Source organism: Megascapheus bottae, chromosome 9, assembly GCF_031878675.1.
Source record: "Megascapheus bottae isolate mThoBot1 chromosome 9, mThoBot2.hap1, whole genome shotgun sequence".
Lineage (NCBI taxonomy): Eukaryota > Metazoa > Chordata > Mammalia > Rodentia > Geomyidae > Megascapheus > Megascapheus bottae.
In genome coordinates this window covers 17,539,459-18,096,697 of record NC_143517.1, presented here as the reverse complement: position 1 = coordinate 18,096,697, position 557,239 = coordinate 17,539,459, and the positions used below count along the sequence as shown (strand labels likewise).

The window sequence follows — 557,239 nt, the reverse complement described above, 5'->3', positions numbered from 1 at the left end:
AAGTCTTCATCTTGAAACTCTAAACTCAAGATTGATATAACCAAATTCTTGCAAGGCATTTTACTTGGCTGCACTACAAATGCCCTAGAAGTTTATGTCCCAAGCCAAATCCATCCTTACTGTCACCTCCAAGTGCGTCACCACACATGGCTAATTAATTGTTGTTAATTACTCTTCTTAAAAAGATTCTATGCATCCATCACCTGTTTTTACTATTGTTATGATGTTTGTGCTCATCTGGAGTTGCCTGGATTGCCATATACTTTCCTCATAAATATCTACTGCTGGAGCCAGCCTGCAGCGAATGGGGATTCCTGACTTAGGTGGTAGGAACTTGGAAAAGAAGAAGACAAGAAAAAGATGGGGTCAGGAGGACTACAGCCCAAGTCAGCAGCCCAAGAAGGCCAAGAAGGCTGAGAACTTGAGACTATAGCCCTTTTATTCCAAGTTCCAACCTAAAATAATTTTCTTAAAACCAGGAAACTGCCAGGGGTTACATTCATACAAAACAACAATCAAGTCTCAAACAGGTTAAATGAGAAGCAATTGACACAGCCCAAAGTCATCATGATAACAGCTTACTTCCTTGTGTACTCAATTGTTCAGGTCCAAGGTCACTGACCCCATGCGCTCGGTCCCCACAATCTACAATTAGAATTTCACACAAACAACTCTATTATGCATACATATATGACTCTTATGCCTTAATAGTGTAAGCAGTCTTAACATTAATTTTCTATGTGGGTTCATGAACAGATTTTAGAAGAATCACAATAACTCACAGTGAATAGGATAGTTGGGAGTGTGGATGATCCATCTTAGGGAGAGAGCAAAGAAAAGCATAATTTCAACCAATTTCTCAAAATAATCCTGGCTGAAAAGTGTTTAAGAATACTCATTTTTATTGGCCTTTTCTCCTTTGATGAGTTATTGCTTCCTTAGCAAATTTTTATGGTCCTCTATTGCACAGAAGCTACCTATGTCTGCAAATTTATCTTGTTGCATTTTCTAGCATGATTTTGGTGTACCCTATAAAGCCCAAACTGCTTTCACTTTTGTGAAGATTGTTTTTATAAAACTATCTTATATCCTTATACTGTTATCTCTGATAGCATTTACCCAATCTCTTTTGTACTGTGTGGTTTATTTCTTGATTTTCCTTCTAGATTATCATTCCAGATTTTTTTTTTTGGTAGGGAGAGACTAAACATGCATACAAATCCTTAGACCAGTCTTTATTTTACTGTAGTTTATTTAGATATTTATGTTTATCCACATGCTATGTTTAAAGCAAAGAATTTCATAGAACAGGGAGTTATTGAAAAAGTCCTTAAAGCAATCTGAAAATGTAATAAAGAGGAGAAAAGATAAAATATTCATGGGAAATAGAAATTGGTCTCATGTTGGGATAAGAAACCTACCTGGAGACACAGAGAGGGGAGTGAGAAAAGAGAAACATAGTATACCAGAAATACCTAATAGCATCAATGCAGAAGATATGCAAGAAATGATAAATCTATAATAAACAGATTATCGAGATTCTCATAAATCAAGCCAAGAATTAGATCTAATTTAGGAGAAACACTAAAGGCTTTGGGATAGCTAGATAAATATGTGACATATATGTATATATATATATGTATATGTGTATATATGTATATAGGAGTATGTACACACACACACACACACACACACACACACACACACACACACACATATATATATATATGAAGCTATACCATGATGTTCATCTCTGGCTTGGCAAAGTCTATTAAACCATTTAAGAATTTGTTTTATAATGATCCAGAAATAGAAGAGAAAAAATGAAAAATGAAGACAACTTATTATGAGCTCAAGGCTATCCTAAGGGCCAGAGCAGTAAGCAAAGTTGAATAAATTTTCATTATCAAGGAACATGAAATATTTTAACTGGAGATGATAAGCAAACATGCAAAAGCAAAATATATACATTGATCAGAAATGTCATAAATATTAAAGAATGAAAAGTAAAGCAGGAAAGGAATACAGAGAAGATTTGGAAGAGAAGAGAATGGTACAATTTTATGTGGTATGTACATAGAAGGCATCTCTAGAAGAAAATATTTAAGCCAAATTTGAAGTAACAAAGTGATCCAGACCCTGAAAAATAGTGATATAGCATATAGAAATATCTCAAAACCAATCACTCTAGTGTCATAAACAGGGGATGAATAAGTGGGCATGTTATCAGAGACAGAACCTCATCCAGATACTTGACAATGAACCCTTCACTTAGGGAAGCCATTAGAGAGGTTTGAGACTGAGGAATTGCATGGTCATATGTTTGCTTTATTAAGGATCTTGTGCTCTGTGCCAGGAGCTCATGCCTAAATACTCAGGAAGCTGAGATCTGAGGATCGTGGTTCAAACCTATTCCAGGAAAGAAAGTTCCTGAGACTATTACCACGAATTAAATACCAGAAAATTGGAAGTGGCATTGTGTCTCAAAGTGGTAGAGCACTAGCCTTGAGCTGAAGAGCTCAGGGACAATGCCCAGGTCCAGAATTCAAGTCCCACGACTGACAAAAAAAGAGAAGGATTTTATACCTGTTACACTGAGGATTTACTATGAGGTATAGGCATAAAAGTTGTAAAAGTGGCAAGAAATAGATTGATTTGGGATAAATTCTAGAGTGGTAATAAGATGTTCAATAAATTAGACAAGAGAAAGAAACAAGAAGGAAAGACAGAATGAGAGAATGAGATCGAGACAGAAAAAGAGGAGAAAGAGAGAGAGAGAGAGAGAGAGAGAGAGAGAAAGAAAGAAAGAAAGAAAGAAAGAAAGAAAGAAAGAAAGAAAGAAAGAAAATCATTTTCTTTTAGGCCTGAGCAATTACACTAATCCTATTGCCCTTTGCTGAGATAAACAAAACAGAAATTTGATGGGAAGACTTTTTGGGTACATAGCAAACTTAAAATGTGCTTTTAACATGTAGGTAGAGGTGCAGAAAGATAATTGGAAAGCCATGTGGAGATTCTAAACAGCTGTTTGGAATTGTAGGCCTGAGGTTTGCCCTTTCTGGGTTCCAAAATATTTACAAAGGCCTGCAGAATATGATATAGTACTATTTAATTCGGCTCTTTTCCATATTGGGATTTTCTCTTTCTCTACAAAATTTAATAATAAATCCAATTAAATATTACTGAAATCTGGGGAATAATATTAAATAGTTTGGTTTTAATAAAATGTGAATCATTTTCTTCAGAGGTTTGAGGAATTTATCTTTCCTTTTAAAAGCTACTTTTAAATAAATGAAAAAGCCTCTTCCATGGTAGTTGTCATTGACTTACTTCTCAGTCTCTATCTGAATGCTAAATTTCCATTTAAGATTCCAATATATACTTTTTTCCCCCAATATATACTTTTAAGGTAAATTCTATAAAATTACTGTTATCCTTCAAAAAAAGAAGTTAAAACTATCTTCACCACCAAATATTTAATATGAATCTTCAGGGCCAGGGTGTGGCCTAATGGTAGAGTGCTTGCCTACCATGTACGAAGACCCAGGTTTGATTCCACAGTACCACACACATAGAAAAAAGCCAAAAGTGGTGCTGTGACTTCAGTTGCACAGCACTAGCCTTGAGAAAGCTCAAGCACAGTTTCCAGGCCCTGAGTTCAAGGCCCCAAGACTGGCAAAAAAAAAAGAAAAAGAAAAAAGAGTCTACAAAGGCAAAACTGGGCCTCAAATCTTGAGCCCATATCCTGGCATGGAATCTATGTATAATGGCATAATCTTTCCAGTGACAGAGCAAGTTTCCTGAGGTCAGAGACCAGGTCTGATACTCTCCACTCCATCACAGCCTTTCATACTGACTTTCACTTGTACTTTCCAAAATAACTATCTAATTCAAATAAGAACTTCTTGAATTTACTCATCATTTTAATGGTCCTATACCTACCTGAGAAAAAGACACGAGTACCCTATAAAACCTAACCACTATCTTGCCAAGTCCCACTTCTTCAGTATGTAGGTGCTCCACTCGTTCTCTTTTTTAATCCCATTGCTCCCTCATCAAGCCCTTGAATGAATGGCATCTTACTTTGACCCTGGCCCTTTCATATCATCTTTCACATTCCTTGACTGTAAAGCTTCACCCAAGATACAGCTCTACCATCAGCATATCTTATGCTGAAAGAAAACTCCCATCAGAACCTAGATTCCCTTTCTTGTTTTGACATATGCCTTAGTATATTTGTTTATATATTTTAACTATCTTCAAGTAATTGTACAAAGAGGGTGTTATTTTGTTTTGTTTTGTTTTGTTTTGTTGGTGGTTCATGGGGCTTGATCTCTAGGCCTGGGCCTTGTCCCTGAGCTCTTCAGCTCAAGGCTACTACTCTAGCCCTTGAGCCACAGTCCCACTTCCCATTTTTTAGTGATTAATTGGAGATAAGAGTCTCACAGTCTAGTTCCCTGGCTAGCTTTGAACCATGATCCTCAGATCTCAGCCTCCGGAGTAGGTAGTATTACAGGTATGAGCCACTGCACTTGACTACAAGGAGGTTTTAGAGTGTCAGTTTGTAAGTATAATGTACCTCGATTAATATCATTCCTCTCATCATTCTCCCTCAGTCTTCTAATCCTACCCATCCCCTCAGTTTAGCTAATTCTATAGTTACACACATAAATTGACTATAGTAAATGTCCACCCTTCCTCTCTCCATTCTTCTGCCTCCCTCCCTCCTTCACCAACACGTTTTAGTTTCCTGTTGCTCATTGTGTTAAACTGTTAGTTTTTTTGACAGAGTTACAAAACCGGAATCCGCCCCTTCATCTACCATTCCCTAGCTCACATATTTATGTATAGATCCATAGGATACTGTGTTTTTACAGATGTATTTATAATTTAGATTTAACTTCCATATGTGAAAGAAAGCATGCATTCTTTGTTTCTCTGAGTCTTACTTCTCTTAACATCATTTTTTTCTAGCCAGTGCTAGTACTGTGGAAGACATGTTCCTTTATCCGTGTTCCTTCTAATAATCATCTGTAAGTACTCTTGCTTCTGGCCTATTTTTCTGCCATGTTTCAGGAGGGTAGCAAGGCATCAAGATGACACATCATTTTTCCCCCTAGGAATAGATTGAACAAAGATAGAATAATATCTCCATTTACCCCGTAGCTTTCCTTAAATTCTGCTTACATCTCCCCATTCATTCACAAGAACCTTGGAACACAAACCTCTAACATGTAATGATTAATGGTGACATCAAGTTGGAAAACATACTCTTCCCTGTTAAACTTTCCTTTTAGCTTCCTATCTCTTCAAAGTGAGATATGGTCCCACAAACTATCTATGACTCCCTCATGAAATTTATAGTTCTCTTATACATATGTGATGGCAGGCATGTAGAAGACATTGTCATCTGTTATCGGGCCTGCTAATTACTTTCCTGGCAAAGGTTTACAAATTTAAAAATCAAATCTAAGGAAAATACATGTGGAGGCTAAGTATGTTTTGTTGGTGGTCTCTTCTGTTTTACCTCAAAGCGAATGTAAAAATGTCAATACAAAATAAGGTAGAGAAGATGATACATGGAATGGGGTTGATTCTTTGCGTATCTGGGAAATATTAAACCAGATTTTCCAGACAAATAGACCCAGAATTTGGATCAGGGATGCACAAAACTTGGCTGCAGTGCAAGAAGCAACCATGGGGGCACATGCCAACCTTCCTGAAATCTGATGCAGCCATGAGAAAAGAGAGTGCTCAAATTGAGCTAAGGGAACCTCAAGAGAAAGAAGCCAAACCCAGAATGAGCTAGATAGCCCTTGACATTGGAATCAGCACACATTCTTCAGAAAAATCATTCATGCTCATTTTAATGCAGTTTTAAACAATCATGGGTTTCACATTCATAAAAGGATCTATAAAAGTGTGTGTGTGTGTGTGTGTGTGTGTGTGCGCGCGCGCGTGCTCATACACAGTTAAGGGCTTTATCTGACACCCTGAAACAGGAATTTTCAAATGTTGGTGTGCCACAGAGGGTGACTGAAAATAGAATTTGAATTCAGAACCTGATAATGTGTGTCTGAAAAGTTTCTAGCTAATTCTGGCACTCTGACAAAGGAGTACTCCTTTCAGTGTTTCTGCTTCATGAGATAGAAAACTATAGCTGTCTACCCATCCTCACCACAACAACAGTATTATACCATTTGGAGAATGCCAAAACAGAGAAGACTCTACCAAAGGAAGTTGGTATTTTTTCTTGCCTAATTTGCTGGGTATTCATTGTTAGCTAAACATCAAATCTTCTTTCTGTCTGAGCACTTGAGCCAAGTATATAGAACACTGTACACTTAGGATAACTGAGAAGTGCTTGGTCAGCAGTTATCCAGTCAGCAGCAGCTGTGAGGAATCTTTGTAAAGTGCTGATGTCTAGCGGGTTGAAAAATGGGATTGCGTGTGGAGCCAAAGCACTCCTTTGAAAAATTGCCAGAACTTTCCTACTCCCTTATCCCATTCCTTTCTTTAATCAGAGATCCCTGACTCACAGTGTTGAACCTGAAGGCTGCCTCACATGTGTCCATGATGGAAGACCACCCTTGATTGCATGCCCCCTGAGAGCAGCTGCTTAAATAGCTGATTCTTTACTGTGTTCTGCCTCTCTGACTGTCTCTCTGTCACTCTGTCTCTCTGTCTCTCTGTCTCGGTCTCTGTCTCTCTCTCATTCTATCTCTATTTCTCTTTCTTCCTCTTCCTTTTCCCTCCTTTCCTTTCTTTTCCTCTCTTTCTCAAAACCAAAAGTCACTTTTGGACTTTTCTAAACCAAAGGCCATGGAAATGTCAATATGTTCCTCAAGTATCTTTTATTTATTTATTTTTTCCAATTTTGGGGCTTGAAATCAGGGTCTGGGCACTGTCCTTGAGCTTTCTCCAAGTTAGCACTCTACCACTTGAACACTCTACTACTTGAGAATGGAACCCAGGGCTTTGGGCATGCTTGGGTGATCACTCTACCACTACACCAAGATCCTGGACCTCAAGTTTCTATATTCATCTTTTTCAGTTCATAATATTGAGAACAACTGAAAGCCAATTAGAATGACTACAGTTTTGATACTATAATTGTGGTATTTGTTACAAAATAAGGAATCAGGAGCAGCTTACAGCAATCCTATTTTAGAAAGTTGGGCATAGTTGTAGAAAGCAATGGAGGAATGTTATGCATTAGATGTTACAATATCCTCAAAGGCATAAGTGGCACCAGCCCATGGTGCCATTAATAGAACATTCAGGAGACAGAGCCTAGTGGAAGAAAGTTTAGTCATTAAGTGAATGTCAGAACTCTTGTCCCTTTCTTACTTTCTTTTTAATCCTGGCAACCATAAAATGAGCTATTTTCTGATGTTTCACTGATGTTTCTCTGATTTCTTGATGTTTTACTATCAGGATATGCCAGGCCATCCATGCCTGCCCAAGCAATCAAGTCAAGTGACCACGGATTTTGCTTTGTTTTTGAGCTTCAAGCTCTGCTTTTTCTTCTTTTTACTTACATTAGATTGTGTTCCAGGTTATCAGGAAAAGAAACTTCCCACCTGGTAAAAATCCAGATACTCTTTTATTATGCAGCATGCGTGGTTTGTCAGAGGTTTATAATAGGGCAAAATCTAGATACATAAGACCATATAGGATGAGGCTAAATGAAAGGACCTCCAGGATATGGAAGCAAGAGCCACATAATATGTGATTGTTGTTCGTAATGTACTATGTAATTTTTCATCCCTTTAGTTGTCCCTTGATTAGCTCATATTATTACAGTATCTTAACTTGTTATCTGGTATATTGTATATATGTTGATATGTTTATTTGAAATAGGATAGGGAAGGGGGAAAACAAGATAAAGGAGGGCGGAAGGGGAGGGAAATGGGGACAAAAACAGAAGAAGGGGTATCAATGTTTGTGAAATAATGCACCTTCTATCTGGAGAATATAATGTAAGCCTTCTATTAATTACAATAAAAAGAATATTTAAAAAGAAAACATAGTTTGTGGCTTTTATTTCATTTTTCTTTTTCTGAAAGACTGGAACCCCAATCCCTTATCACTACTAAGTCCATTCTCCCAAGAAATGTCACTATTGCAGGAAGCAACTCAGGTATTCTTGAAATAGAGATAGTCTTTCTTGCTAGTGGGATGTCTTCTAAAATTATGCACTGAAATAAATATACCTTTCGCTTAAATTATTTGGCTTAGGACTTTTGTCACAATAATGGAAAGCTAACACAGAAAGTCCCAAACCTCAGATTAATAAAATTACAGTTGAAAAGGGCACCAATAAAACAGACACAACTGAAATCCAGAAAATGGAGAATGTCTTGAAAAATTATTCTTCAAATCTAGAAGAAATGAGTTTTTACAAGGCTTGAAAAACTAGAAGAAATGACTAAATCTCTAAGACATATAATCTAGCAAAATTGAATAAACGTGCATAGAAATTCAAAACAGAACTATAATTAACAATAAAATCAATACAAAATGGTTGGTAAACAAAACTTCAGACCTACTGAAATCTACCCAACTATAAAGAATAACTAAAACCAGTCCTTTTGAAATTATCCTGTAAACTATGAAAGGAAGAAATACTTCCAAACTCATTCTATGAAGACAATATTTCTCTGATACCAAACCAGATAAGGACACAACAATAACAACAAAGAAAACAATGCAATCTTGACATAGTAAGATCTTGTAAACAAGATTCAATAGTATTTTGAAAGGTCATAAAATATTTCAAAGTTGATTTCATACTAGGAATCTAATTATGGTTCAACGTATACAAAGCAATGTCTAGTAAAACATGTAAATAGAATCAAAGCCAAAAATCTCATGATCATCCTGATACATGCACAAAATGTCTCTGACAAACTTACATATCCCTTTATGACCAAAACTCCAAAGAAAAACAAGATTACAAGGATGATAACAGCATAATAAATGATACATGTTATAAACTGGTAGCCAACATTATATTGATTGGCAAAAAACTGTAAAGTCAAAAATTCTATAAGTAGTCATTTTTCTCCACTTTTACTCAATATAATGCTTGCAATTTTTATTTAATTTATTTTTTTTGCTAGTTGTAGGGCTTGAACTCAGGGCCTAGGCACTGTCCTTGGAATTTTCTCAAGGCTAGAGCTCTACCACTTTAGCCACAGCACCACTTCCAACTTTTTTCTATGTATGTGGTAACAAGGAATTGAACCTAGGCCTTTGTGCATGCTACGCAGGAACTCTACCAATAGCCCCAATGCTTGCAATTTTAGCTAGAACAAAAGTCAAGAGAAGGAAATATAAGTGATATGATAAGATAGAAAGAAGTCAATGTGTATGTAATTTTAAGTAAAAGATACAAAGATAAATATATGATGTATGGATAGATAGCTGATGCATACATACATATATATACACATACATACATACATACATACATACATACATACATGCATACATGCTAGAAACTATAAAAAAACTTACATAGCTTTGAGAGCAAACTATTTCTTCCAGACTCATGAGAACTACAATTCTGAGATCAAAATTCATGTCAGCAATATTGTTAGGAAATCTTTTCCTGTTTCATAAACATGCATTACTATATAGTGTTCTCTATATACTAATGGATCAAAATGTAATGCCAGATATTTAGACATGCAAACATAATTTTGCTTTTTATCAAATCAAGCACTTTTAAGTAGCATTGGGTTACTTAGCTAGTAACAGACATTTGCTACTTGACAAAATCTTACTTTAACACGAGCCTTGAGCTTCATATATTTTCTAGATTTTAAGTTCATTGTAAGGAAGGAATTCTAGTGTGCTTGAATTTGTATTTAACATAAGCCTTGCAGAGTAAATGTAAACTTGGATAACAGTTTTTAATGGCTCAATATTAAATTGCTGTTTATTAGTACTTGGACAGAACACCAAAGGACTGGACAAAATCAGTAAATTGATGATCTGGAAAATGGTTAAGTATATGGAGTCCTTGAGGAGATTATAATGGAAAGATAAAGGCTTTCTTTTATACCAACAATGCTTTTAAGACTCTCATGAAGGACAACATTGAGTAGAAATGTCGGCATAATTGGAAAAGCCAAAGCCAACCAGACATAAAGATATTAGGGTGATTCATCATTTGGCACAGTAGGCTAGAAGAAGGACTACGATAAATACAGTTGTGCTAAATTTTAACTATCTTAGTCTAGACTTCCTTTTTTTTCCTGATGTACACATCAATTGGGCTTTAAATGATCATAAAATTTGTTTATGGTAAGATTTATTTTCCTTTGCCTTCTCCTTCAGGAAACTAAAATTAGTTTGCATTTGTGTCTGGATGTAAGAGTTCCAATGAAGTTTTAAGTATTTTTAAATTTTCTTTATTTCTGTATATGGTTTATATACTATAAAAGTTCAAGTTTTAAGTAAAAGCTAGAAGAGTGTATTTGAAACTCTGAAGATAATTTCTAATAACAAAGACAAGCTCTTGTGATGTTCTCTGAAATACAGACTCATTAAAAGATACTGTATTATTGTTAAGTTATTTATTTTTCATTTGAGTTGTTTATGCATCACCTAACCACTGACTTTTGTGACTGGTAATGCTAATTCTGAGAATTGTGGTTCTTATTCTGCATTTTTCTGAGTAAATCCAAACTTTAATGGCAGTATTATATATTAATAATAACATCTCTGATCTAGTTTGATTCTAAAATATTCCTTATGCTCATGAAGCTAATTAACTGTTCACTGATTGTGGAGATAATTAGAAAAGATATATACAGATAAAATAAATGAAATCTTTTGTTTGATACATCTTATGCAAGTCATTAAGGAGCTGTGATCCAATTACAAGTGTAATTACCATAATAAGTAACTGAAAGTAATCTAAATTTCAATTTCCCTACAGTGTTCCGGGGAGATAAAGAATGTTGAGCAAGTGAATAATAAATAAGAAGTCTCCAGATGTGGGTAAAAAAGTGAAATGCAATTTTTCACTTTTTATTTCTATCTGCCTGTAATATATTCTTTGTAGGATAGGAGGGCAATTATTTAAATCATTCTCCTCATAGTATAACAACAAACTGAAGTCAAATAATGTTATTCCTTTGTTGGATAGAATGTTTAAGGAACAAATTTCTATGATAAATTTATCTATAGAAATATCATAAAAAGCAGAATTTTTCTCTAATGTATTCTCATGAAGATCACTCATATAACATGTTTAATTTTATGTCATCTGACAAATGCCATACTCTATCAAAGGAAAAAGAAATGCCAAATTTATTTAAGGCCTATTATTATTTTCCTAAGAATTTTTAGAATAATCCAATTCACCCAGGTCTTAGAAAATATTGCATAACATTTTTTATTAGTGGTTCTTAGAGAAAATGATAAAAAAAATGGATTTTCAGAGACACCTAAGAAGTGCACAAATAGACGTTAGGTGATAGTGCTATTAACGAGGAAAATGACACCTAGCAATGCTCATTGATGAGAACATTCCTCCACTCTTCGTTGGTACCTCATTCTTGTTTGCAGCTCCTTCTTATTAAAACTGTCAACCACAGAATGTAAATGCAGCACATGTGATGTTGCCTGTGTTCCAGACACTGGGGGAATGAAACAATCTGCTGAAGCATCTCATTTCTGACACTAGGATGTGGCTGTCCTGGGATTCTGGTAGATGTTGAAGCTCAAGATTCAACCCTCATCTTCTACTTGTTCTTATAAGCTCAACTACTAAAGGGAACACATTTTTATTCATCATGGAAATCCATTCTAAACTGAAGCTCATACCTATGTATTTATGCTTAGTTAGCAGCATAACCAAATCTCCTGAGCCAGACACTGTTTGTCCTTTTTTTGTTCCTCGAGTGTCTTGCTTTTCTTCTTCCTGATAGTCTTCTTTCCTGTAGGATGATTGTTCATATCTAATCTGTTTGTCTTAAGCTTCACAAGAACCATTTTAAGACTGGAAAGATGGTACATGCTACTCAGAAGTCTGGAAATAGGAGGATCATGGTCTAAGCCCAATCCTACACAAAATCTCAAGACCCTCTCTGAGTATAAATTGAACAAAAAACTCAAGCTAAAAAAGTTGGATATGTGACACAGTGCTTTCTAGTAAGTCTAACATTTGGGGTTCAACTCCCTGTACAAAAAAAAATATTTTCAGATTTTAAAAGTAGATTAAGAAATATACTCAGGTTGGAAACCCCAAAACCCTGCGAGGACACTTCCCAGTGACCTAACCTCCCACCTGACTCCCCTTCTTAAAGGTCATCACATTGCCTACCATGCTCTGACTGTATACATGGGCCTTTGGGATACACTTACCCAAATCATCGCATCCTCATTCTCATTGTGTCTGCATGAACAATCAGCCTGAACCCATCTCCTATTCTATCACACAAGCTAGTACACATTTCCAGCATATATTTCTCTGATTTCCTCTAGTACCTTCTTTGTTACTCTTTTATAATTGAATATTCCACTCCTTATCTATTTTCCTACCCTCTGATTTAACTTCTATGTGCCTGGATCATCCCTAGTAATTCTATATCCATGACATGGATATTTCTAGCATATTTTTGCTGGCTAACCCTCCCTTGAGAGTTTCAATATGTTGTTACAGCAATTGTTTCTCTGAATCTCTATTTACAGCAAGAGGTCTCCTGTACATTTCATTAGAGTGGTTCATCTTCATTCTGTATAATTCATAACACGAACTCATGACATAAACATTATTCTTGTTGAAACTCAAGTGGGCCCAGAAAAATACATTTATCTGAGATTTGGATTGGTTAAGAAAAGGGATAAGAAAAAGGCATGCATTTTCCCATTAACTAGGAAATAGGGAATGGACTTTATCTTTCTCTTAAATACACTTTGACAAGCTAATGCTTAAGAGAATAAACCTAAATAGAATTTGAACTTTACACAAACCTCCCATAAGAATTAGGCAGAAAGGGTTTATTTTCTTTCCACCTTAAATTAACTACAGAAATAGCTGGAATGCACATTTTTGCAAAAATTCATAATGCTCATGATGGCTCTTTTCCTCTGCAAAAGTACTTTATTTTATATGACACCATAGTTAGAAAAAATATATTTAAATATTTGACTTCTCAGTTTGAGTTTGTTTGTTATGACTACCTGGTGAAAAATGATAGACTCTTACACTCTAAATCACACCGCTTTGGCATCAGGATTATTTTGAGATAAAGGCACTTAAAGAGTACTGTTCAAGAATATACAGTACTTAGAAACTGTTTTTGCTGGAAAGTGGTGACTCCTTTTTAAAGCCTACAAGCGAACTCTTGACCTCATCCCAGTTCTTTGTCTATTTAAAGCTAAAGCTCATGTCAATACTGGGAAGAAGGCTTGAAGTGCTTACTCTCCTTCTTGCAGCTGTGTTAAATTTCCCTTTTCTTTTTTTTACCATCCACCCCTCTTCATCCTTTTAATTGGCACACTGGGGTGAGCAGTCAGCCCTGGCATGGAGGAATCCTCAGTCAGGCCTCTGACTCAGAACTCTAGATACAGAGGAACACTCTGACATTTCACTCTCTTTTTATTTCTGAAAGTAAGAGTTTAAAAATTGCCTGAGTGGAATGTTCATCCTGTATCAAAGGGAAAATAACCTTCTTATTATCAACGGTAGGAATTTAAGAGCAAGAGAATTTTGAACCAACAGCCTTTACGAAAATAATTCTTATCATCTTTTAGCCATTCCACATAGTTTAGTTACTTTCCCCTAATTACACCACTCTGTTGAACTTGATATGAACATTTGGGTTCTGCAATTTCCTTGGGTCTTTCATTTCTTCAGGAATGTTTCTGTGTCAGGAAAAGTTTAAAGTGTCTATGCTTTTTCTTCTCAATTTGTCTATGACAGTTTAATTCCTAGATCCAGCTACATCCCCCAAAAAATCCTAAAAGATTAAAAAAAATCCCTCCTTCACAAATGAATTACAAATTTCTAGTGTATTGTCTACAATACAAAACATACAAAACAAAATAAAAACTATAATAATAGAATAATTGTTTTATCTAGATACTATAAGCAAAACAAATTGTTTTATATAAATTTTATAGCCTGATAAATATGCTTTTAATCTCTTATAAAGAATAGATCTGACTTCATCATTGGGTCCATTATCCCCCAAATAGCTTAGATGCTCCAACAGATTCTTTATAATACATATCAACCTGCAAAATACGATTAATAAATCTACTGCTTTAAACATTGCAAAGTGGGCAATATGTGGCACTCTTGCTCAGCAGCCACATTTATCATTCCAGCCTTTTGCTGTTTAATTGGGGTTTCTGTAAGTAGTCTGCCTTGGTTTGCTCCAGTGTGATCCTCAGATCTCAGCCTTCTGAACAACTCAGTCTTCTGAGTAGCTAGGATTATAAAACTAAGCTATCCACAGATTGCTGTAGATTATTTTTGGCTTCCAGAAATGTGTGCTAGTGTGAAGATTCTAAGCCTCAGATTGAAAAGTTTATATTAAAAAAATGCTGGGATACGTTCATAGAATCCTTTAGGTTTGTAACACAAGATATATGAAATTTAGCATAATTATTCATGGAAATAACATATTCTTATTTTACCTATAGTATATGAACAAAATATATTTAAGAAAAAATAAGTAATGGTTGTTCTAACCACATCTCACTAAATACTAGCCTTGTTTTCCTTTTAGCATATAAAAATCTGTATTTTAATAAAAACAGTCTATCTCTCCTTTTTTGCCAGAAAGCTATGAAATGAGGCAATCATCAAAAAGTAAGAAAATTGATTTACATGTTTATTGGCATAGTTATTAATTATTAGTGAACCTAGAATTCTAAAGCTAAGTATTTAACAGATTTTTACATCATTCACAAAACGCACACTATAATTTAAGTTAGGCAATACATACATCAAAATTAGTGGTATATTTCCAAGCAATTTCTGGAAAAGATGGGAAAGACATGATGTTAGAAAAGAGAGAAAGGCTAGCTGTTTAAGTGATGGCTTGTATTCAGAGCAATATGTTCCCTACAGAATTTATAAATGCTTATAAATGTGAATATTGGTGTCAATTACATTCATTCAAACTGGCTCTCAGATCTGGATCTTTTTATTTCTATTTTTCTTGCTCTGAAATATTTTCTGTTCGTGATGTAGATTCAAGTGGTATAGAAAACATTTAATTTCTCTCCAATTTCTATTGTTTTCTTGAGTAGGAAATCTTACATTTAATTTTACCTGGAACCAAACATTTTCACAGCCAACAGGGGTATTTACGGAAGCCCCCATCACATTCTGTGAATTTTATGAGCTCACTAAACATTTAAAAATAAACAGTGTGCAGCTGGCCATGCCAGGCTTCATTTAGATGGTGAAAGAAAGGGGAAGGAGCACAAATGAAATAAAGGAGAAAGAAAAATAAGCAATCATAATCCCCTTTGGTTGTGATGCCTAATCCTCGCTATTTTTATAAGTTTCTCCATTGAAAGGTTGATTTAAAAACGTTAGCCAGTTTTCAAAACAGTTTCCAGGACAATGGAGCTTCTGTTTGCTATTACCGTCTGGGAGTTACACTTAACACAAGCACAGTGAACTCCATGCTCTCTTACACAAATGGAGTCTTCTAATTAAGATTACTTTTATCATTTGAATATGAAAAGAATTCCTAAAGCCAAGGATTAGTAAATGTAACTTGTTGTTGTCTAGCTAGTATTTTTTGTTTGTTTTTATGCTTTGTGATTGTAAACAAAAAGAATGGATACAAAAAATGTGGTACATATATACAAAGGAATTCTACATAGCCAACAGACAAGATAAAGTAACAGCATTCGCTGGGAAGTGGATGAAGCTAGAGCGAATCATGTTGAGTGAGATAAGTCAAAACCAAAGGAACAAAAGGCACATGGTATCCTTAATATGTGGATATTAGGTCCAAACAGTACAAGAGCAATGACTCAATATTTGGGTACCCAAGGTTATGGACATGATTTTGGAGATATAAACATAACTAAACAGACATAAAAATCTATGATGGGATATATACTCTATAAATATAATGTTATATTATATAGATTGAAATGTATCTATGATATACAAACCCTCAGCTTATGTTCTAAAATCCATTTGCCAGTGCTTGCATATAGAGATTCCCTTCTTGAATAATTGTTTATTAATCATGATATTTGAAATATGATGTAAAAATCAGTGTTAATAAAATCTTTCAAAAAGGTCTGTATTGATTCTCTACAGTAAATATTTAAAATCTGGTGGGATATATGTATATATATATATATGTGGCTTTCTGAAAGTTTTGTTGTATCACAGTACTTTGTCTCTCCCTCTGTTTGAGCTGGAGAAATGGAAAATAAAATAAAGTTGCACTACCCACAATTCCCTTGGCCTCATCTTTCTCCAAGCACTGGAGAAATCAGGCGTTATTAGAGAGACATCAGTCTCCGTCCCTTTCCATAAACTCCCTTTCTTAAACTCCTTCCCAGCTAGTGAAGACTGACTACCTATTCCATTTCTAAAAGTTTTAACAATAAGAAAGAAGGATAATTTTAAGTCTGTTGTCATGTTTTTATCTTATCCTAATAAATGTCCTTTAAACAAAAGCTGAGTTTTTGTAATAAGACTCCAGTGAAATCATTTGAAAATTACTTCATCTGCAGGAGTTCAAAGGTGGAGTGGGGAGAGAACTTTTTCACTATTCTCAAATTAAACTGTAAATCATCATTTCTTTCTATTTACTAAACTAAACTAAAAGCTTATTTGAATCTAAAGTCGCTGTTAATTCTCAACAGCAATGTCTGGCGTTCATTTGTCTCTTTGGCATTTAGCCATTCTGAGTCTATAAAATATGAGATCTCTAGCTATGTCCTTCCAAACAAATTGACATTTTTTTTCCTTCTGCAGAATATTCAATGGAAAAGTAAGGATTTTTGTCCTAATTTAGGAAAATATATTTGAAAATCAGTTTCATGATTCTATTATAAAATTGACTTAGCCAGAAACTACTGTATTTCTATGCCCTAAATAAATTTTTAAATTTCTGAATTACTTCATTTGTGATTTTTTTAAATTTAATCCACTTGCTGCTTCAATTACAGATTGCCACATCCTGAAAACAAACTTACTTCTCACAACTTTGGTGATGGGAAATGCAGTACCTCTACACAAACATCTGGTATGGGACTTTATGGCATATCATAACATGATGAAAAGCTTCACTGGTGAGAAGCAGAGTGTGCAAGCTCCGGTCTCTCTGCCCCTTCTTAGACATCCACTAATTTCCAAGGAAAGCACCAATACCATGTCCTCATCTGACTCTAATTACTTCCTAAAGATCCTACCTCCAAATACCATCAATATATAAATTAGAGCATTCAATTTGAGTATAGCCTACCCCTTGATTACTATTTCTTTTACCTTTCTCTTTTCCTCAGCTCCTATCCAGTGATACTTCTCTAACAGTCCCTCTGACTTTCATGATTTTATTTTCCCCTAGCTTTTACAAATAAAAGCATATGATAGTTGTGTATAGAACTGGTTTATTTCACTGAACATGATAATCTTTAGTTATTGAGAAGATATTGTTAAAATGAATAAAGATTTCTCTTGGTCAGTACTTACTTGAGTATAGACGCCATTGGGAACAATAGATTATTTTCAACACTAAAATACTCCTCTTCCTTTCCAATTCGGGAGTACCAGCCTAATCTCAAATTTCAATGGAACGGAAATCACATGACAATATTCAATGACCAGAAAAATCACCTACATGATGGAGAATATGTTATTTTTAGTTCCTCTGTAAAGTGAAACAGTATAGTTGAGATAGCAAATGGATCTGCAAAATAAAATTTAGTTTGAAATACATTGAAGTGGTCCATAAAATCTCAATGGCTATTCGATTTCCTACCTTAACTCATTATCATTTTTTATTTTGGGGGGTAAACCATCTATGTATGGCCATGGATGCAGTTATTCAGTTTTAAAAACAGTTAGACCAATTGTCTAGTTTGCTAATAAAAATATTATGACCATTTAATATGTGTTATACTTAGTATGGAGAGTACAAAACTTCAGACTGTTTTTACATGGATCTCATCCCCTGCAAAATGAAAGCATAGATAACAAGACAATATAACTCAATTATCATAATATTTATGGTAGTATAAGAAGAAGCTTACTATAATTAACAGAATTTACCTCATCAAGAAATTGTGAGGACAAAGCAGAAAAGAAAGCTACTAACCAGAGGAGACAGAAAAACTGTCCATATAGAAGCTCCATATGCAGAATGGAGGCAAATTAGTGAGGAAGTACTGTTGCTGAGTGAACGGAGGGAGCCTTAACTCTTAGGAAAAGTCAGTGTCTCCATCCTTCTACTGTATCACTTGTCTCTCTGCCCTTCAGTAAAGCCCTTTATTTTACTTTAAGACCATGACTGTTCTTCAGAGAAGAACAAATATGTGTATTTTTTCTTCCGTGGGATTGCCCTTCAAATATGCATAGCCTTATTTATTTTTTTCCAATATAAACTCTAAAAATCCTTCTTTTTTTAAACCACTGAGCTAGGGAAAATTTTATATTCTTCCTGTATTCAAGGTCACAGATTTGCTTTTTAAGGTAGGTTCAACTTTTAAAATATATCTTTAAGGCTAAATGTATGCATACAGTGGATATGGATTCACACTTGCAGAAGAAATGGATTCACCTTTATGGAAATGTATACTTCATGAAAATTTATACTTCTAAGGGTTCCTTGATTATTTCTTATGTGTGTGCATATATATGCACACACATAATTTTCTAGTATTTCTGCGCTCGCAATCATTTATGAATTGCTAGATGTCTGCAACCAAAAAGTCTCTGCTTTGCATAGCTACCATCTTCAGAAGAGCATTTTATTTGCTCCTCTAGGTTTATTTTGCTGAATGAAGCTGTCAGAAAATTATTTCATTCCATGCTTTCATGATGTGTGTGCTGATGCACACATGAAAAGCATATTGGTTAGCTGTGATCAAGAATTCAATTTCCTTCATCCCAAACAGAAACATTTACATTGGACTGTTTTGCTTTTAGTCACCTTATTAACACTGATGGCTTGAAAATTGGCCTAAATATCTATCTACTTCTTAGGGCAATTGAATAATACATTGGAGTAAAACATCGTAATAAGTAAAATAGATCTAATGAAGTTTTAAACAAAAAGTGATTCTTATATTCAAGTATATAATTTGTATTTTCATTTTAAAGTAATATGTTATATCCTAAAAGAGCTATCAGTGTGAGTTGTTTTGGTTCTCTTTTTCATCAATGGAATTATTTTTCTGACATGTAAAAGTAAGCCTTTATGATGAGTGTTGTAGTACACAGCTGAAATTTTTTCACTCAGAAAGCTGAGGCAGAAGAATTGACAGTTCATGTCCAGCTGCTCACTCTGATAATACTAGCTACTCAGGAGGCTGAAATCTGAGGGTGATAGTTCAAAACCAGGCAGGGAACCCAAGAATGTGATACTCTTCTCCAATTAACTACTCAAATAGCCAAAAGTGTAACTGTGGCTTAAGTGGTAAAAAAAAAAAAAGCGCAAGAACAGCAAGCTCTGAGTTCAAGCCACACACACACACACACACACACTGTAACTCTTTAAACACATAAGCACCTAAGCAATAAGATGATGTTACAGTGGCATATAAATTCATCCCAGGAATAACATATGCATTTTGGGGTTTTTTCCTGTTTTTATTAGGTATGGTAGAAATAATAATGAGTGAAAAATGGCATGCTTTTTCGTTCAACTGAAGCTACTTAAAAACTTCAACAGGGCACTCATCCTAAAAAGCCAAACAATTTCACTAATCACTTTTATTTTTCCCTAAATTTATTTCTATTTGTATTTTTCCTAACTGTATTTCTCTTTTGTAGATAGCTTGGGATCTAATTTTAACTATACCTTTTTCAAATAAAACATATAAAGCAAAATTCACCACAAACCTGTATTCGGCTAACCCAGTCCTGCCATGGGATCTGTTATGATTCTATCATCTGATGGACAGCTATTACCACCTCACCAGTTCTTGCTCCTATTTGTAGCAAATCTAAACAAATAAGTTTCTTTTATTTTCCACATATGCCCTTCCACAAAAGCAATCACACTGAAGGAATGACTTGGCTAAAGGAATTTGTGGCTTCTTGATTACTCTGAGAATTCTACATTTCCATCTTAAATAGCAATGACCATCTCTGCTCATCACTAAACAGGATGGGACCAAGAAAAAGGCCAAGTTAGCCAAAGCAACATCTGTTAAGTTATTCTCAATGATTTTCATCACAATGATATTTTTTAAAAGCCACGGGGCACCTAATTATGGAAAATTTGGCTAATTATTCTATAATTGTTACATGTTTAGTTACATGTCTCTTCCTATACCTTTGACATCCCTTCACTACTGTTAGCAACAAGCATAAAAACCACATTCAAGGGCTGGAGTTTGGCCTAGTGGTAGAGTGCATGCCCAACATGCATGAAGACGTAGGTTCAATTTCTCTGTACCACATACATACAAAAAGCTGGAAATGATGCTGTGGCTTCTTGTAGAGTGCTATCCTTGAGAAAGCTCAAGGACAAGCCCTGAGTTTGAGCCCCAGGACTGGCAAGATAGATAGATAGATAGATAGATAGATAGATAGATAGATAGATAGATAAATAGATAGATAGATCGATCGATCAACCACCTTCCATGAAAAAGACTTCCTGATTAAACAAGACTCCCTTCTCTGCTGCTTCTAGACTGTGTGTGACTGGTTGACATGCTGTCCAAATTATTTGAGATAATAGATAGAAACTCAGAATTGGGAAAACTGACCAGGAATATATTTTTTCATATAAAGTAGCCATTATGCTTAATTTTAGTAAGTAATATGACACATGCTCATGCATTAATGTACACAACCATCATTCATTGTATGTAGTCTGGGCACAGTTCTCCAAACTGGGATTATAACAACGAATGAGACAGATGGGTTCCCTGAACTCTTGGAGCTGATAATTTATCAAGGACAGATGTAAGATCTTGCAGCAAAATAAATGATAAGTGAGGATCCTTTGAGGAAAATGATGTGTTGGATTAGAGATCAGGGAAGGCCTGTGTGTTAGGATGACACTCAAAATGAAAGCATGGGTAGTGGAAAAGTCTGAAGGGAACCCACCTCAGTAGGGGACATACCAAGTGATACAGAAAAGTAAAACTGGAATGGACACAGAAAAGCGATCACTGTGATTAGTGGGTGGAACAGTGACCTGGAGAAAAGAAAAAAACACTAGCACCCTAGGCTCAGTGAAGTAGGATTGGGTGCTTCTGACAATGTCTGCAGGAGGCCCTGGCTACAGTGAATCTCCTCACCCATGTCCTGACAACAATAAAAGCATGTCACAGGTGGATACGGCACAGGAAGAGAATACAGTACTCAGGAGGCAGTCTAATTATCTCATGAATTCTATGGAGAAACGTAGGGAAGGTAATCAAATACCGTCGGATCTAAAGGAGAATCATTCCTTAGCTTCGAAATTACTAATACTTGGGTGCACTCATTGCTGCACATTGTCTATATCCACAGTTTAAATGTGCTTTTCCTTATGTTCATGTTGTAAATCAAAATTGATCTACTAAGACATACTATAAATATCTCTATATTAGCTCACTGGAAAGAGTGGACTATTCATTACACAAACATGAATTTTATCTTTGGCAACAATCTTTCTCCCAACCTTTTGACATCATTAAATTGAACCCAGATCTTCTTGGCTGAGTCTATAGCAGTAGAGAATTAACTTTTACAACATAGCCTGTACCTTGGGTCTCACTTATTTGATGATGCTTTTATAAATCTCCCTTAAATTCTAGACATTTTCTCCACTATAAAAACATATGGGAAATTCTAAGATCTATATTAGAAAGTCTTGAATTCTAGCTTACTCTAAGTAATCTAAAATGTGCCTTATATCCCAGCATAGAATTCTTTTATGACAAATAAATATCATGGATCACAGTGGGATATAAATTTTCCAGGGCAGCAGTTAGGCTACACCCAACTCCCCATCGACATCAGAAGACACAGTGGGAATTGCAATTCTGTGGACTTCTTGGTGACTGTAATTTCTCTAGTACAGATCAGGGGAACAAATGTACCCACGTTGCCAAAAGGCATTTGATTAACTTAATAGAGATGAATAGCAGAAAATTTACAATGGTAATGCAATACTTTCATTTCTGTTGGGAAAAAATATCGAAGATCTCTGGGGTACAGATGTAAAACTCCAAGTACCTCTTTTCACAAGAGGAATATAAGGCTCGTGATACCTTAGTACAACCTTCATTATCTTGCGCAGCACAGCAAATGATCCCCTCAATCTAGAAGGGGATTTGATACCTGACTCAAGTTAAATCACTGATATCAAAGTGACAGAAGTTCAGAACCATCCTCCTCATACTTAGATGTGATATCCAATGCCAACTGGTGGGCTTCCGTGGAATGCTGTCTTCTTCATCCCTCACAAACTCTTAGCTTTGGACTTCGTATATCGAAAGTCAGGAGAAGAACAAAGAAAAGTTTAATAACTCCTCTATACCTCCTGTATATGTACCAGCAATAACTCAAAGAAATTAGTAAATCACTAGATCTCAAGGAGCTGTATTATAATTTAGGCTTAAAATACCAGGCATCTCTGGAACAAAGAAGGGAGTCAGGAAAGATCTAGAGGGCTATGAAAAGCAATGCCAGTAAGGGGTGGGGGTTGTTTGTGGATTTTCCTTTATCCTTTTTGTATTAAGAGTGACTAATGATGCAGTCATGCTTTCCTCCCTGAGAAGATGATCACAAGGGTAGATTTTCTTTATAATTGTAAACTTCCCTTATGATGGGTAACTTCTACACTCCTTTAAGAACTCTTCTTTGTCTTTTATTTCTCAACCCAGGTAGCTCAAGATAATCCTCAGTTTCTCAGCATAATCATAAAGGTAGAAATAGACATAAGGAAGAGCCAAAAGTAGATGAAGGCAGTCAATCCAAGACCAACTAGGATAGAAAGAAGTTGAACGTAGGTAGCTATTCAGTGACAGAGGATTTTGAGATAGAAGCATAGTTTTCTGAGCCAGGAGAGGAAAAGAAGAAATGTTTAGGTCCCAGTATTATTGTTGGCCTAATAGGTACTGGCATTTCCCAAAGAGCCACTAGTCACAAAGGAGATCTCAGTGAGATTGCTTGACTCTTTTATTATTTCTTCCCCAACAGACCTACCTTAAATCCTCATTAGCTAAAATAAACTTCATTAATTTTTCTTATTTTTATCAGAAAAGAAGTTTATGGTCTATACCTGACACCACTAACCAATTTTTAATGTAATAACCAACGGTTTATGTAGTCATGTTAAAATGAGTTCTTTTTCAACCGTCTCAAAAAATTCCATCTCAGAAAATTTTAGTCTTCATTCTAGCACAATTATGTGATAACTTCATGTATTTTTGTGCATAAAAGCTCAAGAACAGTGCCCAGTTCCTGAGTGAAAGCTCCAGGACCGTACACAAGTAAATAAATAAATAAATAAATAAATAAATAAATAAATAAGACATAACCATGTGCACATAAGATAAAACACTATTGTGAACTGAATGGAATTAAACTAAAATTGACTGACAAGAGACTGAAATCATAGCAGCCTGTTAGACTCCCAGTATGAAGAGGCAAAAGAAGTTGAAAAGAAGAGTAAAAACTTGGATATCAATGTGTGAGAAGTAATGCACCTTCTATCTGATCAATATAACTGTAACTCCTCTATACATTGAAATAAAAGAAATTATTTAAAAAATCTCTTCCTGAAATCAGGTTCGGTATAAAATTCAGGTTCAGTACGAGATGAAGCCAACTGAGGAATGATCCTCATACATAGGTAAAAGAATAACCATAACAGGTTCCTATAAATCTAGGGACATCTCAAAGATGTACATATAAATACCAACCTAACACCTAACCCACCCATCAGATACCCTAGAGTTCTGACTTTCCAATATGAAGTCTATTTTTTTTTAATGGACATGCCATAGAAAGAGAAGAGAAGAAAACTGAAAGACATCGAAGAGGTAAGGAAAGGAGGGAAGAGGGGAAATGGAGAAAGATGTCCCCCACTCAGATTATTGTAGTCCAGCGGGTTCCCCCAAACCCATCGGGGAAAACAGAGCTGGTGGCAAGCTACAGAACTTAACACAGACCACAGACCCCTCCAACCCCTCCCAAGAAAGATTGGCAAGGGCAGGGGGCAAGGAATTCAGAATCCTGTCCCTTCCCCCAACAGCCTCCTCCCCCAGGACATTGACTGGAGACTGACAGGTAGGCAGGAGCTAAAACCCAACACCCCACCAAAGGGGGCAGAGGTGTCCCTGCTCCCACCTGCCCAACAGCCTCCTCTCCATCCACTGAAACTGGAGACTGTGGGGCGCTGAGACCCTGCCTTCCAACAGTAGGTGGGGGTGTGTGGGAGTCTTAAGCCAGCATCTGACTGACCCAAACTTAAGTGAGGAGCCCGCCTGATGGGAGGCTCCAGTAAGACAGCACCAAGGGGTCCCCATGGAGTCACAGAAAGACTCTCAGCCAAAGCAGCTGAAACACAGCAGGGAACTGAAGGGCTGACCAGCAGGGGCCGAGCTCTCCCTCTGAGAGTAAGAAAGATGCAACTCCGCCCTCAGAGCCCATGTCCACTGCTGGACCCTACCCTTGGGAATAGGGTGGAAACCTGGCTGGTTTAGTTGAGAGCTCCGAGAAACTCCAAACCCCAGGCCCTCTGCTAGGCCCCACCCCTGGGACCTGGGTAGGCAAACTAGCCCATCCACTGGGCTAGCTGAGACCAAAGTGAGCAACTCCATCCCACTGCCCACTGTGGGGCCACTGGTTGGGCTGAGAGCTAGCCGTGCAGTGGCACATAGCCTCTGGGAGCAGGCTGAACACCTGTAAAAGCTCTGACCTAGTAAGTGGCAGAACTAAATTGGCTGAGAACCAAACATATACACAGATTCCCAGAACCACCAGTCCCAAACCAAGTAAAGGCCGCCATGTACCGACCACAGAGCTAACCTACAACAACAGTCTGAGTGCCTCGGAAAGCACAACTACAAATTACAACATATATAAATGATCAAAGTCCCACACAAAGACCAAAAGGAAACGAGTGAAGGGACAAGAGAGATGTCACCATCCCAAGAAATGACACCTGAAGATACATGAAACATGACTCTATTCAAGGATATGATTATGGACATGACTAAAGAGATTAAAGCAAAATTCCAAAAACAATTCCAGGAACATAATCAGGAAATTACCAAGGAGTGACTCGAATTCAAAAGAGGAATGGAAGAAAAGATTAATACCCTCTCAGCAGACATGATCAGCTCAGTGTCTACAATGCAAACAAAAATGGAAACATTAAGTAACAGATTGACTGAGTTGGAGAATACCACATCAGAAACAGAAGATAAAACACAAGAGCTGGAAAAGAGAATAATCAGTCTGGAGAAATCAGTGACAATTCACCAAAGAGAAATCTAGGACCTGCAGTCTTAGCCAAGAAATCTAATTTTCCTGTACAAGGGATCAATAAAGAGATGGAATTTATCAATAAAGGAAGCAACCCTTATTCACCAAAATGATAGCAGAGAGTTTCCCCAATCTCAAAAGGGAAAATATTCACATTATTGAAGGCTTCAGAACTCCAAGAAGGCAAGATCCTAGAAGGAACTCATCTAGACACATCATAGTAAAAACACTAGACCTGAATACTAAGGAGCTGATCTTAAATGCCACAAAACAAAGAAAGAGCTATACTACAATGGGAAAAAATTAGAATAACTGCAGACCTCTTCACACAAACCCTAAATGCAAGAAAATCATGGAAAAATGTCATTCATGCCCTGAAGACAAACACCTGCCAACTCAGACTGATATATCCAGAGAAACTAGCATTTACATTTGAGGGAGAAACAAGAATATTTCATTCCAAAGTGAAGCTATATGAATACATTCACACTAAACCAGCATTACAAAAATATTAAATAATCAAGAACAAATTGCAGAATAGCAAGAACCCCCATCAAGAAGCAATCACCTATAAATCACAAAACACAAAAGGGGAAAAAGAGAGAGAAAGAAACTCAGAAGTAAAAATAAATCATGATATATGACACTGACCACTTCTCCATAATTTCCCTAAATGTGAATGGGCTGAACAATCTAATCAAAAGACACAGAACAGCAGACTGGATTAAGAAACAAGTCCCATTCATATGTTCCCTCCAAGAGACCCACCTCACTGCCAAAGACAGAAATAAATTCCAAGTGAAAGTATGGAAAAGAATTTTCCACTCCAATGCACAGGGCAAAAAAGCAGGAGAAGCAATCTTAATTTCTGACAAAATTAACTTTTCAGTAAAATCAGACATCACAAAGGAACTTATGGAAGGCAGCAAAGACAGTTCTAAGTGGCAAATTTACAGCACTAGGAGCCTTTTTTTAAAAAGACAGAATAAGAGCATGTAAATAACGTAAGAAGAAACTGAAGCATCTAGAGGAGCAAGAAAAAGTTAATTCTAAAACAACTAGAGGACAGAAGTAACAAAAATAAAATCAGAAATATCAGAGATTGAAATAAGATCCACTATACACAAAGTTTATAAATCAAAAAATTGGTTCTTTGAAAGAGTCAACAATATTGACAGACCCCTGGCAAGATTAATTAAAAAAAAAGGAGAGGGGAGACTCAAATAAACAAGATTAGAGACTCCTTGGGAACAACCACGACAGAAATCCAAGAAATTCAGTCCATTATGAATAAGTACTACCAGGACCTATATTCAAAGAAACAAGAACATAGTAGAAATGGATGACTTCCTAAATAAATATAGGCTACAGACATTGAACATTGATGAGGTAAACAAATTGAACAATAAAATTTTGGAAGCCATAAGGGAAATGCCAACCAAAAAGAGCATGGGTCCAGATGGTTTCACTGCGGAATTCTATAAGACATTTAAAGATGAAGTAACACCTATACTCTGGAAACTCTTCTGAGAAATAGAAGCAATGCCAAACTCATTTTATGTAGCTAATATTTCACTCATGCCCAAACCAGGGAAAGACCCAACAAAAAAGAAAACTACAGACCTATCTAATGAACACAGATGGGAAACTCCTCAATAAAATACTAGCCAACAAAATCCAGAAACAAATTAATAAAATTATACACTATAATCAAGTAGGCTTTATCCCACAGATGCAAGGCTGGTTTAACATTCACAAATCAATAGAGCCAAGGATAAGAATCATATAATAATTTCTCTTGGAGCAGAGAAGGCATTTGACAAAAAACAACATCCATTCATGTTGAAAGAACTAGAAAAAATAGGAATAAGAGGTACATTCCTCAAAATAGTTAAAGCCATATATGACAAACCTACAGCCAGTATTACACTAAATGGTGAAAGACTGGAACCATTTACCTGAAAATCAGGAACTAGACAGGGATGCCCACTCTCTCCACTTCTCTTCAATATAGTGCTGGATCCTTTAGCCAGAGCAATAAGGGAAGAGAAGGACATCAAAGGGATCCATGTAAGGAAAGAAGAAATTAAACTATCCCCTATTCGCAGATGACATGATCCTCTACTTGACTGACCCAATAAGCTCCACTCCCAAATTCCTAGAACTAATAAACCACTTTAGCAAAGTGGCAGGATACAAAATTAACCTTCAAAAGTCAGTAGCCTTCTTGTACGTCAACAATATGAAAACAGAAGGCCAAATCAAGAAAATGATCCCATTTGCAATAGCCCCCAAAAGAATAAAATACTTAGGAATTAACTTAATCAAAGATGTAAAGGAATTATTTAATGAAAACTATAAAAGCCTAATGAAAGAAATTAAAGAGGACACTAGGAAATGGAAAGACATCTCATGCTCATGGGTAGGGAGAACCAATATATTGAAAATGGCCATACTGCCAAAAATGATATACAAATTCAATGCAATCCCCATCAAAATAGAAGATACAATCCAAACGTTCATATGGAACAAGAAAAGACCTAAAATAGCCAAAACAATTCTAGGCAAAAAGAGGAACGCATGTGGTCTTACAATACCAGACTTCAAACTCTACTATACAGCCATAATAACAAAAACAGCATGGTATTGACACAAAAATAGACCAGAAGATCAATGGAACAGAATAGAAGATTGAGAAATAGAACCATATACGTATAGTCTACTTGTATTCGACAAAGGAGCCAAAGGTATACGGTGGAACAAACACAGCCTATTCAATTATTGAGAAAGAACCATATACCTATAGTCAACTTGTATTTGACAAAGGAGCCAAAGGTATACAGTGGAACAAACACAGCCTATTCAATTATTGGTGCTGGAAAAAGTAGGCAGCCACATGCAGAAAACTAAAAATTAACCCTAGACTTTTGCCATGCACAAGCATTAACTCAAAATGTATCAAAGACATCCATGTCAGACCAGACCCTTGAAACTGCTACATGATAGAGTAGGAGAAACACTGGAACTCATAGGCACAGGCAAAAGATTCCTGAACAGAATTCCAGGGTCACAACAGATTGAAGAGAGACTTGATAAATGGGACTACCTAAAAATAAAAAGTTTCTGCACAGATAAAAGCATAGGCACTAAAGTTGAGAGACAGCCAACCAACTGGGAAAAGGTATTTACCAATAATATAACAGACAAATGCTTAATATCCAGTATCTACAGAGAACTCAAGAGACTAATCCCCCTCAAACCCAACAAACCAATCACTAAATGTTCAAGGGAACTAAAGAAAGACATCAAAAGCAGAGGTTAAAATGGCAGAAAAGCATATGAAAAAAATGTTCATCAGCTAGGATCATAAAGGAAATTCAAATAAAAACAACCCTAAGATACCACCTTACCCCAATAAGAATGGCCAAGGTTTTGAACTCAGACAATGACAGACGCTGGCAGGGTTCTGGAGAAAAAGGAACCCTACTGCACTGCTGGTTGGATTGTAAGCTAGTTCAGTTACTGTGGAATACAGTGTGGAGGTTTCTTAAAGAACTGAAAATTGACCTTCCCTACGATCCCGCCATACCACTCCTGGGCATATATCCTGAACATAATAATCCAAGATATGATAAGGACACCTGCTCAGCTATGTTCATCTCTGCACTATTCACAAGAGCCAGGTGATGGAAACAATCCAGATGTCCTACTGAAGATAAATGGATACAGAAAATCTGGTCTATATACACAATGGAATTCTACATAGCCAACAGACAAGATAAAATAATGGCATTCACAGAGAAATGGATGAACCTAGAGTGAATGAGACAAGTCAAGACCAAAAGGAACAAAAGGCGCATGGTATCCTTAATATGTAGCTATGAGATCCAAACAGTACAAGAGCAAGAACTCAATATTTGCATACCCAATGCTATGGACATGGCACTGGAAATATAAACACAACTACATAGACATGAAAATTTATGACTGAGGATTCCGCGGAAGATGGCGGTGGTTCAGGGTGAGACATACTGAGCTCCTGCCAAGATTCATGTACTGGCAGTGCAGGAGACAGTCCTCTAATAGAAACTGATCCTAAGTAAGCTTTAGGACCACAGAGAACTCAGGCAGAGAGGAAAAAAAGGAAAAAAGGAAGAATACCAGCACAAAAAGAGAGTGTGGAGCTCCGCCACGGAGCGGCCTGGGAGAAAAAGGCTCTTCTGAATCAGAGTAGAGACAGCGCTCCACAGCAGCGCAGACCAACCGGCTGCAGACAGAGCCACACAGAGCCTGCGAGAGCCCAGGGCCGACACCCGGCTGGCCGTGCATGGAGCTGCCAGCTTCACGGAACCAGAGAATCCAGCAATTTGTGAGTACCTATGAGAAGTTTCCACTTCTGCTCCGGGAACGGCATTGGGAGGGAGCCCCTCCCCCTCCAGCTGAGAGCAGCGCCCTATGGACTTCTGGCAATGACCCAGGCCAAAGCAATTGGAGCCTGAGAGTTGTTGCTGACAGCGCCACCTTTATAACTGGCAAAGGATTTCCCAGAGATCCCTTAGCCAGAAATCCAGTCTCAGTGCTGCTGAAGTCCATCCCCCTGCGCCAGCCACAGACCTGGTAAACAAAGCCGCCTGAGGATCTTTCAGCTTTGTTTTACCAAACAAGCAAATCTCATCCGAAAAACCGCAAAGACAATTCACAAGAGAAAAAGACTTTGTGAAGTGTTTAGATCCTGAATTTAGTGGAGACACAAGTTTCCTAACTTCTCCCCCCACCAAAAAAAAACAAACAAACTGAAGAATACCCTTTTTTTTTATCTTTTTTTTTACCCTATTTCATCTGCATTTTTAAATGTCCTTATTTTTCTCTTTGCCATTTAACCTACACCTTTTTTTCTAATGTTATGATTCATTCCTTTCTTTTTCTTTTTCTTTTTTTCTTTTTTTATCCTCTCTCCCGCAATCCTGCTGTCACTGTGGTTGTTCTGAGAAACACAGTGACAGCTCTGGGTACAGTTGAACAAAAACAATATCCATATTGATACAGTCACCTGCTTTTTAAACTCCGGGTGCTCAACCCTAGTATCTCTTGGGTAAGAACTCAGAACAGTGAGGAATCTCCCTCCACCTTTTTTCTCCTTTTTTTTTGTTTTTGTTTTTGGCTTTTGTTTTTGTTTTTGTTTTCGTTTTAGGTGTGGGTGAGTGTGTCCTGTTTTATTTTGTTGCTGTTTTGTTTCTTTTTTTCTTTTTTTTCTTTTCTTTCTTAAATTGGTATCATTGAAATCTCCTATATCAACCTCTCTCTTTTCTCTATATATTCTTCTTATTACTCTTCTTATTTTGATAAGTTTTATCTAAGTTCATCTAAACTTTCTACACAAATACTCTACCTGTCTATCACTTTAGGTCAGTTATCCTTACACGATACCCTTTCTTCATTACTATAATATTCATACACTCCTGTATTATTCTTTTCCTACCTCCCTTGTCATCTTTCATATTATTTTTCTATCTCTGGTCCTCTGTTCATCCTTCAACTCTTATAATGCATGGATCTACATTTGATGGTTGTTAAGAAATGCTGTCTATCTAGGTGTTCAATTATACTCTAGGTCCAGAGGGACTTAAATACAAGAGAGATTGGATTGAGGGACTTATTGTTTTGGTCATAAATTGGTCATCTGTGATTGTATTAGATTTGTATGTAAGTGTACAAAAAGAAAGACAGAGTGTTATTACCAATTTAAAAGAGCTAATATCTATTGTCAGCCAACTAAAAAGGTCTAAGTTGGTTATATCTGAAAAATTATAATCTTGTTTAGTATTAATCTTGCTCCCATCCTCAAATGGGCAGAACAAGAAACTCAAGAAAAATGTTAAATCAAGGAATAGCATCTCCCACCCAACATAAACAGGCAATGGAGCAGTCAGTGGCAAATCTAGAGGAGAGCCTTCCAAGTGCTATACAAATGCAATTGATAAACATCATTAATGAAAAATGTGAAAACATAAAGAAACAGATAAGGGAGGAAGCCACAGCTAAACAAGAGGAAACCATAAACAAGGTGATAAGTGAAAAAGGGGAAGCCATAAAGGTTGCCATAATAAAGGTTTTTCAAAGAAAAATGGATGAATTCATAGAATCCACAAACAAAAAGGTGACTGAACTCCAACAAATGTCCAAAGAGAATAAAGCTGCTGAGCTAACCACTCAAATGGAAATCAAGGAGCTAAAGAAATCCATACATGATCTAAAAGAAGAGATGGAAGGCATCAAAAATGAGCAATTAGAAGCAAGGGAGATGAAGAATAAAGTAGATAGCTTTGATAGCAGGTTAGACAATGCAGAAGACAGAATTTCCAGGTTGGAAGATAATTCAGTTGTTATACAAAAAGAACAGAAGATGAGTCAATTCAAATCTAGGAAATATGAGAAAACGCTACAGGAGGTCCAAGATAAAATTAGGAAGTCTAATTTAAGGCTAATTGGTGTTGAGGAGGGCCTGGAGAAAGAGGTCAATGGTATTGGAAATATACTTCAGGGAATCATCTCAGAGAATTTCCCAAATATCCAGAAGAGCAGGCCCATCCAGATATAAGAAGATTTTAGAACCCCAAACAGACCTGACCAGAAAAGGAAATTCCACCGCCACATTATAATCCAAACTGGATCAATAGAGGCCAAAGATAGGATTCTAAAAGTAGTCAGGGAGAAGAGAACAATCACCTATAAAGGCAAGCCAATCACAATAACCCCAGATTTCTCAGCAGAGACCATGCAAGCAAGAAGAGATTGGAACGCTGAAGTCAAATAACTACCAACCAAGAATACTGTACCCAGTTAAGCTCTTATTCATAACTGAGGGAACAATAAAAACATTCCATTCCAAGGAAAAGCTTCAACATTATGTAGCAACAAAACCAACACCACAGAAAATTCTCAAAGATGTTCTACACATGGAACACCTGGAACAAGAGCAAGAAACCAACCCTAATCCCACTAGAAGGAAGCAAATTATTAAAAATCAAAGCAGAATTAAATGAATTGGAATCCAAAAAAAAAAAAAACATAGAAAGAATCAACAAAACAAGGAGTTGGTTCTTTGAAAGAATTAACAAAATTGACAAACCCTTAGCAAATCTTACCAAAAAAAGAAGGGAGCCTACCGAAATAAACAAAATCAGAGACGAAAATGGTAATATCACAATAGAAAATACCAAGATCCAGAGTATCATGAGGGAATACTTCTCAAACCTTTATGCCAACAAATTTGAGAATCTAGAAAAAACTGATGAATTCCTAGCCAATATTAACATACCCACACTGAACCAAGAAGAACTAACCCAACCAAACAGGCCTATTTTCAAGCTCTGAAATAAAAATGGCAATAAGAGAACTTCCACCAAAGAAAAGCCCAGGGCCAGATGGATTCACAGCTGAATTCTATATAGTCTTCAAAGCAGAGCTCTCACCAATACTTCTCAAGCTCTTCAACGAAATTAAAAATGAAGGTTCTTTACCAAACTCATTCTGTGAAGCCAGTATAACCCTCATCCCAAAACCAGACAGAGATTCATCAAAGGAAGAGAACTATAGACCTATTTCTTTGATGAACATTGATGCAAAACTTCTCAACAAAGTACTGGCCAACCATCTACAACACCTCATCAAAAAAAATTATACACTACGATCAAACTGGATTCATCACAGGGAGGCAACGCTGGTTCAACATACGCAAATCAATTAATATAATTCAACACATCAACAGGAGCAAGGACAAAAATCACATGATTGTCTCAATAGACGCGGAAAAGGCATTTGACAAGATCCAACACCCCTTTATGTTAAAAACTCTGGAGAAACTAGGAATCCATGGAACATTCCTCAATATAATAAAGGCTGTGTATGACAAACCGAAAGCTAGTATTACACTTAACGGCAAAAAGCTAAAGCCATTCCCTCTAAAATCAGGAACGAGACAAGGATGCCCACTCTCTCGACGCCTCTTTAACATAGTATTAGAATTCCTAGCCAGTGCGATAAGGCAAGAAGCAAGCATAAAGAGGATGCAAATAGGGAAAGAGAAAGTAAAACTGTCCCTCTTTGCAGATGACATGATCCTGTATTTAAAGAATCCTATAGACTCTACACCCAAACTCCTTGAGCTGATTCAAAACTTTGGAAGGATAGCAGGGTATGAAATTAACCCTCAAAAATTAACTGCCTTCCTCTATGCCAACAGTGAGAGGAATGTGGCAACAATCAGGAAAGCAATTCCTTTTGCAATAGCCTCAAAGAAAATAAAGTACCTAGGAATTACCTTAACTAAGAATGTAAAGGACCTTTTTGATGAAAACTTTAAAACCCTGACAAAGGAAATTAAAGCAGAACTGAAGAAATGGGAAAACCTCCCAGGCTCCTGGATTAGAAGAATCAATATCCTGAAAAATGACAATCTTGCCAAGGGCTACATACAAATTCAATGCAATACCCATCAACATCCCAATGTCGTTCTTTAAAGAAATAGAAGAGGCAATCCAAAATTTCATATGGAATAATAAAAGACCCAGTAGAGCAAAAACACTTCTTAACAGAAAGAACAGCCCTGGAGGAATTTCATTATCAAACTTTAGACTCTATTACAGAGCTATAATTATCAAAACAGCTTGGTACTGGCACAAGAACAGATCTGAAGACCAATGGAATAGAACTGAAGACCCAGATATTAAACCACAGACCTATGGCTACCTAATCTTTGACAAGGGAGCCAAAAAAAATAGAATGGAAGAAAGATAGCCTCTTCAACAAGTGGTGCTGGCAGAACTCGTTAAGTACATACAGAAAACTAAAGTTGGATCCCTCTTTGTCACCCTGTACTAGAATTAACTCCAAATGGATCAAAGGCCTGCAGGTAAAAGCCAACACTCTGAAAACTTTACAAGAAGGAATAGGAGATACACTAGGCCTCCTTGGCACAGGTCAAAACTTTCTTAATATGGACCAAGTATCACAACAAATCAGAGAAAGGCTGGATAAGTGGGACTGCATTAAACTGCAGAGCTTTTGTATGAAAAAAATTTAGCTAGTAAACTAATTAGAAAGCCTACAGAGTGGGAGAAGATCTTCATCAACCATACAACAGACAAAGGCCTCATATCTAAAATATATCAACAGCTCAAAAAATTGATTCAATCCAAAACTAATCTCCAAAATAACAACTATCCCATTAAAAGATGGGCCAAAGACTTAAAGAGAGTCTTCTCTGAAGAAGAAACAAAAATGGCCTATAGACACATGAAGAAATGCTCCACATCTCTGGTCATAAAAGAAATGCAAATCAAAACAACTCTAAGATTCCACCTCACTCCAGTTAGAATGGCCAGGATCAAGAAAACTAATAACAACAGATGCTGGAGGGGATGTGGCCAGGAGGGATCACTACTACACTGTTGGTGGGAGTGCAAACTCGTTCAACCACTATGGAAAGCAGTATGGCAGTTCCTCAAGAGACTAAACATAGAGCTCCCCTATGACCCAGCAATTCCACTACTTGGCATTTACTCAATCATCCAGAAACAAAGACATACTAAATCCACTAGCTCAACAATGTTCATTGCAGCACTATTTACCATAGCAAAGATATGGAACCAGCCTAGATGTCCCTCAGTTGATGAGTGGATCAACAAGATGTGGTATTTGTACACCATGGAATTCTGTGCTGCTGTCAGAAAGAATGACATCACCCCATTTGTTAGGAAATGGAAAGACTTAGAAGAAATCCTATTAAGTGAAGTAAGCCAGACTCAAAGGAACTTAGGCTCAATGGTTTTCCTCATTTGTCATAATCAGTAGAAACCTTGGGCTCTCCTAGCAGAGATTTGCAATAGAGCAAAACCTTGATACAAAAGGCCATATTGGAGGACGCTAAATGAAAGGACCTCTAGGATATAGAAACAAAAGTCATATAATGAGTGATTGTTGTCCTTAATGTACTATGTTATCTCTTATCTCTTTTGCTGTCCTTTGGTTATCTCACATTGTTATTGTATCTCACTTTGTTACCTGATATATCAGATATATTTGTATTTGGTTATTTGAAATTGGATAGGGAACGGGGGAAAACAAGATGAGGGGTGCGGGGGAGGGAAATGGGGACCAAGACATGTGAAAGGGTATCAATGTATGGAAATTAATGCACCATCTAGCTGGCAAATATCATGTAACCCTTCTATTAATTACAGTAAAATATATGTATAAAAACTTATGACTCTATAGACATAATGTTTCATTACATAGATTAATATGTATATATGAAATACAAATCCTCAGCCTAAGTTTAATTTGTTCTAAAATCTAAGTGCCAGTGATTGTATATAGAGATTTTATTTTTGAATACCTGTTTGTTAAATATGTCACTTGAAATATGATGTAAAAATCAATCTTAATAAATTCTTTTAAAAAAAACAGATAACCAGCTGTAAATAAAGGTTACATTATACCTCTAAGGAAATTATAATAGGTTGGCCAACTTTAAGAAAAAGACTTTGAAGGGGCTTACTAAGAATTTTTTTTTTCTTTTGCCAGTCCTGGGCTTGAGCTCAGGGTTTGAGCAATGTCCTTGGACTTTCTCAAGTCTAGCACTCTACCACTTGAGCCTCAGCACCACTTCTGGCTTTTTTTGATATGTATGTGGGGTACCGAGGAATCGAACCCGGTTCTTCATGCATGCTAGGCAAGCACTTTACCACTAGGCCAAACTCCCGGCCCCCCTTACTAAGAATTTTAAAGGTAGATCCAGGATTTCCTGGTTCACACCTGTAATTTAGCTACTTAGTAGGCTGAGATATGAGGTTTGTGGTTCAAACTCAGCCCACGTGTAACAATATTTGTGAGACTCTTATCTACAATTAATCAAGAATAAAGCCTAGAAGTAGAACTATGGCTCAAGTGGCAAAGCACTATGATAGAGTACAAAAGCTCAGGGATGGCCTAGTGCTGGTGGCTCACACTTGTAATTATAGCTACTCGGAATGCTGGGATCTGAGGATTATGATTACAAGCAGCCTGAAGAAAGAAACAGAGAGAGAGAGAAAGAGAGAGAGAGAGAGAAAGAGAGAGAGAGAGAGAGAGAGAGAGAGAGAGAGAGAGAGAGAGAGAGAGAGAGAGAGCACACTCAGGCCCTCGAGTTCAAACTAAGATCCAGCAACAAATAAGAAAAAGAATATTCAAAAGAGAGCCACAAGAATTATTTAAACAACAAGAGGTTTAACGAAAAATACAATGGTTTACATGAATTTAGATATACTGATCTTTAGGCAAAATGAGACATAAGAAATCATACTGGTTTTTTGAAGTAACAATTGACAAACTGAAATAAAACCAAGCACTAATATACACCCTAAATATAGGCCTAACATAGGAAAGGGGCAAGTGGTGAATATATTTTCAGAGCAAAAAATGATAATTCTCAGATGGTCCACACACATTTTATAGGTGCTTCCACTAAATGGAAATTCAAGAGCTGAACACCAAGAAGGGAACTTAGGAATTTGCAAAGAGAAAAGAAAGTTGATTTACAAAGAAACAATGACAAAACATTTGGCAAATCCATCAGCAACCATGCTGGTAAAAACCCATGAAACCATAATGATTGGCTAAATCATTGCTCAAGTGAGAGAGAGAATGTATGACTTTTTCAGGCACACAAAACCTAAACATCTACCCATGTAGTCTGAAAAAAGGGCTGAATTGTGTATTCTAGCAAGAACAAAAGCAAACTGTGAGAAAAACATTTTTCAGAAGAGGTTTCTTTTCTTTTTGTTTTCATGATGGCAAAAATCTTAACTCAGTGGGACCCACAAGAAGTGTTTTGCTATTCTTGTTACAGAAACAAGGCAGATGATGATGAAAAGGAAGCTGGAGTGGATAATGGAAAGAAAAAATGTAAAGAAACATGGGGGCGAGGAATTTGGCCTAATGATAGAGTACTTGCCTAGCATGTTTGATTCTTCAGTACCCATGCATAGAAAAAGCCAAAAATGGTTCTGTGGCTCAAATTGTAGAGTTCTATCCTTGAGAAAGCCCAAAGACAGTGGTCAGGCCCTGAATTTAAGCCCCAGGAAAGGCATAAAAGAAAGAGAAAAAAAAGGAAAGCAAAGGAACCATACAAAACAAAGAAAAAACAAAAAAAGAAAACAGCTACATTTTTTCTGAAGAAGAAAACTGTTAAAAAGCAAGTGAAAAAATATAGAAATTAAAATTTTTAAAAATATTTGAAAATCATAATGTAAACAAAATTTCAAGTCATTATTCACTAGGGCTCCCAGCACAGAAGAAGGCTCAACCCTCAGAATTCATCACAATTTTCCAGTAGAAAGTGCTTGGGAAAAATAAAACATTTCGAAAACCTTCTATGGTCAGGCAAGGCAATAATCTCAGTACTCATGAGGCTGAGGAACAACTACATGTTTGCACACACTACAATTCATATTGAAATGCAATTTGTAATGTGAGCATTTGCTGAGGTGGAACCTTTGGGAGGCAATTAAAAGCACAGCCTTCAAGAAAGGGATTAATGCTTGCTGGGCTTTGTATAAGGTCCTGCCCCCTCCCCACCCCCATCTCTTGTTGGAATTGCACTGCCATAGAGATCAGGCCTAAAAGGTCTTATGATGGAACTCCCTCAAGTTAGAATTTCTCTTAAATATATTTGTCAGTCGCAGTCCCAGTTTGTGTCTTTTTTCATATATTTTTTATTGTAATTAATAGAAGGGTTACATTATATTCACCAGATAGAAGGTGCATTAATTCACATACATTGATACCCTTTCTCATGTCTTGGTCCCTATTTCCGGCCCCCCACCCCCACCCCTCATCTTGTTTTCCCCCCTTCCCTATCCAATTTCAAATAACCAAATACAAATATATCCAATATATCAGATAACAAGGTGAGATACTGTAACAATATGAGATAACCAAGGGACAGCAAAAGAGATGAGAGATAACATAGTACATTAAGGACAACAATCACTCATTATATGACTTTTGTTTCTATATCCTAGAGGTCCTTTCATTTAGCGTCCTACTATATGGCAAATCTCTGCTAGGAGAGCCCAAGGTTTCTACTGATTATGACAAATGAGGAAAACCATTGAGCCTAAGTTCCTTTGAGTCTGGCTTACTTCATTTAATAGGATTTTTTCTGTCTTTCCATTTCCTAACAAATGGGGTGATGTCATTCTTTCTGACAGCAGCATAGAATTCCATGGTGTACAAATACCACATCTTGTTGATCCACTCATCAACTGAGGGACATCTAGGTTGGTTCCATATCTTTGCTATGGTAAATAGTGCTGCAATGAACACTGTTGAGCTAGTGGATTTAGTATGTCTTTGTTTCTGGATGATTGGGTAAATGCCAAGTAGTGGGATTGTTGGGTCATAGGGGAGCTCTGTGTTTAGTCTCTTGAGGAACTGCCATACTGCTTTCCATAGTGGTTGAACGAGTTTGCACTCCCACCAACAGTGTAGTAGTGATCCCTCCTGGCCACATCCCCTCCAGCATCTGTTGTTATTAGTTTTCTTGATCCTGGCCATTCTAACTGGAGTGAGGTGGAATCTTAGAGTTGTTTTGATTTGCATTTCTTTTATGACCAGAGATGTAGAACATTTCTTCATGTGTCTATAGGCCATTTTTGTTTCTTCTTCAGAGAAGACTCTCTTTAAGTCTTTGGCCCATTTTTTTTAATGGGATGGTTGTTACTTTGGAGATTAGTTTTGGATTGAATCAATTTTTTGAGTTGTTCATATATTTTAGATATGAGCCCTTGTCTGTTGTATGGTTGGTGAAGATCTTCTCCCACTCTGTCGGCTTTCATGATTGTCTCAATAGATGCAGAAAAGACATTTGACAAGATCCAACACTCCTTTATGTTAAAAGTGCTGGAGAAACCAGTTTATGACTTTTGTGACTCATTTCCTAGCTCAACTTACTGAGATTTAGAGTACGTACACAGACAGGTATGTTTCCAGGCTTTGCTGGATTCCTTTTATAAATTGTAATACTGACATGTGGGAGGAGGGAAGTCAGAAACAGACTATGAGTTCTCTCCATTTGGCCAAAATTATAAATTAAACTGATTTTTAATATAGTTTATTTCATTTTTTTCTCAATGGGCCATGTGTCTGAGCCCAATGCTAGGTCATTATGACTACACTGAGAACTGGAATTGGGTATCTTCATTAGAAAGCCAATAACTGTGAGCAAAAAACTTGCAGCCTCCTGCAGGTAGGAGAGTAAAGAAAGAGCACCAAGACAAACTCAATAAACCTAATCAACTCTAATAGAGGACTAAAGAGGGTCGCACACCATGTTCACCTGAGGAGCATCAGGAAACAGGAGGAAAGGTGATCTAAAATGGCAGCTGAGCTGAACAGGGCCTGAATAAACTCATGGTCAATTGGCAGGGTCATAGGGAGCTGGAGAGTCTTGGGAGTTCCTGATTTCCATCTGGCAGGTCCCTGCTCTTGCCCCAGGAATTCATTCACTTCCATCACTGGGGGGTGGGACTTCACCTTCAACTGCCACAGAGCCAAGACCCAATTCCCTATCATCCATCACGTTGACAAGACGACAGTATCCTTATTTCAATAGTATCATCACTAAAGAAAACCAAAGAGCTAGCTACCTCTCTTTCAGCTAGTGAGGACAAGGTAAGGCAGCAGTCCTCATTGAGGAAGAGGGTCTTCACCACAGCCAGACCATACTCTCTTGTGGGTGGGGTTCAGAAGCAACACTTTCATCCCCTCTCCCTCCTCCAGTGCTCCAGCAGCTGCAGAATTTTTTGCTGTTCAAAACAGGGGGTTTCCTCAGCTTCTAGTTCACCAAGTTCAGTATAAAAAACACTATTTACTGTACGGTTCTCACCAGAGAAAGGGGAAAATGACACACTTCTGGATGGATGGATGGAATGAGATTTTCTGTCCATTGTTTTATTTCCCATAAAAAATACCCTTCACACCCCTGATCTCCACAAAGATGGAGATTTGAGATAGAAAATTTTCTATTTTCCTCAGGGCATGCCTTACATAAATTTATGTCTTTATACTGACATCTAATCTCCTTAATTCGGGGATGCAGAGCTATAAATAATATAGTTATGCCCTAAATTCAAATTTGCAATTTCTGGAAATGTAAGAAATAAATTTCTATGATGAGCTTCCAGTTTGCAATGCTTGTTATAGCAGGTGAAGATTGAGATGTAAGAGCTTTCAGCAATGATCTCAAGTCAAAGATAAACAGAAACAATGAAAGCAATAATTGGAAATTATACCCCATACAGTGTAGAGTATTGCCAGTGATGCTAGAACTTGAAAACAATTAATTTGCTTGTAAGTCTTTAGAATAATTCATGTCACCTAAAAACAAAAGGAACCACGTGACTTTTAAAGATTAATTCAGTAGTATACTTTTGGTATCATTTATGAAATATTCCAAAAGACTTATTCCTATTTTAGAAGGTAAGAATCCTAAATTATACTAAGAATTTGGGAATACCCTAAAATTTATCTGCAGCCTATTTTTCTGTCTTGTCAGTAAGCAAATATATTCCAAACCTGGACAATTGCCAAATTGAGATTTTCCCACTTGTGTCTCTTATTATAGCTTCTGTCATACAACAAAAAAAATTTTTTAGACTGTGTGTATGTAAATAATCACATAATAGTCTTCCATCTATCATGAGCCAAAAACTGTTACTGGAAGATTTTGCACTGACTTATAAATAAAAGGAACCATGAAATTCTTTTAAGAATTAAAGAGGTTCCCAGCTTCTGGCTAGTGTCAGTTGGTCTCATTTCTTCTTTCACGCAGATCTTAAATGCACAGTGAACGTCATATAATAGTATTTCTGAGGGTGTAGACACTTTCCCACAGCAAAATGCTCCATAAAGTTTCAGTCACATTTGGCACAATCTAGCCAAGCCATGTATGGACATTTTCCCCGTCATACTATTATCATTGTCTCCTACAGCTTACATCTTGAATGTCTTTCCCAAAGACCTATCTGTTAAATTATTAGTCCCCAAGATGGAACAACTGGGAGATGGGAAAGATTTTAAGAGGTGAGGCTTAATGGGAGGCTCAAATGTCATTGGAGATGTGCTCTTGAACTTTCTTACCATGAGGAGAGTAGCGTTTCTCCACCCTGTAGATTGGGGAAAGAAACTCCAAACTGTGAGCCCAAACAAACTTATTCTCTTCATTAGCAATTACATACTTAGTTATAGTGATAGAAACTAATATACTAGCTGACATTTCAGTTTGCATGTATTTATTTGGATGTCTGTTAATAGGTAGAAAATAATTTTCTAATGATCAGAGTATTGATCTACTTTTAAAGTTACTGACACAGAGTTTGTGCTAGGTAAATGCGCTTTGATTCAAATTAAATAGGAAAACACTGTGCCTCAGACAGAATCCTTAACCCCATGAGTTTTAGTTGGTCAAGTTTATTAAAATATATTTGAAATTTAAACCAGGAATAGCAATCTCATTTTGTTCTCATTCATTTTCTTTCATGTCTGTTTGCTTCATTTTTTTCTTCCACCTGATCCTTATTGAATTTAAATCTTATGAAATCAGTGGGATGGGATGGGAATGTGGCATAGTGTTAGAGTGCTTGTTTAGCATGCAGGAAGCCCTGGGTTCAATGCATCACTACCACATACACAGATAAAGGTAGAAGTGGTGCTGTGGCTCAGGTGGTAGAGTGCTAGCCTTGAGCAACAGCAGGTCAGGGACAGTGCCCAGGCCCTAAATTCAGGCCTGAGGACTGGCAAAAATAAGTAAATACATAGATGTATGCATACATAGATATATGCAGATATACATACATACATGCAGCTGGGAAGTATGGATATGAAACTGACCTAAATATACTTCACAATAAATATTGTCAATCAATCAATAAACTTACTTCTGGACAGTTTGAAATTTCTTCAGCAAGAACAGATATTCATCTGCTCCTCAGCATATAACATTCTCCATCTTACCAAGTAAACTCAAAAAAAAGTCCAGCTTACCAAGTAAACTCAAAAGCTTAAAGAGAAATGATTTTTTAAAAAAAATTGGAATGACATAGACAAACCAGTTTGAGGGGAAAAAAAACCCAGCATGACATTTGGAAACAAATTCTTGCTCAGCTCCTCATGCTGGAACAAAGTGCTGGTATGTTCTCTATAATCCAATTTATTTTAAAATGGCTTTCAGCTCTTCAGCCCCATTTTTGTGCTTTATTGATGTTAAGTAGGAATCCAAACACTTGCACCATTAAAAGCAAAAAGCATCTCACCACCCGGAATGCCCTGGCATGAGTTCACAGAAACAATACTTAACTCCTAAGAATGGCAGTAGGTAGTCAGAATAAATGAGTGGTCTTTCTAGAGCAAATGCCTCATAAGCTTCACTGAAACTGTAATTTGGTACCTTGGTATCAGCATTTTTTCTGCTAATTATGGCCATCTTAACTATAATATTAAAATGAAAGTTCAAGATAGTTATGGCAAATCTGAAAGAAAGATTCAAACCTTGAAAATCAACGTTTCTTTAACCCAAGCTTTGCTGGTAATTGTTGATAATTGGCATTGTGGGCCTGCCAACACTACTTTGCAATGTTACCTCGTGTAATTCATAGGCAACGAAGGCCCATACTGCTTATGAATCTGTAGCTGTATTGGTACAGCTGTAAGTCAAGCCAAGAAGACACCAATGACTATATTAAAAATCTGCCTTAAGCCAGAGCAAGTGGTTTACACCTATAATCTTACCTACTTATGAGTAACTCATTTGAGGATCACAGTTCAAAGCCAGTCTGGGCAGGAGAGTCCATGTTGGAAGTAGAGCTATTGTTGAAGTGCTAAAGCAATAGCCTTGAATAAAGAAGTTCAGGGACAACACCCAGGCCCTAAGTTAAACCCCTAGGACCAGTACCAAAAATCAGAGAAACAAACTTAAAAAAATGACCTTAAGCCAAATAAGGTCACTGGTTATAAGGACACAACTATAACTTACATGTATAATATTCTAATCACTGAAAGTTGTTTTTAAATGGCTTCTTTCCGTATGATCTACTGGTGGGGAGAGGAATGAGATACTTGGTATTAGAATCTTTATACACTTTGGTGTTCATTTACCTATAGGTAGGTATGCATTCTCTCACTTGCTATCCAATCCTTCCCTTTCCTTAAACCACAGAAATTACAGCAATGATCAAAATAAGAAGAGCCCTGGACAAAAATGTTTTCAACATTCAGAATTTCAGTAACTTTTGTTTGTATGCCCCAAACTAAGATTGCGAGGCCATATGGTGTTTCTAGATGTCATTTTCTGAGGAATTTCCATGGAGTTTTTTTTAATAAATGTTTTGTTGGGTTACATTTTCATCCACAAGGGGACACAGGATTCCTCTTCCTCCATTCTAACACCAGCACTCATTATCTTTTGCCTTCCTAGCAATTCTAACAGGTGTGAAATAATATCTGTGGTTGCATTTCCTTGATGGTTAGTGTGCATGTCTTTTGACAATTTGCATGTCTTCTTTTGAGCAATGCCTGCATAGATTCTTTGCTCATTTTGAAATTATTTTCTTTGTTTTATTGGTATTGAACTGTTTGAGTTTCCTATGGAGTTTGGATATTAGTCCCTTATTAAAACATGGTTTACAAACACTGATTTCCCAGTCATCAGCTATGTCTTTGCTCTAGTGCTTCCTGTGCTATGTAAAAGCTTTAGAATTAAAATTGGACTTCTAAAAATATATCTATACTCATAAGTTACTGTAGTTACTAAGATATGGAAATCACCTGGATATTCAGCATCAGATGAAAGGATAAGAAATATGTAGCAGGTGTGTGTGTGTGTGTGTGTGTGTGTGTGTGTGTGTGTGTAATATATTTTAACCATTTGAAAAGAAGACAATCTTGTCAAAATCCTATCGTTTCCTCAAGGTAGAACTGCAAAAGCCATTGTGCTGAGTACACAAGCCAGGCACAAAGAGACAAATAATACATAATATGACTTGCATATGATTGCTAAACTTGAAACAGGGAGTAGGATGACAGCCCCAAGAAGCCAGTGGGGTTGTTGTGTATATAGAGAAAAGGCAGAAGCTGCAAAATTAGTTTTTCAGAAGGAATATGATTTAGTTTTGGAATATGTTTTGCCCAAAATGTTGACTACAAAAATAATAGCACATAGTATATTTTGGAATGACTAAAAGAATAGGTTTTAGTTTTTTTAAACAGAGAAAAAGAACAGAATAATTAGTAATGGACCTAGTAATTCACATATTTAAATCATTTGACATTTCATAATGTAAATTATTAGTCAAAATATCACAAATATCTGATAGTATGGTATGGTGCTATGAGTTGTGATAGATCACAAATATATAATTAGTATTATTATGGTATTGTAATTATTTACTATTTCTTGAATTTAAAATATTTATCTTAAAACAAAAGAGGTCTATGGCCCTCAGCTGAATGCTTTCATCTTGATAAGTGCAATTGTGTTCTAGACATATCATACACAAACTCAATTCTAGACAATGTGACCTCATTCCAGCAGAAAAGTTGGATACCTTTCCTAATCTCTTATTAGGGTCTCAACAACATTCCTATGATGAGATAAAAGTTAATAAAAATGAGACAACTTTATTTAATCCAAGTTTTAGGTGATATAGAGGGCTTCAGAAATAAAGATTCAAAGACCAGGGGGAAGAATTTTGGTTCTCTGACTTAGTTGAAAGTAAAAAAAAAAAAAGAGTTGGGAAAGATGTAGGAGACAGAAGGACAAAACATCAGAAGTCCTCCTCTCTCCTATAGCTCACAAGGCTCCAACACCCAAATGTTACACTGTTCTCAGGATCTGAGCTGCAACACCACATAAATAGCTCACATGTGTTGACATATTGAAACAAGTTGGGAAAGATGAGAATGTAGAGAGAACTTTGATCACAAATGGCCCTTTAGAGAACATTATCTGACATTATTTTGAGGCTCATTGACTCTCTCAAGGTCTTTGTTAGTATCTTGGCTTCACAGCTGTATTTCAAGATATCCGTCAAGTTGTTTTTATTATATTTCACCTTCTTCATTCAATGAGGAAAGGATTTTTATCACATTAAATCCCAATAAACACTAAATCAATGAATCAAATTTTTGCTATCTTATCATGTCAAAACACAAATTCTGGAAAATGGAGGATTGTTTTCTTTCTTGATGGTTCAGAAGTCTTAGGCATGGCTAGACAGTTTTGAGTATAGAAGTTAGATCTCCTTGGGAATTTTAGAAACCAGGGATGATAAATGTCCTAATGAATGGTCAGTTTGGAAATATGGAATGGTTATTTTGGAAAGTATACACAGACAAAGTTGGAATAAGGGGACTAATTGTAATATTAGGGACTTTGGCAAGCTGGCAGCCCAGACTAAGTAACCATTTGCTTACTTAGCTTCCTATCCATTGTGTGCTTTTCTGCAGAAGTAAATTCTTCCTTGCCAAGTTACCTTGAAGTTGGTGTTCTTGTTCTTGTATGATGCCCCAATATCCCAAGATATTTCCAGTGTATTTATAATCTCACGATCTGTTTGCCTATGTCTATTGTGAAGCATAGGAGATGAGGCGGTGATATAAAGTGTTATTGTAGATTTAAAGATGGAAAACACTGATAATCACATGAATATATTACAAAAGTAATCCATGCTAAATAGTACTGGGAGAAATTCTTCATGAGTTTATGACATTTGGTGTTACTTGTAGCTAATCTGTTCAGGAATGTTGGTTTAATGAAAGAAAAAATAGGAATATAAATATGAAGAGTGGCCCCCATTAGATCAAATAGGCCTGATGCCTATATAAAACATTCAGGTTTTTGAAATCCAAGCCATTTCCCACATAATACAATGTACTGCGTTTGTGACATTGTAAAAACTGTGGTTCAGGAAGTAGTAAAGTTGACAATATTCAGTATTGTTATTTGAATACATAATGAAGTCCATTATTTTGCCAAGAATATGTCTTTTGCAACTATGAATAAAATAGCAACAGACTAAAACAGACTAATATATTAGGTTACAAACAGTTAAAATCTTCATAGTTCTTCATAAACAATACTACAACACAGCCTTAGTGGTTGCTCAAAAATGATCGGAAAGACATTCCATATTTTTTTCCTATATTTCTCCCTATGAGACTAAGGGAATTGAGGGGATGAGTGTGAAGGGAGGGGATAAGGGAAAATGATAACAGAGGTGCTATTGATAAAGATACATGGTACTTATATGCTGATATGTGGAACTGTAATTATATAATTTGATAAAAGAAACAAATAGGATCAAATAAAAATATAATTATCCCCCACAAAAAGTCTTTTTCCTTTAGAAAGTCCATTCCATTTTCTCCAGCAATACAACCAGAACCTGCCTACCATTTCAAACATCGAAACCACTACCTCATTGTTTTAATCAATTTGTAGCCTCTATTTTCACCTTCAGACATTCATGGATGCTTCACAATTTAAAAACAATATGACAGTCTCATACTACACTGCCTATATTTGAAACAGTACGCTGATTGTGTCAGTTTCACAAGTTGAATCACCAGCCTAATTCCCTGATACATAAAAAGGAGGTAATGGTACCATTAACTCCCAAACTGTCTGAGAATTAAATGAGTTTCCTCATATAATATGTTTAGATCACTTTATGATAACCAATAAGAATGCAATAAATGTTACCAGTTGTTACTTGGTTGAAAATTTCTTTAATACATTCAGTTAAAGGTTAATATTCAACACAGGTTGGTTGTGATCTACAATCTAACCCTGTCATTGAGACAGAGAATGATAATTCAAATCCTCAATAGTTCAGATATGACATTATTTTGACAACTTTTTCCTTCTCAGAACAGAGACCTCAGAGCCCACTGTTCTAGAACCAAGTATCAGTTCTTCAACTTTTCTCCTTCAATGTCTCACAAATTGTAAATATGCAAATATACTAGAAAGCCTTAAAAAATGCCAAATAACTCCTTCGTTACTGAGCTAATATCACAAATAATCTCGACTTTTAAAAAAGCCAATTCACTATCACTTGTCTGAGGCCATGTTTCAGTTTTCATCATGCTGTGAAATTTTTCTTAATCATCTCACACAACATCCTTCCTTAAATTTATGTTTTATATTTCTTAAATTGGTGAAAAATAAAAATTCCAGAGGGGTAAAGAAACAGGGGAAAAGCTACCAAAATTTGATTTGATTTTCCTATACTTTCCCCTCTCTCTTTCCAAGCCGTTAATCCCCTCTCCAACAGTACAATAGAACAGCTAGACATAAAGAAAGGCAGATAAAATTGGCTAGCCAGCATATTGTTCTTGCTAATCTGGACCATTTACATAAGGGTTAGAAGGCTAGTTTTATCATTTAAAGGGATTTAAAAGCCTCTTTGCAAATGAGATTTAGTTCTTACAAAAGAATGAATTCTAGCTATTTGGTGAATTTCTGCTGGACTAGCATAGTGAGCTAACTGGCTGTATCCACAAGCTACTCCTTAGGCCATCAACAGAATATGCAAAGATTGTTCCCAGCTGCCCAAACTGAAAAGCATCAAGCTGATTAAATTCTTTCCAGTAGGGTGACCACGATAAGGCACGGGTTAAAGGCCAAGAATACTCCATCTTAACTTGTACCTGTACACTTTTTCTTCTTTTTTTTTTTCTTAAATGCAGGTGCTTTAAAAGTGGCTTTGAATATACAGAGCCCCTGGAATCTTCCTTTGATATGAACAGAAGGGCAGACAGCAAGAGAAATTCAGAGACAGAAAGACCTAAAAGAAGTCTCAAGCTGTGCAGGGACGTCAACTTAAACTCTTTGATTCATTGTTGGTCTGAGGGCATTGGGCACAGGATAGACTGAAAAAGGAACTCTCTTGCCAGTGTTAGTACACAAGATAAATAGAAGGCTAATGTTTCCTTAACACACAGGAGTATACTCTCTGCACACAAGTTTTAGATTTTCCAAATCAAAGTCATGTTTATATGTTCTATAACTATAAATGTTTTACCTGGCACACCTTGAACAGATATTCAGTGTGACCTTGGCCTGAGGCTCAGAAAGTTGAGTAGGACGGTTCTGGTTCAATTTGCTCCCAGAAGGTACCAGGGTTGTCACTCCCTCCATTCTTAAATCATCAAGATCCTCTGCAATAACACAAACAATTACAGAGGAAAAAAAATAGTCTAGTAGAATTTAAGAGAAACTTGACAGCAATGTTTTAGGCAAAACATTATTCTTATATCCCTCTAAAAATATCTAACCACATGTATTAATATATTTTTAGTGTTTCTAGGTATAGTTAGAGACATATTATATGAGATTTATCAACTTCAGAGAAGCTAACCCATTACCTTCCCACAATAATCAACTCAAACATTTAGGATGCCTCAGCAGTTGCCAGCTTCCTTGTTTTTTTGGTTTTGTTTTTTGCCATTTTCTGAAACTCAGAGCCTATCAGAGAAATATGAATATAGACCAAAATTAATTATATGAAGCTTCCATTTCTGGTTATGCAGCTTCCCCATGCAAAATCTTCCAATCAGAAAATAACTGAAACTCAGTTCCTTACTCTCACTTATTTTTCTATAACTAGGAGACACAGTAATATACCTGCATAGTCCCTGGAGAGCCCTTTTACCTTTCCCTGTTCTTCAATCAAGACTCAAAATAATCTAAATTTATCTTATAATTCAGATCATCTAAAATATATACATGTATATATATGCATATATATAATCCACTTTTTTGTTCCAAGAACATAAATGCTTTAAAAAGGATTTCATTTACTTATTTTCAGCCTTTATTTACTTCTTAGCAAAGATGAAAGCCATGAGAAATTATAATTTTGGTGAAATGTAATGATTTTTCAAAACATAATCTATACCAGGAAATAAATCATCCTTTTTTCATAGACTAAAAGCTATATTATATCCTATATCCCTTGAAAAATAATTGAGAAGGATTTCTAGATTTAAATAGATATTTCATCAATGTCAAATTTTCCCAAGAGGGTAATGGCTCTTAGTAACATAAACAGTCTTTCTGGAACCTAAAGTTCTTTCTATGGGCAGCTCCAATAGGATTCCTTTTGTCTCTCTGTGCAAAAGTAATCTAAAACCCTTAGAATTTGAACTCAGGCTCATCTTGTCATCTGGACCTGGTTATAATCACTTACATTTAACAGCATAGCTGCTATATCAAAACTTGGTGCTTCTTTCCCAACTAGTTATCAGTTGCTCTCTATTGCTTCCTAAGAACACACAACACTGTTTATCCATGGGATACCATTAATCATCATGAGAAGAATAATATAGAAGACAAAATGTTCTAGAAGATCATTTTGCTCTTTAAGTAGCCTTCACTAAGGTTGTATGCCTATCTAAACTAATTCAAGGATAGTTTTCTGGAACCGTTTAAAAATATAGCTATAGCTGGGCATCAGTGGCTCATAACTGTTATCCTGGATACTTAGGAAGCTAGACCTGGGGATCAATCACAGTTTCAAGCCAGCCCAGGCATGAAAGTCCTTGAGACTCTTAACTCCAGTTAATCACCAGAAATTAGGAAATGGTGCTGTGGCTGCATGTTAGATAGGTAGCCTTGAGCTGATGATGAGCTCAGGGACAACACCCAGGCCCAGAGTTCAAGCCCTACAGCCAGAGGTGGAGGGGGGCGGGGGAGAACAGCTGTAAAATATCAACTCTGTATTCTGAAAACAATAGTGGTGCTAGGTTCATTTTGACAACTTGTGTTAGTCTGACTAGCAGTAGATGGTTTCAAGCTGATACAAATTACAAACTTTATTAGGTTATTTATCATGATACAAGAAAATGGGTTACTATATTAGCTCAACATGGCTAAGGAAAAAATTTAAAGACAGGTGAGGTCATTTTTGTGTTACCTGTCAATAAGATAATTCTGAGAAATCTATAAAGATGATGATATGTCCAGGAATTAAGTTTCAAGGTTTTTTGAGAAGCTTCCAATGGATTTCATGCTGCTTCCATTCTCCAAGGAATTTGAAGTTGTTTTAGCGGTTATATTTAGTTGTCTATTTTTTATGATGGATTGAAACATCATGCCAAAAAGCTATAAATACAGTCACTAAATATTTACCCAATTCCCTGTGTTTTGAACCTTTGAGTGCAAACTTTATATCAAATATTCAAGGCATATCCTTTACAAGAAATGTAATATAACAGTATATTATGCCACACTCAGCAACCATGATCAACTTTGTTTAATTTATAAATTAGGCATCTTTTTAAAAATTATACTTTATTATCTTTAAGAATTGGACAAACAGATTACAATTGAGCATGCCAGCTTCATTTTTGACTATTAAAATTGTTACATCAGTACATAAATATATTCTAACACCAATCCCAGATTCCTAAATAGTACACATTACTGGCTGTTGGCTATAGCATTCCTCACCAGACTCCCGAATAAGAAACCTTGGGAAAATTTCAGTCTCAGGATATACCAGAGAAATACAACTGAAGGTATTTCCACCTGTGTCTACACAGGCAAATAGCTTCAAACAAATCAACTCATGGGTTAGTGTCTCTAGTTCACAGGAAAATAAAATTATTGTAATCACTGGAATGAAGAAAATTCCAAAGGTATACTCAATAACTTTCGAGGATGATGAACCACCTAGAAGAGGCTAATGAGAAAACCTTGGCTCCAACCTCATTTCTTGAAAAACTTCTTTATTCCTAACTTCCAGTGAGTTCTTAGCAAGTAGTATATTTTTAGCCAATCAGAATGTGTAGTCCTATACTAATTTCTCATATACTTTTAAAATAATATTACAGATCTTATGTATACATAAAGACACTAATTTTGTAGACCATAAAGACAGGTGATTTCTCAGATACAACCTCCAAAACAAAAGTTCCCTTGATTATTAAGACACTTAGGGGACTTACTGATTCATTATTTATGAAACAATTAAAGCTGTTTCTCACATTGAAAATAATATAAATAAAAGATGTAAAATAAGTTATTATGAACTCTGATACTAATTATAAAATGATATCATCTCTACCCTACATGGAAAACACATCTAATTTAACTAGTTGTTACCAAGGGCTAATCACATTGTTTTAGATTTCTTGTGCTCCAGTAACGGTAATACCTATGTCATATTAATGTTTCTTTCTGTACTTATATCAATGAAAAGGGAAAGGAGAAAAAGACCTGTACAGAGTCTTGGAGACTTAAAAAGATACTTGGTTTTCTAAGTTTGGTTCTTAGGACTAGTTGCATTTGTTCTTTTAGTCTGCTTTACACAGTTACAGTTCTTGGTTTTGAAGCCTCCTAACTGTATTTTAAATTGTGTTTGCTTTTCTTGGCATAGTGGTCATGGTGCTGGTCTACGGAAGCCTAACCAGAATTTTAAACACTTCTATGTAGTGAGTCTTTTCTTAGACATTCACAGTGATGATGAAACACCATGACTGGCTAGGTTTTCTAATACAATTGAGTGCAAAGACAAATGAAAAATCATCAAGGAGTAAAGAGCTAGATCTCTAACTTTTAGCCAAACTCTTGCAAGGGAGAGAAAAAATGATCAAATTATAAAAACAAAAGTACAATATACATATGGACCAAGTGGAAACATAAAAACGAGTAGAAATGGAAGACAATGAATAAGAGATAATAAATGAGTACAACTGAGAATGTTCACTTGTCATTTCTTTACCAATATTCTTCAAGGACAGATCCTGAGCTTCTAACTGATTGAGTACTTGCAATGCTCTAAGGATGATGCAAATCCATTTTAATCCTTGGTTGATAGTAATAATCTACTTAGCTCACAAAGAACCACAAGATTAACATATTTCACTAGTTCCATTTCTTTAGCAACTTTATTAAAGGTAACAAATGTCTAGGAATAAATATGCAAGAAAGAGACCAAACATAAACACCTAAACCTAAGACAAACTTGCAAAAAGTAGAGAGGAGAAAAACAAATTGAAAGAATTCAGTAATATTTCATCCAAGGTCTTCTCCATATTGAGTAAGTCAAGGGAGAAAATACTAGAAATACACTTTTAAACATAATTTAAAATGTTTGGACATCAGTGGTAGTGAAAAAGTTAAAAATATGCCATTCTGGCATATTGATTCTTTCAAAGTTAAAAATAGTTGAAAACAGCCAATGTAAGATTACTCAAACCATCCCATTTCTTAAAAGCAAGAGATGAAATACCAATGTAAACCATTCTTCCCCATACTAGGGGAAAAATGGAATGTCATTACTCTAATATCAGGCAGCTGAGACTAAAAACTCCATACAGACTTTGCCACAGTAAGCCTCCCTGTACAATTTTGTTTATTCTTCAGGACAAACCATTCTTAGTTCAATTCTGTATATAAGTGACTTTTTTTGGAGGGGGGGGTTCTTCATTTATTTATGAGGGTTCTTATGTTACTTAAAACATTAAAGAAATATGCATGCTTTTCTCTTCTTAATCTGTATTGTGCCAATTGAACTCCCAGGGCATCATCAATAATAAATAAGTAAAAAATGTAAAAACAAAAAAACACTAAAAGGCTACAGAATGATTTGCATTTCCTATAATATCAGAGCCATTCTTCCTGAATTTTTCTCTTCCTTTTGTCTGTCTTTTTGTTTTTCTACTTTAACTGTTCAGTATCTTCTTTTTTTCCTCTTTTCATTTAGTCATTTATTTATTTAAATGTCCAACCTCCTATTTATTATTGCTGTTACTATTAAATAGTTGTACAAATGGCTACACAATCCAGATTATGAGAATATTCTTTTACCCAAGTAAAGTATTTTGCAAATATATAATGCAGTGCTGTAAATGTAACAGATATACTATCTCTGATCACAGTGGCTACATTTTGACAACTAGATATTTGTTAGAAATAATGAAGACTACTTTTCAACATGGCCTTGTGATTATTTTAAATGCAAGGGCTCAAGCTCTCACTTTTTTCAAAGCTAGTTATTGTTTTCACTTGGCATTTGGCACTATTCTATACTTCTTCACATTATAAAGGCTAAAAGAAGAATTGTATGGCTTATACTCTTATGGTAACTAGGTTTTCCACACAAAGTTTAGGTTTCATCAATTAACTGCCCTGACTGGAAGGTTTGAGGAAAACAGATAAAATTCTTTTTTCTCTGGGGGAGGTTGCATATAATTGAGCTAGATTACATATGAAGATCACCAGTTGACTATGTTTTAAAACTCAAAACTGCTACTCTAGAGGATTTACCATATTTGGAGCAATATTGTACATTTTCCTAAATTCTAAGTTGAAATAGTCAATACACAATTGTGAAAAATAGCTACAATGAGTACCTGGTCCTAGATAGCTTTTGATTTTTAACCCTCCAACTCAAATATTCAGTTCTTAGAATTAATTCTTTTTCTGCTTTACCATTTAAATAAAACCTGACTGACAAATTATCCAGAGTTTAGATGTTAGATAATGGATGAGTAGACACATGCAAGGTACATCAGACAGGAAATATTCAGAAGGCTGGAAGAACACAGAAGCACAGAGGAAGTTTGCAGGACTTTCAGAAACATTACACACTAATAGAATTGTACTCTGAGATATATCATATGGACAGAACGCCTATCAGAAAGAATTTTGCTCAAGTTATAAAATAGGAGAGTGTAATCAGTTTAGTTAAAGAAAGATATCTCTAGTGGCTCATGCCTATAATTCTAGCTACTCAGAAGTCTGAGATCTGAGGATTGTGGTTTGTAAACTAGTCGCCACAGGAAACTCCATGACACTGCTTTTTCCAATTAACCATCCCAAAGTCAGAAATGGAACTGTGACACAAGTGCTCAGGCCCTGAGTTCGAACTAGGACCAGAACAATGAATTGAGAGCGGAAGAGAGCAAAATGGAGAGAGAAAGAAGATAGGAGAGAGAGAAGCAGGAAGGAAGGAAGGAAGGAAGGAAGGAAGGAAGGAAGGAAGGAAGGAAGGAAGGAAGGAAGGAAGGAAGGAAGGACAGAAGGAAGGAAGGAAGGAAAAAAGAAAAAACTCATTAAATAAACCTTTTTTATCAATTCTAAAATTATTTAAGAATACACCTTTTTATTTATTTATGTTTGCCAATCCTGGGGCTTGAACTCAGGGACTGAGCATTGTCCTTGGGCTTTCTCAAAGCTATAACTCTACCACTTGAGCTATATAGCACCACTTCCAGCTTTTTTTTTTTTTTTTTTTTGCCAGTCCTGGGCTTGGGCTCAGGGCCTGAGCACTGTCCTTGGACTTTCTCAAGGCTAGAGCTCTACCACCACTTTCGGCTTTTTTGTATGTATGTGGTACCAAGGAATCGAACCCGGGTCTTCGTGCATGCTAGGCAAGCACTTTAACCACTAAGCCAAACTCCCGGCCCTTTTTTTTTTTTTTTTACTTCCAGCTTTTTCTATGTATGTGGTACTGAGGAATCAAACTCAAGTCTTTGTGCATGGTAGACAAGCACTCTACCACTAGGCCAAAATCCCGATCCCATGGAATATGATTTTTGAACTAGTTACTATTATGAATAATATAGTGTCATAAAATATTCATCATTGAAGTGGATACATTCTGCATGAGTGTGGTGGTTTGCATCACCATCCTGGCTACTAGTTCTTGAGTTCAATGAGAACGAGCAATGAGCAACATGCACAGCCAGACCAACCAAAAACGTTAGTGATACTATCATGTCAACCATAAACTGTGCATGGGGGTGCACAACAGTCAGATGCACAGCTGTTCCAGATGTGTAAGTTGGATAACAGTCTTCAAAGATTCAGAAAAAACAAAAAAGCCTAGGTATGGCTCAATTTGTAGACGCTACCTCACAGATTCAAGGTTCTGAGTTCAAACCCCAGTACTCTCCAGAAAGAGAAACTAATCAATTCAACTCATACATTTAAGAATGAATTTATTTCTAAGCATTTTACTCTTAACTATAAATATATTTCTCAATATAGAACTTAAGAATATACAATCACAAATACAATTGTCCAAATATGACTTCAGAATGTACAATTATACACCCATTTAAGTATAAAGAATATATTTAACATAGTTAACTAATTCAATTATTTTGAAGAACAACACTTTCCAATACCCTAGTTGTTACTCCATATTATTATTAAATACTTGCAACATGACTCATCAAACGGAGATACTTTGAAAAGTAAAATACACATGAGATTTATACAAAGGAAATGGATGTGAAATAGCAAATGAATAAATTTTTATTTTGTCTACATTTATATTGTAAAAAAATAATATTATGAACAAACAATATATATTAAACAACATAAAACTGTTAAATCTCTAGAGTTAGTCAATAATATTCACAATTATGAACAGCATAGGTTGAATAAAATGTTATTAAAGTACATTTTACCTTTTGTATTAATTTTACCTTTTTCAATCTGACTACAGAAGGCAAAATTACTATGACACTGCAGTGTGTGATTCATTATATTTCTATTGACCAGTTCTAGATCATTGACTTCACAAATGTATTCACAGCAATGGTTTTAATTTTAAGTAGATAACCTTTCATTCTACCACTTAAATCAAATATGATTTTTCAGCTGATCCAAAATACACTCCCTGAATATAGTCAAGGTTAATTTTCATAAAGTAAATAGAATCATTTTATTGATTCTATTAAAAAGAATGCTTAGTGAATTTCATGGTCATACTCTATCTAGTTTACCTTTTTTAGGGCTCATCATTAGCTGAATTTATACATATACATGTACATACATATTCATACATTCTTAAACATGCAAACAGATTACATATGCCTATTGTAGATACTTTAAAAATCTATTTTTTTTCTAACAGCAGAGAGGAATTTCACTTTCTCACCCATATTGCTTCTCATTTCTCAGAGAAATGTATGAGAAGTTATGCCTTGCACTGAGCAGTCATTTGTGGACATTTATTAACTAGAAGACTTGATAAAATAGTTGATCGTTTGATACACTGATTATTATAAGGAACTGGCTTTTAGCAAACTAGTTATTTTTGTGTGTGCCAACTCTGGATCTTAAACTCAGGACCTGGAAGCAGTCCCTGAGCTTTTTTGCACAAATGGTAGTGCTCTACCATTTGAGTCACACCTCCACTTCTGGATTTTTGTTGTTTCTGTTGTTCTTGATTGGACATGAGTCTCATGGACTATTCTGCTTAAGTTTGGCTTCAAATTGTGATGCTCAGATATTAGCTTTCTGAGAAGGTAGGCCAAAACTAATTTTTATTGGAATTTTTTTTTGCTTAACTATAGACATTAGAAAGCTAAAAGCACTGGAAACAAGATGTGAGAGTGGGGAAGAGGAGGATATGAAGTCTGAAGTCTGTGTCAATTGTTTATTATAAACTTTGAGTAGTTATTAGAAAGAAGTACACTGGAACTTGATTTTGGAGGAAAGTTTAATAAGATCAGTGAGTAATGAAGTATAAAATCCAAGCAAGTTTTCCACACTGTCATCTTTAAGGAATACAGGGAAGGGTAACAGCTTCCATTTCACAAGTGCCATCATCAAGATACCCATATGGATGTCTAGGAGACAGAGGAAGCAAGGAAACGTGTTTGGGAAAGGAGTGATGGACCATCTGGCTGAAAAAAAAAAGCGGATACAGTTATCATCTTCCCAGCAGTTCACAAGCAATGACTCTGCTCTGGTGTCTAACTTTCACTAGAAGTAGCATGAGTACATTATAAGAATATCATATTTAACACTTTCAAAGACAAAAAATGGCATTTTTTTCTTTTCATACCAGAAAGCCCAAGGCAGTACTTTATAAGGGTTCCTAAAGGGTGAACCAATCAGCAGTGAAACTCACAAGAAAATATGTTGGAAATGAACTTTACAACTTGGAGGGACTTGTGGTGGGGAGGGAAAGTGGGAGAAAAGGGGAAAGGGGCAAATGTTTGTTTGACAAGAAATGTACTCATTTCCTTATGTATGAAACTGTAATGCCTCTGAACATCCTTTTGACAATGAAATTAAATTTAAAAATATGAATAAATAAGATAGAAATAAAAAGGAAAATTCTTAAATACATCTAAGATACAGGAACACGATTGAGAAAAATGAATTAATGCATGACTAAAGATGTGAGTATTTTATCTTTATGCAATGGCAAATAACCAAAAACTAATCAAACAAAGAAGTGTTTTGATTTAAGGAAATAACAGCTGCCTGGATGAAATAATCCCAGGACTTTCATTTCATTCAAGTGTAATCCATGAAATAATTTACAGCTGTTTGAACTACACAATGTGGGAGATGAGTGAATTTTCACATCTGTTTCAAGGGACCATATAACAAAAATTAAAAGCTTACCAAATCTAAATCCCTTTCCAATGATTCAGTAATAGGTTACACTAGCATTATAGGGCAATTTTTCCCTGCATTACAATTGGCTTGTTGATTTTCATTGATAAAGCCATTTTGGTCAAATGTTTTAAGCAAATGATCTATATTATGAGTGAATTCAATTTGCTGGACATTCTGATTGAAAAGAGGAAAGATGCTAAAGCCATGTTTCCAATGTTGCCCTGTTCGTATAATTTTACCTCAAATATGAGTTCATCATTTTTCTCTCCAGCAGAATAGGACAACTTATAGTTCAAAAATAATTTTAAAACACTACATAAATAATAAAAGTGGTAGATTACAGAAATTATGGAATTTAATTTTTTAGATTAGTGTTAGCAATTTTCTTTGGAAAAAAATATTTCTTTGTTGAAGTTTACCATTCTCATAGAGTATGCCACAGAGCATTTAATATTTTTGACCACAGGAGATTAGTAAACAAAGAAAGTGATTCAGTGAGTAATTCCATTGCATACTGGAAAGAGAAAATTTCTGAGATGTTATATAAGTTTTGGGATGTAATCATCTAACTACATGATAACCATTCATTTGTAATGATTTGTAGGCTGGGATTTCTTTGCTTAGAGTACAAATGAATCCCAAGACTTGTACTCCATCATTTTACAAATTGTGAAGGTCCTTCTATAAGTCGGAAAAATGAAGATATCTGAGAAGGGTTTTCATCTTCGAATCTAAATAAGTATACTGTTTATTCTAGAAAATTCTTCTCAAAGCCTGTTTTCAACTACCAGAAATTCAATAAATCATATTCTAAAAGATGAACTTCTATTTCATGAAACTTTTGTTATTCTCTGAAGGTTTCACACCCGAACACTGCAGTGTCCAGGTAGTCATGGAAAAGGCTGGTTAATCTAAAGAAGTCAAACTAATATTTTTTGTAAAGCAATTATTTTTTTAATTAAAGAATTTATTAACATTGATTTTTATATCATATTTCAAATGATAAGTTTAACAAACAAATGTTCAAGAAGGGAATCTCTATAGACAATCATTGGCACTTAGATTTTAGAACATAATCAAAATTAGGCTGAGAGTTTGTATGTCATAGATACATAATAATCTATGTAATAAAACATTATGTCTATACAGCCATAAGTTTTTATGACTATGTAGTTGTGTTTATATTTCCAATACCATAGCATTGGTATACAACTTTTAAGTCCTCACTCTTGTACTGATTGGATCTAATAGCCATATATTAAGGATACCATGCACCTTTTGTTACTTTGGTCTTGACTTGTCTCACTCAACATGATTCACTCTAAGATTCATCCACTTCCCTGTGAATGCCATTATTTTATCTTGTCTGTTGGCTATGTAGAATTTCATTGTATATATATACCACATTTTCTGTATCCATTCATCTGCAGTAGGGCATCTGGATTGTTTCCATTGCCTGGCTATTGTGAATAGTGCAGAGATGAACATAGTTGAACAGGTGTCCTTATCATATCCTGGATTATGAGGTTCAAGATAGATGCCCAGAAGTGGTATGGCGGGATTGTAGGGAAGGTCAATTTTCAGTTCTTTAAGAAACCTCCACACTGCTTTCCAGAGTGGCTGAACTAGTTTACAATCCCACCAGTAAGGCAGTAGGGTTCCTTTTTCTCCACAACCCTGCCAGCATCTGCCATTGTCTGAGTTCAAAATCTTGGCCATTCTTGTTGGGGTAAGGTGGTATCTTAGGGTTGTTTTTATTTGCATTTCCTTTATGACCATGGATGATGAACATTTTTTTCATATGCTTTTATGCCATTTTAATCTCTTCTTTTGATGTCTCTCTTTAGTTCCCTTGCCTATTTAGTAATGGTTTGTTGGGCTTGGTGGGGTAATTAGTCTCTTGAGTTCCCTGTAGATACTGGATATTAAGCATTTGTCAGATGTATTGTTGGTGAATATCTTTTCCCAGTTGGTTGGCTCTCTCTCTACTTTTGTGGCTATGCTTTTATCTGTGCAGACACTTTTTATTTTTAGGTAGTCCCATTAATCAAGTCTCTCTCCAATCTGTTATGAGCAATTAATTTTTAAAATATGGAATAACTATGAAATCTTGCTAAAAGCTCACCATCTGAATTATCCTCTTAAACTATGTTTACTTAGTTTGATTCCCCATGGATGAGCTTCTGGCTAAAGGAGTCATAATAAACTTCTCTAATAGATTACTGCTTCTGAGAAAGTATTTTTAATAGTGTTGTTATATGTTGCTAGCCCTTTTAGAGACTATTAGATTCTAGAAAATATTACTTCAGCCACTACAAGTAATATAATCAAGCTTTATTCTTTGGGTTCATAAAGTAATTTTGAATACTATATGATACCTATTTTTATTAATTTCTACAGCTCCTTGTTAAATGAATAAGGCTATATGTTGAGAAGTTCCTTTATGCATTCCACAACTTTGTTGATGACCTAACTTTCACCATAAACTTAATGATTTCATCTTGTACCATATGTAGTGATATTTTGACCTAGACCAAATGCATCAATTGAGTGTATCTGGTGAGTATTTTGGCTTGGATTATTCTTTTTTAAAATTTTTTTAGCGTAATTAATAGAAGGGTTACATTATATTCACCAGATAGAAGGTGTATTACTTCACAAACATTGATATCCTTTCTCATGACATGGTCCACATTTCCCTTCCCCCCTGCTCTTTTTGATTTCCCCCCTTCCTATCCAATTTCCAATAACCAATTAAGCACATATAAAATATATCAGATAACAATGTGAAATATTGTAAGAATATGATATAACCAAGGGATAGCAAAAGAGATAAGAGATAACATAGTACATTAAGGCCAACAATCACTCATTATATGGTTTTTGTTTTTTTATCCTGGAGGTCCTTACATTTAGTGTCATACTATTTGGCCTTATGTCTCTAGATTTTGTTCTATTGTAAATCTCTGCTAGGAGACCCCAAGGTTTCTACTGAATTTGACAAATGAGGGAGACTCTTGAGCCTATGTTCCTTTGAGTCTGCCTTACTTCACTTAATATGATGTTTTTCTAAGTCTTTCCATTTCCTAACAAATGTGGATCAACAAGATGTGGTATTTGTACACAATGGAATTCTATGCTGCTGTCAGAAAGAATGGCTTGGATTATTCTAATTTAAGGAAGAGTATAACAAGTGTTCTCTACTTATTGCTACAGTCCCAAACTTAACTGTTGAAGTTTTAATACTCTCAAGTGATTTTTAATAAGCTTCTTTCCACCTCAGTTTATGTCATGTACAGGACACAAATATGCAAAACTGAATTGCTCTTAGTGGCTATAAACTCAGGGTTTAGAGTTTTTGTTCTTAGATTTCTAAGTGGATAGTTGACATTTATATATAGCCAATGTCATCTGTTCTTTCTTGTATTCAATCTTTGTATTCACTTGTGTCCTAAACTTTGCTATTACTCTCCCTTCAATAACTTGTAGACTGTAAATTTGCTTCAAAGGTCTTCCATTCCATTTCATTTGAAATTCACTACCCACTCTCTTTCAACTAACTGCATGTGAATTTTAAAATATTGCTCCCTGAGGGAAAAATTAAATTAATATTTGTTAAATATACATCTGAACTTTATGCTATTAAGATTTTCAACCCTTCATGTTATATTGTCATGGAGCAAATTTTAAGCAACTGTACATAAAAAGTGAAAATAAAAGAAAGACAAACTTATCATTATGCAAGTCACATTTATTGGGACTCTAAATTCAATATAGTTAATCAAAAAAATAAAATAGCATTAACTGCTATAGCTATCCTTTTATTTACTTTTTTTTTTCAAATTCCTTTTATTCTGTCTTTTTCTTAGCCCTTTACAGCAAATAACAAACAGCCAAATTGGGAGAAAAATTAGAAAGATCATGGCTTGTCATTTACTAAAATTGCTTTTGATATATTCTAGCCCTGGTTGCCAACTCATCCCCTCCTGTGGTGTGCTATGGGCGAGAAACAGCCACATAACATACCTTTTCCATCACTGTGATGCAAGCCACATTCTGCAGAATGTTGCCACCGTGTCTGACACATTGTAAATCCATTTTACATTCTATGCTGCTTTCTTGGAATCCACACTCTGTTCTCATCCCTTACACTTCAAGCCACACAAACATCACCACCCTAAGTGAAATTTTACAAGACCATTTCCAATTCTGTTCCTTTTCCTTGGCTAGTTGCCTCAAGGGAACAGTTCCTTGATCATGTTACAAGGCATGGTATCCTCAAAGGATATCATCCGTGTACTACCTTACCTACATAGTTTGAGGATCTCAAAAATAGGTCTTGTGAAGTGACAAAGGGTGAACGAATGCATTAGTGGACTCCCTGGACAATATGTTGAGAATGAACTATACAACTTGTTGGTGGGATGGGAGGGAAAAAGTGGGAGAGAATGAGGGTAGGGGTGATTTATCCAAAGGGAGATAAAATCTTTGCCTGACTTATGCAACTCTCACATCTGTGTTTAGCATTTTCAAATAAAATAATAAAAAATTAGTTGGGGATAAGAAAAATATTAAAGAAAATATTTCTTAACTCTAGGATTTATCTTTGTGATTATTGTTCTTAATGTACTATGTGAAGTTATTTATTATCTTTTTTTCTTTATGGTTAATCTCATGTGGTTACTGTATCTGACTTTGTAATATAGTATATTGTATATATGTTTATTTGTTTATCTGATTCAGGAAAGGGAAGGTGATAAACAAGATGATTGGGAGGGGTGGGGGAAGGTAAAGGGGGACAAAAACATGAGAAGGGGTATCAATGTTTGAGAAGTAATGTATCCACTACTTGATGAATGTAATTCATCAATAAAAAGGAAAATAATTCTTAACTACATTATGTATTTATACACTAGTCCTAAACAATTTCTGGGTCAAGCTAGGGATCTTAATGTCCTTAGGTCTCTGTACTAATCTCAACCTGGGAAGTCCTGCTTACATATCCTTCACACGTAGCTCTCTCCTATAACTCAAGCTCTGTTGATCTATCACCATTTAAGAGTGGATATCTCCTGATGGCAGTGGCTCATGCTAGTTGGGATATGAAGCTATGAGATATAAAGGCGACTGTTCAAAGGCAGCCCTTGAAGCTCTTATCTTTAATTAATCAGCAAAAATCTGATGTATGTGTGAAAGGGTATCAATGTATGGGAATTAATGCACCATCTATCTGGCAAATGTCATGTAACCCTTCTATTAATTACAATAAAAATATATGGAAAAAAATCTGATGTATGGCTCAAGTGGTCAAGCTCCAGCTCGGAGGGAAAAAGCTCCTGAGTATACAGAAAGAACATCCTCTATTCTGACTTGTATAATGGAGTTGCCATTTTACCAAAGTAGTTCTTGAATACAATGCATTTTGATCAGAATCACCCTTTTCAACATTCTCACTCACCTTCTTGACCCATTTCTTCTCTTCCTTTGTTTTTGTAAATTCCTGATTGCATTCTCCCTACTTTTCTTCTTCATTCATCTACCTCTCTCCGCTTAGCCCGACACTCCCCTCTTGTAAGTACTGGTTTTCTGGTGTTTTATTATTGTGTGTTGTCTCTGCCATTCTAAGGAATTACACCATCTGAGTTCTCCCTTGAATCTACTATATTTTGCTTAATACCTTTGTGGCCATTTGTGTACTACCCAAGATGCATATATGTATATATATATATATATATGTATATGTTTGTAGGCTAATTCTAGCTACCACATGAGGGAAATGATGTAACATTTGTCTCTCTGGGCTTGATTTACTTTAGTTAATTAATATAATATTTCTCATCTTTCTATTTATTTATAAACATACAATATCATACTTTACAAAGGAGTAAAACCCCATGTGTATATATACCACATTTTCTTGATCCATTTGACTCCTGGGACATCTGGACTGATTCCATATCTTGACAATAGTGAACGGTGCTGCAATGAACACAGTTGTGTTTATGGCTTTACTGTAACGTGTTTTGTGACATCTCGCATAAATATCTAGGAGTAGAATTTTGTCATAGGGTAGTTTCAGATTGCTTTCCAAAGTGGTTGAACAAGCTTACATTCCTAACAATAATGTATTTGTGTTCCTATTTGGCCACATTCTTGCCAGTCTTTAGTTTTTATTTGTTTTCATGATAATGGTCATTTACTCATTACTCTTTTATCCTTCCTTAGTTCTCAAATATTTATTATCTCTTGTAATATATTACATAATTATCATTGTATTCTTCACTAATGAATTATTCACTGATGTATTCCTGTTTATGATAATTGTACTGATATATATATATATGTTCACTAATGAGAAATTAAAGGAAAAAATGAATCATTTTGACACCAGGACAAGTGTGATGTAATTATCTCCTCTTTTTTTGGTCAGTTGTGGAGGTTGAATTCTGGGCCTGGGTACTGTGCCTGGGTATGCACTGTCCCTGAGCTCTTGAACTCAAAGCTAGTACTCTACCACTTTGAGCCACAGTACCACTTCCAGTTCTCTGGTGGATAACTGGAGATACGAGTCTCATGGACTTTCCTGCCTAGGCCACCTTTGAACCATTTTCTCAGATTTCAGCCTCCTGGGTTTCTGTTTTTCTTTTAGATAGCACTTACTACTGTTAAGGTCCTTTAGAGCTTAACTTTCTGTGTTTCTTCAAAACATTAAAATATTAGTTGGAGGAATTGAAGCTTGACTTGCCTGACTTTGGAGCTGAGATACAAGTTTAAGTAGCAACAAAGATTTCTTAAATTGGTAATTATATAAATTACTTACATAATAATTATTTACATAATAATTGCAAAATATTATTTGCCTTTGGTAAACTGATGTTTAATGTGTTAAATTTATGCTTAATTTGTTTTAATAAATTTGTATTTAGTTACCTCCATATGTAATCTCTGTTATCAATTTCTTAGAGGAAAAGTTTTATTTGTTGAATATTTTAATGAAAAACTGAAATAGCCACTTAGAAACTCAGGCCCATATCCAATAATGCTGGTAATGATAGACTAAATTCTTTTTCCTTTTTTTTTTTTTAAATAATGCCAGTACTGTGGCTTGCACTCAAGAGCTCTTGGTCAAATCACAGCTAGTGCTATTTACATTTCCACTTTGGATTTGCTAGTTAATTGGAAATAAGAAACTCTATTTTCCCGGGTTGGCTTTGAACGGAGATCTTAAATTCTCAGTCTCCTGTGTAGTAGGATAACAGGCACTGGTGCGAGGTTGAAGAACTACTCTGTCAACAGATCTATCAGAAGACCAGATAGATCCTTCTCAACTGGAGTTTTAGAAGAGCTATGATCTTTGGTTGACATTTTGACCATAGTCCTGGGAAACAGAGGATGACACTAAGCTGTAATGATTCTTAACCAAAAGAAATGCTGAGGAAGCCAGGCACAGTGGCTCACGCCTGTAATCCTAGCTACTCAGGAGGCTAAGACTTAAGGATTGCAATTCAAAGCCAGCCCTGGCACTACAAACCCATGAGACTCTTATCTCCAATTAATCACTAGAAAATTGGAAGTATGGCTGTGGCTTAAAGGTAGGGTGGTAGCCTTGAGCTCAAAAGCTCAGGAACAGCACCCAGGCCCTGGGGTAAGCTTGAGCTGTCAGGGACAGTACCCAGGCCCAGAGTTCAAGTTCCATGATCCACAAAAAAAAGAAAAGAAAAGAAAAGTAATGATGTAGGCTGATTTAGGCTGCTAAGTACACGGTAATGGCAGACTGTTGTAAATATCAAATGTAACATTCAAACCATTTTTATTTTCTGAAAACTACTCAGGATGTTTCTCTGTGAAATTTTACAGAATTACTTTAGCAAGTAGTTTTATATTGAATAATCTAAATTGAAAAGCAATTAAAAATTTCTTCTTTCTTCCCTTCCTACCTACCTCTCTCTCCTCCTTCCTTCCTTTCCTCCTTCCCTCGATCCTTGTCTCCTTCTCTCCCTTCCACACTCACTCCCTCCTTTCCTTCATTTTTTCCATCCATCCATCCATCCATCCATCCATCCATCCATCCATCCATATTCTGATGCAAACAGTTAAAATTCCAGACTATTTTCTTTTCAGATATTTGGCTTTTAAAATTATTCCTTAAGGGTCAGGAGTTTTTCCTAGTTGTACAAGTGCTTGCCTAGCATGCACAAAGACCCGGGTTCGATTCCGTGGTACCACATACATAGAAAAAGCTGGAAGTGGTGCTGTGATTCAAGTGACAGAGTGCTAGCTTTGAGAAAAGCCCAAGGACAGTGCTCAGGCCCTGAGTTCACGCCCCATGACTAGCAAAAACAAATTATTCCTTCAATTATTTTCCCTGGTTTCAAAATGGCAAACAATATTACAAGTAGAAAATTCACAGGTGCTGTGTAAATTAGCAGGGCTCAGTGGCATAGTCTTTGCCTAATATGTTCGTGACCCAGGGTCTGGTCTCTACCACCACAAAACACAGGAAAACCAGAGTTCAACAGTTGTGAGAATTGAACATTTGGCTAAATTTTTGACATATTTAATTTATCCATAGGGTATTTTACTAAACCTATATAATTTTTCTGTTAAAAATTATTTACAAATGTTTGTGACAGCTGGATTTTTTTCTTTTATGTTATAGTATTGATTGCAGCTATGGTTTATTTGATGCTGTGTCTTAAATTCAAACCACAATTATAACATCATTTGGGTAACAACATCTGATTTACTTTATGAGCTTCAGATTCAATATGTGGTTTTCACAAACTCACATTGTGCTGAAAAGTGAGGTCATCCCGTAACAGCTTCTCAGGAAACACATACACATATGTTCAAACACACACATGGGCATACAAACACAAGCATGCATGCACATGTGCTCAAGTTCTATAATAAATGATTGGGCCTCTAAGAAACTAGGTTTTAGTGATGCCAATTGGGGCCATTTGAAATGTAGAAAATACTTGACTATCTCCATAAACGACTATATCTTTCTGTCCTCAAAGATGTTACCTGTGGAACATAAAGCTTAGCAGCAGTAAACTCTATGTTTGGTATTAGTTCTTTCTACATTGAGAACTTCATTATTGTCAAAAGCAGCAAAGAAATATAACATGATATTAGTAGCTGGTATTCTGAGTAGCTGTAATTCTAGCTACTCAGGAGGTTTAGCTCTAAGGATCATGGTTCAAAGCCAGCACAGGTATGAAAATCTTTGAGACTCTTATCTCTAATTAACCATCAGAAAACCACAAGTGGTGTTGTGGCTTAAGTGGTAGAGTGCTAGCTAGCCTTGAGCTGAAGAGCTCAGGTATGGTGCCCAGGCCAGAGTTCAAGCCCTATGACCAACCCCCCCCCACACACACCCACACACACAAAATTAAGAAATGGGTTTTTTTTATAGAAACACATTGGCTCAACAGCAGATTATTGTCCATACTGTTCTTGATAAATTTGTTACCAATGTTGTTCTTTTTGCCAGAAACTGCATGCCCTGGATAAGATTGTTCTCTCACTTGCAAAAATCTCTCAAGGTCTTTTATTAATAAGAATCCAACCTCTGCATCTAAGATCAATTCAGAAATCATGACATCTGAAGATTTTCCCATCATCCTGGCTCCTAGTATTGAAACATTACCCATGGTGTCAAAAACTTGATATCACATTGCTTTGTAGCCATGTCTGTTCAATTATTATATTGTTTAACTCATATATCCAATATTGAAAGAGGCCACATATGCATAGGCCAACTTTTACCTCTTCACCTCATGTCCTTTAACTCTCATAAGTGTGATATAAAGCTTTCAAACTATAGGATGACAATAGATCTTAATTTTATTCACTCTGTCACAATTAGGATTTGAAATCACATATGAAAGTTCACTCCAAGTGTGTCCATGTTCAGAAGTAGAGCTTTTATGAAGTAATTAGATCATGAGGGCTAGAATGTCATTGATGGAATTCTTGGTTGATGAATTTACGGCTGACCAGACTATTAGAAGGGTGAATTGCATTGAAGGAATGAGGTCACTGGGTACAAGACTTTGAAGGGTGTGTCTTTTCCTCAGCCCCTTCCTGTATCTCTCTTCTTCCATCTGTTTTCAGGCCGCCAAAGGTCAGCAGCGTCCTCAGTCATGATGATTGTGCCTTGATACATGCCTGAAATGCAGCCAGGTAACCTCAAACTAAACCTTCAAAAATCATGAGCCAAAGCAAATCATTCCTCTTTTAAAGTTGTTTTCCTCAAGTATTTATCACAGTGATATAGAAGTTAAGTAACATATTTACTTTGAATTAAGTACTAGAAATTCATCCTTTAGTAAAAGAAAATTATTCTGTTTAGACAAAGAAATAGAAAACAGGAAAAAGGAAGAGGAAGAAAAATATAATGACTAAAAAAATCACATCCTGATAATACTAAAATACTACATCCTGATATGTACTAAAAAATTACATCCTGATAATGGAATTAAGGGACATCAGGTGTCCCTTTATATGAGTGGCCAAATTTTGATTATCACTACTACTATTTTGTAGAGAGGGTGAGGGGAGGAGAGAGAAAGGAGAGTGTATGAGTTAAAATACCTCTAACAATTATTTTAAGAAGCCTGATATTTATTTGGGACATTCAAGATGACAAGACTACAGGAAGCTGGGAAGGGTTGGTTTTCTAAATGTGCTAACAGCATTAAAACCTCGTGAAAACATAAAAAAATCTAGGATGAAGATGAATTTTTATCTTTTTTGGTTAATTCCAATGCTTTATCCTACTCAAGTGAGTAGTGAGTCACTAGAACTGACCAATATCAAAGTCCATTACCCTACCAAGAATCTGAATCCCATTTATAATGGATAGCCTTTGTACCTGCAGGCACCCTTATGAGAAAAATAGCTATACTTCTGTATATAGAAAAACCACCAATATTCAAATGGTTGAAGTATTAAACATTGCTAGAAACTCAGTCAACTGCAGTTGGTTATCAATGTTTACATGATAGCTGGGAATTTAAGTTCTAAATATGAGCATTGTATCATGGGTCTTGATTTATTAGTTGAAATAAGTTTGTAATATTTACAGGAAGAACTTTGACATCAAAAGGTCCATTGACATACAGAGAATGAAATTGGAAGATATAATGAGGTCAGGTGAGGAATAATGTACAAGTATTGGATTATATCTGTGCTATTTCAGAATACTGAAGTGGGGAGGTTTCTGCAGCCAGGCTACTGAGATTTAACAGTTTGATTATACTTTCTACTAGCTGTAAGATTTGGAGCAAATTATTTAAACATTCCAAAGCCTCAGCTTCTTTCAAGTACCTGAGGAAAAGTAGTGATTTTTCAGGATTGATATACTGATTGATCAAGGAGCCAAAGGGCAACAGGGCAAAGTGCTAACAGCACATGTTGTTCATATGGTTACTAGTTTAGGAAGTGATGGAACCAGATTAGAGACAGTAGATAATTCAGCTGATTTCCCTGCTCCTCAAATCTATAAGGAGAAACACTGTATCACTGCTATTCATGCACAACTACTACAACTGTCCAGCATAAGTCATTCCCAAAGTCACACTACACGTTTGATATTGTAAACATTTAGAAAAGGCAACAAACATTCAACTTTACAATTAGATAATCAAAAGCAAAACTCCGCAAATCTAAAGTTAATATGAAAAACAAAATGTTTTTTTTTTATTCACCTATGTAAAATTTTCCTAGTATTTTCATAGTTTGGGAATAGTGCTTACTGCTGGTCATTTCGCAAGTATGTGCATAATTGAAACTGGAGAGTAAACTAGTATGCAATTTCCTCTAATCAAAATTGCTAGCAGGCTCAATTTCATAAACAGTGAGGAAAAAGCAATATACCACAATCTATCTCAGAAGAAAAGGTTTTGATAAATTAGTTGATACTGACTTGAGTTCATGTCACTACAACATGAAATTTTATAGAACTTAAAAAGTAAAAAAGCATTATCTTTCAGTTTAATTTCAAAGATGTTCAGAACCAACCATGTGTAAGTAATATGTTTACTTCTAACCTAACTTAATGCTGTATATTGACATCTACAATATGAAAACTCTAGCTTCAAATTGTAATCAGCTCTAAATGTTTAAGGATATTATCCTTAAGAAATGCATGTGTTTCTTGTGTAGGAATATCTTCTGGGCTCTCTAGGTAGATGTAGACCTTAACCAAGATGTAGAAGTTATTTTTTTTTTTGCCAGTCCTAGAGCTTGAACTCAGGGCCTGGGCACTGTTCTTGAGCTTTCTCAAAGCTAACACTCTACCACTTCTGACTTTTTCCGAGTATGTGGTACCAAGGAATCAAACCCAGGGCTTCATGTATGCTAGGCAAGCTTTATATCACTTGCCACTAGGCCAAACTCCTGGCCCTTATTTCACTTTTATCCAAAGAAATGCAGCAGAACTAAATTGGTAACGGAGAAGAACATAGTTCTTGCTTATTAAATATACCTGACCCCCATTTCATATCTCCATGTTAGCATATTTTATTTGTTTCTATGCCTTGGCTCATGTGATTCCCTTGATCTCTGAATCAGTTAATTCTTCAGAAACCTATCGGTTATTGTTTTACACTGAGATATCCCATGAAGTCTCTGTTTTAAAGGCTCGTTTACTAGCTAATGGAACTTTTAGGAAGTGATTAGGCCATTGTAGCTCTGACTTCTTCAATGAATTAATCAACTGATGAGTTCATAATTTAATGTTATTAATGGAGAGGATGGAAACTAGTCAACAGGAAAGAAGTGGGTTGCTGGTAAAATGTCCGCAAAGGTATACATTATCCTGTCCTCATATCGTTCTGCTTCTACTCTGCCTTCCCTGCCACATACTTCTATTTCCATGATGCCTAGCCTCACCACAGCCGACTCATCATGGACTGACATCTCTGAAATATGGAGCCACAGAAATGTTTCTTTTAAGTTGGTTTTCCCATCTATTTTTTTTTACAGTGGTGAAGTCAGCACACCTCTTAAGAGTTACTATAATGAGAAAACTTTGATTGATCTAAAGGTTTTCTAATTATTCCTTATGTCCTCATCGCTGAAATATTTAGAGTGCATACCATGCTAACATATTATTATTAACTTCATAATTTCTTCATATATTTTCAATATGTTTAACTAAGTTGATAACTTAAAAATTGGAGAAGGGATCTGGGGGCTGGTAGATCACACTTGTAATCCCAGCTTCATAGGAGCCTCAAATCCAGAAGATTTCAGTTCAAAGATAGCCTATGCCAAAAAGTCATGGAGATTCTATCTCCAAAATAACTTGTAAAAAGCTGGGCCATAGGTATGGCTCAACTAGTAGAGTATAAGCCAGGCAAAGTAAGTCAAGCAAGTTCAAACCCCTGAGTTCAAACCCCATTGCCATGGAAAAAATGTAATAATGTCTCCTTCTATAGTTCTAGTATAGTAACTGTCTAATTCCTAAAGCTCATAAGATGTCTTAGACTTTCTAGACATGTTAATGAAGGCAGGTTTGCCTAGTCATTTAAACTTATTATTTCTAATATGGTTACATTAGCTTTTAACATTATACATGCTTCTTAGCTTACTGCATTAACCTGATTTTGATTATCCCTTAGGAATGAATAAGATAACCTTAGGGAGGACCTCATTAAAAAGTATCATTACAGACATATGTAACCATTGGTCATAAGGAAATATCAACAGCAGCTCCTGGTATATAGAATGTCACAAAAAGTACATTCATCAGTGCATTGGCCCTCCCACAATTAGCTTCATGGATACTTTCTTCCTACTCCACGTTTCCAGAATTCCTAAAAGGAACTAAAATACATATGAACAATTTGTGCAAAATGTATCTTAAGAGAATAATCTGTGATAAATAAACCTCATTTATTGCATCAATATCAAATAATAGATAATTCTACTATGTTCCACCATTGTACATCCTTGTGTGACTCTTGTTCTTAGTTCCATAACCACTACTTTTTCTGAGTGGATTGAGAGACCACAGTACACATGATTCATTCCCCACATCTCAGTCCTTATTTATCCTTCACTGCATTTTTAAGGCATCTCTTTCTGCTCTACTATTTTACAGCAACATTCTTCAGTTCCATCTGGCTTCACTTTCCTGGCTTTATTGTGTTTGATCTCATCCCCTCCCTGACCTTCCAGGAAACTAGTGTTTGGAGCAGATCTGGTGCTATCCGGCTTGCTTCTCCCTGGAGGTCCACAGTCATCCACAACTGAGAGAATATTAACAGTGCAAGGGGAACTTAACTCTTTACTCAGGCAGCATGATACAGATTACCCAAAAGGAGTTTTCACTTTTTTCATACCCACCATTAACTTTTCTGATTAGTGCTATCACTATATCACTGTTCTGTAAAGCCAATGAGTTGCTAAGTGTCAAATTCAAAGCCACCACTCAGCCTCCATCATAACTAGATATCCTTCATCTTAAGTTACTTTTCTTAAGACTCTTCGGACCCATTGCTTTGCTGATCAGGTCAATATGTGGCCTTCCTTTTAGGGCTTTCATTTAGAGTGTCCTCCCAGTTGCATGTTTAATGTTCTATTATCTGTTCTCTTATGGAAGATGTCTTCATTCTCAAGGACTACAATTCTTTTGTAACTAACATCTCTTAGGTACAACTTCAGTGAACTTATCTCCCAAGAAATATTGAATATTTCAATTTACAACACAGAAATAAAAAATACATTGACTCCCTTTTGTCTAAGTTAGATTTATGTCTAGAGCATTTTTTTCTATGGATTTTGTTCACTTCATCCTTACTATTGATGTGAACATATTCAATCTTCATCTACAGGCTGACACAAACTTTCTCTTTACTTCTAATCCCATACCCTCAGATCTATCTTTGATACTGCTGCTACAAAAATCTCAAGCAGCTGTGTTCTTATCGTGTCATATATAGACTGTCTTAACCATAGAACACAGCTCAACTTGTTTCAATGTCATAGGAAGCACTACACAACAGAAAGCTTATTTTATTCTCAAATGCTTTACCTTCTTCTATGATCTTGCATTAGTGAACAACTTCCAGTTTCTATTCATACTCTGTGTTTTTTTCTTACCACTGTGCCTTGCTCACATGATCTTGTCCATTTTAGAATCCTGGCTACAGACCTTAATCATTTCTAGCTTCTTCCAAAGAGAAATTCTGCCATCCTACTCTTCACAACTCTGGAATGGTCTGGCTCTAATTCTCTATATGCTTATTATAGACCCCTATTTACCAGATGTTACGGTATTAAAATGTTCACTTTTATCTTTTCCTGTCCCCAATAAGTAGTGCAAATCTTGAAAATGAGTCCATGCTTTTTGGTTCTTTCTGTTCTCTGTGTCTGTTTCTCTTTTCTGCACATATTTCAGACATGTTGAATAAGAGAAAGGACTAAATTAATAATAAGCTACTGGATTATTCTTCACCATCTGTTTATTTTCTTGACCAGAAAGTTTTATTTACTCTTCTTTCAGGAACTTCACTGGACTTCCAAAGTTCTTCTATAATTCAATGTTTTAACTTGTATCTCTGGCAATTACCTTAGACATCACTTTGGCCAACCGTGACATGGCACACATGTTACCTTTTAAAAAGCATTACTTGCTACTTTTTGATGCAAAACTAAGAATAGTGGAACAGAGACTCTTTAAGATTTTGATACTCAACAGCTTTGGAGGTTCATTTATATTGCACCAGGAATGATTCCCAACTTTTCCATAAAATAAAACTGATGTTTCTTTAGGCCTCTCCATGAATGCTAAGGAGACACTAGAGGCTAAATTGTGTCCTCCAAATAGTCCTAATTCCCAATTCTCAAAAACAAAACAATACAAAAACAACAAACAAAAAAAACATGTTTTTTTTTGAGACAGGGTCTCTATAAAGAAGTATTTCAGTTACAGAAGAATTCAGTAGGATGGAATTCCTAACACAATATGACCAGTATCCTTATTATAAGAAGAAATTTGGACATAGACATATTAAGAGGGCATATGAAATGAAGACACAGGGAGAAAACAGCCATTTGTGAGCCAAGGAGAAAGAGCTCAGGAGGAACCAGCCTCGCTTACACCTTGACCTTGGATGTACAGCCTCTAGAACTGTTGTTCAAACCTTTTGATCTATAGTGTTTTGGTACAGCCGTCCAAGTGAACTAATGCAATAAATCATAATGCTGATCTTAATATTTTATGGTAATAACGAATACTCACTGCAGGGAAACATAAATCCTATTGCCAATGAAGCAAAAAAGAAAAAGAAATTAAATCTCCTTTCTTGTTTGCCTCCTTTTTGATGAACAAAGCCTCAGGAATAGCCTGGGGGATACCTTCAGCTGTTGGTGATGGATTCTGACTGAGGGTAGGAAACAGATGGTAGGTTCCATTTTTGAAAACACTCACAAATGGCAAACATCTGGAAATATATAGAGGGTGGGTGATTGTTTCCTGAAAGATGCCACTGTGCAAAACATTATTCCTCTGGCCAAAGTGCTTTGAGAATAGACACACTGAGATCTAAATTAGTTCCACTGGTTTATTTGGATTTTAAAATATCCAAGGAACAAGTAAAATGCAACCAAAGATTTATCTTAATACCAGAAACTAATTAAACACCATAGTACCAGAAAAACTTTCTCCAAATAGAGTTTACGCATGATCCTCAGCTATGCCTCCCTTACCCACTTTGTGCCTCTCCTACCCCCAAAAAATATCATTGACCCTTGCCTTCCCATTGCCACATTACCCCAACAAGTATCAGAGATTAGGGGGATGCAGTTTCTACAGTGATTGACCCAGTCATCACTTATTTGAAAACATGACTCTTTCTAGATAAGACTTAAACTAAATCAGCAAATACAGTGTAGCTTCCTCCAAAATCAAACATGAAATCAAATATGGTGGCTTACATCTGTAATCCTGGCTCCTTGAGAGGCTGAAACTGGGCAGATGCTTCAAGGCCAGCCCAGGAAAATGTGTTTGTGGGACCCATGGCAACCAATAACCACTGGGTTCAGTGGTATGCACTTGTCACTCCAGTCATAAAAGATTGTGGTCCAGGCCAATCAAAATATAAATGTGAGATTCTATTTGAAAGAAAATAAAGGCTGAAAGAGCTGGAGATATGATTTGAGAGTATACCTACCTAGCAAGCATGTGACCTTTCTTTCAAATCTCAACCACAAAACTGGCTTGCAAGTTGCAACTTGAGGTAATGTATGACATCAAAATCCTAGTTGGATTATCAGCAAGCTAAGTTGTACATTGAGAAATCTTTTATTACTTTATACCTCCCTTTAATTTATAGCTCATTTTCTAAATCCATACATATTTTATTTATTTATAATCTCAATAACCAGTCAGGACATACTAGAAAGTAACATCTCCACAAATAAATATTTGTTGGATACATTATTCAAAGTACAGTATCATGAATTAGAGTAAGATGAAATTCCTGTGCTGAATAATATATTTTCCTACTTATTAAAAGCTATAGCACCAAACACTAGTTCTGATAGCTTTTTGCCAATGAAGCAAGAAAGAAAAAATTATTTTATTATTATTTTTCATTTTTAAGAAAAATGAATTTTTCTTACTAGGCAACAGAATTTTGTTTTCTTCATTAATTATATTTACTATTGCATTGGTTAAGGTTTCCAGAATAAATACTTAGGTTGTTTATTAATGTATGAATAATTACACATATTTTTGTAGAAAATTTATTTTTTAGAGTGGTTTCAGATTCATAGTAAAATTGAGCAGGAGGTATGGAAGTTTCTCATGGACACCCATCACCAGCATCATTGCAACAATTAAGGGAGCGACATTGCTATATTATTATCACCCTAAGTCCATAGATGATATTAGCGTCACTCTTAGTATTCCACCCGTGGGTTCTTCCTATATAAAATCAAAGAGAGGGCTGAGAGTTTGGCCTAGTGGTAGAGTGCTTGCCTAGCATGCACGAAGACCCGGGTTCGATTCCTCGGTACCACATGCATAGCAAAAAGCTGGAAGTGGTGCTGAGGCTCAAGTGGTAGAGCTCTAGCCTTGAGAAAGTCCAAGGACAGTGCTCAGGCCCTGAGCCCAAGCCCAGGGCTGGCAAAAAAAAACCTCAAATCAAATCAAATCAAAGAGAACAATTTCACTCTCATAGAAACTTTGCATTCTAGCTTCTCATCCCATCTTTCATCCCACACCAGAAAAACATTGATTTATTCACTGTTTTCTTCATTTTGCCTTTTCCAGAATCTAATAGTCAAGTAATGGATAGCTTTGCCAGATGGAATTGTGTTGACTTAACAATATGAAATAAAGTTTCCTCTATCTTCTCACCATCTGGTGGCTCCTTTCTGTTTTGGGTTGAATAATGTTTCATTGTTTAGATGTTAGACAGTCTGTCTGTCTGTTTACCTCCTGATGGACAACTTGATTGCTTCTAACTTGTAAGCATTGTAAGGAATTAAACTATAGCTGATAAAAACTTTGAGGTGCAGGTTTCTGTGGCCATGCTTTCAGTTCATTTGGGTTAATACCAAGGAGTGAAAGTCCTGAATCATATCATAAGAGTAGCTTTCTCTTTCTCTCCCTCCTTCCCTCCCTCCTTTCCTACCTCCCTCTATCCCTCCTTCCCTGCCTCCCTCCCTGTCTTTCTCCCCTCATGTTGGTGCTGGAGATTGAATTCTCAGGCCTTGTACATGCTAGATCTACTACTTATATAACTACATCCTTAGCCCAAATATGCATTTTTTTAATTTTTTAATTAAGTCTGTACATTGTCTTTTTATTTCTCTGACAGTAAATTTTGCAGAGGAAAAGCTCATTTTAATAAAGCCTAGCTTACTAACGTTTTTCTTTTTAAATTAACCATAGCTTTGGAATTGTATCAGAAATTGTCACCTATTCAAGATCAACTAGATTTTTGTCATATGTCATGTTGTAGGACTTTTATTGTATCTAGTTTGTGTTTGTTTTTGCTAAGGATTATATTTGGATAATGTCTAGTCATTCCCACATCCTTTACTGAAGGGCTATTATCTTTCTGTTGTAATACCTTTGCTATTTTGTTAATAGATCTGTTGATTGTACAGATACATTTGCAATTTTTATTTTATTTTTGCCAGTCCTGGGGCTTGAGCTCAGGGCCTGGGCACTGTCCTTAGACCCTTTTTGCTCAAGGTGGATGCTCTGTAACTTGAGCCACAGCACCTCTTCCAGCTTTTTCTGTTTTTGTGGTACTGAGGAATCAAGCCCAGGGCTTCATGCATGCTAGGCAAGCACTTTACCACTAAGCCACATTCCCAGCCTCTAATTTCTAAATACACGAAGTTTCTTTCATTAAAGGTATATTTATTTTCATAACTGATTTGTCCTTAATCTAGAACTTGTTTTTATTTTTACTTGCATTTTATAACACAGTGGTTTATTTTCTGGATTGCTAGCAAAGTATGTATCTTTTTGGCTATTAAAATACTTTATTTCTGAAGTTAAAAATGTTATTAACTTTTATTCATTTGCTTTTGAAAAATATACAGTACCATGTGTTGTACAGGGAGTCGATCAGGTCTGAAGATTATCTCAGTACTCTGGTAACTGGTTCTGATTTCTCTTGTTATTTATTTCTGGTCTCGTTTTCAGGTTACATATACTTTATCTTTATGTCACAATTTCCTTCATTATGTTCGATTATTTTTTACTTCCTCCACATTTTGTCAAAAGCTTCTAAAAAGTACTCTCTGTAATAATTTGATTTTTCATGATGATTTTGCATTTAGTTCCAAGAAAATTTTACTTTGACGAGTCTATTTTCTAACACTCTTAAATTCTTTCTTTGTCTTATTCCATTTTTCTACCATTTAATTTATTTACTGTTTAAGAAGATAGACCTTGGGGCCGGGAGTTTGGCCTAGTGATAGAGTGTTTGCCTATCATGCACAAAGACCCAGGTTCAATTCCTCGGTACCACATACATAGAAAAAAGCCAGAATTGGTGCTGAGGCTCAAGTGGTAGAGCTCTAGCCTTGAGAAAGTCCAAGGACAGTGCTCAGGCCCTGAGCTCAAGCCTGGGACTGGCAAAAAAAAAAAAAAAAAAAAAAAAAAAGAAGAAGATAGACCTTTTCCCATAACACTTAGAATGTGTGTATTATTGTTTTGTCACCTCTTTGTCAAAATAAAATTTACATGCAGTGAAATGTAAAAGTCTTTAGCATAATTTGAAACATTTGTTTTTTTTATAGAAAACAGTCCAGTTAAAGTACAGAAATTTTCTTTATATTTATTTGGTTTTGGTAGTGGCCCTGGGGCTTGAACTCAGGACTTGGGGGCTGCTACTGTGCTATTGTTCTACCATTTGAGACACAGTTCCAACTCTAGCTTCTAGTGATTAGTTGGAGATAAGATAAAAAGTCTCATGGACTTTCCTGCTGAGGCTAGCTTCAAATCACAATCCTCAGATCTCAGCCTCCTGAGTAGCTAGGAGTAAAGGTGTGAGACACCAGTGCTCATTTTGGAATATTGTTTTTGCCAGTCCTGGGCCTTGAACTCAGAGCCTGAACACTGACCTTGGGCTTTCTCAAGGCTACTGCTCTTCCTTTTGAGCCACAGCACCACTTCTGGTACAAAGGAATAGAATCCAGGTCTTTGTGCATTCTAGGCAAGCACTCTACCACTAGGCCAAACTCCCGGGCTGCTATATTTTTAACTACTCAAAAAAATGTCTAGCCTCACCAGCCAGGGGCTATTTCTCCACTTCAATTCAGGTATTTTCTCCATTAGGTAGTATTGCCTTATCTTGAAATTTATGAAACAGAATTATAAAGTAGCATGGTTTATTTGTAGATAGAATCATAAAGTATAGATTATCTGTTGAGAATAATCTATATTATTATATACACTGGAAACTAGATATTTCAATAAAATTGATCAGTAGAATCTTATTTATGAATATAAAATACATTTTTCACTTTAACTTTTAATGGACATTTGGGTAATTACCGTGTGAAAGTATCATAAACAAAGATATGAATACAATCAGAATTTCTTTCTTTTGCATGTATACCTAGGAGAAAAATTCCCACAATGTGCTCTCAGTTTCTAAAGTGACCGGGTAAGTATGCATTAAGTTCATAAGACACTGTGCCTTTTTCTACCGTGGTTGTAGTAGGCTATATTTTTGGCAATCAGGATGAGATTGGAGTTCCAACAAAGATGGAGCAGTGGCATGCTTCTCAGATCATCTGTCTCACAACCAACCCCCCCCACCACCACCAACAACAATAAACCTCCTGGACTTAACAGTAAGCAAATCTATGAAGCCTTTGAAAGTGGAAAAGAAGAACCTCAGAAACTGAGGAATAACACAGAAATGATTTCACCCCACCACTGGTGTCTGTTGGCATCATCACGAAGCTGACTCTCCATGCATCATCCAGTATCAATAACTAATAATCAGGTGGGAGCTATGTGTGTACATGTGTTCATGTGAGATCATGTGAGCAAGTCTATCTACCTATCTATATCATATATAAATATCACACACACATATATATATATACATATATATACATATTTATTTTTTCCATTTTCTTAAAGGTGAGTTTGGATAAGCCAAGCATTGTAATTTTGATAGTGCTCAATTCTTAATTTTCTGTGACTAGTACACACTATATCTTGTGTTAGAACTTTCTGTCTCCTTCCTCCCTCCCTCCCTCTCCTTCCTTCCTTCCTTCTTTCTTTCCTTCCTTCTTTCTTTCCTTCCTTCCTTCCTTCCTTCCTTCTTTCCTCTCTTTCTCTCTTTCTTTCTTTCTTTCTTTCTTTCTTTCTTTCTTTCTTTCTTTCTTTCTTTCTCTCTTTCTTCTCATCCCTCCTTTACTTCTTTACTTCCCTCCTTCACTCTTTCAAGTGCTCCTCCCCTTTTCTCTTCTTCTCTCCTTTCTTTTTCTCTTTCCTTCCCTTGCCTCCTGCTTTTCTTCTCTCTCGTTCAGATATAGTTGTATTTTCTTATAGTAGTCCAGACTAGCTACTCACAATCCTCTGCCTTAAATTCCCAAGAGCTGGAACTGCAGTTTGTGCTATAGTAATTGCCTGTAAGAATAATCTTTGCTTCCTCAAGGATCTAAACACATTTTCCTATAATTTCATCTAGAAGTTTCCTTGCTGTGGTTTTGATATAAGAATACGGTACATCTTAAATTCATTTTTGTAAATAATGTGAGCAGAATTCTTTTAGATGGTTCTCCTTTCAGATTACATATACAAGTCTATTTCTCAACTTTTGTCATTTTATCTACCTTTGTGCACTTATTCTAAGAAAATTCTGATTTACTGTAGCCTGAAAATGTTTAATTTATATAATAGAAATACTCTACTTACCTCCTCCTCTCTCTTCCTCCTCCTCGTCCTCCTCCTCCTCGTCCTCCTCCTCCTCCTCCTCCTCGTCCTCTTCCTCCTCCACCTCCTCTTCCACCTCCTTCTCCTGTTCCTGCTGCTGTTGTGTCAGTACTGGAGCTTGAACTAAGAATCTCTAGCTCTCACTCAACCTTTTCACACAGTGTTGACACTTTTACCACTTGAGCCATGCCTCTAATTCTAGCTCTCCATGGATAACTGGAAATAAGAACCTCATGTACTCATCAGCCTGAGCTATGTCCAAATTTCATTTCTCAAATCTAAGCCTTCTAAGTAGCTAGTATTATAGACATGCGCCATTGGAACCTGGCAACTTTATTTTTCTTCTACAAGACTATTCTGTAATGTGCAGGGTTTCTATGTTTTTTCCATATCATTTTTAGAAACTGACCATTTCTATAGAAAAGTCTTCAGAGATTTTCATTGTGATTGTGTTATAACTATATTAATATTTTAATAAATTTGACTTATCACTTGAGCTACAATACAACTTGCAGCTTTTAAGTTGTTAATTGGATGTAACAGTCTCACAGAATTTCTGACAAGCTTGGCTTTGAACTACAATCCTCAGTTCTCAGCCTCCTGTGTAGCTAGGATTACAGGCATGAGTTACTGGCACACAGCTTAGCTTTTTAAATTCTCAGGGTGACGTATAGAGGGGCTGCAGTTATATTTGTAAAGTAGTGAGTACATTACTTCTTGAACACTGTTAACCCTTCCCATGTTTTTCTCCAACTTTCCCTCCCTATTTCCTGCCAAGCTGTGAAGTTCATTTCCAACATAACATGTTGTGATACTCACTTTGGTTTATCCATTGTCTTTGGCTCATCATCTTTTTTTTTAATTAATTTATTAGCATCTTAAGCCTTTGAAATGAAACCATTTTTTTTTTGCCAGTCCTGGGCTTGAGCTCAGGGCCTGAGCACTGTCCTTGGACTTTCTCAAGGCTAGAGCTCTACCACTTGAGCCTCAGCACCACTTCTGACTTTTTTCTATGTATGTGATACCAAGGAATCGAACCCGGGTCTTCATGCATGCTAGGCAAGCACTTTAACCACTAGGCCAAACTCCCAGCCCTGGCTCATCATCTTATTTTTCCCCTTCTCTTCCCTAATTCAAATAGGCATCCAGATTTTTAATGTTACTTTAAGTGGTATTTTTAGATTATTTTTACTACTACTATATAAAATAAGATAGATTATTTTATATTGAAATAATCTTATTTAGTTTCCAGTTTAGATTTCATATTTATATGCATTCAGCTCCATTTAAATCACGTCAAGCTGTAGTTTCATATGTTTTCTCTTGTATCATTTTGTGTTTTCTCAATGTAGAGCATGCAAAATAAATATTTGAAATTAGCCTATCTATTACATAGCAAGCCTTGTCATTTTATCAATGAAATATCCTCTTTCTCACCTTCTGTATCTTCTGCCTTCCTCTTCATCGTCCTTCTCTTCTTCCTCTGATTCTTCCTCCTGCTTCTTATCCTGGGATTGAACTCAGGGCCTTGAATTTCTTGAGTCACATTTCCAGTCTCCATATTTCTTTATTTTTCACTTCACTGTTGCTAGAATTATCTTTTCAAATCTACAGAGAATGTTTGCTGCTAATAATTTCTACATCTATTCAATGAGACAACGTACAGTTAGGAAAAAGGCACTATAAATAGTCATAGGAAAAAAATCTCTGCATGTGATTTCTTTTCATTGTTTTTGTTGTTGATGATGCCAGAAAGCAATTTTCTTGATTTCTGGAAGATTAGCTATATATTGATCTCCCTCAGCTATTATGTTTTGCAGGTTGAAGAATCTGGCATAATAGAAACCCTGCATTTTCCCAATACCATTAGTACCCATTGGTTTTGATCTCCAGTAGGAAAAGTAATTCCAAATGTATGTGTGTATATGTACATGTGTATGGATGCATGTGTCACATATTTCACTTTAGTGAGGAAGGGACTTGAACCTGATGTGGAGAATCTTCAAATTGATCTCTGTAGCATCATTTTTTTTTTTTGCCAGTCCTGGGCTTGAGCTCAGGGCCTGAGCCCTGTCCTTGGACTTTCTCAAGGCTAGAGCTCTACCACTTGAGCCTCAGCACCACTTCCAGCTTTTTTTCTATGCATGTAGTACCAAAGAATCGAACCCGGGTCTTTGTGCATGCTAGGGAAGCACTCTACCACTAGGCCCTGTAGCATCATTTTTAAAGGTTTCAAGGATTGTGGAAATTGGTGGCTCTCTTTCTTGGTTGTCAATAGTTTGTTTTGATTGCTATAGATTGGTATAAGGAAATAGGAATAAGGAAGTTATCCAAATACATGCATCTAGTCATCTTGCCTTCATATTATAAAGGCGTATGGTATCCTTAACATGTGGCTATTAGATCCAAACAGTACAAGAGTGATGACTCAATATTTGCATAACCAATGCTATGGACATGGTATTAGAAATATAAATACAACTACATAGACATTAAAATTTATGACTCAATAAACATAATGTTTTATTACATAAATATGTATCTTTGACATACAAAACCCTCAGCCTAAATTTAATTATGTTCTAAAATCTAAGTACCAGTGATTATATATAGAGATTCCCTTCTTGAATACTTATTTGTTAAATATATCACTTAATTATGTTGTAAAAATCAATGTTAATAAATTATTTAATAAAAAAATAATTAACAGAATTTGAATCTGTAAATGATCACAGGCATAGTGAAAGATTACTTCTCTTGATGTAGTAGAGAAAAATAAGTCATAATTCCAAAGTCCTTAAAACCAATTGCTATTTCTTTTTAATTTCTTTTAAAAAATCTTCTGGATTTAAAGTAGTCACAACCTTCATTTTTTTATCAGTCTAAAAGTTAGAAATAAGATATATGTGCTACTGATGGTTAGTTTGTGACAAAAAAAGGAAAAAGTTACTCTTTCCTGGTAGTTCTATTTCTCTAAGGCTTAATATGGTTCTAAAAATATTATTTGAAAAATTAGAAAAACTGATACTGTAATTACTCTTATAGTGTCCATTTTTCTACCAAAGAACGTCTCTTGGGGATTCTTACTTATAAGCCAAAATAAGGAGGAGAAAGAACCATTTAAATTTCCCTCATCTGTGTTTGTACCACACACACACACACACACACACACACACAGATTTGGCATATATTTCATCTGAACTGCAGAATGAATCCATTTAAGATCCTCTAATTTCCTGGGATTTATACTTAGAAAAATAGACAGATGAGTTTTCAATATGAGTTCATGCCCTTGTAATTCATTCGTACTTCCAAAGCACCATGGAGCAAGTCTTTTGTTTAGAGGACAAAGATATTCCCTGTTAAAAATTCATTTAAAATTAAGTCCCCTGTTTCACCCATATGAAAACAGAAAGCTAGACTATAACCGCTTGAGAGGGCACTGATGAGCCAGGCTCACCGGTCAGGCACCAGAGCCCACCACTCCCAAACACAGGGCTTCTTGTGTGCTCCTCTCTCGGGTGCTCTCATCACCTCAGGCATATATGCACAGAAGGAATGTCACTGAAAAACTGTTTGCAGTTATCTTGTAGTATATATTCAATGAGCTTCTATTGAATTTCATTTGAGGGTTTTTTTTTTTGCAGTTCTTGCAAAGAAAATTCTTCTGTGACATGACTGTGATTACAGTTTAGTTATCCTTCGCTCTTTAGTGTATATATATGTATATACACATACATAAATATATATTAAATATGCACAGAACCTTCTCTTTTTACTCATACTCCCTACTCTGTTCCCTCCACAATGTCCCCACTTGGCTGACATTGAGAAATACAGCAAATCAGAACCATAGACAAAAGGGTAAGAACAAAATCCTGTTTCTTCAGAGGAAATGAATGAATTTAGAAGCAGACCAGGGAATCATGTTGAGGTGAGCAGCCAATATATATTGTCCACCTCACAAACACTGCTTTCTTTATCTGTTTAACTTTGTAAGATGCACGGCTTGGATCAAGTTTAAATGGGTCTGTTGCCTCTTTCCCAGTGGTTCTCAGAAGGTGAGAGAACCACTGACTATCAGGGTCCTGCGGCTCTTACTTCTACATAGATGGCAGAGAAGGGAAAGAACTTGTATACATCTGAAAAAGGAGGCTGATCAAGAGGAAGGAGAAAATCCAAGCTGGTCAAAGATATCTTATAGGCTACAAAACTTAGTGTTAATTTTTGGTTCAAATGTTTTAAATTATTGAAATGAAAAAAAATTAAATGTGCAACCAAAGAGTTATAAGGTTGGGGAGAAAGGATACTCAGATTACCAACTTCTCACAAGTATAGGAATGGAAGTGATAGTGTTATAGTAACATTATTTTAATTAGTAATAAAGAAATGAAATATCAACCCTCAGCTAAAAAGCATAAAATAACAAGGGCTTATTTGATTCACTGCAACTACATATACAATAAGAATCCACAACTACGTGTACTTTGGGAAGAATAATTTAAGTTGAAATATTTTCCAATGGAAAAGTCATTTCTACGAAGCTGTATGGACCAAGCTGCCTCCTCAAAAGTCTCACGTGGAAAATTGACCATCTCTAATGTTTAAACACTACATTATAATCTGTATAATACTATGTTTAAAACAATAAAATACTACACAGAAACACACAGGAAGGTAAAACACAGATAAATAAAAACGATGAGCCATGAAGACATTGAACATTAATTCTACATTACGGATTTTAATTTTGAGATAAACAGTAATACAAGAGAACATCATAAGAGGGAAAGGAGGATCATTTGAGTAAAGGGAACACAAGGTCAAGAAGACATAACCATTTTCTCTGTGTGTGAAATGTACTCTAAGGATGAAGAACAATGTCGAAGAGAATTAGAGGAAGAGATAGATCTAGACACCAAACGGTCAAGAGGATGAGAAGTCAAGTGTTTGAAAGCACATTAACCATACCTAGCATTCAGATCTACAAAACTTTATGCTGCTAAGCAGAAAATAGGGGCATTTTAAATATTCTAGGAAATCTTCTAAGCCCACAAGTCATTTAGCAAGTAGCAACGTATAAACCTTATGACCATGTCTTTCCAAATAAGACAATAAAAAGAAAAAAATACATCATAATTAACTAAGAAGAACCAGTATTAAATGACACCTAAATTACAGAACAATTAAACAATACCTAGCGTTAAATTGAAGTAAAGTCATTCTATATCAAAGTTTGTGGGACCTAACCAAATCAGCACTTACAAAACAATAGACTTGATTATGCTTATTAACAATCAAGAAAGAATAGAGACTCACACAACTAGATAATAATGAACCTGAGAATAGTAGAAGTGAAATGATAAAGATCACATCAGAATTCAATGGAATAAAACAAGTAAGCAAGGATAAATAAAACTGAAAGGTATTTTGTTGAAAAAACAGATGATAAATCTTTGACAAGGAGTAAACTGCAAATGAATAATGTACGCATGATATGAATCAGAAAACATGGAAACACCAATTTACCAACAATATACACCACCAATGACAACATTTAAAAAGTAAAGAAAATGAAAGATAAAGAAGAAAAATTTTACTAGAGCGATAAATATTAAAGAAGTAGAAACAACAATAAAGCTTTCTTCAATCTGAGTTAATCATCTCAGGTTGAGGCAGTTTCACTGGTAAGTCTACTCAACTTAATGAACCACTAGTTAGGTTCTGTGAACCCAAACTCACCTCCAATTCTACTTTTGTTTCCCCTTGTTCCTGGAGTTCATGGTCACACGACTATCCTCAGCCATTGTGCTTCCTGGTAGCTGGGAAGCTAATCATCAGCGAGTTAGGGAGATGAGGTCTTATGAACTCTTATGACAGGGTTGGCCTTGAACCCTGTTACTCAGCTAACTGCCTCCCAAATAGATAGGATTACAGTCTTGAGCTACAGGGACCTATCCATGGGGTTTTCTTCTTTTCCTTCATAACTTCTGGACTCTTATATTTCTCACCCACAGCATTTTCATTTATGTTAACAATAAGCAATGTATTTTATGCACAGAAAAGCTCAGTTCATGACAACTTTTGGACTAGCCTTCAAGAACTGACCATAGGTAAGATTCACTTAAATTCTCCAAATCACGTTGTATTCAACTGAGAAATAAAAATAGTTACTATTTACTTGACCACTTTGTGAGAATTACACAAGTACATACATGTAAAATCAGTTCATGTGCCTTATGTCACAGGGGCTAAAAAAAGGCTTTTTGTCATCTCTTATTTCTGTTATGTCTTATCTTCTGTTCTACTGGGTAATGGAAGAACAAAGAAATCCAAATCACATTCTTTTGCCAAATGTCCTGTTGGGATCTTCAGTACAGTGGTTGTTATTTTGGTTTATTTTAGTGTCTTAGACTGTTTCATAACTTATCTCCATTTATCAGGTTCATCTGCTCATGGCTGGTGCTCTACCAGCTGATTCACACTTCCATTCCAAGCGTTTGAGTTTCTCTCATGGTGTAGTTGGTCTGATCTCTGCCATGTGTCCCAGGAATCTCTGGTGCTGGATTGTCTCCTCTGAGTTCGTGGGAATCCCATGCATCATTAATGAGAATTCCCAAGCATGATATCACCATCCCCTAGCTGAGTCCAGCCCTTTGCCTCTGCCTGTCCCACTCTGTCTCTGTCTCTCTTTGTCTCTGCATCTCTGTTTCTGTCCCTCTTTGTCTCTGCATCTCTGTCTCTGTCTTTCACTGTTTCAATTTCTCTGTCTCTATCTTTCTCTGTTCCTCTGTCTCTGTCTCTCTCCCTCCCTCCCTCCTTCCCTTCCTCCCTCTTGTCTCAGTGATCTAAGTCTCATCCATGGGGACAATATCACTAGCAAGGAAAGCCTCAGAACTGACTTGGGCTGAGTGACAGTGCCAAGTGTGTGCCTTATATTCCTACAGTGTGCTCATAAAGCCTCTATCTGTGGAGCAAGATATCCTCTAGAAGCCTGGAGTTTCATACTAATTAGATGTGCTCACACTTGCATCTGTAGTTGCATTTAAACTTGTATATAACTTGCATATGAAGTTGGCTATTTCAATGATTTCAATTCTAATGAGTTAATGATTTCAACCCCTTGAAGTTAACTTCAACAGGGGATAAAAACAAGAACTCTTTCATCTTGCAATCTTCTTCTCTTTTCCATCAAATTCTGCTGCCAAAGATGTTTAGATTTTCCTTCTGTTGCTGTACAACAGGGACATCCATTAATTACTATCTCCAGTCCACTCTAGCTCAACCTTATTTTAAAACTCTATGATCTACTTCAAAGGTCAGACTCCTTGGGTTAATGAAAATGAAAGAATGGGAAGCATTGCTCTGAAAAATTGATTTGGTATTGTAAAAGACTTTCTTCCTTTCCTTCCTCCCACCATTCCTGTGTGCCCTGCCTCTTTCTCTTTCTTCATTTCACTTTTCTCCCCCTCTCTCCTTCCATTTCTTTTCCCTCTTTCCCTCCTTCCTTCTGAACCCTTCATTTTCTTTTTCCCTCCCCCTTTCCCTTCTTCCTTCCCTCCCTTCTTTCCTTCCTTTTCCCCATCTTTTTTCCTGTCATATATTCACCTTACCTCCTTAATATAAACACATATATATGACCAAGTAGAAGTCATACATTTGTGCAAGAGAATACATGGATAAATGTGCAGCATGTAATGAACCATTGTTCCTCATCTTCTATTTTAATGGAACCTAGTTGATCCTCAAAGTCCATGCTTACTGTGACTGAGAGTTTACTTCTGTATGTAGGCCACTAACATGCAGGTCATAGCCTATAAGTCTGTTTCATGGTTCGGTAAACTATGTCCTGCTGGTCAACATTAAGTATTTTTTGAATACATTCACACTTATTCATTTATATATTGCCTACAACTGCTTTGCAAAACAACATGGTTGAGGAGTCAGAAAGAGATACTCATGGCCCACAAAATCTGAACAATCTCCTGACTGTACTGAATCCTGACTTAGTGTTTTATTAGAGAGAAGTATGTCTTAGAAAATCTTGTTAGTGCAGAGATGGAACCAGTCTTTTAACAACTTTGCATTTTTAATCTTAAAAGTATAAATTACTAGCATATATAAAATGAGATAAGGTGGTCTTCCTCCCAGAAGATTTCTATCGCATAGACTGTAGCCATAGCTCATTTGGTCTTTCTCCATTTAACTGTGTTGTAGAATCTTTCAGCATTCTATTACCTTCTCATCAATTTCTAGTAACTTCTCAGGAAAACTTGTTTTCCCAATAATCACAGACCACTTACTTATCAAGGAATTTCCATGACTTTAAGCACTATCTCGTAAAAGTTTAATAAATATCATTGACTAGATGAACGCAAGAAAATTCGAAGGAAAAGGGCCCCTTTAGTTTTTCATCAGATTTCATGTGTGCTTACACTTTTTATCTTCATTTTTTGCAAGATAGTATCATAGGTCTGTGTATCACTATTCTCAATCCACATGAAATATAATCTATCCATGTGTTTAGACATAAAATGGAAATAATAATGTCTCCCTCTCAAACAGATACAAGTTCAAAGCCAGAAGAACTAGATTACCTTGATAATCACCTCCATTTGTCGATGATAGGGTAGATGTTATAGTAAGCATTGTAAAGGCTAAAACACAATTCCTGGCACTTATCCATCTGTAACCATTCCCACAAAAATAGCTTGTGAAAACATCATCTAACTTTCCTATTGTGAATCAAAATCCCTTAAAATATGACATATAGAAATAACTGAAATATGAACCGGCCAGATTTGTATTCATTGATGTATATGCTTTTGAACATGGGATTGCTCTCTCTCTTTCTCTCTCTGTCTCTCTCTTTCTTTCTCTCTCTATCTCCATATATATAGAACATGGGATTAACCTCTCTCTCTCTCTCTCTCTCTCTCTCTCTCTCTCTCTCTCTCTCTCTCTCTCTCTCTGTCTCTCTCTCTCTCTTTCTCTCTCTCTCTCTTTTTCTCTCTGAATATATATATATATGTGTGTATCTGAATATACACATTTCCTAATTCTCACTTTTTGTGTGTATGTTTGCGGTTTGTGATGAGACTCATAAGCTTTCTCACATTCCTTTTTCTCCTTTTTAAACAGCCAGGCTGTATTGATATTTCTTGTTATCCATACAATTTAATTAGTTGTTCTTTGGCATATGGTGTGTTTCTATACTTGTTCTTACATATGGACTAGGCTTTTTACTTATTTTATAAAACTTGGTTTTTCTAATTTATTCTATTAATTCTTTTCAAATCCCTTTTGTATAGTACTTGATGTCACTCTCAAATGTAGCAAGCTTGTCATTAGTCATCATTAAAATTTGTACAAAATGCCTTAAAAGGACCAAACGCAATCTCAGATAAGTCCATTTGAAGTATAGGTTAAAATCAATTAACTACCTGATTCATAATTATTAATAATTTGTTAATAACAAGACACAATGAAAATGCAAGTTAAATGCTTTTGCTCAAAGGTATTTCCATGGATTTCTCCGTTTGTATTCCTTCCCTACTCATTGTTCATAATGTGTTCTAAAATCACCCCTATTCACGACATGCCTTGAATTAGATGCTTTGACAAATCATATGTCCTCCTCAGGGCCTACAAGAGACTACAAAAGTGTGACTCTAAGAAAGTAAGTAATTAGAACCAAATTAGAAGGCCAAAAAAAAAATACTAGTTCATATACAGATGTTATTAACCTATCACTAGGTTACTCAGTTTCCAAATTGACCTGGTCTCAACACTCATTTAAAACACCTAGAACAGGGGCAGGCAAACATCTCTTGTGAAGGATTACATGGAAAATACTTTTAACTTCGTAGTCACAGTGACCTATCACAATGTCACTGTAACAGGAAGTAACCACAGGACATACTCAAATTATTATGTATGGCTGGGATCTAATAAAGCTTTATGTATAAGAGGAGAGCAAGGAATTCCATTTGGTTCTGGGCCATCATTTGCCATAGCCCCTATTATTCCTTTGCTTGCAAAAAATAATTCGAGTTTTGAAAAAAAATTAACCATAAAACAGATTCAAGAAGACACATAGAAAATATTCAGCATGCAAAGATAAAGAAGTCAACCTTCAATTGAGTTACAGATCAACTCTGTTGTGCTTTCAATTTACGGATTCATTTCGGAGAGATTGTGGGGGTACTTCAAGTGTGGAGTATAATTGCCACTGAGCAAAGAGCTCAGGGGAGTCTCTTTGTCCATTTCTTCTCAGTGAGTTGCAAGAAATTATAGTGCATTTGGATTGATTAAGTAGATTAATAGATCACATCATCTCATTTAACTAGTTCTTACACAGCAGAGGAACTGCTGAAAACATTTCTGAATATAACTTCCAGGTTCATGAGACTAATCATTAAAACACAAGCAGACAAGAAAATAGCAGAAGTACCTCTGTGTGAAACCAATCTTTGTCAATGACTTTGAGAGGGAAAGCAGCCCAATCACATCCAACAATGAATGCAGATTTCTTTTTCTGTAGATACATATTTCTCTTGGAAATAGTACAAACAACATGCAATATAATTTGGGACTTACCAAATAAATATGTGTGTATTAATGCTCTCTTTCCTCATGTAATGTAGAGAGGTACATAATCAAAACCAGCCACAGAATGTATTTTCTGTATAAAATCTTTTCTCATGTATGTATTCAATATTTTTCACTACTCATATATATATGCATAGAATAAGAACCCCATCCACCATCATTTCTCAGCATTGCATTTTTTAGTATTTGTAATAGCCAATTTCTGATGGTTCTCGAAGTTTCTACCTCCTGGTAATCCCTCTTCCCATAGTATATCAGTGCTGAAATAAGGAGCAAATAGAACATAGATAAAAAGTAATAGTCTGTTGCTTCTCAGACTAGCTCATAGACATTGCAGTTTCTGAAAGTCTTTCTCTGTCTGCCTTTGTCTATCATTTCTGTCTCTGTCTCTCTCTTATTTCACTCTCTCTGCCATGTCATAAGGAAACTTCAGTAGCTCATGGAAAGACATTAAAGTCTTCTACCAACAGATATGTGAATGGACATCCTTGGAACTAGGTGTTCTGGCTACATTAAGCCTGGCTGCCCACTGAGTGTAGTCATATATGACCTTGAGCCAAAGAGCACAGCTGTAAGAGTCCTGAGTTCCTGACCCACTCCAACTACGAAATAGTAAGCTCTTATTGTTTTAAACCATGGGGTTCAGAATGGTTTGTTACATAAACAGATAATTAACATAATATTCTACCATGGCAAAACAAAATGCACACTACCACAGTTAATACACTGTAGACAAACTGTCTCCTCAGTGTTTTACGTACTATACTTTTGTCCAATGTGAGTATCTTAGTTTTTGTTTATCCCTGTACCAGAAATGTCATTTGCTTCATTCTTCATCAAAGTAAATTTACAAATTATCCCATAAAATTCCTCTGAATTCTTTGAAAGGTTTTTGCATCATTTCCAAGAAGCGACATTATGGTTTTCTTTTCCTCTCTCATCTGAGGATCTACCTACCACACTGCCATGCTTCCTACTTTGCTTAATAAACTGAAATGTAATCCCCCTAAGGGAAATGTGAGTCAGCTTCTCTGACTTCTATGTTTCTGCATACTAGTCAGTGCTGCTGTTGATACCCCAACATGAAGGCCTTGGAGGTAAGGCTTCTCTCTGACCTTCTCCTGTCCTCTTGTTTCTTCCCTCTTGTTCTCCTCCAAGTTAAACCACAGGAAATAGAATTGCTCCCCAGAGCAGGCATTAGAAACCAGAACTCCCTTTCTCCAAAGCCAGCCTTAAAACATACAAATTTCACTCTGTCTTTCCCCACAATTCTTAGTAAAGCTGAACATAAAGAAATTCTCTGGTTTACCTCAGATAGTAAATAATAATAGTCATAATAATGAAAGCAATGAAGAAGAAATCCTACAACTGAGGGGCCAAGCCTGAAGAGAACAAGTTTTCTGGGCTCATCTTCTGACCATTGGATCATAGCAACCACATATCTATTGGCTGATTCTGCTTTATTTAACCTAAGCTTCAATATGCATAGTTGGCATGGGTCTTCAGTTGATCATCTTAAATTTGTCATAGTTCCCCAGTCCTGCCTCCTCACTAACCTCTGTATTATTGGCAGGATTGTTGGCCATCAGGATTGTTGGTCATGAGTTTTAGGAAGGACAAAAAGCAAATGGCCTCTTCTATCCTTAACACTGAGCTTGAAACTCAGTGAGTGCTTTATAACAAAAAAGGCTTAAGTTCAGAAGTCTTAATACTTGAGATCTAGAGAGAGTAAGTAACCACGACCCTCTAACCCTTCCTCTGCCACCACACGAAATCCACATGGTGAGAGGCTTATATTGGATTCCACAAACTCTACTTCACCACCTAGTCCTAGTTACATAGCTTTAACTTTCAAACAAACACAGAAATAAGACATTGTTATGGCAGTTCATCGACTACAGAGCCAAAGGTAAAGAAAGGGTTGTATCAAGTCTATGTTCTTTATGGAATCCTTTACATTCCATCACAACTCAATTCATGTTTATTATTTTTATCATGCCAAATATTCCACTTAAAGCTATCCAAGCTAAATTTTAAAGACACAGAAAGAAAATAACACCAAGACAAGAGGAAGTTGTAGTCATGATTTATTTTAAGAGCCATGTTTTAAACAACGTTTCTCTTTCCAGATTTCTGGACAATCTAGTCAGAGGGAATGGTCCACCTGCTGTTTTTCCTTCCCGCCTTGATCCTGGCTACGATTATGACTAATGGTTTACAGCTGTTCTCCTTTTTTGTACATTTGGTTTTTTTTCCTGTCCATTTGGTGCCTAAGAGATAGGACACTGGAGATACAGAATTGTGTGCATTTATGTATTCCAAATATACATATGCAAATGCATGTTTATGTGAATATAAGTAGGATTTCCAGAGAAAGCTAAGTATCTCAGTTGGTGGGATAACAGTTCATTTACACAGGAGACTGGATACCCATATGGAAAAACTGTCTTTTGCACATCTCCCCTTGTTTGTGTTTATTCTTTGATTGGATTCCAATCAAGATGGAGGGGTTTCAGCAACAATCTCAATTAAGTTTAGAATACACAACAGACAGATCTAGATGAAGCCAACGAACAAAGCGGGGATGTTGGTAATTCTATTTATGCCATACATTAAAAGCAGTAGGCACTTAATAAATATTTGTTGCATAATAAAAGAATGGATGGATCCAATGATGATTTATGAGTCCACAGAGAAAATTTTTCCTTCATATTTTCCACAGTTTTCCTTCAGCAATTTGTGAATACTTTTCATTCATTATATATATATATATATATATATATATGTCACCATTAGGACATAAAAGATATATAGGCATATGCAGAATGTTTTGAAATTTTTTGAGATTAATAGATTTTTAATACTCGCAATAACCAGTAAAATCCTTTGACAGTAGAATGGAATTGATTAAGATGAGGACAGAATGTTAGCCACATATCTTAGATGGACATTTCATCTCTCTCCCTCTCTCTCTCTCTCTCTCTCTCTCTCTCTCTCACACACACACACACACACACACACACACAAATGACATCATTTCTATTCTTTTGTCCTCTAACCATCAGTAGTTATGAGTTGCAAAACCTTTAGTTATTGATGAAATGAACATAGATTTATACCTTTGGTGAGACACATTAACCTACATGACCTATTGGCTCTTAGAGACATTGTGGTAATACATTGAAAAAAATATTGCAGTGGAGACTTGAATGGATTTTTAATCTAACGGTGGCTACTCCTTTATTCTTTTGTGATTTTTCTTTGTAGTTACTCTCTTCTTTCCCTGAGGATTCTAAATTGCAAAGCCTTCTCCAAGTGATTAAGATAGTAACTGCAAATCATTTTCTTTACATTCACAGAACAGGAAACATTTGGGCACTTCTATGTCAGAGGTATCAAATGATGCAGAACTCGCTTGCCTGAAGGGCTCTGAGTGGGAGTCAAGGTTGAATGTGATGTTCCAGCCAAACAACAAAGACACCGTGGAAGGGGAAGACCCAACTCAGTGCATGGTATACTTTCCCCCCGTGCCGCCCTCCTGCCTATCAAAGACATCTTATGCATCTGAGTTGAACTTTTTAAAAATATAACTCTTCACCCCATTTTTTTTTGGTATTTGCACTGAAGAAATCTAATGTCTTCTCTCTACCCCACTATCTTCTCCCAACTATGGGCCTCCAAGCAGACAAACTTTGATCCAGTAACAAAAATTGAAGTAGACCTGAATCATCATTTACTTGAGGCATTAACTGAGTATGGATAGTCTTAGAATAAGAACAACAAATAGATTAAAATATCACATGTTAGGGGCCGAGTAACGCCATGTCTAATAACTTTCTGCTGACGCTTATAGTAGGGATAAAACACGTGGACCTCTTTGTCCTGTCCATCTTGTATACTGATAGGCTCTCTCACCCAATATAAGGAGGAGGGATTTAGGGAATAAAGAAACAGAACTTCCTGCCTTGATGAGGCTGCGTGTCGTCTCTATTCGTGCTCTGGGGTAAGAAGGCTGGGTGCGGGAGGACATTGGGCCCCTTCCTCTCACAGCTTGGCCTGGTCGGGGTGTGTTTTTCCCCATCTCCCTACTAGTAGAGGGGGACCGGGGATGAAGGACCCCGACAATCACAAGTGATGTGAAGTTGGGCAAACTGAATTAAAGCTTCTTTAAGCTTTAGCAAAAAATGGAGACAGTAATTACGTAGTCCTGCATCTAGAGATTCAAACAACTTTTGATTAAAAATAGTCAGGGAAAGCCCATCACTGTGACTCATGCCTGTAATCCTAGCTACTCAAGTGGCTGGGATCTATGGATTGTGGTTTGAAGCCAGGTGGAGCAAGAAAGTCTATGAGACTCTTCTTCTTCTTCTTCTTTTTTTTTTTTAACATGAGTCTCTTGTCTTCAATCAATCTAAAAAACTGAAAGTGGAGCTGTTGCTCAAATGGTAGAGTGCTAACCTTAAGCACAAAAGCTCAGAGACAACAAACAGGCCCAGAGTTCAAGACCTGGAACTGGCATATACAAATCACACACACACACACACACACACACACACACACACACACACACATATCCCTCAGGAAAAAAAATGTGCCTATACCTAACATGCACAGATTTTGTTTCTTTGTCCCCATTCCAAACCAATACCATATAACAATTAATCACATAGCATTCCCATTGCTTCAGGTTTAATACATAATCTGGAAATGATTAAGGTAATCTAGAGATGAGTTAAGAGCTGTATAGGTCATGAGTAAACAATATATCATTTTATATAAGAGTTCCCCAACCTCTGCATTTTGGTGTCCCAGAGATTCCAGAAAACCACCTCCAAAAAAAATTACTAAAGAGACATATTTCTCTTCCCATGTAAAGTCATTTCTTTTTCCCCTTATACTTTGGCTATTGTCTACTTCTGCTATAGGAAGTGATAATATGCTATTCCAAAACATGATAGACTGTAGGAGAGCCTGACCTCACATCCCAAAAATGCTTCTGGATTTCTGCCTACTTTGAGAAACAACAAAAATAGAAAATGCTGTGAAAAAACACTGAGTTACACTTTTGTAAGGGAATGTTTTTTCATTTTCATCTTTTTCCATATATTTTTATTTTAATTAATAGAAGGGTTACATTATATTTACCAGATAGAAGGTGAGTTACGTCACAAAAATTGATATGCTTTCTCATGTCTTGGTCCCCATTTCCCTCCCCCTCTTCCCCACCCTTCACCTTGTTATCCCCCTTCTCTATCCTATTTCAAATAACCAAATAAGCAAGAATGCATATATACAATATATCAGATAACAAGGTAAAGTACTGTAACAATATGAGATAACCAAGCGACAGCAAAAGAGATGAGAAATAACATAGTACATTATGGACAACAATCACTCATTATATGGCTTTTGTTTCTATATCCTGGAGGTCCTTTCATTTAGCATCGTTCTATATGGCCTTATGTATCTAGGTTTTACTCTATTGTAAATCTCTGCTAGGAGAGCCCAAGGTTTCTACTGATTATGACAAAAGAGGGAAACAATTGAGCCTATGTTCCTTTGTGTCTGGCTTACTTCATTTAATATGTTTTTTTCTAAGTCTTTCCATTTCCTTACAAATGGGGGGATGTCGTTCTGACAGCAGCATATAATTCCATTGTATATAAATACCACATCTTATGGATCTACTCATCAACTGAGGGGCATCTGGGTTGGTTCCATATCTTTGCTATGGTAAATAGTGCTGCAATGAACAATGCCAAGTAATGGAATTGCTGGGTAATAGAGCTGGGAGCTGTATGTTTAGTCTTTTGAGGAACCGCCATACTGCTTTCCATAGTGGTTGAACGAGTTTGCACTCCCACCAACAGTGTAGTAGTGATCCCTCCTGGCCACATCTCTGCCAGCATCTGTTGTTATTACATTTCTTGATCATGGCTATTCTAACTGGAGTGAGGTGGAACCTTAGAGTTGTTTTGATTTGCATTTCTTTTTTTATATTTTTACTGTAATTAACAGAAGGGTTACATGATATTTGCCAGATAGAAGGTGCATTAATTCACATACATTGATACCCTTTCACATGTCTTGGTCCCCATTTCTTTTATAGCCAGAGATGTTGAGCATTTCTTCATGAGTCTATAGGCCATTCTTATTTCTTCTTCAGAGAAGAGATAAATTTTGGAGTGATTCTATTATTTTAGCTGTTGATATATTTTAGATATGAGGCCTTTGTCTGTTGTATGGTTAGTAAAGATCTTCCCCCACTCTGTAGGCTTTATAGTTAGTTTGCTAGCTATGTTCTTTGCCATACAGAAGCTCTGCAGTTTAATGCAGTCCCACTTATCCAGAATTTCTCTGAGTTGTTCTATTTCTGGGTTTAAGGGAAATTTTTATCTATAAAAGATCTTTTCATTTGTAAAGTGCTCTTTTTCTCTTTCTCCTCCTCTTTCTTGCTCCCCCTTCCCCCTTCTCCTCCTCCCAGGAAGAGCAGGATTAAGTCACATGAGTTTTATCTGGGAGACATCACTGCCTTAAAACTGTGTCAATCATCTTCCAGCTTTTCCTTAACCTTTCCATGACTCCTCTCATGTGCTTCTTCCACTGATTTAGATGAAGTAGTACAACTAGAAGCTGGAATCTTCCCAGGTCATGCTATATATGTTAATAAACTTCTTGTCATTTTTTATCTCTTTATTTTAATTTTTGCAGGCCTCTCTACACTAGAATGGGTAGAAAAAAGTGATGTTTTTCCCTTCCCTATACTGCTCAGCATCTATTTTTCTTGTGTGTGTTTTTGTTTTTGTCTTTCAAATTTCACAGGATTGGAAAACCTAAGAATTACTTCATTGAGATGCTCTTGCAAATGATATCCTAGATTGAATTTGGTTCTGTCAGTGAGAGGCACTAGGAAGAGACTAGAAGTCTCTTCAGTAGTAAACATAGGCTTCTGAGATCCAAACATTGTCAAATGCCCAACTCCGCTGCTTCACCCCAGTGCCAATTGATGGCCATAGGGACTGCAGGAGTCTCATGACTGGGCAGAGCTTCATGCAGCAACTTGACTGTCACACAGTAGCAGTATCTTCAGGAACTGCATCACATCAGTAGAAGCAAAGCTAGAGACCCAAAGCCCTGACTTGTGATCCCTCCTTCTATCCCAGTGACTTTGCTTTCATCTGTTAGAGATCAGAACACAGTGCTCTACCACACAGCCCCTTGGCACATGAGGGAACAGCAGAAGCAGGAAGATCATTGTCAGACTTTCCCCTCTGGCTTTTCCTCCTTGGATTCATCAGAGCATTAAACTCATCCTTCCTTTCTCCTGATGGAGGTCTTAACACCCTCATTCTAGAGGTTCCTTCCCTTGACTCAGGAGAAAGGACAGATTTATCTTGGAAGACACAGGGATAAAAACAAATCTGAGCATGTGGGCCTGGTGAAGTCAACCTATTGGTTATCATCAAGTCATCCTTTCCTTCCACTCTTCTCCACATCTATCCATGAGTTCATTTAACCCAGCATAAACATATGCAGGTCTTCATTTCCTTCAATGTAAATTTTACTAAGTAAAGCTGCATGCATTTCTCATGTTAATCTGTCTTTGTCAGATTTCCTTTCAGACCCAGCCCATGTTTTTAAGAGGATGGAGCAAAATCTTTTCCCTCCAAACTACTTAATCCTCTGTATTAAATCACTCCACACTTGAAATAGCTAAGGGGTTTTCTGCACTCAACTAAGTAATTCACCATGTTAGGTTCCAAATATGTTCTAGACAGTGAGAATTTAAAGCAGAAGATTTTGATCTCAACAATGTCAAAGCTTAGGGGGTAGGTAATTCTATCCTCAGGAAAAAGTGGTATCTTTTTTTTTATATATATATTTGGAAGAAGAGCCATCTTTGGAGAAATTTCATTTTGGATTAGATTAAAACCTTTAAGTCAAATTGTTCATGTTCTCATTTTTTCCAAAGCAATTAAGACTATTTTCAGAACCCAGTGCTGGGTACTGAATTTTACTGGAAGATTTAAGCTAACAAATAAAATCCTCTACCATCCCATTTTTTGTGACCTCTGTCCTCTGCAATGCAATTAAAGCTAGAACATATTTGGAATATGAACCAACCTGATTATGACTTGAAGTATTATATTAAGATTATATTAGTATATTTACTATGGAATTTCTTAGATTTTTCATTACTTCCAGTTAAATAATTGTAAATAAGAAGTCAAGTTTAAGGATTAGCCTTAATGTAACATTACATAAATGACCAACTTTAATAATTAGAATAAGTATGTCTCTTCTCTTCCTTTCTCCCCACTCTTCCTCCTCCTTTTCTTTCATAATATAAAAAGCAGGGCTCTGGTGAATTCTCATGGCCTTATGTGCTCTGGGTTCTAGCATTCTATTTTATTTATGAAAAAAAAATCCTTTTCTTCAGGGATTTTTGTGCAGAACATTCTTTCAGTACTGGCAATTTATAATCCTCTTGTGCACGTGTGTGTGTGTGTGTGTGTGTGTGTGTGTGTGTGTGTGTGTGTGTGTGTAATCCTTAGATCTAGTTTCCAAATATAATATGAATTTGTGTTTCTGATATGTAGATGGGGTTAGACTTTCTCACCTGTAACATTTGGAGGGCTTTTGGGCCTATGCAACTCAAGGAATGGAATGCAGCTGGTTCAGCACATCCATATAACCTTGAGTCCTGTGCTCATGGGCAACCTTAAGTAACTCACATATACTCTTGGGACTGGGGCACATGCACGGTCTTTTGTGGGCATCCTTGGCCATAAAACAGGCATGGTTACTGGAAAGTGGAGTGGCTGTTGGCATGGTGCCAGGCAGAAGATAAACCTATGAACAGTGTGCTGTTGCCCAAGGTGAGTGAGTAGACAGAGAGCTTGAACTAGAGCACAACCATCCTCCATGGGTATGTCTAGCAGTCCTTCTTTTGGCCAGCCCAGCTCTGAGAACCAGAGAACCAGTGTCCCAGTCGTAATGCCTTCAAAAGCAGTTATTTATGCAATAATTTGTCTTAGATTTCTCTATGGGTGAACAAAACAACTCACCTGAGCCTCTATGTCTAGGAAATGGCGTGATGAATAGGTCTGATCTGAGTCTATGCTTGGGGTTCCCTGGAGGGTTGGATTGGAACTTTGACTTGGGTAGTCCGGACAAAGGGAACTGCCTGGAACCCTTAGAGATGACGGTTGCAAGCTGAGGCTGCAGAGAGGACAGCACACATGTGCTGGGACTTGCCATCCTTGGTGTGAGATTTGGTCTTCTCTGCCAGGCACAACACTCTGATCAGGAATGGTCACAAGATGCAGGTGCGCTCTTGGGCGCAGCAGGCTCCAGGTGGACTGCATTTGTCTACCTGCAGAGCACACTTGAACATCCAGATAGAAGACACTACGTTTAATATTTTTAAATGGCTGAAGAAAAGTTGACTTTGTGGTTTGCCTTTAAAGAGACAAAGGAAGCTCACAGACTCGTGCTTGAAGACAGTGAAGTTCAAAATGCAGGTCAAGGTTTAGTCAGCAGAGCGGCATTGTCGGGGAAGAAATTTAATGAATGCATTTAAATTAAAGCAGTGAATTTAAGGAATACATTTAATGAAGTATCAAGATGTTAGCAATTAATGATCATTATATTAAGATATAAAAATTGTTAGTACTAAGCATCCCTATTCATCATTTCAATTTGCATTCTGTATAGTACACATGCTTCACAAAAGCAAATGCTAAAATCGTGCTTCCATAGAATGATTTTTGCTTCTCTCTGTGTTCCTGTGGAATTTGTTAAGTGATGCCTAGGAATTCCAGCTTCTATTATGACAGGATGAACCAAAGGAAAACAGGTTTCTTTCCCTACCAGCAACAGGTTATGGCCATTAAAAAAAACAATCTCATAATTTTATAGGACAAGAAGCAGGAAAGCAGAGGAACAGCCTCCACTTTCATAGGTTTTTGCCTTTTTAATATTCATATGGACACCAAGAAAAAAATGTTTTCTACACAGTTTCAAATAATTTACACGGACTTGATTTGTATTAATTTTAATTTTGTTTTTCTTTTTAAAATCATTTCTAGGCAAGTGCTCTATCAATCAAACCATTCCTCCTGACCGTCTGCATTGGTTATTTTCAAGGTAGAGCTGTTCTTTATGCCCAGGGTGGGGCCAGCCTGAGCTACTACTGCTCTGCTTCTGCCTGCCCTGAAGCTGGAATGACACATACCTCACCACGCCCAGCCATTGGCTGAGATGAGGTCTCTCAAACTTTGATACCCAGATTGACCTGGTATGATAATCACTAGATCTCCGCCTCCCATGCAGCTAAGCTTGCAGGCTGGACCCATCTTACTTGTTTGAATGAGGTTGGTATGTGCTTTGTGGGCTGAGTTCTCTTATCCCTTAATTAAGAAAGAGTCTGGATTACTGTATGTATTCAGGAAAAGAGGACTATCCTTAGTAGCAAAGACTTTAAATGGGAAAGTAAAAGCAGTTCTTTGGAATTGTGGCTGTTTAACTGTTAATGCACTATCATTTTTTCTCTATGTGAGATCTTAATACCACAATTGGGAGACCTAATGGACAAAATTTATAGTACACACAGGTGGCAGCAATCTCTCCTAATGGCCTCCTATGGACAGGATCACTGGCCACATTGAAGAATATTTTATCTTATGTTTATGTGTCAAATAACTTCTTTAAACTTTATGGAGTTTTCTTTAAGTAGAAATACATAGTAAGGTTTTAAAATGATTCTTTTTATATAAAGCCTACTGTATAATACATTTAATTTATAATTCCTCATTCCATTTAAAAAGTCTATTTTTTTCCTGTGTTGGGTTCACTTCTATGTTACATGTCTTCGCACTTTTCTGTGTTTGAAAAATGATCTCCATTTAATTTCTTGAAACTGCAAATCAAAAGCACGAGCACCCTCTAGTGGTAGGAACAAAGAAATGCAAATTTTAATTTTCATGATTCATCTCCTTTGTAATTAAATACACGTTAGTATCTTTTATGTATAATATAATTTATAAGTATTTGGCCATATATATATATAAAAGCAATTTTAATTGTGTTAAAAGTCAATTTGAACAATCAATTTTGACGTTAGAAGCTTTTATCAGCACCAAATGTCAGAGGCCTCATGTGCTCACACAGTGGTTGACTCCCATAAGCCTTTGTAAATTTTTAACTATAATTGCATCATTTCATCAAATACAATGTTTAAACAAAGCCTCTAATTATTAGATATTTATCAATTAATTGTTAGACATAAAAATTGTTAAAAAATGACATTGATTTAAAGGCAATTTTAAAACTTTGTTACATATTTATATTTAGCATTCTCTATATTTCTCACAATTTATGGCAACAGCATATTTTAAATCGCAGTTATTTTAAACTAGATTAAAATTATTTAAAAAGTTGTATAATATATAACTCTGTCGAAGTTTTATAAAATGTAAATTATGAGTTACCTAAGTTTGGATAGAGTTTGAGATTGATTCGTTTTCCTCCCTCCCTCTGCCCCTTAGTCTCTCTCTTCATCTCATTCTTTTTTTAAAATAAGGTCTCGCTGTGATCTAAGCTAGCCTCAAACTTGAAATCCTCTTTACTCTGTCTCCCGAGTGCTGGGATTACTGACATGGTCCACGACTCCTGGCTCAATTCTGTATTTCAGTAAACTCTTGATAGTTATTGAAATTGTGAATTGAAACTAAACTTTTAAGTAGTTAGCAGTCATGTATTACTCATTGTTTTGTATAAAGCATTTGGCCTGGGGGGGGTGCAATTCTGGGGCTTGAACTCTGGGTTCAGAGCTTTTTAGCTCAATGCGAGTGCTCTACTTCCAGCTTTTTGGTGATAAGTCAGAGATAAGAGTTGCACTGACTGGGCCGGGAGTTTGGCCTAGTGGTTAAAGTGCTTGCCTAGCATGCATGAAGACCCGGGTTCGATTCCTTGGTACCACATACATAGAAAAAAGCTGGAAGTGGCGCTGAGGCTCAAGTGGTAGAGCTCTAGCCTTGAGAAAGTCCAAGGACAGTGCTCAGGCCCTGGGCTCAAGCCCAGGACTGGCAAAAAAAAAAAAAAAAAAAAAAAAAAAAAGAGTTGCACTGACTTTCTTGTCTGGGCTGATTTCAAATCACCATCCTCAGATTTCATCTGCTGAGTAGTTAGGATTACAAGTGTGAGCTACTGGCACCTGGCAATTTTAATATATATATTTTAATGTATTTTATAAATACATTCCATTTGACCAGACCTATAATAAATATAAGCACAAAATCTTGTAAACTAATCACATTTTTCTTGCCTTTTCTTGCCTGTAATCTTCTTGCCTTTGCTAGGGCTATAGCTAAGGGCTGATGCCTGTTCATTTTTTGTGCTAGTTCTAAGTCTTGAACTCAGGGCCTGCACACTGTCATTGGTCTTTCTCAAGCACTCTACCACTTGAGTCACAGTACCACTTGTCGCTTTTTTTCTGTGTGTATGGTACCCAGAAATCAAACCCAGTGCTTTGTACATGCTAACCAAGAACTCTACCACTAGGCCACACTCCTAGCCCATGTCTGTGCATTTTAATGTACTCTTTTATATTACGCGTTGACAGAATTACCAAATTGGATGTGTAGACTTTTTAATGCCTTTTTTTTCTTGCAAATATGACAACAGGAAGCTATTTTGGAAGGAAATTTACTTTTAAATATCTCATTTCTAATAGATTCTCACACAAAAGAAGTTTTACTGGAGTCAATTAGAAGAATGCATCTTGACTATAGGAGCTTTTATCAGCTCCAAATGTCAATGGCACCATTTGCTTACACAGTGGTTGACTCCTATAGGCCTTTGTATGTTTTAACTATTATTGTATCATTCCATCAAATAAAATATTTAAGCAAAGCCTCCAATTATTATAGACTTATTAATTCTTGGATAATTTTATTGAAAACATTATGGCTACTGAGGAGCAGCTAAGGAGCAGAACATCTATTAAGGGGTCTTCTGCCTATAATTATGATATTAAACAATGATTTTAAGAGACTTGGTTTCAATAAATTTCCATTTCTAACTCTAGACTATCATCAGAAGAATACAAAACTACTGGAGTGGCAAATGGATATATTTTAATGCATTCCTTTTATCTTTTATCATTGGATATGCAATGTATTAAATTCTTAAGAATTCCTGCTTTTAAATACATGAATGTAATTATGATCTTATTTTAATAATCACAACTTTTAGACAAGCAACTAGATAACAAATTAACTAAGGTAATACCTGTATTAAGGAAACATCTAATAGATGCTAAATACAAGATTATCAGGATAGAATGAAGACAAGATTACTGTACAGGCCCTTTGAAACTCTGTTAATGATAATCATTGTTTGATGTCCAAATACCCCATTTTATTAAAATAGAAAAAAATTCTTAATAGTATTGTATCTGTCAGTCATCCAAAAAAGGAAGTATGCATTATCAGCTGACTTGTACAAATTAGGAAATCAATGTTTAATAACTTTCACTAAGAGCCACTGATAATGTTTACATCCCAACAAATATGATAGGATCTTTAAAGTCTAGAGACTACAGCCCTTTAAAGCAAGTAGATCCTTTAAAGCAAGAGGCATACGAAAAGTCAACAATTCACTTCTGTTCATACTTATCACAGGACTCCATTATTGGTGGCCCATGTCCCTAACAGGAGTGAGCACTTTTGCCCTGACACAGCCTGAAGATGAATCACCATTGTGTATGAGCTCTAGAAATGACACATCTCTGTTTCAACAAACTATCTGATTTTGCTGCAATTATATCATGAGAAGACAAACAAGCCTCCATCTCTAGTCAATTACAAGATCTAATCCAAGGTGCCATACTGCTGCCTGTCATACATAGCGAATGAAAACACAAAGAGGCAATGATATAACACAAGTACTTGGGGAAGTGACAGTATGAGCCTCTACAAACCTACTCAATTTACACGGACAAAAGTCATCATACAAACTGAGGGGCAGCACCCTGACAGAAAGTGGATGATATGTTAAGGAAATGAATATTTTCTGACTTAATAATATTGAGGTGATATATAATCAGGGGTAGAAAATAAGAAGATTTCTACTTGGTATCCTGAAGCCAGCCAAATATCTCATCTAATTTTATATTTATATATAATATACATATACAATAGATAATATTGTATGAAAATAAAATAAAAACTTAAAACAATCTACTAGAGTCACAAAACAGATGAAGCAAAATACGTTTTAGAGAATATCACTAACATTACTTTATAATAATCCAGAAGTAAAATAAGTCTGGGAAGTAATTCTTAATAGAATTTAACTTATCTGGGTGCTGGTGGCTCATATCTGTAATTTTAACTATTCAGGAGGTTCAGATTTGAAGATCTTGGTTGGAAGCCAGTCCTGTCAGAAAAGTCTGTGAGACTCTTATCTTCAGTTAACCACAGAAAAGCCAGAAGTGGATCTGTGGGTCAAGTAGCAGAGTACTAACCTTGAGCAAAAAAAAAAAAAAAAAAAAAAAAGCTCAGGGGCAGCAGCCAGGCCCTGAATTCAAGCCCCAGAACCAGCACCAATTTATTTTTTTTTAGTTTTATTTAATAATTGTGAAAAATTTCATTTAATGCTCATTGGAAATCTTCAAGAGAAAAACATAGCATAAAGATTTTAAAAACAATTGTTTGAATGTAAATCTATTTCAAGAGATAAGCTTTTAATTGTCTAAGACAAATGGCCTATTGAGTAAACTCCAGTTCAACAGGGATCAGGATAAAATTTCATATTTGGATTATATGCAGAAAAAGAATGACATGGAGCTCTACCACAAAGGATCAAAAAAGCCAAATGCAACAGCATGCAGGATGCATGGCCCCAGGGACTAGCCTTTACATCCTCGAGGCTTTCAGAAACCACAGGACATTGTGCCTCACCAGATCACTTGGGACGACTCTAGACAGGGCCTGGTGCAAGCAGCAGACTGGATCTCAGTTGTCTCCATGTATTTCTTATCTCTCCTTAACTGTGCACATTCTGTATATGGGAATGGCAGAAACACAGGAGGAAACTGGAAACATGGTGACTTGTGGCAATCTAGTGCTGGATCTAGTGAGTCCTCATCTCCACTCACATTTCCTTAACTAAAGCAAGTAACAAGACACAGACTGAATGAAGGTGTTGGAAAAAGCAGTATATTCTGTGCTAAGATGGAAGAAAAAGACATTTCTCCAGTTATGGGAACATAGAGAAAAACAAGAAAAAGACTGAAAATCAATATAATAATACATTGAGCTAGAGTTGATTTTTGAAAAAGAGATGAGGATGAAGTCAGGGCTTTGTGAGACAGTGGCAGAAAAAAAAAAACAGCAAAAAAAAAAAAATCCTGTAGCAGAAAGACGACTTTGAGAACCAACAGTGCTACAGTCAAGTATAAGAAGGAGGGCTGAAAAGAAACCAAGGGTCAAAGAGTGTGGCCTAGTGATAGAGTGCTTGCCTAACATGTACAAAGAGCCAGGGTCGATTCCAGGATACCACATACATAGAGAAATCCGGAAGTGGTGCTGTGGCTCCAGTGATAGAGCTCTAACCTTGAGAAAGCCCAAGGCTGTGAGTTCAAGCTCCAGGACTGGCAAAAAAAAAAAAAAAGACACCCCCTCCCCTCCGCCAAAAAAAAAAAAAAAAGAAAGAAAAGGGAACTCAGAGATACTGAAAGTTGCTTCAGGAGCAACTCCAGCCCTATATAAAAAAGTAGGCCATGCATTATCATTATTCCACATTTTTCTTGAAACACATAAAATCTTCCAGATCCAAAGCAATGATCATCACAATAAAATACCGCTGAGTTTAGCAATTTTAGGAACCACACAGCAGGCATAAAACCAAAGCATATTGTTTATGGCACACTAAAGCATAGTAATCAAATCTGAGCAAATAAGAGTAAAATACTTTTAAGAGTGCCCCATAGTATAACTTCACACCAGGCAATATTTCTCTGAACAGATAAAAAGCAAAGTACCACGTACAGTGATCTAAATAAAGATAAAAAAAAAACATGGAATTTTTTCTGGATCATTAGTGCTAAGATTATGTATTATTTCCCTCAGAATTCATAAATAATTTTAAAAGATGTATTCCTGATATAAATATTACATAGAATATAGATGGCATACCCCTACATATTTCTTTTCTGGAATTAATGATTAAAAAATAATAATATCCCTGTAACACAAATCCAACCATCTTTGTGTTTAAGTGGTGAAAAAGTGAAATGTGCCATGGATGATTTTACTAATTCTTCATAAAACAATGTGACAAATAATCTCATTCAGGAAGATCAATTCATATTGGTAAGTTTTTAATAATTTATTTGAAACAGTATAAGCATTCTAGCTCATTTGACTCCAGGGTTCTATGCGAAATAGTTGCATATATTATCTTATTTACTATTGCCAGTCAATTGTGCATTGTATTGTAATTTCCAGGTGAAATATGACCAGATCCAAGTGATGATGGATCACACCTGTAATCCTGATTACTCAGGAGGCTGAGATTGAGGATCAAGGTCTGATACCAATCCAGGCAGACCAATCTAATCTTATCTCCAATTATCCACCCAAAAGTTCAAAGTGAAGCTGTGGCTCAAGGCTAGAACACCAGTCATGAGCAAAAATAAAGATAAATAAATAAAAATAAAGGCTAAGCAGATTCAAAGGAATTTAGGCTCAGTAGTTTCCCTCATTTGTCATAATCAGTAGAAGCCTTGGGCTCTCCTAGCAGAGATTTGCAATAGAGCAAAACCTTGATACAAAAGGCCATATAGTAGGACGCTAAATGAAAGGATCTCTAAGATATAGAAACATAAGCCATATAATGAATGATTGTTGTTCTTAAGGTACTATGTTATCTCTCATCTCTTTTGCTGTCCCTTGGTTATCTCATATTGTTACAGTATCTCACTTTGTTACCTGATATATCGGATATATTTGTATTTGGTTATTTGAAATTGGATAGGGAAGGGGGGAAAACAAGATGAGAGGTGGGGGGGGAGGGAGAGGGGGACCAAGACAGGTGGAAGGGTATCAATGTATGTGAATTAATGCACCTTCTATCTGACAAATATCATGTAACCCTTCTATTAATTACAATAAAAATGTATGAAAAAAATAAAAAAAAATAAAGGCTAAGTAAAAGTGTGAGGTCCTGAGTTTAAGCTACAGTCCTGGCACAAAAACTAAACAAATAAAATAAAAGAAAGACCACAGATTTAATTGGTACCTCTATACCTTAGTGTACACACCTAGGTTATGACCAACAGCTCTGAAGTTGACACTGAGATCCAGACTGCTCACTAGCTCCCAGCCTGTAATTAAGCTCTGTGGTAAGAAGACCCCTAGTATAGCAAGAGGTTAGTGATTAATGCCAGGATGCTTATAGGTAGGGGAAATTTTGTCCAATGTATCATTAATCCCTTACTAGGTCACTCTAAGTATCTTTATTTCTTAAGAAAAATCTAGGGTTGGGCAGAATGGTTTATACCTGTAATCCCATCTTCTCTGAAGGTGGAAATTAAGAGGATCTTTGGTTTGAGACTAGTAATAGTATGGAGGGGAGGGGGGAGGGGTTGTTAGTAAAATTCAATCTCAATCAGCAGAAACATGTAACAAAGGACTTGTTACCCAAGAGGCCCTGAGTTCAAGCCCAATCAGCACCCAAAACATTCCTAAGTAGTACAGGGTTCTTCTAAATTTTAATTATGACAACTAAGGAAACAAGATTATCTGCCATATGACTAATGTGCCATTTCTCAAGTTCCCAGTACCATCCCTATATGCTTAATTTCACATTGTTCTCTAAGCAGTTATACTATTCAAAAATGAAGTTTCCTCTCCCATTTCCTTTTATCAACCCCATCCTAACTTATAGACTCACCCAGATGTCTTGTGGTTTACAGAAATGATGTTAAATTATCTTCGCGTAAAATGTAACACTTATTATTACAAGATAAAAGGCAGTTTTCCCTGTGTTCTTCTAGGTTGCCGACACCGACATGCAGCAGGAGAATCATTTTAGGGTCTTCATCTCAGTGGTCTTGCTGGTATAATCATCTTCTCTCCAGATTCCACATCTGGACAGGACTTGCTCCTAAGCCCTCTACCACCAGCAGAGTGACCTCAAGACTACACATCTGACCTCACTCTGTGTTTCATTACTGCCCATTCGAGTGGTGGATGCTTCCACCCACAATCTCCACAGAGACAATCCCAATACATCGATCGATCAAGCCCCACCGACCTGTCACAAAGTCTTCCTTCATTTCCACAGAAACAAAGCTCTGGTCGCTGTCCTCTAAGTGTCTTGTCTTATACAGATTTTTGGTACTAGTTATATCATATAAGTTTATATCTTTTTTTTGTTGTTGTTTTGTTTTGTTTTGTTTTTGGCCAGTCCTGGGGACTGAACTCAGGGCCTGATCACTGTCCTTGGGCTTTCTCAAGGATACAGCCACAGCACCACTTCCGGCTTTTTCTTTGTATATGGTACTGAAGAACTGAACACTTGTCTTTGTGCATGCTAGGCAAGCACTCTACCACTAGGCCAAACTCCCGGCCCTCTATTTGTATTTTGACTTGACCTTTATGCTTATATTTTACTAGTACTTCATTTATGTATGATATAAAAACATAAAGAAAATTTTATATATATATATATATATGGTATTATATGGTATCAGTCCTATGGCTTGAACTCATAGTCTGGACATTGTCCCTCAGCTTTTTTGCTCAAGATTAATGTTCTATCAAATGAGCTGTGGCTCAAATGGCTTTCTTTGGTGCTTAAATGGAGATACGAGTTTCACATACTTCCCTGCCTAAGCTGGCTTTGAACCTTGATCCTCAGATCTCAGTCTCCTTAGTAGCTAGTATTACAGGAGTAAGCTACCAGCACCAGGATTTCATTTTTTCATATACTTACTCATGTATACTACATTCTGTAGTATCTCATTTGGTTCTTCAGTACCCAATATAAGGCACATATAATTAATGAATGTAACTAATACTTGGAAATATAATAAACATCCACTGGTACTGTTATGTAATTGAAATCATACAAAAGCAATTAGCCCATTTATGAGTAACTATGACTTTCTTCCAACACTTGTAAGCAGATCTTCGTTCATCTCCTTCCTTTCATCCTGACTTCCATCTCTCTTTTTCATACCCTTATCATCCATCTTCCTAACAATTTAAACATTTCTCAGTTTAATTCTACAAGGATAAAATAGAGGAACTATTTGGTTAGAGATATTACTACTCTGATGGGAACAAGTTATAGCAATTCAGGCACATTTTTATTAGTATTTTTAAAAACATTGCAGCATATATTTTCCCTTCAACTTTTCATTATTTATATTTAAAGCTAGTCATCAATGTTAGATTCTGAGCCCAAAAGCAAGTGAAACATGAGCTCAGTTATCTAAGTCAACTCAAATTGGTGGGTATTATATACTCCGTTCATTGGATGAAGGGTAAGATTATTTTACTCTGTGCTTTTCTCTGAACAAAACTTCTCAGGGCCTATGGTTATATTTTGTTCTACAAAGTTCAGGATTCACACATGAGAAAAAAATAGATGGGAGCAGATTCATAGAGAAGCAACTTCTATGTGCTTTTAGATACTTTTTAGCATCTGTTCAGGGCTCAATAGAAAACTTACATATTTTCTTTTTTTAAGTTCTAAAGGCATTTTATTTAATAGGCAAAAAAGCCAAGTCTGAGAATATTCTAAAATATTTCATTAACAACTCACATCTGCTCTCAGTTCTTAGCCTCTCATTTTCTGACTGCCAAGGGCTGTGTCTATCCATTATTGGGATATTTACGCTGTAGGCACCTGCTGTCCCTGGTCAGACTCCATCATTCCTATCCCTTAACATTAAACAGCACCTAGGGGAGAATATTTAGTATTACAGCTTGACTATTAAATAGAACCAGTAATGAAAGTTACAATAGTTTCAAAGACTCTCCACTCTTCTATGGGATGTTTGTTTCTTTCTTGTTGGTGTAGAATAACTTGATAGAGTCATACTTTGGTCACAAAATTGGTCAACAGCAGGAAAATTTTAGAGGAAATGCTGCATATTCTGAAAATCCATATACAAATTGGGGGGGTGGCTTCTACTCACCTGAAGGTTCTCAGTGGAAATATATCAAATAAGTACCCATATTATTCGGAAAGAGTTTTTCTTGACCATTCACTTATTTCTTGCAATTAAGAGCTTCTTTATTATCTTTAGGAAGCAGTTCTATAAGTAGCTTATTTTTAAAAATAGGAACATTTTGGTTAAGCTTTTGGAAGTCAAGCTCAGAATCATTTTTCCAAAGGATCAGCCAATTAGGCAATTCAATTCAAGAAAATGACTCCCCCACAGAGATGAATGGATTTTCTAGTGTAAAAGCATTTGCCTAGACTTACTAAATACTCAGATGCCAAGGTAACAAGTTAATTACAAAACATAGACGCTAACAATCTTTATTTTAACTTGTAGGAAAATAATGCAATCTGAAGTAACACTTAATTGGAAGGTAATGAGGACAAAATTCTCTTTCACAGATCTGTTAAAATACTCACTTTGTTAACATGAATAACATATTACACGTTGACATTACTTACTGTATTTTTCTTTTCAGTACTAGAGTTTGAAGTCATGACTTCATGCCTGCTCAGATTACTTGCTCAGCTGGTACTCTACTATTTGAACCATGCTTCCAGACTGTGTTTTTTGCTGGTCATTTTAGAGACAGTTTCTTTCTGCGATTGGCTTAAACTGAGGTGTGGACTTTCTTTTATGTACCTGGCTTTGATCATCTAGTCAGAATCTCAGCCTCCTGACTAGCTAGGATGTTTCATTTTACAATGTCTGGTAAGATGCCGAGGTCACAGAAATTCAAGGACTGAATTCACAACTACAGTGAATTATACTTCTTGGATATTTATTCAAACTATTTACAATGACCCTGCATGCTTTTAGTAATATAATTTTAGTTTTAACTTTAATTTAATGTAATTATGAGAAATAGAAAATATAAACCATGAAAACAATTTCTAGTTTTTCTTTTATCATCTCTGAAACATATTTGTTTTTAGATATTTGCCCCAATGCCAAGTCTGAGAAGGTCTAAAACTTTTTTTACAAGTAATACTGCATACTAAAATATGTAATAAAAGTCCTGTAACTCAAATAGTTCTGATTTTTTTAAATGGACATAAATCATGTAGACAATTATTACATATATGGTTGCATTTCTATTACCAACAATAATAATTAGGCAATAAATGAAGACAATAGAACAAATTGAGCAAGCTGAAATAGCTTTAAACTAATGAAATTTCTGTAATTTTCTGTGAGAATAGCAGACTAAAATACATTTTATATATCTGTTCTACCACTGTATGAGTTTTTTTCATTCTGAAATTTTACTAGATTTTAATAATTTGTTAAGACATGTGAAAGTTCTCTGTAAAGATCATTTGTGAAATCTGATTATTTTAGTATATTACTAAAACCTTGAAGATATCTTACATTTATAGATGAGAACTATATAGTACAACAAGACTTACAAGATACTTATTTTAGCATATTCTATAATTACAATTAATTTCAGAGGTGTTTAATTTTTATTGTAATTAATAGAAGGGTTACATTATATTCACCAGATAGAAGATACATTCCTTAAAAATCATTGCTACCCCTTCTCATGTTTTTGTCCCCATTTCCCCCCCCCCGACCCTCTCCCCTCATCTTGTTTTCCCCCCTTCCCTATCGTATTTCAAATAAATGAAAGGACCTCCAAGATGTAGAAACAAGAGAGCCATAAAAGGTATGACTGTTGTTCTTAATGTACTATGTTATTTCTTATGTGTGCCTTTTCTTAGAACACAAGTTGGGTATTTCATCCAGTGATTAATTCCATTCTAAGCTACCTTTGTACTATAAATTAATAGGTAGTATTTCTATGTTATTTCTCATCTCTTTTGATGTCCCTTGGTTATCTCATATTGTTACAGTAGCTTACCTTGTTATCTGATATATTGTATATATGTTTATTTGTTTATTTGAAATAGGATAGGGAAGGGAGGAAACAAGATGGGGGAGTCGGTGGGGGAGGGAAATGGGGACAAAAACATGAGAAGAGGTAGCAATGATTGTTAAGTAATGTACCTTCTATGTGGCAAATATAATGTAACCCTTCTATTAATTACAATAAAAATTAACAGGAAGTATTTAAAACAATGTTACAGAAAATACTTAATCGAGTTAAAAAATGGCTGATTCGGTATTGGAATATTTCCACTATCTAAAACATGTGAGAAAGGAAACCCACAAAATACAATGAAACAATTGAATAATTGACTATTAATCCGTACATATTAACCACAGCAAATATTTTAATAAGCAAAACAAGGACCATTAGTTTCATTTACATGTACTAGTTCAACTAAAAGATTTTTTCCTTTAAATCAAATAATTTTTATTAAAGAATGTCTTATATGGTTAGCTAATAGTTACCTTTTGCTTATTCATCACGTTACAAAGTTTACAGAGTACTTTTCATGCATAAGAAATATTCAGCCAGTTTTTAATCATATATAACAATAAATCAAGCCCTCAAAAACACATGTTATAGCATACTCACTCTACAATACATTATGGGCTTAAAGGGTGTTTTAAATACTGAGCATCTCTATTGCATCTTATAATAATCTCTGCACTTTGATTTCACATAAAATTTCAGCATGTTCTCCACATAGACACAATCATTGTCTCTCTGTAATCAAGATTTTAAAATGAAGAATTTTATATGGCATAATGTTCCAATGTACTTGGAACATTTCACAAAATAGAAACCAACCCCAATTGCTGAGATAACCAAGATGGTGTAAAGTAGAAAGCCTTCACTATTTCCCATTGTTCAACTTGCTCAACACACAGAATAATATGTCTCAAATGGAAAAAATAAATTGAAAAGACCAGTAACTAACTGCTCCTCTTTAGGTAGGTTCCAAAACCTAATCCTGTGGACTCCAGATGGGAAGAGTGGGAGCTTGGGAACAGAGTGGCAGAGATACACTGAGTTCCATGAATGAGGGGACACCTAAGTCTCCTTTTTAAAGAATCCTTTGATGGTCACTGTTACTGACCCAGCAGAGGAATGACCTACAGGCAGTCACCAAACATCTCATACATATATGAGCAAACCTTCACAAGCTCCATCTGATGAACTCATACCTACGCCTGCTTCATAGATTCAGAGGAATCAGGCTAAGAATCCTCTCTCTGATGGATGCATTACCTTTCTCTACAACAGTGACTCAATCCTGTTATTACAGGAAAGACAACCCTGGTTGTGGCATATTTCATTTGTATCTTGAACACTAAAATAAGAAGTTCCTGCAAACAGATACCATTAGCATTTGGTTTTTATAGCCCCAGAACCAAGCCTAGTGCCTAACAACATATAAATGCTCGGCAAATGTTGTTAAGAAATTAGATGAAACTATCATTGCCACATCTGTTACATCTCCAACATTCATGATTTAAAGATAAGATTTAATCACTTAAAACAAGGATCAATAACATGTAGTAAAAAATATCATACCATTGTTAACCAGTAGAATGAATATAGTTATTATGCTACCAGAAAATAAAATCTTCAAGCCTGCTGTCACTGACTAAATGACACCTTTGTATGTCCATAGATGGGGGCATGTGCTGTATTTTAATGAAATGTGCCCCAATTGCACTGTAGATAGCCAGGTAGTAGTATAGTAAGAGTGAACTTCTACTATCAACAATTAACACCAAGAAACCTGAAAGTGGCTGGTTCTCTCCTGACAATCTGGAATTCCACAAGCAAAATCTTATAGATTCTATACGCAAAAACTGTTTCATGGTGATTTAATTAATGTCACATTGTTTTTTACATGTGGCTCACCTGAGGAAATAAGATTTAATTTCCTTCTTTAGAAAATTGATTTTCTAAGGTGAAGTTCAACTTTAAAAAAAGTCATCAAAAGATTTCAATTGGGGCAAAAACTTACATTTGCTTCACTACATATATATTTTCTTTTGCCAGTCCTTGGGCTTGAACTCAGAGCCTGAGCACTATCCTTGGGCTTTCTCAATGCTAGAGCTCTACCACTTTAGCCACAGCACCACTTCTGACCTTTTCTATGTATGTGGAACCAAGGAATCGAACCCAGATCTTCGTGCATGCTAAGCAAGCACTCTACCAGTAGGCTAAACTCCCAGCCCATTAATTTTTTTCTTTTGTGGGTCATGGGGCTTGAACTTGGCCTGGGCACTGTCCCTGAGCTCTTCAGCTCAAGGCTATCGCTCTACCCATTAGCCAAATTCCACTTCCTGTTTTCTAGAGGTTAATTGGAGAGTCCCAGGTCCTTTTGTGCCTGGGCTGTCTTTGAACCTTGATCCTCTGATCTCAGCCTCCTAAGTAGCTAGGATTACAGGCACAAGCCACTGCACCTGGCCTAAATATCTTTTAAAGGTATTTTACACAAGCAATATTATTCTTAAAGGCTTTGAAATCTCTTCAAACTTTCCTGTCATGAATGGAAGACCTAGAACATTAATTTGCTTCCTTCCTCTTGCAACATCTTTCTGTCTTTATAAAGCATCCTTAAAATAACAGAGGAAAATCCTTAGGTGAGGGCCAAAAATCAAATAGGGTGTATTGTATAGACAGCAGATGTGATCAAGGCAGGTATTATAGTCAGAGAATAAAGCACACAGATTTGAATTTTCATCACAGTGGCACACAGAATAAAGCTGGATTAAGCCATCAAAAGAGAAGAGTGCTGTGTACATAGAGCACAGAGTACAGTCTAGTAAAGATTTCACATGCTTGGGTTATTTCAATGTAATTCTTACATGCAACTCCATCGAAGTCTAAAGTAACGAATGTATATGTGAGATGGTTTCTTTCCTCTAAGACAAAACTATGGAAAACTTAAAAAATATCTTAATCATCAGACACTTTTACAATGTCAGAGAAGAAAAATAGAAATGATTAATTTTTAAAATTACCCAGCAACTCCATTGCATCATCCTCGTTATCAATATCTTCTTCTGTGACAGATGGCGTAGGACTGTGTATAGACTCGAAGGAATCCTGAGACAACATTGCGGCCAGCAGTTTCTTATGTTGCTGCTGCTGTTGTTTTAATCCTTTGGTCTTGGGCTCCATCTTTAAGCTGAGGAAATATTTGAACGTTTATCCACTAGAATTAGTAAATTAAATGTATAAGCAATTTTTCATTGCATTATTGTATTTTGTCAGGCAAGTGCATGAACATATTATCTCTAAGTTTTTCCAAAAGAAAATGAAGATAGTCTTTCTTTAGAACTCCTTTGATACTCACTAAAAATTCTGACATCAATGGTGAGGAGACAAAATCTTCTAGCTTCGCTTTAAAAAAAAGAAGTTATATTTTGCTCCTATGATCTTTGATGTGTAAATTAATACGTTGCTAGTAGATTTGCTGATTTTTCCAGAGGAACTAAGAAGTTTAGATTAGTATGTACAAGTTAAATGTATATCATGTGAAACATCTGTATATCAAGTGTTATATTTTATTAAGATAAAAAATAACTTATATATATATATGCCTAATGCCTTTCATTTCGGGGGGGAGGGGATGTGTGTCTAGACTGTGTGTTGAAAGGACTATCCTTTCCCCTATTAAATTATCTCATAATAGTTATCAGTCTTTTGTGTCTCTTTGTATAGTTTTTTTTAATGATTATTCGTACACATGTGTGTTATACCCCAATTAATAGACTGTGTTTGAATGTCAAAATATACCATTTGAACTGAAGGGTGGACACCTTCCAATGTACAGTTGTGTTGTATTAATCTGAACTAATAGTCACACTTTTGCAGTCCTTTGTCTTCTTTACTGTTAAATATTAATGTCTGGAACTCAAGAGGATAATTGTCCATGTACATATTCTTTCTTCTTTCTTCTTGATGTTCCAGGATTTTTCTTTTATGTTATTTACTTTCTGTCTGAAGAATTTACTTCAATCCTTTTGGAAAGGAACATCTGACACATCTGTCCACAAAAGAGTAGACAGATAGTTCAATGGCTCTGAGTTCAAGTTCTAGTACTAGCATATATGCTGGGAGGTAAGTAAATAGATAGATAGATAGACAGACAGACAGACAGACAGACAGATAGATAGATGGATTTGACCAGTCTGGTACGAAAGATGTGGTATTACACTATTACTTTAATTTGTATTTCATTGTGCAGTAGGAGGTTGAACTTGAACCATGCAGATAAATTTGAATCCACATTCTTCATAAGTAAAATGTCATTGTAGAATATCCTTAAGTTACTTAGACTTTTTTCTGATATACATTCAAAAATTTTCCATTGTATTGACAGTTAGATGCAATTTCATAACATTAGGGTTGTTCCTTCATTCCTGGATTTGAAATATTAAAGAGTCCTCTTATTTTTCCTAGTACTGAAGTTAGAACTCAGGACCTTGCTTTGATCAATTTGCTTACTCAGTGGGAAATCAAATGATTTATCTCATGAACTATTTCCTGAGTGTGCAGAATTCACTTGAGAGCACTGGAGGCAGAATTTATGCTATTTTTTTCTTAAAGCTACCCAAACATTCATGAGTCTCCTTTCCAATAAGGCTACACTTCTAGCTTCTTGCTGGTCATTCTGGAGATAAGAGTTTTATTGACTTCTCTGCTTGGGATGTCTTAAACCATGATCCTCTGGATCTCAACATCCTGAGCAACTAGGATTACAGACATGAGCCAGGCACTGACACACAGCAATATCATATACATTATATATAATTATAATATATTATATATGTGGCACACAATATACATGCATATAGAACATATATGCTCATATATTAATATATTATATATACATACATATATCTTCTATGATCTGTTTCCTTCTTTCTTATTCTGATATAGTTTCCATCATACTACTTATCACTAAGTAAGTTAATGTTTTGTATGTTCTCTTTCCATAGAAGATGAACATTTCCAGATTTATTCAGTGATACATCAGAAACAATTTTTGTGCTTTAATGAAAAGGACAACTTTCGAAGCAAAAGTTAATTTATTTTTATGTTAATAATTAGTATATATTTATAAATTATACAACTTCTATTAATTTATGACCTAGTTACATTATAATAATGCTCAGTTAGCAAAGATCTATAATGTCTGTGGTTACTATTCTTGTGTTAATAAGATGGTTCTGCTTTAAAAAAAAACCATTAATGTTTCAAGTTTGATAAACTTATTTACAAATTCACATTAAGATTTAATGAGTGATTTTAGGAAATGCATTATACAGTTACTAACCACCACAGTTACTAACGCAAACTTTAATTAAGAGGGCTTAAGGTATGACTATATAGGTTTATTAATTTTATTTACATTTATATTATAAATATGTGGTTGTAATAACTTGAAATGTGCAATAAATATGTATGGTTTCTTGCTAACTATATACCTAAGCTATCACAACTAAGGCCAACAGGTGATAAGTGACTGTCATTCTCTCTCACACTCATCTGCCTTCCTTCACTTGCACAGATTCTTTAACTGGTTTTGTAGGCTTTGTTAATTCTGAATGTAAGAATCTTAAGAAATATAGAGAAGAAGATGCCCATTCTCACATCCACACAACATAGTGTTTATTGTTATAAGAAATTCACAGAACTCTTCAAGACCACCAGAGACCATCGAGAATTGCATGCTAGTTTCTCATCTTTCTGTTCATTTCTCCACATTCTCTTGACAACTGCCTCCACTTCCACAAACACTGGGGAATAATAGATGAAGTCTGGCTTTTTGGAAAAAAAAATCAACTTTTAACTGATGCTAATGGCTCACACCTGTAATCCTAGATGCTCAAGTGGCTGAGATCTGAGGATCGTGGTTCAAAGCCAGAGTCTCTTATCTCCAATTAACTATCGGAAGTGACACTATGGCTCAAAGTGGTAGAGCACTAGCCTTGAGCTGAAGAGCTCAGGGACAGTGCCCAGGTCTGAGTTCAAGGCCCACCACTGACTCCCCTTCCTTAGTCCTCTCCCTGCTACCCCCATCAACTTTTCTCTGTGGAGTCTGCATCTGAATGCTTAAGATTGTTAAATTATAATCATGGTCATTACTATTTAATGTCCAAGTTAATAAAATGATTATATGATTATAGACTCATGATTTAAAATGTCTTCCCCAACTTACTCTTATTCACAAATCAAATCTAATGCAATGTGAGCTTTCCATAAAAATTCAAGGATCTAGGCCGGGAGTTTGGCCTAGTGGTGGAGTGCTTGCCTAGCATGCACAAAGACCCGGGTTCGATTCCTTGGTACCACATACATAGAAAAAGTGGTGCTGAAGCTCAAGTGGTAGAGCTCTAGCCTTGAGAAAGCCCAAGGACAGTGCCCAGGCCCTGAGCTCAAGCCCAGGACTGGCAAAAAAAAAAATTCAAGGATCTTGTTTTGTATTAGAAGATAAAGAGAAATGCAGTGTATCACTCATATTTGATCACTATTTCCCACATTTAATTGCGATACATGAGTAGGATTTTGCCATTTTTTTCTATTTAATTGGTGATATCTCAGCTCATAATTTAGAGAAAACTAAAGCTAGATACAAGTTTTCAAGACACATATTTGACAGGGGGGGTCCTTGTAGACAGTAAAGGAGTCAACGAGGACTGGAGAAAGAACTCCCCTTTGCTGAGCATTCCAAAGGGAATTAGAGCTTACTGAGCAAAGAAGGAAGCAGAAGCAGTAATATTTCCAACAAATAGCCCTGACAATTATTAACAGAGAAAAATGAATGTCAAAATTTCTGAATTTCATATTTAAAGGCCTATCTACCAGTGAATAATGATAAAGGTGTATTGAGTTCCATAAATCTGGTATTAAAAATAAAATTACTTCATTGACAGGTAAAATTGAGCTGGCATTTTACAAAAGATGATAAATGGATTTTTAAAATGGTTTTCTTCTCCTCATAGAGGACACTTAAGCTATTTAAATAATTTTTGAAGTTATTTCTCATGGAAACAGAATCATGTTTCGATATGCCTCACACACATTAATGACTAGTATGAGTCTCTTCCCTATCAGTCAAGTAATACATCAAAATAAAGCACCCCGACAGCTATTACATTTTATAAAATACAATTTTCTCCTTGGGAAAAAATTTATTGGCTGCTGTTTAATTTTTCTCTACACAGGAAAAAGTCTTCTATAGTGGCAAACTAATGACACTCAATAAAAGTTCAATTTCCTATTACTTTTTTATTACCTGTCATACTGAACTTTGAACTCAGGACTTTGAACTTGCTAAGCAAGTGCTCGACCACTTGAGCCAAACCACCAGACGTTTTTGTCTTTAAGCTCCTTCTTATGTAGACTGTGATCATCCTACCTACAGCCTCCCATAATCCCACAGTTGGGACCATAAAAATACATCACCAAAATCAGGTTCTTTAAAAAGATAGGAGTCTCTTTATGACTGGGATGGCTTCAAATTGTGACATTCCTGATCTCCTCCTCCAGAGTAGCTCAAATTATTGGCATGAATCTCTAGGCCTGGCTTTCTGTCACATTTTAATATATGAGTACTTAAATGTGTTTTCTCTCTTTTTTTAAGATTTTATTAACATTGATTTACTGAGCGAAGAAGGAGGTGGAAACAGTAGTATTTCCAATAAATAGCCCTGACAGCGATTAACACAGAATTCATATTTAAAGGCCTAATTATCTACCAGTGAATAAAGATAAATATGATTACATCATATTTCAAATGTCATTTTGAGCATCAAGGTTTTGAGTAAAATGAGAGTTAAATGAACTTTCAAGTTCATGTTCATACAGCATAATAATTTGAAAACTAAAGAATGTTAATCATTATATTTAATCATAGTTACCAATTATAAATTCAAATGTTCCAAACTAAGATTTGCCTCTCTTTATGATCTACCTCTTGCAGTCTATTACCCACTCTGAGTTTTCTTCTGTCTCATTACTATAGCTTTCTACTATGTAAGAATTCCCCTTTCTGTAAATCTTAACAGCTTACCACTCACTTATAGTAGATCTTGACTTGCATGCAAATTGTAACTTTGTAATTTTAATCCCTAATCAATTTATTTTGTAGCACAAAATTAGTGATCTCCTAGATATGAAGAAAAAAAAATCAAAACCCCAACCCAACAGTAAGACTATTAACACCCTACTTTAAAACAGAGCAATTGTTTCACTGTCAGATAGAATCTATGTATCTGCTGTGTACAACACCATGTTTTGCTGTATATACATATGATTGAGAATAATAAAGTCTAGCTATCTTTATTATATGAAAAGTCTAGCAATTTTGTTCTATAAAATTGCTACCAAAATCTTCCCTTGGTTTATTTTGCATTTACCTTTCAGTGAAAGTAACAGAGAGTCTTAGAAGACATCTTGCCTCACCTTCCTGCAGGGCTACAGCTGCTCTCTTCGTTTTCCCAGTGGTCATTTTTACTTCTGGGAACAGGAGGCTGCAGCATTTCTGCAGCCAGTGGGTCAGCATCATTGTCTTCTCTACCAATCCATTCTCCAATCACACGGGGCCTCAGCAGAGAAGAATTAAAAGCCACTGCTTCCTGAGAAGAAAAGAATGGGTTGCCTTAGATTGCCTTTTCTTCTTGCTAAGCAAGAGAATCACCTTGCTTAGCGTTTCGACTGTTCACACAAAAAATATTCCTCTTTCTTTCTGAATTGAGTTAAAACATCAGTTCAGTCCATCGACACTCAAGGACCTCTCCTGTAGTATTTGTACTCGCTCTTGGATGTCGCCGTGATAAATGATCTGAGGGTAAATTTTGGATCTGGATCCAGAAGACCTCCTAGGTTCTCAAAAGGAAAGGGTGGACTCACTAATCATGGTAAAGAAAGACAGTGATAACAGACCCATAGAAAGAAAGAGCATGACTTTGCCACTGGGAAGTGTTAACTAATTTCTCTGAAGGAAATTGGAATGACATCGGGAACAAAACAAGAGGTCCAAGGTCCAAAAGAGAGCCTTCTTCAGTATCAAGGAATTCAGACATTCATGGATACAGGAGGGAGGTCTGAAGCAAAGCATTATCGGTAAATGCTGTATCATTAAAAAAAAATCTTCATCATTTTCCATAACTATGAAATAAAGGGGTGTATTTATCCAGTTGGGCCATTGATGCATGTAGGTATGAAATAGTATTGCATGATATTATGTAATACTGAATACGTAATTGCTAAGAATAGCTTAAGTATAAAAAAAAACTACTTGATATGGTAGGCAAAACAATAGTAAGTAAAACCAATTCTGCAGCATTATTTGAGTGGGGACTACATGTGATTACTTTAATTTTTTGAGCTGGTATTCTGTATGTCTTTCAATACTATTGGCTAGCTATTGAAATATATATCTTGATCTGAGGAACATGTGCTTTACTCACATTATCTTACTTGAAAGGTTGTATATTAAGAGAATCTTGTACAATTCCTTTAAATGCAAATTCAACATAAAGTATATTACAAATGCAGTGTTATAAAATATGAATATATAAATGCAATGTTTGGTTAATATATAAGTAGAATATAAAAACATCATATTAAATGTGACTTGGAACATTGCTTCTAGTCACAGACATAGCTATATTGACTAATATTGATTTAACCTTAATGGAAAGGTAACCGATAAATTTTCCTAAGATTGTATAACGTCACTAGTGTGAGCTCTGTATGTATGCATTCTATGTGAGGAAGACCAAGCACTCTCACGGGCTTCAGTTACAAAATAATGTAACTAAGATAATGTTTTGAAGTAGTTGTGAAGACATATTTACCTGAAAAAATTAGTATCATAGCAATAAAATTAGCAATATTGATGAAAGTTAAGCACATATTAACTTTTGAAATCAGGTTAAGGTAAGGCATTATTCAGGATGTTAAAACAAACCCCAAAAGTTAAAAAAAAATGAGCATACTTATCATTTCAGAATTTTGTCCAACTTTAAAACGTAAGTGATAGGAGTTATAAAACCCAATGTACCAGTTGTTTTAGAACCATAAAATTCTGTGCATAGCTCAGGTAAAAATACTTAAGGACATAGACTCCATTAGAATCATGGATTCATCAGTAAATGAAAGCTAAGTGAAACTGCTCATTGGGTAAGAACAGATGTTCAAAATAGAACAGGAAGTGACATGGGTTTTCATCCAGTAGAACTTTAAAAAAATTAAAATGCAGCCATGTTCTAGTGGGTCACATCTGTAATCCTAGTTCCTTAGGATTTGGGTTCAAAGATAACTCAGACAGACATGTCCAAGAGACTTCATCTTCAAATAACTAGCAAGAAAGCTAGACCGAAGTTATGGCTTGAGTGGTAGAGGTCAGCCATGAGTAAACAAGCTGAGCAAGAACAAGAAGCTCTGACATCAAGCCCCAATATAAGCAAACAAAAATAAACAGCAATTGATACATGTATGAAAAACTTTGAAAAATTAATTTAATACTATTAATTTTATTTACAAAATGGGTTAGAATTGAGCTTGGAGATTTCTCCTGGTATAAGAACAACACAAAATTATTCATTCTAAGAAAAGAAAGGTAGGCTAGTCACAATAGGTAAAAAGGAAGGAAAGAAGGAAAGGAGAGAGAAATGAGATGAAGAATGGAGGAGAAAGTGAGGGAGGAGAAACAGAAAAAGCAAAAGAGAAAGAAAAGAAGGGTGGAGAAAAGGAGGGAAGGAAGGAAGGGAGATAGGATATAGAGTTGGGTAAAAAAGTATTTGTTAAAAATGTCATTTGAAATATGATGTAAATATCAATGTTAATAAATTCTTTAATAAAAAATAATAAAAAGATTTTTTTAAAGGTTGAGAACTGTAAAGAATCAAAATAACTCCTCAGTTGCTTATTGGAAAATTAAATAATATGACAGATGCCACTGCTGCTGGAAAATGGGGACAAAAGAGAAGGACAGATTGATACTCAAGATATTTAATTCCAGCTGGCAATAGAAATTTAGAGAGAAATAGCTGACCAGTAAGGCAATAGAATAATTGAAAACAAGATCAGAGAAACTTGGGAGCAAATATTTGCAGGTGAAAAAAATAGAACTCTGGGGGCCCAGTAGTAGAGTACTTGCCTAGGATGCACAAAGACAGGGATTCAATTTCTTGGTACCACATACACAGAAAAAAACCACAAGTGGTGTTGTGGCTCAAGTGGTAGAGCATCAGCCTTAAGGAAAGCCCAGGGACAGTGCTCAGGCCCTGAGTTCAAGCCCCAGGACTGGCAAAAAAAAATAGAAGTCTAACAAGGTAAGCTAGACCCAAAGAAACATAGGTTGCATGGCTTTCCTCATTTGGAAAATTAAAATGTGTCCACAAGTAAACCCAGTGGATAGTAAAAGGCAAGTAATTACACTAGGATATGATTAATTAAATAATTAATTAAAAAGGATTCTAAATATTCACACAATGAGACCAAAGGAGGATAGTCCTATGAGAAGATCATAAAGGCTCAATCATATAAAATGATACTTAATGAAATGAGCTCCAAGAAAAAGAAGAGTTTTTTTTCTGCAGTTTGCAGTTCTTTATTGTCTTTCCTTTTTTCTTTAGTTTATTCTCTTCTGTTACTGATTTGGTATTTCTGTGCCCTTTGTTTTGTATGTAAGTTTATCTGATTTGGGGAGAGGAAGAGGAAGAAAAGAAACAGCAGGACAAAGGAACCAAATCCTCAGTGAAACTCACTGGACACTATGTTGGAAATGAAATTGTATAGATGCTGAAAGGGGAAAACTAGGAGAAAATGAGGGAGGGGTGACATTGTTCAAAAGGAAATATACTCATTACCTCACTTACATAACTGCAGCCTCTCTGTATATCACCTTTACAATACAATTTCAAAAATAAAGAAATAAATATATAATAAAAGATTCTTTTATAAGCGAAAAAAAGAAAAAATAGCATTCTCTTTTATGAATGTAACATAAGTCTTTGTGATAAAACATGACAAATTTTAATTAAAGTCAATGGACTTAATGTTTGTAATGTGACTCTGGATTGAGAAGATGCCAATTTCCCCACAACAATATTAATCACAACAGAAACACAAATACAATGGAATAAACACATGACCCCATGGAACAAGACAGTGGGCTCAGAACCCTTGATGATAGAGACAGCAAGGACACAGAAGAGAAGTAATACATGGAGAGTACATGAGACCCCACTTCTTGCCATACTGAAAAATCATCCTTCTACCAACCTACAATGTCTAGCTCTTTCTGAAGGGTATTTTCACCTTGGTACAAAACTGGAAAGAATAGTGCTACCCATACCCATTTTTGTCTTAAAAAAATACAAAAACATGTATCAACTCATGGATAAACTTATTTTGTCTTTTTCTTCTCTGCATCCCTTTTGTATTCCCTTCCCCATCCTGATTAAGTCAAAGTAAATCTGGGTCAGCACATCATAGTATTTGTAAGTATTCCAGTGTGTATTTCTAAGAAGGCCACAGTGGCTTTTTCATGAAGAAATGCCATACTATTACCTTACCTACTCATAAATTAACTCTATATATGATTATATAGATACATATATTTTGTTGCTCATGGGACTTGAACTCTGGGCCTGGGCTTTGTCCATAAGCTCCTCAGCTACCACCCTACCACCCCTTGAGCCACTTTCAGTTTTCTGGTAGTTAATGACAGACTTTAGCCCATGGATAATAATATTTTTTAATAGCCACAAATATTTAGTTTTCAAATTTTCTGACTATCTTGGAGAAATTATCTATTTGTTGGCTCAAGTTAAGCTTGAGGTAAAACTCCATATTTTGCAACTAACTTTTTCAGTATTTATTTTTTCTACTTTTTTTGTTTTGCTTCATATTTTGAGACAGAATCTCACCATCCAGACAGACCTCAAGTTTATGATCCATCTATTTCCACCTCCCAAGAGCTGAGATTATAATAGTGTGTCACCATGCTGAGTTTTCACATGACTTTTAATTTGTACTAGCTACACTCTTCCTTTGCTTCATTTTTCTCTTGCAATTCTTCATCCTCTTTTAGGCTGTTGTTCAAAACACCTGAATTTAGAAGATTTTGTCCTGAAAGTTATATATAATGGGTACTTCTCCTTTTGCAACCCTGTGATGTGGTTTGGAGCATCCACTGTTCCTTGTAATGTCTGCAAATTACTAGTTAGATCCCAACCGATGTTTACTGCTGTTTCTTTCTTTACCAATGCTGTTCTGAGAGAATGGTTTAGTTTCCTCCGGAGGTACCCAATATTTCTATAACTTTTCATTTAGTCTTAGAAAGTGGTAGTCAGCCAGGAGAGGCATCTAAGACTGTAATTGTCGCCTCTTAGAAAGTGATGCTGGGAGTTTCAACTTCAGCTTTAATAAATAACAACAGCAATAACTAATAAGAGAGCTGACAAACGTGTTTCCTTAAGAGGAAGCCCTATCAGCATGAGCTCAATCCTGTGGAGGAATTGTGACAGAGATCAGCTTGGGGTCTTGAATTTAGACCTTTGCAACTGCCCCTACCACAGATATGGCTGTGGAGAGTTACTGATATTCTGCATCACCATAGGGAAATCTATCTACACCATAGGATTATTGAAGGAATCAATGAGTTGCTACATGTGACATGCTTAGGGCAATGTCTGGCATGTAAACTATGTTCATGAAATATTTCAGGAATGAAATTAGGAAATTAAAGAAAGTAGAATGATTAGTCCATTGTGACTAATATTAGTTAATCACAAATATATTCATTGTAGAAAAAGTAGAAATATGGGAAAAATTACTCAAAATCTTTTTATCTTCCCAAGTACTCTCATGAATATTTACATACATATGAAATTTATTAAACTGACAGTATTTATTCAATAAACTTACATAACCATGTAATGAAATTGCATTGTGCTACTTGAGACACTTTTCTATTCAGTACTATGTTGTAATTGTGCTAACATGTTATCATATAAATGAATATATTTTATAGAACTCAGAAAAAAAGGAAGTGATGTTAGGGGATCATGGCTCAAGGCCATAAAAATTCATGAGCCTCTATCCCAACCAATGCTTGGGGTATAGTAGCATGCAACTATCATCCACGGGGATGGGGAAGCATCCAGGGGAGGTAAATTGAAACCAAGGCATAAAGCAACAACCAGAGTCTCAAGAGGACGGAGACACGGTAGAAGAGGTAGAGAATCTGTTTTGCAACCTCAAGTTCCTAAGTCAAATCTCCCATACCAACAACAATAAATAAACAATAGATATGTAGAGAGATCGACAGGCATCAGCACTTAATTTTTCAGTTAGCAGAGTCTTAGAAATATTTTCCACTGGATTCCAAATGAGGACGTGGCTCATCCTAGGCAGAGTAGAAGCAGAGATGGAGGAAGTGATTTATTAAGAGGTTCTCTCTTGGTGAAGCCTAGACGAGACCTAAGATGGCAGGAGGAGAAACTCAGCAGCAATGTGAGAGGTCCAGCTTAAGATTACACTCAATGGGATTCATATATAGCTCTGGAACATGAATGACATCTCAGAGGCTAATTTCAGCCCATCCTTGGCTGAAGGCCAAATCTGGCATCTTTCATCAGCATGGTTCCCATGGGGTTGGGGCAAACCTCAGAGGGTAAGTTTGTAAGCACCCAACAGGTGAGTAGTTAAGAGACATGTCCTGTCACACTAGTAATAGGAATTATGCAAGTACCCAAAAATGTGCAAAGTACAACATTTCAAAGAGAGCCTGAAGAAGAAATAAAGGAAATGAGGAATGCAAAGTAAGTCTGGGGCATGGGTTGAGGCAAATGGAATGGGAAGAATTATGAAATGGAGACAGAACTCTAGTCAAGAATGACTGGACACCTAAATGGACATGTTACATTGCACCCACTTAGACAAATTATTACAGTCAGAACATAAAAATAAATATGTGAATAAAACTATATACATATATATTTATATTTTATACATATGTATATTTTTCTTTTTTTAACATGTCAAATAGGATTTAATTTTTTTATTGTAATTAGTAAAAGGGTTACAGGATATTTTCCAGATAGAAGGTGCATCAATTCACATACATTGATACCCTTTCACATGTCTTGGTACCCATTTCCCTCCCCCCCACCCCTCCACCCATCTTGTTTTTCCCCCCTTCCCTATCAAATTTCAAATATCCAAATACAAATAAATTCAATATATCAGATAACAAAGTGAGATACTATAACAATATGACATAACCAAGGGACAGCAAAGGAGATGAGAGACAACATAGTACATTAAGGACAACAATCATTCATTATATGGCTTTTGTTTCAATATCCTGGAGGTCCTTTCAATTAGCTTCACATTATATGGCCTTATGTATCAAGATTTTGCTCTATTGCAGATCTCTGCTAGTAGAGCCCAAGGTTTCTACTGATTATGACGAATGAGGGAAACCATTGAGCCTAAGTTCCCTTGAGTCTGGCTTACTTCCTTAATATGATTTTTTCTAAGTCTTTCCATTTCCTAACAAATGGGGCGATGTCATTCTTTCTGACAGCAGCATAGAATTCCATTGTGTACAAATACCACAACTTGTTGATCCACTCATCAACTGAGGGACATCTAGGTTGGTTCCATATCTTTGCTATGGTGAATAGTGCTGCAATGAACATTGTTGTGCTAGTGGATTTAGTATGCCCTTGTTTCTGGATGGTTGGGTAAATGCCAAGTAGTGGAATTGCTGGGTCATAGGGGAGTTCTATGTTTAGCCTTTTGAGGCACTGCCACACTGCTTTCCATAGTGGTTGAATGGGTTTGCACTGCCACCAACAGTGTAGTAGTGATCCCTCCTGGCATCTGTTATTATTCATTTTCCTGATCCTGGCCATTCTAACTGGAGTGAGGTGGAATCTTAGAGTTGCTTTGATTTGCATTTCTTTTATGACCAGAGATGTTGAGCATTTCTTCATGTGTCTATAGGCCATTTTTGTTTCTTCTTCAGAGAAGACTCTCTTTAAGTCTTTGGCCCATTTTTTAATGGGATGGTTGTTACTTTGGAGGTTAGTTTTGGAGTGTCATGTACATTTTTCATATATTCATATACAATCATACATACAGACTACTACAACTTGAACTTGGTTAACAGCTGCATGACTTCTCAGATACGTCCACAACCTAACCTTTAAAATTTGCAAATATGTTACATTGCAGGTACCTGGTGGCTCATGCCTATAATCCTAGCTACTCAGGAGGCTGATATCTGAGGAATGAGGTTCAAAGCCAGCCCGGCATGAAAGTCCATGAGATTCTTATCTCCAATTAACTACCAGAAAACCAAAAGTGGCACTTGGCTCAAGCCTTAAGCTGAGGAACTCAGGAAGAAGGCCCAGGCCCAGAGTTCAAGCCCAATGATAAAAACAAACAAACAAACAAAAAAACCTTCATTGGAAAATGATTTTGAACTATGACTGTGAAACTATATGATATCAACCAATGAATATTTTATAGTAAATCCTTAACATTGTTAAAGGATTCAAAGGAAGATGGTGTGTGAATCTGTATCATTGTATTGAATACAAAGGTGCCAAGTCCAGACAACAAAGATGTGCCTCTCTCCACTCCTCTTTCACATAGTACTGAGATTCCTAGCAAGAGCAATCAGGCAAGAGAAAATATAAAGGAGATCCAAACAGGGAAAAAAGGAAATCTATTCTGATTTGCAGGCAGAATCCTGTATTTGAAGAACCCTACAGATTCCTCATGTAAACTTCTTGAGTTGATTTGAAACTTTGGCTAAGTAGCAGGGCATCAAATTATCCGCCGCCCAAATCAGTAGCTTTTCTGCATACCAACTATGAGAAGAACAAGACTGAAGTCAGGAAAGTGACTTCATGTATAATAGCTCCTCCCAGATTATTTTTAAATACCGAGGAAATAACAACCAAAGAAGGAAAGGATCTCTATTGTGAAAATTTAAAGTATATAAAAAACTGAAGCAGATTTAAGGAAATGGAAAAACCTTCCATACTCCTGGGTGGGAAGAAAGGGCAATACTTTCCAGAGCAATTTATAAATTCAATGCAATACCCATCAAATCCCAGCAACTTTCTTTAAAGAGAGAATGCAATCCTAAAATTCATAGAGAATAATAAAAGACCAAGAATAGAAAAAACTGTTCTTAGCAGGAAGAACAATGCTGGAGGAATATCAATACCAATCTTCATAATCTGTAAATCATTTTTAACCTCTTGGATTTTAAGAGTTGCCTGAATTTCACTTTTGTCAGGAAAACTCAGAATTATGAGCTTTGTGGCCACAAGGGGGCACTATGAGACAGTCACTCTTTCCCTCAGCTAGGGTGTTTCTCTGGGCAGGCAAACAACAGTGACTATCATTCTATCCTGGCTTGAAGTCGGGGGTTCCTTTGTGTTATTCGAAAATTACAAAGGAAACTACTTTCCTGTGTGTTTGTTTGCAGTTTGGGTGTTTTCTTTAATGAAAATGAATGTGCAATAGATTTTAGCAATTTCCATCGATTTTTCCAGAAGCTTTCTGGTATGTGAATGAAGAAGCACTCTTGTGCAATTTTGTTACACAGGTATTCCTTTGAGGGCTGGGGAGAAAGTAGGTATGAGGGGAAGGCTGTGTTCTAAGGAGAAAACCTAGTCAAGTGGCCAGTTGTTCAAACCCATTTCAGTACAAAAATAAAGTTCTTTAGCATACCAGCAACAGTGCACACAACAAGGCCACAATATTAACCAGAGCATAGTAAAAGGGGAAGACCACAAAAGCCAGACACAACCCTAAACTAGATAATTTATAGTCAGGTAGCCAGGATTTTGTGGCATATACTGGGGGGTGGGGGAATGGGAGAGTGGGGAGAAGGAAAGGATCGAGAAATGATCATGGTTGTGTCTTCATATTTATTGTGAGGGCAGACTATAACTGCAAGATAAAGGATTATTAAGATCCTGAAAATTATGAGGAAGGTTGTGGTTTAAGAAGGAGTCTTCATGATTGACATGAAGTGATATGAGCAAAATCCAAAGAAAGCCAAGGAACACATACATACTGATCACACTTTTTACTCATAGACACGATCTAGTGTTGTGGAGTTCTTATAGTGTGAGTATGCGTGCGTGTGTGTGTGGTGTGTATCTGTGTGTCTGTGCCAGTGCTGGGGCTTAAATTCAGGGCCTGAGGGCTGTTCCTAAGCTTTTGTTGTTGTTTCTCAAGGTTACTGAACTACCAGTTGAGCCACAACTATACTTCTGGCTTTTTGGTGACTAACTGGAGATGAGTTTTATGAATTTTCCTGTCCAGGCTGGCTTCAAATTGTGCTCCTCAGTTCTCAGCTTTCTGAATACCTAGGATTACAAGCATGAACCATGGATGGCTGGATAAACTAATTTTAATATTTGTGATTTTAATATTTTAAAATTAGTTTGCCAAAAGAAATTCATATTTTAAAATATATGCATATATATTCAGTGAGTCACAACTGCAGTTGTTTTCCTATTTGGGGTAGAATACTGACTTTATTGTGTTCGGGAAAAATGACACAGTATCATACTGTAATTTGCTACTTTAAAATGCCATGATATGTTTGACCCTAGTTTTCTATCATTTCTATCCTTTTCTTTCTGTTTATTAAACTAGCTACCAAGCCCCATTTCCATATATTTTTTGTAGAGATATTTCTGAACCCACTCAGCATTGACAGTGGCCATTTCTAAGTGCCTTGGCTCTTTCTAGCCCATTTCTGCTGCCAGATTTTTCTATAGCTAGAGAAAAATATTACAACAGATTAAATAAACAGACAGGAAAATTCTGGCAATTTTCAAATGAGTCACAAATAAAAGAGGTTTTCAAAACTGTAACATGATTACTTTCTTAATATTTTGTTTTGGAAAATCAAGTACAGTGTAATCATTTTAGTCACTGTTTTTATGTGTGTCATAACCGTGTATAATTTTATCAGCCTTAACTTCTAACATGACAAATATGGATAGATGTAAATAAACATAACATAAACAAAATATACATAAACAAAAGCTTTGGGGTTCTTTTTAAATATAAATTGTGGGAATTACAAACAGGTTCTGAGACACCTATCCTCAAAAAAAATTCTGTCCTAGTGACTGGTAAATATGCATTTCTTGTGAGTAGTAACTCATATAAACATGTTTAATAGATAATTTAAAATACACAATCCTCCAGTGAACTCTTGATCTGACCTCCAAAATGACATATTGGCTCTTTGTCCAGTTTTTCCAGTGTTAGGAAGTTGTACCGCAGTTTTCTGAGTTCTTCATTTCCCAAAATTGGCAATATTCATTGCCTAACTTCCTCTTCAAGTCCCCACGGCAATTCCAATAGCAGTTCTACTGACAGTACTATTCACATACAATCCTAAGCACACCACTCTCGGCACCCACACATCTACCACCTAGCTCCCAACTACCCTCATATTTTCTTAGAAATCACTCCCAGAAACAAATATATAACATTAGTAAGATTTCTAAGGGTAGTGGTAGGAAATTACATATGCCTTTCCTATGACTACCACCACCACCATCATCATCATTATCAACATCATCATCATCATCATTATCACCATGACCACTACCACCTCCATCCTCATCATCATTGTCATCATCATAACTATTATCATTACTGCCACAAGCATCATCACCATTATCATTATCATCGTCATCATCATCATCATCATCATCATCTAGAAATGACCAATCCAAATAATTTGCAAGATTATTCATGTGAGTAGATATAATCATGTTATCAGCTCTCAATCGTAAAGTAGTTATTTAGTAATTATAGAGATTTTGTGTCCAATAACCAAATTCGAAAGGTCAGTACTCACAGAAGTATATGATGTACATTTACTGAAATAATTTTCATACACTGAAAGTCTTTAAATGTTAGCATTAAACAAATGTAGGAACTTTAACTTATCTAATAGATTAAAACATAAATTCTATATATTCCTTTTGTAGATAAACAGTTCAGCTTACCTTATCGAGTTCATCTGAAATCGCAATACCTGGGATTCAAAAGAGATTCATAAGACACTTTTAGACACAATGTTTAATAACTAATGTTAAAAATCAAAAGGAAAGCTCTATTTGTAAACCTACTGTATGTCCCATTATTTCCTTTCACTAGTTCTACAAAATAATGTGGCATACCCTTTCTACTAATGAAAACAAATTAGGGACCAAGTCAACTCTGACAGACATGAAATGCTGAACAAAGCAAATGGTGCAAGAAAACCAAATAAGGACCATGTTTCTTATAGGTCGTTAGCAACAGAAAGAACTCACAAGGACAACTGTGCAAATGCTGTTATGTTATGATGGTGATTGAGCACAGTTTAGCCTATTACACGTTTGTTCCTTCTCAACAACTGAAGTAGACTCAGAGAATGACTAGATACTAGGGCATATCTGTCTGAAGATCATTTAATTTTCTTATTTAGTTTATGAGGAAACCAACTACAGAATTTAAAGCCCTTAGATTGATGGCTTCTTGAGCCAATGGATGAATTGCTCATTGCAATTTCTTTTATCATCCACACACTATTCATTATAATCTCAACTCGTTAGACTAAAACCAGCTGTTCTCCCTCCCTCCCTCCTTCCCTCCCTCCCTTCTTTCCTTCTTATAAGTGCCATAAACAATTGTGTGCCTAGGACTGAATGCAGGAACTGTGTCTAGATACAGGTGCATATCTATTTCCATGACATTTTTATTTGTCACTAAGTTTCACTTCAGGGGTTGGTAAATGAAGTTTAACAATCGTTCAAGATTGGGTACAGATAGGATATCCCAGAGCCTTATGGTAAACTGCAATCCTAGCAAAAGGCCAAATGTAAGTCATATATTTGTGATTGTTGAAGTTTTAATATTGCCAATGATTACATTAAATAATTCTGATTTTGAAGCAAATGTAGAAATTCTAGCATACCTGTTTACATCACCATATACAGTATTTTAAAAATGCATGATTCTATTTTATGGAAGTCAAGCTCAGCTCTTTTTTTTTCTATTTTTTTATTGTAATTAGTAAAAGGGTGACATGATATTTGCCAGATAGAAGGTGCATTAATTCACATACATTGATACCCTTTCACATGTCTTGGTACCCATTTCCCTCCCCCCCACACCCCCCACCCGTCTTGGTTTTCCCCCCTTCCCTATCAAATTTCAAATATCCAAATACAAATAAATTCAATATATCAGATAACAAAGTGAGATACTATACCAATATGAGATAACCAAGGGACAGCAAAGGAGATGAGAGACAACATAGTACATTAAGGACAACAATCATTCATTATATGGCTTTTGTTTCAATATCCTGGAGGTCCTTTCAATTAAGCTCAGCTCTTTTAAAACTTACTTTTATCTACTTTTACTTGTTTACTTTTATGGTAAAGGTGAAATGTAGAAGGACTACAGTTACATAGGTCAGGTAATGAGAATGCTGCTTTTTGAATACTGTCACTTCTTCCCTCATTTCCTCTCAGTTTTATCCCCTCCTGACTCTTTCATACAAGTTGTATAATTCATTTCCAATATAGTGCCTTGTGAGTGTCACTGATGCATTTATTCATCCGTTGTTCTCCCTTTCCCTTCTCCAAACAAATAAACTAACATACAGGATTAATAGTTCAGAAATTAAAAACTTCAACAAAGGAGGAAAAAAACAAATAGTAAAGTAAGAAATATCCTCATTTCTAGTTTTTGGAGTTAATTTTGATAAGCATTTTATATGATCGTATGTAAAAAGCTATTGAGCTTTAGTGATCCACTGCTGAGAATATTGCCCTTTGGTCTTCTTGTGTGAATATCTAGAGTCCTGTATAATTTATCATGTCTAAGTATAATTTTTTATCTTTTACTGTCCATTGTATTTACTTGGAGGGTTATAGGTACATTCTAATAACTACAAAGATGGAAAACTTACATTTCCTTGGGTCTGTCTTACTTCACCTACTATAATGTTTTCTAAGTCTTTCCAGTTCCTTATAAAGAGGCGATGCTGTTTGGATGAAAGTGTAGAATTTCATTATATATATATATATATATATATATCACATTCTTGATCCATTTGTCCACTGAGGAGCATCTGCATTGATTCCATATCTTGGGTATGGCAAACAATGTTGCAGTGAACATGATTGTACTGATAGCTTTAGTATGGTTTTGTTTGTAGTCCATTGGATAAATGCCCAGGAGTGGGATTGAGTCATTAGGAAGCTTATGTTTTCTTATTGATAAGGTGATGTACAGAGTATTACAGTTACATAAGTTTACTCAGGTAATGAGTACACTTTTTTTGGTTTTTAATGTAGTTTATTTTATTTAACTTTTTATTCATCATTTTTCCCCCTCTCACTCAGCATCTATTACATTTGCTCAACCCAATTATCATTGTGGCTTCACCAATACTCTTAGAGATAAAACCCTATAAATCATTACCTTTATCATTTGCTCTAACCTGCTGTGGTCCTGAATACCAGCTTCATAAGGTTTTTATCTGCTTTGATCTAAGAAGCCAGACCCACTATCAACAATCAAATGCAAACAGTGAAACTAACACAAAGCACCTTTGGAACTGGGAATTTTCTTATTTACTCTGTATCCAGACCACTGGATATGTTAATATGAACCCAATGTACAGTTTTGAACTTATGAGTACACCTTTTTATGAACAGTGTCACGCTTCCTCATTTTCTCCCAGTTTACTCCCTCCCTCTCCTCCAAATTGTATAATTCATTTCAACACAGTGGCTAGAGAGTATTACTGTTGAATTAGTTTACCTTTTGTTCCACCATTTCTTTGCTTCTCCTTCCCTTTCCCAAATCAGATAAACTAGTATATAAGACAAAAGGTACAGAAATCAAAAACAGTGACTAAAGGCGGGGGTGGGGGAACAGAAGAAAAAACCTGCGGATAGTACAATTAAAAAGAAAAACATGTTTCCATTTATTGGAGTTCATTTTGATAAACATCATTTTACATGTTCATAAGCCCTTATGATCCTCTCCTAAAAATATCTTTCTTTGTTCTTATTGTGTGAATGATTACAGTCTTGTTTAATTAATAATTTTCAAGCGTAATTTTTTTCTTTTGCTATTCATTGGGTTTACTTGAAAGGCATGGTTCAATTATTACAAATGAAAGGAACCATGCACCCTAGGCTTCTTTGGGTTTGATTTACTTTGCTTAATATAATTTTCAAAGAATCAAATGGATCAAAGACCTCAACTTCCTAAGAAAAGATCCAGAATCACAATTATCAAAGATTGGATAAATGGAATAGCATCAAACTGAAGAGCTTCTGCATAAAAAAAAATCATAGCAAACAAGATAAATAGCCCACTGTGTGGGAGAAGATCCCTTCTAGCTATGCATCATATCTAAAATATACGTAGAGCTCAAAAAATTAATCTCCCAAAACAAATCCTCAAGGAAACAATCCAATTAATAAATGATCTAAAGACTTAAAAAGGTATTTCCAGAAAAGTAAGTATAACCAATAGACACATGAAGACATGTTCAACATCTTTGGCCGTAAAAATAAACACAAATAACATTGAGATTAGATAGCACCTCATCCTGTCACAATGGCATTTATCAAGAAAACTAACAATAAGAGATACTCAGGGGGATGTGGCCAAAAGAGAATGCTATTACACTGATAGTGGGAATGTGAACTTGTTCAACCACTCTGGCAAGCAATATGTAGGTTCCTCAAAAGCCAAACATAGAGCTTTCCCATGACCTAGTAATCCTACTTCTGGGCATTTATCCAATGGACCACAAACCAGACCACCCTAAAGCCACCATCACAACCATGTTCAATGAAGCACTGTTCACCATACATAGCTAAGATATGGACTTAACCCAGATGCCCCTCAGTGGACAAATGGATCAAGAAAATGAGGTATATTTACAAAATGGAATTTTATGCTTCTGTCAGAAAGAATCACATTGTCTCATTTGTAAGAAAATGAAAAGACTATGTTTAGTCTTTTTAGGAACCCCCATATTGCTTTTCAGAGTAGCTGAACAAGTTACATTCCCACCAACTCTATAGTAGCATTCCATTTTGGCTACAACCCCACCAGCATCAATTATTATTAGGTTCTTTTTTATATAATGGCCATTTTAACAGGGGTGAGGAAGAATCTCAAAGTTGTTTTCATCCGCATTTCTTTTATGGCCAGATGTGCCAAACATGTCTTCATGTGTCTATTGGTCATTTGTACTTCTTCTGAGAAGCCTTTCTTTAAGTCTTTAGCACATTTATTTTTTATTGAGTTGTTGTTTCCTTGAGGATTTGTTTTCTGAGGGTTTAATTATTTTTAGCTCTAAGTATATTTTATCTATGAGGCCCTTGTCAGATGCATAGCTAGTAATGCTCATTCTGTGGGCTTTCTATTTATCTTGCCTCAAACTCTCTTGATTTTGATAAGTTGCTGCTCTAATACCTCTAACTTGGAATGAAAGTTTCCTCATGCAATTTTTAGAAAGCAATGAGTTCATCTTTACAATTTTTACACCTCAGATTTATGAATCCATTATTCATAAGGATAGAAGCAACATATCACTTATCTGAAACATAGCCAAGAACTCAAACATAATCTAAAAGCAATGAAGAAAAAGAATCAGTGAAGAAACATGTGTCTCATAGTACCAGCCTCTCAGTTCTAGCAAGCAACATGGGCTGCTTTTGAGAGATGAAAATCTTCCATAGTGGGAATGGAAAAGCAAAACTCTGTATTTAAAACATAATTCAGCATAAGAAATGGTATGGTATGTCTATGCTAGGATAAAATACAGCTTAACTAGCAAAAAATTGTATTTAGATAAGGAACTATGTCTCTCATGACTTCGTATGTGTTGTCTGATGATACTTTATTAAATGTACATTACCATACTTTCTTCATATTTACATATATTTTATTATATTTAAGTAGTTGTACAAAGGACTTGTACAAAAGCCACTTATGATAAAGTACATCTTCATCAGTCATCCCTTAAAACATTCTCATCCACCTCTCCCCTACCCACTCCTTTTTTTCACTCTTCTTAATTTTGTAGGTCTTTGATAACTTTTCCTGTGAAATATAGAAATAAATCTCCCTTCTACTACATATAATGTTTTCAATTTTCTATTATTATTGTCAAATTGCCTAGAATATCTTTCACCTCTTCATTTTATTTTTAATCAAAGCTTACACTGATTAAAGTAGCTGCAAGAATTCTAATGAAACACTTCATAGAAGCACAGGAAGTTTAAAGTAGGAATCATATAAATTGAGTAGTGGGAACATTCTTTCCAGGGCCTAACAATATCCACCTCAATTCCCTAGGAAATGCTTAGGAGGTTTTAGGCATTTATTAACTCTTAAAAGCCATCACCCTTTATACTGAGGTTTTCTTTATAAATACTAGGGATTTGTATTAGAAAATAGGAACAAGAAAATGTAGGGGGTTACTAGGACATATAAGAAAAGATGGCCCAGTGTCTAAGTATGGGGAAGAAACAAGAATTCTTGCAAAAGTGGAACTGGGAGTTTAAAGAAAATGTCCTGTAGTGCAGACAAAGAAGAGGAGCCAGATATAGTGCTGTTTACTGATCAACTGAAAGAGTTAGTGGGTTGCCTGGAAGAAAGAAGGGAAATGAGTTGTCTTAAAGTCAGCCTTTCAGAGCCACGAGTTTAGCCTAGTGGTAGAGTGCTTGCCTAGAATGCACGAAGATCCAGGTTCTATTCCTTGGCACCACACACATAGATAAAAGCAGGAAGTGGTGCTGTGGCTCAAGAGTAGAGGTCTAGCCTTGAGAAAACTCAGGCCCTGAGTTCAGGCTCCACAACTGGCAAAAAAAAGTTCAGCCTTTCAGATGGGCACTGGTAGCTCCTAATTGTAATTCTAGCTACTTAGGAGGCTGAGATTTGAGGATCAGTTTAAAGACAGCCTGGGCAGGAAAGTCTGTGTGACTCTTATCCCCAATAAATGACCAGAGAAGTCAGAAAGGGAGCTGTAGTTTAACTGGTAGAGTACTAGGCTTGAGTCAGGTTTACAGTCAGGTTTCCATGGCTCACCCTTGTAATCCTAGCTACTCGGGAGGCTGAAAGATGAGAATTTCAGTTCAAAGCCAATCCAGGCTGAAAGTCTGTGTGACTTTTATCTCCATTTAAGCACCACAAAAGCAAGAAATCAAGGTATAGCTCAAATGGTAAAGTGCGAGACTTCAGTGAAAAAGCTCAGGGGAAGAATCTAGGTCCTGAGTCCAAGTCCTAGGACTGATGCAAAAGGAAAACAACATCTTTTAGGTTAAGAAATAATGACTGCCACAGGCATGTTAGAGGTAGTCTTTGTCATGTGACTACAGTACTAACTGATCTATAGGGTTTCCATTTATGTCCTTCAATCTCAGGACATTCTTATTCATTCTAAAGAAGTTGTGGTTCTCAGTTCTCCAGAGTCTGGTTGTACTTTATCAAGGAAACAAGAGCTACAGCTTTCACCAAGACTTCCATCTTCCTAGGCATCAGCTAAAATCAGGCTACAGGGATTTGTCCTAATTCTTGTCGCCTAAATCAGTGTAATTCATTCCACAAAAATAAGTCAGAAAATTCATGTAGCATGTTTTCTACGTCTCTGAAATTGCATTCCTTTCTGGAAAAAAAAAGAAAACTAGTGATATAATAATATATGGCGGGGGGAGGGAAATGGGGACCAAGACATGAGAAAGGGTATCAATGTATGTGAATTAATGCACCTTCTATCTGGCGAATATAATGTAACCCTTCTATTAATTACAATAAAAATATATGAAAATAAAATAAAATTTAAATAATAATAATATATGGACTCCCCCAATTTTTCCTCTTTAAAATTCCTTTTCTCAAGTTCTAAAATAAAATACATGCCCGGAGCAGAGTATCTAACATAGAAATACTTGTTTTGTGTTTGCTATTTTTAGCCATAAAATGTAATGTCTGCCACCCTCTATTTTCCTGCTGCTGGGCACTTTTCCTGGAAAAGCTCTGGCCAGTGATGGTTCAGAAATGGCCGTTGAAAAACCAAAGTCTGTATGGCCTGTAAGTTCTCATTCTCCTATTGCCTTGCTTCAGAAAAAGCTACTAGATACAGAAGAGCATAAACCTCAGAAAACACTGGAAGACTTGTCACTCTGGGAACAGCATCTTGCTAAGCAAAGGGGTTGTTCACCACTTTTACAAAATAGTGAGCTGCTATTCTTTGCTTCTACTTAATTTATTTGTTAACCTATTTAGCTAGTTAACTATTTGTTTTATACATCAGACATTCAATACATAAGTCACAATCAGATTTAAAGATCTAGGCAACAGAAATTAAGCCTATAAGCACCCAAACCCTTATCATTTTTTTTTTGCCAGTCCTGGGCTTGAGCTCAGGGCCTGAGCACTGTCCTTGGACTTTCTCAAGGCTAGAGCTCTACCACTTGAGCCTCAGCACCACTTCCAGCTTTTTTCTATGTATGTGGTACTAAGGAATCGAACCCGGGTCTTCATGCATGCTAGGCAAGCACTTTAACCACTAGGCCAAACTCCCGGCCCCCTTATCATTTTTTAATAAAGCCTCACATTTAAAGAAATAGAAGGCAGATTAGAAATGAAGAAAGAAAGAAGATGGATCAGGAAAAATAAAAATGGAACCAGAGGTAGCACTCATTCAGAAAAACATGGCTGCATTCTGTGCTAGGCACTGTGGCTGGTCTTGTGTGGAGTACACGGGCAAATTAGCCTTGTCCTCAGGAATCTTAAAGTCCAGAGAGGAGATGAGCTACATCAAGCTCTTAAAAAGCCACAGGATACTCATTCCAGACAAGGATAGCAAAAGAGAAGTCAACTGGCAGACAAAATTGATCTGAGGGTATGGAAAAGAGTGCATTCAGCTTCCTGGGTTGGGAAGAGTGGAAGACGTGAAGCAACAACATAAGAAACATCAAGTGAGCACAGTGCATGAAACACCTATGAGGCATGATACCGGATACATGACAAATGGCCAAATCATGAAGCACCTTTCAAAGGTCTTATTTTATCTAGTTATTTATTTGTTTTTGTGCCTATACTGGGGGCTTGAACTCAGGGACTGAGCACTGTCCCTTAGCTTTTTCTGCTAAAAGCAAAATCTATGACTTGAGCCACAAGTCCACTCTGGCTTTTTGGTGGTTTAACTGGAGATCTAAGTTTCACTGACTTTCCTACCTAGGCTGACTTTGAACCTCAGTCATACAATCTCAGCCTCCTGAGTAGTTAGGATTATAATGTCTGCCACAGGCAGCCAGACTCAGAGATTTTAAATGGAACTACTGAATATCTAAAACAAGTATGAGGTTGTCATTTTAGATTCCTACACATGCAAGGAGAGCTGCCTAGAGAAAGAGAAAATGAAAGACAAGTGTGAACAGGACTGGAAGTGGATTCCTTCACCATTTCCACACTGGTCCTCAGGAAACATGCTGAATTACATTGCCCACAATCCCTGGCAGCTGGCTGTGCAATACTGAAGCCATGAAGCACAGCACCAACATGACTGGACATGAGACACCACCCTCCTGGTGCTCCACCAGCTCTGCTTCCACAGTGACCCGAGTGATTCACGAGCAAGATAGCAGAACAACAATATATATATATATATTATATATATATATATGTATGTATGTATGTGTGTGTATACATGGAATTCCATCCCCGGAATTCCACATCAAACCATTTCTTGAGTGAAAAAAATAGTTACAATGCATTAAGCCACAGAGATTTGGGATAAGAGACTCTCCTGACACAAGGTTACAGTGTCATAGGCACCCTCAGTAAGAGTGGAGAGAAGGATGGGGAGGGGAAAGAGGGAGAGATAGATAGCCTATACAGGTTCCATAAATCATGACACCACCGTCACCGAACACAACATATGATGAAGAAAAGTTATCTTGACAATGGAAGTAGATCTGGGTTGTTATATTGACTTAAACATGGCAGTAGGATAAACCAATTAGAGATGTGCTTTAGGCATTTAGTATAAAGCTTAAAGGGTCTGGATGGTAAATAAACACTTTTGAGTTAGTTGTATGGGTGTGATATTTAAAAGATGAGGGTAGATGACTTGGGCTTCAAAAGAATGGAGACAAAAGATGAAGCATAGGAACAGTATTTAAAATAGCAGGAAGAAGAGACACTTCTAAGAAAAACCTGCCAGGAGTAGTGTGAGAGTACCCATAGAGGACCTAGGAACTGTTTTGGCTTCAAGAAAGGGCAAAGTCAGGGAGTCAGAAGACAGAATAATCAGCAGGGTGAGTGTGTGTGAGGAGGATCAGAAAAGTTGAATTCCCTTTAGCAATTTAGGATGCCTTGGTGGCCACAGTGTTAGAAGCATTTTATACAACAATCCTTACTGTACTGTCATTGTTCTGAAGGAGCATAAGCCGCTGGAAAGAGTGAGCACTGACAATTCTTTTGACATTTTGTCTACCAAAGGATGAAAGGAACCTGATAGTGCCTAGAGTACACTCAAGCTCCAGAAAAAACCTTTTGTGCATTTGTTTTGAGCTAGAGCTGTGCTGGCAAAGACAGCCACTCATCATGTAGCTACTGGACATTCTTGAAATGTGACTGACCCAAATTGAGAAGTGCTGTAAATTACAATTCACATAGTAGCCAAAGACAGTATTCACAAATTGCTTTGTTCAACTACAACTTCTTTGTAAAACTATTTAAAAATAATAAAAAGATGCCTCAACGATTATTTTACATAGCATGTAAGTGAAATTGATCAATACATGAAATTGACTATGATACTTCATTTGAATTAATTCCATGCTTCTTTTTGCTTACATATACAAAATCATATTAAATTCCTATTGGGAAGAACTTAGTGGGATCATGTTACAGGCTGATAAATGGGGTAACAGTAATTAATAACAACAGAGGCAGGCAGAAGTGTGTTTACAAGGCCTGCATCTGCAGAATCCTTTCCCTTTGAGGAGGAGGAGTATTTCTGATTGTGAAGGAATATCACTCTACTATTTAGAATATTACCCAGCAGGCTTTGAGAAAAGGACCACAGGGTATTAATCTCTGACTCTGATCAGATCACATGTATCTTTATTATTTTATAATACTTCATTTGTATGGTAGTACTGGGATTTGAACTCAGGGCCTGGGCACTGTCCCTTGGCTCCCTTGGCTTTTTTTTTTCTTAAACCACAGTTTCACTTTTGGCTATTTTTTTTTTCAGGAAAGAATCATATGGACTTTCCTGTTTGTGCTGACTTTGAACCTTGATCCTTAGCTCTCAGCTTGAGTAGCTAGGATTACAGGCATGAGCCACCAGCAATCAGCTAAATCAGAAGTATCTTTACATAAAAGTTAATCTTCAGAGACATGTTCTCTTGTAGCTTGAAAGAGGAAATAGACTACTATTGTGAAAACAGGCAAACACCTCGGTGGCCTCTCACCTCTGCACAGTGCCCACCAACAACCAATGAGAAAACAAAGATCTCACTTCTCCAACAGAAAGGACAGAATTTGGTCAAGGTCATGAAGGAATTCGATGGAAAATGTCACGCCTTACCGTAATTCCCTTCTGCCATACCCATATTCCCAATTGACAGAAACTACTATGGAATAATTTGTGACTTTTTATTATTGTGTTTGTCTGCAATTCTGGGAATGAACCAAGAGCTTCCAGGATGCCAGTCAAGCACTCCACTACTGAGTAACACCCTCATTCTTTGTGTCTCTTAAATGATTAAATTCTTGATCATTTATAAGGCAGCAAGGGTATAAAAAACTACCTAAGATACAATTAGTAATGATTACATGTGAAACACTTAAGTATGTTAAGTATCCTGTCTCTTTTGGAAAACAAAAATCCAAAAACTGTTCTGGGCACTGTTGGCTCACACCTGTAACCCTGTTTAGGAGACTGAGATCTGAAGATCACAGTTTTAAGCTGAGACAAGAAAGTAGTCTCTAAAACTCTTATCTCCAAGTAGCCACTATAAGGCCAGAAATTGAGATATGGCTGAATGGGTTGCAATCTTGAAGAAAAACCTTGAGAAGCAGTGAGCTCAAGCACTGAGTAGTTCAAACCCCTGTACACACACGCACACACACACACACTACATAAATATAACATATATATATATATGAAATAGGTATTATCATTATTGTAATTCTACAGTAACAATACCCATGACAGAGGGTACTCAGGAAATGTTCCCAATGTTACATAATTAATCCTGGTTAGAGATGAAATTTAAAACTCAAAAACAACAAAAGAAATACAAAGTAATTGGTAGAATCAGTAGTTGTCAGAAAATGGGGATCAAGACCAGCTGTGGAGAGGTGGACTTGACACAAATGCCTTTTTTGAAAATGGAGAAAGATGGGTAGAATGGGTGGGCAGGAGAGAAGGTAAAACAAGATCCCATTTGTAATGTAAGCTTTTCTGTGGAATTAGAGGCACACTTTCAGTTTAAACAGAAATGCCATGGTGAAATGGGGGCTGCAAAATAAATAATAGTTACAGAGGAGGAAAGGGACTGACACAGAATGGGTCAGTGTTGAAAACCATGAAGTATCAATACAGTGCTAGGCTTTAGTGCCTCTCATTTTTCCCAGAGGTTTTCAGCTTGGGGAAGAAGAGATGATGACTGCAGTATTTTCTCAAGGAGGAGATGATGAAAGAATAATGGAAATAAGGTTAAATAAGGACGCGGGTAAAAGTGTTCCACAGTTCAGTCTAGGCAGAGGACTGGAAAGCAGAAGCGAGAGATTGCAATGGCTGGAATATGGATTGCTTCTTACAGAACTCAAATGCAGACTGAATATCCAAAAGGAGCTGTGAAAGTCATATAACTTGTGTGAAACCTCAAAGAGGTGATTGGAGCTCTTTCCTCAAAAATAATCTACTTGTATGGTTAATATATGAAGGAGTTTGGTTGGGTTACTCAGATACTTTCTGACTCCTGCAATGTAATGCGTAGCTCTTCCTCAGAATTCTGTCACCAAATATAGCCCCATAACCTGTCAAGACCATGAGAATATTAGGTTATTGATAACATAAGCCAGAGAAAAAAGAGAGAGCAGAAACCATGAGGGAATGAGGGACTAACTGACCTTCAGGAGACAGATGGATGATTTTAACATAAGGAGAAGAAAAAGTCAGAATACAAATATATTCAAACACAATCTCTAACGTTAGAATACTAATTATATAATACTGAAATAAGGGCTCTGGAATAAAAATTATACAACATTAACAAAAGTGCTTGCAAATATTGAAAAGACCTTTCATGTTAATCTAATGTAAATGCTTTCATTTCATAGGACTGGGTAAATGATGAGTAAGTCTAAATACTGTATTCAAAACTGGAAGCCTGAGTATGGCAGAGCAAAGCCCAGGTCATGGCCCCATCCACTGCTGTATCTACCACAGTAGTGATAGCTGTCTTGGGTGATTTAATTCATGGTGTTGGTAAAAGAGATAACAGATAATACACATAATATTCAAAATGAAACACTTTAAAAATGCATACATAGCCAGGCATGATGGTTCACACCTATAATTCTAGCTACTTAGGAGGCTGAGATCTGAGGCTCAAGGTTCAAAGCCAGCCTGGGCACAAAAGGATCTGAGACTCTTATCCCCAATTAACCTCTAGAAAACAGGAGGTGGGGCTTGGCTCAAGGGTAGGGCAGTAGCCTTGAGTGGAAGAGCTCAGGGACAGTGCTCAGGCCGAGTTTAAGCCCCATGACACTACCCTCCCTCCCCTCAGCAAAATGTGTACCTCATGTTAATACAGTTCATTTTGACTACAAGTTCAAATAAGAGTGTGTGTGTGTATGTGTGTGACAGAGACAGACACAGAGACAGAGAGGAGAGTCTAAAGAGAGAAATTATTTAACAAGAAACAATATATAGCCACAAAATAAATGTCTAATAAAAGTGTACCATTTGCTTTTTTTAAAACATTCACCCAAATGTTTATTTAATGTTAAAAGTTAAGTATTATGCATATACATTTTTAATTCTTTGAGATATGACAGCTCATTTTATCTCTAGAATATAAGTCCTTTATTAGATATAGTGCAGTTACGTGGCACATAACAATGGGACATATGCTGAAAAAAAAATGCACTCTTTGGTAATCTAATCCTTGTGAGAACACTATCTAGTGTATTACTCGAAGAGAGTGGCTACAATGTCACTAAGCAATATAATCATATGAGATCACCATATTTATGTAGTGTCTTACTCAGTCATTTCATGAGCTGCAACTTATATACAATCTTCCAGCCAAAGAAATACATAAAAATGTAGGGGCTATTCTTTTTTTTCAGGGTCCATTTGCTTTTTTTCTTGAAGTTTCCTATGATGATTATTTAGTTATTTAAAAAATACATCTGTTTAGTACCAGAGAAGGTTATAGAAAGCAAAAACATTTATTTGGATGGGACCCTTTCAAAGTTATGATGATTAACAATGCTAGCTTAGATTTTTATGGGGATACAAATCTTTGTAGGAACTTTACTCAACTTCAGAATACAGAAAGCAAATGGAATTACTAAAAATGTGAACAAAAAAAGGCAGTATCAGAGTCTCCTAATACATTTGTCGCTTTCAGATACCATTTCTTAATGAAAGTACTGGAAAACTCAACATAGTCGAAGCAAAACAAAATCAGTGGGTATTGACTTTGAGTATATATTTGTCTCCTTGAACAACACCCACTGATAAGTAATATGTAATCATTTCTACAGTGATATTTATTACCCTGTCTACACATATCTGCATCATACCTAAATATTCAACCAGTCACCATGGAAAGGCAAGTAGGCCCTATAATAACAATGATTAAGGGGGTGGGGGGAGGGGAAAATGGAGAACATGAGAAGGGATTTCAATGTGTAAGAAGTAATGTACCTACTATCTGACGAATGTAACTATAACCCCTCTATACATCACAATAAAAAAGAACAGGAAATAGTTACAAAAATAATGCTTAAAATGTTTTATTATCATAATAAAGAACTTCAACACATAAATTCAGAAGGAATTAGAAAAATTAGAACATCATTTATAGGACACTATAGGAAATAACTTCTGCAGGAAAGATGTTAACCTTAATTGGTGAAAGTTTGCAAAGAAAGAAGATGCTGTCATAGTCTTTGAGAATTTATCCCATGACATTTATTATCAGCCAATGGAAGGATATTAACTTTGAAGTGGAGAATCATGACAGACAGCATCTTAACCAACTGATGAAAGGCATCTGATAGGAAGAGGACACCACCCAAGGGCCAGCAGTCACAGCCACTGAAAGACCTACAACTTTGGGTTTTGATCTTCATGACTTCTCTATTCAAGTACTCTTTCTTTTCTAGTTGAAAGTCAGAAAGACAGGTAGCTGAAGGAATGCATGAGTCCCAGGCTCTCAAGAGAAAAGAAACACTATGGGAAGAATGCTTGTAAGTGCTACAAATGGACAAAACCAGACACTAAAAGTCTGCTGTGTGCACCACAGCAGGCTGTGTGGCCTGACGAGGCTCTATTAGTCACTGTAACACATGATCTTCACAAGAGTCAATCATGAATTCTCTGTCACAGTTATGACAGAAAAGAACATTACGTTGAGAAATTTATGAAAAGCCAGGAAAACAGCATGATACAGATATTAAAAACAGAAAACTCACACTTAAAAACTTGAATGAGCACTCTTCCAAGTAACTGTTATTCCCGAGCCCTGTTTTAAATGTGTAAACTGGGCATAATGACACATCCCAGCACTCAGGAGGCTAGAGAGGAAGAATCCTGACTTCCATGCCATTCTAGACTACAGGGTTAGACATTCAAAAAGCAAACAATGTGTGTGTGTGTGTGTGTGTGTGTGTGTGTGTGTGTGTGTGTTCTACATTTAATATTTATTTATAAACAGATGGCTGCCCAGTTTTTCTGTCTTTTCTATTATTTTAAGGACTATAGGTAATTATTTTCTACCAAGTAACTAAAACACTAATTCTACAATACGTGGAATTGTTTAAATAAGGTATTATCAAAATAAAGAAAAGAAAGAATTGTCACTGAAGATACTAAACATAGCAGGTCACAATAAATAGCTTTTCTCATCAATGGCTTTAACATTGGAGAGAAAAGTCTATGGTATCAAGAATTAGGACACTTTCCTTTGATCATATCTGAAAAGAAAATTCCTACTATACATCTTCCTCTTAGCTAAAATAATGAGCAATAAAGTTGCTACTAAATTAGAGAAAAAGCTTATAAACTATTGCAAGAGTCAAATAAGTAGAGATAAGCATGAATTATGTCTACTTCAGGAGGAAGGAAAATGAAATTGGTGATAACATATCTAAATTGTAGGCAACTAAATACCATTGAATAGTAAGGCTTCATGTATATTAATTTACAATGAACACAGTAAGCCTTCTCATAATGTGGTCATAAATGTGTTGTAACTAAAAGTCAAATTCAATGAGAAAACTCAGATATTAAAAATTAATAAGTCTCCCAGTGATTGTAAATAGAAATTCCTTCCTTGAACACTTGTATGTTAAACTTGTCATTTAAAATATGATGTAAAAACCAGCATTAATCAATTCTTTAAAAAAATCAATAAGTCATTCAAAGTAGGACTTTGTTTAGAAAGGTGCTCAAATAAATTAAAGCTTGAATACAGCATATGTGTCTTCTCAATCCCACTTAAACTCCACCAACGAACTCTGCTGATCGCTCCCTTGGACTAAACTGGACTTGGCTTCAAGAGTACTGTCCTGGAGCCGGGAGTTCGGTCTAGTGGTAGAGTGTTTGCCTAGCTTGCACAAAGGCCCGGGTTTGATTCCTCAGTACCACATACATAGAAAAAAGCCGGAGTGGTGCTGACAAGTGGGAGAGCTCTAGCCTTGAGAAAGTCCAAGGACAGTGCTCAGGCTTTGGGCTCAAGCCCAAGAGTGGCAAAAAAAAAAAAAAAAGAAAAGAAAAGAAAAACAGACAAAGGCCTCATATCTAAAATATATCAACAGCTCAAAAAATTGAATCAATCCAAAACTAATCTCCAAAGTCACAACCATCCCATTAAAAGATGGGCCAAAGACTTAAAGTCTTCTCTGAAGAAGAAACAAAAATGGCCTACATGAAGAAATGCTCAACATCTCTGGTCATAAAAGAAATGCAAATCAAAACAACTCTAAGATTCCACCTCACTCCAGTTAGAATGGCCAGGATCAAGAAAACTAATAACAACAGATGCTGGAGGGGATGTGGCCAGGAGGCATCACTACTACACTGTTGGTGGGAGTGCAAACTCGTTCAACCACTATGGAAAGCAGTATGGCAGTGCCTCAAAAGACTAAACATAGAGACCCCTATGACCCAGAAATTCCACTACTTGGCATTTACCCAATCATCCAGAAACAAAGACATACTAAATCCACCAGCACAACAATGTTCACTGCAGCACTATTTACCATAGCAAAGATATGGAACCAACCTAGATGTCCCTCAGTTGATGAGTGGATCAACAAGATGTGGTATTTGCACACAATGGAATTCTATGCTGCTGTCAGAAAGAATGACATTGCCCCATTTGTTAGGAAATGGAAAGACTTAGAAAAAATCATATTAAGTGAAGTAAGCCAGACTCAAAGGAACTTAGGCTCAATGGTTTCCCTCATTTGTCATAATCAGTAGAAACCTTGGGCTCTCCTAGCAGAGATTTGCAATAGAGCAAAACCTTGATACAAAAGGCCATATAGTATGATGCTAAATGAAAGGATCTCTAGGATATAGAAACATAAGCCATATAATGAATGATTGTTGTTCTTAAGGTACTATGTTATTTCTCATCTCTTTTGCTGTCCCTTGGTTATCTCATATTGTTACAGTATCTCACTTTGTTACCTGATATATTGGATATATTGTATTTGGTTATTTGAAATTGGATAGGGAATGGGGAAAAACAAGATAAGGGGAGGGGGTGGGGGGGAGGGAAATGGGTATCAATGTATGGGAATTAACGCACCATCTATCTGGCAAATATCATGTAACCCTTCTATTAATTAGAATAAAAATATATGAAAAAAAAGAGTACTGTCCTCTATCTGCTTCTCCTCTGCCTTGCTGACAAGGTATTTTTACCAGCCTCTACTCTGCAAACTATCATAGGCTTCTGATCACAGGAATTATTTGTGAGACTCCACCTATACCATATTATAAAAAATCTGTAGCTCACAAGAGGTTAAAATGCAATCACCATTGTGGTAGTGTTAAGAGATGTGGCCAGGGAGATAATTGGGAATTGAAGAATTCCTCTCACATGAGCATGATTAGTGCCTCAAAAAGAAAAGCCCCAGAAATTTGATTTGCCCATTCTACTACATGAGAATATAATGCCAAAATAAGGAGAAGTACAGGCCAATTGTGCCAGGGCCTTGATCTTAGAATTCCTAGCATCCAGAAACGTGAGGAATAAATATTTATTGCATACAGGCCACTCATTCTTGGGATTTTGTTATAACAGCCCAGATGGACTAAGAAGAAAACCTCATTATCCATACATAGGTTTTCCATAAATATCTACCTGGATCTCTGACTCCTATTATAGTCTGAGTAAGCACATAAATGAAAGATAATATCCCTTTATAAAAATTTTAGGGACAGACAAGTTGGTATCTTATGAATTAACAAGAGTATCATGCATATTTGCAATTCTACAATTATATTAAAAAGTTGACTCATTAAATAAAGCATTTAAATATTATCTTAAATACAGATCTGTAGAAGGGTCCGGCACATTCTTTAAAAACCCTTCTTCTGGCTCAAGTTCCTGAATGAATTGAGAGGCTTAAAGAGCACCAGGCTGTGAGACAAATGAAAGATTTGCAAATATTACTGTGTATCTTTGGTCATATTAATAGGAACAAGTTTTTTTTGTATTTTGCTTTTTTATTGAAGAATTCATTAACATTGATTTTACATCATATTTCAAATGCCATATTTAACAAACAAGTATTCAAGGGAATCTCTATATACAATCACTGGCACTGGGTCTTTAGAACATAATCAAAATTAGGCTAAGGGTTTATATATCATAGATACATATTAATCTATGTAATAAAACATTATATCTATAGAGTCATAGCATTTTATGCCTACGTAGTTATGTTTATATTTCTTGTACCATGTCCATACGATTGGGTATGCAAATATTGAGTCTTCGCTCTTGTACTGTTTGAATCTAAAAGGAACATATTAAGGATACCATGTGCCTTTTGTTCCTTTGGTCTTGCCTTGTCTTGATTTGCTCTAGATTCATACACTTCCCTGCAAATGCCATTATTTTATCTTGTCTGTTGGCTATGTAGAATTCCATTGTATGTATCACATTTTCTGTATCCATTCATCAGCAGTAGGGCATCTGCATTGTTTCCATCACCGGGTTATTGTGAATAGTGCAGAGATAAACATATCTTGGGTTATGATGTTCAGGGTAGATGCCCAGAAGTGGTATGGCTGGATCATAGGGAAGGTCAATTTTCAGTTCTTAAAGAAACCTCCACACTGCTTTCCAGAGTGGCTGAACTAGTTTACAATCCCACCAGCAGTGCAGTAGGGTTCCTTTTTCTCCACAACGCTGCCAGTATCTGTCATTGTCTGACTTCAAAATCTTGGCCATTCTTGTTGGGTTAAGGTGGTATCTAAAGGTTGTTTTTATTGGCATTTCCTTTATGACCATGGATGATGAACATTTTCTCATATGCTTTTCTGCCATTTTAATCTCTTTTGGTAAGTCTCTCTTTAGTTCCCTTGCCCATTTAGTGAATGATTTGTTGGGTTTGGGAGGGATTACTTTCTTGAGTACCCTGTAGATACTGAATATTAAGCATATGTCAAATGTATTATTGGTAAATATCTTCCCAGTTGGTTGGCTGTCTCTCTACTTTTGTGGCTATGCTTTTATCTGTGCAGAAACTTTTTATTTTTAGGTAGTCCCATTTATCGAGTCTCTCTCCAATCTGTTGTGACCCTGGGATTCTGTTCAGGAATCTTTGTCTGTGCCTATGAATTCCAGTGTCTCTCCTATATTATTACGTAGCAGTTTCAGTTTCTGGTCTGACATTGAGGTCTTTGATCCACTTTGAGTTAATGCTTGTGCATGGCGAAAGGTGAGGGTCAATTTTTAGTTTTCTTCATGTGGCTGCTCAGTTTTCCCATCACCGATTATTGAATAGACTGTATTTGTTCCACTATATCTTTGGCTCCTTTGTCAAATACAAGTTGACTATAGGTATGTGGTTCTATTTCTGGATCTTCTATTCTGTCCCATTGATCTTCTGGTTTGTTTTTGTGCCAATACCATGCTCTTTTTGTTATTATACTCTATAAGTAGAGTTTGAAGTCTGGTATTGTAATACCACCAGCATTGCTCTTTTTGCCTAGAATTTTTTTGGCTATTTTAGGTCTTTTCTTGTTCCATATGAACCTTTGGAGTGTATCTTCTATTTCAGTAAAGAATGTCTTTGGGATTTTGATGGGAATTGCATGGAATTCGTATATCAATTTTGGCAGTATGGCCATTTTCACTATGCTGGTTCTCCCTAGCCATGAGCAATGGGATGTCTTTCCATTTTCTAGTGTCCTCTTTGATTTCGTTCATTAGGCTTTCATAGTTTTCATTAAATAATTCCTTTACATCTTTGCTTAAGTTAATTCCGAAGTATTTTATTCTTTTAGGGGCTATTGCAAATGGGATCATTTTCTTGATTTGGCCTTCTATTTGTGTGTTGTTGGTGTACAAGAAGGCTACTGACTTCTGAAGATTAATTTTGTATCCTGCCATTTTGCTAAAATAGTTTATTAATTCTAGGAGTTTGGGAGTGGAGCTTATTGGGTCACTCAAGTAGAGGATCATGTCATCTGAGAATAGGGGATAGTTTAATTTCTTCTTTCCCTACATGGATCCCTTTGATGTCCTTTTCTTCGCTTAATGCTCTGGCTAAGGGTTTCAGAAGTGGAGAGAGTGGGCATCCCTGCCTAGTTCCTGATTTTCAGGTAAATGGTTCCAGTCTTTCACCATTTAGTATAATACTGGTTGTAGGTTTGTCATATGTGGCTTTAATTATTTTAAGAAATGTACCTCATTCCTATTTTTTCTAGTGCTTTTAACATGAATGGCTGTTGTATTTTGTCAAATGCCTTCTCTGCGTCCAGAGAAACTATTATATGATTCTCTTATCCTTAGCTCTATTGATGTGATGTATTACATTGATTGATTTGCGAATGTTAAACCAGCCTTGCATGTGTGGGATGAAGCCAACTTGGTCGTAGTGTATAATTTTTTAATTTGTTTCTGGATTCTGTTGGCTAGTATTTTATTGAGGAGTTTTGCATCTGTGTTCATTAGAGGGATAGGTTTGTATTTTCTTTTTGTTGGGTCTTTCCCTGGATTGGGGATGAGAATAATATTATCTTCATAAAATGAGTTTGTTATTGCTCCTTCTGCCTATATTTCTTCGAAGATTTTCAAGAGTATAGATGTCGTTTCATCTTTAAACATCTTGTCGAATTCCACAGTGAAACCATCTGGACCTGGGCTCTTTTTGCTTGGCATTTCCCTGATTGCTTCCGTAATTTCATTTTATTGTATGAAATTGGTCTGTTCAATCTGTTTACTTCTTCATTGTTCAATGTGGGTAGCCTATATTTATTTAAGAAAGCATCCATTTCTACTAGATTTTCTTTTTTCTTTGAATATAGGCCCTTCTAGTACTTATTCATCATGGAATGAATTTCTTGGATATCAGTTGTGATTTTTCCCATGGGTTCTCTAATCTTGTTTATTTGAGTCTCCCCTCTCCTTTTTTAGATTAATCTTGCCAGGGGTCTGTCTATTTTGTTGACTCTTTCAAAGAACCAACCTTTTGATTTATTAATTTTGTGTATAGTAGATCTTATTTCAATCTCTGCTATTTCTGATTTCATTTTTGTTATTTCTGTGCTTCTAGTTGTTTTAGAATTAACTTTTTCTTGCTCCTCTAGGTGTTTCAGTTTCTTTTGTAGGTTATTTCCATGCTCCTCTTCTGTCTTTTTAATATGGGCTCCTAGAACTGCCTTAGAACTGTCTTTGCTGTGTCCCATAAGTTCCTTTGTGATGTCTCTCAATGCCATTACATTCAAGAAAGTTTTGAATTTCTTCTTTGATCTGATCTGTAACCCAGGAGTTATTCAGAAGTGTGTTGTTCAGCCCCAAGTGTTTGAATGTTTTTTGACTTTTACTGCATTGTTCAGACCTAGTCTGACTCCACTGTGATTAGATAGAATGAATCAGATTATTTCAGTCCTCTTGTATCTGCTTAAGGTTTCTGTATAAACTATTAGATGATCTATTTTGAAGTATGTTCCATGTGCTGCTGAGAAAAAATGTATTAAGTTTCACCGTTGGATGGAAGAATCTATATATCTGTTAAGCCCATCTGGGCTATGGTGTCGTTTAAGTCGATGGTGTCTTTGCTTAACTTTTGTTCCGTTGACCTGTTATTTGGTGAGAGTGGCGTATTGAAGTCTCCCACTATGATTGTGTTTGTGCCTATCTTGTTCGGTAATTCGAAGAGTTTGCTTGACAAATTTGGGCGCTCCCGTGTTGGGGGAATAAATATTTATAACTGTAATACTGTGGTTATGGATAGTACCCTTACTAATATGTCATTCCCATCTTTACTTAGAAGTTAATTTTGTCAGAGATTAAGAATGCAACACCTGCTTTTTTGCCTGGTGCGTTGCTGTGAAAAATTTTTTCCCATCCTTTCACTAGAAGTTTGTTTTTGTCTTTGGCAGTGAGTTGGGTCTCTTGGAGGCAACATATGGATGGGTCTTGTTTCTTAATCCAGTCTGCTGCTCTGTGTTTTTTGATTGGATTGTTCAGCCTGTTCAGTTAGGGAAATTATGGAAAGGTGGTCTTTGGTATTTGGGTCTAGTGTTTTTACTATGATGTGTCTAGATGAGTTCCTTCTAGGATCTTGCCTGCTTGGAGTTCTGAAACCTTCAACAATGTGAGTATTTTCCCTTTTAAGGTTGGGGAAATTCTCTGCTATGATTTTGGTGAATAAGGGTTGCATTCCTTTGTCAAAAACTCTGCCCGTTCATTGATCCCTACTATACAAAGATTAGATTCCTTGGCTGCATCTGCTTGGTTCTGGAGTTCTCTTTGGTGAATTCTGATTGATTTCTCCAGGCTGAAGATTAGTTCCGCTGTTGACTAGGTCAGAGTTTGCAGTTTTTACTGGTGTTCAGCCCGTTCCTAGAGGATGTGTGCCACTGCACAGCTAGCTCTCAGCCCAACCAGTGGCCCCACAGTGGGCCATAGGATGGAGTTGTGCGCTTTGGTCTCAGCTAGCCCAGTGGATGGCTAGTTTGCCTACCCTGTTCCCAGGGGCAGGGTTTGGGAGTTTCCTGGCCCTCTCAGCTAAACCAGCCTGAATGGACTCCGACCTGTTCCCAGGGGCTGGCCCAGCCCAGGAAGTGGGCTCTGAGGCTGAGCCACACCTTTCTGGCTCTCAGAGGGAGAGCTAGGCCCCTGCTGGTCTGCCCTTCAGTTCCCTGCTGTGTTTCACTTACTTTGGCTGAGAGTCTTTCTGTGACTTAGTGGGGGGCCCCTTGGTGTTGTCTTGTTAGAACCTCCCAGCAGGCAGGCTCCTCACTTAGATTTGGGTTAGTCAGATGCTGGCTTGCAAACTCCCCCACCACTGTTGGAAGGCAGGGTCTCAATGCCCCTCAGTCTCTAGTTTCAGTGGCCTGGGAGAGGAGGCTGTTGGGAAAGTGGGGGCAGGGACACCTGTGCCCCCTTTGTTGGGGTGCTGGGTCTTAGTGCCCACCCTCCTGTCAGTCTCCAGTCAATGGCCTGAGGGAGGGGGCTGTTGGGGGAAGCGACAGGATTTTGAGTTTCTTGCCTCCCTGCACTTGTCAGACTTTCTTGGGTGGGGTGGGAGGGGTCTGGGTTAAGTACTGTAGCCCGCCACCAGCTCTGCTTTCCCGATGAGTTTGGGGAACCCGCTGGACTTCTTACTCCTTGGGGTTTGGCTGTGAGCTGCCTGTGGTGTTAGTGGATTATTCGCTTCCCCTCTTTTCTCCGCCCCTGTCTCTGCTGTCTATACTGGGTCTATGTCTGGATCCTGCTGCTTGCTGGAGTTGCTGGAGGTCAGGGTTTCCGGGCCTGACACCCTCTGATGCAGCTTTCCCAACTTTAGCGGCTTGGAGCTGGCGGTGAGGGTGGGGGAGGGGACCTCGCGTTTAGGATTCTTTGAGAATGTTGGATATAAGCTTTATCTGGATTTCTTTTCGGTTTGTGTACTCCATTGCTTCTTAAATTTGTAGTTGTAGGTTTCTTAAGACAGTTTGCTCGTGGGATTCCCTGATTCTCTATTTTTGTGGGAGAGAGCTAGGCTGGGTCCCTATTGTCTCGGTACCATCTTCTAAAGATCAAGGTTTTAATGAGCACAATATAGGAATAATCTGAAAACTTGCTTACTTTTTTCTCACCACAGTAAACCTAAGCAACAGCATGGCTTTCCTAAATCTGATCCAGAGGGTTTGTACAGATACAAACTTTTAAAATCTGATTACAGGACAGATTAATGTGTGAAAGATTTCATTCCATAAAAATTTAAAAACCAAAAAACTATACTTATGAGTGAAGAGGTTTGAAAAAATAAGTAAAATTATGTAAGAGATGCATATGTACAAAAATATGATGTGTATAATTATAATACATTTATTTATAAAAATTTGTCTCAAATATAACAAAGGACAATGCTCGAATATAATCATGAACTTAGTAAAACTATGCTAGATATCTGTTTCAGAGCCTGTAGTATTCCATGGCACCCAAAGAAAATAAAAATGAGACCATGATATTAATTTTCTTGTAAAAGTGCCTAATTCTTAAATGGGTACATACTTAACAAATCACAGAAAGAGAGAAATGCTTTGAACTCACTACTAAAGTTACAATTGTTGAATGAATGTATACATGTATATACTTGTTTGCTCACCTGCTTTCATGATTAGTGGCGCTTATTTAAAAATTTGCACTTGAGTGCATAAGATTTTATAGTACACACCTAGCTGAATGAAGCACAGTCCTATGCTCCAGCTTTGGAGATGTCTGGTCTAGATACTTTCTTTACAAGTACAGAGACTTTTAAAATTCATAAAGGTAAAAGATCTGTTTTATTAATTAGCAAGTCATAAAAGCAATGCTTTTCAGAAGGGAAGAATAAACAAGAGATCTTCAGGCATGCATTTGATCCAGAAGACAGAAGCTATACGCAGAGCTTAAACAGCTCCAAAGGGTTCTAACAACTCCCTTACATTGTGTAATCAGTCTGCCCACAAAGCTGTGAAATATGTAGGATCAACTTTCATTTCCAGTCTCACACCTTTAGAATTCCTCAGCCTTTCACAGAACTTTAATGAGGATGCTGGAAATGACTCATTTCCAATAGTAATGAATGTTTCTCCTTTAATATTGGTAAAGAATTTCAATTATAATCAGAAAAATGAACTTACTTCGAGAGAGATTCTCAAGGGCTTTCCCCAGCTTCTTGCTCTCTTGAAGGATGTGGTTCAATTCATCAAAATCACAGCTTTCTGGTTTAGTCCGCCAGTTCCACTTAGGATTCTCTACTGACCTTGGCACTATGTTTAAAAAAAATGGTTATTTCAGAAGTATACTACATAATGATATGAACTCACTATTCATCATATGTGAAGATTAATGTGCAAGAATAAAAATGGTTTACTTGAGCAAACAGAACAGAAGCTTTGAAGTAGAGTTGGAAGAGAATGTTTTCAATGAATGAGTCAAAGGAAGTTTGGATATATTTACGGGAAAAAAGAGAAATTCAGGAATTGATTTGGAATGAATCAGTTCTGTGACAGGGTAAAACATGCAGAAAAACATTATTGTGCTATGTTATGAGCTTAAAAATTAATTTCTGACTTTAGAAACATTTAGCCAAACCTGAAAGATATCCATTTTTTCTAAAACAAAAAGAGACTAAATGCATGCATTATCTCTCAGTCCTTCCAAATTCCCCTAAACTTACTTTTTTCCTCTCAAATAGTTGGTTTAACAAAGAGAAAATACATTATAAAGTGAGAGACTTTTTCTGTTGTTATGTGAAGATGGAAAATGATTAATGAGTAAATTTAATATTATAGAAAAAAAATGAAAACTATGTTCCTGAGTCCCAAAAGAAAGAGATGCTAAGGAAGTAAACATTTCACACTATTTGATTAGTAATGCATCAACCCAAGAGAACAATGTTAAAGTAATAAAGACCTAAGGAGCTAAATGTTCCCTTGATTTAGATAGGCTATCTAGTGTTTATCATATTTCAAGGCTTACTATTTTAAGAGTTAAAAGATTATAAAAGCTGTCAGGAGAAAAACCATATCAAATATCAGCAGTATCCTGATAGAAGATATAAGATTACTTACAACTTTACAACAACCAAGGAACCAGTCAACATACTTAGAGATTTTATCTCAGGAGCCCTTTTTTTCTAGAAAAACTTCTAAAGATGGTACGTCAGTAAAATGAGTTAGTTTAACAACAACAAAGAAAAAAAACTTCATGAACTGAATGTCATGAACAGATGATTTTCCAAAAGGAAAAGAAAAAGGGATTTCTCAAAGGATCGTGGAGATTGGTCTCAAGAAACAACCCTGGAATGTCTAGAAGCCAAGTAGTCAAGAGCAAAGTAGGAGGGGTTGAAGGCATAGAGAGAGTTCTATAAGTTGAGAAGGGTTCATTCTTTAGGTAGGATTTGAGGGAAGCAGTAGTGATGGCTGCATAAATGACAGTAAATAGGACCAGGAGTGTGGCCTAGCATGTACAAAGCCTTGAGTTCAATTCCTTAGTACCACATACACAGAAAAAGCTGGAAGTGGTACTGTGGCTCAAGTCATAGAGTGCTAGCCATGAGAAAGCTCAAAGACAGTGCCCAGGCCCTGAGTTCAAGCCCTAGAACTGGCAAATAGATAAATTAATAAATTAATAAGACAGAAAACAATGAAAAGAAGATTGTCAACATTAGAAGAGACAACAGTTGGGCACTGAATGGCTCAATGGATAAGTAATTTAATTATTATAGTCATAATAATATCAAGGTGAAGAATATATTTAATCAACATTTGAAATAACTGCATTAAAGTACTCTCAGGATGTGATAGGCATTAATATACATAAATCAGAAAATATAAATAAAGCTGAAGCCTGATGCCTCAAATTGAAAAGTAAGAGCTGTGTTAGTACTTTGCATGTTCACCTATATAAACTTCTGACCAAAACAAACACCTGGTAGAGTTGAAAATAGCTCCAGGTTTATTACAGAGTTGGAGAGAAAAGAGGAGAGCATTGTGTAATAGAATTACTTTATTTTTAATAAATGAAATGCATTTTGTTTTTGTCAAAAATCAAATAAACTAGAATTTTAAAATGTGTATAAGAAGCTGGGTGACCAGTGGCTCATGCCTGCAATTGTAGCTATTCAGGAAGCTGGAATTGCAGGATTTCAGTTTGAAGCAAGTCTAGGCAAAAAAATTTGCAAAAATCCAAAATAGTTAACCAGTAAATACTGGACTAGAGACATGACTCAAGTGGTGAAATGCCAATAATGAGCAATCGCAAGTCCCTCAGTTCAAGTCACAGAATTGGTGCATGCATATACACACAGGCACATGCACACACACAGGCACGCACGCACACACGCGCACACACACACACACACGCGCACACACACACATATGCACATACCCACACATTTGTATGATAAGATTATAGGAAACAGTTTCAGATGGTTGAGATATATAATTCTGCCACATTCTGATCTAATGTTATATGTTACAAAAAAATGGAAAAACCCAATCAGCCATCAGTCTTCCACATGTAAGTAATAAGTAAAATGAAAATACTTTTCCTCATATAAAATTGTTCATTTTGACACAATGGGCAGGATTTTTACTTATTTATTTTAGTAAATAGTTTGTTGTGGCATAATCCTAGAAATCATCTAAAGAGCCTTCAACTAAGGAATGGTCACTGAATTATAACATCATCACACTAAGCCACAACATGCAACTACTAAAAAAAACTCCAAGTTGAGGCAAAGTTTACTACCATGGACCCCTTTTTATATCCATTTTTAAAATCCACTTGCCTCAGAAAGCTATAGTGTAAACCTATTTTCAAAGGAAATCATTTGCATAGATTATACATGGATAACCAGTCAACATCTCCAAGATAACTACCAGACAATCATTCTGGCCAAACCTGGTTTTTATAGACAAAACCCACAAATTACACCAACAAAAGTCAGACCAGGTGAGACCAGAGGAGGAACTGGCCTGTCATTTGTAAAATGTGGTATTAAGCCATTGCATTTGGGGAAGGTTTTAGGAAACACAATAGAGAACTGATACAATACACAGGAACTTTTCCTTAAAAACATTATTGAGAAACACTAAAGTCAATTTCTCTTTCATAAGATTGTGTGTGGTGGTACACACCCATAATCATAGCTATTTGGAAGGTAAAATAGGAAGATTACAGTTCAAGATCCATCTGGGAAAAAGCGCTGAATGAGATCTGAAAAATGGTCAAAAACAAAAAGTGCTGAGGGTATGGCTAAAGTGGCTGCATTTTATGTAGCAACTAGTACATTCACCAGGACCATCCTGAAAAAAATAATTCATATTACGTTTATATAGGTTGCGATAGTTCAGTACATATGTGATGCAAGACTTGTCACAGGAAGCAAATGAGAACAACCCAGGCTTACAGTGTCACCAACTGTGTGGGGGTGATTTCAAAAGCAGCCTTGAGATGTCATAAAGACTGAGATGAACCATCCAGTACACAATCTTCTGAGCACAAACCATCTCTCTATTCCCTGACAGACACTACATATTCATTTTAAACTCAAGGTTACAATGCAAATACACTTCATAAAGTTAATCTCAGGAGAAATGGAAAAGAATGGAACAGTGTATCAACATAGTACCACCCAAAGCACAGGAGGTAGAGTTTGCGACCACAAAGCCAAATCCTACTCCAGTGCACAAGCCAAGCAGAGGACCATGTGAGATTGCTACATCACATAATAACCTATTGCATATTATACAGAGCTAATTTTTGTACAATTATTTATCATTAGTCAACCACCAACTCATCATACCCTCCAGTGACAGCTCTTTAGTGTTACAGTTTTCTTGAATCAATAACCTTTCATCGTTATGAAATAAAGCACTCATTGTTTGGCAGTGCTTTCACCTTGAATTACACTTGGACTGATAATACTCTAGCCACTGTAAACTTCTTTATACTTAGTTTTCAAATTCTTTTTATCTATATATTTAAAGTGCTTGCATTTATGTTAAATAGATACACTCTTTTTAGCCTACCTGTTATTTGTTTTATAGTTGGGAAATCTGGTTGATTTACATCTTATTTGAGTATCTTACTTCTATTTTTACAGTCTATTCTTTTTATTTTTGCCAGTACTGGGCTTGAGCTCAGGGCCTGAGCACTGTCCTTGGACTTTCTCAAGGCTAGAGCTCTACCATTTGAGCCTCAGCACCACTTCTGGCTTTTTTCTATGTATGTGGTATTGAGGAATTGGACACGGGTTTTCGTGCCTGCTATGCAAGCACTCTACCACTAGGCCTAGTCAATTCTTTTTTTACAACTTGGTACTGCCTTATTTTGTTTTGGTAGAATAAATAATTTCTACTTTACTCTGTCTGTGGTTTAAATGTATTTAAACATTTTGTGCTATATTTCATGACACATTAGAGATTACAATATGTATATTTAGTGTATCAGAGTCTATACTCAATGAAAAAATTCAGTAGTTTTGAAAATGTTTCCAATAGATAAGCCTAAGCCCACTGCATTCTTTTTGTTATCTATTATCTCTACCTATGACACAATGCTATTTTGGGCCTGGGAGCATGGCTCAAGTGCTAGGTAGGCCTAGCAAGCACAAGGCCTTAAGTTTAAACCCTAGAAACAAAAAAAGAAAACTAAGCCTGTATTTTGTTCTTATTCCCATTGAAAGCTTCTTCCTAATATTCTAGTGGAACTATACATTGTGAATGGATTATCTGAACAAAAAAAGGATAAAAATCAGATAAAAAAACTACAGCAATAACCTGAAAGAGAACAGAGTCTGTAGAATGAGTGGGCATAAGTGGTACACAGTGGAACCCATCCCAACTGTATTAATTAAGAATGTCCTGGAGCATGGACGTATCACTGGAAATGAGACAGGTAGACAGAGACAGAGACAAAGAGACAGAGATGGTTGTATCATTGGAAATGAGACAAATAGACAAAGACAGAGACCAAAAGACTGAGATTACTCTGTGAAGGAAAGAGACTGATACTTGATTCATTTCATTGTTAATTTCTCTCTTCATTCATGTTTTCCCCCCACATCCCACTTTAGGGTTGAATCTGCCACTGTGCTGATATTTTTTGTTATCTTGTAAATAGAAATGCAAATGTTAAACTTACATATTTTAAAACGTGCTTGAACTTAATTTTCTATGCTAAACTAGTGAAGCAGGACAATTTAATTGCAGTTATAATCTGCTAAGAACATTTGAAGTTCATAATATTTCATATAATCCTCACAATAACTTGGTGCAGTGGATGCAAAATTTTTGAGAACCATTATGTAAATGAAATGCAGAGTTAATTTCAGTCTCTTTAGATGACCCAAATTCAGATTCCAGTTAGCACACAGGGATTTTTTCAGGCATTTTCAAACAAAAATAAAAACTTTCAATCTATTCCTTTCTCTGTGGAAATTAAAATTAAACATCTTACTGTGTCATGAGTCCAAGGACTTGATGTAGAAGAACCGCTTTTAAATTTTCATGTCTTCCATAAATAATTATTATTAGAGGCACCTGAATTATTTTTACATATTTCCATAAATGTGAAGTTAGGATAGCCCTGGAGAAACCAGATGACTCTACAATGCTGTGGGAAAGGAGTTCCCCCCACCTCCTACTAATAAAAAAGAAACACTTAGGGTGCAGGGAGAGAGAATGAGTATAAGGACTTCAGTTACATACTGAGTAAACCTTCAAACAGATCTGAGATGAAAGATCATTTGTAATGGCTATAAATCTCCTTTCCTTCTATAAAGATTTGATTTGCTTATTTGTGCTTTAGTACATGTACATTTATTTATGCTTTGAATGTACAAGATCAATACTCCATGCACACAGTCAAAAGAATAACTGATATATGTAGAGCTATATACATACACACCACTATAATATACACACATATACATTTAAAGGTCAATGTTAATACTAAAACGAAAGTGGAATTAATTAGCATTAATGGCCAGAAATATCAGATGAAAAGTTTAGCTTCAATTACTACCTTTTCGTTTTCTGACCAGCATGCTTATAAAAACTGAGTAACAATGAGAACAAACTTACATGACTTGGAGTCTGGAGAAGGGGGGTAAATATTGGACACAGCAAGATCGCTTTTTGACTTTTTAGGCTTTTTTGCATTTAACTGCCAAGGTTTATCATAGCTTCTGAAATCTCTTCTTGTTCCTTTAGTTTCTGTTCAAATAAAAGACATATAAAAACCCAGTTGTAAGAATGAGAGAATCCTGGTCACAAAATGCATCATTTCATGATTTAAAATGGGAGCGGGGCAGTGGGGGGGGGCAGGGCAAGTGTCTACTAAAAGAAGCCATAGAGAAATTAGATATTTAGATTAAGAATTTCTATAGTGTTTCCTTCTTGCCCCTTTTGATAAAAAGAAAAAAAATCACCATTAATTAAATAATGTACTAAGGTTATCAGTTCTATTCCATTGGTTAAAAAAAAGTTGTTCATCAGTTTGGCCCTGATCCACAGCATATGACTGAAATTGAATTTTTCAACAGAAATCAGCATTTCCTCTCTAAAACTAATCCAAATAGTTTTAGGCTTATATGGTGAGGGCAAAAATTGACCTCATCTACATTGTCCTAAGACTAGATGAACCAAGTCATATTTAAATGTGAACAAATGGAGAAAGTTACAGTATAAAAAAAACCAAGATAATAGGGCTGGGAGTTTGGCCTAGTGGTAAAGTGCTTGCCTAGCATGCACAAAGACCTGGGTCCGATTCCTTAGCACCACAGACACAGATAAAAGCTAGAAGTGGTGCTGTGGCTCAAGGGTAGAGCTCTAGCCTTGAGAAAAAAGTCTAAGGACAGTGCTCAGGCCCTGAATTCGAGCCCCCAAACTGGCTAATTAATTAATTAATTAATTAAATAACATTGGCTCACACCTGTAATCCTAGCTACTCTGGAGGCTGAGATCTGAGATGGCAACTCAAATCTAGCCCAGGCACGAAAGTCCATGAGACTCATCTCCAATTAACCACCAGAAAACTGTAAGTGGCACTGTGGTTCAAGGGGTAGGGCAGTAGCTTTGAACTGAAGAGCTCAAGAACAACAGCCAGGTCCAGAGTTCAAGTCCCATGACCGACAAAAAAAATTTTTTCAAAGAACAAAAACAAATGCAAAATTATAGTGCAGATACACAGAACTTACACCTTTTAAACCATTAGATACCACAAGACAAATATTTGGTTGCCTCAATAAAAGTAAAAGAAAATGAATTCTAAGAAATAAAAAGAAACTAGAAAGGTGATGCCCTGAGCAGTGTATGATTCAAATGGAACTTCACAAAGAAACGTTAGGTGAGAAAAAGAAGTATTGATAGAAAACTAAATAAAGGTATCACCTTTAAATGCGTATTCAAGGCCAGAAAAGGTAAGTTGATACCATCAAAAATTGAATCAGAAACACTTCACACAGACAGCTGATGAAATAAAGGCAAACCAAGGCCATATAAAAGGAGAAAAATGTGATGAGGGGGGAAATAGATCAGATTTAACTTACATAGAACTGATTATACTGAAAAAAAAAATCAGTGTCAGGCCAAGCACCAGTCCTTCACACTTGTAACCCTAGCTATTCAGGAGGCTGAGATCTGAGGATCAAAGTTCAAAGCCAGCCCAGGCATGACAGTCCATGAGACTCTAATCTCCAAAACACCAGAAAACTGGAAATGGCACTGTGGCAAAATGTGGTAAAGCACTAATCTTGAGCTGAAGAACTCAGAGATAGAGTCCAGGCCCGGAGTTCAAGCTTCATGACCAACCCCCGCCCCCCCCACAAAAAAAATCAATGTCAGTATTTGTTACACCCCATTAAACTTTTGAATATCAATAATAAAGAGGAAAAAACCATAAATATCTCCCCAAATGCCTTTTTTATTTCTAAAAAGGAATAAAACATAAGGCTGCTTTCAGGTTTGTCCTTCACAATATTAAATGACACACTTGTGAGCAAAACACATTGTTTCTGACTTGCTACATATACTTGAAGACAAAAGGACACCTTAGATATTTTCAAAATGTATTAAGCCTTCAGCTAGCCACTGGTGGCTCTTGCCTGTATGGAGAAGAAAGGTTATGAATATGTCATCTTCCTAAAAGCATTTAGGACTCCAGATCGATTGCCAGGGGAATTAGGTAAGTAGCTGAAAAGATAAGAGTTTGTAAATGAACGATGAACACAAGACTTTGTGCACGAAAGCAAAGTCAAGTCTATCCAATTATCTCACTGTTGTGGGGATATGAGGCTTGGAAGGTTTCTTTTCTCCAATGTTCAGAGTTAAGTGGCCCTTGGTGAGTAAGAAAAGTAACTTTATAGGTACCTATACTGATAAGCTGCAAATTTTTAGTTCATATTGCTCATAAAAAGAAAAAGAAGTCCAGTGTATGAATGCATACAATATGAAATATTTATGAAAATATGCATAATTTCTATGAAAATGAAATGCACTGTTTTACATATATTGAGTCATAATACACTATAATATAATTCAAACTCAAGAATCTTCTATGTCATAGTTTAGCAATTGGGTAAAGTCAAAGATGACTACATGAAAATCTTAAGGTTCTTTCCATCTAGATTTATCAAGTAACAAGACATAAAATATTGACCAGATATTGATGGCTCACTCCCATAATTCTAGCCAGTCAGGAGGATAATATCAAGGTTCAAAGCCAGCCCAAGCAAACAGAACTGAGAAACTCCAATTAACCAGCAAGTAGAGATGTGGCTCAATTAGTTAAGTGTCACCCTTGAGAGAAAAGTCCAAGAAAGGAGAATTAGAGACCGTGAGCCAAACAAATTACATTATATGTACGCCCCAAATTAACTGTACCAAATATATTCTTCACCTTTACCTGATGTTTCACTTTCAGCCCAGAGAGCTGCAGATCCAGACAATGTTCTCTGTAGTTGTCCACGGCTTCCTTGTTTAGACTGAAGGTGGTCAATAAGAAATGGGATTGGCTGGTCAGGTGTCTCCGTGATTAACTTTGTCATTAGTTCCTGAGGGCAGAAGAGAGAACACATTTACATCTAATAATGACAATAACTTGCAAACACTAGATTAACATGGACAATTACTGGGTACTGCTCTGTTTATATAAAATAGTTCATTTCAATCTCAAAAGAATCATTCCAGGAAGGCACAAATGAGTTCTTGCTCTAATTTTGTAAAAGCAAACATGCAAACACAATAATTGTCTATTACCTAGATAAAATATGGCAAACCTAAGATACTTTTATTTTTATTCCTTTAATTATTATACATAGCAAAAACTATAGTAGTAATTTTATCTAAATTATTTTTTAAAAATATAGCCTCAGAGTTTAAATTTTAATACTACTATTTTAAGAGGTGATATAACACATAAAAATTAATCAAATATTTTATATATTAATGTCATATTTCCTTCTTAATAGTATATAAACATGCACAAATGAAGAAAACTTTGTTAGGATGAAATAAAATGGGTAATAGGCACCAAATTCACAGAATACAATATCATAAATAGTCTCTAAATAACATGGCATTTTCCTTTTATGAAAAGTTCAATCTGATGACTAAATTCTATATGTCTCTGCTTCTTTTTCTCTGCCTTTCTGTCTTGTCTCTCCCTCGCTCACTCATTCTGATTACTTAAGCAATCGTGAGGTCCTTGCAAAACAGACTATTCCATTTTTCCTCTATTTTTAGACCCTGTAATGATTCCATAAACTGGGCAGAAACCTGCTCAACGGTAATGTCTGTACCTTTTCTTTTTTTTTTCCAGTCAGAAAAGGTGAAGAACAATCTCCAATCTGTGGTCAATTAGAATCCCCAGATTGTTAGGCAATGAACTACTGTCACACCACCACACCATATGTCAGCATTGTGTGCCTTGTACTTGGGTTTGTAAAATCATATCTCATCATGTTGCTTTCAGCCCAGAACCTGAGTGTGTCAACTGCCATTTTATTCACAGCTTCTGTGGGAGACAGTTGTCTGAGTGAGTAAAATGGAAAAAATCAGATATTTGAGGTTATTTTGGAAAGGATACTAGAAATATCCCCCTTTTTATTGTCTTTCTGTTGATAGTGGCCCACTTCTCTTCCTTGAGGGCTCTTCTCTCAGACATTTAGACAACCCCTTGTGAACAGTCAGATTCCATGGGAACATTCTTGGAAAGTCTTGCCTTCAGAAGTCTTAATCATTTTGTAACTGGATTCTTGAGTCAATGGCTCAATTTTGGGGATTCCATTTCAGGTCTGACCATTCACGACAAAGGTGAAAGTAGAGGTGAAAATAGCAAAAATACATTTAATCAAAACTGGAATATAGGAAGAAAGCAATTAAGCACTTAAGTCCATAATACAACATGAGGTACTGACATGAGACTTAGTTTTTTGTTTTTTGTTTTTTGTTTTTGCCAGTCGTGGGCTTGAGCTCAGGGCCTGAGCACTGTCCTTAGATTTTCTCAAGGTTAGAGCTCTACCACTTGGGCCTCAGCACCATTTCTGGCTTTTTTCTATGTATGTGGTACCGAGGAATCAAACCCGGGTCTTCGTGCATGCTAGGCAAGCACTCTACAACTAGGCCAAACTCCCGGCACCGAGACTTAGTTTTAAATACAGAAAGAAATGAGGTAGGCAGCAGAAGTATCCACAAATAGACAGTCATGATTAAACTGCTGGGTCATTATCTCAGTGCTAGCTCTACAATGTAGCTCAGAGAAGGACAAGTCTGTATGACTTAAGGGGGACAATCCATTTCACATAAGGTAACTGAGTGATCTCATCCTGTCCTAAACTACAGGTCTAGGAGTGACTGGAGACTTTCAGATAACCTTTCAGTGTCTGAAGCAGGATGTTGCAAAATCTAACAGCAAAACATCTCAGTTATTCTTTGTGTAGTCAGCCTTAAAAAGTTACTAGATAGAGTATATATTAGGAGCTTTTGACAGACATTTAGGAAATGGTGGATATGCCTACATGAAGAGTTGAGCAGGAATCTGAGACAAAATAAACAAGAAAGCTAGAAAATAAAGTCAGAGCTACTAAGTTTTTATTCTGCCTTGAAGGCTCAAGTGGTTTTGTTGTTTTAAAATGCCCATGTTACAGTTTTATTATTTTACTTTCTTCATACCACTTAGCACTATTCAGAGTTACACTGTAAAATCTTGCTCATCTATTTGTCAGATGCTCTTTGTTCTCTAGTACACTAGAATAAAATGTTTGCCTGATTTGTGCTTTACTTTGTGCCCATGGTATTTGCCTCGCTTAAAGTTGGTGTTATGTAAATAGAAAATAAATCAGTGAATACTTGGTTTATTGACTACAAGTAGTTATTAAATATTGAAGATCTTCATTATTATAGCAATTAAAACTTTCATGTTTTTTGAACCAGGCAAAATACATCTTGTTGATCTCCAAGACAAAAACTATACTGTTATGATTATCAAACAGATATTTATGTACATTGATAAATCTAGGAAAAGGCAGATTTATCTGAGTTGAAGCTAAGTGAGATCTAAAGTTGGTTTTAGGAACAGAAGTAAAATAATTCAGAGCATCTCAAAAAACTGCAGAATAAATACAACTTAGAACTCAAAGCAGAAAAGTACAGGGACTACTTGCCATAAATGAGCTGGAATGTAAAGTGTTTATTAGACAAATATAATGATTTTCGTATTCTGAAAACCAGGTAAGCAAAGAAACAGCTGGCACAGATCTTATATATTTCTTCAAACGAAGAAATCGATTATTACCTACATGCTGATGGTTCATGCCTATAATCCTAGCCATTCAGAAGGCTGAGATCTGAGGACTGGGGTTTGAAGCCAGCCTAGGCAGGGAAGTCCAGAATTCTCTTATCTCCAGTTAATAACCAAAAAATTGGAAGTGGTAGAGAGCTAACCGTAAGGGGAAAAAGTTCAGCAATAGAGCCTGTTGAGTTCAATTTCCTAGACAGAAAGAAAAGGAGAGAGAGAGCGAGAGAGAGCGAGAGAGAGCGAGAGAGCGAGAGAGCGAGAGAGCGAGAGAGCGAGAGAGCGAGAGAGCGAGAGAGCGAGAGAGCGAGAGAGCGAGAGAGCGAGAGAGCGAGAGAGAGAGAGAGAGAAAAGAAGGAAGGAAGGAAGGAAGGAAGGAAGGAAGGAAGGAAGGAAGGAAGGAACTTAATTGTTATCATAACTAAAGAGGTCTTTTGCTACTTCATAAGGGTAATTGTAAATCAATGCAAGGTTTAATTAGATCCTGATTATACAACCATGAAAAGCAATTTAAAACCTTTCAGATTAAATATCTACAGGAAAGAAGTAATATAGTTCCATTTTAGTTCCCTGTAGATTACAAAGATCACTTGAAAATGAAAAGTAAAAAGAGCCAACTAAACTATTCTTATCAAAAAAACTTCTGAGCACTAAGATAAAATAAAATTAGGTCAGATAAAAGGATTCCAGAATCACAGCAATTTTTCTCTAGAGAATCTAGAAGCTTTTTTATGTGCTTTCTAAAAAAATATTATCTTTCAAATTGCATGGACATGAATTTTTTCTTCCTTTTAAATAAGCTGAAATGTCTATATTTTCTGGAAGAATTTTATACTCACAGGAAATCAAGTAATATTTATAATAACTGTCAATAGTGCATCTAGTTTTAGGGTATACTTATATTTCATTAATAAATATATGACATAAATGAAGACACAGGACAAATTCAGCTATAAACCACATGTACACAATCCTGTTGGCAATAGGGTATCTTGGTTGGGGGGGAGTATAGTTTTAATTGTGCTTACAATAGGAATTACCCACCTTCTCACTTAAGCCATGTATCTATTGTTCATTAAGGCTCCATTGAGGACATAAACTTTCAGAAATCTCTTTTTTTTAAGAATGAACATGTAAATCCTTAGATTTCCAACAGTGCTTCTGGAAATGAAAAGATTGATTTCTTTCTCCAGTGGAATGTCCAGACACAAAAATAGAACCGAGGGACAAATAGACTCAAGGAGGTGAGAATAGAGAATACCATGAGAATGATAAGTCAAGACCAGAAATTGACTGCAGAAAATTTTGAGCATAAGGAACAAAGTATCCCGCTGCATTATTCCAGTGTGAGGTACTTAGGCTGAACAACCTTGAACAGTGTGTTCACAGAGGGAGAACTGGCTCACCCCAGATACGTAGGTTAGTGTAAGAGCTATGATAAGGGAACATCTGAAAGATTTTTGGCTATGGATGTAAATGAGCTAACATAACAATGGAAGTGATCATTCTTCTCAGGGTGGGGGATAAAACACTTTTGGACATTTTAGGATAAAGACTTGGAAATTGACAAAAATGCAAGTATTAATTTTAATTAACTAAATTAATTAAGTCAGTCAATTAAATTATCTAATGAGTTAACTATAATTCATAAATTGCTATTATAAAAGTAACAAATTTAGTTACTCTCCTTAGTTTAATTAATTGCTAGAGTAATGTTTGTATTCACAGGCAAACCTGGGGCATTCAAGTTGCAAACAAAATATTCTCATTAATAACATGGCTAATATGAGCAAATACAAGAAATGGGATTGAATAGACACCTAGGCTTTGAAACAAGATGAACATCCTTTTAAATTACTCATCTGTAAATTACTACATAATTAATGCATAATTCCATGCATTTACTGTAAGTAATATTACCACCATGTTTCCTAGAATCTCATTCCTAGGATCTGAATTAGTTCTCCAATGTGTAGAAGGTGAGGAGGTTGTGGAAAGCAGAAAGAAGCAGGAGGAATGACTCTATAGAGTTGATTTCAAGCAGGTCTGAGGGCAGATGAGAGATCTGAGTGGAAGACACTCAACACCAGGTTGGCCCAGCTAGAGAAGCTCTACAAAAGGACCAGAGACCATCTCCCAGCAGCATCTTCCAGGCAAGTACTTGGGAGCCGGCTGTGTCAGTGCTTCCAGCTGAGATCAGCAGAGATGACTTCTCTGCACCTTAGAGACAGGATCCAAGCCAGGACCTTCATCAGTATTGCCTGGCCTCCATATCCAATCCTTTACCTCTCCGTCATGAAAACTTATTTTTACTAAACCAAGTTATAACCCAGGAATATAGAATAGTTCCTATTTTCCTGACTTAACCTCCAATGTTAGCTAATAATATCTTAATGTTTGCTATGACTGTTATAGATTTTATATGTTTATAGACAACATGTTACATGTTTATTACTATTATTACCATTAATAATATGTATATATATTCTTCTGATATATATAATATATATTCTTCTGATTTGTTTAATTCTCAAAACTAAGAAACAAATATTCACTTAATGTACTTTATTATCAATAGAACCTTTATTTTCATGTATTGAAACACTCCCTGAATTACCTGTTTGCTACTTAACTCTAATTTTGTTCATTTGAAGCACACTAATTTTGATCATTTCAATATAACTGCTTTACAAGTATATGGACAGTAGCTGAGCATGGTAGCTCATGCCTGTAATCCTAGCTACTCAGGAGCTCTGAGGTTCAAAGCCAGCCCGAACACTAAAGTCTGTGAGACTCTCATCTCCAATTAATCTAGCCTGAACACTAAAGTGTGTGAGACTCTCATCTCCAATTAACCACTAGAAAACCAGAAGTGATGCTGTGTCTCCAGGAGTAGGGCAGTAGCCTTGAACTGAAGAGCTCAGTGACAGCGCCCAGGACCAGAGTTCAAGCCCCACAACCCACACAAAAAAGTATATGGGCATAGGAATACAAAGTCTTTTCAGATGATCTGGATAATCTGGTGAGCCTAATAGATATTTACATATTTCTATTATTTGATGTGGAAAGTCTACTCAAATTTTGGGGCTCTTATCATCTGTGATAGATTTGTGGGTATATAACATATAGCATATGCAACTTGTACTATATACAAACAGACATGCCAATTTAAAAGTCAATTGTGGGGCTGGGAGTTTGGCCTAGTGGTGGAGTGCTTGCATGAAGACCTGGGTTCGATTCCTCAGTACCACATATATAGAAAAAAAAACAAAACAGAAGTGGTGCTGTGGCTCCAGTGGTAGAGCTCTAGCCTTGAGAAAGCCCAAGGACAATGCTCAGGCCCTGAGCCCAAGCCCAAGACTGGAAGGAAAAAAAAAAAACAGAGAGAAAAAAGGAAGGAAGAGAGGGAAAGAAGACACATTTGGCACCGGGAATTTGGCCTAGTGGTAGAGTGCTTGCCTAGCATGCACGAAGACCCAGGTTCGATTCCTCGGTACCACATACATAGAAAAAAGCTGGAAGTGGTGCTGAAACTCAAGTGGTAGAGCTCTAGCCTTGAGAAAGTCCAAGGACAGTGCTCGAGCCCTGAGCTCAAGCCCAGAACTGGCAAAAAAAAAAAGTCAATTGTGGACACTGAGTACTAACTCAACATAGATTATGTGCACTTGAATTTTTAGTCCCCATATAAAAATTCTTAAGTGAGTTGGTAGAATATCATACACTCATTTATTACTCATTCATTAGAATGTGTAGTTATGAATAGTTAAAATTATTTTAATAAAAGATCCATCTTATTTGATGCAAGTGGTGAAATCCTTTTATTAGAATAGAATAAAAATGCATAGGAACATACAAACATCAAACTGTCATAATACTGTAGTTGTAGGTATCTATTTACACAGGGGAAGAGAATCCTCCGAGGACCCATATTAAGAACCGATCCTTTGGGTATCAGAGTGTATGACACCATGGTACTGTTGAAAAGTATGTGGGTTTGGGGCTATACTATTTTTTTCATTTGCCCGATAGCTGAATATTTTTTTGCTTGTCTAAATTCAGGGCCTCATGCTGGTTAGTGGGCATGAGATCTCTCAGGTTATTTTGTTTTTAAGGATTTACAATGTGCCTTAGGTCATCTTTGCATAAAAGTACAAGTGTTTAATAAAATTTTCTGGCAAACACCGAGGTCCTTACGGCAAAACACGTGGACACTGTTTCAGTTAGAGAATCATAGGTTTAGTGTAGCAGTTTATCAAAGAAACTCACTTCAAGTTAGGTGGGATTTCCTATAGTTTTACTCAAAAATATCTTTCTAGGAATAAAACATGTAAGTGATATTTACTAAAAATAAATAAATTACATAAATTAGATAAATCCAGGATAGAAGTAGCACATATATTCATAAGCTGTCATAAAAAAGAAAGAAATCTCAGTTGAGTAAAAATTACTTTTACTTTTTTTTTGCAGTATTGATCTTTGAACTTAGGACGACCTCATTCCTGCTAGGCAGGTGCTCCACCATTTGAATCAGTTCTCAGCTCTTTTTTGCTCTTTAACTGTTTATCAGATAAGGTCTTTTTGCCCAGTTCAAGCAACCAACCATGATCCTCCTATCTATCTCTTTCACATAGCTGGGATAACAGTTGGGAACCACTGTACCTTCCTTGCTTGTTGAGATCCAGTCTCGCTAAATTTCCCCAAGGCCTACTTTGAACCAGATCCTTCTCATCACTATCTCTCACATAGTATCCATCATGACCCATAAAATCACTTTATTTAGTAAATGTAACTAAAACAGTGTGCTCAAAATAACAGAATAGTAAGAAAATGAATAGTATACACCCAGCACTTCCTTTTAGAACTGCCGTGGAAAGGAAAAAAACTACATGCTGCTCTCTCTATGGAAAGCACCCAAATTGGTGATTCATGAGGTGAATCAGCATAAACTCTAAGAGAGAATTTGGAAAGACATACTTTGTCATGGTTGGTGGACATATCTTTATATGTTGGCCCTATGCCTTCGCTCTATGCCTGCTATATTACTTTCAGGTTCTTCCTTTGTTCACTTCATTCTCCAAACCTTAGTTGTCTCAGCCTTAAAACAGGTAGGCCAATATCAATGTGGCACTTGATGTCATATGTGCCACACGGTCCTACTTTATAGCATAGTGACTTCCTATTACTCTCCTGTAAATAGACAATGTAGTAAGGGGCAAAGAGTTTGCCGATGGCTTGCTCTAGATATTATCTTCCTTAAGGTAAGTAAACAATTTGTCAAGTTGGCTTGTAAATCAATCCTCAAAAGAATTCAGCTACAGGAGATGCAAGAGCAAATTTTAGAGCTGCTAAGCTGGAAATAGCATTCATTCCCTTTCCTGTCCAGCATCTATTTTGGTCTCCTAAAATTAACCACTCCCCAGACTGTTATGACAGTTGCTTTGTCTTTTTCACTATACATCTACTTCCTAACCAAAAAGGCATTGGAGGCATTTTCCAACCCAGCAACCAGATTTCTGATGTTTCAGACACCATCCTGTGTTCAGCATTTCAATTTGACTTGGATACAGTCAACCTAGACTTATCAGATTCTACAATTTAAGGCTCAGACTCATCAGCTTGTGTCCCCACTTAAAATGGCAAAGGCAAATCTCAGGCCACTCATATTTCTAATTGACTATTTATAAATAAAGGGCACATGAGAATGTCTGTAATACTAGAGTGAAAATTAAGTTGTGGTATATTCACACAATGAAAATTAAATGGCAATGAACATGAATAACATCACAGTTAAAGATTTCTTTCATTCTCAGTCATCCATCTGGGACTGCTCTGAGCAGCACAAGGCGCACTGCCTCTGTAAGTGGTAGCAAGTCTCTGTTTCATTTTGCTCAGAGATATCTTTTCTTTTTAAACTTGAAAACTACCTTCTTGGTATCTAATTACACTTTGGGATACCTCCTTTTCTGTTTAGGTTCCCAAGAAAATAAATAAATAAATGGCCTGTTTTGGATATGTTTGTGGATTGTTGGGTTGATTTCTCAGTTCATAACTTACATAGCGATTTCTCTTATTTCATTCCTTCACAATAAATTATGGGGAAAAATTAGTACAAAAACACAGTTTTGTAAAAAGGCCTAGGCACATGCATCAATTTAGGAAAAATTGACATCATTACAATGTTTAGCAAGTCTTCCAATTCCTGAACATTCCTATTTATTTAAATCTTCAATTCCTGTTACCTGTATTTTCTACTTTTTGTTATGCAGATCTGAGATATATTTTAAGTCATGTACTTAAGCACTTCATATTCTAAGTGTTGGCCATAGTTTGTATGTGATCTCTCCAAAACTCAGGCATTGCCAATTGGGTTTTAGGAGGTCATAGACAAATGCTCTTGCCTAAGTTAGAGAGTCTAAGGTCCTTTAGATAAGAGGCTTCATAAACAAAATCTTTATCAAATCCTAAAAACAAGTGAAAATGAAACGTAAAAATAAAAATACTTCCAGACAGTGAAAGTGATTCTAACAGGAAAGTTTATGCTATGTGTTTACTTTAAAAACTTCAAAGAAATCTTGCATCAATAATGTAATGATTCATCTTGCCTTACAAAAGCAAAAACCAATCTCAAAATGAATAGGAAGAAAGAAACAATAAAGATCAGAGCAGAAATTTATCTGATGACTAAAAGTACAGTATAAAGGATTAATGAGAGAATAACAATACAATTCTTTGAAAGAATGCACAGGAGTTACATATCCTTAGCTCAACTAATGAAGAGGAAGAAGAAATTCAAATTAATAAAAATTAGAGCTGAAAAATTACTATCACAATATATATTATTGAAATCCATGTATCATTAGGAAGTTTTAGAATTAGTATTCCAATAATTTTTAAATTTATTTATTTATTAAAGAATTTATTAACATTGATTTTACATCATATTTCAAATGTCATGTTTAACAAACAAGTATTCAAGAAGGGAATCTCTATATGCAATCACTGGCACTTAGGTTTTAGAACATAATTAAAATTAAGCTGAGGGTTTATATGTCATAGGTACATATTAATTTATGTAATAAAACATTATGTCTATAGAGTATATACCCATCATAGGTTTTTATGTCTATGTAGTTAATGTTTGTATCTCCAAGACCTTATCCATAACATTGGGTACCCAAATATTGAATCATCCCTCTTGTACTGTTTGGATCTACTATCCACATATTAAGGATACCTTGCGCCTTTTGTTCCTTTGGTCTTGACTTATCTCACTCAACATGATTCACTCTAGCTTCATTCACTTCCCAGCAAATGCCATTATTTTATCTTGTCTGTTGGCTATGTAAAATTCCATTGTGTGTGTGTGTGTTGTGTGTGTGTGTGTGTGTGTGTATTTGCATTTCCTTTATATTCCAATATTTTTTAAAATCCAAAAGAATGGGGTAAATTTATAGAGATATATGGTCTGTGAAACTGAATCAAGAAAGTATAAATAACCTAAATTGGAAAAGTGGCACTGTGGCTCAAGTGGTAGTGTTAGCTTTTTGCTGTAGAGCTCAGGGACAGAGTCCAGACCCAAAGTTCAAGCCCATGATCAACAAAAGAAAACAATAAAACACCTAAATTGTTTATCAACAGTGAGAAATGACACTCAAGAAGTAATAAAAAAAATCTTCCAATAAAGAAAAGCTCAGGACTAGATGGATTCACAGCTCAATTCTCCCAGAACTAAGGAAAAAATCACTCCAATACTTCTTAACTATTCCTCAATATAGAAAGAGAAGGCATACTTCCAAACTCATTCTATAAAATTAATATTAGCAAAACTGGATAATAGTATAACAAAATAATACAGAACTGTGTAAATAAACTTAAAAATTCTCAACAAATTATTTGCAAACACAAAAACAGTAACACATTGAAAAGATCATAAACTATAATCAAGTTGAGTTCATTCCGGGAAGGTCAGTTCAACATATTCAAATAAATAAATATAATAGGACACATTGCCTCAAGAAAAAAAAAGTAAGTCTCCTAAGCACTCAAAAAATGGAAGAAAAAAGCTTCTGACAAAATTCAGCATCCCTTCATAATGAATGTCTTGAAGAAACTGGCAATAAAATAATAACATAATAAAAGCTATATATGATAAACGGCTAGCAAATATGCCCAAAGCATTTTCTCTAAATTAAAAAATAAGTCAAGGGTTTCCACTATCACCAATCTTAATTGAATATAATGCTTGGAATCTAAAACAGAGCAATAAGCAAGAGAAGGAAATAAAAGGGATACAAATAGGGACAAAAAGTCAAATTATCCCGATTTACAGATGTACAACCTTAAATAAGGCACAAAAATTGGCATGTGGACCAGAGGAATAGAGGAGGAGACCCAAAAATTAAACTGCACAGGTTCAACTATTTGATTTTAAAAATAAGTACTATAAATTTACATTTAAATAAAGTTTCTTTTTAAGAAGTAACACTGGAAAAACTGGATATTCACATGTAGAAGACTCAAATTTGACTCCTACCTTACAGCTTGTATAAAAATTAACTCAAACTGGTTGTTGAAGGTTGAGATTGGGAAGATTGTGATTTCAGGTTACCCAATAGTGTGCTTCCATCATCTCAGCTATAACAAGCAAGCCTAAAATAGTCACAAGGAAGCACATACTGAGCAGCAGCAAGCTCACTGAGCAAGTGGAAGGCCTTGAGTTCAAACCCCAGTACCATCAGAAAAACAAATTAAAAGATTAAAATGAAGAACATAATATAAGACCTGGAGTTTTGAAACTACTAGAGAAACACAAGGAGGAAACACTCCAAGATAGAGACAAAGGTAATGGCTTTCAGAGTAGGACTCTACTCACTCAGAAAATAATAATTGCTGAATAAGACTGCATGAAATGAAAACATTTATGTACAGCCCTGGAAACAATTACCAGAGTGAAGAGACAGTCTACAAAATAGAAGAAAAAAATCTGTGCCAAGTATTAATTCACAAGAATTAATAATCGGAATAAAGAACTGAAAACATTTAAGACCAAAAGAACAAATAATTCAGTGTATAAGGAAATGAAATGAATAAATTCAAATGGTCAGTAAATATGTGGAAATATACTAAAAATACTAAATATACTAAAAACAAAGGTCAACACTTAGCAATCTAATTTGCTCTTTAGTCATCTGCCTTTTAAATATATAGCAGATGTCCTCAGACCTAAGATTTGAACCTTGGTTCTAGACTTTCCACTGTGTCTATAACCATGTATCTAGAACCCTATGTCTATAAGATTCTTCCTTTATAAATTATTCTGTTTCAAGTATTTGCTTATAGAAGCTCGAAAGAGAAAATAGCAGGCGCTTTCTGAATAATCCCTTCTCTGTTGTCTTTATCCAAATCCTCATTTTTGAGTCAGACAGGTTTCCTGCTCTTATAATAATTTTTTTAAATAAGCAGTGCAAGACTGAAATACAGCATGTAGACAGATGTTTCTCTCATTAAGATAAAGACTAGATGTCCAAGAAAGAATTAATGGATGTTCCAGAAATTATGATGGTTACAAGGGGTTATTTAAGGACTGCAATTGGATGCCAGTGAGAGTTAGCTTGAAGCTGTACATAGTTGCACAGTTTTTTTATTTAAGTACATGTTCACTGGGCTAGTTGGAGTAATGACTCAACACACTGTCTAGTCAAACCAGTACACAATGCCACTACCCTCCAAGTTTGATGTGTGGCAGTAAGCCAAACAGGAAAGCTTGCAAAGGATGCTTCCAAACCACTCAGATTCTAGCTAGCACCTGCTCTCCTGTGGGTGGTTCTAGGTCTATGTGAGATACTAGGCTCAGTTCCCTAGGAAATGTGTGAAGACAGAATGTGAGAAATTGGGACACTGTTCAAATCCAGCCTCGAACACTGAACCTGCTGATCTCTGAATTTGTGGTCCCTCCAACTACTGTATCTTAGTAATATCTAACAGTAGATCTTTATTTCCTTTTTGAGATGGACTAACCTGAGTTTCTGCATTTATTGTGTATGAAACCAGGATGAACATAATTTAAGTGCATCCATGATCATATCACCTGGTAATTTTTTAAATGCCCCTACTGTAAGACAATCATGTAAGCTCCTAGCACAAATTGTTATGGTTCTTCTGTCTGTGGCAGAATCTGTGGCCTGTCTTTTCTGTCAGTTTTGTCATTTTTCTTATCCCAAAGTCACTTTTGGCACCCTGATATTCTTAGGCAAGTTGTTTTTGCCATGCCAAGCTTTGTATTCCTAACAGTTTGATAATGTTAATACTTAATGATATGAAATATGATTTGCAAAGGTTTTTGTAAAGATATAATACGGGGTCTCATCACAGAACTTCCTCCAAGGATGACAGTTATTTTATTAGTATTAACATTGTCATTAAACATAGCTGCCTTACCATTTTTGCTTTCCTTTCTTTTGTTTCCTAGGGATGCCATAACAAAGAATCATAAATAGACTAGCAGAAAACATATTTCAGAAGGCAAAAGGTAATGCTGTCCTTTTAGCAGAGAACTTGGAATGTAAAACTACAAATACATTAATAGAAATTACAAATTTAAAATAAAAGTTTGACAGGATGATTAAATATAACTGAAGCTATATTTATATATGCATATATTATACTACTTATATATTATGAATTATATACTGTATGTTATATATATACTATATAGTACATGTATATATTGTATGTAATATATAATTAACATATATAATTATATATATTAAATCACTTTGCTTCTGACTTTCACCATATATTGGGCACATAGTTTTTGGTAGATTGTGAGCCAAGCCATCCTCCAAGACAACAGTATTTCCAAGCTATTAAAGGATGAACTTCTTAGCTCTCATATCTGAGGTCAACAGACAGAAGCAAACTTAGATTCCCAAAGTTTTAACTTCCTAGGGAGGAGACACAATTCACATGTTAATCAGCTTCCCAGAAGGAATCAACTAAAGCTAGAAAATAAAACTCATGAAGCACCTGTAGCTTCTTCAATAGCCATAAGACTATTACAAATGGCAATTTAGTAGAAGAAGGAATAATGCACAATGGATATCACAGTTATAACTATGGTATCTAGCTACCTATAACCCTAAAGAAGTGCCCATGACAACAGTAACTACATGGAATAGAAAGTAGTTCTGATCCATCTGCTTCAAGAAGCTAGTTAGCCACACCAATCATCTAATAACACTGCACACACTGAAATAAACCAAGGCTTTTAGCAGTACACCTCTCTGGAATTTTTGAGGTCATGAACATTCCTTAGATATCTTTGTTTCCGAAGATCAAAAAAGACTTTCTGATATATTTGCTAAAGGAAAGAATGGATCAACGAATAAATTATGTAAGTAGCTTTACTATAATAACTTTTTAATTTTATTTTGGGGATAATGTATAGAGGGGTTATAGTTAACATTTGTCAGGTAGTAGGTGCATTACTTCTCCCACATTGATACCCCTTCTCATGGTTTTATCCCCGTTTCCCTCCCCCCCAATCATCTTGTTCCCTGCCTTTCCTTTCCTATTTCAAATAAACAAATAAATGTATATACAATATGCCAGATACAGTAACAACATGAGATTAACCAGAAGGGCAAAAAGAGTGAAGAGAAATAACATAGTACATTAAGAACAACAATCACAAGATAAATCTCTTGTTTCCATATCCTAGCGTTCATTTAATTTAGTCTCTTCTATATGACATAGGATTTGAGCTATTGTAATCCTCTGCTAGGAGAGTCCTAGATGTGTACTAATTATTACAAATGAGGGAAACCATTGACTATAAGAACTTTTGTAGCTGATGTTGCCGGAAAATAAATGCATTCTTCTGATCATGCCTTTCAAGGCCATCTAAAACCTGTTCTGAACTCCAGTATTATCTCTAATAATAATACTTTTTAGACAAAGCTTTCCTTAATACATCTTTTTTGTTTATTGTGATGTACAGGGGGGTTATAGTTACATAAGTGAGGTATTGAGTACATTTCTCTTTCAATAATGTCACCTTTTCCCTCATTTTCTCCCAATTATTCCCCTCCCAACCTCCAAGCCCCCACATGATGTTCAGTGAATATCACTGTGGATTTAGTCCACCCTTTGTAGTTTCAGTGATCCTTAATACATCTTTCACTTTTTTCTGCATACATTGTGCTGACACTCTACCACTGAGCTACATCATAAACTTTGTTGTTTGTTTTAAATGTGGTCTCATTATATATCCCAATCTGTCTTTGAAGTGGTAATCTTCCTACCTCCACCTCTTGAGTGTTGAAATCAGACATGAGCTACTAAACCTGATATTTTTTTCACTTTCATATCACATATTTAAGCTGGTCTCTCATAATCAAATAAATGAAACTGTCATTGTCTATAGTTTAGGAAACTCATATTCTTGAGGAAAAGGAGGCAGAAAGAAAGACAGAGGTGGGGTAAGAAAGGAAGGAAGGAGAGAGAAAAAGAGAGGACGAGAAAGAAAGAAAGGAAAGAGAAAAGAAGGAAAGAAGGAAGGAAGGAAGAAAGGAAGGAGGGAAGGAAGGGAGGGAGGAAGGAAGAGATGGACATATTTTATGTGAACTCTTTGGGAACAAAAGAAAACCATCACTGTTTTCAGAAACATTGGGATAGGGTGATCAATAACGCTACTTTGAAGAGACAACGTTTAATATGAGACCTGAACATAAAACTGAAAATCAACTATCCAAAAATTAGCATTTCAAGTAGAGAAAATAGTATATGAAAATGCTTCAGGGAGCTAAGAGCTTGGTACATCTTAGAGAGCTACCAAAGTAGCCACAAAGACAGGATATCAGGTGATGTGAAGAGGTCAGAGATGACAGAAGTTTCAGAGCCTCTCAGCTAAAGTACAATCTGATTATCACTATAAATGGAGGACAAAGTCAAGGAATGATGTTAAGGAAGGAAGTGGCATTGATTTCTGCTATTAAAAGATGTGCTCAGAACATTATATAAGGGTCATGGCAAGGAAACAGAGAAAAAAAACAGATCAAAGACTGGTAATAAATAGAGGTGGTCTAAATTTCTGTGCCCTGACTCTACACAAATTTCAGTGGTAAATCTTATCTGAGGAGAGAATAGATACAAGAATGACCCAACTTAAATATTAAGCTTGAACACTGGGCTGCTGTTTGTTCCACACACTGTGGTATAAAACAACGTAGCGAACCTTCTCCTTTCGGCATGATTAAGGGAGTTATGGAGTATCCCGTTGAGGAGATAGATAGTGTGCATTGTAATTTAACCATCTGTATGTTTTAATGTTTGCTTTAGAACACTTTCTAAGGTTGTATGCCTCAGTAACATTTGTATGACAACTTAAATATGCACTGGTTTCTTGTACAATATGGTGGCACAGGCTGGTCTTTCTGTCATGCCCCTAAATCCTATTAAAATAACAAAAAGTTATTATTTAATGAAACTACAATTCATGTATGCAAAGAAAAATAAGGTGTTATCATTGAACTAGAAAATCTGAGACATTTTGGCAGCATGAAAAATAAAGTGGGATAAAGCCCACAAATGTAACAGAGCAGAAGAGATTCTCTAACCTGATACTGCAAAGAAATTCTTTTCTAGAAAGTCATAGAAAGCATGCAACCCAAGGATGAGATATAGAGAGAGAAAAGGACAAGCCAGCAGTGTCATTTTTTATTGTAATGTATAGAGGGGTCACAGTTACATTCACCAGACAGATGGTATAACACTTCTCACACTTTGACATCCCCTCTCATGTTTTTGTCAACATTTTCCTCTCCCGCCCCCTCCCAATCAACTTGCTTTCCCCCTTCTCTTTCCTATTTCAAATAAATAAATAAACATATATATAATATACCAGGTAAAAATTCAGATACAATAACAATATGAAATTAACCGAAGGGCAACAAAAGAGAAGAGAGGTAACATAGTACATTAAGAACAGCAATCATATAATACAATGCTCTTATTTCCACATCCTGAAGATCCTTTCATTTAGCCTCATCCTATATGGCCTTATGTATCTAGGCTTTGAGCTATTGTAATCCTCTGCTAGGAGAGTCTAGGTTTGTACTTACAAATGAGGGAAACCATTGAGCGTCTTAATATGATTTTTTTCTAAGTCTTTCTATTTCCTTACAAATGGGGCCACGTCATTCTTTCTGAAGGTAGCATAGAATTCCATTGTGTATAAATATCACATCTTCTTGATCCAATCATCTATTGAGGGGCATCTGGGTTGGTTCCATATCTTTGCTATGGTAAATAGTGCTGCAATGAACATCGATGTGCTAGTGGCTTTAGTATGTCCTTGTTTCCACAGTGTCATTTTTTAAAGAGCTGCCTTCTAAATAACTGATAGTTGGATCTCTCCTCCCTTTTCTAAGGCTGAGCTGCTGCAGTTGGAGTTTTTAACTGATCTAGTGAGGTGGAAGAGCTCATATGCAAAGAAGCCTGCTTAAGAAAGCCACGTGGAAAGGAACAGTCCACTAGAAGATGAGGCACTGCTGACTGCTTGCTTGCTGGAAGGTAAGGAGATGCCTACATTCTACTTCCAGAGGAAAGGACTCCTGATTTTTGTCACTTGGACTTTTCCTCAATATGCTGTACAAGAAAAATCTGTTGGTGCTTTATCTCACCAAAGCACTTAATATTCCCACTCAAAGAAGAGATTGAATAAGTAAATGGATTTAGGCAGGGAGAAAGACAAGCAGGCAGGCTTGCTATGAACAACTTTATCGTTCACACGCACACACACACATACACATACACACATGAGTGAAAGATAAATATATGTGTGTGAATAAATATATATGATAAATAAATATATGTGGGCATAAATAGAAAATCAGCAACAATAGAAAAAAACAGTGTTTCAACCTGGACCAGGAAGAAATAAACTAATGAATGTCTGCAGTTTAAAATGTAACAGTATATTGATACTCTGGAAAAGAAAAAAGTGAAGGGAATCTGGCTGGTATAAGACTTCTCATCAGTAAAGGTCCCTTTGTGACCCCGTCACTGTGGTAAGTAAAATGACCTCAGAGCTCCAGGAATATAGCCTGCTATAGATAAGCAGTAGATGTACCAGTGGGAAGCAGAATGCTTTCAGACATGAAATTCGGAAAGGATTTCCTTTTCACCCTATTCGCAAAAAGGGTTTTTGAGAATACATACTCTGTGACAACAACAAAGGGTTCTAAGGAAAGGCAGAGTGAGAATATGAAAACCAAAGGCAGTTTAAGAATATAGAAATGTGAAATTCCAATAGATTAGAAAGAAAGCATAATTTAAAAAAACTCCATAGGACTGACCTTTAGTAAGTTCTTCAAGTGATAAGAAGTGAATAAAATGTGATTTATTTTTGATTTCTGTGAGTGCAGAGATCCACCCAGATCTCTATAGATCTATAGGGGTGCCTTCTACATAGTACCCTACTTTAGGGTAGTTTAGGGTAGCTCCTGCCCTCCCACTCCTGCCTGACCTTCCTTCCACCTCCCCTCTCCCCCCATCATGAAGAGGTCTCTGAACATCTTCCTGTACTCCAGGCCTCTCAGAAACTCAGTCCTTTGAGATGAACCACATTGCGTTCAATGTTACTGATGAAGCTTAACGTGAGATAATAACCTCTCTTCAGCCCCAAAAGACACTTGGGAAGAGTCCCCTAATAGCTCCCATCATTCCCCATTCAGTAACTGGCAGATAGAGAAGCTCCCTATTTATCCTATATGGGAACATACTTATACAAGGTTTCCTAGGACCAATGCTTCTTAGTGAGTGTGGGAGGCTCACTCTCACACACCAATACTGAAGAAGGATTCATTTACAATCATCAACCACCGGCTACTGCCTTCAAACAAAATAGACTTTATCCATATCACTTTAATTAGGAAATGTCCACAGTCATTCAGGTTTTATGGTTAGTATTGGGCTTAAGTAAAATTTTGTAAGAAATATAGTTTCATCCTGAAAACTGTACTCGGGGGTAGATCTTACAAGAAAATGCATGACATTCTTATACAAAAATGATCAGGAATTTGAGGATAGCCATATTAGAATCTTACATTAGAGGAAAACTATCTGAGTGTGGGGACATGAGTGAGTGAGGTCTCAGGTCACAGGTGACAGGTCACCCACTCTGAAGCCAGCCCTGAATAACTGCCTAAGTCTCCCACTCCTAAACAAAGCCCTGACTGAAGGAATGCTCAGGGCTGCTGAGTCAGATTCTGCTGTGCGGTAAATTGCTTTTTCAGTAAATTTCCTCTATGTTAAAACTGAATACTTAGCAAAACAATTCAAATACAGCATCACTATCTCAACAGTCCTTGAAATTTTTTCAAGAATAAAATCATTTTGTAGATAGTATTGCTGGGTTATGTAAGTGTGTTCCTATAAGCCAGAATAGTAACTTGATGTCTATTGCATAATTTAGGGTGTACAAGATTGTATTTTGATATAATCATAGAGGGGAAATGATTGTGGTATCCAGGCACACTGATATATTTCATTATTTCAGACACAGTAGTAACCTTTTATGTTCAAACAACTTATGCCACAGAAAACAACATCTAATCTTATGATAACCCTGCAGACTTTTCCAAGCATTACTTCAATTTACAATATTTTATTCCAGGAAACTAATTGCTTCTTTTATCCAGTCCTGGGCTTGAACTCAGGGCCTGGGCACTGTCCTTGGGCTTTCTCAAGGCTAGTAATCTTCCACTTGAATCACAGCACCATTTCCAGCTTTTTCTGTGTATGTAGTACAGAGGAATCGAATCCAGGGCTTCATGCATGCTAGGCAAGCAATCTACAAATAGACCACATTCCTGGCCCCAGATAACTGTTTTATTAAACATTCTATATCATGTTTATTTTAAATCACCTATGAGTATATACTTAATGTAAATGAGAGAGTTCTGATATTAGTCACAGGTTGACCGTGAATAAAATATTAATTAGCTTTATTTAAGTATACCTATTACATTTTTAAATTAGTTTAAAAGCTATAACTTAAAGTCTCAACAGAAAAAATTCATAAGATAGATTTTAATAATATTGTGTTTCTGCAATTGCTTTATTTGTAGTGCACGTATCTTCCTTAAGATATGTCATGAATGAGCTTGGCGAGGTGGCTCACGCCTATAATCCTTGAGACTCAGGAGGCTGAGATCTGAGAATCACAGTTCAAAGCCAGCCCAGGCACTAAAGTCCATACGATTCTTATCTCTAATTAACCAGAAAATTGGAAGTGACACTGTGACTCTAGGGGTAGGGCGGTGGCCTTGAGTTGAAGAGCTCAGGGATAATACTCAGGCCCAAGGGTCAAGTCCCACAACTGACAAAGAAAAAAATGTCATGAAGGCAGGAAACAGTATACGAAAGGAAACCAATAGAAAAGTAAAGAAGGACAAGGTAACATTTTCTTAAAAAATGCAGCACAATTTGGAAATGCATTTCAAACTTAAAATGTGCATTCTGATACTGCAATTCCAAAATGATAAACATAGGAGAAAACATACTGAATAGAATTTATAATGAAGATTGTAAACAATGTTAAGAGTCCATTGATTCAATTTTGGCTAACGAAATCATTGTATCATATACTTTATAATATTTTACAATTATTAAGCTGAATAGGATACTTTATATAAATATTCCAATGTATCTGAGATGTACATTATAAAATAAAATAAAACCCACCGAGTTTATGAATTTTAAGATAATGATCCAATACACTGGAATTTCAGAGTCAGTTTTTGGAAGCATTTATAAAAACGTAAGAATAGAACAAAAATGAAGACATATCTGAAAGGACAAAGAAAAGTAGACTGACTCATGGTAAAAAGCTATCAAAGAATTATAGCAGAGAGGGGCAAGATGGGTAATCTCAGATGCCAGAATTGGAGGAGAGCCTCAAAATGAGCTATGTGAGTTTTCTTGTTTTATAGATGAGAGGACTTGAGTGTACTAATGGAAAAGTGACTTTCCAAGGCTTACAAAACTGTTAAGATTTGTACCACATACAGTTCAAGATAGAATTCTTATTATCATGCCCAATTATTGATAGCTAACTATTTTTTTTTTGCCAGTCTTGGGGTTGGACTCAGGGCCTAAGCACTGCCCCTGGTCTTTTTTTCAAGGTTAGATCTCTACCACTTGAGCCTCAGAACCATTTCTGGCTTTTTTCTATGTATGTGGTACAGAGGAACCAAACCTGGGTCTTTGTGCATGCTGGGCAAGCACTCTATCACTAGGCCAAACTCTCGGCCCCTATTTTTTTTAATTTAAGAAATATAAAAATTAAAACATGCTAGTAAATTCAGTAAATAGGCACTAAGTTTTATATTTAAAAAAAAACATCTGGATATGAATGGTCCATGTTATAATCTTAGCAACTTGGTAGGCAGAGACCTGAAGAACATCTTGGTTTAGAAATCAAACTGAGTAGAGAAGTTGAGATACTCCATTTCCAATTTATAAGCAAAATGTCAGGTTGGAGGTAGCTAAAGTGGTAGACTGCTACTAAGCAAGAGCTTGAGGGCTAAAGTTCAAACTCTGACTGTTGGTACACACATGCATGCATGCATGCATGCATACACACACAGACACATATGCATACCACATATCAAACTTTGTGTGAGGATCTGGAAGTACGAGAGTAAGATGTTTCCTATTGTGAGGCAGGATTTGAGAAAAATACCAAAAAATGCTCAGAAGGGAATGTTTTCTTTAATAGTTTAAAACATTTCAAGATATAGGTAAAATAATTGATGATTAAGTGTAAAAGTTACTAAATTTCCCTAATTATTGTCTCCTTCGGAGTAGATTTCAAGAAATGCATATGATTTTTTTTACATGTAAAATACTATTAAGTGTAACTGACATTTTTTACCCTGCCACCAGGTTATGAGATAGCTTTCCTCATCACCCAATAGTTTGGATAGAAGATAGGTGTCAGTGTCTTTACCATATAGCATCAATCTCTAGCACAGATACTTAGTGGTTTAATCTCAGGTTTGCTCTTCCATCACTCTTGCCTACTATTAGTAGTTATTATAATAACATATAACTCTCAATTTATACTTGCCCACATCTTATTCCCTTACTAAACTGTGTGTGTGTACTCTGTGTTTGTGTGTGTGTGTGTGTGTGTGTGATAGACTCAGATTTGGATGAAAATGAACAGTATATTTTATGGCTTCTAATACAGTAAGTTATATTTCCAGTAAAAAGCTGAAGTTTCATTCTTTGTCTGAATCTCCCAGAATGTGACAATACTAATTCCAGGGTACACAGAAAGTAGTTCACTAAGTATTTACACACTAATAGTAAGAAAAATAATTCCTAGTATTTAACACTATATGATATTTTAACTTTGGTTACTCATCGGTCATATGGATAGATTCAGACTATTGCTGTAGTCATTGTTAAATTCCACCAAATGTATTGAAATAATTTATATCAAATCTGCCTCAAGGAAAGCTGCAGAATTTGAACTACACTTACTCAATAGCATCTTTGTATCTCTAGCATACAACGTATGATTTATTTGGCTACAGGTACTCATCAATTACCTTATTTTCAAGAACACTGATTTTCTAATGGTTTTTATAGATTAGTTTCCCTTTTGGAATGATATGGTTCAAGAGACGTATTTGAGAAAAATAAATGACAGGCACCATAACTACTGGTCACCACAAGATGGCGATAGCAGAAATTTGACTTAGGACTAAACAAAATTGCTTCACTTAAAACGTTTAGATAAAAAAAAAGTTTAGATGATTATTATAAAGCGTGTGAGTTCAAAATAAGATAAGAATCACCACTAATTTGCAAGAATATTATAAAGTTGGGGATAAAATTACCCAATACCCTTAAATATCAGGAAGTAATTGCCCCTCTTGCAAACGGTTTGCCAACACCCTGTGCTAAATGGTATATACATATCACACATTTACAGTGCACACAGCACAATAAATCAGGGCAATGTGCATTTCAATCTCCTCAAGCATTTATCATTTCTATGAGTTTTGAAACTTGGGATACTTTTGCCACTTACTTCAAAATATATAATAACTGTTGTACATTGTAGTTGCCCTGCTGTCTACATAACTCCCAAACTAATTCCTTTTACTGATACTTCATTATCTAACTTGTTTCTAATTCTTCCCTTTGATCTGACAGCATTCTCCTCTGTACACCTAAGAGATTCCCTGTTTTACTTCTCCAAGTGGAAACGTGGGATTTATCTTTCTGTGTCTGGCTTATTTCGCTTAATATGATTACCCCTAGTCCCATCTTTGTTACCACAAATGACAGAATTTCATTTGTTTTCATGGCTAAATTACAGTGAGCATATACCTAGCAGATTTGCTTCATTTTCAATGCAGGTACACTAGGCTGTTTTCATATTTTGGCTATTCTGTGTCTGTAACAAACACGTGAGTCCAGATGTCTCTTTGCTATTATGATTTCATTTTCTTTGGATCTATACCCAGATCATAAATTAGTAGTAGTAGTTTATTTCTGGGTTTTTTGTCTCTTTTTTATTATTTTCTTTAAGTAGTATACAAAAGGGGTTTTGATTCAACTTGATAATTTACAAGTACAATGCATCTTGATCACTGTCTCCCCTTTTATCATTTTCTCCCAATCTCTCCCAACTCCTACCCATTATTCCCTTGTTTCCTAGCTCTATTTTTACATCTGTCTACATCTGTCTGCAGAATGTTATGACTACATTCTCCCACACCTCCTCACTTCATACTTCATATGGTAACTCCCATACTGTTTTCCAGATGACTGCATTAGTTTACCTTCTCACCAACAGCATGTATAGAATTACCTTTTCTCTTCATTCTCATTTCAGCTTATATTTGCCTCTTGGATAACAGCCATAATGATTATAATGCAATAGTGTTTTGTCCTGGTTTGCATTTGTATTTCCCTAAAGATGTGGAACATTTTGTTCATATTCTCGTGACCTGTGGCATTAGTACTGAATTCCCCTCCACTTCAGCCCTCCTAAGTCTAACCGGTGTGGCTCATCACAGTTCAATGTGGAATCTACTCCATTAGCCACACTACCTAAGTGTTCACCAGCCTCACTTCTAGATTTGTGTAATACTCTACTGACCAGTGTCATGACCTTCAACCTTCTTCCCTTTCAACTCAGCTTTCAAGCAGGAAAACTTGAGGCAAATCAGAATGTCAATCTATACGACCCAATTAAGTGTCACAGATTATTCGACTTATCTGTTCAAAGCTTCAGTGGCTTGCTATTACCTTCAAGCCATGTTCCTAAAGGCGATTCTTCCTAAAAATCCCTAATGTCTTCCCTAATGCCACTTCTCTATTCCTGAACTCTACACAGAAATACCTTGTTTGCTTTTATAAATCTTCAAAGGCTTCCTTTTCTCTATCTTTTCTTTGCCATCAGGATCATTTTCTTCCCCCATGTCATCTGTAGGAAGCTAAGTAAATGATGAATTCATAAGCCTGGAATATGGTATAGCCTCCCATTCATTCATTCAGCTCAGTACTTCTGAACAGTAGCAAAGATGGATCATGGCAGGGCGAGGGGAAGGGAGTGTTAGGAGGCGATTGTTCATTTTTCACTGAACCGATCACACACTTATGCTTTATCCCACCAAAAATACGTGAGAGTGGTGTGTTTATTTTGCTTTTTAAAATCCTTCATTCAGCTGCTGTTAACAGTCAACACTTTTGCCATAAATGTGATATTTCTTGTGTTTCTGTTTTTTAGTAAATCATATTTGACAAGCGATATTCCTTATATGGAATTAGTTCATTTCAGACCATCTAGACTTGACCAACCACTTCTAATAACTGAATTCAAAAAATCTTGTTCACAATTTTAGTTGGATAAATTATATTCAATTGTATAAAATCTACGAAGCACAAAGGTATCTGCCCATTTCAGTCTTCAGCATTTCCTTCTTTCATGAGTGAGAACTAAAATACTGTTCTATAAATGCATTAAAAGTTTGGTTAATCAAAGCAACTAAATGGATGTGTTATTCTAAAACCTTCTTTTAGGAAATATAACCATTTGAGGGCTTTTACCAAAACTCAATCTTTGTGACCTGAAGCCAAGAACATGATACTATTGTTTTTCAATATCACAATAACCTATGCAAAGAGAAAACAGGATTGTGATGTCTGCCATAAACATATTCCTAAAACCAAAAGTGGATGGAGAAATAACTGAGGCCAGTTCTCTCCCAAGTAGATTCCTAAAGGCTATTCATTTTTAATATGTTCAATTGGAATAATCTTGTATTAAGAAAAACCTTAGGTGAAGTATAATTTGATATAGATAGGATATGGTGACCAAAATTAGTTTGTAACACAATCTTACCTATAGCATGTAAAAACTAGAGAAAAAAGTGAAAGTCTAAGCAGAATATATACAAAAAATTCAAAGAATGATAAAATAAATATAATATGCACAGCTCAACATTATATAACTCATTTTGTTGCTAGAGGATAGGCATAAAAACAGTAGAAGGTTGCAAAGAAAATAAATGACTTCTATGCTCCAAGAAACCATGAGAACTTGATTTATATTGTATCTCAGTTTATATATCAGAGAAAAAATGGGCTATTTTAAGAATGCAAAGCATATAAAAATCAAAGATCAAAATGGGAGTTCTATGAAAAGCAAATATACATCTTTATGACTTCAGAGAAGGAAAATGTTTTGTATATTAGAAAGCAAAATCATGACAAATATGAGAAAGTCCTAATTTGAAATGAGAATTCATGCTCTCACAAAATCAAATTTACCAACCAAACCATTGAAAATGTTTCACATGATTGACAATTGTATAAATTATGTATCCATCAGTGATGTTTCTCAATATTCTAGGTTTTTCTTTTTGTAAGACTTCCTTGGTTCCTTAAGCATCTTGTGCCCCTGTGGTTTGCTTTGGCAAAGAAAATGATATGGGAAATGATTTATGGCATTTTTTTTACCAGAAGATTTTAAACATACAATCTCCCATGTTCCTTTCTCTGTGCTCTGTGTCCATCTGTGTTTCAGAAAGTAGAAAGTTTTGGGGAAGGATGACCATAACTTATCACCAATTTAGATACACATGGAATGTGAGAAATAAATCTTCTTGATTTTTTTTACTGGCTGACTGTTATCCATCTCTTCAATAGCAATATCTTAACATCAGCCTGAGTGTTAGCAGTAAATGACAGAAATAGTACTCAACATTGCTTAAAAAGGAAGACAAAATATTAGGCTATGTCAATAGTAGAAAGACAAAGACCTATTGAACCATATGTAGCTAACTGTCTTGGACTATTACCATTGCTTCTTTGGGCATGTTGGCATCAGGCTCTTAGGTGAAATAATCAGTATGACAGAACAAGGTCAGGGTTTAAGAGAAAAGAAAGGCATTTCAAGCCAAGTTCCAATGGCTGATGCAGGTAATCTCAGCCACTCAGGATACTAAGATTCAGAGAATCATGGTTTAAGACTATCCCTGTATCTCATCATCTTGCTTTTACCCTTCTCTTCCCTGATTCAAATAAACAAATATATGTATGTACGATACACCAGGTACCAGAGCCAGAGAAAGACAAAGGATAAAGGATGAACCAATGTAGCAGTGATAATCACAAGACAATTATTTTGGAAATGAACTTTACAACTTGAGAGGGAGAGAGGGTAGGGAAAATGGGAGAAAAACATGGAAAGGGGTAACAGTGTTCAAAAAAAAATGTACTCACTACCTTACAAATGTAACTACAATCCCTGTATACAACATCCTGGTAATAAAACTTTTATTTAAAAATACAATAAAAAGACTGAAATAAGAAAAAAGAAAGAAAGGAAGAAAGAAAGAACAAATGAAAGAAAGAAAGAAGCTGTCAAAAAATCTGTGAAACTCCATCTCTAAAATATCCTGTAAAAGCCACACTGGAGGTATGATTAAAGTGGCAAAGTACCAGCCAAAAAGCTGAGCAAGATTATAGGATCTGAGTTCAAACCCTAGTACCATCACCATCAAAAAGGAAAAAAGTCCCTTTTCTAATTTTGAAAACGTTTGTGACAGAATTATTGTTAGCACGGACACTGGCTAGCTCTATGTTAATACAAGCTGCTGTCTTATCTTTCTAAGATTATAACAGTATCCACTTCTGTGCCTCTTAAATGAAATAATGCATGTGAGCACTGACATCATTTAGTCAACAAATATGGGCTATTATTAATTTGATCACTATGTGACAGTTTTACATAATAATTGGTCTATGCCGTAGTACCAAGTAATTCAATCAAACACCAAGTTTAGCTGTAAAAGTATTTTGTATCTGTAGTTAACATCTACAATCAGTTGATTTTAAGTAAACCATAGTATCCTGGATAGAGGCAGGTGTGCCTCCTATAATTAGCCAAATGTTATAGGATTAAAAAATTGTTTTCTGAAAAAAGGTATTTTTTTCAGACTACAACACCAGTGCCTGTCTAAATTTCCAGCCAGCAAGCTTGTTCTGCAGATTTTAAACTTGCCAGAATCTACAATCCTATGAGCCAAGTCCTTAAAATAAATCTCTGTTGATTCTATTTCTCTGGAGAACTCTGATACAAACGGCAACCATCCTCAGAGACAATTTTCACCACCTATTTTATATACATAACATGGAGTTGATAAAGCATGGAGTTTGAATCAAACTCAGATTGCCTTCTTTCCAAACCTATGGCCTAAAAATAATATGCAATCTGCAAACTCAAAACCTGGTAAAATGCTAGCAATGAGCTCTGAAACTGGACTCAATCAGTAGCACCCCTCAAACCCCACAGGGTGGGGACAAAAACTTTACACAAGACCAGTTACAGGTGAATCATATGTGTAATGCTTGCTACTCAAGAGGCTGAGATCTGAACATCATGGGCCTCAACCAGCCTCGATAAGAAAGTCCGTGAGACTCTTACCTAGAATTAGCTGGAAGTGGCTCTGTGTTTCAAGTTCTAAAACAACTCAAAAATATTACCCAGACCCTGAGTTCAATCTCCAGGACAGGCACAAACAAACAAACAAAAGCAACAATAACAAACTTCATAAATTCTCAACCCAGAAAGAAAAAAGAGGAAAGAAATGACAAGGATGGAAAGAGCAAGCCCAGCCTAACTTTACAGAGTTCTGTATGTCACAGCCTCCTCCATTCAATAAAAGCAAGTATCTCCTTCTATTTCAAAGGAAGTCAAAATTTAATTAGAATTAGTAACATCTACCCCTTCTTTTTGAAAGGGAAGAAATTCAGTCCATGGTCTTGAAGGTACTAACATAGTAAGGGCTTGGTTCAGGAACAAATTGCCATCCCAGAAGCAGCAGCTGAGTCACTTACTCTGATCAAGGTCATGCTCATTGCACTCTACCTACTTCTCATTCTTTTTCTGCCAGACAGACAGACAGACAGACAGACAGAGGCAGAGAGAGAGACCCCATTAACAGAAAAAATAGAACAGCAGTAAAGGACAAAAATGCATTCAAGCTTGCCACAGGTTACTTTAATCTGGCATAATGGTGCAATCACTTTTCCATACTAATGGATGGTAATTCTTAGAAGAGTAACCCCAGCTCACCAAAGTGCTCTACTCACATGCCTTGACAGAGAAGCACCCGACAAAATAGAGTAAAAGAAAAGGGGACATCACTGGAATTATGTAAGCATAAAAACCACTTTCTACCTAAATAAATTGCCCTTGAATTCTACTTGTTCCCAGTGTTTAAAAAAATGAATACATTTCTCTCCATATTAATTCACCAAATCCATTGGAAAGCAAATAGAAAATAAATTGCCAAGCCATCAGATAGATAGATAGATAGATAGATAGATAGATAGATAGATAGATAGATAGATAGACAGACAGACAGACAGACAGACAGACAGACAGACAGATAGATAGATAGACAGACAGACAGACAGGCAGACAAATAGTGATAGATCACTATTTCTTATATTCAGGCACATATCCAGAATTCCAATAAATAACCTCATGGATGAATAAGTCTTCAAGTGTCTGATAAACTTTGAATTTCTAAGCAAGAATTTACAAAGACAGTCATCTATACCTTTCACAATGCAATTGTTACAAAACAAATTCATACTTCTTAGCAAGCTTAGGAAGCTTGAGTGCCATGTACAATAATGTGAAAATCCAGTACACTTAGGCATTTGAAGGTGTTTTAAATAAGCCTTTGCAATAATCAATGTCTTGTACAATCCTATTTCATAGTTTCATCACATTCCAGGATCATTTCTACTTTTTGTTCCACTTGTATCTAACATCCCTCTAGTATATGATATTAAATATGGTACTTATGATATATATATACTTATATATAATTTGTGATAAAAGTATTATCATGTGGGAAGTGAGGAACATGTCAGAGATCACAGATCATGGATTCACAACTGAGACACATAAACTGACCTAACTTTCCCCAAGGTATCTGGCAAACAATAAAGCCGTTGTACTGTTAAAGTACTGTGATTATTAATGATCCATCATTATGGAAGCACCCTTTTAATGTTTATCTTTCCTTTCAATAAGCTAAAATGTTTAGAGCTGGAACAATTTGACTCCCTCCAATACAGCTGTTAGACTCTTCCCTGGCGCCCTGGCTGCCTAGCTCTGAGAACTGTTAGCCACACTACAGGGTACACAACCCTCATGACAACTGGACTGCTTTGAGCCCTCTACAAATGTTTTTAAGAACTCGAGGGAAAAATGACAGCAGTGAAGTTCCCTGGACACTGATGAAAGTGGAATGGATGGCAGGGAATAGAAGACCTTGTGCGAAAGGAAATGTACCCATTACCTGACTCATATCATTGTAATCCCTCTCTATATCACTTCTATAATAACGAAAGCAAATTACTTAAACAACAACAACAACAACAAAAAACCACCATGCCAGTTTTAAGACAGGCGCTGGTGGTTCATACCTGTAATTCCTACCTGATCAGGAGACTGAGATCAGAGCATCACAGTTCAAAGCTAGCATGGTGGGGCGGGGGGGGGAGGAGTTACCAGGACTCTTTAAAAATATAGCTGTGTTGAAGACAAAGCAAAACCCTTGTTCAAAAAAGCACTGTACCGGACACTGCAGCTGGCCATCGCAAGCCTTGATGAACTCTAGCAGCCATTTTCACCTAGGCTAGAGAGGGAACATTTGCCCTGGTTCATCCCCTCCCCACCCCTCCACACACACACACACACACACACACACACACACACACACACACACACACACACACACACACGAACTGTGATTGGTGAACAGGACCCTGTAGTTGAATGAAGACCTGCTGTGATTGGTGCAAAACAGACTGAGCTGTTGTGTGAAGAGCAGGAGCAGCAGCAGGAGCAGCTGCTACTATTCTTTGCTGGCCATGGTGGCAGAAGAAGCAGTAGGTGGAACAAGAGGTTTATCTTCATGGTGTTGTTCTTATTGTACTATGTGAAGTTATTTCTTTTCTCTTTTTTTTCCATGTATAGTTAATCTCATGTGGTTACTGTATCTGACTTTGTTACCTGGTATACTGCATATGCACTTACTTGTTTATTTGAAATATGGAAGTGAAGGGGGAAGAAAAACAAGGTGAGTGGGTGGGGAGAGGGAAAGGGGGACCAAACATGAGAAGGGGTATCAAAGTTTGAAAAGTAATGTCGAATGTAACTGTAACCCCTCTATACATTATCCTGACAAGAAAAGAAAAAAAATGATTTCCAAAGAATTTCAGAGAGATGTGGATGGAGTGCAGAAATGGCCGGCAGCACAGGCATCCCAAATGAGGGACAACGTAAGTATAGAGACAGTGAAACAGAATGGAGACCTTCCACTACAGCAAAATCCAAAGCTCACAAGAGTGGAAATGAGACACTTTGGGCCCTAATCACTGGAAGAGTTAATGGGAGTCATATGCCAAGTCATACAGAACAAGTTTTCCAATAATCCCAAGCAAGGCTCAAGAGCTGAGAGTGCCAATGTCTGAGACTTCCCTGGGAGATGCAACCCTGCATAGCTGCTCATGCTTGCTATGCCTAGCTGTGCTTAGAGCTGTGGACTTCACTAACTACTACATGTGGAGCTGCTGGCAACTGGAACCCTAAGCAGATACAGCTATAAATCTCTGGCTTCTAAGGCCTGGAGCCTCGCATAAGTCTCTAGTCCTCAAGGCTTGAAGCTATGAAGCTTCTAGATTTGTCAGCCTTACCCAGGGGCCTTTAATACTCTGGACTATCAATGCTAAATGAGCAATTCTTCACTTACTCATGATTTCTACCCAAGTAGGGGGAAAAAAAGAACCCAAGCCACTGGTAACACAGCTCAGATGGAAACAATGTCTTTGAACTTTAAAATTGCCTATTTACTAATCTTTTTCCTCAATATATTATAGGCCCAATAGGGACCCTATTGTGAATAATATTTCATCTCCATCTTCTACCAAAAATAAGGAATTTAATAAATCTCAGTATAATAAATGCATACAAAAATATAGATGCCAAATCTTATTAGCAATGATAAAGCTTCCATTGCCTGACTACTTGCTGAGCAGCACACCTGGTAACTGGTATTTTTATACACATTCTTTATCAACTGATAATAAGAAAGAGTCATCGTATCATTATTTGGGACAGAAAAGAAGTAATGGGAAACTTACAACACTCATCTAATGCTCGCATTTGGACTGTGGTTCCCCAAATAGCCTGATTGGGAGACAGAGGTGCAAATTCTTGGCTCTCATTTTACATCTGCCAAATGAAGACCTTTGCGAATGAGACATACTGATCTGGGCTCTAAAAAGCTCTCTGGACGATTCTGATACACACTGTAGTTTTAAGACTTACTAGATTGGGGACAAGGGCTCAGAGGAGAGAGTTTGAAGGATATAACATCCTTCCACCCACCCCCCCCTTAATATTCTGAAACACAGCCCTGCTGCTTTACTCTACATAGCATGGCTTTTTATCTGCATTGCTTTGACATTCAGCAACTGACTCATTGCAATGAAGATTTTAATACAAAAAATAACCTATTTATTCATTTTTCAATAGATTCAGTAGCACAACACCTATTAACTTAGCCTGCTAAAATATATTCATAGGGAGCTTAGGTCCTTACTCCCATGGAGCTTAAACTTTAATAATAGAGATAAATTTTTATATCAAAATGCACAGTATAATGCCAAAGGTAGAGAGGTGGTTCCTAGCTAGCTCAGGCAATCAGATGTGACATTTCATCAATTCTAGAAGAGAGGAATGTTAGGTAGACTCCAGTGGGACACTGGATTGAAATATAGAGTGGCAAGCTACCAGTAGATGAAGTTGCTAAAGGCACAATATAAATAATAGTAGTATATTCCTGAATCTTTTATATAGGATTTGTGAAAAAAAATTTCCTTGAGGAATGAGTAAAGAGGGAAGAAAACCATAACTAGGATGTCTAGTTTTTCTTAACAACAACAAAAATTGTTCTAAGGAGCAAACCCCGGAAGTAATCTTCATGGAATCTGTGATTGGGAATATCAGCCCAAAACAACCATCAACAATAGAAGGCAATCAAGTCTCACTGTAATTCATCCACCAGGAAATACACAGGCAGTGCTCATCAACAAGAAGTGCCCTGAACCAGAAAGCAGCCTGGCAGCAGTGGTAGAAGACTAAGACTGTAGGCAACTAAGTGTTCTTAATTAACTCAGGCTCAATAAAGGAACATTGGAGTAGAAGAGATGATCATAATTATATCCAAATAATATATATACATTAAAGCTAAAAAAGGGGAGAGGGGTGAGACCCCTAGGCCATAGATGTAACACTACTACCTCTTTGACAATGGGTGTTTATTTAGACTTCAGGTAAGAATGAGATATAGAGCACAAATAATGAGCCATGTGTATCATTTCTGTTTCTGCACACAGACTGGGTGCTTTTCTTCCTTCTGGCTAAAGTGCTAGAAAGGAAAAACTATTTGTTCATGGCAACTCTCGACCTGTTCTTGTCCTCTCTCCTGAAAACTCAGTGTTGGCTCAGGGCATTCATTATCTTGCTGCTTAAGCCTTGTGTTCTACCACTTGAGCCACACCTCTGTTTCTGTTGTGGTGTTTTTTTTTTTTCTGGTTAACTGCAGACAAAAAAAATCTCTCAGATTTGTCTGTGTAGGCTGGCTTTGAACCATAATCTTCATATCTCAGCCTCTTTAATAGCTAAGATCATAGGCATGAGCCAGAAGCGTCCTCCTTTAACTATACCTATGTTATTCACATTTGAATCTTCAAAATTACCCTTGTCCTATTGAAATAACTGCATACTCAATCAAACCTTTTGCCTCATCATCCCATCTGCTCATCCTTTCTCAATTCCATTCAACCAGCACCCCAGGTTAAGTCACAATGATTTACTCACTAGCAATAAGCATTAACGAGTACCGGTCACACCACAATCACCTCATCCACTGTAACATGCATCTTCCCAAGTAGCAATGTGATGAGCTTTAACTTTCACAAAAACATCACTGTTTTCCATTCCCTTCTGAAATAAGCACCTATGTGCTGTCTGACATTGAAATCATTTCCCATCTAAAGCAAGCACATGCTCCATTATAGTCCTCTTCCCTGTGCATGTGCCTGGAGACAATTGTACCACGTATACCAAGAAAGCATTCCACCTGAGCCTCTCCTGGCCCTCTTCGCATGGCTTTGTTCTTCAGTTTGGAATGCTGCCATCACTCTTCTCCCCAAGTCTCCTACTGTTCTGTCCAGGTTTATATTCAAAGGTAACTTCATTCATTGTTCCTCTTATCTGGTCTTTCAACAGCTACTTTCTGGGACAATGATGTAATTAGGGCTGAGAGAAATTTTGCAAAGAACATATTTCAAAGTCCAGTGAAAATTACCAAGTGGAAGCTTTGTGACTAAAAACAGAGTCCATGCTGTTAAGATCCAAATATAAGAACATATTTTCTTCATTTTATATTATTTACAATAGAGACACATGTCATCTATGCTAAATGGGGAAATGAAGCATCTGTCTTTCAGGACTTAACAGGACTGCCTAATGGAGCTTCTACTTGTAATGTTTCTTAAAGATGCCTCATGTATCTAGAATTTATGAATTAGATGTTTTTATATCCACAAGTTCACACTGATGCACAGCATAACAGGATGTTGATATTGAGAGAAGATTCTTCTACGGGATCACCCTTCTGAACTGCATTAGTACACTTAAAAAAGGAGACCTGGAACTGTCCAGCTCTCCTCACTAAGAAGGTAGACATCTGAGGTATAAAATCCACCGGCATGTAGACCTTCAAGTTTCCAGCCTCCTGAGTCATGAGAAACAAGTGTCTTCTATTTTCTAACTCATCCAGTTTACAGTATTTTTTTGTTATAACATTCAAATGGACTAACACAACTCAGTTTGGGCAATTCTTGTTATTCTTGTTCCTGAGCTTTACCTGTCCTATATTCAATTTCTTCTGACCAGAGCCAATAGTGATAAGGCCAGTCTGACAAATCAGTGACTAATAATAGTTTTATATAATTCCTACTAATATTTGCATTCTAACAATAACTTATTGCCTTTCTCTATGGCACTGGTTATCAATCTGTGTTCTTCTCCCCTAAGGACAGATTTGACAGTATTTGATGATATTTTTGACAGATGACATTGGAAGAGGGCTGCTCCTGGTATCGAGTATTATTTAAAGATAAGCTGTGGATTTTATAGAGTTAACATCACTTGAAACATTTTACAGTTCTTACCTAGTGAGTCTATCCTTAGATACTGAATATATATCCAGAATAAATATATATTCCATACAATTTTTTCACATACTTGAAGACATATGTAATGTTTTCTCTAAGTCTTCCTTCTTTTATTTAATATTGCCAAATATCTCAACCCCTTTTCACTATCCTAGTCATAGCAGTAATAGCAGCTGCTACTGAATTTTAAAAATTAAATACTGAGCATATAGTTTTTGTGTTACAACACTTGCTTAGTATGTGCATAGCCCTGGGTTCTATCTCTAGCACTGCAAAAATAAATATAGTAAATACATTACAAAAACATTGAACTTCACATTGATCCCAATGAAGGTTTAGACTGCTCATTTTAAGTTACAAACTCCTTTTGTTTGTTTTAATATAATGTTAAAAAAGTAAAGCTTACTTTTCATCATGTGTATTCCTGGGAAAATACTGGGCAAGACATTTCTAGTACCAACAAATCACTAGGGACTGTCCTCCAGGCTCTCTCAACCTCCAGTTCTTTCTCAGGAGGAGGCTGATTCAATAAGCTCCATACGACTGCAATATCACATTTGCTCATCTCAACATCTGCCTCATACACATGAAAAGCTTTTGTCTGGAGACAAATCTCCATCCATATTATCTCTGAAGGCTGTTATCCTTCCTGAAAAAAAGATTAAGCCAGTATGGAATGATGTATTTCAATAACCTCATTCCAGCTTCAATTTGTTTTTCAACATTTCATCACAACTCTATAACTTTACTATTATAGATTAATCATGCCCTATATTGATTACTATACCCCAAGTACTTCCTTGAAAATGCTGAATTCTCTCCCTACCTCTTGGGTCCCAGCACTTTTGCATATCAGCTTAGAAGATACAGCGTGACTTATTGAGAGCATGGGCATTGGTATCAAATGTCCTGAGTTTTGAATTCTTGTTGGTTCCTCCATTTGTTTGGTGCTTGACATTACTTAGTGTCTCAATATCCTTATTCCAAAAATTAGACTGACAAAATTACACAAGGTTGTTGAGGAATAAAACACTTTTTTGTTTATTTTGGTTTTTGTCCTAGTGCTTGGAAAGTGATGGGCAACAATAGTGATTAAGTGATGGCTTATAAGGTATACTGTGTTTCTGTGACCTCAGTTCAAGTTGTCTGAATTCACAAGGACATGGTGTTGTAAGCAAAAAGACTTGGATCTCATTAGAAACATACTGCTTCATTTTTCTTCTTTATTAGTTTTCAGCTGCTTCATAGGCAAGAACACCTTCTTTAGTTGTGTTTAAAGAGAATACTCCTTGATAGGAAATTTATCGGTGTAATAAAGGTTGAACTCTTGCAGTTTCTCATCTGTTAAAATCTCACCATCTGCTTCCACTGTGAGCTTTATTCTATCTTGTTATTATTAGATCTTACATTTCCAGTCTTTCAAAATATATGGAGAAACAGAGATAGAGGGAGAGACATGGAAAGGGACAACAGACGCATGGGGAGAGAGACATAGAGAAAGAAATGTGGAGAGAAAAAATAATACCTTTGGCTCAGGAAAAATAATGATCATGTCTGTATTTAAGGATTAAATTGATTTTTTTTCAAAGTTTGTTTTGGGGAAAGTGATGAGAGGTCCTAAAGATTGAACTCAGGGAATGGCAACTGCCCCTGAGCTCTTTTGCTCAAGGCTAGCACTCTACCACTTGTGCCTGAGTGTCACTTCGGTCTTTTCTGAGTAGTTTATTGGAGTTAAGAGTCTTATAGATTTTCCTGCTTGGGCTGGCTTTGAACCACAATCCTCAGATTTTAGTCTCATGAGTAGTTAGGATTATAGGCGTGAGACACCAGCATCTAACTTTTTCAAAGTATTTTTATGTATCTAAGCAGCCAATTTTAGCCTATAAATTTGACACTTATAACAGCAAAGGCAAACTATGTTCTTATGTGGTGAACTCACACCGGCTTCTGTGAGCATCTTTTTTCTTTGTAAACATACAATGTCTGTTGTTCATGTAATATTTGATCATATGATTTACTATCAATCAATCTTGAATTCTTCTATTTGTCAGATAAAACAAGTGATTGGCAACAAAAGCATAAGGCTAGATTCAGGGGCCATCTCCACATATGATCAGAGCCACTCTCTATTATTATGATCATGTTGCTGGGCCAGCCATGCTGTAAAGTGCCTAGAAGTGATACAAACAGGAATCCTAAACACTGTAATCCAAAAGCAGCAAAAGACATTAAATATATTTTTTGTCAGTTTTGAGGCTTGAATTCTGGGCCTGTGCTGCCCCTGAGCTGCTCTACCACTTTGAGCTACAGCGCCACTTCCAGGTTTCTGGTGGTTAATTGGCGATAAGAATTTCAGGACTTTACTGCCCTGGTAGGCTGCAAATGGTGAACAATCCTCAGATCTCAGCCTCCTGCATAGTTAGGATTTCGGGTATGAGCCACCAGCTCCTGGCTTGACTATATTTCTGATTTGTAAATGTCTTTTCCTTCTATAATGAAGGGATTTGATGAAACTTCAAAGGAAAAAGTTGAGAACTCTTAAGTTGTATTGGTTCCAGAAACTAACACAATGTTTAACTAATACTCATTCCCAAATATAGAACTGGGGCAAGTAAAATTTCTATCTCTAAGGCATCTAGTGATGAACTCCTCTTCCTACTACATTTGCTGAGATAGCACAGGGTGGGGCCTGCATAGGCACACCTCCAAATGGCAGACAGCTGGAAATGATTCACTTATATCTAGCCCTAAGTGTCAGATGCACTTTCAGGTACAACAGAAAGACTCCTCCTCTATAGAAACAAGAACCATTTAATGTGTGATTGTTGTTACTAATGTACTGTGTTATTTCTCATCTCTTTTGTTGTCCCTTGGTTATTCTCATCTTGTTACAGTATCTTACATTGTTATCTGGTATATTGTATATATATTTAGTTGTTTACTTGAAATAGGATAGGGAAGGGGAGAAAACAAGATGAGGGAAGGGTGGAGGAGGGAAATGGGGACAAAAACATGACAAGGGGTATCAACATTTGTGAAGTAATGCACCTTCTATTTGGAGAATATAATGTAACCCTTTTACTAATTACAATTTAAAAAAGAAAAAAAAAAGCTCATCCAATAAAAAAAAGACTCCTCCTTCCAAAATGAGCAGGAAGCTCATTTTGACTGCTTACTGACTAATCACTGATTGTTTCATTCAACAACTACTTTTCAGATGCCTAAATTAGTGCCAGAATCTTCTCCCCAAGGATCAGAAATGATAGAGGATGTTTCATAAAAATGGCAAAGACCACAGAAAGAATGATCCATTTTCATGAGATATGTACAGAAATGCCAGAGAATGTTGGAAAAAATATAATCCATTTTTACTAGAAATTACCAAATCAGGATGAACATCAGTGGAAGTGGAGGTTGGAGTAGGGGAATTTTATCGTATATTACTTATCTAGGGGAGTGTACAGTGGCTCACTCACAATTTGAAACAATAATCAGAATGCATTAGCAAGGAAACATGCTCATCATTCTCACATGGAATGTGGAGATGTGTATGAGAAATGTGGAGATGGGTCAGAGAAACGTTACGGATTCAAATATGTCCCTTCCTACCAAGCAACTTAAAAAGTACATGCACTCTAATCATATAAAACCTAGAAGCTTTTTATCATTGAAAGAGATTCCCTAATGAAAAAAGTGTCTGAACTATATAAGCACAACTCTACCATGAGGGTCTGAAGTAGGGTATGAAGGGATCCAAATAGGAAAAAAGGAAATGAAACTTTCCCTCTTTGCAGATGACATGATTCTGTTAAAAAAAAAAAAAAAAAAACCTTTAGACTCCACTCCCAATTTGCTTGTACTGATTCGAAACGTTGGTAAGGTAGCAGGGTATAAAATTAACACTCAAAGACCAACTGCCTTCCTATATGCCAACAAAGAGAGGATCAAGGAAGCGATAGCCTCAAAGAAAAGTACCTAGGAATTAATTTAACTAAGAATGTGAAGGACCTTTTTGATGAAAACTTTAAAACCCTGAAAAAGGAAGTTAATGCAGAACTGAGGAAATGGAAAAACCTCCCATGCTCCTGGATTGGAAGAATTTACATTGTGAAAATGGCAATCTTGCCAAGGGCTATCTACAAATTCAATGCAATACCCATCAGTATCACAATGTCATTTGTTAAAGAAATAGAACAGGCAATCCAAAATTTCATATGGAATAATGAAAGAACACCACAGGAAGAATTTAAATACCAAATTTTAGACTCTGTTACAGAGCTATAGTAACCAAAACAGCTTGGTACTGGTACAAGAACAGGCCTGAGGACCAATGGAATAGAAATCAAGACCCAGATATCATCCCTCAGACCTATAGCCACCCAATCTTTGATTGATAAGGGATCCAACAATAGAATGAAAGTAAGACAGCCTCTTCAACAAGTGGTGCTGGCAGAACTGGTTAAGCTCCTGCAGAAAACTAAAGTTCGGTCCTTCTTTGTCACCCTGCACCAGGATTAACTTCAAATGGATCAAAGATCTTGAGGAAAAGCAGATATACTGAAAATTTTACAAGAAGGAATAGGAGATACACTAGGTCTCCTTGGCACAGGTCCAAATTTTCTTAATAAGGATCCAGAAACACAACAAATCAAAGAAAGTCTTTGTAAGTGGGACTGCCTTAAACTGCAGAGCTTATGTATGGCAATGGTTGAAACTTTCTTAATAAAGACCCAGAAATACAACAAATCAAAGAAAATCTGTGTAAGTGGGACTGCATTAAATTGCAGAGCTTCTGTATGGCAAAGGCCAGAGCTAGCAAATTAAATAGAAAGCCCACAGAGTAGGAGAAGATCTTCACTAACCATATAACAGACAAAGGCCCCATATCTAAAATATATCAACAGCTCAAAAAATTGAATCACTCCAAAACTTATCTCCAAAGAAACAACCATCCCATTAAAAGATGGGCCTAGGCCTTAAAAAGAGTCTTCTCTGAAGAAGAAATAAGAATGGCCTACAGACACATGAAAAAATGCTCAACATCTCTGGCTATAAAAGAAATGCAAATCAAAACAACTCTAAGGTTCCACCTCACTCCAGTTAGAATGGCCAGGATCAAGAAATGTAATAACAACAGATGCTGGCAGGGATGTGGCCAAGAGGGATCACTACTACACTGTTGGTGGGAGTGCAAACTCATTCAACCACTATGGAAGCAGTATGGCAGTTCCTCAAAAGACTCCCCTATGACCCAGCAATTCCATTACTTGGCATTTAACCAATCATCCAGAAACAAGGACATACTAAATTCACTAGCACAACGATGTTCATTTCAGCACTATTTATCATAGCAAAGATATGGAACCAATCCTGATGCCCCTCAGTTGATCAATAAGATGTGGTATTTATACACAATGGAATTCTATCCTGCCATCAGAAAGAACGACATCCCCCATTTGTAAGGAAATAGAAAGATTTAGAAAAAATCATATTAAGTGAAGTAAGCCAGAGTCAAAGGAACATAGGCTCAATGGTTTCTCTCATTTGTCATAATAAGTAGAAACCTTGGGCTCTCCTAACAGAGATTTAAACAAGCTGATCAGAAAGAGGCTAAGGTGCAATGGCAAGATGACATAGAACAGCAGGTTACTATAGAGAATCTCATCAGGTCCTGGGAACATCAACTTCCTAAAAATTTTTTACCTATTATTACCATCTATTTTCCCAAATAGGTCTAGAAAGTAGGCAGTACTAGTCTTATTATATTTCTCTCTTATACTTGAGGAAACAGAGGCAAAAATATGACACAGCAAATATTTAAGTAAATATTTATCCAAGGAAATAATCAGACCTGTAGACCTAGCAATGGTGATAATTTCAAAGACATGGAAATAATAATCAATAAAACAGGAAGTTTTATTTATTCAATGGAAATTGCTATAGGAATTATATTTTTTGTTGAAATGTTCAAATTGCATAACAAATACACATGTATTATAAACCTTAAAACATATATTAAAAGTTATTTCTAGTGAATGACTAATGGGGGAATTTATATTTTTGATTATTTTTACTTAGTTTAGCAACAGCTAAACTATCTTACAAGAAAAATTGAACACGCACATACCATGTTTAACTTCTAAGCCATTTGTCTCCTCCAAGTGTTTCTTTACATAGGATAATTTCCTTCACTAACTTTCATTATTTGCTTATGGTTTATTATCTAATACAGTACTACAGATTATCAATTAGTCTAGTCTATGTAACTTCAGTGCATAAGCCACACAAGCAGGAGTGAATGCATAACCAAAAGAATCCTTAACTACAAATGCAATATGGTATACATTTTTATTGCCACAAATTGAACATAATACGTGAGTGTTTAAGCTTTTCTAAGCATGAGTTTCTCACGAGATAAAATGTTGCTAAACTCATCATTGTCTTATGCAAATCGCTTTAGTTGGTTGAACAACTGGATTCAATTAGTGTGGTATATAGTTGTTTTTTATGTCAATGGAATATTGATGCATCCAATAAACTTCAGCTAGATATAAAGCATTCAGGTCTGCATTCATTCAATCTAAAGAACCCGTCAACAGTTTTATGGGCATTGATAACCAGGGAGCCAAATAATGATTAAAAAAGAAGAAGAAAGAAAAGAAAGAACTATGTCAGAAGCAGGAAATTATCTTAGTCAAAATGTCACTTCTGAAAATATCTTTTTTTAAATGACAATAATGTAAACAGTAATTTCCACAGTGATAATTAAACATAATTAAGTGCTATATTTCTCGTCAAGCTCCTTTCATTCTCTACAACTTATTTTTCAGAGCTGAACTTAATTTCTCTCTCAAGTACATCTTGTTCCTGTCATGGGGAAAAAATAACCTACCATTTAAAAAATTATCAAATGAATTTAAAGGCATACTCTAGCACAGTGTGAATCTTCATGACTTTAATCATCTTTTCTTGTACCACAAGCAGAACCTTGGATTTACATGCAACAGGAAGTGTGTAGTGTTGGGTACACATGTGGCCATAGGCAACAGAAAAGGGTATTGACACATTTGCATCCAAGACAGTGATTTGATCCTGACTTGTTTTTCTTTTTTACACAAAAGTCAACAATGATCGGGTTTGTGATTGTGTGTATACATAGAAATAGCAACCTGTAGAACAGATCGGGTAAGACTGCAAAAAGAAATGAAGGGATGATCAAAGCCATGTAAGCAAGAAAAACAATCAGTTGTGGTTTGAATGTGTTCTCCAAAAATTCATTTCTTGGATAGTTAATCCCCAAGTTCATATATGGGAGACATTTGAAGGTCAAATGTTTGGGAGTGGACCAAAAAAGATTGGGTGAGATCATGAGGGTAAGGCCCTTAAGGATTTAGGAACTGCTGACTTTATATCAGAAGAGGAAGAGAGACCTGACCTAGCATGCACTCTGTTTCATAATGCACTCCTTTTTATTATATATTCATGCAGCAAAATAGCCCTCACCAGATGACCATGACAGACAATTGACCACACCATCTTCCAAAACCATGAGCCAAACAAACCTCTTCTGTTTATCAATTACTCACTCTCAAATATTTTGATATAGCCACAAAAGGAAAAAAAAAGAGAAGATGCAGTTGAAGCAAGAGTGGCACTAAGAACAGAAAGTAGAAAAAGAGAGGTCACAACAGTCAAAATGCCATTCTGATACATTTTATGGGACTCAGTGGTGCTATGGAAGGGGACAAGTAGCAGTAGATCATGCATGACTATGTGGATGTAGGAAAGTGAAAGTTCTATTAGATATTGTTCCTCTTCGGAAAAGGGGACAGAGCCTTCCTGCAATTTTGTTCTGAAAATGATCTGTTCACCTCACCCAATATGCACCCCACCCAAACACACTAGAGAGGCAATGAGCCCGGAAGTATATGCCTATAGCAACTTAGAGAATCTTAGATTAGAATTTTATGAAGATGCCAAGTCTTTTGAATATCTAAAACCAAAGAATTCCATTATTTTTTCCTCTCTCCAAATAATGAAGGCCTAGGCTAGTATGTACAAGCCAGGGCAATATCTGATCATAATTTATTGATGTATCTAAATATCTTTGAAAATCCACAGCAATAATTCACATTAAAAAGTACTTAGTCATGTATAGAAAGTCAGGTAACCCGGGCATGGTGGATCAGAGGATCAAGGTTCAAAGCCAGCCCGGACTCAAAAGGACCAGAGACTCTTATCTTCAATTAACTTCTAGAAAACACGAAGTGGGGCCTGGCGCAAGGGTAGGGCGGTAGCCTTAAGCTGAAGAGCTCAGGGACAATGTCCAGGCCTAGGGGTAGGGCGGTAGACTTGAGCTGAATTGCTCAGGGACAGCACTCAGGCCGAGTTCAAGACCCATGACCCACAAAAAAAAAAAAGAAAGAAAGAAAGAAAAAGAAAAAAGAAAGTCAGGTAAATGATGCATCAGGTAAATGTGTGATGCTTCATTTTTTCTTTTCATAGTAGAGGCAAAACTTTTCTTTGTGAAAGTTATAATGTTTGGTTGCTATTTTTGTCTGGATATTCTTAATATTGTCATACATGTACATACACATACACATACACATATACATATTTAGCCTGAATTGAAACTTTAAAATTGCAAGTTCTTCACAATGCAGGCATCCCAGCCTTTTTTAACTACCTTTCATGGAGGTATTAAGATACTTGGAGTTAGAAAAAAATCAAGAAACAGCACAAGTTCTAAGTAGTTTAAATCATAAAAAGATTGATTAACCAAGATTGACTAACTAGGATGGGCTAAAGACTCAAAGAGAGACTTCTCTGAAGAGGAAATAAGAATACCCTATAGACACATGAAGAAATGCTCTACATCTCTGGCCATAAAAGAAATGAAAATCAAAACAACTTTGAGGTTCCACCTCACTCCAGTTAGAATGGCCATAATCAAGAAATCTAATAACAACAGATGCTGGAGGGGATGTGGCCAGGAGGGATCACTACTACACTGTTGGTGGGAATGTAAACTCACTCAGTCACTATGAAAAGCAGTATGGCAGTTCCTCAAAAGAGCAAACATAGATCTCCCCTATGACCCAGCAATCCCACTTCTTGGCATTTACCCAATTGTCCAGAAACAAGGACATACTAAATCCACTAGCACACTGATGTTCATTGCAGCACTATTTACCATACAAAGATATGGAGCCAACCCAGATTCCCCTCAATAGATGAATGGATCAAGAAGATGTGGTACTTATACACAATGGAATTCTATGCTGCCATCGGAAGGAATGACACTGCCCTATTTGTAAGGAAATGGAAAGACTTGGAAAAAGTCATATTAAGTGATGTAAGCCAGACCCAAAGAAGCATAGGCTCAAAGGTTTCCCCCATGTGTAATAATTAGTACACATCTAGGACTCTCCTAAAGCTGAGGATTACAATAGCTCAAAACCTAGGTACATAATGTCATATAGGATGAGATTAAATGAAAGGATCACTAGGATATGGAAGCAAGAGTTTTATCTTGTGTGATTGTTGTTTTTATGTACTATGTTATTTCTCTTCTCTTTTTTTGGTTACTCTCATGTTGTTACTCTATCTGACTTTGTTACCTGGTATATTGTATACATTTTTATTTGTTTATTTGAAATAGGAAAGGGAAGAGGGGAAAATGAGGTGATTGGGAGAGGGTGGGGAGAGGAAAGTGGGGGCAAAAACATAAGAATGGGTGAAAAGTAATGCATTTCTATACATTACCCTGACAATAAAAAATAAAATAAAATAAAATAACAAATAAATGTAATTTGAAATGAAAAAAGAATAAAAAGACAAACAAAATTGAAATAGGAATATATGACTATACACTACAATATGTATCTATTTATACAGTACTTGCATATGTGCATTTGATGTTTGAGGCCCTGGTTTCCCAATAGACTGCACAGACTGTATGTTAGATAGAATTAAGAACAAAAATAACAGAACCTGTACTTAGATTCATGTTTTATATCATAGTTTGATATTTCTCACTTGGTGTGTGTTTCATTATACATACAGTTTATTAGTACAGTTGTAAATGTATAATTTACAACGTAAATTACGTACATCAATATTTTATAAGTAGGCTTACAGAATGAAAACATTTGGAAACAACCAAGTTACAATATGATTATCAGTAAAGCTATGTCCAAAATACAATTTTCTAGTCATCGTATGGCACATAAATAAAATCTCTATTCAATAATGCATAAAATTGAGGCCAATTAAGAGGATGTGGACCACCTGCCATTGATCTATCTCTGTTAAAGTTTTAGAAAACCTCCACATAATTTTATTGGTGTTTGTTACATTACATCATTCTCTAAACAAAGAAAGAATACTATTTGTTGACATTTTATTTTGGACTAGCTAGGACACACAACATAAATGGTTATTAAGTTCTTCACAGCACCTACACAAGTAAGGGATATTTCCCCTCTTTATGGTTGGGAAAATGGAAATGAGAGAGTTAAATAATCCCCTGGCATTACACTTCCAGTAGAAAAAAGAGAAGAACATTTGACCAGTTTTAAATTGGGAGTCCAAGCTTTCTCACCCTAAGGCAAAAATCATAAATCTTATCACTTGGAAATAATATTCAACGAATGTTGAACTCTAGATCACTTTCTTTTTAAAGAGGAGTGATGCAGGGCACCTGTGACTCATTCCTCTAATACTAGATATTTACAAGTCTCATATCTGAGGATCCCAGTTCAAAGCCAGCCTGGGCAGGAAAGTCCATGAGACTCTTACCTCCAATTAATCACCAAAAATCCAGAAGTAGGGCTGTAGCTCAAATATTAGAGCACCAGTCTTGAGCACAAAAACTCCAGACCAACACCCAGGCCCTGAGTGCAAGTCCCAGAACTGGCACAAAAAAGTAAATAAATGGGAATGATAATAAATCTATTTTTAATTATTAATACATTTTGCTTAATGATGCTTTGTAGTACTGTAAAAATAGCTAATATTTTAGAAGCTAACTATGTTGTTAGGGCCACCTCCTGATCATAAAGCTTGTATTAGATAATTACAGAAAAGTTCAAATATTCTTATTGATGTTTCAAGGACAGCTGAGGCCTGAAACAATAACCATGTCTGGTCCAAGTTACTTCAAAGTCCCTCTAATAGCAAAAGTGATTTTCACTTGCTGTGTCAAAGTTTAAATAGAATTTCAAGTGAAGTAGAATGTCGAAGTCTGAATTTTCATTCTATATTCACTCTTGATTTACCTCAAACTTGGTGAAGTTTCTGAGGCCCTATTAATTAGGCTAATCTGCACAAAATCACAGCACCCACATACCCAATACTATAAAGTGACACTACATCTGGAGATTCTGGGGGCATCATGTGACCTAAGTTACTGAATAAAGCTTTCTGTCCAGTGGAGTTTGGAGCAAGAGAAAACCGGCAATGAATTGTGGTCTAGCACTCTATCGTGTTGGCTCAGGAGTGTCTGTGCTAACTCATGCTAATATTGTACTGGATGCCTGAGAGCACGGGTAGGAGCACACACATGGGTGTGTGCATTGTGTTGTCGGGGGAGGAGGGGAGGTGTTGTAAAGAAAACACTGTCTCCCTGTTCAGATGGCTAGTTTCCCTCTGACATATATTGTGGTTGCTAAATATGTTACTGAGCCATGGTAAGCACACTTAACTATGGGAAATCAATTGCCCTTCATGAACTAGGTATTCTCTGGCTTACCAAACCATAAATCTGGATGTGTAGTATAAATCCAGAATGTACGGTTACAGGTATAAGTATCTCCTTCAACACATGCCTTTGCTATGATGCTTCTTTTCCCTGCATCCATTCCTCTATCCTCGGGAAATTTACAAGACCAGTGAAATAGAGAAGAAACTTTGAGACTAATTTAGAACTACTCTCACATGCTATTCAGAAATAAAATGGAAATGAATTGTTACAGTCTTATAGTTCACTCAGAAGTCTGCTAGAAAAATAGATGGAAAGGTTACCAAGAAGTAAACCTTCGGTTTTCAGTTTGGCTGATCTATTCCCACAAATGCAATCCACTTGTTTGTGCTTAGTGACAAATGAGTGACAAAGGTGGCTAAGTGATGTGGGGGAAAGAAAGAACACAAAAGTGCAAAATAGGTTTCAAGGATGTCTAGGAAGAGCTGCATGGGAGAAACATTTACAAGATAAAGAATGAAAATACTTATTCATTTGTTTTGTGCAGCTGAGCCAAAAAAGGGACAGAATTAAAGAAATAAGTAATAGCATACAAACTAGGAAAAATGGTGGCATAACATCACATTATTCAAGAATGATGAAAATATTGTTCAGCTTTAGATTTTAAGTCCTAAACACATTTTACTCCTGCACTGAAAAAAAACTGAGTTCAGAAATCCCATAAGTACAATGGGAAAATATCTTAAAATAAAATATAACAAATCGAAATCCAACAATGCAAGAAATCCATTCTATATATTGAGCAGAATCCATTTATTACAGAAATGCAAAGTTGGTATAACCTTTTAAAACTTCAATAATAGGGCCGGGAGTTTTGCCTACTGGTAGAGTGCTTGCCTAGCATGCACGAAGACCTGGGTTCGATTCCTCAGTACCACATACATAGAAAAAAGCGGGAAGTGGTATGGAGGCTCAAGTGGTAGAGCTCTAGCCTTGAGAAAGTCCAAGGACAGTGCTCAGGCCCTGAGCTCAAGCCCAGGATTGGCAAAAAAAAAAACAAACTTCAATAATATAATTCTTCAAATGAATAGGATCAAAGAGAAAGAAGAAAGGAGTAAAATAACAATCTCAATGCTGAAAAACACTTAAGTATTACTGGTCTCAACTTTCAATTGAAAATCCTCTATGCAATTTGGAGGAAGAGGAAGGAGGAAAAAATTGGGGGAATGTGAAGAAAAGAATGACAATGTCTAAGAAAGAAATACATACAACACCAGAATTGTGATATGGTAACCCCTGTGTACCATACCTTAATAATAACAATAAAATTCTACTTTTAAAGCAAAAAAAAACTAGAGGGAAAACAAATCGACATTTTTCTTAAAGGTACCTGTTAGAGCTGAGGTGGGATAGTAGTAAAGGGCCTGCGTAATGGGCTTAAGGACTTGAGTTCAAACTCCTGTACTGGCAGAAAAATAAAAATAAAAATAAAGTGCAGTTATCCAAAAAGCTGCTAGCATTGCGAGTGTAGCTTCCTGTTAAAATAAAGGCACACTCATACACACACATACACACACACACACACACACACACACACACACACACACGTTTTCATTACACCTATATTCAACTGCGTATTTACAGTCCTGCCAGTAGAGTCAGACCAGAAAATAAAATAAAATAAAAAAGGTATGAATACTGAAAAGAAGCAAAATCATTGCTTCTCTCTAATCTTGGCCATAATAATGAGACATTTTAAAAATAAGAGCTGTAACAACTGGAAAGGAACAGACCGCACTGATAGTTTCACCAACATTATGAATCTATGCATAAAAAATTCAATGTGAAGAATAAGAAAAATAAAGAGAAGTTTGCATGCTTATAGATGAATATTAAAATCAAAATTTAAAAAAAAACTTCCTCTCATGGTAAATAAACTTACTTTCTCAATCAGTCTCAGATGAGAGAATCTGGTGAAACCTCCTTATAAATTGCTTTCCCAGAGCAAGCTGGCATCTTAGCACTCTAGTGCACAGTCTTGATTTCCTTCAGCCTAGTTCTCCTCCCACATTACAACTTCAGATACATTAATATGCAGAAGAAAGCAGACAAAGTAAGTAGAGATTCTTTGTCACCCTAAATGGTTCAGAACACTATGAAAACAATCAAGTTTATGCATTTGCTTCTCACAGAATAGACTCTGCTTTGTATCAAACAATAATTTATCTGCTTCAATGAAAGATTCAGAATTACTCTGTACAAACTCTATTGTTTCATTAATCTTAATCTTACTTATTTAATATTACCCAAAAGAACTACAATCCCTTCATTTAATCATTTTGAATTTAGAGCCTATGTGTGAAAGAAGACCTCCTCTAGTCCATTTCCTGCAACTACACCTTCTCTCTTTTTTTTTAACAAAGATTGATGGGTTGCACAAATATTTTTTAGTGCAGTTTTGTATTTTGGGATTAATACCAATAGTAGAAAATTCACATTGTTCTGTTTACATACAAAAAGTACATTCCACTGACTCATGTAAGCAACTATAGAAATCATAATTCCTCCTTACTTTTGCACATCATCTTTTTACCTTCTGTGAGGTCTTTCAGTATTTTTTATTTTTGAAGCACAGAAAGAGTGAAAAGTTTTAGCTTGCTGTTCATATAGATTGTTTCATGTTTCCTCACTATGCTGGGTTATATGCAGGTGTTCATTCAACTAGTATTCAATTAAATTCTTACTGTACACATGCTATAAGTTGACTACCTGCCAGGAGATTTAGAAAAAAGGGAAACAATACAGAAAAATACCATATAAAAGACCAAAAAAAGGGCCGGGAGTTTGGCCTAGTGGTTAAAGTGCTTGCCTAGCATGCATGAAGACCCAGGTTCGATTCCTTGGTACCACATACATAGAAAAAAGCCAGAAGTGGTGCTGAGGCTCAAGTGGTAGAGCTCTAGCCTTGAGAAGGTCCAAGGACAGTGCTTAGGCCCTGAGCTCAAGCCCAGGACTGGCAAAAAAAAAAAGACCAAAAAAAAAAGTCTATAAGCCAGAGTAGTGAAGTGGAAATATGGTTAACCACAATAATGTGTGAAATAGCTAATGAGTGCAATAGAAATTCACACAAATGCCCAACTCTCGAAGAAGTTAAAACACACAAAAATTATTTAACTCAGGAGGCAAAATATGAATGAACTTTCCTCTAGTGAGTGGCAAGAGTTGGCTAGTGAAATTTGGAGATTATTGTGAAATGATGCTCCTTCTCTTCCTTCACACAGGTGAACTCATTCTACTAGATGCAGGAGTACTGGCTGGTGAAGGCTCTTAAGGATCCCTCTTCTTTTTTCTTTCCCTTTCCCCTTCCTCACCCTTTCATCTCTCTCTTTGCCTCTCTCTCGCTCTCTCCATTTTCTACTACTTTTCCTCTATTCTACCTCTCTTCACTCTCTCTCTCTTCTTCCTTCCCTCCCTCCTAATCCTCCACCCCGACAAAAGGTCTGCATAGATCACAAAGACTCATCCCCATCACACTTGTACCAGAATGATTCTCAGTGTCCTCTTCTTCTTTGCTCTCCTATGGTAATTCCTGTGTGATGAGGTGCAATCTGTCCTGACAACATTTAAGTTGGGAACAATGCTGCGTGAGCATTCTAGTTTGAAATGCATCCTATTAGAGCCAGCCTGGGAGGCATCCTCAGTGACCCAGAACTGTTGGTTACTCCAGGGAGAGTCAAGAGTAATCAAATAGAAGCCTAAAAATTCCCTAATCTTTTATCTTTGTGTTTAAAAGTCACATCTGTCAACAGTTATTGGCATGTGTTCAGTAACATGTCAGAGCTGGAAGATGCTGTCTGGAAAGCATGGCCACAGGGAGTGGGGAAACAGGGCTCTTTACTTACTGTGTCAGTGTCTGCAATGGTCAATAAACATGTAAATGAACATGTGAGACCATCTGAAAGAGCTGTCTGTGTGCCAGAACTAAACAGACGATGATGAGACACACAAGAGAAGCACACAGGACGCATGTCAAAGGACTAACCGGATGAATTTGGTAGTTTACCAGGAGTTTTGTGGAAGAAGAGAGAAAGAGCACTGGACACTAGGAAGAAACACTAAGCCACTGTTGAAGCAGACAGGTCAGCAACACGGAACATCTTGTTGTGCGCCGAGTACCTTTTGGTCATTTCTGAGTTGAAGTCACATACAAAGATAATCCTTACGGAAATGCCTTCAAACATTATTCTCTCAAAAACATGTACAAGATCAGCAACTTGACCATAGTTATGGACAAGGGGTTACCATAGGAGACTCCAGGTGGGCCTTTGACACCTTCAGATGAAACTCCTAGGAAGGACATATGTTACAAGAAGGCTTCCCATCACATTCCTTAAACTACGCTAGTGTCCATGTCTCTTCATTCCTATGCTCCTTCATTCCTGACTACTGCTACATAGATTGGGGCACAGGATAAAGGAATGCAGAGCTTTATGGAGCCAGGTAGCACAAGGCATCATAATTTTTCAGTGTTTTTCTCAGCTGTTTAGAAAAGGGTTTTAGAAAGAGGTTGGGAGGGATAAGAGACATCAGAACTTTCTGATTTATCCATGCCCCTCACCACCCCATACGAGTTCAACTCACTTGAGGCTCACTGGCTTCCATTCATTTACTCCTGTTCCCTTTCATCACCATGAGTTCTGATTTGGCCAATTCAGAGTGTTCTCCAATAAGATGTTCTGTGCCAAAAAGCCTATTAAGGTATCAACTGACAAAAACTTCAGTATGAATATGCACATACAGTGATGTAATAATTCTAAAAGCAAGAGTGCACTAATATAGAGAGCTTGGAAATTTGCATGAGCTATGTGGGAACAAAGATAACAGCATATCATTTGTTTAAAAATGAAAAAGAACCTACTAACCTAGAACATCACATCGAAACTATAACAGCCATTGTTATTCTTGATTTTGGCATATATCTCACATAGCCACACAATAGTGAAAGGATTGCATATGTAATCTTAAAGTTTATCTGCAACTTTATTTAGACTTATATCTCATCATATTCATTAAGTTTTATAATGTAAGGGGATTAAGCTATATAATTTTTGTCAATTTTTAAGACTAATTCAAATGCCACCCCCAAATGTATAAATAATAGCATAAATTGAGCTAGTATGAATCATGAAGATGTATCAAGGTTAAAAAAATAGGGATTAGCATGGTACATACCTGTAATTTCAACTACTTTAAAATTCAAAGTAGGGGGCCAGAAGTTTGGCCTAGTGGTAGAGTGCTTGCCTAGTATGCACAGGTTCGATTCCTGGATACCACCTACATAGAAAAAGCCGGAAATGGTGTTGTGGTTCAAGTGGTAGAGCTCTAGACTTAAAAAGTCTAAGGAAAACACTCGGGTCCTGAGTTCAAGCCCCAGGACTGGCAAAAACAAAGCTCAAAGTAGGACCAAAATCCACATGGCCCAATTAAAAATGTGAGGCTCTATCTCAAAAATAACTAAAGGAAAAGGACTTCAGGGTTTGGTTCACTTGATTAAGCACTTTCCCAGCAGGTATAACCCTAAGGCCCTGAAGTCAAACCCCAGAACTGCCAGGAAAAATAACGGCAAGGTACACTGGCTCAGATCTATAATCTCAACTACTCTAGAGTCAGAGAGAAGAAGGACAACCTGAGGAGAAATGGTCGCAAGATCAAACTCAATCTATAAACCAGGCATGCTGGTACACATCTGTATTTTCAGCTACACAAAACAAGGGGATTGTGGCTGATCGTTCAAAAGCAAAATCTAAGTAAAAAAGGACTGGGGACACGGCTCAAGGTAGAGCTCTTGCCTAGTAAGCTCAAGGCCCTTAGCTGAAACTGCAATACTAACTGAGTACTAAAAAACAAAGTAGAAAAGAAAGCCCTTGTCCTCAGGGAAATGCTCTAGTCAAGGGAAAGACCCAGTATGGGCAACAGTAGAACCTCTGGGATCAAGTGATCTGAAAGGATATATGTGGTGAGATAACCAAAAATCTGATTAGCACTATCTGGATGGTAAGATGACAGCTTCTGCCAAAAGGAAGATAGAAAACTATCCATTGTAAATTTCTAAACATCTTATAATGATTCAGTCATTATAAAATTAGATAGATGTTGCTGTATAAGATGACAGGCATGTCCCCATAACATTCTTCTGTGAGCAAAACTACGCTGTCATTTGGTCCAGTTCTTACACTGATTCTTAACTGGGGCTCCTTTAATCACCACAGAAGAGCTTAGCTAATGTTATACTTCAGTGAGCTGGCCTCCATAGAATGGGATCCACGTCTCTGGTTTCTGGCCAAGAATGCATCTTTTAGTAACACAGAAGTTAATGTACATGAATCTCATGAATTCTTCTCAGAATCCTCCCTAGAACTCAACCTTTGGGAAATGCAGTGAGGCCAACCTCCATCCATCTGTATGCTTGGAATATATTTCGCAACACACAAGCCTCAGACTCAAGGCTGAATATCATGTGAGAGTTACACGACAGTTAAAGTAGGTCACTGAAAGCTGGAACTCTCTGTGAAACTCTGGAAAGGCTTTGAGCACCATAGCACTGTCTGACAGCAGTGCAAACTTAGTTACATTAGTTATCATATAAATATTGTAATGAGAAAAAGGAGAGAAACTACACAGGTATCTTAATAATTTACCCATATGTGGAAGTTATATCTAAATTATAAATACATATGTATTTATACATATGCATTACACATATTATATAATATGTATTATTACATATTAAATAGAGGTTCATATGCTTATATTCACAAATATATTTACTAAAGTAATAGAATATGTAGGGAGGGATTCCAGTGGTATAAGTCTTTTGAAACAAAGTTTAACAAAATGAACATGAGGAAGCTGGAACATGTGTTGGCAGGGGTTGGGAGAGTGTGTAGAAAGAGGAAGGTTGAGCCAATGCAGTCATAATATCAATGTACAGATGTGTAATGAAGCCAGGTAGCTTGAGGGATAACTTGAGGGAATTTGTAAGGTTGGGAAAAAGGGGGGGGGAAATAATGAAAGGGGTAACACTGATCGAGATACATTGTACTCACCAACTGACATGTTGAACTAAAACCCCTTTGTATACCTACATAATGATGAATGATAATTATTTACAGCCTAACAGTTTGTGCCCAATAAACTTAACTGATTTTACTTACCAATTTATATAATACTATGATGATTACTAATTTTTAATTAAAACAAAACAAGACAGTCAAAATAATACTGAGGTTTCAAGAGAACTCATACAACCTAAAGGGCATTAAAGCAAATGTCTTATACAGGCCAAACAAATTGTGTACAATGATGTGTACTTCTCATGAACAGAGAAGTTATTTCAGATGTATCCTCCCTACTGATGTCACTGAGCATTTAGATCAGACATTCAAAAGGTGAAAGACTAGTATATACTTCAGGCTACACTTCAAAAAGAGACCTCTCCTTTCATGTTCAGTCAATAACTTTCAATAACAAACTATCAATATGCTTCGTGTAGAACATTTCCTATACCCATGAGATCATTTAGATTTTTTTGTAACCTTCTTTTAGATGTTTTATTGTGCTGGGAACTTTCAGGAACCAAGCAACAATAAAAGAAACTGATTCATGTAATAAATCTTTCTTGCCTTGTCTAGTTTTTTTATGCTGATACCATAGCAAATTTCTTAAAAACTAAATGTTGAATCAGTATTTTCAATGAATTTCTTATTTCTATATACTCATAATAATGGACTACACTAAATAATATGATAACTGACTAGATTTACCATCAGAAAACAAGGTAAGCTTTTGGATTTTCTATTATTTAGTTCTTTAGTTCATTTGTTTTGTAGTCCTAAAGTTTGAATTCTAGACTTTCTACTTAGTAGGGAGATACTCTACCTGATTCATGTCTCCAGTCCCAAAATAGGCTTTTGTAGAATTATCCAAACATTAATATTTAAGAGTACCCCAAATATACCAGTGTTCCTACATGTGCATGAATAGTTGAGGGCACATATGCTTTTTATGAGCGTTTGTATTTCTCCATAAGTAAAATTACACCCTATAAATATGTACATGAAATTTAAAATGTCATGCACAAAAATTTTTAATAGTTCTTGAAACAATACCTCTGATGAAATAAAGTTTCAAAAAACTAAAACCTCTCATAAACTGCTAAGACTATTTTCAAATACCTCCTTCTTTCAGAAACAAACTATTTCAGAGTCAATAGATTGTGCCCAAGTTTCTAGCTCATCAGTGTCAACAATGTCATCACCTAGAACATCCACTGTCGTCTAGACATTTCCTTGGCATGAAGTTAGAAGAGTGTAAAGGACTGGCAAAATATCCCCCTTTAAGAAGCTTATATTCTACGGCCAGATAAATAAAATATAAATGGAAATCAAAGGAATAAATCCAATGAAATTTATCAGATGATAAGGGATATGAGGAAAAGCATAGTCATAAGGCCAAGAAGGACAGCACAGTGCTGTGTTCCCTCACAGGAGGGGAATGCAGAACGGGGGAGAAAAGAAGACATATCCTGTACTGTTTCCTTAGTAGAAGGCATATAGTGACAACACTTTGGTGATACAGCACCAGGCAAAGTTTCCCCAGTCCTAACCAATGCACAACTCTCACACCTCCTCTCCCTTTCTCCCTCTCTACTGCCCTCCCACCCCCTCCACCTTACCAAGTGCTACTCTTCTTCACTTAGTTAAGGACTGTCAATATCAAAGACATGACCTACAGGAATAGGTGCACATTCTGTTCTAATCTCAGGTTGTCAGAGAACCAACAATGTACTGATGGTTCAGTAATGGAATTCTCTCAGGAATTTTAAAAAATAATCATTCAATTCATATCTCTGTTTGGCCTGTCATTAGACCAAAATATTACTAGAGAATAGAGTCAGGAGCTTCTAATGTCATACAGATAAAATGTATGCAGTACCTACTGAATGCCAGGAACTGTACTGAGTTCTTTAGACTTTTGTCATTTTCTATGTCCATCTGATATATATATATAAATATATACTTATGTATGAATATATATGTACATGTATGTATAATAAAGCTTCAATATATACTACGTGTTAATGACTATCAGTTTTATATGTATACTTTTTTAAAAAACCAGTCCTGGGCCTTGAACTCAGGGCTTGGGCACTGTCCTTTAGCTCTTGGGCTTTCTCAGGCTAGAGCTCTACCACTTGAGCCACAGCATCATTTCTGGCTTTTTTTTCTTTATTTTTTCTTTTGGCTTGAACTCAGGGCCTGAGCACTGTCCTTGGACTTTCCCAAGGCTAGAGCTCTAGCACTTGAGCCACAGCACCACTTCTGGATTTTTTTCTATATATGTGGTGCTGAGGCATTGAACACAGGTTTTCGTGCATGCTAAGCAAGCGCTCTACCACTAGGCCAAACTCCCGGCCTCTTTTTCTTTCTTTCTTTCTTTCTTTCTTTCTTTCTTTCTTTCTTTCTTTCTTTCTTTCTTTTTTTATTGTAATTAATAGAAGGGTTACATTACAATCACCAAATAGAAGGTGCATTACTTCACAAACATTGATACCCCTACTCATGTTTTAGTCCCCAATTCCTTCCCCTCACCCCACCCCTCATCATGTTTTCCCCCCTTCCCTATCCTATTTCAAATAAACATATATACAATATATCTGATAACAAGGTAAGATACTGTAACAATATGAGATAACCAATGGACAACAAAAGAGATAAGAAATAACAAAAAGCACATTAAGAAGAACAATTACACATTATATGGCTCTTGTTTCCACATCCTGGAGGTCCTTTCATTTACCCTCATCCTATATGGCCTTATGTATCTAGGTTTTGCCTTACTATAAACCTCTGTTAGGAGAGTCCTACCTTTATACTAATTATGACAAATAAGGGAAATCAATAAGCCTATGTTCCTTTGAGTCTGGCTTACTTCACTTAATATGATTTTTTCTAAATCTTTCAATTTCCTTACAAATGGGGGCAACATCATTCTTTCTGATGGCAGCACAGAAATGCATTGTGTATAAGTACCACATCTTCTTGATCCATTCATCTAGTGAGGCATCTGGGTTGGTTCCATATCTTTGCTATGGTAAACAGTGCTGCAATGAACATCGATGTACTAATGGTTTTAGTATGTCATTGTTTTTGGACGATTGGGTAAATGCATTTCTGCCTTTTTTCTATGTATGTGGTACTGAGGAATCAAACCCAGGTCTTCGTGAATGCTAAGCAAACACTCTACCATTAGGCTAAACTCCCAGCCCCATGTATACTTTAATAAGCAATTATTATGATTACTGACTATGAATTCATCATTATAGTTCTAACTTCATATAATTGCTTTATTTAACTTCTACAAAATCAATTATCTTGCCAGGCTAGCTATTATAAAGACTTCCAATAGAAATATTTTAAATCAACCTGCTATGAACAGAATTTCTTTCTTACATTTTTGTAATCTTTATAATTCAAAGTTTTGTAGTATGCACAAAAGTTTATAAACTATATTATCAAGGAATGCAATTTTCTTAAATCTCTATAACCATATAACATATTTCACTTTGAACCTAATATATCAGATACTTGTAATGCAATACTATGTGATTAGTACTGTCTTAATAGTACAATGACTCTATCACCAATTAACCAGCAAAACACCAAATTGGAGACCCTGAGTTCAGTCTAGTGTACAGGCATGCAAACATACACACACACACACACACACATACACACACACATACACACACACACATGTGCAATAACCATAAATGAGTATTTTTTGCCTTAGACCTTCTATAATATGAAAAATTACTCTACAGTCTTATATCCTTTTTGCCCCAAATGGAGGGTTTGAATTCAAAACCTCATGCTTTCTTGGTGATATATTGCTCAGTCATATTTCCAGTTCTGTTTCTCACTGATGATTTTTTAGAATAGGGTCTCTCTTCCTGCTGGAGCTTATACCTGAGCTGAGATCAACAAGCTTTCAGGTTTCCCAAATGTAGATGGGATCACAGTGGCATACTATAACTTCCATATTTCCTTCTATGGAGACAGAGTCTCTTGCACTTCTCCTCCCTGGATTGGTCTCCCAAACCTGTTTCTCCCCAATCTTGGTCTCTCATGTTGCTTGGAATGATAAGTGTGTGACACTATGGCAACTGTGGGTTGAGAAGGTGTCTCAAAACCTTTTCCCCAGGCTGGCCTCAAACCATAATCCTCCCTTTCTCAGCATCCCAAGTAGAATTACTATCATGACTCACCAATATCTGATTAGGTATCTTATAGATCCTTTAATATTTAAATTAATATTAAATATTTAAATTTGCATTAACATCATTCTTTTCTGTTTTAATTTCTACTGCTCTTTCAACATAAATATAGAAGTGAACTTTTTTCATTTTAAACATAAAACCTTTATATAATAAACTCACTTTTTTAGGTAGCTTTTGTTTGAGATCTCTAGGATTCTCTATCTAGGCTCAAAATCAAATCTAACTGCAACTTTAGAATCAATAGGATCTGAATAAAAATCTTAGCAGGTAATTTTGTATGAAAATTGAAAAGGTGGCTCTAAAATATATTTGGATATGCAATACTTCCTGTATCCTATGAACTGAACACATCCTGAGTTCCATTAAATCCCACTGGAAAACTCCTGCTTTATTCAGTAAAATAATCCATTACTATAATTCCTTAGTTTAATTCTCAGGTTGTCTCAGGGTTAGACACCTCTTCAAGTTGCTTCTTGTTCTTTGACACGCTCCCACTGAACGCTTCTCAACTTTTCAACAGAAGATAATCCAGGGTCATCCATCTAGTAGTTTAGAGTCACACACATGGGGTCAATTATTTCTCCCAAGATACCAGATTTTATTCATGGAAAATGATGTTTAAAAACCAAATTCTAGACAACAGATGTGCTCATTTCTACTCAGATGTTGTTATTCCTGGATAGCAAGGAAATAAAGCCTTAAAACCAATCAAAGATTGCTGAACTGTGTCTCTAATCCAGACTGATTTATTCTGATGATACACAGTATTTGAATCTAAGGCCTCAATTACGAGGTGGGCATTCTACCACCTGAACTATATCCCTAGTCCTTTTGCTTTCGTTATTTTTCAGGTACAGTCTCCTGTTTTTATGTAGGGCCAGCGTCAGATGCTGTTTGCCCATACCCCCCCATGTTTCTGAGATGACAGGCTCATGGGACCATATCTGGTCTACTGACTGAGATGGGGATCTCATTAACTTTATTTATTTATTTATTTTGGCAATCCTGGGCCTTGAACTCTAGGCTTGGGCACTGCCCCTTAGCTCTTCAGCTCAAGGCTACCCCTCTACCACCTGAGCCACAGCGCCACTTCTGGTTTTCTGGTGCTGAATTGGAGATAAAAGTCTCCTTTCCGGGGCTGGTTTTGAACTACCAACCTCAGATCTCAGCCGCCTGAGTAGCTAGGATTTACAGGCACGAGCCCCGGGTGCCCAGCTCTCTTATTATCCAGGCTACCTTTGACCACAATTCTTCTGAACTCTGCCTCCTGATTACAGGAATGAGCCACTGTGTTTGGTCTACAAAATTTATTTAAAATAACAGTTTAAAAATAATAAATTGCTCTTCTAAATGCTTCAAGACTGAAACAATAAATACAAACGTATGTATAAGAAAAACCTTCATAACTTCAAGAGCTAAGGAGGAAGTTATAGCAGAAATTACTCTAAAAATATAAAAATTATATTTATAAGTCAGTAAGTTGAACACAGAGTAAGTGCCAAGTTATGCTATTTTCTCATGAAAGCACTTTCAAAATCATTTTAAAAATAAAATTACATTTCTATGTCTTCAAACTTATTTTTTAATGATTCTTTACGGGTAAAATGAGGTAGCATCAACCGCCATCTCCATCCAGAAGGGTTTAACTGGTACCTTTATCCCTATCATTACTGCTGCGCGCAGCCATAAAACTGGCTAAAACCAGTAGGGTATTTTGTTTGCAGGCATTGTGTAACAAGCAACTCAGGACCATCTTCTGAAAGGTGGATATCCCAAAGATAGCTCCATGCACACTACAGCTTTCCAGTGTGGGCAGGGAGCATTTTTCAGACTGTGCTTCAAAGAGGTGAATAAAGATGGAGTGATGGGTGAGGGAAAAGTGAGTTGGAGTTGAATCTGCAGAATATGGTAGATTCCAAAAGAAATTTACTATGCAGCAGACAAGTCTATAAGGATGCAGACACAAGGATATCTGAAAAGTGGGCTCAGTCCATCTCATTCATGTGCATCACATGGTTTGCTTGAATTCAGCCCAAGTACTCTTAAATGAACACAGGGAATGACGAAGCATCTCTGTTCTTGGAGTAGGTCACGAGAGAAAATGGAATGTGTTTGGCCAACTACGTCTCAGTACACAGAAAAAAAATGGTAGAAAATTTATGAGATTCTCAATTACTCTGCTTTGCAATCCTTTAGAATTTCATGCTTTTGAATGTGTGTGACTAGACTTAAAAATATCTGACTGCCCTAGTCACTCTTCCAACCGATAATTTCACATAATTCTTCTGTTGATGCCAATGTGAGAAACTACAAAATGCATGCTGTTTAATGTGGGGCAATAAAGAAGTTGGATGTTCCACATCACATAAGCTCTTATGAACTCAGTTAAATTGCTTACAAGAGAGAGAAAACTGACCACCTTAATTCCCTAAATAGCTCTTTGCCCGATTATTATTCAGAGGCAGAATTTCTCACTGTCAGTTTCTTTGACTATTAATTCATTGGCCTCAGGGTTTGAAACAAGTCCTGGGTTTCAACTCCAGATCCTGCTTGTGTATGCTACAAAAACACTCTCCTTTGGTGGCATATATGATGACAGTTAAGTAAGCAGTTGTGTGTTGAAACTGAAGGATGATAATTCCACTTTATTGATGCAATATGAAATATGCCTTACAGACTCCTCACTGTTCACTGCTTCTTTGCCCTGAATAAGCCAGCATGAGCACTAAAAATTATTACATTTTGCAAAGTTTTCAAAGTATGTGGAATGTAAAACATTTTTAACTTACAACTTCAGATTATTTAATTAAAGCCATCATTGCCTGGGAGTCTAATGCAATAATTTTGAGGCAGAATTTTATAAAGCCTCAAAACATTATTTATCATATTTAAAATTAGCATGAATTTACGCTCCTAAGTCAAAACTAAGGAATGAAATTAATTTCCATTTAAAGTTACTTTGGACCATCATATTGCATGCAACGATTTATCAAATGGTAAAAATAACAGAAATAGGCTAAATAACCAAGAAATAAGCCAGCCACTGGATCATGCCATTAAAGCCAGCGCATGCACACCCTTGAGAATCTTATCTCCAATTAACTACCAAAAAGCTGGAAGTAGAGCTGTGGTTCAAGTGATAGAATGCCAGAACTGAGCAAAAAAAGAGACAAGCCTAAGTTCAAGCCTTAGAGGAAGGAAGGGAGGAAGGGAGGGAGGGAAAGCAAGAGACAGAGAAAGACAGAGAGAGAGAAAGACAGAAAAAGAGAGAGAGAGAAAGAGAAGGTGAGGGGAAGGAAGGAAGGAAGGAAGGAAGGAAGGAAGGAAGGAAGGAAGGAAGGAAGGAAGTAAAGGAGGTAAGAAGGAAAGAAGGGAGAGCAAAAAAAGGAAATATAGAATGAAGAAGGAAAGACAGAAGGAACTAAACAGAAAATTAGCTCACAGATGAAAAAAATCTCAATGTCATTATTTTGAAGACCTCCTCACATTCTCTATAGTATCTCAATGCAGAGTTTTCTGTCTTAGTCACAAAATCTTCAAGGGAGACATACTGTAGGATACTGATAATTTTCCATTGAAAGAAAATCTGTGCCACCATTTCCATAACTCAACACCACAAAACACACATGGTGAAGCTGTGAGTTGTGAGTTTCAGTTTATGACTGATCAAAGGAAATTTTAGCTTATATCACTGTAACTTAAAAGCTGGAGCAGGAAAGGCTGGGAGCATGGCCTAGTGGTAGAGTGCTTGCCTAGCATACAGGAAGCTCTGGGTTGATTTCTCAGTACCACATACACAGAAAGAGCCAGAAATAGTGCTGCAGCTCAAGTGGTGGAGCCCTAGCCTTGAGCTGAAGAGCTCTGGGACAATGCCCAGGATGAGGAGTTCAAATTGTGATGATCCATTGTGGCGCATTTTGAATAAATTCAGATTCCTCCAATAGCCCCTGTTATGTTGATTTGGTTATGAGAACCAGGGAGGCAGATTCTGGAAGTTTAGACAAGAATATTCACTTAATAGCCTGGCCACAGGTGACTCATGCCTGCAACACTAGCTATTCAGGAGGTTGAGATCTGTGGATCACTATTCAAAGATAGCTTTGGTAGAAAAATGCATAAGATTTATCTCCAATTAACCAGCAAAAAGCTGGAAATTGAGCTGTGATCCAAGCCTGTGAAAAAGCTAAGGCAGAGCACACTGAACATGAGTTCAAGAGTCTCTCTCTCTCTCTCTCTCTCTCTCTCTCTCTCTCTCTCTCTCTCTCTCACACACACACACACACACACACACACACACACACACACAGAATATTCACTTTTTGAGTGTTATTTCTTCACTGATTTTCCCGCATGAAATAAAATAGACTATTAATAGGTCTGATTTCCCGGTTTCATGAAGAACAAATAATAATTCTACTTTTCATAATAAGCTGTATCATGATCATAATTATTACCTACAGAATTTGTATCACTTCCTACTGTTAGCAGGAGAGAACTTATTATCTGTTTTCTCCCTTAAATTACATAAAATATACATCCAGGCTTAAAAATTAACCACTCATCACTGCAAGCCAGCTAATGGAGATTATGTAATATGTGTTCAGCAAAATACATACAAAACAATTCTGTTGTGGGTTTTGGTGTGATCTAAAGCATTTATAAAACAAATTTGCCATCACTTAAAATTCTCCCCTGCGGAATGAGGTAGATAGCATCAGAGCAGGGAACACTTAATAAATATGTTTTCTCTTATTGCCTAATAATGTAAAAAGTTTATGTATATTCTGAACTTCCATTATTACCACTTGGAAAGAATCTTGGAAGTCTGTAAATACGTTAAATGAAAACAGTCGCTATTAGAAATAATTCACTTACATTTCCTTGGCTATCTGCCCTCTATTTTCTAAAAAAAAAAAAAAAAAAGCCAACAAATACATCTCTAAATGTATTTATTCTACGAGTCCTTTCTAAGGTATGAATTCACTATTGCGTAAGGCAATGACGTTTCTGCTGTTCTTTCCGGTTCTTGTTAGTTATATGAGGTAATGACAGTCTACATTCATTACACCAAGGGCAACTGCTACCCCTAGTTTCTGTTCCTTTGGCAGAAACAAGACGATTGTAGGACTGACACCCTTGGGGGCGCGTCAGTACAACGTTAAGTTAAAGTTCTGCAGGAAAACTTCACAAATTTTGCAAACCCTTCCCTCTGCCGGCAGAGAGGAAGGCCTCTTTGCCTGGGACCCCTCTTCCTTGCCGTGCAGAAGCATTGGTGCACCTGCTGGCTCTCCCTCCACCCCCTGGAGGGAGGGAGTGGCCCTCAGTCGCGGAGTAGCAAGCCCAGGCCTGCTCCCTTCTCTAAGGTCCTTCAAGCCACTTTCCCCCCACCAAGGTTCCACCTGGCTCAGAAGCCTAGGAATTGCAACTCCTCAGGAACAGCTTCTGATGCTTGCTTGCTTGCTTGCTTGTCTGCTTGCTTCCTTCCTTCCTTTCTTTTTTTTTGGGGGGGGGGGGGCTGAGGAACATCCTTCTCTCCCACTTCATCTCCCCTCCTCCTGCTGGGCTGGACTTTGGCACCAGGAAGGAAAGAAACCCACAGATATCTCTCCCCCCCACACACCACACACTCAGGGCTTGAGCATCTGACTACCTGCCCTGCACGCCCCACCCCTGCCCAGCGCCCTGGCAACGGGCGACGCTTGGCGGGTGCCAGGGCTTTCAGCCTCCTAGGCGCATTCTCTCCAAGGTCCCCGCGCGCGCGCTCTTTTTCCCTTCTGCCGTATTTTGTCGATTATTGGAAGGCGAAAGCGCACAGCTCTGAGCCTTCCCATAGAGCACACGTGAGCTCGTCCAGAACCTTTCTTCTGCGTCCCCGCCCCCCCCCACACAGGTAGGATCTGTCCAGCAAAGGCCTGAGCGCCAGCCAGTGATCCCTCACCGCCCGTCTCCTAGTTGAAGGATCTCCTTCAACATGCTCGCACCCAGGAAAGCCCGTCTAATCACCCCCCCACCTCCCCCCCACCCCCGGCCGCACCTCCCCCGCCTCTCCCGGGTCGCACGGCCGCCCGCCTTCCAAGGAAAAGGAAAGGAAAATTCGAAGAGTGTGGCACCCGCGAGCCAGGTGTGAGTGTGTCAGAGCGACCGTAGGCGTGCCCGTGTGAGCCTGGCCCGTGCGCCCTGAACAGGTGGCCACGAGGGTGCTGGCCAGTCAGAAGTCTCAGAACCGCGCGGGCAGGCGAGGCGGGGTCCGCCGGGCTCACCCGGCGGTGGGCGGGCAGCTGGCGGAGCGCCAGGCTGGCGGCGTTCCAGGACACCTGGCCAGGACGCGGAAAGCGCCGGGGATGTGGGATGGGGGCGCCCCCTTCCCGCCGCGAGTTCGCCCTGTCTTCCCCTCGGGGTGCTCTCGATTCCTCCCTGAACCCCCTTTCCCCTCCAGAGACAGCGGGACCAGCTCCCTTCCAGGCGCCTTACCTCAAACAGGGGACCGATCTTGTTCTTCTCCAGGTAAGCCTGGATCCGGGTTTGCTGCCGAGTCGCCATGGAGAGCCAGAGGGGAGAGCGCAGAACGGACCGCGCGACCGCCCGAGCCCCTCCGCGGCTGCCCGGGTCCCAAGCCCGGGCTTCCCGGCGTGCTCGGTGGTTGGGGCCCCGCGGCGAGCGTGGGCAGCGGGAGAGCCGGCAGCCCCGGCGAGGCGCCTCCAACTCACACAACTCCGGGGCGGGCGAGGGGAACAACTCGTGGGTGGCCGGCTGCCGCTCGCGCCCACCCGCGGGGCTCTCCGCGGCGCCGAGGGGCCCCAGGACCGAGACTGAGCGCGGCCGTCTTCGGGGTGGCCGGCAGCGGCAGCCCGAGCGCCGTGGGCGCGAGCGCGGCCGCCCGGCTGCTCCGCCCGGAGCCTCGCTGGGGGGCGCACGCGGCGGGCAGGGGCGGAGCGCGGATACGAGTCCCGGGGCGCGCCGCCGGCTGGGCTCGGCTTGGCTCCGGGCGGGCTCACCCGACCGCACCACCCAGGGCCGATCTCCCCGCCCGATCGGCCGCTCCCTAGCGACAGCGCCGCTCAAAAAGCCAATGGTGAAGGTGCTTCTTTCAAAGTGCACATAAATCTGGTGCTTGTTGGCTGGTCCTTGGCAGCCGCTGCTGCAGTTTGTGAGGGAGGGTCTGCGCCGCCCCTTCCCAGCCTCAGCTCTGCTCCGGGTGCTGGAAGGGCAGGAGTGACCAGCCGGTCAGAATTGGTGTCCTTTCTTTTCCGGGGTGGCCCGGGGGAAGAGGGGCTGCCATAAGTGGGTATTGGGACCTGGAGCGAAGGGACTGGCGAATGCAAACTGAAAATCAGTTGAAATTTTCCAAAGGTCGAGCACTCAGACTGGAAGCAACCTTTCAGGACCACCAAAAAGAGATCAAAATGAGCCAGCCTCAGATACCAACGTTGCCTTCTTTAACCACGCTTTAAAGTTCATCTACATAAAGGGCGACTCTTTTGTAGACCTATTAAAGATAATCTTTTTAATCCATCTACATATCTCTAGCTACATTCAGATGCTACCTTCTACTTAAGACATCACTTACACCCTTTCTTAAGTCACTTAGGCCCCCAATGATGATTCCTGTGGCTCCTAACCACTATGTGTTGCCAAAATAAAGAAGATTTATACCCAACAAACAAGACAAAAAGAAAAGAAAGAGATTTATAGCAATAAATATAAATGACGAGAAGAATGGGAAGACATTTCCTAAGAGCAGACTGCAATAATAGTGGGTTTTCTTTTTTATTTTTCTTTCTCCATTGGCTTCTGGATTTCTGTGACTCACGATTTATTGTATTTAAGCCTCTTTTTCTGCACTTTAGATGGCAACATAAAATAATTTAAATGAGAATGGAATATGTCAGGAAGTATTGTTAATTGTATTGAATAATTAAGGTAGATGAAACTTGCCAGAAGAACTGGGTTTAATCATCATAGTCCATATGAAGTGAGCTGTGACTTGAAAATGGAAAGGTTGTTACTTTTACAATAGTCACCTGCTTTTCAGTTGTAGTTTAAAGGTATGCTTACTTAAGGTGTGTGTGTGTGTGTGTGTGTGTGTGTGTGTGTGTGTGTGTGTGTGTGTGCCCCTAGGAAAAGTTGAGTAGAAAGTGAATAGCAACACCTCTATTTGTTATATGGTATTTGGCAAAACTATAAGGAAGGTCCCCTATGACTCAAAGACAAGACCAAGTATTTTTGACACCATGTTGCCCTGGAAAGTCAGGATAGCTCCTTTCTGAAACCAAGAATCAACTTGCTTTAGCCAGGAACTGGTGCCTCATACCTGTCATCCTAGCTATTCAGAAGGCTGAGATCTGAGGATCACAGGTGGATACCAAACAAGCTGGAGCAGAGACTTTCAGCTCCAATTAACCACCAAGTGATAGGCCCCTAGCCTTGAGTAAAACAAAGCTGAGGGAGAGTGTCCAGGCCCCAGCTTCCAACACCAGCACCAGCACAAGGGAAGGAAAGAAAAGAGAACAGGGAAAGAGAAGGTCTAGCTCTTCCAGAAGTCAGCAGGTTAGTTCTTTATATCAATTAATATGATTTTGAAGTCCTCAGTCTGCACTGCACCAAGGTTCTTGGATAGAAAAGACAAAGCTTGAGCCAGCAAAATGCTTCAGTATGAAAGAGAAAATCCTAAAAATATGCATATCCTTCTATGTGCATCAAAACACTGAACCCTAAAATTTACATATTTAAAATTCCTCAAATATTCCCCAAGCCTTCCAAGGCCTCAATCCCAAAGCAGTTTCTTTCTACTAATCCTCACATCTGCCATGGTGGGTACAGTAAGTGTTGATAGAACAGCCTCAACATAACAAACATTATAATGGGACTGAGAACTCAAAAGCCAAAGATCTTATCCTCATCTTCAGGTGTGTTCAGCCTCACAGCAGGGTGTGTGAATACAAATTTCTAAATCGTGTGTGAATGTGGCAGTTACATGTGTGAATGTGGCAAAGCTGCAAGAAGTGTTTGCGTCAATATTGAGGGAAAATGGGATTGGTAGAGCAAGGATGGGGAAATGTTTCAGGTTTAAGCTTTAGGAAGCAGCATGTGCAAAAGGCATAGAGGCACACAGGAGGCTGCTGGTTAGAGAAACATAGCATATACACAGAGGCGGATGGTTATATGAAGATTAAGATGGATGCACAGTCTGTTCATCTAAAGTCCTACATGCCCTGTTAAGTGATGAGAAATGCCTCTCCAGTTTTACAGTCTGTAACAGAGGAGAAGGTCAGTGTTGGAACTTAGGATGGAGGAATGCAAAGGATAGGATTATTCAAGACATGTAGTTCTTAAACAAATCTGAGATGCTGTCTCTCACCTGTAATAGTAATTACTTGGGAAGTTGGGATCAGAAAGATCACAGTTCCTGGCTAGCTGTAGTTGGGAATACACACACACACACACACACACACACACACACACACACACATACACACACATCTAGAAAGACAGTGCTATGCATCTGTCATCCCAGCAAAGAGGGCTAAGGTCAGGAGACTCAACAGTTCAAGGTCAGCCCAAGCAGAAAAGTTCACAAGACCCCATCTCAGCTGAAAAAGCAGGTAATAGTTCACATCAATTTATGGCAAGAAGGGTTAACATCCAAATGTGCACCCCATCAAGAAAAGATTCTATCTCAGAATGTTCAGTAGAAAATAGAGCTAGAGGTATGGTTCAGTTGTAGAGTAATTGCCCAGTGGGTGTAAGGCCCTGAGTTCAAAACCCTAAAAATATTAAAAATAAAACAAACAAAGCAATAAGAAAGGAAATCACATGTTGAATAATTGCACATAGAATGAAGTTGTTTGAAATAATAGTGGTTTCTGGAACAAATGGTAAGAGATGATAATTATTTGCTCAAATCAGCTGATAAAATTGGTTGGGCAAAATCCTGTAGGTATTAAAGCACCTCCTATGGAAGGTGTTGTCTCATAGCCCAGCACTTCATAATAATAATAATAATAATGGGTAAGTTAAATTTTACTAGATAAATTCAGTCTAGCCATGCTCTTTGAGGTTGTTATCTGTGGCTCATGGCATTTATAGTTTGTTTCTATCACTTAGTTAATTGCATGCCTATTTTGGTCCTGCTCTTGAACTAGACCCTCTAAAAGCATGCTTGATATGTTAACCATTTTTCTATCCTTTATAGCATGTTTTAATTCAGTAGGCTTTTCATGTTCTGATCATTTTTTCAGTACTTGAAATTGTAACACTCAAGCCATATCTCCAGTCCTTTTGTGTTTAGTTCATTTTTCATGTAGGATCGAGCATTTTCTTCTGGCTGGCCTTAAATGATGTCTTCTTACCTCGGACTCTTGAGTAACAGGGATTACAGGCATGTACCATCATGCCCAGCACCATAATTATATTTTTAATAAAGATCCTATTATTGAACATTTTAACAATTGGTATCATTTAGGCCATTCAAGATTAATTGAAAAGTAACCATGATCTTGGAGAGAATTCAATTCTGAACACACAGCATAATATCTTTATTATCCTTCCCTCGGTCCTTTCCTTGGGTACAACATGAAAAAGCCATTTCCTATGAGACAGCTTTGAGCTCATTGTCTTATAAGAGTGCCTGTCAGCATAACTTGCAAGTACACAGAATCCAGTTCATAGGATGTACTAACACCTCTGTCTCCAATTGTAAGACATCATGCACAGCTTCATAAGCAAATGTTTTTCAACGAAAGATGAGAGAACAAATGTAAACTCCAGTTAAAATATTAGGCATACAAGCCACAGAAATTAAATCAACATCAAAGTCAACGAGCCACAAAGTTCTTCAAAGAGGAGGGCACAGAGAGTTTTCTTCATTTCTGCCTGAAATGCAAACAGAAACATAGCGTGCACCATGTGCTAACCACTATCTCAAGAACTTCATACCCTGCCCTAACTCATTCACTCTTCAAGACCATGTCATGACTTACCTATCATTGATGCAGAGCAAGAATCATCTTGAAGATCTCCTCCGTATGCAGATCTGGGAAAGCATGGAGCCCTTGGTGGAAGAACTTTTTGACTCCACATTGAGTCTTGTGAGTTTGAATTGTAGATAATCAATCAAATTAGGACTAACATTAGATCCTGACTGGTAACAACACCAATTTATTACACCAATAAATGCAACAAGATGATCAAATTCCATCTCATCCAGTGGTATTTCTATTTCTTTAATTTCCATCATTCAATTCTAGATTTTAATATTTAATATGTAAAGTGTGTTTAAGCAATCTCCATCTGAAATCCTTTGGTTTATATTTGTTATATTTTATAATATGTTTATCTGTTCCAAGTCATGAGTCATTTAAAGAAAATCTCCATATGTCAGACAGTATAGATATCCTTGTTACTGACCAGTAAACTCTGTTCATCTTAATAATCTAGCTTATAACTACTAATAGGCATTGTCTTGATTTTTCCAGCTTAGTGGAAGTTTATGTCAAGAAAGGGAAAGTTTAAACAATAAAAAATGCTACATGATACTGAAGAGCTTGAAAGGAAGGAGAAAATAACAGCAACTGAGCAAACAAAAATGATTCAGTAAGGAATGAAACTGTACTTGGCAGGCACCCTGGGAAGGCAGGTGTTCTACCTAGGTCAGGGTGTATTATTGCTTCCAGTCTATCTGTCAAGGAATAAGCAACAGACCTATTTCTCAAATGCACATATTATAAATACCAGCTAAATCTTGGTCATAATGAATCACATGGCACAACTCTAGCACAACAGGTTAAAGGACATTTAAGGGGAGTTAGTTGAACTACTGTTACCTAGAGGGAATTCTAATTTTAACAAAAAAATTGGATGACTTGACTCTGCAAAAAACATTCTGAACAGTATAATAACCCCAAATGATCAGTTCTCTCCTTCAAAAACGCATACTGGCCCATAACTGATCGGTGATACCCGTCCTCTCAACTTCAAATGACTTTGACCCTGTTTGACAAAGAATAGTGGGATGCCTGAAGATAGGCTTAGGTCCCACAAGCACTGCAGAATCACACTAATTTTTGTAAATTGTTGGGATAATGTAAAGAAGGGCTACAGTTAAATTCTTCAGGTAGTAGATGTGTTGCTTCTCACACAATGATACCCCTTCTCAGGTTTTTGTCCTCGTTTCCCTCTCTCCACCCCCTCCCAATCATCTTGTTTTCCCCTCTTCCCTTTCCTATTTCAAGTACACATATAAACATATATATAATATACTAGGTAACAAAGTCAGATACAATAACAATATGAGATTAACCAAAGGGCAACAAAAGAGAACAGAAACAACACAGTACATTAAGAACAACAATCACACAAGATAAAATTCTTGCTTCTATATCCTAGAGTCCTAGAGTTCATTTCATTTAGTCTCATCCTATATGACATTATGTACCTAGGATTTGAGCTATTGCAATCCTCAGTTAGGAGAGTCTTAGATGTATACTAATTATTACACATGAGGTAAACCATTGAGCTTATGTTCCTTTGAGACTGGCTTACTTCACCTAGTAGGATTTTGTCCGAGTCTTTCCATTTCCTTAAAAATGGGGCAATGTCATTCTTTCTGATGGTAGCATAGAATTCCATTGTATATAAGTACCATATCTTCTTGATCCATTCATCTACTGAGGGGCATCTGGGTTGGTTCCATTTCTTTGCTATGGTAAATAATGCTGCAATGAACATCGATGTGCTAGTGGCTTTAGTATGTCCATGTATCTGGACATTTGGGTAACTGCCAAGAAGTGGCAGTCATGGGGAGCTCTATGTTTAGTCATTTGAGGAATCTCCATACTGCTTTCCAGAGTGGTTAAATGACTTTACACTCCTACCAACAGTTTAGTAGTGATCACTCCTGGCCACATCCCTGCCAGCATCTGTTGTTAGATTTCTTGATTATGGCCATTCTAGCTGGAGTGAAGTGAAACCTCAAAGTTGTTTTTATTTGCATTTCTTTTATGGCCAGAGATGTGGAGCATTTCTTCATGTGTGTATAGGCCATTTTTATTTTCTCTTCAGAGAAGCCTCTCTTTAAGAGAGACTTTTAATGAGATGATTATTCCTTAGAGGATTTGTTTTGGAGAGATTCAATTTTTTGACCTGTAGGAATATTTTAGAAATGAGACCCTTGTCTGTTATATGGCTAGTGAAGATCTTCTCTCAGTCTGTATATGTTCTATTTAATTTACTAGCTATGTCCTTTGCCATACAGAAGCTCTGCAATTTAATACAATCCCATTTGTCCAATTTTTTTTGCCAGTCTTGGCCATGAGCTCAGAACTCCTCTTTATATCACACTAATTTTTATGCCTGTGCTGTCAAAGGTGGAAGAAATGCTCCTAAAGAACGACAATTGAACTTACTGACTTGCATAGAAGAACAAAACCATAAAACAAAACGTTTAAAAAAATGCTAGTTAGGACTGGGAGCATAGCTTAGTGGGAGCATGCTCACCTAACATGCACAAAGCCCTGGGTTCGATTCTTTGATATCACACACAGAAAAGGCCAGAAGTGGCGCCGTAACTCAGGTGGCAGAGCACAGGCCTTGAACAAAGAGTGCCCAAGGACAGTGCCCAGGCACCGAATTCAAGCCCCATGACTGGCAAAAGAACAAAAATGCTGGCAATTCATTAGGTCAAATTAGGCCATATCCAATAATCAAGTGTATAGTCATTCACATTGAAATCATCACTAATACACATATGTAATAAAGATCAATCAATGTGGATGCTACTTAACATTCTTCTAAAGTGTTTGTAATGTTTTGGTAAGAGTGTGGTTTGTCCTCTGTGGAACTCAGGAGATGACATGGGTGGTCCCTGCAGCAGTGCTTGGGTAGCTGGGATGAGCAGGATGATGCAGCTCTCCTGTGAGGAAGTTCTTGTTCTCACAACCCTGGTGGTTGTTAGAAACCCAGGCTGCCCCTCCAACAGACTCTCCTTCTTTTGCCTTCTTCATTCACAATCCCTTGCCCTTATGCTTCCCACCATAAAGTGAAGCAGCCCATGGCTCTCCCTAGGAGCCAAGCAGGTGTGGGTGCCATGCCCTTTCCTCTCCAGAACCACGAGGAAAAATAAACCTCCATTTCACGCGCTCTAGTAGAGCAAGAGAAAAATGGGGTAAGACAGTAAGGGTTTCAATAGGATAATGGCACTGAGAAGCATTCATGTGTCTGAGACTTGTCCATTCTTCACCCTGCTAACCATTCTTTCTCTCCTCTCATTTTTTTCTTTTTTATTTTTTTGTGAGTCCTGGGGCTTGGACTCAGGGCCTGAGCACTGTCCTGGGGCTTTCTTAAGCTTAGGGGTCTGCCACTTGAGACACAGCTCCACTCCCAGCTTTTTCTATGTATGTGGTACTGAGGAATTGAACCCAGGTCTTTGTGGATGCTAGGCAAGCATTCTATCACTAGGCCCCATCCTTCCTTCATTGTTTTGGTCCGGGGAGGGTGGGGGTGGAAGGGAGGCAGCACTGGATCTGGAATTCAGCTCTGGGTATGTTTCCTTAGATTTTTCACTCATGGCACTCTAACACTTAAACCACAGTTCCAATTGTGGCTTTTGATAGCTATTCAGAGGTAATAGTTTCAGAGACATACTCCACAGACCTCAGCTTCTGGAGTGGCTAGGATGACAGGCTTGAGCCATCAGTAACTCAACTTCTCCTTTCTTCACAAGGCAGATTCCATTCAACTTACTGCCAGATGGTATAATTACCCAAAAAGTTGAGGCCTGCTTGTGAGGAAGATATAGAGGCACCTGATTAAAGAATGACTAAAGAGGTTGATTTAATACTTTTTATGATTTTTTTATTATTAAAGAATTTATTAACATTGATTTTTACATCGTATTTCAAATGATGCTTAACAAATAAGTATTCAAGAAGGGAATCTCTATATACAATCACTGGCACTTAGATTTTAGAACATAATCAAAATTAGACTGAGGGTTTGTACATCAGAGATACATATTAATGTATGTACTAAAACATTATGTTTATGGAGTCATAAGTATTTATTTCTCTGTAGTTGTGTTTATATTTCCAGTACATGTCCATAACTTTGGGTATGCAACTATTGAGTTGTTGCTCTTGTACTGTTTGGATCTAATAGCCACATATTAAGGATACCATGGACCTTTTGTTACTTTGATCTTGACTTGTCTCACTTAACATGACTCGCTCTAGCTTCATCCACTTCCCTGCGAATGCCATTATTTTATCTTATCTGTTGGCTATGTAGAATTCCATTGTGTATATGTACCACATTTTCTGTATCCATTCATCTGCAGTAGGGCATCTGAATTGTTTCCATCACCTGGCTATTGTGAATAGTGCAGAGAAAAACATAGCTGAGCAGGTATCCTTATCATATCTTGGATTATGGTGTTCAGGATAGATGCCCAGAAGTGGTATGATGGGATCGTAGGGAAGGTCAATTTTCAGTTCTTTAAGAAACCTCCACACTGCTTTCCAGAGTGGCTGAACTAGTTTACAATCCCCACCAGCAGTGCAGTAGGGTTTCTTTTTCTCCATAACCCTACCAGCATCTGTCATTGTCTGAGTTCAAAATCTTGGCCATTCTAATTGGGGTAAGGTGGTATCTTAGGGTTGTTTTTTGGATTGTATCTTCTATTTCAGTAAAGAATGTCTTTGGTATTTTGATGGGGATTGCATTGACTTTGTATATCAATTTTGGCAGTATGGCCATTTTCACTATATTGGTTCTCCCCACCCATGAGCATGGGATGTCTTCCCATTTCCTGGTGGCCTCTTTAATTTCTTTTGTTAGGATTTTATAGTTTTCATTAAATAATTCCTTTACATCTTTGCTTAAGTTAATTCCTAAGTATTTTATTCTTTTGGGGGCTATTGCAAATGGGATCATTTTCTTGATTTGGCCTTCTGTTTGTGTATTGTTGGCGTACGAGAAGGCTACTGACTTTTGAAGGTTAATTTTGTATCCTGCCATTTTGCTAAAGTAGTTTATTTATTCTAGGAGTTTGGGAGTGGAGCTTATTGGATCATTCAAGTAGAGGATCATGTCATCTGCGAATAGGGGATAGTTTAATTTCTTCTTTCCTTACATGGATCCCTTTGATGTCCTTCTCTTCCCTTATTGCTCTGGCTAAAGGATCCAGCACTATATTGAAAAGGAGTGGAGAGAGTGGGCATCCCTGTCTAGTTCCTGATTTTCAGGTAAATGGTTCCAGTCTTTCACCATTTAGTATAATACTGGCTGTAGGTTTGTCATATATGGCTTTAACTATTTTGAGGAATGTACCTCTTATTCCTATTTTTTCTAGTGCTTTCAACATGAATAGATGTGTATATGTGTGTTTCTCAACCAAATTAGTTCTGTTGACAAGGTCAGTTTGCAGCTTTTATAGGTGTTTGGCCTGTTCCCAGAAGCTGTGTGCTGTTGCACAGCTAGCTCTCAGCCCAACCAGTGACCCCACAGTGGGCCATAGGATGGAGTTGTGCACTTTGCTCTCAGCTAGCCTGTCGGGTGGCTATTTTGCCTACCCTGTTCCCAGGCACAGGGCCCAGCTGAGGGCCTGGGATTTGGGAGTTTCCTGGAGCTCTCAGCTAAACCAGCCTGGTTTCTGCCCTGTTCCCAGGGGCAGAGCCAGCAGAGGATGTGGGCTCCATGGGCAGAGCTGTGTCTTTCTGGCTCTCAGAGGGTGAGCTCAGCCCCTGCTGGTCAGTTCCCTGCTATGTTTCAGCCACTTTGGCTGAGAGTCTTTCTGTGACTCCATGAAGGTACCTTGGTGTTGTCTTGCTAGAGGCTCCCAGCAGGCAGGTGCCACACTTAGGTTTGGGTCAGTCAGATGCTGGCTTGCAGACTCAAGCACACCCCCACCCGCTGTTGGAAGGCAGGGTCTTAGCGCCCCTCAGTCTCCAGTTTCAGTGGCCTTGGGGAGAGGACTGTTGGGGAAGGGACAGGATACTGAGTTCCTTGACCCTCTTGCACTTGCCAGTCTTTCTTGGGTGGGGTGGGAGGGGTCTGGGTTAAGTTCTGTAGCTCACCACCAGTTCTGCTTTCCTGATGGGTTTGGGGAGGGGTTGAGGAGGGGTCCTTGCGTTTCAGATTCTTTGAGAACTTTGGATATCAGCTTTATCTAGATTTCTTTTCTGGTTTGTGTACTTCTCCATTGCTTCTTGAATTTGTAGTTGTGAGTTTCTTAAGATAGTTGGCTCGTGGGATTCCCTGATTTTCTCTTTTTATGGGAGAGAGCTAGGCTGGGTCCCCATTGTCTCAGCGCCATCTTCCGACCTCTCTTTTTATGATTTTTTTAATGCTTTGACCTTCCAAGATATTTTTAGTGGATGGGGGCTGAACCTCAGTGGTAGAGCATTTGGCCAACCTGTGTGAGTGAGGGCTTATACTCTGGGCTCAGCATTGAAAATAACCACATTATTCTTTATCAGAATATTCAACAATGTCACTGAATGATATGGAGAACCATAAGAGATTCGTGGGATCCAGAGAAACATTAAAATGATCAATGGTTGTTAACTGAGTAGGTATCTATGATGGGGTTCAAGTTGAAAGTTCCCAGATAGGATATGTATACATTTGTATTAAAGACCACCACTTTTTCCGTTTAGCTTCTCTCTCTACCAGCATTCCAAAATGCCAGGCAGGGAGGGGATCCTAATCCCTTCAATGGCTCCCTGTTTTAGTCATCTTTGCCAAATAAGTCCTTTCTGGCCTTCTTCTTGGTAAAATTTTGTCTTTGTGAAACCCTTCAAAATTTTTGTTGTGTTGTCATTGTTGGAGGTTCCAAGTTCCTGTGATTTGTATGGAAATCAGAAAAACGAGCTGAAGAAAAAGTATCTAAGAGAAATACAAAGTAAAAATAATGTCTTACCATTTTGTTTCAATTTTCTATGGATAGTTTTAGACAAGTCAGTTTGTCAAAAAAGTGGGAGGGGGGATTAAAATTTAAAAATTAAAATGAAATTTCACTTGTAAGTGCAAATAACATTATATAAAGATAGAACAAAGACTATTGATAGTAATGACGGAATTTAGCAAAGTGGAATGACACAATACTGTGAAAATGCACCTGTCGGTCTACATTTTCAGTGAACAATGCCAAAATGAAATTACCAAAACAGTTGTATTTACAATGTCATTCAAAACAAATAAAACACTTAGAAACATATTCAACAAATAAAGCACAAAACTTATTCTCTGAAAACTATAAGACACTGCTGAATAAAATTAAAGAAGATTAAAATAACCATTTAAGAGATTAATTTAAGATTGAAAGGGTTTCTATTGATACATTACTGTGGCTATCTCTTTGTTCCCACTTCACCCCCACCAAATTCGTGTGTTTGGTCCTCAGTATGGTGTACTGACATTTACTTCCTTAACATGGAACTTACTTAAATGGAAACTTACTTAATATGGAAATACAAAAAACCAAAATAGCCAGAAGTGCAAACTGGAAGAGTGATACTTCTCATTTTAAGCCTTATTACAGAGCACTCCATAACCAACACCAGGGGGCGCTAGTATAAGGATGGACATAACTAGCAATGGACTCAAATGCAAAGTCCAGAAATCCTCGCATCTATGGTTTTAGAGACAAATGTCCAGATAATTCATTAGAATAATAGTTCCATCCTTTTGTACTAGAAAAACTAGATATTCACATACAAAGGAGTAAATTTGGGGGCCGGGAATTTGGCCTAGTGGAAGAATGCTTGCCTAGCATGTACAAAGCCCTGGGTTCGATTCCTTGGTACAGCATATACAGAAAAAGCTGGAAGTGGTGCTCTGGCTCAAGTGTCACAGTGCTAGCCTTGAGCAAAAAGTGTCTAAGGACAGTGCCCAGGCCCTGAGTTCAAGCCCCAGAACTGACAAAAAAAAAGAAAAGAAAAGAAAAGAAAGGAAATTTGGATTTCTACACACTATAAAATTAACTCAAAATGGATCAAATGCTTAAATCTAGGAAGTATAACTTTCCACTTTTATAAAAAAAAACACAAGTGTACATCTTGATAAGATAGGATTACATTCTCTTAGACATAACATTAAACATAAAGTATATTGGACATCATCAAATAAACACCCCTTTTATACAAAGAACAACACGAAAATAAGATGACAGGCTACAGAATGAGATAATCATTGCAAACCATGTGTCCAATAAGAGACATGTGTCTGATATTATTAAGTTTATTATACAAAAATAAAAACAAAAATAAAAATGGCATATAACCTAATTGAGAAAAGAAAAACTTACCAAATAAACATTTCTCCAAAACAACTAAAGAGGCAAAAATATACATGAAGAGGTGTCTAATATTATTTTCTGTTAGGGAAATGCAAATCAGAAGTTCAGGGAGATACCATTTAATACATCAGGATAGTGACACACATTAAAAAGACTTTAATCCTGTCTTTCCTGTTATACTGTGTATTTTCCCCACAAGGTGAATGCTCTAATAAAGGGCAGCTACCCTCTGACAGCTTACTGTAGTCAATAGTTAAATCTCTCTCTCTCTTTCTCTGTCCCCCTTTCTCTATCTGTATCTGTATCTCTATCTCTATCTCTGTCTTTATAGGACTGTAATTGCAGAAAAATTGTTTCTCATCCTCTGCATCTCAGCATTTAGGGTCCCTATGAAATATTCTGTACCTTGTCTTTTTCACTAAAGCGACACCATTGAGAATTATCTCTGATGACTCGTATCTGTGCTCTCCGTTGGTTTTCACGACTACGCCTATTCCATGATATGATTATAGCACCACTCATTTATCCACTCTCCTGTTCCAAGCTTTTACTAATGCACACAGTCATGCAGTAAAATCCCTGTCCATGTCTGATTTTCCCATGACCAATAGTCTCTCTAGCACATAAACTTCACAAGGCAATTGCTTGGGCATAAGAGTACACATCCAAAATCATGAGACAGGGCCAGGAGTGTGGCCTAGAGGGAGAGTGCTTGCCTAGCATGTACTTGGTACTACATACACAGAAAAAGCTGGAAGTGGTTCTATAGTTCAAGTGATAGAACGCTAGCCTTGAGCAAAAGGAGCTCATGGACAATGCCCAGGCCCCGAGTTCAAGCCCCAGGACTGGGAAAAAAGAACAAGAAAAGAGAAAGCCCTTATTCAAAATCATGAGACACTGCCACACAGCTCTCCAATGTTTGTATTGATTTATAACCCTTCTCACAATTTTTGACAGTTTCTTTTGCCAGAATCTTCCTTCCCACTAAAGAGGAAACACCAATAAAAAGTGTGAATCTCAGTTCAGATTGAATTCTCCTAATCTCAACTGTGGTATCAACTTCCAGCCCATGATTATTTAACATGATAAATGCCTCAAAGCAGACACTACCTTGTCAGTTGTGTGGTTTATTGTCCGATTCTCAGTTCTTTCTTCATTTCTGGGCCAAGGCAATTCCCCTGACTTTCTTAGCAGTTTAGTCATGCATTTATAAGGATGTTAGTTATAATTTATTGAGCAATTTTTGGTGTTTGTAGCTGGAGGGTTTTCAAGTTAACTGCACTGCCAGCCTCTTAAATCCCTGACAGTGATTCCAGTGCCTGACCAATCTTTAAACACCCCGAGATGTTGGACACCATAAAGAAAGGAAATTAAATCAAAATTAGCAACTATAAAGAGCCATTAAACTTTTTCCCCATGTTTTCATTAGTCAGGCAGCATAACATACCGATGGTGGTAGCTCTACAGCCTGATTTGCCCAAGCCTGAATCCCAACTCTGTGTGATGTTAGGCTTTGTGCTTCATCTGTCTGGGCCTCAGTGTCATCATATATAATGTAGAGATAATGGTGATAGTATTTCTACCAGAGAGTTGATGTGTGGATTCTGTGAGTAACTATTTATGAACAGGCTTAGAATGGAATCTGAAAATAGCATATAGTATGCAATCATTTGACAAACGAATAAAATAGAATAATGAATCTTAAGCACACATCTTCATGGTATCTATGAATATTTTAAGGATGATCTTTTCTTCTGTGTCTTGTACAGGTAATCTACTCATTAATTTCAAGTCAAATCATTAATTTTCAATTTTCATAAGCTAATCACAAATAGGTTTTTCCTAAAAGTATCTCTATGCCACAGAGTATAAATGAAGTAGCCATTTTTCCATTTTGGTCTAGTCACAAATAATTCATCCATTCAACTAAGTAGTTACACAAGACTGGAAGCAAGCATAAGAGATGATAAAGACTGCATCAGTGGCTTAGCTAATCAGGAAATTGAGGTTTGTAAAATCACTATGTAAGTCCATCTATGCAGAAAAGTTCAAAAGTCTCTATTTACCTCGAAAAAGATAAACTGGGCTAGGCATAGTATACATGGTAGAACACCTGTAGACATCTTTTCCCTTACACCCTAGGAAATAGCCAGAGTGTCAAGAGTGCAAGATCCTTCAGCATCTTTCTGCTGTCTTCTTCTCCTCAATCACCACACTACTTTCTACTCTTCACTTGTGCTTCTCAGATTTTTTAAGTTTTAAAGAGGCAAAAATGGGTAAAATATGCAGACACATTTCCTGTAGACTTGATTAGCCACATCTGAGGACTAGCTCACAGCAAATCTGTTAACAACACTGCAATAATATGACCTTGGGTATAACATGATAAACAACTGACTGCCTTGTCTGTTGTGTCTAGTCTCAAAGATGGCCAATTTCAGTTCTCTTCTAGAGTATGAAGGGAAAGCAATTGTCCCAAGTCAACTATTCTTTCTTAGGCATAAATAGATATATATTTCTCTAATGGTATATTATTAAGACCCATTAAGACTTTCATATGCCTAATAAAATGTTTCCTTCTCTTTTTCTTACATCATAACAAGATGTCTCTACTCTACATTGGCAGAGTTGAGAAACTGTAAAAAAGAAAATGGCCCACAAAGGCAAGAAGGAAGAAAGAGATGAGAAAGAGCAAAAAGGAAGAAAGAGAGGGCAAGAAGAGAGTGGGAGGGAGGAGAGAGGAATTTGCCTTACTGTTTTAGGTATTTGCATTTGGCATGAATTTTAGAATCATTTTGTTAATGTATACTATATAGTCTACTGAGATTTTGCTTGGTATTTTGTTAAATCTACAAATGAATGTACACACGTTAAGAATTAACATCTTAATCCTATTAAATCTCTAGACCATCAATACTATATATTTTTCCTTGTATTTAAGGCTTCGGTAATTTATCTCAATTACATCTTCGCAGCAGAGGACCCATCTGAATGGCGAATCAGGCGGTCTTCCTCCCTCAGTGCAAATAACAGGTAGATTATTTTTCTCACTAGTCTCATCTAGTCCCCTCATCACATACTTAGCACAAGCTTCTAAGCACAATCTTGTGCTTTCTGTCCTATGAACTCTAGTGATTGTGCTCTTCCCACATCTCTATTTTCTCATCAACCTGGAGAAACCTTTGGCTCTAATAGGATTCTCCTCCTTGCATTGTCGCCTGAAAATCCTCTTAGGTCAGTAAGCCAGAGGAAGCATAATACTAATTTCCTTCTTTGCAGTCTTTAAAGGGTCACCATTCTTTGTGGCCTGATTTCTAGTGTCTTCAAAACCATTATTTCATATATTTTGTAGAAATGTTGTGTTAGAAAGGAAAGGAAATCCTGTTTCCCATGACTCCATCTTAGCCAGAAACTGTCTCCACTGTTTTTCATACATTTTCTGCCCCATTGGTCTCTCTTTATTGTCCTCCTAAGACTCTGTTTTACAAGTATGTTAGAGCTTTGGCTATTATTCCACTAGTCTCTGGGATACTCACAATCTTTTTCCTCCTCTTCAGATGAAATAAATGAAACTTGCATTTCCCAATAGACTACATGTTTTTGTAACTCCAAATAGCATCCATCCCATCAAATAGATCAAAGTATTTCACATGTCCAAAACTTATCGCAGAATATTTCTTTCTCCTGAAGAATTTCTATTTTTCCACAACACCAAAAAGAGTGATTTCTCCTGTGCATGCATCTGATTCCATCTCCATCTGCCCTATCCTCTTGTACTTGTCTAAAATTGTACATTTACCTGTAAAATTATAAGTATTCCCCCTCTAATAACTCATTCTAATTTCTCCTTTACCATTCATGCATGAATCACAGGCTAGTCCCCAACCATCTCTTAATAGTAAGAGTCAGATTGCCAGAGCTAAGAAAGTACAGTAGATGATGGAGTAGCATTTACTTGAAAAATAATATAAAATAGTTTGTGTATCCTTACCAACTTGTTGGGAAAGTGCTAGCTAGAGCTATTCGGTATTCAAGTACTTAAGATTCAGTTCTGTTAATAGAGAGACTTACTCAGTTGGCTCAAGTGCATTCATTTCAGGTTGTTCAGTGCCTGGTGTCCTTTGTGCTGCAAGGATTCTATTGTGAAGTTTAATAAGAAAAGAGTTGTTGCTGTGATGACTTTGCAAATTTAGGTCTCCATTTTGAGAAGTGCATTTGTGAGTATAGGTTCAGTAGTGCATGCATTTGTCATCTGGATATGTCCAGACAGCCACTTCAGATGTATCATAGATTTTGTTTAATGATAAAATGACTACTTATAATGTATACAGTTCATTTCAATTATTACTGGCATACTCTGGATCTGCACAGAATGAATCCAAATCATTTTTCCCCAGATTGCCATGTAACGAAACTGTTTGAAAAAGGAGCTCAGCAGCTGCAGTATTGATCTGCTGAAATGTATTGGAAAAGACTATTCTTCAGACAAATTTAGTTTAGCTTTCTGTAAAGCTCTTCAGTGATTGCAAATAGATGTAGTAATTTGTGGTCATAAGAAACTTGACATAGTAAAGATGTACTGTTAACCATATCCTAAGATTCTGCTCTGAAACAACGTCATATAAGCAGGAAACATGAAAGTGAAATTATAGTCTATATTTATTTCATTGTTCTTAATATATGTTACATAACACCTAAATAAAATGTATCTCTGAAAATAAGCCTGCCACCAATTTTCTAAATGTTCTTATACATTTCCTCATCCTAAGAGTGAAGTAAGTAAAGTTTAGAGATGAGTTTTGTCTTCCCTTTCCTTTTTTCCCTTCTCTCTCTCTCCTTCTCTCTCTCTCCTTCTCTCTCTCTCTGTCTCTCTCTCTGTCTCTCTCTGTCTCTCTCTGTCTCTCTCTCTGTCTCTCTGTCTCTCTCTCTCTCTCTCTCTCTCTCTCTCTCTCTCTCTCTCTCTCTCTCTCTCTCTCCCCCTCCCTCTGTTCCTCCCTCCCTCCCCTCCCTCATTCTTTCTTATTTCCTTTCCTTTTTTCTACTGGTCCTGGAGCTTATACTCATGGCCTAGATGATGTCAAGGCCACTGCTCTACCACTTGAGGCACCAGAGCCTCACTTTCACTTCTCTTCCCCTGCTTTTTTTTGGGTGGTGGTTCATTGAACATAAGAGTCTCTCAGACTTTCCTGCCCAGGCTCGATTTAAACTGTAACTGTCAGATGTCAGCCTCCTAACTCTCGAAGCTAACTAGCTAGGATTATAGGCATGAGCCACCAGCACCTGGAAAAGAGTGTGTTTCTTAAATCAGATGAAATCTGAGAATCAAACAAATGGAAGGTGAAAGTATATTCATAGAAACATTCACATGCCAAACTTTGCACTATTAAACAAAATAAACTTCAAAATAATTTAAATAAAAATGAAGACAGAATGGTTGTTTTCTTACTGTAAAACCTCCAAGCCTGGTCATGGTTGCCAAAACTCAGGTGTCAAAAGTGAGTGCAAGCCATGTGCTAGTGGCTCATGGCTATAAACCAAGCTTCTCAGAAGGCTAAGATCTGAAGATTACTGTTCAAAACCAGCCCAGATAGACAGATCCACATAACCCTTATCTCTATTTAGCTAGCAAATGACTGGAAGCAGAGATGTGACTCAAGTGGTAGAGCACAAGCTTTGTAAAAACAAAACTTAGGAGCATGTTAAGGCCTAGAATTCAAGTGTCAGTACTGGCATGAAAAAAAAAAATAATGTGATGGGCTGGGAGTTTGGCTCAGTAGTAGAGTGCTTGGCTAGCATGCACGAAGACCTGTGTTCGATTCCTCGGTACCATATACAGAGAAAAAAGCCAGAAGTGGTGCTGAAGCTCAAGTGGTAGAGCTCTAGCCTTGAAAAAGCCTAAGAACAGTGCTCAGTCCCTGAGCTCCAGCCCAGGACTAGAAAAAACAATAAACAAAAACCTGTGATCTCAAACAACTAACACTACATCATTGCTTTTTTTTCTTGGACAATCTTACCTAGTTAGTTGGAGGTGGCTTCCAGCAATCTGTCTGTAGAGGTAATTCAGACAGCACTTATCATTAGAAAAGTTGATGAAACTCTACAGCATAGGCCACAGCTATAAATGGAATGTGCTGAATTCCCATCATCTGCTTTCTGTATAGTCACTCTACTGAAGCATGACACATGGTGTTGAAAAATGCTAATTTATTTTCAGACATGAGGGTTCCAAAGATCTCAGTGCTTTTGAAGTTGTCAGATGGCAGTTCCATCTTCCAATCACAATCAGTGAGACTCATTAAAATGTCATGCAAAGATAGATACAAGTGAGGGAAGGGTGGAAAGGTGACTTGACAGGCAACAGAGAAATCATTAGAGGAACTACAGACTTCATTTACTTGTCTGGAAAGAACAGGAACTATAGGTGCCAAAGTATTCCATGAAGACAGGCACTAGTCAGATTGAATGTAACAATTAAGTTTTATTGACTTACATCGTATGAAGAAGAGGCCAAAAAGAGAAGCAGATGGCTGGCTTCCCCTCTCGATCCTGGGATGGCACCAGAAGAGGGCCAGCTGTTTTTGTCTAAATAGTAGGGCCTGGTGGGCCATCTCACTGCCCCAGGAATTTTGAACAGAAGTCTATCTGTTTATGGCTGTTGGAAGAGGAAAGGTGGGGAAGACAAAGGCAGAGTCAGGGTGGAGAAAGATGTCTTCAAGGCTTCCTGATAACATAGGTATTGGCAGAAATCTCTTGGCAGTGTTTTAACTCAGTCCCTCCCCATACTACTCATGTCTCCTAAAGGAAACACCTGGGGCAGGAAAGCTGATGATAAGACCAAGGTGGGAAAGAGGGAGGGGATGGATGAGACTGGCTAGAATGCTGTGTCCTGGAGTGCTGCCAGCTGCAGAGACCACAATGCCCATGCATTAAGTGGTGAGTGAGTAAGGCAGCTTTCTTCCAAGGGGGAACCAGGGAAATCCTGTATAATTTCCCTTGGTTGAATCTGAAAGATCATACACAAAAATGTTGGCATGGAACTATATGTCCTACATGCCAAGGTAAATAATTGGTGTTTTCTTTACATTGATAAGTTCTTTTCTAAAGAAGAGATAGATTGAACCTCATGAAAATAAATTGAGATAGAGATTAAAGGATTTAGTAAGTCATACAGACTTTGTAGCTTTCTAGTGAATATAGACTTAGGAAGATTATTGGCATGTTTGCAAGCTTTAAATATTAATTCACATTCATTTATCTAACTAGTAAAATAATAACAGTCCCACACAGATGTAGTTCACTTATTTTCTAAGAAAAGTACAAAAGCAATTTTGTACTTTTGTACAAATGCTTGTACATTTCATTTGCATATCAAAATAAAAATAAAAGACCCTGGCCACTGACTTCACACAAATCACAGAAATTTACTCAGAACAGATCACATACTTAAGTATTAAATGCCAAACCATAAATCTTAAAGGAAACAGGAGAGGAAAACCTCTGACCCATTGTGCATTAGTTTCCCATAATAACATATTATTTTCTGCACACTTAAGTAATAGCGATTTGTATTTGCATAGCTTTAGGTGCTGAAGGCTTCAGATCAAATGTGTACAGGTGAAATTTCTCCTGGGGTCTTTGCCTTCTTCCTGTTATTTCACATGGTTGGTTCCAGTGTGCATACATTCCTGCTATCTCCCCCTTTCTTATAAAGAAATTAGTCACACAGATTAGGGCTCCACCTTAAAATCCACAAGCTGACAATACCAGTTCTGGAGAGAAAAGCAGAACTCCAGGGCTGGCTATTCATCACTCTAAAAAACACAAAATGGTACCACTTTTTGTAGACCAGTTTGCAGTTTTTTTTTTACCAAGTGTGAAATAGTCCTACCTCCTGAGTAGGTATTTATCCAACTGATATGAGAACTCAAAACCTACCCACAACACTTAAAGCATCTTTATTCATAACCCCCCCCAAACTGGAAGCAAAGAAGAACATCTTGGTTCTTCAATAGCTGAAAGGATAAGCAAAATGTGTCCCATTCAAACAATGGGACACTACTTGGTGATTTAAAAACAAATACACTATGAAACCACAAAAACACTTCATGAGTGCAGTTGAAATTACAAGACATAGAGCTATGTAAAATATACCAGGAACAGAACAACAAATACTACATGGCTTCAGTCATAAATGAGATCTTAAAATAGGGGATAGGTGGGGTTGGGATCAGTGGTAAAATGGATAGAAGGGGTGATATTGATCCAGATGCATCGTATTCGTAAAACAACATGTTGAATTGAACCTCCTTTGCTTGCCTGAGTCAGCATCAGATCTTAATTCTCTTTTCCACCACACCTAGCATAGGTATCTTTGAGATAGGGTCTCTTAAGTAACTGCCTGTTCTTGAGTAACAATTCTCCTGACTAGACTTACAGATATGCACCTCTACCATATCTGAAGAAGCATAATTGGTTTACTGACTACAAACTTATAATTATGTCCACATAATTTGTCAAGAGAACCTTTTGTGGAAATTGTGGTCAAAGAAGCTAGACTCTACAGCAACTCAGAACCAGCATTCACTAGATTGGCCTATTCTTGCACTGTTTATTGGTGATTTTTTGTAATAATATTTGAACTTATGTAAAAATTAAGAAGAAAATAAGGAAAAACACTGGACTCTTAATGGATAAAGTTATTTCCTACAAAATTATAAGTTATCAATTCTACAACATGTAGAACAATTAAACTTCTTACAAGGATCTGTGGAAAGACAACTGAACATATGAAATTATGTTCAATGTCTCTACCTGGAAGGGAAATAAACCATGTAACCAAAGATTATAATTACTGAAATAAAAGAATTGGGAAAGCTTTATTGGACAAGAAGAAGATTTAAATGGCAGGATGATTCTGAAAGTTAACATTATAGTGAGGTTGGGGCTGAGTTGAGTAAATGTAGGCTCTGAGATTTCACTCACCAAGCATTAGTCTTTTTTTTTTCTTTTAAAATAACAAATTGGCCTGTGAGGTTCATTGAGATTAGGATCCCTTCAAAACTAATGATGCAAAGGATTCCAAAGCCTGCAAGGCCCTCCTGCAGTAATTGTCCCCTCCAGTACAAGTTGGACCAGTTAGGATAGGACCAATTAACATTTTAAAGGCATAAAACTGATTCGTAAGGCAATCTTATATATATATATTTTTTTATGGTTCAATAAATTTTGGTTTATTTACAGAGATGTACACCCAACATTGAAATTTAATTTTTTGATTTTTTTGCCAGTTCTGGATCTCAACTCAAGGCCTAAGCACTCTTCCTGTGCTTTCTTTTTTTTTCATGCATTTTTTATTGTAATTAATAGAAGGGTTACATGATATTTGCCAGCTAGATGGTGCATTAATTCCCATACATTGATACCCTTTCACATGTCTTGGTCCCCATTTCCCTCCCCCCAACCCCCAACCCTCATCTTGTTTTCCCCCGTTCCCTATCCAATTTCAAATAACCAAATACAAATATATCCAATATATCAGGTAACAAAGTGAGATACTGTAACAATATGAGATAACCAAGGGACAGCAAAAGAGATGAGAGATAACATGGTACCTTAAGAACAACAATCATTCATTATATAGCTTATGTTTCTATACCCTAGAGATCCTTTCATTTAGCGTCATACCATATGGCCTTATGTATCAAGGTTTTGCTCTATTTCAAATATCTGCTAGGAGAGCCCAAGGTTTCTACTGATTATGACAAATTAGGGAAACCATTGAGCCTAAGTTCCTTTGAGTCTGGCTTACTTCACTTAATATGATCTTTTCTAAGTCTTTCATTTCCTAACAAATGGGGTGATGTCATTCTTTCTGACAGAAGCATAGAATTCCATTGTGTACAAATACCACATCTTATTGATGCTCTCATCAACTGAGGGGCATCTGGGTTGGTTCCATATCTTTGCTATGGTAAATAGTGCTGCAATGAACATTGTTGTGCTGGTGGATTTAGTATGTCTTTGTTTCTGGATGATTGGGTAAATGCCAAGTAGTGGAATTGCTGGGTCATAGGGGAGCTCTATGTTTAATCTTTTTTTTTTAAGCGAAAAAAGAAAGAACGAGAGAAAAAAGTTTATTGAATAATCCATTCTGTTGAATAAAAATTACAATCTTCAAGGGGAATTAGAATCACAGAAAAATGTTAATTATGTGGATGAATAATTGATATATACTTTTTGATAGTTTCTTGACAAGAATTGGCCTGTATAAATATTAATATACTATGCATGTATGTCATGAGCCGAAGAAAAATATTTGAAAAACATCACAATTGAGAGGATAAAGTTTCCCTATATTAAGATACTAACATGCTATGTGAGGTGATACACTATTAAATCATGATAGTCTAGGGAAAGATTTCAGCGTTGTTGGTATTTACAGTACATCAAAAGTATTTATGAGCCCACTGAGGCTTAAAATTTTCTTTATCAAAGAATTAACAAAATTGAGACTGATTTATTTTGATACACTGGTCCAAGACTGGAGATTGCACACATTATTTCTTTTGTTTAGCAAAACCAATGTTACTTAGCTAATTTTTTAAATAAATACATTGAAAGTATTCAAGGATGCTCCACAAAGTCTAAATAGGTTGTTTGTTACAGGTTGTTGGTTAAACAAAAAAAAAAGGAAGAAGCACCAGGACAATATGTTAAATTAGCAAGAAGCAATAGTGTTGTTTTTCATTGCTCTGACGTATTTACACAACCAGGGCACTGATGATTCATAATTATGATCCTTGCTGCACAGAAGGCTGATATCTAGAAATTATAGTTCAAAGCCAGCCTTGGCAGAAAAGTCTGTGGATTGAATTGGAAGCACATGGGGCAGAGTATAAACAAAGCAAGCGGGAGTCCCTATGAGTAATCAAAATCATTACATTTTTAAGTTAAAAAAAATGTCTTTCAACAGGGTGCAATGGCTCATGCCTGTAATCCTAGCTACTCAGGAGGCTGAGATCTGAGGATGTTGGTTCAAAGCCAGGCTGGGCACCAAATTCTGTGACTCTTTTTTTTTATTAAATTTTTTTATTGTAATTAGTAAAAGGGTTACATGATATTTGCCAGATAGAAGGTGCATTAATTCACATACATTGATACACTTTCACATGTCTTGGTACCCATTTCCCTCCCCCCCCACAACTCCCACCCGTCTTGGTTTTCCCCCCTTCCCTATCAAATTTCAAATATCCAAATACAAATAAATTCAATATATATAATCTTTTGAGGAACTGCCATACTGCTTTCCATAGTGGTTGAATGAGTTTGCACTCCCACCAACAGTGTAGTAGTGATCCCTCCTGGCCACATCCCCTCCACAAATCAGAGAAAGGCTGGATAAGTGGGACTGCATTAAACTGCAGAGCTTTTGTATGGCAAAGGACATAGCTAGTAAACTAATCAGGAAGCCTACAGAGTGGGAGAAGATCTTCACCAACCATACAACGGACAAAGGCCTCATATCTAAAATACATCAACAGCTCAAAAATTGAATGAATCCAGAACTAATCTCCAAAGTAACAACCATCCCATTAAAAGATGGGCCAAAGACTTAAAGAGAGTCTTCTCTGAAGAAGAAACAAAAATGGCCTATAGACACATGAAGAAATGCTCAACATCTCTGATCATAAAAGAAATGCAAATCAAAACAACTCTAAGATTCCACCTCACTCCAGTTAGAATGGCCAGGATCAAGAAAACTAATAACAACAGAGGCAATCTTATATTTTATAGTCTATTGGCAGACCTATTTTTACAACTTAAATAAAGGAAATATGGAGTTACTTGTAAAAGACAGTATCTTATTTGCATTGTCATCATATGTGGGATTCCCTTTATCTTTTTTAGTTACAGGATAGAAGCATCTGTGCTTTTTGGGGGAGAATGCAAAGTATGGCAATTCTGAATTGTCTGTCTATATGGCTCTGTCTGAGTGGCTTCCAACACCTCATTTATTCTTGAACTTATTCCTTAGCCATATATACAGTGTATCCAACAAGATTTAATGTTCAACTCAAAGAGTAAAATATATTTTATGTATTTTAAACAATGTAGAAATTGTACATTTAAATGCATATGTTTTTAATCCATGGCTAAATCTCTCCAATTTTATGATTTTTTTTAAAAAAAATTTTAGTGTCAGGATAAAAAGGGGTACCAGAAAAAAAGCCTTGGTATCAGAAAAAAACAATTGTAATAATAAAAACAGAATGTGTGCTCAAAGAATCCATGAATCATACCTGGAAATTCTGTAATTATATGACTTCCTCCAACCGTACCCTCACCTGAAATCCACAAATCATTCAAGCCCATTTCCAATGGCATCTAGCAGTTACTCCAAACCCCTCATTCTTCAATACAGCTTTAAGAGTCACACTTGGTAGGGGCAGGGAGTTTGGCCTAGTGGTAGAGTGATTGCCTTGCATGCACGAAGACCCGGGTTCAATTCCTCAGTACCACATACACAGAAAAAAGCCAGAAGTGATGCTGAGGCTCAAGTGGTAGAGTTCTAGCCTTGAGAAAGTCCAAGGACAGTGCTCAGACCCTAAGCTCAAACCCAGGATCAGAAAATAAAAATTACACTTGGTAACACACACCAGGACAGCACACCAGCCTGCTTCCATTGAGATTTGCTACCAGTACGTTCCTTTTGACTGGAACTCATGACATAGTAAATGCAACATTCATATTCTCACATCTACTCATTATCAGTACAGAGAATATTGCAAAGGCATGATACCTGAAGTCCATGTAATCTTTGCATTTATAGAGCTTACAGTCTAGTAAGCTTTGGTTCATATACTTTGGATTATCATATTTATGCAAATATATATTGACTTTGTAACTATATTTCACGCATTCATTAGCATCTATGACATAATGCTCACAACAGGGCTATTGAAAGTTGACATCCATGAAAACCAAAAGAGACATTAGATAAGAAAAAGCCAAATTACAGAATGGGAAATTGACAAGAATACAAAGGAAAAGTCAGGCCTGAAGTCACGTGGTGAGATATTGAGAATTTATTGATTTGATAAACTTGAAAAGATACCTAGCTCAAAAACCCTTAGGAGAATCTTTGCCAAACTATGTTCTTCATGTGCCAATTTACATTTTTCATGTCATCAGTGGTTTATTTAGTAACAGATTTCAGAGACAGATTTTCAATAAATCTTCCTATTTTTACAGATGGAAAAATGAGCCAGAAGACAATTTTATTTTATGCTTTCAAGCACATATCAGCAGAATATAGAAAAGAAGCAACCACAGCAGCAGCAAAAATATATTTAAGCTGTAACTTGTTATTTTATAGAGCACAATAGAGATATAACTTACAGTGATGAAGATCAGAGGCAGACCTGATTAATCAAAACAGAGTTATGAAACAGAATGTAGTCCAGAAATAGATACTCACATATAAAGTAATCTGATTTGGAAGCATGGCACACAGTAAGTTATAAACATCATGCTTTTAGTTAGCTTAAGACTTTTAGCCCTAACAGGATAGCATAGTTATTTATTTCTGTTATCCTATGGCAGATACAATAAAAATGCAATAGACACCAGAGGGGAATTCTGAGACTTTTAAAGAGGAGATAACTGTTGTAATATTGCAGAACTGGAGGAAGAACACAACTGCAAATCTTTTATACTTCCCAACCCCTGCTCCAAATAAAAGAACCAACCTAGGCCAAATGTTGCCTAATATACAACCTAGCAAGGCAAAGACAGCTTAAGTTGTAGTATCATTCCTTTCCTGAATGAAATCAGAGCCTGCCACAGAACCAGACAAAGCTAGGCAACTCAAATACTAATGGCAAAGGGAATCCAGGATGAGCTGGGCTAATATGAATGGTCTATAAAATGTTCTCCTTCCCTGACTCCCTCTCTCACTGAGAGATAGTGGATTGGTAGAGCTTCACGTTCAAGAAGAATCTCACCTTGAAGCGATGTCTGGCTCACAAAGGCCCTTTGTTCCTGTGGACCTGAGACCCTCCTTCCTAGCCCAGATTCCACAAAGGGCACTGGAGCAGATGATCCATCACAACACACCATTGGCTCAGTGAAGGAGTTCATTGTCAGAGGACTGCATTTCTCAAGAGGAAAGACACCAAGTACTTTGGTCTTGTTTATTGCAGTCTTTCCCTAGCAGACAATGCTATCAGAGGAAGCAGCAATCCTAACAAGCTGCTAGTGGATAAGGTCCCCTCATGAAACAACCCTCATCAGGAGGATCAGACATAGTTCATGCTTACTGCTGGTTTCAGGTTTCAGTTCACAGGCCAAATTCAAATAAGCCAATCATATACTTTATTAAAAAAATAAGTGTTATTTGTTTAAGCACAGTGAGGACGATTTTATTCAAGACTATCATAATAAGGACATTTGCAATGGAGTTTCAAAGGAATCAGAGGTTGGACGCAATTTCCAATAAAGAATAAATAAATGAACATTTTAAACCAAGAAGTAGAACTGGGACACATGGGTAGAAATTTACCAGGGGAACTATCAGTGATCTAGGAGATTCTGGCTAACCCAGCCCCATAGAATTCTTCCTGAAGTCAGGTCAGAGTGATACATCATCATCCTGGGAACCATGGAGGGGATGACCACCCTGATCAGCTATGAGGGACAAGAAGATGTCAAGGTTGGACAGGATGAGGTTACCAGGATTCTCATTCAAACTGGATTTTATCAACATATACTCCAATGAGCCTGGAGAAGATACAGAAACCTGACTAAAGTTGAGCTAAGCAAACACTTTGTCATTACCCATGGGTGCTAAGGAGTGACTCATTCTCTTAATACTCTAAAACCTGCCTGTCTCTGGATCTTACAGTGCTCCTAAGTATCATTCTGTATGTGCCACTGTGTCATGAGATGTCCTTGTCTCCTAGGTTGTATGAATAATGAACATCAGTTCATTAATGTCGGGTCCAGTGTTGGGTACTATATGAATGGTCAAAACCCCCAAATGGAGTCTCTTTCCTTACCAATAAGGTAAATAGGAAGTGATTAAAACACTCCCAAGTTTCAGCCAAGAGGAATCCATGTTATTGGAGAGATAAACACATAGGCCATCAAAATTGGAACAGATAGGAAAATCTAGAAATAAACTCACACAAATGCAGCCAAGCGAATTTTTACAAAAAAGCACAAAAAGTTCAATGAGTAAAGATGACTTTCTCAATAATTGGGTACTCATAAGCAAAAGGAAAAAGGAACAAAATAGAAAGATTTTGTCTAAATCTCATAATTATCCAAAATCAATTCAATATGAATTTAGATTTAACTATAAACTATGAAAGTATTGAATTCTTAGAAAAGCCAAAGGAAATCTTCAGAATTTAAAGCCAGAGAGAATACAAAGGAAGCATGACATATTGGACTTTATCAAAATTCAAAGCTTTTCTGTGATAAGCATTGAAAGACCACTATAGACAGGAATAAGCTACCTGCAAATTACATATCCAACAAAGACTAGTATGTAAAATATTTTTATTTATTTTTAGCACCTTTCAGTAGTATGCAAAGGGGTTTCAAGTCAGCATGTCAGGTTATGAACACAATGTGTCTTGACCAATGTCATCACTTTCATTTTCTCCATCCCAACCCCTCAGTTTCTCCAGTTCCATTTTTACATATATACATGGAAAAGTGTGACTGCATTCTCCCACCTAGTCTCCTCTGGCATATAGTTTTAATTTGTCTTTTGTTTGTTTTGTTTTTTCTTATTTGTTTGTTTGTTTTTTTAGAATTAGCCACCAGCCAAACCATGTTTGTTGCAGCATTATTATTTACCATAGCCAAGATATAGAACAGCCCGATGCCCCCTAATGGACAAACAGATCAAGAAAATGGGAACAGCGTATATTATCCTAAACCTCCAAAGCTGAGTGTTAATTCCTGTATCAGAAATCAATGTTGTTTTTCTGGACTTTCACAGAGGTCTATAAGCTCCTAGTTTCTACAGGTAATTCGAAGTGGATAGTTCTAGAAGGAGGCAGTCATTGCTCTGAGTATCTGGAAGGACAGAAGTGAAGAAGGAAGCAGAAAAACAATGCCTCACTCTGGGGAAACTAGAGCATGAGCTAGACACCACAGTACAGATTCTGCCATTCAAAAATTAGCAGTTAGACGTGAAAATGGAGATTAAAAGACTTAGCTTTCCAATTCAGGCATACAGCTCTCTGTGTGGTTTTGAGTAATTTCTTCAGGATTTGTTACCCAATTAAAAAATATGGAAAATTATAAATTCTTTTGAGAATTGAAAATTAATTTAGTATGGCATTTACAAACAATAAACATTGCAAAAATGTATCTTAGACTTTAAAATTAAATTGGGCATGATTATCAGGTATTGGAGCTAAAGAAAATATTGAGGACAAAGCTAAGGACAACTCAATGAAAAAAAAAACTGATAATCAAGCAGGGCACAGAGGCTCACACCTGTAATCCTAGCTACTCAGGAAGCTGAGATCTGAAGATCAAGGTTCAAAGCTAGCCGGGACACAAAAGGACCTAAGACTCTTACCTCCAATTAACCTTTAGAAAATGGGAAGTGGGGCTTGACTCAACGGTAGGGCAGTAGCCTTAAGCTGAAGAGCTCACTGGCAATGTCCAGGCGCAGGCGTAGGGCAATAGTTTTGAACTGAAGACATCAGGGACAGCTCCCTGGCTTATTTCAAGCCCCAAGACCCCCCCCCCCACACACACATAAATTCAATATCATAGTGCTGCTTAAAATTTTTAACCAGACACAGCCCAAAAGGATCACTAAAAGTTCCCACAGGATCCCTGCAGCTAGATAATTCTTTCTTGATTGCAAATATCCCTTGACATTTTTCAACCGGATCAGATTTGGGTTGCTTAATTAATGTCTTATGCTTGAAGTATGAAAGTTCACAAATGCAAGAGAATCATAAAATATCACCTATAGAAAAATGGGCACGGTGAGCACAGTTTGCTGGTTGAGGTTCGACGTGTGTGCAACACAACTTTATGTGTCTTTCACAACTACATTATTGGAGTGCAGTGTTCAGCAATTGTCCTACTGTTGATCATGGATAGAGTTTTTCTAAAAATAAACAGGTTTTATTATGTTCAGATTTATTTCCTAATCTATTGACTGAAAAAATAAAAACTTCATGGTTTTAAAACTGACATACAGAGTTACTGTATCTTCAATCAGTGTTATAACAAAGTCAGTCTCATAAATCTTTTAAATCTCTTTTCTTAAATGACAACTACAGCCACTTGAATGTCATAGTTCTTGATTCTGGTTGGGAAGTATCTCCTGGGTTTATTTGGTATGTTGATCTCATCTATGTGATTAACTCCCCCAAAATTTAATTCCCTTACTTTCATGCCTGCCTACACATAACAAGTTATGGAGGAACACCAAAAAGGGAGGAGTAATTGAATTTCAAAAGACCAGGGAAATCTAAGCGGAGCTGGTGCACTGGATCTTAGGAGCAAGAAGATATTTTCCAAGTTGTCTCTCTAAGGCCTCAAAAGCCCCAGTTTAGAAGAGGGGAAAGCAAGATGATTGGGATGGAGTGTGAGGAGGGAAATTGGGATAAAATCATGAGAAGGGATATCTATGTGTGAGAAGTAATGCACCTACTATATGATGAATATAATGGTAACCCCTCTGTACATTATCCCGACAATAAAAAGAAGAAAAAGAAAAAGAAAAAAAGCCCCAGTTTACAGCACAAAGAGTACTAGTAGTTGAGTTTGTCAGTGTGCAGGATATGTTTGTGGATGGGCAGGAAGAACTTAGGAAATTATTTGTCATGTGTTGTGATACTTCTTTTTTGTCTTGTTAGAACATTTGTGAGCCAAGTGCTGGTAGCTCACACCTGTAATCCTAGCTACTCAGGAGGCTGAGATCTGAAGACTGAGGTTCAAAGCCAGCCCAGGGAAGGAATGACTCTTATCTCCAATTAACCACCAGAAAACTGGAAATGGTGTTGTGGCTTCAAGTAGTAGAGCATTAGCCTTGAGCTGAAGAGCTCAGGGACAATGTTCATGCAACAGGCCCAGAGTTCAAACCCCACAGCCGATAAGGAGGGTGGGGGGAGTGGAGAGAAATTTTTGTACTTTGGTGAATCTCAGTGTTTTAGTAATACTCACTGTAACTAGTCTTTGATGAGAAGAACTCCGTTTGGAACTTTCTCTGGGAACATAAGATGCAATTAAACCAAGTCACTGTCTAGTAGAACACCAAATAAATAAATAAATAAATAAATAAATAAATAAATAAATAAATAAGATGGCATCCTGGGTTTCCTGTCCCCAAATTGACATCTGGATGGATTGTACCCTTCTGGGACCATAAATATCAGTCCTTCACACTGCCATTCAAGACATGTCTCAGCGTGACTCTGTCTACAATAACATGGACTCCCCCAGGCTCTGCCTGAGTGAATAGTCCTCTACTTGGCTGAGGATGATTTGACAGCATTCATTTGAAGGTCACTTTGGAGGGATCAGTCTATCTAGACAATTTCTTCCATGAGTGCCTGGGGTTTTGTTTGTTACTGCTACTCTGTACTTCATTGATTTACTTATTTTTGCCTATAATTTCACAGACTCCTTTTGCTTATTTCTAGTTACTCTGCTTTTGAATATATTTTAGCAAACCAATTAATTTTGAGGATTACCTTTACTTCATCTGATTAGCATTTGATACGAGAAAAACCTATGCCTCTTGGGTAAAATGTGGCTAAGTATCAAGGAACCATATCATCCTTATCAGACCAGTGTGAAATTATGCTAATAAGCATGCACTTTATTCTTGAGTGACAGCCTAACAATAGACAGCAGGGGAGTGACATGTTCCATATGCATTTAGAGAGCAAAGGCCATTCCATAAGCTGGTGGGAAGATACCACTCAATCTGTGAAACATCAGGAGGTGCTCAAAAAGTGTGAAGGATAAATGAGCTTGCAAGCATCTGTGTATAAAAATTACAGGGAAAGTCATCATCCTCTTTTTAAAGTAGGTAATATATGCTAAGTAGACTTGGTGTCCTCCAGCATTTTGTTTTGAAGTGTTTAACAACACTAAAATGAGTTTGAACTCATTTGCTCATGTTTTCCCTAGTTCACAGGTGAAATGGGGCCTCTGTTTATGTTGCCAAAATAAGGAAGCTACAATGTGAACAAGTTATGCAAAGTCTCTAACATAATTATTAATGGATTATCTTTTCATTATCGAAAAATGCCTCAACTTGGTAGAAGAAAATAAATAGACTCATCTAAGATTCTTAGGAATTAGTTCAAGTATTCATTTAAGATACAGGGCAAAAAAATGCATGACACATACTGAAAGGTATACTAAAAGACCGTTTCTGAGCATAAAATGAAAAAGTAAAAAGTCAGCAGAAATACTTACAATTATAAAATGCTTAAAGGAGGAAGGAAAGAATTTCAAGCAAAGAACAGAGTAGATGAAAACAAATATGGAGATAATAGAAATAAACCAACAATCAGAGTAGGTAATTTAAATGTGAATGTACTAAAAGTTCAAAAATTTTAAAAAAGACAGGATAGAGTAACAAATCCTGAACTTTCAATGTACACATCAAATATAAGAACACAGATGGGTGAAGAGTAAATACCATGACACAGATACAAAAATGGGCAGGAAAAGGAACTTTCCTGTTTGAAAATAAGCTCTGAAGATGAGAGTAATTTTCCCAGAGATACAAAGATTTTTCACTTAACTTGATGATCGTTATAAATTTGAGAGTTTATAGCCAGGTGCCAGTGGCTCACGCTTGTAATCCTAGCTACTCAGGAGGTTGAGATGTAAGGATCATGGTTCAAAGCCAGTCTGGACAGAAAAGTCCATGAAACTCTTACCTCCAATTAACCACCAGAGAACCAGAAGTGGCACTGTGACTCAAGTAGTAGAGCAATAGCTTTGAGCTGAAGAGCTCAGGGACAGCGCCCAGACCCAGAGTCCAAGCCCCAGGACCAATAAAAAAAAAAAATAGAAGAATCTTATAAAGTCCATACTATCTTAATATAACAATGTTCCTAGATTATGAGTGTTTTTGCTAAAAATCCCAAAGTGAAAACATAATCTTCTACTATGATAACATTTTTCAACTATTATGTCATTGAGACTTTTTATGATTTAAATCCAGAACCATTTCTAAACCCAGCTTTACACAGTGCAGCTTAACTATTCTTAATGAAACTGTCTTTAGAGTTTCATTAAGTTTCTATTTCAAAGAAATACAAAATGATGAGCATTTTACTCAGTGCAGTTTTATTATGGTTCCATCACAAAACACATAAAGGGATTTTACAGTTGCTTAATAATAAGGAATTTATGCTTTAAAAGAGCAAACATTATTATGTGGTTGACACTCTGTTTCCTACAATTTGTTTTGTAAACAATAAAAGTTAATTAAATTACAATGGGGAGAATATTTTAGTGCCAATTGCATCTTAAAGCCTTTCAGTTTAAAGACATTAAGATTTCATAGCTTGCACATATAAGTTGTGAGATGTTTTCTACACATACTATATTAATTAATTGGCCACAGTAGCATGGACTTTTCATGTTGGTTGAAAGGAATAGTGATTTTCTAAAAGTGGTTTCTACAAGTGCAGTGGCTCAGTCCAAATGAGTAGGTGAAGAGACAGCTTTCCTTCTAGAGCTTCAGATACACTTCACAAGAAGCAAGAACAAAGAGTGTGTACTACAAACCATATTCCTGTTTGGTATGCTTTCCCCATCACCCACTGCAAAGCCTACTCCACCATCAGCTTCAATTGGGCTTGCTGCAACAGTTGACCTTAACCTAGATTTTCCCTGCCCTAAAATGGGAGATACTCCTTCACTCCAAAGCATTTAAGATTTGTGCTTCTTTTTGTGTTTGGCTGAGGACAGCACAGTCAATAGAACAGCTATGGTCACTATTTGTACATAGAGGAGATCTTTGTATGTGTGGCTATTTATACTTATGAAAGGATAGCTTCTATTAAAAAAAAAACATTTGTAGTCTTCTGTAATACTACTTCTACTTGTACTCTTTCCACTTCTCTGTACTGAGCAAAACACAGCCATTGCTAAAGCCACCTTCTTTACGTGGTGCCTGAAGTTGGTGACAAGACTTCCATGACTTGATCTACCATTTAAACTCATCATTTATCAAACAAGTATTTGGCAGATTTCACAGGAAACTATCACAAATGTATTAATACATCTCAAATGCCTAGTATGGATCTGAATTTGGCAGATGTGTTATTGATTCTAAATAAGAGAATCAATAACAAGCACATGAGTTATTTGGAAAAGGTGGTGTCATCAGTGTCTCTATGTCTCCTCTCTTCTGAGAAATCAACTTGCCAGTTGAGCCCTTTCTGTCTATCCAAATGAGGTTAAAGCACATTCATCAATAATTAAATATTTATAGTTCTTTCCAATGAGGCGCAGTTTCCTCACTATCCAGGTGAAAGTTTGGAGGAATACAAGGGTGTAATCCCTTTTTTTGAGCCTCATGAGGTTCACAGCAAACACTCCTTTAATAATTGACAAGTTAACAAGAGACAAATAATAGATTGACTTAATATAAACGCTTTATGTGGTACATGAGCCTTTCAAATAAAGACTCAGGGGAGATTCCTCTATTTTTATGCTTAGGTCCAAGGAAGAAAAAACAAAATACAGAAAGGTTATGAGAGGGCTGGGAGCGTGGCCTAGTGGTAGAGTGCTTACCAGGACATGAAGCCCTGGGTTCGATTCCACATACACAGAAAATCTAGACCCGGGTGCGATTCCTCGGTACCACATACATAGAAAAACAGCTGAAATTGGTGGTGAGGCTCAAATGGTAGAGCTCTAGCCTTGACAAAGTCCAAGGACAGTGCTCAGGCCCTGAGCTCAAGCCCAGGAGTGGCAAAAAAAAAAAAGAAAATTCAGAAACAAAATTTGCAAGTCCCAGGTGTATATTTTGCAGGTCAGTCCCATGTGCAAATCATTGTGTGATCTGCTGAATATTCCCCCTCATTTTGTGAAAATCTGACTCGCCAAAGGCAAAAAATACCACCAAAAGCAAAGTACATATAATGTGCTTAATTTAAGTAATAAAGTGACCATTTTAGATTTGCTGAAAGACAGCATGTCTCTAACAAAAGTTGAGTGCTGTTATGGGAAAAATGAGTCATGCATCCAGAGTATTTAAAATAAAAAGCATGCATTAAGATCTAGAATTTAGGGAGCAATATGTACAGCAGTCATTTTATCATAATAATGCAGCCTACTGCATACGGTTTCAAATTATGGTTGCTCAGATCTACTATACAGATGGTATAGGTAAATTTGAATAATTTTACAGTACTGAACTCTGTTCATCCTAAACATTCACAATTTTTACACCATGGCAATTGCCTTAAAACCATATGCCCCTGAATACGAAGGGCCTATTGTATATAATAAAATATACCTTCATTAATATAATTTGTCATATATTGCTTAACAATGGAGATATGTTCTATAAAATGCATCATTAAATGTTTTATGCATTGTGTGAACATTGCTATGTCATAATATAAACTACAATGGGTATGCTGTCACTGAACAATACAACTACATATAAATGATTATACATCATATATGCATATATCATATTTATATCATATCTGTGTAGATTACATATTATATATGGCTATGATATGTATATGTGTGTGTGTGTGTGTGTGTGTGTATTGTCCCTGTATTTAAAACATTGGTCTTCAGGGTAGTGTTTTGAGGAGTGCTTGAGTGCTTTAGGAGATGGAGCCCATCCAGGGACCCCCCCCCCCAAGTCACTGCCAACTTACCCATGGACAAGACTGTAGTATATTGCCCTCTTGTTTCCCCCCCCCTTTTTTTTCTGGCCATGCACTTCCTACTATGGCAAATGATACCCCTACCAGAAGCCAGTAAACAATGGACCCACATAGAAAGTAGAAATTCCACAATAGTGAGAAATAAATAATTTTTCCTCATACCGTATCATGTATAGTGCCTGAATGCTTAATAGCACAATTGCCATTAAATGTAATATATGTAGCATATAATTTATAATATTCTATCATTTAGATTTTTCACTTTTGATAATGATCCAGATATATTGTATTCATAATTGCCCTGTCAACTGGCAACTCCTTTGCACAACTACTTACAGATAATAATTTTTAAAAAAAAAAGTGGGCCAAGAGCATGGCCTAGTGGTTGAGTGCTTGCCTAGCATGCACGAAGATTCCTTAGTATCACATACACAGAAAAACTGGAAGTGGACCTGTGGCTCAAGTGATAGAGCACTAGTCTTGAGAAAAGAGAAAAGTCCAAGGACAGTGCCCAGGCCCTTAGTTCAAGCTCCAGGACTGCTCCCCACCTCCAAAATCAAAAGTAGAACTCCCATGTGATCCTGCTAGACCATTACTGAGTATTTACCCAAAATCAACTTACAGTAGAGGCATCATAGTGCAGTATAAGTCACAGGAGACAAATTGTAGAATCAGCTCAGGTGTCTATCAATCAATGAATAAAGAAAATGTATATATTCATTATGGAGTATCATTTAGTCATAAAGAAGAATGAAAGCATGTCATTTGAAAGAAAATGAATGGAATGAGATATCATCATGTTAAGTAAAATAAGCCAGTCTCAGAAAGATAAAAATGAAGTTTTCTTTCCTATACAAAAATTAGAATTCTTTTTAAAGAATTCTTTAAAATGAAACTGGGATTATTTGAGGAAGGAGGACCAACAATAGAAGGGCAGGGAATGAGAATGGATGATGGGGTAATATGCCTAGAGTACATATTATGCATGTATGAAAATGTCATTATGAAATCCATTATTTTATTCAGGAAATTAGAACTTAGAATTTTTCTTTTGGTTGGTTGTGGGGCTTGAAATCTGGATCTGGGTGCTGACCCTGAGCTCTTTAGCTTAAGGCTACTGCCCTACCCCTTGAGCTGCAGTGACTGATTTGAGATGAGTCTTATGGATTTTCATGACCAGGCTGGCTTTGAACCTCCACCCTCAGATCTCAGCCTCCTGAGTAACTAGGATTACAGGCATTAGATGCTGCATACACCTAGAATTTTTTTTTTGGCCAGTCCTGGGCTTGGTCTCAGGCTTGAGCACTGTCCTTAGACTTTCTCAAGGCTAGAGCTCTACCACTTGAGCCTCAGCACCACTTCTGGCTTTTTGCTGTGTATGTGGGGTACCGAGGAACTGAACCCGGGTCTTCGTGCATGCTAGGCAAGCACTCTACCACTAGGCCAAACTCCTGGCCCCCAAAGGTTTTGTTTTGTTTTTTGTTTGTTGTTTGTTTGTTTGTTTTTTGCCAGTCCTGGGCTTCAGCTCAGAGCCTGAGCACTGTCCTTGAACTTTCTCAAGGCTAGAGCTCTACCACTTGAGCCTCAGCACCACTGCTGCCTTTTTTCTTTCTATGTATGTGGTACTGAGGAATCAACCTGGGTCTTCATGCATGATAGGCAAGCACTTTTTACCACTAGGCCAAACTCCCGGCCCCACAGCTAGAATTTTTTTAAACATTTTTTTTTGCCAGTGTTGGGGCTTGAACTCAGGGCCTGGGCACTGTCCTTGGGCTTTCTTAAGGCTAGCACTCTACCCTTTGAGCCATGGCATCACTTCCTTTTCTATGTATGTGGTACCAAGCAACTGAACCCAGTGCTTTGGGCATGTTAGGCAAGCACTCTACCACTAGGCCACACTCCTGGCTCAGAAATTAGATTTTAAGAGAGCTGCCATCTGATAACTGTTCCCTGTGTTGCTGCACAAACTACTTTATACATCTTATAGACTTATTCCATAAGTCCCTTGTGAATTATGGAATACTCAACAAAACACTCAAAGAACATATTAAATGTCCAATATCCTCAATCTTCCAGATGAGGGAGGTTAGCTTAAGAAGGGTGACCAAATGGAAGAGCAGAGATTCAAACCTTATGCAGAAAAAAACCCTAGGCTCTTAACCAATCTCACATATATTACCTGTCTATATAATTACTTTTAAGTCCAAAGGGAGAAGGATGTTTTATGATAGCCAAGCTCATCTTCTCAGAAAATAGGTTAAATGCAGATGGTGTTTTATTGGATTTAAGTGACTTTTTCCTTTTCATACTCCTAATGTATCCCTGACAGATTTTATTGGGAAATATTTAATGACTGATGCTTCTTGGAGAAAATAAGACTTGGATAAAACTAGAGTTTAAAAAATTAATTGTCTTCCCAAAGCACAAGAACCAAAGAGGCATGCACTGAAGGCTTCAAAACAATAGCAATGAAAAGGATAGAAAGAAAAAGGAAGTATTTACATGAAATATTTTTTCTGATATAAAAATGGTTGATCAAAATCAACTACATTTGAATTAGTATAATAAAAATTTTAGCTTCAATGGACCACTAAGAACGATCTTGCTGGGAGTTGATAGAAATCAGAGTTGAGATATATTGTATATATGCATATTTGGTTATTTGAAGTTGGATAAGGAAGGGAGGAAAACAAGATGAAGGGCAGGGGTTGGGGGAGGGAAATGGGGACCAAGACATGAGAAAGGGTATCAATGTATGTGAAGTAATGTACCTTCTATCTGGTAAATATATTGTAACCCTTCTATTAATTACAATAAAAATATATGGAAAAAAAAGAAATCAGAGTTGATTTTCATTATAATGTTCACAAGCTCTTCCTAACCAACACTGTAAAAACTGAAATGAAAAATGCTTCCCAGAAAACCAAGGTTTTCAAAGTAATATTCCACAATTGCTGTTTCCCACTGGAGTTTTAATCACATTTCTAAAAACTAATAACAATGGAATGATGTGACCCTAGGGTAAAAATATTGTCAGGCATTCTCTTCTTAAATGATTACCCAGGTAGGAAAAATGGGCTTTAATTACATCTAGAAAGATTAAGTTAGAATGATGAAGACCAAGGGGAAGAAGGATGCATATAAGCAAGATTTATATATATGAGAAACATACACAAAATGTGCATGCATATGTGTACACAGCTAATCCTTTTCACAAACATAAAAAATGAATCACAATCTTGGCTGCTGTTCTAGTGTGGATGAGGTTTGGCATTTAATAAGTGACTAGGCCATTGGGGCACTTTTCTTTGGAAAGATTATGGCGGTTAAAACTAACATTGGTTAGTTCCCACAGAGGGAAGCATGGTGTTCCTGGCCCCTCCCCACTCTGGCCTTGTGATCTCCCTTTCACATACATTCTCACCCTGATGCCATTCATCAGGACATACCCAGGAGTTCCTCACCAGATGCCAAATCACAGGAACCTTCTTGAGCTTGGATCTTCAGCATGGCAGTCAGAGGTCTCGGTAAGTTTCTCTTATATATTTTGTTATAACAATGAAAACCTGACTTATACATATACCATCTAGATTTTAAGTAACATTAAAAAGTGTGTTAGTATAGAGTTTGAATTCAGGAAGCTGAGTTTTCTAGCCAGACCCTCCACCACTTGAGTCATCTACCAGCCCTTTTTCACTACTTATTTTTAAATAGGTCTTTGCTTTTGACCCAGGCAGTCCTAGACCATGATTGGCCAATTTCTGCTTCCCACCATAGTTAAGATGGCAGTAACACACAGCTACATTCTTTTTTTCTCTGAGCCAGGGTTGAGACAGGGTCTCATGAATTGTTAGGGTTGGGATGGCGTAGAACTGTGATTCTCCCAATCTGAGCCTCCTGTGTACCTGGAATGCCAGGCATGTATCCATGCACCAATCTTGGTTGAGATGGGTTATGTCAAGCACGTCTCTTTTTTTATTGGATTTAAAAGGCCAAACATGATTTAAACATTTTCTGCACCTCCTTTCTCCCTGCTTGAATCCTGTGAAAATTGTATGGTCTGGATGATACTCTGAAAACTAAGGATGCTTCAAGTATACAAGTTTTTTGGAATTACTGATTTATATGTCTAAAACATTGAGAACACGTGCATCTTCATCTCATTTACAACATGGCCTCCATTTTTAAATATAATAGCATCTTTGGATTTCTGTCAAAGTTGACAGAAGGGATAGGTAAAATATACCCATTTCCAATATCATTTTTTTTTATTTGAGGAACTAAATTTGCTCTGTACTATGTGAAATCATCTGCCACTAAGTCAGGGATTATAGTGCATACTATTAATTCCAGTATCTGAGAGGTTAAGGCAAGAAGTTTGGGGGCAGCCTAAACTACATAGAAATACTCTGTCTCAAAAAAATTAAAAAATTGCTGCCCCTAGAATTTTTAAACTATTTTGTAATTACCATTTAAAAGACTTAAGTGATTGAGGTTCTCATTGTATTCATGATCACAAATGAACTGGCTTGGGTAAACCTTACCCTTACCCAGTCAAGAAATCAAAGGGAGCTAGATTTGGAAATGTTTAAGAAATTCTTGATAAAAGTGAGTCCAAGCCTTGGGTCAGTACGCACGCGCGCGCGCGCACACACACATACAGACACACACAGGATATGGACATAAAGGATTAGATAAGGAACAGTTTTTCAAATAGTGCCTGGCTGATGTGTGTGCAATCTTCAAATTTTAACTTAAAGCCAAATTTCTTCAAAAATACCCACTTTCAAGCTTGATTACATATTCTTACTGTGTGTTCAGCACTGTAGCTGTTAGCTAGCATTTCAGCGCAGTAGGTAGCTATGTGTTCCCTGAGAGAACTCCATCTATCTGCTCACTGTTGTAGCCTATGCTTAGGGCAAAGACATCAAAGCTTCAAGGATACTGGCCAAACACACAATGCTCCAGACCTTCCTTTTTAGTTCTGATCTCCTTCTCTCCTTTCTGTCTAGCAAACTCAGCCACTTGCTCTTTCCCCAAAGTTTCCATACAGTGTAAATTTCCTTCTCATACACTTTCAGTTGACAGAAGTATTCCCCTAGCACTCAACCCTAACCCAATTAATATGGTGCCCTGAAGTCTACTTTCAATTCCACCCTCTCCAAGAAATATTCCCTCATCTTCTTTTTCCACTTGGAACTCTTCCACATCCCATCATTCATTTTTTAATGTATTTTTAGAATTGATTTGATTTACTCTAATGGCATCCAAGGTTTCTTTCCCACACAGTGTCAAAACTTAAAGCAAAAGTTGAGCCTAGAAATCAGTTCTCCTGGATTCTTTCTCCAGCATTGTGCCACCCTTCTCAGTCATCTTCACCATTGTCATCTGAGATTTCTTACTTCTCTATCAGATGTGTGCAAGTGCTAGTAAAGCTATATCCATGGCAGATTTATGGAACCAGTTATCCTCAATGATTTTTTAATAAACAAAGACAGTCATATAATACAGATGTTCAGTGTGAAATGTATAAAAGCCATTTCTCAACTTCCTGACTATGAACTGAAAATGTCCCAAATTCTAGCCATTTGGGGGAAAAAGAAACTTTTAAAATTAAATATATTATGATGGTGTTAATTTCCAAAGCTTTTATAAGCTCTTCAACAAGACACTAGAACTGAAATCACTTTCTAAACTAAACTACAGCTTACAGCTTTTAGCTTTTATCACTGAAGCATTTAGCAAAGGTTGGAGAGGTTTTTATGCAGCAGTATATTCTCTGTGACCCACCTCCTCCAAGGCCTTTGATTATTTTCCATTATCCTTTTACTGTCTGTGCTTCCTCTGCTTTAACCTGTTCACATGTTTTAATGTCAATGTATCCATTAGTAGCAGAGATTAATGCAGAACTCCTTACAAAAGAGATCAGGATAATAATAGTCAATGTAGCCTCACTCTAGCAGGGATTTGCTTTTATATTTCCTGAACATCTTAACATAAACTCTGTCTGTCTTCTGTAATAACTCCAACTATGTTCATCTGTCAAGGCCTAGACAAATCTCTCGCCAACTCCCAAGAGTTCTTACTCATATCCATCAGCAGTGACTTCTCCATCTGCTAAATCCTACCAGATGGATGGACATTCTGAGGGAGAGCAGCATGCGTACCCAGACACAGGAGATTGGTAAAGCATGCTGCTACCAATATGAGTGAACAATAAGTGGAAAAAAGAGACTGTTTTCTAGAACTGGGTAGCATTCTACAGTGCAAATTGTTAAGAGAGTAGAAATTTCTAAGAATCATGTAGTGAGAGCAACTAGCTGATTTTAGAAAGATATTTGTTTGATCGAAGGACACTTACAAATAGGATTTTCTAAAAAAAATAATGCCACAAAAATAATCTATAACATGCATTTCTTTTATGACCAGAGTTGTTGAGCATTTCTTCATGTGCCTATAGGCCATTTTTATTTCTTCTTCAGAGAAGACTCTCTTTAAGTCTTTGGCCCATCTTTTAATGGGATGGTTGTTTCTCTGGATATTAGTTTTGGAGTGAATCCGTTTTTTGAGCTGTTGATATATTTTAGATATGAGGCCTTTGTCCATTGTATGGTTAGTGAAGATTTTCTCCCACTCTGTAGGCTTTCTAGTAATTTGCTAGCTATGTCCTTTGTCATACAGAAGCTCTGCAGCTTAATGCAGTCCCACTTTTCCAGCCTTCCTCTGATTTGTTGTGCTTCTTGGTCCTTATGAAGAAAGTTTCGACCTGTGCCAAGGAGGCCTAGTATATCTCCTATTCCTTCTTTTTCATATATTTTTATTGTAATTAATAGCGTTACATGATATTTCCCAGATAGATGGTGCATTAATTCCCATACATTGATACCCTTTCACATGTCTTGGTCCCCATTTCCCTCCCCCCACCCCCAACTCTCATCTTGTTTTCCCCCCTTCCGTATCCAATTTCAAATAACCAAATACAAATATATCCGATATATCAGGTAAAAAAGTGAGATACTGTAACAATATGAGATAACCAAGGGACAGCAAAAGAGATGAGAGATAACATAGTACCTTAAGAACAACAATCATTCATTATATGGCTTATGTTTCTATATCCTAGAGATCCTTTCATTTAGCGTCCTAGTATATGGCCTTTTGTATCAAGGTTTTGCTCTATTGCAAATCTCTGCTAGTAGAACCCAAGGTTTCTACTGATTATGACAAATAAGGGAGACCATTGAGCCTAAGTTCCTTTGAGTCTGGCTTACTTCACTTCATATGATTTTTTCTAAGTCTTTCCATTTCCTAACAAATGGGGGGATGTCATTCTTTCTGACAGAAGCATAGAATTCCATTGTGTACAAATACCACATCTTATTGATGCTCTCATCAACTGAGGGGCATCTGGGTTGGTTCCGTATCTTTGCTATGGTAAATAGTGCTGCAATGAACATTGTTGTGCTGGTGGATTTAGCATGCCCTTATTTCTGGATGATTGGGTAAATGCCAAGTAGTGGAATTGCTGGGTCATAGGAGAGGAAGGGAACCAAAAATATAGAATGGAGGAAAGATAGCCTCTTCAACAAATGGTGCTGGCAGAACTGGTTAAGCACCTGCAGAAAACTAAAGCTGGATCCTTCTTTGTCACCCTGCACTAGAATTAACTCCAAATGGATCAAAAACCTGGAGGTAAAACCCGACACACTGAAAACTTTACAAGAAAGAATAGGAAATACACTAGGCCTCCTTGGCACAGGTAGAAACTTTCTTAATAAGGACCAAGAATCACAACAAATCAGAGAAAGGCTGGATAAGTGGGACTGCATTAAACTGCAGAGCTTTTGTATGGCAAAGGACATAGCTAGTAAACTAATCAGGAAGCCTACAGAGTGGGAGAAGATCTTCACCAACCATACAACAGACAAAGGCCTCATATCTAAAATATATCAACAGCTCAAAAAATGAATCAATCACAAACTAACCTCCAAAGTAACAACCATCCCATTAAAAAAATGGGCCAAAGACTTAAAGAGAGTCTTCTCTGAAGAAGAAACAAAAATGGCCTGTAGACACATGAAGAAATGCTCAACATCTCTGGTCATAAAAGAAATGCAAATCAAAACAACTCTAAGATTCCACCTCACTCCAGTTAGAATGGCCAGGATCAAAAAAACTAATAACAACAGATGCTGGAGGGGATGTGGCCAGGAAGGACCACTACTACACTGTTGGTGGGAGTGCAAACTTGTTCAACCACTATGGAAAGCAGTATGGCGGTTCCTATTCCTTCTTGTAAAGTTTTCAGTGTATCAGCTTTTACCTTGAGGTCTTTGATCCATTTGGAGTTAATCCTAGTGCAAGGTGACAAAGAAGGATCCAAGTTAGAATGGCCAGGATCAAGAAATCTAATAACAACAGATGCTGGAGGGGATGTGGCCAGGAGGGATCACTACTACACTGTTGGGGGGAGTGCAAACTCATTCAACCACTATGGAAAGCAGTATGGCAGTTCCTCAAAGACTAAACATAGAGCTCCCCTATGACCCAGCAATTCCACTACTTGGCATTTACCCAACCATCTAGAAACTAGGGCATACTAAATCCACTAGCACAACAATGTTCATTGCAGCATTATTCACCATATTAAAGATATGGAACCAACCCAGATGCCCCTCAGTTGATGAGAGCATCAACAAGATGTGGTGTTTATACACAATGGAATTCTATGCTGCTGTCAGAAAGAACGACATCCCCCCATTTGTTAGGAAATGGAAAGACTTAGAAAAAATCCTATGAAGTGCAGTAAGCCAGACTCAAAGGATCATAGGCTCAATGGTTTCCCTCATTTGTCCTAATCAGTAGAAACCTTTGGCTCTCCTAGCAGAGATTCACAATACAACAAAATCTAGATACATAAGGCCATATAGTATGATGCTAGATGAAAGGACCTCCAGGATATAGAAACAAAAGCCATATAATGAGTGATTGTTGTCCTTAATGTACTATATTACCTCTCATCTCTTTTGCTGTCCCTTGGTTATCTCATATTGTTACAATATTTCACCTTGTTATCTGATATATTTTATATACGCTTAAATGGTTTTTTAAATAGGGTATGGAAGGGGGGAAATCAAGATGAGCGGGAGGAGGGGGGAGGGAAATGGGGACCATGACATGGGAAAGTGTATCAATATTTGTGAAGTAATGTATCTTCTATCTGGTGAATATAATGTAACCCTTCTATTAATTACAATTACAATGAAAATATATGAAAAAAGAAAAAAAATAATGTATGACAATCTCTCCTTGAGGTCAAGTCAAATACATTTTCAAAGATTGTACTCCAAGACTATAGAATTTACGGGCTAGTACAAGGGTATGCATTTTAGGGTATACTACTCAAGTCACTATAAGGATACTGGTTTGGTTATTCATGGATCTTGTTTGTTCAACATCCATCCCAACCACAGACTTTTCTCTAAATTTCCAAAATACCATTCAAATGCTTTATGCAATCTGTAACATAAAGTAGCATCTCTACTAGGAGAGAGCTTATAAAATATCAAGTTCATCATTTGGTTTATTTGTTCATTCATTCATTAATAAACATATACTAATTGTCAGTTATGTACTAGGCATTTAAGACTGAGCTTTACACAAGCAGGCTAAACCCCAGTCGCCTCCCCCTCCTCCCTTCCCCCCACCAAGCTCTCCTGCTCCTCCTCTTCTTCCTCCTCCTACTTATGTATTGGAATTGAACTCAATGCCTTGCAATTGCTAAGCAATGCTTCTACTTCCTGAGCCATGCCCTCCATCCTTTTGCTTTCAATTGGCCTTGTGGTTTTTGCCAGGTCCACCCTTAGATCTCAATTTTCCAACCTCTACTTTTGAAGTAGCTGGGATTAAAGTTATGTATAACCCTACTTTGCTTGATTTCACCTGGACTAACTGGCTTCAAACAACCAAACCACAATTCTCAATAGTTTTTGCTTTTTGTTTTTGTTATTGTTTTTTTCTTTTTTGTTGGTCATGGGGCTTCAAGTCTGGGATTGGGTCCCTGTTCTTGAGCCCTTGAGCTCAGGGCTAGTGCTCTACCACTCTGAGCCACAGAGCCACTTTCAGTTTTCTAGTCATTAATTGGAGATGAGTGTCTCATGGACTTTTTTTTTTTACCTGGTCTGGCTTTGAACTGCAATCCTCAGATCTCAACCTCCTGAAGTAACTAGGATTATAGGCATGAGCCACAGGTGCCCAGCTGTTGGTTTGTTTTCTTAAAGTAATAGTTGAACAGAGGAGACAGGAATTAAACAATACCAATATGGTCAAAGGCACTGACATGAGGTCCGACAAATACTATAGCAAGGTATAGACATAGAGACTCATGCCTGAGGAGATGCAGGGTTAGATGAGGTTGGCAGGGACAGCTTCTCCTAGAAGCTACCCCTTGAGCTAAGGGTCAGACGAGTCAAATTTAGACAAATATCTTCCTGGAAGAAGGATAACAAGAATAACCTTGGTGAGTTTAGAGCATTCAATAATGGACAAGAAGACTAGTTATTATACCATATTCATAATATCATGATTCATATTTGTCAACAGATGTAAAAAACCCTGTATCCATCTCTGGAATAGTGAACTACAAAATGGTTCTGTGGTGAAGATATGAAGTATTCTTGTGAAAGGATCATGTATGAACTGATACAAACAACGTTTAGATGTGGGGCTTTTGATCACTAACTAACCAGATCAAGTGGGCTCCGATTTTATCAATTTAAATAGACTAATGGGATGTGGTAGAACCATGAAAAGTGAAGGCCAACTTGGAGGAAGTAGGTGATTGAGGGCATATCTTTGACATATGCCTTGCTTTTGCCTATTCCTGTCTGCCCTTTTGTCTGTCTCCTGACCACATAAGGTGACCAACTTGACTTTTCCATGTGTTCCTGCTATAATGTTCCACCTCACCACAGATTCAGAAACTAGAGAGTCAAGTAACCATGCACTCAAACTCCTGAATCTATGATCCAGAATAAAATCTTTCCTTCTTCTGTTTTCTCAGGTAACTGTTACAGTGACAAAAAGTCTGACTCACACAGTGGTATTCCTACAATCTAATATTATTATTGTTTGGCTTTAAGGAGGAAGGAATTATAACATGTGTTACAGCCTCAATGAAACTAAGGCTGTGTTAAGTTAAATTTGTCAATCACAAAAATGCTCGGTGTTAGCCGGGATCTGGTGGCTCACGTCTGTAATTCTAGCTACTCAAGAGCCTGAGATCTGAAGATTGTGGTTTGAAGACAGCCTGGGCAGAAAAAGTCTCTATGAGACATTATCTTCCCCACTATTTTTTTTTGTCAGTCCTGGGGCTGAACTTAGGGCCTGGGCACTGTTATTGAGTTTTCTCAAGGCTAATACTGTACCACTTGAGCCACAACACCATTTCTGCCTTTTTTCCATGTATGTGGTACTGAGGAATCGAACTCAGGGCTTTGTGCATGGTAGGGAGGCACTCTACCACTAGGCCACCCTAGCTTGCTCCCCACCCCCACCCCGTGAGACTCTTATCTCCAATAAACTGCTCAAAAAAGCCAGAAGTGGTGTTGTGGCTGAAGTGATAATTCACTAGCTTTGAGCACAAAGACGCTCAGGGATAGCACCCAGGCCCTGAGTTCAGGCCCCAGGACCAGAAAACAAAAATCAGTATTGTATCATGCCACTAATATGAGTAGCCAATTCCATATAGATGAGGGCAGGAGCGGGGGGATGCATAACTGTTATTCAATAAGAACTCAGTAAAGTTCTGAAGATTGGTGTCACAATTGTTGACATGACACTGCAAATGTTTCTGCACTTTACCATAATTAAAAATAAAATGTTAAAGAGGTATTGAAACTTACAAACTTCTGTTGTTTGATCTGCAAAAGGAAGACAACAATCATAGATGTATCATACATCTGATGTTCAAAAAGGAAAAGTCCCCAGGACAACTGTTCCTCATTGCTAATTACAGTTAGGGCTGTACTGTGAACGAGGTACCTGTCACCAATTGTCAAGAATGCTATCACCTCCTCCCTCCTTTATATTTCTAAAGCATGAACCCTCTGCGGAATTATTTTATCAGTATTAGCTCTTGCTATTTCATTTGCTGTCATGGTTATATAAGCAAGAATTTCTGTTGTTATTTATCCTTATGACCCTGTTGCCATGAAACAAGGCTTCACAGAGTAACTCTCAATATTTATCAGGTAAATAAACTAGTTCTTCCTCTTTTTGCTACTACCATTAGTATTTGATGCCCAGATATTTTTTATAGGCTAATATTTGTCAAACTTGCCTAATGATAAAATAATCTGCAATGATTCCCAGTCTAGCCCACCCTGCTGAATCAGACTCTCCAGGCAAATTCCCAGGAATCTTTATTTTTAAACAAGGCTTCTGTGAGTTGCATGCTGAACTTGCTAGAAAAACGTGCTTGCATCCAGGGAGCTTGCTAGAAATGCAGAATCTCTGACCCTATTTAGACCTACTGATGTTAAACAAGCACGCTAATGATTCCTCTGTACATTAAAGTTTTATGAAATCTGACTTAAATTCTGTTATCTTGGAATTTCCAAACCTAGAAGGTCACCAGAATTAATTAATTAGGGTTGAAGAAAAGCGTCTTTTCTTCCCTTCTGATTCTCTGAGTGATTCTGATAATAAGATAGATTTAGGGGCCACAACTTCCACTTATTTTGCAGCTACAGACACCCTACTACCTGCTCCAAAAGAAAAGTCCTTGCCCTTCTAGAACTAGATATTGCATCCTATGTACATTAAGTGCATTTTAAATAATCTCACTGGCAGGATTAGTTAAGGACACTGAACCACAGGATAACATGTTGGTGAGCCTTGATGGTACCTACTAAGGTGATGGTACCTACTAAGGTCAAGTATCGGCCAACTGACCATGCAATAGAGTGCTGTGGCTATATTCTCTGATATTCTAAAAAATAAATACATTCCTGTCTTTATTCCCTGGCTACATCCCTGTATTAAAATTCATTTTTATTATTATTCAAATATTTTGAGGTCAAAAGGCCAGGAAACTGGTATCATTGAGAATATCATTCCTTACAGATCAAAGGGAAGACACAACTCAGACTCTGGAGAGCCACAAGTAGAAGCCCTGAGGTCAGGCAGCAGACATAGGGAAAGGAAGGAAACTGGGACAAGAGTCTTTCTCCTGGGTCCTCTGGGAAGAATGAGGAATGCCTGCAATGGACAGCTTAAGATTGGCTAGTTGGAGTAATAGGAGAGAGCTCTGGGGCACAGGGTTGTTCTCTGCTGTCTGGTCATTGGTGTGGAATAATTAGTGTAGGAAGCAAGTTGTCTGGGATGTGAGATCTGCACACAGTTGTTGGCTCAGTGTAGATTTGTTGGGTTGCATTTTTGAGTGAGAGTCCTAACTCTGGGACAGATAGACCCTCCAGGGGCAGCAAGGGCCAGATTTCAAGCATCAGAAAAACAAGAAAAAAGGAAAATGATTAATATATTCCCTACCTCACTTAGCCTGCCAGGATCAGAAATATTTCTTTTGCCAATTATAGAATTTATCATGAATTTTGTGTGGAAAATGCAACTCCTAGTTAACATCCCCTCCTTCCACACTCCACATTCTGTGTTGAACAGAATGACAATTATTATTTTAACAGTGGAGATGTGAATCAACTGTGACATTTCAGAAGCTGCTAATTCCCATGAGCATTGGAATAAGTTCCAGTCTCTCTGTCTCTGTCTGTCTGTCTGTCTCTCTCTCTCTGTCTCTGTCTCTCTGTCTCTCTCTGTGTCTCTGTCTGTCTGTCTGTCTGTCTCTGTCTCTCTCTTCTCTCTCTCTGTCTCTGTCTCTCTCTCTCTCCACCATCCTCCCTTTCTCCTTCCCTCCCCTCCCCCCACTATCCATCCTGCACTTAGATCCTTTTACACATTTTTAATATGACCCATCACAGGTGTGTGCCTTGCTGTGTTTATTGTTGAGATAGTAATCTAGCTAACTTTTCCTCTGGGCAATCCAGGGCCACGATGCTCCTAATTTTCTCGTCTTAAAGATGGTTTTTTATGATCAAATGATTTTTCTTAACCTTGTCTATAAAATGTTCATCTGAGCAAATATTTCATATCCATTTTTATTATGCTTCTTCTCTAAAAGTACACTTGGTATAGCTTATAATCAGGTCTGCTCACCTAAGCTGAGGCATGAACTATTTTGTTTATACCATCAACTTTGATGAAATGGCCCTGGGTAAAATAAACTTAATGATGTTGTCTTGTCTGGTTGAAGAATAAAATAAGAGTAGATAAAAATAATTCCAAAAGATGCTTGAAATTATTCTAGAAGCTTGCACAAGCAATGCCTCTTGAGTGTTTTTCATGATTCATAACATCAGCTGTGAAAACATTACATAATAGTTTTTGTATCATCTCCTTTCACTCAGAAGGGCAGAAGACACATTTTATCTTGGATCTCAGTTTTAAAGTTGACATTCAAAGCCATAATTATCTTTTAACCTTATGCCGCAATTACTACTCTAATAATTATCATCTCCTTCTACCTCAGAGCTTTTGCTTTATCCAGGAAGAATAATCAGGAAATAAATTCAGAGTTACTTTCTTCATCCATTGTTCAGATCTGAATTTAAAACACCTTCACTCTGGTTTTAAAGCTTTTTTTTTTTCATAATGTGGACAGCAACCGAGCCATTCATGTATGAAAACTGTCATCATTTAGATATTCTGCTTTTCAACTCTTGGCAAATGTCTGCTGTAAAATAGAACACTCAGGTTTGGATTATCAATCTGCCAAATATAAACTTAGTGAGACTGATTTGCCGTTGTAAAGGAAAAGCTGACAAAACAAAAAGAAGCAAAGAGATAAAGAAAAAAAATTCTGATAACATTATTTTAAGCACATAATGGCTGGTGATATCCTAGAAGTCCTACCTGCAGAATTTTTCATATTTACTCCTTTCTTTATATTTTTCATTTTGTTTAGTTTCCTAAAGCCAGTGTGACTTTAGTTTCTGTTACTTGTAATGAAGAAATGGAACCCATACAGAAATAACTGGGTGTGTAAAAAAAATTCAAGGAAATGGTGGCATAGTTAATTGCAAATTTTTGAAACAAAATTCTATATTATTTTAAACATGTAAAATTCCTTAACTAAAATAAAAGAAAATGCAAAAAAAATAACCCCAGTAGTTCCAGGATTAACTTTTTTTCCTTCTCAATTTTCTTACTATCCCTATGACTATAGGGATTACCTATATCCCTATTACTATAATTTCCCCTGTGAATTCTAATTCCTGGACCACATGCAATATTTGTTCTGGATTCAATCTACATTCTCTCTATCCTGTTTAATTTTAGTGGTTTAGAATATTGTTTTTTTCATATATTTTGATTGTAATTAATAGAAGGGTTACATTATATTCACCAGGTAGAAGGTGCATTACTTCACATACATTGATACATTTTCTCATGTCTTGGTCCCCGTTTCCCTCCCTTCCACCCCCACCCCTCATCTTGTTTTCCTCCCTTCCCTATCCGATTTCAAATAACCAAATATGCATAAATAAAATATATCAGATAACAAAGTGAAATACTGTAACAATACGACATAACCAAGGGACAGCAAAAGAGATGAGAGGTAACATAGTACATTAGGAACAACAATCACTCATTATATGGCTTTTGTTTCTATATCCTGGAGGTCCTTTCATTTAGCAGCATTCTATATGGCCTTATGTATCTAGATTTTGTTCTATTGTAAATCTCTGCTAGGAGAGCCCAAGGTTTCTACTGATTAGGACAAATGAGGGAAACCATTGAGCCTATGTTCCTTTGAGTCTGGCTTACTGCACTTCATAGGATTTTTTCTAGGTCATTCCATTTCCTTACAAATGAAGGGATGTTGTTCTTTCTGACAGCAGCATAGAAATCCATTGTTGATAAATACCACATCTTGTTGATCTACTCATCAACTGAGGGGCATCTGGGTTGGTTCCATATCTTTAATATGGTGAATAATGCTGCAATGAACATCGTCGTGCTAGTGGATTTAGTATGTCCTTGTTTCTGGACGATTGGGTAAATGCCAAGTAGTGGAATTGCTGGGTCATAGTGAAGTGCTATGTTTAGTCTTTTGAGGAATTTCCATACTGCTTTCCATAGTGGTTGAATGAGTTTGCACTCCCCCCAACAGTGTAGTAGTGATCCCTCCTGGCCACATCCCCTCCAGCATCTGTTGTTATTAGATTTCTTGATCCTGGCCATTCTAACTGGAGTGAGGTGGAATCTTAGAGTTGTTTTGATTTGCACAGAATATTGTTTTCAACCCTAGATTTCCCACCCCACCCCACATAGGTTTTTTTTTTAATCTAAGTAATTATCCAAAGGAATTTCCATTCATCAAATGCTTTATGAGTACAGTGCATCTTGGTCAATACTAATTCCAGGTGTTTGTTTCTGTTTTTAAGTTTTCACCTTTGTGACCTAGTTCTTTAGTTCTCACTTCTTCCTTAAAATACAGATGGATTTTTCCACATGTATGAAGCTACATCTACTCAGATGTCCTCAAACTCTGCACACAACAAAATATATGTGCTTGTTCTCTTGTCTAAAACTCATCCTATTTCCTTATTAGGGGATCAGTTGCCCAGTATCAGCTAAATATTGTAGCAATCTCAAGACTCTGTAACTCACCTTTCCTTGCCCTATGGATTTATAACTCTTAGTAAATTAATCTCCTGTCTTTTTTTTCCAAAACTGGTCTCATCCTTATTCTGTCAGACATTATTTTTAAATTCTACTATTTACTTTTTAGACCAGCAGTTCACAAATATAAGTGTGTAGCTAGAGCCATCAGAAAAGTTCATTAACAATGAAATTCCCATGTATAATTTCCAAGGGTTTCAGATTGACTTCATGTGAGAATCCCTTCCCTACTGCTTTTTATTTTCTTTTGCTGGTCTTGGGGCTTCAACTCTGGGCCTGGGCATTGTCCCTGAGCCTCTTTCAGCTTAAAAGTAGCACTCTACTACTTGAGCCATGGCCACTCCCAGTTTTCTGATAGTTAATTGGACACAAGAGTCTCACAGATTTTCCTGCCAGGGCTGGCTTCTTTCCGCCATCCTCAGATCTTAACCTTCGGAACGGCTAGGATTCTAGGCGTGACATATCTGTGCCCAACATGAGAATCCCTTTTTCGAGAAACACTAGTTGGATTACTACAACAGCCTTCTATCAGGACATCTGTGGTTGTAACTATTCTTGTCAGTTGAATAGTTCCCTTCCTTGAAACATCTACAGTCTACCCATCCAAGTACTAACCAGGCCCGACCCTGCTTAGCTTCCGTGATCAGACGAGATCGGGCGCTTTCAGGGGATCCAAGTAGGGAAAGAGGAAGTAAAACTATCCCTCTTTGCAGATGACATGATTCTGTATTTAAAGAATCTTATAGACTCTACTCCCAAGCTCCTTGAGCTGATTCAAAACTTTGGAAGGGTAGCAGGCTATAAAATTAACCCTCAAAAATCAACTGCCTTCCTTTATGCCAACAGTGAGAGGAACGAGGCCATAATCAGGAAAGAAACTCCTTTCACAATAGCCTCAAAGAAAATAAAGTACCTAGGAATTAGCTTAACTAAGAATGTAAAGGACCTTTTTGATGAAAACTTTAAAACTCTCAAAAAGGAAATTAAAGCAGAACTAAGGAAATGGAAAAACCTCCCATGCTCCTGGATTGGAAGAATCAACATCGTGAAAATGACAATCTTGCCAAGGGCTATCTACAAATTCAATGCAATACCCATCAACATCCCAATGTCATTCTTTAAAGAAATAGAAGAGGCAATTCAAACTTTCATATGGAATAATAAAAGACCCCGTATAGCAAAAACACTTCTTAGCAGAAAGAACAGCGCTGGAGGAATTTCAATTCCAAACTTTAGACTCTATTACAGGGCTATAATTATCAAAACAACTTGGTACTGGCACAAGAACAGGCCTGAAGACCAATGGAATAGAACTGAGTACCCAGATATTAAACCACAGACCTATGGCCACCTAATTTTTGACAAGGGAGCCAAAAAAATAGAATGGAAGAAAGACAGCCTTTTCAACAAGTGGTGCTGGCAGAACTGGATAAGCACCTGCAGAAAACTAAAGTTGGATCCTTCTTTGTCACCTTGCACTAGAATTAACTCCAAATGGATCAAAGACCTGGAGGTAAAAGCTGACACACTGAAAACTTTACAAGAAGGAACAGGAGATACACTAGGCCTCCTTGGCACAGGTAGAAACTTTCTTAATAAGGACCAAGAATCACAACAAATCAGAGAAAGGCTGGATAAGCGGGACTGAATTAAACTGCAGAACTTTTGTATGGCAAAGGACATAGCTTGTAAATTAATTAGGAAGCCTACAGAGTAGGAGAAGATCTTCACCAACCAAACAACGGACAAAGGCCTCATATCTAAAATATATCAACAGGTCAAAAAATTGAATCACTGCAAAACTAATCTCCAAAGTAACAACCATCCCATTAAAAAATGGGCCAAAGACTTAAAGAGAGTTTTCTCTGAAGAAGAAACAAAAATGGCCTATTGACACATGAAGAAATGCTCAACATGTCTGGTCATAAAAGAAATGCAAATTGAAACAACTCTAAGATTCCAACTCACTCCAATTAGAATGGCCAGGGTCAGGAAAATGAATAATAACAGATGCTGGAGGGGATGTGGTCAGGAGGGATCACTACTACACAGTTGGTGGCAGTGCAAACTGGTTCAACCACTATAGAAAGCAGTATGGCAGTTCCTCAAAAGGCTAAACATACAGCTTCCCTATGACCCAGCAATTCCACTACTTGGCATTTACCCAACCATCCAGAATCTAGGGCATACTAAATCCACTAGCACAACAATGTTCATTGCAGCATTATTCACCATAGCAAAGATATGGAACCAACCTAGATGTCCCTCAGTTGATGAGTGGATCAACTAGATGTGGTATTTGTACACAATGGAATTCTATGCTGCTGTCAGAAAAAATGACATCGACCCATTTGTTAGGAAATGGAAAGACACAGAAAAAATCATATTACGTGAAGTAAGCCAGACTCAAAGGAACTTAGGCTCAATGGTTTCCCTCATTTGTCATAATCAGTAGAAACCTTGGGCTCTACTAGCAGAGATCTGCAATAGAGCAAAACTTGATACATAAGGCCATATAGTATGAAGCTAATTGAAAGGACCTCCAGGATATTGAAACAAAAGCCATATAATGAATGATTGTTGTCCTTAATGTACTACGTTATCTCTCATCTCATATTGTTACAGTATCTCACTTTGTTATCTGATATATTGAATTTATTTGTATTTGGTTATTTGAAATTTGATAGGGAAGGGGGGAAAACCAAGACGGGGGGGGGTGTGGGTGGGGGGCAGGGTCATGGGTACCAAACATGTGAAAGGGTATCAATGTATGTGAATTAATGCACCTTCTATCTGGCAAATATCATGTAACCCTTTTATTAATTACAATAAAAATATAAAAAAAATCATCTACAGTTCACTTCTGCTTCCAAAAGAAGCTACATCTACTTAACGATGGCATGCCATGTTTTTGAACCACAACCGATTCCCAAATTTCTCTCTCAGTAAGGCATCATTCCTCAAAACTTGTCACTGAATAGTAGGTCTTTCTTACCACTCACAGTAATGCTTAATATCCTAGAGGCTCTCATGAGCTGCCAGTGCTAAATTCTTGTCCACGTTATCTTATTTAATTCACATTACAGCGCTGTGAATTAAGTTAGCATAATTTCAGAATTCAGAGAATTAAAAGTTTGAAGAATCAACTTGTCAAATGAAGCTAGTGAGTCTTGGAGTGATTCTTGATCTTGCTACTATACTGTCACTGGAGTTCTAGATTTTTGCTGTTCTTTCTGAAATATGAATTCCCCAGATCTGGACGGGGCACCAAGTCACAGCCAGCTTCAAGACTTTCATATACAGTGAATACTCAATCTGTGCAACTGAATTTCTCGATGAGTGAACATTTTCAGCATGAAGAGTGAGAACAGTAATCATTGTGGTTATAAGTTCCTATTTCACCTCAGATGTTATTTTCAGAAAGATATTTTCTTATTAAGAAAACAACCAGGGACCAGGAGTTTGGCCTAGTGGTAGAGTGCTTGCCTAGCATGCATGAAGACCCGGGTTCAATTCCTTGGTACCACATGCTTAGAAAAAGCCAAAAGTGGTGCTGAGGCTCAAGTGGTAGAGTTCTAGCCTTGAGAAAAATCCAAGGACAGTCCTCAGGCCCTGAGCTCAAACCCAAGACTGGCAAAAAAAAAAAAAGAAAACAACCTTTAAAATCATTAAGAGGAGTGTAACCTCATTACATATGTTTTACTTTTAAAAAATGATGCTGGAACTTGAACCCAAGACATGGAGAATGTTTAAAATACTCAAAGCTCTATATTGTATATTTGTCATTGAAAATATTGTTTACATAATTATGTATTGACCATTTGGCTGAGAAATAACACAGAGATCATGTGAATTATTAGTTTCCCCATAGGGTAGTATCATGTTGCAGAATATCATGGAATTTCATAACTAGAATGTTAACCATCATCCTGTCAGAACACAAAGCATTCCACTACCCAGTATCTCATTTCCCAGCCACATCCTCTTCCCTTTAGCCTAACCCATAATCCACATTCCCAAACCACCACACCCAGCCTGTTGATGGGGATGGATCCTCACTAACTTTTTGTCCATGATCTTGAAGAATTTCTTTTATGATTTCCCAAAAGTTTTGTGCTTTTTTGTTTGATGTCTAAATATATGGTTAGTTTTGAAATATTTTTATATAAGGTATAGTTTAAGATTTTATTGATGCTTATTTTACATCATATTTACAAGGTATCATTTTTCTTAGAGAATCATCTAATGTGAATGTCCAACTGTCTCAGCACCATTTTTAGAAAAAAATCTGTCATTCCTTTATGGAGTTGAGTTTGCTCCTTTATTTAAAAAATAAGAATGCACATGTATTTCCAAATAAGTTTAATTAAGAACAAACCTGTTTAAGGCTGATGAAATTTTTTTAACCAGGAAGAGATCATTGTATAATATTGTGAGTATACTGAATGCCATTCAGTTCTATATTTTAAATGATTATTATTTTCTTTTATAGTGTTTGTAATAGGGCCTTGTGCCATCCTTTTACCTTCTTGCTGAATATGGTTCATTGTATTCTGTGAATCTCATCTTAGTAAAGGAATGAGGGGAATGTTTACTGTAGCCAAGTATCCAACTAACAATTTATATTTAAATAAGTATCTCCAAGACTGTATATAAAATCCCATTTTCAAGCTACTCAGGAGGCTGAGATCTGAAAAATAATGGTTCAAAGCAGGCTTGAACAGGAAAATACCTGATTAACCACCAAAAAATAAAACAGAAGGGGATCTGTGACTCAAGTGGTAGAGCACCAGATTTCAGCAATAAAAGCTCAAGGACAGCATGGAAGCCCTCAGTACAAGACCCAGGACTGGGACACAATAAATAAAGTAAATAAGACTGTTTTCATATCTTATTCTTTCTTCAACATTTGCTTCAGCTTCTAGCCTTTCATTGCCTAAGTGAGAAAATGTCCTGCTCCTAACCTCTGGCTAAATATCCTCAACAGTGAGTTGACATGGGGGCAGTCTGACCGAGCAGCAGCAGTTCTTAGCAGACTAATATTTCCTGGCAATCAGTTCCCACATGTCCTTCGTCATTCTCTAAACCATTATTTATATCCTCACTTGTCTTCATCCCTCTGAATTAAAGTGCCCTCCACAGTACTCTCTACTATATCATATGGTGAGCACTGCTTTTTGCTCTGAGCACACAATGCTGGAATGATATATTTGATCACTTTTCTGGCAAGGAGTGCATAGACTTCGCCTAAATGAGAGTGACAGAGTGAATCAAGGGCAGAAAGTCTAAGAAGTCCATGACTTGCTGAATTTCCAGACAGCCTTGCTCTGAAATGACCTCCCCTTGTATATAATTAACAGTGAAGGCATCCAGGTTTGGATCTGGAAAATTTCTAACCCAAAGAAATGTTGGAGATAACCTTCCATGAGACAAATACCTTCTAAGACATGAAGGCTTATATTATCACATCATCTGTGGTTTCAAGAATAAATGATATTATTTATAGGTTTATGTCACTACTCTCAGCTCATCTTCAAATGTCAAGCCAGAAAAATCCACAGGTAGCCTTCTTACATCCTTACCCTGGTGGAAGGGATCGCAGGAGCTTGTGCATGCTATACATCAACTCTATTTCTTGAGCTATGTCCCCAGCCTTTGCGGATTTATTGATTGATTGATTGATTGTTTGTTTGTGTTATCTGATGGGGTCTTGTGTCTACTTTTGTCTTCCGAGTAGCTGAGCTTATAGACAAGCTTCACCATACTTGACAGGGTATGTTTTAAATAATCTCTGTTAAAAGAGAAAATTAGGCTTTAACTTTCAGGTCATCTAATTCACGATACAACTCTTGGTCATGGCTATTAAGCAGTATGAATTGAGCCTAGGAATCATACAATAGTAGAACTAAGTTCTGTAAAATGAAGTCTCGGTTAATCCAACATCTCATCATATTACAAGGCTAATGGGATTTATAAAGGAGAGAAGTTTTCATTGCTCCATGGACTAATATACTTATTCCAAAGAATAGGAGTCTAACCTGTTCTTTTCTTGGCTTGAATACTCCCCTTATCATGAATGGAGTTGGAGAAAATGATACCACTAGCTACTTTAAATTTGAATCCCTGATAAAATGTTTGTCTTTTCATTTTTCTTTTCCATTTTTTTGCCAGTCCTGGCTTGAACTCAGGGTCTGAGCACTGAACTTGGGTTTTATCTCAAAGCCAGAGTTCTACCAGTTGAGCTGCAGGACCATTTCCAGCTTTTCCTATGTATGTGGTACCAAGGAATTGAACCCAGATCTTCATGCATACAAGGCAAGTACTCTACAACTAGGTCAAACTCCCGGCACCTTTTTTTCATGAATATTTGTATCTTACTTTGATAAATGTTTGTATCTGGAGGAAAAACAACCAAACAGATTTATTCAAGGATTTCTCATGCACAGTTCTGATTTAAATCTGACAAATAACTAAATACATAAATTCTAGAGAGATTCCAAAAATCATAGAAACAAGAGCCATATAATGTGTGATTGTTGTTCTTAATATGTTATTCCTCATCTCTTTTGTTGTCCCTTGGTTATCACATATTGTTACAGTATCTTACCTTGCTATCTGATATATTATATATATATGTTTATTTGTTTATTTGAAATAAGATAGGGAAGGGGGGAAACAAGATGAGGGGAGAAGGTAGGGGAGAGAAATGGGAACAAAAACATGAGAAAGGGTATCAATGCTTGTGAAGTAATGCACCTTCTATCTGGTGAATATAATGTAACCCTTCTATTAATTACAATAAGAATATATTAACAAATCAGAAAATTTACATTCTTCCCTGATGCACATTTCAGTCAGTCCCATCTTACTGTCCACTGCGTTTAAATTGTTCTGTGATCTGTTGAGTGTTTTCCCTGCCTTTAATATAGGAAAATCTTCCTCCCAAAACAAACGGTGTCGATGAAGTAAAGTAAAAGACTCTGCGATAAAGAGCTGTGTTGAAAGGAGCTATGTCTTTGGCAGGAAGTTGACCAACATTGCAGAACAAATGAATGAAGCACCCACAGTATTCAGGATAAAGAATATGTAAGAAGGTCTGGTCTTTGGTGAGAATTATTAATGCTACACAACAGCAGTTATGATTGGTTTTGGATGACAGTAATACCGCCTACCCTATGTGGTTTTAAGGTATGGATGCTCCTACCTACTATGTGTATGCTCTAGCTAATGCAGAGTATTTTTGCAGTACTGAATTCTATGCATTGCAAATATTCCTAGGCTTTCCTCAGTAGAGCTCTGCTTGGCATCCAAAACTGGGTACCAAGGGCCTACCATATTAACAAGCCCTCCATGAGACATGTCCTGTCTTCTACTGAGTCTGTTAAACATTGCCTATCACCACAGTCAGGATGGCTGTTAGTTCATTAGAATGTTGGGAACATTGTCTAAATGAACATGATGTTTAATCTCATGTTTATTAAACTTTTATCAAAAAGTACTTGTTTGGACTCTGTGTGTGTGTGTGTGTGTGTGTGTGTGTGTGTGTGTGTGTGTGTGTGTGTGTGTGTCCTTGGAACACAAATGTCTGGATTTGTGTTTTAAAACAAACAGCCTGTGCTTGTTGATTCTATTTACTCACCCTTACAATTACATTACATTTGCTATCTCGGATTATGTTGGCATTCTTCAAACAATAAAATCCAATTATTGGCATGTCTTTATGCCAATTATTATTGGTTTTGACATTTCTGAGCTAGCCAGTACAATTAGCAAGATATGCATTCTACAAACTCCTCACTTGGAATTCCTAATATATTCTTGCTGTCAGCAACTATTCATCTTAGTTTTCTTATGCACACAATGTCCACTGTACAGATTTCTTAAAACTTGTCAGTCAGAGATTCATAATATCCAGACTTTATTTTTTTTAACATCCAGACTTTATTTTCCATTTATTTCTTTTCCTGATCACTTCTGCAATTATGTTCTTGCAAGGGTACCTTAGGGCCTCATGCTCTCACTTGGCTTTTTAAAATTTGTTATCAAAAATAGAGTTCTGGCATATCACTAGTTCTAATTTTTCTGTAAGTTGGAGATTAGAATCTCATGGATTTGTCTACTCAGGTTATATTCAAACCATCATTCTCAGAGCTTAGCTTCATGAGAACCCAGGGTTATATAAGCATGATTTATTAGTATCCAGCTACATCAACAAATATTTATCATCTATTTAGTGTAATCCACTATCTCCCATCTAAGTATTTGGTTCACTTCCATCTTATTTTCACACATTGTTGTCCACAGATTTTTTTTTTAACCTTGCTTAACCTTACTCATCCTGAAAACTTATTTTTTTCCTGACCTAGCCTTTTCTAATTTATTTATTTATTTATTTATTTATTTATTTATTTATTTATTTGCCAGCCCTGGACTTGGGCTCAGGGCCTGAGCACTGTCCTTGGACTTTCTCAAGGCTAGCACTCTACCACTTGAGCCTCAGCATCACTTCTGGCTTTTTGCTATGCATGTGGTACCGAGGAATTGAACCCGGGTCTTCGTGCATGCTAGGCAAGCAGTCTACCACTAGGCCAAACTCCCAGTCCAATCTTTTCTAATTTTCAATTTGTTTTTCTGCTAGTTCTGGGCTTGAACTCAGGGACTGGGCTTTTTCATTCAAAGCTAGCACTCTACTGTTTGAACCACAGCTCCACATCAAACTTTTTTTATTGTTAACTGGAGATAAAAATTTCATGATTGATTCCATATCTTAGCTATGGTAAATATTGCTGCAATGAACATCATTGTGCTAGTGGCTTTAGTATGTCCTTGTTTCTGGATGTGTGAGTAAATGCTAAGTAGTGGAATTGCTGGATCATAGAGGAGCTCTATCTTTAGTATTTTGAGGAATTGCCATACTGCTTTCCAGAGTGAATGACCAAGTTTACACTCCCAATAACAGTGAGTAGCATTCCCTCCTGTCCACATCTGTTGTTATTAGATTACCTGATAATGGCCATTCTAACTGAAGTGATGTGGAATCTTAAAGTTGTTTTCATTTGCATTTCTCATATGGCCAGAGATGTTGAGCATTTCTTTATGTGTTAAGAGGTCCTTCTTATTTCATCTTCAGAGAAGTCTCTCTTTAAGTCTTTAGCCCACTTTTAATGTTTGAGAGGTTCAATTTTTTGAGCTGTAGGTATATTTTAGATATGAGGCCTTTGTCTGTTGTATGGCCAATGAAGATCTTCTTCCACTTTGTGGTATTTCTATTTAACTTGCTAGCTATGTCCTTTGCTATACAGAAGCTCTGCAGTTTAATGCAGTCACATTTGTCCAAACTTTCTTTAATTTGTTGTTTTTCTGGGTCTTTATTAAGAAAGTTTCAACCTGTGCCAATGAGCCCTAGTGTATCCCCTATTCCTTCCTATAAACTTTTGTGGGTATCTGCTTTTATCTTAAGGTCCTTGATCCATTCGGAATTAATTCTGGTGCAGGGTGACATATAAGGATCCAGCTTTAGTTTTTTGCAGGTGCTTAACTAATTCTTCCAGCACCATTTGTTGATGAGGCTGTCTTTCTTCTTTGCCCCTCAATAGATGAATGGATTAAGAAGATGTAGTACTTCTACACAATGGAATTCTATGCTGCCATCAGAAAGAATGGCATTGCCCCATTTGTAAGGAAACGGAAAGACTTGGAAAAAATCATATTAAGTGAAGCAAGCTGGTCCCAAATGAGCATAGGTTCTATGATTTCCCTCATTTGTAATAATTAGTACATTTAGGATTCTCCTAACAGAGGACCACAATAGCTCTAAAGCTGTGTACATAGGTCATACAGGATGAGACTAAATGAAATGAACTCCAGGTTAATGAAACAAGAGGTTTATCTTTATGGTTGCTGTTCTTAATGTATCATGTAAGGTTATTTCTTTTTCATATATTTTTATTATAATTAATAGAAGGGTTACACTATATTCACGATAGAAGGTGCATTACTTCACATGATACCCTCTCATGTTTTGGTCCCCATTTCCCTCTCCTCACCCCACCCCTCATCTTGTTTTCCCCCCTTCCCTATCCTATTTCAAATAACCAAATAAACATACATACAATATATCAGATAACAAGGTAAAATACTGTAACCATATGAGATAACCAAAGGACAGCAAAAGAGATGAGAGCTAACATAGTACACTAAGGACAATGATCACTCATTATATGGCTTTTGTTTCTATATCCTGGAGGTCCTTTCATTTAGCGTCATACTATATGGCTTTATGTATCTAGGTTTTGTTCTATTGTAAATCTCTGCTAGGAGAGCCCAAGGTTTCTACTGATTATGACAAATGAGGGAAACCATTGAGCCTGTGTTGCTTTGAGTCTGGCTTACTTCAATTAATATGATTTTTTCTAAGTCTTTCCATTTCCTTACCAATGGGGAGATGTCATTCTTTCTGACAGCAGCATAGAAATCCATTGTTGATAAATATCACATCTTGTTGATCCACTCATCAACGGAGGGACATCTAGGTTGGTTCCATATCTTTGCTATGGTAAATAGTGCTGCAATGAACATAGTTGCGCTAGTAGATTTAGTGTGTCATTGTTTCTGGACGATTGGGTAAATGCCAAGTAGTGGAATTGCTGGGGCATAGGGGAGCTCTATGCTTAGTCTTTTGAGGAACCACCATACTGCTTTCCATACTGATTGAATGAGTTTGCACTCCCACTAACAGTGTAGTAGCGATCCCTCCTAGCCATAGGTTCTTTTCTGTCTCTTTTTCCCACTTATGGTTAATCTCATGTGGTTATTGTATCTGAGTTTGTATACTGGTATACTGTATACACACTTATTTATTTGAAATAGGGAAGGGAAGGGGGAAAACAAGATGACTCCAAGGGGGGAGGGAGATGGAAAAGGCGATAAAAACATGAGAAGGGGTATCAGGTTTCAAAAAATAATGTGCCCACCACCTGAGGAATGTAACCCTCTATACAGTAACCCCTCTTGACAGTAAAATACAAAAAAAAGGAATTTTGCGGAATTTTCTGCCTGTGCTGGCTTTGAACTTTCATCTCAGATATCACCCTCTGTAGCTAGGATTACAGGTATGAGCCACTGGTTGCAGATTCATTTTTAATTTTTTAATATAAATAGATGTGTTCCTTGAATTTTATACTGCTCATTGTGTCTTGTTTTTTTTTTATTATTATTAGTGCATATGGTCTTTTGTTGCTGGTTAGTTTCTTGGGTTGCATATTGTTCCAATCACCATAACAATACGTTGTTCAACCTCACATTTTGGAAATAATATGTTTTTATAATACCCACTTCAATTCAAAAGTGGCTCATAATAAGAATGGAAGAATAGTCAAGAGATGGGCTAGTTAATTCAGAGAATGATGCAACTTTCATGTCATCTGTGAAGCTTTCTCATATGGGCGTCTATGATTGGCTTGTTTTTTGGGGTTCTTCCTAGCAGTTACCACCTCATAGCTATGGATTTGTTTCCTACATGTATTAGATTTCTTCTGCTGGGCTTGGGATTATCCCCTACAGTGAAAATCTGAGTTTCTTGGTTTTTGTTTTCTGAACAGGTTAGATTATAATAGGAAATAAACCTAGATGGAAGAAAAGCTAAACTGGTCATACCATAATCCACTTTATTATTGTTGACACTTATTATAAAATGTTACTGTACTGATCTTTCATACTGACAAAAACAAGTGACATAAAATACATAATGCATTTTGCTAACTTGAACAATACACAATGTTTGGAATGATTGAAGCTATGTTACATGAATATTTTACAAAGGACAAAGCCGCTGTAATACATTCTGATGAAATATCATTAATTTTTTTATATTATCCAAGTATGGATATATTCAAAACAATTACTATTTATAGAATCATTGATATTTTTAAATGAGTAACTATTTTTAAATGAGTACTGTGTAAATGAGAACTTATAAAAATATTTTAAGCAATGTTTTACTCATTTATGTGGCAGTTACAAAAATATATATTTATCTGAAACTCTAATACATATGTTTGAGGCATTAGATAATCAAATTCAAATATATGTTTTCTGAGCATTTCACCAACTTAGTATTCTTGGCTACATACAGTATATCATACAAATATAGTATTAGGATAGGTTTCTGTTATAAATAACTTCATTTTGAGAGTACACAACTGATCAGTAATACAGAGACACTGTTTTGTTTTTAGGGTCAAACATGTCTAATACAAATACTAGATTCATTGGCCATGACATTTACTCTTGTCATTAAAATAAATGATTCTCTAGTTTTTATTCCTAGTTACAAATATAACTTAAACTTGAACAATTTTGTTGTTAAGCAGCTATTTCTCAATGGCAATTTCTCGCAATTGCATGTGTTAAAAGCTTGGTCCCAGGATAATGCTACTGGGATGTGTTGAAAACTTTGGGATGCAGGGCCCAATGAGAGGTCTTTATGTCAGTGGGGTCCTTCTATTGGAGGAAATTGTGGGACCATGTCCCTTCTTCATGTTTGGCTGATGAGGTGAGTGATCTCATTCGGCTATATATTTCTGCTGTGATTTGCTGCCTCATCACACCACAGACCGATTTCACTGTGTACTGGAAACTCCTAAACTTTTAAACCTAAGCAACCTTTTTTTCTCTTTATAAGTTGATTATTCCAGGTATTTTGTCATAGTAATGGAAAGCTAATTCAAAGAGTAAAGTAGAAGCTGTGATTAAAAGGTATTCTGCCAGGGACATTTGCTACATAGACAGCTCGGATGTATACAGTATAGATGTTCAGTACATTGATCAACTCCATTTCTTTAATATAACACATCAAAATAATTTGCAGTAAGTACATATAGTCTATAGAGACATATGCACATATGCACATACTTCTCATTGAGTAGGCTTAGTAGACAACAGAAATCTATATCCAGTAAAGGAAGCAAACTCTCCTGCTAGATGGTGTACAGAGAGTATTTATTAGTCTCCCATGCATGCCCACAGGTACTTGGCAGTGCATATGCTAGGATCACAGTTCATGGCAAGTCACTGAAGTGAAGTTGTCACGTATGGTAAAAGAATAAGCTAAGTGACTGACAGAACTATAACATGGTCAAAGATGGTGGCCAGTGTTTAGCAGATGAAAAGGCTGAAGAGTTCCCTGCCTTCTCTCCCAAGGCTCATCACAAATGCTCAGAACACTTGACAGGATGTAGATTATCTTCCTTCATTAAAAGAAAAAGAGTACCTGAAGCCATTTCAACACCCTTTGCCCTAGTTCTCACACAGCACAATTGGCAATTTATTCAATAAATTGGTTAATGAATGCATGTTAAATTACTAGTCTATGGAAGTTACTAAATTATAATTTAGCAAGATAGCTCATATACAAATAAATCTATAAAAGATAAAAAAGATAAAATGAATTCAGTTAAATATTAAAGGTTACTTTCATTACCACTGCAGTAGAGAGAAAATGACCTTAAAATTAAAATGATTTAAAGGAAGACTATTTTAACTTTGAACATTATGATTTTATTTTTAAAAAGTGAATTAAAATTCTACTAACCTACATTAAATCATGTGCTATAGGAAAAGAACTACTTGAACTAATAAAAGAATATTTGAATGTTTAAAATAGGAATGTATTCATTGTAAATACAAGGAGTAACTTACTAATTAAATGCTTTTAAATCAATAAATACTAATCTTGCCTATAAAAGGTATATGGTCACAAGACTGAATATAAAGTGTTTAAATTAGTTAATAGATCCTTTCAGACTTTGCTTACCCATTGATTTTCTTGGCAATGACAGTCAATTTCATTTTATCCAGAATTTAATGATTACAAAATTGAAATTAATGTAGTCAGACTCAATGTCATTTCCATGTCATCAGTACTATGATACCCTAGGAAATTAGCTTAATTTTAAATTGTATACTGTTGCCACAAGAAGTTGCCAATGAGTACACAGGGAAGGAATCTAGGCCCCTGCCAGGGTATGTCTTAAAGAGAAAGGAAAAAGCCTGGCTTTTCCTTTGAGGATGCCGGCTTGTAAAAAAAAAAAAAGCATTAAATCTAAATTTAATGTTACATATCCAGTAGAAGTAACACTACTACAGAGCTTTTCATCTAAACAATAGTGGGGATAGATATAAGTTGCTAGTTTCCTTGAATTCCTCATATTTACTTTACTAAATTCTGCAATTTAACAATAATTTACTATTAGAAAAAGATACAGAAAACAATAGAATGTTTGTAATGTACAGACTATGTAACTGACTATTATTTTTTAAGTCAGGTACCTGGTAAGCTTAAAAAAAGAAAAAAATTCAATGCAGAGTAATCTATTTCAGAAAGGGGCAGAAGTCCAGATTTCAAAGTTAGAAAAATAGTTGTCAGGCTTCAGCAGCATTTGAAAGAGTGCTGGTTAGAGAGGACTATGAAGCATGGAGGTAAATAGATTCTATAATCCCCAGACAGTTAAATGTCCAATATTATATGGAGTTGCTTTTTTGATGAAGAAAATTTGTCATTATTCACTCCTCTACTCTATAATTTTGCTGTTACCTTTCACTTAAAATTATAGTTAAATTTCATAGGCTGTACTATTTCCTAGTTGTAATAAATGTCTAAAACTATTATTTTCAATTAGGGGGATTATGATATAAAATTCATATTGCAAATATGCATGGAGAATGATAAAATGCCTGGAAAACTGCATAATTTTCATATATTAAGGGCATTCATATGCATTCATATTAGCATATGTTATACTTTGTGCAATAGAATATATAATTGAACAGCAATGCATATTATATAACTAGAGTAATACATATAATTTGTAATATTATTATACTAATAAGGAAAAAGAGAACAGCACAAGAGACTTTGTTAGTTGTATGAATTTGTGCAAGTCACTGGGCTATTCATCAGTTTCTCAACTGTTAAACAGGGCAATAAAACAATACCATCTCCCAGTCCTATTGTAAGGGCTAAGCAGAATCATTATTCAGGACAGAGTAAACATCCGTGTTAGCTGCACTTTTATTACAGTATAACACTACATTGACTGTTGTTAGCATAAACTGTGGTTAGGCATTTAGTAAGTGCCATGCACACTGGTAAATGGTATGCCTACTTTTAATTCTAAAAATAATATTAAGTGTATTCCACTGAATACAGAGTAGATCCTTAAAGTTTGTGAACTTATAAATACAACAGTAACAGATAATGGGTCCCATGAGATATGTCCAAGCATAACGGAATTACTGAGATGGCCTTTTCATGACTTTGATGAGGATTATTACCAGGATGTGATTGGAAGCTGTGATGACAGGAAAAGAAATTCGATCAGGCTAAACAGCTCTGTTCATTCATTCACCCTGAATTGAAAGTGATCCCATGTTTGATGCAGGAAAATTAAAGATTTACAGAAACCTTCAGAGTTTCACAAAAAACTTCACTTGCCAACAATGTCAAGTTGTGAAATTTGGGTCTTCAGCTTTTTCTTTGGAACCTGTCACTCTTCTGGCCATTATTTAAATGGACTTTCTGCAAATGTCTGTGTCAAACAATGCTTATCACTACCTTCACTGCTAGAAATGGATAGCTATTGAGATACGGAGACATGTGACGTCCCAAATATTCCTAATAGTATTTTTGTTACTCCATATACAGTTTCTAGTGAAGAAGATACTTAATAATACCCTGAAAGCTCTTATTAGAATTCATAAACCAAGACTGAATGATAGTTTCCTAGGACTTTAGTTGTGAAAGCATTTCACATACTCAATCGAAATCCATATATAGGCACGTGCTATAGATTGCTGTTTAGGTCAGCGATGATTAACATTCACAAACATGGCGTTTTAAGATTAAACCATCTACTGAGGTCACCACTTCAGCTTGGATAAGTTGTGTAAGCCCTATGATGCTTGCACCATGGTGAAGTAAATCACTTGCTGGCACTATTTGCAGTACTAGTCCCCGATGTTCAGCAAGCCACGACTCTTATTATAATCACCATAAGAATGTTTAATAAAACCATGCATTTAAGACCATTATTAATGTAGTCAACATTATGGTGTAGACTCTAGAATAAAGACAGATTATACTTTGTGTCCATATTATCAAAGTTCCTAATAGTCCTCTTGAAGTACAACAAATAACTCCTATTTTTATACCTTGCACATATATTGGGATGGGAAAATTCACATGACTGTGTATTCTTTTCAGGGTTTTACATCTCATAGGAAAGGTTTCAGAAAACGTAAGAGAAGTAAGTATAGTTTATGTTTCTCTTCCTTGGTCCTCACTACTCCTTATCACACCAAAGCACTGGAAGATATCTTGCTGGAGAACTCAACAGCTCTTCTTGACTGAGGCTCCTTTGGGAGAAAGCAGCACACATACTTCTCTATGTAGCACAGGTACCTTCTGTCTGACACAGACAAGGAGGAAAGCACTCATGCCACCACGGCTATATGGGAGTTTACCTGTCTGCAGGGCTCACAGAATGCAGTCGTGTTTCCTTGGTGACAGACTTCTTCAAGAAACTCTATTCTCTACTACTGCTGTCCATTAGGAAGAGTTGAAAACAAACACTATAAAATTAATGAGTGACAAAGCAGGTGCAATTGCTAGTCCATTTTTTACCTCTAATATTTTCCCCATAAATTCCACCAGTAAGTTTTGGCCTAAAAGTGACTATTTAATGTCCATATAGAAAAGGATTCATTTAGAAGACTGGACTGTTTGTACGGACTTGTCTATTTTCATCATACATATCCAAGTATACTCTGAATGTTTATTTTTCCACCCTGGGGAAGGAGAGACTTAAATTGAATGAAGGCATCTCTTTATTTTCAGTGGAGAATGTTGGGGCTGCATGCACTTCATGTAGCTTCAGGATGCTGTGTCCTTGTGAAGCATCTTCATTCATCCCCCATGGGAGGAGGTGGCTCACACAGTTTGTACAGCCTAGAAAAGACACAGCAAAATGGAACCATCACTCATCGAGTGTGTCACCCAGGTTTCATTATATGATTTCAAGAACTCCTGTGTTTCTTGGTAAGCCTAGAGAGCTACTGAGTAAACAAGACTGCATTGTCAAAATCTGCTGTTCAGGTCCAATATCCACCCAGGTTGTTTACTTTGCTGATAGTAAAATTTATTCTCTGAATCCCAAGAGAAGAGGCTAGGCTGGTAATTACCATCACATCAATGGTGATTTGCTTATAGTGCGATAACACTTATGTCAGAGGAGGCTAGTAGAGTTCTCATGCATTTTAGTAGAGATTTTTTGTTACCAGAGCAGTCATACAAGAGGTAGGATGTGAATGGGAGGATGTGACAGATTCCTGGGGCTTGGTATCAAAAGACACTGAGGGTTCTTAGCCTGGCTCTGTCAAGCCCTTATTGGTGGGTCCAAATCCACTTTAGTCATGGAGATGGCCAGAAATGATGCCTTTGAAGCCCTGGTGCAGTTGTTTTAAGGACACACAGCATTGACACAAGCTCAGGGGAATTCACTAGGTTTACACAAGTTCCAGTGCTCCAATCTCCCAAATGGTTGAATCCTGACTCCAGAAGCAAAGTAAAAGGGAACACATTTGGTGTCACATAATCCTAGGGACCTCAGGCCTAATGCATTCCTTGCAGTGGATTGGACTATAGTTTCCTTACTAACGAACTTTGATTAATGACCTTATGCTAATGTATCAAACAAAGAATACAACTTTATACATTTCTTGGGGGGGTAGTGGTGGTGGTAGAGACCTTTTGGTGATTGAATCAGGACTTCATACTTTCTATGCACATGGTCTGTCACTGAGCTAACATCCAGCTGTTCAGCTTTAAAGAAGAAGAAAAACAGACCCCAACAGTTCAAACACAGAGCTGAGACAGAGTGATTGACTCTCTTTTTACAGTTTAAATTGAACACAGCTTGAATGAGTTGTTAACCAATTTAGCAAATTATAAATTTTGCTCTCCCTTTGACATTTAATCCCTGGCTAATTCTAAATCAATGGAGAAGAATGAGAAAGATTTAATATTGGGTTGTAAATCTCGTTAATAAAATGAACTTTCTTAGTCTAGAAACACACAAGTGATTATCTTTGGAGATTTGCAAAATGTACTTAGAGTCTGGAAGATAATGACTTATGCCTCATAAGTTATCCCCACATAAGACGGTATGACTAAAGACCTACCACACTCAGTAAAGCTGATTTCATCTGTCCCAGAGACAAGAATGCAGTACATTGACCCGATGTATGTGAAGAGTCTTTTTCCACTGAATAATATGTTTTTTGCTAGATTGCCTTCCTGACACTGGCATAATAAAATGATGAAAACACCTTTCTCCCCCTTTAATTTCTATCCTCTTATTCCCCTTACAGTGCTGCACAATGAGTGAAAAAGCACAAGGCTTGAGTAAGGCTGAGAAGAGAAGGAAGATGAGTGGCATTTGTCCCGCTCTGGGCTGAGCCATTGCTTTTCCATTATCTTGCTCTGCACGTTTGCACAGAATGGAACCAATGTCATGGAGTAGACAACGAGTCTTTGAAATGTCTGCCTTGCAAATTGGAGCAAAAAGCTACTCCCTGAGATCACCTAATGAAATAATAGCTTTGGGTACTGGGGAGCTGGGCAGCTTCAACTTCTGAGGCATCTTGGAAGCAACTCAGGGTTATTTGAGTTCAGAGACATTTGCAATGGAAATTGTGGAGCTTTGGGAATTTGGAGCAGGCAGATGAAGCTTGGAAGTGAAATGTAATAGGTAGAGCGTACGACTTTAACATTGCAGTGAGTCCTTTTGTGTTTGGGCAGCTAAACTACTGGGCAGTGGGAGGCCTTTGTGGGCTCGATATTTGTAGTCCTGGCTGTATTCTCATTCCACACCAGTGGACCTACATGAACAGGGCTTGCTCCATTCTCTGCTGTTCTAATCTGGGCTCCAGCAGCCATGTTGGGGCTGGTATTTTAGCCCAAATTCATCTTCAGAGAGCAGAACTGTCATACATTGTTCTATAGATCATGCTTTTCCTTTGCATAGACCAAATGCAGGTTGTTTTAAAGGAGACCCAGAAAGCAAATGCCTCTTTGAAGGCAAAATTATCCATTATACCCCACATCCATCTCACGGTCATTTTCCCAATGTACCATATGAGAAAACTTCATCTCAGAGGGGGAAAAAAATCCAACTAAATAAAGTCAGAAAGAGAGCAGGAGCTGAGACTTAGAATGATTCTTTTCATTTTAGACTATTATCACATGTTATCCACCCTCTCACCCCTCCAAAAAGAATGAGGAAAATCAAGCTTTTGTAGGATTACAGTTGCAGATTTTGTGACATATTAGAAAAATGCATTATAACTGGTAATCTTCCATTTGGGATGGAATATTTGGTCTTCTGCAGCTCCAGCCTTACTTTGCTTTATTCCCAATCACATTCAGCTAGCAATTACAGAGACTGAGGTGTAGTTCTCAGTCTCTGGGCTCTGGTCTCATTGCATCAACTCCGGTCGATGCTGGCTGGGCCATGAGCATTCTGTGTCCTCCTGTCTCCATCCTTAGACTGTGTTATTACCCTACTCAGTGTTTGCATGACAATTTTTGCTCATGTCTATCGTAGTTATTGACAGATACTCCTTATTTGAAAACAGTTGTTTTATTTGGTTGCTGCTATGTAACAGTTTAACAACTTCTGGTCTTTTCTCTTGCTTTAATCAATGGCCTGTCATCTGAAGATGTGAAGAAAGAAATAAATGTCTGCTAATTAGCTTTTTGTGTCTGGGCCTTAAACTTAGGGCCTGTTTACTATCCCTTAGCTTTCTGAGCACAAGGTTGGTGCTCTACCACTTGAGCTATACCTCTTCTTTTGGCTTTTTGCTGGTTAATAAGAGATAAGAGTTTCATGGGCTTCCCTGCTTGGGCAGGAAACTACCACCTAAGATCTAAGCCTCCTGAGTAACTAGGATTACAGATGTGAGCCATCAATGTGCAGTTCCACTCTCTTTAGAGAGCACATGTTGGGAAGTTGGAAGTTAAACTAGCATAGAGAGAGATAGGGTTGGGAGATTTAAATCAAATACAACCTTAGGTAGAGATGGCACTCTAGACTTCCATAAAGCTACCTGCAAAAGCATTTCAGTTGGTTTACCCATGAGTGATCTGACTTTGGGCATTAACTATGTTCTCTAACTTGCCGTGTTTAGGTTGGGAGAGACTCCAGAATGATTGAAAGAGCAAATAAAATGCAGATTTGAAATAACTCTTGTTTTTACTCTCAGGGTTATTATTCCCTTGTATAAAAAAAGTGTCAATTTGTTAGCTGGCTCATTTTATTGTGTCACATCTCAAACGTCTTACATAACCCAGTAAAGAAAAGAAGTGGGGTCATCAGTTTCTTTCCTTGTGTTCAGCTTGTATATTGGTTTATTGATCAGGATGCTGAAAACTCATTCTAACCCCACTTATTAATGTGAATAAGCCCTAGCTTAAAACACCTTGTGGCATCATTATCTTGTTTTCTTATTGGAATTTTTAACACCTCACTGTGTCTGTTATACAAATATACCACATCTATCTTCACTGGAGGAAACAATGCTTATGTGAAATGATATTTCAGTAATGAGTCTTAGATGGTAATCAAATCAGCTATGAAAGATTACATTAACAAGAGCAGAGGATTGAAGAGTTGAGAGTCGGCACTAATGATGAATGTAGCTAGATTACGAGCGCTTCATCCATTTTCGAGGAGGGGAAATAGGTTTTTCTTTTCCAAAGCACTTTCACTGCCCACAAAGGTTTTCAGAATGGGATATAACTTCATAACATTGCTCTCATCATGTTCACCCTGGTAATAGTGTTGTAAATAGAAACCAATAGAGTCTTTCCTTATGACAGTGCTTGGAGAAGCCTACTTTTTGTTAAAATGCAAATACATATAAGCATGTCTGCCTACCCAATCACCAGGGAAATAAAACATGCCAAACACAAGACAGTTCTCTGGGCCTTCTAACTCTGCTCATTTATTTTAAAGGTAGATTTGAGTCCTTTCATAGGACGATATGTAAACTGTGACTGGCATAAGAAATAAAAAGATCATGAACTGATTTATTCATATGTTCTTGGAATCACGTTGGATTTTGTCTTTTCTCTGATATAGATACTGGTATTGGGAAAAATAAAATTCCCAAAGTATTTCTCCTATTCTTAGAAATTATATGTAGGTTGGGTAAAGAAACACATATCACTACCTGCTGCACATAGAAAGTGTTCTCGTAAAACAATATACAAGCTGCTTAAGGAGCCCAGAAAGAAAGAAACTCAAGCAAGGATCCAAATAGAAAATGACATCTAAGCTGGGTTTTATGGGATAAAGAAGCATTCTCCACAGAGATGCAGATGAGAAAGGCAATTGTGGAAAGGGGAAGGGCTTGTGCAGTAATAGGTGGAAAAATCAACCTGGCATCTCAGTGAAGGACACAAGTGGATTTAACGTTTTAGTTCTATTTGCACAGACTTTCTATTTTTGAATGCCTGGTGGAATTCTCAAAACGGAATAATGTCCATTTAATTCTGAGACATTTCAGCTTAATTTCCTTAGCCATTGGGTGGTTACCAGGGAGAGCCCCATAATCCGTGGCACTGGGCAAATGTTAGATCAGGAGCATTTGTTATTGGTGTTGCTATAGGGTACACTTACCTGGGAGCTGACTGAGGGGTCCGGTCTCTGACTCCCAAATTCTTTGCTGTGTTTTGAACTCTTGCTCCCTGAAAAGTAGCAAAAATCACTTTTAACCTTTCATTGTATTAGCAGTTATGTTACCATTAGAGTGTAGAATAGTTCTTCCAGTATTTTAGTAGGGCACTTAACATTGAGAAAGAGAGAGAGAGTGGAAAGAGAGAGGGGGGAGGGAGGATGAAGCATAGGAGACATAACTAGCTGGGAAGTTTCCAGTAAACTCTTTTTTAAGAATCAAAATAGGCTCTTCTATTTCAGATGAGTACTATGTGCTTCCATAACCATATAACTAATCCAGAGTTTAACAGCTTACTCTTCCCTCTCTCCTCCATATTCATGTTCCTAAAAATTCCTAGAAACGTTCACTTTAGGTGTTGAGAACAGGAGACAGCATGCTGTAAACACCAGCTCTGTACTGCTAATTTTGTGGAACAACACTTACAAGTCCATTATTCTTCCATTTGCTTGCCTTAACATGAATCACTACCTATTTTGAAATTAGCATTATTTAATATTTTCTTAAGTGGTTTTAAAGCAATTTCTGGATAAACATGTCTCCGTGGAACTCTGAAGACTTATGTCTCAATGTTTACGGTACAAAGACAGTAGTTCTTGTTACTATTAATTTAAAAGATCTAGTAGACTTCATTAAGACCATTTCATTCGTATATATTTAATTTACTTTGATGACATTGACTGCCTCTCACCTTGGTCACTCGCCTCTTCCCAAATATTCCTCAGCTTAATCTTATAGATGTGATCTTATACATGTGATACTTATCAATGTAGAGGCTTTAATTCCCCTCGATGGATGTATTGCTGGGCATTTGGATTTTCTGAATTTATTGTGAAAGGAATTGTCTTTTTGTTGTCTCTCTCACTATGCTTGTTGACCAAGAATGGAATGTTTAGTCTTCCAAGTATGATAGCATACTCTTTACTCAGGAATTATTTGACTTCTTCCTTTCTCTTTTTTTTTCTTGGCCTATTACTCTGGCTAACAATGCATACAGACTTCTATAATATGTGGTCATGATTGGTTTCAGTTTTCTTTATGCCATGCCCTCATTATGTTTTATTATTTGTTTTCTGGCATCTCATGAATTCTCAGGTTTATCATTCTTGTTTCTGCTGATAATTTACCATATCTCTAAGGGCCTGGAGTTTTGTTGTTAGAGAATTCTTTCTGTATCCTGGACATGCTCAATACTACTGTCCAGCAATTGGGCTTATAGCAGTCAGAGTTAGTTTACTGGTACAAACATGTTCACACATCTATACTCATTTCTATATTTATCCACTTGTGTGTGTGTGTGTGTTTGTATGTGTATCAGTTCTGCTGATATTGCCAATGTGCCATATGGTTCATTGGAGATTCTGGCCTCTCCTTTATCTAATTTGTCTTTCTCAATTGATAACAAGTCAGAGTCTTATATTTGTCATATGTTTATTTATTGGTTCAAAACAAATGGATTTTAGAATTTCTAAGCTAAACTTATGACACAGATACACTAGAGTATCATAGTCATCTATAATTTTGTCTATATTTCCATGATATTACATTAAGTATTTAATAAGATGTTTCTGTTTTCTATTGTTTTCTCTTGTGACAGTCCTGGGGTTTGGCCTAGGCACTGTCTTTGAGCTTATTCTGCTCAAGGCCAGCACTCTATCACTTGAACCACAACGATCCATCTCGGCTTTTTGTGGGGGCAAGGGTAGTTTTTGAGATAAGCATCGCAGTCTTTCCAGCCATGATCCTCAGACCTCAGCCTCTTGAGTATCTAGGCTTACAAGCATGAACCACTGGTGCCCAGCTGCTTTCTAAATATATTTCTTCACATGACAAACATCATGCAAATGATCATCAATTAATCAGTTCTTCTGAGCATGTCAAAGCACTAACTATGGTTTTCATAAAGCATCTTAACCTTTTCTTCTACATTTCTTCAAATTCAAGTGGGGAATTCTAAGGTAATACCCTAATGAAAGGTGTATATGAAAACAAACTGAGGTTGTAAATATACATTGTAAAACATATAGATGTATTTACATATATGTATATAATAAATTTATTATACCTTGATACATAATAAGTACAGTTCAATAATTAAAGAATTCAAATACATAAATATACAGTAAAGATGGCAAATACACTCACACTTAGTCTATGAAAAACTGGATCTAAATGGTTAAATAATTTCCCATAGATCGAAAGGCCAAAGGCAGAAAATGCAAGTTAGATTTATGATTCAGACTTGCATTCTGATGGCTTAGATCAGGAGCCATCAAGCAGGAGCTGGCTTGTGGACAAAATACTGGAGAGAAGATGGGCAACAGAAGGAACATTACAGGAGTATCTGCTGTGTGCCCGTCTGTGCACTTTCCCACAGAAGAGGCCCCAGGCCCTGGGATTTTCCACACAGAAGTGATAAATCAGCTCATTGCCTCCCACAGCCATTTGGGTTGCAAAACTTGGAGGCATGGAGTTAGCAACAATGGAAGAAAGCTATCTATTTTAAATGCACTTATGTTTTAAAAATTAGGAGAGAGGAAATAAATACTAATAAAAATGCAGTTTAGAAATTAGTGAGAATTTTACAAGAAATTGCCTGATTTCCAAGCTTTTAAATTACATGTTACATAAGATACCATGGATTGGTATCATGTAATACTTTAAAGCATTTTTTAGCAGTTACATAAGTACTAATCAATAATATCAATTTTAGTTTATTTCCACTTTTTCTATTTCCATTTTTGGTTTTAACAAGTTAAAGACTGCCAGATGCTGGTGGCTCACACCTGGAATCCAAGCAAATCTGGGCAGAAAAGTCCATGAGAATGTATCTTATCTCCAGTTAGCCATCAAAAATCCCGAAGTTGAGAGATGTGATTCAAGTTGTTGAGCCTTGTAAGTAAGAGTATGAGGACCTAAGTTCAAGCCTCAGTACTAACATACATACACACACACACACACACACACACACACACACACACACACACACACGCACACCCCCCCACACACAGATAATAAAGAGAATTATGGTCAGGTCCATGGAGTAGAAATGTAGCCAACTTCTAATCTACTTACTAGAACATTCTAAAAAAAAGCCTAATTCTTCTTTGATCTGGGTCTTCTACACCTCCCTACATTCTTAGTCTCAGAGCAACAAAGTAAAACAAAACTAACTTTTTCCACATATCTCATCAAGCTAAATTCTAACTCTAATAGAAATAATCACAAGTTCATTTTGATCCGATTTTTTACAACAGAATTTGTATTGGACTCCCCCAACCCTCTGGTGCTTTACATGTGTTTGCCCTTTGCCATTGGGAGGGCAGTCCATCACGAGGCTTAAGCAAATCCTTCTCTGACCTTCTAAGGTCTTGACTGTAAATTTTCAGCTCCTGGATCCTAACTGGAAGTACTGGGGTATGTGCACTCATGGGGCCAGATTTGTGCATTTTAGACACAGGCTTGGTGCTGGCCACTCCAGCAGTCTTTCATTGGTTTCCTCGATATGCTCATGTAATCTTAAGAGCAAGCCCTATAGAAATGTATAAGCTTGCCTGAGAGTTTTAGACTAAGTCATTAACAAAGCAATCACACTTATAAAAGCATGTCTCTGTCACTTAGACAATTCAAATCTAGTCAGTGCACAGATTTGCTGTAAAAGCTTGAAGAAAAAGATATAGAATAAAACATTGTTATTTTTCCCTTTTCTTGCCATGTCTTGGGTTAGAGGTTAGGTATCTTTCCTACTAGATTGAGTCCCATTTTAGAATTAGATACTGTCAATTAGTATAGTTTTCATATTATTTTACAAAGAAAAAGGTACCAAAGGTGCCCCTCTTTTAAAATGCTTCTGGCTTAGACTATAGAAAGTTCATTTTATTCACAATAAATCAGATTCCTACCTATAAGTACTCTGGTAACCTAAGGGAGTCCACAACCCATTATTTATCCTCCCAAAGAAGTCTAAGGTCAATTGGTCTATCATGGAAAAGAGGCACACACTTCTTAATGGGGCATGGAAGTCCCCAGGAGATGACTAGAAGCTTGCAGAGCTCTCAATTTCCTCTTCTTCACTACATCCCTATCTATTCCTCCAGACTTACTAGATCAACTACCATTCCCAGAAATACATCGTTACTTTTTCTTGTCCTTTCTATAAGGTCCTGCTTATGTAGTCACTTTCATTTGTGCCTTTTCCAGAGTTCTCCAAAATTCTTGGAGACCCTTTATATACTCGTACTATGTTCTCAATGGGAGTTTCTCATTTGCGTTGTCCCTGGAAACCACATACTTAGAAAAGTACCTATGGTACTCCGATGATGCCCAATAAATGATCAATGGGACCTTCCCATCCAAGGCCTGCACAACAACAACTCTAATCTCTGCATGAGACTCACCTGCTTCCGCATCACATCTGTAGCCTGCATGATGTAGCGAGGAGGCAGCCCGTGGCTTCTGGCAAGGATAATGGCTTGCTCCAGAGTCACACTCAGGGTGCACCTGTGCCAAGCCAAGGGCAAGTGAGAAGACCAGGTACAAAGCATTCTCAGGACAACATGGACTACTAACTTCAAAATCAAAATCCAGTCAAAGCTCCAGGCTCTAGACCTTGAGCCAATGATGTTTCCACCTAGAATACTCAGGGAATAAATATTGTTTGGATGTACACTAGTGTTGTCTCAAATTACATTACCATAATCCAACAGTCAGATAAGTGGATAAATAAAATATAATGTGTATGTATGCACATATATACATACACACACTGGAATATTAATTAATACAGAACATAAATGATGACATTTGGAGAAAAATGAATGGAACTAGAGAGGATATTGCATTAAATAAAATCAGCCAGCCAGATTTGCACAAATGTCCTATTTTCTCTTATATGCAGAAGGTAGAAATGAGTATAAACAGAAGACTGTTTTGAGGAAAGGGCAAATTAGCAAGGGAGGTAGGGTAGGAGAGAAAGACAAGGTAAGTAGAATAAGATCAGATACATTATATTCACTTATTAAAAAGGTCAAAATGAAACTTATTAAAATCATAAACAAGACTAAAAGAATAAGGAGAAGAGGGGATAAAAAAGAATAATAGGGTGAATATAATCTAAGTATACTATATGCATTTATGGAAATGTCACGATGAATTTCTACTACATTTTACAATTAATAAACTAATTAAATACAAACACTAATGTGGGGGGTAGAGAGCTTCAGCCCAGAAAATTAAATAGCCACATTTGTAATAAACTTATTAAATATTCTTTAAGGAATTTTGTGTAATTCGGAAGAAATTACTTTAGATTTCTTATTCATTTCTGGATACTGATTTATAGTCATGCACGCATCTGAAAAATAAACAGTGAAATTACTGTTCACTGAGATCAGATTTGACTTTAAAAATGTGTTTCTCACTAAAGTTGGATCCTTCTTTGTCACCCTGCATTAGAATTAACTCCAAATGGATCAAAGACCTGGAGGTAAAAGCTGACACACTGAAAACTTTACAAGAAGGAATAGGAGATACACTAGGCCTCTTTGGCACAGGTCGAAACTTTCTTAATAAGGACCAAGAATCACAACAAATCAGAGAAAGGCTGGATAAGTGGGACTGCATTAAACTGCAGAGCTTTTGTATGGCAAAGGACATAGCTAGTAAATTAAATAGGAACCCTACAGAGTGGGAGAAGATCTTCACCAACCAAACAACGGACAAAAGCCTCATATCTAAAATATATCAACAACTCAAAAAACTAAATCACTCCAAAACTAAAAGTAACAACCATACCATTAAAAAAATGGGCCAAAGACTTAAAGAGAGTCTTCTCTGAAGAAGAAACAAAAATGGCCTATAGACACATGAAGAAATGCTCAACATCTCTGGTCATAAAAGAAATGCAAATCAAAACAACTCTAAGATGCCACCTCACTCCAATTAGAATGGCCAGGACAGGAAAACGAATAATAACAGATGCTGGAGGGGATGTGGCCAGGAGGGATCACTACTACACTGTTGGTGGGAGTGCAAACTCGTTCAACCACTATGGAAAGCAATATGGCAGTGCCTCAAAAGACGAAACATAGAGCTCCCCTATGACCCAGCAATTCCACTACTTGGCATTTACCCAACCATTCAAAATCTAGGGCATACTAAATCCACTAGCACGATGATGTTCATTGCAGCATTATTCACCATAGCAAAGATATGGAACCAACCTAGATGTCCCTCAGTTGATGAGTGGATTAACAAGTTGTGGTATTTGTACACAATGGAATTCTATGCTGCTGTCAGAAAAAATGACATCGACCCATTTGTTAGGAAGTGGAAAGACTTAGGAAAAATCATATTAAGTGAAGTAAGCCAGACTCAAAGGAACTTAGGCTCAATGGTTTCCCTCATTTATCATAACCAGTAGAAACCTTGGGCTCTACTAGCAGAGATCTGCAATAGAGCAAAACCTTTATATATAAGGCCATATAGTATGAAGCTAATTGAAAGGACCTCCAGGATACTGAAACAAAAGCCATATAATGAATGATTGTTGTCCTTAATGTACTATGTTATCTTTCATCTCCTTTGCTGTCTCTTGGGTATCTCATATTGCTACAGTATCTCACTTTGTTATCTGATATATTGAATTTATTTGTATTTGGATATTTGAAATTTGATAGGGAAGGGGGGAAAACCAAGACGGGAGGTGGGTGGTGGGTGGGGGGGAGGGTGATGGGTACCAAGACATGTGAAAGGGTATCAATGTATGTGAATTAATGCACCTTCTATCTGACAAATATCATGTAACCCTTTTATTAATTACAATAAAAAAATATTAAAAAATAAATAAAAATGTGTTTCTCCTCCTGAAAAGCCTTCTCATCATTGGCTGTATGTTGTTCGAGGAGACTTTGAGACTCCAATCTCTTCTTCTTCCTCTTTTCATGATGAGGTGGTTATGCCTCATGCTGCTGCTGTGATGCCCCCAAACAATGAGATCAACCAATCATGCACTCACATCTCCAAAACTTTGAGTGAAAATAACCTTTATTTTTATAAGCTGATTGTCTCCAATAGTTGTTACAGTAACTGAAAAATTGCTAACACAACCACCAAAGGTAGGAAACCTTTCCAAATAACCGGTCTTTAAAAAGTCTTCTCTCTCTAACATGAAAGTTTTTTTAGGGGTGAATTTGCACACATCTTATAAAAATAGATTAACTGTAGATTTTTTTCCCCTAAGCATTGTAGTACAGATTTTGTTCTACTTCAGCTTTTAGGTATTTATTTCATTTTGATTTATTAAGGTAAATAATTTGATTTCTGTTCTATTTTTGTACAAAACACCACATAGTTTGGTATTCTACCTAGGCTTTATTTATTTATTTATTTTTGTTGGTCCTGTTTTTTATGTTTTCTGTTTTTTTTTTTTTAATTCAGGGCCTAGGCCTGGTTCCTGAGCAGAAAAGCTCTATTACTTTGAGCCACCGCTCTGCTTCAGCTTTTCTGGCGGAGATAAGAGCCTCATGGACTTTCCTGACCAGGCTGGCTTTGAACCATGATCCTCAGATCTCAGCCTCCTGAGTAGCTAGGATTATAGGTGTGACCTACCAGTTCCTGGCCTACTTAAGTATTTTCAAGCTTTGGTCCAATTTTCAAGTGTTTTGGCCAATTGACATTAATAAACAAGAAACTGCAATGCAGTTGTTTACATCAAAGAAAAGCTAACTCACTTTTTCTATAGATCACCATAACAACCGAGCCCAATATATATATATATATATACACACACACATATATATCTGGTAGACTTGTATACTGAAAAATTAAGAAAATCACTGATTTAACATCAGTGATGTAATTAATACTAGAAAGAATAACTGTACTGTACAAAACTGTACTCTGAAGAGAAGCACATTAAATTCCACTGGCTGTCAAATGACTTGAGAAACAGCTTGTTCATTACCATAACTAATTCATTGATAAGTTTCTAGCAGTACATGATGTTCACAAAGGTTTCAAGTACAACTCAGATAACAATGCTCATTACTTTACCTGCACATGGCATGTGAAAGAACAGACTACTCCAATGAAGGCCAAGCAGTACAACAGACAATTCATGCTTTAAAAAAACAATTTTCTATGAAGCAAATACCTGCCACCTCAACACATCCATAACCCTTTTTCTTCTTCAAGGTCTCTTTACTTCAAATTGAAATCTTTACTGATCCTAACATTTTCATCAATAATGCTCATGATACCAGCTGAATGAATTCAATGAGCTTTATTATTATTTTTACTAATGCTAAAATAGGTCTGGTATCTCCTGATAGGAAATGCCTGGTTGTGCTCCACATCAGTGAACGCACAGAGGGATGATGAACAGGCAAGCTATAATTTTCATCCATGTTCTTAATTATTTTAAATTGATTTATCCTTCTGTTCCTCAGTTGTAGTACATGTAGTAAACAACAGTATGGCAGCCCACGATAAAATATTTTATTGCAATCTAGAAATCAATAGAGCCAGAAACAGGGCATGTCCAAATGTCATGTTGTGAGAACCAATCACAGACAAATCTACTTTCGAAAAGGTGTGCAGATTTTCTTTCTTCAGCATATCTCTTTAAAGGATGGTGTCTTCTCACACTAACCAATGTGTCAGTTCCAATGAGGAGGCATAATTTATTAGAAAACATTTAGAAGCACATATTTTGAAAGAGGTAATCACATGAATGTTGGAAACACTGCTTGCATTCCATTCAGGTTGTTGGATCCCTCGGTAGCCTTGTGTTTCCACTGGGGCTTACAGAGTTCCATGGTCTTAAACGAAGCATGTGAAAGAGCTCAGCAGTAAGTTCATAACTCTGCTGTCAATACCATTAGTTGCCTCATAGCTTCCAATCTTCTCTCAACCATTCCCATCTGAATGGAAAATTGAGTATTGGCAACACTTCTCTAACAGACACCAAAGATTGGTTTATCAATGGTGCATAAATGAGTACTCTGAACTTGGTTTTAAAAGAGACCATCTGATTTCACAGGTACTTTTCATTAGGAGACACTGATCTGGGTGACCACTAAACTCCCTTCCACAATGTTCTCTGCTTCACACTGGAGAGTTATATTCAAATTCAAATAAATATACATTTTTATCCTATCAGGGAAAAGTTTGGAATTTGGGATTTTTAGCTGCTGCTATCTGCTACATCATGAGAAAAAAATTTGGAAAAGGCTTTCTCTAGGAGACACACAATAAAAAAGTCACTGTCTAGTAGTTGTCCTTCACCAAAAGGCAAACATACAGAGGGGAGAAAATTATCCCATAATTTCAGTAATAAGCCATTCCAAATATGGATTCCACTTGTACTTTCTAAGAAGTGCCCTTGATGGGGTGACAGAATTGTACAAGAATTGATAATAGTCTATAGAAAGTAAGGGGCAAATTTCCTCTAAAATCAGGAAGAAGACTTTAATATGTATTAGAATTCCTAGCCAGAGCAATAATGCAAGAAGCAAGCATAAAGGGGACCCAAATAAAGAAAGAGGAAATGAAACTTTCCCTCTTGGCAGATGACATGATTCTGTATTTAAAGAACCCTATAGACTCCACTCCCAAGGTGCTTGAGCTGATTCAAAATTTTGGCAAACCATTTGTAAGGAAATGGAAAGACAGAAAAAATCTTATTAAGTGAAGTAAGCCAGACTCAAAGGAACATAGGCTCAATGGTTTCCCTCATTTGTCATATACCTTGGGCTCTCCTAGCAGAGATTTACAATACAGCAAATCCTAGATACTAAGGCCATATAGTATGACACTAAATGAAAGGACCTCCAGGATTGTCCTTAATGTACTATGTTATCTCTCATCTCTTTTGCTATCCTTTGGTTATCTCATATGGTTACAGTATTTTACCTTGTTATCTGATGTATTGTATAGATGTTTATTTGGTTATTTAAAATAGGATAGGGAAGGGGGGAAAACAAGATGAGGGTTGGGGGTGGGGGGAAGGAAATGGGGACCAGGACATGAAAATGGGTATCAATGTTTGTGAAGCAATGCACCTTCTATCTGGTGAATATAATATAACCCTTCTATTAATTATAATAAAAATATATGAAAAAAGTCTTTGGGGCTGGGAGTTTGGCTTAGTGGTAGAGTGCTTGCCTAGCATGTGTGAAGACCCGGGTTAAATTCCTTGGTACCACATACATAGAAAAAAGGTGGAAGTGGTACTGAGGCTCAATTGGTAGGGCTCTAGCCTTGAGAAAGTTCTAGGACAGTGCTCAGGCCCTGAGCTCAAGCCCAGGACTGGCAGAAAAATAAATAAATAAAATAAAATTAACCCTCCCAAATCAACTGCTTTTCTGTATGCCAACAACAAGAAAAGCAAGGCAAGAAATCAGGAAAGTAACTCCTTTTGCAATGGCCTCAAAAGAAAATAAATTGCTTAAGAATTAACTAAGAATGTAATGAACTTTTATGATGAAAACTTTAAAAATCTGAAAAAGGAAATCAGACCAGAACTGAGGAAGTGGAAAAATCTCCCATGCTCCTGGATTGGAAGGATTAACATTGTGAAAATGGCAATCTGCCATACCCATCAATATCGTAATGTCATTCTTTAAGGAAATACAAGAAGCAATCCAAAATTTCATATGGAATAATAAAAGACCCTGCATAGAAAAACCAATCCTTAGCAGAAACAACAGCACTAGAAGAATATGAATACCAAACTTTAGACTCTATTACAGAGATAGAGTAACCAAAACAGCTTGGTATTGGCACAAGAACAGGCCTGAAGACCAATGGAATAGAACTGAAAAACCAGAAATCAACCCATAAGATTATAATAGTGCAAAGTCTAAGTACATAATGTCATCTAGGATGAGACTAAATGAAAGGGTCACCAGAGTATGGAAGCAAGAGCTTTATCTTGTGTGATTGTTGTTTTTAATGTACTATGTTATTTCTCTTCTCTTTTTTTGCCATTTGGTTATCTCATATTGTTATAGTATCTAACTTTGTTATCTTGTATATTGTATACATGTTTGTTTATTCAAAATAGGAAAGGGAAGGGGGGAAAACGAGATGATTGGGAGGGTGTCAGGGAAGGGAAATGGGGACCAAAACATAAGAAGGGCTATCAATATGTGAGAATTAATGCACCTAGTATCTGGTGAATGTAACTGTAACCTCTCTATACATTACCCTGACAATAAAAAATAAAAATAATGAAAAAAGTAAAGGGCATGAGTCTATGCATATGATTTATGCATCCTGTTGACATATTTCACATTGAGAACATATCCCAAACCACTCAGGTATTTAGTGTAGATTTATTATGTGTTTGTGTGTGTTGCTATCAGGTATTGAACTGAAGGCCTGTGTGCTATTCTCTTATCTTTTTTGCTTGAGTCTAGGCCTTTACCACTTGAGCCATAATTCCACTTCTGGTTTGCTGTTGGTTGAAATAAAAGTCTCATGGAATTTTTCCCCCTTGGTTGGCTCTGAACCACAATTCTCACATCTCAACCATCTGAGTAGCTAGGGTCCACCAATGCCTGGCAAAATACTTTGATTTAGTAATTCTGTGTGGGGGTGGAGAGGACGACAAGAAACAACTTGTTTTTCTCTCCTCCTCCCTCCCTTCCTACCCTCCCTCCCTCCCTTCCTTCCTTCCTTTCTTCTTTCCTTCCATTGAAAGATATTGTCTTGGTCTATCTACAAATATTAATAGATGCTGGCACAACTGGATGTATTGAAAAATTGAGAAATTTGAATTTCCAGGCCTCTAATTTATGGAAATCTTTTTTTAAGGTCCTGGGAGGGGCCCTGGTAGTGCATCCACACAGTCCTTTACAAATCCTTAACTGAATTCTTTTTGTTTGTTTATTGGGGTCATGGGCTTGAACTAGGCCTAGGCACTGTCCCTGAGCTCTTCAGCTCAAGGCTCCCACCCTACCCTTGAACCAAGCCCCATTTCCCATTTTCTAGAGGTTAATTCGAGGTAAGAGTCCTTTTGTGCCTGGGCTGGCTTTGAACCTTGATCCTCAGATCTCAGCCTCCTGAGTATCTAGGATTACAGGCGTGAGCCATCGTGCCCAGGTTCCTTAACTGAAATGTTATAGTTGCAAGCTGTATAGGTGCCATCTTCTTGGCATGGACCTTTGGGAAGGAGAGTTGTAGTGATGGGCACTGTTCCAGTGACAGCTGGTTATCTCTGAAAGTAAGTTAACAGAAGTCACATTGGGACATATGAGATACATTTAATGGGCCCTGTTTGTACAATTGATGGTTGCTTCCACTTATGGTTAGACTATGGTACTATCTCATGTAAGAATCATTTCTATGGTGGGGGTGGGGGGAGGGTAATGGGTACCAAGACATGTGAAAGGGTATCAATGTATGTGAATTAACCCAACTTCTATCTGGCAAATATCATGTAACCCTTTTATTAATTACAATAAAAATATTAAAAAAAGAATCATTTATAGACTATTTCTACTACTCATAGTACAAAGTAATCTCCTAGTGGAAAGGAGAGGATGGCTGATGTTGTGATGTGATCTGCCACAAACCTAACACTCCCAAACTGGAAGTATAGATGTAGTGGACAAGAGCCCAGATTGGAACTTTAAATCAAAGCTCTTCTATACCACAAGTTCGTATAGTAGTTCATGTGCTATAGAATTTCAAGGAAGGCTTTTTGTAGTTGTTATTCACTTGATAACAATTTACACACTTAGAAGATAATAACAATAAAAAAAACTTTGCTGTTGAAGGGCTTTCCTAAACTCTCAGTAATTTAAATGTGATCAGGTACATTACAGAAAAGATAGAATAAGCTTCCTATTCTCTTTACCAAAACATTATATTCTTGGGGGTTGTTATAATTCAGTGAACCAATCAAGGGAAATTTTACTACAAATTATGAGAAGAGAAATGGATCAGATAATAAAGTAGTAAAATATAATTTTTATGTATTTTTAAACTGCTTGTATTTATTATTGTTTGTTACTTTGCAACTTTTTTGTTGTTCTGGAGTTATGAATAACTATTAATTTACATTCTCATTATGTTTTTTTATTCTTGAAATTAGAAAAACAGCTTTAGATCCCAGGGTTTCCATCATTTAGTTAGAGTTGGAGCAGTAAAACAAAGCCATGTTATGTCCCAGGCCTCTTGATAGTGAAATTGTAACAGGAAAGAAAGAAAGAGGGGGGAGGAAGGAAGGAGGGAGAGAGAGGAAAGAAAGAGAAAGAGGGAAAAAGAGAGAGGAAGAAAGATAAAAAAGAAAAGAGAAGGGAGGGAAGAAAAAGAAAGAAGAAAGAAAAGAAAGAAAGAAAGAAAGAAAGAAAGAAAGAAAGAAAGAAAGAAAGAAAGAAAGATCGATCGATCAGGTAAGGAAGGGAAATGGGGAGGGTACAGAGATGGAAAATGGGAGGAAGGAAGCAAGGAAGGAAGGGAGGAAAGAAGGGAAATGGGGAGGGTACAGAGAAGGAAGCAAGGAAGGAAAGGAAGAAAAAGAAAAGACATAAGTCAATATAATTTTTGGATAGGGTAAGTTATCTGGAAAGTCTAATTTGACAGGAAATATGAAGTGGATTAAATAGTGAAACAGCAGCAAGAGGTGCTGGTAGGGAAAGATTGTTTCAGGAGGAACAAGTGCAAAGACTCTGTGGTCACAGCATGTTCACTGCGATTACAAATGTGTGAGCTCAGTAGACTCACATCCAAACTGACATTTAGGGAAGTAGCCAGAACCCCAATATCTCAGTGTCAGAGTTTACAGTAAGTGATCTTCTTATTTATTTCTTTAGTAGTCATGAAAAGAATTTCAATTGTTAGATTATGTGATACTATATGATTCCAAAACAAATCATGAAAGTTATGTATTAAGTCTCCAACCTTCATATCTTCTCACTATTGTATTGAAAGCATCCTCAGTTGTTTTTCAATGCTAGCTGTAATGGCAGACACAAAAAAGCAATCATCTTAGTTCTAATTACATTTCCAAACCTTCAGAGGTCTATTGACTCTTTTAATATCGATCCACAATGTACTACACAAGGCCACCACCTCACGAGTGTTGAAATCTATTAAGCTGAACCCTTAGGGAGGTGTAGCCCCTGTTTTGGGCCACAGAGATGATGCAGAACTCACAATGAACTCCGCACGGGACCCAAAACACAAGGTGAGGGCATCAGCTCTGGATCCATCAGTGCATTTATTTGCCAACATTGCTATTCACTGTTGGGGCTCTGATGTTTTGCTTGCCAGTTGATCATTATGTGGCTCTCTGCTGGGAGCAATCTCAAAAGCTTTTATTACTAGGAGAGGGTTATTGAGAACCTGTTACAATCTCACATGGAAATCCAAAGTGAAAAGGATGTCTGAATGTGTAGCCACTTTTCCACGATCACCGTATTATTATACAGACATTTGAAACAATCAGAGATTTTAAAAACTGCAATCTTTAGTCAAGAATACTTTCATTTCTTATCCCCCATATTAAAAAATATTCATGGTGGAATAATGTTTTTTAATTTAAAGATACTTGACTCCATACTAGTGTTTCACATCTATAATCTTACCCACTCGGTGGGCTGACATCTGAGGATTGCTGTTTGAAACTAGCTGGGGCAGGAAAGTCCTTGATATTCATATATCCAATCAGCTGCCAAAAGCCAAAGGTGGTGCTGTGATTAAATGATAGAGTACCAGTCCTGAGTGAGAAAAGCTAAAAAATAACACCCAGGCTCTGAGTTTAAGTTCTAGTACAAGCATACAAACACACAAATTTCCTTCTTCTACTCAATAGTAATTTGATCATCAGTATGAATGCAAAGCCACGCCTTAAGAAAGTCTCCTTCAATCCTTGAATTTAGGGAAGCATGATGAGACTTCAAATTTACTTGAGTGGTGATTTTAAACTATTTTAAATATTACAATAATTGAAACATTCAGATAAATACCTTTGCGGTGTGCTATTTTTTATTAGCAGAATACTTTACTGATAGAAAAATAGTATTTGGTGAACACACACCATAAGTTCCAACAGAGCAGAGGTTGCTGTGAATTTAAGAGACAGTGCTCGAGACAATAGTTCTGACTGTGGAAATGGCTATAGTAGATATGACCCCTTACCAACGCGTGTAAACGAGGTACTCACTGAAACCTATGTGGGTTTTGTACAAAGTGAAAATGAAAGGAAAGAAGTACTTGCAAACCATTTTGAAATCTGTGAGTTTTGCCCTGGTGGTTTCTCCCCCGTGGTCTCAGCTTCACCTTGTGGTGCAGTTCTGCATGCGACCTCATTTACAGCATCCAAATAACGACAGAGAGCCTTCAGTTGGGCAGGTGAGAGGAAGGGAGCTTAGGGAATATGCATCCCAAAGGGTCATTGATGAAGAGCAACCTGAGAAATCTACTATTTTGATGGTATTCTTCACACATGCTATGCTATTAGATAGTTATAGGTTTATATTTCGATTTTACACATTTAGACCTTACAACCTGAAGTCATTTTCCCCCATTGAATGGGTTTTCTTATTTCTCCAATTAAAAACCAGGGCATTGTCTTTGCTCAAGTGACAATGGCAAACAGTTATTAGGGATCTTCTCAGCTGTGTCCTCTGTGATGCTTTCTTAAGCCGAAGTTACCTGGGCAAACGTTCAGATCCTGGAGGAGAATAACACCACCTATCCTGGACACACAGAGACACAGGGGGGATGCAACGAGCGGCTGTTGACCTGGGCACAAAGAGCACTGTCTCAATTTCTGTCCTGGAAAGTCTAAGTCATCAGACTCACTTCAGCAATCTCCGAATTAAGCTGTGTTTTTACCTGTCAGAAAAATGTAAATGAGTCTGCTGGGTTTCCAAGCATGTTTACCCTTTCCTGTGCTCTTTTCATTTTACCCAGCTAGAGATAAACTATCTTTCTGCTTCATTTTGAATACATAAAGGTATCTATATTAAACAGGTATGTTACAGATTCACTGACCCTTGTGAGAAAGCAGTTCATGGATATAAAACACAGAAGTTATTTAGTCAAGTTGTCCTGAACAAAGATTAAAAAAAAATAACTGAAGACTTTCTATCTTTACAAAACCTCCCCAGAGTGGCTGTGGTCAGGATTACAATACTGCTTCCCAAAAACCTTATCCAGCTATTTACAGTCACAAACATATTTCATCTCGAGTGTGAGGAGCTTTATAAACTCCAAAGTTTCCACATTTAACTCCATCCTATAAAAGACCCATGCATGTGTGCAATGTTTTAAGGTTATCTACTGGAGTTTATGTCATGCTTACTAATTTCTATTTCTTATCATTTATTTTTATTCCTTTTTTTCTTTTTGTGCCAGTCCTGAGGCTTGTGCTCAGGGCTTGGGTGCTGTCCCTAAGCTTTTTAACTCAAGGCTAGAACTCTACCACCTAAAGCCCAGCTCTACTTCCAGCTATTGCGGGGAGTCAATTGGAGAGAAAGGTCTCATGGACTTTCTTGCCTAGGCTGGCTTTGAATGGTGATTCTCAGAACTCAGTCTCCAGAAGAGTTACGATTAGATACATGAGCCAGTGGCTTGTTACTCTTTTCTTTCCTTCTCTCTCTGTCTCTCTCTGTCTCTCTCTGTGTCTCTGTCTCTGTCTCTGTCTCTGTCTCTCTCTCTCTGTCTCTCTCTCTGTCTCTCTCTCTCTCTCTCTCTCTCTCTCTCTCTCTCTCTCTCTCTCTCTCTCTCTCTCTCTCTCTCTCTCTCTCTCTCTCTCACTCTTGCTTGCTTTCATGCTTTCTCCAGTTCTGGGTCTTGAACTCAGGGACTGGACATTCTGGACATTGTCCCTGAGTTCCTTTTGCTCAAGGTTAGCACTCTACCACTTCAGCCACAGCCCCACTTCCTTGTTCCTATTTCTTATACCTCTCCTTTCTACCTATACTACTGACACCATATCTTGCCTGTGATAGTATACTAGTCCCTTCTTTCTTACTTCTTTCCATTTTCCTGTTTTTGAAAAGGCATTCTTTTCAAGTAGAAATGAAAATGCTAATTTTTGAATGGCTTCATATTTCTTACCATGAAATACAGGTCTACATAATATGGTCTCTCGTTTCTCTATGTTTCTGTTTTCTATATGTTGTCACTAAAATGGTGATCATTATCACAAATGTCTGTTGCTCCCTTGTTTATCAGATCTCAGGTGCCTTCACATAGCATACATCTAATCATATCTAATATGTTATGTATGAGATGTATAGAATACATCCATGTTATGTTAGGGTCATACTGGTTTTGATATGATGTCAGTATCAAACTCATTTAAAAATTGTAGGGTTAAGAACATAAACATTGAAGGGAGTAGCCTGAGTAAAATATTTGCTTTGCTGGAAGGCATAGATCTCAAGCATATTAGTTAAGCTCTTTAAATTCTGTGGTTTTTTTTCTGTAACTTGTACATGACTCAAATCGTTTCCAGGATTTCATAAATTCATTATGTTTAGGAGTCACAATGAGATATATAGCAAAAGGTACATAATAGACAAATAATAGACATTTTCATTAATATTTCAAGCACCAGTAAAAGGACAGACTGATGTCTATATTGCCTATAGTATAGCATAATTTCTGGACATAATAAGTATTCAATGCAGTTACTGAAAGCTATAAAAATTACTAACATATACCAATGGCATACGTATACTCATTAAAGACAAAATTCATTTCATTGTTTTATTTTGTTTTAGAGTTTGAACTCACGACTTCATACTTGCACAGATAGTGCTCTACCAGTTGACCTATGGTACCTACCTTTTGCTAGTTAATTTAGAGACACAAAGGTTCATGAACTATTCTTCCCAGGCTCCTTGATCGCATCCAAGATATAAGTATGGGCAACTGGTCCTTAAGTAAGGTTAATTTCTTAATAAGCTGCATTTGTCATCTATTCTTTCGGGAAGATTTCATTTATTAGATATCTCAGTGAAGTGGCAAATGTACTGAAAGTTCAGGCTAGTAACTTTTATAATGAATGCTATCTTTTCCATTCTCTAGAGTGCTCCTACCATATTTTCTGGTTAACAATTCTGCATGAACTTTGATGATACTTGGAACTCAAAGATTAGGTTAACTATTGATTAGTTTATGTTAACACTATTACCAAAATTATCCACTAACTTAGTAATAGTTCTTGGGTCAAAAATCGACCAAGCATATAGTGGATTACACCTGAAAACATTTGAACTTCTTGAGAGTAGGGTATCATCAGCAGGATTATGGTTCAAGACCAGACCAGGTGAAACGGTCTCAGTCAACAAACGAGCTGTGATTGTGTTCATCTGTGAGTTGAGAGAGCAGGGACCCTCTGGACTAGCACAGCACAATGATCCAAAATAGACCTCTCTCCCCAAACACCCCAATAAATAAGCATGTGCTAACACTTGACTTTTCAAGTCTTAAGTATTTATCTCTATTCTACTATCTGTTCTTGTTTTTGTTGTTTTTTCTTTTCTTTTCTTTTCTCCAGTAAAGATTATTAATTACAATAAAATATATATGTAAATAAAAAGAGATTATAGCCTGTCCTTGAATTGAAGGGAAGTCACTCAGAGTCTCTTGAATGACTCTCAAGTATTTATCCAGGCAAAATGTCCTATCCTGAGCACTGCAAAAATAAAACACTACAACACCGGGTTGTTTCATATTTCTAACTCTGTGATGAGAAGTTGGGTTCCCCATAGAAAGACTTAGGCTGTATCAGAGTGCTCACTTATGTTCCATTCTTACCACATGTGTTCATATGCATCATTCAGGTAATGCATGCACCCACTCTGTGACAAAGAAATCTAAGAGACCAGATGCAATGATTTCTTTACATAGTAAGTGACAGGATCTGAAACCTATTTTCTTATTCAAAATCCAAGGCTCTTGACACTACACCAAATTCACATCACGTAAGTTAATACACAGAATTCCAGCTCCCTACATCCATAATTCAACAACCACATTCTTGAGCTGAGCATTTGTAGTTTAAATGCATTGTTTTGGTAGAGATTAATTCTGCCAGCCCAATTTCCTGCTTTACCAAGGTAGGCCTCATTGTACTAATATGAGATTGTGATTCAAACGGAACTAGCTTTAAAGCACATTAAGCTAGTATATCGATTGCAAAGCAATCAGGTAGTAAAAGTAAATGGAAGGGAGAATGTATTGCTTTTCCACAACAGATTTGTATATCTCTACATAAAGTGCACTCTTCTTTTCTGTAATGATCACATTTATTCTGGCTCCTAATTATAGTACTTTTAACTGTGAATCCCAGAGTGCCACAGTAAAAACCCGAAAACCTGATTGGAGAAACCAGTTTTTCCATGTTGCCTGGCTCTACTTTTATAACCTTCCACTGAAGAGAACCATATACCTAGGGTTCCTGTAAGACATTAACCACCAAGCAAGCCCCAGTGGCTGCTGTGGTTCTCTATAGGCAAAGCCCCTTGCAAGATTCATGTGTACAGGCCAGCTGATGACCTATTGACTGTTCCTACCTTAATCACTCTGAGCAATGACCTGGTAACAGATATGAAGCTTGAGAAAATTACTGTAAGTCAATGAGGATTTAAAAAATACAACACTTAGTTTAACAGAGAAGCCCTTTTCGTAATGTAATATATACTTCTTGTGTGCATGAAAGGGAGCCAAGTATTCCTTTCTTCAGTGGATTATTGTATCTCCTTCCACACAATAGTCTATATTTATACCTTTCCTCTAAGAAAATTTGAATGATAGGATAACAGTATTTGTGGAGCCGGCATAGGTAGCCCAGACTTGTAATCCTAGCAGCTCAGGACACAGACATGTGAGAATCAAGGTTCAGGCAGAAAAGTCTATGAAACTCTTACCTTCAACTAGCCAGCCTAAAACAAGAAGCAGAAATGTGGCTCAAGTGGTAGAGCACCACGGTTGAGCAAAAATGCCAAACAAGGGTGAAAGATTTTTAATTCAAGCCCCCATACTGTCACTACAATCAACAAAGAAAAAATTGCCACTGAACCAAAACCAATAGTTGCAATCCAAATGCCAGTAATCACTGAGGAGATATCTCAGTATGGTTTATAGGAATGACTTCTGTAGATTAATACTTCCATAATTATTAATTATTAGATACTTTCCAGGTAGATGATAGTGGTAAAATCTTCCAATGGCTTCTCTATTCGGTCATGTGAGAGCTGCAAGCAAAAGGTGAATGGGAAGGAAAGCAGAGAGGGCAGGCAGAGGGGAGCCCTATGGAAATGATTCGAGCAGAATGCAGAAGTGATGGGTGACAGCTGGAGTGCGATCCTGGTGGCAGAAGCACAGCTAAATTGAATACTCCTCTCAGTCCATCTATCTTAAGGCAAAAAAGCAATCGAGTTTAAGGGGCACATTTTCAGCACTGCACAGGGAATTAGCCATGAAATTCTCATTAAAGATAATGGGACTTTCTATTACAACTTTCAATACATTCTCTGAAAGTTCTTGGCCTATCTTTTGAAACCCAAGCTTAAAACTCAAGTTCAGGGCAAAACATTCAGCAGCACTTATTTCTTCCTATTCTAGCTCCATAAGGTGAATTTTTTCTCTCTCTCTCTCTCTCTCTGACCTTGCTTCACTGTAGAGGTCAGTGGAGAGGTGATCAGTGACCTTCAGGGCTGGATAATGGAGCTCTTAGAAACCAGAGGAAGCACCTGCTAGCTGACAATAAGAAGGAATATGAAATCACTGGGTGGAGAGTAGGCCTTTAAGAAATGATGAGGCACCCTTTAAATTTGCTTCTCTGTATTTAAGAGCCTTCCACAGTTTGTTGTTTCATTTGTATTTTGATTTGGGGGGTTAAACAGGAAAGGCTGAACAAAACTACATTTACCTGCAAGTTCCTCAAAACTGTCTTTCTAAGGGAAGGATATAGAGTATGATAGAGGGGATGGGTTGATCAAAGCACATTGAAAACATCGCAATGAAACTCATTGTACAACTAATACATACAAACTCATTTGTACAACTTATACATACAAATAAAATGGGGGAGAGGGATCTAGCCCTCTTGATATACCACTGACTTCTGCCACTGCTCACTAGTTTCTGATGAGATCAGTACATAAGAGGTGTCTGGTAGATGGTGACATCTGCCCAGGCTTCCCTACACACTGCCACCACACACAATTCCTGCATTCTCAGATGCTGTAACACACTTGTTTTACACACCAAATAGAACTTGTAACTATGGTTCTTTTGTGTTTCACTTTTGTTCTGAGTCTCTCTTTTTCAGTGTGTGCTTAGGGTGGGGCTATGGAGAACAATTCTAGAGTGTCTGTACACCGTACAGTGCTGCCTACCACTACAAAAAGCTGTTCCAAGTGCATCTAATTCTAAGAAAACAATGGACATTTGTTGCTGATGTTGGTGGTGGTGGTCATGGGGCCTGAATTCTGGGCTTGGACGAAGTCCTTGAGCTCTTCAGCTCAAGGCTACTGCTCTACCACTTAAGCCACAGCATCACTTCTGGTTTTCTAGTGGTTTATTGGAGATAAGAGTCTCAGGGACATTTGTGCTGGAGCTGGCTTTGAACCCAGATCTTCAGATCTCAACCTCCTGAGTAGTTAGGATTACAGGTGTGAGCCACCAGCTGCCCAGCCAACAATGGACATTTTAGCATCAAATAACCTACTATTTTAATTTATTAATGTTCATATCAAATAAGCAAAGAACTATCTCTGCTACAATAAAATGATAGTCCTTGTTATAAGGGCCAATAATTTTTTATAAAATATAATGGAACAAAAAGTGAAAGATGTGCTATCATGTGTAAAATATTTGCTTCATCTGTATTATTACATCAGAATTTATCTGCATTATTTATCCAAGTTTCCAAATTTGCATACATTTTAATGTTCATTTTAAAAAATCAGTGAAGTTTAAATTCTAGACATATTTCTGATAAGAACTTACAAAATTAATATTTGTACTTCTAACATAGTGCCACCAATCTATAATGAATAGAATGTACTGTCTTTCATACTCCTATTTCATTATTCTGTTTTCTTCCTTGCAGAGATTAGAGCATAATTTTAAAACTATTTCTTATTACAAATGTACAAAAACCCTGAATTATGAACTAGTAGAATTATTTATTCTGTTCCATTTGAAAATTCAGGTGTCTCCTCTAATCTTGTTATTGGATCTCTTAAAACTTTTTCTGCAATATCCATACAGAGAGAGAGAGAGAGAGAGAGAGAGAGAGAGAGAGAGAGAGAGAGAGAGAGAGAGAGAGAGAGAGAGAGAGAGAGAGAGAGGGAATATACCTGGATACATTTTGGAAATTTTCCTTATGGAAGTAATTTATTATTTTCTATCCTGTACAAAGATTCTAACCTACATATGGAAATCTTCAGAGTAAGCCTTCTCCTCTTAATATATCTGTACAGAGTAGTGAGGATGCAGCTTCTCCATCTGTCCTGTGGGAACTCTGATTACCTAAGGCAGGTTACCTTGAGTGCTCTACTTTGACAACATTTTGCATTACCTAATCTGGGCCTATTTGTCAATGTGTCCTTTTATGTCATAGTAATGACAGAAAACAAATTACTACAAAAGACTCCTTTAAAAGTTCAAAGGTCTGGAACCAGAAGTTTGCCTACCATGCACAAAGACCCGGGTTCAATTCCTAGGTACCACATACATAGAAAAAAGCCAGAAGTGGTGCTGAGGCTCAAGGGTAGTGTTCTAGCCTTGAGAAAGTCCAAGGACAGTGCTCAGACCCTGAGCCCAAGCCCAGGACTGGCAAAAAAAAAAAAGTTCAAAGGTTTTTTTAAATAAATAAATGCTAATTGATATTACCTAGATAATCTTTTTGTGATTTCTTACTAGAACAGAGTTACCCTACTGTTCATCTTCATTTGAAATAAAGATCATTGCACTATTCATAAAATAATAAATTGATTGATAATTAAATTTTTTAGTCATTTTTTAAAATATTTTTAGTTGTGGATTTCATTTCTTTAGTAAATGCTTATAATTGCACTTTTCTGGGCTCTGGTTACCTGATATATACAGACGCTTCTAGTATTGGAGGCAGGAAGGGAGGCTGACTGGAAATTCAAACACCACTTGTAATGTTACATGTGAAAATAAATGCCAATAGTTCATTTTGGAAATAGGACCCTTTTAATTTGAATCTTAAAACTATGTATGTGTGAAAGCAGATTTCTACCACATAACTCTGCATTACATAGATTGGGTTGAAGTTCTTTGTTCCTTGTCACTAGTACATCTTCCAATATAAATCGCTATGAGGTGGGTGCCCCTGAGTCTCTAGACTCTGCTAGATGACAGGAAGCTACAAATTTAAAGCATCTTGCCAGGCTCAGAGGCTTACGCCTGTAACCCTAGCTACTCAGGAGGCAAGATCTGAAGATCAAGGTTCAAAGCCAGCCTGGGCACAAAAGGATCTGAGACTCTTATCTCCATCTAACTTCCAGAAAATGAGAAGGGGGGTTTGGCTCAAGGGTAGGGCAGTAGCCTTGAGCTGAAAAGCTCAGGGAGAACACCCAGGCCCAGGGGTAGGGCGGTAGCCTTGAGCTGAATTGCTCAGGGACAATGCCCAGGCTGAGCTCAAGCCCAAGACCCACATGATAAAGTTAATTCATGTTTACAGTTTCCCAGTGTTCATTATTAAAGACATCACAGTTACAGTCATGAGACTGGCACCAAAGCCTCTGTCACCTATCCTCAGGGCCACTCATACCAAAGCTCTGACCTCACAAATCACCTATCATTAAACAACAGAATAGAGTGGAGATCATATGAGAAAAAGAGCTCCTGAGAATAAATCCTTAGAGAGACAAACCATGCTCCCACATTCCTTTCCTCACTAGAATTTCTTTAGCAGTTATCTTTTCTGATAGCCCCAGGGACTTGTTTCTCACTGGCTAGAGAAACAAAAATCAATATGGTAGAAGGAACAGGGCATCTCTGTTTTGGGACTCAGCAAGATGAATTCTTTGCATCTTACTTGAAGCACACTGATTTATATGGGTTTAAGCAGAAATAGTCAGCTAGTAAGCACAGGTGGGAATGAAGAATCCAAACAAATGAAAATACTACATTGAGAGGAAGGATGCTGCAGTAAGAAATAAATCCTTGCAGCAAGCTTTGTGATTGCCTGCAACAAATAACTGGCATAGATACAAAAGAGGACTTGAGAAGCCATAGTGCTGATTCAATACCTTAAAAAAAGGCCCCATTTGGCAAAAAGTAATTAGATCTGTAAAGGTCAATAAAGTAGGTAGTATACACCCTAAATAGCAGTTCTCTGTTGGAAAGAGAATTCAAGGTACCAAATGCTTATATTTGTTAATTAAGAAGCATAAATTAAAGGGCTACAAAAATGTATGACTGTGCATCTAGTAAAGAAGCTCGATGCACAAATGTATTCTAATACCCCTGGCAAAGAAAGTGCAAGTGCATACATCTCTTCATCATACTGGCCACATTTCATTTGAAGGGAGTCCTTTGGGGAAGCCTGCACAATATATTAAATAGCAAGGCTTTAAATTGTGTGACATAACAATCCTAATTGGAAGACATTTTTGGCTTTGCTTAAGAAAATAAATCTCACATGTGGACAAGAGTCTATAGAAAATATGCCTCTCTATAGGAGTTCAGGATAATGGAGTAAGAAGAGCAATCACTGAATTAATTGTTGAGCGAATGATAAAATACCTATTGCTTGAAATAATATATAGCAAATAAAAGATGAGAAAATGTATCTTATTTTCTTTGGGCTGCTATAACAGAATGCCTAAGACTGAATAACTTACAGAGAACTATTTTTTAGTTATTAGAGTTGAGACTGAGAAATCCAAGATCAAGAAGTCATATGTGATTTGCACCTTCTTAATGCAACATCCCAAGGCAAAAGGTAGAAGAGCAAGAAAACAGAAGAGAGAGAACAGCACGGGAATGCCAAAGTCTTGTTATTATAACCCACTTTCATAATGACAAACGCACTCTTCTGATGACTTCAGTAATCTGATTAATTCATTCACAAGGCCAAATTCTTATGTTCCTTTCACCTCTTATTAGGCCCCACTATTTCATGGGTGATTAATTGTCCAACATCTGAAGTTTGGAGGACATATTTGAAGTCTGTGTGCCTGGGTGGGAAATATATATATATACATATATGCATACATATAATATATAACATATATACATATGTATTTATGCATATGTATGCACACATATAATCTGATAAAACTGATTTATACCACATGCTAAGTAAGAAGGCGTTCGCTAAGATTAATGCATTGAAATCTAATTACCAATGGGAAGATCTCATGAGGTGGGGCCCTTGTAAATGGACTAATACCCTTATAGAAGTGGTGCAAGGAAGCTGCTTTACTTTCTTTTTTTCCCCCATCACATGAGAAGACAAATTTAAGGTGCCATTTAGGAAGCATCTTGGGAGCCTGCAACACTCACTGAGGCCACTGGTATCTTTGTCCTAGTGTTCTAGCCTCCAGAACCACAAGAAAGTAAGTTTTTGCTTGCTATCAGTCAGGTTGAGTACTTTGCTATCAGGAGACAGTCTAGGATGTTCTACATATGAATACAAATGTATATTATTTGAACAAGTGAGATAATGCAAATGAAAATTTAAAAAGCTTTTGCAGGAGAGACGATTTTGGAAATATTTTTCAGATGCTGAATCACCTTTTTATCATATAAAAGGCAAAAACCTGACCTTAAAAGGAGGCGTTTGTAGCAGGGCACATGTGGCTGGTACCAGACCATGTGGATCTTGAAGACAGTGATTACGTACTTATTCAGGTTAACCTGGTACTTCATCCATGCAGAGGATTTGAATTGGTGTAGATTTTGCTATAAATCATTAATCTTCAGATCTCAGCCTCTCAAGTAGCTAGGATTATGGCCGTGATCCACCAGTGCCTAGCTCTGGGACATCATTTTACTTTATGTAGGAAGAAGGCTCACTTCACTTTGGGCTACAGCAACATCAGATACTTAACAGGAAATGGATATCCATCAAGCACAAGAAAGAGGCTGATAAAGTAGTTAACTTCACCTCCTGCTTAGTTCACACTTTGTACCTACAATACAATTATGGCAATATCAATACAAAAAGGATAAAGATTTCAGATCACCATAAAATAGATAGAGGTAGGATTGTGTTCATCTGTTTACGGAGAATAGTCAAGAAAAATTTAAAGCCGAATAAGAAAACATGCAAATTTCTATTCCAAATGCATCTGAGACTTTTAAATGTTTCTCTTTTAGTTTCATCTAGCCAGCAAGTACCACAAGAACCACTGCCTAGAAGGTGATACACGGCCCCTGCAAGGCAAGTAAGATCACCTACCGATGCACGCCGCTGCTACACATGATGATGTGGCAGGCCCCCAGCCTGTCACACAGCTCCGAGGAAACGGACAGCAGTCCAACTCCAGATGCACTGCAGGCTGTGTTTGCACAGGCAGCTGTGCGCTTGGAGCGGATGAATGAGGCTACTAGGCGATAGAGCTCATCCAAAGCATTGAGAGGCCGCATGAGCTGCAGAAAAGAAAAAAAAGGGAGGACCATGAAACAACATGGTTAATAGAAATCCTTGCAGATGGAATGTAATTCACAATTACATAGCTTTCGATGAGCAGTCCAAAATATTAAGCAGGCAAAAGAATGAGAGATTGCAAATATTCAGAACTACATATTGCCCCAAAAAAGGAGGAGCAGAAAAAGTAGGTGAATGAGTCATGTGAATAGCAATGCTCTGATAAGAATAAGTATCTACTTTTACCTTATCCACATAAGCAGCTTTAGATGTGGAGTTTGGTGGTGAATTTGACTTGTCCAAGTAGAATGCTCTGTAAGAAACCAAAGAAATGATCGCTGTTATATGAAAAAACTTAAAACATATCAAGATGTTCCTTGTATATATACATACATGTGTATATATACATTTGATTGTGATAAGATACATACAAAATGTATTACTTTAAACATTCTTTTTGTGAGTGCGTGACAGTCCTGAGGCTTGAATTATAATATTCCTTTCTTTATATGTTTTAAGTGCTCAAAATACATTTTATTAAATGGATTTCTATCCTTATTTGTTTTGAAAAGGTAAATGCCTCATGTCTCACTAGAATGTAACACTCCTACATGTACATAAAGTTTAATATTGTCTAATATACAGATGGCATAATGTTCAATGCTAAATTAATGCATGTGAAGTATTTGGTAATATCACAAGAAGACAAATGTCACCCAATAGACAATAAAAACTCAAATACAATTCCCACAGTGTGGAAAGCATTTGTTGAAAATTTTTAAATCAAAGCAAGGAATAAAATTAAGATAAAAGATTTTTGGCTTTCCAGAGTTCATCGCAAATATTTTACAATAGCTTTTTTTTTTGCCAGTCCTGGGCTTGAGCTCAGGGCTTGCGCACTGTCCTTGGACTTTCTCAAGGCTAGAGCTCTACCACTTGAGCCTCAGCACCACTTCCAGCTTTTTTCTATGTATGTGGTACCGTGGAATCGAACCCGGGTCTTCGTGCATGCTAGGCAAGCACTTTAACCAGTAGGCCAAACTCCAGGCCCTACAATAGCTTTTTAACAAATGAAAATTAGTTCAATGCATGGATTCTAGATAATTCTGTGATCAGTGCACAAATAGATCCAAGTGTACAATGAGCACAACTGGTTTTGGTTAAAGAGTAGAAGACAGAAAAAAAAGGAGTAGAGGATAGTCATATAAATATCTTAACCAGATTAATTCACTGAAGACACCATAGGTCTTTTCAACTTTGAATTACCCTAGGAGAAAGATCATCTACATCGATGCATCCCACAGACCATTAGAGCCACCTCAGGAAACCTGACTACAGAAATATTCCACTACAGCTGGCTGCACACATTCTTCTGAGAAAAATGATGCTCAGAAAAACCAAGGCACTGAGTCAGCACTGAGCGTGATTTTTATCTTAGTGTTCTGTCTCTCCTGCATCCACTTACAAATGACAGAAATACTCCAACACTCAATAGGGCAGCATCTTTCAAAATTATTTCATGAAAATAAAAAAGCTACGAAATAACTTATGAGTTGAAAAATTAGCCTGTGTGAAGTGCCTTCATGTATTAACAATCTTTTTTATTAACTGCTATACAGAAGAACTGAAATAAAAACAGTGATGTAAGTTTGCCATTCAAAATATTCTCAGAAGATAAAGGATTACTATAAATCCAGAGTTAAACCTACCAACTCATCCAGATTTGTGCTAGTAGTTAATATATGTTGGATTCATCATAATGATAGGCAAGTTCATAATCATTAACAATCATCTGTCATGATTATGCAAGCTAATCTACAATTATTATTAACCAATGAACTTACAAAGTTTGGGGAAAATAACCAGGAACTATAGCTAACTCAGTAACTTCTATTTAACACACAGACAACAATATAATTTACTTCAATTGTTTCTCTAAATAATTTCATTATTTGCTAATTAAATAACAATTCAATAAACAGCAATTCAATCATATGTTAAGATAATAATTCAGGATTATACCACTGATCACAGATACTCAGGTGGATAAGATCTGAGAATCATGGTTCAAAGGCAATGTGGGAGGAAGAAATCTGAAACTTGTATTTCCAATGAGCCACCAAAAAGCCAGAAGTGGAAGTGTGGCTTGGGTAGTACAGCTCTAGCCTTAACTGAAACAGCCAAGAAAGAGTGCAAGGCCCCAAGTTCAACCCCAGTACTGGCAAAAGTGCAAGAAAAATATTTTTGACTGGTAAAACTAATTTTAGTAATTCTTCATCAGAAAACAAAAGGCCAAATATTTTATCAGCCACAGGTTTGCAGGTATGCACCTAATTTCAGTGTCATTCAGAATATGACAAACTGTGGATAGGAAATAAATTCCTAATGCACTATCCTTAATTAGAAAAGCCCTACAATGCCCTTTAATCAAATTTTATGAGGAAAGTTAATGGCAAAGCTGGATTCATACCAAAAGTGATAGTAGTTTATTATGTTTCTGAGGTTGGCAGGAATGAAGCCATGCTCTTTTGTCTGAATATAGAAAATCTTGCTCAGACCTTTGAAAGTGTTGTTGCTATTTTCTAAGGACTGAACAGTGAGTTCTGTTTTGTGCCATTGTATATCAGGCTTTACAGTCACAGCTTTGTAAATTAACTCTGCCAGGTAAGAGGAATATTGATGATACTATTTTTTCATGTGATACCTTTAGAATAACAAACCTATGTGATCTAAGTTTCAGTGAGTCATGATATAAATATATCAAGTCAACTAGCAATAATAAAAAATGATTTTGGCACATTTTGCCTGCTATTTAAGAGCTTAGACAAATACAGAGGTATTTATAATGCAAAGGCAGAAAGAGAGAAATAAGTTAAAGATACAAAGCGGTATTAGTTATATGGAAGGAAGGTCACACAAGAATTATGAGTTGGATTTTGATGGATGGATAAATAGGATTCTGACAGGTCAAAGTGGGAGAACATTTTTATGGGAGAAAGTGCCAGGAACAGCACAGCAGACAAGGCAGAGACAGAATGAATTTCATTGGATCAGATTCATATAAAAGAGGGACGTAGAATGTTGGGCAAGTTGAAATCACTGTTTTAATGCCCACAAATATATATATGTATGTATGTATGTATGTATGTATTTATTTGTCAGTCCTGTGGCTTGAAATCAAGGCCTGGGCACTGTCTTTTATGCTCAAGCCTTTTTTGCTCAAGGTGAATACTGTTCCTCTTGAGCTGCATTTTCACTTCTGACTTTTTTGGTGTTTAACTGGAGATAAGGATCTCATTGACTTTCTTGCCTGGGCTGGGTTTGAACTGAGATTCTCAGATTTTAACTTCCTGAGTAGCTAAGATTATAAATGTGAGTCACTGGCACTTGGCAAAAGCAAATTTTTTTAAGAAAGACTTGTTTTCTTGTCACTCTTCATAGTGCCAGGCACGTAGTGAATATTCAAGCTATTTTGTTCAGGTAAATAAATAAATAACGTCACAAAAGCTATTGCTGGATGACAGATAACTTTATACCACTTCCCAAGAGGGAGTATCTTTTTCAAGTATGAGACTGGATCAAAAAGTATTGAATATTGTCTTCATAAATGGTGGCTCTCTGGTAAGAAATAATACTCAGTGCATACCCCATGAAACTAAGAAAATTCAGAAAAGGGGTTGGGAGAGATGAGAGAGAATGATGAAAGGGGGTCTATCCATGAAAATGCACTGTACCTATCAACTGATTTATTGAATGGTGATTCCTCTGTACAACTACTTAAAGAAAATAAAAATATCATCAGTATATATCAATTAATAATTTAAATAGTTCACAAATATTATCAAGAATAATACATTTTCCCCATTACAAAACATTTATTCATTGTTACTATTTGTCTTATGAGCAGTTCTTTGAACAGGGAAAAAATAACTTGACTGGAAAAGCCAAGTTTCTGTCCTACTTTTTTTTTCATGAATTTTATTGTAATTAATAGAAGGGGTACACCATATTCACCAGATAGAAGGTGCATTACTTCACAAACATTGATACCCTTTCTCATGTCTTGGTCTCCATTTTCCTCCCCCCCCCCCCCGCCCCTCCTCCCCCGTCTCCATCCTACTTTAAACTTTCAATGAGGTTAATTACAATCAGAAGAAGTGCATGCAACTGTCATCCCTGTTTAAGATACTGAACACAGAAACAATTCAGGAATAAGTGTCATAAAGAAATGCAAACATTTGTTTTTGCTCAAAGGGCAGGAGATATAATATAGCTAGAATTAAAGCCATGCAGACTTGAGGAAGATGCCCTAGCACAGTTCAGAGACTCTAGGAATACAAGAGAAGTCTAGCAAGTAATTTAAGCCCCACAGACTCCTTTTTGATTATCTGCCTATCAAATGAGTACAGGCCAGAGGTAAGTCTTAAAGCAATATCTACAAATGAACACAATCTGCCACAGAGCAGGATGTTTGTCATGTTTAATACCACATGCCTAACATCTGGAAAACTGCCTAAGAGAGGTTCAACGTTTATGAAATAAAATAAAGGCACAGCATAAATATCAATTATGACTGACAATATTAAAATTCACAATTCCAATAGTCAAGGACAACATAAATATCAATTATGAATGTCAATATTATGATTGACAAATACAATTGCAATATTATGTCCTGCCTGAAAAAAACTTAAAAGTTTGATGAAGTCGATTCTAAAGGATAATACATAGACTTCGCTGACTCCATGTCCCTTCTAGTTATAGTAGGGTAACTTCCCTTCTTTTCTGTGTCCCAAAGACAACTTTGCTAACTACATTTCGACCCAGGCAGCCCTGATACTCAGTGATCAGCTGTTGTACTATGAGTCCCATTTTTTCCAAATTAATGCCAAAGACTTGACACTGGACAAGGCCAGTGGACATATACATTATTTTCTGAATCTCCACTTATCATATGGCACCCACTCCTTTCCTTGGCCTTTTAATATTGGCCTTGTCCCTTGCTGATTTTCACATACAGTTCTTTTTGAGTTTTTGCCTGTTCTTTCTTCTCCCTGGTATCTTTTCATTCCTTGCCCCTAAAGCTCTTGTCTTTCCACACAATCTTCTCTCAGCAGTCTTTGGGGTTATCTTTGGTTCCTTATAGAGACCAAATGACCTCTGAACTCCAAGTTTATGTGTGCCGTTCTTTGTTTATAAGTGAGTCATTTCCAAGCTAAGTAGAATACCAGGTACTGCAGAGACAAGGTCAGACTCAAACATAATTTATCCACAAAGAACTGATAGTGTTGTTTGGGAAAGAAAATAAGTAAAAGTAATCCAATATGATGAGTGATCTGGAGAAGGTTAACAGAGTGCTAGAAAAGAACATCACTGAGAACAACAGGAGAGGAGATGAAAGATAGATGAAGGAAAAAATGGTCTTTAAGGAATAACAAGGATATATGAAAGTAGAAAAGAAAATTCCCATTTAGATCATTTAAGTCTTTACAACCATTTAATTCTCTGGAGAATGGGAGAAAGCCTAAGAAACAGTAGTCAAGTAAAAGAAAGAATGGATGTCAGGAAACAGAAAAATAAAGGAGGAAGGTCAGAGGAGGGAAAAGACAAGAGTGGACAGAGAGAGGGACAATGAAAAGAAAAGAGGAAAGATACAGAAACAGATACACAGAGAGAACCTTATCTCTCAGATGTCAGATTATGTTATGTTGTGTTTCTTAGAACTGAAGAAGAAAATGAGATGAAAATTTCCCCCATGCTTAAGTTTTAGCTTCTTGTCTTTACTGCTGATAAACTACAATGAAATCTGACTTGAAAATTTCTGTGGTATTCAGCTTGAGAGTAATAAAAAAATAGTCCTACATAAACTTCTGGACATGAGGACATACTATTAATACTTTCATTGAGTTATTAACATAACTTTTGAGCATCAATTTAGGTACAAAGCAGTGTTCTGTACTTAGGATACAGAAACAAACAGGAGATAAGCTTCTTGTTTCCACAAACTTGGAAGTTCTTCCTTCTCTTGTCTGTGTCAAAGGAACCTGGTTCCAGCAGCCTTTCTCTTGTGAGAAAATAGAAACTCTCAATGAAGGATTTTTCTGCCATCCCTAGTGTTGATTCACCAGGACCCAAAACAAGCCAGCTCTCCCTACTTGAGAATCTGACCCAAAGAAAATTTTCAAATGTCTTCTGTTTTATTCCAAGTTTAGAGCAATGCCTTTTGGCAGAAAATTTTGGTTTGCTTTTCAAGGTCATTCCAGCCCAGGTCCCCTAGCTTGGTGTTGCTCAAAATGTAGCTCTCAGACTTAGGTAACTAATTATGAGCAAGAATTTAGGAATAGCATGACAGTTCAAATTGCTCTGATACACATTACCTGAAAGCACTGTTATTAAGTGGGCACAAGCGCTGCAGGTCACTGTGCAGTGTAAGTTGAAAAATAATATTTAAGTTGAGATCGTATGATTATTTTGTCAATCTTAAAATAAATTGCATAAAATTTGAGTTTAAATACATTACCATTAATTTTCATTTAAAACCTATGATCTCTATAATCATTTTGTTAATCAGATTCTTAAAAAACTGATGGTTTCACATTTTTAACTAAACTTCAGAAATGGAAGTTTCATTTTTAATCTTTTGATTTATTTATGGCAATTTCATTGGTTGTCAAGAAATTGCTTTTAAAAATCTCTTCTCTTTCTATCAGCCTATCTTTGGCTGTCAGGTTATTAAATTAAACACAGGATTTAGATATATATTTTTTTTCTATGAACCTTGCTGTCATTTCATCATAGATAAACCCACCCAGCAAGAAATTAGCCCATCTCTCTGAGAACTTTAAATACTGTTAGATGCACTATTTCACACACACACACACACACACACACACACACACACACACACACACATAAAGATACTAAATGTGGAAAAAAACAGTTCAATTCATACTTTGATTTTGATGGTTGGATGATCAAAATGACTTTAATTAGTTTTTGTTGTTGTTGTTGTTGCCAGTTCTGGGCTTGAGCTCAGGGCCTAAGCACTGTCCTTGAACTTCTCAAAGCTAGAGCTCTACCACTTAAGCCTCAGCACCACTTCCAGCTTTTTTATCTATGTATTAGTACTGAGGAATCAAACCCGGGTCTTCATGCATGCTAGGCAAGCACTTTACCACTAGGCCAAACTCGCAGCTAATTGTGTTTTTCTAAACCTAAAGAATTGAGTGGTGAACCCAGTTAGACATGAAAATTTTCAGCTACTTTTCAATTATACATGGCATAAAGAGTCTGTTTCTTTTCTTTTCTTTTCTTTCTTTCTTTTTTTTCTTCTTTGTGGGGCTTGAACGAGGTCTGGGCACTGTCCCTGAGCCCTTCAGCTCAAGTCTACCACCCTACCCTTGAACCAAACCCACTTCCCATTTTCTCGAGATTAGTTGGAGATAAGAGTCTCAGGTCCTTTTGTGCCCTGACTGGTTTGAACCTTGATCCTCAGATCTCAGCCTCCTAAGTAGCTAGGATTACTGGCATGAGCTACCACGCCCAGCAAGAGTCTCTTTTTCAAATACTACATCTGGAGGAGCTTGTAACTTTTTGCAAGGTGAGTCTTGGCAGATTTGTATAAACATCCTTCCTGTCTTTGGAGCAGTTCAACAGACAGAGAAATAGGATCAGAGGTGTCAAGATATGAATGGCTGATTTCCCCCAAATCAGATACTCAATGAAGAAATAAAGAGTGGAACTCAAGTTTAGTGGAGTCCTCCATCTTCTAGTACATGACTGCAATAGGGAGTTCCATTTCCTTATCCCATCTCTTCTTACTTACATTTCATATTTAGCCACCATGACCTGTCATTTAATCTATTAAGCACATTTCTGCTTAATTTTCCTTGTCTGGCTGTTAAGAAATACACACTATGTCATGTTAGATCTATTGAAAATAGATCTAGCAAAGGATTTATTGTTCTCCTTGTATTTTCTGAATGTATCTAATTCTATGTCTGAGTTCAACTTCATAAATACATTAAGTTCAAAGTCAATCAAAGCATATTCAAGAATTTCTAAATCATTAATATGTACACAATTGCATAAAACAAACTCTCAATGGAATAAAATCCTGGGTTTTCAATTTTGCACAATTATACATATATTTGAGCATAGTTCAGGGAAAATATTTTATTAAATTCAATTTTGTATTTATAGAGTTCAAAACAGTTTAATAATAATGTTTATTTTCTATTTTTATGCAATTGACATATATAATTACATATTATATTATGAAGTATGTTTTGAAATTTGTATATTTTTGAAGTATATTTTTGAAATTTGATGCAAATATATACATGATAATGGCATTTAAAAGTGATACAGATAAATCTCCCTTCTCTGACTATCACAATTCATAAGCTTCATTCATCATGAAGAAACATGCATTAATTAACAATAACAATAATAATTTCAAGTAACAGCAAAACTGCAGGGGCGTGGTTGAGTGGTAGAGTGCTTGCCTCCCATGCATGAAGCCCTGGGTTTGAGTACTCAGTATCACATATACAGAAAAAGCCAGAAGTAGCGCTATTGCTCAAGTGATAGAGCACTAGCCTTAAGAAAGCCCAAGGACAGTGCCCAGGCCCTGCGTTCAAGCCCCAGGACTAGCAAAACAAACAAACAACTATTTCATACAGTCCATTTTCATGGATCTCCTCTCACTTTCAGGGCTCTTATCATTTTTACTGAACTATTTTAATGGCTAACTAGTCTTACTAGCTTTCTGTTCTCCTCACCTCCTTTCTGCATCACCAGAGTGTAGTTTAAAACGAACCATCCCTCCCTGATACCAGGATGCTTAGAATTTACAAAATGACCTCACTTCTTGCAGGCAAAGGCCTCATCTCCTCAGCCCTCACCCTGTGACCTGTCATCCCTGCTGTTTTACTTTGTTCCTCCTCACCCCTTTAGTAACTGTCTCCTGGCATGATGAACTCATCAAAAGTAATACAAAATGTGTGTTTGATATTCTTCCTCAATGACAGAGAATTTTACAAACCTAATCTACATAACATTATTAACATTGCACTCAGCTGAAGTTGGGTAGTCTACTTAACATAATTAGGTTTTCCAAACCAAATGCTATATTCCCTACCCCATAAATGATGCATGCATGTACATTAATTAATCAGTATGTTTATATTAACTGCTTCCACGTTAGAATCAGATCTTGAGTGTCAAAAGCTCTGGCTGGGCCTTAGCTATACTTCCCAACCGCTATGAGACTAGAGCAATGAAAAGATCATTCATAGTCATACATTTGCCTTCCGTGGTCTATCTTCTAGAACAAAGGGCAGCTGAAATGTCAGCAAAAAGGAACTGAACAAAAGTAATAGGAAAAATATTCATAGAACAACTTGACTAAGATGCTTTGACTATATATTTGAGACATGGTGTCCTTGTGATCAGACAGAAAAGTCAGCAGTGTTAAAAATAAAAATCAATCTTTATCCCATAAGCCCTGCCAACTTTGCCTTACACAGTATATTTCTCTACCTCATTTGTTGGGGGAGTATATTTAGTTCTTTTTGACAATACCACCTCTCATCTAATCTAAAGAATATTATGAACACAAAGTACTTTGATTTTTTCCTTTTCCTTTAGTGAAAACAAAACAGTCTTTTCTTAGCTTGGAGATAGAAACAATAGCCTTTTTAAAGTATAGAGATAGAGGTGAATCTTTTCAAAGGCTGCTTTGAAAATGAAGATTTTACTTGCTTCTACTTGTCATATGTCTGGACCATTGATGCTTATGATTATTATCATAAGACATACTGTAAAAATGTCCAAACTCATAGTTAAATAATTCTAAACTCATATGCTATCCTTATCCAAATATGAAACTAAGAATTCCTTTATGGATGGGGTGTGGTGGTCCACTTCTGTAATTCCAGAACTTGGGAATTCAAGACAGGTGGATTGAGAGTTTGAAGTCACACTGAACTAAGTAGAAAGATTTTGAATCATTTTTTTAAAAAGGTATTCTTCTAAAAAAGAATAACAGTTAAGTAAACATTAAGTAAAATCTTAATTTATTGAGCCAAATAAATTAGTCTGAATTTAAATAAGATTTTTTGAACTAAATACGGTTAAGATTATATGTGTCAATCTATATGCAGCTGCACTACATTTGTAGCAAAGGGATGGTATCTAGGTTTAATAGAATTTTAGTACTTTTCTGATAAAAAAGACGTATGCTGCTCTAAATATGTCACTGCAACTTCAACTTTATCTGATCTCTTCTCATGTGAAATTTATAAACGTTGACTGCAGTATTAAATTTTCTGGAAAGGTCTCCAGCAGAGTCAGCATCTGGATACCCTTCAAATAGTCTAGGAAGTTTGTGAGTATAAAACAAAGTAGATTGACTCCAGGAAAAAAATTCAAGGAAATGATAGTATCTCCAAAGTATAGTCATGTATTACCATTAGTTTGATTTCCAATTCCACACGATGACGTGGGTGACCTTTACTATGCATGTAGCCCAGTGGCTGCCTTATACTATGGAGGAAGGCAGGCAACAATCCACAAGCCAAAATAAAAAAATGCAATCATAGAAGCCACTCAATTTTAAAGACTGTGATTCAGCTGAGGCCATAACAGGAAGCAAACTGCAGGAGGATAAGTTTGTGATGGGTGCTACATAATGAAGCTCCTCTAGTAAATGGCATTGGAGTGGAAATGTGCCTTCAATGCTGACTTGGAGGAAGTTGAGGAAGAACTGAAGGATAAGGGAAGGAGGTCAAATGGAGTTCATACATTCTGTTTCCAAGTTTGTTTCATGTCTATCTTCCTTCTGACTTCCAGCCTCCATAACACCTTCCAATTTCTCCTCCCTCTTAAGGTTTTTCATGCATGCCGCTCGCTCTGCTGCACAAGAATCCCTTTCATTCAAGTTTCCATCAAGATACCTTCTTCAAACAATACATTTTTAAAAGCATCCATCCTCCCCCCATTCCAGTAAAGATGAATTTGTGTTCTTGTACTCTGACAAGTACCTTACACCTTTCTCTACATAATTCGTGTCTGAACATAGTTTTACAAATTATCAGTGAAAATGTTGCTTAATGTTTCCAACAACCACAGACAAAATGTTCATGGCAGACAGCAATCTTAGCTATTCTGATGTCCAGAGCATGTAGCACTGTCCTTGGTACTCCATATTCAGACAGCGTTGAGTAGACTAAAGTATGCATTTTTCCAAGTTTTACTTTGTGAGAGAATTAAGCACTTAAGTATAATGTATAATTTGTAAATTGTGCCTGCTCTCTTCATTTCATATGTTAAAAAAAAAGTCTAGAAAACACAAGCATTATAAACAAATTCAAATTCTTTGTAGACTTAATTATTTTCTCCTGCCATGTGAGAAATACTGCTTATACAAAAGAATATTGACAAATCCTGAAAATTCTGCCTTGACCATCTGGAAACAGAGAGGAATTAAAGCAGACATATCTGGTTTAAAGCTAATCTCAGAGACACAAAAATATGGAGATATTTTAAACTAAAAACCAAAATATACAAAAAGCCTTCAAATTTGCTGAAAAATGGAGTGAGAAATATATTGAAACTACAAGAAAGAGATATGAACCTGGAAGTTTCTGGTTAATTTGGAAATAAATTACATATACAAAAATAATGTAAGAAATAAGTCATTGCTCATATGCTAATTAATATACTCTCAGACTCACTGGCTCTCTGCTTTTAAGCCCACACTCATTTTTTTCTGTTTTCTTGTCAATATTAGGGCTCGAACTCAGGGTCTTGAGTTCTTTTTCAGCTTTTTTTTTTTTCAGTCACGACTAGCACTCTAACACTTAAACCATGCCACTGATACCAGAGTTTTATTGATCAACTGGAGAGAAGAGTCTCTTGGATTTGTTCACCCAGGGTGGTCTCAATCCTCAGATCTCAGTGTCCTGAGTAACCAGAATCAGAGGTATAAGCCACACGTATGAGCCTATACTCATTGAATTAAGAGTTTGCACCTACAATCAGCAGCAGAACATAAAACCTCTTTTTCATAGACAGATGCACTGTCTGCCATCTGGTCAAGAATGGTAACAGTAGTTAATAAGGTAAGCACACAAGCAAGGGAGCGGATGAAGAAGCTATGAGCCCAGAACCAGGACCAGGGACTTGAGTGTAAAGTGTGAACTCCATTGCCCTTCATTTTTTCTCTCCTGTTCCATAACTGAACTTAAAGAGGAAAAGGACAATAAGTCCATACTTTCTTCATATTAAGAGGTAGAGAGAAGGAACATGCTTCGTGGAGATTCTATCATAGGAATAATTAAAATCCATATGTCTAGATGATAATGTTAGTTGAAAAATATTGTTTAAAACCATATGGTTCTAAGATTGAGATCTCTGTGGCATTTTTAAATAAAATATTTTTGGCCTTTAAAAATCTTTTAAAAAGAAAATGTGCTATTCTTTATCCACACTACAAGAACATTTGCTTTGCTTTCTTCTTATTAAGGTGATAAATTTACATTTCGAGAACCAAACAAAACTATAAACCTTAAAAATTTCAGTGGGAAGCTGCTACTAAAGAAAAATAATCAATGATCACAATTGTTAATGTGTATCTTATTTCCTTCTTATTTTTTAAATTTTCTTTTGTTCGTTACTTTATACTGAATGTGAGATTAAAATGTAATAACCTAGGCTTCTGAAACTGTAAGTACCATCTGGATACAGGGAATACTGTTCACATTTAGAATTGATCTCATTAGTCACTGTATAGTGGGGCTTTTGCCAATAAAGAGGAAACATTAAAATGAAAGGGTCTGGGAATGATAAATTACCTTTAAGTAGGGCAGGGAAAAATGAGGCTGATGCAGATGGTGGCTCAGGGCCAGAGGGAATGGAAAGGGAAGCTGTAGGTAGATGAGAGCTCATCACGCAGGGTGGTAGTGGAGAAGGGCGGGTTTAACCATGCGCACACTCTCGAATTTATCAGAAATCGCAGTTAGACACTTTACATGCTGCTCTTCTTTAATAAACAGAAGAAATGCAATCAAGAATGCTATGTAACATGGCCCACAAGGAGGGTTATATGTTAGAAATAGCTGTGAAACATTTCTATGAGGTTGGCCTTGTGAACAAGGAGCTAAACCCTAGCCACCCAGGTATCTTTAGGCATATGGCATTAGGGACAATGAGCATGTGACAAGATTCTCAAGTCTATATTTCCACAGAGGTCAAAGGTAGCCTTAACTTGCATTATTTACTTCTGGTGAAAACTTTCACCATTTTGATGCATTAAATATAAAGGGATATCACTGATTCAATAAAAGTTTTCCAACAGATTCTCCATTGTCTTTAGAGATGACCTATACTGTCTTACAGCTGAATTCTGTGAATATCTCTTGTATAGAACATTTTTTCTTTAATGCTGGAATCCATGTAGCTTTGGCTTCCTCAAACACGATAAGCTGATAGGCATCAAGTCACTGACTTTTGAAAACATAAACCAACAACAATCTTCTATAATCTGGCAAGGCTGTGTCTTTAAAGTTTAGGTTAATGTTGAAATATTCACCAACATTTAAAATATCCCTAACTACTCTTTTTGAATTATTAGCCTCAGGCATGTCAATTGTTTTGTATTTTATTCACTACACTTTCCATTGCCTGAGATACATTGTTTATGGATTTAGTCTTCCCCAGTATCACAAATGTAGAAACTACAAGACACCAACAATCAAATGAATGAATGATGGTAAAGAATCAGAGCCATTGGGACCAGTATGTAAATTGTGACACTGGAACTTGGTAATAGGCAAGTTCTTTTTAGTGTATAATGTTCATTCCATTCTGTGAGCACAAACATACAGATAGTAAAAAGAAAAAAAAAAGTGGGCCGGGAGTTTGGTCTAGTGGTAAAGTGGCTTGCCAAACATGCACAAAGACCTGGGTTCAATTACTCAGTACCACATACATTGAAAAAGCCCAAAGTGGGCTGTGGCTCAGGTGGTAGAGCATTAGCCTTGAGAAAGTCCAAGGATAGTACTCAGACCCTGAGTTCAGGCTCCAGGACTGGAAAAAAATAAACGAATAATAAAATAATAACAAAGAAAAAATGTCTTTGATTTAAATCTTTGTTTTACCACATATTATTATAACCAGAAAAGCTGGTTTTGACACAATGCATATATCTCCCCTGCATTGTTACTGAGTCTTGCTACATTTTTTTTTTTTTGCCAGTCCTGGGCTTGAGCTCAGGGCCTGAGCACTGTCTTTGGACTTTCTCAAGACTAGAGCTCTACCACTTTAGCCTAAGCACCACTTCCGGCTTTTTTCTATGTACGTGGTACCGAGGAATCGAACCCAGGTCTTCATGCATGCTAGGCAAACACTTTAACCACTAGACCAAACTCCCGGCCTTGCTACATTTTTTTTTTTTTTAACAAATTGGTAGCTGGGCTCAGTGGCTCACACTTGTAATCCTAGCTACTCAGGAGGCTAACATCTGAAGATCAAGGTTCAAAGCTAGCCAGGACACAAAGGACCTGAGACTCTTATCTCCAGTTAACATCTAGAAAACAGGAAGTGGGGCTTGGCTCAAGTGTAGGGCAGTAGACTTGAGCTGAAGAACTTAAGGACATTGCCCAGGCCCAGAGTTAGGGTGCTAGCCTTGAGCTGAAGAGCTTAGGGACAGCACTCTGGCTGAGTTCAAGCCCCATGACCAACCAAAAAAAATAGGTAGGAATGGTGGTTATTATTTTTTTAGATAGAAAATGATGTCCTCCAATATATTTTTGGATGTTCTAGAATAATCTCCAGAAATTGAGAAAGAAAAGAAAAAACACTTTCTGCTTATCTAGCACCCTTCTCCTGGCTCTTGGGGACAGACCACTGGTCTCCTGGGGTGCTGTGCACATGCAGAAATACCCAAGCTCTGGCTATTGAGCAGATTCCAGGTCCTTTCCTGGAGCTTGGGTTGGAATAGATTAAAAGCATCTTCTCTTCTAAGAATGCAGCACTGGTGTGAAGTATAGCAAAACCTGGAGATAAAGCCAACGGAGAAAAGGAACCACAAGGGATGGAGAAAAATATCTGAGAAACTCATACCCCAGGTCCTGCTGTGACTGAAGTAAGATCCCTGAATATATTAGATAAGTCAATATGTTATTTATGCCCCATTTGAACTTGTAACCTAGAGAAGGCTAATCAAACAAGACTTTATTGTCAGACTAAGGAGATGACTTTTTCTAGAGTCAAGTCAGTATTTAAACTTATGTCCAGAATAAGATGGTTTCTCAGTAACAAAATGAAAAAGACACTTGAGTTGTGAGGAAGCACTTTTTCAGAGGGGCAGTAAGTACCCTGGAAATGGTCATTGTGGTTGTAGTTCTAAAGAATAAGAGAGGAGTCGGGAACGTGGCCTACTGGTAGAGTGCTTGTCTAGCATGCATGAAGATCCAGGTTCAAGTCATCACTGCCACAAACATAGAAAAAGAACTAGAAATGGTGCTGTGACTGAAATGGTAGAGCTCTAGCCTTGAGAAATCCCACGGACAGTGCTCAGGTCTTGAGTTCAAGCCCCAGGACTGGGGGAAAAAAAAGAATGAGAGAAAATTGCGAGCAATTTAAGATAATTTCTGCTTACAGAATATCAGGAAAAATAAAATGAAACATTATTAACTTATGTAACAAACTAGCAGGAGGTAAGGAAGAAGGTAACTGCCTTCTTGTGCAAAGAAAATCTAATATGTAACAAGAAAAATGTAGTCAGGCATTCCTGACAACAGCTCCAAATTTGTACTGAGGAATTTGTACTTTTAAAAATGTTTCCTTAAGGGAAGATACAATCATCTCTCTTAAGAGACTTGAATAGGATATAATTAAAATGTGTATTATTTCCTTCTTCAGGAATCATTAAAAACCATTTCATCCATGACCTGCTGTATATGAAAACGTAAGGCTTCTATTCTTCCTTTTTACAGAAGACTCACAAGGGCAAGACTGGCATGCTACACGTTCACTCCTTTTTGCTCCTTATATTTACATATTTTAATGTAATTAAATACACATCAGTGGAAAATGTCTTATCCAAAACCACTTTGATAAACACAAAGGCAGGCAAAATGATCAGATCTTGCATGAACAAGAAGACGGAATATCTTTCTATGGAACTGTATCATCACAGAAAGAAAGCTGAATTCTGTAGTAATCATTAAGATGAAAGGCTTCAAGAGAGATCTAATGTTCCTTTCAGGCTGGCAATGGTTCTGAAATGTGAGTGTGTCACAGGCATCATAGGAAAGGTTACAACCCAGACCACTAGGCCTGAGCCAATCCAAGAGGTTTTTATTTATTTGTTTTAGAAAATTTGCAGGCATTATTGATGCTGCTAGCGTGAGGAGGTCACCTTTTGAGAACTTTAGATCAAGGGATTGTTCTACAATTCTGGATATACATTAAAATGTTGTAGGCAGCTTCTTAAATCTAGGACCCTTGCTTTACTCCAGTTCTAAAATATAAATGATATTTTATGCAGGAGACTCTACTAGCAGTAGACACTAAATAAGACAGGTATTGTTTTTCAACAACTGGAGCCAATGATGGCAGATATTAATGAACAGGACTGAGTGTGGAAAGGTTAATGCTTTGGTAACAAAAAAAAAAGGAGTGTAGGGTCATTCATGAAAGAACTTCACTCCCAAGCTAAACAGCACATGAGTCCTTTTGGGGTTAATGGGATATCATCACAGTTCTTTGAAAAGAAAAGTGACATAATGTGGAAGCAAGATCCTGAGTAGATCAATGAAACACTAGGGCTAGAAGTTATTTAGAATGGTAAAGCAATGGAATCTAAGAGCATATGCTCAGAACTGTGTGTCCTATTAAAATGTTTTAATTTTGTAGGTTTAATTAAAAGATACCCTGGAATATATTTTATCAGTTATAATATCCTTTATAACTTTATATCTTTTCCTCTGTTACAATAGTTGTTAATTAAAAGAGTGTTCACAAGGCAAAATTTGAGCTTCCTAAACAAATGTTTCTTAGACCAGTAATGTATACTTCAGGAATTTAAGATTCAGCTTTTCTAGTCTGTTAAGAGTGATTGCACTCTACTCCACTGAGAAATAATGGTGTGATAATGCAACAAAATGGAACCATTATAAGAGATAGCCAGTCAGAATTATCAGGATCACTTCAACTCCATTTCAAGAGGAAGAGAAAAGGAGTATACAAAGATCGTAGGGATTTGAAATACAGAAGATAAATGAAGAATAAAACAGAGAATCTCCAAAAGCAAAAAAAAAAAAAACCCAGCCAAACCAAAAAAACAAACAAACAAAAATACAGAATCTAAAGAGAAAAGGGAGACCATAAGAAGCCAATGCACACCCAATGGAAGAAAGCCTATACATTGGTTAAAGGCTCAGAACCAACATCACCCTCTGCTGGGCATATTAGGAATTATTTTCTCTTTGTGGCTTAGCCATAGTAAACACAAAAACTGGAAAATGTAGTATTATTGATTAATGAAGACTCAAGATGGAGCAGAAATAGTTTTAAGAGTAAAAGAATAGGATGTGGTACTTATACAAATTGGAATTCTATGCTGCCATCAGAAAGAATAACATCGCCCCATTTGTAAGGAAATGGAAAGACTTGGAAAAAATCCTATTAAGTGAAGTAACCAGACCCAAAGAAACATGGGCTCAATGGTTTCCCTCATTTGTAGTAATTAATACACATCTAGGACTCTCCTAGCAGAGGATTACAATAGCTCAAAACCTAGGTGCATAAGGTCATATAGGATGAGACAAAATGAAAGGATCTCTAGGATATGGAAACAAGAGCTTTATCTTGAGTGATTGTTCTTTTTTTTTTTTTTTTTTGCCAGTCCTGGGCTTGAGCTCAGGGCTTGAGCACTGTCCTTGGACTTTCTCAAGGCTAGCACTCTACCACTTGAGCCTCAGCACCACTTCTGGCTTTTTGCTACATATGTGAGGTACCAAGGAATCAAACCCGGGTCTTCATGCATGCTAGGCAAGCACTCTACCACTAGGCCAAACTCCCGGCCCGTAATTGTTGTTCTTAATGTATTATGTTATATCTTGTCTCTTTTTCAACCTTTGGTTAATCTCATATTGTTACTGTATCTGACTTTGTTATCTGGTATATTGTATATATGTTTATATGATTATTTGAAATAGGAAAGGGAAGGGGGTAAACAAGATGACGGCGAAGGGGTGGGGAGAGGGAAATGGGGACAAAAACATGAGAAAGAGTATCAATGTGTGAGAAGTAATGCATCTACTATCTGGTGAATATAACTGTAACACTCTTTACATTACCCCAACAACAAAAATAAAAATATAAAAAAAGTAAAAAAGAATAAATGAATAGGACCAGAATCATGGCCAAGAGTGCGTGTGAAGCATGCATAAAGCCCTGAGCTCAATTCCTCAGTACTACATACACAGAAAAAAAATGGAAATGGTGCTGTAGCTCAAGTGGTAGAACACTAGCCTCGAAAAAGCCCAAGGACAGTGCCCAAGCTCTGAGTTCAAGCCCCGGGAGTGGCAATAACAACAAAAACAAAAGAATAAAAGAATAGGCCAGGTACCTATATAGGCCAGGTGTACATGCCTGTAATCCTAGCTACTCATGCACCTGATCTGAGTAAAGTGGTTCAAAGCCAGCCAGGGTGGCAAAGTCCTTGAGAGTCTTATATACAGTTAGCCACCTAATCCAGAAAGTGAAGTTGTGACTTGAGCAAAAAAGACCAGAGACAGATCTCAGGTCTTGAGTTCAAGCCCCAGGATTCACACACACAATTAGAACATTTAACTTCACCTTTTTATCTTCAGAAAATAAAACAGCCTGAAAAATCCCAAACCAGCTTTTTTCATAATTATTTTTGGAACATACATTACCAGCAGAATATTTGAACCATTAAGCATTACATAAGAGGACTTTATGTCCCAAAAGAAATCATATCATCAATAATATAGCATAATTAAAATCTCACAGATCCTTATTTGGGTGTTCAAAATAGACCAGTTTGAAAACTATAATGAAACAAAACAGGACCTACCGGAGCTTTTGATTGTATTGTTTCACCTTTTCCAAGGATGCTGCATTTATCTGGGCTTGAAATTCTTCCACAGAAACATTGTCTCTATAATAATATCCTTCCATACTTTCCAGGGCTGTGGAAACAAGACAACGTACTTTTACTTGCAATTTTATAAATTCTGCACAGCTAATCTAATTTCATTAACTCTTGGTAGATGTATCAAGTAGCTTCAATTATAAGCATACAAGTAAGAAATAATTCTTTCCAAATATGAAAGAAAACTATTTTTTTACTGTCAAAATAAATACCAAACATTGGATGAAATTTTTCTGATACGAACGCAAAGAAAATTTCTAGGTTAGACTGTCTTCTATTTTTAAGACAATTGGGCATGCATTGTAGAAGTCTGGGCCACCCCAAAATATGTCTCTCTGGCATAAAGATTTTTTTGAGCTGATTATTTTGAGAAATTCCGGGCTCAAGAGCAGCTCTGAAAACGTAAAAATGTTTTGTAAGGGAAATTTGCCTAATATAGGAAATCTGCATTTGTCAGAATGACCCTTACAACCTTGATCAGAGGAGAAGAGGATCTCTCTCATCCATGGAGAAGGCTTTCATCTGCACAGCAAACCATCTTTACATCACACTCTTCCTGCCACCTCCCAGTAAGCAGAATGATCTTTGTTTCAATGGATAATGGGACAATATTCCGCCCCCCCCATCCATAGGGGATACCTATTTTATGAGCTCCAGTGCATGCCTGAAAACCAGCATTACTAATGTCTTTGTTCATTGTGGAGTTTGTCCCCCAGAAATAAAGCCAGCATGAACTTGTTTTTCTTTTTTCACAATTTTAAAAGTCAAAAACTTAGTTTCCCCATATATCTCAATTATTTGATAAGTTTCATTTGTGTGTGTGTGTGTGTGTGTGTGTGTGTGTGTGTGTGTGTGTGTGTGTGTGTATGTATGTGTTGTTCATGGGGCTTGAACTCAGAACTTAGATACTGTCCCTGAGCTTTTGTGCTCAAGGCTAGGCTGGATCACTTGAGCCATAGCTCTACTTCTGATTTTTTAATGGTTAATTGGAGATAAGAATATATCACCCAGAGTGGGAAGTTTGGCCTAGTGGTAGAGTGCTTGCCTAGCATGCATAAGGCCCTTGGTTCAATTCCTCAGTACCATATACATAGAAAAGGCTGGACTGGCACTGTGGCACAAATGGCAGAGTGATAGATTTGAAAACTGTCCAAGGATAGTGCCCAGGCCCTGAGATCAAGCCCCATGACTGCAGAAAAAAAAGAAAAAAAAAAGAAAAAGAAAGAAAGGATAAAATACCATCCATACTGGCTTTGAACCTCAATCTCAAATCTCAGAGTCCTAAGTACTGAGAACTTTCACCTTTTTTGCTTACAGTAAGCTTTTTTTTTTTTTTGCCAGTCCTGGGCTTGAGCTCAGGGCCTGAGCACTGTCCTTGGACTTTCTCAAGGCTAGAGCTCTACCACTTGAGCCTCAGCACCACTTCTGGCTTTTTTCTATGTATGTGGCACCAAGGAATCGAACCCGGGTCTTCATGCATGCTAGGCAAGCACTTTAACCACTAGGCCAAACTCCCGGCCCTACAGTAACCTTTTTATGACTTCTCTGGGACATCCCAATGATCATTTCTGTTCTTGAATTGTAGAGCAATTATTAAGTAAAATAAGGGTTTCAGAAAAGTCATTGCTCTGATCTTTTGGGTCACCTGACTGTCTAGCAGGTATCCAGTGCAGCTTACACCATGGATACTTTGGGCAAAGGGAGGATTACATAAAAGTACCCAGAATATTCTTTTTTTATTATTATTATTTTTTTTTGTGAGTCATGGGACTTGAACTCGGCCTGGGCATTGTCCCTGAGCTCTTCAGCTCAAGGCTACTGCCCTACACTTGAGCCAAGCCCCACTTCCCATTTTCTAGAGGTTAATTGGAGATAAGAGTCTCAGGTCCTTTTGTGCTTTGAACCTTGATCCTCAGATCTCAGCCTCCTGAGTAGCTACGATTACAAGCGTGAGCCACCAGACCCTGCTCCTCAGATTATTCTATAAATGGAAACATTTGAATTATTCACTGCTGAAAATTTCACATCATACCTACCATCTGTGGATGACTGCAAATAACTAAAACCTTGAAAAGTGGAACCCAGCTAACGGGGTATTGAAGACTAAGTTTCAATGCTGAGAATGATGTCACCAGTTGGACTCCTACCTTTTGTCTCTCAATGTTTCTATTTTACCCCTTTAGTTCATTTTTCCCACCAGAGTCCCTCTGTTCTAGAATGCCAGGTCCAACAAGACTCATCAAGAAATACCCTCCTTATAGCACAGGTCAAAATTATCCCAAGTCATAGTGATCCTTAGAAGACAGAGCAACTGGATGAGCTCACCGCTCAGATGCGAGCCAGGAGTAGTCACAGTCAACCGGATTGCTTTCCTCAAGTGATGTGAAAACAACAACAGGCCTGTGGCCAGCACACCACTGGCCTGACAAAGATGGTCTGGTCGCCCAGCTGGCTACATCCTGCCCTCGGGCTCCTTGGTTTCCTTCCTCAATGAAACTCCAAAGTTTCTTCCACAGCCTTCTGAACAGACACTTTGGATAGCTGAGCCCCTTTGTCTGTCATTGGTATTATCTAACATGGTCACATTGATGGAAACTCCTCTTTTAGCCCTTTCCTTTGACTCATCTCTGGGCCCCTGGAGTTGGGGCTTCTCTAAAGTAAAACTCTGTAACAAAGCTCCATGACCCTCACATATACTTGGTATGCACGTGAAGTATACAGGTTCTTAAACTTCAGTTCTTTTTCTCTTATTAATCTGTCTTTTATTCTAGAGGTTTGTTCCAATAAAAAACTGTAGAGACAGAATTATTTTCTACCCCTAGGATGCTGTTTAAGAAGCTAAACACTATGCATATATACATAAAATATGTATTTCATATACAACATACTCAGGACACATAAGGCAGAGGCAGTACTGTATACTAACATAAATCAGAGTATAGAAATAATAATAATGGAGTCCTGCATGCTGGTGCATGCCTATAATCTAGGCACGCAGGTGGCACAGTCAGATGGATTAAGAATTCCAGTCCAGGTTGAGTTACCTAGCAAGTTCAATTTCAGCCTAAGCAACACAGTGAAATGCTGACTTTAACAATAAACAAACAAACAAACAAAAGAACCATAATAGCTCAGAGTGTAGCTCAGAGTTGTGCCTCATGTGCATAAAGAGATGGATTCGCTCCCAACTTTAGGGGAAGAAGTCAACTAAAAGTTAAAGGAATAAAACCAGTCATTTTCCATTTACTTACATTCTCTTCTTGCCTCAATTAATTTAAGAAATATTAGTGTCATAACTGAAAAGGGTATACAATGAAACCTTAAGAACAAACTTCTAGTCAAATGGTAAGTTAAAAATAAACACAAATGTAAGACGCTTTTCACAAAAAGCTTTCCTTTTCACATTTTTCAAGTGTTTGCTTCCCTCCCCGACATTTTTTTGTTATTTGAAAATATTCACAGGTTGTGAATGATATGATAGACCTCAGAAATCCCAGGTTTCTGAATCCAATCTAAGAACATAAGTGATTTTCCCTTCTAATATATTACCAGTCATAAGCCCTAGTGTTCAACTGATTTACAATCAATTACTGTATAAAAATTATCCTTACCCCGAACTGGTGGCTGCTCAAGAGGCTGAGATCTGAGTATCATGGTTGAAAGTCAGACTGGGTAGGAAAGTCTCTGACACTCTTCAATGAGGCACAAAAAAAAAAAAAGCCAGAAGTGGAGCTGTGGCTCAAGTGGTAGAATGTTAGCTTTGAGTAAAAAGGAAAAAAATGCCTAAAGATAACACTGTCTAATCCCTAAATTCAAGGCCCAAGACTGGCAAACAAGACAAACTTCTAAGAGCAACAGGATATCCAAACTAAAACAAACGATAAGATCTCTACAAATGAACATAAATTATTCTCATATTTATCTTTAGTTACTGACAGTAATCTCTACTCAAGATAGATTTGGATTACTTTTTTCTTTTTGCTAGTTGTGGGGCCTGAACTCGGGGTCTGAGCACTATCCTTGGTTTTTTCTCAGGACCTAATGCTCTACCAGTTGAGACACAGCATCATTTCCTGCTTTTACTATGTATGTGGTACCAAGAAATCGAACCCAGGTCTTTGTGCATGCTAGGCAAATACTCTTACCACTAGGCCAAACCCACAGTCCCTAGATTTGGATTTCTAACATGCTGAATGCTAAGAACTACGAATGTTTTCTTGAGGGAGACATATGACTACAGAAAAATTAAGGTACTCATTTAAGTAAGCAGTTTTAACACCGACAGATTTTCAATGAAATAAAGTCTTCTTGATCTTTACTTATCTGTGACTGTTCCACTACAGACCATATTTCCAGTATTACTTAAATTGTTTTTCATATTTCGCCATTATGGAAACACATAAACCAAATGATTACTGTAGCATCTTTTTTTTTTTTGTGGGTCACGGGGCTTGAATTCAGCCTGGGTGCTATCCTTGAGCTCTTCAGCTCAAGGCTACTGCCCTACCTTAGAGCCAAGCCCCACTCCTTGTTTTCAAGAGGTTAATTGGAGATAAGAGACTCAGGTCCTTTTGTGCCCGGATTGGATTTGAACCTTGATCCTCATATCTCAGTCTCCTAAGTAGCTAGGATTATAGGCATGAGCCACCAGCACCTAGATTCTAGCTTTTCTTTAAATTACATTAAAAATATTACTTTTGGGCTGGGAGTTTGGCCTAGTGGTAGAGTGCTTGCTACCATGCACAAGACCCGGGTTTGATTCCTCAGTACCACATACATAGAAAAAAGCAGGAAGTGGTGTGGAGGCTCAAGTGGTACAGCTCTAGCCTTGAGCAAGCCCAAGGACATTGCTCAGGCTCTGAGTTCAAGGCCAAGGACTGGTAAGAAAATTATTACTTTTATTGAAAAATTACATGTTTAGGATTATATTTAAATTGGTTTTTTGACAAGATTATGAAATAGAGACTATACAGGAAAAAAAATCTTTTTCCTAGCCACATCTGCTGCTGGGTATAATTATTCAGCTGTTTAAGATGGATGTGTCAAACATACAACTTTAATAGAAACTACTTGGTGCCATCTGTCATAGCAGTAATAATTTCAAAGATAACATTATTTTTAAAAAAGAGGCCTAAAGAAAGAAAAAGAAAGAGGCTGTGACAATTTTAAGCTCTGATTAATCCTGTCAAAATTGACATTCCAGGACACACCCGTCTGAGCTTTGCATACTACAGCTCCCTGTAAAATTTTTTGACATATTTTAGGTTAAACTTTCCTCCTTGTGTATCCCAAGGGTTTATTTTTGCTTGTTTTTGGTTTTTGGATTTTTGCTGCTTCTGGGGCTTGAACTTGGCTTGTGCTCTGTCTCTGAACTACTTTTTCTCAAGGCTAACACTCTACCACTTGAGTCACAGCACTACTTACGGCTTTTTCTTAGTCATTTATTGAAGATGAGAATCTCACAGATTTCCTTCCCTGGGCTGGCTTGGAATTACAATCCTCAGATCTTAGCCTTCTGAGTAGTTAGGATTACAGCTGTAAGCCAATGATGCACAGCTTCATTTTTCTTTTTAAATTCTTTTTCTTACAGAAACTTTTCTAGCTACCATAATCCTACCTATAAAATATAGATCTTCAAAGAAAATGTAAATGCGTACTGTCATTTCCTAAAACTATCTTTTTGATGGACCTTTTCTTTTAATAAAGGGTTCCTTTGGATGAATCTGTTTGAGATGCTCCATTTAAAATTTTTTTCATGTATTTTTATTGTAATTAATAGAATGGTTACATTATATTCACCAGATAGAAGGTGCATTACTTCATATACATTGATATCCTTTCTCATGTCTTGTTCCCCACTTCCCTCCCCCCACCCCCACCCCTCATCATGTTTTCCTCCCTTCCCTATCTTATTTCAAATAACGAAATAAACATATATACAATATATCAGATAACAAGGTGAAATACTGTAATAATATGAGATAACCAAGGGACACCAAAAGAGATGAGAGATAATATAGTTCAGTTTAAAATTTTTAACAACTGAAAGAGTAGGGGATCTTTCTTTTAGAATTCAGGAGTTAGAAATGTATGGAGGAGGTACAGAGCAAAACTTTCAGGTGGCATTACCATTAATTTAGACCCCTCATGCTTTTTCATTCTTCATTGATACATTCATAGTTTGCTTCTGTCTCCCTCTTCTCTGAATGTGGAGTGGCGGGGGATCCTGGGGCTTGATTTCAGGGCATTAACACTCACTGTCCCCGAGCTTTTATGCTCAAAGCTAGATTTCTGCCACTTGAACCACAGCTCCACTTTCAGCTTTTGGGTGGTTAAGTGTCTCAAAATTTCCTGCCCTGGCTAGCTGGCTTAAAGCATGAGTTCTCAGATCTCCACTTCCTGATTAGCCAGGATTAAAGGCGTGAGACCACCTGTGCCCCGCTTACTGTTCTCATATTTTTATCAGAATATTAAAATTCACTGCAAAATCAGCTTAGTCCCTGGTAACTAAGCAAAATGGAAATTTATGGTATCTTCCAGAGAAATTGTACAATCTGACCCACAGCATGTGTGTTTTAGGGGTTAGGAAAGATGCTAAACTAAAAGAGAACAGGCCTGAAGACCAATGGAATAGAACTGAGGGCCCAGATATTAAACCACAGACCTATGGCCACCTAATCTGACAAGGGAGCCAAAAAAATAGAATGGAAGAAAGACAGCCTCTTCAACAAGTGGTGCTGGTAGAACTAGTTAAGCACCTGCAGAAAACTAAAGTTGGATCCTTCTTTGTCACCCTGCACTAGAATTAACTCCAAATGGATCAAAGACCTCGAGGTAAAAGCTGACACACTGAAAACTTTACAAGAAGGAATAGGAGCTACACTAGGCTTCCTGGGCACAGGTTGAAACTTTCTTAATAAGGACCAAGAATCACAACAAATCAGAGAAAGGCTGGATAAATGGGACTGCATTAAACTGCAGAGCTTTTGTATGGCAAAGGACATAGCTTGTAAATTAATTAGGAAGCCTACAGAGTGGGAGAAGATCTTCACCAACTATACAGTGGACAAAGGCCTCATATCTAAAATATATCAACAGGTCAAAAAATTGAATCACTCCAAAACTAATCTCCAAAGTAACAACCATCCCATTAAAAAATGGGCCAAAAACTTAAAGAGAGTTTTCTCTGAAGAAGAAACAAAAATGGCCTATCGACATATGAAGAAATGCTCAACATCTCTGGTCATAAAAGAAATGCAAATCAAAACAACTCTAAGATTCCACCTCACTCCAGTTAGATTGGCCAGGATCAGGAAAACTAATAACAACAGATGCTGGAGGGGATGTGGCCAGGAGGGATCACTACTACACTGTTGGTGGGAGTGCAAACTCGTTCAGCCACTATGGAAAGCAGTGTGGCAGTGCCTCAAAAGACTAAACATACAGCTCCCCTATGACCCAGCAATTCCACTACTTGGCATTTACCCAACCATCCAGAATCTAGGGCATACTAAATCCACTAGCACAACAATGTTCATTGCAGCATTATTCACCATAGCAAAGATATGGAACCAACCTAGATGTCCCTCAGTTGATGAGTGGATCAACAAGACGTGGTATTTGTACACAATGGAATTCTACGCTGCTGTCAGAAAAAACGACATCGACCCATTTGTTAGGAAATGGAAAGACTTAGAAAAAATCATATTAAGTGAAGTAAGCCAGACTCAAAGGAACTTAGGCTCAATGGTCTCCCTCATTTGTCATAATCAGTAGAAACCTTGGGCTCTACTAGCAGAGATTTGCAATAGAGCAAAACCTTGATACATAAGGCCATATAGTATGAAGCTAATTGAAAGGACCTCCAGGATATTGAAACAAAAGCCATATAATGAATGATTGTTGTCCTTAATATACTATGTTATTTCTCATCTCTTTTGCTGTCTCTTGGTTATATCATATTGTTACAATATCTCACTTTATTATCTGATATATTGGATCTATTTGTATTTGGTTATTTGAAATTGGATAGGGAAGGGGGAAACCAAGATGGGGGGTGGAGGGGAGGGTAATGGGGACCAAGACATGTGAAAGGGTATCAATGTATGTGAATTAATGCACCTTCTATCTGGCAAATATCATGTAACCCTTTTATTAATTACAATAAAAAATTTAAAAAAAGAATCTGGATTCCTGGACTTTTTTCAGATTTTATGGCTTTAGGAAGAAATTTTTAAAATTCAAGATCATCCCTCGGGAACTTAGTTATGGTAAAAAAAATAAGATTTTTTTGAGCAAACAAAATTAATATAGAAATATAGAATAGAATCCATTAAATACTCAGTGGTATTTGAGGGATTTAACATATATTAATTAATGCATATGTGTGTATGCATATATATATGTGTGTGTGTGTGTGTGTGTGTGTGTGTGTGTGTGTGTGTGTGTGTGTGTGTGTATGTATCTCAAGATTTCCTATGTAAGACAGAATGGCCTCCAATTTCCAAAATCCCTGCCTCAGCCTCCCAAGACACCACTGTATTAAGTTGTCACAAAAACGCATTTTAAAAGCAACCAGCCTATATACATTGCAAACATTTTCCATCTTAAAATAGTTGAACTAAGTAATTTTAATGGCTCTATGAAAATTTAACTTATTTGAGCAAGTTTATTTGTCCAGCTTATTTTATAATTACTTGATGTGTTCTAGGTAATATAAACATAAATGACACATAATTATTTCCTTAATAAGCATTTCAGAATACATTACCTAAGTACCAAATACCATGATCACTCAAATTAGTGAAAAAAGTAATTATTGTTGAGGTTGAATTTACTTATACATATTGAGGAAAAAAACAAATCAGTTAAGTACATGAAGCATAAAGGAAAAATGTTTACCTTGTGCAAAGAGAACAGGATGAATTTTAAATCCCCCACCATTTTTCAACCTTTGGGGTAGTTGTTCAAAATGATAACTGTCTAGGTAGAAGTAAACTTTCAGAGCTTGCCGACTTCCTTCTGCTTGGTATGTCAGAGGAACATCTGAAATGATAGTGAATGTTACATTACTCCTAATAATAATCAGGAAAGCTTTGCATGTATTGTATTAGTGATGAATAAGTGATTCATTTTTGGGGGTGCTGATATAAATAACATTAAATTTTTAATGTCATATTTTAATTTTAATATATATTCTACTGCTGATCTATAGAGAGGAAAGTAATTGCATTGGGGATATATTAACTTTGTATCTATCCTTGCTGGTTAGTGCCAAGAGATTTTTGCTGTGTTTTTCAGATTTTGTACAAAGATGATCATCTTGCTTTGTCTCTGTACATCTTGCCTATGCACAAAGATAGTTTTATTTCTTCCGTGTCAATCTTGGTACATTCTATTCTCTTTTCTTGACTTACTGCATTAGCAAGGACCTCTAGCACAGTACTGAAAAGTAGTTGAGGGGCTGTCTTTGCTTGTCCTTGATAATGACAAATTTCATAATTTCTCCACATTAAATATGATAATAGGTAGAGGATTTTCAGGTGTTCTCTATCAAGCTGAATAAATTCTCTTGTGTATTTAGTTTCTTGAAAGTTCTTATGATGTCTAAGTGTTAGATTTTATCAGTTTTTATTGTCCATTCTGATGTGATTCCTACATTTTGCCAATCATATAATGGATTTTATTACTGGACTCTCAGTCCTGAATCAGAATTGCATATTTAGGATAAATCCCACCTAGTTGTATCATGTAATTTATTCTATGTACTGCTGGATTTGAGGATTTTTTGCACCTACGTTCATAAAAATTATTATCAGTACAACATGTTCGTTGATGGAAATGGGATTTGTGCTTTCCTGTGTTATTCTTAGCTTTAACTCCATGATGGCATGGGTACCTGGTAATTTTGAGCAAATTTTAGCCCTTTAGTTCCAAGCATATGCACATTTAGTCTATAAAAACCATATAATATGAAAGTCGTCAAATGCAACATCATTTTCCTATCAATAACATCATCCACATAACAGCAATATTGGCTTAACAGATGCCAGAATAAAGGAATTTAACAAAATGACATTTTATAAATGACAGTATGTGAAAAGGAATCTGCAAAATAAAAATACTTGGCCTGCATAAATTTGTATTTTACTCAATGTTCATGTATCTGTTATTATTTTAGGAACCAGAAATAAAGATATTTAAAATTCCTAAAACACTATAATTTCACAACCCTTTGATAAACTTATTACTTCTCTTTCATAACTCCTCTTAAAACTATAGTAACAAAATAAAATTAGCATTATTATATGGCATAAATATGTGTTAAATATTAATAGAATCTTTATTGATATGCAGAATTAAATGAAATAAATAAGAAGTCTGTCATCTGCAATCATGAATGTCATTTGAACTTGAATTCTACTTTTGTATCAGCCTTTTTTCAAGAAAGATGTTTGAAGTAGCAAATGCTGAATTAAGAATGTGTATTAAATGCCTACTGTGGTTTGGCTTTAATTTTTTAACTATTCAATGTGAATATTCGAGTTTATAGGAAGACTACACTTTTTAATGAGGTGTGAATATTTGTCATAGTTTAATATCATAAAAGAGACAATTTATGATAGTACTGTAAAGTACTCCCACAGCATTATATTTCTCAAGGTGGTTGATTTTTATTTTAAGGATCATTAAGTTTAAGACCTTAAAAAATAGCTAATGCTAGGAACCCAATGGCTTCTACAATAATTCTAGCTACTCAGGAGGCTGAGATCTGTGGATCACGGTTCACCCAGGCACTAAAGACCATAAGACTCTTATCTGCAGTTAACCATCAGAAAACTCGAAGTGACACTGTGGCTCAAAGAGCCAGAGCATTGGCCCGGGAGTTTGGCCTAGTGGTTAAAGTGCTTGCCTAGCATGCATGAAGACCCGGGTTCGATTCCTTGGTACCACATACATAGAAACAAGCCGGAAGTGATGCTGAGGCTCAAGTGGTAGAGCTCTAGCCTTGAGAAAGTCCAAGGACAGCCCTCAGGCCCTGAGCTCAAGCCCAGGACTGGCCAAAAAAAAAGAGGCAGAGCATTTAGCCTTAAGCTGAAGAGCTCAGTCGGACAACACTCAGGCTCAGAGTTCAAGCCCCCCAACAGAAAAAAAAAACTACAAAAATTTGGAAAGGCAATTTTTTACTGACTGCCTGCAGAGAGCTTGGGCACAGGTTAAGTAATTTTTGATTGGCTGCTTGAGAATTGAGTGTACAAAAACCCATGTTAATTTTGTTAATTGTTGCTATGTGCTATTTTTGTTCATTGTTGCTATGTGCTATGTGTCTTGAATGTACTTAGCAAATGTGCCCTAAGGACTCATTTTGACAAAAATATGAATGAGGCAGACTTCCTGGGGGGATTTTGAATCTAAACCATGTATAGCCAACTTCTTATTCAGCCAAGTGAGATATTTGTTATATTAAAACATAGCAACATTTCTTATTACAGGATTCCATATGCAGTACTGTCCTAAGTCTGTTGCTTTAGCTAATGAGAATCTGATTTAGTAGTCATTCATTGAATCACAGTTCATGTCCAATCTAAGCACATGAGCATTCTGAATATATTAGTTTCTGGCAATTTACAGGATTTTTCATAAAGGTTAAAATTAATAGTATGCAATTAATAGTATTAAGTAAAAATAACACAATTTTATGAAAGAAATCAAGATCAGAAATACATGGGGAGACATGTTTACACTTGGAAAGTCTCAATGTTACCAAGATATCACTTATTCTCAACTTGATGTACATATGGTTTTAACAAAATCCCAATCAAAGTTCTGAATTAGTTCACATGTGTAGACAAAATGATGCTCAAGTTTTTATGAAGAGGCAAAAGACTCAGAAGAGTAAACACATTATTGGAAAGATACAGACAAAGTTGGGCAGCTGACATTATCCAACGCCAAGCACTACTATTAAACTATGCAAATGCTGAGGTGTTGGTAAAGGAGGAACAAGTAAATCAGTGCAATCTAGAAACTGTTCAGAAGGAGACCCACATACATACATACAGTCCACCTGTCTTTGACAAAGGAGAAAAGGCAATATGATAGAGAAATGACAGTCATGTCAACCAATAGTTCTGAAACAATGGGATGCTTAAAAGCTGTGAAACTGAATTTAAGCCCTGAACTTACATCCCTCAAATGAACAAAATGAACCAAAGACCTAAAGATGAAAACTGAAACTATATAACATAGATCACAAATAAACTATAAAATAACATAAGAGAAAAACCTAAATGACCTCGGATGATTTTTTTAGAAATAACACGTCACAATCAAGAAAAGGAGAATTTATAGACTGGGCTTCATTAACATTTAAAACTTCAGTTTTATAAAAATAAGTATACTGTAAAAATGAGAAAAGCAATAGGTGAGGGGAAAATTTTTACAAAAGGAACTTAGTGATAAAGAGAAAAATCGCATCTAAAATAGACGAAGTACTGTCTAAACTCAACAAGTAAAGAGTATTTGGATTGACAGCTTTATTTTAAACTTATTGAGGAAATTGTTGGAAGAGTGGGGATGGTACCGGCTCATACCTGTATCCTAGCTACACGAGGAACTGAGATCCAAGGCTGTCTGAACGTCCCCAGGGGAGAAAAGCCCTTGCGACTCTTATTTTCCAGGTAATCACCAAAAAGCTATAAGTAGGGACATAGCTCAAGTGGTAGAGCACCAACTTTGAATGAAAAAGCTAAACAAGAACACGAAGCCCTAATACATTCGAGATCCAGGACTGGTGCAAAATAAATGAGATAAAAATGAAAATATATCCTAGAGGTCCTTTCATTTAGCATCATACTATATGGCCTTATGTATCTAGGTTTTGCTCTACTGCAAATCTCTGCTACAAGAGCCCAAGGTTTCCACTGATTATGACAAATGAGGGAAACCATTGAGCCTAAGTTCCTTTGAGTCTGGCTTACTTCACTTAATATGATTTTTTCTAAGTCTTTCCATTTCCTAACAAATGGGGTGATGTCATTCTTTCTGACAGCTGCATAGAATTCCATTGTGTATAAATACCACAACTTGTTGATCCACTCATCAACTGAGGGACATCTGGGTTGGTTCCATATCTTTGTTATGGTAAATAGTGCTGCAATGAACATTGTTGTGCTAGTGGGTTTAGTATGTCCTTGTTTCTGGATGGTTGGGTAAATGCCAAGTAGTGGAATTGCTGGGTCATAGGGGAGCTGTATGTTTAGTCTTTTGAGGCACTGCCATACTGTTTTCCATAGTGGTTGAATGAGTTTGCACTCCCACCAACAGTGTAGTAGTGATCCCTCCTGGCCATATCCCCTCCAGGATCTGTTGTTATTAGTTTTCTTTTTCTTTTTTTTAAAGTAATGTACTTTATAGTCATCAATCTTTAGTATCAAAATATTTTTGTTTAAAAAGCATATTCGTCTGTTCTACAGAAACAATATAAGAATGAAAGTATAAAAGGTAGCAAAAAATTGCAATACAGTATGCCTACAGCTGAAGATAAAATACAGTTAAAGAAATTAGGATTCATCAATGGAGTATTACAAAATTGTTAAGGAAGTGAGTTCAATGTGGTATACTAGCTAGAAAGTTATTCATAATATATTTTAAGGGACATTTTTTTCAAAATCCATTCTGTTTATTTTTTCAAAACTTACTACAATTTTTTGCTTCCAGTTTCAGATTGATTAGATGACCCACATAAAATACTTACTAAAATTATCTTATATTATATAATATGTATCTATTGCGCTATTTAAAAACCTCTATACAAAAAAATTTCTATATAATCTCAAAAGTGTTGCATATATTATTATTGATTTTCCAGTTCATTTATAAAAATATGTATTTTTACTTTTAGCATAGATGCTTATTTCTAATAAACTTTAAATCAGAAAAATATACAGCATTCCACCCTCTCATCTTCCTTTGTCTTGTTTTTTGACATATGCTAAAACTGGAATAGGATTAACAAATTTAAACATAGTCCTTTTAAATTTGAAATCATTATTATTTCAGAAATATTGGCCAGGAGTTTGGCCTACTGGTAGAGTGCTTACCTGGCATGCATGAAGATCCAGGTTTGATTCCTTGGTACCACATTCATAGAAAAAAAGCTGGAAGTAGTGCTGAGGCTCAAGTGAATTTTATTTCTTGTGTGTGTGTGTGTGTGTGTGTGTGTGTGTGTGTGTGTGTGTGTGTGTGTTTGTGTGTGTCTGTGTGTGTTTGTGTGTGTCTGTGTGTGTGTGTGTGTGTGTGTTGATACTGAGGCTTAGACTCAGGGTCTGGTCACTGTCCTTAGCTTCTTTGCTCAAAGCTGGCATTCTATCACATAAGCCATAGCTCTACTTTCTGTTTTTTGCTAGTTAATTAATAGGTTGAGATCTAACGATTGTTATTAGTTTTTTTGATCCTGGCCATTCTAACTGGAGTGAGGTGGAATCTTAAGAGTTGTTTTCATTTGCATTTCTTTTATGACCAGAGATGTTGAGCATTTCTTCATGTGTCTATAGGCCATTTTTGTTTCTTCTTCAGAGAAGACTCTCTTTAAGACTTTGGCCCATTTTTTAATGGGATGGTTGTTACTTTGGAGATTAGTTTTGGAGTGATTGCTAAATGAAAGGACCTCTAGGATATAGAAACAAAAGCCATATAATGAGTGATTGTTGTCCTTAATGTACTATGTTATCTCTCATCTCTTTTGCTGTCCCTTGGTTATCTCATATTGTTACAGTATCTCACTTTGTTACCTGGTATATTGGATATATTTGTATTTGGTTATTTGAAATTGGATTGGGAAGGGGGGAAACAAGATGAGGGGTGGGGCTGGAGGGGGAGGGAAATGGGGACCAAGACATGAGAAAGGGTATCAATGTATGTGAAGTAATGCACATTCTATCTGGCAAATATAATGTAACCCTTCTATTAATTACAATAAAAATATATGAAAAAATAGATCGAAAAAAATGAAAATACATACACGGTAGTTAAAACACAGGCATGGCTAACTAGTTATCTTTCTAAGGTGTAAAACTAAGTCACCGGCTTTGCTGGGCTTAATGATAGAAAACATCTTTCAATTCATAGAGCACACATACATGAAGATATATATATATATATATAAAGATAAATACAGATAAAGATAAATACAGGCAAAGATAGATCATATGTTATTATTTGATGGGAAAGAAATTCTGTAAACATGCAACTACTTACTTGCAACTAGTGGTTCCTCTTCTGATGGTCTAAAGTAAAAGGAAACCTTCTCTAAATCAAACAGTGCAACCAGGGTATCTTCTAGCATGGCTTGCTCATCTGTCTACAAAGAACAAAATAAATACTACATAACATACAGCACTATAATGTGATGTAAGAGTTTCTTGCTCAAAAGGAAATTAACAAGTACTAGGAAATTGCAAGTCCATTGTTTTCCTTTCCTTATTGGTTTATTTATGTAGATACTCCAATTTAAGGCCTCTCATTTGTCAGGCCCTCTTGCTTTACTTATGATTCAGATGAGATCTTGTACTTTTTCTCCAGGATGAAGATCCTCTTAATCCCTCCCTCCCTAGTACCTGGAATTACAAGCATGTGCAAGTACGCGAGGCCCTTGTATGCTTTCACATTTTTTCTTTGATACCTTGTTTAATTGGTTGTACATACAACTGTGTAGCCTACTTGGCAGCTAGATTATATTTCACATTGATTTAATTTAAAATAATGTATGAAGAACTCACTATTTGCCCTGTAGTAACATCATATAAAAAGTGATAGAGCAAAAGCACTGTTTTATTAAAAAGCTACATTATATAACATCTATTCTTTTTTTAACAATAAGATAGTTTATTTATAGTTCTATTTGCTGTTACTATAGCTGTGATAAAAGCAATTTTCATGAGTGCATATATTTAAAATTTTTCATATTATGTAAGTATATATAATATTAAACATATATATATATGTATCTGTTGGATCCAACTGTTCTTACAATATATGTTTTTCTAGGTACAGTGACAAGTGCAGGGTAGGTGTCAGTGGTACCATCTTTCTGGTATTGGATTCCTCCATCTATTAGAAGTTGATTCATTCTCCACAAAAGTATTGACTCATTTCAACATGAAAGTATAATTAGGTTTATTAGATACTGATTTACTTGTAAAGATAAGATTTGCTTCCTTAATAATGTGATTGGACCTTGCAAACCACCACTTCAACAAAATACCTTAACAAGGTGCTACAAGCATGCACCATGTTTTAGGGGCAATATCATTATTTTTTGCCAGTCATGGGGCTTGAACTCAGGCCCTGAGCACTGTCCTTGGGCTTTTCTCAAGGCCAGAGCTCTACCACTTGAGCCACAGCACCACCTCCAGCTTTTTCTGTGTATGTGGCACCGAGGACTCAAACCCAGGTCTTTGTGCATGCTATATAAGCAGTCTGCCGCTAGGCCAAACTCCTGCCCTAGGTCCAATATTTTTAAAGACTAAATAGTGGTAAAGGGTTTTCACTGTGTGCAAAACAACCAGAAAGGCAACTCTATACCCAAAAGAAAGACATGATGGAGGGAAAAAATGTGGAAAAATGTCATTTTTTGTTCCACAATCCTCACAATCTTTTCCACCAGAGTAGCTGAGATTATAGGTGTGAGATTATAGGTGCGGTCTCTTCTGAATATTTTTCTGGAAATAGTTGCACATACATGTTTGTGTAAATAGATCTTTGAGTTTCATGTAGACATTAGGCAGGTGTGTAATTTCTGGGTAATATGTGAACTCAAGGATTTGAATAAGTGCCAAACTGATTTACAAAATATTTTCACTATTTTACATTTCCATGTAAACTGAGGATTTTGATTTTTCCTATCCCCAGCAATATTTATCATTTTCTGTCTTCAGGATCATTGCCAAATATTCTTCATATGCTGTGGTGTTTCGTAGTTTAAGTAACATTTTCCTAATTATTACTGGTGGTCATTCTTTTGTCCATGTTACCATTGCCAGTTTTCTTTCTTTCTTTCTTCTTTTTTTTTGCCAGTCATGGGGCTTAGACTCTGGGCCTGGGTGCTGTTCCTAAGCTCTTTAGCTCAAGGGTACCCCTTGAGCCACAGCTCCACTTTTGATTTTCTGGTGGTTATTTGTAGACAAGAGTCTCTATATCTTTAGTGCTTGGGCTGGCTTTGAACTGTGATCCTCAGATCTCAGCTTCCTGATTAGCTAGGATTATAGGCGTGAGCCATCACACCCAGCTTCCAGTTTTATTTTTTTTTTAGCAAGTTAACTATTCAACTTATTTGCTTATTTTTAAGTTATTTATCCATTTGCTATTTAGTTTTGAGGGTTCCGTATAGTTAAATGTCATTTATTAGTTATATGATTTATTAGTTACGATATGACTGACATATTTTCCCATTATTTAAAATTTTTGACAAGCTTTAGTTTAAAGTAAAAGTAATAATGTTTTAAAACTGGGATATACACACAAAGTTAACTTTTGGCATTACCATGAATTCTTTATGATCTCTGTGCTGCCTTATAAACTTTGTCATTTAATTTTAATTATCTTTTTGTTGTAAAATACACAAATGAAAAATGATATTTAAAAACAAAAAAAATAAAATAAAATTAGGATATAGAATACAAATAAAGTCTCATGTACTTACTCACTTAACAAGCACTTTGTCTCTACCATATGTTAGGATGTGGGCTTTCTACCAGACATAATTTATACATGACAATTCATAATTCATTTTTTTTGCCAGATGTGGGGCTTGAACTCAGAGCCTCAGCACTGTCCTTGGACTTTTCTCAAGGCTGGTGCTCTACCACCTGAGCCACAGCTCCACTTCCAGCCTTTTTCTAAATATGTGGTACCGAGGAATCGAACCTGGGTCTACATGCATGCTAGGCAAGCACTCTGCCACTAGGCCAGACTCCCAGCCCCCATTTTTATTGTTTTTAAACACCTCCCCAGAGTGACATTTCAAATTAATTAGATAATTAAGCACACACATGGACTGCACTGAGTTTTTCCAAAAGAACCTATTTCTGTTTCTCTTAAGTACACTGAGACGGAATTTCTTACGATAACACTGAAGAAACTTCTGTGGTTGTATAATGCAACAATTACTTTCCTTCCACCAACACTATGGAAGAAAAATATTAGTTTAATATACGAACTAATATATTTGCTTTAAAACTCAACTGTTACTTGGCAGCCCTATTTTCTACCTGTACAATGATAAAATGTGTTCCTACATTCACAATCTCAGTTCTATTCAACGAGCCCTTGAAATTTTTCACATGAAGGAACAGGTGTGCCCTTCAACATCGTAACAACTATTGGAACCATAGAGAGTTATAAAAATAAGTTCTAAGTTCACAATAGTCTTATTGTTAAATTGTTCCCATGTGTTTTCTTCCTATCTACTGTGGATATATAGATATAGTATATTCTTCTTCTATTAGCACTATGTTCTTAGATTCCACGGGATAAACAGATTCACAAAGGAAAGAACTAAAATTATTGAACATATACAAATTTTAGATAGCTGGTCAGACAGCCCACCATGCAAAATCATCGGAATTGCTCTATCACACACAATCCAGACTATCAACCACAATGGCAGCATGGGTTTCTCTGAGGCTGCTCCTCCAGGACAAAAAAAATAAAATAAAAATAAAATGAAAGAGCATTTTTCCAAGCCCTCCTTTCTTCTGCTGACCTTTTTCTGTTGATCCTCAAGGATCCAAGAACTAATAGCAAATAGAAGCTTTCTCAATTCTTAGCAACTATAGACAACAGATAAAGCATCACAAAAGAACATATTAAAACATGAAGAATCATTAGAAAAATAAGTAGCTGAAAGACTCTAGATATAAGAATGAAGGCAATTCTACTCCACAGGGCCATATAATGTGATGACGTAGGTTACAGATGACATGGACAGAAGGTGTCCTGTGACGCCTTACCAAGTTTGGTGACAGAAGTGACTGAAAGTGGAAAAGAACTCCTGCATTCGCTATCTGGTCCAGCCACCTCTTGCTGGCTTCCCAGGTCTCCATCTCATTTTCCTTGCTGTTATCAAACATCTGGTTTAAGGCTGCCATGAGCTGCTCTGAGAAGGCACAGATGGTTGCCACAAGGCTCTGGCAGAAAACCATGTCTCTCCGAAGCTGTGTTTCACTATCTATGATTGAAGAGAATAAAAAGACAGCTTTCAAACATGCCATGCGCTGGAGAAAACCAATTCATGAAGCATTCACAGGTATGGAGATTTGATCTTTCCCAAACTCATGGCAAGTGGAAAATTTGAATCTGAGCTTTATACATATTTTAGCAAATAGATTTATTTAAATTAACCATGAATTACCATAAAACATATGAAGTATTAAAATAATTTCCCTTAATTAATTTCCCTTTGACTCTACTCTGAAATCAGTAAATTGTTTTATAAAATCTGAAGGAAAAATACATTTATATATATTTTCTTACCAGATGAAACACAAGTTGTATTTGCTAAAGAGTCAGAGTGCAATAGTTTAGTTTGTGCTTACAAACTATAGTATTTTTTCAAAACTATAGCATATTTTTCAAAAAATATAGCTGCTAAACATACTCAAATATGAATGTGAAATGCACATGAAAAATTTAAGTTCTCATATTGTTTTCACCAAGTAATGAATCTATAGCTTTAACAAATTGATTTTCTGTGTGTTTTATCCTTCAATTGACTAGATTTAGGGGCAAGCCACTTTGAAGGTATGTTTAGCCTATGAAAAGCCATTCCCAAATCAGAGCTTTTCTTACTGAAAAGAAGCTAACAACCTTGATTTAATTCTGTGGGTGGCTGGCTGTTTGCAAACCACAAAATCTACATAAACATCAAGGTACACATTTTGAACATTGTAAAATCACACAGACTGGAAAATAGCCTCTTCACAAAAAGCTATGCGATTTTTTTTTAGGGCTTACTGATACTTTCTGGAATGAAGAATTATAAGCTAAAACGTATAACCTAGAAAAAAAGTGATCTTTATTCAGTTGACTTTCTCTTTCATTGACTAAGGCATAATTTTTAGATGTTTGTCAGTAATATCAAGTGTATGTTTTAATAACCAAAAGCACATGATTATGTCTGTATCAGCTTCATTACAAAATGCTCTCACCTGAAAATTTTATTAGAAAATAGATTTCAGTATAAAATAGAATTTCAGTTAAAATGTTTAATTTAGACTAAATTTTCATTTATTAGGTCAAACTATATACAAAGTCACTGCTTTGGTGGTTCACAAGGTTGAATACAGCAATGCCACGTAGTTCAACTTACTAAATTAACCAGTATATGTTAGATATTTCCTTTCAGTAATTCTGCACTGTATTACCCCCCCCTCACTTGGTGGGAAAGGTGATTTACAGGAAACTAAAAAATGATAAACATGGAAAAGAAAGAAAGAAGAAAGGGAAGGAAGGAAGGAAAGGGTGATATTGAAAGAAGCATTGTATTCATAACCTGACTTATGGAATTGTAAAACCTTTATACTTAATAAAATGACTAAATAAAAAGAAGATAATTTATATAGCTTAAATATGCAGCTAGAAAAAATTTTTAAAAATATGCAGCTAGAGTATTGATGTTTATGGCAGACGCTGAAGTAAAAATGGCACCCTCTCACATGTTAACTTCATACTTTGCTTTTTACTTATTCTAAAATGAAGTAAAGATCCAGTGAACTTTCAAAACTACTTTAGAAGCTTCAGCAGGAATATTCCTACTCATAGCTTGACAATACTTAAGGAAAAATCAAATTTGTAAGAAATTGCTGATACACTCAAAAGTGGGAAGCAAAGCTGTAATGAAGGAAGATTCTGGCTTCAGAGTGAAATTGAAAGGGATCACAAAAGCTAATGGGTTGGCCACCAATGGAAATGACTTTTTTTCTTGACTCTCTGTGACTATATTCTTTATATATTTAGGCCAAATTTAAGTGTTCATTCAACTTCAATATCAAATCAGGTGGATGAAAATTAACATTCACTAGTTAGTTGACATGATTCACTCATGCAGTTATAACTGGAAATTTCCTTGTGTGCTAGATTATAGAGACGTCAGTCACTTCCTCGCTTTTGTACTTGAATACAATTTTGTGAGTTAAAGAGTACCAGTCAAGGTATACTGGCATGTTCCTCTAGTCCTAGCTATCCAGGATACGGAACTGGAAGGAGTGCTTGCACCCAGAAATTTGAGGTTACCCCAGGCAATGAGAGACTTCTCTGTTAAAAGAATAAATAGCAGAAGAGTCTCTATGTCTACCCTTGTATCTGAGTCTTCCAGTTGTGCACTAAGGCCAACAGAAAATCCTGGGCTCTTGCTTTCTTCTGGAGCTGGTCATTTTTACTTATCTTTTATTTAAATTTTTTATTATAAAGGTGACATACAGAGGGGTTACAGTTCCTTAAGTCAGGTAATGAACACATTTCATTTTGAACAGTATTATCTCTTCCCTTGTTTCTCAGGGTTTTTTTTTGCCCTTTTGACCCTTCTCTTCCACATTTTGTGTATTCATTTTCAATCTAGTGGCTAATAAGTAACACTGCTGCATTAATTCTTTGTTCCCCCTTATTAATATATTTATATTTAACATATAAACTTATATAAGACAAAAAGTATAAAAATAAAAAGCAGTGTCAAAGGAGGGGACATAAGAAGTAAAATAACAAAAAACCCTCTTATTTCCATTTCTTGGAGTTTATTTACATAAACATAATTTTATATGCTCATATTCACACAGATATTAAACCTTTATGATCCTTTCCTAAGAATATCCTCCTTCGGTCTCATTGTGTATTGAATGTTTAGAATTCTGTTTATCAGGTAGGATGGATGGCCATCCATAATCAAGAAAACATAACAGATTCTGGTGGGATGCAGCCAAAAGAGAACACCACTACACTCTTGATAGGCATATAAACTTCTTCAAACACTCTGGGAAGCAATAGGGAGATTCCTCAAAAGACTAAATATAGTGCTTCCCTATGACTCAGCAATCCAATTGTTGGACATATATCCAACTGACCACCACCAGACCATACTAAAGTTACCAGCACAATCATGTTCATTGCAGCTTTGTTTACCATAGCCAAGATATAGAATCAAATTTAAGGCCCTTTTTGTGCTCCCCCACATTTCCCAATGTATACTATAAGAGTTCTAAGATCTTGAGCCACAATTGCTTCAAATTGTAAAAATAAAGCAGAATACTACCTGAATATTCAAGAAGAGCCAAAAGCATCCTACACTTCACCTCTGCAGAGAGAAAACACATCAGTTAGTGGCTTGTTCTTTTTAAGCTACATCACATGTTAACTGGATAGCAAAAGATTAGTAAAATCTTAAATAATTAGGAGTTGGGGATAAATAAATGAATAAAGTTCCATTTGCTTGACAGATTATTCTTATCTGCTTAGATAACTACTGCCCATTGGCCAAAACTCTGAAATATCTCCAGGTTCTGCATTATATGGGTAGAAGGAAAAACCTTTCAAATCCTACCAACTCTGAAGGTTCCTTTCAACTGTTTCAGACTGCATTGTGTTCTCTAAACTCCTATAGATCATAGTCTATGTTTGCTACTATCATTTAAACTTTTATTATTTTATTTTATTTTATTTTACTTTGTCAGTCATGAACCTTGATGAACTCAGAGCCTGGGCTATTTTAACAGTTTGAGTCATAACTTCACTTCCAGTTTTTAGAGATGAGTCTCATAGCCTTTCCTGCTACAGCTGGCTTCCAACCACCATCCTCAGATCTCAGCCTCACAAAAAGCAAGGATTATAGGAGTGAGATACCAGTACCTGGCTTATTCAAACTTTTAAAGCCAAAGGTATATATGTGTTCTTGTCCTTTCCATCCCATATGAGCCAATCAGGTACATGATATGTGTGTTAACTCCATACTCATTGCTATTTGTACAATGACTGATTTGTCTTTCTACTTCCAACTAGGATTTCAACAGGTAAGATTCGAAACTTACAAAGTTCCTTCCCAGGGCACAATATTATGGAATGAAAAAGAGAATAAGAAATATACTATTTTAGAAGAGTCCATAATACTAACAAAGAGACAGGACTAACTGATTAGAAATGTAGGAAAGACTTCAAAGGACATAAATTTCATAAGCAAAGCTGTAAGAATAAAAGGATTTCAGAGACAAAATAGTACCTTAAAGTCATGATCAGAAAACTGACTGATCTATTTAAGAGAACTGCTAAATGTCTATGACTTTTGACCACTTCAGTTGTAAATCATAAGATCTACCTTATTTATTACATAGGCATATGTAGAAAAAATAAATGGTAATATGTAATAAAAGTCTTTGAAAGTTGGCCAAGAGTTTGGCCTAGTGGTTAAAGTGCTTGCCTAGCATGCATGAAGACCCGGGTTCAATTCCTCGGTACCACATACATAGAAAAAAGCCGGAAGTAGTGCTGAGGCTCAAGTGGTAGAGCTCTAGCCTTGAGAAAGTCCAAGGACAGTGCTCAGGCCCTGAGCTCAAGCCCAGGACTGGCAAAAAAAAAGTCTTTGAAAGTTGTTTAAATGCTATATATATACCTGAGGATTTATTATTCTAATCTAGATTTAGTTGAAGCTGGCATACAATTCTAAGTACTTCATGAAATGTTTAAAAAGTTGAACTCTCAGGGAAGAGGGTAGGTATGGAAAAAGTAGGAAATAGCATTAGTAAATGAACATAATACAGAATGAATCACAAATACCCAACCATCCAACATAAAGAGATTTTATTACATCATTAAAAGGCTGATGTCAGGTTCTGGTACTGCTACTCAGGAGGCTTAAGTCTGAGAATTGTAATTTGAAGCCAGCCTGGGCAGAAAAGTCTATGAGAATTCATGTCCAATATATTCCTCAGGGAAAACCAGAAGGAAAACCAGATGTGGTTCAGATGGTAGAGCACTGGCCTTGAGCACAAAGAGGCTCAAGGATCTTGTTCAGATGCTGAATTCAAGCCCCAGGACTGGCCAGAGAGAGCAGGGAAGGGAGAGGCTAAGATTGAAGTACAGTTACAAAGTCCCACTGAAAATAGCTTCTATTATCAGCAGAATGTTTCTACTTCAGCAACTTTTCAACATCATCCCCCATGTCTGCTACAGAAGGTATTTCTTTTTTTATATACTTTTTATTGTAATTAATAGAAGGGTTACATTATATTTGCCAGATAGAAGGTACATTAATTCACATACATTGATACCCTTTCTCATGTCTTGGTCCCCATTTCCATCCCCCCCCCGCCCCACCCCTCATCTTGTTTCCCCCCCTTCCCTATCCAATTTCAGATAACCAAATACAAATATATCCAATATATCAGATAACAAAGTGAGATACTGTAACAATATGAGATAATCAAGGGACAGCAAAAGAGATGAGAGATAACATAGTACATTAAGGACAACAATCACTCATTATATGGCTTTTGTTTCTATATCCTAGAGGTCCTTTCATTTAGTGTCATACTATATGGCCTTGTGTATCTAGGTTTTGCTCTATTGCAAATCTCTTCTAGGAGAGCCCAAGGTTTCTACTGATTATGACAAATGAGGGAAACCATTGAGCCTATCTTCCTTTGAGTGTGGCTTATTTCACTTCATATGATTTTTTCTAAGTCTTTCCATTTCCTAACAAATGGGGTGATGTCATTCTTTCTAACAGCCGCATAGAATTCTATTGTGTACAAATATCACATCTTGTTGATCCACTCATCAACTGAGGGACATCTGGGTTGGTTCCATATCTTTGCTATGGTAGTGCTGCAATAAACATCATTGTGCTAGTGGATTTAGTCTGTCCTTGTTTCTGGACAATTGGGTAAATGCCTGGTAGTGTAATTGCTGGGTCATAGTCTTTTGAGGAACTGCCATACTGCTTTCCATAGTGGTTGAACAAGTTTGCACTCCCACCAGCAGTGTAGTAGTTTTGATGAAAACTTTAAAACCCTGAAAAAGGAAATTAAAGCAGAACTGAGGAAATGGAAAAAACCTCCCATGTTCCTGGATCAGAAGAATCAACATTGTGAAAATGACAATCTTGCCAAGGGCTATCCACAAATTTAACACAGTACCCATCAATATCTCAATGTCATTCTTTAAAGAAATAGAAGAGGCAATCCAAAATTTCATATGGAATAATAAAAGACCCCGTATAGCAAAAACACTTCTTAGCAGAAAGAACAGCGAGGGAAGAATTTCAATACCAAACTTTAGACTCTATTACAGAGCTATAATCATCAAAACAGCTTGGTACTGGCACAAGAACAGGCCTGAAGACCAATGGAATAGAAGTGAGGACCCAGATATTAAACCACAGACCTATGGCCACCTAATCTTTGACAAGGGAGCCAAAAAATAGAATGGAAGAAAGACAGCCTCTAAAACAAGTGGTGCTAGAAGAACTGGATAAGCACCTGCAGAAAACTAAAGTTGGATCCTTCTTTGTCACCCTGCATTAGAATTAACTCCAAATGGATCAAAGACCTTGAGGTAAAAGCTGACACACTGAAAACTTTACAAGAAGGAATAGGAGATACACTAGACCTCCTTGGCACAGGTAGAAACTTTCTTAATAAGGACCAAGAAACACAAGAAATCAGAGAAAGGCTGGATAAGTGGGACTGCATTAAACTGCAGAGCTTTTGTATGGCAAAGGACATAGCTAGTAAATTAATTAGGAAACCTACAGAATGGGAGAAGATCTTCACCAACCACACAACGGATAAAGGCCTCATACCTAAAATATATCAACAGCTCAAAAAATTGAATCACCCCAAAACTAATCCCCAAAGAAACAACCATCCCATTAAAAGATGGGCCAAAGACTTAAAGAGAGTCTTCTCTGAAGAAGAAACAAAAATGGCCTATAGACACATGAAGAAATGCTCAACATCTCTGGTCATAAAAGAAATACAAATCAAAACAACTCTAAGATTCTACCTGACTCCAGTTAGAATGGCCAGGATCAAGAAAACTAATAACAACAGATGTTGGAGGGGATGTGGCCTGGAGGGATCACTACAGAACATATTTCTAACTCTTTCCCTCCTCCATCTTTGCATTAACTAACTTTCCTTTTTCTTTCTCTACATTTGTCCCAATGCACGCATCGTAATTCAAAGTGGTCCATCTCTTCTGGTTCACCTAAACCATCATTTGTTTTCTTAAAATATTGTGTTCATAGTGTCATCACTCAGCTCTGGAATATGAGTGTAAGGTTTTCTAATAGGAAATAACCACATGAATGAGGGAAAGAGTTAGAAATATGTTCTGTAGCAGACATGGGGGATGATGATGAAAAGTTGCTCAAGTAGAAACATTCTGGTGATAATAGAAGCCCATAACTTAGCTGAGAAATAAAATGAGAAACAATGACTATCTTAGTCACAATCAGACCCTGCTGAGTCTGCTACTTTCTCTGCTCTATACTTGTAATTTTTTGCAAGCTATAAATGTATGAGAAAATAATGTTACAATTTTTGAAGCATATTTTAACAATCCTTCTTTAATAAAGGCCATGGATTTGCAACATTTTCATTCCCATTTAGAATATATTGCAGGTGATATTATGAAATCAGAGACTCAGAGATATTCCATCTGTCTACATAAGCCATGAAATTCTGGCCTGATGGTATGATCTCAACTTTCCAGCCAAGACTAGACTATGTATTAACTCACTCACTACATGATGACAATTTGGGAAGTGGAATAAAAACTTCTTTAAAGAGAATAGAACAAAATTGGTTTAAGCCCAGGAGATGACCTGTGGGCACTTCCATAAAACAAACAACTGATTTCAAGGATTCAAACGGTACTGCTTGTACACAGTATAAAAGCAAGCCATACACACTTACCACAAAATGGCACTTTGCTCTCTCCCTGAGATTGTGCCCTGGACTGAAGCAGTGAGGGTAAGCTTATCATTTTAAATGACTCATTCAACACAGTGACAATGAGAATTCTCACCCAAAGAGGAAACAACATTTCACTGAAACAGAATGAGCAATGAAACTCTGCAGAGCCTCAGCTCTCAGCACACCTAAACCACCCACATCTCGTGATCAAAAAATTCATGATTCTATACCATCCAACCAAGATGGGTATCTAGTTATCATTTCTATGACTGCTACTCAAAAGTACTCTAAAATCAAATAAAATTTCCTGTTTTTATTAACAAGGAAAACTCAAAAGATGATGAAAATGAGTACAGATTTATACTTTCTGGCAGTGTTAGGAAACTAAAAACTATCTTCAATAACAAAAGATATATACTTCAATTCCCTAAACTCTGTTTCTGGTCTTTTAAAAAAATTCCACTCAGCATTTTTGCTATTCACCATTTGGGAGGTTTTTTTAATTCAGATTTTTCACTGAACATGATGTTGCCAATTGTCACAGGTAATTGTGAAATTCAGTCCTATAATAAAAATACTGCCAAAAATTACTATTGTGAAAAAAACAATATCTCATCACACAGTATCATTACTGTGATTTATTTTGGGGAGAGTTCCCTATCTACCCAGATGTCTTCTCTGATCTTAAAGGATATCTAAGAGGTGGAAATTGAGCTCATTTCCATGTAGAAGACTATGGAATCACTATGGACTGTTTAATCAGTGTCTCATTTTCTAAGTGAGGAGGCGAGGGCATAAAGGAGGAAAGTGACCAGATAGACTCCATCATGTATAAGGAGCTGAACTTTGTCAGGAAAGTATTCCACTCTTCCTAATTTACCCAGAAATTTATTGTCATCGTGGTTATGCTAGATTTCTGCTGGATACTGTTCAGTCATATCTAAATGCATACAGATGACTGAGAAATCAAGTGGAAAACTCGGGTTAGATATGTTTCCCAACCTTACCACTGCTAACATTTTGGGCCAAATGCTTCTTTGTTGTGACAGCTGGCCCCTTACATTTAGAATTCTTAGCAACATCCCTGGTGTCTCTACTCTCTAGGGGCCAGCAATACACTCCCCACGGGATAGCCAAAAATATCTCCTGACCCTATTCACCTCTAGCCTAATGTCGGAGAAGACAACAGCCGAGTTGGACAATTTTAAAGTTGCAAACATTGCTCATTTTATGTTTACTATCCTAGTTATTTTAGAAACTCTCCGTCTTTTCTACTCAATAACTCCAACCTCAAACCACATTCAGCTGGACTCACTGGAGTTTTCTCCATGCCCTGCATCTTCAATTTACAGGTCGTGCCAATGACATGATACCATGTAAAAAATACCATGAAAATTCATCGCCATCAATAGAAATGAGCATGTCTAAAAGAAACCTATAAAGTAATAATGCAATCTAGGTAATTGTTTTGTGATAGATTCACAAATGAGTTTTTTTATCCCCCAATAGAATTCACTATATCTTTTTATGAACCTTGTATACTATGGTGTTCTGACAGTTTCAAATTAAATATCTATGTTCCATGTTCCACCTGTCTTTTTAAGTATGAAGCCTATTTTATTCCCTCAGAATATTGCTCATGACAACCCCTACAATGCGTAGGCTCTTTCAATAGTGTTTACTCCTCCTGAATCTTCTACTCATATCACTTCTTCTGTCTTTTCACAATGAAACACCACACAAAGAAATTAGGCATTATGGGATTTCTCATGTGAATGGGTTTTTCAATAATGATTACTGATATGCAATGCTCTTTTTTTCTCATGCTGACCTTCCACAAATTTTCTGATGCTTTGAGCGAGAGCTCGGACACTACTGGGAAGATTCCAAGGGTCTTGCTTGAGGTGAAGCCTCAGCCTTTTGGGACAGCTCAGCTTTGCTTCCATTTCCTGTTGAAATTCTAAATAAAGATAGAAAATCATTCATAATTCGCAAACACTTAAGCCCATCAGCTTCAAAATTGTTTCTTTACCACTGTCATCTCAAAATAATATTGTAAGGATAAATTTTGGAGCTAATTCAGAACAGAAAGTTTCTTAAACATAAAGTCAAACATTATTTTTCTTACAGATGTTCCAACGAAGAAGCAAATCTAGTTGGAAAAAAGTTTTCTTTTAAATCCTAAATTGGATGTGAGAATATGATAGCTTTATATCCCATTTTGCTTGAATACCCATTTTCACCAATTCACATTCCCAGGTCACTTCCACCACCCCAGATACAACTGGGTAAGTATTATGCTTGATTCCAGATATAACTGGGTAACTAGTATGCATGATTGCAGCAAAAGCAACTTAATACTTACCTTTGATTAGTATATATTTGCTTCGCATGGCCTCTATAGATACCAAACATTTTAACTTTCAACAGGCCTTTAGAGTGACTTTTTTTTTTTTGCCAGTCCTGGGCTTGGGCTCAGGGCCTGAGCATTGTCCTTGGACTTTCTCAAGGCTAGCACTCTACGACTTGAGCCTCAGCACCACTTCCAGCTTTTTTCTATGTATGTGGTACCGAGGAATCGAACCTGGGTCTTTGTGCATGCTAAGCAAGCACTCTACCACTAGGCCAAACTCCCGACCCCTTTAGAGTGACTTTTGAACAACTATATTAATTTTAACATATTCATAAATGATCAAAGCAGAAGCAGTGAATAATTAAAGCACAAATTTTCATCTTATATATTTTTTGTTTCATGACTTTTTTTAAAATTTTTTATTGTAATTAGTAAAAGGGTTACATGATATTGGCCAGATAGAAGGTGTATTAATTCACATACATTGATACCCTTTCACATGTCTTGGTACCCATTACCCTTCCCCCCACCCCCCTGTTTCATGACTTTTGTCTATTGCCTTCTTTTTACTGGTATCTTTTTTTTTTTGCAGTTTTTTTTAGTGTAATTAATAAAAGGGTTACATGATATTTGCCAGATAGAAGGTGCATTAATTCACATACATTGATACCCTTTCACATGTCTTGGTCCCCATTACCCTCCCCTCCACCCACCCCATCTTGGTTTTCCCCCCTTCCCTGTCCAATTTCAAATAACCAAATACAAATAAATCCAATATATCAGATAACTAAGTGAGATACTGGAACAATATGAGATAACAGCAAAGGAGATGAGAGATAACATAGTACATTAAGGACAATAATTACTCATTATATGGCTTTTGTTTCAATATCCTGGAGGTCTTTTCAATTAGCTTCATACTATATGGCCTTATGTATCAAGGTTTTGCTCTATTGCAGATCTCTGCTAGTAGAGCCCAAGGTTTCTACTGATTATGACAAATGAGGGAAACCATTGAGTCTAATTTCCTTTGAGTCTGGCTTACTTCATTTAATATGATTTTTTCTAAGACTTTCCATTTCCTAACAAATGGGGTGATGTCGTTTTTTTCTGACAGCAGCATAGAATTCCATTGTGTATAAATACCACAACTTGTTGATCCTCTCATCAACTGAGGGACATCTAGGTTGGTTCCATATTTTTGCTATGGTGAATAATGCTGCAATGAACATTGTTGTGGTAGTGGATTTAGTATGCCCTAGTTTCTGGATGGTTGGGTAAATGCCAAGTAGTGGAATTGCTGGGTCATAGAGGAGCTCTATGTTTAGCCTTTTGAGGTACTGCCATATTGCTTTCCATAGTGGTTGAACGAGTTTGCACTCCCACCAACAGTGTAGTAGACTATTTTTTATTATTACCTTGTAATCCTCGAGCTGGAGTGAGATACTTGGTTTGCTCAAAGGCCCTCACCACAGCTTGTCCTTTCAGGAGATTGGTAATTGAATCCATCTATCAATAGCAGAATTGTAAGCATTACATACTTTTCATAAAGAAAAAAATGTACATTTGGTAAAGTAATATTTCATAAAGAAATAACTGGCCTAGTGCTGCTACCTCATGTCTATAATCCTAGCTTCTCAAGTGTGTGAGATCTGAGGATCATGGTTCAAAGCCAGTCAGGGCAGGTAAGTCAGTGAGACTCTTATCTCCAATAAACTACTCAGAAAAAAGCACAGGAAGTAGCACTGTGGATTAAGGGGTTGAGTGCCAGCCTTGAGCAAAAAGAAGTTCAGGGACAATGCCTCGGCCTAGAGTTCAAGTCCCATAACCTTCACAGCTGACAAAAAAAAAGTAGAGGGACAAAGTAGGCCTTCTGATTCTAGTACCAAACTTTTTGTTGTTTTTGTCAGTGGTGGGGCTTGAATTCTGGGCCTGGGCACTGTCCTGAGTTCTTCATTTCAAGGCTTGTGCTCTACCACTTGAATCACAGCACCACTTCCAGTTTTCTAGTGGGTAACTGCACATAAGAGTCTCACAGACTTTCCTGCCAGGGCTGGCTTAGACTGTCATCCTCACATCTCAGCCTTCTGAGTAGCTAGAATTACAGGGATTAGCCACTGGCACCCAACTATTATCAGACTTAAAAAAATACATTTGGAAGCTATATTTGACACTGTAGTCTATAGCAAAGATCCATAATTGTTCCATCATACCTGACTGAAAAGTTGTTCAAGGCAACTGTGTATCTTGTCCTGTTTATCGTGAGAAATGCGGACATTGAGAGGAAGTTCATCACCTAGATGAAAACACAAGAAACCACAGTCTTCTCACAATAGGTGAAAGATAAACAATTCCCAACCAGTTCTTCACCCATATCAGTTCTCATGCTGAAACAGGTATTCTGAAGGCTTGGGTAGCGCTTCAGAGGTCAGATCGTCACTCCTAACTGTACCAACTCATGTCAATGGTACTTTCAAATGGCCTATTGTTCTAAAGGCTAGAGTTGGAGAAAGCTAAGTACTTGAAAATTAAGATTTATCCTCACTGGATGGAAGCCTTCTTTACACATCAAAAGAAGATAGTTACAAGCTGTTAGGGCAATCACTATGCTTCCTCAGAACGTCTCTTCCATCTTCCACATATACGGGTTGTTCAGATACTTCTGCTGCAAAAAAGAGCCTCCACAATCCTCACCTCACCCTACCCTAATCAACCATTCATGGTGCCTTAGGAAAACTAGCTTCCTGTGTAGTTTCATAGTGGTGACACCTAAAGATCAGAACATAGAGGGCAAAAACTGGTTTGCTCCTTCAAGTATGTATGTGTGTGTGTGTGTATATATGTATGTGTATATATATATATATATATATATAAACCAACTCTCCCTCTCCACATATTTAGGCATGGGAAATTCACTTTACTTATTTTTTTTTGCCAGTCCTGGGCTTGAACTCAGGGCCTGAGCACTGTCCTTGGACTTTCTCAAGGCTAGAGCTCTACCATTTGAGCCTCAGCACCACTTCTGGCTTTTTTCTATGTATGTGGTACTGAGGAATCGAACCTGGGTCTTCATGCATGCTAGGCAAGCACTTTAACCACTAGGCCAAACTCCCGGCCAGGGAAATTCACTTTATAGAGCACATAACACAAACACACAACTTGGGTGGTGATCAAGAATGAAGTTTATGTAAGTCACATGGATCCAAGAAACCATTTCTCAAGGTATCGCCCATAGAATTGACTTCAGATAGCACAGACACAATAGTCACCTACACACCTGAGTCCATTTCATCACTGTGGAAGTAGGAGCTGCAATGGCTGCTACAGATGCTGGTAAAGGAAGCAATGGAGTTCCTGTTGCTGTTGCAGTCACTGGGAAGAACAAGATGGTGTTATAATGGGTTTTCCCAAATCGTTCAGCTGCCTCTTACTATCTTAAACTTGTGCCAGTTATGTTTACTGATATAATTCATACAAACTATGAAAAAGATAGACCTTTAAAGTTGTTTATTGTAAGTAAAATGTATTTCATTTTTCTTATGTCATCCAAATGAATCCTAAGCAAACTTTTTTATTAAATGTGTGCTTATAAAACTAGGACTCAGATCACACATAAGACTTTGCATCATTTATTTTGCCAACAGTGGTTAGATCATTTTCTAATAGACACAAAGTCCTGTTCTGTGGTTTCTTCCATCTGTTTCCGGTAGCTTCTGTTATAAATTACGGGCGACACTCTGAGCTCTCTCAGGAGATATCTTGTCTGCCTCCATACCCAGCACAACACTAGTAAGTCCTTGATAATCCTGAATACCCAAGGAAGAATGGTTTGAATGTTTGTGTGTGACCATAAACACAATCCACATTCAGAAATATTGTAGGAAATAAATTATTTTTACCTCTCAGAGTAAAGATAAAAGACCTAGTTAACTTTAAATTTACATTCAGAATCTCTGTCTTAGCCTAGTGGGAGAGTGGGAGAATAATTTTAATTATATGATAACCAGAACATAAGGTAAAAAGCATTTTCAGATATAATTTCCCACTGGAGAGAAAAACCATGGATTTCTAGTTAAGTATGCTGGTATTTTTAGAAGCTAAAAGTAAATAAAATGGTAAAGGTGATTAATCTGTGTGATACATCATTAAATCTTTAGAAATAATTAAAATGCTTTGGTGACAAAAAGAAAAAGTAAGATAGAGGAGTGATTTCAAAAGAAGCCAGGGAGTTATACCACCTACTCTCCAAGGTAAATTATGTGAACCCGATGGACCACACCATCCTTGTACATAAAATGCAGTTACTCTCCAAACTCTCCCACTTACGTGGTAGGAATTAAAGTGTATTTTTAAGGTCACTTATAAGTTTGATTTAAAAATTTCTGAGAAGAATAACTTATTAATATACATTTGCATAATATTTCCCATCATACAATCAACAACTAATTGATCCTCAAACCTTTAGTTTTGGCTACTCAGAAGGCTGAGATCTAGGGACTGCTATTCAAAGCCAGCCTAGAGAGAAAAGTCCATGAGACTCTTGTTTTCAACTAATCACCAAAAAGCTTCATGTTTCGGTATAGCTCAAGTGGTAGAGCACTAGCCTCGAGCAAAAAAGCTCAGGAACAGTGCCTAGGTTTCTGAGTTCAAGCCCAGTGACTGATACACACTAATTTTAAAGACCTTTTTCTCAAATGCAGAATGAACCAGTTACCTGTAGGAGTCTCTGTTGCTGATGGTGTCATGACCTGAGTCTTCCTGCTCATCCCCTGCCACGTTGAAGCAGACCCGTTTGCTGTTTCTTTCTCCTCTCTCATTGTCGCTGTCTGTTGGTAGTACACACTCTGAGGTCTGATGCTCCAATTTAGGAGAATATGTTATTGAAGACAGAAGACTGAAATGTGATAGTAAAAAGAAGTACACATTTTCAAATCCACCGCCACAAATAGCTACCTTATTTATTTAATATCAAACATTTCTAAAATGTTTTCATATCTCACACCATTTATTTCTCTTATGTAAAAAACTGAAAAAGAAAGTATTGCTTTTATAGCCATACTCTGGTGGTTTGCTTACTTCTGTAATCTTACTAATCCGAAGGCTGAGATCAGAGGATAGCCAACCCTAACAGAAAAGTGAAACTTTTATCTCCATTTAACCAGCACAAAGCCTGAAGTGTGGTTCTAGCCTTGAGCACAAAACAAAACAAAACAAAAAAGCATGCAACAGCATGAGGCCCAGAGTTCAACTTCCAGTTTTAGCATGAGCACGCGTGCACACACACACACACACACACACACACACACACACAAGGACTGGACAAAGTTGAATTCTATTTTTAGTTTATAGTAAGAAATAGAAGCAGGACATGGTATAGTCAGAAATTCAACAGTATTTGAACCCATTTATTAGGACTTGTTATTAGAACAGTTATAGTAAACTCATGGCACTTATAATATGAGAATAGCTAGCTAGTCCACAAGGTTGTAGTGGGAATGAAATGTGAGCAGTACACCCCTGGTTCATAGAAGTTGTCCTTTCTGCCTATCTCACCACCACTCCTCTATCAAGACAACACTTGAGAGCTAAATATTAAAAGCAAACACTCAGTGTGCTTCAGAATCCTTGCAAGTTCACTCCAGTATTAGAAACCCATAGATCCCTGCTTTTCGACATTCTCGTCTGACAGGGAGAGTTTCTTATCATCAGTCTTCTCTCTGCACACACAAGAAGAATTCCTGACCATACTGACTGCAAGAGGCTACACAGGGTCACATCAACACGAGGATGGGAGAACGCAAGGCCCACTCCAAACTCACTGGCAATCCAGTCAGAATGATATGCCCTTAATCTGTCCAATTTAGCTCAATGCCATCTGAAGACGAGCTGCTGTAAGGCCTGAGGCAGGCAGCTTTTTCATAATTATTGATCCTACTACCCTGAGGTTTAAATGAGTGGCTGTACATTGGGGATTCTACAACTATCTAATTCAAAATAAGGCAAAAGTTAGCTGTGTGCAGATGGCTCGCACATGTAACCCTGGGCTCTTCACGAGTCTAAGATCTGAGGATCACAGTGTGAAGTCAGTCAGGGCAATTAAGTCTTATTTCCAATTAACCATAAACCACTCAATAATAAGGGTGCCATAACTGAGCAAAAATCACTAAGATGAGGGGCCTGGAGCGTGGCCTAGTGGTAAAGTGCTTGCCTAACATGCATGAAGGCCAGAGTTCAATTCCTCAGTACCACACACAGAGAAAAAGCCAGAAGTGGTGCTGTGGCTTTAGTAGTAGAACAATAGCCTTGAGAAAGCCCAAGGCTCCGAGTTCAAGCCCCAGAACTGGTAAAACACAAACACACACACACACACACACACACACACACACAAATCTAAAAGAAAAAAAAAGGAAAGAACTAGGCAAAAGTAAATTTAGTTTTTTATTATTTCATTATCAAAAAGCAAACTAAAAACTTGGGAGGGGAATTAAACCCTATTTAAACCAGGAGTCCATGTAAGCATCTCAAACCAACAATTACCTTCTCTTTTACTAACTACCTACGATGTTCAGTTCCAACCACTGGCACATATTTACACTCATTTCCCGTAGTAATGTAATGGTTTCTTTTTTATTTTTAAGATTACAAAAGTTGCTTATATTTCTTACACATATTCCTGACCATCAAACCAATGGTAAGTGTGAAATAAATATTTGTTAAGACTATTCACTTAAACATATTTATTGCACCATGTGTTCTTAGTACTGTGAATGTAGTACAAAGCACACAATGTCTCAGAATTCACAAAGCATAAATTCAACTGGGAAGAGACAAACAATGAACAACTAAACTTTACAGTATATTAGGTGGTAACAAATGTAAAGAATAGAAATAAAGGGGGGGAAAAAAGGACAGCAGTAGGGCTGGGCCTGAGATATGGCTCAGTGGTAGAACTGTTGCCTAACATGTACAAGGCTCCTAGCACTAAAAGAGAAAAGACAGAAAAAAAATCACAGACAATTTCAAATGGTGAGGTCAGGGAAGGTCCTCTGTGAAGTGACATCTGAATACTATTTTATCATTATAATTTCTAGACATCAGTGAAAATTAAAGGAGCTATGTTACATTGCTCAAGGCTCTATGAACACCTTCAGTAACTGAAAACTATGAATTATTTGAAATATAGTTTTTCTATTCTGAAAAAATACTTTCAGGTCTTGTAAGATATATTGTAATATTTATTCAGTCTTTGTACCCAAAAGATTAAAACAAGCTAACTCCAATTACCCAAGCTCCATACTGCACAAACCGGTGAACTATGAATACAAAGAAAGATACACGGGCATTCTATTTATGCAAGAAGTCCTTGGTGCATATATATATATATATATATATATATATATAATTAGGAGGTTTATTCAGTTTGTTCAGAGTTACAAGTATTGCAGTCACATATTTGCTTTTCATTTTAAACAGATTCAATCATGCTTGCACTGACCCAAAGGGAACTAGGTTTTTAGGTTTACAAATTAATGATCGGGAACCTTGTTTCCCAAACCATGCTCTTGTATGAAATCTTTAGACCAGAAAATATCAAGGTATATAATATGCCTTGTGCATGCAAAAGTATTCTCATTTGCTTTTGCTCATATACTATATTCAGCTACCTATCATCAATCCTTTAATTAAAATTCTAATTAGCACCCCATTCTAGATCAATTTCCTCTCATTATTGCAGGTTAGCATTTTTGTGCACAGTACATTTTATCTACTGCATTTTTAAATATCATTATAGCTAACAACCATTGAATTTCTTTGCAAGGCATTATACTACCAAATAGGTATAAGTTCTATATAGTTTTTAATATTAAGAACACAAGTTCTTAATAGTGAGTAATTTATTATGATAATGGTGATAAAATATATTATTAGTACCCCCATTTATGAAGGAGGGTGTTAAATACATTTGGAAAATTAAGCAGAGCCTCCTTTGTTTCCTTTAGATCAGTATATATATAGTGAGCTTTGTAGATAGATTTATAGATATAAGTATAAAATTAGATTTATCTTAGGGTCAGGTGTTTGGCCTAGTGGTAGAGTGCTTGCCTAGCATGCACAACACCCTGGTTTGATTTCTCAGTACCACATACATTAAAAAAAAAACTGGAAGTGGTGCTCTGGCTCAAGTGGCAGACCACTTGCCTTGAGAAAAAAGCCCAAGGACAGTGTTCAGGCCCTGAATTCAAGCCCCAGGACTGGAAAAAAAAAAAAACAACAGATTTCTCTTATATGCTAGAGGGATTAGGATGGTCTCACTGTGGCACAATCCAGGAAGACAGTCCTCTAACCCCTGAGCATAGACATGGCTCTGTGCCCTCCTTTATTCAACACAACGTGAGTGGAAATAACAGAGGTCATTTCTACGTAGAAGCCTCTAAGTCAGTGCAAAGGCTGCCCTGGTTATTTCTCTCATTGAAAATCGGAGCTGTTTCTGCTCAAAGAACACCTTCCTGCAATTCTTAGAATAATATAGGACACCCAGTGGCCTAAAATGGACATAGAGAATGAGCACGAAAGAAACCTTTGGGCTGGGAACATGGCCTAGGGGTAGAGTGCTTGCCTAGCATGCACAAGGACCAGGGGTTCGATTTCTCAGTACCACATACATAGAAAAAGCCAGAAGTGGTGGTGTGACTCAGTGGGTAGAGCGCTAGCTTTGAGAATGCCCAAGGACAGTATTTAGGCCCTAAGCTCAAGCCCCAGGATTGGCAAAAAAATAAAAAATAAAATAAAGGGCCAGGAGCATGGCTTAGTGATAGAGTGCTTGCCTAGCAAGCACAAAACCCTGGGTTTTCTGTGTACTACGTACACAGAAAAGGCCAAAAGTGGTGCTATGTCTCAAGTGGTAGAGCACTAGCCTTGAGAAAGCCCAAGGACAGTGCTCAAGCCCTACGTTCAAGCCTCAGGACTGGCCAAAACTAAATAAATAAATATTAAATTAAATAAAAAAATAGAGAAACCTATGTTGTTTATGAGTATGAGATGTTTAGACTTTTGTAAACAATGAAGGAGATAAAAGCACAAGTGGCATATAGAAACTATGGAAAAGGAAATAAGGAAATGCATGTAATAAGTAAATGCATGTAATAACAGAACCCTACACAGCACAAAAGAACTGTGGTACATATTAGTTCTTATAATCTGTGCCTATATTTTTACATTTACCAGAAAATAATGCTTGAGGAAATTTCAAAGGTAATTCTTCCACTAATCCCACTACTCCTGCTGAGCTCCCGGATCACTATCTGATGAGCTCAGTTTGCTCATCACTAAATCCTTGGAGCATCCAGTCCCTGCAAATAGAGACTGTCCCCCGAATCTCCTATCTTTCCCATCCTCGAACCCTCTACATTAATTTCTTTCCAAGGAAAAATCACAAATCCTCTGAAAAATCCTATCAAAGGTTTAGAACTACTCATGAGTTATTTTCCCTTTTACTCATTTCTGCTATCTTCCTGTCATTACCAGGAAATAGTCCACTAGAAGAAAAAGTATTCAGTTTCCCAAAGTGAAATAAAAAAATCATAAGATCTCAGTAAAATCCATAACGTGATCTTATCTGATATTATCAGTCTGCAAATTCAACTTAATTCCACCTTTGGATCTGTAACTAAGTGGGAGGATTTAGCAAATGTCTAGGTATCAAATGAAATTTTATATCTACCAGTATTCCCAAGTGACAGGTACCCTTATGATAAGACAAATTCAACACCGGGCTCTTTATAAGAAAACCAATTTCCATGAGAGCTCATGAGGCATTTTCCCTTAAAACCTGAGATCTGCTTCTGTACCCTGACTAAGAATAATTACTACCTGGTAAGAAAATTGTCTCCTAGACTTTTAAGCAATTCATTAAGCTCAACTGCACTGCAGAACCTATAAACACAAAGGCCATGGAGAATGCAGGTCCTTGAACAACTGGACTGGTTTCAACAAGACTATGTTGTAGATTGAATTATGTGGAACAATTTTTATTATTTTTTGTTATTGGTCATGGTGCTTAAACTATAGGCCTGGGCCCTGCCCCTGAGCTCTTCAGCTCAAAGTCCTCTACCATTTTAGCCAGTGTCACTTCTGGTTTTCTGGAGGTTAACTGGAGATAAGACTCTCATGGACTTCCTGCCCAGTCTGACTTTGAACCATAACCTTCAGATCTCAGCCTCCTGAGTAGGTAGGATTATAGGTGTGAGCCACCAGTGCCCAGCTAACAATTTTATATTTAGAATTAAATTACATGCTATATCCAGAGAGGACCAACATTCTTTCTCCAATCATTTGTTCATTTCATATCACTTTCTGTGTACATATGCAGAGCTAGGCAATAGCTTTCAGAATGAGAGAACATTTAGTGAAATTGGAAGAAAAACATTATAATTTACAGGAGATTCAGTTAATAGAAACTCAACTCCTTTGTGCAAGTAGGTATTTAAATATAAATATTTTAAAGCAAGTTAAAAAAAAACTGAGGTTCAAGATTCTTCTTAAACATTTATCTAACATTAGCTGGGCGAGGTGGCTAATGCCTGTAATCCTAACTACTCAGGAGGCTGAGACCTGAGGATCAAGGTTCAAAGACAGCCCAGGCACAAAAGGGCCTGAGACTCTTATCTCCAATTAACCCCGAGAAAACGGGAAGTGGGGCTTGACTCAAGGGTAGGGTGATAGCCTTGAGGTGAAGAGCTCAGGGACAATGCCCAGGCCCAGGAATAGGGCAATTGCCTTGACCTGAAGAGCCCAGGCTGAGTTCAAGCCCACAAAAAAATTAACATACCTAAAATCAACAAGTTAACATTTGGATGAAATCCAGGTGATATTGGATGGAGGTGGATGCATTGGAGATTTTGTCACTGACTCAGGTTCACAAAGTGCATCAACCTTCCACTGACCTCCCCTCCCCCCCAAAAAAGTGGGGCAGTGCAAGATTGGGTTTGATGCTCTTCTAAAGATCCTCTGAGATCTGGGAACCATGGTTCAGTGCCCTATAATAAACATTTTGTTCTATATACTTCCCAAGTATCTTCAGAAAAGAATTACTTTTTAAAATAGAAAGTATCCAGATCATGAAATCGCATTTATTAAATAAAACAAATACAATACCCTAAAATGCAAACGTCTATGTCACCACAATTGCAAGACAAATTGCAGTTACTCAATTGTTTAAAAATAGCTGTCATCTTAGCTACTTTAGACTGTTTAGTTCATCTCTAAATAGAGAAGTTGCCATTTCACATAGATAACATTTAAAACTAGTTCCTTAGACATGAAAAATGAAATTCTAATTCTAAATCACTTACAAAGCTTCAAAAAGGCATGATAAATGTAGATTTGAAAATAATTTTTAAAAATATGTATCAGAGAAGATGCAGTAATGATTTTTTTCATAATTCTGAAACTCTTAATTTAGCAGTAAATTAAGCAGTAAATTTCAAAAATATTTTTTAAAATAACAGACAAATAATGACTTCACCAGTGTAAGATCTAATGACTAGACTAAGTTCTAATCTCAGTTATCCTGGAAAGGATGAATGACATATAGAAAACACATAATCTGCCTGTGCCAGCAATTTCAATCAGCCACGTTATAAAGACACTACAATGAGAAAAGACTATTATCCTTAATCTACTTCTGAAGGCAAAAAACTGAGCCATCCCTAAAACCATGCACTTCTGAATATTCTGGGATATTCCCTTAACTAAATGTGAAGCACCACCATGGAGAAGCATGTGACAAACACTCTCCAGAGCTCAGGCAATTCTTCTAACACACTCTTCAATAAGAATAGAAATTTAGGGGCAGGGAGTGTGGCCTAGTGGTAGAATGCTTGCCTAGCATGCAGGAAGACCTGGGTTCAATTCTTCAGTACCACGTACATAGAAAGAGCCAGAAGTGGTACTGTGGCTCAAGTGGTAGAGCCCTAGCTTGAGGAAAGTTCAAGGACAGTGCTTAGGCCCTGAGTTCAAGCACCAGGAATGGCAAAAGAGGAAAGAAGTAACTAAAGCTTATCGAGTTCAGAACATGCTAAACAGCTCTAACCATCTTATCTAGGTGAAAACTTCCCAGTTATTGGAGTTGCCATTAAGACCATTGCACAATAGGCCCTTGATTCAATTGGAACTGGTCCTGCAGATACATACTTTTTGTGTTTGCTTCTTTTAAAACGTGAATGATTTATTATACTGGGTAAGGGTCATCGATATCGCTTTAGTACACATACATCAAATATTATGCACTGAACTGCATTAACAATGAAACCCCTACCGTTAGTACCCTATCAAAGATAATTTTCAATGTAGTATTTTTCACATAGAGATCGAGAGTTCCTATTCTTTCCTGGTATTAAGTATTTAATATATCCTTTCATTAAGGTACTAGAATACAAATATATCTCAAGATGGAATGGATTTGTCAAAGTCATTTTCTATATCCCTTTTTATTAGATAAACTGATGAGTGTGACACAAAATACTTACTCATCTATTTGGCAAACACACAACTCCACCTCTTTCAGTGCAGTGTGGAGTTTTCCCAGCAGCTTCTGATAGATATCTTGTGTTTCTAAATCTTCTTCTTTCAACAAATACCGAAGACCGTGGCCACCTTGATGTCGCAGAGACAGGCCTGACGGTGCTGCCATTGTGGTGATGGTGTGCTGAATGTAGACCATGGGGCTCAGCTGCCCTGAGGAGTGAAAGTCATTCCAAGATGATACAGCTTACTTTTGACCAGCCTTCCTAATACAGCTTCGTGAGCCCAATGTAAGAGAAAATACATTGTCAAGCCAATGCTCGACTGAATAAGTAAAGCTGATGGGAAGCTGTCCTTGAAGGTGACTCACTTCCATGCTTCTTCTGCTGCAATGGTGTAGAGGAGCCTGACAGGCCATCCTCACGAGCTCAGCTATTTTTCTCCAAATTATAATGTTAGTTCAATCTATTGACCGTAATCTGAAATGAGAATCTACTGCACGTTTAAGGAATGCAAAAATGTTCATCCTTCTTAAAAGGAAATGATCTAAAAACCATCACATTAAGGAAAATAAGCCAGATTCAGAAAGGTCACATGTTTTCTATCAGATGTAGATGCTAGACCTAAATTATAAATATATATGTAAACACATACAGTATTACATCTATCTATTTATCTATCTATCTATCTATCTATCTATCTATCTATCTATCATTAAGCTGATTAAAGTGCACTATAGGCAAGATAAGATAGCATGGTGAATGAAACCTTTTTGAACAACAACAGGCACTTTAACAAAAATGAATATTAGAAGTTGAAACAGATCCTGTTTCGAATGTAGGCACTAATGGGAAAGAGGCAGTTGGATGGAGTAGGTGATGGATGACAAATATTGTCAAAATACTTTACGTGCATACATGAAAATGGAACAATCATGCTTACTCAGTTTGGTTTGGGAAGGGGAAAAGATGGGGTGGGAGACTGATGGAGGATTATGAGTAAGATGCACTGATGCATAAATGAATGTATAATATCAATTACTCCTGTCCATATAATTTAAGCTAATAAAAACACCTCTAAGTAAAAGGAAACAGCAAAGCTGTTTCTATTTTCATCATGTAGACACTTATTTGGAATTATCTGAATGGGTTTAGTGAAGGATGCGTTCTTTGTAAAAGTTACTCTTCATGAGTTGATGAATTTCCAGAAGCTGACCTACCTTGCTCAGATTTGTTTTCTTTATCATGAGAATTGTGCTTCCTATTATCCAGTTGAACCCCAAATGCACTCCCTAGAGAGGTTGATGTTTTGGGATAAGAAACTTCCATCACATTGACATGGCAGTTAGTAGGGCAGAAATCACTGCTGTGCAGTGGAGAGATTTTAGATTTGGCCTGTTTAAAGGTGGGCCAGGCTCTATTCTTCAACACACGAGAGAACTACAAGTTAAAGAAAAAAAATTAAAATCAGTGATCAAATTGTAATAAGTCAGATATTTCATTTGCATTATCAATAACAAAAATCACAAGAAAATTAAACCATGTCAACTGGAACAAGAAAAATCAATGATAAGTTGTTAAAAGTTAAAGTTATTAAGAAGATTCTTAATAAAGCAAAGCCATAGAGATTACAAATGTATAAAATTGCTTTGCAATTCTGATCACAGTTTAGATGCTAAAAGAAATGAATTCCGCTGATCAACACCACTTCCTAGCACTCCAATTCCACAGGATCCCAGAAGCTGAGAAAGTTTAATAGAGAAACTGACACCCGGGGACACCAGGGCAGGAAGCAGACTTTAAAGTAAGGCAGGACAGTTCAAAAGGATAGCTGCCAGGTGAAGATGAAAAGTGGGATTATGTCATAAATCATCAGAAAGCCAACCAAAGCACAGGTGAGTGTTCGGACCATTTGGAAGCAAAACATGGTGCTGTTGATCTAGAATCACTGGAGGACTATTCGTGGCTAATCATCACTGCCAAGCTCTGGGATCAGAATCGCTATGAAGACTGTTGCACTCTTTTGGGTCAGTGAGAGAAAAGTGACACGCAAATGATGGATGATGTCCAAAGGTGACATCCTCACTGCTTCAAAGCCTGAAATGGTTTCCAGTCTCAGCCATCTGCTCCTTCCTTAGTCCATAAAACTCCCCCTTGTCTGACCTCTACCCGCTTATTTTCTCTATGAACCATCTTTCTTTTTCTCCTTCAACTTCTGGTTTTCATGCAGTTCCATTCACACACTTTTTACTCACTCTTGGCCTTTGTGTGTGTGCTATGGTGTGTGTAGAAATTACCTGCCAAAGTTCATCTCTGCATCTTCAGATCCTTTCCTGTGTCCAAGATGAAGTTTCTTGGTCACTCACTAAGTTACAGCACAGTGTAATCCTTCTTATAATTATCAATAGTTACTAGTCTCTGACTCAGTTGGAAGATGGCAAACTTTATGAGGATACTAACTAAAAATATATTTTGCCCATAAATAGACAACTCATAGAACTCAACTGAACTATATTTTTTTTGCCAGTCCTGGGCTTGAGCTCAGGGCCTGAGCACTGTCCTTGGACTTTCTCAAGGCTAGAGCTCTACCACTTGAGCCTCAGCACCACTTCCGGCTTTTTTCTATGTATGTGGTACCGAGGACTCGAACCCGGGTCTTCATGCGTGCTAGGCAAGCACTTTAACCACTAGGCCAAACTCCTGGCCCTGAACTATATTTTTAAAGCAATGAGAATGTCTGCTCTGAAAATACAATTAGCTAATTGTGGGCTGTTTATGATGGTCACAGTAACAGGAGGGTGTACAAGTCAATTTCTTTTATTAACCTTGGGAAAATAAAGGAATTTGGATGATATAATTTCTATGCCTTCTTACTTGAAAACTTTTACTATATTTCCATTGTCTCAGTCTACTAGTAGGGTAATAATTTTAAAATTAAAAGGAAGAAAAACTGAGTCTAACATAGCCATTAACTTTTTTAAGTTAAATTCAGTGACAAATATTAAAAATCACATTTTAGCTGGGTGCGGTGACTCACGCCTGTAAATCCTAATTACTCAGGAGGCTGATATCTGAGGATCACTGTTCAAAGCTAGCCTGGGCACGAAAATCTCTGAAATTCTTATCTCCAATTAACTACCAGAAAACCGGAAGTGGCACTGTGGCTCAAGTGATACTGTGATAGCCTTTCCCATTCATGACAAACCAGGAAAGTCAGCAGATATTGCCTGGATGTAGCCACCAAGCTTTAACTTCGCAGTCTCCAGAATTATAAGATGAAGACATGAGCTCATAATTTCTCAGGCTATGTTGCTGAGCTATAACATCAGGATTCAGACTAAGACCAGCATTCTTAGGAGAAGAAGAAGCACCAAGAGCACTCCCTTATCCACAGGTACTACAGACATGCTGGATATATTTGGAAGATCAAAACTGCGCTCCAAGCCTGCATGCTCAGCTTGTTACTCAGTTTGTAGGAACTTTCTGTAATAAAATCTAAAAACAAAAATGATATAGCTTGTGTATTGGGATATTGACTGTGGATCTACATGAGAATATTAATTGTGTCATACATAAGTAAGTGACCATGAAACAACCAGCCTATCTTTTGATAGAGAACATCAAGTGAAACACCAAATTCCCTAATATGCCTTGGGAAAATTCCCTCAGAAAAGTAGAAATAAGAGCTCCTCTTCCCAAATGAAAATGGCAATTTTGCAATGAAGATATGTACAGGATGAATGGTTAGGTAAACTGAAAGGACTAAGATTTAGACTTAATATGAAATAGCCTAGCCTAATTTTACTACCATTTTTTTTATTTATTGGTTATGTCTGTCCCTCAGTATCTGCACAGGACTGTATCTAGGACACCTCAAAGAAGCCAACAACTACAGATGCTCACAAACCTAAAATATTATAGTACTTATACAGAATCTATTATTTATCTATCTGTCTATTTATGTCTACAAATGTAAATGCTCCGTAAATATTTTTACATCATTGCTTTTATTATTTTAAAAAATCTGCAGTTGATTGAATTTGAGGGTGCAAACCCACAGATACAGAGACACAACTCTATTTAACAAGCATGTGAGGAAACAATAGTAAAAGTAGAGGGGTCTGGGGTCATGCCTAAACAGATAGAATATTTACCTCACAAGCAAGAGGCTCTAGGTTTAATGCCTAGCTCCAAGAACAGTAAAACAACATGCCTCAGAGGTGGAACTTCAAGAGTTTAATGTACTAGGAGGTAACGGATGAATCACTGACCTTAAAAACACATTTCAATCTAGTTATAGTCACTTGACTAAAAGCCAGAAATAATACAAAGGCAAGCTATTATTGTGCACATAATATCCCATTAAATTAAATGTAAAACTCCTTGGCATGGACTTATGAAAGTTTTGTATTAGATTACCTTCTTGGAGGGAGGAGACTTAGAGTGGAATTTTTTGTACATGAGGTCTATATGGAATTAATAAATAAAGTCACTTGGAATATGCAAAGTAAGGCTTCCAAATTTTCCACATAATATTTTTCTCTTAGATGCTTACATATGATTCCCAATATCAAATTAAATCCAATTATGAAATTACTTCTAAGTCAGAGAGATGACTAGAATTAAAAAACTGTTCCCAGGGCAATTTCAAGGGAGGATGTTATCTAAAATGAGGCACAGTGTCACATTCAAATCAACCTTCCTGCTCGGCAGAGAAGAAATCTTTGCTTTGGATTCATCAGGGCTCATTGATATCTCCAGTAAAGTCTGCCTAGCCTCCAACATGGAGCCACACACACCTGTGGTGGTGTGCACAACTGGCCAGGAAATCTATTATGATAAATATTACAATGGTTTGTACGTAGACATTACAGATATCAACTGACTCCTATTTTTAAAACCTCAAATTTTGGAGTCAAAATAAAACAAAGCCAGCCTCTCTCAGAGTTCAGTTTCTATGGATACATTTTTATTTTACAAAGAGTGTTGGAGCTCTCCTTGGAAAGAAAAATATATTGCTAATAATCGGTAAAAATACGTAGAAACCCAAAAATCTACATGAATAAATGTTATGGTCTCTGTTGTCATGCATTTGACATATAATTTGAGGTAAACTTATATAACCTCTTATGGCTTTTGGTATCAACATTTTATTAATATTGAAAAGATCCCTGCAATCTTTTATTGATAATCTCCTCTATCAGGTGGAAGACATTCAACTGTTTTAGGTATATTTATGGTTAAGTGAAATTGTGGCAAAGGTATCTTTTAAAATACCTTAGGTTCTAATTGGCTAGAGGACTTCTTTTATTTCTAAATTAAAAGTAAAAAGGAGAAGGCAGCACCTAGTCTACTTGGCAGTTATTTGACCTGAGGCAAACTCTAATGATATAGATATATTTCTTTTTTTTTTTGCCAGTCCTGGGCTTGAACTCAGGGCCTGAGCACTGTCCTTGGATTTTCTCAAGGTTAGAGCTCTACCACTAGAGCCTCAGCACCATTTCTGGCTTTTTTTCCATGTATGTGGTACCGAGGAATTGAACCCGGGTCTTTGTGCATGCTAGGCAAGCACTCTACCACTAGGCCAAACTCCCGGCCTAGATATATATTTCTTTATATGATACATCTCTGTATATATACATCTACATCTCTCTCTCTCTCTCTCTCTCTCTCTCTCTCTCTCTCTATATATATATATATATATGTATTATAGTGCCAGTCCTACAGCTCATTTACTCCTATTGCCCAAGGGAGAGGAGCATCTTGTATTTCCTTTTAACTTCCTGCTCCCATCCTACAATATGTATGCTCTCATGAAAATTAATCTATGATCAATGAAACTGAATTAAAAATATCTGTCACACAAAATGAATCCACTTTTGCAGAATACCTTCCTTTTCAAGGTATGTATCCTGGTACTCCTCAGGTCACTCTTTGGTGTCGCCTCTATGAAAGCCTCATGTGGGAAATTTCTTTAAGAATTCAAAGAAAATATATACTTGGTTTTAGAAAAAAATATTGCACTGTAATCAGCTGTGTCCCTTTTCCATCTTGGTTACCAAGAAGCTAAAGGCCAAATATAGTACTGAATTTTGCCAAGTAAATGACACTGCTAACATATGAACCTTTTCCTTGGTGATATAAACACTCTATTCCAATACAGCTGTACCCTATAGTAGATCTGATATATATCCTTCAATATTCATTTCCCTCTTCTTATAGTAATAAAACTCCCCCAAGTTTTAGTTAGACACGCAAATGCCAGCCTGAGATAACACATCGTGATGTTTCTTTCACTAATGGAGTATGAACAGGAGTAATATGAGTATTTCCAACCCCAGAGGAAATGATGTCTGCACATCCTTTGTCCCCATTCTAAAGGTGTATAATTTAAAACATGGTTCTGAACCAACTTTGGTCTTGAGGAAGAGAGAACTATCCTGGAAGAAAGAACAAAAATATAAATGCTAAAAAATTTCTAAAAGATGATTGAGCCCCACCCACACTGGACTTCTATCAGGTTGAACTTGTCTGTGAGAATGAAATACATCTACATTGTTTCCAGGTCTTCTAGAAGACTGCCAAGGTAACTTGTTGTCTAATTTACCTTGATCCCAGTATTTTTTATATTTTTATTGTAATTAATAGAAGGGTTACATTATATTCGCCAGATAGAAGGTACATTACTTAACAAACATTGATACCCTTTCTCATGTCTTGGTCCCCATTTCCCTCCCCCCACCTCCACCCCTCATCTTGTTTTTCTCCCTTCCCTATCCAATTTCAAATAAACAAATACAAATATATCCAATATATCAGATAACAAAGTGAGATACTGTAACAATATGAGATAACCAAGGGACAGCAAAAGAGATGAGAAATAACATAGTTCCAAGTGGTTTTTGTTTGTTTGTTTATAAAGCTCTTTGTAGTGTTCATGGTTTGTTTGGTTGGTTTTTTTGTTGAAATTGTAAAGATGATATACAGAAGGGTTACAATTACATAGTTCAATAAGGAGTACATTTCTTTTTTGATACTTTCCAGTGTCCTTGTAGAACAGAGAACAAAACAGAAAAAAAGGAGAGAACAGATGATAGGGAGAGAGAAAGAAAAAGAATAGTAGATGGAGAGGAGGAAGAGGAGGAGAAAGAGGGAAGGGAAGGGAAGGGAAAAGGAGAAGAAGAAGGGGGAAGGGAAGGGAGGAAGGAAGGAAGGAATGGAGGGAGGGAGGGAGAGAGGGAGGGAAGGAAGGATTTTCAGCTTGATGCAATCCCATTTGTCAATTTGTGCCCTTATTTGCTGGGCTACTGGAGTTCTATTCGGGAAGTTATCACCCATGCCACGTTTCAGTGTTTTCTCTATTCTTTCTCATCGTCATTTTAAAGTTTCAGTTCTTACATTTAGATCCTTGATCCCCTATGAATGGATGTTAGTATAGGGTGAGAGATAGGGATCTTGTTTCCATTTTCTGCATTTTGGATATAGTTTTCCTAGCACTATTTGTGAGACTATCTTTTCTCCAATGTATATATTTGGCTTCTTTCTCAAAAATCACATGATGGTAGATGTTTATTTTATTCTATTCTATTGCTCTTTAGGTCTGTTTTTGCACTGATATCATATGTTTTTTGTTACCATGACTCTGCAGTATTATTTGAAGTCCGTACTATGATATTTTAACTCATGGTAGACTTCCTACCTCTTTAAGCCATCCAGAACAGAAGCTAGTTAATTGTTTGAAAAGAGGGTCTCAGATTTTTCTGTCCTGGCTGGTTTTGAACATCAGTTCTCAGATCTCAGTCTTCTATGTAGGTAACCCCCAGTATTTCTTATTTAAGATTGCTTTGGCTACTTGGGTTCTTTTGTGCTCACACAAGAATTTTAAGGGCTTTCTTTGTTTTTAATTTGAGAAGATAATATTGGGATTTTTATGAGAATTACACTGAATCTGTAGATAATTTTCATTATTCATTTTCACAACGGGGAAGGGTTCTTTGTCATTTGGTGTATTTTTCATTTTTTAAGGCTTTATGGTATTTTTTAGGCTATTGTGAAAGGAATTGTTCTGCTAGTTTTTTTTCTTATTGTTGGTATGCAGAAAAGCTACTGGACTGTATATCTTGATTTTATATCTTGTTGTGTTGCTTGAGATATTAACTAGTCCTGGAAGGTTATTGTGAGGGGTTTTTTTTCTCAGGGTCTGGGACTTGAAGTTAGGGCTTGTGCACTATCTTTCAGCTTTCTCAGAGATAACACTCTACCACTTGAACCACAGAACCACTTCTGGCCTTTTCTGTATATTTAGTACCAAGGAATCAAACCGAGGCATTGTGCATGCTAGGCAAACACTCTACCACTAGACCTACACTCCTGGCCCAGATCTTGAAGTTTTGAGGTAAAATCTTTAGGGTCCTTTAAGCATAGGATCATATTATTTGCAAATGGGAATAACTTGAATTCTTTTCCTATTTGGAGCCCACTGATTTCCTTTCCTCCCCCTATGTTGAATGGCAGTGGAGAAACTCAACATCATTGCATTGTTTCTGACTTTAGAAGAAATTATTTCAGTTGTTTCATGTTTAATAGGATGATAACTGTAAGTTTGTCACGTAAAATCATTATTATGCTGAGTTATATTCTTTTTAGAGATTTTAGCATAAAAGGATGTTGAATCTTATCAAAAGCTTTTTCTATGCCAGGCACTGGTGGCTCATACTGGTAATCCTAGCTACTCAAGAGGCTGAGATCTGAGGATCGAGGTTCAAAGCCAGCCTGGGCACAAAAATCCATGAAACTCTTATCTCAAGCTAACCAACAGAAAACCAGAAATGGTACTGTGGGTTAAAGTGGTAGCGTTCTAGTCTTGAGCTAAAGAGCTCAGGGACAGTGCCAAGGCCCAGAGTTCAAGCCCCACATATCGACAAATAAAATGACAAAACTTTTTTTTAATCAGTTGAGATGATCATGTGTTTCCTCTCTTTGATTAGAGTTGTATGATTAAAATTATGGTATATATTTATATATATACATTTATAAAATATGGTAATACCTCTTTGAACATTAGCATATACTTAAGAAAAAAAGAATGTAAAACAGGTCCTGTTTATGGGAGAGAGAAGGGTGAATGGGGAGAGGGAAGGAAAGTGAATGGTTGAAACACCTGTGGACAAGAATGACATGAAGCATTTACATTGCTACAATGGGTTTGGAGAGAATCAAGGAGTAAGGGGAAGAATGGTACAGAAAGTGAGTCTGATCAAGATATATTGTATGCACATATGAACAAGTCAAAATGAAATTCCCTTACAACTAACCAATGCTAATAAACAATGTAGGAAAAAGCAGTTGCAGATCTCAAGTGTTTTGTTAAAGCAATAGAAAACTCATTGCAATAGTTGTATAAATTTTATAATTATTCCAACAAATTGGTCCATAGCAAATATATGGAAAAAATCAAGATTTCATTTCCTTGTTTTAGTATTGAATAATTTCAGTAAAAAATTATATATAAAATATATGGAATGGGGGACAGGAGTTTAGCATAGTGGTGGAGTGCTTGCCTAGCATTCACGAAGACCTGGGTTCAATTCCTCTGTACCACATACATAGAAAAAGCCAGAAGTGATGCTGTGGCTCAAGTGGTAGAGCAATAGCCTTGAGAAAGCCCAAGGCCAGTAAGCTGAGTTCAACTCCAGGATTGGCAAATATATGCATATGTGGAATTGTTACCTTTTTATAACTAGATATTCTCTGGCATATGTGCTCAATTCTTCCACTGCACATGGCACTGAATTTACTCTGAAGGTCAGCAGGAATCACTTCATTTAGAGAATTGAGGCTGGCGCAGTTTTGTACAAAATGATCATCACTTTTAGCAAGGGCTTCAAGAATCTACAGTGATTAAACACAGAGAAGACAACAAGAGAAAAATCACTTCCAAAGCAGTTACATAAAATTCCATACGATACCACCACAGGGGAACTTTTCAGCATTGCTTCTCTCTGAGTCATTTCCTAAGACTTTCCTGCATGGTGAGGCACTGTCTGTAAGATTGTCTGACTTGTCTGTGTGGAATCCCAGGATTCTCCTTCTACTGAACGGAAAAGTCTGACCTGAGAACACACTTCCTATATTTTAATGAGTTACTTAGGACAGTTTTCCTCCCATCAGTTTGTGGTAGAATGAAAACCTCGGGAAAAACAATCAGATGCTCGTTGGCCACTGAGAGCCGAGAACGCACAGTGGAATTAACAAATGGCATGATGAAGGAATGAATAAATGAAAAGGTTAATATTTGTGCCTTATCTAAGATGATAAACATTCATATGACTGGGCATGGTGGCAGATGCCTATCAGCCCAGCACTCGGGAGATGCATGCATAAGGATCAGTAAGTCAGGGCCCGCCTGGATTATGTAGATGCAGTGTGGACTACCAGCTGAGACCCAGTTTCAAAAAAGAAATCACACAGGGGCTATGAATAAGGCTTTGTGGTAGAGCGCTCGCCTAGCATGCATAAAGCCCTGGGTTCTATTCCTCGGTACCACATAAACAGAAAAAGCCAGAAGTGGTACTGTGGCTTAAGTGGTAGAAGGCTGGCTTTTAGCATAGAGAGGTTTAGGAATAGAGCCCAGGCCCTGAGTTCAAGCCCAAGATTAGCAAATAAAGAATCATACATATGTTTTCCATTTCAACTAGCAGAACTTTTAATATATTTGACCAATTGAAAGGGTGTGTGTGTGTGTGTGTGTGTGTGTGTGTGTGTGTGTGTGTCTACACAGCTTGGATCACAGACGATTTCAAATAAATTGAGAATTACATAATATACTTATAGATAATATTTATGATTATCCAGAGAACATCAAGTTAGTATACCTTTAACCAATAAGTTTATCATACTCTGTCAGGAATAGCATATACCAATGACATATTTATTTCATCTGAATTTAATGCTATGTTGAATGTGAACTGAAATCTTTCTTTAATCATTTAGCCTAAAATTTAGAGCTGAATTTATTATTAGTTGTATACTTCAGGGTCTATTTCTTAACTTTCTTTTTGTTTGTTTGTTTTTGTTGGTTGTGGGACTTGAACTCTGGGCATGGGCGCTGTCCTGGACCTTTTTAGCTCAAGGTTACCACCCTACCCCTTGAGCAACAGCACCACTTCCATATTTCTTAACTTTCTTCTTGTGCAGAATAGTATTAGCATTTTTATCTTACATAGTTATATGGTATGATCTATGAGATTTTGCACATTAGAAATAGCAGGAAATGATATAAAATAATTATAATAATGTGCCAAACTTTGACAAGGATTTCATTAATTGTACAACATATCTAGAGAGGAATTTCAGTTTGAAAACAAATTATATCTGTATCTATTTATCTATCTGGGTAGGATATCGTAAGAATAATGAACTTTTAATTGACTTTCAAAACATAAAACTAAAATTAAATAGCTCACTCATACTCATAGCACTGTACTCATAACCTGACTTAAAGAATTGTAACCTCTTTCAAAACTACTTTATAATTGGCAAATTCTCAGGAGGAAAATATAACTAAAATTGCTTATCAGAATGCTATATTACTTTTCCTGCTTATTTTTTAATCCATATTCTAAGTGGCAACTATCCCAATTAAAGATATTTAAAGCAGAAATTAAAATGAGCAAGGAAAAAGCAAAGAAGTTTTATCTCATTTTTCTTGTGATGTCTGAATTCTCATAGGAGGACATAAAAAGTGACATGAAACACTAAAGCCCAGACATAAAGGACATAGTAAAAGTCTAACTGCCTTATCACGTACAAAAAAATGAACAGGAAGCAAAGTCACTACTTCCTTTCCAACTACATGATCTTTGTTCCTTTGTGAGATGAACTCTCCAAACATCTTGCTTTCCCATAAACACTGTATGATCATATTCCCAAACATGAATTATTCAAATGCTGTGGATGTATTCATTAATGAAGCTATAAGCTTCTTAATTTTATTAGGGTCATGATTTCAAATATTGGTCAGAGAAAAATATGCTTCTGAATACAAATATTTAAAAACAAAACAAATATTTAAAAATAGTAAGTATTAGACAAAACAAACAGCACTGTCATGAAATGTATCTGAAAACCATTATGTTCCTGAGTTAACAGAGACAAACTTAGATCCTGTGAAAACAAAACTCTAGATACCCACATAGAGTGAGACCAAAAGAGGATAGTCTTAGGAGAGAATTACAAAGGTAAAATACCCAACCATATATATTACAAAATAATCTACATTCTGATATGAACTCCAAAGACATGGAAACAAAGAACTTTTGTTTTAATTTGTGTTTTTTTTTTTGAAGGCTCTGCAGTCTCCACCATACATGGTGTATTCACGAGTACACCTGCAGGAGGATGGGGAGAGGGCACAGACCCAGAGGAGAAGGGGAGAGAAAGTGGTGGCTCATACCTGTAATCCTAGCTTCTCAGGAGGCAGAGTGAGATCTGAGGATCATGGTTCAAAGTGAGCTCGAGCACCAAAGGACCTGAGACTCATCTCCAATTAACCTATAGAAAGCTGGAAATGAGGCTTAGCTCAAGTGTAGAGCAGCAGCCTTGAGCTGAAGACCTCAGGGACGACATCCAGGTCCAGAGGTAAGGCAGTAGCCTTGAGCTGAGAGCTCAGGGACAGAGCCCAGGCTGAGTTCAAGCCCTATAACCCACTTTAAAAAAAGAAAGAAAGAAAGAAAAAGTGCAGCAGTGTAGTGCATTGGTTGAGCTGATCATTGATGAAAATGATCCATGCAACTCCTTGGTGGAGAGGGGAGGGCGGGAATGGGAAAGAATGAGCGAACAGATGACATTATGCGAAAAGAAATCTATTGATTACCTGTTGTGTGTAAAGCTAAACCCGCTGTATATCACATCTAAAATGACAATAAAGTAAAATTTTAAAAAGTAGATCCTGTAAAGTCTTTCTTATATTGAAAACCTGTGTGTGGGCAAGAGGTTCATCTCCGTCTCACATAATTAACATGGCATTCCAAATGGCAAAAAAGGGGAAAATGCACACACTAATTGGAAGAAGGGACACACACACACACACACACACACACACACACACACACACACAGGTGATCTGGGGTAAGGAGATTGCTTGCTGTAATTTACGCAGCCTATGTGTCATAGGCTGTTGTCACGAGCTAACGCATACCTTGGCAGTTAAGCTAAAGAACCCTTTGGGCTCGATCATCTTCTCCACCACGTTGCACTTTATCCCAGCTGTGCTGTCATACTCATACACAACCCCGTACTCCAGATGGACATTGTCCACCGTCAGGCTCACGTGCTCTTTCTTCCCATCAAGGATGGCCATGGTATTGAACTTGTCCATTACCTCTGAAAGCAGATCATCTCCAATCAGCAAGCTCAGGAAGCATTCGGACATCTATTCAAAACTGTTTCGTCCCAGCAAAATTTGTAGTGTTCCGTCAAGGATAGCTAAATCACATGTACATCACTTGGAAACACAAAAACATTTTTTTGAACAGCAAGTGCCGTCATTATGACAACATGAGATTGAAATCTCATATTTTAATGTAATTAGTCTTATCTGTTTGGCCTGTGATCAATATATCTATTTATCTATAACAATGTAAATATTGTAACAAGATTCTATTTTTTTTTTCATTAAAAGCAGGTTCCAGTGTTCCCTGCCTGCATTCCTAGCTACTTGGGAAGCTGAGAACAATAGATAATGTGAGGATCAAAGTTGGAGGCCAGCACAGGCAGGAAAGTTCAAGAGACCCTTCCCAACCCATAGCTAGTGTCACAATTACAAACCTATGACATGTGTATATATATATATATATATGTATCATATATAGCACATTTAATCCTCTGTAAGTTTACATATAAATTTATCTTTCAGGAATCATGGATCTCCAAGCCTAGGGCTTTTCAAATTTTAATAAGCAAACACAGCAGGGTTTTGTCCAAATGGGGATTGTAACCTGGAAGAGCTGGGATGAATAGGAAGATTTGTATTTCTGTTTCACTTCAGTGGTTTTCATTCTGCTGGTTTCTGAGCCACATGACAAGATGATAGCACTCAACTCCAAACAAGAAAACACAGCACAACAAATCCTCACTCTATCTCTTGACTAGCTTAAGGAAGACTCAACTTATCTAGGCCTCAATTTCTTCTTCTTACCAAATACATGGTGATAATCATACTTGTTTGATGAAATTTGTTATTTTGAAGACTGAATGAAAGAATTCCATGTCAAAAAAAGTCTTAAAAGTACTTACTAACAGGATATGGCTTATATGTTGGCTACAAGTTCTTAGTACCGGTGTGTTTGAAATGACATCTATTTGGAAACTATGACTTAAAAAAACCAACATGTGCTATAAATTTATGTATGATCTTCAGGATTTGGAAGAAGGCACAGATCCAGAAGATAACAAGAATCCTACCTTCTACCTTGTAGTCAAAAGCATCCCCAGTGTCATCCCCAGGGGTCCTGGAGTTAGACTTCTGGAGGTCCTCTTGGGCGCTCTCAATGCTGTTATAAACCCACTGTATGGAATCTTGCTGGAAAAGAGGGGGAAAGAAGCCTCACTGTTACTCATATCCGCTCCACTATACTTCAGAAGCCTGCTTTAGAAGAGTGGGCCACTGTGTTTATTCTCTAGCTTGTTTTTAAAATAGTAAAATTGAAAAGAGAAAGAAAATGGACCACAGACTAGAAAGTCAATGACAACCTACAAAACTTTGTTTTTATATTCTAGCTTAAGTAATTTTCCAAAGAATAGTTTTATGTAAATTTAGCTTCCAATGATCCATGACTTAAATGGGATCTATTTCTCAAATGTCTTATTTAAATACACCTTAAATAATACACTGTCAAATAAGTTGTAAATTACTTGTTAAAATAAGCAAATGTTAATGGATTATTTCTTTTTGTTGAGTGCATGATCTATAATTGTACAAACCTTTTAAACACCCTGCTAACACTAACCTATCCTTTAATACATTTATTGGTGCTTTGACTCAAACTAATAAGCAACGGAGAAGAACATCTTACATCTTCCAGAGAACCCAAGTCCTGTAAATGTCCTTGAATCCTTCTGGGTCATAAATCATTCTATATTGTAATTAAATGAGCAGTTCTGACTTTACTTTTCTCTAAGTAAGGAGAGAAAACAACTACTAAATAAGTGCTAAAACTGTTTTAATACTGTAAGGCTTATAGTTTTTTCTTAATAAGATGATAAATCAAATGGAACTGCATCTGAAGTATGATACAATACATAGTATTCATTTTCCTGTTCTATCAGTTTCACAATTGTATTTAATAATTATATTGTTATAAATCACTAACATGACAGCTTGGGATCTCAGGATGTAGTGAAACTCAGAAGCTAGAATGCTTGAGTAGAAGATCCAGGGTTTAAGTTTCAGAAACACAAACACACAATGTTAATTCGTCACTTGTGGTACCTGCCAATGTACCTCATCCCCAGAAACCACACCTTATATAATAGTGTCTTCTTATACCGACTCTGAGCTTGAACCTGTGGCTTGATTTGTCCAAAGGGATACAACAAGTATTTATTTAAGTAGAAAGCTATTTCCAAACAGCACTACAGAAAGTAAAATCCTGCTACAGATGGGAAAAAGAAGCCACAGCAGCACTGAAGGACAACCTGCCACAGTCAACGGGAGAGCATGGAGAAGGGTCCCAGATACCAAGTCAAGAAAGGAGGGCCATAACAACAGCTTCACAGAAATAACTACCCAGTCATATCCAGAGATTGGAGCAACACTATGGTTGGCGTGGTCCATTTTGTGAGGATGGATATCCAAGAAAGCATTGTACTTGGGAATTTTTCTATCCATTTGTTGTTTCTCTTAGTCATTTCACTGATCAACACTTCTCCAAAAATGCAGCAGGGGAAGTGAAAAAGGAATTAAGACTCAAATCGATTTACATAGTTATTAAAATTCTGACAGAAATGGGATGATTTAAATAATCCCAGAAAGTCTTAAAAATGCATGCAGGTCTACAGATGAGCAAATACTTATGGAGCTACTCTCAAGCAGGGTAAGCGATGAGTCCTTGTATAAATTCCAGATTTCTTGTGCTTGTTTTGATCTTAATAGTTAACAAAATTCATCAGCTTTTTTCAGGGAAGGTCAGTGTTCTTGAAGGATATCAGCCCTACCTGGTAAGAAGTCAGCCATTCACCCCAGTTTCCACAAAAGGCAATCCTCTCAAATTCAGGAAGGAGTACTTCACCAAATGCTTACAGAAAAACATACAGATCTGTCTTTTAAAGTCTTTCTGTGTCTAGCTGATATCATTGAAAGAATTTTTTTTTCCTGCAGGCCAATATTCACTTTTTCTTCATAAGATTAAAAAAAAAACTTTCTTCATAAACTAAAGTTACAATTTTATCTTTCTGAAGCACAAATGGATGAAAGGATAGGAATAAAAAACTTAAATAACATACTATATTTTGCTGGGTGCAGTGACCCTGTCATGTAATCCTAGCCACTCAGGAGGCTGACATCTGAGGATCACAGTTGAAAGCCAGCCCCAGCACTAAAGTCCGGGAGACTCATCCCAATTAACCATCAGAAAACCAGAAGTGGCGCTTTGGCTCGGGGGAAGGTCGGTATCCTTGAGCTGAAGAACTCAGGGACAGTGCCCAGGCCCAGAGTTCAAGCCTCATAACTGACCACCCCCCCATAAAAAAGAGAGAGAGAGAGAGAGAGAGAGAGAGAGAGAGAGAGAGAGAGAGAGAGAGAGAGAGAGAGAGAGCGAAGAGAAGAAAAAAAAGAGCATACTGTATTTTATAAAAAGCTAAATCCAGTTACCTGAATAAATGTATGCAAAAATCAATCACAGACTCTATAAAACACCACAAGTGTTACATTTTTCACAATCAATGAGTACTGAACAGTGCATTTATAATTCATACATGTGGACAGACATAGAATGGTCATTGAATCACAAAGCAATCACAAGTAAACAGTCCATAGCTTTGATTAACTTATCAAAAGTGAAGTGCTGGGTTTCCAATGTAGTTTAAAGTGAGAGCATTTGCCTAGCATGTACAAGGCTCTGGGTTCAATCCCACAGTCATAGAAAGAAAATACTCCAGCGTATTTTTAACCAAACAATACTATAATAATAAGGTACAGCCATTTATTCAATTCTAATTAATTATGCAAATAAAAGTCATTGTAAGTCTTTTACATGATATAAAGGGGTCTACATTTTAATTTAGAATCTCACAATCTCAACAGTAAATTATGCCCCACTCTTCAGATCTCACATAAACTGAAGTTTACCTTCATTGGTCGCTTGTATTTCCGGCAGGCTGTCACATGGGCAATGACGCTGGCATGTGTCTCTTTGCTGACATTGATTCCATTTACTTTGATAATACACTGTCCAGGGTGAAGGCCAGCAGCTGCAGCCACAGTTCCTTTAAAGTCAAGTGGGAAAATGGGGACAAAAATGAAGGCGATAAGGTTCATCTTTGCTCTGCAATGGAAGCAATTTTAACATATATTATCATTCTGGTTCCTAGAGTTCTGACAAATTTGGTTCTGATGGTACTGTCCTCCAATATTTTTCTGATTTTTAAACTCACATTCAGACTGTGAGTTCATTAAAAATATTATTTACAGCTCGGCACAGTGGCTCACTCCGATAATCCTAGCTACTCAGGAGGCTGAGATCTGAGGATCCCGGTTCAAAGCCAGCCTGGACACTAAAGTCCATAAGACACTTATCTCCAATTAACCACTAGAAAACTGGAAGTGGTACTGTGGCTCAAAGGATAGAGTGGTAGCCTTGAGCTGAAGAGCTCACAGAAAGTACCCAGGCCCGGAGTCCAAGCCTCATGACAGGCAAAAAATATATGTAATATTTACTGCTTTAGAAGGAATCAGTTTAAGGAAGAATTACAATAACCTTCATTATGCTAATCAACTGTTTTTCCTTTCAAATATCTAGTCAAGTGAGTTTGTAAATATTCTTATATAGTGGGAAGCATATGCTTTATTTCTTTGTTTACAAAATCCTTACTATTGAAATAATATTCACTTTTGCTTTTCTAATGCTAACAATTTGACATTCCTGTAAAAGGTAATGTTCAGGAATAAAAATATAGTAACTATGACTGGTTATCCAAAGAAAAATGAAAGTTCAAGTCTTGAGAATTTGCAGCAAACAGAATTAGGCAGACTATATCAACTTTTCAGTAACTTTATTTGCATAAATACAGCTTTAAATACAGAAGCAGTATACTCTAATGAGTAATATTTTTCTTGATTTTCCAATCATTGATATTGGATAGTTTAAATCAATCAATAGTAATAGAGTACCATTAATAAATATAATATAATTATATATTTATGCAAATATATTACAAAATTATATATAATTATATATGTCATACCAGTGGTTAAAAAGTGAGCATATATATATATTAAAAAGTTACTTTGCAAGCAGTTTCTCACATTAAGGAATTATTCAACAGTTTGAAGAAAGTTCATATTCACCAATGCCTTTTTAGCCTGGCATGGTAGCTCATCCCTGTAAACCTCAGGAGGCTGAGATCTGAGGATCATAGTTTGAAGCCAACCTACTCAGAAAAATCCATGAAACTCATCTCTAATTAACTCCCCAAAAGCCAGAAGTGGAGTTGAGACTCAAGTGATACAGCAGTAGCTTTGAACATAAAAGCTCAAGGAGAACACTCAGACCCTAAGTTCAAGATCCAGGACCAGGAAAAAAGAAAGAAATACTGTTTCATTTCATGGAGGATACAACAAAGATACCTGCACACAGTACCATATCAGGCCTGTTCTCTGAAGCCAGCTGCTTGCTGTGTTTAGCAACATGAGATTTATTATGCCTTTTAGTTATTACTGACAGCATAAAAGAAAATCTATGTCACTTGAGATGTCAATAACTCTTTGCCTTTCAAAGAGAATAAAAACAGGCTTTTAAGTCACTAAAATTATTTAATTTAAAATGAATTATGTGGTGAGATTTATCCAGAAATTCATGAAAATTCTGGAGGAAATTATAGCACAACAGGTTATAAAACCCACAGAGCACTTAGAAGCCTGAAGACACATCCTTAAATTACTAACAAAGGATAAATTTATTTACATGCAAGAAAAATATATAGAAAACTTTAAGTTTATTGTATCCTTCAGCTAAACAGAGTGAGATTTGAAGTGCTATTTTAAGTTAGATTTTTTGTAACTGTAATTCTTTTTTTAATTTTTTTACTGACGGGGTAATGTATAGAGGGGTTACAGTTACATTTGCCCAATCATAGGTGTATTATTTCTCACACACTGATACCCCTTCTCATGTTTAAATTTTTTTGCCATGAGGAATTACTGTATTTTAGAAGGAAAATAATGTTAAGATTTTATTCTGTAAAACACACAGTTGGATAGTTTCAGGTGGATTCAGAAACTTTAGAATATACCCTTATAGTACTGTTCTGTGGATTCATTGGAGAAAACATAAGAGTACTCTTTTTTGAAAAAAAAAAAACAGACATTGAAGAACAATGAGAAAAGGTATTTCAGTACCTACTAAATTCAATTCCATTCTAGCTTAAATGCTGTCAGAATAATCCTCACTGGGTAAAGGAAACAAGGAGAGGAAACACTCATTCTCTATTCCATGTATCCTGTTCTCCTTCAGTTTGATTATTAATTATATTTTGAACCGGTTTTAGAGTAATTCTCTAATAAGAGATTTAGTTGAAAAAGGCTCCCAGACAAAGATACATGGTTAGAAAACAAATTTGTAACTCCACTTGAATTATTTGATTCATGTGAATTTTTACAGAATATACTGAGGAACAAAATTTTGGTATTATTATTTTTCATCATGTCTAAATGTTTAACAATAATAGATGTATTCAAACTTTAAAGGTTTTTTTGTTTGTTTATGAAAAATCTTACCAGGATATCATTAAGTCAGTAGAATGAAAGAAAAGAGTAAGGAAAAAATCCATACTCACATGATCAGACATATTTCAAACATTCAAGTTTTACAAGGTCTAGTCAAAGCACAGTGAGGAGCTGTTTAGCATGCAGAAAATTTCTCACCTCTTCCTACTGCATGCACAACAGAAGGGCCAAATCCTCGAATCTGAAATCCAAGCCCATCAGCTGAGTCTGGAATTTTCACTGTTCTAAAATCAATCCAAAAATAAATAAGGCAAGATCAATTTCATGTGCCACAAGATTGATTATTCTACTTTTGCTTATTCTTTTAATCAATATACAATAAAAGTCTTATTGAGTGAAAGGCAGTGGATTAGAGGCCATTGAAACCAAGCATGGTCACAAAGGCATATGAAAGGTGTAGATGAATGTTTTAAAATTAAACACAGTTTACCACAGTATGTCCTGGAAACAAAGAACTGGTTTAATGAGGGAGAGGAATAGAGAAACCTAGCTTTGCATTCTCATTGTGCTACTTCATATTTAAAATAATTTGGATATGCTCTTTAAGTTCATTGATACAAAAAGAGCTTCCTTCATAGAGCATATACAGAAAAGAATGCTATTGAAGCCAGGTCTCCAGTGGCTCCCGCCTATAATCTTAGCTACTCAGAAGCTGAGATCTGCAGATGGTTTGAAGCTAGCCAGGGCATGAAAATCCTTGAGACTCAGTTTTTAATTCGCTACTCCGAAAAAGCTGGAAGTGGAGCTACAGCTTCCACTTGAAAGATCATTAGCCTTGAATGCAAAAGGTCAGGAAAGTGAGTAGGCCCTGAGTTCAAGCTCCAGGGCACCAAAAATAAATACAAAGAAAGGCAACACTGTTGGAATATAGTTTTGCAGTGTTTTGATGGGGGTTTAGAAGAGATCCAGGGGTACACTGAGTCACAACTATTTTGTACAACTACTTAAAGATACTTTTTTAAGAGAGAGAAAAGAAATGACTTCCCACAGAGAAGATAAGCAATCAGAGAGCAGCAAGGAACATTAGAAAAGATGTCACATCATAGCTGGGAGCCATGGCTTACAACCTGTAATCCTAGTTATTCAAGGGGTTGATATGTAGTGATTGTGGTTCTAATCCAGACCCAGTAGAAAAGTCTGGCCGACTCTTATTTCCAATTAACACCAAAACTCCAGAAATAGATGTGGCTCAAGTGTGGCTCAAGGACTCCAGCCTTGAGCAAAAAGGACAAGTGTGGCCCTGAGTTCAAGCCCTGGTACCAGTACCCACCCAGGCACAAAATCTCATTATAACAATAAAAGTGATTTTAATAAATTGCACTTGAGAGAAAAACCAAACGAATAGAATACAATAGGTTTTGATAAATGGATGACAATAGTTCTTCAAGGGTACATTGGCCAGTCTAGAGTTGGGAACAACTGGTGGAAAAAGTTGGGCAAAACCATGTATAAGTAGGTACGTCTGAAGGTCATAACTGAATCTAGGCCTAGAGCGAAATTGGGTACTACAGCTCTAAACCTTAACTAGGCAAGTACTCACAGATTAGAAAACTCAAAACTATTACTGTAAATTAGGTTATATACTATGAAATAATCATCACATAATTAGGACAGAGATCAGAGATTAATATATTCTTTATCTTCAATTAGATACTTTCTGGAATACAGAGCCACATACATTTCCTGTGAATAGCACAGTGTTTGTCAAAGATATATAGTGAATTTTCACTTCACTGAACATAAAAGGTAACTGGAAAGAAAAAGAATAAACACATACTGGTGAGTACGTTCAAAAACCAGCAGTTCTATAGGATGATACTAAATGAAAGGGCCTCCAGGATATAGAAACAAAAACCATATAATGAGTGATTATTGTCCTTAATGTACTATGTTATCTCTCATCTCTTTTGCTGTCCCTTGGTTATCTCATATTGTTACAGCATTTTACCTTGTTATCTGATATATTGTATATATGTTTATCTGATTATTTGAAATAGGATAGGGAAGGGGGGAAAACAAGATAAGGGGCGAGGGTGGAGGGAGGGAAATGGGGACCAAAACAAGAGAAAGGGTATCAATGTTTGTGAAGTAATGGACCTTCTGTCTGGTGAATATAATGTAACCCTTCTGTTATTTACAATAAAAAACAGCAGTTCTATAAATTATGAAATGAAGTTTACATTTGCTGAACTTAGAACTTGGAGACATGGTGAATTACCATTGCTTTTGTGTCTCACAGGACCCTCTCATTGGTCATCTGTCCTTCCAATATCCTTCTCGTTTTGCTATGTCGTTGACCTATTGAAATCCTTAAGTTGTTTCTCAACAAAAATAATATAATGAGGTCAGTATGGGGAAAAATGTTGGCACTAATAAAATGATCCTTAAAGAATGTTTTCCTGGTGTCAATGTTACATTTTTCTATTCAAGGAAAAATTAAATTTAGCCGGGCACAGTGGCTCACACCTGTAACCCTAGCAACTCAGGAGGCTGAGATCTGAGGATCATGGTTCAAAGCCAGTCGGGGCACAAAAGAACTTGAGACTCTTATCTCCAATTAATCACTCGAAAACAGGATGTGGGGCTGTGGCTCCAAGGTAGAGTGGTAGCCTTGAGCTGAAGAGCTCAGGACACAGCTAAAGAGCTCAGGGACAATGCCCAGGCCCAGAGTTCAAGGCCCGTGACCCACAAAAACAAAAAAATAGAAGAATTAAATTTATACAATGAACCTACCATGTGAAAAGCTGAGATGGGGAAAACTGAAATATGAGGACTGCCTAGGTAAAAAAAAAGTTCCCAAGCCCAGCCCAGTTGGTCATGCCTGTAATCCTAGCTACTCAGGAGGCTGAGATCTGTGGATCCTAATTCAAATCCAGGCCAGTCACTAAAGAACATGAGACTCTTATCTCCAATTAACCACTAGAAAATGGGAAATGGGGCTGTTGCTCCAGGGGTAGGGCTATTGATTTTAGCTGAAGAGCTTAGTGACAGTGCCCAGGACCAGAGTTTGAGCCCCATGACCAACAAAAAAGAAAAAGTTCCCAAGACTACAATAATGCTTAGAAAATCAGCCAACACAGAATGGCCATTAGTGGGTAATCTGATTACAAGATAAAAATGTCTTTCTTTTGAAAATTTTGTATCCTTTAAATTGTCTATAATAAAGATTAGCATGTTTTCTGATCACAAGTAGATCAATCCAGAAACACATTTAGATTAAGAAGTTTTTATATAGATAGTCATATAATTAAGGACATATAAGCATGGAGTATTTTCAGGCTTGATCTTTTGTTTATGATCTGTGAATTGTAAATGGTATCTTATAACCTCATAGCATGAGAAATCTCATCACTCAACATGTAGTTCGTTATTCTCAAGTCTTTTGCTGTTTTTTTTTCCCAAAAGTCAAAGTCAGCCTCACCCAGAGCAAAAAAAATATGGGCAACCAAAGTGTTATTCCACTGATTTTGCCCATTCAAGCATCAAGCACTTATCACCAAAAACATGGAATTCTTCCCATTGCTTAAAAAAGAGTTAGTGTGTGCAGGTGGATTAAATGCTCTAAGGTGTGAGGTTCATTTTCAACATGGACTCTGTTAAACTTCTGTTACCCATCCAGGTATAAGTCTTACAAAAATCATAACAACTTACTCTCTTGGCTTTGTGCTCACAAGAACTCTTAGAGGCTTTCTGCTGTTTAAGCATGATTTCAGGAAACAGTCCACTTCATTGAAAGGTCTCATAAAAACAAGGTCTCCATTAATCGCAAAAATCTTCTTCCCAACTTCCATGCCAGCCATCTAAGAAAGAAATGGCAAAAAAAAAATTCAAATAAACTATCAAAGGCTTTCGTGTTTGCAAGGATGTTTTTTCCCAGGCTGGTTTTGAACTGATATCCTCTGGGTCTCAACATCCCAAATAGCTAGTATTACCAGCATAAGCCACTAGTTCCCTGATTAAGATACTCTACGAACCAGCACTATTTCCTGCCTGCAAACTCCTGGCTTGTTTGTCAGCTAAATGATCAAGAACATTTTCATCAGCAGCATAGTTCTATGTTGCTGTTCTCTAAAGTGTCCTCTAAAACAGCCTGAAATGCCTTCCAGGGAAAATTAGTAACTAGAGTCACCTTGTCAAGTTTGACTAATACCGTAAGAGACTCCATCTGAGGGTTTTATTGCTGTTGTTTTGGGGTTTTTTTGCTTGCCTTTGCCAGTCCTACGGCTTGAACCCAGGGCCTGGTCACTATCGTTGGCTTTCTGAAGGTTAGCGATCTACCACTTAAGCCACAGCACTACTTCCAGCTTTTTCCATGTATGTGGTGACAAAGAATTGAACCCAGGGCTTTGTGCATGCTAGGCAAGTACTCTACCACTAGGCCATACTCCTGGCCTCCAACCAGAGTTGTTTTGTTTGGGGTTAATGTGCCATACATCAGGTTTTGTTTTATATGAATGTAAAGTTTATTTAAAAAGACTTTGGGCATTAACAGGTGGATGACAAGTTACCATTGACTATGAAAAGACTCTCAGAAGTTTTATTTTATTAATTTACAGATTTGTTATTAAAGATCTGAGTTTTGAGATACATGTTTGAGTATTACATATTTTACAAGTCAAGTAGCAAGGTAACCATATTTCAACCAGATATTTGGGATTTAAAAGTTGAAAGAAGCAAGGAAATTCTAACTATTTTGCTTATTATTGTAATCCCAGAACCTAGAATACTACCTAGCCCACTAAATATTTCTGAATAAAGGAATACTCAGGAGATTCCTTTGTTTAGAAATTTGGTCAAGTAAGGGATTCCCTTAATCCAAGGAGGAAAAATAATTCAAGGCAAGTACTTTACTGATGGAATTTATGTTCATAGAAAAGACAGACATGGTGGGAAAATATATTTTCAATGTATTTCAATACATTCCTTGAATGAACAAATGGACCATGTGACATACATAGTATAGCTGTCATATCCTGCATTGTATCATCAGCCCCACCCAGGGCTGTCTCAGTCATAGGGAAGAGACCAAGAAGTTCAGAGCTATAATACCTTTCCTTCCCCTTCCCTAATTAACCCTGAATGCCCGGCCAGTCTCTGGTGCCACAAATCCCAGGGAAAAGTACATTCAGAGATATTATCTTTTGTAAATATGCCCAATGATTAATTTCAATTTATTTTAAAATTTTTATATCAGGGCAACAAATTTGAATAAAAACACTAAATTGAATTACCTCAGCATTAGATCCCTTTTCTACCAACTTGATGATGGGAACTTTATTTTTGTCTTCTAGCCCAAATCCATAGCTGCCTTCATTAGACTTAATCTGAAATGTGAAATATCATTCTTGATTAAGCAAATCTGAAGAAGGTGACAAATAAAATACAACAGGTATCACGATGTTGATACAGTTCTCTGCCTATGGATAATCAACCAAAAAAACTTTATATATTAATTCACCTACCAACAGTGATTTAGCTATAACATTTTCCACAACTTTTAAATCATGTTTCATAAGCCGATGCTTCATATTTGATCCTTCCATTTCCTCATCCGCAAAGAAACGAAAAAGCAGGGGCTCATCTTTGAATTCACTTTTTTCAAGGACTACAGAAGTAAAGAATACAAATTATTTCATGTCCTTCAAAAAAATAACCCCATAAACAATACACCACACTTTCCATACCAGTAAGACATTCAGTAAATACATACCTGCCTACAAACTAAATTTCATACTCCCAAATAAATCAGTCATAAATATTCTGGATTCATTTCTGTTTATGTAATCTCAAGCCAATGCTTCCTTCAAGCTACTGTTATCTAAAGAGTTTCTGATTATGAAAATAGTAGAATTCCTCAAATATTAATTCTTTCTATTCTAATCAAATGTGTCATTATCCAGATTAAATCCAGATTCAAGTGAAAGGATATAAGAATCCCCAAAGGCATACAATCTAAATGCAGAAATTTTAACTTTTAGTAAACATTTTAATACAATATGCAATATCCTGAACAATTATGGGAAAATTCACATGGGCTGAGCTTTAGCTTTCTGTGTGTGGCAATTCCCAGCAGAGACACTTTTGTTTCAAAACTTCAGACCAGAAATGTCTTCTGGATGAAATACAAGTTCAGTTTCCATGAATTTCTAATTATTTGTTATTTTAAAACAATTTTCCTAAATAAATCATTTTCCCAAATAAATCCTTTTGTCCCCCCCCCCTCCCTTACCGTTATACTCTCCCCAAACCCTTGAGATTGCTTGTTTGTACTCACAACATAAGGTTTACCTTTGGGCAACCATTGTTTCAACTAAGACTGCACACTGAGAGGAATAGTTTGTATTGAATCAGATTGTGACAGCTGTCAAAAAGGCTTAAAAAAAGAAATCTATTTCTAATTTATCTGTCTTTGATACCTTGAAGGCTATCTCACATATCTAGGAGCTAAAAGAACATGGCAGTCTCTGTACACAATAGAACATTAGGCTTTGTGAAAGTCAGTCCAAGTTTGAAAGTGAGATTCTGACTGATTCTGAGTATGACAGTATGGAAGTTACTTTAACACTCTGAACTTTAATTTTCTCATGTTTAAAATGGAAGGCAATAATGTTACATTAGACTAATTTGAGGTAATGCATGCAAATAACTTGACATATTGCTAGCTATTCAAAAGAACCTTTTATTTCATTATTTTTTTCAGAGTCCCAAGAAGTAATTTTTGGAAAATATAGGGAATAGAAGACTAGCTGCGACATGAATTAAATGAATCTATCAACAAAAAAGGAAAAGGCAGCACTAGCTACAGAGGACCACAGAAATGAAAATTTATTTTTGAATGGGTCAGGTGTTGTCTGAATGATCTAAGCAAGTTTCCCAGAATTCACATGGTATTTCTGCTACAGCTGTTTCCCTGTACCAGAATCCCATTAAAAAAGGCATGGCAGAAGGGAGCAGGGAAGACAGGAATGAGTCAAACTTGTGCTTTAGTGATAAACTTTTATAGGAATAATTTTATGTTGCAACTCAGTATTTTACAAACCTAGGACTCCATACTTTAAATATTCACAATAAATTATTGTTGCTGATACTTTAGGGTAAAGAGAAAAACCACTGAAACTTTGGGTACTTTTCTGTCATTCTTTTGAATGAGGCAATTTATTCCAGTCAATTACTTTATTCTTTGGGTAATACTATTTCTATATCATAACTTAGTAATCTAGGCAGATAAGATGACATGGAATTCTTCAAAGAATGAACAATAAGCAACCTTCTGTAAACAACTGATGGATATGAGTGCTATCAAATATTTTTACAATCATACTGGTAAGGGAAAATACCATGTTTGAATTTATGGGCTCTAAAATATAGTATGACTCTGAAGAAGTAAAACTGTGTATCCTAGCTACTCAGGAGGCTGAGATCTGAGGATCGAGGTTCACTAACGTCTGAGAGACTCTAATCTCCAATTAGCCACTAGAAAACCAGAAGTGGTGCCATGGCTCAATGGGTAGGGCAGTAGCTTTGAGGTGAAGAGCTCAAGGACAGTGCCTAGGCTCAGGGGTGGGGTGGTTGAACTGAAGGGTTCAGGGACAGTGCCTAGGCCCAGAGCCCACACCCCACGACTTACCCCCCAAGAAAAGTAAAACTGCAAAACTATGTCACTAAGCAAGAATGACACTCAATCTCTAATAATAAAACAAGCAACCTTATCCCAGAGATCTATAATTCAGTTCACTAAGGTAATACTGAAAATATGTTTCTAAAAAGAACAATAAGCTTCTAACCACATTTTCTCTTAGTTATATATTGTTACTCAAAATAAAACAGGAATCTACAATTTGTAATCAATGTGACAATGTTTCTGAACTTTCTGAAAGCGGAACTGAACTACTCATTCAAGCCACAGCTCTTGTAAAATCAGTAAGGCTGGAGAAAAGGACAGAGAATTCATGGCAGGCAGCTGGTACATGACAGCAATTGGACAGACACAGCACTAGTGGTAAAATGCATTGCAGATGGGGTGACTCAACATGAACCCAGGGCAAGACTCAGACAGTCTTGTTGGTTCACACTGACCTCACTGGAACCCTGAGACACACCCCATGTCCCAAGAAGAATCCAAACAACCAATTAACATCTGTAATTTCTCCTCACCATGGTGCATAAATCCATTGTCGCACAGTCCAACACCAAATATCATTGCCTCTTCTCTGGTGCGGCAATCCCCCTGTGAACCAAAAAAGCACCATTCATATTACTAGGCAACCAAAGTCTTGGCTGCATCTTAGTAAATTCCCTATTCTCACACTACATTAAGATAAAGCATTCATACAGTACAGTTTCCATGGCTTCATCAGACATGATGCATGTAATTTTTATAAGCCATCAATTTGTGTGTGTGTGTGTGTGTGTGTGTGTGTGTGTGTGTGTGTGTGTGTGTGTGTTTCTGTACCAAAAATCAAGTCCTGGTTGCTGTCCCTTGGCTTTTTCTGCTCAAGGCTGGCATTTCACCACTTGAGCTACAGCTCCATTTCTGGCTTCTTGGTGATTAACTGGACGTAGGACATAAGAAGCCCAGACTGGCTTTCAGTCAAATTCTCAGATCTGTTTCCTGAGTAGTTATGATTACAGAGGTAATCAGCCAAAAAGATTTAATAGTTCTTCAGAAAAAGATTTTATGAAATATGAAAAGAGTAGACATATGTTTATCACTGTCTATAAATTGTCACCCTCCTTTCCTAAATACTAGCTCTCAAATATGCATTAGAGAAATAGCCTATCAACTGACAGCACACTATAAAGATAAGGAAAAATCACTGTACGTGATCTCAGTACTCAATCCTCTCTTCCACAAAGTATCTCTGCCCCTGCAGGGCCCCTTAAGAAACCAAGGGGGGGGGGATATCCGGCCCAGAGGCCATTTAAGGCCCATGAAATCATTTGGTACATGATGGGTCAAAACCATGTGCTTCTTGTCAGTAATCACTGGCTACTCTGGCCCAACTGCCTGTATTGATAATTTCATAGGACCTGAAAATGTTATAATATCAAAATAGCCCTTGGCAGGAAAAAGTGTCTGTGGATGGTGACTTGCAAGACCGAAAAACTCTTAGCTAAGCCAGCAAATGCAAACTTCTCTTTCACAATCAGCCCCTGACATAACCCAACAAAATAGCTGAAAGCAAACTTACTGTACTTTTTATCTAGAAAACACCCATTTAATATTGATATGACATTAGCATCAAGGATCATGAATATGTAAATATCTGTGTATGTACATAGCCTCACAATTATATATTTCAATTCATTAAGAAGCTTTTCCTCACATATCATCTAATTTCGTTCCTAGTCCTATTTCTTTAAGCATTTAGGGATTCCTTCAAATCTAGTAATTCTTGTTCCTAATCAATTTCTCTCATCATTTTCTTCCAATTGCCGTAATTTTTAGATTTTTCTCTAATAAGCTGCTGTAGAATTCAGTGTGTGTGTGTGTGTGTGTGTGTGTGTGTGTGTGTGTGTGTGCAGTAATGAGGCTTGATTATGCTCTTGTTTATCTTTTTCCCTTCAAGACTGGCACTTCTCTACTTGAGCCACACTCTTGATTTCCTGTTTTTTGCTGGTCAATTGGAATAAGCCACTGTCTGTGCACCGAGTGGCTACCACAGATATCAGCTTCCACAGTAGCTAGCATTATAGGCATGAGTCATCGGCCCAGCTAAGAGATTTATTTTTAAATAATCATAGCTATCAAAGTTTTATGTTAAACATTCAAGACCCCATTATCTTAAGTAGTTGTACACATGAGCAGCCATTCATTTAAGCAGTTTATGAATCAGTGCATCTTGATCAACGTCATTGCTTTCAATATTCTCATATACCCTTCCCAACTCCCCTCTTCCCTTTCTTATCTTAATTTTAGGTTACATATTGACATTTTTGCAATCTTATAAAGCAGTTATGAGTACAAAGCATCTTGATCAGTGTCACCACTTCAGCATCTGCCGTCTCACTTTGACCCACCCTTCCCTTGTATTGCTCAGTTCTGTGGTATGTACAATGAATTCTTGCCTGCATTCTCCACCTTCATTCTTTTACTTCATTCCTCTTGACCCCAACCTCCACTCTTGCATGTACCCATTTACTAGTACTTATTTAACATAGATTGCATGGTTTCCCTCAATTTGTGGTAGCTGGAGTGTTCCCATAAATATACAAGTAAATACACTCGGTGGTAAGCAAGAGGTTACAAATGAATTAACTAAAGAATAATCGTATCTATGTCATGCTCAAATAATACAAATCTTTGAAAAGACTAAGTCGAAGCCATGTCCTGGTTTTATTCTCCCTCTTGACTTCATTTCCCAAAGCTGAGAATAGACACTTTTAGCTCTAGACAAGTTGACCTCACTCGCATACTCACATATTGATTTGTTCATACTTACAATGCTTCTTCATTCTCCACATTTTAAAATTCCTATCTCTCTATAAAGAACCAAAATAAGTTCTGCCTCATGCTGGGATGGCTACAACCCTGCTAAAGACCAAAGCATTACGATCCAGGGGCTCCAGACTCCTTATCATTTGCTTTTTGAAAATCTCCTACATAAAAGTCTTCTACATATTGTCGGAGTGTTAAAGATTAAATATTAAAAAACTCAAACATAAAAAATTGCCTTCCTTCTCATAATTCAGACCTAGCGAGGGCACGGATAAGTTCAAAAGTGGTGCCTAGCCAGTTCCACGATCAATTAGTACAGGATAGGATCCCAACACACCAGGAAATGCACAAGACTCAGAGTGTGCTGAGAGCATGCAGTAAAACTTAGGAGGGAAATGACACTGCAGCAAAGCTTTACACAGTGTATAAAATTCAGTCCAACCGACTCAATCCACTTGAAGGCAAAAAAAAAAAGTCTACTTACTGTTTTATGGGTGTGCTGTCTTTTAATGCTTATTTAAATGATAAGATTGCAATAAAAGCTGAATTGATACAGATATTTGATTGCTTTATGTGATTAACTATTCAAAGCTCCACTGGTCAGGATAATGTCATATTACAGTGTAAGAATATGATCTGAAATGTTTTAGTATCCCTATGGTTTTGAAAATCCTATAAGTGCCATGGAGAACTAGCAAGCATTAAAGGCAAAGGAAAACTGCTTAGGTGTGATAAAAAAAACAAGGCATTATTTAATTATGGAACTTTAGTGGTACATACACAGATCACTACTTATACAAATTAAATGTTGTAGAAGCACATTACTGTATTTATCTACTACTAAGGCGTTTACTTCACAGAGGAAGTTGTTTTCTTACAAACCATTTTAGTCTAAGCAGCAAAAATGTACTAAGTAAACAATCCCTCCAATTTCCAAGATGACACTGCTCAAGATACTGCAGAAACCTTTAGGAACTAGACAGTACTTGAAAACAATATACAGACTACAGTACTGCAGCCAGCTCTTGACTGTAGCATGCAAAGCTGTCCAAATCAGTCAAAACATAGTCAATAAAGGCAAGAAATTCTTAGTTGAGGGTCTTAGTGGAAACAGATCTTTGCTTAAATTAACCTTAAACTGTTCATCACGTGACTGTCAATCACATGACTGCGAGTCAGCAAAGGATCCCAGGCTCTGGGGTCACTTCCTCACGGGATGAGGTTACTTCCTAAACCACCCAGGCACAGTCACATCTCCTTTGTGCAGTGAGTGGTTTCCCAGCTCTGGGATCACTTTGGCATCCACTGTGGTCCAGCCTCCAGCCTTTCCAATATAATCTGGCTCAACATGATTCTCCTCCTTGCTTTCTTTTTCCTTCCCCTCCGCCTCTACATGCCTTCATCTCATGAGGGCTGCAGTTTGCTCCCCTCCCCTATTCCCCAATAAATTCTTTTCTTTTCTGCCTGAACTATGTGGCAGTTTTCCTTTCCAGTGAAATTTCCAAAAATCTTTTCTTCATATCATTTGGAGCACTTTAGCTTGCTCTCTTGTCATACAATTCCTATGTCTTCTTATAGCAGAGCAACCCAGGGTATTCTGATTTGAAGCTTAGCCATAAGGAATGAATGTGCATGGATACATTTTACAACATCAGAATCATAAAGTATCAGTGACAAATGAATAGGGTATGTGTAGCTGTAAGTGCTAAATAACTGAAAAACTAGGATCCAGAAAGGTGAAGTTTCTTATGAGATTTCCTATGATTTGCTAGCAGAGCTGGCATCAAATTCCAGTCCTCCATTGTAGTATCTACTACTGCAATTTCTAAAAGACACTGTCATAGGAGGCAATTTAGAAAGCTGAAGGAGTATTTTGGCTTGATCCAGATTTTTTTCTGGACACTGAAAACATATATAATTTGATTTTCTGATTTTTTTCCTTTCTTTTCTTTAATTCTTATTTTACCCCCTTGATATTGTTCTTTTTATATATTTTTATTATAATTAATACACGGGTTACATTATATTCACCCGATAGAAGGTGCATTAATTCACAAACACTGATACCCTTTCTCATGTCTTAGTCCCCATTTTCCTTCCCCCCACCCCCACCCCTCAACTTGTTTTCCCCCTTCCCTATCCTATTTCAAATAACCAAATACACATATATCCAATATATCAGATAACAAGGTGAAATACTGTAACAATATGAGATAGCCAAGGGAAGCAAAAGAGATGAGAGATAACATAGTACATTAAGGACAACAATCACTCATTATATGGCTTTTGTTTCTATATCCTGGAGGTCCTTTCATTTAGTGTCATACAATATGGCCTTATGTATCTAGGTTTTGTTCTATTTTTAATCTCCTAGGAATGCCTAAGGTTTCTACTGATTATGACAAATGAAGAAAACCATTGAGCCTATGTTCCTTTGAGTCTGGCTTACTTCACTTAATATGATTTTTTCTAAGTCTTTCCATTTCCTTACAAATGGGGTGATGTTGTTCTTTCTGACAGCTGCATAGAATTCCATTGTGTATAAATACCACATCTTGTTGATCCACTCATCAACTGAGGGGCATGATCCAGATTTTTTAGTAATGTTTCTTACTCTTGGAAAAGGAAAGTATTCTACTTTAAAATGTAATAATTGATTTCTTGAGTCAAATAAAATCTGAATTTTTTTCTTTTTTTGCAGTGAAGTTAGGTTATTTGTAAGAAAATGGGTGGAAGTGGAAATCGTCATATTAAGTGAAGTGAGTAGAGCTCAGAAAGACAAATATCACAAGTTCTCACTCATTTGTGGAGGACACATCAGAATAATGATTTCCAGTCCTGGGGCTTGAACTCAGGGCCTGGGCATTGTCCCTGAGCTTCTTTTGCACAAGGCTAATGCTCTATCATTTGAACTACATCACTTCTGGCTTTTTTCTGTTTATGTGATACTGGGTAATTGAACCCAGAGATTCATACACGATAGGCAAGCACTCTAACACTAAGCTACATTCACATCCCTCAGCTATTGTTTTTAAAATACAAATAACTTCATTTTTTAAAGACAAGATAGCATAGATGGTGTACTTTAGAACTCTGAAGTTGAACTGAGTACCAGTGGCTCACACTTGTAATCCTAGCTACTCAGAAGGCTGAGATCTGAGGATTGCAAATTGAAGCTTGACAAGACAGGAAAGACCATGAGACACTTATCTCCAATTAACCACCAAAAGAGTCAGAAGTGGAGCTAAGACTCAAGTGGTAGAGGAAAAAGCCTTGAGCAAATAAGCTTAGGGGCACCACCCAAGTCCTAAGTTCAAGGCCCAGGACTGGCACACAAACAAACACTGAAATTTTGTGGTTTAAACTTGAGCAAGTTAGTTCACACTGCTTTGTCCACAGTCAGTTTGGGTTTTGTAAGTACCTAACACACATGATCAATGTTTAAAGCAGCAATAACCAGAACTCAACAACACCCATTTGTCTATTTACCTGTGCAATTAACCAATCTATCAATTTGTTGGCCATCACCACAGATTTATAGGTCCTTAAATGGTAATCTTTATCTCTACAAAGGAAAGAGAAACCAAAAACATTAATCAAGAAACTAAGTATAATCCAAATCACTTACCCAAATTATATGTAAATAAGGAAGGTCTGTCATGTACAACATCTGAAACAAGGGAATGACATGCCCACAATAGTACCACTGCAGGGTCATTCTTTCTTGTAAATATGCTTTTTTTTTTCCTCTCAAACATTTTCAAGTTTTTATGATGATACAAGATGATGTACAAAGGGGTTACCTTTTTACAAATCAGGTCCTGAGCATAGTTCCTCTTCTCCCCTTCCTTCTTTCTCTCTCAGTTTTGCCCTCACATCTCTACCCATATACTGTAGAGTTCATTTTCAACACAGGGTCTAGTGAGTACCACTGCTGCCGTTGCTCCCCTTTTGTCTCTCCATTTCCGTTTGCAAGCATTTTTAGATGCAAATACATTACTATTGCTATATCTGGTCACAATTTAGTTAGAAGCACACCATCTCAGTAATAAAGGGATAACAGAAATAAATTTCTCTCCTTAAGTAATAGTAGATTCTGTGAAAAACAGTCCTTGGATTATACATAAATAAACTAATACACTTTATTCCTGTTTTTGCTTTCTTTAGGGAGACAGCATTTTGTTATAGGACTATTCGTGCTGCTCTTCTGAAAAACATGCAGGCCCATTCTGTCGTAGACACATAGAATTGGTCATACACTCTTGTCTAACCAAGGCATTGTGAAATCACATCCCTTGAGAACACAGAGCCCAGGTGGCTCTCCACATCACAGTCCCTCATGAGTACCCTTTCCAGAATAAAATAGATAAATAAAATTCTGTTTAGAGACCAAACAAATCTCATGATCAGATCTGAGCCTAAGGGCAGAAATCTATAATACATTCATTTTCCTAGCCTGGATCAAAAGAGGAGAAAATGACAGTCCTTTAAAATGCCAAAACAAATGCAAAATGAAAGCTTGAACAGCATAATAAGTACTGCCTATATTAACTGTCCTTTAGTCTCTGTCAGTAATTACAATGAATATTTACATCCTCTTATCCACGTGCTTAATAAAGTTCTAGGAAATAAAGCTGAAATTTCTGAGATTTCACAAATAAATGAATGATAATAGTAATTATATAGCTATTAGTTAATAATTACTTTTAACTAATATTGCATTAGTTATTAATATCAATATTACATATTACATTACATTATTTTATACTACAAATTAGAGATTTTTTCTTTTCAGTCTATGTCCATATTTCTGATAACATATACCTAATTTCACTTTTGTTTTTATAAGCATCAGGAAAGAAAATGAATGTATTATAGACCAGAGAATTTTATATTAAATACACATTCTCTGTAAAAATTTAACATATCAATACATATTGAAAACATAAACATCACATATTTAATCTGCTTACCTTTTATCTCATAATTTTTTCCTTGCCAATACATAAGTTCCAATTACTAACAAAAGAACATTTCCTGCTGGGCGCAGTAGCTCATCCCTGTAATCCTAGCTACTCAGGAGGCTGAGATCTGAGGATGAAGGTGCAAAGCCAGCTGGGGCACAAAAGGACAAGAGTCTCATTCTTATCTCCAATTAATTTCTAGATAATAGAAATGGGCTTGGCTCAAGGGTAGGGTAATAGCCTTGAGCCTTGAGCTCAGGGACAATGCCCAGGCTGAATTTAAGCCCCATGACCCATGAGGAATGTAACTTTTTTTTTTTTTTGCCAGTCGTGGGCTTGAGCTCAGGGCCTGAGCAATGTACTTGGACTTTCTCAAGACTAGAGCTCTACCACTTGAGCCTCAGCACTTTTTCTATGTATGTGGTACCAAAAGGATTTGAACCCGGGTCTTCATGTATGCTAGGCAAGCACTTTAACCACTAGGCCAAACTCCTGGCCCCAGGAATGTAACTTTTATAAGAAATCTCATATGATTAAAAAATATTTTAAGAATATATTTTCATGCATCTAAAGTCTTTACATATACAAGTGACACCAAGTTAAACCACAGCTGTTTATTTTTTAGCAAGACAAAGGTAAAGTGCTCAGTTTTGATTATTTAATATTATGTTATCCAAAACATTTAAATGTTATCTGCTTGTGTTTGTGTGTGTGTGTGTGTGTGTGTGTGTGTGTGTGTGTGTACTGGATTTTTCATTCAAGGCTAGTGCTTTACCACTTGAGCTATACCTACATGTTTGACTTTTGCTGGTAAATCCAAGATAAGAATCTCATAGATTTCCTGTCCAGTTTGGCTTTGAACTACAATCCTCAGATCTCAGCCCCCCGGCTAATTGTAATTACAGGTGTAAGTCACCAGTACTCAGCTGCTAAGGTTACCTTTTTGTGGTTAAAGTCAATAAATGCTCACCCCACCCCCATTTCTTTACATATATAATGCCCACTAATGAAAGGATGTTGGACACTTCTAGGAATCTGGGTAAGACCCTGGGTTCTCTGCCAGGATCTTTTTGCAGTGTGGTTGTGTAGTGTGAGCAGGCATTCCACCCACTGAAACAGGGACTGAATTTCCTTAGTGAAAAAAAGAAATAACAAATACATCTGATATTCAAATTCTTTTCAGAAATAATTCATGAATTTTTGTTCTGAAAATGTGTTAGTCAATAAACTTCATATAACATCTGGTCATTTGAAATTAGCTTAATATCCACTAATTAATGGATATGTCTATATAGTACAAAAATCCATTATTCTTCTATTAATAATAACTATACAGAACTCAAAATTTCCTAGTTTTTCTAAAGTAAACCGAAACTACCGGTTCCTCTTTTTTTTAAAAAAGTGTATTTATTAAAATGAAAATGCAAAAGTTACACAGAAAATAAAATTATAAAATTATATTAAGTCCAAAAGTAATTCTTAATTTTCGAGAACAAAGTATCATTCTTGAAAAAAAAGTACATAAGATGACTACCATAAAATAAAGCACCTGTCAAATATGTGATTATGAAGCTTAATTTTATATTTTTAGTTAAATTATCTTTTTATTTGAAAAATTAAGGGAAAAGGGGCAAATGACAACAGTACATGATAAACATTTACAGCTTTCTTTGAATGAACTGATTTGCCAGTTCATTTCTACTCTGTTATATCATGTGTTGTGTTTCTCACCCAGATGGAACCAATGACAGAGATGAAGAAAAGAGAAGAACCAACATTGCCTGAGCCTTCCAAACAAGTTGATATGTAATGATTCAGAACTTGGAATCCATGAGACAACTGATCACAAAGGCACTCTTCAGACTTTGTGATTTATTATGAATGTCACATTGGAGGATATGGATAACACAGAAATGATTTTGTATAATAACTTATGAATGTAATTTATTCTATATTGTCTCAATGGGTAACTGTAGTCCTTTAAGTTTGTGTGTTTGAACCACATTTCATGTCAGTTTCACTTTGTCCCTCAAATTAGGGACTTGAAGAAGTTAAAAACCTTCATCCTATGATCGGAGTTCACTCACTATTCCTGCATTTCTCATAGTTTAATTTTAAAATGGTAACAGAAAGAAATCATAATGGTAAAAAAACAAAATAGTATTTAGAAATCCTTTCCTAGTTAGCTATTATTAATTAAATATTAACTCGGTAATGTGCTATGAATAGCAAAATAATTTTAGAAAGTATTATAAAGGGACATAGGACATATTTCCTAATTAGAGTCTTGGAGAATTTGGGGATATTGTAAGATTAATTACTTAAACTAGTGTTTGAAAATAAATTTTCACTTTGGGAAGACAAACAAATGCCAAGTACTAATTAACAATATATATATTCGATTATGATTTTCAGAGCATAGAAATTACTCACCTTATCACTGGAGTAAAGAGACTATGGAGACGACAATACAATCTTACACCCTGTGTAAAATCAAAACGTATCAGCAGCAAATAAAATCAATCCAGGGAAATGGCAGCATTATTTGGAAATAATTAGCAAATTTACTGTCAGGTTCCTAGAATCATACCACCATCTCATTCAACTTAACAATTATTCAACTCATTACAAAATAAGATTAACTGTGCATTTAGTTTGTCACACAAATAATATATATATTTCAATGTTGTATATTATTTTCTTAAAATGAAAATTATTTTTCTTGAAGTATAAAATTTCAAGATATTGCACAACAAATGATCAGGAATTTTTCCATTATGTTACAATATAACTTAGAAAAATTTAAGAGTACAATGGAAAAAGTCATATTACAACTTTTATATTTGTATATTTTAATTTTATTCAATGACTACAGGTTGCTACACACACACACACACACACACACACACACACACACTTCAAAAAAAGAAAATAAGGAAACAATTACTTCCTCTTAGAAAGAAGAAATAATCTAACATTAGAATTTTTTTAAATACCCAAAGAAATAAAAGGCAGTCAGGCGCGGTGGCTCACGCCTGTAATGCTAGCTACTCAGGGGGCTAAGATTTGGGGATTATGGTTCAAAGCCAGCCAGGGCATTAAAGTCCATCAGATTCTTATCTCCAATTAACCACTGGAAAACGGGAAGTGAGGCTGTGGCTCTAGGGGTAGGCTGGTAGCCTTGAGCTGAAGCGCTCAGGGACAAGGCCCAGGCCTAGAGTTCAGACTCATGACAAAAAAGAAATAAAAAATCAAAAGGCATGCTTGAAGTTGTGCCTCAGAATCTCCTTTCCAGGAGAATTTTTATTTTAAGTCTCTCAAACAGCTTTTGATTTTTTTCCCAAGAAAGACAACAATGCTTCTGCTACGGAACGGGGATGGGAGAGGAAGTTACCTTTGAAATCACATCCTGCATCTCATTCCTCGGGTAAAAGGTGCCATCATCATAGCGGAATCTATACAACATCTGTTCTGGCTTGAACTGATGCTTATCAGTAACTGTGAACACAGGAGAGTAGATGAGGGTATCAAATGCTCTACACAGAGGCAGTAACAATGAAGCTACGAAATAGGTATCACCCTACTTTTAAAACAGCAATTCAATATTTTTATAGTAAAGCTCATAATATTTACTCATTAATTATTCTATTCTGACAATTTCTTTCTTTCTTTTTTTCAGGGCTTGGGTGCTGTCCCTGTGTCTCTTTATGCTCGAGGCCATCAATCTACTACTTGAGCAGTTTGTTGGAGATAGGAGTCTCATGGACTTTCCTGCCTGGGGTGGCTTTAAACTGTGATCCTTAGATCTCCACCTCCTGAGTAACTAGGATTACAGGCATCCAGCTTTACAATTTCTTTATAGTAATCTGTGAAAGAAATTGATATTGATATTCAGGTAGATATCTGATAAATAAACATGTATTTGTATATTTTAAATTAATCTTTATATATCACATATAAATACACATAGTACATAATTCTATTTATTTAAATCTTCAACATTATTTTACACTTCATCACAATACCACAAAATTGAACAGAAAATGACCTTCTAAAAGCAAATGTGATAGTTATACTAATGATAAACGAGATTTCACTCTGTCTTGGAAAGTGGATTTTGGTCTTTATCCATTCTATCACATAGTGATGGTGCCAAAACCACACATATACATATTCTGATCATTTATACTGAGCTTAGACCTCCAGAGTAGATTAAATAACTTCAATATGTAACTTTTTAAAACTGAAATAATTCTTAAGAATAATTCTAAGAAATTGTTTTCCTACTTGTCACTAAAATTCTTTAATCAGTACAAAATGAGAGTGTTATGTTTCAGTAAAAGCCCGATGATAAGACTTCCAAATTTTTAGAACTCCTATTCCTAGGACCTGATTGTTTCACAAATGAATTCCAGCAAACACAGAAAGAAGAATTGACATAAACCCTTTTCCATTGCTTCTGAAAATCTGAACATTTCAAAACTCATTTTACAAGGCCAGATGAGGACAATAAAGAAATAAAAATTTCACGCCAGTATTCCTGATAAGACCAGATCAAAAATCTTAAACAAATATTGTTCCAACAAAGTATTATCCAAATTCAACAAGACATTAGAAGAGTCATACACCATAAGTGCTATTTGTCCTTAAAGCAAGAGGACTGAACACTAAATAATGCCAATAAATATGATGCTGTATATAATAAATAACAAATGAAGGATAAAACCCTGTGATGAGCTCAACGGACACAGAAAGGGCATGCAACAAAATTCAACATTCCTTCAGCATACATGTTCTCAATAAATTGCATATAAAAAATAGACAAGTTAGAATAGTACAGGAAGCTAATATCGAAAACATATTTGGAATTCATTCAACTCAGTATTAAAAATACGAATAAACCAACTCCATACCAGTGGTATCTGCCTATGCAGGGGAATATTTAAGGCAAAAAGTTTGATGAGGGGGTCGGGAGCATAGCCTAGTGGTAGGGTGCTCACCTAGCATGCACGAAGCCTTGGGTTCAATTCCCCAGTAGCACATACTCAGAAAAAGCTGGAAGGACTGCTGTGGCTCAAGTGGCAGAGTGCTAACCTTGAGCAAAAACTGTCCAAGTACAGTGCTTAGGCCCTGAGTTCAAGCTCCAGAACTGGCAAAAACAAAGTAAGTAAATGCGTTGGTGAGACCCCATCTCAGTAGAAAAGATGGTGGCGTCCACCTGTCATCCTAGTAATGACAGAAAGCATAAATAGGAGATCACAACCCAGGCCCCTCTGGATAAAAGGTGTGGTCTATCACACACAGAAAAGGGCTGGAGATGTGGCCCACACAGTGGAGCACTACTAGTGCTATGAGTCTGGATTCAAAGCCACCTACTATTCACACACACACACACACACACACACACACACACACACACACACACACGGAATAGGTATGCAAAGACTTGCTGCTGCATCCCCAAATATACATCCTGAGTGTCTAGTAAAGGATGGCTTGAGACAGAAAATATGGTATAATGTATTATGTATTGAAAAATTGCTAAGAGATTAGAACTAAATGCTCATAGAACATACCACACACACACACACACACACACACACACACACACACACACACTGATGTAATGGATATGTTCATTAGGTTGTGGTGATCTTCTGACAATTTATGTGCACATCAAAATATGTCAGACACCATAGATACATATACAATTATATAATATGTATATAATTGTATCTTATTATAACTGGGCTGAGAAGACTATTAAAACCTCTTCTGTATTTTTTCTCAAGGATAAATTATTATTATTATTATTATTGTTATCCCAGTCCTGGGGCTTGAACTCAGGCCCTGGACACTGTCTTTGGTCTTTCTTAAGGCTAGTACTCTCCCACTAGACCCACAGCACCACTTCCAGCTTTTTCTGTGTATGTGGTACCAAGGAATCAAACTTAGGACTTCATGCAAGCTAGGCAAGCACTCTACCAGTAGGCCACACTCCCAGCCTGGAAAATTATCTTTTTATACATTATAACAAAAAAGGACTATTTTAGAAAGGAAAAAAACCTTCAAAATAAAGCTTAGAGTTTATTTCTATTTTTTGGCAGGGTGGGCAGGGTCCAGTGAATATAGCATGTATAGATGAAAATTTTTGCAAGGAGCTACGTTTTCAAGGTTAAGTAGAAAACTTTCATCTACATTTCATCTTGTAAAAATGTTATAAAAGGGAACAAAAAGTTTTCCAAATTAATTACATTAGATTAATTACATTCAAAGAATGACAAAAGACTTGTTAGAAAACACATGTACCTATGCACATGAGCACACACAAACACACAAAACATGTCAAATGTTAGTTCATTTATATAGACAATTTTAAGTTCTTAAATGGTTAAAGGACCATCAAATTGAGCTAACATTATTGAAAATAAAAAAAAATAGGCAAAGATTGCCAAGCACTAAACAAAAAAGCATGAGAAAGCATAAAATAAAGATAAGATACTTTGAAACTGTAAGGTTTCAAGGTCAGTAATTTACTTCTTTTATGCAATTTACCTACACCCATTTTGGCCTATTAATATTTATCTTCTCAATATTCCAAGATTCAAGGGCATGTCTCTTACAATATTGAAGTAAGTGGTTTTTGGACTTATTCAAAATAGGGTAAAAACACTACAAGACAATCAAACTTGTGGGTTTGGTCATTATGAACTGGGCCAATGAACAAATATAAATTGGTACCTTATAAATCAGTGAATGGGGATAGATTCAAATCCACAACTTTTGTATGGAAAATGGATTTACTAACCAACCAGGGGTCAAGCAATCTCTTGAGGAAAGTCACTTAGAACAGTCTTTCAGACACTCTGAACAAGGGATGGTCAGGAACCAGGCCCAGGGGCCTGAGGCTGAGTAAAGGGAGTAGAGGGAGAAGGAGCCCTGACTCATCGCATTTGCTTATTTCTGTGACATAAGTACTTCCTCTCCAGCCAATTTCAAGCTACCAACTGGAACTTACTTGCCGTGGAGATAATGGTGCAAGAACAGACCATGACACTATTTCCACCAACCAGAGATAACTGGTATAATAACTTCAGAAACACAAGGTATAGTCATATGTAATAACTACTATGTAATAATATGTAATAATTACTATTATTATATAATAATAGTAATAACTAGGAAATGTCAGATTTCACCATTGGGTTAGCTTAAGCATATGGTTATATCATTTCAGTATTAATACTAATTGTGTTCAGCCACCAAGCAGCTTGCAAAATGTTTTTAATTTCATTAGTAGCTCTCCGGGGCTTGTATAAGCTGACTTGAGCACATGATAGAGCACAAGGAATGAGAGCTCTGGATTCTCGTGTGAACACTGACACTGTCAACAGCCCACTTCCCTCGAGTGCAACATTAACAGCACACCATGAAGAGAGGTTGCCTTCTTCTCCCAAGAAATTCCGGGGTACCACCACCAGGAACTCCTTGTTTTTTTTGCTTGCTCTCTTTCAAACAGTGGGTTTACTCAACTTCATTTTCACTAGGAACAGTTGGAAGCACATATTTGGGAATTGACACATGTGTCTCCTAATTCTTCATTCTAATAGAATTACTCTCTCCGTGAGACCCTCCATTTAGGGAAGGTGGAGCTTGAATTCAGAACCTGGTCACTGTTCTTTAGCTTGTTTACTCAAAGCTGGTACTCTACCACTTGAGCTACAGGTTCACTTCCAATTTTTTTGATGGTTAACTGGAGAGAAGAAGCTCACAAGTTTCTCTTCCCAGGCTGGCTTGGAACAGTGATCCTGAGATCTCAGCCTCTTAAGAAGTTAGGATTAAAGAGTGAGCCACTGGTGCCTGACTGGTCAGATATTTTAAAGTCTTGCTCATGAGCAAAATTCTGCATACCAAATATGATATTACAACTGATCAGAGTCTGATAACAGTATAATCCCAGGTTTACACCAAATGACAACAAATAGAAAAATATTAAAAGAAAATAATTCAGTGATACATTTTTTTTGTTAATCGAGGGGCTTGAACTCTGTGCCTGGGCACTGTCCCTGAGCTCTTCAGCTCCAGGCTACTGCCCTATCCCTTGAGCCACAGCACTACTTCCAGTTTTCTAGTGGTTAATTGGAGATAAAAGTCTCATGGACTTTAGTGCCCTGGCTGGCTCTGAACCTCAATCCTCAGATCTCAGCCTCCTGAGTAGCTAGGATTACAGGGGTGAAACACTGCTCCCGGCTCAGCAGTACATTTCTAAGAAAAAAAAATTAATCAAGGTGAAAATGTCAAAAATGTTTTTAATTATCATACTTTAAGTATATGAAGAATTCTTGGACTTGAAATTTTGAAATGAATTTTAAATGGAAATGTATTTAGCTGTGGCTAAATCAGCTTTCTATCGCCAGTGCTCTTTCAGCTTTCTATCCATTTTGTCATACCCAGAAGTGATGCTACTGCCCTCAAATTAGAGTCACTTCTCCATGGTCCTAAAACACAACATTTACCAATAACTTAACTCCTGCTATTGGGGCAGCTGTTCGCTTTAAGGTAGACAGCTCTACCTTAAGCCCCTGATCTCCAAATGCTACTCTATATACATTAGAAAAGAGTCCTATAATATGGAGAATTATAAACTAAAATGGAAATATGTGAGTTCAGAGAGTAAATAAATTACTAAAATAATTACCATGGTGGATGATTCCATTTTCTAATAATGCTTGTCCCAAGTGAACACCTTCTTCTGGTCTATGAATCTCTCCAATTTCCAACAGCCATGACACAAATTCACTGTGACACAAAGGCAATGAAAAAATATTTTTTTCCCAGAAAGTCTATATTATATATACTAGATATGCTATATTCATATACTATATAGTATATGAAGCAACTACAAAAGGAGCCTCAAAATTAAAAAAAAAGATCTTTGTAATATATTCCAGCAGATCTTTTTTCGCATATGTAAGGCCTAAATCAAAGAAGTTGAACTCTGTTGTGAACTCCATATACACCCGTATATTGAGAGTCTCCTAAATAATATTTCAATAAACAATTCAGCTTGTTGAGACCTCTCATAAATCCAAAGTGGAAGTAGCTTTTATTGCGGGGCTAATATCCACAGAAAGGCAAATGGTCTGGTCATTTTATAAGGAAAATACTTAGTTCAGAGATTGTTTACAAATAAAGATATCTTCATACATGTTAAAATCTACATTTAAAAATCTAACATTCTAAATTTTACATAAGCTAAAACAATTGCTGCATATTGGCTTTCTTTTTTTCTCTATTCTTTTCTCCTTTTCTTGTTTTATTTTTCTTCATTCTTGTTTGTGCCTACAGGCCAGAAAAATCGACACTATGAAGAGTATCAAGAAATTTACTTTTCCAGCCATTTGAAAACCAAAAGCAACATAAAAATCAAATGTCAAATTACCAAGGCATGCAAAACTTTAAAACTGAACTATCTAGTCTAAGAGATATGCACTAAAGCATGACAAATTGGAAAAAGCCTTCTTATAACTTTATTAAATAAGAATACTCCTAAAGAAAGACCAAGAATATCAGAAAGAACAAAAAGAGAATAAGAAAATAAAAATGTTCTAACGATATACTATAGTGAGGTATGATGTTATGATGGTATATTATGCAATAAGAAAACGCAGATGCAAATCTGTTTTTTTATTTTAATTTCCATTGGCTGCATGACCTCTCTGCTACCTGCATGTTTTCACTGACAATGTAGAGGTAATAACAAGAACATCAATGGCACAGGATCATCAAAAGATGAAATGAGATGTCTGGAATTCAGCACAGATCTGACACATAATAAGCTCTCTTTAAATGTTAGTGAATGGCATTAGGGTTGAGATGGTTGATATGTAGCTAAAAATAATTTAATAATTTTTCCATTCAGTCACCAAATTTCTGAGGATGTCAAAATTGAATTAGGAAAATAACCAATTTAAATACAGTTATAAAATGATAGGGCTTTTCTTTTCCAACTTGGAGAGGAGGTAAGCAAGGAAGTAGACAAGTGGATTTATCATGGGACTTACCCAAAGAATAGGAAGTCTGACAACACAGCTAAGGATGATAAACCACTCACATTCAATCTTCAATTTGAAGTAGGATGCAGTAACACAATGCTATTATAGGAAATACATAGCTGACATTTCCCAAGTCTATCTTATGCAACTGACCACAAGCACTAATTAGCATGACAACCATCTGAGATTGTGTGAACAAAGGAATGGCAAAAACAAACAAAAATCCCTGAAAGGAGGGCAAGGTGGCTCACGCCTATAAGGCTGAGGTCTAAGGATCACAGTTCAAAACCAGTCAGGACATTAAAGAACATGAGACTCTTATTTCCAATTAACTACTAGAAAACAGGAAATGGGTCTGTGGCTCCAGAGATAAGGTGGTAGCCTTGAGCTGAAGAGCTCAGGGACAATGCTCAGGCTCAGGGGTAAGGCAGCAGCCTTGAGATGTAGAGCTCAGGGCCAGAACCCAGGCCCAGAGTTCAAGCCTCATGACTGAAAAAAAAAAACAAACGAAAAAGGACACCTGAAAAAAGGACAGCTCTGACGTGGGCTAAATCTCTAGCATTGTTAGCATTGTTACCCCCCCAAATACCAGCTCACATGAAGGAAGAAGACTATCAGTATTGCTAGAGTAAAAAATGACTCCTAATATTACATGCCTATGAAAATGACCCTTATACTACATGCCTACAACAACTGGATGGAAAGGCATAGTTTAAGGAGAATCTCTTGCTCAGTGGGCATCTCCTTTTGAGAACCCTGAAGGTTAAACCCCATGGACCCAGTCCTGTTGACGTATGGGGATCTTATGCCAAGCTGGACCCAGATGTGTCCTTTTCTTTGTATCAAAGCTATCACTTGGGAGACTGTGGGAAACAATGCTACTGCCTTGGGCAGCTGTGTGATCACCTGCTCTAAAGAAGAGATCCAGTGCTGCCCTTCAGCCAGGAATTTTATGGCCTCCGTTTTTCAGAGTTGGGGATGGAAGGCAAATATAGTCTATGGTTACATTGTATATTCTCATAGCTAGTGAAAAAGGATGTCCTGAGGGGAATTGCAGGCACATACTGTAATCATCTCTGTGTTTCCAGAAGACATAGCAATTCCCCTGCCCAAGTCTCATAACTAGGCAGGGATGACACCAGAATTTGAACTGAGACACTTGGACTGAGATCTATACATTGAACTGCTCCTTTAGCATATTTTTATTTCTAATGGCATTCCCTTAACCTCCCTTATTCAATTACTATATCTTTAAAATATATGAAATTCCTGTGAATACCTGCATTAGGAATTGTGGGTAGTAGGCAGTCAGCACAGAGCCTAGCCAATCCCCTCTTCAGTCTGCACTGATGTAACTAGACAGGGAATTCCATTTATCACTGTCTGTGGAAACCAAGTGAAACATACTACAAGCCCAACTTGTTTACAGATATTTTTTACACATGGTTTTGATCAAGTGTATTAAAAATAACAATAAATGAAAAGAATCAGAAAGCAAAAATTTGAAATTCCAGCAAAACCTATTACACAGCTCAGTGGAGGCGGAGAGGACCTCAGTCAATCCCTGTAAATAAATTAATCTGTTATCAGTTTGATTTAAATAACTTTAAATAACTTGTAATTTATTGTATATTTCTTTGCCTTTAGTTTTGTGTCTGCTGCCAAAAAAGATGAACTTTATAATAAACTTTCCAAGTAAATAGAGCATGTAATGTACTTAACCTAATTGATAAAGTGAACATCTTTTTTGTTTGTTTGTTTGTTTTTTGTTTTTTGCCAGTCCTGGGCTTGAGCTCAGGGCCTGAGCACTGTCCTTGGACTTTCTCAAGGCTAGAGCTCTACCACTTGAACCTTAGCACCACTTCCAGCTTTTTTTCTATGTATGTGGAACCGAGGAATCGAACCCGGGTCTTCATGCATGCTAGGCAAGCACTTTAACCACTAGGCCAAACTCCCGGCCTAAAGTGAACATCTTTATATTTATTGATAGGTAGGCATGTCTTTACTGAAAGTTGGGCAGGTTGCATTATGGGAAAAATGAATCAAGCACTCCTAATATAGTACTGGACATGTTATAATCTGTGTATTTGTGTGTCTCCCACAGAAGTGGGCTTCTTGGAACCAGGTTCTACTGTACCTTACATGATTCAGTTTCTTAGACTACATTCCTAATGACTGTGCCCAGGCCCTGAGTTCAAGCCCCAGAACTGGCAAAAAAAAAAAAGGAAAGATGGAAATGTAAAGTAAATGGAGCAAGTTCAAGGTTTTGAGTTCATAGCTTAATATTGGGGAAAATATACTTGAGAGTATTTTTGCAAAAGAAATAAAGGAAAATTAAAGTTTGAGAGAATGAAAATATAAATGAAATGCATACAGATAAACCACAAAGCCTACCTTCCAAGAAAGCATTTAGGGAACGTAGTCAGTTTCCTCTTTCTGTCTTTAATGAGATTCCCTTGTTCACACATCATTTTATAAAGTTTCTCACCTTGTTCAGAGATCATTACCCAGGTGTCTTGCTCCATTCCTAATTTTAAACCTACCGAAAATGATAAAAAAAAGACATCATGTAACTCAAATATCTCCCCATTCATTTGCTCAGGAAACAAGTATTTATTGGCTATTTACTGAATGCGGGACGCTCTGTGGACAGAGTGCGATAAAATGGGCCCGATTTTCAAGTTCATCGTGTAATAAGGAGAGAATCAAGAAAGATTGCTGGGGTAGAAGGCATCTTACACAACGGTGCCCAAAGGTCTATGGGTTAGCCAGTGACATAAGAGTAGCCGATGAGATTGGGTAACTGGACAGTGTAACCCTGGGAATAGCCTGGGATGCACCCTGAAACCACAGAAGCAAAGGCAGGATACTCACTTGTACCTGAAAATGTTGGGATCTTTCATAGAAGGCTATATTAAAACAAAAATGAATGAAAAGATATTTCTAGACAAAGAAGTGTTCACGAGAGCTAATGTCCACTGATACACAGACAGCCCCGGATTTAGGCGAGAAGATAATGTGGTGATGGGTTAGGCTGGAGTCCTGACAGTTTTAATGGACATCATTCCTTAGATATTGTGTTTTATTCAGCAGGTAGGGAACAGCAAGGCAATGAAGAAGAAACATTCAGTTCCTTTAGAGAGGTCAACTCTGAGGGCAATGTGGGGAGCAAACTGTAAGCAGGAGGCTTACCAAGAGGAAGGTCATTAGAACAAAACTACAAACATGTGAGCAGAAAGGGGCTACAAGTTGAGGAAGAAGATGGTGAGGAATAAGCAAGGGATTGACAGGTCACAGCAACTGGATAATGTAGGAATGGAGGAGAGAAGTCAGTATTCCTGACAAGGTTTGATGAGAGCAACTGAATGAAGATGAGGGTACTTGAGCACAAGCTTCCAAGTGGACAAACGTGAGCACTGAGAATATGAGTATGCTGGACATAAAGTTGGGAAACTGGCAGGTCAGAAGTTGCAGTTAATCTACCATCACTAGATTAGCCAAGCCAAGAGCTAGGGAGAAGGTATTAGTGCCACAGCTGAAATCCTGGGACTCCTCACACTCAAATCAGTGGATGGAACTGAGAAAGAACTGTTGAAAAACTACTGGTCTTCCAAGCTACAAATTCGTATATTCAACAGTATAAGACAAAATAAAATTTATCAGTAATGGTGAATAATCCACAGGGTAGAGTTTGAAGAAATATCATGGGGTTTTAGAGAATTCCCTTTTATTTTCTTTCACATTTTTTTGTCTTGGATAGAACATAGCCATTCTGGGGGGTGGGGGGAGGCGGGGAGTGGATGGGGGAGTAAACGACAGTCAATGTGACAAAAAATGCAATTCATCTTTGATGCTATCTGATTTGATACTTGAGTTGTTCAATAGGCCGGGTCTGATGGCACATGCCTACAACTCCAGTTACTGAGGAGAAGATTGGTAATATCAGGTTCCCAGCAGCTCAGAGAAAAATGTTAGCAAGACCGCATCATAATCAATAAACTGGATTAAGTAAATGTAGTGTAATCCCAGCTATTTGATAAGCAGGGACAGGAGGCTCACAGTCTGAAGCCAGCCTAGGCAAAACCAAGAGACGTCACCCAACAATAACTAAAGCAAAATGGCTGGGGAGTCACTCAAGTAGTAGAACATTTGCCTAGAAAATAAGAGTCCATGAATGCAAACTCTAATACTACCAAAGGGGAAGAATTACAGGAAAGAAGGAAAGAAGGAAGGAAGGGAGGGAGGGAGGAAGGTAGAAGGGAGGGAAAGAAGAAAGGATGAGGAAGGAGGAGATGGAGGGAGGAAGGGAGGGGAAAAAAGAATTACAAGTATTTCTATTTTTGAGTTAAATTATATAAAAAAGACTTTTTAGAAATAAAGTCTGTGAGCTAAATATTGCCACACCAAGGACATTTTGAAGCTTCCATAAAGTCAAATCTCAACTAAGACTCCTATATGAACAAGTTCTTATTGGTTATATAACCTTATATTCAATAACAATCTAATCATATGTAAAGTTTACATGTATATCTACTGTATATAGAGAGACACATACACACAAAGTGCTAATCCTAATTAGGAAGCTAACTTGATTTGATTGGAGAAGTATTAAAGTCTGTGTTTTAAAGAAAGACTGATAAAAACTTAAAGAAAAATTTGAAAGACTGGAAGCATAATGTGCAAAAAAAAAAGTTGAAAAACATTAAGGTGAAATTAAACCAAAAGACTATGTGGGCTATAGTATAATTAAAATAAAATATTCACATAAGATTTTCCTATAATGACATTAATATGACTTAAAATATACACTAATATGTAACTCAGTTGATACAGTAAATCAAGGTGAGTACCAAACATCAAGCCATTTTTTTCCTAATTTGTTTCTATTATCTGCTCTCAAGCCCACTGAAATTTCTGGAAAGAATGAATAGTTCCCTGTCCACAACCCACCTTTTCTTCTCTCTCTTTCTTTCAAAATGGCTTCCAACCATTCATGCTTTTCTTCAGGTGTCTTTGCCATGCAAACAAACCATTTATTTTTTGCTGTGTTGTGTATCTTCCATCCATTAACAACAATGTGCCCACTGCTGTGAAAGTCAGCTGAAAAGTCAAAGAAGAAAACAATGATTAAAATGGAATACACACTATTGCATCAGCATAATAGTGAAGTTCATGAAAGCTCTATAGCCACTGAATTCTTTAAAATATTTAACTAACTTTACTAGGTAAATTCAAATGTACATGTATTTAAATCAAATATGAGGGGCCAGGAGTTTGGCCTAGTGGTTAAAGTGCTTGCCTAGCATGCATGAAGACCCGGGTTCGATTCCTCGGTACCATATATGTAGAAAGAAGCTGGAAGTGGTGCTGAGGCTCAAGTGGTAGAGCTCTAGCCTTGAGAAAGTCCAAGGACAGTGCTCAGGCCCTGAGCTCAAGCCCAGGGCTGGCAAAAAAAAAAAAAACCAAAAAAAAAAAAAAACATAAATCAAATATGAGCTTTCTTTTTTTTTTGCCAGTCCTGGGCTTGAGCTCAGGGCCTGAGCACTGTCCTTGGACTTTCTCAAGGCTAGAGCTCTACCACTTGAGCCCCAGCACCACTTCCGGCTTTTTTCTATGTATGTGGTACCGAGGAATCGAACCCGGGTCTTCATGCATGCTAGGCAAGCACTTTAACCACTAGGTCAAACTCCCGGCCCAAATATGAGCTTTCTTATGTAAAATGCATACATAAATTTAAAAGTAAGTTCAATTATATATGTAACTATGTAAGTACATATACATATATGTATGTATACATATATATGTATACACATATGTATGTGTATATGTGTATACATATATACATATATATATATATATACACACACACACATATATGTCAAAGCCTAACCAGTGGCTCATGCCCGTAATCCTACCTACTCAAGAGACTGAAAAAAAAATCACAGGAGGGAGGTTCAGTGTCAGCCTTGACAGAAAAGTCTCTGAGAATCCAACTAAAATTAACCAGCAAACTACAAAACTGAAAATGTAGCTCAAATGGTAAAAAGCCAGCTGTGAGGAAAAATAAAAGCCAAGTGAGAGGACTAGGAGCTGAGTTCAAACACACGCATACACACGCAAGCATACAAGTGTGTAAGTACATATGCATATGCGTATACATATGTATGTGAGTGAAATGTTTGTGTGTGTCAGATGCAGCTATTGTTTAATAATGAAACCTTTGTAACACACAACATTACTATATTACAATACAATTAAACAGAATAAAATATTTACTTGCATTCTATGCAAGTGAATACTGCTGACGCTTCTAAAGCAAGAAGAATTTTTCTTTAATCCTCAAACACATAGGTACTAAATTAATTTTGTCTTTGTAAAATTCTCTGTAAATAATAACACTCATTTTGAGACAGTCAACACCATACAGAACAATTCTTTACTACTAAATATCCAGCACAACAAGAAGAGGATAAGTCAGCAGAACACCCCATACATGGAGCACCTAGGTCATGACAAGGTCATGACAAATGGGAACTCATATGTGCAGAAACATGACTGCTGCCCTGGTTGAAATGTACTCTTTAAAACCGCACAGTGTGATACAACCCAAATGAAGAAAAACTCACAAAAATATGTTCTCTGAGGATGATAACATTTAATAGTTCTTTTCAAAATCTTCTGATGATTGTGTCTAAATGGTTATAGTGAATTAGGAATGTCACCAGAAGACACTCTCAGCAACTCATCAGGAACAAAATCATGCTGGCACTTAGGAAGAACATTTACTGGCAGAACCGTCCCTGCCAACTCCAGAATCCAAGGGAAAGAGGGAAAAAGAGGAGCGTATCAGCATTGATCCCAAGTTCAATGACATTTTTCCCTGTCAACTCTGAAAGCCTTTAAGTGGCAACAACCAGGATAATAAAGTTAAACCTCAGACTGTGAACAATGGTTTTATCAAGGACTTCCTGGCACTTTCCTGGCTTGGTGATGGCCCTTTCAAATGATCTGGTTTATCTAGTAAGTTTTCAGTGAAAACATGTATTTTTGACATTTATTACCCCAAAATCCAGTTTCATGGTCTTTTGAATTAGTACCAAACATCACACATTATCTGCTGTTAGACTGTGAGTCACTCAAAGGAAGGGGTGTTGCATGGGGCGGAGGGAGGCTTTTTGAGTCCAAATCAGATTGTATTAAACGTGGATCTGCATCTTACATATGTGTCTTAAGCCTATGAATTGTCAGTGACAACTGCCCATATAGAGATTTATACCAGCAGAGGATTTTCCCCTTCTAAAGAAATTATAAGCCATCTTGAAGAAACTTTTGTTCTTTCTTTGTCATTCTATGTTTAGTTCATGCCCACAACCTATACAAATTATCACAATCTTATCATTCATGTCAGATAAGCATGAACAAGCATTAGTAGGAAAAATAAACATTACTTCAAAATTATCCTCCAGACTCTCCTTAAGTGCTGTGCATAAACAGAAAGTTTGATAAACTGGTGGGAAATATGTATTTTTTTTTAAAAAAATTCTAGGCTGTACATTGCCACAACTCCCTGGTGCAATTTGTCATATGAAAAGACTAGAGCCCATGGTTAGTTAAATAAACCTTGTACTACTGATTAGAAGATTTCACATTCCCACCAGTGCTATTAGTCCTTTAGCCCCTGTCTAAAGAAAAAAAAATCTATGGTCAGGGAATACGAGATACTCAAGAGGCTGAGATCTGGAAAACCTGGTTCAAAATTAGTCCGGGCAAAAAAGTGCTGGTGACTCCAGTTCCAATATAGCCAGCAAAAAGCTGTGCTGGAGGTATAGCTCAGATGATAGAATGCAAGCTATAAATGAGTTCAGCAAAACCAAAATGTCCTGAGTTCAACCTTCAGTGATAACACAAATGAAGAAACAAACAAAAACATGCCACAGGAACATCCAGCTTGTTTGATTACCAATACTGAGTTTACTAGAAATGAGCACTGATAATTCCTCCCACAGGATACAGGGAAACAGAAGGTCAAGTACCAAACCCAGCAGGACAATGACACCTATTGGGCTACCCACACTTGGAACTCCCTGCCCTTGCTGGGAGTTTGAGTGCTTGCCTAGAATACACAAAGACCTGGGTTTGATTACTTGGTACCACATACATAGAAAAAAAAGGCAAAAGTGGTTCTGTGACTCAAGTGGTAGAGCACTAGCCTTGAGGAAAGCCCAAGAACAGTACTCAGGCCCTGAGTTCAGTCCCCAGGACTGGCAAAGAATAAAAAAACAAAACAACAACAATTTTTTTAAAAAATTAGAACTCCCTGCCCTCATTCCTGGAGTCGGGCCCTTGTTCTTTTCAAACCCTGCTGACTTGTCTTTCAGTTATTTTCTATCTAATCTCACTTTATTTAAAAATGTTTGGGTGTCTCACCAATGAATTTGGTAAAACATAAATTTTTTAATCTGCACCCAATCTAATGGATACTATTGTCCCCTGCCTGCTAATGTAGGCAGACCTGGCCTGCTGCTCAACTTTTTTGCAGCTGTGACTACAAGCCGGAGCTATTATCTCAACAAGTAAGCCTACTTTCCTCTCTGCCATATGCACCCTTCATTCTCTCAGAGCATGCCCACCTCTTCTATCAAGCCCTGTCAGACCACTCCAGTCTGTATATTCAAACTTCCTCTAGTAGAATACAGTTAAACCCCAAAACAGACATGGGAGCATATAATTAACTGTGGTGACGCTAGCTGCAATGTACAGAAATTAAGATCATTAACAGGCCACAGCATGTACTATCACCAATGACAGGTGAAATATCCACTCACTATTTGGGGGAAAAAACAGCTTGTATCACAAAATTATTCATTTTTCCCATCTTAGACACAATAAAATATTCGTGGGTAAAGAGCTATAAAGCAGGACTTGCATAGCTCTTTGAGCACCTAGGCTAAAGGTTTGATAGAAATTAATTTACTGTACTCAAAAGACACTATGTTGAAAATTATACAACCTGTAGGCAGGGATGAGCGCAAATGTCTGGGAATGCATGAAAGAAGAGGTGACATTGTCTAAAAAGGAATGTACTCATTATCTGACTTATGAAGCAGTAACTCCTCTGTATGTCACCTTTATTATAATAAAAATATATTTAACAAAAATTACTTTATTAAGTATGAAGGAATTCCTCCAGATTGCAGGTTAGTCTGAAGAAAGGGGAAAGAAAAATGTCTTTGCTTGAAAAGATATCTCCCTCATGTGCCACAGAATTTTAAATGAAGAAATAAGTTTTTTTTAATTTATATGATAGCTAGTTTTCTCATATCCATTTTAAAACTCATGTATGCTGGGTATAGTGTGATGTGCCTATAACCCAAGCACTCCAGATGAGGCAGCAAGATCACATCTTTAAGCCAACTTGGTCAGCATGGTAAGATCTTGTATCAAAAAAATTCTTTGTAATAGGAATATATACATACGTTTATGTGTATATATTTGGATAAATGCATACTTACATTGACAGCAGGCATGAATATATAGTATAGGTAATTTACTACATTATAACCAAATATTCATCAAAGTTCAGAAGCACTTACTTATTTCAAAATATGCATTGAAAACTGAGTATCAGTGGATTCTGTCTACAATACTATCTACTCAAGAAGCTGAAATCCCAGGATCAGTATTCAAAGCTATTCAGGGCAGGAAATTCCAAGAGATTCTATCTCTAATTAATCAGCAAAAGCACTGGACTGAACACACACACACACACACACACACACACACACACACACACACACACTTCCATAAATTATCTTTTCAATAGAAAGCAAAGAATGCTTCCACACTCATTCTAGGCAGCTAAGATTACTCTGATACTAAAATCAAATAAAGACACAGCACAGAAGAAAACTATACACCAATATCCTTGATTAAAAAATATTTTTCAATAAAAATCAGAATTCAACGAGGCAGTAAAAACTTCATGACTGTGACCAAACTGCTTTCCTTTCAGGTCTGTAAGGAATAATTAACATATGCAAATCAATAAACATAATATAGAACAGAATCATATCTAGGATTACAAACAAATCACATGATCATCTCAATAGGTGCACACCTCTGAAAAACATGCAGCATCTTTACGTTAAAAGCCCTATACAAATTCAGTGTAGAAGGATCATAATAAGGACTATGTTGTAAGAGCCCACCTATATGTTCCTCTAAAATCAGACATAAGACAATAATGTCAATTTTCACCATTCAGAACTTAAAATTTTTATCCAGAGTAATAAGGGAAGAAACAAAATGGAATTCAAATATGAAGGACGTCAAATTATGTAACAGAGGATGTAATTGTATGTAGTTAGAAAACCCTAAAGCAAATATAGATAAATTTCACCAAGTAGCAGAACACAAAATCAACATACATATATCAGTTTCTGTCCTTTTCATCAATAACTAAGTCTGTGAAAGAAATTAATCTTATTCACAATCATCTCAAAAAAAAAAAAACCAAACCTAAGATAAATCTAACTGGCCAGGCATGTTGGTACATGTCTATAACCCTAACTACATGAAAGGCATAGGAGGAAGGATCTTGGAGTAAGGCTGGCCCCAGGCAAAAGTGTGAGTCTTTAGTCAGAAAACTAAATGAAACTTAAGGCAGAAAAAAGTGCTGGGGCTGGGCGTGGTGGCTCATGCTTGCAATTCTAACTACTTAGGAGGCTGAGATTTGAGGATAGAGGTTCAAAGCTAGCCCGGGCACTAAAGTCTGAGAGTCTCTTATCTCCAATTAACTACCAGAAACCAGAAGTGGGGCTGTGGCTCTAGGGGTAGGGCGGTAGTCTTGAGCTGAAGAGCTCAGGGACAAAGCCCACGCCTAGACTTTAAGAAGACCCACAACTGACAAAAAAAAAAAAAAAAGAAGGCTGGGCATGTGGTGTGGCTTTATTACTTGATGCTCTTGAGTTCAACCAGTAACACTAATAATAATCTAATCATGAATGTATGTAAAAGACCTCTGCGATGACAATATAAAACAGTGAAGAAACTTAAAGATACTTAAAGAAACTGAAGATACTTAAAGGAAAGACCTAATACAACAGAGAATGAATGCTATTAAATGACCTTACTAGTAAAAGTGAACTATAAAGTCAATACAATCCCTATCAAAACATCCTAACATTTTTACAAAACAGAAAGAATAAAAAAGGAATCACTGAATACTTGTAACACACATTTGTAGTACTAGCGACTCAGGAGGCTGAGATCTGATTATATTGTTTCAAGTCAGCCAAGGCAAGAATGTCCATGAGACTCTTAACTCCAATTAACAAGAAAATGGAAGAGGAGCTTAGCTCAAAGTGGTAAAGCACTAGCCTTAAGCAAAAATGTTCTGGAACAGTGCCCAGGCCCTGAATTCAAGTACCATGACCAACCAAGTAAAATTTTTACAAAAAGAAAAAAAAGAAAAGAAAAGGAAAAAAAAAAAGAAAAGGAAAGGAAAAAAGAATCCTAACATTCATTGCAAAATGTTCAAATAGTCAAAGAAACCCTGAGCAAAAAGATCTATCACAATACCTAATCTGAAAATATAGTGAAAAGCCAAAGTAACAAAAACAGCATGAGACTCACATAAAAAACTCATAGACTACTGGAATAGAGAAAAAGTCTACAAATAAACCTATTCATCTATTGCAGAATGAGTCTCTACAAAGGTATCAAAAACATACTTTTGAAAGAAGATAGACCTTTCCATAAATGGTGCTGGGAAAACTGGATATTTGTACACAAAAGACTGAAACTAAACCCCCATCACCTTGTATAAAAGTCAACTAAAAAAATGAAACAAAGACCTAAGGCAATACCTGAAACTAAAGGGAAACATGGACAACCTACTTTAAAGCATTGGTGTGGGCCATAATTACTAGAATCGTATTCTATTGGCCCTAGATACAAAAGCAAGAACTAATAGTGGGGACTGTGTCAATTTAAAAAGCAAAGAGACAGCCAACAGAATGGGAAAATACAGTTTTTAAAATCACAAACAATTGCCAGGCACCAGTGGCTCATGCCTGTAATCCTAGCTACCCCAGAATACACGCCAAATGGCTAAAAAATATAAACAGAAGAAAAAGAATCACACATGTCAGTAGAGGCGTGTAATCCTAACATGTCAGAGATAGAGTCATGAAAAGTGAGTGAAGGTAGGGAAGGAAAGAAAAGAAGAGAAGAGGATAGGAGAAGAAAGAAAAAGGAAAGAGTTAGAGAAGAAGTAATGAGAGACAATAGGAGCAGGGATAAAACAAGGAGAGGGGAGGAGAGAGGAGAGGAGAGCAGTCAATTGATTCAGTCAATAAATGGACACCATAAATGAGCAGAATAAATAGACAAATGAAGGGGAGAGGGTAGGGGGAGGGAAATAGGGACAAAAACATGAGAAGGGGTATCAGTGTATAAGAAGTAATGCACCTTCTATCTGGCGAAAATAATTGTAACCCCTTTGACAATAAAAGAAAAAAATAAAAAAGATAAGTTTACCATCTCCTAATGTACAACTGGGGGAGTATTACCTTCAAATAAGACATGGAGATATTAAAAATCATGTTTTGTTCTCTCTAAATGTACTCAAGAGTTTATGAATATAAAACTAAGAAAAAGTTTTAGAATCTAACCATATCATTACTAACGGATATATCTGATATTCTGAATAGCAGCAATTGCATACAAAGATATGGCAGAGATCAGATAGAATCATCAGCAGAAAATCGAGTCATTTAAATTATTATAAACAACTAGTATTACATGGTGATTGCAACTACCAGGTAGTCAGAATCAAAGCTATCCCTAGATACGGTTAATTTATATACAATTCCAACCCCAGTAAAAATAAAACAGACAAATGAAACTTCTCAAATGAAGAATTACAAATGCCTATATATATATATTTAAATAAGTTCTGTACAACTTTAGCCATCATGGAAATACAGATCAATAAAGATGATGAAGACCTGAAAGTTGTGAAGGGAAAAGTAAGTTAACTAGGGAAGAAGCAAAGGTAGACTACATGCATTTATGGGAATGCATGGGTTTAGGTAGAGATGATGCATGCATACATGGAGATGTCACAATGAAATACACTAATATATACAATATTAATTACAATAATAAAAGTTGTCAACATACAAAAAGGGATAAATTACTGATAGGTGAGCATTTGATTACATGCTAAGTATTAAGTCCCTCTGGAGCCCCAGAAGGAAGGAAGTGAAAAGAATAAAGGAAAGCTGCACCTCAATCTGTTACAACTCTAAAGATTATAGAGCTATTTCTCTGTGTGGAAACAATGATCACTTTCCAAGATTTATTTTATTTCATCTCATTATTTTTCCTAGTATATATTTGAAATTATGATTAAAGTCACTCAGCAAACAATGTGATTCACTTTCCTAAGGTTTTACTTTATAGATTTTTTTCCAATAAAAGAAAATTTATTTTAAATTCATTTTACTCAATGCCTGTGATTAATCATCATTTTGAGAGCTTATTTGTAAAAGTAAAGCATTCATAGCAAAATGTAATGATCTATGTGTAAAAAGCACTTAAAATGAGTACTTAAAATTACACAAAGCATCTCCATGAATAATTTCTCTTCACAAGCAAACTGATAGCTTATCCATAATAGCAACAATTGTACAGGTTTAAAAATATGGTTGTTATGGTCTTTGTTCAATACAGTATAGGCACAAAATTACCATGCCTGTACTTATAAAACATAATATAACCTATAATCTTAGCTAGTCAGAAGGCTGAGATCTGTGGATCACAGTTCAAAGTCAGTCTAGGCAGAAAGTCTATGTGACTCATTTCCAATTGACTAGAAAAAAAAAACAGAAATAGACCTATGGCTCAAGAGGTGGAATGCTAACTTTGAGCATAAAAGCTAAGATTGTCCAGGGCACAAAATAGATAGATACATAGATACATAGATACATACATACTTACATATTATGGTATAACTCTAAGAGAATCAATTCAATTATCCTTAGCTGTTTATTTACACAGACTATATACCAAGAATGATGAATATTCTGTGTGGTTAAAGGTAAATGAACACTATCAGGTAAACATTCCTTAGCCATTTCTCACTACCTTTTGTTTGAGTACTAATATGCTTCTGTCAAATATAAATTTCTATATTCACAAGAGGAGAAACTCCTTTATGTTCCCTTGATCTTTCCTCTATTTACAAAGTACTCTTCAGCTCTAATTCCTTCCAAGTGATAATTCTGTCCCATTACAGGCTTTACTACTGATAGTTTTTTGGGAGAGGGAAGGGGTAGGTAGTTCTGGGGTTTAAACTCAGGGCCTCTTACTTGCTTGGCTAGCAAAATACTGTGGAGTCAGGCCTTCAATTCCTAGGCAACTGCTTATTTTTAAGCTGTTTTGCTTGTAGCCAGGCCATGTCCCTGAGGCACAATCTTTCTATTCTAAAAAATTCCAGTCCTACAGGACTCATCTAGCTTCCCTCTGCAGAAATCTCAGCCTCCCATCAAGCTAGGATGACAGACTGGAACACCTCTCCCAGCAAAGGGTTAAGAAAGAGACTAGGATTTTTTTTTTTTTTACAAAACCTGGCATAGACCCTGGATCCTCCTTATTCCAGGCTCCCAAGAAGGAAGGAAGAAGGTGTTCCGCTCTGGTATTCTATTTTAAACCTGGGAATCACTTACCCGTGCCATCATCCACATTCTCCACCTCCATCACTTCAGTATTGATTCGGCCACGGAAAAGGTACCGATGTCCATCTGTGGATGTTTTGCTGTTCTTCAACCGTCTAAGATGAATGAAACCACAAAGACTTCATGAGTATCTTCAGTATAAAGTAATGCAAAACATATTTTAAGAAATTATTTGAACAGATAATAGCATGAATTCAATCAACATTATCAAAAGATTTGGGGAGTTGATGATTTTCCTTAAGTCATCTAATTCATAACAGCACCAGTTAACTTGCAGGATGTAACTACTACACTAGATTGTCTTTTAACGTAAGCATTGATTTAAAGATAGCCAACAAAAGATGAATGGATAAAGAAGACGGGGCCTAGTGGTAGAGTACTTGCCTAGCATGCACAAAGACTCAGGTTCGATTCTTCAGTACCACATACATAGAAAAAAGCCAGAAGTGGTGCTGAGGCCCAAGTGGTAGAGCTCTGATCTTGAGAAAGCCTGACTGCGCAGGCCCTGAGATCAAGTCCGGGACTGACAAAAAAAAGAACAACCCCAAACTCATATGTGAAAGCTAAAGACGATACATGTTCATGGAGATGTACTTAAGTATTACACCTGTAGTCATATATATATATATATATGTATATATACACATAATATATACATATTCCACACAATGTAATGGTATTATGCCATTGATTCAAAAATGGAGAGACTTGAAAAAATTATATTAAGAGAAGTAAGCCAGACCCAAAGAAACATAGGTTGCATGGATCCCCTCATTTGTTGTAACTAGATGGTACCTAAAAATATATACATAAACACACTAAATGGTAAATTTTAAAAAATACCTGGACATGATAAATTATACAGAAGTCCAGATATTCACACAGTGAGACTAAAAGAGGATATTCCTAGGAGAGGATCACAAAGGCTCAATAGCTATGTGCATATAAATATATAACGCTATTTACTTAAAGTAACTCCAAGAAATGTCAATAAGAGGTTGATTGTTAGGCTAGGAGTCTGTCCTAACAATAGTAGAGTGCTTGCCTAACATGCACAAAGACACAAATTCAATTCCTTAGTACCACATGCACAGAAAAATCTGGAATTGGTGCTGTGGCTCAAGTGTTAGAGTTCTAGACTTGAGAAAGCCCAAGGACAGTGCTCAGCTCCTGAGTTCAAGCTCCAGGACTGGCAAAACAAATTGTTAATGTCTTAGTTTACAAAAATTGTTATTATAAAGGTGATAAACAGAGGAGTCAGTTACAAAAGTCATTTAATGAGTACATTTCTTTTTGAACAGTGTCACCTCTTCCCCATCTAGCATAAGTCACAAGGTACTTGTCCATTCCTGCAAATATATAAATGTCTGAAGTGACATGATGAAAGTCCCTTGGCATAATTGCAACACATTAAAATATAATCAATGAAAGTAAAACAAATTTCTGTTGTGGAAGAAGAGTACTAGTAGAAGGGACACAGAGAAAGAGAGAGGGAAAGTGATGATGAACTATGAACGTGGTCAGTTAATTTGTATATATGAATATAGTATTAAATAACATGTGATTAATGCAGGGGAGGATACTAATGTTGCAATTCCTTTGAACAGCAAGCTTACAATTAAAAAACCATGAATCCCAGGGAGCTGGAACATGTGTTGTGGGGAGGTAAGGTCAAAGGGAGGCAGATAGATGAATAAAGAAGGATAAATGAATACAGACATAAGACTCAATGTACATGTGTGAAATGGAAATAGGCACACTGAAGGGATGGGTGGGGCTGGGAGAGATGAGGAGAATGTCAAAAGGGATGACATTGGTCAATGTTTTGTACCCATGAACTGACATCTTGAATCAAACCCTTTCGTACACATTTTTATTAACAATAGGACAGGCCAGGAGTTTGGCCTAGTGCTAGAGTGCTTGCTTGCCTAGCATACACAAAGACCCTGGTTTGATTCCTCAGTACCACATACATGGTAAAAAGCCAGAAATGGTGCTGTGGTTCAAGTGGTAGAGCTCTAGTCTTGAGAAAACCCAAGGACAGTACTCAGGCCCTGAGTTTAAGTCCCAGGACTGGCAAAAAGATAAAATAAAAATTAAAAAAAACTCTGTGACAATGAAATCTGTTCAAATTGGTTTAGAAGTGGTGACCGGGTTAAAGGAGAGTGACAGAGGGATTGACTTTGATAAGACCTATAGTGTACATGTGTAAAGATGTCTCTGTGACACTCTCCTTGTAAACATATGCTAACTTTTAAAATCTATTGTATTTGGACCAAAAAGCAAGTGTAGAATTTGCCTTAACACAGAACAACAATGTTGTCAATGCAGACACTAATGCCTGATTATTTTAATCCTCAACTTAGTTTCTGTTATCTTTCTTATTTTTCAGTAGCTGATAATTTCATTTTTTTCCCAAGCTTGGATCAACATACTCAATTAGTTCTTCAGATCTTTCTTCAAAGGGTTCTTAAGCTGAGAGATATCCAGCTGCAAAAATCTTTTCCTATACCGATTCTACAGTACAATTGCTCTATGTTGTGGAACAAGCCTCTCAATACATGTATAATCCTTTTGAAAAGTCTTTATTTTTAAAGTAATATTAAATATTTTAAACTTTTGCATATAGTATACCTAGTGATGGCATGTAACAACAACCACAAAATTCCATGTTTAGACATAAACATTTGTAACAATGAATTAAGTAGTTTTGAATTAGAATTTCTAAACGAGGAGAGAGGTTTTTACTTTTTGTTGAGTTAAACAAGAAAAAGTCTCAAAAATAATTCAAGGAAATTAAAAAAAAATACCAAGTCATTCAAGAGGATTCAATTGACCTCGACTCTTCAACTTGATTCACTAACATAACACTGGCCAACAATTAAATGTTATGGAAAAAGAGGAAGTTATCATCATATACAACCCATCTAGCATAAGTCAAGAGATGCCATCCACTTCCTGCATTGCTCCGTCTCCCCTCTCCTTTGCAGTTCAATGCCTGCCCTGAAGCAGATGGTGAACATAAAAAGGGGTCCTGAGTTGTTGCCACCCTCCAGACCTACTTCTTTGGAAACAACTGCATAAGCTTGGCTTATTTGTCCCAATCCCTCCTCAAAACTGGGAGATAACAAGGATGACTGAAACTGTTCATATTAAATACAAATATGCAATTCTATTTACTGTATAATCAACATGTATATGTATTATGAGTGCACGCTACCACTAGGCTATGTTCCTGGCCAGATTGCAAATCTTATGAGTTGTATATAATTTTGTTCTATATATTAATAATCATATATGCATATCTTCCTTCTATTATTTTTCTGCTAATTATGTGTTTCATGGCTATAAGGATATATGTACAGTTGTAAAAAAAATCTGGAAACAACTCTAACATCCAGTATTAGGAGGAATAAATAAATTGTGATCATCAAAATGTTTTATATTAAACCAACGGGGTGTTATATAGAAGCTAAAATCGATAAAATATTATTATATACAAATGGATATATAGATTTTAAACTACTTGGATACAAAATATAAATTTCAAATGACTAAATGTAATATACTATTTTATAATGCATAGTGTGACCTTTAAACAAACCATGATTAAATCATATCGTATTAACACGTGTCAAATATTACATCATAAAAAATACTACATCATAAATGTTTTAGGGCTGGGAGTTTTGCCAACTGATAGAGTGCTCATCTACCACGCATGAATCCCTGGGTTTGATTCCTCTGTACCACATATACACAAAAAGCCAAGTGGCTCAAGTGGTAGAGTACTAGACTTGAGAAATCCCAAGGACAGTGCCCTGGCCATGAGTTCAAGACCCAGGAATGGCAAACAAACAAACAAATAAATAAATGATGTTTTAATCTAGCCTAAAATTAACAGTACTGAAAGATCCAGAGGTAAAATGATTCACCTCGCTCACACATGATTTAAAATAAATATGTCAGGCAATTACAATAATTACAAAATGGCACCTTCTGAAAACAAAAAGAGATACCAATCTACTTACTTATTTCCACTTCTAACTACATTTTGATCCACGCTTTATATTTACTAAAGATATTGATTACTCTAGAAGATAGTTATTTTGTAAAACTTTTTCTGTTGCTTTATTTAATAATTATACTCAAGACCATTCCTATCATCATTTGTACAATGATGTTAATTGTGCAAAAGCTCTGTGTTTGATGCTAGGCATATGATACACCTACATAGAGAGCAAATTTATATATTAATATGGATAAGATAAACATAAATGAAAAGTAATTTCATTCTCAAATAGTTGTTTTTAATAATTCCACCCCAAACATCTTGACTCACATCACAACTTTAATGAAGTACACATTTATTAAAAATTTAAAAATCCATTAGAATTAATGGAATCTCCTCCATCTTCATTTGCCTCTATTAATTCCAATCTTTCTGACAAATACAATGAATTTAGATATATTCAGTCAAATAAATAAAGAGGTTCCATTTTCCATGTGATAAAAAAGGATTTCTGAGCTGGATATGTGCTGGCGTGATCCTTTAGTCCCAGCTGCTTGGGAACCAGAGGCAAAAGGACCACTTAAGTCTGGAAGTTTGAGACCAGCCTGGGCCACGGAGCAAGACCACGTCTCAAAAGTTATGTATGTATGCATATGTGTATGTATGTGTTTGTGTGTGTATTTAAATATGATTAAGATAGAAATAGAAACATTTATTTTTTTCCTTCTAATCCAAACTAGGTTTCTTTAATGAAGGTCCATGTTGAAGTCCTGTTTTTTTTTTCTTCTCACTTCCTGTTGTTGCATTTTTAATTAACATTTTCTACTAGAGAATTCTAGTATAACATTTCACACAGAAATCCTACATACCATGGACATAGCTGACAAATCTTTAGCAACTTAGGAATACTCACCTAAGGAATTTAAAAACGGTACTCTCTTGATTCTACCATCAGACACCATTCAGCTGGTGTCTCATTCTCAATCTACCAGTTTGGATAGTTTCCTAATTTCTGAACATGGCATACACAATCACTCCAAATCCACTAGTCACGTGTCCTCAGTTGCATGAAGTCTATTGGTAGCATCTCATGAAAACCAATGTATTCCAGACACAGTTCATGTCTTAAGAATATTCAACTAAGTCAAGCCCCTATTCTCATGCCTGTAATTCCAGCTACTTGAGATGCTGAAGTCTGGGAATTGTGATTTGAAGCCAGCTTAGACAGGAAAATTTATGAGACTCTTATTATTAATTAGCCACTAAAAATCCAGAAATGGAGTTGTGGCTCAAATAGCAGAGTGCTAGCTTTAAGCACAAAAGTTCAGGAACAAGCTCCAAGTTCAATAATGAAGACCCAGAACACACAGGCGCACACACGCGCGCGCGCACACACACATACACACACACACACACAAACTCATATTCAACCAAGGCAAGTTAAATGCTCCTATGGAACCTAGTAAAACCTTAAGACCATCTCCTTGCTTGTGATAGGGAATATTAGATGATGTTCAGAACCATAGCTACAGAATAACGTCAATGGGGTACCAGGAAAGGAGAGCGGGGAGGGTGGGAGTGGTATTCAGTTGGGATGCTTCAAGTACACATTCTAATTTCATAACCTTTGGTGTTACCAAGTTATAGGTACAACTATAGAACAGGTGGCTCAGGTGAAGGGGGAGGAAGTATCACTGCAGATAGACTGTAAGCTTTCAGGTCCCAGATTCTAGCTAGATCACCTATGTGAATTTTCAACTGCTCCAAAACAGTGATGAGTGTAGAATGCAAATAAAGTGGTCAAAGAGCTTAAACAAGCCCTGACCCTATGTGCAGCAGGGAGATGCTTTGCTCTCTACAAAGGGAATCACCAGGGAAATCAGCAAACAGGAAAGACTAATATCTGAATTCTCATGTACCAGGACTCTCAAAGAAGAAGAAGGAAATCGTTCATGAGGAGAACTAAGAAACAGAGAAAACAGACATGATTGCCTCTCCTATAAGACATTAGGGTTAGGAACCAACACCTCTCCTCAGGAAGGCTGTGATGAGGTAGAGTCTTGAGATGGCAGTAACATTCAATGAAAGCCAGGCATGCTGGAGACAGCAAAGTTACCATGGGCTAGTCATGGGCTGAACTCTAGGAGGACTCACAGGCAAAGCAGGAGCCCCATGGGACATAGGAAAGATATTTCTGAAAAATGACCTATGTATGATCTTACCTGTGCTTTCTTTTGCAGTACACCAGAAGATTATCAAAGAGAAAAAACACCCGTTCTTGAATATTTCCAGAAGAAATTTTCAGTAAGACGCCGCCCATCAGCATTTCAGTGCAGGTGTCAGTAATGTTAGAGCCCTGAAGTGGGGAAAAGAAAAAATGGTGATGTCTGATTGCTTGATTCCATTTATGATGCTTGCTCTGAAGATCAAACCCAGGACTTTAGGGAATTCTAGTTGCTCTACTATTGAGTCATATTGGCAGCCCTGATTAAAATTTTTGTGTGTAATTATACTTATAAGTATGACTGTTTAACAATTTTTATGATTACATTTATTTAAAAAAAAGTAATATAGGAAGTAGAGCTGTGAGTCATGAGGTGGAGCATCTGCCTTGACTGTAAAAACTAAGGGACAAAGCCTAGGTACTGAGTTAAACCCCGGTACTGGCACAAAAATAAACAAACAAAAAGGATACGATTAAAAAGCAGGGTCAGGAGTTTGGCCTAGTACTAGAGTGCTCACCTACCATGCACAAAGGTCAGGGTTCGATTCCTCAGTACCACAAACATAGAAAAAGCTGGAAGTGGTACTGTGGCTCAATTGATAGAATCTAGCCTTGAGAAACCCCAAGGACAGTGCTCAGGCCCTGAGTTGAAATTTGAGGACTGGCAAAACCAACTAAAAATCAATATATGTATTAGATTAACTGCAAGGAATACAAGTATAAATGTGGGTCTGAACAGAACTCTGAATGAAGTCTCCTTTCTATTCTTTTCTCCTAATCGGGATCCACAGATATTTCATATTTGAATTTTAAGAATTTACATTCACAGGCATATTTAAGTATACAATGACAAGTTATCTATTGTATTTTGAAACTAGATAATTTAAGCTAATTCATTAATTAATATCCATATTTTTCCTTTGTTCTTTCTTTGGTCAATATAGAAAAAGGCTCCATGGCTTGAACTTATGTAAAATGTGAGCAAGTATCAAGCTAGCAAGAAACATGGAAAGAAGTTTCTATCTACTACAGAAAGATATAGGTACACTTATAGTTGAAATAAACCCTTTCTGAGTGCCCACTAAGATCATACAATTCATGATAAAAACTGATACTTGACATGGAGTGAGCCATCAGAAAGGGAAAGAAGCTACATGTAAGAAGGGGCCTGAATGTGGTATCACAAGGAAGGAAATCTCTGCACAAAGCTCAGGACACATGCTCTAGATTCTTGCATGTGCTGTGCATGTCTGTTTTTTTAGCTGTTATAATTACAGTCTTGTTCCACTACCTTATCACAATGAATTCATTAAAAAGAAGTTTTTCCATGAGATCTATAACTGGGCCTTGCAAGAGAATTTCAGCTTTAAGTGTGCCCAATTTCTCTGAACCTGGAGGTAAATTTCTGGTTCTTATTTAAATCAGTGATTCTGATAGTATATATTTGGCATGTAAAATCCAGAATGATAATTTAAAATCTCATAATTCTATAATAGGCACCAATATAATTTTGTGGTTGTCATTAAAATTTTAAATTGAAATGACTACTCTTACATAATAAGAAATTTCTACAGCAATAAACTACTCTAGAAAAGTTTAAAAGAAAAATTTATTAAAAGAAGGTTACTGTTAACATGGTTATTTGTGTAAAAAAACACATTTTAAGTTTTAGATACTTCCTTTTTCATTTTCATTTAATTCTAATTATATATATTTGAGAAATATTTACACAATTTATTCAGTATTCAGTCTTGTATTCATTAAATAAAGATGATCATAAAATATAAAGATAAGTCTTAATTCTAATGGTAATGAGTTTTTACTATTTACTCATAATGAATATAGCATTCCTATCTTAGAAGAAGGTAACAGTACAATAAAAACATAAAAATTGAACTATGGGGCCGGGAATTTGGCCTAGTGGTTAAAGTGCTTGCCTAGCATGCATGAAGACCCGGGTTCGATTCCTCGGTACCACATACATAGAAAAAAGCCAGAAGTGGTGCTGAGGCTCAAGTGGTAGAGCTCTGGCCTTGAGAAAGTCCAAGGACAGTGCTCAGGCCCTGAGCTCAAGCCCAGGACTGGCAAAAAAATAAATAAATAAAAATAAATAAATAAAGAGAAGAAACCCCCCCCTTTTAAAAAAAATGGAACTATGACAGGAGCCTTTTCCTAAAACTGAATCAGTGTTTGATATTTAGCAAAGCCACTCAGCACATTTTCTCCACGATGTCCAAGAATAATTTGCATTTGTAAACCCTTTCTCTGAAACATATTTAATATATATTTCATCACCAGTGAATATTTCTTTAAATCTTCATATTCCTTTTCCTGGTTAGTATTTGGTCTGTTTCAGAAATCAGTGCTGATTTTTAATTCTAAATATCTTATATTTAACAAGTACATTCCACAGCATATATAATAACAACTTAAGTAAGATGGATATAAAGTTAGTTTTTAAACATTTCTACATGGCAGGCAATGTGCTAAAACCTTTTTTTTTTTTTTTTTTTTTTTTTGCCAGTCCAGGGCTTGAGCTCAGGGCCTGAGCACTGTCCTTGGACTTTCTCAAGGCTAGAGCTCTACCACTTGAACCTCAGCACCACTTCTGGCTTTTTTCTATGTATATGGTACCGAGGAATCGAACCCAGGTCTTCATGCATGCTAGGCAAGCACTTTAACCACTAGGCCAAACTCCCGGCCTGCTAAAACCTTTTTGTGGTTATAACTATTTAAGGAGTTGACCCATTATAATAAGAAGCTATGTTTTGTTAATTGACTATCATGTAAATTAGAGTCTATTATTCATACTTTCTGCTTAACCCAAGGGTCTAAGTAGGTCATCTTGCCAACTAGATTTTGCAAATCCATCAGAAAAACTGAAACTACAAAGAGAAACTACCATCTTAGAAAAGATGAAAGATAACACAAAGTGTTGAAAATTCCCCACTCCTGTGTAATACGTTGACAGACAAAGTTCTATCAGACTAGACCCATTCACCGTGGAAGAGAAGAAAACTGACAAGATTGATGACAAGACGGGTATTTCAAAAGAGAATCATTTCAATATCACAGGAGTCGCCTAAGGGATCTGATTGAAGCAGTAGAATTTTTTTTAAGGCCTTTTGAAATACTAGGAAAGCAAGCATGAAATGAAGTTTATCATAGTTTCATCTGCAGTCTTGTCACATGTCTATCATATCCTCAAAACCAAGCATTTGATTCACTCTTTGAGGTTCAAATTGTTAGGTAAAATTATAACAATTCTTGTAGCATACAAGATAAAAGAAACCAACAGCATAAATATTCATTTTAACAAGACAAATTTCCAGACTTCTCTCCTGCTCCTGCTTAATGAAAATTTGTTCATCCATTCAAATAGATTCATTTTCAATGATCTTGGAACCTCACACCCTCAAATTTAACAGCGACTGTCTTCAAGTAAATCCCACCTGGAAGTGACAGTGACTTGTTTCTATCTACCATGTCACCTACCACAAAAAACAAGAAGGAACACTCTCATCACCAATTCCTGGAAGATTTTAATTCAAGAAATAACAAAAAGAACAGAGACTGGAGTCAACACACTGTCAAGCCCAAATCTAATCCAAAACACACACACACACACACGCACACACACATACAGATTGAAACCCCAAAAGAAGTGGCTTCAAAATGTTCATGGAACACTGCCATTTTTCACATTGCAAAGGTATCAAGAGGAGACCAGGTCTTTTTTCATTTTCTAAAATACACTATCTTTTTCTCTTTCTCAATTTCATTTTTTTAATCTTTAAGTAGTTGTACAAAGGAGTTGTCATTTAATAAAGCAGTTTATAAATAATAAATCTTGATCAGTCACACTCCTTTTAATAATCTACTTTCCCTAATGTCTTTAATTATTCTTCCTTATGTCGTTTTTCTTTTCTTTCTTTTTTTTTTTTTTTTTGGTCGATCATGGGGCTTGAACTCTGGGCCTGGGCGCTGTCCCTGAGCTCTTCAGCTCAAGGCTACCACTCTACCACAGTGAGCCACAGCACTACTTCTGGCTTTCTGGTGGTTATTGCAGATCAGAGTCTCCTGGACTTTCAGAGAGTCTCCTGCACTTTCAGCTTCCTGAGTATTAGCTATGATCGCATACATGAGCCACTAGTGCCCATCCTCCTTTTATTACGTTTTTTTCTAGATTTAAAAGACTGATCCCAAACAGACATATCAAGGACATAAAGGTGAATTACTGACTGACCACCACTAGACCATGCCTGTAATTGTAGCTATTCAGAAGGCTGAGATCTGCAGTTCAAAGCCAGCTTGGACAAGAAATGCCATGTGACTTCTGTCTCCCATTAAATAGCAAAATGCTAGAAGGAGAAGTGCTTCTCAAGAAGTAGAATGCCAGCTTTGAGTAAAACAGCTTAGGGACAAAACCCAGGCCCTGAGTTCAAGTTTCAGGACAAGGAAAGGGAAGGGGAGGGTAAGGGAGGGGTGGAAAGGGGAGGGGAGGGAAGGAAGGAAGGATGGAGGGAGGGAAGGAGGGAGGGAGGGAAGGGAAGGGAAGGGAAGGAAGAAAGGACGGAGGGAGGGAGGGAAGGAGGTAGGGAGGGAAACAGAAAGAGTAAGAAAGAAAGAGACAAAAGGGCAGAGAAAGAGACAGAGAAAAGGAGAAAGAAAAAGAGTGAGAAAAATAAATAAGAGAGAAAAAAAGAGAGGTGAGTGAGAAGTAAAGGAAGAGGGAGGGAGGGAGGGAGGGAGGAAGGAAGGAAGGAAGGAAGGAAGGAAGGAAGGAAGGAAGGAAGGAAGGAAGGAAATTATTTAACAGTGTAATATTTACTCTTCCCTTAACAAATTGATTTGATATAATTCTAAAAGTTACCATTATGAGACAATCCATCAACCAAGAAGCAGACTGAAGCTGAGAATGGTTGAAACAACAAAATCAATCAACCACTCTAACTCAACAACTCATAACTTTTCCAGCGTGGTCATCAGTTGTACATATTTACTTTTATGTCTTCTGAGTGTTCTGAATTGTAGATAAGATTCATAGATAAGATATCATAAAGGTATAACTTCTGAAAAATAGTTAATTATAAACTTTAAACTACAGATCTACTCCTCAGTTACTACACAAATGTTGGCCAAGTCCTAAAGTCTATTACTTGTCAATGAACAAAAATATAAACAAACATAAGAACAAAAATAGTGGCTCCACTTTTCTCTGACTTGCCAACTTCCAAATTGGAATGTTTGCCAGCTGTTAGTTGTAAGCAATCAGATGAGGCAAATAGCCCTCAATTTTAGGTCTGATTAATGGAAGTTATAACTTCACCAAACTGTTGAGAGGCGTAGCAACAGCTGAATCTGATTATTCCCCAGAGAGTCATGGCTGAAGATTTGGTTCCTAGACAGCAGCACTAAAATAATAGAACCTAAGACAGCACATTAACATCAACAAACTTCTCATGAGAGTGGATTAGTGCCCACAAGAGTTGACTGTCTTGCCATAGAGCTGTATGGAACATCCTTAAACCCTTTTCCACACCACTTACTTCTTGTGCACTCCAACAACCTTCAGGCCCTTGTCAGAGCTGAGTTTCTAATGAACCCATTAAAGCATGAAACAATTATTAGGGCCTGTTTATTTTAAATGCTATGCTAATGAGACTGCCCAATGCTTCCAGGTGTCCTTGCACCCTGCTAAAGTCTGCACTATCTTTTTATTGTTTCTATTTTGATTTTTACTTCTCACAGCATAGAACCATATAACTAGAAGAAGCACGGCCCCTTTCATTAGATGGATACAGGTATGGCGATGGATTAAGGAGTCATTTGTCAAGAGTAAAAAGCTACAACATACTACTTCCCATCTGTAGTGACTTTTCTGACATTTGAAGCAAACTATGCATAAAAGATGGCTGAGAGCCAGGTCTTGGTGGCTCATACTGTAATCCTAGCTACTCAGGAGGCTGAGATCTGAGGATCATAGTTCAAAGCCAGCTCAGGCAGAAAAGTCTATTAAACTCATCTCTAATAAACTACTACTGTGGCTCAAGTAGTACAGTGCTAGACTTGATCAAAAAAGATTCTCAAGGACAATGTCCAGGTCCAGGGTTTAGTAGCACCAAATTCAGTATGGTAGAGTTAGTTAGAAATCATTATAATTGAGTTACATGACACAAGTTTAGCTGAGCTGTAAACATTGCACACTCATGTATAAGACTTCAAATGCCATTCAAAGGATTTTTAGTTACTAACACAAGTGTCCTTCCTGAAAAACTCCTAAAAGGTCTCTAGGAGCATATGGAAAGAACTTGATAGGAAGCCATTTTTCCTCCTATTTACCCTATTTCCTACTATTTTAGTCTCAAAACCTGCTCAAGAAGTGCTGGATTTCATGACTATCATGTCATCTACTCTTAGATTGAGCCCAGTACTGTTTCTATAAGAACTACTATCTCCCAAAATGAGCACTAAGTTCTATGACTTGTCTTCAATACACATTTACTTCCTCTCATTCTGTCTGACGCTGAGACAGACTGATGAGCAGTTTCTCCTAAACCTACAAATGGTGCCTATAGCTTTCACCTTTCTTTGCAGTGATGGAATGCAAAGAGGACCCAGATTTCTGATAAATGGGCCCTGCTCCAAGCTGCAGCATTAGAGATAGAGCATGGCTTTATCTCACACACTCACTATCAAAGTCTACTCAGGAAGAATTATTGCTGTCACTCTTCTGGGCAACTAACCATTCATATTCATACATCTCCTGTCCTTGAGGGAGCTATAGCTCTTTTTGATTTCCTGAATAGTCTACAGAATAGCCAAACTCTACTACGTTTATTCAGTGTGGATGCTCCATTTCTCTTGCAGTCAATACTGCAACAGAAGAGTTGGGTTTTAGTTTTCTGTCACTGTACCAACTACCTGAAAGAAATCAAATGGCAACTTTGGCTCATGCTTTCATTGATTGTTTCAGTTCACAGTTAAGTGGCCATATTGCTTTGGACCTGTGGCAGCCCAGAATATCATGGTAAGAGGCGTGTATGGAGTAGAGCACGCTGCTGGCCAGGAAGTGAGAGAAGCAGGGACAAGCAAGTGTTGCAATATCCCCTTCAAGGACATACCCCCAGTAACCAAACTTCCTTCCACTAGGCTTCAACTCCTACATTTCCATCATCTGCCAACAGCACCCTAGGCCTTTGGGTAGTTGGGAAGCTCTGAACTAAGGTATCTGGTAGAGTTAAGGCACTCTCTGCTGTAAGCTACATGTGAATCAGCACATCCATTTTTCCTCTGAGTAGCCAATGCATACCGCACACACAATACCAACAGTGTTAAAAAATTTCTAGTTCCTGCAGTAGACTTAGTCTTTAGAATATACCCCAGAAGGAAACACGATCATGACAGATTCTATTTCCTTAAAGTTCTGAAAAGACTTGTTTTTAAAGTCCTTGTTTTAGCAAAGGCCTGGCAAAGTTCACAGACCAGTCTTGTAATTTGAAGAGTTTAGGTTTTCTCCCAACCATTGAGTGACAACAAAAGTGCAAAAGCAAACTTCACTCCATTTTTCTCATCCCAGCAGGACAACCATTCCCTAGGAAAGGAATTTTCATGAATCAGCTGTAAAACACACAATCATTCTAACTGATTGAAAGAGATAGTATTTATGCTGAAATGGAAGGTCACCCTGGACACTTGAAGTGTATGAATGCAGACAAAAAAGGAAGCTAAGTCAGAATCCAGGCAGTATTTGAACAGATTAGAGAAGATTGTGGAGAAATAGGAGAATTCCTCAGGTCAATGTTTGAAGAGTCTTTGAATGTCTGTCCAGATACAATTTTAGTTCTAAATGAAAACCAACCTGTTGAAGAAAGGGAAACAAATTAGTCAACTAGAAATCCCTAAAAGGTTGTAGCTACTGGAATTTATATGATATAGTACTTGGCTGGGAACTAGTCAATCTTGCTTACTTTTTCATTTTTTATTAGCTTAACTGTTTATAGCATGAGAAAATTTATACAAGGGGAAACTTACACTCACTTAAATTAAGGCAATTTACAAACATAATTTTAGTGGGTTTGGGGAGGGGTATTTATTTGTTTGTAGTAGTGAAATAATATATAACTCCAACCACAGGAAATAACTGGAATTTAAACTAGAACTCCAACCACAGGAAATAACTGGAATTTAAATTAACTAGGGCTAAAAACATCTTCCAAATTCTAAACGACATTCTTTACTTGCTTTTTTTATGTTTAGGAAAAAAATCTTTCCTAGCTAGGTGTGCTGGAGCATTCTTATAATCTCAGTATTCTGGAAGCAGAGACAAAAGAATAGCACGTTTCAGGCCAGCCTAGAGTATACAATGAAATCACATTCTAAGAGGGAAAAGGAACTTGTGACGATATCTTCCTTTTAGAAATAAATCAAAACAGACAGATTAGGTAGATTTAAAGTGGAATTCAATATCAACTTATTAAAATCTGAAAATAATACCTCAGCACATACAATGAACTTCACATGCATTTTTTATTCACTCAATGGTTCTGACTAGGTACTTCTTGACCAAAGTTAAGACAGGAAAGAGAATAATTTGTGATGCACAAATTCTGAAATATCAGGACTCAGCACTCAATATCTATTGGCTCCATCACAAGTTTCTCAAGTCAAGATCAAGTTCTTAACTGTCACCTTGAAAATACATTAAAAAGCAGGAAGCTGGTGGCTCACACCTGTAATCCTAACCACTCAAGAGGCTGAGGCTTGAATGCAGCCAGGGCAGAAAAGTCAATGAGACTCTTATCTCTGATTAACTAGCAAAAATCCAGAAGTAGATATGTGACACCAGGGGTAGAGTACCAGCATTAAGCAAAAAAGTCAAGCAAGAGAGACCCTGAGTTCATGCCCCAGTATTCACACACACACACACACACACACACTCAATAAATAAAATAGTAAAATAACGAGTGCAATCAGAATTGATTGCAGTCTTTAAGCGATCACTAAGAACACAACTACTTCTGATTCTATTCAGAATGAATAGTTCTGCTCCCATAAACCATGACCTCAAGAGTAAGTGTGGTACTTGAACAAAGCGACTGTACCTCCCAGCCTTCAATGTGAGACTGCCATTCCTCTAGAACTTCGAGCTTCTCCATCTGTCTCTTTGCCTCGTTGATGTTGGAGCAGACAGCTTTCATGGCTTGGAGAGCTTCCATCACAGCTCCATAATCACTGTGCTTCCGTGGCGTTCGCTTCAGTAATTCCTGTTCATATATAAAAGTAAAGTGTTTTTTCATCTTCCCGTTTTTCTGATATACCGGGTGCAGACTGATGAGGAAGTAGAGACTACCAAAATCAGGACAGCCACTTCCCTGAGTGACATCACAAACTCCACTAAGATTAGATCAAAAGCAGTAAGTTGAGCAAGTATTGTCCTGCTGCACATTTTGCAGTTACTTTTCATACACAGTTGGCTTATTTTTTAACAATGGAGTGAGGTTTCTCTTTTAAAACTACCAAAGATCTTACCTTGGAGCAGGTAATTGTTTTTAATAAGTTAGACTTTTGTTTTCACAGCACAACTGTATGCATGAATGTTTTATTTTGTTTTCCTTGAATCTTTCACAGAATTCATCCTCAAATCAATTCCAGAATTTCAAAACTAATCTAATTCTTTTTAGTTACGTCTTTGGAGACACTATGAAAATGGGTTGCAAGTAAAAGCAAAATCTATATATAGATTCTACTCCAACAAAATAAATGATTTGTGAATGCTTCAGATCTTCATAACTAACAGGACAACATGTGCTGTTTTCTCCAATCATCCAGGCTTATTCTATCTTTATGAACCCATATCCATATACTCAAATAGCCTGCTTTATTGCTTTTGATGTGTGCAACCTAGGGGAGTGCATGTATTTAATTTTTCCATTTAAGATATCGAAACTAGAGAAATCTCTAATATTTTCAGCATGTTACGAGGTGTTGGCAGCTGTAGTTTAGCGGGCATCAAATTAAGCATCATCACCCACTGTCTAGACAGTTGTGACCACATTATTTTTCAATTAGTCACATGTGTATGTGCAACAATTGCTATAAGACAGTTACCATCATCCTGGCGCTAACACCAGTCCAGAAACCCTGAGGCAAAACTTCAAAAGCATTTTCAAAACTCTCCCCATGAAATGGTAAAGCAAGTAGTAGACTCCTAGGTTGTTTCCTTGTTGAAAATGTTGTTGTGAACTTTGATCCAACATTCGTTATGTTCACACTATCATGCAAACCTAATAACAAGGGAGAATAAATCATCTCACACAACTCAAAAGGTGCTTGACAAAGCTATCTTGGATCACAAATCTGTGAAGGACCCAATAAAGCTTCTCCAGAAATTCTGAAGAAAAGAACTTCTAAGTGGTACCGGGTAGATATGTGTGGAGATGAGACATGGATTTAGATTAGATGAAGTGGCCAAAAAAAAATCAGTACTAATATTTGGGAAGTGACTTGCTCTTTACCTTATGTTCACTGGCCCAATTCAATTATTTCACATTCACCAAGGAAGATCAAACTATATTTTATTATCATTGCAATCCAATTCCTTGAATATTTTTCTCTGGATAAGAATCACCCAAGGTCAAAAAGAATGTGAATCCTAGCGCATTTTTTTTCAGTTGCTGGTATAACAAGCAACAAAATATCTTCTAAATATATAAAGTTTCTCCATGTTTCTTCATGAAAATAAGTTCCCATCTTCATGAAGATGATGTCATCTCTCTGTTCCTGAAAGGGTCTCTAAACTGATCATGCTTGGCAAGGTTGTATCCACAATGACATTTTTTTTTCTAAGAAATCAGTTAAAACACTTGAGACCATCCCTTGGAAGAAATGAGTGATTTAGAGCAATCACTTTGCCAAAAGATGTTGTTTTTAATATCTCCATCTCCTCTCACTCTCAGAATAAATAAATCTATTCAGATTCACAAACAAAAACAGAAGAACTGCCGTTATATATATATGCACAGTGTATTCCTGAGTTTGAGATCTACGGTAGTTCACAGTCAGATTCATGTTGGCCTGAATACGTGTGACCCTGTAAACACTGTGTTGAAGTTTTACACAAGTGCAGATTGGTATGCTTGCTTTAAGAGACAGCTGCTTTTGTTCACTTAAATAACCCCAGCTGTTCAGAAGTGGAGCTCACAAGGACATCAGCTCAAAAGCAGTCCAGGCAAAAAAAAAATAGCAAGTCTTCATCATAACAATAAACATGGACAAAAAGGCACACACCTGTCATTTCTTGTATAAGTAAGAGAACTGTATTTCCAAGCTGGTTCAAGGTAGACCTTATGCCAGAACTGACTAAAATAAAAAGGGTTGGGGGTGTAGTTTTCAAAGCAAGTAAGAGGTGCTCTTAGCTCAAGCCCCAGTGTGACCAAAACAACTCTAGCCAACATTTATAAGTTACCATCTTAAGGAACCACTTACTATGTTCATGACATTCCTGGTGTTTTAAAGAGTATGTACATTAGTCTGGTGCCAGTATCTCACTCCTATAATCTTAGCTATTGAGGTGGCTAAGATCTGTGGACCAAAATTCAAAGCCAACCTGAAGAGATAAATCTGAGAGTCTTACTGCCAAGGAACAAGCAAAATGGTGGTGGCAGAGGTATGTCTCAAGTGGTACATGTTCCTAGCAATTTCATTCCATTTCTGATATGTCTCATTCCATACTGACCGATAGCACTCATTGATTTAAAACCCAAGCTTATACATGTTGACTTTCACTTCACTGGCATCATAAAAGTCACAAAGTTTTGGAAAATCAAAAAAAAATAACAACATTGGATTTACTAAACATAATGAGCCTGATAATTAAAGTGCTCCCTAAACCAATCATCACAAACTTAATAGGATTTAATTTGAAACTAACGTGGTTCCTTTACATGAATCTCAACGAAGTGTTCATCTACAAAAAGTACTAAAAGCTTCTTTTAGGGGCTTTTTGACTAACAATCCTCTTCCTACTCCATATATAAATTTGTGGCAAAAATAGAGGCTTTTTGTTTCCCAATAATTATACTTGCCCTTAAAAACTTTTTTTGAATACTAGGATCTTTAAAAGGCAATTCTTTAAAAAGACCAGGAAAATAATCAGGTATCAAGAATGAAATACCTTCAAAAGGAGTGGATACTTGCATATCCTTTGTATTGGCGTTACTAAATATCCTTCCAGGGGAACATCTGTGTTCTTTCGTCCGCCAAGCAACATGCAGTTCTGGGGAAAAAGAAAGCATCTATAAGTACATTTATCAAACCTAAGCCTTTGAAACTTTTGCCCATCACACAGTCTTAGGATGAGAAGCTAAGAAAACATGTATCACTGCATATTTTCCTTCTTTAAGAAGAGTGTTCTGGTTTCAGCCATAAATAATATTTGCATAGATTCAAAGAAAAAGCACTTCTGACTCTATATTGGATATAGAAAATAAAATATTTTTTTCTAAGCTTAGGAACCTTGTTAAATACTAAACAAAATAGCAATACATAATCTAAAATCAAGGTAAGTAAGGGAATGAGTAGATTGGGTAAGAAAGTTGAAAGGGATGACATGGATCAAGATGTACTATATTCATCCATTACTTTCGTGAATATCAACCCCTTTATACAGCTATTGAAAGATAATAAAAATGTTTTTAAAGCATTGTTCATACACTTCTGAGTATGAACTCTGAAGGAAAAAGCAGAGATATATGATAGATAGATGGACAGATGATAACATATAATCGAACAGACAGATGGACGGATGGATGGACGGACAAACAGATGGACAGACAAGACAGATATACATATTTTGTTTATAAAGACAAGTGTATTGTGTTGGAAAAGACCAGGTATAAAAAGGTAGATTCTAAACCAGGTGCCTGTGGTCATGCGGGATCACAGTTCAAAGCCAGCCCAGACACTAGAGTCTGGAAGACCCTTATCTCCAATTAACCACCAGAAAGCAGAAAGTGATGCTTGGCTTAAGGGGTAGAGCACTAGCCTTGAACCAAAGAGCCCAGGCCCAGAGTTCAAGTCCCATGACCACACACACACACACACACACACTCACACACACACACACACACACACACACACACAAATTAGGTTCTAGCCTCTCTTTTCAATTAAATTTAATTTTATTGTAAGGCTGATGATGTCAGAGGGGTTACAGTTATGTAAGTAAGGTAACAAGTACATTTCTTCTTGAACATTGTTACCCCTTCCTTTGTTTTCTCCCACTTTCTCCTCCCTTGACTCCTTTCCTTATCTCCCAGTTCATTTTCAACATAGTGTCTTGTAAGTTTCATTGTTTCACCCTTTGTCTTTTGTCTCACCATTTTGTAATTCCCCTTTCCTTCCCCAAAACAGATAAATGCCAATTCTACCAATTAGTATTGGTGATACAATCCGGACAGATTTCAGATTTCTAATTTTCCTCTCTGAAAAAGTGACAAATTTTAACCAAGTGATTGCTAACGTCTCTTTTTCTATCCTACTCCACTGAAGTTACCAGGCAGTTAGCTAGTATCTGAGGAGGAAATCACACAAGATCTCCACAGAAGGTAGGAGGAAAAAGTTCCAAGTCAGCAATCCAGAAACAAATTTGTGACCTGTGATTCCTTCAGAGTGACAGCCATTAGGGAAGAGAGGGTCTCTCAGGGATCAAACTGCTAAATTTGATTGTTCCGTAGTCATTGAGAGATTATACAAGATCTAATGAGGAAAGGATATAAAACAGTCCTCCACTGTGCTAAACAGCTCTGCCTCAGCCCCAATTTGTGTATCCAAGACAGCAAAACCAGAGCCACAAAGACAACTTTGCCAGACACCACAAAAGGCACAGCAGCAAATGCCTGCTCTTACCCACAATGCTCTTCGGGAGTTCCATCACCTATTCCATCCCTGTGTGGTCAAAACATTCTTTTAAACTGTGTAGGGCATTTTCCCCAAAAGCAGCCTTTCAAAACACAATTATCCACAGCTCATACTTTCAGTATCCCAAGTGTTCCAGACTGAGGTACCACCCCAATAAAATGTGGCCATCCCCTTACCTAGCTCAGGGCTGGAGGGACCTAAGAAAATGCATGTGGAGTTTGAATGCACTTCCATTTCCTTTCCCTGGTTAGATTGTGAACTCTTGGTGATAGCAGAAGTGTGGCATCAATTTGGGCCACACTTACCTACACATAAATGATATGCATCCTGCCTGCCCTAATGGTCCATGACTGCCATTCTAGGCACTTAGGAATCTGAGCTCTAGATGATCACAGTTCAGAAGCAGCCTGAGAAGAAAAGTTTATTAGAGAGTCTATCTCTAAAATAACTAGCACTAGGAACATAGCACAAGTGGTAGAGCCTCAGAGCTTAGGAAGCACAAGGCTCTGAGTCCAAACCCCACTATATTTTATGTACGCATGAAAGTAGCATCGTAAAACTCACAAAAAACTCTCCGTGGAAGGAGGGAGCAGGAGGAGGGCTAGAAATGAGTGATCTTGACAGGGTGAATGGGATCAAAGTACATCGTGAGTGCCATCCCCTACCACATCCCTAGGCAATCAAAATTTTCTTTCCCCCAGAGAAATTTTTAAAGACACCACTCTCCACATCTCACACTTCCAGTATCTCATAAATATCAACGTGAAACTCTATTGTACACATCATATTTGCTAATAAAGATAATAGGGAAATAAGAGTAATCTTAATTACTGAAGAAAAAACAATTGATATGTTTGCTAACAACGTTTCCAGAGCTTTTCCTGGGTCAGAAAAACTTACAGAGTTAGCAGATAACCACGGCCACAAAATAAACACTATCCTTACTCTGGCCTTGGAAACCCCTGCATGTTTTTTTTTTCTTTTCTTTTTTTTCTTGTCTGGATAATGTGTAGAGGGGTTACAGTTACATTTGTCAGGTAGTAGGTGCAATACTTCTCACACATTGATACCCCTTCTCATGATTTTGTCCCTGCATGTTTTCTAAATGGTAGTTGTCATTCCTGTTTTATGAATAAGGAAAATGATATCAGAAATAAAAGAAATTGTCTCAAAGTTATCCAGATAATGTGTGGCCAGTGAGCACAGAGTTACTACAGACTAACTGTATGGTCACCTGATCACAGCATGGGTGGCTTGGACTTTACACAAGTCACCACCTAAAGGAAATTAAGCTAGCTCAATTAGCGTAGCACCCGCCCCCACCAGAGAACTTAAAGCTAAAAGGGACAGGAGGAGGATGCTGAGGGCAAAAAAAAAGAAAAGAAAAAAAATCCCACACCCATAAGTATTGTTGATAAAATCAGTCCATTTCATAAGAAAAGCAGGAAGTTCACACAATGCTAGCCTGAATTACAGTCCAGCTTGGGGCAAGTGACAGACCACAAAATAGCTCAGAATTTAACTGTGCTAACTGAGAGAGCTAGAGATGGCTTGGGAAACTGAATTTCTCTCACGTTAATTTAGTAGCTGTGCAAACTCAGGAAAAACCTAAGAGAATACCATAAGAGGAGAAATCTAAACTCAGGCATACCACCTGACCTTTGACAATACTAACACACCCTGTCACATAGAGATCCATCGATTCCAAAGCTAATGATGGCTAAATGTCTCTGACAAATCACTGACGGCTATTAGACTACACAGTCACCAGAGGCATCTCTAAAAAGTAACCCTATATTGTAAAATAAGCAGAGCAGAGATTTTGACTGCATATATAAAAGAGAGAGAAAATTAGATTAAGTCAGGCAAATTAGAAAACAATAGTAATAATAATAACAACTACAACAACAACAATGCTAATCTATCTAGGGAAGAAAATTCAGAATCCAGAACTGCTATTAAAAGTTATTTTAATTGTCCATTTTCTGAGTTGTTAGGATTACAGACATGATCCACCAGCACTCAGCTAAAATGTCCAGTTTTAAAACTGAAAAAGCATGATATGCAAAGGAACAGAAAAACATGACTCTAACATAATCAATAAAAACACCAAGTGTACCCAGATATTGGATTTAGCAAGGACTTTCTGAAATAACTATATTATGTTAAAATATAAGTATGTTCAAATATTTGTTTTTATTCTTGTTTAAAGCACTAGCAGATGGGGAGGGGAGCTGGGAGAGAGAAAGTGGGAGAAAATGAGGAATGGGGTAATACTTTGAAATGTACTCATTACCTTACTTAACTGTAACCCCTCTGTACATCACCTTGACAATAAATTTTAAAATAAAAAAGAAAAGAGCTAGAGGATAGTAAATAATTCACAAAGTAGGCTAAACAGCAAATGGAAGGCATCAGGAGAAAAGATTAATCAGGTGAAATAAAGATAAATCAATAGAAATAATCCAATCTTAAAAACAGGGAAGGAAAGAGGATTGTAGAAAAATGAACAGTGAGGAAATGCTACATTTACAAACCACACATGTAGTGAGGTCACCAAAGGGCAAAAGGATCAGTGAATATAATGCTAAAAATCTTCCTGAATTATTTATGGGTTACTTTAACTTGGGTGTGATTTGTTGTAGTTTGAAGACAAACCAGCCTAGTCTATCTTGTCCAGCCTACTCTTAATCTCCTAGGCTCCAGTAATTATTCCATCTCAGCCTTCTGACGAGCTAGGATGACGGGTGCATGCTTACCAACTGTGCCCAATGAAAACTTCTCAAATTTGATATTTTTTCTTCTTTTCTTTTCTTTTAATGTATAGAGGGTTTACAGTTATATTTGCCAGATAGAAGGTACATTACTTCTCACACATTGATATCCCTTCTCATGTTTTTGTCTCCATTTCCCTCCCTCCACCACCTCAAATTTGATTTTTAAAGGAGCTCACCTACAAATTTAAAAAAAAAATAAGCAAAAATTATGTTCACACATATGAGTACATCATAGTGGAACTGTGAAAAGACAAAGAAAATAGCAAGAGAAAAATGAATAAAATATAAAAAATATAAATATAAAATAAAATAAAATATAGAAACAGTATGACTAACAGATACATTCTCATCAGAAAAGCCATCAGGTAGCAGAACAATGTGTTAAAATAGCTGAGAGGAAAATAATCTACAATAATGTATTCTATAGCCACCAAAACAATCAAACATGGAGGCAAGTTGGAGCTAAAATCCCAGCTACTCAGGAGGCTGGGATCTGGGGACCACAGTTTAAAGCCAGCTGAGGCAGAAAACCCCATAAGACTCTTATCTCCAATTAATCACCAAAAAGCAACCAGATACTGAGTTCCAGCCCCAGTATTCCAATACTGGTACCTCCCCGGCCCTGGAAATAAAAGGAGACTAAACAAAGATATTCCTCCTAAGTAAATAAAAACTCAATGCGGCTACTGGTAGCATAAATGAATTACAAGATATTCTAAGAATGTGATTTAAACTGACTTTAATATCATGTCAAATATATAGAAAGAAATAAGCCGAATAATGCAGGAAAATAGAAAATATGGTAGACAAGGAAAAATTACAACACTGTGTTGTACCACTCAAAACAAATGTAATGTGATATATGTGCCAATGACAGAATGCAGAAAGGAAATAGGATATTTTCCATTTCTACACAGGAAGTATATCCAAAATGTTTCCATATATTCTAGTCGGTATTAATCTAAAATGAACCTGATAAATTATGACATATATTGTAGTTTCTAGAAAAATAACTTAAATAAAGAAATCTAAAATATAGTTTAAAGAATAATAGGAAATTAAAATAGTACGCTGAAATTTGACACAAAAAATAGGCAAAATAAGAATAGACTTATAATGCAATGAAACATATATGATAAATGACAAATAGTACATATAAACACAAATATAACAACGACTACAATAAAGTTTTAGAAAGCTAAACACTAAAATAAAAAGGCAAAAAGATTGACACACTAAATTTTTTAAAAAGTAATCTCCAACTTTCTACTAAAATATTTTGAAACCCTGAAATAGTTTCTAACCAAATATGACATAAACATAGTATTACAGACTGTGAGAGCCATCATGGCTATAACGATATCAGGAAAAATAGATATTAACAAAAGAAATAAAACTCAAGAAAAAGAATAAATTCTCATAATGACAAATATAAGTATAGATATAAAATCCATGAATTCATTGAACAACTGAGCCCCAAAATAAAGCAAAAACTGACAAAATTAGATGGTGAAAAAATATATTTGAACTCAGTATCCCATTTTATTAACTGTATAAATAAAACATGAATGATAATGCATAGTTTTATTAACTTATATAAACCATATTCATATCATATGTAACAATGGCACAATTTTAAACATATACATTTCAAAAGAAAAAAGATCATAATCAAAACTCTCAATAAACTAGGAATATAATAGGAACTTAAGAAAGAACGTCTGCCACATGTTTCTCTATTATCCTCCACAGCAAAAAAAAAAAAAGCATGCCTGTTTGCCTGTTTTTAGCACTTCTAGTCATTAATCTTCAGAAGGTACTAGCCAGTGCAGTAAGGCAAGAAAAAATAAGACATCTACCCTGTAATGTGACAGAAGTCACATTACTTTTATTTTCAAATAATAAGAATCTGTAAGAAAAACATTTCTAAAAATCCATGGAAGAACTACTGGCATTAACACATGAATTTAATTAAAGGATACAAAAGTCAACTAAATTTCTATATCTTAGCAATGACCAATTAAAAATGACATTAAGATAATTCTAGTACTAGTCTGATGCTTCCCAAGTTCATAGCTAAGACCTGATTTGCTATAGCTAACTATGTAATTTTGAGTTCTTCAAATCTCCTGTATTACAAAAACTCAACCTAATCATGTTTAGAACTTGGAACACAAAAAACTTCCATTCCCCAATGAGTATTTACCAAAGACACTTTTAAAAGTTGAAATAATAAAAACATACAAGCTTTAAAAAAAAAGATAATTCTAGTCAGAATAGCATCCAAAGAATGAAATATTTAGGGAAACAAAAAGTACAAGTCCTGGAATACAGATTTCTTAAAACAGAAAAACGTAGTCACAATGCAAAAAAAAAGTACTAAATTGGCTTTTCATTAATATTCAAAACTCCTGATTTTACAAAAACTACTTTTTAATGAAGATGCTCATTGTTTTGGATATATAATTGTATATTCAAAACAGAACTTATACCCCCAAACAATTTAACATTTACAGTCAATAGAAGATTAGTATTTCAATTTCAAAATATTTAAAATATTTCAATAAGCACATTATGAAAACAGATATATGAATGGCCAATAAGTACATGAAAGTACAGTTAGCATTGTTAGTCATTAGAAAACTTGCGACTTGCACTGCTGTAAGATATTACTACAAATTCAGTTGTGTGGCTATCGTCAGAAAGACGGCCAACACTGAGTGTGGGCAAAGATAAATAGAAACCAAAATTCTCAATACAGGGTAGTAGGAATGGCACAGAAATTGCCAATAGGAAGTTTCTCAGTTAAACATCAACTTACCAAATGAGCCAGCAATTTCACTTAGTATCTATCCAAGAATGAAAATGTACACATGCAAAAAGACTTGTGACTATAATCCTAGCTACACAGGAGGCTGAGATCTGAGGATCAAGGTTCAGGGCCAGACCAGACACAAAAGGACCTGAGACCCTTATCTCCAATTAACCTCTAGAAAACAAGAAGGGAAGTGGGGCTTGGTTCAAGGGTAGGATGGTAGCCTTGAGCTGAAGAGCTCAGGGACAGTGCCCGGGCCAAGTTCAAGACTCACTCACCAAAAACAAAAACAAAAAAAACTTGTGAATGAATGTTTTTGTAACAGTATATTATAAAGTATATATTATATGTAATAGTTTTTATTATAAACTAGGGCCAGAACTGATATTTGTTAGTTGGTAAATAGATAAAAGAGTATATCAATAAATGGAATATTATGCAGTAATAAAATGAATGGAAATGGATATATGGTTTAAGGATGACTCTAGGAAACAACTTACAAGTAAAAGAAGTCAGGCCCAAAAGATTACACTGTTTGGACCATTTATATAAAATCACTAGAAAAGGCAAATCTGGAGAGATGAAAGCAAATCAATGTTTGCTCTGGAAAAAGGAGACATGGGCTGAAAGGGATTCAAGAACTTTTTTCTTTGTTTTGCCAGTTCCAGGGCTTGAACTTAAGGGGCTGGGCACTGCCCTTAGGCTCTCGCAAGGCTAGTGTTCTACCACTTGAGCCACAGCACCACTTCTGGTTTTTTCTGTATATGTGGTACCAAGGAATCGAACCCAGGGCAAATACATTAGAACTGGATTTGGGTGATGGAATTAAATACTTATAGTGTGTTTTTTTTCGGTGGCAATTAGAATGACCTAAGGAGCTACTAGATATACTTTTTTATGATCAATAATGTATATTTTTATATACATGCATATGTTTATATAATCATAAATACATACACACTTGGATACATATTAGATAGCATGCACGATATTTTCCTTGTTCTCTCACCACATATATCTGTTTCATTATCATTTGTTTTGCTTGCAATCATATAATTTAAAATCAAATGTTGCAGGTGGTAAAGGTTAAATAATTTAAAAATATGGAACGCTTCATGAATTTTATGTGTGCTTCCTTTAAAACACCTAAAATGTATAATTCTTGCTGGGATGTGAAAATAGGATAAGGGATGTGGAGAGGAGAAAGGTCGGTCTTTACACATACATTCTTCCTATGGGTAAGATTTTCTTCCTTTCTGTTACTGTTCTATTTAAAGATCCCACTAGAAGTAAATGAAACCCTATGGACTAAAGATGGGAAGCCTGAATGAACACTGGCATGCACTCTTCACTCACTAGGATTCTTAGCCAACCAGGAGGGGATATAAGCTGAACCTGCAAGCTTATCCCAGCTCCCATGTCAACAGTTACAGAAAGATTCAGGTTTCCTTATGTGGCTACACCAAAAGTCATCTCACAAACAGCTTTTGACTCATTGATTTCTATCTGCTCATGAACACAGTAACACATAAACATGCACTTACCAAAAGAAATGTCCGTATTGTTCTTATTTTGTTAAGTTCAAGAAGCAATTTTTGTGCCTTCTCATGGTTACTACAATATTCATCATAGATACGAAACTTGTCCTTCTGTGAATTTAAAACATAATAGGATCATTTTATTGCCACTTTGAAATTCAAGCTTATGTGGTATACATATAGCTTATAAAGCTACACTCAAAAGTTACACTGGATGTTTATAGTTATACTGTAATATGATGAATGCAGCAATGTGAATGTTCTAAATGATGGCAAAGCAGAAAGAGGGTGCTTAGCTTTGTGATCAGATTTCAGATATAGCCTTAAAAAGATGTAACTTCAGGACAACACCCAGGCCCAGAGTTCAAGCCCACAACCAACAATAACAACAACAAAATGTAACTTCTAGTGGGGGTGCTGGTGGCTCACTGCTCTCTTCCTAGCTACTCAGGATGCTGAGATCTGAGTATTAAGGTTTAAAGCTTGCCAGGGCAGGAAAGACCTTGACACTCTAATCTCCATGTAACCACTAAAAAGCCAGAAGTGGAGCAGTGGCTCAATTGATAAGAGCACTAGCCTTGACCAAAAGAAAAATAAAGAGCTCAGCTCAGACACAATAACCAGGCCCTAAGCTAAAACTCTAGGACTGGCACAGAAAAAGAAAAGACAAAACAAAACCAAGATGCAATTTCTGATCCCCAGTCTAGTGGGATGAACTCATGATTCCCAAGCAGGGAGAAGGAAGACTGTCATTTTAATCGAAATTGTTGCCAGATCACCCAGAAACAGCAAAAGATGCTCTGAAGTTCACATAGCCAACCCACACAGCTCTGTTTAAGAGACATTGGCCAACAAGACAATAGACAGCAACAGATTACTTCAGTAATGATAGACCCCGAGACACAATACGACATCTGAGCAGTCATTTCAAAGAAGCATATCTGGTAACTTAGAAGAGTCAGAGGAGAGTAGCTGTTTGCAAATAGCTGTCATATCATGAATGATTGACCATGCTGTGTAACTGCAAAATGTAATACTAGGACTATTGGGTGGACCTTGCCAAAGGAGATAAGAGATCAATACTGAGTTCTTAGAAGAACTTAGGGCTGCCAATAACAGTTACCAAGTAGGATCAAAATAAACGGTCTTCACAGATGGACAGAGAGGATTCCTTCAAAAAAGAAATTTTATTTGCCTGATCTTTAAGGTCTTTCCCACCTGTGTCAGATATTTCCCAAAGTGACTATGACTAGTGACTTTCAAATGCCAATTTAAAAAAGTAACAGGATTGGGACAGAGAGCATGGCCTGGTAGTAGTGTGCTTGCCTAGCATGCATGAAGCCCTGAGTTTGATTCCTCAGGACCACATATACAGAAAAAGCCAAAAGGGGTACTGTGGCTCAAGTGGTAGAGCACTAGCCTTGAGGAAAGCCCAAGGACAGTGCTCAGCTACAAACCTAAGCCTCAGGACTGGCAAAAAAAAAGTAATATGAAAATGAAAATGTATTGCAGGTGGCTCACATTTGTAATTCTAGCTACTCAGTAGGCTGAGATCTGAGGATCACAGCCCAGAAAGGAAAATCCATAAGATTTGACTCAAATTAATCACTAGAAAACTGGAAGTGGAGCTGTGGCTCAAAATAGTACAGCTCTAGCCTTGAGCAGGAAAGCTAGCTGGGGCAGAGAAATCTTGAAGATGTTTATCTCCAATTAATCACCAAAAAGCTGGAAGTAGAGCTGTGACTCAAGTGGTAGAGAGCCAGCCTTGAGCACAAAAGTTAAAAGATAGCTTCCAGGCTCTGAGTTCAAGTTCCAGTACTGGCACACACAAAAAACTAAAAAGGATTGATCAAATGCTATAACAGAGGCAATTGCTCTGAGATGTCAACGGCAAGCAAGTAGAAACAATAAACATCATTATATACAGCCAGCAGAGTATCAAATTACTTTATCTCAAGCCAGACCAAAAAAAACCAGCTCAGAAATAGTTTAGATAAATTCATGGATGACAGATTCATAAAGTGTTACTAAGAAAATGGATGTTAAGGTTCCCATGGCTGGCCTAGTCTAATGCAACAGCCACTCCAACTGGCACAAGATTCTGAGATTTTTCTTGAAAGGAAACAGGCTTAAATAAGTGGCCACAAACACTTGGCTTCCAGCTGTGCCTAAGTGAAGTACAACTTAATTTCTCTATGCTCAATGAGACTCTCCCTTCGATAGTTACCTTTATGAAATATTTCTTAAAAGTACCCATAGAGCATAGAGACAGATGGCTTGTCATATATTGGGAGGTCTAGAAACCATATATAGATAATTTCAGAGGGGGAAAAAAACCTAAAGGGAACCTAAAGCACACAGAGTTGGATATCTGTAAAAGTACTCTCACACACTTTAAATGGCACACTTAGATGTATGCCATTTTTGATTTGATATATATGTGGATTCAAGTGGGCATTCTGAAAAGTAGCATCAAAGAGATGATACATCACACCATTCCTTTGTTGTTGTTCATTTCTCTGGTTACCATGAAGACCCTTGAGGTCTAAAAATCAATTTTCCCCATGTAAGTAGTTTGTGACTTTGTAAATCTATTGCAAACATCCTTTCTAGTTCCCATGGATACAAACTGGGAAGTGGGGACCCAGGTACAGGATATGATCCCAGACTCCTTGTTCCCTCGGGAAAACCTCAGAAGCCATTCTTAGGGAAAATCCAGCCACGAGACATAATGGGTATGTTCACCTTTAGGAGTGCCACAAGTTGATGAGGTGAAGTGTTCAGACTAATGAGAGGCTCCTCACACCATTAGAAGAGTCAGTATTTTCTGCCTCAAAAGGAAAAGGTTCTATGTTTGGGGGAAACATAAAAATCTATACTTTATGAACAGTCTGAATATTCATTAGGATTCAAAGCTACAGAGGATAGGAAGGATGAACTTGGGGAGGAGGAGAGGAAAAGAGTGCTTATTCTTTGCTGAGTAAAACAGATGATGAGAGGCACACACCCCTCCCCTGGCCTCCCTCCCCACTTCTGGCTTCTAGTATAAGACTTCGCTGGCCTTAAAAGATCCCAAATTTTGGATGTCATATTTTATTTCGAATAATATAAGGAATGAATTCGCACACATTATGCTGCCAAGGGTTAACCCACTCCCTCAAACAGAAAAAAAACTTTTAAAATAAGAAGAGGAAAAAAAAATATATATATATCCTACAAAATGGAGAAAACAGCTTCCCACTTCCTGTTGAGCATTAGGTTCAGGCTGCAAGCATTCTTCTACAACGTTTAAGAATTCTTTGTGTACAGCAAGGATTTCTTCAATGTTCGAGAACAACATCTGTAAAAATAAATGAATATGTTAAGTATTGAAGCCAGCTTATATTTTAAAAATGACATTCTCTGAATTGAAAAGCTCAGTGTGAATAGCTAGTAGCTTCCCATATGCATTCTTATCTCCTCCTCACCAATTAACAGAATTCCATTTTACATGGGCTTTTCCTCTACTCCTCCACAGATTAAGCACCAGGGACCTATGCCAGGCTCTTAGTGAGAAGCCCCACTCTACAGTGAGATGCAGTGCTATGGGTAGACTTGCTAGTAGGTTTTTGGGAGAAGGGTGCCTTTGCTCTTAAGAAGGGTATGCTAGAAGAGCACCCCTCCCTGCAAAAGATGCCCCTTGCATGTGGAACAGCTACAGCATCACTGTGTTTGACTGCAGGAGGAGTGAGCTTTCGAAGTCACAGTGAGTCTTTGGGGAGACTCACAACTTGCTGGCCTTCCAAATGCATCTTGGAAACCTCTCCTTCCCTTCCAGGTGCCTCATTTGAAGAGAAAGGATCTTTGAGTCTATTTGAATTATCATAGGTTACTTTTTCTCTAGCAGCCAAAAGCTTACTCACTACAATGTTCTCACGGGAGGAAACATTGGGAGGTAAATTTCAAATGAAAGAAACAAAAAAAAATCCTTAGAGGTCAGGTGCTGGTGGTTCACACCTCTAATTCCAGCTACTGAGATCTAGCTACTGAGATCTGAGAATCACAGTTCAAAGCCAGATCAGGCCTGAAAGTTTGGGAGACTCTCATCTCGAATTAATCACTGGAAAACCAGAAGTGGCATTATGGCTCCAGTGGTAGAGTGCTAGCCTTGAGTTGAAGAGTTCAGGGACAGCATCCAACCCCGGAATTCAAGCCCCACGACTGACCAGAACAAAAAAAATCCTTAGAATATTTTTAGTAAAATAAAATATGTTCTCACCATCAATATCAATGGTGACATATACAAGCAACTTGAATGACAGTTTTTCATTTACCCTCTTTTTCCTGTGAGTGTGGAAGGTGGTGGTGGCATAGAGACCAAACCTTGCACATGTTATGGATCACTATGTCACCCAACTTTATCCTCGGCTCCCTTCCCTACATTCTATAAGAAATCTTACCTATATGTTTCTGAACTGGAGATAGAATGAGGATATTTTCTTTTCTGCATTCCAGTGGACCATCAAAACCTCATCATGTAGTGATCAGAGAGACTAGAATTCACATTTGCCCAGCTCTGCCTTCTGGAACCATCTGTAGCCATCTTCTGACACTTTGCTCAATGTCCTCCCTCTGGTAGACACTAAAGTTTTTATTCTTATTTGTATTTTGCTTCTCCATTTCAAATATTTCCAAGATTTCTGTTTGACTTTCAACCTATATTTTCTGTCTTTACTTAAAGCCCAGGTCCTCTTTGTCAGATTATTGTCAACAAAAGTAAGGAATTTAGAGAAAAACTAGAGATAATACAAACGGAAGGATGTGAGAGTGGCCTAGTGGTAGAGTACTTGCCTAACATGCAGGAAACCCTGGGTTTGATTCCTTGGTACCACATACACAGAAAAAACTGGAGTGTTGCTATGGATCAAGTGGTAGAGTGCTAGCCTTAAGAAAGCTTAAGGAGTGCAAGCCCCAGGACTGGCCAATAAAACAAAACAAAACAAAAATACAGGAGGGCCTCAACGGGGCATCCTACTTGGATCTACGGGAGCTCATGCTTGAATTGCATCAAGGTACCATTGTGCTTCCTTACCTTCACTGTTTCCTCTGTTACATTTTTGTCAACTTTTGCTGCTGCACACTGGTTCATTCGATGTAAGAATGCCTGTGTGAAATAAGAAACCATTATGGAGGTACAGCACCGTAAGATAACATAATCAAAACAAAAGTCAGGATTGTAAGAAATCCAAGCGTCAAGGTGCAGTAGTAGTTCAGTAAAATAGTTTCTCTGTGATATCACAGTGGTCATTAGGGATTGGCTGATGGTTCAATGGTGTAGTTGAATGGCTTAATTCTATTAAGCATTCCACTAGCAAGGTTAAAAAGAGAGGGAAAGAGCATCAATAGGGCAAGAGGATTGGATGTCTAAGGATAACTTAGGCTACAAAAAGCGATCCTTCCCCCAGAAAAAGAAAAAGAAAGAGGAGGAAGAAGAGAAGAATAAAGTGGAAGAAAAGGAGAAAAAGAAAAGGAAGAAAAGAGTGGAAAGGGAAGGAAAGAAAAGATAAGATAAAAGATAAGAAAAGAAGAGAGAAAAGAAGAGTCTACATTCAACAAGTTGAGGCCAATGTCCACAAGACATTCCATTAGCTATCCACAGACAACATAAGGTCAATCATTCCTGGGGCTGAGGAAGTTGCTCAATGGTAGCACTTAGGCAGGAGTATATGAGTCACATCTGCAGTACATCACAAGGAAAAAAGTAATCACCAGCTTGTTTGTCTTACAAGACCACAATTACATGCCAAGTCAGGCAGTGTATGGCTCCCCCTACCAGCCAAGTCAGGGTATGATTCCATGGGGGACACAATACAGGGTACTATCTAACTGGTACAACAGATGAAAATTAAAATAAGAAGCCTACAACAATCAGGAAAGCAACTCCTTATGTGATAGCCTCAAAGAAAATAAAGTACCTAGGAATTAACTAAATTTTGTGACAGCCTCAAAGAAAATAAAGTACCTAGGAATTATCTTAACTACCTTTTTGATGACGACGTTAAAACCCTGAAAAAGGAAATTAAAGCAGAAGTGAGGAAATGGAAAGGCCTCCCATGCTCCTGGATTGGAAGAATGAACATCATGAAAATGACAATTTTTCCAAGGGATATCTACAAATTCAACACAATACCCACCCATATCCTAATGTCATTCTTTAAAGAAACAGAAGAGGCAATCCAAAATTTCATATGGAATAATAAGAGAACCTGTATAGCAAAAACAATTCTTAGCAGAAAGAACAGCGCAGGAGGAATTTCAATACCAAACTTTAGACTCTATTACAGAGCTAGAGTGACCAAAAGAGCTTGGTACTGGCACAAGAACAGGCCTGAAGACCAATGGAATAGAACTGAGGACCAGATATTAACGCACAAACTTATGGCCATCCAATCTTTGATAAGGGAGCAAAAAAAATAGAATGGAAGAAAGACAGACTTTTCAACAAGTGGTGCTGGCAAAACTGGTTAAGTACCTGCAGAAAACTAAAGTTGGATCTATCTGTGTCACCTTACACCAGGATGAACTCCAAATGGATCAAAGACCTCGAGGAAAAAAGCAGATACACCGAAAAATTTACACTAGGTCTCCTTGGCACAGGTCAAAACTTTCTTAATAAGGACCCAGAAACACAACAAATCAGAGAAACTCTGGATAAGTGGGACTGCATTAAACTGCAGAGCTTCTGTATGACAAAGGACATAGCTAGCAAATTAACTAGAAAGCCTAGAGAGTGGGAGAAGATCTTCACTAACCATACAACAGAAAAAAACCTAATATCTAACATATATCAAGAGCTCAAAAAATTGAATCACTCCAAAACTAATCTCCAAAGAAACAACCATCCCAATAAAAGATGGGCCAAAGACTTATAGAGAGTCTTCTCTGAAGCAGAAATAAGAATGGCTTATAGACACATGAAGAAATGCTCGACATCTCTAACCATAAAAGAAATGCAAATCAAAGCAACTCTAAGATTCCACCTCACTCCAGTTATAATGGTCATGATCAAGAAATGTAATAACAGATTTTGGAGGGGATGTGGCCAGGAGGGATCACTACTACACTGTTGGTGGGAGTGCAAATTTGTTCAACCACTATGGAAAGCAGTATGGCAGTTCCTCAAAAGACTAAACATGGAGCTCCTCTATGACCCACCAATTCCTCTACTTGGTATTTACCCAATCGTCCAGAAACAAGGACATACTAAATCCATTAGCACAACGATGTTCATTGCAGCACTATTTACCATAGCAAAGATATGGAACCAACCCAGATGCCCCTCAGTTCATGACCGGATCAACAGATGTGGTATTTATACACAATGGAATTCTATGCTGATGTCAGATAGAATGACATTGCCCCATTTGTAAGGAAATGGAAAGACTTAGAAAAAAATCATATTAAGTAAAGTAAGCCAGACTCAAAGAAACTTAGGCTCAATGGTTTCCCTCATTTGTCATAATCAGTACAAACCTTGGGCTCTCCTAGCAGAGATTTACAATAGAATAAAACCTAGATACATAAGGCCATATAGTATGATGCTAAATGAAAGGACCTCCAGGATATGGAAACAAAAGCCATATAATGAGTGATTGTTGTCCTTAATGTACTATGTTATCTCTCATCACTTTTGCTGTCCCTTGGTTATCTCATATTGTTACAGTATTTCACCTTGTTATCTGTTATATTGTATATATGCATTTTTGATTAATTGAAATCTGACAGGGAAGGGGGGAAAACAAGATGAGGGGTGCAGTGGGGGTAAGGAAATGGGGACCAAGACATGAGAAAGGGTATCAATGTCTGTGAAGTAATGCACCTTCTATCTGGTGAATATAATGTAACCCTTCTATTAATTACAATAAAAAATATATGAAAACAATAAAAAATAAATTATTCTTCCCCCCAAAAAAGAATCCTGTGTTAAATTGACAAAGTTTTAAGTGATAATCAAAAGTTTACAAACATTTGAGAGTTTAACAAAACCCTTAATTGCTCATTAAGTTTCTGAATTATTTCCCTTGAGGCATTGCTAATAAAAATAATAAATTGAAGCCAGGCATGGTGGCTCACTCCTGTAATCCTAGCTACTCAGAAGGCAGAGAACTGAGGATCGCGGTTCAAAACCAGCCTGGGCACTAAATAATGTGAGACTCTTATCTCCAGTTCATCACTAAAAAACTGAAAGTGAGGTTATGGCTCAAGAAGTAGGGAGACAGCCTTGAGCTGAAGAGCTCAGGGACAGTGCCTAGGCCAGACTCACAAGAAAAATATGTACATATATATATATATACACATATATACATATATATGTGTATATATTGACACCATTTTTGAGCCAACTTTAGAATGGCTCTCAGATTTAAGTGGTCATTTTGTTTGATGCAGCAATTCTATGTCTAGCAATTTATTCTATAAAAATTGTCTGACAAAAGTTTCTGCAAAATTGATTACAAAAGTAGAAAAATTGGGCATAACTTAATGGTTCAACAGAAAACATTAAATATTTTCTGGTACTTTCAAAGTATAGAATACCATATGAAAGTCCAACCCTCAATGGAATGTGATAAGAAAAATATGCATGTGTATATAAGTATATATAACTGACATTCATAAATTCTTTGGTGAAAATAATATACTGACATATGTACAGTATCAGTGAGTTCATATTGAAGACATATGAATGGCAAATACCAAAATGCAGATAGTCATTCTCTGGGTATTGTTAAAAAAATAAAACTATTATAAAACAGTAAAATTTTTAAAAATGATCTCAAAGAAACCCAATAAATAAGCCCCAAAATCTTAGTTCTAGCATGAATTTCAGTATCACATCTATTTCTGATTCAGCCAGTCCATGTTTCAGATTCCATAACTAAAAAGCTATATCAAAACTCCTAAAACTGACTTTTAATACCAGCTGATTTCAATAAAAGGAATAAGAAATCATTTGAGTATACAGTCTTAACTTCAGATAAAAAGCCAGTGATAGAACTTTTTGAATGATTCTTGGATATTGTGTATATTTAGCCATGGATTTTGTTATCTTCTGACTTTACTCATTTTAATTTGCATTATTCTATTTAAATTTTTAATTTTAGGTTTACATTCCTTGTGTATCTTCCAAATACTTATACCAAAATTGCTCTTTGGCTTTTTTTCTACTTAGACTTAAAATAACACGGATGGTTTACTTGCCTGGTTTACATTTCACATTGACCACATTAGTAAACAGGTAATCTCTTGTACAAGCAAAACTTAAACTTTACCTCTACAGTTATAAACTTATCCTTCATAAACAAAATTTGGCCACACTCTAAAATCAATAAATTAAATCAGGGGTTCATAGCATTGAGTCAAAATAAGAATTAAACTAGAACATATAGATTAATAAAATACACTATATCAGTATCTGACTTTCTGGCTTCTTATTCTTTGTTCTTTGTCACAATCTGTAATATTTTGTTTACCAAAGGGAACCTGGAACTCACTAGAATTTCTAACCAGCAAATTAGTTATCTTCCCCAAGGGCACCATATTATACAACACTGAAAGCAGATTTTTAGTGGTTTGCTTGCAGTGTACAATCATAAATTGATACGACATACTTTATATGGCATTTAAATCTTCCTTCCTGAACATAAAAATAAATGCATAGGTTTGGAATCATCATTTAACAATCAGAACCTACAGAGTTTGTTCAGATTTGGACAATTGAGCACTTAATACTTTGCACATGAATCATGAAGGCTTAAAAACCCAGTCACAAACTCCTTGTGGGGTTTTAGACGTTTATCCATTTATTTATTCATTCTCCCTGATTCAGAATTCCATCAGAATGAGATAATCTCTACCTTCAGAGAAAAATATTTGAAAGTAAGTCCTGGAAAATAGCTTTTACTGCCAGTGGTTCTCAAATTCTATGCGATGTTTAAAACACAGATACCCAACCCTATCCTGAAGGGAAGTGGTCAGGACTTATAAATCAGCACAGAAAGTGGGATACTCTGGTGGCCTGACATAGTCTAGAGACCACCTTCTTGTAAACATTTCTCTTGGTATAACTCACCACTAGATACTCAAAGTCAACTAAGTGGACAGCCTCTTTCATTTCGATTTTGCTTTTTCTTTCAGGAAAACAAAGCAAGGGATTGTGATGCAATAATACTGTCTTAGATTCAAGAGGTAAAGGAAAAATTTACCCTTTATTGAATGAAAATTGAAAAGACTTAACGAAGGAAGAAAGTGAATCTGAATGAGGAAAGAGAGATTCATTTCCAACCCAATGCCAATAAATGGTTTTGTGTGAATTTCCTTCTCACCCAGCCAATGCAGACATTTTTGTGCCACGTGAGAGGATTCCCCTATCATGAAAATCACAACCTGAGCTATGTAAATTGGCCATGATCATCTCTGCAGACTAGGGAAATGCAGGGGCAGGTGGGTGGAGGTCAAGTTGAGTCACATTGGAAAGAGATTAGCCTTCCAGACCCCTCCAAGCACCTTTCAGTTTGCACATTGGTAGGTACTCAGCTCAGGGCATCTACTCCCCCCAGCCAATGGCTCCACACACCATGCTCTTCGAGACCACCAGGACAGTGGATTATGTTTCCCTTTCTTTTCTCTATAACTTAGCCCATATTGTTTCCTTCTCATCACATATTTTATAAAAATCTTGTATTAAATATCACTTTGTAATCAAAGTTTTATAATGACACTGGAAATATCCATCCAAGAGATGAAAGGAATTAAACTCATGGAGACAGAAGAGCAAGATGCAAAGGTTGCTTTCTCCTTGCTCCCCCCTCCCCAATAGCTGCTGCTGTAAAGAAAGTCTAAGGCAAGTTTCTTTCTCAGATTAACTTTGTTTTTATAGAATTTCAGTATTCAGAATGGTCTTCTTAAAATTCATTTTTGTCTTTACAACTCTTTTAACCAGCCAGAGAAACATAAATCACTCCCCAAAATCCCATAGAATTATACCAGATGTGCTGGCTTACTTTGTGCAATCCTGGGCTCCTTGATCAGCTCTGATCTAGAGGATCATATTTTAGAGCTGTTATAGGCAAAAAGTTCATGAGATCTCATCTCAACAGAGAAAAAAAAAACTGGTGAATGTGTAATCCCATTTATAAGCAGGAAACAAAAAGGTGGATCACGGTCCAGGGCACCTAGACAAAAGGCATGACTATCTTTAAAAATTCAAAATTCAAAAAGCAAAGCAATGTAGGAACATGGGTTCAAGTGATAGAGTACTAGCTTATCAAGTACAAAAGTCTGAATTCAAAATCCCAGTGCTACCAGAAAAAAAGGGATTTTAATAGTTCACACTGTTTAATCCCAGAGACTCTATGTCAATGTAAATAATTTCATAATGTTCTATCAGCACTAAACTTCATTACTTCTATAAATATTACATATTTTGAATCATTTTATCATCTCACTGTCATCAGGGAAATGGATGTTTCATAGGATAGAGACAAGTAAGATTTTCTATATGAAAGTGAAAAGACCAACAAAAGAAATGCAAATCAAAACAACTCTAAGATTCTACCTCACTCCAGTGAGAATGGCCATGATCAAGAAATCTAATAACAATAGATGTTGGCAGGGATGTGGCCAGGAGGGATCACTACTACACTGTTGGTGGGAGTACAAACTTGTTCAACCACTATGGAAAGCAGTGTGGCAGTGCCTCAAAAGACTAAACATAGAGCTCCCCTATGACCCAGCAATTCCACTACTTGGCATTTACCCAATCATCCAGAAACAAGAACATACTAAATCCATTAGCACAATGATGTTCATTGCAGCACTATTTACCATAGCAAAGATATAGAACCAACCCAGATGCCCCTCAGTTCATGACCGGATCAACAGACGTGGTATTTATACACAATGGAATTCTATGATGCTGTCAGAAAGAACGACATTGCCCATTTGTTAAGAAATGCAAAGACTTAGAAAAAATGATATTAAGTGAAGTAAGCCAGACTCAAAGGAAGATAGGTCCAAGAGTCTCCTTCATTTGTCATAATCAATACAAACCTTGGGCTCTCCTAGCAGAGATTTACAATAGAATAAAACCTAGATACATAAGGCCATATAGTATGACGCTAAATGAAAGGACCTCCAGGATATGGAAACAAAAGCCATATAATGAGTGATTGCTGTCATTCATGTACTATGTATCTCTCATCACTTTTGCTGTCCCTTGGTTATCTCATATTGTTACAGTATTTCACCTTGTTATCTGTTATATTGTATATATGCATTTTTGGTTATTTGAAATCAGATAGGGAAGGGGGGAAAACAAGATGAGAGGTGGGACTGGGGGGAGGGAAATGGGGACCAAGACATGAGAAAGGGTATCAATGTTTGTGAAGTAATGCACCTTCTATGTGGTGAATATAATGTAACCCTTCTATTAATTACAATTACAATAAAAATATATGGAGAAAGGGAAAAGACCACATTTAAAGAAGGGCTGCACTGACATAGAGTGCACTGAGTAAATTTTAAAAGCAATAAATGTAATTGTTTTCCTTTTACTTCTAGAGTCTAAGACAATATTTTCACATCACAATCCTTTGCATTGTTTTTCTGAAAGGAAAAGGAAAATCAGAATGAAAGAAAGAGGTTTTCAACTTACTTTGACTTGAGTATCTGGTGGGGAGTAATACCAAGAGAAGACTGGAAGAGGAGTAGGCTGGGGATGTGGGGGATGAGGAGAATCTGATTTTGGAATTTGAGATGACTACTGGACACCAGTGTGGAGATGCTAATTGGGGTGTGAGCACAGCCTTCTGAGGTTCTAAAGGGAGCCAGAGGATGGAAGCCATCCTGTGCTTTCTGAGGCGCGGGCATGACTGAGTGTTGCTGGCAAGAGAATGGAACTCAGAAAGGGAGGGGACACCAGCTCCAGTCCATTAGACAAACTGCACTGATGAAGAAACAAAGCTGGGAGCACGCCAACATGTAGAGACCAAGCAGAAGGGGAGCAAAAGAAAAGGAGACATTTGCACACTCATATTTGTTGCTGCACAAGTTACCATAGCCAAGATATGGAAATAGCCCTCTAATGGATAAATGGATCATGAAAATATGGTAGATAGACAGAGGTGGGAAATGCATTCATCAAGAAGAACAATACACATAGTTGGCAGAGAAATGGACTTGGGAAAATTATGTTAATCTATGTCAGGCTCAAAGCAAAGGGTACATTTTAACTAATACATATTAGATAGAGATACAACTTAGATCTAGTTTATAAACACATAGGAAAACACATAGAGCTATAGATGTATGCATATATATATCAGCAAAATTACTAAAGCACAGGCTGGGGAGGATTCCAATGGTATAACTCTTTGAAAAACTAACTTACAATTTAACAAAATGAATACCAGAAAGCTGAATCATGTCTTGTCAGAGAGGGATAGGGCTCAAGGAGAGGGGGCTGACAATGGATCGAGGGAAGGTGGGCAAAAATAGACATAATATTCGATGTACATGTTTGAACATGAAACGAGGTCATTGGGGTATGAGGGGGGTTGGGAGAAATGGTGGAGAAGGAGGGGAGGGGCAACATCGATCAGCATCTCACAAATTGACATGTGGAATTGAGAGCCTTTCATACAAATAATTGAAGGTGATAAAATAAAGTCTTAAAGAAAAAAATCATGAAAATAAAGTAGGAAAATTATGCATGCTAAAATTTGTGGTCATATAAATTTTGTTCAAAACTATATAGAAATCAACCTAACATAGATATGTAGTTTAAAAGGAGGAATATGTTATTTGTTATAATTTGTCTAAATGATTATCGATATTCTTCGATGCAGTATTAATTAAAAGTCAATAAGCAGCAGCTTTGTTAAAATGCATTGGTAAGTATTTACCATAGCAAAGATATGGAACCAACCCAGATGTCCCTCAGTAGATAATTGCATCACATAAATGTGGTATTTATACACAATGGAATTCTATGCTGCCATCAGAAAGAATGACATCACCCCATTTTTAAGGAAATGGAAAGACTTGGAAAAAATCATATTAAGTGAAGTAAGCCAGACCCAAAGGAACATAGGCTCAATTGTTTCCCTCATTTGTAATAATTAGTACAAACCTAGGACTCTCCTAGCAGAGGATTATAATAGCTCATACCCTGGATATATAAGGACATTTAGGATGAGGCTAAATTAATGAACCTTCAGGACATGGAAACAAGAGATTAACTATGAGTGACTTGTTCTTAATGTACTATTTTTTTTTCTCTTCTCTTGTTTTGCCCTTTGGTTAATTTCATATTGTTACAGTATCTGACTTTGTTACCTGGTATATTATATATATATATATATATATGTTTATTTGAAATAGGAGGGGAGGGGATGGGGGAAAGGAAATGGGGACAAAAACATGAGAAGGGGTATCAATGTGTGAAAAATAATGCACCTTCTACCTGGTGAATATAACTGTAACCCATCTATATACTAAAATAAAAGAAAAGGAACGCATTGGTAATATGAGGTCTCCAACTGTACAAATGAACCTTTTTCATGGTTGTTGCATTAAAATCCATTAATCTAAAAAGCTATTGTATCCACATTAAATTTTTATAAGCATTGATTCGCTGAGCATTCTATCTTCCAAACATTGATGTAATTCATTGGGAAAAACTGTTTATATCAGTATTCAGCGTATTAGAAAAGTCTTTAAGGAGAAGCTGTACGCTCACAGGGCTGAATACAAATTTTCCTAACTCAAGTTTACTTGAAAGGTTGAATTCTATCACTGTCAACAAATACTATCCATTGGTTTCCATCAAATGATGGGCTCACTTCAATTTCTTTTTCCTTTTTTTTTTAGTAAATATTTACCAAATGCCCATACACTCTGAAGCAAAAATTGGACTGTGTTGTATGTTCATTATTTCAAGTAAATAAAGTTCCATAACAACTTACACGTATCACTTACTTGGATACAACCATAATACAGGCATACAGAAGTACTTACAAACACAAAGAATCTTTTTAAAAAGAAATCCTCACATCAAGATTTAATGAAATTATTATTTACAATTTTTGCAAGAATCTCCTTATGTGAAGTTGATATCACCCTCTTGTCTGTGTGGATAAGGCTCATAATAGGGCATGGTGACAACAGGATGTCAGTGTCTCTGCTTTGATTCACATCAAAGCTCCAGCAATTTTGTAACTGCTGCCGTTGCACCATCTGTACTAATGTCAGTAGTTAAAAAAAATAACCCAGGCTTACTATTGCCACAAAAACAGTTTTGATCTCATATCTCCCCTAAATGTTTCACAAAATCCTAAATGTCTCTTTGAAATAAGTTCCAGATATACAGGGCATACCAACAACAAAATACTCAAAAAGTGCCTGACAAATAATATACAACAACATTAATAAATGTATTAGAAGGTAAAAGGCTGGAGTAAAACTAAGTGATAAAATACTCTCCCAGCATGTACAAGGCTCTAGGTTCGATTCCCAGCAACACCCACCCACCCCACCCCCCACACACAGAGTAACTACTAAAATGAACAAAAGGTATTATAATAATAAAGAAATGTAACATATTTGAGGATTCCAAGTCTCGGAAGATCCATGACCCAAGTTCTTCACCATAAATTTATGGTACTAAATGGTATTATTTTTTTCTTGTTGCACCATCACTTTCTTGTAGGTCTTTCCTAGCCTGGACCCCAACTTCTATATACAAGACTCAGAGGAGGATGGAATGCAGTAGGCCCCTCTCTATTTCCTCATTCATTACACTAAACAAAAAGATATATATACATATATATATTCTTCGATTTTGTCCTTACTTTTGAGAACTTTGAGACCCAATCGGTTTGAAGAATAACAAAAATTTCAAAAAAACACAAATACAGAAAATGACCAACCCTACATATTTTTATAATTATCTAACATCTATAGCCCTAGTTTAGGGTCCCAGATTCTTATTATTAACTTTGAGTTTTTATTCTTGTCTTCTTGAACTCCATTCGCTATGCAGCTGATTAATGACCTGATTAATGAGCTGTTAAATAATCATTTCACAGTATAAATTGAATTATGATATTGCATATTAAAATGTTCAGTGGGTCTCTTCTTACTCAGAACTGTCTGGCAGGCCTGTCTTGGTCCTTTCAGCCTGCTATAGCCATGTATGTTAAATTGGATAATTTATAAACAATAGAAAGAACCATATTGTGCCAGGAGTTTGGCCTAGTGGTAAGAGTGGTTGGCTAGCATACACAAACACCCCAATTCGATTCCTCGGTACCACATACATAGAAAAGCCAGAAGTGCTGCTGTGGCTCAAGTGGTAGAGTTCTGGTCTTGAGAATGCCCAAGGACAGTGCTCAGGCATGGAGTTCAAGCCCCATGACTACAAAAAAAAAAAAAAAAGAAAGAGAGAAAGAGAGAGAAAGAGAGAAAGAGAAAAAGAAAGAAAGAGAGAAAGAAAGAAAGAAAGAAAGAAAGAAAGAGAGAAAGAAAGAAAGAAAGAAAGAAAGAGAGAAAGAAAGAAAGAAAGAACCATACCGCTCACTGTACTAGAGGCTGAGCAGTCCAAGATGAAGGAGCCTGGCAAAGGGCTGCTCCTCACAGATAAAGCCTGCTGTGAGCCTCTCTTTGCAGGCACTAAACTCATATTCATGAGACAGAGTTCCTGGGACCTAATCACTTTCCAAAGGCCTCCAATATCTAGTTGACAGGTTTCAACAACATACCAGTTTTAAGGAAAAATACACATTTAGAGCTCAGCAAGGCTCTAGCAAGCCCAGTTTCTGTCTGTCTGTCTTCCCCTCTCTTTCTTTCTCATTCTTTCCCCATTGTTTAACTCACACTGACCTTCCTGGTTTGTTTTTTGTTTTTTGTTTTTTTTTTTTTTTTGGGGGGGGGGTTGGCCAGTTCTGGGCTTGGGCTCAGGGCTTGAGCACTGTCCTTGGACTTTTTCAAGGCTAGCACTCTACCACTTGTACCTCAGCATCACTTCCAGCTTTTTTCTATGTATGTGGTACCGAGGAATCGAACCCGGGTCTTCGTGCATGCTAGGCAAGCACTCTACCATTAGGCCAAACTCCCAGCCCCATTCCTGTTTTTTTTTTTTTCTACCCATAGTATTCTAACTTCACACTTTTATGGCCACCTTCCACTGTCTAAAATATTTTCTTTCTGGCTGTCTCCCACTGTCATTCAGTTTTCAGCATTAATGTCATTTCTTTAAAGATGTGTTCCTTTCCCCAACTCCCTATCCTACCACATCACACAACTTTACCTTCCCTATAGTCCTTACAAACCCCACTTTCTACTTTATGCGCTTGCCCTGTCTCCCACACCCAGGAGAAAGCTGCAGGGTTCTCTTTTCTTCACTGAAGTGTCTGTATCATCTACAGCAATGATGTTTGAAGAATCTTCAGTCTACTTTTGTGGAAATGACCAAAACTCTTTGTTCTTTATATGTTTATTGTTTGCCAGTCCTGATGCTTGAACTCAGGGATTGGGCACTGTCCTGAAATTCTTTTGCTCAAAGCTAATACTCTATCACATGAGCTACTATTGGCGTCCCTCTCTGACGCCCACATGGTGGGTAAGATGGTGGCGCAGCCCACGAATAATAAACAGACCCACAGAATGCGCTGCTCCCTAAATACAGATGGATAGGTGGCAGCCACGTCATCAAGTAGGGAGGACCGTCAGCCAATGGTGTCCTGAGACACGCCCCACTTGCTCCAGGTGGGTGTGGCCAGGCGCCCTGTGGCTCCTGACTGCTTGAAGTCATGTACACACACTGAGTGTGTACTTGATTTAAGGGCAGATGGCAAACAGCAGGGTTGCCCACAAGCTACCACGTCACTTCTGGCTTTTTCTGGCTGTGTGGTACTAAGGAATGAAACCCAGGGTTTCATGCATGCTAGGCAAGCACTCTACCACTAACCCACATTCCCATCTCTACTTTTTGGTTTTAAGTGGACCATTTTCATTTCTCAAGACCATAGAAGTGTCAGTTCTATTAGTATATTATTTTCCCCAAGTATTCACGAGCAGCTTGGAATATAGGATATGACATCAGCTCCTTTTCGTCATTCTATGGCAGGGTTCCTTAATCTTGATACTGTTGACATTCTTTTGTTGTGAGGGACTGTTTTATCCACTACAGGATATTTTAGTGGTGTCTTTTCCAGTGAGATACACGAAAGAATAATTAATGTTGGGGCTCAGGAGTGTGTCATAGTGGTAGAGTGCTCACCTAGCATGCATGAGGCCCTGGGTTCAATTCCTCAGTATAACATACACAGCTGTGGCTCAAGTGGTAGAGCTCTAGCCTTGAGAAAGCCCAAGGACAGTGCCCAGGCTCTGAGTTCAAGCCCCAGGACTGGTAAAATAATAATAATAATAATAATAATAATAATAATAATAATAATAATAATAATGTTGGTTTGTATGTCTGCCTCCCACTAGACTGCAAATCCCTACAGAACTGCAACAAAAACTCTGCATTTCTGGGATAGGTATCTGTTTGTCCCTGGCTGCCATGACAACACTCCATCCAAACAAAACTTCCAAAACTCATGGAACAAGAAAGCACTTGTTACCAGTTTAGTAGCACTTAAGATTCACTCTCCAGTGCACGAATTTATCACTCTACAAATCATTAAAATAGAACATCCCATACCTTGACTATTCAGAAAAATGCCTAAAAGAACTCCAGTGATACTCACACAGTAGGCTAAGACCCCTAGAGAAAGCCCTGGGATGGTCTTTTCCTTCTAATTCAGAACTTAAATGTGTTCATTTTGTCAGTATCATTAAGAGTTGCTAGAATTAGCTCTATTTCCTTAAAAGATGTCAGTCTTCTATAGAACAGCTATGAGTCCCTTTTGATCTCATCCTCCAGGCTAGGTGAACCAGATTACGATAAAAATTCAGTCACGATTTGAGGATAATGAGAAAAGTTTTAGTGTACTCTACTTGATCTCAATTAGACAAAAATGAATGTGACAACTTGGTGTCCTTGAGCAGTTTTCAGGAGAAAGCAGAGCTCATCTGTCACATGTGAGTGGTACATGACAGATAGAACGCCAGTGTTTTAAGATGTCTACCTGTTAGGTGTCTGGAAAGTCAATGTTGAAGCTGACTTCAGTCTGAAAGAGATGTTGAAACACTATCACTAGAATTATCTAGGATAATATTACTTTAAAAATGAAACCAGGTACAATGACTTATACCTGTGATCTTCGCTGCTCAGAAGATGGAAAATCAAAGATCAGGGCCTAAGAGATTACAAAATCCCAACTCAAAGGACAAACGCCTCTTAAGTGCCAATTGGCTACTGTCTTCCCAGCATAAGCAGGACCTGAGTTCTGAGTTAAGGCATAAGTGCAAGGCATAAGGCATATTTGAAGAATAATTAAAGCTCATGTGGAAGAAACCTGCTTAGTAAATACAAGCCCCTGATTTCAACTCAGTATCACCAAAATACTCAAAGAAGGAAAATGAAAACTTGAGAGATTTGTGCAGATAGTTATAAAAAATAAAACACAATAAATGCACATTTTTATTAAGTGCTTCTGCTCATTTTTGTCTTGTTTAACATTTTGTTTTGTTTTTTCAATTTCAATTTTTACAAATTCATCTCACAGCTCAACCTGAAAAATATTATTGTAGCAACATATTTAACTTCCATTGGTCTAAGGCAATGAGTTTTGTCTATTGCAGAGGTCAAAAACAATAAAGGTATTGTTTAACACAACACAATGCTGTGAAAACATCAATTCAATTGCAACGATTAACAAAGAAGAAGGGCATTCACATGAGTCAATAGAATCCTGTCAGACACATGGAGAAAATCAACACAAGAGCCTTTCCTCCTCCACAGTACAAGAGGCTGTGACTAAAAGAACCACATTATCACTTCATGTTGCCAAAGTCACCACTATTCTCTATTACAATCTACACCAAAGTGGAATGTTCATTATCATGTGTGTTTCCATATTAATTTTTTCAATGCAAGTCCATTTTGCTCATTTTCATGACTTTAAAATCTCTAGAACCAATCTTGATCTTTTTGTCAGTGTTCTTTTAGCTCTTACTGGTCATTTTTTCGAAATGATCAATAGGTCAACGTAAAACATAGCCTAAGAAAATACTTGGTGCCTGTGTAGATTAACTGTTCATTTTTCCAGGAAGTTAAAATTAACTAGAAAAGTAGAAGTATAGTTCAAGTGGTAGAAAGGTCAAGCTTGAGGGAAAGAAAGCTGAGAGCTCAAGGTACTGAGTTCAAGCCCTAGTATCAACACACACACACACACACACACACACACACACACACCCCACAAACAATGCAGCAAGAAAGTATCTTTCTTAGCACTGATATTTAGAAAAGATATTTCTGGCAGCCATGTATAGGGCTAGTTTTCACAAATATGGAAACAAGTTCATATTCTTTATTTTAAACTTTAATTTTAATGAAGTAACTTTCTGGCAAGAAACTTTTCTTAGCATGTCCATCTAAGTATCATTTGATTCATAAAGCTATGTTCCTTAAATTATTTAGGGCAATAGATATGAATTCCGAGAATGTTCAAGGATACCCCCACAGTCTAGGAAGAAGTCAATTAAAGAAAGTACAGAGTTAGGAAGTACATGGTGTTTAGAGTGGGCAGTTGGGAAGGCTGTCAAAATTAATCCTCCCAACCCATTCGGCGATGCCCACTGGTCACAGATTTAACCACAGGATGTCTCCAGGAATGGAGTGCAGCTGTGTGGTAAACATTTATGGGAAACCAGAGGCTCAAATCTCAGTTTCCTCTCCAATTAAATCAGGTTAATAATAGCACCTGCTCGCCAAGAGATGCAGAGATTACAGTTAGGTAATTTTAGTCGGCACTTAATGTAGTGCAAGCAAACAGTGCAGGCTGATGTTTCTGCAGTTACCATGGTTTATTGCTACATCTATAGCCATAAGCCTACTACTTCCATTGATTACAATTATTACTAAAACTCAGGAGAAGGCCAGCTCCTTTTCCTCTTAGCACCTCTATTAATAACAGAGCAATTGACTTTTGAAGACTTCAGTTCAGGCCTTTGGGTGAAACTTCTGTTATTTACAATTGCTCCTCAACTTATGGTAGGGTTAAACATTGACAAAGCCAGTGGAAATTAAAAATACTACTAGTCTAAACTTGACTTCAGCCACTTAACTTACAGAATAGGCATAGACCACTGTAGGGTATCTTGGTTTTCTCTAGGTGACTGGGAGCTGGGGCTCAATGCTGCCACCCAAAATCTGAAAGAATTACACTGCCTGAGAAATGTTCCAAATGAAAATTGAAAGTACAATGTCTGCTGAACACACATGGACTCTACAGCAATACATTAAAATCTAAGTCGAATCATTATTAAGTTGGGAGTTATCTCTATGCATTAAGTGTTATGTCTTGCACACATATTGAATATTTCTGCTCTAGATTCCAGCCTGGTCTCACAGATTTATGTCCAAAACATCTCAAAATCTATCAAGAACAGAAGGTAGTGAAAAAAATCATTCACAATCAAATTATACAATCTCAGAGACTGTTATCTATCTCTTGGGTCTTTGGCAGGACTCAGAGCACAGGGAATTATTAAAAATGAGATCACATGTCAGGTGTAGGAGCACACACCTGCAATGCCAGCACTCCAAGAGTTGGGCTACCCTGCAAACTGCATTCTCTAAAATATCAATATAATATATAAAACAATAAGTTATAATATGTTATCTATAGAGTAGCATATTGTATAATATATACTATTATATACTACTAAAATAGATTAAAATATTACAACAATGTCTTAATATATTATGTATAAATATGATTATTTCTGTACAATATATTATAGGATATATTAATATGTATTACTATACCAATATACAATGATACAGATATTATTGTACTATACTATAAATGTATGTTATAATTATTTTATTATATATTGCTAGATCATATATGATATATAAACATATATGATGTTCATATTAATAGATCACATAAGACATTTATTATAAATATACAAATATATGTACATAGATATAGATCATGTATGTGAAAAATGGTCAGAACAGACTTTTTTATTAATTTACTTTAGTGTTACAATAGAGGTGATATACAGAGGTTTTATAATTACATGAGTCAGGGAATGAGTACATTTCCTTTTGTACATTGTCTTCTGTTCTTTCCCAGTCCCTCCCCCTCCATCTCCACCCACTTTCACTTTCATCCACTAGCACTTTTTCATCCTGTTTCTCTTGACTTCTGTACCCTCCCCCACAACTCTTTCCGAAGATATACAGGTGAATACATGATATATAAGATAAATAAGACAAAATTTATTAAAAACTAAAAACTATAATAACGAATGAGGAAAAAAAGAAGGAGGGAGGAAGGGAAAGAGGGAAGGAAGGAAGGAAGGAAAGAAGGAAGGAAGGAAGGAAGGAAGGAAGGAAGGAAGGAAGGAAGGAAGGAAGGAAGGAAAGAAGTTGAGGCAGGAAAAAGAGAAGTCTCTTATTTCTATATCTTGGAGTACATTTCAATATGCATATTATTTTATATAATAAGCACTTAGGCATTGCAGCTTTGTGTTTCTCTCCTCTATGATTCTCACTGTGTGTATCTAGCAGAGCAGACTAAGGATGTCAATAGGTGTTACAGGTCTGAGTGTGGATGAAAATGGTCTACACTGGTGAAAAGGACAATCCAATCTGAAGTCTTTTCGAAGTGTCAGAAGACTCGCACAGTTGATGTTGCCTTGAATCTTCTCTCTTCTACCAACCCTTTACACTACTCATACAACCACCATCAATGGAGCTTATCAGACTGGCTACAAAAATCAAAATGTGTTCTTGCATGTATAGTATCATTATTTGTATAAAGAAACTTAAATTCAGAAGAACATTTAAGAACATTCACAAGATTAATAAAGAAATAGCAAGGAAAGTAAAATAGGAAAGAAAACAAAGAAGGCAAACCAGTTCCAATCTCCCAACTTTTCTTTTTTTCTGTTGGCATTTCACATGAAAGTATATTTCCAAGATTAGGAGGGTGGATTTCTAAAAGCACCTCATAAGCATTAATGATTGTATTTTGTGTATTTTTTTCTAAAAAATACATTGTTTACATTGTCTTTTTAATATTACACAAATATTTATACTGAGATGGCAGGAGACTATTGTGTCTTTGATATAATGCTTCATATGGTTACTGGTCAGGAATCTACATTGATAGCAGAGAACTTAAATAACAGCACAATGAAAGAAAAGGCCAAGCAGGAAGCACAGAGTACACTATATAGATAATATTCTCAAGCACAGAATTTTCTCTGGCACAGGAAACTGGTCATTTCCCGAATTTAAAGTGCAGAGCACGATTCCTGTTGAAGTAGTTATTCAAGAATTCAATTCCCATGAAAAGGAAATGTAAGCAGTGGGGGCAGGAAAAGTTATTTGCTGTTGGAAAACAACCCAGAGGTTCTGAAGCCCAATCAGAAGCTCTGTCTCTGCTCAGCATCCACAGCTCACTTTTTGTTGCAGCATATAATTGAACTCACTGTGTAATACCCCAAGGAACAGGAGAAAGATTTATAAAATAGATATTTGGTTCAGTTAAAAGAAAGACCTTTTTGAAAAGAAATCTTTAAAAAGCATTTATCTAGTTTCTAAGAGTTGTCCATGAGAGATTCAGGTACCTATTTTACTTGTTCTTTACAATTGACTTCTGAAATAGTTTAGCCTTTTTCTGGAAAAGTATGATTTATATCACATCTCAATTCTCAAGTGACCCTTTTGGCTTGTCTTATCCTCTTCTCCTTTTTTCTTCATGACCAAATATTTTTAAGATTTTGGTATTCTATTTAATATACCACTAGCTCCTTAGCCTATAATTTTGTCTCCTTTCCTGTTTTACTTCTACCTTATTCCTAAAGGGTATTTGTATATATGGTCACTGAAATAAGTAGTGTTAGATTAGTTCACAAAGAGATTCTAAGACACAGAGATGACCAGGATGTAGAGTGTAGAGATTTCACAGGTAAAACAGACAGGTCTTCATGTCAGTGTGTAATGAAAGCCAGGTGTTGTGACACACAATTGGTGAACTTTACAAAAATGTTACAGAAAAGTACATGATATGTTTCTTGAAGCTCTTAACTCTGGAGTCACTACCTAGGATCAAATCTGAATTCTACCAACTACCAGGTAAGTAATGTTCCCTCTGGGAAATGAAATTTTTATGTATATGTAATCCAAGCAGAAGGATATCTCCCACTATGGAGTTGCTGCAAAACTTAAATACATGAATCTATGTTAAGTACCTGACACAGCCAGGACCAATACACAACCGACTTACATTATTGTGTATGTATTTTATTTTCTTACCAGCAAACACACTTACTAGACACTATTATCATTGATAATAATTATCTCTGATAATGATTGTCTTTAAGAAGGCAAATCAGCTAGCCACCATTGCACACACTGGTAATTTCAGCACTTGGGAGTCTGAGCAGGACTGTAAGTTCGAAGTCAGTCTGGGCTGCATATCAACAACAAAATCATTCTTTTTTTTTATAACATCCACACAGCAAATTATAAACAACAGTATTTGTCACCAATTGAGAAAAATAAGTATTTTGCATGCCCAAATATGTAAAGTATTTTAAAATTGTTTTCAATATATTCATAATTTGCTTTAAGAAGATAAATGGACCTATGGAAAAGCCTTTACTTGCAGATTCAAGAAATATGAAACAAGTTAAATAAAAACTAAAAACTGAGAATACCAATTTATTATTAATCCTATTATGTTTCAGAACTGAAGAAGATAAAATATGAAATACAACCAATACTTTTACAGAGATCACAAATCAAATGGGAGCCAGCTAAATGTCACTAATGAGTTCATTTCCATAGATATTGGCTTGCAGCTCTGTCAACAACTGAATATTCATGAGGCAAGTTGAGTGCAGATAAACAAGAAAACTTTCCTACCAGGGGGGGAAAATGCTATAATAACTGAAAAATATGTTATACAATTTTTTCTGACCTGGGTTATGCATGATAACAAAGAAAAATCTAATGTTTATTCAAATTTTATTTCTGAGTTCTGTTAACAACCCCAAGCAGACAAGAGATTAGCTCAACTACTGCCAAAGGCAAATATTTGTTAGCATCCACAATTTCTTGCCTCAAGACGATCTACATAGTCCATCTTAGACCCTTGAGAAGCGTTCTTTGGGGGATGTAAATGAAAGGAAATTATTGTGGGACATATAAGTGCTTAGAATATAGTTAGAATAAATCTAAAACCCTGAAAGGATCTGAAAATCATAACAATGTTCAAATCAATTAAAAGTAATTTTTTTTAATTGTCTTTAAAATAAACCAATCACATTCCCTGACAGCTGTGTTCCAAACAGAATGTTCAAATGTGAGTTTCTTGACTAGCATACTAGGGTAACCATCCCCCAAATTTGGAACCCAAACATTTTACCAATCATTACACTATAATAGCTGCTTTTCTCAAGCCAATAGTTCAACAAACTAGTTCCACCATGCAACTGACATTATAATTTCAAATACACTGGTGTCATTTTCTAAATCTCTTAATTTGAGAAGTTCCACACAAACTTTACAACATATTCAAAGATTTTAGGAAATGCCGTTCTAAAAAATAATAGTTAAATAAAATGTGTGAATCTTGGATTTGTTGCCTAACATTATCAAAATTAAAAAAGAGTAAGTGAAATAAACAGATGATATGAAAATCCAACTAAGAATATTATCTGAATTTCTTAAGGTCACATATTAAAAGGATTATTAGAAATAAGTGCACATATCATAAACAATATGCCAAGTGCTCCTAATAAAACATGGATACTGACATAAAGAAAAATGTTCTCTTGGCCAGGAGTGTAAAGGTAGAGTGCTTGCTTAGCATGCACAAATACCTGGGTTAGATTCCTGGGTACCACATATACAGAAAAAGCCAGAAGTGATGCTGTCGCTTAGCATCACTTGAGGAAAACCCAAGGGCAGTGCCCAGGCCCTGAGTTTAAGCCCCAGGAATGGAAAAAAGAAAGAAATGATGGAAGAAGGAAGGAAGGAAGGATGCTGAAGAAAAGAAAGGAAAATGTTCTTGTCTCCATACATTGTAAAAAAAAAAAACAAACTAATTTTTTTGTGCCAGTACTGAAGCATTAATTCAAAGCCTGAGCACTGAGCCTTGGCTTTTTTTTCACCCAGGTCTAGAACTCTTATCACTTGAGCCACAGCTCCACTCTGGCTTTTTCTAGCTAACTGGAGATAAAAGTCTCACAGACTTTTACTTTCCTTGCATGGACTGGTTTCCGATTTTAGTCTCCTGAGTAGCCATCAATATTAGCTTAAAGCTTCCACATTTCAGTTGGAATACAGAAAGTTAAGAGACCATCATTCATAACCTCACTAGCAGAACAAGTCAGAAAAGCTACAAAAACACAGTTCTTCAGAGAGCTAACAATGCAAAGCTGCCAAAAAGAACTAAATTCTGAGAAGTCATGAGCTCTGGTGGTCTTATGCATACTAGAGGAGCAGCAGAAGCAACAGAACTCTGTTGTGACTCAGAGTACAGAGCAATCAGCTAAACTTTTAAGGAACGATAAAGGCTGTATCTAAAATGAGAATTACAAGGAGTCCTTGCCACAGGTCAGATCCACATACATCAGTCAACAAGCATTCACATGCACTAAAGTGTTTCAAAGAAAAGCCGAGAAAGGTATACTGAGCCTTCTTCAATGCACTAAAAGTGGAGGAATAAACAGAAGTGCTGAGAGGAAATCTGCTAAGGTCATTCAGGATTCCACGGGGTACATTAGACTAGTCCCCCCAAATGCTGGACCTAGTGCAAACTGGCAGATGTGGAACCTTGCATGAATAATGGATAAAAGACTACCAAGCAGAGAGGAGTCATCCAGTTTGGCAATGAGGCTGGAAAATACAGTTTCCCATTCCACAATAGCTCCTACCCCAAGCTCAGCTGAAGAAGAAATCCCGCCCCATATTTAAAACCAATACTGAACAAATGAAAACCAGTATAAATATTTTTAAATACTACTAAGAAAAAATTTTAACTAAATTATCTGTAATAGCTTTAAAAATCAGGCTACTGGGAATGATCTAAAGAAAGAAGTGAAAGATCTGTATATTGATATTTGTAAAAACATTACTGGGATACAAAGAAGAGCTAAATAAATGAAGAGATAAACAATACTTATGGACTAGAGGACACAATATTTTAAAGATGTTAGTTTCAGATCTAATAATCCACCACAAACCAAACCCAAGCATCAGCAAGTTCTTTTGATAAAAAGTAAGTTGGTTGTAATTATGAAAAAGTCAAAGGTCTTAGAATGGTCAAAACAGTCTTGAAAATTAGTAGTTAGAAAAATTAAATTCCCAATCTCAAGATTTATTATAAAGTTACCATGATCAAAACAGGGTAGTATTGATAGAAGAAGAGACAAACCAAAGAGACTATAGGTAAACATATGGAACAAAATACTCTTTTAAAGGCAAACAGGGCGAATCTTATGCTGGACTGCCACAGGCTTTCTTCTGATAACATATCATGAAAAAATAGTCTAGTAAGGTAATGCTAATGGGAGAATAACTCAGAGATAAAGACTTCTCAACTAAAGTGTCAATAGAGAGAGTAGTGTCCTAGGGTGAAGCAGGAAGATGACAAGTTCAAAAACAGCCCGAGCTATGGAATAGCCTAAAAACCCAGATTGAAATGAAGGAATGAATAACAAAAGCAAGTATAATAAAAGACACATACAACTGTGCCATGCATCATTTCTTCAGAGTTCAATTTACCAGGAGTCACACTGTGACTCAAAATGGTAGAGTACTTGCCTCGAGCAAAGGAACCAAGGGATGCCACCCAGGCCTCAAGTTAAAGCCCTACAACTAACAACAACAACAATGACAACAAAAACACAATTCACCTTTTAAATATTATCTATAGTTAAATTTAATAATATACTTGATATTATCTTTGTACAAAACATTCCAACCACCAGTGACTAACTCCAATTACTTCTCTAATTAGCAATGTTATTAACATGAAGCATATCCACCAGTCTATGGATGTTTGACTCTACAAACACTCAAGCAAAACCTACCTTCTCCATGGAGATTTCTCTCAACAATTCACCTGTATAGCTTTTTCTTATTTACATAGTAAACAACACATATTGGATAAAAATGTTGATGTGGCATTTATTATTATTGAGTAGGCTTATGGCAATCAGTATGGAGTAAAAGAGTGCAATCTCCTAAACTAAAGTAATATCCGAAAATCTTGGGAAAAAGTTACCAGATGTAAGTGTTGTTTCTAAAAAACTGTAATTACACTACAAATGGGACATTTCAGCCCCAACCATTAACATGATTTCAAATGGCTGCTATTATCAGGGGGAAAAAAAAGAGACATGATCAAATAAAATCTCCTGTGGATTACAGTGGGAAATAAAAACGAACAGCCAAAACGAAGCTTTAACTGGAGAAACTTTTTTAATGAAACAGAATTCTTAATAATACATCCATAATGAATACTTACAAATCAGAACCATTTTATATCATTGTTTCATGTTTTATAAAAAAGCAAGAACATTCTGGAATTTGCTTCTAAATATCCAAAAAATTGTTTCAAATAGTTCAAGTGTTTAAATAAACATCTTATAATCTTCAAATAAGTAAGTAAACACTGCAGTCTTTAATAACATTAGCATTTCCAAGGGAAATATCTTGAGCTGTAAATTTCTCCTAAGGAATAACTAATTACATTGCCTCTGTTTTGGTAGGGTGCCAATCTGGACCCCCTATGGTCTTTGAAAGAATGAAGCTTGGATCCTCTGACAAGAAGACTGCTCCTATTATATTCAGATGAATAACTCGAACTAAAGGCATCTGGACCACTGCAATGGAAACTAAGCTTTTGTCTGCTTCTAAATCAAAGGCCTAGTACCCAGATCCTATGTTTAGATTGTTACTAATGATGATATTTCTTGAAGCATACTGCCCAATTTTAAAGAATGTCTGGAACTGTATATGATATTTATATCAACGAAAGAAAATAATCCAAGTGTTGATTTTTCTTGAATTATTTTTCTGAAGTATTTAAAAAAATACCTTAAATAATTTGCTAAAATATAGTTTTTAAAGGCTGACCAAGTCAGATTTCTGGCCATGTCCTACAGGATTACAAAATGTTGTTATATTTCTCCAAGAAACATTCCTCAGCCTTAATGAGCATTGAATGAAAAAATACTAGAGCTATTTTCAACATGCTTTTTTGCTGAGACTAATTAATACACACACATTAGAAATCAGTGTGCTATGGCGATGGCAATACTGTATCATGTCCTCATACCTGTTAGACCCCACAGGCAAGCAAGGCAATTGGGCAAATGTTTGCTGTTGCTGCTATTTATCATGGGGCTTGAACTCTGGGCGTAGGGGCTATCCCTGAGCTCTCCAGCTCAAGGCTACTGCCCTACCCCTTGAGCTACAGCCCCACTTCCACTTTTCTAGTGGTTAATTGAAGATAAAAGAATCTCACAGAATTTAGCCGAGGTCACGCTTGTAATCCTAGCTATTCAGAAGGCAGAGATCTGAGGATTGTGGTTCAAAGCCACCCCAGCACTAAAGACCAAGAGACTCTTATCTCCAATTAATCACTAGAGAATGGGAAGTGGGGCTATGGCTCAAGGGGAAGGGTGGTAGCCTTGAGCTGAAGAGCTCAGGGACAGTGCCCAGGCCTAGAGTTCAAACCCCATGAACCACTAAAAAAATAAAGTCTCACAGACGTTAGTGCCTGTGTTGGCTTTGAACCGTGATCCTCAGATCTCAGCTTCCTAAGTAGCTAGGATTATAGGCATGAGCCACCATACCCTGCTGGCAAATTTTTTTTTTATATAACGTTCAGTTTCATGTGGCAATCAACACGCACAGAATAGCTTCATGTCCCTGAACACCAGAGGATTACTTTTCCAGTGAAAGTAAGGCAAAGAGCAAGTGCTCTGCCTACCAAAAACGCTAGTCTTTCTCTGAGAATCTACACAATCCCTCTCCAGAGCATCCATGCATTGCTGGAGCACCTTTGCCTCAGCTAGTGGTTTCCTTAGCAAGAATGAAAAACAATGAAGATAGTATTATCTGTAGCAAATACAAAAAATTAGATGACTTCTGTGTTTTCAAAGTTAAAACATTCATGTTTAAAATTTCAGACTTTTTAGATGATATCATAAAAAAAAAAAACAGGTGTCGTACCTTCTGTGACTTCACTAGTTATCACACTCCTGCCTGGCAACAACTGGCTGAAGGAAAGGGGGTGTGGCCGTTAGTATTCCCCAGTCTCTAACATTCCCTCATGTTCACCTCTGAGCAGCTTCTCTCAATCCCATCGACTGTCGTGTTTTATGTAGTTCCCGGGTATGAAGGCAAAACATAGGAACTCTGCAGTTAAATTTGTTTGGGCTTAAATTCCACCACTCACTAGTGTGTGAACTTGGATATATCACATCCTTCCCTTTCTGGGCTTTGGTTTTCTCCATCTAAAATTATAATGATTATAATGACTTTATAGGATTGTTAACAGACTATAATGTAATTCTGCTATGAAGTAAATGGTTTGATACTTCCATAAAGGTATTTATGGTTAAGAAAAGCACTGAGGGGGCCGGGAGTTTGGCCTAGTGGTTAAAGTGCTTGCATAGCATGCGTGAAGACCCGGGTTCGATTCCTTGGTACCACATACATAGAAAAAAGCCGGAAGTGGTGCTGAGGCTCAAGTGGTAGAGCTCTAGCCTTGAGAAAGTCCGAGGACAGTGCTCAGGCCCTGAGCTCAAGCCCAGGACTGGCAAAAACAAAACAAAAAAAAAAAAAGGAAAAGCACTGAGGTACAGCAATGGAATCCTATGGATTCCTTCCATTATCTCGCATTAGGAACATAGGCTATCATCTCTGGGAGGTTTGGGGGTTTTTATCGTAAAGGTGATAGACAGAGGGACTACCATTACATAAGTAAGATAATGAGTACATTTCTTGTCCAACAGTGTTACACCCTCCTTCATTTTTCTCTTACTTTCTCTCCCCCTTGACTCCCCAATGGGAAATTGGGAAGCTCATTTCCACCAGTGTTTTGTGATTGTCACTGTTATGTTGGTTCACCCTTTGTCCTTTGTCTCACCACCTTGTTATTTACCTTCCCGTCCTCAAACAGGGTACCAAAAGCAAAAATAGTGACAATTGGTTCAACCAGTCTGGAAAGCAGTATGGAGGTTCCTCACAAGACTGTACACATAGAGCTCCCCTATGACCCAGCAATTCCATTCCTAGGCCTTTATCCAAATGACGACAAACAAGGCCACACTAAAGCTACCAGCACAACTATGTTCACTGCAACATTATTTACCATAGCTAAGATATGGCACCAACTCAGATGCTCCTCAGTAGATGACTGGATCAAGAAAATGTGATATACATATACAATAGAATTCTTTGCTTCTGTCAGAAAGAAAGACATCATCGTATTTGTTAAGAAATGGAAACACTTGAAAAAAAATCATACAAAATGAAGTAAGCCACATCCAAAGAAACATATGAGGTTTCCCTCATTTGCAATAATTAGTATATGAACAGGATAATCCTAGCCCAGGATCACAATAGTTCAATAACTATGTACATATGCCCATATAAAATGATACTAATGGAAATGAATTCCAAGATATGGAAACAATAGGGTTTTGTTTTTGTTTTGAATGTACAGTGTGAAATTTCTTCTTTTTTTCTTTTTTTTTTTTTTTTTTTTTGCTCTCTGGGAGGTTTTCAACCATGGACCTGATTTGATGGCCCAGTTCTTGGTAGCAAGATCTAGTCAGACTGTTGGGGACTTCCTGTTGAGCCTTGGTGACAACATATCAGTTATGCCTGGAATTTTCCTCTAGTGTCAATGATGGATCTTATTCCTGGGGTACATTAAATCACCTGGGGAATGTTCAAATGCCCATCCCCAGACCATGTAAATCTGAATCTGATCTGTTGGAGTGGATCTACGTGTTTTTTAGTCTCCCACAGTGAGTTTTGGACCACAGAGGCTTCAGAAACACTGAGCATCCAGAGTGCCAGCCCTAGCCAGCCCATCAGCACCATGACTCTACACAATCACCACAGAATGTCACAAATTTACAGATGATAACTTAGGAAGATGTAATGTTTATGACAGATTATTCCATAAAGAAGGAAGTATTCTACTTATAAATATACCCAGGTGGGATCACCTATTTAAGAAATGGGCTATTTAGGAAAATATAAAGGTAAATGTTTATGGAATGAGGAATTTCTTGTTTTTAATTTATTTATTATTATTGTAAATATGTTTTACAGGGGGCTACATTCACATAAGTCAGATAAGGAGTACATTTCTTTCTGAGCAATGTCACTCCTTCCCTCACAGGAATGAGGAACTTCTTATAGTGAGTCTCTACAGAGTTTATTTTATGTATATATTGAAGTGTATTTCCACAGCTGTAGGAATAATTTTTAAACCTCAGAATGCATTGACTTGAGCAATGTCACACTGAGCTGATTAAGGAATAGCAGACAAAGCATTTGTATTTAGTACTGAGACATCTTTGCATCTCTATGGAAAAGTCCTGAGCCTTCCAGTTACAGATGGGAAAATGAGCAATAGCTTTGTATGAAACATAAAGCAACATTAATAAAACAACATGAATATGTGCATTCATTTCTGCACTATTTTGATGAGATAGTACTCATGTATGTATAGTAACATAATCCAGAACAGTAAAGGCTCGGGGTGAAGGTCAGTGGTAGAGCTCTTGCTCAGCATGTATTAGGCCCAAGGTCCCTCCTCACCACTGTGAAAAACAAAACAGAAAACAGAATGGTAAAGTAGCAAAAATACCAGTCATTTTGCACTTTAATAAAAATAAAACATCTTTATTACTTTTTAGTAACCAAATTTTTACTTTAGGTAGGTCAGAAGGTTTGTGACTCCAAATATTTAAGATTTGAGATATTTTTAAGCAAAATTTAGGTATAGAGAGAGACAACTTTGAGGAAAGAACACTTCAGATGAATCTTACATTCTTTCAGTTACTGCATTACAATTCCATTTGCATTTAAATGTACACTTTGGTGAATACTATTCATGTTGACACTACTATTTTTAATCAAATACTAGCTTTATTTTTACACTTTTTTCTTTCCATTTTCTGCCCTCATGTACTAATTCTGTTGTTCTCCCCCCAGTTCCACCCCCTAAAACCTGTGCAAGACACTCAGATGTCTGTGGGGAAGGCAGAACACAGGTTAGAGATTGGCAGTAGAGTTGCTTCCCAGACAAAGGACAGAAAAGAGTAATCAATGAATCTGGCCCATAAACAGACTGGGTTCATTTGCTTGTGTTTTAGAAATTTGGAAAAAACTCAGTTAAAAATCTGTTTCCACCTTATTCTAAAAACACAGGATCTCCTTCTAGATGACTAGGGCCATGCCTCTTTCTAGCAATTCCTAAGTGGAGCAATTCAGTGGCAGTCTGCAACTTTATTCATGACACGTGGTGCATTAGTCTGTTTGCTGTTGCCATAATAAATATCTGAGGCTAGATACTTGCTGAAGAGAAGAGGCCTGCTTAGGTCATAGTTTCAGAGACAAATAGTTCAAGATTGGGCACCCTCTCTGATTCAGCCTTTGGTGTGGATCTCATGGGCTGTGCCACATATGGTAGATGATATCATGGCATGAGTATGAGCAAGAGGGACAGTACCCATAGTGAGACTCACACCACCTCCCTGAGTATCAAGCTTCAAACATGGAACCTTAGATGGATAAACCATAGTACTTCATCTCTGCGAGTTTGTACAGGTGTGCCTGACTCTCCCTTCAGAAACAGCCCCAGAATCAGAGAAGAGAGGAAAAATGAAGGCTCCAAAGATACCAGACACTATCAGTGTGTGTTGGGAGGGAGGGGGAGGGATATGCTTTAAGACAACAGTAGCTTGATCTCTGGATTCATTTATTTGGTATCAATCAATCGTAAGAGGACGTGCTAGCTGATATTTTAAGGAGAATTCACTGGCTTTACATAGTTCGAATAAGACAAAAAACATTAATAATGGAAAAGGTCTAGACGGATACATCAAAATGAGTGGATATTTTTAATCATGTGTCAGTGAATGTGACACATGTTTATCCTGGCAAAAACAATGAAGGGTCCCAAAGCCCACTTGGTGCTGACCATCTTCCTGCTCCTCTGGGCTCCATCTTGCTCTTGGAAAAGATCCTGAAAGGTAAGCATCATGATGTGGATGCCAGAAACACAAAATCACTCCAGATTTTAGGAGTTCACTAAAAGATGGGAGCGCCATCAATGTACATTCATGCCTTAAACCCAGTGAGATAAATCCTGCAGGAAAGGGTCAGAGAGCTCGGGTAACAACCAGCCCATTCTGTCCATACCCTCTCTACATGGATAGGCTGTATGCTCCCTGGCCAATACCAGGGACTTTGTCTCAGGTTTCTATAGTTCAAATCCCAGCTCTGCTACTTACTTAGCTGGGCAACACTCAGCTCCTCATTCATGAGAACAGGAGTAAAGATACCTATGCACCTCATACCACACCTTGAACCCCTAAACTATCCCTATCAATATAACCTAGACAGCTCCAAAGAAATGGCAGAAAATTACATTCATCTTTTTCCCCATTTCTTCTGACTCCAAAAGAAATATTATGAAAATGAACTTTTCCCTTAAAAAGGTTTTGCCAGTGCAAATTGACCTTGAACTTTCATCTCCCAAGTGACCACTGGCTAGAGATCTTTCCTCCACTGTGTGTGCCTTAATCTTCCTCTTAGAGCTTTGCTGTTTCAGACCACACAGCTGTTTTCCTATTCATCTAAGGAAAATTAATCCTCAAGTCAGTCTTCATGCACAAACTCTTCTGATATGAAGTTAGGCCCAGATTCTTCTCCTTTTTTTCTTTTTCTTTTTTTTCTTTTCTTGGTTTATTTTATTGTACATGATTCTTGGATCTCAGCCTCTTAAGTAGCTTGAATTACAGGTATACGCCACTGGCAAACCAGTGCCTCCTCAGCTTTTTCTTTTTATATTCAAATAAGAATCACTGCATCAATGTTAAATACAAAATAAAAACTTCAGGAATTAAGATTAAATCATGGCCAGCGGAAAGTGAGACATTTAACATTATATTGTAAAATTAGAACTTGGAAATGCAAATTTCCCACCAAGCTACTTCTTGACCCAAAGCATCCCCTTTTATTCTCATGCCTCTGAACTGAAACTTGCGAGTTGAGCTTGGCAGGAGAGCCCACCAAAGATTGGTAAATGTGAATGCTCATAGTGCTATTGTGCTTCTCTTTGAAAATAGCCATGATTAGGAAATCAAGATGGAAAGCATATATAAAACATCCAATTGTGTTTGCTCTGCCTAGCAACTAGCAAGAACTTGGTGTGTTTTGTCTGCTCCTATGTCGGGTTGTTCTAGTCACTAGCACAACGTGGTCACCAAAGGGGGAAAAAAAATCTGCATTTCAGCACAGCCTGGAACACTAAGTGGTGACCTGTGTCACTGGCTGGGTGCCTGTCCCCCACTTATTTGGCAAAGAAAAGGAGAGGCATTCAGCCCTCCCCCACGACCCCCCCACTCCCCCTTCCCTGTCCTCGGTTTACTCCTCATCTCACAAGGCAGCCAGGGCCTTCAGCATTTCCTCTTTGGGAAGACTGGAAATTGGCTGTTTGTATGAAATGAACATGACCCAGAAAAGCATTCAGCCTGCGCACTTGATAGAGTCCTCAGCTGGACTCTCCTCACAGATTGGTAAAACTCCTGTTTACTAAAGCACAGCTTGGACCAGCAGACATGCTGTCCTCCAGCCTCACACTAACAGATCTTTGGCACTGAATCACCACAATTCCTGGTTTGAAATTCTACACAGAAGTCAGAGAAATGCATCCCTCATGAACTTATAAACTACCAGAAGCTGTTGTATCTAAGACCAACTTGCAGTGATACAGTATTTAATCAGGCAAATACTGATCTCATGACAAGTGTACACACACAAACATATGTGCATACAGTGTGACATAGTGATAAAAGGCTTTGTGTTTTGTATCATCACTTAAAGGCTAAAAGTACTTTACTGTTCAATCTAAAAAATGCCACTCAATTTATTTGTTAACTACTATGTGCCGGGAATTGACAAATAAGTTTGCATTTTTTGCAAAACAAAAGCAACAATTACCAACCTGAAGAGACAAGCTATAAGGAAGGAGAAAAATCTCCAAGCAATTTTTTTTTGCCAGTCCTGGGGCTTGATGTCAGGGCGTGGGCACTGTCCTTGGGCTTTCTCAAGGATAATGCTCTACCACTTGAGCTATGCAGCACTTCTGGCTTTTTCCTGTGTATGTGATACAGAGGAATAGAAGCCAGGACTTAGTGCATGTTAGGCAAGCATTCTACCACTAGGCCACTCAAGCAATTTCTTAGAAAAATTTCCCAGGCCTCAAGCAATTTATTGGAAAAAGATTATTATCCACCATACAAAAAGAGCTCCAAAACTTAAACTACAGAAGAAATAATCCAATTAGTAAATGAGCACATGAATTTAACAGATTATTCTCTGAAGCAGAAATACAAAATGATCAATAAATAAATGAAGAAGTGTTCAACATACACAGGAAATGCATATCAAAACAGCACTGAGATTCCATCTCACCCCAATTGGAATGATTATAGTCAAGTAAACAACAACAAATGTTGGGAGAGTGTGAGGTGGGGAAGGTACCCTCATATACTGTTAATGGGATACATATCTACTATAGAGGTTGGTACTGAGATCTATTAAAAAGCTGAAAAAAGTAGCCCAATACCAATGGCTCATGCCTAAAATCCTAGCCACCCAGGAGACTGAGAGCTGGAGGACTTCAGTTCAAAGACAGCCAGACTGAAAAGTTTATAAGATCCCATCTCCTACATGATCAGGAAAATGCAAGGCTAGAGAGCTAGAGACATGGCCCAAGTGTTAGAGTGCCAGTTGAACAAGCCTAGCAAACTGAGCAAGGATAAGGCCCTGAGTTTAAACCACAATGTTAGAGAAGTGAAAAGAATTAAACTAAAATAGACCTATTTTGTAAACCTGCTATACCATTCTTGGATATATATATCCAAAAGATTATATTAAAAAAAACCCACACTCAAAAGAAATATCTACTGCCCCTAGCAGTTCTCTTCAGGATAGCCACACTATAGAATCAACCACAGTGCCCAACAACTGATGAACTGGAGTAAAATAAATGCACATGAACTTCATATACAAAGTAGAATATTATTCAGCAGTAAAGAAGAATGAAACTGTCATTTGCAGGAAACTTTATTGAACTAGAGATCATCATGGTTGAGTGAGATAAGCCAAGCTCAGAAAAGACAAACACTATATTTTTCTCATATGTCAAATCTACACCTAAAAGTACAATGAAAATGTAAAAGCAGGTCTGCTGGGTCAGAAAGACCAACTGGAGAAGAAAGGTGAGATTGATAGAGGGTGAATAGAACAGATATACATCAAATATATGTGTAAAAACTGAATAATAAATCCATTAAAAAAACAATAAAGGACAGGGGAAAAGAATGAGAAATATTAATATAAAAGGTAAATTTGATCCAAAGACATTGTATGCATTTTTAACAATGAAACTACTTTGCAGAATTAATATGTGCTAATAAAAATGTGAAGAAAATAAATGAGTATCAAATTTGAGAAAAAAAATCTGGTATGTTGTTAATGAAGTAATTTTCCCAGTATGTTTTTGATTCTATGAGCTAATCAGAAAAATACTTGTATAAATACTTCCAGTATTATGCGGTTCTTATAAGATTTTGTAAATAAACTGTTGATCTGATACTAACAAAGGTTTCTTTGTTACTTATTGCTTTAGATGAAAAACAGATACAGGTAAAAGTTCTACATTGTGTTTTTGAACTAGAGTGTGTTTAGATCACTTCTGGATGTTGAATGGGCTAAATATTAATGGTCAGGAATGTCTAAAATAAGGGCTTCAATTTCTAATATAGGAAATGTCCACATGTCCTGGAAAATGTCAATAAAATCCATCACAAAGGAGATAGAAAAGGAAAAAAGGATGAAAAGGAGGGAAGCTACAGAGGAAAAGTAGAGAAGAGGAGAGGCAGGTAGGGGAAGGAAGGTACGATATTTGCCAGGCTTCAACCACCTTTCATGGAATCAATGACAAATATATCATAGCCTTTGTTCTCATGAGTTTATGAACTCATCAGTATGAATACTTAAAGGATGGTAAATATACACATTTATTTTCAGGGTTCAAAGGCAGGGTAGAAGACAAGAGTGATCAATTATTTTAAAGGATAGAAAAGGTGTTAGAGATAAACTTTGCTAAGAAGCTATGTGACGGTTAATCTTGTCAACTTAATTAAATGGAGAAGTGCCTAGGAGATGAGTAAACCAAAACTCTGGGAGTATGTGAAGTAAGAGAATTAGATCATGGGAACTTTGACCTAATCATCACTGGATCCATCCCTTGATGTGTTCATAATATGATGACATTGTTGGAAGATGCTGAAAGGTGGGAGGTGACTTGTTACACAAAGCAGATCAATGGGAACACTGGGTCATGTCCTAGAAAGCTGCCCCTGACCCTTCTGGCATTCTCTTCTCTGCTTCCTGGCCACCATTATATGACCTGACCTGCTCTACTCTGCTGAGCCCTTCGAAGTCATCATAGAGTGAGCCAAATGAAATCATGACTAAGGAGATACTCAGTGATCCTTGATGAGAAATCAAAGAATACATGGAGAAAAAAACACTAAACCAAACATTGTATTCTGGAGCAAAAAGTACCGGAAGTTGATCATGTAAATTTGACCTAGCATGACCATATAACAAAAGTCCCTCTGAACCAGTTTCACTGCCTAGAACACTACCTGTGACATTCCAGGTGAAAGAACAATCAGCTTACCCTCCTACATAAAAAGATTGTGATCATAACAGAGTGTCATCTTTGTTCCATGAAAGCCTTTTTGGAGCCAATCTATTTTCATTAAAAGTAGTATTTGCCTCTAAAGAAGTACACAAACTTATATAAAAAAGTTAGGAATTAGTCTATCCAATTAAAAGAGACTTCATCTCCATAGTCTATATAAAGTAAATGTTCTACATGTGAGTTTCACTATTGTCTAAAGGAATCAGAAAAAGAAGAGGAAGAGTTAATGTTTAATAATATAGCTCACTTAATCAAATAAGTATTTTTTAGGTCTTGCATACCAGAATGGAAGTATTGTGAGGAACTGCAAGAACATTAACACCTGGGACAAAACGGTGTGAATATCATAGACAAAAAAGAGTATTCTAGGTTTTGAAGTAAAACCATTGTATTATAAGTGTTATAAAAAGTTACATAAAGTAGGTTGGCCACATGAGGAAGAAAATGAGAAGTCACAATATATTAAGGTGTTCCTAGATTTTTTGAATGCAAGTCTATCTTTCCCTATGTCCATCAACTTCAAGTGGTCTCTCTACCAAACAAAATGTTTTATTTAAAATATTCTCCCTATAAAGAATTAAATTCTCCAGCCAGGCACAATATATATATACATATATATATATGCATATATCATCCCAGTTGTGTGATTAAGCCAGACAACCAGCATAGCATGCCCAGATGCACACCACACCCTGTGGGCACCCCACCCAATCCCTAGTAGCTGTGACTTTTATGGAAGTTTCTGAGTTTAGCACCTAAATCACTTGTTACCTTTAAAACCTCAATAAAACCCTTCAGAACATGGCTCAGGCCTCATGCCCAGGATTCAGTGGACATTAGGTTTGTGAGTAAAGACAGCTGAGGACATCTGGTTTGCATGCATCTTAAGGATTCCAAGGGTGCATTTTACATTTGCACCCATCTTCTAGTGACATCGATGATCAACTATTTCTACTGTCATGGCTCACAGCACCCCTGAAAAGATGGCCTCATCCTGAGTATAACACTCTTAGTCACAGGGATCTCATTAACTTGGAGCCATTTATTACAGAATTGTTTAGTTTCCAAGTCACAATGGAAAGAAACAGAAAGATCACCGCATCATAGAAATAAACCTCCCCTCCATGGCTAGTAATTTACTGGTCTCTGTATTCCTTCAGATCATTGGCGCTCTCTACCAACTGTCTGGCAGTGTTAACTCAATTAGAAGGTATATGGCCTCTGTTTCAAGATCCACTTGTGTCTGCAATTTCACTACAGTAGATTCCCTTCTGCTGGTCATTACTTCTCTGTAACAACAGCTTTGAAAAAATGGCATTCATATCTAAATGTGGCACCTGTCGGGGTCCTTCTTCCCTGGTCCCTCTCGATCAGCAGGAGGGATGGAGAAAACATGCCCTGACCAGGATGAGCCAGCAAGGAGAGGGCACACTGATTGCATGCACCCAGCTCTCTCCTTCTCCAGAGGACAAACAGACCTTGATGGAGGCGGGAGGGGAGAGGGAGCAATCAATCCCTTTAGGCACACCTTGCTTCTTTGAAAGTCTCACAATACTGTTCCTCTACATGAAGCATTTGTATAAAACTTCCAGTGTCTTTTTCACGTGTGAACTTCAGCGTTACATCTTTAAATTCTAAAGCCATCACATCTGCTGACATCAAAAGTAATTTTGGAATTTAAGATCTGAGGATCACAGTAAAAAGCCAGCCCAAGCAAGAAACTCTACGAAACTCTTTTCTTCCAAAAACCTACTCCAAAAAAAGTTGGAAGAGGTGCTATGACTCAAGTGGTAGAGCACTTGCTTTGAGCAAAAAAGAACAGAGCCCAGGCTCAGAATTCAAGTCCTAGGATCGGGAAAAAAAAAGAAAAAGGAAAAAGAAGTAAATTTGCTATATAGTCGTATGGTGTACCAGATTAGTAGCTGCTGCAGCAAGCTGCCTCTATGATTTCACTCAAATCATGGAATAAAGATTGGGCTTGAAGAGAACCAGATGTAATGTTCTAACTGCAATGGAGGTGTCCAAATCCTCCATCATTTAACCTTTCTCTCCTTTGGGAGGGCCAACTCATCATTTTAAAACTATCTGTTCTAAATTTCCTGCTTTCCAGCTCTCATATTACCATAATATTACAAGGGGCACATAGCACACATACATACCAATTATAGACCCATTTCCTTCATAAGCTTTGATGCAAAAACTATTCATAAAATACTTGCAAACTGAATTCAACAACTCACTGAAACAATTGTTCAACAGGAAAAAAGAAGAAGAAGCAACATAAGAAGCTGGTAGTTCGGTTCTTCAACTCTGACAATGAGAATAGAGCAACCCAGCCCAGCCCCTTTTTTCTGCTGGTCTTTATCTCAATGTGCCCCAAGCTCTAAGCAAACAGAACTTAACTAGTGTTCACTGTGCAGGCAAAGTCTTTCTTAGCAATAGGCCTTTCTTTGTTTCATGTAACTCCCTTTCCAAAGAAATCTTTTCCTTCTACCTCTTTGCTTCAAATTCTTTAGTTCGTTGGAAACTTAGTTTAAATTTTGTCTGCTCTTTTAAATTTCCCAAACTCCCCTCTGATGCTACATTGCTCCTATGCTGAGGAGAGGCCATATTCTGAGTATGTTATGTGTCTCATATTCCCAGTAGACTATGACTCCACTCAAGAAAGAGCTAAGACTACAGAACCTGAGTGACTAGCACAGTAATCACTCCATGGAAAGCACTCTAAAATTATTTCCTGGGTAAAGAAATGTAGAGAAGAGAGAACTATGGAAGTATTTGACAACGCATACCAGCAACTGAAGGAACAAGGATAAACCCACATAGAAGAGTGCATGGTATTTGTTTGCAAACTTGTATATTTTAAGCTGGGTAGTTGAAAAAGCCCTTTGATCTTTTTATATATCCCAATTCTTCAAAGTTAATGATCACAAACACAAACCACAAACTATAAAACCATCTGTCATTAATTTCAATTCCATGTCACTCTTTTTTTTATTTTGTACCAGACTTACATGTTACCAAAACAAGAAGAAAAAAGTGTGGTATTTTGAAGTCAAACTTTTCCATATGGCATTGGCATGTAAGAAAGCATATTTGAAATGAAAATAATCAGACCTGGCTTACTTGGAAAAGTTTTATCATTTCAAATTTTATAAGCAAACAGTCCAAATATTACACCAAATATTCAAAAAACAAGGAAATTCCTCAAGTTGATTAGATGTTAGGGAAACAACTGCAATTTTAGTACCCATTAATCTTGCAGTAAGTGATAGGATCCAACTCTAAATGCATTACTCATGAAAATAAAGACTAAGACTAAGACTCTTCTATTGTACACATGACTATATTTTATTACTTCTAGCTTAATAAGTCATTCACTGAAGCTTCAAACTCTAAGTATGATCACAGAACACAGAAACTCTATGGGTTATTAGCATCCTTTCTTTTATCATTACAGCAAACAAAGTGGTTTTCTTTCTCACGCTATTTGCAAAACAAAAACAATAGCTCTGAGCAGATGAAATACTTTCCAATAAGCTGTTATTAATTTAAAGAATGTCTAATTGAAAGGACATTGTCTATTTTTATACTTGAAGAGCAGAGTGTAAAGTCCATGATAAATTCAGAACTTTTCATAGGGAGTCAGACATATGTGCTTTAAAACTCACAGCAGGTTAAGCAACATAAACCAATTAAATAAGAAAATGTTAAAAGGAATGACATTGATAAAATGCACTGCATTCATAAACTGCTTTGTTGAATCCCAACTCCTTTCTACAACTATTTAAAAGTAACAAAAATATTTTAAAACAATAGTATATGAATATAGCTGGCTTGTCACATTGATAAGGGATATATTTCCATGTACTTGTTCACACATAGGCGTTCTCGCCATTGTATCTAGACTGGCGTGTATACTACTTACAGAAACATTATTTGACAATATAAAACATTAATAAATGGACAAGCAAATTGAACAAACAGTTCTCAAAAAAGATGAAATGCAAATGGAGAATAAATACATGAAGAAAGGTTCACCACCCTTAGCCATAACAGAAATGCAACCCAAAACCACACTGAGATTTCATTTCACTCCTTTCCAAACAACATCTATCAAGGAAACAAACAATAACAAATACTGGCAAGGATGCAGGAGGAAAGGAACCCACATAGTATTGCTGGGAAAGTAAACTAGTGGCAACACTACAGAACTCAGTATTCAGGCTTGATAAACAACTGAAAATAAGAGACTTACCTGCCATATCACTCTTGGACATATATCCAAAGTGGAATAAATCACCATACAAGAAAACTTCCTGCATACCCATGTTTACTTCAGCTTTGTTCATGGTACACAAGTATTGAAATAAACAGAAGTGCACCACAGTCAATTGACAAAGAAAGTCATATATACATGTAAACATACACACGTGCACATACATAATAGTATGCATGACACATATTCCACGTACTGTGGCATACACACAAGTGTGTATATTTATATATATGTATATGTATGTATATGATAAATATGACACATGGTTAAATAAGATATGTACATTCTAAAATACTACAGTGTGTTAACCTTTGTTCACTGTGCCAGAGACAAATTGTGAGAAAATTAACCGAAAGTGGTGGAAGATTTATTGTGGCTCAACCTTCAGAAGTTTCAGTCCAGTGCTTTGGGCCTGAGGTGAAGCAGGACATCTTTGCAACGGATGTAGCAGAGGCTGCTCAGATGCTTACCTCTTGACACCCAGAAAGCAGACATACATAGATATACAAAGATTAGATATAGACATAGATATATACTGAGAGGAAAGGGAAGAGGGAGAGGGAGAAGGAAACAGAAAGAGGCCAGGTATAAAACACCTTTCAAAAGTGTACCCCTAGTGACCCACATCCACCAAATCAACCTTACTTCCCAAGTTCCTAATACTTCATAAAAATGTTGTCAAATCATGTAGCCTTCAATATATTCATCCATCAATTAAATTAATACCCACATGGTCCAATCACCTCTCCATAGAGGAAGGCCAAGCCTTCAATGCATGAGCATTTTGGGAAGACACTCTGTGTCCAAATCATAGCACCTAGGAACTCTCTCCAACTGCAGTACCTACTCCTAGCAATACCCATCTTTCTATTATAGAGATCTAGAGAACAGAGGTTCCAGGCCAGCCTGGGCAAAAAATCATAAGACCAACAACTAGACACAAAGAACAGTCCAGACCAAAAAAAAGTAATAGGAAGGGATGAGGAAACTGGTAATTGTGTAAAATCCCAGCTGGGGCAACAGGCTACAAAATAGCTACAAGAAAAATGACTGAAGGTATGGCTCAAGAGGTAGCTCCAGTCACGCAAACACAAAGCCCTGAATTCAAACTCTAGTACTGACCATCCCTCACAAAAAATATTAATTTAAGCATTGTTAAGTTTACTGTGATATTTTCAATTTATTAGAAATTAACTATAGGGAAGAAAAATGATGAATATATCCCAGTTACTGCCAGCAGGTCAACAGAACACAGAGGCAGAGCTAGGTAGAGTGATGCACACCTGAAATCTCAGCACTTTCAAAGTTGGTCTGCACCATGCATAGCAGGTTTGAGGCCAAACAATCTCAAATAAACAAAAGAAAAACAATAATAAAGCCTTCACAAATATGTAAGTACACAAATAATTATGTGCTGTCAACATTAGCTGGATTCTCTGGTTCCTTTGTTCAGAATATCTTAAAGTGCTGGTTTACTATAGGCCTTGTAAGCCATGCTACAGTTTTGCTAAAGGGATGGATAAAGTCAGTTCATCCATTCATTAGCAAACCCAGTTTCTTTTTTTTATAAAATATATTTTATTGTTGGTAGAAAGTTGATGTACAGAGGGGTTACAGTTACATAAGTCAGGTAAAGAGTACATTCCTTATTAGACAATGTCACCTCTTCTCTCCCTCTTCCACAGTTTTTCCTTCCCATCCCCATGCATAACCAATTCCTTAGCAGTGCAGGAACATTGGATAGGAGGAAGAATAGAATTGAGAGGTTCTAGGCTGGACCTGATCTGGAATGAAAACTGTTACCATGTACCAGAGACAGGAAGGAAAAATCAAACTATTTTCCTATCTACTTTTACCCTGAATTGAACATCCAGACATTAAAAAAAAAGAAAAGAAAAAAGACATTGCCCAGGCTAAGAGACGGAAGTGAACACACTTGAACAGGATTGTTTTACAAGGACATTACCCTATCATTCATCTCACGTGGTAAAGATTAGGCAACTTCTTGGTATGACTTCTCTGCAATCTGTTCCAAGCAAATTCTCAGAATATGCATGATAAATAGTAGGGAAACTTTCTCATATTCATGGTTGGCTAAAGCACATTATTTTAATCTACCCCTAACAATAAAAATGACAACTTATTTGTATACATTATTTTGTTATCCCTTATGAGGGAAAATGAACTCCAAAACTTATTAAACTATGATAGTTACAGATGGAAGGTAGGTTTTTAGTTAATTGAGCTCAGGCCATGTTATAAAATATAGTAAGTATTGAAATATATTTTTAGAACATGTGAAATGTTTGTAAATTTTTGCTTTTAATATTAAAGAGCTGACATAGTGAGAGTGGATGGTACAGCACTTGACCAGCATGCTCAGAGAGCTAGGTTCTATCCCTAGCATCATAAAGAAGGAAATTGGGAAGGAAGGAAGGGAGAGAGGGAGGGAGGGAGGGAGGGAGGAAGGAAGGAAGGAAGGAAGGAAGGAAGGAAGGAAGGAAGGAAGGAAGGAAGGGGGGAGGGATGGAGAGGGAAATAAAGTAACACCTACATGTTGTCTTCTTTCTTTTTATTTTTTGTTTTCCTTTTATGTCTACCTTAGAAATCGTGCTATTTCTTCTTTATTGAGATACAATATATATATAAAGATACTATATATATGTGTATATATATATACATATATATATATAATCACTTGAGCCCAGAGTACTATCAGTAAAGCAAAGGACTGACAGAAGTTTCCAAACAATAGGTGCCTGAAGCCAGGTAATTCTCTACTATCTGAATTCGCTACTACTAGCCCTGTGTGCTAGTGAACACCTACCTGTACAGGACTACTCAGAGGGCCACTGCAGCTGAATCTACTCCTGGGGAAAACACGATCCCCTATTTGACAAATAGCTGAAATCAAAAATGTCTCAGGTTTGGCCCGGGAGTTTAACCTAGTGGTATAATGCTTGCTTAGCATGCATGAAGATCTGGGTTCAATTCCTCAGTACCACATACATAAAAATGCCAGTGGTAGTGCCATGGCTCAAGAGGTAGAGGAAAATACCCAAGGACAGTGCTCAGGCCCTGAGTTCAAGCCCAGGACTGGCAAAAGAAAATGCCTCAGGTTTGGCTCAAGTGATAGAGGGCCTGCCTATCAAGTGCAAGACTCTGAGTTCAAAGACTAGTACTTAAAAATTGTAATTTAAATTACCTTAAAAATAGAATATGGGAACCAGGAGTATGGTCTAGTCGTAGAGTGCTTGCCTAGCATGGGCAAAGCCCTAGGTTTGATTACTCAGTATCACATACACAGAAAAATCCAGAAATGGTGATGTGGCTCAAGTGCTAAAGTGCTAGCCTTGAGCAAAAAGTGTCCAAGGACTGTGTTCAGGCCCTGAGTTCAAACACCAGGACTGGCAAAAAAATTTAAAAAAAATTAATATAGATAGATAATGTTTGTAGAGTACTTCAAAGCAACTCCTGGTAGAATTTATTTTTGCCAGTCCTGGGCTTGACTCAGGGCCTGAGCACTGTCCATGGACTTTCTCAAGCCTAGAGCTCTACCATTTGACCCTCAGCACCTGCTTTTTTTTCCCTATGTATGTGGTACAGAGGAATTGAACCCAGGCCTTTGTGCATGGTAGGCAAGCACTCTATCACTAGTCCAAACTCCCAGCCCTAGAAATTTCTTTTTGCTTCAATTTTAAATCAGTTCTAAGTATATAAAGGGTATAGTTTCAAAATTGAGAAAAATTACTTGCTTGATTCCTTACAGCATAATTTTCTCTAAACACTTTAACCAAGCACAAGAGACTTCATGTTATTTATAGACAAAATATTCTCAGGTCCGTGGAAACAATAAAGAAAATATGTGACTAGGTTCTACAGCAAATAAAATCACCTTGAAAGATAACTGAGATAAAATCACTCAACACTCATTCTTAGGTTCTACTCTCACATTTTACATTTGGTTCCTAGTATCTATGTACTGTAACGCTATTATTAAGTTACTATTCCCACATGCAGATTGCCTGAATTGTGTAATATATCAGGCACAAATATGGTAAGGTTTTAAAACTGTTCATGCCACACAGATTATCATTATCAAAACTGGCAATGCAAGATCAATAAAAATGAAGTTCTGAAATACATGTATTCAGCAATAAAGCTTACAGGAAGTAACAGATGCTTAGAGTGAGTGGGCTAGAACTAGTAAAGGATGTCATAATGCAAAGAGAATATTAGAACTGTCTTTTGAAAGGCCAGCGCAATACAGATGTTTCTGAAAGATTTTTTAAAAGATTTTATTAACATTGATTTTTATATCATATTTCAAATGTCATGCTTAAGAAACAAGTATTCAAGAAGAGATTCTCTGTATACAATCATTGGCACTTACATTTTATTTTTTGGCACTTACATTTTAGAACATAATTAAAATTTAGCTGGGAGTTTGGATGTGATAGATACATATCAATCTATATAATAGAGTACATATCCCATCATATATTATGTCTATATAATTATGTTTATATCTCCAAAACCATGCCTACAACCTTGGGTATCCAAACATTGAGTCATCGCTCTTATACTGTTTGGATCTAATATCCATATATTAAGGATACCATGTGCCTTTTGTTCCTTTTATCTTGACTTAACTCACTCAACATGATTCTCTCTAATTTCATCCACTTCCCAGCAAATGCCATTATTTTATCTTGTCTGTTGGCTATGTAGAATTCCATTGTATATATGTATGACATTTTTAGTATCCATTCATCTGTAGTAGGGCATCTGGGTTGTTTTCATCACTTGGCTATTGTGAATAGTGCAGAGATTAAGATGGCTGAGCAGGTCTCCTTATCATATCCTGGCTTATTATGCTCAGGGTAGATGGCCTGGTCTCCCCACACAAGAATACCTGAGCAGAGGCAGAAAGCTACAGGCAAGGTGTGTAACTGGATGCCTTCAGAATCAAACTAAAGCTACAAAAGGGAGTCTTTAGGGATAGATTTAAACAAATTCAGGCACATAAAGAAAGAGTCTTTCTATAAGGACTCTAGAATGCCAAATGAATGATTTAGGATGTTTAAGCATCAAGAAGGTGAGGCCTTTGACAAACGGAATGGAAAGATGGGAACACTACAGTAGCCCTCATTTGCACAGGGGTACACTCTAAAATCCCCAAACCCTATACATCGGTCTGCCATTCATAACCATAGGGTTTTCATCTGTGGATTCAGCCAACAGCAAAGAACACACTCAAAAATATGAAACTCTCTGTGCTGACCATGGAGAGATGCTTGTCATTATTCCCTTTGGGATGTGTAGATATTTAGATATGTAGATACCTATCATATAGTATAGCAATCATAGCATTTACACTGTGTTACACTGAATTAAGGATTGGAAGTGATCTAGAGATGTGGAAGGTAGGATTTAAGCAGGTTATACACTATGTCCGAGATCATGAAGTTCCCTGGAACAAATCCCCCAGCAATAGGTAGGCATTATTCTACACCAAGTCTCCCACTATGTGCTCCCCTATGTTCACTGCAGTGTTACTACATTGTACCTCAGACGTCATCTGTTCCCTGCTTTGTGCATTGGTATCTATATTTTATCAAATTTTAATTTATTTTACGATAAGGGTCACATCAGAGGTGTTACGGGTACATAAGTAAGATAATGAGTACTTTTTTTTCAAACATTGTTACTCCCTCCCTGGTGTCTTTTTTGTATCACTATTCTTATGCCATATGTCTGTTAAGATAAAGAAAGGTTACTTAAGCATAAGCACAGCCCATAGGATTGCCTGGAAAGTTACAGAGTGAATAATGGGCAGTCTGTGCATATAACATGGATCCCCCAGACACAGACAGAACTTATGTGCTGAACATGAATCATGGAGTGAAATAGAGTATGAGATTTCATCTCACTAGGGAGAATAGGTCACAGCTTTAAAAAAAACTTTCTATTTATTTGTTTCTAGAATTTTCCAGTTCATATTTTTGTAGACCTCAGTTGACAGTACTAACTGAAACCATGGAAAACAAAGCTATGCACCTTTGGTTAATCTCATATTGTTACACTACCTGACTTTGTTATCTGGAATATTAAATATATATATATATATATGTTTATTTGTTATTTGAAATAGGAGGGGAAAAACATGAGGGGAGGGGGTAAGGGGAGAGAAATGGGGACAAAAACATGAGAAGGGGTATCAATGTGTGAGAAGTAATGCACCTTCTATTTGGCGAATATAACTGTACTCCCTCTATACATTAAAAAATAAATAAATAAATTTTAAATATAAAAATGAATCTATGCAACAGGGGACATACAGGAAGATGGGTTGGAACATGTATGTGAAATGGATGCCACTCTGTCATTCTTTTATTATAGCTCCTCTGAAGAAGCTAATTCACACAATAAATGATGGAAACCCAGGAGTAAATCTGAGACTTATGGAATCAATAAGACCTTAAGACTAACTGGATAGGGGATTAGAGATAAAACGAAGATGAAACAAAGCCTTCTAATTTGCAGACTGGAAATGGAATACACAGAAATTAGCAAGGAGTAAAAGATTGTTTGCTAAGGTGAAGTGATGAGATTGGTTTGGCACATGTTGTGTCTGAGACAAAAAAAAATGACAATAGGTGCCAAGTCATACATGTAAAATACATTACCACTGGATTGGAGGCCTTAGCTGGAGGAGATTATGCTAAGGTATTTGCAAAGACAATAATGCTATTAAGCTTACTGGAAAGAATGAAAGTTGTATAAAGTGAGAAGCAAAGACATAAGCTGAAAGAAAAAGAGGTGGCTACAGAGTTTCATCAGTGAAAACTGGAACTCTGAGGGACACAGTGAAGATCAAAAGCTCAAAGTAAAATGAAGTGAAAAGAGGTAAGAAACTTCATTAAAAGAGGGTTACAAGCCAGGAGCCAAGAATGCCCTTGCTACTGAGGAAACTGAGATGTGAGGATGGTTGTTCAAAGCCAGCCTGAACAGGAAAGCTTGTGAGATCTCCAATTAGCCACCAAAAAGCCGAAAGTGGAACTGTGATTTAAGTGCAGAGTACTAACCTTGAGAAAAAAGCTCAGGGACAGAACCCAGACCCTTGGTTCAAGCCCCAATGCCAACACACACACACACACACACACACACAGCAAGAGTGCTGTGCAAGGAAACTTCAAAATGTTCATTTTAAAGAAAAAGATCAGAAGCCAGGCTGGAAGATGGTGACTATGTAGTCACAGAGCAGGCAAAACACAGAGAGAGAATTTCCTGAGCAAACTATCAAGGCAACAAGATTGAGAAAAAGTTTTTACTCAAACTTTTCAGGAGGAAGCACTCATTTCTTAAAGTTATACTTCTGTTTCTCATTAATACACAGGGCTAATGAAATTGTGGTGACCACTAAATGGAATCGATTCCTTTACTAAAGGAATTACAGCATTAGAAATCAAGAATTTGTTACTCTGGCAGCCCAAAGAAAAGGTCTCTGAGCCTTTCAGAGTCCTGAACTATAATTACACCTTTAGTCACAAGGGATAGGATAAAAACAAAACAAAACTTGTAAGGATATTAAATCAAGCAAGTGGTTCCACGTAAATCGGTATCTTGCATTTCAAGTCTCCCTGGGTCTGCATATGTTCATGGTCACAAATTGGCACTTAAAAAGTAATTTCTGTATCTCATCATAACAAAAAAAACTTTGGGGAAAAATCTAATAATATTCAACAGACCTTAAAATATTAATTCCTACAACATCTTTTATTTCTCAATGTAGCGTATTTCCTTTCTCACATCAGCATTACTAAGCACTAATCACTGCGGTCTTATTGTGTTGCTCAGACACATGGAAAATAATTTGCAGACTTCTTTACTAAGTGATATTAAAACTTTTCCACTATCGGAATTTCTCATTACAATTGAAAGGATTATGGAGTAACACTGTAATGAACATCTCCTAATAAATGCAATCTCTAACTAATATGATTGCTCCTTAGCTTCCTTTCACTGTTTTGTTGCACCTTGGTTTTCTAAGTAAATGTTGTCACCACATCACTCATCATTCAAGTATCAATATTATCTACTTTATTTAAACATTTAACATGTATGGATCTGACTCAAGTTTATAATCCTTTACTACACATCTAATTCTTTCCCCATACACAAAGGTTTTTGGAATTTGTCTCAACAAATTTTCAAAACTATTTCCTTATATTAATCTGATATTGGAAAGGAAGGAGAAATGAAGGCAGGGAGACAAGAGAAGGAGAAATTATGCAGATCTTATAAGCTCACACGCTCCAAAAAGGACTTAAGGCTTTATTTTCATTAAAAATTAGGTTGTACTTAGGCATGAGTGACTCACACTGATAATCCTAGCTATTGAGGAGGCTGAGATGTGAGGACCACAGTTGAAACCCAGCCCAGGCAGGAAAGTTCACCAAACAATTATCTCCAAATACACACACACACACACACACACACACACACACACAACAATGCTGGAAGTAGAACATTGGCTCAAGTGATAGAGCACAAAAGCTCAGGGACAACACCCAAGCCCCAAGTTAAAGCCCTAGGTCCAGCATACGAAAGAACAAAAGTACAGTTATTCCATCCTGTCTGAGATTAGCCACAGATTAAAAACATGTAGTGCCATTTGTGTCTTTACTACACATATCTAAACTTTTTTGCCATTATTCTCTAAACAATTCAGTATAATGGCTATTTACAATAATATTTACATTGAATCAAGCATTAAAAGTAGTCTAGAGATAGCTAAAAATCTAGAGATGTCTACATAGGCAAATATTATGTCATTTTATAGGGACCATGGGAGGTCCTGGAATCAACCCCTTATAGATATCAAGATACAAGTACATCAAAAGTTTAGAGCAAAGTGAGATGGCCTGACATGTTCATAGCAACCGGTCAAGCTAGGCATAAATATGTAACTACAGGGTTACAAGAAAGAAGAGGAAATAGGTAAGAAGCTGTAGAATCAAAGTAAATGTGGTAGATAGAAGTAGGGAGAAGTGGTTCGTCTCAGCATTTTTAAAGACAGAATTTAGAGACTTGTTACCATTAGATGAATGAAGTAAGAAAAACATCAAGCTGTCTACTGGCCTGGGTAAGATCTCCAGAACCCATGGCTGGTGAAAAGAATAGGGTGGGAATCAACAACCAGGAATCTAGTTTTGTGGGATGAGATGGGTGTTTAGGAATCTAGTTTGGGACACAGGAAGTCTGAGCTGCCTGCTAGATCTCCAGGGAAAGAGACAGACAAGACTCTCAGGGTGATCAACAATGGAATCAGCATGGGGAGAGAAAGAGAGGGGAATCCCAACAGCTATATGCCATGGAGAAGAGGTGCAACCAGGAAAGGAGACAAAGTAAAGGACAAAGGGGAGGAGAATATCAAGGAAGAAATGTCTCAGGGAGACGCAAGTTAAGGAAACCAAGACTGAAAAACTGACCACTGGACTCAGTAAATGGGAGTGTCCTTTATGACTTTGACGAAAGCAGTTTTGGAGGATCCGATAGGGTTGGATTCAGAAAGACAACTTGAGAATGGTCAACTCCTCTCCATTTTCCTAGGCATGATAAGGGAACTTTGCTTTCTCATGAACATCTTCTTCATCACGTGCTTTCATGGTACCCAAGTCTGCCATCCATCTCTATTTTTGGTACTAATCTCTTTTTCCCTACTTTATGACAAGCTTTATCATGCCACAGTTACCTCCATCATTTCTCACTTATGGTGACACAGACTTCAGAGCACAAACAAATGTGTACTGTCTCAAGCCAAATACTCTATGAGGTCCCTTTTATTGAAAATAGGAAGATGAATTCCTATCACAGGATTGCTATTCAAGTAATGATAATGTACATATATTCTTATGATATGGGAGTTTAAAATGGATTGCTTTGTCCCTTTCCTAGAAAGTCATGAAAGAACCAGAAATCAGACTTCATTGTGCCATGTAACAAACCTAACACTTCCACTGCACTACCCAAGAAGTGGGGAAGGGAGAGGGAGGGGAAAAAGAGGGGAGAAGAGGAAGAGGAAGTAGAGAATCACTGAGAAAGAGTCTACAGCTATTAGTGTGAGAACTTAAACTTGAATTCTAATATTTGCCTGCCATTTCCCAAACTCATAGCCCCGCCCAATCTCCATAGGAGGTTGGTGGGGCTGAGAATGACAGAGTGAAATTATCAAGCTTTATTTGTAAATTGGTTCCATCAGAGACACAAAATTATGAAAACAGATTCGAAGTATTGTTATTTGTACTGGGATAATTAATCCCATGTTGTTGAAAGGCCCCTGGTCATTATAGTATTTTTTACTCTGAATAGAAATAGCTGTCATTTGAGATTTTGGAGCTTGGGGTTTTGTATTCATTTGGGGGGTTTGGTTGGTTTGGATATTGGGGATGACTAAATTGTATCTGGACCTCATACTGCTTTCCATGAAAACTTCCCAGGCTACAGTTCCAGGAAACTTCACTGGTAACAACTGTTACTCAAATGCACACATCAGCTTAATAAACAAAACCACTGTGCCCTTTGGTTGCCCATTTGGGTTAAGTGGCTCTTACTATTTTTCAGTACTTAGACAAAATCACTACCATAAAACTTATTACAAACAGTATGAACAGGGTAAAGCAATATTTAAGGTGCAGAAAAAATTAAGCTACATAAATTTTAATTCTAGGATCAGACCAGAGTGAGGCTCAAATGATAGGTAAAAGATATGATTCCCTTTGTTTACTGTGCCCAGTGTCACTTGCTATACCCAGGAACACACAAGCCAAAGAAATCTCTTTCATGTGTTCACAGTGGGAGTAAAATAGGCCTGCTGACTAAAATGAATTACATCCTTCAAACAAGCTCTGAGGAAGATTTCCAAACTTTTCCTAAATACTCCATTTACAGATGGTACCAGACTTGATTTATTAAGGAGGCTCCCAGTGGTTTGTATGCATTCTTCTAAATTACACAATAATCATAAAACATTAATAAATCTTCCGGAGTAGAAAATGGATTAGGAGGAATAATGATAAATGGCTTGCCCAAATGATCACTTTAGTCATCCAAGCAAGTAAGTTCAATTTTTTTAGGTCAAAATGTACCTGGATTAGGTTACAATTGTTAATCCCAGTTTTTATCATTACAACATCAATTCCCCATAAATAATCACAAGCCTAAATAAAGCCCATACTCCAAACCCAGTAAGCTAAGGGAAAATGTGTCAGCTAGGGGCACCTGCAAGTGAAAAGCAGTAGAGGGATATGCTAGTAGCAGAACCTTCCTAGTCTAAAAGAGTGTAGAGATCCTGTAAAGCTGTTGCTTTGGGTCTGGCAGTGACCGACCACAGGTCTCAGTTGGGTTAACCTTGAACCCAGTTCTTTTCCTGACCTATGACCTTATCCAGATGTTAGCTCAGGCCAAACTCATGAACCCAACCTAAATTCCCCATGGTAATCCTGACCAAATCCGCTGTGCTCCTGTCAAACCAGCACTGTCAGCACTCAATGCCTCCTCATCAGACTTCATGGTAAAGATGGCCCAGCCCCACAGTAGTCTGATGACCTGGAGGAGCAATATCAGACACTGAGCAGGCTGAAGCAGAAAATCCCCATGCCTCCAAATAAGCACTAAAGATACATTTGGGTCTTTTGTTACTGAGTGAAAGGACTGCTGTATTTAGTATGCCCTTGTTTCTGGATGATTGGCAAGTATTGCTGGGTCATAGGGGAGCTCTATGTTTAGTCTTTTGAGAAACTGCCATACTGCTTTCCATAGTGGTTGAACGAGTTTGCACTCCTACCAACAGTGTAGTAGTGATCCCTCCTGGCCACATCCCCTCCAGCATCTGTTGTTACTAGTTTTCCTGATCCTGGCCATTCTAGCTGGAGTTAGGTGGAATCTTAGAGTTGTTTTGATTTGCATTTCTTTTATGACCAGAGATGTTGAGCATTTCTTCGTGTGTCTATAGACCATTCTTATTTCTTCTTCAGAGAAGACTCTCTTTAAGTCTTTGGCCCATCTTTTAATGGGATGGTTGTTACTTTGGAGATTAGTTTTGGAGTGATTCAATTTTTTTGAGCTGTTGATATATTTTAGATATGAGGCCTTTGTCTGTTGTATGGTTAGTGAAGATCTTCTCCCATTCTGTAGGCTTCCTAATTAATTTACTAGCTATGTCCTTTGCCATACAAAAGCTCCACAGTTTAATGCAGTCCTACTTATCCAGCCTTTCTCTGATTTGTTGTGATTCTTGGTCCTTATTAAGAAAGTTTCTACCTGTGCCAAGGAGGTCTAGTGTATCTCCTATTCCTTCTTGTAAAGTTTTCAGTGTGTCGGCTTTTACCTCCAGGTCTTTGATCCATTTGGAGTTAATTCTAGTGCAGGGTGAAAAAGAAGGATCCAACTTTAGTTTTCTGCAGGTGCTTAACCAGTTCTGCCAGCACAACTTGTTGAAGAAGCTATCTTTCTTCCATTCTATTTTTTTGGCTGCCTTACAACAATGTTCATTGCAGCACTATTTATCATAGTAAAGATATGGAACCAACCTAGATGTCCCTCAGTTGATAAGTGGATCAAGAAGATGTAGTATTTGTACACAATGGAATTCTATGCTGCTGTCAGAAAGAACGACACCGCCCCATTTGTTAGAAAATGGAAAGACTTAGAAAAAATCATATTAAGTGAAGTAAGCCAGACTCAAAGGAACTTAGGTTCAATGGTTCCCCTCATTTGTCATAATCAGTAGAAACCTTGGGCTCTCCTAGCAGAGTTTTGCAATAGAGCAAAACCTTGATACATAAGGCCATATGGTATGACGCTAAATGAAAGGACCTCTAGGATATAGAAACAAAAGCTATATAATGAGTGATTGTTGTCCTTAATGTACTGTTATCTCTCATCTCTTTTGCTGTCCCTTGGTTATCATATTGTTACAGTATCTCACTTTGTTACCTGATATATCAGATATATTTGTATTTGGTTATTTGAAATTGGATAGGGAAGGGGGGAAACAAGATAAGGGGTGGGGGTGGGATGGAGGGAAATGGGGATCAAGACATGTGAAAGGGTATCAATGTATGTGAATTAATGCACCTCCTATCTAGCAAATATCATGTAACCCTTCTATTAATTACAATAAAAATATATGAAAAAAAGGACTGCTATATATCTGAGTTCCCTCCTCAGCACTTTATCCCACATTATTTCATTAGGCAAATCTCACCTCCAGAAGCTCATCCACATATACCCTGAGATACCTCGTGGCTAAGGCGTACAGGAGCTGTTGGTGTTCAGGCTGATGCTACCCCTTCATTTTGTCAGTCACAAGACAGTCAAAATCACTTCCCCCAAGAAAGCTCAGACAGGGAACTCAACTTTTTCCTTACTTTGAAACAATTGAGCAGACCAGTCACAACAACACAAAGGAGAAGGCAGTGGAAAAGATTTCAGCTTCTGGTGGCAATTGTGTTTGGACTTCCCTTTTAACTTTTATGATGCATTAGGCATAGGAAGGTCTCCTTAAAGGGAAATGGAAGAGGAAGCAAAAAGTCCTTATCAAAAAAATACAGGCAGTGAAATTCCTTCCCCTTGGTGATGCCTTTCAAAACCCTACTATAATTATTCACCAATTTTATTCTAAAGTTGGTAATGATGATAGTCATAAGTCAATTTCCTTTCCTGTGTGCTACAAATTCAGTGAAGAATGGGGCCTCACACACACACACACACACACACACACACACACTCAAGAAATATATATCATTTATAGGACTAACTCTGAAAGGAATTTAAACATCAGAATTCAATAATTAAAAAGAAATGAGGCCCTAGGACTCTGAGAGGAAAAAAATATTTTCCTGTGTCCTCAAGTGACCTTTCCCCTCCTCCAAACCTCAGGGAGCACAGCAGCTCCCAGCACTTTATAGGGCCTCAAGAGGCTATAAACAGCTGTTTATAATCCCAAAGGAGTCTCCACTATAGGACAATATGGCCAGAATATCAAGGAAGAAAGAAGCAAACATTAACAAGATAGTCTTCATACTTTCTCTTCTTCCCTCTTAGGAGATGTCTTTGTGTGTGTGTGTGTGTGTGTGTGTGTGTGTGTGTGTGTGTGTGTGTGTGTGTGTGTGAGAGAGAGAGAGAGAGAGAGAGAGAGAGAGAGAGAGAGAGACAGACAGACAGACAGACAGACAGACAGACAGACAGACAGAGACAGAGAGAGAAAGAGAGAGAGAAAGAAGGGGGAAGGGAAGAGGAAGAGAGGGAGAGAGAGAAGAGAGAGGAAGAAAGAGGGAGAGAGAGGAATAGAGAGGGAGAGAGAGAGAGAGGGAGAGAGAGAGAGAGAGAGTTCAAGGCTGGTGATCTACCACCTCCACTTCCAGCTTTTTGATAATTGGAGAGGAGAAGAGGAGCGTCTCAGAGACATTCCTTCCTGTATGGCCTCCAAATCTGGATCCTCAGATCTCAGCTTCCTTGTTAGTTAGCATTACAGGTATGAGTCACCAGTGCCTAGTAGGAGATGCTTTAAAATAGGAGAAATAGATGCAAATATTTCAAATCTTAGCTTTCAGCTCACTTGTAGGTTGGTCTACAGCAATGACAATGATTTTCAAAAAACACCCCTTAGCTGGGCCACACAATCAAGACTTCTACCCTCCCCCATACACACACTTTTTCCAGGCCACTGTTGCCTGCTGGCTGCCAGACACAACCCTTCCAGCTGAAGGAAATCCTATAATTCTGCAAAGCACTGGATTCCCACCAATGAGGAACCTGCATATCAGCTGCAGTTCCCACCAAGTACAGAACAGCTAGCATATGAACACTGAACTGTGAAAACTCCTCAAAATCCATCTGATTAAACATTTAACAGTAAAGTGGCATCATGTTACATTACCCCTCTAACATGTGCACATGTATCTATTATGTTAAAGTGTGTGTGCTGCAAAGACTGCTAAGGAATTAACTGAGTAATCTTTAAGTATTAGCATTACCAGGCTTCCCCTTATCTATTGTGCTAGCTTTATAGGCATATCCGGGGTTTAATTCATCTTTGACTTACATTATTACTGAAGAGCCCAACAAGAGCTATGGTCAGAATATTCCTCAAGGATGGTACCATCAAACTCAACAGTGAAAATAAAATAGGTTATTTGTGGATACTTTTAGAGATTTACAGAAAGGAATATGAAAGAAAAAGAATGAACATGTACTTTCTTATCTTACATGAAATGATAACATACACACATATACATACATGCAGACACACATATACATACATGTATGCACACATATACTCACACACATACTATTACCCCAGTAGCACTCTGAAAGTTGAAAAAGATCTTGAGTTCGAGGTCAGCCTGAGCTAAACAGTAAGGCCCAGTCAAACCATAAATAAATAAATAAATAAATAAATAAATAAATAAATCTGGAGCCTCTGCCTTTGAAAACAATTATTGGAGAGGATAACTCATAACGTGCGTACATGAGAGGCATTATCTCAGTTCCTTTGACTGTGAACTACACAATGCTAAAGAGATTTTCATAAATTGATAAAATTGGTATGTAAATGAACCAAAAATACATAGATTTTTTTAGTTCTGTTTGGTTTCTTTAAAAAGTTAATGCCCATTTGACTTACCAAATATTAAAGTACAGAATGCCATAAAGAAGTAGAACTTGGTTCTCACAGACTAGAAAGCAAACAATTTGTAAAAAGGATATGTACTTTAAGACAGGAAACCCACAGGCAGTTTCTTTACTAATCTAATCAACAGGTTTTCCTTTCTGTTGTTGTTGCTGTTTGTTTTGTTCTGTTTTGTGTTTTGTCTTGTGTAGCTCAGGTTTACCTCAAACTCCTGCTTTCCCTCTGCTAGTCTTCTGATCCTGGAAGTCTGTACCACCAGGCATCTTTAAAGAAAGGAAAAAAAGAAAAAAAGTACTCAAATATTCTGGCTGAATTTCTAGAACTGTCAGTAAGTGTTTGCTTGTATTTTCCCAAATGCCATTAAAGTTGACTCTGACCCAAATGCTCAACTATGGAAATGTGTATGTTTTAAATGGAGATTCTTCAAGTATTCACTAAGCTCTCAAATATTGACTACCCAAACAATGTTTCTTATAATAGAGCCAACCTTAAGTATAAACAAACTTGTTAAAAAAATTAAATGCCAGAGCTGGGAATATTGCTCAGTGGTAAGCCTAACACATGTGAGGTCCTAGGTTCTGTTCAAAGAAAGGGTATAAAAGCCCAGAGGATATTTGTTAGCATTAAATTTTTTCCCATGTAAAGATATAATCCATATACAAAAAAAATATCACCTTTGGGAGCTGGAAATATGGCCTAATGGTAGAGTACTTTACTAGCATGCATGAAGCCCTGGGTTCCATTTCTCAGCACCACATAAACAGAAAAAGCCAGAAGTGGTGCTGTGGCTCAAGAGGTAGAGCACTAGCTTTGAGCCTACAGTGGCTCAGGGATAGTGCCCAGGCCCTGAGTTCAAGCCTCAGGACTAGCACACACACAAAAAAATCAACTTTTCATTTCATAATTTAATGGAAGCAGAAAAGAGAGGTGTGTTTCATCATGTGTGTATGCAAAAGAGAAAAAAAGTATGTACATTCATAAGAATGTGTGCATGTGTGTGACTGTGAATGTATAGCAATATATGTGTGTTGGAATTTCTTGTAGGATGAGAAGGCACGCATTCACTGTTTACATGTCATGTTCCTTTCTGTACACTTCAAATAACCTTATTTCCACAGTTGACCTTGACAGACACCGTCCATGAGGAAGGCTCTGATCAAGTCTCCTGCTCACTGCTCTCCAGAATGACTGTGTGCACAAGTCACAGGTGACATTAACTCCAGATCAACAGAGCTAATAATCTCTCCCTTTTCAGACACTGACATCGAATGCCTGAGTGACTTGTCCTGTGTAGGGGAACACTCCAGTCTATTTAATATGGCCTACTTGTCAACTCCTGTCGACATCTACCTTACAAGGAAAATAATGATCATTTTAACATGGATGCATTGAACTCGAGCAATGCTTTCTATCAAAGTTCACTGGGTACAGAACAGTACACACGCTTAAAGAACAGAAGTGTGTGTACGTGTGTGCATGTGTATACTAATTTTATTAGTATACTAATATACTAATTTATACTAATATTATACTAAAATTATACTAATTTTATAAACAAACTAATTTTACATATGTATAAAAATCAATCTATGCTTCAAATTTGAACATAAAACCAAGAATTCAAGACTATTCTGAAGCATGAAGTAGCCAGGAATCTAAAATTCTCCAAGAAGAATTACATTTAAGTGAGGCGTGATGGTAAATATTGCACATACATTAATGGGAAGATGAAGGTCTTCTATTTTTAGACAGTTCACTGTGTGTCATTACTTCTATGAGGGCAGCAGATGTGACTTCTGGGTAATCTCTGGCTCCCAAGTGCCTGCGTGGCTCTGGCCCCATCTCAGATTAACCATCAACTTTTGCCACTCTTTGCTTTGGACTGCTTGCCTGAAATGAACTGCTGTTCCTTCCTGACTTCTAGCTTCTGTGTATTTCCGGAGCCAACAAGTTTTGTGTCCCAGTTCCAACATCTGCCTTGGTTTTCCTGGTCCTGATTAATCACTGCACTCCCACAATCCAGAAACAGCATGGCCAGTGACTCACCAGCAGAATGTCCAGGGAAAGCCACACCTGGGACCTAGTGGGAACTCAGGTGTGAGTGCTGAGTTCCAGCACATGACCAAGCAGTGCTAACATACAACAAACACACAGTACATGGTGATTGCTGTATTATGCTGGAAGGTATTTTCTTGATGATTTCAGAAAAAAATTTGAACTGATACAAAGTGCCTAAATCCCCCAAGGACATTCTATGCAGCCAATGAGGGGATTCTTACATATGAAAAGAAATAGGTAAATGTTAAATGGATCTCCATGTGGATAAGTAAAATAATGACATTTTAATTTAATGACATAAGGAAAATAATGACATTTTAATACAAGAGGATTTCGGAATCAAGGGATCCAAGAATTCACATAAATACTTGGAATGAGGGGATCCAAGAATTCATATAAAAAATTCATACAAAGAATAAAAAAGAAAAATAAAATAAGCATATAAATAGCAATAAGTATCATATAAAGAATTCATGGTTTTTTTTATTTTTTTATTAAAGAATTTATTAACATTGATTTTTACATCATATTTCAAATGTTATGTTTAACAAACAAGTATTCAAGAAGGGAATCTCTATATACAATCACTGGCACTTAGGTTTTAGAATATAAATAAAATTAAGCTGAGGGTTTATATGTCCTAGATACATATTAATCTATGTAATAAAACATTATGTCTATAAAGTATATAGCCCATCATAGATTTCATGTCTTTGTAGTTATGTTTATATCTCCAAGACCATGTCCATAATATTGGGTACCCAAATTTCAAATAAATGTAAACAAAAAATAACAGATGTAAGACTAAATATCATTGGGTTCAACATGGGGTGCTGATTATTCTTTGTCCCTCAACATTTATCTTCCACCTCTTTATGCAGCTGGAAACATGGCCCTTCACTAGTCAGAATGTTTCTGTTTCTTTTAGAGCTGGTTTAGCCATGCTTCAAAGATCAATCCACATGGAGGACAGTCAAAGTGACCGGTGTCATTTCTGGATTCCACCCCAAAGGGAGTGCTTACATCTCCACACTGTCTTCCACCTTCCAGACCACTTGTGCTGCTAGGGAAGAAAAATACCGGCAAACCAGCCTCAATCAGGCAGACAAGAACATCCCCTCCTGCACTGGATCTGACATCTTTTCTGTGCAATGGAACCACCTGCAGAAATTATGTAAATACAGTTTACCACTGTTACTTAATCTCAGATGAAATAGCTGAGCAAGTATCCTTACAAATTAATACAGAAGAAATGCAAAAATTCTTGTCTTCAGGGAAAAAAAGAATGTATGCATACAGGTTAAAGGGGGGGAAAAAAACTTCAATTGTTCTTTTTCTTTTTTTCTTTTTTATGCCAGTCTTAGGGCTTGAACTCAGGACCTGAACATTGTCTTTGGGCTTTTTCCTCAAGGCTAGCACTCTGCCACTTGAGCCACAGCCATTTCTGGCTTTTTCTATGTATGAGGTACTGAGGAATCAAACACAGGTCTTCATACAAGCGAGGCAAGTACTCTACCAATAGGCTAAACTTCTGACCCCCAATTGTTCTTTTTCTGAAGAACAAGATACAGCATCCTTGTATGAGAGTATAATTTTAGCATCAAAAGATGCTGAGCTAGAAGAAAATGGTTAAAGGAAAGCTAGAGCTCAACTAAAAATACTGAGTATTTAAGCTAACAAAAAAAGATAGTTAATGTCTGTTAAGCTTTACAATCCATTGACTTGCACTAAATCAGTGAGCACTTAGATTTAAAATCTGATTATTTTATAACAGGAGTAAATAAATACTGATACATCAAATAGTCCTACATTTTCTCTTTTTCTTTATGGGACACAGAACCTCAAGCATAACAAGCAAATGCACTACCACAAGGTATGTTCACAATCCTTCATAGGCCTGTTATTGAAAAGAAGAGATGAGATTGCTTTGTGAAGTAATATTTGCCTATTTCCTTACTGTTTAACTCTTAATATGTGACTTCCATTTCATAATCCAAAGTTGCTGTCCCATCATCCTTATACCATCCAGAAAGGAAAAAGAAAAGAAAAAAAATAGACTTTTTCATTATAAGGACACACTATACTATCCATGTACTTCTGCTTAGATATCAAAACAGATATATCCTCATATGTGTATATAAAATAAAATGATAGTCAAGTACAGTGGCTCAAGCCTCTACTTCTAACTACTCAGGAGATCTGAGGATTTCGGTTCAAAGCCAGCCCAGGCACTAAAGACAGTGAGATTCATCTCCAATTAATCACTAGAAAAGTGGAAGTGACGCTGTGGCTCAAAGGGTAGGGCCAGTAGCCTTGAGCTGAAGAACTCAAGGACAGCACCCAGGCCCAGAGTTCAAGACTCACAACCGACAAATAAACAACAGATAAAATGTAATAATTAAGCTGTACAACTTATAAAGCTTATAAAGCTAAAGCTTTTTATCATTACATGAGAATACTGTCCATTTCTTTTTGTTCTTGTCATTGTCTTTTTAAACAGGGTGCTCCGGTCAAATCTTGAATTCACTGTATAGCCCAAGCTGGCTTTGAACTCATGCTCCTCCTACCTCAGCCTCCAGAGTATACCAGCATGGCTGCCTTAGTTTCTCTTCTTAAGAGGAGAAATCAGAAGTTTCTGACAGAGATTTCATTGTTAAAAGATAAAAGTTAAGATAAAGTTGTATGTAGATGTTCAAATAAACATACAATATAAAGTATACAAACAACTATATTTCTATTTAAACTCAAGTACGATATGGGATACCATATAAAAACGGAAAGCCCTCCTGAGTCCTCATAATTTGTCTCTAAGGCAGTAAAAATTATGATCTGAACTTGCAGCATGCTATAACGATGGAGGGATGAACAGATGAGTTAGTAGAGTATAAAAATATCTTTCTCTAGACCTGATTCCCATACAAAATTAAAACTTGGAAGCTGGCAGTGCCATTTCTGGAATCCCAGGATCTTTCTTTTGAGAAACAATTACAAATAAGAAAGGGCTGGAATTCCACGGAAGTATAAAACTGAGGGCAAGTCTGTGGAACTACAAGGCATGAAAAAAATATATCCTTTCTTGCACAATCTTCAAAAATGTGTCGCCACCTTCAAAGTCTTTCTGGCAAGAAAGACAACCAACACAGACAATTGAAACAGCAAAAATGGTTACACAAACTTAGATCGCAACCCTTATCCCTTATGTGACTCTCAAGAGAAACAAAGGGTTTTTTGTTTGTTTATTTGTTTTGTTTTGTTTTTGTCGGTTGTGGAGCTTGGACTCTGGGCCTGGGCACCATTCCTGAGCTCTTCAGCTCAAGGCTACCATCGTACCCCTTGAGCCACAACGCCACTTACGCTTTTCTAGTGGCTAACTGGAGAGAAGAGTCTCTTGGTCTTTAGGGCCCAGTCTGGCTTTGAACCATGATCCTCAGATCTTAGCTTCCTGTGCAGCTAGGATTACAGGCATGAACCACCATGCTCAGCTAGAACCAAGTTTTGAATAAAAAAATTATTCATCCTTGTTCCATCATGCCATATTCTTGCTAAAAACCCAGAGAATATTTTTATGTTAACATTCTAAATTTAACTAGCTTCAGTCATTTTTAAGTATTAAGCATTTTTAACCTTTTTCAAATGAAGGGCTTGCCTTTTAATAGAAAATATGTACTTTGCATTAATGAGGGAATATAATGTCCTTGGATTAGTCTTCATGCAAATAGGTCCCTTTTTGTACACTGAGTTATATGGAAAGGATATGACTGCAAATTTATCCAAGGAACCAAAGTTCAAAATCATCTATACTTTCCCAGAGTTGTTGAAAAAAATCATAGTCTCAATTAAACGTATCCATTTTTGAAATAATAATAATCACCGAATTCTTAGATAAAAAGCAACAGTTAATGAGAATAAGTTAGAAAGAAATAAAAGGAAGAAAGAAAGAAGAGGGAAGGAAGGAAGGAGGAGGGGGGAGGGAAGGAGGGAGGAAGGGAGGAAGGAAGGAGGGAGGGGGGAAGGAAGAGGGAGGGAGGGGGGGAGGGAGGAAGGAAGGATCACAGTTCAGAGTCAGCCTGAGCACCCATAAGATTCTTTACTTCCACTAAGCCACCAAAAAGCTGCAAGTGGAGCTCAAGTGGTAGAATGCTAGCTTGAAATTAACTCAGGGACAATGCCCAGGTCCTGAATTCAAGTGTGCCCAGGTCCTGAATTCAAGTGCCAGTACCAGCATCCAATGAAGGAAAAGATTAGAAAATGATATTTTACTAGATATGCCAGGATAACAATATCTCTTTTCAGTATGATGAGAAGAATGATCCAATTTCACTTTAAGCTGTAACATTTCTCCCAGCAAACATTTTTCCTGAAGGCCCAACTATGATGTAAATGAATAATCTTCATTTCCAAATAGCTAATACAATTTTAATAAATTAAAATGTCAATGATTTTACTAATAGTTTAACCTTTTAATAAGGAATAAGAAAAGGCTATCCATTGTGAAAATTGAATGCCATAAACAACATGTAAGAATGTCAATCAAAACAAATTATAGCTCAAACTAATATGTATCAAAGCATAAGCACACAGATTTTGCTTGGTATCGATGCTAATAAACTATGGTTATGCTTCCTGTGGTTTTTATGATGAGTGACCCCTGTTGTCTCACAACCCTGGTCATTTTGGGGCCTGTCTGCCCATTCCACCCTCCCTTAGGCATCTACACTTGGAAAGAAAGGAATCAAGAATGGCTAGGTGATTGCAAACAGAGCTGAGCACATGCTTGCCTCTGTCTTTGAGTTGGGAAGAGAAGAGGTTGGAGGCAGGAGAGAAGCAAAAGGAAGAAGATGCTTAGTACCCAGCCCTATGAGATTATTACCAAGCCTGTTTTCCAAAAGTGTAACTGAGGCATGAAAAAGGGTATGTGATTGACTCACAGCATGCAAGTTTCCATACCAAAACTTGAATCCAGGTTTTCAGACTTCCTAGGCCCTGCTCTGGGACTTCGGTTACAGTATGGAGGCTAAAGTCCCAGCAGCACACAGGCCATACAATTCTACAAACTGTAGCCTGGAGAAGCAACATAGTTTTCAAACTTCACAAGAGATAGACTGTTCCTTCTCACCACCTGCACTGGCATTTTACACTGGGCATGTTCCATAGCAGGATGGGTTGGTGAATTTTGCCAAATGCCTGCCTCACCCCCTCCCAGTGCCATGGAGACCTTCTACCGCTGAGCTATACTCATCTTCTTTCAACAATCCAGGGCATCCCTTTATCTCACTAATGTTTCTTCTCTTTGTATTTACTATTGACTTCTTTTAATTTCTCCATCAACTTCTTCAGCTCATTCTTACAGTTTGCCATTTACTCACCAAAGCTAAAATTCCAAGGAGTTGTATGTGATAATAGTTCACACATGTAATGTTAGATACTCAGGTGATTGAGAATTGATCATAAGGACTGGGATGTCCATAAGACATTAACAATCACAAAACCAGAAATGGAGCTATGATTCAAGTAATAGATTGTTAGCATTGAACAAAAAAAGCTAAGGGTATCACCTAGACTCTGAGTTTGAGCCCCAGTACTAACTTAGTCACAAAAGCCTGAGGTATAATGACTTACTTGCAGTCTTTAGTCCTCACATTGCCTACTTTTCTAAAAGTCTGACATTTGAAAGACACTTTCTTCTTTGATACAATTCATTCATTGGTGTACCTTATACTTTCTCCCACTTTTAAGTACTGTCTCACTAGCTTCCTGTCCTTAGTTTGTTGGTTTCTTCCTCTAATTGCTTCCCTCCGACCATCTCATCCCCATGGTGGGTTCAAAATCAATTTCCCAATATCTAACTTTTGCTTCAAAGTCTTTACGTTGCACTTTCCAATCTTCAAAAAGCACAGCATAATTTTCAGCCCAGACCATCATGTCCAAAGCCAAATTCATTTTCAGTTAATGGCCTCTGCACCCCTAAGTCATCAAACCAAGAGAATACTCATCCTATGTTCTTTCTATGTAAACTTTTGCTGCTTAGTAAACATACACTTTAAAGACTCTACCCTAGAAATGGCTCTACTGTTGACTATTTGAGTTTTTGAGGTTTGGCTTGCTTTTGATTTTCCTTCTCCTTCTCTTTCACTTTACATCAAACATTCCATGTGACTTACCTGGACAATGTAACAGCAGAAACTCTTAATAGACAACTGGATTCTACTCTTTGTTTCTCAATCCAATCAACAAAATCCTTCCAAAGAAATAACTCTAATCTAATCTATCCTCCTATTAATGTATTCATATAATACTGAGACATAACTATGTAGTAAATCACAGGACTAAACAGGCATCCTCAATGTAGGGAGTGGGCTCTAAACCACAGGCTATATGTCCAAAATTAGAATGTTGAAAAAAATCTCAGATGAAAGTCAGTTTATTTTGAAGGCAGCTTTTGTACTCATCTTCAGGCCTAATACACAAGGACCCAGTAGTACTCGGCCACAGAGATGAAATGAAGCCAAAGCTTAGGAGCTAAACAGGGAATGTCTGAAGACCCCAAGAACTGAATCTGTTTGGAGAAACGGAAGTCTGCCCTGCCCTGCAGAAGATGGACTTTCATGTTTCATGTAGTTTCTATGAATTATGGCCCTTGCTCATCCTGAGTAAATAACTTTTGGCAAGTTATAACCTAACAAAACAAGAAAAGAAGCTTCTCTGAATGCCCATGAACTGCTGAAGAAGTATGTGTGTGTATGGGGGGGGGGGTGATGGCAAAGCAGCATCAAACAACGAATCCCCATGTGAAGCTCAGAAAATCCTAGCCTGGCAATTTCTTCCCCTGGCTAGCCCCTTCCCAGGTCCAGCCTTCCGTATCTGCTCATCCAGAAAGCAGTGTTGCCTCACAACTGACTGAAGTCAAAGTCAGAACCCTGCGGAATAGGGCTTCTCTCCCAACGCACTGAGTATACTTCATTCCTTCCCAATATACACAAGACTCTTTATCTCAGCATGAAGAACTTGTCAGCAGCCCTCTACTGCTAAGCACTGCTACACTGTTATAGTGCACCTGCTTGTTCTTTGGGGACAGACATTTCTCTGCCCAGTCTAGCTCATCCCTTCTCATTGTTCAGAGGCCAGCTCTGTATCACTTCTCCTGATATGCCCTGGCTCCCATGTTGCCAACCCCAATATCTTCATGTCACTTTGCATATGGCTCTAATGTCAACACAGTGGTATCTGTGCACTTCAGTCTCTTCCCCAATACATCATGAGAATATCATGGACAACACCAGCCCTACCTTCTCTTCACATCTCCAATATCTACTAACATAAGCTGTATTTGTCTGCTTGGGATGTTACAATAAAATACACACACTGACAACTAAACCAACAACTTATTTCCTCAGCTACTTAAGTCTGAACACTTTTCAGGAATAGGAAGTCAACAGAGTTGGTTTCTCCCTAGGTCTCCCTCCTTGGCTTATAAATGGCTGCCTGTTCCCTGGTTTACCCCAAGGCCTGGCCTTTCAGGACACTAATCATATAGACCATCTAATATCCTTACTATAAAGCAATCATCTTCATCACAGCCCTATCTGCAAATCCAGCCCCCTTCCAAACTTCGACATATGAGTCTTGGGGTGGTACTGATATAGTTCAGTCCATAAAATATGCCAGCAAGGCCCAATGCATTGAATTAATTCATCTGTGCTGGCAAGAATCCCCTCAGGACTGAAAGGATTGTTTTCGGATTCATTCACACTCTGCTTTGTTTGCCTGTTTGTTTTCACGAGCACCTGCTATTTACAAAGCACTAAATTCAAGCCAACACCAAAATAACAGTACACAGAGGAAGTAAATGCACAGTCTCTGTTCTCTGGGAATTTACCGGAGTCTCTGTACTGTGGGAATTTATTGTCTAGATAAATATTTTTTTCTTTTTTTTTCTTTTTTTTTTTGCCAGTCCTGGGCTTGAGCTCAGGGCCTGAGCACTGTCCTTGGACTTTCTCAAGGCTAGAGCTCTACCACTTGAGCCTCAGCACCACTTCTGGCTTCTTTTATATATGTGGTACTGAGGAATCGAACCCGGGTCTTCATGCATGCTAGGCAAGCACTTTAACCACTAGGCCAAACTCCCAGCCCTAGATAAATATTTTTTTCTAAGTGAAGATTTGGAGTCTAAGGAAGGTAGGACTATCCTGGGAGTAGGCAGGGCTGGGAATCTGAAGCCATGGAATTCAGCAGCCCCCTCTTCTTCTGCTAGGCACCAGGAGTTATAGGGAACACCATGTGAAAGAGCTCAAAGACAAAATCAGATGAGGAATACACCTTGTTTCTACCACAAGGTACCCCCAGGAACTTGGTGATTGCTTTATAGCATATAAAGTTGTCTCTCTGTCCTAAAAATCAACTGAGAACAGGGCACAGAGGCTCATGCCTGTAATCCTAGCTACTCAGGAGGCTGAGATATGAGGATCACAGTTCAAAGCCAGCCTGAGCAATAAAGTCCATGGGACTCTTATGTCCAATTAATCACCAGAAAACTGGAAGTTGTGCTGTGGCTCAAGGAGTAAAGCAGTAGCCTTGAACTGAAGAGCTCAGGGACAATGCCCAGGCCCTGAGTTAAAGTCCCACAACTGACAAAAAAATCAACTGAGAATAACAAGAAAAGCACTACACAGACAGAAGAGAAATACAAGACCTAGTAAAGCTATAGAGGAGAATATAACTGAAAAATTATATTTAACCTATATCTCTAACTCCTTTTAACAATTAAAGCACTGTAAGGAAATAATATTATGTACAAGGTCTAGTTCTAAGCCCAACCATCTCATCCAGCAACCCTGAGGAATGCATAATTTCCTCATTTTTACAAATAAGGGAAAAGGGGCTTGAGAAGTTTAGAAATATCTAAACTTACCAGTAAAATAGAAACAAGACTCAGTTTTCCCAGAATCTGAGATCAAAGTCAAGACAAGCAACAAATACCAAAATCATACAAAAGCATACAGCATGGCATAGCCATCCATGGAGAAATAGAAGTTTATCCAAAGCAGAAGCTTCTGGCATACTGGGAATAATTTCAGTTTACATCTGCTTCCTAATGCAATTGGTAGCAGCATTCTAGGTTTCTCTCAGAAGGGTCTCAGGTTAGACAATAAATTAAACAATCAGGATGTGGTGCTGTGGCTTAAAGTCGTAGAGCAATAGCCTTGGGCTGAAGAGTTTAAGGACTGAATCCAGACCCTGAGTTCAAGCCCCACAACCAATAAAAAAAAAAAAATTAAACAGTCACCCTGCCTCACTATCATTGGCCAGGTACTAGCGGCTCAACCTACATTCCTAGCAACTCAAGAGGCTGAGATCTGAAGATCTAGGTTTGAAGCCAGCCTTGGTAGGAAAGTCCATGAGACTGTTAACTCCAAGTAACCATCAAAAAGCCAGAAGGGAAGCTGTGGCTCTAGAGGTAGGGGTAGTCCTTAAGTACAAAAGCTCAAGGACAGTGTCCGACTCTGATTTCAAGTCCAAGGATGGGCACTAATACACAAACAAACAAGATAAGCCAGGCTCTAGGGTTTCATACCTGCAATCCTAGCTAATTTGGAGGCAGAGATTCAGGGATACAGTTTGAAGCCAGCCAGGGAATGAACGTCCAAAGTCTGTGAGACTCCGAATAACCATAAAGAAATGCCAGAAGTGGAGCTGTGGCTCAAGTGGTAAAATGGTAAAACAAACAAACAAAAAAATGCAAGCCTGGACATCCCAGGACAGGCAGAAAAATAAGTAAGTCAAAACTAAAAGTACAAATGTAGCTCAAGTGGTAAAGCACCAGCCTTGAGGGGGAAAAGCCAAGTAAGAGCACAAGCTCCAGTATCAGAACAAAACTAAGTACCAATTTGTAAAATAATAAAATAAGTATAAAATGATAAATTAAATCTAAATTCTTTGTTCAAAATTTAGAGAAAAAGTGCTAATAGAGATACTAAAATACAAGAATGCTCTTCTTTCAGTAAGCCAGACCAAAGGAACACAGGCTCAATAGTTTCCCTCATTTGCCATAATCAGTCGAAACCTTGGGCTCTCCTAGCAGAGATTTACAATAGAACAAAACCTAGATACATAAGGCTAAACAGTATGACGCTAAATAAAAGGACCTCTAGGATATAGAAACAAAAGCCATATAATGAGTGATTGTCGTCCTTAATGTACTATGTTATCTCTCATCTCTTTTGCTGTCCCTTGTTTATCTCATATTCTTACAGTATTTCACTTTGTTATCTGATATATTGAATATATGCGTATTTGGTTATTTGAAATTGGGTAGGAAAGGGGGGAAAACAAGATGAGGGCGGGAATGGGGGGAGGGAAATGGAGACCAACGTATGTTGAGTATCAACGTATGTACATTACATCTGGCGAATGTAATGTAATCCTTCTATTAAGTACAATAAAAAATATATGGAAAAAAAAGAATGTTCTTCTTTCATATATCTGCCCAGCTTGGGCCCCAAATTGAAAAATAAAAACTAGCCAAAATCAAGATGGAAATCATAAAGCATTAAGCCATGACAGTACCTTTCTGAGCTCAAAACCTTCACTTCTGCATAGGATACAGATCTTTGAAGGATCGGGTTCTGTCCTGTCTCTGTCTACCCAAATAGGTCTGTGATCTTAGCATGCTGTACCACCAGACCACAAACAGGAAGTGGGTGCAACCTACTATTGTCCAGACTTCAGACATTAAATTGTGGGATAGTCAACTTATAAAAATCATCTCTTTAGGGCCGGGAGTTTGGCCTAGTGGTACAGTGCTTACCTAGCATGCGCAAAGACCCGGGTTCGATTCCTCGGTACCATATACATGGAAAAAAAAGCCAGAAGTGGTGCTGAGCTCAAGTGGTAGAGCTCTAGCCTTGAGAAAGTACAAGGACAGTGCTCAGGCCCTGAGCCCAAGCCCAGGACTGGCAAAAAAAAAATCATCTCTTTAAAAAGGGGACCAAGACATTAGAATGGGTATCAAAGTATGTGGAGTAATGCACCTTTAGAGGAAACGTTTTACAAATCTTATATCTCAAGTAAAACAAGGATATAAATTCAAGCAAATTATGTCACTGCCATTTTCTCTATGTTCTAAAAATAATTTATCTAGATAACATAATGTAGCCATGATCTCAGATGAAAACTCTAAATAGATGGAATTAAAGTTCAGTGTATCACAAAGACTTCAAAACCTCGATTTATGAGTTTAGTCAAGTTCTGATTTCAAAGTAGGTACTACACATGTAATTTGAAACTTTTTGTTCTGTAAATCCATATGTGAGTTAGCAAGACTAAAGAAACTTAAGACCAAATGGGGGAGAAAAGAAATTCGGTTTTAAGGATGACTGAGACACTATTGTTTTAAAATGGAGAAGATAGAGGATGGATCAATTCATCCATTTATCCCTTCATTTTATAAGTGCTAAGCAATTGCTTACAATTGTTAAAAACACTGCACAAAATGCTAGGAAACCCCAGGCAAACAAGATAGGGTCTGGGCCACAATGACTTATGCTCTGATACAATGAAACATAGGAAAATAAATCAACTATTTTAGCTGCCAGAGTAAACATGGTATACAATGAAGTACAAAGCACCATGGGAGAAAGAACAGCAAAGTTCTGAAAGTTCAGTAGAGATCCACTAGATATAGTAGGCAGGGCACCTCAAGAAGTAAAAGGCAAGCTCAGTAAAGTAGTACAAGTCTGTGATGCAAGCATTGGAAAACTGAGAAAGGAGGATGGTGAGTTCAAGGTCAATCTTGGGTGCACAATGAGACTCTGAAAAAAAGAAAAGAAAAAGGCAAATCTGAGAAAAATATAACCTGGCATGGGAAAAGCAAACCACTCTTAAAATAGCGACCATGAAGCACAGAGCTTTTCTCAAATAAGTGTGTTCCTGGGTAGTAATCAAAAAAGAAAGGTGTATGTAGAATGATCCTGTGTAGAGTGAATAGAGGAAAATAGTGATGCTATGGACTTCTGGGGTGGGAAGGAGGAATTTAGGACAAAATGTTCTTTCTAGAATTAAGAAGAGAGCACAAGGAGTTGGAGATTTAGTTCAGTGGAAGAGCGCTTGCCTGGCATGTGCAAGGCCCTGAGTTCAATCCTCAGCTCTAGGGGGAAAAAAAAGAAGAGAGCACTCTAAATTTTAAGATATAAAGATATTAATTGTCTGCCCTAGTCCTATGCTCTTTTATTTTTGGTGCCAATCTTGAGGCTTGAACTCAAGGGCCTAGCTGGACATGTTTGCTCAAGGCTGGCTCTTTCCCACTTGAGCAATAGCTCCATTTCTGACTTTTTGGTGGTAACTTGAAGATAAGTCTCATAGACTTTCCTGCCTGGACTGGCTTTGAATCACAGCCTTCGTATCTCAGCTTCCTGAGGAGTTTACAGGCATGAACCATCCACACCTAGCCTCCTGTGCTCTTTTAGTCAAGAGAAATAATGCCATTTGGTTCGCTTAGTTGTGCACAAGTAAAAACACATTCTTGGTAAAACTAAAAATATGCTTTCTACCTTCTCCATTCTCTAATAATAAGTCATCTTTCATCTATGTCATACAAAGTATAGTGACCCAAATCTAAAAGGACGACTCTCTAGCAGATATTTAAATTTGAGTTAGAAGTGCACTATCAATTTTTTCCTATCAATTTTACCTCTTAACTTGTTTAATACTGTGATTTTTGTTTTTAAATAACTTTCACTGTGTGTCTCCATGTATGATCATTCACTTAGGATAGGTTCCTAGAACTTATCAAACGAAGTTGTTTTAAATTCCTGGTAAATGAGATTAATATGAAAAGTAGTCTGACTACATCAAATACAAGTGAACAAGTGAAACTAAGAAGGAATTAAATGTTGTTATAAACAATTCCCCAAAGAGATGATTGAATAAAGTGCTATTGATAGATTATAGGCTATGAATGATTATGACCAAGAGTAAATCTTTGTTTCAGGTCAAGCAACTGCATTTGTGTGCAAACATGAGATACACATAATAACGAAAAGAAAAAGCAGAAGAGGTAACAAATTCTAAATAATGAGCAAAATCATAAGATGATGCTCTATTTATAAAAAGAAAGAGATAGGCTTTCGTACTTTACTGTGCATAGAATAATATTCTTTTCAATTGTAATAATCTGGTGTGTGGATTCAAGGAAAATTAACATTATAAATAATGATTGATAACTTAAAGACACATTAGACTGTCTACTGCTGCAATTTAGCATTTGCCAAATCTCTTCTAAATCTCCAGAAAGTGCTTTAAGAAATGGCTCATTCTTCAGAAATTACAGAACTGTATTAGTAAGGGAGTTTCATAAAAGCCAAATTTGAAACTCCCCAAAGTCAGATCTCTTTTAGAACCTGTGGTTTTCAGAGTCCTTTGCTACATTGAACGTGCAATAATCCTGTTTCACCAATATCAGGAGATTCCCAAACACCTACACCTTTTTAAAGAGAGTTGTCCCTGGGGACTCAGATACACTGATGTTAAGACACCTGTCAATGCATCTAACATCACAGGAGGTCTCTCCTGGTCACCGCCGGGTGACTTTCCTCTAACGCACCTGTAACTATAAGCACTCTAGGGGCGTACACAAAACTGAGTAGCAGGTTCAGCATTGGAGCCATTCCCTTGACCACAAGGCCACGGAACTCCGAGAAGGAAGTGAGGAAAGGGAGAGGATTCCACCGAGGTGGACGATGCCAAGATGCCTGCTTCTCAGAATGCTGCTCTTCCAGGCACTGGGATGGACAGAAGCCAGTCCTCAAACTCCTGTGCCCCTCTCACCAGGGAACAGGGCATCTTCCCAGTTGGAGTGTGGCTTCACCAGTTCCTTCCCCTACCGATGGACCTCACCCCTCGCCCCCAACCAGCAAAATGAATGAAACGCTTCCAACAAACGGAAAACAAAGTTCTACGAGATCCAAAAGTTGCTAGACCCAAGTGAGATTTGGCCACAGACTGCACAGAGGCGGAGGATGAGGACGGGAGCATGGAGAGGCTGCGGGAAGGGCCAGGTCCGCCCGAGGCACAGATGGCCATAATAGCCAACAGCTGTGGCAGATCACAACCTCTCTGCTCCTGGCCTACAGCCCTCCCCCTGCACCCCAGAATCCTAGGTCCCCAAGACGATTTGAACTAAAGAGATCTGGGTACCCTATTCGCCCGAATAACGGACTCCAACTCTAGCCGATTCTGAGATTGTGGTTTTTTTTTTTTTTTTAATTTTAACTACAGGTTCCTGAATGTTAACAGACTTAGATCCTTCATCACCAAACCAAAGCTTTCAAAGGAAATAGCCCCAAGAGGGGGGGGAGAGAAAACAAATGCCCCCCCCAGGCAATTGGCAAACCCAAGAAGGATTTTAAGGAATTTAAAAAGAAAAAAAGTGGGGAGAAAAGAGGGGGAGCAGCCAGGATCCCCCTGGGACCCCAAGCGCTTCTGCGTTCTAACCTCTCTATCTCACTTTTCTGCCTACCAGAGTCCAGCCACTTAGCCATCACCAAGTTCCCAGGGCCGGGACACGGGGACCCAGACTTGGGTGTTCCTGCGAGGGTTCGGGTACCAGCCATGCCCCCCATCCGTCTGCCCCGGAGCCGGCGCAGACAATGCCCCGCGCGCTTCCCGCGTCCGCAGGGGACCCCACTCCTCCTCCCGCGGTGCCCCGGCCTCGCAGCGCAGGGGACCCCCGCCCGTCCGCCCCCCTCACCGACACCAGGAACTCCAAGGTGCCCACGTAGTCGCGCTCGGTCTTCTGCAGCTCGCTGAGCACGCACACGCGCAGGCGGAGCTGCTTCTCCATGTCCTTGGCGCTCTCGGCGCGCCCGTCCCCGCGGCTCTCCTCGCTCATGGTGGCCGGCGGGGACCCCGGGGATGGCGGATCCGATCGCTGGTGAGAAAGCTAAGTTGCCGCCTTGGCAAAGTCTGAGTCCGGACCCACCGGCTACTTTTCCATGTTGAAAGGATTCTGGGGTGGGGGTGAGGGAGAGAAGAGGAAGGGGAGGACGACCGGGGCGCTCCGGCTGCAACTCTGGCGCGGGCGGCAGGCGCGGGGCGCAGCGCAGGACACTCCCCGGGGAGCGGCTCCGGCCCTGGCCTCACGCGGCCCCGGCCCGAGGGGAGGCGGCTTCTTCAGTCCCAGCGGGGACTTGGATGTTAATCAAATGCTTTCTGTCCATGTGACTCCGACCCTTTACCCTTCGCCAAATCTCAGGAAAAAGGAAACACAACCCTGGGGGAAGTGTGTAATGCCAGCTAACTAAACACACACACACACACACACACACACACACACACACACACACACACACACAAGCACACCCACCACTTGAGATTCCCAAACCTAGAAGGGCAGACACACTTCCAGACAGCTTCCAGGGCTGCTCCTGAGACTCCCGCCTATTGTGCAGCTTTTATGTGTTTTGCACAAATCCTGAAAGCAAAGAAACAAGTCCCCACGGTTACATAACTGGACGGGAACAAAAACAACCACGGTTTTGACCCTCCCACCTTTTTGAAAGAAACACATTGGATTTTGGGTTTTATTCGGCAGGAAACATTTGTTT

The 557,239-nt window shown here is 37.0% G+C and overlaps 2 protein-coding genes across 4 annotated transcripts; both read right to left on the bottom strand.

Moving 5' to 3' along the window:
• Positions 1 to 56,245: 56,245 nt before the first annotated feature.
• C9H8orf34 (chromosome 9 C8orf34 homolog) lies at positions 56,246 to 231,396 on the bottom strand. Of its 3 annotated transcripts, XM_090338919.1 has the most exons (8): positions 231,013 to 231,175; positions 166,757 to 166,910; positions 163,942 to 164,073; positions 157,990 to 158,118; positions 133,364 to 133,392; positions 121,752 to 121,924; positions 116,300 to 116,466; positions 56,246 to 57,397 (listed from the first exon to the last, which is right to left on the bottom strand). In XM_090338919.1, the coding sequence occupies exons 1-8, from the start codon at positions 231,079 to 231,081 to the stop codon at positions 57,171 to 57,173; spliced, it is 1,080 nt and encodes a 359-aa protein (XP_090195045.1). In that variant the 5' UTR covers positions 231,082 to 231,175; the 3' UTR covers positions 56,246 to 57,170. The 3 variants fall into 3 exon arrangements, with proteins under 3 accessions (XP_090195045.1, XP_090195046.1, XP_090195047.1); XM_090338920.1 differs by lacking the exon at positions 56,246 to 57,397 and having other exon boundaries at positions 113,033 to 116,466; positions 166,763 to 166,910; positions 231,013 to 231,395; XM_090338921.1 differs by lacking the exons at positions 56,246 to 57,397; positions 157,990 to 158,118 and having other exon boundaries at positions 113,033 to 116,466; positions 166,763 to 166,910; positions 231,013 to 231,396.
• A 63,523-nt stretch (positions 231,397 to 294,919) lies between these two features.
• Prex2 (phosphatidylinositol-3,4,5-trisphosphate dependent Rac exchange factor 2) lies at positions 294,920 to 557,006 on the bottom strand. The gene is made up of 40 exons (XM_090338918.1): positions 556,384 to 557,006; positions 485,475 to 485,546; positions 483,621 to 483,743; positions 480,410 to 480,514; positions 471,529 to 471,630; positions 468,458 to 468,619; positions 459,352 to 459,485; positions 453,109 to 453,212; positions 443,327 to 443,476; positions 440,771 to 440,915; positions 437,020 to 437,120; positions 431,716 to 431,819; positions 430,755 to 430,804; positions 426,847 to 426,922; positions 421,074 to 421,146; positions 418,382 to 418,524; positions 418,151 to 418,243; positions 416,571 to 416,719; positions 413,058 to 413,143; positions 410,265 to 410,401; positions 407,381 to 407,498; positions 406,116 to 406,300; positions 402,647 to 402,808; positions 394,138 to 394,357; positions 392,924 to 393,131; positions 385,111 to 385,290; positions 383,674 to 383,768; positions 382,610 to 382,692; positions 381,815 to 381,905; positions 379,875 to 380,003; positions 373,387 to 373,428; positions 370,094 to 370,311; positions 366,342 to 366,444; positions 359,985 to 360,128; positions 351,006 to 351,120; positions 332,141 to 332,207; positions 331,706 to 331,896; positions 309,693 to 309,795; positions 305,241 to 305,308; positions 294,920 to 300,508 (listed from the first exon to the last, which is right to left on the bottom strand). Exons 1-40 carry the CDS (start codon positions 556,522 to 556,524, stop codon positions 300,463 to 300,465), a joined length of 4,818 nt encoding a protein of 1,605 aa, XP_090195044.1. The 5' UTR covers positions 556,525 to 557,006; the 3' UTR covers positions 294,920 to 300,462.
• Between the last annotated feature and the right edge of the window lie 233 nt (positions 557,007 to 557,239).

Excerpts from the sequence above, each read along its gene's own strand:
- C9H8orf34 (XM_090338919.1), bottom strand. The coding sequence starts at position 231,081 with ATGGCGACTCGGCAGCAAACCCGGATCCAGGCTTACCTGGAGAAGAAC. Across the intron at positions 158,119-163,941 it reads TTCTCCAGACTCCAAGTCAT|TGCCAAGGTCAGTAGAGAAT; the intron begins GTAAGTTTGTTC and ends TTTTAAACATAG. Across the intron at positions 121,925-133,363 it reads TTTCAGATGAACTCGATAAG|GAAGCAGTGGCTTTTAATTC; the intron begins GTAAGCTGAACT and ends TTTTCTTCTCAG.
- Prex2 (XM_090338918.1), bottom strand. The coding sequence starts at position 556,524 with ATGAGCGAGGAGAGCCGCGGGGACGGGCGCGCCGAGAGCGCCAAGGAC. Across the intron at positions 360,129-366,341 it reads AGAGGAACCACTAGTTGCAA|ATGTTCCTCTGACATACCAA; the intron begins GTAAGTAGTTGC and ends CTATCATTTCAG. Across the intron at positions 309,796-331,705 it reads TGTAGCAGCGGCGTGCATCG|GTGCACCCTGAGTGTGACTC; the intron begins GTAGGTGATCTT and ends GGCTTGGCACAG.